The sequence below is a fragment of the Balaenoptera acutorostrata genome, chromosome 9 (assembly GCF_949987535.1).
Source record: "Balaenoptera acutorostrata chromosome 9, mBalAcu1.1, whole genome shotgun sequence".
NCBI classification, from domain to species: Eukaryota; Metazoa; Chordata; class Mammalia; order Artiodactyla; family Balaenopteridae; genus Balaenoptera; species Balaenoptera acutorostrata.
The window spans coordinates 87405777-87982492 of NC_080072.1; the positions used below are offsets into that span (position 1 = coordinate 87405777).

The window sequence follows — 576716 nt, forward strand, 5'->3', positions numbered from 1 at the left end:
GCGATGGGCAGCCCGGCCCCTCCCGGGAGGCAGCCCCGTGGGGTGGGGAGGGGGGCGGGCACTGCGAGCCACCCATGGTCGAGCGTGTCACCTCGGTGCGTGGCGTGGGGCGCCGTGGCTACACTCATCCTGATGGCCGGGATCAGACCCAGCTCTGCCACCAACTGGCTGGGTCCCCGGAGGCCGGTCACTGGACCCCATTGTCCCTGTTCACCATCTGCAACGTGCGTGACCCGAGGACCCCCTCACAGGTGGTCGTGAGGGCTGACCGAGTCGGTTTGTGTGGAGGACAGAGAACAGTGAGGCCAGCAGATGAGGAAAGAGCTTGTCACTCATGGTGCTGGGCAGGGGCACGCCTTGTCACCTAGGGCCTCCCAGGAGCACGAGGGTTCGGCAGGAATGAGGGGAGGGGTGGCTGGGGACTGGAGCCTGAGGTGTGGGTCCCCGGGAAGGAGCAGGCTCAGGATTGGCTAGAATGACCCTGGGGCTCCGGGCCTCTCCGGGGTGATGAGGGCAGGGGGACGGTGGCCCCGAGTGTGGGAGCCCCGTACAGAAGGGGCTGGGGTGCAGCCCTGCGCTGGCTGGTTTGCGTCAGAAAGTGACAGACGCGGTGAACACGGGTACCAGGCCCGACCCAGGGCTCAGCGACAGTTCTTGTTCCTCAACACAAACGCTGTCCCGCTTCGGCCGGTGCTGTGCCTTGCGGTGGAGGAAACCGGGACTCAGAGGACTGTGGGACTCCGGCATCCAGGGTGGGGCCCGGGCACGTGGGCCCCGAAGTCCTCCGGAGCGGCGGGCACATGGAGCTTCCAGGCTGGGGAAGGTGAGGGTGTGGACAGTGGGGCTGCGCAGACCGCCTTGACACTTGAGAACCACTGGCCCGAGGGACCACGGGGACGCCCGTGGAGGGGGGCGCCCAGGAGAGGCGGCCTGCTGGCGCGGGGCGGGGTCCTGAGTGCCGCCCCGCCCTCCCAGGGCGCCCTGTGCTCCTTCCCAGTTGTAGCCGGTGGGGCCGTGAGGCTGCAGGGAGGCCAGTGCCCAGCACGGCGCCTGCTGCCCGCAGAGGCCCGGCGTCCCTCGGGCTGTTTCTGAGCCAGGCGTGCCCGATGAGCCCCTGCTCCTGGCAGAGCCAGTGGGCACGCTCCCCCAGCGCCCCTCCTGTCCTCGGACAGGCACGTCTGCTCAGCCTGGGAGCGGGGCCGGGCGCGCTGAGTCCTGGGCTGGGCAGAGGGCGCAGCCTGGGCAGGTCCTCGAGGCGCCCCGCCTGCTGCTGGCCCGGCAGGGGCCCCGGGGAACCGGCACTTTCCTCTGCGCCCCACGTCGCTCCCTCCCCCAGGCTGGTCCATTTCTACCTGTTTCTGCAAACCAGATAGACCCTGAAGGGACAGAAACTTAGCTCCTTTGAAATGGCTGAAGCTTAGGCTGTCCCCTTGGGGTAACTCCTGAGGAGGGTCCTAACAGTTAGGACCCGAGGCCCTTTCTTTCCCATCTCCCTCCTCTTGTCCACCTCATCCGCCTCTTTTCCTTGAACCCCCCTCTGTGCCCAGGCCCCCCGATTTTACGGCCGTCTTCTTCCTTCAGAAAATCACGAGCATCAAGAAGAAGCTGAGCACATATATACAATGGAATATTACTCAGCCATAAAAAGAAATGAAATGGAGTTATTTGTAGTGAGGTGGATGGAGTTAGAGTCTGTCATACAGAGTGAAGTAAGTCAGAAAGAGAAAAACAAATACAGTATGCTAACACATATATATGGAATCTAAGGGGAAAAAAATGGTCACGAAGAACGTAGTAGCAAGACGGGAATAAAGACACAGACCTACTAGAGAATGGACTTGAGGATATTGGGAAGGGGAGGGGTGAGATGTGACAGGATGAGAGAGTGTCATGGACATATATACACTACCAAATGTAAAATAGATAGCTAGTGGGAAGCAGCCGAATAGCACAGGGAGGTCAGCTCAGGGCTTTCTGACCACCTAGAGGGGTGGGATAGGGAGGGTGGGCGGGAGGTAGATGCAAGAGGGAAGAGATATGGGAACATATGTATATATATAACTGATTCACTTTGTTATAAAGCAGAAACTAACACACCATTGTAAAGCAATTATACTTCAATAAAGATGTTTAAAAAAAAAAAGAAGAAGAAGAAGCTGAGGACTTCCCTGTTAGCGCAGTGGTTAAGAATCCGCCTGCCAATGCTGGAGAGATGGGTTTGAGCCGTGGTCCGGGAAGATCCCACATGCCGCGGAGCAGCTAAGCCCGTGCACCACAACTATTGATCCAGTGCTCTAGAGCCCGTGAGCCACAATTACTGAGCCTGTTTGCCACAACTGCTGAAGCCCGTGCGCCTAGAGCCCATGCTCCGCAACAAGAGAAGCCACTACAATGAGAAACCTGCTCACCGCAACGAAGCGTGTCCCCCGCTCGCCGCAACTAGAGAGAGCCCGTGTGCAGCAACAAAGACCCGATGCAGCCAAAAATAAATTAATTTTTTAATTTTTAAAAAATAAAAAAAAAGAGGCTGAGTCTCCTGTGCATCGACTTCAACAAGAACCTGAACGGGGACGTGACCTTCCTGACATTCACGGGCGAGGAGCTGGGTGCGTGCAGGCCCCGCGGGGTGGTCGAGAGGCGTCCGTGTGCCCTGCCCCCTGGAGGGCCTTCTTCTCCTGAGGTGCTCAGAGTGTTTGGGTCCCAAGGTTCTGGATCCTTCCTAGGGGAAGGTGGCGGTCTGTCTACCGAGATTCTGCCCCGAAGGAGGTTGTCCCTCGAGACCCCGCCCCGCCCCTACTCTCTGTATTGTTTCTTTAATCTCACAGAGTCCTCCCGCACCTGACCCGGCGTGGGGTCTTGAAGGGCTGGGGCCTGGGCGGCTTTTTCAGCTTCTGCCCTCTTCCCCAAATGCTTTATTTTGAAAACTTCACACCTGTAGGGAAGTGGCAAGAATAGTACCAGGGAGACCCCGTGTGCTCCCCGGGCCCGGCCTCCCTACGTGGATGCCATGTGTGCTTTTCCTGCGCTGGGGCCTCTGGACGCATCGCCAGGAGCAAGGGCGCCTCCTGAGTCCCTGGGTGCAGGCCCCCCTTGGGAAGCAGAGCGTGGAGCTGTCCCCCAGCCGTCCCAATGGCGGTCTTCTTTTAAAAATTAATTAATTAATTAATTTTTGGCTGTGTTGGGTCTTCGTTGCTGCACGCGGGCTTTCTCTAGTTGCGGCGAGCGGGGGCTCCTCTTCGTTGTGGGCACATGCCTCTCATTACGGTGCCTTCTTTCGTTTCGGAGCACGGGCTCTAGACGTGCCGGGTTCTGTAGTTGTGGCACGGGGGCTCAGTAGTTGTGGCTCCCAGGATCTAGAGCGCAGGCTCACTAGTTGTGCCCCACGGGCTTAGTTGATCTGCGGCATGTGGGATCTTCCCGGACCAGGGCTCGAACCCGCGTCCCCTGCATTGGCAGGCGGATTCTTTTTATTTTTCTTTTGGAACCAAAACTTTAATCCCAAGGATTCTCACAAAACATATTACAAATGACAGCATGAAAAAAAAAACTGCACAGTAACTCAAAGTTCAGCTCTACAATATACTCTTAATCTGGCAGGACACTGGTATCTTGAATACTCTCAAATTCCCAAGTAATATTACAAAGAGCTTTGTATTCATGTACAGCAATCACACAGGGGACTTATGACCTAAATCAAAGGTAAACTAACTTTCTTGAAACTTCTTCGATTCTAAAGTCACTGGACAACCTCTTGTCCGGTGTGAAGACTAGTGGAATTTTTAAACCTCTAATCTAGGGTAAGGGTGCAGCTTTAATTTTTAGCTGCTGCCTTGTGTTCACAGCACCTTTTAAAGACTGCTTGCTTAACTACAGCTGCATACCATATCCCAGCTACAGAAAGCCTTTTCAATGTTTGCCGGTGTTGTTTCCATAATATAAACATCACACTTTAGCTGGGCAGGATTCAGAGTTTTATTATCAGTCTAGACAAGACCAAAAATTCAAAGCAAATTCAATTTTGCTTAAGGGAACATTGTAAGGTAACAATTCTTCATATTACATGCCTCATAGGACCCATTTCAAACCATAGAGAATGACACCTTTCTGTGTCACTGTCCCAAGAGACAAACAAATGTGAACAGCTAAAACATTTAAAAAGTGCACCAAGCTTCGGAAGTCTCAAACAAAACTTGAATTTTCTGTACATACTCCTGTCAAATGAAGTTATTGCCTGTACACCACTCCTCTTGCAAAGTGGTCTTCTATTTCCTTTCATTTGACCTAGATCGGCTAGGAGACCTAGAGAAAGATCGGGACGGCTTGTGATTTCTCTCCTGGGACAGGGATCTCTCTCTTCTCCTATATCTAGAAAGGGACCTGCTCTGGCTGAGGGAGAAGCTTCTCCGTCTCGGAGACGTGTGGCGAGGTGAAGGACTCCTCCTCTGGTAATCATCTCGAGGGCGACGACCCCAAGAAGGAGGCGGTCACGATTTCGACTTCTCTTTTCCCCATTCGACAGGTGCGCTCTTACTCGGCAGCCACATATTGTTCTCCCATCTAGTTCTCGGACAGCATCAGCTGCATCTCGGGGATCTTCACGTTCAACAGGAGCGAAGCCGGGAGGGTTTTTAGCAACCCACACACTTCAGAGTGGTCCATAATAGCCTAAAGCTCGTTCCAATTCAGTCTTGTTACCACTGTTTCCAAGATTCCCTACATAAACTTGACAGTCCAACGGACAGGAATCACAATGCAAGACCCTCATGGCTCCTGCGTTTCACGGGCCACAGGGTGATCCCGGGCCTCTAGAATCTGGCAGCTGAATCTGCTCGCACAAGCTGTCCTGTGGGGATGCTCTTCCCCCTATGTGTCCAGCCCGGGGCCCTACTGGCTTGGCCCGGCCTCCCGGGTGAGAGGGTGAACCCCAGCTCCCTGGAGCAGACACTCAGAGCCCTGTTGACCGGACTCACGGGACTGGGGCAGCGGCTGGACATGTGTGGCCAGCCTGGTGGTGTTTGGCCCCGTCTGCAGTTCCAGTTCCAGCTGAGAAAGAGCCTCTCTCTGTAATTTTCTCCTGGTTATGTAAGGATCCCCGGTGTCATTTGACAGAAATGTAGATGGTATGTTCTTTCTCTGTTTTCTCCCTGCTTCCTCTCCTCTCTTTCTGTCTCTGTCTGTCTGTCTGTCTGTCTCTCTCTGTCCCTCTCCCTCTCTGCCTCTCCTTCCCTCCTGCTCCCACTCCTTCCTGAGAGAGGATAGACAGAGTGTGAGAGAGGGAGACTCAGAGGGAGAGGGAGGGAGAGGGAGGGAGGGAGAGGGAGAGAGGGAGAGGGAAGAGGGAGACGAAAGAGGGAGAGGAAAGAGGGAGAGGGAAGAGGGAGAGGGAAGAGGGAGAGGGAAGAGGGAGAGGAAAGAGGGAGAGGGAAGAGGGAAAGAGGGAGAGGAAAGAGGGAGAGGGAAGAGGGAAAGAGGGAGAGGAAAGAGGGAGAGGGGGAGAGGGAGGGAGCGAGAGGGAGGGAGGGAGAGGAGACCGAGAGAGGGAGAGGGAGGGAAGTCTCTTCCTCCCTCCCTCTCCCTCTCTCCTCCTTCTCTCCCTCTCTCCCTCACCCTCTCTCCCTCTCCCTCCCTCCCTCTCCCTCCCTCCCTCTCTCCCCCCTCTCCCTCTTCCTCGTCTCTGCCTCTCCCTCTGTCTCTCCCTCTCTGGGAGGGAGTGAGGAGATGGAGAGATGGAGGGAGAGGGAGAGTTGGAGGAAGAGGGAGAGGGAGGAGAGGGAGAGAGGGAGAGGGAGAGAGGGAGAGAGGGAGGGAGGGAGGGATAGAGGGAGGGAGGGAGAGACGTCTCTCCCTCCCTCCCTCTATCCCTCCCTCCCTCCCTCTCTCCCTCTCCCTCTCATTCTCCCACCTCCCTCTCCCTCTCCCTCTCCCTCCCTCTCTCTCCCTCTCCCTCCACCTCCTTCCCTCTCTGGAGAGGGAAGGAGGTGGAGGGGGAGGGAGAGAGAGGGAGGGAGAGGGAGAGAGGGAGAGGGAGAGAGGGAGAGGGAGAGATGGAGGGAGAGGGAGAGTGAGAGGCAGGGAGGGAGAGGGAGGGAGGAAGAGAGGGAGAAGGGCTGAGGAGGGGGGCTCCCTCCCCCTCCCATGCTCTCCCCACTGCTTTCTCTTTTTTCTGCTTCAACAGACACCAGGCACCTTTTAGATCAGCCCTGAAGTCAACGTTGATGCTTGGACAGCCTGACCTCCCAGCTGACTTCCAGCCCTGGACCACAGCTGGGAGATGAAGTCTACGGGGCCCTGGGCGGCGGGCTGCACAGGCCCCTTCTCTGACGCCCAATCTCTCCTCGTTTATGAGGCAGCCGCCAGCTCCCCTCCCTGACTCCTCAAGATTTGGGGCCATTTTAATATGTGTCCATAATGCCATGAGCTACTATTTAACTTTTCTACGAGGACCCATTTCCCGAAATGCAGTGGTTTTTGGCCTTGCCTGCACTAGAGAACCCCCAGGGAAGGGAGAGAAGTCTTTCCCTCCCTCTCTCTCCCTCTCCCTCCGTATCTCCTTCTGGCTCTCTCCCTCTCCCTCTGGGGTGATGCCCGATGAGCTCAGATTCGCAGATGTTCCCCCCATCCCCTCTCTGTGCCTTGCGTGGGGTCTGGGCCTTCTCACTGTGGCCCGGGTACAGCCTTGACATTCAGACATCGGTTCCTGCAAGGACACTTGTGTTTGGTCCATACCGCGTGTGACTGCAGTCTGTGCTTCTGCCGTTTAGCATCTTCGGTAGATGGGGTCTGTGCACGACCCCTTCATCTTCCCCGCAGACACCACTGGTGCTTGCCGGGCCTCGCGGGTGATGCGGGGGGCACGGGGAACAGTCCTGTGTCCCCACCTTCTTGGGCTGCAGACAGGCCACGTTGGTCCTGTGGTGACTGGGGGCTCCCAGGAGAACCCCACCGCAGAACCAGAGAGGTGGCCCCAGAGAAGGTGACGTACGCCTGGGGCTGGGCCTCACCAGCCAGCCACGGGCCACCTGCAGCAACAGGCGTCTCGCCGTCCAGGGGCTGGGTGTTCGGGCGCCGTGGGGATGAGCTGCTGTCTGCACGGCAGCCGAGTTTGTATTGTTGAGCCCGGGGAGGCCCCTGGGTGGCTCCTGGAGTGCCTGGCCGCATTTCTTCCTGCCCTTGGCCTTAGAGCCCATCACGGTTCACGCCGTTTCCGGTTCCAAAAGGACCTCTGTTAATAAAGACCACGTGTTAGGACAGCACCAAAGTGTCTAGAAATCCGGGCCAGGAGGAGGAGGGAGGGGGATTGGCTGTGCCCGCCAGTGGCCTGAGAGCCCTGCCCGCCCGCAGAGACCTGGCCCGGGGCCCCACGGGGAGGGCATGGCCCACGGTCCCCAGCGCCGGCCGTCTCTGGGTTCCAGGAGAACTGCACGATCCTCGGGGAGCTGGTGAGGCTGCAGGCCCAGAAGTCCTGCCTGCTGGGGTTCAGCACGCGTGCCGACTCCGTGCTGGAGATGAACATGGCCAAGAATAGCCAGGTGGTGGCCACTTTCCTAGGTAACCGCGCCTCCACCTGAGTCCCAGTGGGGAGGGCGTCAGGCGGACCTTAACTGGACGTGGTGCTGCCTGAGAACCCACTGTGTCAGCCCTTGGGGGTCACCTTCCCGGACCCTTCATTCTGCCTCGAGGGGCGCAGGGTGGGGGGCGGATGGGGGGCCGCCACAGGGACGTAGCCGAGCCTCTCCGCTCTGCCGGCAGATGAGCTGGCCCAGAAGCTGAAGCCCCTCGGAGAGCAGGAGCGGCCGTGATCCTGGAGCTAAAGAAGGCCGAGTGCCAGAGGCGGGGCCTGCACTTTGACGGGCCCATCAACACCTGGGACCCGCGCTACTACATGAACCAGGGGGAGGAGACGCGCTACCACGAGGACCAGTACCTGCTCAATGAGTCCTTCCCCATGCAGGTGGTCACGCGCGGGCTGCTGTGCATCCCCCAGGAGCTGCTGGGGCTGACCTTCGACCTGGAGGAGGGCACCAACGTGTGTCACGAAGACGTGTGGCTCTACACGGTCCGGGACGCGGTCTCAGGCAAGGTCATCCATTGGCAAGTTCTACCTGGACCTCTACCCTCGGTGCGTGCGTGCGTGTGGGAACCTGTCGGCCGTGGGCCAGAGCTCCTCTGCGGAAGCTGGGCCTCACCCCGCGTCCCTCCCCAGGGAAGGGAAGTCCGGGCACGCGGCCTGCTTCGGCCTGCAGCCGGGCTGCCTGCAGCACGATGGGAGCCGCCAGATCGCCATCGTGGCCATGGTGGCCAACTTCACCAAGCCCACGCCCGACCCGCCCTCCCTGCTGCAGCACGATGAGCTGGAGACCTACTTCCACGAGTTCTGGCAAGCGATGCACCAGCACCGCTCCCAGGCGGGTGCGGGCGCGGGGCTGCGGGCAGGGGCCGGGGAGGGCCTGGGAGCACGTGGTCCTCAGGCAGGCCCTCGCCATGGGATTCTTCCGCTGATGTCACCCCGCACGTGGCGACGCCCTCGGTGTCATCTTCCATCGTCAAAGCCTACGCACTGGATGCGTAAACAACAGACATGGGTGTCCTCGAGACTCTGGAGGCTGGAAGCCCCAGATCAAGGAGTCAGGACTGGTTCCCTGCATGTTAAGTACACGTACTCAAGAGTTGCCTTTAAAAAAGACAAAAGAAAAGAAAGGCACATTGCATGCAAGTCTGGTGACAGGCGACGATGAGAACCAGAGGGAAGGCTCTGGGGCCGGGAGCGCCGCGCTCTGTGAGGCCCTGGGGCTGCTGCCAGTCTCCATGGAGGCTCAGCAAGTCCCAGCGACTTCCCCACGGTGGGAGGGGGCCCCCAGCTCAGCGTCTGGGCCCAGGACCCACTGCTCCTTCAGTCTTCATGCGGTCAGCCCTTCGTCCTAAGAGCGATGCTCTCACAGACTGCACCGGAGTGCGTGGGGACAGTTTCCTGAGCTGTGCAGCCATCACTACTGCCCTGTTTTGGAACATTTCCATCACTCCAAAAATGTCCCTCACGTCCTTAGTTATCATTCCCTCCCTTCCCCAGCCCCTGACAACCAGGAACCCACTCTCTGACTCTGTGGATCTACCTGTTCTGGACATTTCCCCTCAGTAGGGTCACACCCTGTGTGTCCTTCTGTGTCTGACTTCTCTCGCTGAGCATCGTGTTCTCAGCGTCCATGCACGTGGCAGCGAGTGTCAGGGCTTCACCCCTTTGCGTGGCTAGGGGCCAGAAAAAAGAAAAAAGAAAAGAAAGGCACGTTGCCTGCGAGTCTGGTGACAGCCGGTGATGAGAACCAGAGGGAAGGCTCTGGGGCCGGGGGCACCGCACCCTGTGCGGCCTTGGCGCTGCTGCCAGTCTCGGTGGGGCACGGGCAGCACCGTCCCCCAGGGGCTGCGGGACAAGCTCATCAAGTCCCGGCAGGCCAACCCAGGTGCGGCCGGGCCGAGGGAAGGGAAGGGGGCGCCTGGACCGCCTGGCTGGAAAGCACGGCCTGGACACAGTGCGATCCCCCCATCTCCTTCCTCCCGCCCCCCAGGCCTCTTCAACCTGCGCCAGATCGTCCTGGCCGAGGTGGACCAGGCCCTGCACACGCAGACGCCCGCGGACCTGGCCCAGGAGAATGCCCGCCTCTGCCAGGAGATCCTCGGGGGCCCAGCCATGCCAGGTAGCCAAGCATGACCCGGGCCCACCTTAGCGGTCGGTTGGCGGCTACTGCCCAGGTCAAGAGGATCGTCTGGTGGTGTGTGAAAGGGGACCGACTGACAGGCTCTGGCCGAGTCCCGGTGACCTCCGGCCTCTTCCTGCCTCGGTTCCTTGGCTGGTCCCTCCAGCTGTGGCCCGCGGAGTCCGAGGGTGGGGTGGGCGTATCTGCACGTGCTTTCTGGAGAGCTTGCAAGAGGCAGGAGAGGGCTTCATAGCCCGGAGGGAACGCGTCGACGAGGTTTGCCGGTGCGTATTGGTGCGGACACGCAGTTCACTCCCTCGTGAGCGCTTTAACCCGCAATCTCCCTGTGCTGGAGGGCGAGCCCTGACTCATCCCTTGGAGCTTCGGCAGCTGACCTTGTAAGAGGCTTAGGGGTGAACCCTCGTGAGCTTCAGCAGAAAGCCGGTAAAGATTGATTTGTGTCCCTCCACTGAGTTGCCCGCAAGGTGCCCGTTTTCTACAAGTGTTGGGCCAATACTCCCTCTAGTGGCACGGGACTCAGACAGGGCTGTCTGAGGCCCTCCGATCTGGGGAAGGGGCACGGAGCGGCCAGGGGGCCGGGCAGGAGCCTCTCCGCGTGTGTCCCAGGGACCCACCTGTCTGCGACCTTCGGCCGCCTGGCAGGAAGATACAACGCCCAGTCCTGTGGCTACCTGTGCAGCGAGGTGTACTCCGCGGACACGTTCCACACACGCTTCAAGCAGGAGGGCGTCCTGAGTGGCAAGGTGAGAGGCCATCCTGCCGTGCAGACCAACACGGAGGTCCTTGGCCTGGGCCTAGATGCTTGTGCCGCCCGCCTGGGCCTGCCAGGCTCTGAGGGCCCTGCCCTGGATCTCCTGCTCCCCTGTCCTTTGTTCAGTCACAGCAGAGGTGGCCACACCCACACCCTCAGTGAAGGCGGAGCTCCACCCTCCTGCAGCCCCGCCCCCTCTCGGCAGGTTGCCATGGACTACAGAAGCTGCATTCTGAGGCCAGGCGGCTCCAAGGATGCCAAGGGCATGGTGAAGCTCTTCCTGGCTTGCGACCCCACGCAGGATGCCTTCCTCCTGAGCAAAGGGCTGCAGGTTGAGGGCTGCAAGCCGCCGGCCTGCTGAAGGCACGGGGTTCTGCCCACCCAGGCGGGCCCGGTGCCTTAGCGCCCCGCTGGGGCGGGGGAGGGGCAGCGTGTCCTCCCAGCCCCTGAGTCCCTGGCGGGCCGGCCTCGGCCAAAAGTCTCCACCTGGATGTGTCTGGAGAGCCTGGTGTCAAGGCTCCCCCTTGTTGCACTAATGCAATCCCTTCCTGGGGAGCTTTCCTGCTAACAAAACGGTTCTTTGAAAACGCAGCCATTAATAAAAAGACTCCACTCCTGGTCTCTGCCTGCGGTCCCTTCCACCACAGGAGCGGCATGGGGGCCGTCACACTGGGGGGAGTTCTGACCTTGGTCGGGGATCAGCCCTGGGGCCGTGGTGACGCGTCTGGGTCACTGGGAGACGGCTGAGCTGTGGGGTTAGTTCAGACACCGATGGTGCCCCGCACCCCAGCTGGGCAGGCTCTCCAGTGAGGGGGTGTCAGTTTCCTGCCGGCCTCTTGCCCGGCACTGTTTGGCATGTCGGGGGCTCTGATTGGCTGGAGCTGGTTCTGGCGGTGGGCACAGCTGCAGGAAGCCCGGCTGTGGCTGTCCCTGTCCCCGTGCCCTGTCCTCCTGCTCAGGGCCGGCCGGCTGGCTCCCTCCGCTCATCGGCAGCTGGTGAAGTCTGGACCACAGCAAGGGGCCGCCTTCCTGGGTCCTAGCAATTCTGCGCAAAGGCCTCAGGGATGCGGTTTGGCGGCAGTAGGAATTCAGAGAGGGTGCTGCCCCACTGGAGTGCTAGGGTGGGTCTGGACCGTCCCGTGTGTCCTTCCCTGGCCTTTGAGCTCCTCGGGAGCCCTGCCTCCGGCCCTTCGCCCCCACAAGGGACGCCAGGCAGCGGAGCGAGGGCGCGGGCAGCGCCCCGACCTTCTCCCCGGGGCCCAGGCGGGCAGGCTGTGCCACGTTCTGTCCTCCCCTCAGCCTGCCCGCCCGTTCTCACCCACCCTGGGCCAGTCGGCTGTGGACCAGGCTGTGGTGTCTGCCCTTCTGCAGACCCGGCTCAGCTCCCTGCACCCACTTCTGTGCCCTCTGTGTTCTGGGCTGGTCGCAGGCCCAGAGCCGGTGGGCAGGCACCCCCGTGGCCGGGAAGGCTGTTCCTGCGAATTCCCTGGGGCTCGAAAAGGAGCACAGCCGGCCTTCCATCCGGCGCTTCTCGATGGACGTGGAAGGGGCGTGTCGGGGCCTGGGGGCTGCTCCTCTTCCCGTGCACCGAGCCCCCCCATGGTCCCCACGCAAAATCCAGGTGTGGCGTTGGCACCCCAGCCGTGCGCCGGGCAGTCTGTGGCGGGCGCCACAGGCCTCGGGCTGGTGGGCCACAGGGTTCCCGAGTGGCAGGTCACGACTGAGAGGGTGAGGCCTTTCCCTGGGTCCAGGGCCCAGACTGACGCCGGCTGGAGGCCCCTCCGCTCACCACCCGCACCCCCCAGCCCCTGCCCTCACGTGAGCCCCCAGGGCTGAGCTCAGGTGTTGCATGCCCAGGCTCCCCGGCAGCCCAGCCCGTTCCCACTCCTCCGTGGTCACTGAAGGACTTGGAAGCAGGTTGCCCCACAGAGACTGCTGTTCCCCGAGCCCTGGGCAGGGGGCAGGGAGGACGGGCACAGGGCCCTGCAGGGGTGCGGGCGCCGGGGCAGCCGGAGCAGCTCCACACAGTAAGTAACAGCATCTCACCAAAAACAGTGCGTTTCTCCAGCCGCCCCGGGACCTGGGCTCAGGTCCTGGGGCAGGAAGGGGCAGCAGTGCAGCTGTTAGCTGTCACTGGGGGTCGACTGTGGCCCGGTGCCACCTCTTAGATCCTCCCCCGTCCCCTTCCAGGGTTGCGACCGGACCCCTGCCAATCGGGTTCTCACTCCTCCCCATCCCCTACGCCTGCTCCTTGAAGGTGGAAGGAACACATTTTTTAAAAGGTTAGAGCTCGGGCTTCCCTGGTGGCGCAGTGGTTAAGAATCCGCCTCCCAATGAGGGGGACAAGGGTTCAAGCCCTGGTCTGGGAAGTTCTCACACGCTGCGGAGTAACGAAGCCCGTGCGCCACAACTACTGAGCCTGCACTCTAGAGCCCGCGAGCCACAACTACGGATGCCCGCGTGCCTAGAGCCTGTGCTCCGCAACAAGAGAAGCCACCGCAATGAGAAGCCCACGCACCGCAAGCAATGAGAAGCCCACGCACCGCAACCAAGAGTAGCCCCTGCTCGCCGCAACTGGAGAAAGCACGCACGCAGCAAGGAAGAGCCAACGCAGCCAAAAATAAATAAAATAAATGAATAAAATAAATAAATAAAATTTAAAAAATCATATTAAAAACCTATTAATGAGATTTTTAAAAATAGTTAGTCAGTTAGTTACTTAGTTAATTGTGCCGGGTCTTAGTTGCCACAAGCCGGCTCCTTAGGTGTGGTAATCAGATATTTTATATTCTTTTTTGTTCCTGAACAAAGGCCTCAGAATCCAGTATCTATTTGATAACGCTCACAGCATAGCTCAGCACGGAATAGCCACATTGTTTTTCTTTGGCTGCTATGTACCAAACAGCCTTTTGTACTGTTTTACCAAATGCATGTATTTAATACTTGTTTTACAAAACATAGTGAGATCTCAAAACTTTAAATTGACTAAAGTAAGATTCTCTCTGTAGTACCACTTGATTGACCAACAAACACTACCTGATGACACCGGTGTGGTGCACTGAGCCTTACTCTAGCATATCGGGATAAACCCTGTTGCGACAAGTGTTCATCCTCCAAGTCCCCAAGGCCTCTCACACACTGCCAGCGAAACTGCTTCCTGCTTGGGAAAGAGTGCCCCAGTTCGTTTCTTCAGAAGCTTGAAGGCTATGGAAGTCCTCCAAAAAGTTAGAGGGCAAAGAACAACTCTAAAACTGGCACATTTGTTTAAAAATACACTTGTCAATATTACAAGGGCCAGCTTGCTTTCCCTTGTGACACGTTTACTTAGGAGGCAAGGGATGGGACCATGTGACTTGGACAAGCTGTTTCCCTCTGTCTCAGTGTCCCACCTGTGAGTGGGTAGTCTGACTCAACTTCATTACAGACATCTGAATAAGGATCATGAACAGTGGCATCTAATTTCCAAAATAAAAACAGGAGAATGAGTGTGTCTTTTACAACAGGACGTCAAGTCTACCTCAATGATATTGCTAGCCTTGAGTCCAGTGCTTCTCGCTCAGTGCAATTGTGCCCCCAGGGGACATCTGGGAAAGTCTGAAGGTGATTTTGGTTGTCACAACTGGGAGGAGAGAGAGGGAATGTTACGGGCATCTAGTGAGTAGAGGTCGGGACCTTGCTAAACACTCTACGATGCACAGGACTCACACTCACAGCAAAGGTTTATCTGGCCCCAAAAGTCAATGCCTTGGTTGAGAAACCCTGCCTTAGAGCAAACCATGGATACTCATCTTTAGCAGGCAACAGGGCATTTACTACACACCTGTAAAGCCACAAACTTCCCGACTTACACAGTTAATCCTGTGGCAGGAATGAAATAGATAGCGTGTGACCATCTAGTAGTATCTAGGTTTGCGCCTCAAGTCACATGGGACAGTGCTAGAGACTGACCTTTTCTATATTGGAGGCCTTTGGCAAGCCACCAGTGTTCTAACCTAAAAAGTCTAAGCAGCATTATTACAATACACATAATAACACGACAACTCTGCTTTTATAGAGAGATTAGATGTGGGAAAGGAGCTTATCTGACATCAGAAGGAAATGCTTTAAACGCATCACATCTGCTGGTTTGACTGTCAAATCTTGACAGCTGGAAAGGTAGGAAGGTAGACAGCAGAGAACACACCAAAGTTACGGGCCTGCTGAGTCCTCGGGTCTAACCATAATACACTTCGTACTGCCCTGGGTCCAGGGATATGTTCTGACACCCACTCAGTCACTTACGGTCCATAGACAGACCAAATATAAATTCACAATTACCAGCAAGTCTACCAAAAGAAGGCAGAGTTAAGAAACTGAAACGCGAGCCCCACCTGGTCTTTTTCTTCTTCATCGACAGAATCACCTGATTTTGCTTCTTCAGGGTCTTCCTCAGGTTTCTGTTTGGCAGGGCTGTCACACACAGTAAGGCCAACTGGTAGCTCAGCCAGACCCTAGACTTGCAGTGGGCACAAAACAACTTATATTCCTCCCTACCAAGAATACCCTGTGTTTGGAAAGATTCAGGGCATGGACACCCTCTTCCCTCCAAGGAGAAGCCCTTTTTGCCAGGACATTAAAACAAGCTTCGAGCTTAATGTTTCTTTGGATGACAGGTTTAGAATACCACCGTTTTGCAGACCCTAAGAAATAATGGATCTAGACTTTGATCAACGGCTGCTAGAATCACCGAAGAGACATTACATGCCTCTGATGGACAGCCCCATACCGTCAATGAAGTTGCACAAAATAAAGCTGGAATCTGATCAGGACTCTAGACCTAACTACCAAGTTGACAGAAAACTGGAGACAAGGGAACACATTCACCACCAAAACGATGCAGTCAGCCAGACCTAGAAGCTATTAGACAAAAGACCTATTTTCTTTACATAAATGGCAAGAAAATAAGGAATCTATCACTTGAAAGGCTTAAGGAACAAATCAACCAAACTCTGTTACACAAGGGGAAGTATGAACACTGCTATATATTTGTTAGTAAGGAACTGTTACACTTTATAAGGCATGTTTTGTCTTCTTCAAAAGACTGTTTGCTAGATGTTAGCAATTATAGCAAAATATGAATTAAAAACTTGTCAGAGAAAGAGACCTTGTCATCTAGAAATATCGTATTTGTGGATAAGATGACGTGTCCGACTTGTTTCAAAGTAATCCAACTGGGGGGACATGGGTGTGTATGGAGTTGTAATCCATTTGGAATAATTCTCACTTGGAGCATATGGGGGTATAGACGAAACAACAGCCAGGAGCTGTTAACTGTTGATACTGGGTAATAGGTACACAGGGGTTCATTTTACTATCCTTGGTATTTTGTGTATGTACATTTGAAGTTTCCTATGCTAAGAGTAAAAATGGATGAGGTCTTCAGAAATGCTGTTCGTGAGTGTCTAAAAACAGAATATCAAAAGGAAAACCTAAGCAATGTGGAAGTCAGAATTACTAAGTTACATCCTACTAATTCTATATGTGTTTTACCAAAAACAGTCGGCCCCTAAAATCGGGGCTGTCCATTCATTATATGCTGACCCCCTTGTGAAATGAGATGTGATGGTGGTCTGCCTGGTAGTTTGCCTTGTAATCCTGGGGCTCCATGAGACTTCAGCTGCTTACAGAAAAGAAACAACAAAGCCACTAGGAATAAAGAGTTCACAGCCAAGGCACAGTTCTTCAGCATCAGCAAGCTGGTGCACAGACCAGGTTCTGAGGATTAAGTACCCTTCTCTTCTTATTCTAAGCAACCACCGTCTTCATAAAGTCATCAAATTAGCCCCTGCCAGTTTGCTAGGCCATTTTAACACAAGCTCTTGTATGAAGGGCCCAACCCTGAGACGGACAAGGAAACAGAGCCTCTGCTTATTTCGTCAAACGATGAAGTGGCCAAGCACCTGACCTGAGCTCAAGTCGAGGCTCTTATTTTTAAAAATTCCAGAAGAGTTACTCTGACTACAAGCGGGGAAGGAGTCTAAGAAGAAATGTTTAGCTTCAACAGGCATGTCACTTACAAGTCATAAATATCAGCAGCTCCTGTTTTCTTATACCTCATAAATTCAACCACATTTGGGGATCTAATGCTCTATAACTTGGTCGAAGACAAAAATTTAAAGTATATATCTAAGCTAGTTAGAAGTATACACAAGAGGGAATTCCACGGCGGTCCAGTGGTTAAGACTCGGCACTCTCACTGCCGAGGGCCCGGGTTCGATCCCTGGTTGGAGAACTAAGATCGTACAAGCCGAGCAACACAGCCACCCCCCACCCCCCACCCCCCAAAAAATAAAAATAAAAAAAGATACACAAAAAACAAGTACTGCCGGTGGAGGGGTTGTGTGTGTGGGGGGAACAGACAGACCCTATGGCACCGAGTCTGTCCTCCCCTTAGGCGGTACCAGACTCCAACGAGCTCAAACGAGTCAAGTGCTCTTACATTTTGTTTCTCCATCGGACTTGCTTCTCCTGGGCATGCAAAGTTTGGAAACAGGTTTGGGGGACTTCTTTTTCTCTGCTATTTCCACTCTGCGCTCCTCACCACTTGTCTGCCTCCCGTTTTCTAGACATCCATTCACTTCCCGACTGAAAGCGTGAGCTCCGTTCTCCAAGGACAAATCTGTATTTAAAAGGGATTTGACTTTAGCCAGGTAGCCCTCCTACAGCAGGAAAGGATAATTTAAGTAGCAGTGAATGTCAACAAGTGGCCATGAGAGAATAAGGAAACACATGCGCTTCCTTTATAACTATCAGGTAACAGGGAGAGGTGGGATGATCCCGCCTCCCTGGTCACAGACAAGTTACATGGGAGGAAACGTTTTCTAGCCGCCGGGATGCTGACGACTTAACCTCTGATAATTCTTCTTTATGTCATTTGGTTTCCAAGTCACATAACTGATTCTTTATTTCTGTCTGCAGAAATTCAGGCAAGAGATTCCATTTCTCCTTCACGCATTCCTAAGGGAAGGATATAGGTTTAGAAGTCTCCACATTCCCAAGCTATGAACCAATGGACTAATACACAAATAGTTACACTGCCTGGTCACATAACAATGACTGAATGGCAGGCAATGCTGAGTCGGCCAAAAAGAAAACTAAATATTCACAAGACATGTTCCTGCTGTTTTCGTTAAGATCATATCACACCATCTCCAGAGTGGTGAAAAATGGAAAGATTAAAGGTGAAACAGACACCTAATAGCATACTAGAACAAACCTGATTTTGAAAAACAGTGTGACCAGGACAAATTATAATCCAGACTCGATGGTACGGAACCCAGACTGGGAAACTCGATGAGTTACCAAAAGCTAACCAATAATAGCCTATTAGTCCAGCACGTTAGACAAAAACATCCAGGTTATCCTCAACTTCAGGGAAAAGAGAGCCAATTCCACTTAAATTTGTTTTTAGGAACTACATAGTGTCGGTCAAATGGTCACATTTGACCACACATTTTGTTCAGGTGGAGATTACCTTACCTTTTCTGTTAAACTCTCTCTTTCCAAATCTTTGAGCCTGGGGGAAGAAAAAGGGAAGAAACAAACGCTTGTTCAGCAACATTGTCTATCTGTAAGAATACCACAGTTTAAAGAACTTTGGAAAGAAGTTTACCATGAATGTTAGAAAAAAATACAATGGCCTTTCCCTCCCCCAGTGTCTAGAATGCCCTAAGGTAATGCCTACACGTTAAGAAGTTATTTTCAATATGAATGAGGTGCCCCTTTTGGGGGGTGGTTTTCTGTTGGTGGTAAGAGATGGTATAGGAGCTCTAGAACAACATTTTTTCTTTTTTCTTTTTTTTTTTAACGTTATTTTAAAGACACTGGGAAAGGGGAAGCAGGTCACACAGTTGGGTTCCTTCCCAAGCTAATTGACCTATAGGTGGTCTTCCTCCAGTTGGACCTGACAAGATTTCATAGAAGGGCATACAGAGGTTAGAAAGAGTGGACCAGGGTGACAGGATGCTGTGGGGAACAGCCAGCTAACATCCCCAAAGGCCAGGATGGAGTGGTGGCAGCATTCTGAGGAGGAATATACGAAAATGGAGGAGTCAAGGCATCTGGGGCAGCAGGGGGTGCCCACACCCAAGCAAGAGAGATGAAGCTAGAAAAGTTGGCTGGCGCCTCACCCAAGAGCTCATCCTTGCGAATGTTTGTACCCAGTCATTCAGAAGTGCAGAACTGTCACGAGTTTAGCTGGAAAATCATGGCCTGATTTGGTTCTTGAAGATTAGTATCTTGCCTCTCTGGGGAGGAAGGCAGCGAAAAGAAGAAAGGAACAAAACTAGGAGACACCGAGGAAATGGGGAGGCTGCTGTTCCTAGCCTGGGTGCTGACTGTGGGCAGTTGGGTGCGAACAGGTCTAACCAGCTGGGCGAGCGTCCCTCAGCAGAGGGGCAGCACCCTGGGCAGGCGCTGGGCCTCCACCATCTATGGATCCTCCCCTCCAGCACCCAGGCTAGGTACTCAGTTACCAGCAGCCCAAAGGGCAGGAACAGAGCTCTGCCAGGCTGGCCTTCCCAGAGGGCACGTGTAAGCAGCACAGCCAGGAAGGTGAGCGACAGGCTTTGCTGGCTTGTCGGGAAGGAGGGCGACGTCTGGCTCGGCACGGCTGGAGTCAGCGCTAGCCTCCCCTCGGACACGGGCACTGGGCCCCCGGCCTCAGGCGCACACAGGCCTCCAAAGCCCTTCCCTCAGGATGGCGCTCAGACCCTCCACCCAGCCCACCCTCCCACCCCAAACACCAGCAGGTCAAGCACCACTCAGAGAAGGGGGCCTTTAAAGGGCTTTGGAAAATCTTAGAATCCGGATATGGAAGCTACTATGTTTCACTTGTAGCTGAGAGCTCTGCTCCCAGAGCACAGGATGGCCGAGGGGGGCGAGATGGGAGGGTCTCGCTGTGACCCCCAGGCACCGCTGGCCTTTTCAGCCACATGCCTGCCTTCCTTGGAAATACATTTCATTAACAGCCAAACGGAACACCCTGAGAAACAGGAGGAATTCTTGGTTCGTTTCAACCCTTAGCAACAGTGAATTTTCACCACCGGCTATTTCGTCTGCTCTCTGCAATGCGCTGGAACTTTCCTTTGGGCTAAACGTGCCTCAGCTGTCCACGGCACCCGACACACACGGTGACTCCGCCTGACCCAGGAGCGCCCTGGCCCCCAGGAACAGCGTCCCTCCTTCCTGACCACCCCCTCGTGGGAGTGCTGAGGCCAGCCAGCCCCCAGCTCTGGGGGGCTCAGCGTCCCCTCGGAAGTGACTGCGCGTCAAGCTCCCCACCGACCCCCTCCCCCCTGGTCTCCCTCCCGCCAGGGCCGCTTCGTGCGCGGTGCCGGTCGGGCCCTCCTCAGGGGGAAGGAGACCCGGGCCGACTCTGCTCCACTGACCTGCCGCTGCCCATCCGGGACGTGGCCGGCGAACGACCGGTAGGTGTCGGGGAAGCCCCGAGGGCGGGCGCCCTCCCGCACCCTCACGACGCGGTGCTGCTCCGGGTGGAGCCCGCGACCCGGGGGGCAAGAGGCGCGACGGGGGTGGGAATGAGACGGGGCCACGAGAAACCCACCCCGGGCCGGGGCGCAGAGGCAGGAGGTGGCGAGGAGGGCCGGCCCAGCCGCGAAGCCCGTGCCTCCGCCCCGCCCAGGCCCGAGCGGCCCTCAGACCTCCCTGCCGGCCGCTGGGCTCGGGGTGGGCGACGGGCGCGTCGAAGAAGCCGTCCCGCTCGAGCCGTCCAGAGAGGCCGGCCCAGGGGTTGTGCCTGTTCCCGGCGTGGGGCGAGCACCAGGGCCTGAGGGTGTGGAGCCGTCCGGCCGCAGGTCACAGGCTTTGCCTGTCGGAAAGGAGGGCTGCGATGGGGCTGTGCCGACGGAAGGGGAGGATTCAGCCGCCCACAGTCCCCGTTTGCCAGGCAGAGCTTCATCGCGGACCCTGTTCTCAGCAGCCATGCACAGCAGGGACACCCAGGCCTGGCGAGTCTGCGCCCCACCCAGGGCCGCTGGGTTCCTGCGCGGCAGCCCCGGCATCTCCTGCTGAGAAACCCCAGAGACCGTGCTCCTTCCCCCAAGCCCACCGCAGCACTGCAGAGCCCAGGGGGGCTGGGGGCTTCACCCCAAACTTGAGGAAGCCACACCTGGGGGCCGGGGCACAAGCGGGGGTCCCACCTTCCCCGCAGGAGCAGACCCCGCGGAGGGTCTATCTTTTGGAAATAAAGTTGGACTAACAGGTTTTACACACAGAATCTTAGAGCTGGGAAAAGTCCTTTGTGTCATTCATGTAGCTTCGTAAGATTTTTTTTTAATGAGAGGATGGATTTCCTTAAGCAAGAGTCAATTTCCAGGAATGGGTCCCTGGATACCAAGGACTGTTTTGGGGAAGAAAGATGAATCTATTCTGTGAACGCCTTATAGAACTTATTCTATATTGTAGTTCTCTCTGGAAACACATGTGCCGTTGATCTTTGTAGCAGCCCTTAACATCCTCAATAGAAGCTCTCATTTCCCCATTAGTACCTGTTATAGACTGAATATTTGGGTCTCCCCAGCATTCACATGTTGACACCCTACCTCCAATGTGATGGTATTAGAAGGTGGGTCTTTTGGGAGGTGATTAGGATTTGATGAGGTCATCGGGATGGAGCCCTCATGATGAGATTCTTACCCTTGTGAGTCATGAGAAAGCTGGCTTTTTCTCTCTGCTCTCTGCCCTGTGAAGACACAATGAGAAGTGGACAGTCTGCAACCCGGAAGAGAGTCCTCACCAGAAGGCGATGATGCTGGCAGCTAGATCTCAGACTTCCAGCCTCCAGGACTGAGAAGACATTTTTGTTGTTTACAAGCCCCCACCCCGCCCCGTTTGTGGTACTTTGTGACAGCAGCCCAAACTGACTTAGCGCTCTTTTCTTCAACTAAATGGAAGAATTTGTGGAGCCCATCCATTTTATGATACAATTTCCCAAATAACCAATATTCTGTCTATACACTCTGATTTCTCAACTTTTTTATTTATCGAAATTGTTATAAAAAAAGCTTTCAGGGCTTCCCTAGTGGTGCAGGGGTTGAGAATCTGCCTGCCAATGCAGGGGGCACGGGTTCGAGCACTGGTCTGGGAAGATCCCACATGCCGCGGAGCAACTTGGCCCGTGAGCCACAACTACTGAGCCTGCGCGTCTGGAGCTTGTGCTCCACAACAAGAGAGGCCGCGACGGTGAGAGGCCCGCGCACTGCGATGAAGAGTGGCCCCTGCTCGCCACAACTAGAGAAAGCTCTTGCACAGAAACGAAGACACAACACAGCCAAAAATAAATAAATAAATAAATTTAAAAAAGAAAAAAAAAAAACCTTCCATATTTTTTCCTAATAAATTGTTTCCAATCCAAGTTGTCACTATAATGGTTCTATGATATTAATAATTTGAGCCCTAAAACCCTGCTTAAAATAATCATTTATTTGTCTTATGAATAAGTTCAGGGTTCAACTGGAAAAGTTTTAAAAGGATATACTGGGTAAAACATCTATGTCATCCCTCTGAAGGAAAGAAGGAGGGAAGAAAGGAAGGAAGGAAAAAACATTGAATTCGCCCTCAGTTTAGCTGCCACTTCCTAAGGGAAGCCCTTCCCAATTCCAGACCCCCAGGCATCACAAATAAGCTCTCATGGGACACTGTCCATACTGTAGCAGGTCATGTTCCCTGAAAAGCTGATTCTGAGACAGGGACAGACTTTCAGGAAGTTTCTTGGGGTGTGTTTTTTGGGATAAACATAGAATTACCGTATGACTCAGCAATTCCACTCCTAAATCATTGAAAACAAACACTGAAACAAACCTACGTACACACATGTTTAAAGCAGCACTATTCACGGTAGAAAAATCATGGAAATAACCCAAATGTCCATCAATGGATGAATGAATAAACAAATTGTGGTATATACCTACAGTGGAATAGTAATTCAGTCATAAAAAGGAATGGAGCAATTAAACATCAAACAATTACACGGCCAAAAACATTTTTTTAAGGAATGAAATACTAATACATATTACAGTGTGGATGACTCTCACAAACATCATGCTAAGTGAAAGATGCCAGACACAGAGGTCACACACTGTATGATTCCATTTATCTGAAATATCCAGAATAAGTAAATCCATAGAGAAAGAAAGCAGATTAGTGGTCTCCAGGGCCTGATAGAGAGAGAGAAGTAGTATCTTCTCAATGGGTACAGAGTTTCCTTTTGGGGTGATAAAAATGTCTGTGGGAAGTAAAATTTTTTTAATTGGAAAATGATTGATTAAAAACAAAAGTCTGTGGGGTATTTCTTGGTACTGCCTTTCCCAATTTTCACAGTAAATGGTCAAGTACACAGTAAATGGTCAAGTACAGCAGCCATGGTTTGAGAAAGAAATGATGACCAGGGCTCAGAACACTCACTCAGGGACGAGGGTGAGGGTCACCCCACCAAGTAAGCCATCCATTTTAGCAGAGATATTATCCAAGGATGAGGGGAATTGAGAATGGATAGCACAGGAAGGAGACAATAACTATCAGTTGTGGCCTTGAGGCCACCTACAGTAACAGAGGCTATATTTCGACACACTGACCCTCCTTTCACTAGTAGTTCATCTCACTCACCCTCTCCCCTAAAAACGATCCATGGAAACTATGAAAGACTTGTTTCCAGAACTTATGCAAAGACGTTCATCCGAGTAAAGGCAACAAAAGCAAAAATAAACAAGTGGGGCTACATCCAACTTAAAAGCACAACAAAGGAAACCACCAACAAAATAAAAGGCAACGTACTGAATGGGAGAAAATTTTTGCAAATCATATATCTTATAAGGGGTTAGTATTCAAATTATACGAAGAACTCATACCAAAACAATAGAAAAAAAATCCAACTAGGGCTTCCCTGGTGGCGCAGTGGTTGAGAATCTGCCTGCCAATGCAGAGGACACGGATTCGAGCCCTGGTCTGGGAAGATCCCACATGCCGCGGAGCAACTAGGCCCGTGAGCCACAATTGCTGAGCCTGCGTGTCTGGAGCCTGTGCTCCGCAATAAGAGAGGCCGCGATAGTGAGAGGCCCGCGCACCGCGATGAAGAGTGGCCCCCACTTGCTGCAACTAGAGAAAGCCCTCGCACAGAAACGAAGACCCAACACAGCCATAAATAAATAAATAAAATTACACAAAAAAATCCAACTAAAAAGTGGGCAGAGGATCTGAATAGACATTTTTACCAAGAAGATACAGAGATGGCCAGCAGGTAATTAAAAAGGCACCTAAAATCACTAATCAGCCGAGTAATGCAAATCAAACCAGAAAGAGATATCACCTCATACAGGTTAGAATGGCTATTATCAAAAAGACAGGAACTAACAAGTGTTGGCAAGGGTGTGGAGAAAAGGGAAGCCTTGTGCACTGTTGGTAGGAATGTAAATTGGTGCAGCCACTATGGAAAACAGTATGGAGGTCCTCAAAAAATTAAAAATAGAACTATCATATGATCCAGCAATTCCACTACTTGGTATTTGTATGAAGGAAACAGAAACTCTAATTCAAAATGAAATCTGTACCCCCGTATTCACTGCGCCATTATTTACAATAGCCAAGACATGGAAACCCCTGTGTTCATCGATGGATAAATGGATAAAGGACATTTGGCATAATATGCCTAATTATTTATTTATATATGTATATAATTTTATATATATATATATATATATATATATATATATATATATATATATATATATATAATTCAGCCATGAGAAAGAAGCAAATCCTGCCATTTGTGAGAGCATGAATGGACCGTGAGGGCGTTATGCTAGGTAAAATATATCAGACAGAGAAAGAAAAATCCTGTATGATCTCACTTTATATGGAATTTTAAAAAAGCTCATAGATACATAGACTGGTGGTTACCAGAGGCAGGGGGTGGAGGGTGGGTGAAGTGGGTAAAGATGGTCAATATGTACAAACTGCCAGTTATAAAATAAATAAGTCCTGGGGATGTGACTATAGTTAATAATACCGTACTGCATATTTAAAAATTGCTAAGAGAGTAGATCTTCAAAGTCCTCATCACAAGAAAAAAAGATTTCTACCATGTATGGTAATGGATGTTAACTAGACATACTGTGGTGATCATTTTTTAAATTGAAGTATAGTTGATTTACAGTATTATATTATAATAACAATATATTAGAACACAGTGATTCAATATTTTTATAGATTATACTCCATTTAAAGTTATTATAAAACATTGGCTATATTCCTTATAGCTTATTTATTTTATGCATAGTAGTTTGTGTCTCTGAATCCCCTCCCTTACCCCTATCTTGCCCATCTCCTCTTTCCTCTACCCACTGGTAACCACTGCTTTGATGTCTAGATCTGTGAGTTCATTTCCTTTGTTACATTTATTCCTTATTTTTTAGATTCTACATATAAGTGATAACATACCGTATTTGTCTTTCTCCGTTTGACTTATTTCACTAAGCATAATAGTGTTGCAGCAGAATGACCTGTAACTTCCTACATTTCTTACGTTTCAACTTCAAGTTTCATTTCTCGGGATGCCTACAGCTTTTCACCTGGCTAGATGGAAGCCAAGGTTTTACTTTTCTCTTGGGGGCTATTCTGCTAGGCTAGAGTCATTAGAAGCAACTTTAACTTTAGGTTGTTATAGGTATATCACATCTTTCAAAGCATAATCAGGCTCTGTGGTTCATGATCTGGTTGTTAGATTAAAGGTCTGTGTGGCCAAAGGGCTGTACTTCTACAACTATTGAGAAATAAACAATCTTGACTAGACAGGGAAGGAAAAGTCTACAAGTTGGTCCCTATATCCTGATCAGGGGATTCTTCTCCTCCTTCCCTGGTTCACCAAAAAGCACACTTGCCCATACTGTTCACATTCTCAAAATATGTTTGTTACTCTCAGAGCTCCTGGAATCTATATCTTCCAACGGTTGACTTTTGACTTCTCAATGAACTGTTCTGCACACCTGTGCTTATACTTTAGGATTTTTTTTTCCTTTGGGAGAGAGAAGAGTGGCTTGTAAAAACACTAGTGGAAAGTAAGCATTAAGAATCACTTCACCTTCTCCATCAAATAAATCCACCTGAATTACCGGCTCTATGAACCAGATAAGTAATTCAAAAGTTTGATGAAGAACAGAATACTTTGAGTCTCAAAATATCTCTCCATAAATTACTTATTAACTACAAAGTGACAAATAATAACTTGACAGTGGAGAAACTTCGTGGGCACCACCTTAACCAAGATGCTAATGAGACAGATGACCATCAGGTGGCTCCTGTAAGGATGCACAGAGAGACACACTGTCACCTCTGTGGAACTCCCATCCAAAGCACATAACATGAAACAACCATGAGGAAACAGAGCACAAACCCAGACCGAGGATCATTCTACACAACAACCAGCCTGTACTCGTCACAAACTCTCAATAATATGAAGAACAAAGAGGCTGAAGAATTATTTCATACTTAGACCAAAGTGACATGAGAACTAAGTGCAACGCATGATTGTAGACTGGTTCCTGGGCTGAAAAAATTAGCCATTAAGGATGTTACTGGAATAAGTGGCAAAATTTGAATACGGATGGTCGATCAGTCAACAGTATCAATGTTAAATTTCTGACTTAGACCACTGTGCTGTGGTTTGGTAAGAAAATGTTGTTTCACTTAGGAAGTATTCACTATTTACAGGGAAAAGGGCACAATGTCTCCTTACCCTTAAGGGGTTCAGGAGAAAAAAAACATGTATATATGGAGAGACAGTGAATGCCAAAGCAAATAAAGCTAAATATTAATAATTGGTGAATCTAGGTAAAGCATATACAAGAGTTCTTTGTACTAATCTTGCAACTTTTCTTTAAGTTTGAAATTATATCTATAACTATATATCTACATCTATATAGATATATAAAATCAACACACACCATTCAAAATAAGTGCATCAACCTAAAATCCAGCCTATTCTTCAGGTATTGTTAGGTAATCTGAAGAGAGACAAAGGCTAAGATACCAACAGGGATTGGGTTAGTAGATTCATTCATTAGGGCCCTGAGTACATTTCTATTAACTTAACTTATGCTTTCATTTGAATAAAACATTTTGGACTTCCTTAAACTTAGTGCCAATTACTTATACATTTAAACACTCCAAGTATGAATTCCATAGTTTTCCCCAAGTGAGGCCCAAGGCTGTCAGTATTCTCGTGTGCTAACAAGTAAGCAAGGCCAATTTCCATAACCTAACTATAGGACTTCTGGCTACATAAATTTTTCTAATATGCCCAGTTCCCTATTTTCTTAGAAAATCCAATTTGCTCTCGGATTTCAAATACCACAGGCTCTGGTTTTTGTCACAACAAATGAACTATTTTATTCTTTACATTCTTAAAAAGAAATTCAAGAAATCATTGCTCACTGATAGCTTTTCTAGCTCTCATCCAATATCTCTTTGATCAAGCTTTTCCACCCACTCTGGAATAATCCAGGGGTAATTAGAACTTCTTACCTTCTTTAGCCCAAAAGGAGCCAATTCATCACAAACTATCATGGATCCTGATTCTAAATTACCAAGAGCCCAATTACTAACCGAGGCGGGGAATCTTCTTTGCAATTAAAGTGATTGATTTCTTTGCAGATGCAGTAGCATTTCACTTTTTAATTATGTTCAGTCTGATCAAATGTGAGAAAATTCTTCCTCATTTTATTTTCCTTCCAAAGAACACGATACAACAAACATTAATTCCAGAATGATACAAGGCCAGACCTGCAAGGGCCTTTGGCAGAGCTGGACATCTATCAATGGGTCTTGTCCATTTTACGGGGTTTTACTGGCTCCTGAAGCTCTATAGGGGAAAAAAGGGACTAATTATTTGTTTACATCACATAGTTCACCTAAGGGCTTGCCAAACCTTCCAGCATCTGCTAAGTTGTGATGAGACAGCATTAGATATTTAGATAAACATAGACTAGCGCGGAACAGAACAATTTTGTTTCTTGTGCAGGCAAAGAACAGAGCCGCAGTGCTGGGGATGAAGCAGTGTGTGGAGGTAAACATAAGCAACGTGGGAACAAATCTGTTTTTTCTCACGTAGGTGGTATTAACATGATTATATGTTGTCAAATTTTGAAAGAGAAAAATAGACAAAAACAGTTTGGGAGAAGAAGGAGGACACTCCAGAGGATATAAAGGGACATGAGGCCACCAAGGCTTACACAGATTTCCCAAGGCCTGAAAGACACCTGTCTGTCCACTTTGCTTTTAATTTTAAGGACTGGCCAGTTGTGCCTCCCGCAGCCTGTTGACCCGGGGCCTGCATCCTTATTTCCCCTTCCCCTCTCTCCACGTGGTCAGCAGACTGGCATCCGTTCACTCACTTGAGACATACAAAGGTCAAGGTTTTCGCTCAATGAGTATCTTCCAGCGATCTGTGCTCCAGACAACAGTGACTACCCTTTGTCCTGGTATGAATGCAGTTGCTGAACGTTTTCCAAACACTTTCACACATATGTAAAGAAGAATCTAGGAGCCCTCCAAGATTTTAAATTTTAGTAAAAAATGAAATTACATAGTAAGCTTTTGAAAAATTAAAACATCCACGTATGTGAGATTGTACCTCTGCCTTTACTGCAGGCTGTTTGTGAAATTCAGGAAGCCCTGCCTTTCCATTCATTAAACAGACAGTCACTGAGCACCTCCTAAGGGCAAGGCAGGATGCCAGGTGATGCAGGTGGAGAAAAAGGGCTTGTTCCTTGCTCTGATGGGGAAGGCACGTAAGCAGACATCCTCGGCACAGGAAAACACAGAATGGAGGTGCTGTGATGGGATAAAAGGGTCACGCTTACAAGAACAAAGGAAAAGCACATCCTTCCAATGCAGGAGACACAAACAAGGTCAGGAGGTTGGCAAGTGTCTTGAAGGAATATCAGTCTTGCTGAGCGGGGGCAGGAACTCCAGGCTTACCCGACGTAGCATGGGCATATATGCACGCCACATTCCAAGAACCAGAAACACAAGAAAGAAGAAGCCAGACCAGACACCACAAAGCTGTGACCGTTGGGCTCAGAAGTCTGGGCTTTTTTTTATGAACCAAGGAGGAGCATGAAGGGGAAGTGATGGTCCAACTGGCTGTGCTGGTAGGGGCAGATGGGGGCAGATGAGGCTGCTGAAATGATCCGCTGAAGGCTGACAGAGCTGCCTGTGGCAATGGGACTGGAAATAACTGGAGATTCAAGAGACTTTGGGGCCGGTACAAACCACAGGGACTTGTAACCATCATATGAATGGATGAGGAAGGAGGCAAGATAGACTCTGAACACTATTATATGTGAACACTTGGATGGCGTCCATGGACTGGCTAGCTTTTGCTATTTAAACATTTACTGTGGTTATTAGTCACATCCTGCATGGAGCCCTCGTTTTAAGCTCTTTAAATATCCCTGAGATAAGTGGGGGAGTTACTTCAATCCTCCTTTTTACAGATGAGAGAACCAAGACTGGCAAGGCTTAGCCCTAAGCAGGAAATCCAACTAACCCAACTAATTGGTGCAGAGCTGGGACAAAATATCAGTATAGTCCTCATTACACAATCCAACGAAACACGAAGATAGCTCAAAACTGTCCTAGTGGCATGTTTCCAGCCTAAGTGGGACAAAGTTCATAGAACTTTATACCGTCAGCTGTGTTGTAAGGTGGTTTGTTGGTAATGTCCATTCCAAAAGCCAACAGAAAGCTACCAGTATGCTGAATCATTAAAAACATGGATGTACAGGACTCAAGTCTTATACGTTTTTGAACAAAATACTCTTCACAGATGCTATGTTTAGACTCAAGTTTTCCCAACATAAAGTTTTTAAAAGAACAATCTGTCTAAAAAGCATGTAAAGAAATTCATTGATGTTTTAGACTTTAATGTCCTTCATACGGTCAACATAAAACACTGACAATGGATGAACAATAGGGGAAAAGACTCTTCAGCACGGATCTTCCTGAACTCACGGCATCACTGGTCAAACACCATAAAGAGAACAGTCACGTGAACAACCAGTAAGGGAGTTTAACGGAGATTTTTAGCTTAACAACATAACTGAAAAACGAAGAACCAACCAACCAACCAACCAACCGTTCTTCTACCCACTGAAAGGAAAGTAAAGGTGAATCAGGAAGCTTCCAAATCTTGTGAAGCAGCTTAAAAAGGGAGAGGGGAGGGGGAAGGGAAGGCACACAACTGTTGAGAACATAACACTCTAATGCACAAGGTCAAGGATCCTAACATTCTCAAAGTCTCAACATATACCAACAAGAACCGTATTCTTAGAAATATAAAGGCACAGAGATATAAATGCATAGAGATATAAACTATTTGGTATTAAGAACAGACCTTGCTAGATAAACATATAGGATGTCACTCTTATTGCTTTATGAGAATAACCGTATAAAGAAAGAATCCAGAAGACCCCACTGCTGTCATCTTGCAAAGGATCAAAATTCAGCACCTAGAGGACCCCACCCACCCTCCATGCTGTGTGTCTGTGTGTCTCTAAAAATAATAACCTGCAATTTGCATATAATTAAACCCATAGGCAGCTTTGAATGTGAGATCCAGGCAGAAAAAGTAGCAGCAAAGACAACAGTAGCTAGAATTTGGTAGAAAAGCAAGAGAAGATTTTTTAAAAGCTTCCAGTTCAAGTCAGAATTAAGGTTAAGTTTCAACAGCTTGGGATAGCTGTGGATGTTTTGCTGTTCTTTGAAAAAAGAAGAAAAACTATCATAAGCATGTTCATTCGAGAAAAATACTGAGTTTGTTTAGTTTTTTTAGCCATGCCCAAGTGACTTTCAATTTTGTACACTGTTCAAGGGCAGAGTGTATATTGGTTAGGATGTGCTCATAGCTGGTGCATCTCCAAAAAATGCTTCATGAAGGCTGCCAGCTTCTGGACATCTTCGATGGTGACAGCATTATGCAGAGAGGCCCGAATGCCTCCCACGGACCCAGAAGAACCACCGTTGCAGCCGTTAAGAACAGGAGCATCTGGCTTAGCATCAAGACGACCCTCCTTCCTGTCACCAGCTCCTGCGAGAGTCACAGCACCTGAGACCATCGTGTCCAACCTGCCACCTGAAAGCCCCCGCAGGTGGCCAGGAGCTTCACACATCTCAGTCATTAGAAAATTCCTTTCCAACGCAGTGAAGGACCGTCACGCTCACATGGAACCTAGGTACCTAGCTCAACTCTTCGATGAGCCTGCCGTACAGGGGGCAGGGAGCGGGCAGCTATTGTCATGCGTGAGAATTTTTCATGGAGCTTACAGAATTAACTACTCTCTCTGATGTTCAGGGGAGCAACAGTGATCTGTTCTTACACTGAACAGGCTTGTGCCAGCAGCACCAGAGATGGGATGGCACCTTTGTGCTGTCAGAGCAGAGATTTTCAAAGGTAATTTTGACCAAAGCTCCTAGAAGGTGTGCCCCCCCCCATGCTCTCGGCTGTGGAATCGTGCTAAGGGGTCTGTAAGCAGCAGCAGGAGAACCCCCGTAACAAATGGTCTTTCCCAACTAGTTACAATAACTGCTACTCCAGGTTGGGCAGGCTCCTAGATGTGTTTCATTCAGCGTCTGAAAACTAAACCAATTCTCTGACAAGCTTCTGGATGGGACATGTACTCACCACCTAGGCCCTTTCAGGGAGATCATATTGAGTTCAAGAGCTTTGTCGAGAAATCTTTTTTCTAAAGCATCATCTCCTTTGGTGTTGCCAATGTGGAATGGAATATTCATCTTGCTTCTATTCTGGGATTCCACTGGACATCTGAAAAACATGTTTTTTGTTCCAGCTATTTTTCTGCAATGTGCAATTGCCATTAACAAAGCAACAGAAAGGTTTTAAAAACCATTTTCCAGATGCAAACAAGAGATTAAAAAAAAGATCTGCGCCAGGACATTTATAATTTACTTAGGGAGACCACTCTTGCATATGGAACAGTGAGCTAACATTCTCTTATACGACTCATACTTAATTTCCAAGAGCCTCAGTTTCCTCATCTGAATATTAGGAATAATAATAATATCTCCATTTCATACTAAATATGACAGTTCAGTGGTACAACACATATGAAGCTTCCAACCCATGGCAGCCACACAGCAATGTGGATGACCCTTTCTCTACAAGGCTGCAGAGAAAAAAAAAAAGTTGGTCCGAATAGTGGCTGTAAGATTTAAAAATAATGAGCAGCAGCTTTCAAAGCACTTAAAACACTGTATTGTCCCAAGCTGTGTGACCTTGAACAAGTTACTAAATCTCTCTGTTGTGCCTCTCTGATGTGAGGACGAAATGGCCACAAATTCTCTGCAGCCCTCCCAGCAAGAGGTGGGGTCTAGTGCTCCACACCTTTTGAATCTGGGCTGGCCTTGTGGACTTGCTTTGACCAAGAGACTGCAACAGGAGTGATGCTGTGCAACTTCCAAGCTGAGGCCTCAAGGGGCATGCAGCTTCTATACCTGCCCTCTTAAAACATCACTGCCACGTAAGCAAGCCCGAGCTAGCCTGCTGGAAATAACAGGCCCAGCCAACAGCCAGCACCAGCTGCCAGACAGATGAGGGGAGCCATTGAGACTCTAGGTGAATCACCAGATGACTTTGGTTGAATAAGTGATCTCAGATGAGACCAGCAGAAGAAACCACCCCACTGAGCCCAGCCCCACTTGCTGACTGAAAAGAATCCTGAGCAAAAGAAATGGCTGTGGTTTTAAGTCACTGTCTTGAAGTATTCTATGATGCAAAAGTAGATAACTGATAGAATTTAGAACAGTGTCTGGAACACATTCAATACTATGTAAATATCTATTGAAGTCAATAAATCTGTCTTTTTATTCTCAGCACCTTGCACAGGGCTCATACAGACTCTCAAAAATGAATGGGTCAAGTTTCATCTAGGATACATTAGTATTTGACTTCAGTTTCTCATTTGGAAAGTAAGCAAGCCAAAATTATCTTCCACTGACAACCAAAGGAGACAAACAGAAGAGCTGACATGCTATTCTGGATTACAAGGAAAATATGTAATAACTCTATTTTCTCAAACACATCCTGTCTTATTCTTCCACTTCTACAGGGTGGGTGGGATTCATTAAAAGTAAGCAACAAAGAAAAGCAGTGTGAGGAAGCCCCCATTAAAAGCTATGCTTGCCCCTCAGGGCACACACACAATTCCTGTTAAAGTTAATAGGAGTCAAGTGCACATCGACGGACAGAAGAGACGCAAGCAGGGAAACCAAGTATCTGGTAATAGGCTTTGAGCCTGAATTCTGGGCCCCCCTTTGCACAGGTAGTAGGTATCCTGGTTGACACTTACATTAAAAATTTAGTGTCTACTCTCTTTGATATTCTGCTGCCTCAGGCTCTCCAGGTGACAGTCCAATTATAGAGCTGGAGCAGCAAAAAGGACACATGCTTTCAGGGGAAAAAATATTAAAAGGGGGAAGAATTAAGAACCTGGATTTACAAAGAATCTGTATTGACAGTCGTCCCCCACACATTTACCCATCCTACTGTGAACATAGGTGGTATCATGACAGCAACAATGTCATAACAACTAGAAACTGAAGATTAAATTTGCATGGTGCCCGAGAGTGTCCCTGGTGTGGGGCTGAGGGAAGGAAGAAAAAGATGAAGCGGAATTAGCTGCTCCCAACCTAGCAAGATGGCTGTGGAGGGAATTCAAATTCCACAGGACAAGCGCTGTGGAAGCACAGAGCTGAGCAAGTAACTCTGCCCGAGAGAAGGTTGAAGGTTTCAGAGGAAGGGAAGTGGGAGGGGTCAGGACAGGGGGAGACAAAGGAAGGGCATCTGGCAGAGAGCTGTGTCTGCCAAGGCACGGGGGATACCAGCAAGTTCTCTGCAGCACCTGGGGTGCTGGGTGCCTGGCTGGGGGCAGGACTGCAGACCGCAGAGGGCCCAGCAGACACGCTCTCCTGGGAACTGGATCGATCGGATCCTGGAGCAACGAGGAGCAATCAGGTCTGCACAACAAGGAGTTCTGCATTTTAGAAAAAGCACTACGACATAGGGGCTGGAGGGTGGGGACACTGGTGGAGAGGCCTGCTAGAAAGCTCCCACAAAGAACTTTCTAGGTCAACAGAATTCGGGCTCGTGACCAAGACAGGGACACTGGGGAGTTTCAAGCATGGGCAGTAAATGCAAATGCCAACAGGGACCCAACGGTCATATAAATGAGTATAACAGGCCCAACATGACAGACTCAGCAAACTCCCTACGTTACCTGTTAACTGTGAGGGCCCGTTCTTTACTCCCACAGGGAAACAGAGTCTCCCTTTGGCTTGAAACATACGGCCCTCCCAGTCTGTTTCTCCCACTTTCAGAGACACGGGGATTATGAAATGAGACATCTGGATTTAAATCATCTTCCCATGTTCCAATAAGGGCTCAAATTGTGTGTTTTAAACCCTGTGAGGCACACTGAGCACTGCCGTGGGCTGTGCTGGACCACCGTTCCCAGGCGTTATCACTAAATCCCAGAGCGGGGGCAGGGCCTGTGGCCTGAATGAGTTGGGGGGCAGGGAGAAGGTGCCACGTTGACAGAGCGCTAGCACTGGGCCGGGTGGGCGTGGAAGCAGCGGGTAATCCTGGGACTACAAAGCTTCCAGGACAGAGTCTGAGCAGCGCTCCCCAGGGAGTCTATGACGGAAGCTGATAAGGATGGTTGTGACTGGAAAAGCGGTGCCACAGTCAGTCATAGACATTTAGGAAATCCTGAATTAACAGGGTTACAAGGGTTTCTTGACTCAACTTCCTAGAGCGTCTCAAGAGCTCCGGTGAATCGTGAACTCCCAAGAGGATAATTCATATAGGAACACAGTTTTCCCCAAATGCATGTGGCTGAAAAACCCACTGCATCTCTGGGATGAGTATTCTAGAATGCCCACTGAGAAACCCCGGGACTTCCCAAGGTACCAGAGGGGTACGTGTGAGGGGAAAGGCACCACCTCAGCGCAAAACAGCATCTCACAAAGGTGGTGAGGGTTAGGAGGGCGCCAAGAAAACCGCAGGCAGTTAGCAAGCGATGACAAGACACTCGTTTCAGTGGTGTCTGCTCCAAAAGACAAACCAGAAACAAGAAGGGCGTGAAGAGTGCATTCTGAGGTGAGAGAAGCCCACAAAATAGTCACTAGGCCTCTCCTGACTGCCTAACTTTTAAATAAAAAATTAACTCTAAATTTGCACACGATTAGGAAAACTAGAGTAAAGATATAAAGATCTATTCCCTTCCATAGAGGTGGTTGCCATTAACAGTCTTTTGTGCATTTTCAGGATCAGATACACAAATGTGTATACGTGTATATATGCATGTTTCCATATGTACATATATACATATATAGTATTTACAAATACAAACATTGTGGGTTTCTAAGTGGAATAATAGACATGTCCTTTTCTACATCTGCTCTTTTTCCTTTTAACCTGATGATGTATCAGGTCATCTTCCCAGTTTGCTCACAGACCTTCCCCGTTCTCCACACACACGTTACTCCATATCACAGATGGATCCTAATTTCCTTCATCAGACCCCTCCTGAAGGACATCCGGTTGTCTCTAGATTTTCCCCATTATGTAAGTATCCCTCATTGGACTTGTGGGGGCCTGATTTTATGCACACTTCTGTGCAAGACAGAGTACTGGCAGAGGGCAGGTGCCTAGAAGTAAAAGTCTTTCGTCAAAGAGCAAGAGAGTTTTGAACTTTCATGGATGCTGCAAACCTCACTCCAAAATGGAACACATTTATTATACTTAACATCCGCAAAGTGTGTTTGTTCCCTTGTCTACACCAGATGTTAACAGTCTTTAGAATTTCTGCCCATCAGAGGGAAAGAAAATCCCATGGTTTTAATCTGCATTTCCTAAAGAAGTTGGCCCCTCTTCACTTGTCTGTTAGCCAGCTGTGTTTCTTCTAAGTTGTTTGCTCATACAGTTAGAAACCACCCCCTGCCTTTTTAAAATTTGATTATCCTTTTTCATTAATTTGTGGGTTCTTCTCTATATCAACAGTAACCTTTATATGTTAATACACTACCAAACTTTGGTGCCTGTCATTTTGTTTTGTTTATGTCTTGAACTGTAGAAAAGTTTTAAATTTTCATGTAATTAAATATCTTTTACTTTATGGCTTCTGAGTTTTATGGCTTACTTAGGAAGGCTTCTGTACTCCCTACACTTACACAGAAATTCTCTCCTGTATTTTATATTTGCTTCTTGCATTTAGTTGCATTTGCATCTTTTCAACTGACTAGAATTTGTGTATGCTGTGAGGCAAATATCTAATTTCTGTTTAAATGAATTATCAATGCTTCAATCAGTCAATTAGACAAAAAGTCAAGTTAGACTTTAAAATTGTCTAAGTTAAAATACAATTCTCAAGTAAAAGGGACCAGTGTCTGGACTTTTCCACTGATCTGTCTTTCCCTCTGCCAGTGGCTTTATATGTTAATAGATCATATGTTAACATTACATTTTATTAGTGTTAACATATAAGTTTAAAATGTTTCATCTATCCTTTTGCACTAGCTTCTTCAGGTGAACACTGAATTGACTTCTAGATATTTACTAATTTTTGTGACTATTGCGAATGGGATCTTTCCTTGTTTTTAATTGTTATTTCTGGCTTATGGGAAAGTAACTTACTTTTACATATTTAGACACAACTGATCACAATTCTGAACATGATCATTTCTAGTTTTTCCACTGATTCCTGTTTTGAAAAAACAGTCATTTTCATCTGTGATTTTTGTTGTTTCCTTAGTAAAGGCTCTGGAACCAGCCGCCCCGACTCTCCCCATGTTCTTATCCTGCCTGATCCCACTTCCCCGCTGCACCTGACCCTAACCTGTCTGCGCTGCTCTAAAACACTGTCTGTTCACAGGGATGTGATGACAATAAAATGTATTAATATCTGTAAAGCGCCAAGGGCTCTGCCTACTTTATTTTATTTTGGGGTTGTCACTAAACACATCACATGCTTCCCTCTCTTTCCTAAGGCCTGGACCCCACATGAAAGGGAGAAAAGGTGACCTCGTATCTGGATATGGATTTTGTCACTTCAAGAGCTTTATCATATTAAAATTAATATCTAATACATATTAAACACTATGTGTCAGGTACATCCTAGGCGCGTTCCATAAGAACCACAAATAATATTGACAGCTAACCGTTAAGGAATAACCATTAAGGCTGTTTTAATTTTAGCACACCGGAAAATATAAGGGGTAAAAGTTCTAGTAGCATTAAAAAAAAGAAAGAGTTACCAATTCTAATAGTAGCTTTTCCTTTTTGACCACTTCCCAAAATTATAGTTCTCTTTTTCTTTTTCTGTCTAGCAGCTTTGGATGGTTCCTTCACCGATGGAGAAGTTATCCACTGGTATTGAGAAATGATAAATATGCCATTTAAGTTACAGGTAATTTAGGAGGGTTTGATCTTCATTGGAAATTAAGATATTTTAAGTTAATAAAAGGTCTTCAATCTGCATTTCTGGGAAGCTAAATTAAAGCATTACACAACATTTTCAAAAACAGAAAAGCCGTTTCATTTGACTAAAAGCTTAGTTTTAAGATGGCAGAAAGTACCTTGATAATTTTCTTTTAAGAAGGAAAGAAAAACAAGCCATTAAAGAGAAATTCTTCCGAGAGAACTAAAACATGTTATATACCTCTGACTTGGCACTCCTTCCATTCTGGAGACGTTTCTTGATAACTGCTTTCATCACAGAATGATTTAAAGTAAAATAAATTGAAATTAGAGTAATTATTTCCCAATGAGTGGCTATTTACATTTAAAACCAAAAACCAACTAATATTGCTTTTCCCATAAAATTAAATATGAAATCTACATTATGTAATTGTACACTTATTTCCCCCTTTGTGTATTCTAATTTCTTCCTCAGAAACCTAAGATGGCATCTGGCAGACTGCCCCCAGTGGCTACTATTTTGGCAGCAGCAAAGGTCAACTTTAAACATTTTGCATCTAAAGTGACTTTGGACACCTTTGGATAGAAAGTACAGTCTGAGCACTGTCCAGACACTTAGATACCTAAAGGGCATCTAAGATATCAAACCAAAGTCCTGATATTCCCTCAAAAGCTGCTCCTCCCATCAGCCCCCTTCTTCTAAGTGATACCACCCAGTTGCACACATAATCATCAACGACTTGTCTCCTTGTTACTATTTCCTTCATACCCCACATCTAATCTATCGGGAAGCCTTGTTAGCTACACCCTCAAAACACAACCTGAATTCAACCACTTTTCACTTGCTCCAAACTTCCAACCTAAGCTAAGCCATAAACATCTCTTATTTGGTCCACTGTGATAGTCTCCTAACTGGTCTCCCTGTTTCTCTTCTTTATCCTCCCAAGTCCATTCTCCATACCAGGTCACCTTATTCAGATACTATTTGGATCATGCCTTTTTCCAGTTCAAAACCCTCTACCCATTTACAATCATCCAAATCTTTACTCTGGCCTTCAAGACTTTACAAGATCAGACCCCTGGCTAGCTCCTTGACCTCACGTCATACCACACTCTTCTTCACTCAGTACTCTGACCATGTTGGCCTCCTTGCTTTTCCTTAAATACTCCACCCACCTACATCCCTGCATACTCATTGCCTCCTTGTCCTGGAATGTGCTTACCCCAGATCTTCCATGGCTTGCTCCTCTCTTCATTCAGGTCTCCGTTCAAATGCCACTTCTCCAGTGAAGCTGTCCCCTAACAAACCTATCCAATGGAGTCCTAACTGCCCCCGCTCACTCTCCTTACATTACTATATTTCTGCACTTCCTACTATCTAAAATTATATTATTTATCTGTTTACTCATTTCTATCTGAACTCCTTCACTAGAATGTAAGCTCCATGAGGACAAGACTTTTGTCTGTCTGGTTCACTGCTTTATCCCTAGTGCCTGACCCGTATCTGGCACACAGTAGGTATTAAAAAAATTACTTGTGAAACTCACAAATGAATAAAGTACTCCTTGCAAGAATTCAGAGGTTGCACAAGAAGGAAATAATGCTCTTGGTGGAAGCAGGCTTAGAATCTAGGTTCACCTCTATTCTGAGTAGGGATAAGAACAATTTACAAGTATAACTCACTTTAATTAGTAAATTATCTTCTAAAAACATAAGGGACGTACAACATTAGAAAAGTACCATTTTCTAGGATACAAATAATAACAAATTCAAACAATGTGTGAATAGAGAATACATACTAAAAACCTATCATGAGAGTATGATGGTCAAGAACTCTCGCAGTAAAACGTCAGACAAAAACCACAACAAATGATCATGAATTCTAGTAGTTCTGGGGCTGAACAACCTACTTATTTAAACCAAAGGGATCATCACCAAAGCACAGGTATTAAAAAATATTACATGAAAGGAAACTATCATGAGTCATTTATTTAAGTGTTGTGTGGACCATCACATTAAAATAACTGGAGTCTTTCAACACCCCATGACACACAGAAATAGCAAGTCAGACATATGGATCTGACAGGATATGGTACAACCCTTACAAACTCTCACTACAGAAGAATGGACCCAGGGTATAATTAACCAACTAGCCAAATTAATACAAACAGCCAGTAAAGTTCACCAGTAAATCAAATGAATACAAAATAAAACAAAATGTGGTTATTCTCCTATCAGATTAAGCCAAGATTCTGTAAGAAAAGTCTTTAAAATGTTTATACCCTTTTGATCCAACAACTCTCTTTCAAAGAATTTAACCAAAAGAAATAGTCAGAGATATAGGTAAGGATATATAGCAGAGTACTATTTGTAACTGAAAAACTGGATATACCTTTTATACAAGATTGGATAAGCTATGTGTACTGTGGCATATTCATATAATGGAACATTGAACAGTCACAAAAATATGATGCAGTAGATGCAAATTACTGACCTGCTAAGATGGTCATACTAAATTAACCAAAAAAAGTTATAAAATTTGGAGTAATCCCACTTGCATAAAAAAGGGAGAGGTACTCATTTTTGTAGTCTTACAGTTTTTTTAAAGTGCTACCAGCCAATGTTTGTGAGAGGTAGGCTTCACATCCACTGTTAGGGTGGACTACAGATTGGCATATCCTTTCTGGGTGGTAATTTGGCAATGTGTATCAAAAGTCTTAAAAATATGTCATACTTAGTCATTCCACTTCTAGGACCTTATTCTACAGAAGTAATCCCGATGGACACAGAAATGTATATACAATGTATTCACATTGTTTGTGACAGGGAAAAGCAAACTGTCTAAAGGTAATTGCAAAGAATTGATTAAACTATGGGACATCAATACGATGGTATACTACATGATACATCATTAAGTGAAAAAAGCAGGAATATGAAATAGCAAGTACACTACAATTCTATTTTAGTAATCCCTAAGTGTACAAATATATGTATAGAAAAAAAAAAGACTGAAAATATATACACCAAAATGAACAGTGATTATGTCTGGGTATTAAGTTTATAGGTAATTATTCTCTTGTTACTCTGTATTTTCTGTAAAGAATATATGCAACTCTTAGAGAAAGTTTAAAAGCAACATAAAAGCTATCAGCAAAATGAGGCTTTAAAAAAATCCTATCACAACAGTATCATGCCAAAAGCTAAGCATATATTATATTAAAAATTCAATATTTTCAATTTTAGAATTTACCTCCAAGCCATAAATCCTCGCTAAGAGAGTCTGCAAAATCACCAGCACCCAGGTCACCAATGAGCGTGTTGCAGTTCAGAGTGTTGCGCCTCAAGCCAGCCATACAGTCAAGATCAGGTCTCCTGGAACGAAGACTGTCAGCCCAGGTTTCTTCATGCCTTCTGGTAGTCTGATACTTCAAAGATTTAATGGGATGAAATTACGATGCTTGAATAAGGAAACAGGGTGTGCCTACTGAGTATGGCTTATTATGTCAGACATTTACACACACACATATCAAGCATATATGCCAGGAGAATCAACCTGAGAAATTAAACAGTCAATTCTGCTTTACGAGTCCAGTGACCCAGATTCTAGTTGGTCAGTGATTAGATTCCAGCCACTGGATGACCTGTTTTTGAACAGTTAAGTAAAGTTGGACACTCAATTACAGTCTAAGAATTATTTTCCTTATCTTTTAAGTCAGGGAATTGGTTCTAAATTCTATCGATGCTGAGGCTCTAAATGTCATCATTCTGTCCTCCAGTGGTCTCCAAACACCTGACTGGGCAACCCATAAGAAAACTTTTTAATATGCATCTTATTTTTTAACAAATTGTATACACGAAATTCTATACATATAATGTATGTACATTATAAACTACACAGATATTTTTTAAATGATACAAAGCTAAATAGGTTCTAGCATTTTCTTTTCCTAACTCCTAAGGCATTATTTTATTTTATTTATTTTTAAAAAATATTTGTTTGTTTGTTTGTTTGGCTGTGCCGGGTCTTTAGCTGCGGCCTGCCAGATCTTTTACTTATTGCATGTGGGATTTAGTTCCTTGAGCAGGGATCGAACCCGGGCCCCCTGCATTGGGAGCTCAGAGTGTTAACTGCTGGACTGCCAGGGAAGTACAAGGCAGTATTTTAAAAATTATATTTACAAAATGGATCTCACATGCTCCCTAGGGTATGCACACCAACTTTAGAGGCCTGGACTATGCACAGCCAGTTGGATGTGCCTTGGGAAAATAATGGTTTGACATTTAACCACAAGTCTTGTCTAAAAGACATTCAATTCTTGATATTCATAAAATAAATTCTGGTAACAGGGAACACTGACTTTAAATGAAAAAAAGTCTTGTTACATTCTTGAAAAAATAAAAAACTCAAAGTGCCTTTGACACTCTAAAAGGAAAATCATTAGTGTCATTTTTCCATTAACAATTGCTTATAAAAGCTCCAAGCAGAAATAACAGCAATCACTTACACAGTGCTTAGTATGCGCCAGGCACTATTTATACAAATGAGTTCATTTAAACCTCATAATGAGGCATAGACGTTAAGTGATTTGCCCATGGTCAAATGTTATGAAAAGGGAGAAAGGGAATTTGAACCTAGGCCATTTGGCTTAGGCACCCAAGTTCTTGACTGTTTTCTCCCCCAGGGGTCAATGGACTTGCCCTGTATAGGCTCAAAGAATTCTTCAATTTTTAATATCTAAATTTAAACATTTCCAGCTTTGTGGGCTATACAGTTTCTGTTGCAACTACTCAACCCCACTGGTGTAGGTTGAAAGTAGCCATAGCTACCATGTAAACAATGGGTGCGACTATGTTCCAAAAAAACTTTCTTTACCAAATCAGGCTGCGGGCTGGATCTGGCCGACCAGCCATAATTTACCTATCCCTGATCTGCACCATCAAACTATTCAAAAGGCTTCATGTCAAATTATTAAATAACTTTAGGCCTAAATACAGTAATTATAACAACTGTAAAGTTATTTTTTTTTTTTTTTTTTTTTTTAAAGGATTTTCTTATTTATTTATTTATTTATTTATTTATTTTTGGCTGTGTTGGGTCTTCGGTTCGTGCGAGGGCTTTCTCCAGTTGCGGCAAGCGGGGGCCACTCTTCATCGCGGTGCGGGGACCGCTCTTCATCGCGGTGCGCGGGCCTTTCTCTATCGCGGCCCCTCCCGTCGCGGGGCACAGGCTCCAGACGCGCAGGCTCAGCAATTGTGGCTCACGGGCCCAGCTGCTCCGTGGCATGTGGGATCTTCCCAGACCAGGGCTCGAACCCGTGTCCCCTGCATTAGCAGGCAGATTCTCAACCACTGCGCCACCAGGGAAGCCCAACTGTAAAGTTATTAAGGCATTAGTTTAAAGACTGTACTTACAAGTTGCTGATGTAGTAATTTTTATTAGTTTATAAACTATAGCAGCTAATAGACACTTGATTCATTTAAATCTTGAAGACTATAATGGCATAGTTTCTTCACAGCGTCACAATAAATGTTTTCAGTAACTGAAAGTACATAAAAGTATTATTATGTATTATATATTAAATCTCTTATTTCTAAAATTATTAAGTGGACTATCTTTACTAAATGGTAGAATCCCAAACTGAAAACTGGTCATATTCTTTCAACAAAACGAAAGATGCACTCACAGGTATCAAAAGACAAAAATTAATGGCCATCTGTGTCAATGTATTAATGTGCTTCAATCACATATGTTTTCATGAAAGTTTAAACATAAAATCACCTTTAAGACCTTGGCCATGTGATCTGCTCCCTGCCATGTCAGATTACACCCCGTGAAGTTTACTGTCTTAAGAGTGATAGAGTTCTTTATACCTTGACAAATAACTAAAAGGAAAAAAAAAAAAAAAACCATACACACAATAAGATGAAGAGCCTATTCATTTGTCAATCTTGACTTATTTGCTTTTCTTGAGTCAATTGGAGGTTTATAGCCACATTCTTAAAATCATTAACTACAATCTTCCCAAACAGGTAATTGATGAACTGATGCATTCGAAAACTTGTCAGTAACAAAGTGTTATTTCAGTTTACAGCAGCAGTTTAATTCTATTTAGGTACTAAAGCTGAATACACTGAATACTGCAAACTTTATTCCCAACCACTCAGTAAAGTACTACATACTTTTGAGACAAAGAAAAAAAAGAAAAACCTAAAAAGCATAGGACTCTTCCTATTTTCATTTCCAATGATACTTCCCAATCTTGATGATCAATCAGCGATTTAAATGTCAACTATAAACCCAGTATTTTATTAGCTGCTATGCAGTATACTAGAGCGATAGAAGAGAGAGGACCTCAAACCCTCTGCTCCCTCAAATTGAAAGGCAGGCTTCCTTACCCCTCCAGACCACTACTGGACATAGGGAACGCACACTAATGTTTCAGGACCCCAATGAAGAGTCACCTGCTTTGTGATTACTTCCATGACACACCCTCACCAACACAACTGAATTTGCTGCTCCTACGGAACGTTACATATATTTCGTATTTTAACACATACCTCAGTGCATTATAATTAGGATTGCAGATACATGTTCTAACAATTTAAAGAGAATGATGACTATTTTGCTCTTTACGTCTTGCTATTTCCCTTCCCATAATATTTCTTGAAGAGAAACCATAAAAATATAAAGAAACACAAAAAACAGAAAATATACAAAACATGTGGTTTGTGGCTTAACACAAACTTAAGTAAGATTAATTCTGACAGTATGCAGCATGACAAAATTCCATGGTACAAATGAGAATGGACCAAGGTTTGAGCAGGTACAGGAGACAATCCAGGCATGAAAAACACCAAGAAAAGGTAGACAGGAAAAGGTAGACACATATGGTGTGTAGGAAATCACGAGACCAGTCTGATGGGAAGAGACTTAAACAAGACTGAAATTCACTTTCTAAACCTCCATCTCCAACTGGACAATTCGCAAGACACAGGTGCACCAAAGTGGCCAATTATTCAATCCCTTTAATGGGGAGGAACAGTTTAAAATTTTATTGGTTTAGTTTGCCCCAAAAGCAACTATCAAATGTTGGCAGGACACAATGAAGGCTTACCTTTGTTAACATAGTTAAGTCGCTCTCTCACAGAATTAGCCCATTTAGCTCCAGGTTCCTTAGCGCACCCGACACAATTACACAGCATTCATGAGCTTTACACAACTGGAAGGTCACATCTTTATTTCTTATTGCAGGAACACGACTTCTGTAAACTTTATTTCTGTCACAACCTAAACCAAAATTATTGTAAAATGAGTGATTTAAACCATACATTTTATCATCATTAAAATCATCTAAATAAAAAAAAAAAAGCATCTGCTCTGTGCTAAGGATTAGAAACGACTCCTGCCCTTAAAGCCTTCATTAAGGAGGGAGATGTATAAACTCAAAATTTCAATCACATGAGATAAATAAACATAACCTTTATGCACAGAGGTTCCTATGGAGGCAAAAAGTTATATCTAAGTGACGGCTTCATGATAACCCTGAAGTAGAATCTAGAAAGATGAGGCTATGCAGAGTTGGAGTAGGAGGTGCATTAACTGCACAGGGAACATCTGTGAAAAGACACTGAAGCCTGATTCCTGCTGGGCACTATAAATACTACAGGTGGGGATGACTAAAGGCCCAGGGTCCAAGTGTGAGAAGAGACAGAAAGGAAAATAGAGATGCTGGCCGAAGCAAGCCTGGGAGAGAGCATGGCTTGTATCCCACAGGTGATGAGGCCTGGGGCTACCACTGGCTGAGTAAGGGTGCCTCCGCTGATTAGAAAAAGGCGCCCCGCTGCCGAAGGACCAATTAGATAAAGGGAGTGATCACAAAAAGCTCCCCTTCCTCAGGGCCAAAGAGCCCCACGAGGCTTGGCCGAGAACAGTTCAGACTACATGCCTCTGGGCAGGGCACACGCTGGGCAGCTCGTATGCACTAACTCTGTGTGGGCAAGCCATTAGCAGCATTATTTTAAGCATATCTTTTTATGTTAGAAGATCACTTAACCCGAGTAGGCAGATGAACTTAGAGGAACTGAGCCCAGGGGCCGCGAAACCACCCAGGAGTTTCTGCCATAGTCCGGGCAAAATGTAATATGGATGAAGAAGCAAATTTAAGAAGAGGCCAAAATTTACAAGCTAGACCCACTGGATGCAAGACATTAAGAAAGTTCAGTGAAGGAACTCTGAAGAGAATGGGCTCTACAATAAATTTTTCTTACATTCAATGCAAAATATTAGGCAAAATTAAGTACAGTGGCTTTTCAGGTTCCTTCCAGCTCTAATTTCTTTTGATTTCTAACTTATTACTCTGGTTAAGTAAAGTCCCTTCAGAGGTACAGAACAGTTCTTACACCTGAATGGGATGCAAAGAATAATCTGAGTTCTCTTCACCAGGGGATGAGTTGAACTGTCCTTGCAGGAGAGATAACAGATGGTGTGAACCCCAGATCCCCAGAAAAGGGCCAGGCACACGATAAGTATTCAGCTTTTCAAAAACAAATGAACAATCATTTCCTCTCCTAGATCTTCACACCCTTCCTCTGCTGGCTACTTTTTCTCAGCTTATAAACATCCTCAAATATACCCACTTAAAAAACTCTCAGACCTATGATTCTTTGGATCTTCTTGTGGATAACCTAAGTCTCTCCCATGCCTTCAAACACCTGTCCTCCCAAAAAGCCCAGATCTGAACCTTGGGCCCAGACCCATCTACCAGGCCCCTCGAAAGCACTGAAGATGAAGTAAGATCCTCTCGCCACCCCCAATCCCTTCCTACTGTGCTCTGTATCTCCCAAAAAGATGCAGCTGTAAACTGTCACCCACGCTTGCTGCCCTCCCTTTTCTAACTGGTCACCAGGCCTCACCCATTCTCTCTCAGATCTGCAAAATCCAGTCCCACCTTTTATAACTTAAGTGGGACCCTTAGATTACAATTCACCCTGCACCCAATCAACTGCCTTCCACATGGAGGTCTGAGTGAGCTTCTAAACCAGAAGTGCATTTCACTGCTCTTTGGTGTTTCCCACAGCCTTCAGGATAAAGATCCAAACTTCTGACAGGACAAACAAGGCCCCTTTCTGTTGGGCCCCACTAGATCTCCAGTATCAACTCTCATTTCTTTCCCAAACCCTGAGTTCCAGTCCTGTACATTAGTTTTGCCATATTTTCTTATATTTCTCAAACTTTAACACACACTGCTCCCTTCTGCCACCCGAGGAGCTTCTACATATCCTTAGAAAGGATGGCACCTCCTCCAAGAAGCCTACCCTGAACTTTCCCTTCCAAGATTCTGTGCTCCGCAAAGGGGAAAGGTGGGAGGGAGGGATAAATCAGGAGTTTAGGATTAACATGTACACATGACTATATACAAAATAGATAATCAACAAGGACCTACTGCATAGCACAGGGAACTCTACTCCATATCCTGTAACAAACTGTACGGGAAAAGAATTTGAAAAGGAATGGATATATGTATAACTGAATCACTTTGCCGTACACCTGAAACTAACACAATATTGTAAATCAAGTATACTCCAATATAAAATAAAAATTAAATTAAAGAAAAGAGAGATTCTGTGCTCTGCAGCATCAGAACTCACTTCTTCCAGAGCACTGACTACTGTGCTTGTGTTTACTTGCCGCCCAGTAGAAGGGGAGATTACCTAGGGCAGAAGCATCGTCTCCCGCAGCACTTGGTTCTGACAACTCATTCAAGTGCCAGGATACTTTACACACATAACGTGCTTAATTAATTGTAAGAACCCACAGAAAGAGTGGTTTTTAATGTCATTTTACAAGTGTGGGGATTGCAGTTCAAAAGTAACCTGCGCAGGCCACAGAGAGCATAAGCCCTGGAATTCAAACCCTAAGCTGCCTTCACACCGGTGCTCTTTCCACTACATGATACGACTATTGAAAAACAGATTTTTTTGTCCTGACCCCTGTTTTAATGGAAAGGAAATGAAGCTGGGATATATCAATTTCCTAATCGCTTTGGTCTGTACCAGGCAAAGTCATTCAACAGACCAGGTAACATCTGTGCAACAATTAACGATGCTCCAAACTGTGCTAAGTGTTCTACATTCTAGAGTCTACAAGCATTAACAGAGTGAGACCTTGTAACCTCCACAGAGAGTGGCTCCTGTTAAGCCCATGCTCCAGATGAGAACACTGAGACCTTAAAGCACTCGGCCGGGGTCACCGAGCTGGCAGGGGTCCTAAGCCGCATGCACCGTCTAGTGCACGCACACCTGGACACTGGGCACCGGTTCTTAGTGCCCACCCTCCACCTTGCACCATCTAAAACCCCACTTCTCAGCGCCCACACGAGGGCCCCTGGAAGCGGGAAGTACAAACCTGTCTCGCCAAGCCGTGGCTGGAAGAAACTCTGGATACAGATCAGGGGCAGAGGGTGCTCAGGAGCGGCGCCCATTCCACCCCACGGAGGCGGTCGGCATTGAAGTCCAGCAGGCCGTCCCGCAGGGAAGCAGGCACGACGGGCAGAGGCAGCGAGTCCTGCAGCGCACACAGGTCCTCACAGCGCCAGAAGTTGGCTGCGCTGTCGCAGCGCAGCTTCACCGAGTGGTCATGGCCAGAGCGTGGCCTTGGGGACGCTGGCTGCGGACACAATGCCCACACCCGCCTGGGGGCCCCGGCTCGCCTCCCAGCCCCTAGGGCGCCCACCGGCTGGCAGCTGCAGCCCCGAAGCATGCGCAGGACCCGCGTCGCAGGCAGAAGACATAGGGCCACGGGCCTCAGCTAGGCAGGCTCCTCCATGCTGCGCTCCCGTGCCCCCGCATCGCCGGCTGTTGGCGCCGGCCTCAACGGCCTCGGCGCCGCGGGGTTGCGGTTTAAGCCTGCGTGCGGCCCCATGGGGCCGGGGCTCGAAGACGTTAGCCCGGCTCGCCGTGCGTCGGCACGAAACCCCGCCTCCCATGAGGACCCGGCCTGAGGAGCAGGGGCGAGAGCTTCGAGACTAGGGCGGCGCGAAAGGTAGGAGGTGTGGAGAATTTGGGGTTTCCAGAAAGCGTTTGCTGACTGATCCAAACAAAAGTGAGACATGGTTGTATCAACGCATTTTAAAAGTAGTAAAACTCCCAATAAGTGTCTGTGCTCGCCCCGCCCAGGAGAGAGCGTGCACTCCGCGAGGGACACATGAAAGGCTGAGTGAACGTCTGCCTGTGGTCCGTTACCTGGTGCCTGGGTGTGTGAATTTCTGCGGAGAGCTCTTAATTTCTGTAGTTTCTGCTGACTTGACACGGTGGTTGGCAAATGGTGATGTGTTCCATGCATTCAGGACATGATCGTGGTTACTAATAATCACTTTGTTTTGTACTGACACCTCCACAGAGAATTTACTACAGAATATCCACTTTACAGAAGAGAAACTGAGGCGTAGGAAGAGAAGTGACTGAGTAAGAGGAAGGACTCAGACCCTTGGTGTTAGTAAATTAACCCTGCAAGGAGGCCATTAGCCTGCGGTGGCTCTAGTGATGCGGCCGCCTACGTAAACCAATCAAAATCTAAGCCTGTCAGCGCCTCAGGGTGAGGAACACCGCTGAGGACGACCAGTCACAAACCACCAATTAGGCTTTAAAGGTATAGCAGATCAGTCATTTCCTTGCTTTGCTTCTGCCCTTTTAAAATAAAAATCTCTGCAGCTCCTGTGGCTGGAGTGCTCCTCACCACTTCCTCTTTGTGGTGCCTGAATTGAATCTATTTTTGCTCACATAAAGTCTTAAAATTTTAAATATGCCTCAGTTTGTCTTTTAACATTGGCCGTAGAAGTTGGATTTGTGTCCAGTTTCTAGAACAGTGGTCCTCCTCTGGTCAGGCTTTAGGCGTTACGTGTACAACGTTCCTCTTCTACCACCACATTCTGGATGCCTCCACCCACTACCAGCTCCCGCGCATCAGATCCCCTAGATGTGGTCAGCAATGGCTTTCACATGCAGCGTGCTCACATTATAACATCGCAGACACTCCTCCGTCCTCCAGCCAGTGTGTGAAGTGAACCATTACCATTCCTGTTGAAGAACCTGCTGTAACCACTTCCCCAAACACAGCCACTCCCCAGCTGACCCTGGGTAACCACTCTTCTGAACTTGGTCTCCGTCACTGCCATGGATGTCTTTCTATTTAGGCTACATTTTTAAGTATTCTTAAACAGCATATAGTATTCTACTACGTTTTCTCTTGTTATTTGCTTTATTTAGTGTTATCTTTGCTCGGTTCATCCATGCTGACACGTAAAGATGTGTCTAGTTCATGTACTTTCCTCACTATGTAGGATTCCCATGTAGGGAAATACAATAATTTATATGTGCATTCTCCTGTTGATGGACATTTAAATTGTTTCCAATTTTCAGTATGATTTCTTTTTTAAAAAAATTTTATATACTTTTTAAAGGTTACTTTACATTTATATTTATTACAAAATATTGGCTATATTCCCTGTGTTGTACAATACATCCTTGAGCCTATCGTACACCCAGTAGTTTATATCTCTCACTTCCCCACCCCTGTATTGCCCCCTCCTCCCCCTCCGTGCTGGCAACCATTAGTTTGTTTTCTATATGTGTGACTCTCCTTCTTTTTCGTTATATTCGGTAGTCTGTTGTATTTTTTAGATTCCATATATAGGCGATATCCTACAGTATTTGTTTTTGTTTGACTTATTTTACTTACCAAAATGCCCTCCAAGTCCATCTATGTTGCTGCAAATGGCAAATTTTTGTTCTTTTTTAAGGCTGAGTAGTATGCCATTGGTTATATGTACCACATCTTCTTTATCCATTCATCTCTTGATGACACATAGGTTGTTTCCATATCTTGGTAATTGTAAATAATGATGCTGCGAACATTGGGGTGCATGTATCTCTTCCAATACATGTTTTTGAAAACACGTGTTTTTGGTTTTTTCGGATTTATACCCGGCAGTGGAGTTGCGAGGTCATATGGTAGTTCTATTTTTAGTTTTTTGAGAACCCTCCATACTGTTTTCCACAGTGGCTGCACCAGTTTACGTTCCTACCAACAGTGTACCAGGATTCCCTTTTCTCTAAAAATTGTAAATTTTCTTCCTAGTGGTAATTGAGATGATAGTTCAATAATAACATAAGATCAGGTGAAGTCTAAAGAAATTTTAGAAAACCTGCATAAAGTAAGAAAACATCTGTTCGCTGGCATCTGAATGTTAGAGAGACACCAATACATGTGGGCCAAGTTCTGGAGAGAAGGGAAACACAGACGCAAGCTTGACATTTGGTGCAGCTTTTCTCCTTGGGGCATTTGCTGATTCAAATCTTACAGCCTAGGAGCTGAAAAGCCAAAGAGTTCAAAAGACTCTAACCACAGAAGCCAAACAGCAAGAGCCATTTTACATTGATAAAAAGCTTTTTACCTATGTAGAAACAGAAAATGAAAAGAAAGAACTTTGCATTACATTTAATAAAAGTTTAGGGAGATCTTTGTGGTATATTAGTGAACTTATTTGTGGAAATTTAGCCATGTACATTGTGTTGGAGAGACACCAAGAGTTCAAGAATTCTCACAATTTGAGTACACAATTGCCTTAATGTAGGCATGGTGGCAGCCATTTACATAACAATGATTTGGAGGATGTTGTGTTAGTCAGCTCTTGCTGTGATAATGCTTTGGAACAAATCGCCCCAAAACTCAGTTACATAGACAAGAATTTATTTTTCTTGGACCTATGGGCTAGCTGCAGTGGTTCTCTTTTAGAACTCTAGATGGCTGGTTTTGCTCCATGTTTTGTGTCAGTTTGAGGTCTGTCCCACACATCTTCCTCTGGAGCCCAGCTGTGAGGCTGCAGCTCCCAGGCCTTGTCTTCTCACAAAGTTCACTGAAACATAAGAGGTAAGCCCAACTGCACAAGCCCATTTAAGGCCTCTGCTGCTCATTTAAGGTCATCATGTCTGCTCACACTTCATTGGCCAAAACATGTCACAGATCTAAGTTGTATTTAGAATATGTGTATTTGTTTGAAGTTGGGTGCTCTCACAGAAGAATATTGCATTTTGGACAGTGTTACCTTAGCATTTTCATTGGCATTTGCAAATGTGATAAATGTCATGTGCACTTTTTCACCTTTGAGAACTTTCTGAAATTGTGGGACCATTTCTATGGGAAAAGAGGAAGGTACACTTTAGAACTCAACTCTAGTTATGGCATTGTTGGGAGAAGAATTAATGAGAAAAGGTCAATACAAATGAAAGATTTGGGATTCACATATTCATCATTAACATCAGTATTCTACAGAACATTCCTGGAGAATTGTGATGCTTGCTTTAGGTAATTTCTATCATAAATCATTATAATTTGACCAAGCCACTTCAGTAAAACATACATCATACAGTACATCGCATTTTAGTTTTTCCTACCACTCCACAACTTATCATCAATACTGTACCATAACCCAGAAACAGAAACAGAAACTGAGTGAATTCATTGTTAGCAGACGGGCTTCACAAGAAATACTAGTGGAAGTTCTTCAAATGATAGCAGACAGTAACTCAAGCCATAAATCAAAACAAAGAATGCTGACTAGAGCAGCTGTGTAGGGAATTATAAAAGATAATGTAATTTCAAATTTCTTCTCCTTTCTTCTCTTAACTAATTTAAAAAGTAAGTGCATAGGCAATATGACTATATTTGCATTGTTCTGTATATAACATAAAGAAATACCATATATTTGATGATATGGCACAAAGAAGGTGGTGAGAACAAAGCTCTATTAGAATAAAAATGACAGTAGATCATAAGCTGAATCCACAGGAAGAAAGGAAGAGAACCAGAAATGGTAAATAGATTAACCCAACAAACTCAAAAGTATTTATTTGCTCTACTTTCTTCTCTAAGCTCCTTTAAAAGATAAGCTTGTGAGAAGTAATAATTATAATAATATATTGTTAAGTATGTAACATATAGAAACGTAACAAAAACAAAAAAGAGGGGAAGGAATATAGCTCTATAAAAGTACAGTTTCTGTTTCTCACTGGAATGAAGCTAGTATACATCTGAAGAGATTCTGAGAAGATGTATTACATAAGCCCTAGAGCAGCCATTACTCAAAAAATGTTAAAAATCGTTAAAGGAATTAAATGTTACAGTAGAAAATATCCACTTAATATAAAAGGAAAATGGAGGAACAATAACAATAACAAAAAAACAAAAACATGAGACATGTAGAAAACCAAAGGTAAAATAGACAGAAATAAATAAATCTTACCATATCAATAATAAAAACTAAATGTAAATGAGTTAAACAGTACAATCAAAAGGCAGATATTGTCAAACTGGGTTTTAAAAAATGTTTTCTACAGGAGACACTCCTTGGATTCAAAAGTCTAATGTGTACAAAGTAAAAGGATGAAAAAATATACGTCATGCAAATAGCAACCATAAGCATGCTGAAGTGGCTATATTAATACCAGAAAATATAGACTTTAAAACAAACAAAAAAGTTACTAGATATGAAAAGGGACATTTTATGATAAAAAAAGGGAAGACACAAAAATTTTTAACATATTTGCCCTGAATAAGATAAAACCAAAATACATGAAGAAGAAAATACCAAAATCCATGAAGAATTGAAGGAAAAAGTAGATAATTGCACAACATTAGGTAGAGGCTTCAGTACTCCACGGTCAATAATGGATAGAACAATTAGGCAGAAGATCAACAATGATACAGAAGACTTGGACAAGACTATGAATTAATAAGACCTAATAAATGTCTAGAGGACACTCAACTGAACGGTAAAATACTCATCCTGCTCAACTACATGTGAAACGTTTTCCAGCATAGATGACATACTAAGCTATAAGACAAGAGATTGAAACCCACGTACATTGCTGGTGGGAATGTAAAATGGTGTGGCCATTTTACAAAACAGCTTGAGAGTTCCTGCAAGTGTTAAACATCGAGTTACCCTATGACCCAGCAGTTCCAGTACTAAATATATACCTAAGAGAAATAAAAACTTATGTCTGCACAAAAGCTTATACGTGAATGTTCAGAGAAGCATATTTCTAAAAACAAAAGGTGGAAATAATTCAAATGTCAATCTGATAAATGAATAAACAAAATGTGGAATATCTGTACAATAGAATAGCATTCAGCTATAAAAAGGAATGAAATATTGATCCATGTTACAACATGCATGAACCATGAAAGCATTATGTAAAGTAAAAGCAGCCACTCACAAAAGATCACATATTGTATGGTCCCATTTATATGAAATGCCCATAATAGCAAATCTGTAGAGGCAGGAAGGAGATTAGTGGTTGCCTAGGGCTGAGAGGGTTGAGGAGAATGAAAAAAACATTGTTAATGTGTAATGGGTTTTTTGTGGGGGGACAAAAATCTAAAATTGGATTGTTGTGATGGTTACACAAGTCTTTTAGTGGTTACCCTAAGAACCACTGAATTGTATACATTAAAGTGTTGAAATTATGGTACGTAAATTACATCCCAATAAAGCTGTTAAAATTATGATAATTTTATATTTATAAATTTGAAAATTCATCCAAAATTACACATTCTTAAAAAATGCAACCTAACAAGACTAACCCAAGAAAGAAAAAAATATCTAAAAAACCTGTATCTACTCCAAAAGTTGTTTGTATAATTAAGTACCTTTACAGAAAATGATTTCCAGGGATAAATGGCTTTCCAAGTAAATTCTTCCAAATATTTAGGGAAGAAAGATTGGTAATCTTACATAAAAATCTTCCAGGAAACAGAAAAGTATATATTGCTCAAAATCTTTATAAGGCCAACATAAGCTTCAGATCAAAAGTAAAAAGAATATTACAACAATAGAATCACAGGCCAGTTTCTCTCTTGAACATGCATGCAAAATGTGTAAACAGAAGCACAAACTGTATCCATGGTATGTAAAACAATCATATATCACAATCAAAGTAGCTTTATTCTAGTAATGCAAGGTTGCTTTAATGTTCAAACATGAAACTGATCCCAGGAATGAATTAGAGTGGGAAAAAAAGTCATTTAAAACAGAAGTCTTGGGAATTCCCTGGTGGTCCAGTGGTTAGGACTTGGCGCTTTCACTGCTGGGGCCCTGGGGTCCAAACCCAGGTCAGGGAACTAAGATCCTGCAAGCCATGAGGCAGGGGCCCGAAAAAAATAAAGAAAAAAAAAGAAGTCTTAACCAGGAGAAGCACAAGATCGAATAAACATAACAGATAACACCTTATGAAAAGTAGGTGAAGATTATGGAATATTCTAAAATTTAAAACAAAAAGAAACTTTTAAAGATTCAAGAGGATGTGACAAATATTGTACATAGGCAAAAAATAAAATGAAATAAAATATGCAAATGATGGGAGCCCAAAAATCCAGATGCCCAAGTCCTGTCTCTGAAGATTCTCATTCAATGGGTTCTGGATTTCCTCTATGTTTAAAAACCTACAGGTGGGAGAAGGGGGCGAGAGGGCGGAAGAGTAAGACGTGGAGATCACCTTCCTTCCCACAGATACAGTAGAAATACATCTACACGTGGAACTGCTCCTACAGAACACCCACTGAATGCTGGCAGAAGACGTCAGACCTCCCAAAAGGCAAGAAAATCCCCCCGTACTTGGGTAGGGCAAAAGAAAAAAGAAATAACAGAGACAAAAGAATAAGGACGGGACCTGCACCAGTGGGAGGGAGCTGTGAAGGAGGAAAGGTTTCCACACACTAGGAAGCCCCTTCGTGGGCAGAGACTGCGGGTGGCAGGGGGGGAAGCTTCGGAGCCACGGAGGAGAGCGCAGCCACAGGGGTGCAGAGGGCAAAGCGGAGAGATTCCCGCACGGAGGATCGGTGCTGAGTAGCACTCACCAGCCCGAGAGGCTTGTCTGCTCAGCCGCCGGGGCAGGCGGGGCTGGGAGCTGAGGCTCGGGCTTTGGTGCTAGCCAGGAGGGAGTCCGGGAAAAAGTCTGCAGCTGCCGAAGAGGCAAGAGACTTTTCTTGCCTCTTTGTTTCGCGGCGCGCAAGGAGAGGGGATTCAGAGTGCCACCTAAACGAACTCCAGAGGCGGGCGCGAGCCATGGCTATCAGCGCGGACCACAGAGGCGGGCGCAAGCCGCGGCTAACAGTGCAGACCCCAGAGACGGGTGCAAGCCACGGTTATCAGCAGAGACCCCAGAGATGGGCAGGAGACACTAAGGCTGCTGCTGCCACCACCAAGAAGCCTGTGTGCGAGCACAGGTCACTCTCCACACCGCCCCTCCCGGGAGCCGGTGCAGCTCGCTACTGCCAGGGTCCCGTGATCCAGGGACAACTTCCCCGGGAGAACTCATGGCGCAGCTCAGGCTGCTGCAACGTCACGCCGGCCTCTGCCACCGCAGGCTCGCCCCACATCCATACCCCTCCCTCCCCCCGCCTGAGTGAGCCAGAGCCCCCAAAGCAGCTGCTCCTTTAACCCCGTTCTGTCTGGGCGGGGAACAGATGCCCTCAGGTGACCTACATGCAGAGGCGTGTCCAAATCCGAAGCTGAACCCCGGGAGCTGTACGAACAAAGAAGAGAAAGGGAAATCTCTCGCAGCAGCCTCAGAAGCAGCGGATTAAAGCTTCACAAACAACTTGATGTGCCTGCATCTGTTGAACACCTGAATAGACAACGAATCAGCCCAAATTCAAGAGGTGGACTTTGGGAGCAGGATATATTAATTTTTCCCCTTTTCCTTTTTTTGTGAGTGTATATGTGTATGCTTCTGGGTGAGATTTTGTCTGTATAGCTTTGCTTTCACCATTAGTCCTAGGGTTAGGTCCATCCGTTTTTTGTTTTTTTTTTTAATTAAAAAAATTTTTTTCCTAATAAATGTTTTCTTAATAATTTTTTCCTTATTTTCTAATTTTAGAAATTAAAAAAAAATTTAATAAGTTTTTTCATATCTTTTATTTTAAAAAATTAAATTTTTTTCTTCGTAATAAATTTTTTTCTTAATAATTTTTTTCTTATTTTTTCTTATAAAAAATTAATAAATCTATTTTTTAAAATTAAAAAATTTTCTGAATACATTTACTCTTAATTTTTTTTCTTATTTTTTATTATAATAGCTTTATTTTATTTTATTTTATCCTCTTTCTTTCTTTCTTTCTATTTTTTTCTCCCTTTTATTCTGAGCCGTGTGGATGAAAGGCTCTTGGTGCTCCAGCCAGGCATCAGGGCTGTGCCTCTGAGGTGGGAGAGCCAACTTCAGGACACTGGTCCACAAGAGACCTCCCAGCTCCACGTAATACCAAACGGCAAAAATCTCCCAGAGATCTCCATCTCAACATCAAGACCCAGCTTCACTCAATGACCAGCAAGCTACAGTGCTGGACACCCTATGCCAAACAACTAGCAAGACAGGAACACAGCCCCATCCATTAGCAGAGAGGCTGCCTAAAATCATAGTAAGGCCACAGACACCCCAAAATACACCACCAGACATGGACGTGCCCACCAGAAAGACAAGATCCAGCCTCATCCACCAGAACACAGGCACTAGTTCCCTCCAACAGGAAGCCTACACAACCCACTGAACCAACCTTAGCCACTGGGGACAGATACCAAAAACAACGGGAACTACGAACCTGCAGCCTGTGAAAAGGAGACCCCAAACACAGTAAGATAAGCAAAATGAGATGACAGAAAAACACACAGCAGATGAAGGAGCAGGGTCAAAACACACCAGACCTAACAAATGAAGAGGAAATAGGTAGTCTACCTGAAAAAGAATTCAGAATAATGATAGTAAGGATGACCCAAAATCTTGGAAATAGAATAGACAAAATGCAAGAAACATTTAACAAGGATGTAGAAGAACTAAAGAGGAACCAAGCAACGAAGAAAAACACAATAAATGAAATTAAAAATACTATAGTTGGGATCAATAGCAGAATAACTGAGGCAGAAGAACGGATAAGTGACCTGGAAGATAAAATGGTGGAAATAACTACTGCAGAGCAGGATAAAGACAAAAGAATGAAAAGAACTGAGGACAGTCTCAGAGATCTCTGGGGCAACATTAAACGCACCAACATTCGAATTATACGGGTCCCAGAAGAAGAAGAGGAAGAGAAAGGGACTGAGAAAATATTTGAAGAGATTATAGTTGAAAACTTCCCTAATATGGGAAAGGAAATAGTTAATCAAGTCCTGGAAGCACAGAGAGTCCCATACAGGATAAATCCAAGGAGAAACACGCCAAGACACATATTAATCAAACTATCAAAAATTAAATATAAAGAAAACATATTAAAAGCAGCAAGGGAAAAACAACAAATAACACACAGGGGAATCCTCATAAGGTTAACAGCTGATCTTTCAGCAGAAACTCTGCAAGCTAGAAGGGAGTGGCAGGATATACTTAAAGTCATGAAGGAGAAAAACCTACAACCAAGGTTACTCTACCCAGCAAGGATCTCATTCAGATTTGATGGAGAAATTAAAACCTTTACAGACAAGCAAAAGCTGAGAGAGTTCAGCACCACCAAACCAGCTTTACAACAAATGCTAAAGGAACTTCTCTAGGCAGGAAACATGAGAGAAGCAAAAGACCTACAATAACAAACCCAAAATAACTAAGAAAATGGTAATAGGAACATACATATCGAAAATTACCTTAAATGTAAATGGATTAAATGCTCCAACCAAAAGACATAGACTGGCTGAATGGACACAAAAACAAGACCCATATATATGGTGTCTACAAGAGACCCACTTCAGACCTAGGGACACATACAGACTGAAAGTGAGGGGATGGAAAAAGATATTCCATGCAAATGGAAATCAAAAGAAAGCTGGAGTAGCAATTCTCATATCAGAAAAAATAGACTTTAAAACAAACACTATTACAAGAGACAAAGAAGGACACTACATAATGATCAAGGGATCAATCCAAGAAGAAGATATAACAATTGTAAGTATTTATGTACCCACATAGGAGTACCTCAATACATAAGGCAAATGTTAATACCCATAAAAGGGGAAATGCACAGTAACACAATCACAGTAGGGGACTTTAACACCCCACTTTCACCAATGGACAGATCATCCAAAATGAAAATAAATAAGGAAACACAAGCTTTAAATGATACATTAAACAAGATGGACTTAATTGATATTTATAGGACATTCCACCCAAAAACAACAGAATACACATTCTTCTCAAGTGCTCATGGAACATTCTCCAGGATAGATCATATCTTGGGTCACAAATCAAACCTTGGTAAATTTAAGAAAATTGAAATCGTATCAAGTATCTTTTCTGACAACAACGCTATGAGACTAGATATCAATTACAGGAAAAGATCTGTAAAAAATACAAACATATGGAGGCTACACAATACACTAGTTAATAACGAAGTGATCACTGAAGAAATCAAAGGGGAAATCCAAAAGTACCTAGAAACAAATGACAATGGAGATACGACGACCCAAAACCTATGGGATGCAGCAAAAGCAGTTCTAAGAGGGTAGTTTATAGCAATACAAGCCTACATCAAGAAACAGGAAACATCTCGAATAAACAACCTAACCTTGTACCTAAAGAAATTAGAGAAAGAAGAGCAAAAAAACCCCAAAGCTAGCAGAAGGAAAGAAATCATAAAGATCAGATCAGAAATAAATGAAAAAGAAATGAAGGAAACAATAGCAAAAATCAATGAAACTAAAGGCTGGTTCTTTGAGAAGATAAACAAAATTGATAAACCATTAGCCAGACTCATCAAGAGAAAAAGGGAGAAGACTCAAATCAATAGAATTAGAAGTGAAAAAGGAGAAGTAACCACTGACACTGCAGAAATACAAACGATCATGAGAGATTACTACAAGCAACTCTATGCCAATAAAATGGACAACCTGGAAGAAATGGACAGATTCTTAGAAATGCACAACCTACCGAGACTGAACCAGGAAGAAATAGAAAATATGAACAGACCAATCACAAGCACTGAAATTGAAACTGTGATTAAAAATCTTCCAACAAACAAAAGCCCAGGACCAGATGGCTTCACAGGCAAATTCTATCAAACATTTAGAGAAGAGCTAACACTTATCCTTCTCAAACTCTTCCAAAATATTGCAGAGGGAGGAACACTCCCCATCTCATTCTACGAGGCCACCATCACCCTGATACCAAAACCAGACAAAGATGTCACAAAGAAAGAAAACTACAGGCCAATATCACTGATGAACATAGATGCAAAAATCCTCAACAAAATACTAGCAAACAGAATCCAACAGCACATTAAAAGGATTATACACCATGATCAAGTGGGGTTTATTCCAGGAATGCAAGGGTTCTTCAATATATGCAAATCAATCAACGTGATACATCATATTAACAAATTTAAGGAGAAAAACCATATGATCGTCTCAATAGATGCAGAGAAAGCTTTCGACAGAATTCAACACCCATTTATGATAAAAGCCCTGCAGAAAGTAGGCATAGAGGGAACTTTCCTCAACATAATATAGGCCATATATGACAAACCCACAGCCAACATTGTCCTCAATGGTGAAAAACTGAAACCATTTCCACTAAGATCAGGAACAAGGTTGCCCACTCTCACCACTATTATTCAACATAGTTTTGGAAGTGTTAGCCACAGCAATCAGAGAAGAAAAAGAAATAAAAGGAATCCAAATCGGAAAAGAAGAAGTAAAGCTGTCACTGTTTGCAGATGACATGATACTATACATAGAGAATCCTAAAACTGCCACCAGAAAACTACTAGAGCTAATCAATGAATTTGGTAAAGTAGCAGGATACAAAATTAATGCACAGAAATCTCTTGCATTCCTATATACTAATGATGAAAAATCTGAAAGTGAAAGTAAGAAAACACTCCCGTTTACCATTGCAACAAAAAGAATAAAATATCTAGGAATAAACCTACCTAAGGAGACAAAAGACCTGTATGCAGAAAATTATAAGACACTGATGAAAGAAATTAAAGATGATACAAATAGATGGAGAGATATACCATGTTCTTGGATTGGAAGAATCAACATTGTGAAAATGACTCTACTACCCAAAGCAATCTACAGATTCAATGCAATCCCTATCAAACTACCACTGGCATTTTTCACAGAACTAGAACAAAAAATTTCACAATTTGTATGGAGACACAAAAGACCCCGAATAGCCAAAGCAATCTTGAGAACGAAAAATGGAGCTGGAGGAATCAGGCTGCCTGACTTCAGACTATATTACAAAGCTACAGTAATCAAGACAGTTTGGTACTGGCACAAAAACAGAAACATAGATCAATGGAACAGGATAGAAAGCCCAGAGATAAACCCACGCACATATGGTTACCTTATCTTTGATAAAGGAGGCAAGCATATACAGTGGAGAAAAGACAGCCTCTTCAATAAGTGGTGCTGGGAAAATTGGACAGGTACATGTAAAAGTATGAAATTAGAACACTCCCTGACACCATACACAAAAATAAACTCAAAATGGATTAAAGACCTAAGTGTTAAGCCAGACACTATCAAACTCTTAGAGGAAAACATAGGCAGAACACTCTATGACATACATCACAGCAAGATCCTTTTTGACCCAGCTCCTAGAGAAATGGAAATAAAAACACAAATAAACAAATGGGACCTAATGAAATTTAAAAGCTTTTGCACAGCAAAGGAAACCATAAACAAGACCAAAAGACAACCCTCAGAATGGGAGAAAATATTTGCAAATGAAGCAACTGACAAAGGATTAATCTCCAAGATTTACAAGCAGCTCATGCAGCTCAATAATAAAAAAACAAACAACCCAATCCAAAAATGGGCAGAAGACCTAAACAGACATTTCTCCAAAGAAGATATACAGGGGCTTCCCTGGTGGCGCAGTGGTTGAGAATCTGCCTGCCAATGCAGGGGACACGGGTTCGAGCCCTGGTCTGGGAAGATCCCACATGCCGCGGAGCAACTGGGCCCGTGAGCCACAACTACTGAGCCTGCGCGTCTGGAGCCTGTGCTCCACAAAAAGAGAGGCCGCGATAGTAAGAGGCCTGCGCACCGCGATGAAGAGTGGCCCCTGCTCGCCACAACTAGAGAAAGCCCTCGCAAAGAAACAAAGACCCAGCACAGCCAAAAATAAATAAATAAATAAATAAAAACCCATTTAAAAAAAAAAAAAAAAAAAAAAGAAGATATACAGATGGCCAACAGACAGATGAAAGAATGCTCAACATCATTAATCATTAGAGAAATGCAAATCAAAACTACAATGAGGTATCATGGCCATCATCAAAAAATCTAGAAACAATAAATGCTGGAGAGGGTGTGGAGAAAAGGGAACCCTCTTGCACTGTTGGTGGGAATGTAAATTGATACAGCCACTATGGAGAACAGTATGGAGGTTCCTTAAAAAACTACAAATAGAACTACCATATGACCCAGCAATCCCACTACTGGGCATATACCCTGAGAAAACCATAATTCAAAAAGAGTCAGGTACCAAAATGTTCATTGCAGCTCTATTTACAATAGCCAGGACATGGAAGCAACCTAAGTGTCCATCATCGGATGAATGGATAAAGAAGATGTGGCACATATATACAATGGAATATTACTCAACCATAAAAAGAAATGAAATGGAGGTATTTGTAATGAGGTGGATGGAGTTAGAGTCTGTCATACAGAGTGAAGTAAGTCAGAAAGAGAAAAACAAATACAGTATGCTAACACATATATATGGAATCTAAGGGGGAAAAAAAAAAAGGTCATGAAGAACCTAGTGGCAAGATGGGAATAAAGACACAAACCTACTAAAGAATGGACTTGAGGATATGGGGAGGGGGAGGGGTGAGATGTGACAGGGTGAGAGAGTGTCATGGACATATATACACTACCAAATGTAAAATAGATAGCTAGTGGGAAGCAGCCGCATAGCATAGGGAGATCAGCTCAATGCTTTGTGACCACCTAGAGGGGTGGGATAGGGAGGGTGGGAGGGAGGGAGATGCAAGAGGGAAGAGATATGGGAACATATGTATATGTATAACTGAGTCACTTTGTTATAAAGCAGAAACTAACATACCATTGTAAAGCAATTATACTTCAATAAAGATGTTAAAAAAAAAGGAAAAAAAAACCTACAGGTGATTCTGATACGATTCATAGACACAATGTAAAGCTTCTGCTTTACACGAAATAATACCAGATTATTTTGTTATTTTATAGTTATATTAACAAGTTGTACTATTGACGGATAAGTCTGATGTCAAAATGCACTCCCCACTAGGGATAAAAAAGGAACTAGTAGTCTCTACTGCTACTTGGTGGCAGCATGCATGTATTGCAAGGGCAATTATTGTGGGAATCCAAATTAGGGGAACATTTTAGAATTGGAAGACTACATACAGATCATCTAGTCAAGCTTCCACCTATTACAGTTGTGAAAAGTAAGGCCCATATCAATGAAATGATTTATCTCCAAAGAGCGTTAGTGAAAGAGTATGAAATAAAAAATATCTTTGAACTTTTAATTTAGTGCTGTTTTTATTAATCTCAAGTATTAGCTTAAACTTCAGTGTGACAGATTTGGGATTGAATTCTTGCTCAAATTTACTGATTGTGTGCCTTTTAGTAAGTTACTAAAACACTTTTTTTTAATTTTAAATAGATTTATTTATTTGTTTATGTATTTTTGGCTGCGTTGGCTCTTCGTTGCTGTGCGCGGGCTTTCTCTAGTTGCGGTGAGTGGGGGCTACTCTTTGTTGCGGTGCGCAGATTTCTCATTGTGGTGGCTTCTCTTTGTTGCTGAGCACGGGGTCTAGGTGCGTGGGCTTCAGTAGTTGTGGTTCACGGGCTCTAGAGCGCAGGCTCAGTAGTTGTGGCGCATGGTCTTAGTTGCTCCGTGGCATGTGGGATCTTCCCAGACCAGGGCTCAAACCCGTGTCCCCTGCACTGGCAGGCGGATTCTTAACCACTGCTCCACCAGGGAAGGCCTACTAAAACACTTTTAACTTCGCTTTTCACATATGTAAAATGATGAGCCTTGACTGATATAGAATATGAGATAACCTAGCACTGTTTTTAACACATACATGTAGTTAAAATTTTTTGGCTTTCATCCCTCTTAAACAACCTCTATCCTTTTAACAATGAATGTGTCTTTCAGCTAACAAAGCACCCCAGAGCTGACCACATTCTGGCAAGAGATATAGGATTCTTTTTCTTACTGGGGGTTCTTTATAGCTGATATTTGAACTGCACTTAAACATGAACATCTCTTGTTTATACTGTATTAATGGATTTGATAGATGAATTTTAAAAAGTGATACGCAGTAATTGAGCTGCCTTACTCTCAAGAAATATAATTCGATAGTGGTGGCTAGAACGATAAACAGTGTTTGGACAGGGAGTCCATATTGGATGTGAACTAACTGTACTCCCATTCGTCTACTAAGAATAAATAGAATCCTTTCAAAATCTGTTTTAAAGGGCAGTTATTTCCTTCTGCCTCATTTAAGTTACCTACAAGAAAAAGACAATCTCCTGAATCCTTGTTTAAAAGGCTTTTAATATAAAGCAGATAATTTTTTGCAACATTTCCCAAACTTCTCATTATCAAATTGGCTGAGGCTTCTCAACGATGATCATTTCACAACAATATCTCCATTTTCACCTTCTTTAAAGAATTGGCCTAGTAGATGTGCCGTTAAAACAGAGCTTCACCCTCAACATCTTTTAAAGTTGGTATTCAAACAGTATGCAGAAAACAGGATCAGGGAATTCAGCCATAAAAGTGAGTGGATTACTGATACATGCTACATCATGGATGCAACTAAGTGAAAGAAGTCAGGCACGAAAGGCTACATATTGTATGGTTCCATTTATACGAAATGTCCAGCAGTGGCAAATCCATACACACGGAAAATATTATACATTAGTGGTTGCCAGGGGTTTGGAAGAGAGGGAAATAGGGAATGACTGCTTAAAATGGGTGTAGGTTTCCTTTTGGGGTGATGAAAATGTTTTGCAGCTAGGCAGTGTTGACAGTTGCACAGCATTGTGACAGTACTGAATTCCACTGAATGGTACAGTGAATTGTAAAATGATCAAAATGGTGAATTTTGTGTTATGTTCATTTTACTACAATAAAAAGGAGAAAGAAATAGGGAAAGACTTAGAGTTTGGGAAAGCAAGGGGAACTGGTCAAGAAAAAGACAGCTCTACTGTTCAGTTTTCTCTCAGCTCTCCCAGTGCATTAATCGTCAGCAAAAAAGTAGCCTGAACTTGTAGATGATAGTCATTCAACACAGTCCAGGGAAAAGTAAATAAAATAAAAACCAACTCTTCTTCTTTAGCACATCTATGACAGGTTTACTTGCTGTTCAGCCACATGGACATTCATGAAGACGTTTCACTTTAGGTCTCCTCTACTTCAGTACTTTACTCACAGCTCATTCACACATGTAGGCAACAGCATTCCTGAATTCGATGGAATCTGCAGTGCTGGTTGTGATCAGTCTCATGAAAAGAAAAGAAAAGGTGGCGCAGAAGCCAAGGGAAGAGATTTTCAAGACAGAGACGTTGTTTAAGATATAACTCGGCTTGGCGGTCACATAGATAAGGATTGAGAAGTAGTCCCCTGGACTTGTCAACGGAGAAATCATTGGGGGCTTCAAGGAGATCAGTTTCATGAGAGTAGTGGGGCAGAAACCAGATCGCAGTGTAGATGGGAGGGGAGCAATGGGGGGCAAGTCAAGAAATTGATGGCAAAGGGAAAGAAGGGAGGGGTGGATAGAAGGACAGGAGAATAGAGTGGAGGAGGGCATTTCCTTGTGGCTCTTTAACTCTGGCTGGGAGGGGCCAACAGAAAAGGAGAGCGTGAAGATGTAGGAAGAGAGGGTGGCATCCCGAGCTCAAGGAGGACTGGCCTCTGTCTTCAGCTCCCACCAGCTGGATGTTCCCTTTCTCTAGCTTTCCACGTAGGCGGTGGAAGTTGCCCCTTGCCTCCTTGGATCAGCTGCCCTTGATTCGTTCATCCTTTTCTTATTTCTCAGCACATCTGGGTCATAAGTTATGTGAAGACAAACAAATCACTACTGATGTTTAATTTTCTTGAAAAATCCCCCAGGAAGTTACCATTTTGGAGAACTACATATTGTTCCTCAAAAAGCCAAAGTAACCCATTTTTCCTCTCTCATTGGGAGAGATTGCTGTTTCTTGGAGAACCCGATGAAGAGGGTGACTCGCACTTAGGAATAACGTTGCTTAAAAAGTGCAAAAGGTGAGGTAGTTTGGCTGTGAGGGGCCTGTGAGGCCTGAGACTTCCTGAGAGATGGCAGACTCACAGCTCCCATTTCCCTCTGACCCTGGGCTATGAGCTCATCAAATGAAATGGTAAATAAAGTCACTGACATGGTTTAAAGGATAATTTTGTTCTCTCTTTTTCATTCAGAGCAAATTTAATGGAACTTGTATACAACATATGGATGAAATATCCATAAGATGGGGCTTGACTATATCCTCATGATTCCCCTTCCCTTTTCTACATCTGGCCCCTTTAGCTCTGCAGACTTAACCCCACACCATCAATCCACGCAGTCGGTCCACTGAGCGTCTCTTTCTCCTTCGCATCTGGTCATTGTCGTCACCTTGCTCTCCACTACTGCTTCCTGCAGTAGCTGTTAGGTCCAGGGAGGTTGGTTCACTGTGAGCAAGTAACTGTCAACTCGACGGACAGGTGGGAAGTGACTTGGCACCCGGAATGAGCCCACCCTGAGTTAATTATACCAATGAGGGTCAAGGAGAATGGGGATGCAGCTGGTCTGCAGAGCCCCGGCAGTTCTGAGACACATGCTCCTGGATCCACACGTTGCTCCATATCCAGCCTTGCTTTTCTTTGTTCTCTGTCTTGACTCCCTCCAAGTTTCTACTCTCCTTGTCCCTTTGGGGAGGGAGGTCAGTTCCAGCCCAGGTGTAGTCCCCAAATGCTTCCTACTTCCAGGCCCTATGTAGGCTTGTATATCCACTTGCTTGGGTTGCCCTGGCATTCGTGATAACAAGTTGAGTGGTTTCTGCCCTAGGCTATCTTTTCTGGCATCCTTCCTTGCTGAAATGTCAGAGGAGGCCATTGAGAGGGCATAACTGCCAGTTGAGCCGAGAGCTGGATCCGGGCAATCAGAGACTCCTCACCCCCTCCCTTGACCTTGGAATATACATTCTGCCCACCATTCCCACAGTGGGAACCATTTTCAAGAACTCAGCCGTGAGCGAGTAATGTGTTCTTGAGACCATGTGGACAGTATACGTGACTGAAGCCTGTTAAGGTCTCTGTGTAAACTCAAGATCCTGGCGGGTGGGTGCTGAGATCTATTTGTCTTTCAGCTGACCAAGGCAAGCCTTGTAAGCAGGTTCCCTTGCTTGTTAAAACTGCCACTGACTAGTCTGGAGCGGGCTGCCTCTTTCTTCAGTCTCTCATTGCCCTCTGTGTATAGGGGCCAGTTTTCACACCAGCAGATAATCTTAATGCTTTGTTTTCTTCCAGGTATGTACAAATCAAATAATGCTTTTGTGATGAAAATTATACAGCATTATACAGAGAACCAAACATATACTTTCCATTACATCTTTGATGTACTAGTTGGTGATAAATTGACATGTTTCTTCACCCATGTCCTTTGGACTGTTTTTTTCATTCGTGTCTGTTTTTCTTCAGATGATTTTCTAGTAATTTATACAAATATGTGAATCTGGATAAACTAATATATTTTACTCTCAATTTCAGGTTGCATCCTTTGCTCTCCGACAATCATTGGAGTGCTGTTTTCAATATGTCCACACAGGGATTCAAAATAACAAAAATGCTTCTGAAAAATAATGTCGTAGGTTGACAGAGTGGTTTATAAATTATAGCATATGCTTATGCTCTTAATTCTTCCTCACAACCCTGCTTATCATGGCTGGAATTGCTGCTACACCTGTGGGGTCAGCTGGGAGCTGGCTGTAGCCGGGCCGGGGGCCTGGCTGGGCCACATGCCTCTTATGCCCCAGCTAGTAACTGGGGCTTGTGCACATGATGGTAGCAGGGCTCCGAGAGGAAGAGTAGAAGCATCGTGGGACCTAGCTCTGAACTGGCACACCATCGTTTCTGCTGCCTTCTATTGGCCAGGGCAAGTCACTTAACTTCAAGGGTGGGGAAATCACCTCTGCCTCTTGATGGGAGAAGTTGGAATGTCACGTTGCAAAGAGTGAGGACACAAGGAGTCAAGCTGGAGCCATTTTTGAAATTTGGGATGACGCTTGGTGCCTTCCTCAAGGAGGTCGTCCAAAACCATTTTTCAAACATCCCAGGTTCCTATAAATCTCCACCTCTGGTTTGGCGGCCCCTAAAAATTCCCAGTCAGTTTTGGTGAGGGGACACTTGGTGACAGTGTTGTCTTTCAAAATGAGTAGTTCCGTTATCGACATTACATTGCTCCCCATACATTATTTATAAGGTTTCCTTGTTTGTATGTGCAAAATATTTCTGTGTGTATTTTGAGAAATAAATTGTACAGGCCTCTTTTTTTCTTTCACACACCCTAGAGATGTTCTAGAGGCAGTCAAAGTGTGCAAATTTTTGAGAAATTGGAACAGTCAAGAGTTACCTGTATGGAATGCTGTTAACGATGGCAATTCCCGCTACAGTACCTTTCATCTGAGACACTTAGGGTCTGTTAACAGCTTAAAAGTATTATCTTGGCCAACATCAAGACAGAGCAAGAGGGATCTTTCCCAGCCAATCAGAGATTTCCTTGGGCATGAGTAGGGATGCCTTTGGACCTTGACGGCAACTTAGAGTTAGAACTTGCTCAGACGAGAAGGGAAACTGGAGAAGAATGGCTTTCTGGACTGCCAGCATCTCCAGCTAGCCCTAATTATCAGAGTCTGGAGCAGAACTGCTTATTCTAACAAGACTGTGGATGGAGGCACAGGAAGCTTCAGAAGTGCCCCTGTTGTCTGGAACAGTGCCACTCACTTTGTTAGGTTCTCTGATGATTGGCTCACTGGAAGATGCTGGGACATGTCTGATAGTCAGACTGTGGGTTGTCAAGGACAAAATGTCTGGGACCGGTTTTGCTATCCTCAATACAAGTTTGCATGGAGCAAAGAGTAAACTCACTTAGAAAATCAACAATTCATTCTTCTCACAAGTGATATTGTGAACTGGGATATTTACCAAACATACATTCATCCATCACAGTGGTTGCCCACACCCAGCGTGGGTTAGAATCACCTGGGGGCTCAGAAACATTGCAGATTCAGACAGTGCTGGTTTTGTTACTCTCCACGTGTGGTCAGGAACCAGAGGTATCATCCTGGGCTCATGTCAGAAATGCAGATTCTCAGGCTAGTCCAGCCCTTATAGAATCAGAATCTGCATTTTAAGAAGACCCCAGGTAATTAAATGCACATTCAAGTTTGAGAAGCCATAGTTGAGGCAGTGCTTCTCAATAGAAATAGAATATGAGTCACAGGTGTAATTCTAAAGTTTCTTGTAAACTTATTCAAAAACGACTTCAATAAGATATGTATTAAGCTCAATATAGCCAAAATATTATCATTTCTCTATGGCACTACCCCTGTTTTGAGTGCTTAATGGCAACCAGTGCCTACCCTATTGAACAACACAGGTCAAGGCATGACCTAAATACTATATCCTCTTAAAAATCTCCAGGTGGTTCTAATTCATACTCAGGGTGAGAAACACCATTGTTTAGGGGATAAAAATTTAGGTGCCAGGATTCAAATAATGCCCATATTTAATGGAGACCTTAGCAGAGCTGCTTCTTCCTGGGTCCTCCGTGGGGAGGAGTAGTTAGGACAGATGCCTCCCCTTGGAGCTTCAGCATCCTTGGGTTAAACTGTGGAACATTACTCAGGTGGGGCTCCATGTCCTTGATCTTGGACACCAGCTTCGTCAACTGATCATTTGTCTTGGTCTCATTCTTATCAATGGCCACAGAGCAGAACGGGCACAGTGAACGCTTCCATGGGACTCCCTCTGTGTTGAGTTGATGCACCAGAGGCAGCAGACATATCCGCATTTCAGGTACGTAAGTTTTTCAAGATAACCTAGGCAGATGAGACTTCTACTTGCTTCTTTAAAATGTTTAGCCATAGTCACTTTCTGTGGAAAAATGAGCAAGATGTTTCTATGAGTTGAATGACCATTAGTGCTTGGGGCTCAATCCTTTTTACTTATATAGATATATCAGGTACCTAATATGTGCCATCCATTGTGCTAGGTAATGACATAAAATGTAAATATAAATATAAGTATAAATATAAATATAACTGACCTTTGCCCCAGAACTTCTGATATTTGGAATGCTAGTTAGAATGAAAGACTCAATCCAGGGACTTCCCTGGTGGCACAGTGGTGAAGAATCCACCTGCCAATGCAGGGGACGCGGGTTCGAGCCCTGGTCAGGGAAGGTCCCACATGCCCCAGACCAACTAAGCCCGTGTGCCACAACTACTGAGCCTGCACTCTAGATCCTGTGAGCCACCACTACTGAGCCAACATGCCACAACTATTGAAGCCCGCGCGCCTAGAGCCAGTGCTCCGCAATGAGAGAAGCCACTGCAATGAGAGGCCCGTGAACTACAACCAAGAGTAGCCCCCGCTCTCTGCAACTAGAGAAAGCCTGTGCACAGCAACGAAGACCCAACGCAGCCAAACATAAATAAATAAATAAATAAATTTATTTTTTTTAAAAAGTTAAGTGCATTGATGGAGAGATGCATTACATTTAAAAAAAAATAAAAGAAACAAAAGGAAAGACTCAATCCATCATTTAGCTTCAACTTGAGTTGGTGAATGGATTAGACGTGGGTTGTCCAGTACTGTAGCCACCAACCACAGGTGGCAACTGACCATCTGAAATTTGGCTTATTTGAACTGAGATGTGCTCTGAGTGTAAAAATGCACAATGGATTCTGAAGACAGAATAAGAAAAAGCACATTTAAACTATCTCATTGAGATTTTTTAAACAATGTTTGTATCGTCAGTGTAAATACCTGTTGAAGTGATAACATTTTGCCGATTAAAATTATTTTGACTTGTTTCTTTTACTTCATTTAATGTGGCTACTAGAAAATTTATAATTAGATATGTGGGTTACATTCTACTGGACATCCTGGTCTAGACTCAGAGATCCTCCAAATTCCACCAGCTGGTCCGACTCGTCTGTGGCTCAGATCCCCAGCAGCAGCTGAGAGGTTGAATCAGTCAATGGGGGAAACTCGATTCACCATGTGGTAGAGGACTCCAACCAGGATCTGATTAAGGAAAAAGAGCATCATCTCTCCAGCCTGGGTGTTGAAACCTAGTCCTGCCTACAGCTCCTGGAGCAGAGGGCCCAAGGGTCCCTAAGTGTACACACTAGGTCTGGGATTGAGCTGGCCTCAGCAACACTTACTGTATTAATAAATTACTCCAGGGGCTTCCCTGGCTGTCCAGTGGTTAGGACTCTGCACTTTCACTGCCAAGGGCCGAGGTTCAATCCCTGTTTGGGGAACTAAGATCCACGAGCCACGCAGTGCGGCCAAAAAAAAAAAAAAAGAAAATTACTCCATTCCCCAAACTTTGGCTGTCATATTTGCCTTTTGTGGAAAACTGAGAGGTAAAAAAGAAATTACATAAGATTAGACTCACCTCTCCTCTACTAGATTCTCCTTCTTAAAGTGACTCAGTTCTGGAGTGAGAGTCACCTACAAGGGGCTTTTTTATATTGAAGCATCCTCTTCCCACCCTATTCACAACAGTCCTCACCTCTTTAATCTGATCATGTTTTGATTTAATTTTGGCAGAAATATGATTTGCTAATGACTAGCTAATGACTAAGAGGTCACCACGAATGTTTTTATTGAACAATGAACCAAAATTTCAAAATGAATTGCATTTTCAGAAATTTTATATTTGAGTATTTATAAATCTCAAGAACATTGTCTATGGCCAACAATTATAATTTTTTCTTGGCTTTTAGATAAAATCAGACCTTTACATTTAATTTCATTAATATTACTCTGCGTATATATATGTGCATATGTATGTATATTTGTAAAAACTTCATGCTTAATCTCTAAACTACTCAATGGTAGGTAAAACTCTCATTTTAATTTCACTAATATTTTCTTAAGACCTAAAGCCCTCAGCTTTACTGATTAATATTCACCCTTCACTAATACCTGATATAAATTTTCACTGGCTTTATCTCAACTATTTAGAATATGTGGGTCCAGGTTGATGGACACACACCTATTTACTAAGGAATCATGTAGTAAGAAGGGAAGGTGAGATGGGATTTGGCCGTGCTTAATTCCCATCCTATGAGATAGACTAGTCACTTTCATTTTATTGCCAATGAATAACTAGAAAGAAGAAATCTATTATTACTGTCATCGTGTTTTACCGCACAGTGAAATTTTAAAATGTAGGTGGATCAAAAATCATGACTCATTTTCTGTGTTTTTGAGATTCAAAATATGGGAAGGTCATAAATCATACGTTTAAAAACTATCCTTGCTACCGAACCCTCAACGAAATCTGAGAGTCTGTTGTTGTTGTTAAACATTTTCCCACAGGAACTTCCCTGGTGGTCCAATGGGTAAGACTCCATGCTCCCAATTCAGGGGACCCAGGTTTGACCCCTGGTGGGGGAACTAGATCCCGCGTGCAGGTGGCAACTAAGACGCCCTGGTGCCTCAGCTGAAGATCCCACGTGCCGCAACTAACACCCGGTGCAGCAAAAATGAATAAATAAATATAAAAAAATTTTTTTCCCACGTATCTTGGCTTTTTTCCTTCAAATATAAAAAGCCTGGAGTGGCTTTAGTTCTTGAGTGACAGTTGCAGACATATATAACATTTGATTAATGAAGTAATCATAAAAGGTTCCAGCCATCTCACAGCTACCCGCTAGGTGGCGCTATGTCAAAGTCTATGAAAGGATTTGGCTCTTCCCTGTTCTGATCCAGGTTTCCTGCCTCCTAGATTCTACTTTCTGAAATGCTCACCAGAAAGCGAGGACCCATCTGATCCTGTGACGGCTCAGTTTTGTAGACATTTCTGTCTCTTGATAAATAGGATATCCTGACTATCTGCTCCTCACAAGATTATTAAAAATTACAGCAGTTTAAATTCATAGGTAAATGTTCAGCCTTCCTTCTTCCTGGAGACCTTTCACCCTGAGTGACATGGCAAAACTCCGCTGCACCCAATGCCTGGATCAGCTGCTCCTTCTTCTAGGAACCGTTCCTTTTGTCCCAAGACAAAACATTGCTTTATGTTGCTCTCCCAGGACAATTTATAAACATTTCTAATAGAATCTGTTACCATTTTTATTTGGATTGGTGTGGTCTTAAAAATTCTTTAATGAGACAAACTTAGTAGAAAGCTGAGTCTGTGGCCTTGATTTTGGATATGAAATACAAAGATATCCAGCAAAAAGTAGACAACAAACAATTACCTTTGGATTGTTAGACAATTGTATGTAATAATTTGAAATCAATCTGACTTCCTTTATATTTTCTCCTGATTTTCATCCTCCCCACACTCTCCTGGTCCTCTAGGTGTCATCTAAACCAATAAAAGAACTCAGCTGGCCTCATACCTCCAGACCCTGAGTAAGGAACCCAGGTTAGCCAGAACAGACTTCTGACTTACAGAACTGTGTGATAATAAATGGCTATTGTGAAAGAGAAAAACAAATATCGTATATTAACGCATATATGTGGAATTTAGAAAAATCGTTCGGATGAACCGGTTTGCAAGGCAGAAATAGAGACACAGATGTAGAGAACAAACGTATGGACACCAAGGGGGAAGCAGGGGAGGGGGGGTGAGGGGGATGGTGGTGGTGGAGGTGGGATGAACTGGGAGACTGGGATTGACATATATACACTAATATGTATAAAATAGGTAACTAATAAGAACCTGCTGTATAAAAGATAAATAAATAGGGCTTCCCTGGTGGCGCAGTGGTTGAGAATCTGCCTGCCAATGCAGGGGACACGGGTTCGAGCCCTGGTCTGGGAAGATCCCACGTGCCGCGGAGCAGCTGGGCCCGTGAGCCACAATTACCGAGCCTGCGCGTCTGGAGCCTGTGCTCCGCAGCAAGAGAGGCCGCGATAGTGAGAGGCCCGCGCACCGCGATGAAGAGTGGCCCCCGCTTGCCACAACTAGAGAAAGCCCTCGCACAGAAACGAAGACCCAACACAGCCATAAATAAATAAATAAACAAATACTTTAAATAAATAAATAATCTCCTATAAAAAATTGCTATTGTTTTAAGCTGAAAAAAATTTGTGAATTAATAATGTAATTTTATTCATTGATTAAGTGGGTGGTATTTATCCACTCATATTTATTTTATAACCCAGACAGACGCACTGTACGTTACTTTGTCCATTGTTTAATTCATCAAAGACACCTAGAGAAGACAAGGCTTGTTTTCAAAGCTTGACCATGGTGTAAAAAATTAATAAAGGGAAACCTCAATTAAATAGAGTTGGGAGACCACAGGGGGAGCTCTCGTGCCCTGTGACCATAGCAGAGCCCAACAGAAAGAAGAAAGACTCCTCTTCTTTCCTGGCAAGACTCAGCCAGTGAAAAGCCGTGAACTCTTGACTAGAGCCCTCCCAACTTCTTTGTCCCCTCTATAAAAGCATTCTCCTTCCCTTGCCGCTTGGGGACTTACTTACACGAAGCTCACCATGGTGGCCGACCCTGAACTGCAATTCTCTGCTGATCCCGAATAAACCTGTCTTTGCTGAAGAAATATCTGGTAGTCTATTTGTTTCAAGTCAACACTTTCAGAATATATAAATGCCAAGGTTTTCTGATTTAGAAAGTACCCATTCTGGCCATTTAGTTTCTATTTATTGTCTCCTCTGATGCTCATTTTAAAAAATCTCATTTTTTTTTTCTAAAGACAAGTTTATCTTTCAAACACATGTGGGGTTTTTTTGTACCTACAGATTTTATCGTGGGATGGACTTTTTAAAACTGCAATAATAAACAAGTGCAGAGTTTTAAAAAATCATGAAACTGTAGCAAGCAAACTTGACTGTACATCATACAAAGAATAAAACAAAGGAAACTGATATGAGTTGTGGTACAACAATGAAAAGGGGAAATATTAAGATTATATATGAATTATTTGTGATTTCCTGAGACGTAAAGACCACACTTATCATTATTCTTGTGTATTTTCAAGCATTTCCAAACTTGAAATGAACAAAAGAAAGCAAGTACAAAACACATAAAATGCCAACATTGAGAAACAGTGGTTACATTTGACTTTTAGGTTCATTCTACCATATATATTTCCCAGTCTCTGTGGGAGAGTAGAAGCCTAACTTTGATGGGTACTAAATACCACACGGAGATGTCCTAATCACAGAGAAAAACCATTGCAAACTCAGGAATAACTCAATGCTCTGGAAGCACCCTATAGATCAACCCCACCTCAGCACTGAGAAACTCTCCTGCCTTTTGTTTCAGTGAAGCTGAGCCCAGACTGAGTCCTGGCCTTTCTCCCTTATTACAGTAGTCTTCAATATCATCTTCCTTCCCTATTTAACTCTTTTGGGTGCAATTTTTTAAATTGATTGATTGATTGATTTTTGGCTGCACTGGGTCTTCGTTGCTGTGCCTGGGCTTTCTCTAGTTGTGGAGAGCAGGGGCTACTCTTCCTTGTGGTGCGCAGGCTTCTCATTGCAGCGGCTTCTCTCCTTGCGGAGCACAGGCTTCTAGGCACGCGGGCTTCAGCAGTTGGGGCACGCGGGCTCAGTAGTTGTGGCGCACGGGCTTAGTTGCTCCGCGGCATGTGGGATCTTCCTGGACCAGGGCTTGAACCCGTGTCCCCTGCATTGGCAGGTGGATTCTTAACCACTGTGCCACCAGGGAAGTCCCTGGGTGCAATTTTTGCTTTGACGAAAGTAAAATGTATTACAGAAGTCTTACAGCAATATAGATTTTCTTACCCTTTGTTCTTTATGTTATAGTTGTCATATGTAATACCTCAGCATGAATTGACCTTCTGAGATTGTGGTATAATTTTTTCCTTCAAAAGTCATACTTACAGTAAAAGAATTTAAGAGGAGAAAACTAAGCTATCTCATTTATCCAGATGCTACCCCTTCTGTGGCTCTGTCTTTCTTCCTGAAGTTCCAACTTTAGGAACTCTTGTGTCATTTCACTTCAGCCTGAAGAAGTTCCTTTCCCATGATTTTATATCTAGCCACCTGATAATTAACTATTTTGTCTTCTTTCATCTTCATCAGCCTTTGTTTTATTTTCATTTTTGTTTTGCCTTCAATCTTTAAGGATATCTTGGCTACATCAGTATCCTGAGGTGATAGTTCTTTTCTTTCAGTAGTTTAAAGATATTATTCCGATCTCTTCTAGCCTCTGTTTTCAGATGAGAAATCACGTCTTGAAACTGGTATTCTTTTACGTTTAACTGACTGCATTCAAGATTTTTCTTCCTCTTTGATTTTTAGCAGGTTGATAAAGATGTGTCAGGTTGAAGGTTTTCTGATTTTATTTGAAATGAATGCCAACCTCGGACACTCCTCAGGTTGTCAGAAATCACGAGTTGTCACTGGATGTATCTACATGTGAGGTCATAGCCACTGGAGAGAGAAAATAATTTAGCAGGTAGACCGAATCCTTGGCCCAATCAGAGAAGGCACCCACATATCCCATTTGCATTTAAGTTGGTTTATTTCTGCTCTTTCCACAGTCAATAAAACCTTACCCCAGAAATCCTTCTTGAACTCCTAACGTAAGACCTAGGAACAGGGCCTAGATGAGATTTTTCAATACCCAACCTGAAGAAGTGGATTATTTCCTTATTTTCACAAATGAAAGTATAGCCTGGGGTATATATCTTGAACAGACTGTCCAATATATATTTCTGTGATGGAAATGATGTATATCTGTGCTGCCCAATATGGAGGCAACGAGCTCCATGTGGCTCTTGAGCCCTTGAAATATGACCACATTTCTCCTGCCATATGTAGAAATTCTAACATTTTGCAGATACTGAATTAAAAATCTATTATTTACGTTGACTTCACCATTTTCATTTTCCTGGTGTGTTCATTAGAAAATTCAAAATTACATATGTGCCTGGCATTATGTATTTTTTGGTGAGCAGTGATCTAGAGGATGGAAATGTATGCCTCCTTTGACTCCTTAAGCTTAACCCCACTCTGGGGCAATGTCCCAGCGTGGCAGAAACTGCAGGTGGAGCTGGAGACCTTGAAAAGTTTGGCTATACTCCCAGCTCAGCCCAAAGCCCAAGGATGATTCTAGACTTCCATTCTGACTCGTGCATTTCAGATCTTTCTGGGTTTGGACCTGGTATATATGTCCCTCCCAGCCCGCCCTGGCTGCCCCTTCAGTTGTCACCCCAGCAGGATCTGGGTGGCTTAGGCGCTTCTGGGTTTTTTGGGGGGGTTTTTTGCACTTCTGTTCTTAGTAGCTCTTCCCTCCAATGTCACCAGGCGGGAGGGCAGGCGGACGCACAGGCGCTGATGCCAAAGCTGCCACCTCGGGCGGCGGCTGCTGAGCCAGGTACCCTGCTCTTCAGCTTTCCCGCTCTGGTGGCCGGGGACCCATCCTGTACAGTTAGAGCCGGCCGGGGGAGAAGGGGCAGCTGCCCTGCCAAGAAGCTCATCACCCTCAAGGCAAACACCTGCAACCCGCAGACCCTGGGAGATCTGGAAGCAGCTATGCAGCCCCAGGTCCTCACGCGTCCTCCGCGCACGCACCATCCCTCTGGAACCTTTGCGCGCGCCTGTTCCTCGTGGGCCCCGGGCACGCGTGCCCATTCTTCGCTCACAGGTTCCAGAGCTGCGTCCCAGCAACAGGCCAAACAGTGCGCACTTCGCCTTTGGCCGAGTTGGAAGCTGAAGGAGAGCGCTCGGAGCCCAGCTCTCTGTCCAAGGACCGACCTCACCCAAGTTCTCTAGGGGCAGTTGCCTAGGCAGGCCCTGCCCCTCACCCCCGCCCAGGGCACTGGGGGACCAGCACCTGCCAGAAGGGCTCGGCCGCCCCCAGCCCGCTCCCCGCGCCCACCGACTTCCCGTGGCCAGCCCGGGTCACTCAGTTGTCCATGGCCCGCTATCCACTCGCAGGCCAGCCCACAAGTGTCCAGTGGCTCTGCATCTGCGCTTTGCCACAGAGTCTCTGAGACCACATTGTAGCATCCCGCAGACCCTGCGCTCCTTTCTGGGGGTCCTCATCTCCATCTGCAGGTGAGGCCATCGGAAGAAGGCGGTGATGGGTGCTCACACCTCCACGATGTCCCGCAGCTCAGTGTCGGCAGTGGACACAGTCACTGTCAGTGTGGCGCGGGGGCAGCCAGTGCCGGCCACGACACCCAGGTGTGTCTCGAACAGTAGTCGGTGCACAGAGAAGACGGTGTTGAGGGCCCTGGGAGAGAGCCGGAAAGGGATGGCCAAGCAGGAGGAAGTCCCCACAGTCACAGGGAGGAACGACGACCAGAGGAGCGGCCCTGATGGCACCGGGGGCGCACGATCTGCATTTAGGCCCCTGGGGGTCTCTTTCTTCATGCCCAGGCCTGGACCTCTACAGAGAAACCTCCATGCCAAGAGCGCAGAAGATAGATACAAAAGAAACTCCAGACCCCTTATATGAGCTCCTGCCCCCAAAGAAATGCCATCACGAGCTCATATAGCTCCACCCGAGGTTTCCCGCCAGTGCAAAGAAGGAGGGGTCCTGCTACACCGCAAGGGCTGCCCCAGAAGTCCTCAAAGAAAGGGAGCGAGGAGGGCCCTCCATCGCCCTCTGCAGCTCCGGTGGTTTCCCAGAGCAAAAGCCAGCCTGACAAGGATGCAGAGGCAACAAGAGGGCAGAAACAGACCTGGAGGAACTGCTCACCCACATCTGACAGTCCCAGGCCCCGAAAACGCAGGATTCCTCTGCTGCCGCACAGGCGAGGGGAGCCTCTGAGGCTGCCCTCACCCCCTGAGCTGGGGTTCCGGGTCACCGCTGAACACCTAGACGCGGAGAAGGAAGCAGCGCTCCGGCGCATCAACAGTGTGCTGAGGTGAGACCCAGGCCATCGGGGGCCTCGGCGCCACGCAGCCTTCCTGTCCCTTCCCCCTCTGTGTCATCAAGCACAACTCTGTGCTTGTCCTGGAACAAGGGGATGCCCCCTGTTGCCTGTAGCTGACTCCTCCCTCCCTGTTTTCCTTCCAGAACCCTTGTGTTGTGCTCATAACATAATAAAGCTTTGTTCTTGTTTTTTTCATAATCCTCACCTGTCTGTGATCTGTAGATCAAGTGTGGAAAAGCACTGGCTTGTATGAGTGGTGACATGGAAAGCCAGACCTGTTTACCGTTTCCTGTGACCCTGCTCATGGGTTGTGAAGAGTAGCACAACAAGATGGCTACAAGGGCCCTATATCAAAAGTGTGTTTTGAATTTAAACGATGCAGCCCAGAATAACATGGGCCCCGGGGGAGCAGTAAACAGAGAGGATCATCCTTGTCTGTTGTAATTGCTGCTTCTCACCCACCTCTCTGACCTGGAAGGGGCTGGATCATCCCTAGCATACACCAGCCACCCATACTCTACACGTTTAGTCTTTTCTAATGTAGCAGTTTCTTTGACTTTTTTTGTTTTGCTTTAATAAGTCTTAGGCAAATCACCTACATACACGTCTCACTCAGAGGGTATATGTCCATACAACCTAAGGCAATCTACAGATCCAGTGCAATCCCTATCAAAATTCCAATGACGTTTTTTTACATAAATAGAAAAAACAATCCTAATATTCATATGGAACTGCACTAGACTTCAAAAGCCACAGCAATCCTGAGAAAGAAGAACAAAGCTGGAGGCAACACTTTTCCTGATTTCAAATTATACTACAAAGCTATAGTAATCAAAATGGTATGGTACTCGCATGGAAACAGACACATACACCAATGGAACAGAATCAAGAGCCCAGAAATAAACCCACACACATACAGGCAACTAATTGACAGGGATCCAAGGGTACTCAGCAGGGAAAAGATAGTCTCTTCAGTAAATGGTGTTGGGAAAACTGGATACCCACATGCAAAACAATGAAACTGGACCCCTATCTTACACCATTTGTAAAACTTAACTTGAAATGGATTAAAGACTTAAATGTAAGACCTGAAACTGTAAAACTCCTAGAAGAGAACATAAAGAGAAAGCTCCTTAACATTGGTCTTGGTGATGATATTTTGGGTGTGACAACAAAACCACAAGCAACAAAAACAAAAAGGAACCAATGTGACTACACCAAACTAAAAAGCTTCTGGAGAGCAAAAGAAACAATCAACAAAATGAAAAGGCAACCTAGGAATGGGAAAAAATATTTGCAAACCACGTGTATGATAAGAGGTTAATATCCCAAATCTATAAGGAATTCACACAACTCCATAGCAAAAAAACCCCAAATAATCTGATTCTAAAAGAGGCAAGGCAGGGGACTTTCCTGGTGGTCCAGTGGTTAAGACTCCATGCTTCCACTGCAGGAGGCACGGGTTTGATCTCTGGCCAGGGAACTAAGGTCCCGCATGCCATGCAGTGTGGATAAAAAAATAAAATAAAATAGGCAAAGCAAGACTAGGAAACAACTCAGTGTCCATCAACAGGTGAATGGATAAAGAAAATGTGAGAGAGATATATATAATGGAATTTTATTCAGCCACATAAAAAGAAGGAAATCTGCCATTTGCGACAACACAGATAGACCTTGAGGGCATTATGCTAAGTGCATTAAGTCAGACGGCGAAACACAAATACTTATGAGATCACTTATATGTGGAATCTTTAAAATAAAGAAAAAAAACCCACAGATACATAGAACAGACTGGTGGTTGTCAGAGGCGGGAGGTGGATGAAATAGCTGAAAGTGGTCAAAAGGTACAAACTTCAAGTTATAAGATAAATAAGGTTGTGTTTGGTTGGCATTTCTTGGGAATTGAGCACTAGCGTTCTGGGGTTGGGTTTTGGGGTTGACTTACAATGCAGGCTATATGGTGGGAAACGACTCCCTCACAGACACTTGAACCTGCAGAGCCCTTCGTGTGTGATTCAGGTGCTGGGTAAGAAGCAGACATTCTCCCTCTGCACGTTCAGGTCTTGTGGCAGCTCCTTCATGTCCTGTCCTCAGGTTTACTCCTGGTTTAAGGGCGTTGCCAGGGGTGGGGAAGTTAGAGGGGGCAGCAGGGATCCAAGTTCTCACCTCCACCCTAACTCTGTGCTTTCTCTTCCCAAGGCCACTCCATCACCATCACTGCCCTGGTACCTGCAGAATCCTGTGTTACAGATTCTGAGGATTAGGATACAGAGACCAGCAATCAGCACGTAATTTATTTCCTACTTATGTCTCTCTTTTTATTCTGTTTATTTCCTATCCATAGACTCCTCTCTGTAGCTCTTCCCTGTTCCCTCTTTTTATGATTCTCATCCTGAAGAGCCTGGTCTCATCCAGGCACCTGAGGTCCTGGGAACTTCAATGTCTATAAAATCTCTCTCCAGCCCTCCTTCCCCACTCTCTCAGTGTCATCCTGGCTCCTGACACCCTGTCTGCACCCTTGAGCCATGTTGAGCACCCCTGAGTGGCCCAGGCATAGAGGTGGGCTGGGTGTCAGAAGAGCTGTGTACCCCTTCTACGGGGGTTCTTCTGCACTGGATGGCTCTGGACATGCACAATTGTTTTCTGCCTTTCAGCTATCAAGATTACACAATTTTTTGAAAAAGGATTATCCCATCAGGAATCTGATTTCAGAAATCCTCTCATCCTGTATCCAAGAGAATGAATCAAGAAAGTAAGAGGAGATGAAAAAGAACAAGAAGAGGAAATGTGAGTGTAGAGGGGGCATGAGGAAGCACAGAGGGCAAATAAGGGCACTTGAGGAAAACCAAAAAACCGGAGGAGCGCTCTGGGGTGGCCACTAATGCATGTGACCATGCAGAGGAGATAAATGATGGTTAATATCAGTGCCAGCGAGTGAAGGATGAACTGAGTAGGTATCCCAGGGAATGGATAACCAGTCCTTACAAGGCCCTAAAGAGAGCGCTCTAGGTGCTGTAGGGCTGCCATATGCATGACTTCGGGAGGTGCAGGTTGTGTTGTGTTTTTTTGTGGAAAGTGTCCCTGGAGTGGTTCAACATCCTAGTCCCACAGGACCCAATCCTGCCCTCCCAAGCCTCTCAAGGTGAACAGGGAGCACCTCAGCTGATCAGTGTGGTGAGACAGTATGGGATGTCCTTGACCTCCCCTGTTTTAGGCCTCCTGGGAAAAGGGTGAGGAGGACAGAGGCACCGGGGCTTCTTCTCATGCAAGCAGACAGCTCACCTGGCTCAGTGCTGCTGCATCCCTGTAGGCACGTGGTAGCCCTGGCATCAGTTAGGGGACACTGCAGGATCCAAGCCCAGCTGGGAGTCTCTCATTGCCCTGCGGACCCCTCAGCCTCTGTGGAGCCCCGTGGAGGGCCTGGCTTAGCTCATGGCACCGTTTCTCAGGCTGAGGTTCTGTCGATTTTTCATAAACAAATAAAAATCAAGCAAAACACAAAAATTTGAAGGAAATTCAGAGCAATGCTACCTTGAGGGTATGTTAAGGAGTTAGGATTCTAAGTTACTTACATTTCTTTTATTTTCCAATTTTGTAAATAAAGAAAACGAATATAATTTGTGTTCTATTTTCAAAGGCAATATCTTCTGTGACCTTAGTCTATTCCAGTAAGAATATGGTTTTATTATTAAACTTATTATGGTTTTATTATTTATGGTTTTATTATTAAACATTTATGGTTTTATTATTAAAGCATATTAATTTTCTCTTAATTGAGAGGCAAAGTTTGGCTGGTGTGTTAGAAAGAACAATGATTTTTAGGGGAAAATGTGCATTCCAGGTCTCTGCCCATTTCTACTGTGCAGGTCTCATGATGGGTCGTGTTGAGTGTGTTCTGGGACGACCAGGGTCACCACTCCCACCTGTGTCATCAGACCTCCTGCTCCTCACAAGGTCCAGGTGGGTGGGACTCGGCCCTTTGATCCTGGAGTTACTTACAATATTTTTCCCGGTTGGAGATTTGCACAGAGAGGAGTTTGCCCGCCTTCCCCTGGATCAATGGTAAAGCTTTCCTTGCCCGCTCTCATTGGCAGCTGTGGACTTTAAAAATCTCCTATGTTTGATTGGACCCCGTGTTTCAAGATCTCACTCAGCAGGGGTCAAATTCCCACCTCATCTCCCTGAACATGTGTCCTGGAACCCAAGATTGAGGAGTGGAGCTGATGTGCTCCGACACACAGGCTTCGCTCAAGGTCGTGCCAACAGCACTTGATAATTAATGCTCCACATTTAGCTCTTGGCACTTATCTGGGTCCTCGTATCTCACTGACTTGACCGAAAGTGCATCTTTAAATAATTTAGCGATAGATCTCCAGTATTCTTATGTGAACGGGAAATACGGGCTCCTCAGTGTCTCTGCAAACAGGAATCTCAAATCTCTTCTTAAATAATAGCTGAGTTTTGCATTTGAAAGTTCTTAGTTATTTTTGCATTTGAAAGTTCTTAGAGTTCTGAAACTCTAAAGAATATCTGCAGACCTGAAGGAAAACTTTGAGTTCACTTTATCTGTGGTGGAAGGTCATAGTTTGGGAAATGAGTATCAAAAAATGACCCCCAAAAAACTTACCTTTCAATTGACCAGTGGTGCAGTAAGGCAATTATAGGAGGGCACAGCAATGGGGAAGCCAACAGCAGAAAGTTAGAGGGCAAAGGAATGATGATTATATCCAACCTGACAACAGTAGCCTTTATTTATTTATTTATTTATTATTATTATTTTTTGCCACACTGTGTGGCTTGTGAGATCTTAGTTCCCCGACCAGGGATCGAACCCGGGCCCTCAGCAGTGAGAGTGCAGAGTCTTAACCACTGGACCGCCAGGAAATTTCCAACAGTAGCCTTTAGACAACAGCATTCAATGTCTGCAGCACCTAAAGGTCATTGTTAACCTTGAGACACTCAGGTGTAGTGAAACATTAGAAAAAAACTCCATGACTTCATAATGGTGAAAATGTTTATTTAAGAATATAAATTATAGGGACTTCCCTGGAGGTTCAGTGGTTAAGACTCCACGTTTCCACTGCAGGGGGCACGGGTTCGATCCCTGGTCTGGGAACTAAGATCCCGCATGCCGTGTGGTGTGACCAAAAAAAAAAAAAGAAAAGAAAAGAAAAGAAAAAGAATATAAATTGTAATCTATTTATTCATTTCTCAATTTTATAGTACATAAATTTTATTTACTGGTTTATAAGGGCCTAATATTGGGTTGGCCAAAAAGTTCGTTTGGGTTTTTCATAACATCTTACAGAAAAACCCGAACGAACAGTTTGGCCAACCCAATATTACTATCATTTTAATAAATCATGGTGTACTTAGATCTTATAAAATATTTTCTTTGAGATAAAAAAATCTCTGTAATACATTAGATAGTCCTTAGAACAAAATACAAGTTCTTGATCTGAATGTTCAAGAGATACAAATTATTAAGTTATTAAAATCTAGGTTGATGATTCATAAAAGGTTCCATACATTTTTGTCCTCTGACATGTTTAATTTGTAAAACTAGCAGAATACTTCTGTATCACGTACATATTTTTCCCCCCAAGTATTCTGTTTGTGTTTGTGGTTAAGAGTTTCACTGGTCTTCCCTAGCATGCATTGGAGGGATTACTGAACTTGGATCCAACACTGGATAGATCCTCAGGGCACCCTGATCACTATTACGTACTTGGATTTGAAGGTGAAAAGAATGGGCACAGAGTCTCTGCAGCACAAATTTTGGTGAATGAGAAAATATGGGCTCCATCGCTAATGTCAAAAAAGGAAATATTTCCAATTTTCATATTTAGAAAAATGCCCAGTCGTGTACCCCAGGGGTCACCCAGAGGGCAGTCTGAGGTGCTGTGTTGGCCTCAAAGTAGCTTCCCTTTCTCAAGCTCAGTGTCCAGAATCCAAGTTCTGAGGACAGTTAGTCTCTCCTTGTCGGTGAACAGATTCTCTGCAACCTCCCAGGCCCCCATTCTCTGCTTGTTCTCACATCCGTCTCCCAGTAACAGCGGCCGGAGGTGAATCAAGAGGAGCCCAGGATGCAAACCAAGTAGCTGAATCTCTCAGGAAGCTCTTTCCCATTCTTTGATATACCTCTATTGGAGGCTCTTCAGGCCATCAGAAGTGAGGAGGGGGTTCTTGACTGAATCAGCATCCACTGTGGAGAGAAAAATAACTAGCTTAGCAATTTTCAAATATGCAGTACGGTATTATTAACTATAGTCACATCCCCAGGACTTATTTATTTTATAACTGGCAGTTTGTACATATTGACCATCTTTACCCATTTCACCCACCCTCCACCCCCTGCCTCTGGTAACCACCAGTCTATGTATCTATGAGCTTTTTAAAAATTTCCATATAAAGTGAGATCATACAGGAGTTTTCTTTCTCTGTCTGACATATTTTACCTAGCATAACGCCCTCACGGTCCATTCATGCTGTCACAAATGGCAGGATTTGCTTCTTTCTCATGGCTGAATTATATATATATATATATATAATTATACACATATATATAATTATATACATATATATATATATAATTATATACATATATAAATAAATAATTTGGCATATTATGCCAAATGTCCTTTATCCATTTATCCATAGATGAACACAGGGGTTTCCAAGTCTTGGCTATTGTAAATAAAGCTGCAGTGAATACGGGGGTACAGATTTCATTTTGAATTAGAGTTTCTGTTTCCTTCATACAAATACCAAATAGTGGAATTGCTCGTTCATATGATAGTTCTATTTTTAATTTTTTGAGGACCTCCATACTGTTTTCCATAGTGGCTGCACCAATTTACGTTCCTACCAACAGTGCACAAGGCTTCCCTTTTCTCCACACCCTTGCCAACACTTGTTAGTTCCTATCTTTTTGATATTAGCCATTCTAACCTGTATGAGGTGATATCTCTTTGTGGTTTGATTTGCATTTCTCTGCTGATTAGTGATTTTAGGTGCCTTTTTAATTACCTGCTGGCTATCTCTGTATCTTCTTTGTAAAAATGTCTATTCAGATCCTCTGCCCATTTTTTAGTTGGATTTTTTTGTGTGTAATTTTATTTATTTATTTATTTATTTATTTATTTATGCCTGTGTTGAGTCTTCATTTCTGTGCGAGGGCATTCTCTAGTTGCAGCAAGTGGGGGCCACTCTTCATCGCGGTGCGCGGGCCTCTCACTATCGCGGCCTCTCTTGTTGCGGAGCACAGGCTCCAGACGCGCAGGCTCAGAAATTGTGGCTCACGGGCCTAGTTGCTCCACGGCATGTGGGATCTTCCCAGACCAGGGCTCGAACCCGTGTCCCTGCATTGGCAGGCAGATTCTCAACCACTGCACCACCAGGGAAGCCCTAGTTGGATTTTTTTTCTATTGTTTTGGTATGAGTTCTTCGTATAATTTGAATACTAACCCCTTATAAGATATATGATTTGTAAAAATTTTCTCTCGTTCGGTACGTTGCCTTTTCATTTTGTTGGTGGTTTCCCTTGTTGTGCTTTTTAGTTGGATGTAGCCCCACTTGTTTATTTTTGCTTTTGTTGCCTTTACTCGGATGAACGTCTTTGCATAAGTTCTGGAAACAAGTCTTTCATAGTTTCCATGGATCGTTTTTAGGGGAGAGGGTGAGTGAGATGAACTACTAGTGAAAGGAGGGTCAGTGTGTCGAAATATAGCCTCTGTTACTGTAGGTGGCCTCAAGGCCACAACTGATAGTTATTGTCTCCTTCCTGTGCTATCCATTCTCAATTCCCCTCATCCTTGGATAATATCTCTGCTAAAATGGATGGCTTACTTGGTGGGGTGACCCTCACCCTCGTCCCTGAGTGAGTGTTCTGAGCCCTGGTCATCATTTCTTTCTCAAACCATGGCTGCTGTACTTGACCATTTACTGTGTACTTGACCATTTACTGTGAAAATTGGGAAAGGCAGTACCAAGAAATACCCCACAGACTTTTGTTTTTAATCAATCATTTTCCAATTAAAAAAATTTTACTTCCCACAGACATTTTTATCACCCCAAAAGGAAACTCTGTACCCATTGAGAAGATACTACTTCTCTCTCTCTATCAGGCCCTGGAGACCACTAATCTGCTTTCTTTCTCTATGGATTTACTTATTCTGGATATTTCAGATAAATGGAATCATACAGTGTGTGACCTTTGTGTCTGGCATCTTTCACTTAGCATGATGTTTGTGAGAGTCATCCACACTGTAATATGTATTAGTATTTCATTCCTTAAAAAAATGTTTTTGGCCGTGTAATTGTTTGATGTTTAATTGCTCCATTCCTTTTTATGACTGAATTACTATTCCACTGTAGGTATATACCACAATTTGTTTATTCATTCATCCATTGATGGACATTTGGGTTATTTCCATGATTTTTCTACCGTGAATAGTGCTGCTTTAAACATGTGTGTACGTAGGTTTGTTTCAGTGTTTGTTTTCAATGATTTAGGAGTGGAATTGCTGAGTCATACGGTAATTCTATGTTTATCCCAAAAAACACACCCCAAGAAACTTCCTGAAAGTCTGTCCCTGTCTCAGAATCAGCTTTTCAGGGAACATGACCTGCTACAGTATGGACAGTGTCCCATGAGAGCTTATTTGTGATGCCTGGGGGTCTGGAATTGGGAAGGGCTTCCCTTAGGAAGTGGCAGCTAAACTGAGGGCGAATTCAATGTTTTTTCCTTCCTTCCTTTCTTCCCTCCTTCTTTCCTTCAGAGGGATGACATAGATGTTTTACCCAGTATATCCTTTTAAAACTTTTCCAGTTGAACCCTGAACTTATTCATAAGACAAATAAATGATTATTTTAAGCAGGGTTTTAGGGCTCAAATTATTAATATCATAGAACCATTATAGTGACAACTTGGATTGGAAACAATTTATTAGGAAAAAATATGGAAGGTTTTTTTTTTTTCTTTTTTAAATTTATTTATTTATTTATTTTTGGCTGTGTTGTGTCTTCGTTTCTGTGCAAGAGCTTTCTCTAGTTGTGGCGAGCAGGGGCCACTCTTCATCGCAGTGCGCGGGCCTCTCACCGTCGCGGCCTCTCTTGTTGTGGAGCACAAGCTCCAGACGCGCAGGCTCAGTAGTTGTGGCTCACGGGCCAAGTTGCTCCGCGGCATGTGGGATCTTCCCAGACCAGTGCTCGAACCCGTGCCCCCTGCATTGGCAGGCAGATTCTCAACCCCTGCGCCACTAGGGAAGCCCTGAAAGCTTTTTTTATAACAATTTCGATAAATAAAAAAGTTGAGAAATCAGAGTGTATAGACAGAATATTGGTTATTTGGGAAATTGTATCATAAAATGGATGGGCTCCACAAATTCTTCCATTTAGTTGAAGAAAAGAGCGCTAAGTCAGTTTGGGCTGCTGTCACAAAGTACCACAAACGGGGCGGGGTGGGGGCTTGTAAACAACAAAAATGTCTTCTCAGTCCTGGAGGCTGGAAGTCTGAGATCTAGCTGCCAGCATCATCGCCTTCTGGTGAGGACTCTCTTCCGGGTTGCAGACTGTCCACTTCTCATTGTGTCTTCACAGGGCAGAGAGCAGAGAGAAAAAGCCAGCTTTCTCATGACTCACAAGGGTAAGAATCTCATCATGAGGGCTCCATCCCGATGACCTCATCAAATCCTAATCACCTCCCAAAAGACCCACCTTCTAATACCATCACATTGGAGGTAGGGTGTCAACATGTGAATGCTGGGGAGACCCAAATATTCAGTCTATAACAGGTACTAATGGGGAAATGAGAGCTTCTATTGAGGATGTTAAGGGCTGCTACAAAGATCAACGGCACATGTGTTTCCAGAGAGAACTACAATATAGAATAAGTTCTATAAGGCGTTCACAGAATAGATTCATCTTTCTTCCCCAAAACAGTCCTTGGTATCCAGGGACCCATTCCTGGAAATTGACTCTTGCTTAAGGAAATCCATCCTCTCATTAAAAAAAAATCTTACGAAGCTACATGAATGACACAAAGGATTTTTCCCAGCTCTAAGATTCTGTGTGTAAAACCTGTTAGTCCAACTTTATTTCCAAAAGATAGACCCTCCGCGGGGTCTGCTCCTGCGGGGAAGGTGGGACCCCCGCTTGTGCCCCGGCCCCCAGGTGTGGCTTCCTCAAGTTTGGGGTGAAGCCCCCAGCCCCCCTGGGCTCTGCAGTGCTGCGGTGGGCTTGGGGGAAGGAGCACGGTCTCTGGGGTTTCTCAGCAGGAGATGCCGGGGCTGCCGCGCAGGAACCCAGCGGCCCTGGGTGGGGCGCAGACTCGCCAGGCCTGGGTGTCCCTGCTGTGCATGGCTGCTGAGAACAGGGTCCGCGATGAAGCTCTGCCTGGCAAACGGGGACTGTGGGCGGCTGAATCCTCCCCTTCCGTCGGCACAGCCCCATCGCAGCCCTCCTTTCCGACAGGCAAAGCCTGTGACCTGCGGCCGGACGGCTCCACACCCTCAGGCCCTGGTGCTCGCCCCACGCCGGGAACAGGCACAACCCCTGGGCCGGCCTCTCTGGACGGCTCGAGCGGGACGGCTTCTTCGACGCGCCCGTCGCCCACCCCGAGCCCAGCGGCCGGCAGGGAGGTCTGAGGGCCGCTCGGGCCTGGGCGGGGCGGAGGCACGGGCTTCGCGGCTGGGCCGGCCCTCCTCGCCACCTCCTGCCTCTGCGCCCCGGCCCGGGGTGGGTTTCTCGTGGCCCCGTCTCATTCCCACCCCCGTCGCGCCTCTTGCCCCCCGGGTCGCGGGCTCCACCCGGAGCAGCACCGCGTCGTGAGGGTGCGGGAGGGCGCCCGCCCTCGGGGCTTCCCCGACACCTACCGGTCGTTCGCCGGCCACGTCCCGGATGGGCAGCGGCAGGTCAGTGGAGCAGAGTCGGCCCGGGTCTCCTTCCCCCTGAGGAGGGCCCGACCGGCACCGCGCACGAAGCGGCCCTGGCGGGAGGGAGACCAGGGGGGAGGGGGTCGGTGGGGAGCTTGACGCGCAGTCACTTCCGAGGGGACGCTGAGCCCCCCAGAGCTGGGGGCTGGCTGGCCTCAGCACTCCCACGAGGGGGTGGTCAGGAAGGAGGGACGCTGTTCCTGGGGGCCAGGGCGCTCCTGGGTCAGGCGGAGTCACCGTGTGTGTCGGGTGCCGTGGACAGCTGAGGCACGTTTAGCCCAAAGGAAAGTTCCAGCGCATTGCAGAGAGCAGACGAAATAGCCGGTGGTGAAAATTCACTGTTGCTAAGGGTTGAAACGAACCAAGAATTCCTCCTGTTTCTCAGGGTGTTCCGTTTGGCTGTTAATGAAATGTATTTCCAAGGAAGGCAGGCATGTGGCTGAAAAGGCCAGCGGTGCCTGGGGGTCACAGCGAGACCCTCCCATCTCGCCCCCCTCGGCCATCCTGTGCTCTGGGAGCAGAGCTCTCAGCTACAAGTGAAACATAGTAGCTTCCATATCCGGATTCTAAGATTTTCCAAAGCCCTTTAAAGGCCCCCTTCTCTGAGTGGTGCTTGACCTGCTGGTGTTTGGGGTGGGAGGGTGGGCTGGGTGGAGGGTCTGAGCGCCATCCTGAGGGAAGGGCTTTGGAGGCCTGTGTGCGCCTGAGGCCGGGGGCCCAGTGCCCGTGTCCGAGGGGAGGCTAGCGCTGACTCCAGCCGTGCCGAGCCAGACGTCGCCCTCCTTCCCGACAAGCCAGCAAAGCCTGTCGCTCACCTTCCTGGCTGTGCTGCTTACACGTGCCCTCTGGGAAGGCCAGCCTGGCAGAGCTCTGTTCCTGCCCTTTGGGCTGCTGGTAACTGAGTACCTAGCCTGGGTGCTGGAGGGGAGGATCCATAGATGGTGGAGGCCCAGCGCCTGCCCAGGGTGCTGCCCCTCTGCTGAGGGACGCTCGCCCAGCTGGTTAGACCTGTTCGCACCCAACTGCCCACAGTCAGCACCCAGGCTAGGAACAGCAGCCTCCCCATTTCCTCGGTGTCTCCTAGTTTTGTTCCTTTCTTCTTTTCGCTGCCTTCCTCCCCAGAGAGGCAAGATACTAATCTTCAAGAACCAAATCAGGCCATGATTTTCCAGCTAAACTCGTGACAGTTCTGCACTTCTGAATGACTGGGTACAAACATTCGCAAGGATGAGCTCTTGGGTGAGGCGCCAGCCAACTTTTCTAGCTTCATCTCTCTTGCTTGGGTGTGGGCACCCCCTGCTGCCCCAGATGCCTTGACTCCTCCATTTTCGTATATTCCTCCTCAGAATGCTGCCACCACTCCATCCTGGCCTTTGGGGATGTTAGCTGGCTGTTCCCCACAGCATCCTGTCACCCTGGTCCACTCTTTCTAACCTCTGTATGCCCTTCTATGAAATCTTGTCAGGTCCAACTGGAGGAAGACCACCTATAGGTCAATTAGCTTGGGAAGGAACCCAACTGTGTGACCTGCTTCCCCTTTCCCAGTGTCTTTAAAATAACGTTAAAAAAAAAGAAAAAAGAAAAAATGTTGTTCTAGAGCTCCTATACCATCTCTTACCACCAACAGAAAACCACCCCCCAAAAGGGGCACCTCATTCATATTGAAAATAACTTCTTAACGTGTAGGCATTACCTTAGGGCATTCTAGACACTGGGGGAGGGAAAGGCCATTGTATTTTTTTCTAACATTCATGGTAAACTTCTTTCCAAAGTTCTTTAAACTGTGGTATTCTTACAGATAGACAATGTTGCTGAACAAGCGTTTGTTTCTTCCCTTTTTCTTCCCCCAGGCTCAAAGATTTGGAAAGAGAGAGTTTAACAGAAAAGGTAAGGTAATCTCCACCTGAACAAAATGTGTGGTCAAATGTGACCATTTGACCGACACTATGTAGTTCCTAAAAACAAATTTAAGTGGAATTGGCTCTCTTTTCCCTGAAGTTGAGGATAACCTGGATGTTTTTGTCTAACGTGCTGGACTAATAGGCTATTATTGGTTAGCTTTTGGTAACTCATCGAGTTTCCCAGTCTGGGTTCCGTACCATCGAGTCTGGATTATAATTTGTCCTGGTCACACTGTTTTTCAAAATCAGGTTTGTTCTAGTATGCTATTAGGTGTCTGTTTCACCTTTAATCTTTCCATTTTTCACCACTCTGGAGATGGTGTGATATGATCTTAACGAAAACAGCAGGAACATGTCTTGTGAATATTTAGTTTTCTTTTTGGCCGACTCAGCATTGCCTGCCATTCAGTCATTGTTATGTGACCAGGCAGTGTAACTATTTGTGTATTAGTCCATTGGTTCATAGCTTGGGAATGTGGAGACTTCTAAACCTATATCCTTCCCTTAGGAATGCGTGAAGGAGAAATGGAATCTCTTGCCTGAATTTCTGCAGACAGAAATAAAGAATCAGTTATGTGACTTGGAAACCAAATGACATAAAGAAGAATTATCAGAGGTTAAGTCGTCAGCATCCCGGCGGCTAGAAAACGTTTCCTCCCATGTAACTTGTCTGTGACCAGGGAGGCGGGATCATCCCACCTCTCCCTGTTACCTGATAGTTATAAAGGAAGCGCATGTGTTTCCTTATTCTCTCATGGCCACTTGTTGACATTCACTGCTACTTAAATTATCCTTTCCTGCTGTAGGAGGGCTACCTGGCTAAAGTCAAATCCCTTTTAAATACAGATTTGTCCTTGGAGAACGGAGCTCACGCTTTCAGTCGGGAAGTGAATGGATGTCTAGAAAACGGGAGGCAGACAAGTGGTGAGGAGCGCAGAGTGGAAATAGCAGAGAAAAAGAAGTCCCCCAAACCTGTTTCCAAACTTTGCATGCCCAGGAGAAGCAAGTCCGATGGAGAAACAAAATGTAAGAGCACTTGACTCGTTTGAGCTCGTTGGAGTCTGGTACCGCCTAAGGGGAGGACAGACTCGGTGCCATAGGGTCTGTCTGTTCCCCCCACACACACAACCCCTCCACCGGCAGTACTTGTTTTTTGTGTATCTTTTTTTATTTTTATTTTTTGGGGGGTGGGGGGTGGGGGGTGGCTGTGTTGCTCGGCTTGTACGATCTTAGTTCTCCAACCAGGGATCGAACCCGGGCCCTCGGCAGTGAGAGTGCCGAGTCTTAACCACTGGACCGCCGTGGAATTCCCTCTTGTGTATACTTCTAACTAGCTTAGATATATACTTTAAATTTTTGTCTTCGACCAAGTTATAGAGCATTAGATCCCCAAATGTGGTTGAATTTATGAGGTATAAGAAAACAGGAGCTGCTGATATTTATGACTTGTAAGTGACATGCCTGTTGAAGCTAAACATTTCTTCTTAGACTCCTTCCCCGCTTGTAGTCAGAGTAACTCTTCTGGAATTTTTAAAAATAAGAGCCTCGACTTGAGCTCAGGTCAGGTGCTTGGCCACTTCATCGTTTGACGAAATAAGCAGAGGCTCTGTTTCCTTGTCCGTCTCAGGGTTGGGCCCTTCATACAAGAGCTTGTGTTAAACTGGCCTAGCAAACTGGCAGGGGCTAATTTGATGACTTTATGAAGACGGTGGTTGCTTAGAATAAGAAGAGAAGGGTACTTAATCCTCAGAACCTGGTCTGTGCACCAGCTTGCTGATGCTGAAGAACTGTGCCTTGGCTGTGAACTCTTTATTCCTAGTGGCTTTGTTGTTTCTTTTCTGTAAGCAGCTGAAGTCTCATGGAGCCCCAGGATTACAAGGCAAACTACCAGGCAGACCACCATCACATCTCATTTCACAAGGGGGTCAGCATATAATGAATGGACAGCCCCGATTTTAGGGGCCGACTGTTTTTGGTAAAACACATATAGAATTAGTAGGATGTAACTTAGTAATTCTGACTTCCACATTGCTTAGGTTTTCCTTTTGATATTCTGTTTTTAGACACTCACGAACAGCATTTCTGAAGACCTCATCCATTTTTACTCTTAGCATAGGAAACTTCAAATGTACATACACAAAATACCAAGGATAGTAAAATGAACCCCTGTGTACCTATTACCCAGTATCAACAGTTAACAGCTCCTGGCTGTTGTTTCGTCTATACCCCCATATGCTCCAAGTGAAAATTATTCCAAATGGATTACAACTCCATACACACCCATGTCCCCCCAGTTGGATTACTTTGAAACAAGTCGGACACGTCATCTTATCCACAAATACGATATTTCTAGATGACAAGGTCTCTTTCTCTGACAAGTTTTTAATTCATATTTTGCTATAATTGCTAACATCTAGCAAACAGTCTTTTGAAGAAGACAAAACATGCCTTATAAAGTGTAACAGTTCCTTACTAACAAATATATAGCAGTGTTCATACCTCCCCTTGTGTAACAGAGTTTGGTTGATTTGTTCCTTAAGCCTTTCAAGTGATAGATTCCTTATTTTCTTGCCATTTATGTAAAGAAAATAGGTCTTTTGTCTAATAGCTTCTAGGTCTGGCTGACTGCATCGTTTTGGTGGTGAATGTGTTCCCTTGTCTCCAGTTTTCTGTCAACTTGGTAGTTAGGTCTAGAGTCCTGATCAGATTCCAGCTTTATTTTGTGCAACTTCATTGACGGTATGGGGCTGTCCATCAGAGGCATGTAATGTCTCTTCGGTGATTCTAGCAGCCGTTGATCAAAGTCTAGATCCATTATTTCTTAGGGTCTGCAAAACGGTGGTATTCTAAACCTGTCATCCAAAGAAACATTAAGCTCGAAGCTTGTTTTAATGTCCTGGCAAAAAGGGCTTCTCCTTGGAGGGAAGAGGGTGTCCATGCCCTGAATCTTTCCAAACACAGGGTATTCTTGGTAGGGAGGAATATAAGTTGTTTTGTGCCCACTGCAAGTCTAGGGTCTGGCTGAGCTACCAGTTGGCCTTACTGTGTGTGACAGCCCTGCCAAACAGAAACCTGAGGAAGACCCTGAAGAAGCAAAATCAGGTGATTCTGTCGATGAAGAAGAAAAAGACCAGGTGGGGCTCGCGTTTCAGTTTCTTAACTCTGCCTTCTTTTGGTAGACTTGCTGGTAATTGTGAATTTATATTTGGTCTGTCTATGGACCGTAAGTGACTGAGTGGGTGTCAGAACATATCCCTGGACCCAGGGCAGTACGAAGTGTATTATGGTTAGACCCGAGGACTCAGCAGGCCCGTAACTTTGGTGTGTTCTCTGCTGTCTACCTTCCTACCTTTCCAGCTGTCAAGATTTGACAGTCAAACCAGCAGATGTGATGCGTTTAAAGCATTTCCTTCTGATGTCAGATAAGCTCCTTTCCCACATCTAATCTCTCTATAAAAGCAGAGTTGTCGTGTTATTATGTGTATTGTAATAATGCTGCTTAGACTTTTTAGGTTAGAACACTGGTGGCTTGCCAAAGGCCTCCAATATAGAAAAGGTCAGTCTCTAGCACTGTCCCATGTGACTTGAGGCGCAAACCTAGATACTACTAGATGGTCACACGCTATCTATTTCATTCCTGCCACAGGATTAACTGTGTAAGTCGGGAAGTTTGTGGCTTTACAGGTGTGTAGTAAATGCCCTGTTGCCTGCTAAAGATGAGTATCCATGGTTTGCTCTAAGGCAGGGTTTCTCAACCAAGGCATTGACTTTTGGGGCCAGATAAACCTTTGCTGTGAGTGTGAGTCCTGTGCATCGTAGAGTGTTTAGCAAGGTCCCGACCTCTACTCACTAGATGCCCGTAACATTCCCTCTCTCTCCTCCCAGTTGTGACAACCAAAATCACCTTCAGACTTTCCCAGATGTCCCCTGGGGGCACAATTGCACTGAGCGAGAAGCACTGGACTCAAGGCTAGCAATATCATTGAGGTAGACTTGACGTCCTGTTGTAAAAGACACACTCATTCTCCTGTTTTTATTTTGGAAATTAGATGCCACTGTTCATGATCCTTATTCAGATGTCTGTAATGAAGTTGAGTCAGACTACCCACTCACAGGTGGGACACTGAGACAGAGGGAAACAGCTTGTCCAAGTCACATGGTCCCATCCCTTGCCTCCTAAGTAAACGTGTCACAAGGGAAAGCAAGCTGGCCCTTGTAATATTGACAAGTGTATTTTTAAACAAATGTGCCAGTTTTAGAGTTGTTCTTTGCCCTCTAACTTTTTGGAGGACTTCCATAGCCTTCAAGCTTCTGAAGAAACGAACTGGGGCACTCTTTCCCAAGCAGGAAGCAGTTTCGCTGGCAGTGTGTGAGAGGCCTTGGGGACTTGGAGGATGAACACTTGTCGCAACAGGGTTTATCCCGATATGCTAGAGTAAGGCTCAGTGCACCACACCGGTGTCATCAGGTAGTGTTTGTTGGTCAATCAAGTGGTACTACAGAGAGAATCTTACTTTAGTCAATTTAAAGTTTTGAGATCTCACTATGTTTTGTAAAACAAGTATTAAATACATGCATTTGGTAAAACAGTACAAAAGGCTGTTTGGTACATAGCAGCCAAAGAAAAACAATGTGGCTATTCCGTGCTGAGCTATGCTGTGAGCGTTACCAAATAGATACTGGATTCTGAGGCCTTTGTTCAGGAACAAAAAAGAATATAAAATATCTGATTACCACACCTAAGGAGCCGGCTTGTGGCAACTAAGACCCGGCACAATTAACTAAGTAACTAACTGACTAACTATTTTTAAAAATCTCATTAATAGGTTTTTAATATGATTTTTTAAATTTTATTTATTTATTTTATTCATTTATTTTATTTATTTTTGGCTGCGTTGGCTCTTCCTTGCTGCGTGCGTGCTTTCTCCAGTTGCGGCGAGCAGGGGCTACTCTTGGTTGCGGTGCGTGGGCTTCTCATTGCTTGCGGTGCGTGGGCTTCTCATTGCGGTGGCTTCTCTTGTTGCGGAGCACAGGCTCTAGGCACGCGGGCATCCGTAGTTGTGGCTCGCGGGCTCTAGAGTGCAGGCTCAGTAGTTGTGGCACACGGGCTTCGTTACTCCGCAGCGTGTGAGAACTTCCCAGACCAGGGCTTGAACCCTTGTCCCCCTCATTGGGAGGCGGATTCTTAACCACTGCGCCACCAGGGAAGCCCGAGCTCTAACCTTTTAAAAAATGTGTTCCTTCCACCTTCAAGGAGCAGGCGTAGGGGATGGGGAGGAGTGAGAACCCGATTGGCAGGGGTCCGGTCGCAACCCTGGAAGGGGACGGGGGAGGATCTAAGAGGTGGCACCGGGCCACAGTCGACCCCCAGTGACAGCTAACAGCTGCACTGCTGCCCCTTCCTGCCCCAGGACCTGAGCCCAGGTCCCGGGGCGGCTGGAGAAACGCACTGTTTTTGGTGAGATGCTGTTACTTACTGTGTGGAGCTGCTCCGGCTGCCCCGGCGCCCGCACCCCTGCAGGGCCCTGTGCCCGTCCTCCCTGCCCCCTGCCCAGGGCTCGGGGAACAGCAGTCTCTGTGGGGCAACCTGCTTCCAAGTCCTTCAGTGACCACGGAGGAGTGGGAACGGGCTGGGCTGCCGGGGAGCCTGGGCATGCAACACCTGAGCTCAGCCCTGGGGGCTCACGTGAGGGCAGGGGCTGGGGGGTGCGGGTGGTGAGCGGAGGGGCCTCCAGCCGGCGTCAGTCTGGGCCCTGGACCCAGGGAAAGGCCTCACCCTCTCAGTCGTGACCTGCCACTCGGGAACCCTGTGGCCCACCAGCCCGAGGCCTGTGGCGCCCGCCACAGACTGCCCGGCGCACGGCTGGGGTGCCAACGCCACACCTGGATTTTGCGTGGGGACCATGGGGGGGCTCGGTGCACGGGAAGAGGAGCAGCCCCCAGGCCCCGACACGCCCCTTCCACGTCCATCGAGAAGCGCCGGATGGAAGGCCGGCTGTGCTCCTTTTCGAGCCCCAGGGAATTCGCAGGAACAGCCTTCCCGGCCACGGGGGTGCCTGCCCACCGGCTCTGGGCCTGCGACCAGCCCAGAACACAGAGGGCACAGAAGTGGGTGCAGGGAGCTGAGCCGGGTCTGCAGAAGGGCAGACACCACAGCCTGGTCCACAGCCGACTGGCCCAGGGTGGGTGAGAACGGGCGGGCAGGCTGAGGGGAGGACAGAACGTGGCACAGCCTGCCCGCCTGGGCCCCGGGGAGAAGGTCGGGGCGCTGCCCGCGCCCTCGCTCCGCTGCCTGGCGTCCCTTGTGGGGGCGAAGGGCCGGAGGCAGGGCTCCCGAGGAGCTCAAAGGCCAGGGAAGGACACACGGGACGGTCCAGACCCACCCTAGCACTCCAGTGGGGCAGCACCCTCTCTGAATTCCTACTGCCGCCAAACCGCATCCCTGAGGCCTTTGCGCAGAATTGCTAGGACCCAGGAAGGCGGCCCCTTGCTGTGGTCCAGACTTCACCAGCTGCCGATGAGCGGAGGGAGCCAGCCGGCCGGCCCTGAGCAGGAGGACAGGGCACGGGGACAGGGACAGCCACAGCCGGGCTTCCTGCAGCTGTGCCCACCGCCAGAACCAGCTCCAGCCAATCAGAGCCCCCGACATGCCAAACAGTGCCGGGCAAGAGGCCGGCAGGAAACTGACACCCCCTCACTGGAGAGCCTGCCCAGCTGGGGTGCGGGGCACCATCGGTGTCTGAACTAACCCCACAGCTCAGCCGTCTCCCAGTGACCCAGACGCGTCACCACGGCCCCAGGGCTGATCCCCGACCAAGGTCAGAACTCCCCCCAGTGTGACGGCCCCCATGCCGCTCCTGTGGTGGAAGGGACCGCAGGCAGAGACCAGGAGTGGAGTCTTTTTATTAATGGCTGCGTTTTCAAAGAACCGTTTTGTTAGCAGGAAAGCTCCCCAGGAAGGGATTGCATTAGTGCAACAAGGGGGAGCCTTGACACCAGGCTCTCCAGACACATCCAGGTGGAGACTTTTGGCCGAGGCCGGCCCGCCAGGGACTCAGGGGCTGGGAGGACACGCTGCCCCTCCCCCGCCCCAGCGGGGCGCTAAGGCACCGGGCCCGCCTGGGTGGGCAGAACCCCGTGCCTTCAGCAGGCCGGCGGCTTGCAGCCCTCAACCTGCAGCCCTTTGCTCAGGAGGAAGGCATCCTGCGTGGGGTCGCAAGCCAGGAAGAGCTTCACCATGCCCTTGGCATCCTTGGAGCCGCCTGGCCTCAGAATGCAGCTTCTGTAGTCCATGGCAACCTGCCGAGAGGGGGCGGGGCTGCAGGAGGGTGGAGCTCCGCCTTCACTGAGGGTGTGGGTGTGGCCACCTCTGCTGTGACTGAACAAAGGACAGGGGAGCAGGAGATCCAGGGCAGGGCCCTCAGAGCCTGGCAGGCCCAGGCGGGCGGCACAAGCATCTAGGCCCAGGCCAAGGACCTCCGTGTTGGTCTGCACGGCAGGATGGCCTCTCACCTTGCCACTCAGGACGCCCTCCTGCTTGAAGCGTGTGTGGAACGTGTCCGCGGAGTACACCTCGCTGCACAGGTAGCCACAGGACTGGGCGTTGTATCTTCCTGCCAGGCGGCCGAAGGTCGCAGACAGGTGGGTCCCTGGGACACACGCGGAGAGGCTCCTGCCCGGCCCCCTGGCCGCTCCGTGCCCCTTCCCCAGATCGGAGGGCCTCAGACAGCCCTGTCTGAGTCCCGTGCCACTAGAGGGAGTATTGGCCCAACACTTGTAGAAAACGGGCACCTTGCGGGCAACTCAGTGGAGGGACACAAATCAATCTTTACCGGCTTTCTGCTGAAGCTCACGAGGGTTCACCCCTAAGCCTCTTACAAGGTCAGCTGCCGAAGCTCCAAGGGATGAGTCAGGGCTCGCCCTCCAGCACAGGGAGATTGCGGGTTAAAGCGCTCACGAGGGAGTGAACTGCGTGTCCGCACCAACACGCACCGGCAAACCTCGTCGACGCGTTCCCTCCGGGCTATGAAGCCCTCTCCTGCCTCTTGCAAGCTCTCCAGAAAGCACGTGCAGATACGCCCACCCCACCCTCGGACTCCGCGGGCCACAGCTGGAGGGACCAGCCAAGGAACCGAGGCAGGAAGAGGCCGGAGGTCACCGGGACTCGGCCAGAGCCTGTCAGTCGGTCCCCTTTCACACACCACCAGACGATCCTCTTGACCTGGGCAGTAGCCGCCAACCGACCGCTAAGGTGGGCCCGGGTCATGCTTGGCTACCTGGCATGGCTGGGCCCCCGAGGATCTCCTGGCAGAGGCGGGCATTCTCCTGGGCCAGGTCCGCGGGCGTCTGCGTGTGCAGGGCCTGGTCCACCTCGGCCAGGACGATCTGGCGCAGGTTGAAGAGGCCTGGGGGGCGGGAGGAAGGAGATGGGGGGATCGCACTGTGTCCAGGCCGTGCTTTCCAGCCAGGCGGTCCAGGCGCCCCCTTCCCTTCCCTCGGCCCGGCCGCACCTGGGTTGGCCTGCCGGGACTTGATGAGCTTGTCCCGCAGCCCCTGGGGGACGGTGCTGCCCGTGCCCCACCGAGACTGGCAGCAGCGCCAAGGCCGCACAGGGTGCGGTGCCCCCGGCCCCAGAGCCTTCCCTCTGGTTCTCATCACCGGCTGTCACCAGACTCGCAGGCAACGTGCCTTTCTTTTCTTTTTTCTTTTTTCTGGCCCCTAGCCACGCAAAGGGGTGAAGCCCTGACACTCGCTGCCACGTGCATGGACGCTGAGAACACGATGCTCAGCGAGAGAAGTCAGACACAGAAGGACACACAGGGTGTGACCCTACTGAGGGGAAATGTCCAGAACAGGTAGATCCACAGAGTCAGAGAGTGGGTTCCTGGTTGTCAGGGGCTGGGGAAGGGAGGGAATGATAACTAAGGACGTGAGGGACATTTTTGGAGTGATGGAAATGTTCCAAAACAGGGCAGTAGTGATGGCTGCACAGCTCAGGAAACTGTCCCCACGCACTCCGGTGCAGTCTGTGAGAGCATCGCTCTTAGGACGAAGGGCTGACCGCATGAAGACTGAAGGAGCAGTGGGTCCTGGGCCCAGACGCTGAGCTGGGGGCCCCCTCCCACCGTGGGGAAGTCGCTGGGACTTGCTGAGCCTCCATGGAGACTGGCAGCAGCCCCAGGGCCTCACAGAGCGCGGCGCTCCCGGCCCCAGAGCCTTCCCTCTGGTTCTCATCGTCGCCTGTCACCAGACTTGCATGCAATGTGCCTTTCTTTTCTTTTGTCTTTTTTAAAGGCAACTCTTGAGTACGTGTACTTAACATGCAGGGAACCAGTCCTGACTCCTTGATCTGGGGCTTCCAGCCTCCAGAGTCTCGAGGACACCCATGTCTGTTGTTTACGCATCCAGTGCGTAGGCTTTGACGATGGAAGATGACACCGAGGGCGTCGCCACGTGCGGGGTGACATCAGCGGAAGAATCCCATGGCGAGGGCCTGCCTGAGGACCACGTGCTCCCAGGCCCTCCCCGGCCCCTGCCCGCAGCCCCGCGCCCGCACCCGCCTGGGAGCGGTGCTGGTGCATCGCTTGCCAGAACTCGTGGAAGTAGGTCTCCAGCTCATCGTGCTGCAGCAGGGAGGGCGGGTCGGGCGTGGGCTTGGTGAAGTTGGCCACCATGGCCACGATGGCGATCTGGCGGCTCCCATCGTGCTGCAGGCAGCCCGGCTGCAGGCCGAAGCAGGCCGCGTGCCCGGACTTCCCTTCCCTGGGGAGGGACGCGGGGTGAGGCCCAGCTTCCGCAGAGGAGCTCTGGCCCACGGCCGACAGGTTCCCACACGCACGCACGCACCGAGGGTAGAGGTCCAGGTAGAACTTGCCAATGGATGACCTTGCCTGAGACCGCGTCCCGGACCGTGTAGAGCCACACGTCTTCGTGACACACGTTGGTGCCCTCCTCCAGGTCGAAGGTCAGCCCCAGCAGCTCCTGGGGGATGCACAGCAGCCCGCGCGTGACCACCTGCATGGGGAAGGACTCATTGAGCAGGTACTGGTCCTCGTGGTAGCGCGTCTCCTCCCCCTGGTTCATGTAGTAGCGCGGGTCCCAGGTGTTGATGGGCCCGTCAAAGTGCAGGCCCCGCCTCTGGCACTCGGCCTTCTTTAGCTCCAGGATCACGGCCGCTCCTGCTCTCCGAGGGGCTTCAGCTTCTGGGCCAGCTCATCTGCCGGCAGAGCGGAGAGGCTCGGCTACGTCCCTGTGGCGGCCCCCCATCCGCCCCCCACCCTGCGCCCCTCGAGGCAGAATGAAGGGTCCGGGAAGGTGACCCCCAAGGGCTGACACAGTGGGTTCTCAGGCAGCACCACGTCCAGTTAAGGTCCGCCTGACGCCCTCCCCACTGGGACTCAGGTGGAGGCGCGGTTACCTAGGAAAGTGGCCACCACCTGGCTATTCTTGGCCATGTTCATCTCCAGCACGGAGTCGGCACGCGTGCTGAACCCCAGCAGGCAGGACTTCTGGGCCTGCAGCCTCACCAGCTCCCCGAGGATCGTGCAGTTCTCCTGGAACCCAGAGACGGCCGGCGCTGGGGACCGTGGGCCATGCCCTCCCCGTGGGGCCCCGGGCCAGGTCTCTGCGGGCGGGCAGGGCTCTCAGGCCACTGGCGGGCACAGCCAATCCCCCTCCCTCCTCCTCCTGGCCCGGATTTCTAGACACTTTGGTGCTGTCCTAACACGTGGTCTTTATTAACAGAGGTCCTTTTGGAACCGGAAACGGCGTGAACCGTGATGGGCTCTAAGGCCAAGGGCAGGAAGAAATGCGGCCAGGCTCTCCAGGAGCCACCCAGGGGCCTCCCCGGGCTCAACAATACAAACTCGGCTGCCGTGCAGACAGCAGCTCATCCCCACGGCGCCCGAACACCCAGCCCCTGGACGGCGAGACGCCTGTTGCTGCAGGTGGCCCGTGGCTGGCTGGTGAGGCCCAGCCCCAGGCGTACGTCACCTTCTCTGGGGCCACCTCTCTGGTTCTGCGGTGGGGTTCTCCTGGGAGCCCCCAGTCACCACAGGACCAACGTGGCCTGTCTGCAGCCCAAGAAGGTGGGGACACAGGACTGTTCCCCGTGCCCCCCGCATCACCCGCGAGGCCCGGCAAGCACCAGTGGTGTCTGCGGGGAAGATGAAGGGGTCGTGCACAGACCCCATCTACCGAAGATGCTAAACGGCAGAAGCACAGACTGCAGTCACACGCGGTATGGACCAAACACAAGTGTCCTTGCAGGAACCGATGTCTGAATGTCAAGGCTGTACCCGGGCCACAGTGAGAAGGCCCAGACCCCACGCAAGGCACAGAGAGGGGATGGGGGGAACATCTGCGAATCTGAGCTCATCGGGCATCACCCCAGAGGGAGAGGGAGAGAGCCAGAAGGAGATACGGAGGGAGAGGGAGAGAGAGGGAGGGAAAGACTTCTCTCCCTTCCCTGGGGGTTCTCTAGTGCAGGCAAGGCCAAAAACCACTGCATTTCGGGAAATGGGTCCTCGTAGAAAAGTTAAATAGTAGCTCATGGCATTATGGACACATATTAAAATGGCCCCAAATCTTGAGGAGTCAGGGAGGGGAGCTGGCGGCTGCCTCATAAACGAGGAGAGATTGGGCGTCAGAGAAGGGGCCTGTGCAGCCCGCCGCCCAGGGCCCCGTAGACTTCATCTCCCAGCTGTGGTCCAGGGCTGGAAGTCAGCTGGGAGGTCAGGCTGTCCAAGCATCAACGTTGACTTCAGGGCTGATCTAAAAGGTGCCTGGTGTCTGTTGAAGCAGAAAAAAGAGAAAGCAGTGGGGAGAGCATGGGAGGGGGAGGGAGCCCCCCTCCTCAGCCCTTCTCCCTCTCTTCCTCCCTCCCTCTCCCTCCCTGCCTCTCACTCTCCCTCTCCCTCCATCTCTCCCTCTCCCTCTCTCCCTCTCCCTCCCTCTCTCTCCCTCCCCCTCCACCTCCTTCCCTCTCCAGAGAAGAGAGACGTCTCTCCCTCCCTCCCTCTATCCCTCCCTCCCTCCCTCTCTCCCTCTCTCCCTCTCCCTCTCTCCCTCTCCTCCCTCTCCCTCTTCCTCCAACTCTCCCTCTCCCTCCATCTCTCCATCTCCTCACTCCCTCCCAGAGAGGGAGAGACAGAGGGAGAGGCAGAGACGAGGAAGAGGGAGAGGGGGGAGAGAGGGAGGGAGGGAGAGGGAGGGAGGGAGAGGGAGAGAGGGTGAGGGAGAGAGGGAGAGAAGGAGGAGAGAGGGAGAGGGAGGGAGGAAGAGACTTCCCTCCCTCTCCCTCTCTCGGTCTCCTCTCCCTCCCTCCCTCTCGCTCCCTCCCTCTCCCCCTCTCCCTCTTTCCTCTCCCTCTTTCCCTCTTCCCTCTCCCTCTTTCCTCTCCCTCTTTCCCTCTTCCCTCTCCCTCTTTCCTCTCCCTCTTCCCTCTCCCTCTTCCCTCTCCCTCTTCCCTCTCCCTCTTTCCTCTCCCTCTTTCGTCTCCCTCTTCCCTCTCCCTCTCTCCCTCTCCCTCCCTCCCTCTCCCTCCCTCTCCCTCTGAGTCTCCCTCTCTCACACTCTGTCTATCCTCTCTCAGGAAGGAGTGGGAGCAGGAGGGAAGGAGAGGCAGAGAGGGAGAGGGACAGAGAGAGACAGACAGACAGACAGACAGAGACAGAAAGAGAGGAGAGGAAGCAGGGAGAAAACAGAGAAAGAACATACCATCTACATTTCTGTCAAATGACACCGGGGATCCTTACATAACCAGGAGAAAATTACAGAGAGAGGCTCTTTCTCAGCTGGAACTGGAACTGCAGACGGGGCCAAACACCACCAGGCTGGCCACACATGTCCAGCCGCTGCCCCAGTCCCGTGAGTCCGGTCAACAGGGCTCTGAGTGTCTGCTCCAGGGAGCTGGGGTTCACCCTCTCACCCGGGAGGCCGGGCCAAGCCAGTAGGGCCCCGGGCTGGACACATAGGGGGAAGAGCATCCCCACAGGACAGCTTGTGCGAGCAGATTCAGCTGCCAGATTCTAGAGGCCCGGGATCACCCTGTGGCCCGTGAAACGCAGGAGCCATGAGGGTCTTGCATTGTGATTCCTGTCCGTTGGACTGTCAAGTTTATGTAGGGAATCTTGGAAACAGTGGTAACAAGACTGAATTGGAACGAGCTTTAGGCTATTATGGACCACTCTGAAGTGTGTGGGTTGCTAAAAACCCTCCCGGCTTCGCTCCTGTTGAACGTGAAGATCCCCGAGATGCAGCTGATGCTGTCCGAGAACTAGATGGGAGAACAATATGTGGCTGCCGAGTAAGAGCGCACCTGTCGAATGGGGAAAAGAGAAGTCGAAATCGTGACCGCCTCCTTCTTGGGGTCGTCGCCCTCGAGATGATTACCAGAGGAGGAGTCCTTCACCTCGCCACACGTCTCCGAGACGGAGAAGCTTCTCCCTCAGCCAGAGCAGGTCCCTTTCTAGATATAGGAGAAGAGAGAGATCCCTGTCCCAGGAGAGAAATCACAAGCCGTCCCGATCTTTCTCTAGGTCTCCTAGCCGATCTAGGTCAAATGAAAGGAAATAGAAGACCACTTTGCAAGAGGAGTGGTGTACAGGCAATAACTTCATTTGACAGGAGTATGTACAGAAAATTCAAGTTTTGTTTGAGACTTCCGAAGCTTGGTGCACTTTTTAAATGTTTTAGCTGTTCACATTTGTTTGTCTCTTGGGACAGTGACACAGAAAGGTGTCATTCTCTATGGTTTGAAATGGGTCCTATGAGGCATGTAATATGAAGAATTGTTACCTTACAATGTTCCCTTAAGCAAAATTGAATTTGCTTTGAATTTTTGGTCTTGCCTAGACTGATAATAAAACTCTGACTCCTGCCCAGCTAAAGTGTGATGTTTACTATTATGGAAACAACACCGGCAAACATTGAAAAGGCTTTCTGTAGCTGGGATATGGTATGCAGCTGTAGTTAAGCAAGCAGTCTTTAAAAGGTGCTGTGAACACAAGGCAGCAGCTAAAAATTAAAGCTGCACCCTTACCCTAGATTAGAGGTTTAAAAATTCCACTAGTCTTCACACCGGACAAGAGGTTGTCCAGTGACTTTAGAATCGAAGAAGTTTCAAGAAAGTTAGTTTACCTTTGATTTAGGTCATAAGTCCCCTGTGTGATTGCTGTACATGAATACAAAGCTCTTTGTAATATTACTTGGGAATTTGAGAGTATTCAAGATACCAGTGTCCTGCCAGATTAAGAGTATATTGTAGAGCTGAACTTTGAGTTACTGTGCAGTTTTTTTTTCATGCTGTCATTTGTAATATGTTTTGTGAGAATCCTTGGGATTAAAGTTTTGGTTCCAAAAGAAAAATAAAAAGAATCCGCCTGCCAATGCAGGGGACGCGGGTTCGAGCCCTGGTCCGGGAAGATCCCACATGCCGCAGATCAACTAAGCCCGTGGGGCACAACTAGTGAGCCTGCGCTCTAGATCCTGGGAGCCACAACTACTGAGCCCCCGTGCCACAACTACAGAACCCGGCACGTCTAGAGCCCGTGCTCCGAAACGAAAGAAGGCACCGTAATGAGAGGCATGTGCCCACAACGAAGAGGAGCCCCCGCTCGCCGCAACTAGAGAAAGCCCGCGTGCAGCAACGAAGACCCAACACAGCCAAAAATTAATTAATTAATTAATTTTTAAAAGAAGACCGCCATTGGGACGGCTGGGGGACAGCTCCACGCTCTGCTTCCCAAGGGGGGCCTGCACCCAGGGACTCAGGAGGCGCCCTTGCTCCTGGCGATGCGTCCAGAGGCCCCAGCGCAGGAAAAGCACACATGGCATCCACGTAGGGAGGCCGGGCCCGGGGAGCACACGGGGTCTCCCTGGTACTATTCTTGCCACTTCCCTACAGGTGTGAAGTTTTCAAAATAAAGCATTTGGGGAAGAGGGCAGAAGCTGAAAAAGCCGCCCAGGCCCCAGCCCTTCAAGACCCCACGCCGGGTCAGGTGCGGGAGGACCCTGTGAGATTAAAGAAACAATACAGAGAGTAGGGGCGGGGCGGGGTCTCGAGGGACAACCTCCTTCGGGGCAGAATCTCGGTAGACAGACCGCCACCTTCCCCTAGGAAGGATCCAGAACCTTGGGACCCAAACACTCTGAGCACCTCAGGAGAAGAAGGCCCTCCAGGGGGCAGGGCACACGGACGCCTCTCGACCACCCCGCGGGGCCTGCACGCACCCAGCTCCTCGCCCGTGAATGTCAGGAAGGTCACGTCCCCGTTCAGGTTCTTGTTGAAGTCGATGCACAGGAGACTCAGCCTCTTTTTTTTTATTTTTTAAAAATTAAAAAATTAATTTATTTTTGGCTGCATCGGGTCTTTGTTGCTGCACACGGGCTCTCTCTAGTTGCGGCGAGCGGGGGACACGCTTCGTTGCGGTGAGCAGGTTTCTCATTGTAGTGGCTTCTCTTGTTGCGGAGCATGGGCTCTAGGCGCACGGGCTTCAGCAGTTGTGGCAAACAGGCTCAGTAATTGTGGCTCACGGGCTCTAGAGCACTGGATCAATAGTTGTGGTGCACGGGCTTAGCTGCTCCGCGGCATGTGGGATCTTCCCGGACCACGGCTCAAACCCATCTCTCCAGCATTGGCAGGCGGATTCTTAACCACTGCGCTAACAGGGAAGTCCTCAGCTTCTTCTTCTTCTTTTTTTTTTTAAACATCTTTATTGAAGTATAATTGCTTTACAATGGTGTGTTAGTTTCTGCTTTATAACAAAGTGAATCAGTTATATATATACATATGTTCCCATATCTCTTCCCTCTTGCATCTACCTCCCGCCCACCCTCCCTATCCCACCCCTCTAGGTGGTCAGAAAGCCCTGAGCTGACCTCCCTGTGCTATTCGGCTGCTTCCCACTAGCTATCTATTTTACATTTGGTAGTGTATATATGTCCATGACACTCTCTCACCCTGTCACATCTCACCCCTCCCCTTCCCAATATCCTCAAGTCCATTCTCTAGTAGGTCTGTGTCTTTATTCCCGTCTTGCTACTACGTTCTTCGTGACCATTTTTTTCCCCTTAGATTCCATATATATGTGTTAGCATACTGTATTTGTTTTTCTCTTTCTGACTTACTTCACTCTGTATGACAGACTCTAACTCCATCCACCTCACTACAAATAACTCCATTTCATTTCTTTTTATGGCTGAGTAATATTCCATTGTATATATGTGCTCAGCTTCTTCTTGATGCTCGTGATTTTCTGAAGGAAGAAGACGGCCGTAAAATCGGGGGGCCTGGGCACAGAGGGGGGTTCAAGGAAAAGAGGCGGATGAGGTGGACAAGAGGAGGGAGATGGGAAAGAAAGGGCCTCGGGTCCTAACTGTTAGGACCCTCCTCAGGAGTTACCCCAAGGGGACAGCCTAAGCTTCAGCCATTTCAAAGGAGCTAAGTTTCTGTCCCTTCAGGGTCTATCTGGTTTGCAGAAACAGGTAGAAATGGACCAGCCTGGGGGAGGGAGCGACGTGGGGCGCAGAGGAAAGTGCCGGTTCCCCGGGGCCCCTGCCGGGCCAGCAGCAGGCGGGGCGCCTCGAGGACCTGCCCAGGCTGCGCCCTCTGCCCAGCCCAGGACTCAGCGCGCCCGGCCCCGCTCCCAGGCTGAGCAGACGTGCCTGTCCGAGGACAGGAGGGGCGCTGGGGGAGCGTGCCCACTGGCTCTGCCAGGAGCAGGGGCTCATCGGGCACGCCTGGCTCAGAAACAGCCCGAGGGACGCCGGGCCTCTGCGGGCAGCAGGCGCCGTGCTGGGCACTGGCCTCCCTGCAGCCTCACGGCCCCACCGGCTACAACTGGGAAGGAGCACAGGGCGCCCTGGGAGGGCGGGGCGGCACTCAGGACCCCGCCCCGCGCCAGCAGGCCGCCTCTCCTGGGCGCCCCCCTCCACGGGCGTCCCCGTGGTCCCTCGGGCCAGTGGTTCTCAAGTGTCAAGGCGGTCTGCGCAGCCCCACTGTCCACACCCTCACCTTCCCCAGCCTGGAAGCTCCATGTGCCCGCCGCTCCGGAGGACTTCGGGGCCCACGTGCCCGGGCCCCACCCTGGATGCCGGAGTCCCACAGTCCTCTGAGTCCCGGTTTCCTCCACCGCAAGGCACAGCACCGGCCGAAGCGGGACAGCGTTTGTGTTGAGGAACAAGAACTGTCGCTGAGCCCTGGGTCGGGCCTGGTACCCGTGTTCACCGCGTCTGTCACTTTCTGACGCAAACCAGCCAGCGCAGGGCTGCACCCCAGCCCCTTCTGTACGGGGCTCCCACACTCGGGGCCACCGTCCCCCTGCCCTCATCACCCCGGAGAGGCCCGGAGCCCCAGGGTCATTCTAGCCAATCCTGAGCCTGCTCCTTCCCGGGGACCCACACCTCAGGCTCCAGTCCCCAGCCACCCCTCCCCTCATTCCTGCCGAACCCTCGTGCTCCTGGGAGGCCCTAGGTGACAAGGCGTGCCCCTGCCCAGCACCATGAGTGACAAGCTCTTTCCTCATCTGCTGGCCTCACTGTTCTCTGTCCTCCACACAAACCGACTCGGTCAGCCCTCACGACCACCTGTGAGGGGGTCCTCGGGTCACGCACGTTGCAGATGGTGAACAGGGACAATGGGGTCCAGTGACCGGCCTCCGGGGACCCAGCCAGTTGGTGGCAGAGCTGGGTCTGATCCCGGCCATCAGGATGAGTGTAGCCACGGCGCCCCACGCCACGCACCGAGGTGACACGCTCGACCATGGGTGGCTCGCAGTGCCCGCCCCCCTCCCCACCCCACGGGGCTGCCTCCCGGGAGGGGCCGGGCTGCCCATCGCCCGCCTGTCCAGGGTGCCGCAGGGACCCGTCCTGCTGGACCAGGAGTGGGAAGATCTGAGGGCTCTGAGGTCCACGCTGGGGGCAGAGGGGTGTCAGGCAGCTGGGAGGACCTGAAGGGACAGGCCCCCCGGGGGGGCCCACTGGGAACCCGCACGGCCGCAGGGCTCAGCCAAGAGAGGAGGGAGGGGGTGAAGGCGGACGCCATGCTCTTCAGCCTCCCGTTGTCCCCCAGCCTCCGTGCCCAGCACGAGCCGCGCTGTGAATTATGGGAGAAAGGGGTCGGGTCTTGGCCCCCAGTCCTGGCACACAGCTCCTAAACCTAAAGCCACAGGCCGGGTTGCATCTTACAGCCCCCCTGCCTGCCTACCTCCTGCGAGGGGAGAGGGCAGGGGTTGCAACGTGAATCCGTTGCCCATGGCCCCCGCTGTAATCGTGCTCATGGAACAAAATCTCGGTAAACACGGGGTTCAGAGAGCTGCGGGGTGGGTGCCTGCAGGCGGCCTGGAAGCCCCGCGCCCCGCCCCACGCCTCCCCACCTCCTCCTTCCACCTGGCTGTTCCTTTCTAATAGCCCGGTGCTCTAGTCCGTGGACTGGGTGCCTGTGTTCTGGGGGCCCGCGCTAGCCAACGAACGGAACTCGGGCTGGGGACGTGGGAACTCCTGACACAGCCTGTCGGCCACAAGCGCAGAGGATGACGTGGACCTGTGGCTGGCGTGGGCCGAGCCCTGACCTGCGGGCTCTGACTCCGGGTAGATGGAGTCCGAACTGAAGAACTGCAGAAACCCGGCAGTCCCAGCGCTGCTGCTGCGGGAGCCCCACGGGCCTGGCGTCGGGACGGAAGCTCTGTGGGAGCGGGAGCTGGGGGTGGAGTAGTCTCGGAGGAGGGGGTCCTTCCTCGAGACCCTCCCACCAAAGCCACGGGGGACGGGGGGCCCGGATGAGGTGGGGGTGGGGCGGGACGCAGCGAGGGGCCCACGCCGCCCGTGCTCTGGGGAAGCCCTGTGGCCCTGAGGACCGAGGGCAGAGCAGATGCAGAGGGAGCGCTGGTCCACGTGGACCTTCCCTCCTGGGGTTGAGGCGACACAGAGATGGGCAGAGGCCGGCACTCGGGGCTCCGGCCAGGCGCTCCCCTACTGCGAAACTTCCTAAAAAAGCAGCCATCGCAGGACTCGGCAACCGCGGTCATGGGCACTTACCCCGGGGAATTGGAGGTTGAAGTCCACAAAGAAGCTGTACACAAACACTCGCCTGACTGGGAAGAGCCCCAGACCGAAAGCCGCCGGGGGCCTTCCCAGGGCAACGCATGACAGGGGCAGTCGTGTCAACGTCAGGATCCTGCTGGGACGCGCACTTGACTTTCACAATAGATGACATTGGGGAAAAGTGGGCAATGTAGTTTCGCTTTCTAGGAAGCTGGCCAACTCCTTTCCAGAGTGGCTGCACTGTCTTCCGCTCCCTCCAGCGACGACTCCCCTGTTCTGTGCTGCCTCGGCAGCACTGGGCACCGTCTCCAGGTTCTGCTGGGAGCAGAACTTAGGTTTTCTAGTTCTAGGAGAAGCTCCAGAGTGACTCGCTAAGGCCATTAGCGAGTAATTATTTCCCAATGAGTGGCTATTTCCAGTTAAAACCAAAAGCCACCTAATTATTGCTTTTCCCATAAAATTAAATATGAAATCTACATTATGTAATTGTACACTTATTTCCCCCTTTGTGTATTCTAATTTCTTCCTGAGAAACCTAAGATGCCATCTTGCAGACTGCCCACAGTGGTTACGATTTGCGCAGCAGCAAAGGTCAACTTTAAACATTTTGCATCTAAAGTGGCTTTGGATACCTTTGGATAGAAAGTACAGTCTGAGCCATTTTACAAAATGTGCGGCCATTTTACAAAACAGCTTGACAGTTCCCTGCAAGTGTTAAACATAGAGTTACCCTATGACCCAGCAGTTCCACTACTAAATATATACCTAAGAGAAATAGAAACTTATGTCTGCACAAAAGCTTGTACGTGGATGTTCATAGAAGCATATTTCTAAAAACAAAACGTGGAAAAAATTCAAATGTCAATCTGAGAAATGAATAAACATAATGTGGAATATCCGTACGATAGAATAGCATTCAGCTATAAAAAGGAATGAAATATTGATCCATGTTACAACATGGATGAACCATGAAAGCATTCTGTAAAGAAAAGCAGCCACTCTCAAAAGATCACATATTGTATGGTCCTATTTATATGAAATGCCCAGAATAGCAAATCTGTAGAGACAGAAAGGAGATTAGTGCTTGCCTAGAGCTGAGAGGGTTGAGAGAATGAAAAAACATTGTTAATGTGTAATGGGTTTCTTTGTGGGGGGACAGAAATCTAAAATTGGATGGTTGTGATGGTTACACACGTCTTTTAGTGGTTACACTAAGAACCACTGAATTGTATAATTAAAGGGTTAAATTATGGTATGTAAATTACATCCTGATAAAGCTGTTAAAATTATAATTTTATATTTATAAATTTGAAAATTCATCCAAAATTACAAATTCTTAAAACATGCAACCTAACAAGACTAACCCAAGAAAAGAAATATCTAAAAAATCGATATCTACTCAAAAAGTTGTTTGTATAATTAAGTACCTTTACAGAAAATGATTTCCAGGGATAAATGGCTTTCCAAGTAAATTCTTCCAAATATTTAGGGAAGAAAGATTGGTAATCTTACATAAAACCCTTCCAGGAAACAGAAAATAATATATTGCTCAAAATTTTTATAAGCCCAACATAAGCTTCAGATCAAAAGTAAAAAGAATATTACAGGAATAGAATCATAGGCCAGTTTCTCTTTTGAACATGCATGCAAAATCTGTAAATAAAAGCACAAACTGTATCCATGGTACGTAAAACAGTAATATATCACAATCAAAGTGGCTTTATTCTAGTAATGCAAGGTTGGTTTAATGTTCCCACATGAAACTGACCCCGGGAATGAATCAGAGTGGGCAAAAAAGTCATTTAAAACAGAAGTCTTGGGAATTCCCTGGTGGTCCAGTGGTTAGGACTTGGCGCTTTCACTGCTGGGGGCCTGGGGTTCAATCCCTGGTCAGGGAACTAAGATCCTGCAAGCCATGAGGCAGGGCCCCCTCAAAAAACAGAAAAAATGAAGTTTTAACCAGGAGAAGCACAAGAGTGAATAAACATAACAGATAACGCCTTATGGAAAGTAGGTGAAGATTATGGAATATTCTAAACTTTCAAAACAAACAGGAATTGTTAAAGATTCAAGAGGATGTGACAAATGTTGTACATAGGCAAAGAATAAAATAAAATAAAATATACAAATGATGGGAGCCCAAAAATCCAGATGCCCAAGTCCCATCTCTGAAAATCCTCATTCAATGGGTTCTGGATTTCCTCTATGTTTAAAAACCTACAGGTGATTCTGATACGATTCATAGACACAATGTAAAGCTTCTGCTTTACAGGAAATAATACCAGATTATTTTGTTATTTTATAGTTATATTAACAGGCTGTACTATTGACGGATAAGTCTGATGTCAAAATGCACTCCCCACTAGGGTTAAAAAAGGAACTAGTACTCTCTACTGCTACTTGGTGGCAGCACGCATATATTGCAATGGCAATTATTGTAGGAAGCCAAATTAATGGAACATTTTAGAATTGGAAGACTACATAGAGGTCACCTAGTCAAACTTCCAACTATTATAGTTGTGAAAACTAAGGCCCATATAAATGAAATGATTTATCTCCAAAGAGAGTTAGTGAAAGAGTACGAGATAAAAAATATCTCTGAACTTTTAATTTAGTGCTATTTTTATTAATCTCAATATTAGCTCAAACTTCAGTGTGACAGATTTGGGATTGAATTCTTGCTTGAATTTAGTGGTTGCGTGCCTTTTAGTAAGTTACTAAAACACTTTTAACTTCGCTTTTCACATATGTAAAATGGTGAGCCTTGACTGATATAGAGTATGAGATAGCCTAGCACTGTTTTTAACACAAACAAGTACTTAAAATTTTTGGCCTCTCATCCCTCTTAAATAACCTCTATCCTCTTAACAATAAAAGTGTCTTTCAGCTAGCAAAGCACCCCAGAGCTGACCACATTCTGGCAAGAGATATAGGATTCCTTTTCTTACTGAGGGCTCTTTATACCTGATATTTGAACTGCACTGAAACATGAACATCTCTTGTTTATACTGTATTAATGGATTTGATAGATGAATTTTCATTAGTCTCAAGAAATATAATTCGATAGTGGTGGCTAGAATGATAAACAGTGTTTGGAAAGGGAGTCCATATTGGATATGAACAACCTGTACTCCCATTCGTCTATTAAGAATAAATAAAATCCTTTCAAAATCTGTTTTAAAGGGCAGTTAGTTTCTTCTGCCTCATTTAAGTTACCTGCAAGAAAAAGACAATCTCCTGAATCCTTGTTTAAAAGGCTTTTAATATAAAGCAAATAATTTTTTGCAATATTTCCCAAACTTTTCATTATCAAATTAGCTGAGGCTGCTCACCGATGATCATTTCACAACAACATATCCGTTTTCACCTTCTTTAAATGAATTGGCCTAATAGATGTGCCGTTAAAACAGAGCTTCACCCTCAACATCCTTTAAAATTTGTATTCAAACAGAATGCAGAAAACAGGATCAGGGAATTCAGCCATAAAAGTGAGTGGATTACTGATACGTGCTACATCATGGATGCAACTAAGTGAAAGAAGTCAGGCACGAAAGGCCACATATTGTATGGTTCCATTTATACGAAATGTCCAGCAGTGGCAAATCCATACACACGGAAAATATTATACATTAGTGGTTGCCAGGGGTTTGGAAGAGAGGGAAATAGGGAATGACTGCTTAAAATGGGTGTAGGTTTCCTTTTGGGGTGATGAAAATGTTTTGCAACTAGGCAGTGGTGACAGTTGCACAGCATTGTGACAGTACTAAATTCCACTGAATTGTACAGTGAATCGTAAAATGATCAAAACGGTGAATTTTATGTTATGTTCATTTTACTACAATAAAAAGGAGAAAGAAATAGGGAAAGACTTTGAGTTTGGGAAAGTAAGGTGAACTGGTCAAGAAAAAGATAGCTCTACTATTCAGTTTTCTCTCAGCTCTCCCAGTGCATTAATCGTCAGCAAAAAGTAGCCTGAACTTGTAGATGACAGTCATTCAACAGAGTCCAGGGAAAAGTAAATAAAGCCCAACTCTTCTGATTTAGCACATCTATGACAGGTTAACTTCCTGCTCAGCCACATGGACATTCATAAGGACGTTTCAAGTTAGGTGTCCTCTACTCCAGTACTTTACTCACAGCTCATTCACACATGTATGCAACAGCATTTCTTAATTTAATGGACTCTGCAGTGCTGGTTGTGATCAGTCTCACGAAAAGGAAAGGAGGAAAAAGCCTCCACACTGGCTTGGTGGTCTTGGGATGAAATGGATGCAGAAGACAGCTTGATTGTCAAACTGGAAACTTTTTTTTAAAAATTATTTATTTATTTATTTTTGGCTGTGTTGGGACTTCGTTTCTGTACAAGGACTTTCTCTTGTTGCAGCAAGTGGGGGCCACTCTTCATCGCGGTGCGCGGGCCTCTCATTATCAGGGCCTCTCTTGTTGCGGAGCACAGACTCCAGACCCGCAGGCTCAGTAATTGTGGCTCACGGGCCTAGTTGCTCCGCGGCATGTGGGATGTTCCCAGGCAGATTCTCAACCACTGCACCACCAGGGAAGCCCCAAACTGGAAACTTTTATTTTCCTTTTCCTCTTCTTTTTATCTTTCCTATCAGGTCTTCTGTCCACTTCCCACTGCCTTCTTTCAAACAGGAAAGACACTGATTAGCTGCTGGATTTTTTTTTTTTTTAAAACAACTATTGTTTTAGATTTCTTGTTGTTCGCTGAATGTTATTGTTTTTACTGCCAAATGAGCTTCGGTGGTTGATGTAGGGGGTCTCTTGGGAACCTAACTTTTTCAAGTTGAAGTGGAAAAGCTTTTTTGTTTGAATTGGCTTTTACTGGGTGCTTCAAGATTTGCTCTTAGCTCTTTAATGGGGGACTGAATAGCACTATGTTTCCTTTGAGGTCCCAGTAAATAAAGGATCCCATGTCCTCCTGGGCACTTTATCGGGATTTTGCTGTGTGTGCTCTCTAACAGCCAGATGCAGATTCCAGGAAAATGACATATAAGTGAAGATAAATAATCTAATATTTTTAGAATTTGCTTTGGCCATACTCCTGGTCTCATTCTACTTCTTGAAGCAGATGGCTTTAAAGAGCATTAGCTATGTATATATTAAATATAATATACATATACCAATATTAGATATTATATTGGTGTATAAATGTAATATATTACTGTCTATATTAATGTATAACAATTATGTATTATATTAACATGTATTTTTGCATAGCATATATTGTACACAAACTATATGACTAATGCAATGTATTTATATGTTTAATATGTTCACAGTATTAATATGATATATCATGTAATATTGATTATAAAACAATTATAATATAGAAATGTATCATTATTATTATCTGATATAATACATTATATTTAATGTATTCTATATAACACAATACATAATGTATTATTATAAGACAAGTATATTATATAATATAAATATAATACTTATATAAAAGTATATATATTTTAATTATACACTACACATACAAGTATGTATAACTATTTATAATTTTATTTACGTAGGAATCTGTTCATAACAATTGATGTAAAAATATGCAATATTTTAAATCAAATGGGCCATAATCTCACTACCTACACATAACTACTTTTAAAATCTTGAACCCTGTCTAAATCACGCTTACATATCTCTCAACCTGTTTTTCTACACATGCACATATACACACATTTATACACAATATATATGTATACTACCGCTTTTCAGTTCAATGTATATAAATATATGATATATATAATTATATTCCTGTGTATGTAGACAAATATAAATCAAAGGTATGTGTATAGGTATGTATTTCACATATTTATATAAATATATCATATAAATAATGTATGTGTACATAAATACATGATTATATACATACATACACAGAAATATACTTATTTAAACAGAAGAGACCGAAATAAACATAGTTCTCAAAGAATAAAACTAGTTATGTCTCACCGTTTCAATAACAGTTTATAGTTTTCTACTGTATGTGCGTCTATAATTGTTATGAACAATTCCCATTTGTTGAATGTTGAATGTCATGGACATATATACACTACCAAATGTAAAATAGATAGCTAGTGGGAAGCAGCCGCATAGCACAGGAGATCTGCTCGGTTCTTTGTGACCACCTAGAGGGGTGGGATAGGGAGGGTGGGAGGGAGGGAGATGCAAGAGGGAAGAGATATGGGAACATATGTATATGTATAACTGATTCACTTTGTTTTAAAGCAGAAACTAACACACCATTGTGAAGCAATTATACTTCAATAAAGATGTTAAAAAAAAAAAAAAGAATGTTAAGTTGTTTTAATTTTTGCCATTATTAATGAAGCTCTGAAGAATATGGTGGGCAAGATTACATGAAAAACTCTCCTAAAAGAAAAGAGTTCGGTATGCTAGGTTAAATGTAAACAACTTATTTTTAAGTGCATGTCTGATTTTTGAAGTGTGCAGTAGAAGTTTCCAGGACCCCTGAAAGAAGGGGGGTACATGTGTGAGAGTTATAGCTATATTAAGAGTGGATTGAAGACCTTGATAGCTTAGAACAGAAGCTGGCAATCCTGTTTTTATGGAGCGAAATAGCAAATATTTTAGGCTTTGTGGACCAAAGAGGCAAAATTGAGGATATTATTTAGGTAATTAAGTAACCATTTAAAATATTACCAGTTAAAATGTGAACATTATTCATAGCTCATAGGCCGTAAAAAATAGGCAGCTGTCTGGATTTGGAATACAGGCCATAGTTTAATGACACACCTGACCTGACACAGAGACTTGTGGTTAAAATGGCCATGACCACATGGGAGGCAGGAGATAAGACTCCATCCCTCCTAGATGGGAAGTTAGAACTAAACCCATCTATCCCTAGGTTCACCTTTAATGAAAGGGTGTGCTAGTAAAAAAAAATATCTGCTGGCAAAGGGAGACTAAGACCAAATTCTCGTGGCCTCTGCTCTGGGTAGGAAACAGGTAGGAAATCTGGAGAATTCTGAACCCCAGATCTGTGTTCACAGTGTTTGGGTTGCAAATTTATTTGCGGTCTTGCAAACAGAAGGTAAGAAATTACCTTCAAATGCTCCCAGATGGGTGGTATTCCAAACACAGAACTAAGCACTCTCTGGAGAGGTAGACCTTCAACCCAGGCCTATAGCGTTCCCACAGATAAAGTTTAGCTAAACATGAGCTCATGATCTAAATGTACACAATAATGAAGAAATCAGCTACAATGGGAGACAATCAGCAAAAACAATCAATACCAGAATTAGATTCCCAAGGCCATCCATTGAATGTTGGAATTATCAGGTGCAAGGCAGAAAATAGACATAAAACTAGAACTGAAACAAGGAACAGGATGTTTTAAAAGAGTGGGTAGGCTCTTTAAAAAATTTCTAAAGTACATGTCATTGATAAAGCTAAAAATTCAAAGGTTGTGTAAAACAGCAGATTAATCATGGAGAAGAGTGAAATTATGCTGTTTTTAAAAATAGGGCAAATCAGATTTTCTGCCTAATTATATAAGTAGATTAATCTTTAAAAAATACACATATTTTAAAGACTTATTGGCTGTAAAATTACTAAAGGATATTTCAGAGGGCTTCTCTCCAAAGAAAAGTGAGAAGTCGCAAAACACAGAAAGTCGAGGGGAAAAAATGTCAATATATACATTGCTATAAGGTGCACTAAGGCTTAGGCCAGCAACAATGTGGAGGTGCTGACCCTTAGCTACTTACAACTAAGCTGGCATCTTCAAAAAGTTCAACTATTTATAACTAAAAAGATTTATTAAAATTAATAACCAAGTGTTTTAATTGGCATCAGAAGAGCAAAACAATAAACCCGGAGAACATAGAAAAAAATAGATAATAAAGATATGAGCAGAACTTCATAAAACAGAAAAAGGTATAAAATTGAGGTGATTTAGTAAGCCAAAGGAATATTCTTTGAAAAGATTTTAAAAACACACTTTGAGGGCTTCCCTGGTGGCGCAGTGGTTGAGAATCCGCCTGCCAATGCAGGGGACACGGGTTCGAGCCCTGGTCTGGGAGGATCCCACATGCCACGGAGCAACTAGGCCCGTGAGCCACAATTACTGAGCCTGCGCATCTGGAGCCTGTGCTCCGCAACAAGAGAGGCCACGATAGTGAGAGGCCCGCGCACCGCGATGAAGAGTGGCCCCCGCTTGCCACAACTAGAGAAAGCCCTCGCACAGAAACGAAGACCCAACACAGCCATAAATAAATAAATAAATAAATATTTTTAAAAAAAACACACTTTGATTAAGCAAAACAAAAACATAAGTAAATAATACACAGAAAGAATCAGGACAATGTTATAGCAAAGAGTACAAACAGAGAATATATGAAATGCCAGTACATTTGAACATTTATATAAAGTGGACAATTTCCTAGCTCCTAAAGTTTACCAAAACTGACACAAGAGGAAATGTATAGCTGGAGTTCTTCCACCAGTAAAGGAATTAAGTCAATAGTTTACAATCTTTCACCAAGAAAATACCAGACCCACCCAGAACGTTTGGGTGGGGAATTCTATCAAACTTCTATTAAACAGATAACATCAGTATTAATAAAGAAAAACTTCTAGAGAGTAGCAAAGGAAGAATGCTCCTTTATTCATCTTAGGAAGTCTATATAATCCTAATACTGAAAATAGATTAGGACTGTAAGGAAAAAGAAATTTACAGGTCAAATTTACTTGTAAATATAAAAGCAAACATTTTAAGCTATGATATTAGCTACTCAGGTTCACTAGAGTAAGAAAAAGCATGAGCAAGTTAGGTCATCCAATGAATGAAAAGGTAGTTTAAGAATGTCAAGATGTCAAGAATATATATCAATAGATTGAAATCACCACACTTTATTTCTTTCGTCTGTCTCTTTAAAAAATTGATAAGTACTTCTATTGATCTCTCTTGTACTAGGCACTGTCCTAAGTCATTTACATATTTACTCCTTTAAACCTTCTATTATCCCTGGGGGAAGGTTCTATTTTGCTTCCATTTCTTAGCTAAGACTCTAACCCCCAGGAAAGTAAAGCAACATTTGCAAGTTTTTGTGGATGGTCAGTGATGGGACCAGTACAGGAACATCCAAAGTCTGTGCTTGGAAACAGTGCCCCATGTTGACACTCACATTACAGATGAAAGGAAAGGAACCATGCACTTACCATACAGTTGAAATCTCATATTACAGGTTAAAGGAAAGGAACCGTGCACTTACATTATAGGTTAATACCCACATAACAGGTTAAAGGAAAAAGAAACATGTGTTTCTCTCAAAAGCTGTAGAGAGCATATCTATTTCTAAATATATTTCCCAATTTCTTTTGCTTGTTTTCTGACCTTTGTAGTGCATTTTGCCATGAGAAAAATTTTAATTCTTATATAATTAAATGTATCCTTTTTTCTTTGTATCTTAGAAAGGTGTTCCTCATGAATAACTTATTTCAAGTCTCCCAGGTTTCTGATACTTTTACAGTTTCATGATTTTTTTACTTTTAACTAGTTGCTATAGCTAGAATTTATTAATGATAGCTATATTTTCCCACTTTTGTTGAATAAGTTTGGCTACTGATCCAAAATGTCAATTTTATTTTAATCTCAAATCCCTTACGCTCTTGCATCTAATTTTAAGATGCTTCCTATTCCACTGGTCGTTTTGTCTATCTGAAACAAAATGCTACCTTAGTTATAATGTAATTATAATATAATAAATATAATTAGTAAACATAATACCACATATAATAAATAGCATAAAATAAAATAACAAAATATAATTTACCATATAACAAGGTCAAAAGAGAACAAAACTATACAATCAGTTGAAATATCCCCCAAAGATATTTTATAAAATTCAACATCCATTTCTAATTTAAAAGAAATAGTAAAATAGGGATTGATGAATGCTTCCACAGTAAGAAGAAATTATATATCTAAAAGAGAAAGAGGTAAATGATAACCTTGAGTAACACTGGCAATAAATACAGGACAAGATGAAGATGCCTGATATAATGTTAAAGAAAAACTATTATGTAACATTGTCTTTGCAGCACTGATGAGTTTAGTGAAAAGAGAATCTCATAGAAAAGAGTATCTCGTTCTTCTTTTTTTTTTTTAATTTATTTATTTATGGCTGTGTTGGGTCTTCGTTTCTGTGCAAGGGCTTTCTCTAGTTGCGGCAAGTGGGGGCCACTCCTCATCGCGGTGCGCGGGCCTGTCACTATCGCGGCCTCTCTTGCTGCGGAGCACAGGCTCCAGACGCACAGGCTCAGTAATTGTGGCTCACCCGCCTAGCTGCTCCGCGGCATGTGGGATCTTCCCAGACCAGGGCTCGAACCCGTGTCCCCTGCACTGGCAGGCAGACTCTCAACCACTGCGCCACCAGGGAAGCCCCTCTCGTTCTTCTTAATGTCTGTACACTTGTCCATTGCATGAACATAACAGCTGATTTAACCAATATGTTACTGATCTGCATCTGGATTTCTAGGTTTTCATGGAATTTTATTATGCACAATTGTTACAAACTCTAGGACTTCCTCTTATGTTTATATCTTTTGAAAGAAACAATATCTCCACAGATGATTTATCTGGGCTGGCAGCCTATGGCTACTTCTCAGTTCTTCCCTTTACATTCCTAGTCAATAGGAAAACGGAAGGCAAGAAGGTCTTCTGTTTAGAGACTGTAAAGATAGGTCTTGGTGATAAAGTCTTGGTGGTAAAGGCTAAAAATATCAACCCAGAACAAGTGTTTTTCCAGCTGTAACTATGTGTGATTCCCTTGGCTTGATTCTGTAGAGGATGTAAGACAAGACTGTAGGATCTGCCCTCAAAGTGCTTCCAGTAAGATGAGCTAAGTCAAGTATGGTGGCATATCTAATTCAAGTCAAAATATAATGGCTCCTTTTCTCTCATAGCAAAACTTCGTGGAGTGAATGTACAAGTCACTGTAGGCTCTTAATTAAAGGAACACAATAAATCTTGTATTGGAAGGTGATTATTCTGGTCCCCTTGTAGAGATGAATTGGAAATTGTCTAGAAGAAGGAAAATTAGCTTAACCAAAGTTAAACTCATAAATAATTGAACATTAATTAAACATTTGTGGCGTATGTTTCTCTTTGATCATAATTTCTCCCAATTTATACACCTCTTTGATACCCGATTAATCATTGTCAAAGATGCAATTAACAATGATTATTACTGTGTATTAGGTTTTGCCTGGGCCCTGAAGAAACCATCCTAAATTACAAGCTATGATTGTCACTTGACTTTCTCACAAAGAACAATCAGAACTCCTGGTCTTAAGTGGCTTGGAATGTGAAACTAATGAGTCTCTTAGATATTATTAGAGGACCCTACAGAGCCCATTGGTGAAACTTTGGAAAACATTGGGCTTCTTAAAATTAATTATTGTAGAGTGTTACGAAAGATGACTGAACTAAAAAGATAACGGTGTTTCTGGTTCTGTTGTTACCGTTCTCCATGGAAACATCGCGGAAGCTTCTGGACTCAATTTCCTTCCCCATGTGTGAATGTCACTGAAAATATCCAACTCCATTCTATCCCCATAGAACTTCAGAAACTAAACAAAATGAAGACTCAAAATTCATTTCAAATAATGAAATGAAAATATAATGTAGAATGGAACTGGGAAAATACCTGGTTTAAATTCTGGAAAGTACTAACTATACAACTCTGGATAAGTTGCTTAATCTTGTTTAGTCTAATTTCATGCGGATCTCACAGGATGTTATGATGATTAATTTAATACCTTTGTATAACGTACAGTGTTATGTAATTTCTTCTTATTCTTCTTGAGTCAATTCATATCTTTAAGCAACTCACTTTAAAAAATAGTTACTTACTTGCTTAAATTACTCTTACCTTCTATTATCAGCTGAATTGTGTCCTGCTCAAGTTAATATGTGGAAGTCTTAACCCCCAATACCTCGTAATATGACTGTATCTGGAGATAAGGCCCTTAAAAGGTAAAAAGGTAACTGAGGTCAAATGGGTGGGCTCTAGTCCAATATGACTGGGGTCCTTATAAAAAGAAAATATTAGGACACAGACATGCAAGAGAGAACAAAGTGATTATTAGTAACCACGATCATGTCCTGAATGCGTGGAACACGTCATCATTTGCCAACCACCGTGTCAAGTCAGCAGAAACTACAGAAATTGAGAGCTCTCCGCAGAAATTCATACACCCGTGCACCAGGTAACAGACCACAGGCAGACGTTCACTCAGCCTTTCACGTGTCCCTCACGGAGGGCATGCTCTCTCCTGGGCGGGGCGAGCACAGACACTTATCAGGAGTTTTACTACTTTTAAAATGCGTTGAGTCTGGAGCCTGTGCTCCGCAACAAGAGAGGCCGCGACGGTGAGAGGCCCGCGCACCGCGATGAAGAGTGGCCCCCACTTGCCACAACAAGCGAAAGCCCTCACACAGAAACGAAGACCCAACTCAGCCAAAAATCAATCAATTAATTAATTAAAAATTAAATTATATAAAATTAATTAAATATAAATATATAAAAAATAAAAAATATGTATTTATATATAAATATAAATAAATTTATATATAAATATATAACATTAAATTAAATTTAAAAAATAAATAAATTAATTAATAATAATAAAAAATCAACCACTGCAATTAAATATTTTAAAAAATGCGTTGATACAACCATGTCTCACTTTTGCTTGGATCAGTCAGCAAACGCTTTTTGGAAACCCCTAATTCTCCACACCTCCTACCTTTCTGGCCTCCCTGCTCCTCAGGCCGGGTCCCCATGGGAGGCGGGGCTGCGTGGGGACGCACGGCGAGTGCACTGACGTCCTCGAGCCCCGCCCCCACGGGGCCGACTGCCGGTTGGAACGGCACTCCACCCGCCCCCCTCCCCCGGCGCGGAGGGCGATGAGGCCGGCGCCAAAGTGAGCGCGGCGTGGAGGGGCCTGCCTAACTGGGGCCCGTGGCCCTGCGTCTTCTGGCTGCGACGCGGGTCCTGCGCACGCTGCGGGGCCGCAGCCGCCGGGCGGCGGGCGCCCGAGGGGCCGGGAGGCGAGCTGGGGCCCCCAGGCGGGTGTGGGCATCGTGTCCACAGCCAGCATCCCCGAGGCCGCGCTCGGGCCATGATGACTCGGTGAAGCTGCGCTGCGACAGCGCGGCGGACTTCTTACCGCGCTGTGAGGACCTGTGCGCGCTGCAGGTGCCTCTGCCCGCCTTGCGCGCTTTCCTGCGGGAGGGCCTGCTGGACTTAACGCCGACCGCCTCCGCGGGGTGGAATGGGCGCCGCTCCTGAGCACTCTCTGCCCCTGATCTGTATCCTGAGCTTCTTCCAGTCACGGCTTGGCGAGACAGGTTTGTAGTTCCCGCTTCCAGGGGCTCTCATGTGGGTGCTGCGAAGCGGGGTTTTAGATGGTGCAAGGTGGAGGGTGGGCACTAGAACCGGTGCCCAGTGCCCAGGTGTGAGTGCACTAGACGGGGCGTGCGGCCTGGGACTCTTGCCAGCTCAGTGACCCCGGCCGAGTGCCTTAAGGCTTCTAGGTCTCAGTGTTCTCATCTGGAGCATGGGCTTAACAGGACCCACTCTCTGGCGGTTACAAGGACTCACTCTGTTAATGCTTGTAGACTCTACAGTGTAGAACACTTAGCAGAGTTTGGAGCATCTTTAATTGTTCCACAGATGTTACCTGGTCTGTTGAATGACTGCCTGGTACAGACCAAAGCGATTAGGAAATTGATATGTCCCAGTTTCATTTCCTTTCCATTAAAACAGGGTCCAGGAAAAAAAAAAAATCTTTTTTTCAATAGTCATATCATGTAGTGGAAAGAGCACCAGTGTGAAGGCAGCTTCGGGTTTGAATTCCAGGGCTTATGCTCTCTGTGGCCTGCGCAGGTTACTTTTGAACTGCAATCCCCACACTTGTAAAATGACATTAAAAACCACTCTTTCTGTGGGTTCTTACAATTAATTAAGCACGTTATGTGTGTAAAGTATCCTGGCACTTGAATGAGTTGTCAGAACCAAGCGCTGCAGGAGACAATGCTTCTGCCCTAGGTAATCTCCCCTTCTACTGGGCGGCAAGTAAACACAAGCACAGTAGTCAGTGCTCTGGAAGAAGTGAGTTCTGGTGCTGCAGAGCACAGAATCTTTTTTTTTTTAATTTAACTTTTATTTTATATTGGAGTATAGTTGATTTACAATATTGTGTTAGTTTTAGGTGTACAGCAAAGTTACTCAGTTATACATATATCCATTCTTTTTCAGATTCTTTTCCCGTGCAGGTTATTACAGGATATGGAGTAGAGTTCCCTGTGCTATGCAGTAGGTCCTTGTTGATTACCTGTTTTATATATAGCCGTGTGTATATGTTAATCCCAAACTCCTAATTTATCCCTCCCCTCCACCTTTCCCCTTTGCAGAGCACAGAGTCTTGGAAGGGAAAGTTCAGGGCAGGCTTCTTGGAGGAGGTGCCATCCTTTCTAAGGATAGTAGAACCTCCTGGGGTGGCAGGAGGGAGCAGTGTGTCAAAGTTTGAGAAATATAAGAAAATATGGCAAAACTAATGTACAGGACTGGACCTCAGGGTTTGGGAAAGAAATGAGAGTTGATACTGGAAACCTAGTGGGGCCCAACAGAAAGGGGCCTTGTTTGTCCTGTCAGAAGTTTGGATCTTTATCCTGAAGGCTGTGGGAAACCCTAAAGAACAGTGAGATGGACTTCTGGTTTAGAGGCTCACTCGGAACTCCATGTGGAAGGCAGTTGATTGGGTGCAGGGTGAATTGTAATCTAAGGGTCCCACGTAAGTTATAAAAGGTTGGACTGGATTTTGGAGATCCGAGAGGGAATGGGTGGGGCCTGGTGACCAGTTAGAAAAGGGAGGGCAGCAAGTGTGGGTGACAGTTTACAGCTGCATCTTTTTGGGAGATACAGAGCACAGTAGGAAGGGATTGGGGGTGGCGAGAGGATCTTACTTCATCTTCAGTGCTTTCGAGGGGCCTGGTAGACGGGTCTGGGCCCAAGGTGCAGATCTGGGCTTTTTGGGAGGACAGGTGTTTGAAGGCATCAGAGAGACTTAGGTTACCCACAAGAAGATCCAAAGAATCATATGTCTGAGAGTTTTTTAAGTGAGTATATTTGAGGATGTTTATAAGCTGAGAGAAAGTAGCCAGCAGAGGAAGGGTGTGAAGATGTAGGAGAGGAAATGATTGTTCATTTGTTTTCAAAAAGCTGAATACTTATCATGTGCCTGGCCCTTTTCTAGGATCTGGGGTTCACACCATGTGTTATCTCTTCTGCAAGGACAGTTCAACTCATCCCCTGGTGAAGAGAACTCAGATTATTCTTTGCATCCCATTCAGGTGTAAGAACTGTTCTGTACCTCTGAAGGGACTTTACTTAACCAGAGTAATAAGTTAGAAATCAAAAGAAATGAGAGCTGGAAGGGACCTGAGAGGCCACGGTACTTAATTTTGCCTAATATTTGACATTGAATGTAAGAAAAGTTTATTACAGAGCCCATTCTCTTCAGAGTTCCTTCACTGAACTTTCTTTATGTTTTTCATCCAGTGGGTCTAGCTTGTAGATTTTGGCCTCCTCCTAAATTTGCTTCTTCATCTATATTATATTACAGTTTGCCCGGACTATGGCAGAAGCTCCTGGGTGGTTTTGCGGCCCCGGGCTCATCAGTTCCTCTAAATTCATCTGCCTACTCGGGTTGAGTGATCTTCTAACATAAAAAGATACGCTTAAAATAATGCTGCTAATGGCTTGCCCACACAGAGTTAGTGCATACTAGCCGCCCAGCGTGTGCTCTGCACAGAGGTGTGTAGTCTGAACTGTGCTCGGCCAAGCCTTATTGGGCTCTTTGACCCTGAGGAAGGGGATCTTTTTGTGATCACTCCCTTTATCTAATCGTCCTTCAGCAGTGGGGTGCCTTTTTCTAATCAGCGGAGGCACCCTTACTCAGCCAGTGGTAGCCCCAGGCCTCATCACCTGTGGGATACAAGCCAGGCTCTCTCCCAGGCTTGCTTCGGCCAGCATCTCTATTTTCCTTTCTGTCTCTTCTCACGCTTGGCCCCCTGGCCTTTAGTCATCCCCACCTGCAGTATTTAAAGTGCCCAGCAGGTGTCGGGCTTGAGTGTCTTTTTACAGGTGCTCCCTGTGCAGTTAATGCACCTCCTACTCCAACTCTGCATACTCTCATCTTTTCTAGATTCTACTTCAGGGTTATCATGAAGCCGTCACTTAGATATAACTTTTTGCCTCCATAGGAACCTCTGTGCACAAAGGTTATGGTTCTTTATCTCATGTGATTGAAATTTTGAGTTTATACATCTCCCTCCTTAATGAAGGCTTTAAGGGCAGGAGTCGTTTCTAATCCTTAGCACAGAGCAGATGCTTTTTTTTTTTTTTTATTTGGATGCTTTTTAGTGATGATAAAATATATGGTTTAAGTCACTCATTTTACAATAATTTTGGTTTAGGTTGTGACAGAAATAAAGTTTACAGAAGTCGTGTTCCTGCGATAAGAAATAAAGATGTGACCTTGCAGTTGTGTAAAGCTCTTAAATGCTGTGTAAGTGTGTCCGGCGCGCTAAGGAACCTGGAGCTAAATGGGCTAGTTCTTAGAGAGAGCGACTTAACTATGTTAACAAAGGTAAGCCTTCATTGTGTCCTGCCAACGTTTGATAGATAGTTGCTTTTGGAGCAGACTAAAGCAATAAAATTTTAAACTTGTTCTCCCCATTAAAGGGATTGAATAAATTGGCCACTTTGGTGCACCTGTGTCTTGCGAATTGTCCACTTGGAGATGGAGGTTTAGAAAGTGAGTTTCAGTCTTGTTTAAGTCTCTTCCCATCAGACTGGTCTCGTGATTTCCTACACACCATATTACTTCCTGTCTACCTTTTCTTGGTGTCGTTCATGCCTGTGTTGTCTCCTGTGCCTGCTCAAACCTTGATCCATTCTCATTTGTACCGTGGAAGTTTGTCATGCTGGATACTGTCAGAACTAATTTTACTTAAGTTTGTGTTAAGCCACAAACCACACATTTTGTATATTTTCTGTTTTTTTTGTGTTTGTCTATATTTTAATGATTCTCTTCAAGAAATATTATGGGAAGGGAAATAGCAAGATGTAAAGAGCAAAAAAGTCATCATTCTCTTTAAATTGTTAGAACATGTATCTGCAATCATAATTATAACGCACTGTGGTATGTGTTAAAATAGGAAATATATGTCACGTCCCGTAAGAGCAGCAAACTCAGTGGTGTTAGTGGGAGTGTGTCATGGAAGTAATCACAAAGCAGGTGACTGTTAGTTGGGGTCCTGAAACATTAGTGTGTGTTCCCTGTGTCCAGTAGTGGTCTGGAGGGGTAAGAAAGCCTGCCTTTCAATTTGAGGGAGCAGAGGGTTTGAGGTCCTCTCTCTTCTATTGCTCTAGTATACTGCATAGCACCTAATAAAATACTGGGTTTATAGTTGACATTTAAATCGCTGATTGATCATCAAGATTGGGAAGTATCATTGGAAATGAAAATAGGAAGAGTCTTAAGATTTTTAGGTTTTTCTTTTTTTTCCTATGTCTCAAAAGGTATGTAGTATTTTACTGAGTGGTTGGGAATAAAGTTTGCAGTATTCAGTGTATTCAATTTTAGTATCTAAATAGAATTAAACTGCTGCTGTAAACTGGAATAACACTGTTACTGACAAGTTTTCGAATGCATCTGTTCGTCAATTACCTGTTTGGGAAGATTGTAGTTAATGATTTTAAGAATGTGGCTATAAACCTCCAATTGACTCAAGAAAAGCAAGTAAGTCAAGATTGACAAATGTATAGGCTCTTCATCTTATTGTGTGTGTGGTTTTTTTTTTTTCCTTTTAGTTATTTGTCAAGGTGTAAAGAACTCTACCACTCTTAAGACAGTAAACTTCTCGGGGTGTAATCTGACATGGCAGGGAGCAGATCACATGGCCAAGATCTTAAAGGTGATTTTTTTATGTTTGAAGTTTCATGAAAACATACGTGATTGAAGCACATAATATATTGATATAGATGGCAGTTAATTTTTGTCTTTTGATACGTGTGAGTGCAGCTTTCGTTTTGTTGAAAGAATATGACCAGTTTTCAGTTTGGGATTCTGCCATTTAGTAAAGATAGTCCACTTAATTTTAGAAATAAGAGATTTAATATATAATAATATTTTAATGTATTTTTAGTTACTGAAAACATTGATTGTGATACTGTGAAAAAACTATGCCATTATAGTCTTCAAGACTTAAATGAATCAAGTATTTACTAGCTGCTGTAGTTTATAAATTAATAAAAATCACTACATCAGCAATTTGTAAATACAGTTTTTAAAATAATGCCTTAACAACTTTACAGTGGTTATACTTACTGTATTTAGGCCTAAAGTTATTTAATAATTTGACATGAAGCCTTCTGAAGAGTTTGATGGTACAGATCAAGGGTAGGTAAACTATGGCTGGTGGGCCAGTTCCAGCCCGTCGCCTGGTAAAGAAAGTTTTTTTGGAACGTAGTCGCACCCATTGTTTACATGATAGCTATGGCTACTTTCAGCCTACGCCAGTGGGGTTGAGTAGTTGCAACAGAAACTGTATAGCCCACAAAGCTGGAAATGTTTAAATTTAGATTTTAAAAATTGAAAAATTCTTTGAGCCTATACAGGGCAAGTCCATTGATCCGTGGGGTTGAAAACAGTCAAGAACTTGGGTGCCTAAGCCACATGGCCTAGGTTCAAATTCCCTTTCTCCCATTTCATAGCAAGTGACCATGGACAAATCACTTAACCTCTGTGCCTCATTATGAGGTTTAAATGAACTCATTTGTATAAATAGTGCCTGGCACATACTAAGCACTGTGTAAGTGATTGCTGTTATTTCTGCTTGGAGCTTTTATAAGTTACTGTTAATAGAAAAATGACACTAGTGATTTTCGTTTTAGAGTGTCAAAGGCACTTTGAGTCTTTTATTTTTTCAAGAATGTAATAAGACTTTTTCCATTTAAAGTCAGTGTTCCCTATTACCAAACTTTATTTTATGAATATAAAGAATTGAATGTCTTTAAGACAATACTTGTGGTTAAATGTCAAACCACTATTTTCCCAAGTTGCATCCAACTGGCTGTGCATAGTCCAGGCCTCTAAAGTTGGTGTGCATACCCTAGGGAGCATGTGAGATCCATTTTGTAAATATAGTTTTTAAAATAATGCCTGGGACTTCCTTGGCGGTCCAGCAGTTAAGGCTCTGTGCTCCCAATGCAGGGGGCCTGGGTTCGATCCCTGCTCAAGGAACTAGATCCCACGTGCCTGTCGTAACTAAGAGCCCACATGCCACAACTAAAATATCCGGCATGCTGCAACTAAAGACCCGGCACAGCCAAACAAACAAACAAACAAATAAATAAATATTTTTTAAAAATAAATAAAATAATGCCTTAGGAGTTAGGAAAAGAACATATTAGAACCTATTTAGCTTTGTATCACTTAAACAGTATCTGTGTAGTTTATAATGTACATACATTATATGTATAGAACTTCGTGTATATAATTTGTTAAAAAATAAGATGCATATTAAAAAGTTTTCTTATGGGTTGCCCAGTCAGGTGTTTGGAGACCATTGGAGGACAGAATGATGACATTTAGAGCCTCAGCAATGATAGAATTTAGAACCAATTCCCTGACTTAGAAGATAAGGAAAAGAATTCATAGACTGTAATTGAGTTGTCCAACTTGACATAACTGTTCAAGAGCAGGTCATCCAGTGGCTGGAATCTAATCACTGACCAAGTAGAATCTGGGTCACTGGACTCGTAAAGCAGCAGTGACTGTTTAATTTCTCAGGTTGATTCTCCTGGCATATATGCTTGATATGTGTGTGTGTAAATCTCTGACATAATAAGCCATACTCAGTAGGCACACACTGTTTCCTTCTTCAAGCATCTTAATTTCATCCCTTTAAATCTTTGAAGTGTCAGACTACCGGAAGGCATGAAGAAACCTGGGCTGAGAGTCTTCGTTCCAGGAGACCTGATCTTGACTGTATGGCTGGCTTGAGGCGCACCACTCTGAACGGCCACACGCTCATCGGTGACCTGGGTGCAAGTGCTTTGGCAGAATCTCTTAGTGAGGATTTGTGGCTTGGAGGTAAATTCTAAAATTGAAAATATTGAATTTTTAATATGATATATGCTTAGCTTTTGGCATGATACTGTTATGATAGGATTTTTTTAAAGCTTCATTTTACTGATAACTTTTATTTTGCTTTTGATCTGTCTCTAAGAGTTGCATATATTCTTTATAGAAAATACAGAGTAACAAGAGAACAATTACCTATAATCTTAATACTCAGACATAATTACTGTTCATTTTGGTGCATACACTTTCAGTCTTTTATTTTTCTATAGATATATTTGTACACTTAGTGATTACAAAAATAGAATTGTAGTATACTTGCTATTTTATATTCCTGCTTTTTTCACTTAATGATGTATCATGTAGTATTCCATCGTATTGATGTCCTATAGTTTAATCAATACTTTGCAATTAGATTTACACAGTTTGCTTTTCCCTGTCAGAAACAATGTGAATACGTTGTATATGTCTCTGTGTCCACTGGGATTACTTCTGTAGAATAAGGTCCTAGAAGTGAAATGACTAAGTGTGACATATTTTTAAGACTTTTCTTTTTTTTTTTTTTTTTTATACTGCAGGTTCTTATTAGTCATCAGTTTTATACACATCAGTGTATACATGTCAATCCCAATCGCCTAATTCAGCACACCACCATCCCCATGCCACCGTGGTTTTCCCTCCTTGGTGTCCATACGTTTGTTCTCTACATCTGTGTCTCAACTTCTGCCCTGCAAACCGGTTCATCTGTACCATTTTTCTAGGTTCCACATACATGCATGAATATACGATATTTGTTTTTCTCTTTCTGACTTACTTCACTCTGTATGACAGTCTCTAGATCCATCCACGTCTCAACAAATGACTCAATTTCGTTCCTTTTTATGGCTGAGTAATATTCCATTGTATATATGTACCACAACTTCTTTATCCATTCGTCTGTCGATGGGCATTTAGGTTGCTTCCATGCCCTGGCTCTTGTAAATGGCGCTGCAGTGAACATTGGGGTGCATGTGTCTTTTTGAATTATGGTTTTCTCTGGATATATGCCCAGTAGTGGGATTGCTGGGTCATATGGTAATTCTATTTTTAGTTTTTTAAAGAACCTCCATACTGTTCTCCATAGTGGCTGTATCAATCTACATTCCCACATGACTGTTTTTCTTAAGCAGCTTTAATTGTGAGAAGTAAAGAGCACTGGAATTAGTCAGATGGATCTGGATTCAAGTTCCAGTTCTGCCACTTACCACTCTGTATCAGGACTCTCCAGAGAAACAGAACCAATAGGAGATAGATATAGATATAAATATAGATATGATTATAGATTAGATAGATAGATGAGAGATAATAGATAGATAGATAGATGATAGATAGATAGATAGATAGATAGATATTGCTTTAAGGAATTGATTCACACAACTTGGGGTTTGCAAGTCCAAGTCCAGGCCGGCAGGCTGCAAATTCATGTAGAAGTGGATGCTGCCATTTTGGGGCAGAATTTTTTCTTCTTCAGGAAACTTCTGTTTTTGCTCAAAGGGCTTTCAACTGATGAGATGAAGGGGCTCTCCTTTACTAAAAGCCAACTGAATATAGATATTAACCACATCTACAAAATACCTTCACAGCCACACCTAGATTAGCATTAGGTTAACTGGACACTGTGGCCCAGCCAAGTTGACACATAAGACTAACCATCACATCATCTATGTGACCTGTGGCAAGTACTCAGCTTCTTTGGGTGTCAGTTTCCTCATCTGTAAAATACTGTAAAAATTGCTCCCCAAAGAATTTGCCTTAGGACTCTTTTAATGAAAGTAACAGAAATCCATTTAGAACTCAAATTAAATAAGGAATTTACTGGCTCATAAATGAAAACTCTGTCTTTGGTCATGGTAAGATTCTAGGTCTCAAATGACATCATTAAGGCTTAGGTTATGTTCCCATTTCGGCCCTGCTTTTCTCTGTTGGCATCATTCCAGAGAAACAAAACAAAACAACCCACAAAACCCAGAATTGTCTCTCAGTGGCTTGATTGGGTAACTTGTCCACACCTGAATAATCATGAGGTCAGGAATGGAATATGCTGACTGGCCAGGCCAGGGTTACATGGCCATCCCCAGAGCCACGGTCCACCCTACCCAATCCATACAGACAGAAAGTGAGGAAGGGTGAATTCTCCCAAAGGAAACCAGGGTGTTGTTATGATAAGGAAGGGAAACAGATGCTGAGCAGGAAAAACAGTTCCACTAGAGTTCATCATTTGTCTACCCAGCACTCTACACGTCTTTCCTCCCAAGTAGTAATTTGAAAAATGCTCCCCCTTATACCACTAGACACCAACCCATTCACTTCTGCCCAAAGGAAGATGGTCCAAAGCCATCTACTTCTGGGGTTAGCCCCAGGTCAGGGCTCTCTGAGTGAGGTGTGCGCCCTTCGGTCAGGTCCAGGTGTGAGTCCTCGTGGTCCCACAACCTGTAGCTAAATAATAAATGTCATCAACCCTGTGTGCCTCGTGTGTCACAATGATCCGAAAGTCATCGGATAACTGCAACTGAAAATCCTCATTGATGATGTGTGACCCCACTGTGGTCACTGGTCCATACACTATATCCCACCTTGCAGTTCGGGAATGTGACGTCATCCTTTCCTGGGGAATGGAGTACATTCCTCAACAAGCCCCCAGTCACACCCCCTGGAAAGCTATCCCTTGTCAACTCTGCTCCTTGACCTCATCTGGGAAGGGCATCAGAGGACTTTTCCTTCCTGGGGTCTGTGCACATTAAAAGCTCATTTGCCACTTTTACAGCGGGACAGGGATGGAGGTGGGGCCGGGGAATATTGAATTGGCCTAGGGCTTCAGCAATCACAAGCCTTTATTTTTTCTGGACTTGAAATTTCTCCAGCAAAGCAACATTCTGGAAACTTCAAAAGGGCTTTTACCCTTTCCCTTCCCTTCCTGAACACTTCAGTGCTGAAGCCATTAGAGGTAGACCCATTGCAGTGGCTCAGAGAAAGGTGTCTGAGCCCCAGCAGTTGTGAGGAAGGCATTCCTGGGAAGAAGCAGCCAGAAGTAGGGAATCAGCCTTCGAATGAAGAACGTATGGGTGAGGCGCGTGGGATGGAGGACAGCCTGGCCTGGGGAACCCGAGCACCAGTGGCACGCAAAGGGCATCCACCCCAGGTCGGGGGGGTGACCTGACACAGTGTGAGAGCAGAAGTCGGATGGAGAAGTAGGGTCGCTGCTGCTTGGGGGAAGTGGCTTGGCCTGGGGTGTCAGAGCCTAAGTGAGGTCAAGGGCATCTGGCAGAGGAATGGGCCAGTGCAGGGTATCAGAGCTTGTGCCGAGTGAAGAGGGTGTGGTGGGGAGCAGCCTGGCCTGGTGTGGGACGTTACATTCCAGGCAGGATGGGGAGGATGTCCACATGGGGAGGTGGCGCTGGAGAAGTGAGAGGAAGGCATCTGTGTGCGTGTGTGTACGTGCACATGTGTCCACTGAGAAGGCCTGGGAACAACAGCACCCCTTGCCTACAGACCTTGGAACCAGGATTCCTTGGAGGAATGGCTGCTTCCCATTCTCAGGTGGAGAAAGTACAAGATGATCCCGGAACGTTTTTTTCCAGAAAGCAATGAAGTACTCAAAAAATGATGGGATCTTGTAAAAAATGATACAGAAGCTAGCTTGAATGCGCTCCCAGACAAGGGAGCATCAGAATAAATAATGAGAGCAACAATTTGCTGAAAATAAAAAAAAGAAAACCGTTAGTCTACATAGATACAGATAAAGGATAAACCTATAGAAAGTTTGATGGGGCATGGTATATTTACAAATTTTTAAAGTACTTGTCCACATATTAAGCCCTCAATTAATGATATTTACCACAAGAATGAACAGAGGCTTATCAATTACAAAGGGGAGAAGAGGAACTTTGCGGTGGAGAAGGCTGGCAGACACCCTCTTAATCCAGTGATCATAGTGGATACCATCAGATACAGGAGAATGGAAATTGTGTGTCACCTTATAGTGTGCAACGAGAAAACCAGTTACCACCTCGGTGATGTTCCTGTCAGAGGGACTGCCTGAATTTAATTGTGAGAAAATTTCAGACAAACCAAAATCAGGAGACATTCTTCAAGAGAAATGGACTGTACCCTTCAAAAATGTAAAGATCGGACTTTCCTGGTGGTGCAGTGGTTAAGAATCCACCTGCCAATGCAGGGGACATGGGTTCGAGCCCTGGTCCGGGAAGATCCCACATGCCGCAGAGCAATTAAGCCCGTGCGCCACAACTACTGAGCCTGCACTCTAAAGCCCGCAAGCCACAACTACTGAGCCTGCGTGCTGCAACAACTGAAGCCCGTGTGCCTAGAGCCTGTGCTCCGCAACAAGAGAAGCCACCGCAATGAGAAGCCCGCGCACCGCAACAAAGACTAGCCCCCGCTCATCGCAACTAGAGAAAGCCCGCGTACAGCAACGAAGTCCCAACGCAGCCATAAATAAATACATAAATTTATATTAAAAAAAAAAGTCAAGATCATGGCAAACAATAAAGATTGAATATTCCGGATTGAAGGAGACTAGGGAAGCAGGAAACTAAATGAGATGTGTGTTTCTGGAGTGAATGGTAGACACACCAAAATTATTATTATTTTTTGCTATAAAGATCATTATTGGAACAACTGGGGAAATTTGAATAAAGACTGCAGATTAAATAGTAGTATTGTATAAACATTCGTTTCTTGATTTCTGTTTTGATTGTGGTAAAGTAAGGGAGGGAAAGTCCTTGATTGTAAGAAATAGTAAAATATGTGCAGATAATGGGGCATGGGTCAGAAACTTATCTTCAAATGGTACAGTAAAAAGAAAGTTCTTTGTAACTTCTATGCAAGTTTGTGATTATGATTGGGAGAATCTGCAGCCATTTTTTTGTGGCCATTTTTTTCAATCAAATAAAATATCATGGCTGTTTTTTTTTTCAGTGTACCACAATGTCCAAAATAGAACTCTTATTTCCTTAGATATGCTCCCTCCTATCTCAGAAAATGGCACCAAACATCCACCCTCTTGCTTAAGGCAAAAGCCTAGGAGTCATCCTGATTCCTCTCTTTCTCTCCACCAGCAAGTCCTAGCAAGTCCACCTCCGGAGCAGATGTTAAACCCGTGCACTTTCCATTACTACTACCACCTCTCTAATACAAGCCACCACGTCTGTGGGTCTGTGAAGGAGGTGTTCAAGAGAGGTCAATGGGAGGCTATTACCTTTGTGTATTCTACAGCCAAGTGTCTGGCAATCGGCTTGAGGCTGTGGTTGATCAGAAGGACACCGACGGTCAGCTGGACTTGAGTGCAGGAGAGCAAAGACATGATGAACTCGCCCAGCCTCTCTGCATTTGTCTGTCCATCCCTGCAGCTGACGGCAAAAAGTCCTCAATAAAGCAATGAGCACTGCATCACTTCTGCCTTCAAATCTCATACAAGTTCTTCTTTTGGCCAACTCTAATTGGAACTATACATAGAAGGGAGTTCTGGGAAACAGTAGCCAAGTGGACAGAAAGCATTTCCATCACGACATTCTCTGACCATCCAATCTAAAGTTCTCACCTGGTCCTACTCTGTCACATCACCCCATTATAATTCTCTGGGTGGCATGTATTGCCAGCTGCTGTTGTCGAATTTGTTTATTGTGGAGTTCCCCACTAGAAAATTAGCTCAGGAGAGCATGGATCTTATCTGTCCTGGTGCCTACTTGATATCCAGGGCCTAGAACAGAGTAGCACATGGAGTTGAATAAATGTCCCTCACTACCTTGCCTTTGACAATTCCTTATTTTTGGATCTGTTCCAACACCCTACTTCCACATGCTGATTTCTTTTATTAAATAGGAATTAATAGAATTCTTTTGGTTTAGAGTAAAAAGAATGTTTACTTAGACTTAAATAAAGGGGAATATATTGGTTCGTGGAATGGAAAAGTCCAGGACTTTTTCAGGTACGGCTGGATCCAGGGTGCTCCCATGTTGCTGAGATTTGCTCTGCTTCTTGTGCTTTGGTTTCCACCTCGGGCAAGCTTTCCCCTTAGGTGGCACCTTTTCTCATGGGTTCAGTGAGAATAGAGTTTCTTTTTGCCAGTAGTTTCAATGAAAGTTCTGAGAGCAGAAGGGGAATCCTCCCTCTGACCCCTGCCCCCATCCCAAAAAAGGTGCCGTTGAGAGAAGGAAGGAAAATGAAAGCCAGCTGGGCAGATACATTTGTTCGCTACAGATTTGTTGTGAGGGTCAAGAGATGATATTTTAAAGTTTATGACATATAGTAAGCCCTCAGTTACGATGGCTACTACAACAATAATATTGTCATGTAATTATTATTGCTGCGTGAAAGAATGTTGTGCACTTCAGGGTACCAAACCAATGTTGGATGTCATTATCTCCTTCGGAGTTCGTGGGTTTAGACAGGTCAGGAGGGAGGAGAGGAGAAGGGCTCCTTTCCCATGCCCCAGGGGAGGTGGGGTTTTCTGTCTGGGCAGCGGGGTTGGAGGGAAGTCTGGTCCTCCTGTGGTTCTCAGGATGGCCACTTGGTGGCAGCCTTAGCCCATACTGCTCCCGTCCCAGCACCGTCCCAGTTTGACTAGCCTGCTCATCTGGGCTTTCCCAGGAACCTCAGGGTCCCCAGCCCTTCTCAGACCTGCTGCTTGAGACTCTCCCTTGTGCTGGAGATGGGGGCCACGTGTACACAGATGCGATGCACACAAAGGATCTCCACAGTTCCTTGGTGTGTCGGGGTTGCAGTGTGAGGGCAGGGAAGTTTTGGGAGTTGGGGGCATCTCCACCAGGAGTTTGCAGGACTGCCAAGAGGCTGGGTGTGTATTTGGTGAATAGCCTGGGTAGGGGACTCCAGTGGACATTTATCATGTTCAGGTTGCCAAGCACTTGTCAAGCATCCTTGCTCTATTGGAGGAAGGTCTAGCCTTCTGAGTCCTAACCGCCACCCCCCCAAAAGTTGAAGCCTGAGAACTCATCCCCCAGGCTTCTTTGTCGCTACCAACTGGTCCTAGGTGAGACCCAGAGCCCTGTGACCAGACTCACGGACGTGAGACCCAGCCTGGAGATGAGAACAGCATGAGGAGAGAAGTTCTGCCATTTTTCTGGCAGAGAGTACAGAGGCGTCAGCTTTCTCTTGGAGGTGGGGGTGGGGGGGGGCAGATGGTAGCAGCTGAAGGCCAGGTGCCTGACCTGGATGTGGCATTGCTTAGGGGAGAGTGGGTAGTGGCAGATTCTCATCAGGCCAGCTCTGCAGTTTTGTTACGGGCATTGCTTTTGGAAGCTTGGTCTAAAGCCCTGTTCTCCAGGCCTCCCACAATGGTGTGAGCCATTCAGTCTCCTTTTGTAAAATCATGTTTGAGGTTAATCCACCAGAATCAGCTTTAGTTGCTTGTAGCTAAGAGCCCAGACTAATGTAGGTGCTAACACTGATTTATCACATGCCAACTGCAAGGCCTCTTTTAAATTTCAAATAGTTCTATGAGGTAGGAATTCTCATTTTATAGATATAAGCAAAACATGCTCAGAGAGGTTAAGTGCTTTGCCCATGGTCACACAGCATGGACATACCAGAGCCTCAAGTCCAATGTAAGGTATGTTGGTCTCTGGAGTCCAGATCTTTCCACTGTGCCAGGCTCTTTGCCATCAGGTCAGGGACATTATCAGTACCTCCAGTACCCAGCTCAGTGCCTGACACATAGTAGGTGCTCAATAAATATCCGACCTTAATAAATACTGAACAAATAAGTAAATGAAATGCCACAGTCTTTTTTCTTGGAGTGTGGTCGAGTTTGGAGCGTCTTTGGGGTGGAGACAAGTCCCGGTAAAATGTCAGGTGAAACTTGTCTTGGAAAGTCTCAACCCTCCTGAGAGCCCTGTCTCCTCCTGGCTCCAGCCCCTCTGCTCCATCTGGAACTTAACTGTCTATCCCCAAAGGTGAATTTGAACGATGGCTGTGATCACGCTGACAATTTGCTTCCTCCACATTTAGTGGTGGCAGGAGCGCAGAGTCACTGCTATCAAAGGAACTGAGAATTTGAACAGAATCATCTGTGCATCTGATGTATCAATCTCCTTTCCTCGTGCCTGAGGAGTGGCTGCCCAGCCTCTATTAAGGACCTGACTGTCCACTTCTAGGGCTACTCTGAGACAGTAGTGTTCCTCTGGTTTGTAAAGCCAGGTTCCCTATAATGCTGGTTCTGCTTGAGCCCACAAGAGTATCACATGGGATGCCCACTCCACCCCCCTTTCTTTTACTTGTTAGGTTTTTTAAAGAATTTAATTAAAAAATTTTAATTCAAGTATAGCTAATTTCCAATGTGGTGTTAGTTTCAAGTGTATAGCAAAGTGATTCAGTTATACACACACACACACGTACACACACACACGTATATTCTTTTTCAGGTTCTTTTCCATTACAGTTTATTACAAGATATTGAGTATAGTTCCCTATGCTATACAGTAGGTACTTGTTTACCTATTTTGCATATAATAGTATGTATATGTTAATCCCAAACTCCTAATTTATCTCTCCCCATGGCAGATATCCCCTTTGGTAACCATAAGTTTGTTTTCTATATCTGTGAGCCTATTTCTGTTTTGTAAATAAGTTCATTTGTATCACTTTTTTAGATTCCACATATAAGAGATATCATATGATATTTGTCTTTCTCTGTCTGACTTACTTCACTCAGTATGATAAGCTCTAGATCCATCCATTTTGTTACAAATGGCATTATTCCATTCTTTTTTATGGCTTAGTAATATTCCATTGTATATATGTGTGTGTGTGTGTGTGTGTGTGTGTGTGTGTGTGTGTGTGTATATAATATATATATACCACATCTTCTTTATCCATTCATCTGTTGATGGGCATATAGGTTGCTTCCATGTCCTGGCTATTGTAAATAGTGCTGCAGTGAACATTGGGGTGCATGTATCTTTTCAAATTAGAGTCCTCTGTGGATATATGCCCAGGACCCATTCTCTTTTTTAATTGATAAGCCTTCAGATGTGTGAAGGCAGCCACTTGAAGTCTCCTGTATTCAGTCCCACGCCCTCCCACTTGCTCCCAGGTTTTCTTCCTCAAGTGAAACATATATACCTCCTCCCCACGCTCCTCCTCAGATGTGGATTTGCGTTCCTTCCCCCTCCAGTGGTTCTGCCCTAGACACACCCCACTGGCCTGTGCTTCTTGGATGTGATGCAGGATTTTGTGGTATGAAAGCTGTACCACAAGTGTGGTCTGCCCAGGGCCGGGTGGAGTGTTGGCTCACATGTTCCTCGCTCTGGGTACCTTATGACTGGGTTCAAATTCTGGCTCTGCTTTTTACTGGCTGTGTGACTTCGGGCAAGTTAGGAAACCTCTTTGTGCCTTAGTTTCTCCATTTGTAAAATGGGTTTATTACAATAATATCTACTTCATAGAATTATTATAAAGACTAACAGTAAATATTTAAGTTAATTAGAACAGCGGCTGACATAGTATTCGAGAAGTGTGAAGCAAAAATAAATACAACAGTCAGTGTCGATATCACAAGTATTATTGAATGTCTACACTGCATCACCTCTCATGCTGACTTTATAGCCAATTAAAAATCTATTGTCTTTTTTTCCTTTTTCTTTCTTTTTCAAAAAACAGGCTCTGCTGCTAAGCCCCATCCTGTGAGCACATGCTTCAGTAGTTGGATTTCAGGGAGTGTACAGGAGTTCACATCTATTCCTCGGACACAACATCATCTTGGTTGCTCCTTGTCTCAAACGGCTGGCTTGCTGGGATGCCAACTCTGCTTTTCAGCGTGTGTGGTGAAGTGTGCTGAGCCGTGGGCAGTGTCTTGCTGACTCCAGACCCCCGACTGTGTCTGCAGCCCTTCCTGTCTGTCCCTGCACTACCACAGAGCCTCCTGAAGAAGCCTTTCCCTGCCCTTAGCTGGACGGGCTGGGCCCTCAGGCCAGGCGCCTGATGTTGAAGCGAGATGGTCCCCAGACACCCGCCTTCCAGCCTTCCTCCACCTGTGGTCTCAGGGCCAGCTACAGTGGAATCCCGCCACCCCGGACCTGCAGCCTCAGGATCTGGGATCCAGGAATGTGCAGTTTATACGGTGTCTCAGGAGACCCAGAAGGCTGGCTGAGGGGATGATGGAGGAGCTCGACCAAATGTGGCTGCGGATGAGTGCTGCCACTGACCTCCCAGCCTGGGCGGGGTGGGGCGGGTGTGGCTGCCCGTGGGAGACCCTCTCCTTGTCTCTAAGGACCCGCTTTCTTTCCTCCTTCAGCGTCAGGACACGGAGTATGGCAGGGAGACCCTCTCCTTGTCTCTAAGGACCCGCTTTCTTTCCTCCTTCAGCGTCAGGACACGGAGTATGGCAGGGAGACCCTCTCCTTGTCTCTAAGGACCCGCTTTCTTTCCTCCTTCAGCGTCAGGACACGGAGTATGGCAGGGAGACCCTCTCCTTGTCTCTAAGGACCCGCTTTCTTTCCTCCTTCAGCGTCAGGACACGGAGTATGGCAGGGAGACCCTCTCCTTGTCTCTAAGGACCCGCTTTCTTTCCTCCTTCAGCGTTAGGACACGGAGTATGGCAGGACTTGTGGGCTGGATCCCTGGGCTCCGAAGTGCGGATCCCTGAGAAGTTTCACCCTCTCTCAGCCCAAGAGCTCGTCAGAGCTTCTTCCTCATGTTCACTGTCGCGTTTCCAGCAGGCTGCTGCTGGCCATCATGACAAGAAGCACTCTAGACAGACAGACCCTGTGGGTTTCCTTGTTCTGGGCTGGGCTTGACAGCCACGCGCCTGGGCTCACCTGCTCAGGAAGAGGCAACCGCACGGTGCTGTGCCCGGCAGGCCAACACACCGACACCTGGACCTGGGGACCGGGAGGCCTCCACAGACCACACCAGCCTGTTCTCCTGCCTTCTGTTTGCTCTTCCCAGCCTCCCAGCCCGGAGATTTTCCCCTTAGAGAAAACTCCACAGAAGGAGGTTCCCTGGGCTAGCTTGGTCAGTTCTGCCCATCAGATAACCATGGGTTTGAGTAACAGGATGGGGTCGACCCAGCTGCAATGTTCTTGCCTTTCATGATCCCCTAACCCGAGTCTTCCCAGCCTGCCTCCATCATGGAGGGGCTGCTCACTGGCTGGACTTTGTTACCAGCCTGGAGGAAGGTGATCAGGGACTGGGACAGGCAGAGCAGACCCTTTCCAGCCACATGTGAGCCCTGTGACCAGACACTTTCCTGGTCCCTAGGGTGGACTTCTTCAAGACTGAGTGGCACTGCTGTGTGATTCAAGTTCAAAGGCATCTTCCCTGGCCAGGTACAGACCCTGTTTGCACTTATACACACACACACATTCACACACAGACACACTCACATAAACACACACACACACGCACACACATACACATGAACATGGGCAGGTAACCATGGCTGGTGTCCATATAGATATGTTCACTTCATTCATGCATTCATTCACTCCATGATTCATGAAGCAGGCAAATACCAACCTTCTACTTCGTGGCAGGTGCTTTATGAGGCACCAAGATAAAGTAGTGAATAAGATAGACACAGAATCTTGCCTGGAAAAGTTTAGAATCAGAGGGAAAGAGAAGCATTAAATTAGACATTAAAAAAAGTGTGGGGTTATGTTAGCTGTGGACACCAGCTAAAGCACGAGAATAGAACCCTGAGGACCTTCTTCAGGGTCAGGTGCAACCCCCTGGGTTGTGAGATCTTGGGGGCATCTGAAAGATCCTGTGTGAGGGGCTGGGTGACAGCAGCTGCTTACAACAGTGAAGAAGCATTTCAATATTTTAACAACCTGATACAACTGTACTTGCGAGTGCCAGCTGTATACTGGCCCTGGAGAGAACATCGAACAGGGGAGTATGCAACCTGGATCAGGTGTCAGGAGATATTTAAGCCGAGACCTGAGGATGAAGTAAGAAAAAAGGATTAGTGGGCATTGCGGGTGCTGGAGAGGATTCCAGAGAAAGTAAGAAATGCTTGGACATGCCAGGACCCGTAAGTGAGAAAGAGCCTGGCATAATTAAGGAAATACAATTTTTTCCACTAACTCTGGCACATGGAGTATGAAGGGAAAATCACTGTGATGGGCTTGGAGATTAACATGATTAGGGGTCATGTCAGCAACACTGAGAGGGCTGAGGGCTTAGTTTGTTGGAGATTACATTTCTACCACCCCATGGCATGGCAGATTGAAGGAGAAATTAAGTTCAACGTTAGAAAAAAATTTTCATTTCATATTCATTCGAGAGTTTGACCCACCACGCAACCCTGCCAGCCGAGAAAGGCTCTGGGTGCATGGAACACATGCTCCTTCATGTTTTTAGGTCTCTGCTTAATGCCAGATCCTTGGAGAGGTCTTTGCTGATTCCTCCTTATCAAACAGCCATTCCTCCTTCGGGACCTGCTAGCATCCTTTCCTCACTGCATATTTCTCACTGCATATTTCTCACCGCACTCAGCCTGGACTCTTGATATATGTTTATTTAGGTGTAAGCTCCATGAGAGGGGGGTCATTGTTTCCCCAGCATCTAGAACAGTCATGGCCTTGGGGCCAGTGCTCAATGATGTTTGTTGAATGGATCTTGAATGGATGAAGAAAGACCCCATGAAAGGCGGAGAGAAGGGCCCGCACCCAGGGATGGAGATAGCCTTTAGGAAATGCTGCTTCCTTATACAGGAGCCAAGAGATGGTGGGGGGGAGGGGAAGGGGACAGAGGGGTTGTAGGTTTTGTGTGGGTGCTTGAGGTTGTTCCTTCCTGCCAACTGTACTTTTCCTTTAGAAGAAGGAAGCAAGACCATAGGCTGAGATGGAAGGCATGGCTGAGGGAAGGGTTGGTTTGGGGAAAGTGAAGACGTGTGTAGCCTATGAACGAGTTGTTGAGAAATATCCGTAAGATTGTCAAGCAGTGCTAGTGTCAGAGTCTAGTTGAGAGGGACTTATGTATTGGTACTATTGTGACTGATTACCTGGTTTCTCTCCAAAGGTGGCCAGCTGTCCAGGGGTGAGCAAAGAGCCGGCAGCCAGATGATTTTCCAGGGCTGAAGTTTTACAAGAGAGACGCAAAGTGAGAACACTGAGGCAAAGGAGTGTTGGATTTTGGGGAATGAGTGGTTGACGTGCTGGACCAGGGAATGGAAGCTGGATACAGAGGGAGGGGGAGGGAGAATGTAGCAAGTAGGGGAAAATCTGGGAGTCAGTGAGTAGCAGACTCAACAAGGACAAAGCGCTGGTTTATTGGGAGTAGCTGAGTGAGAGAGCTGGATGGCCACGGCAGTGTTGGAGGGCAGGGAATATGCGTCTGAATGTCTGATTCAGGCTGGATGGCTGAGGTGATGATCGGGTCTGGGGTTTGGTCAAGGGATTAGGTTGTTCAAGGTCGCTGGAGACGAGGAGTTCAAGCTGTGTGTTGGAAGGGTTGTCTGCATAAAGCACTGAAGTCATCTAGGGTGATGGAGGAGCTTCAGGAGAGAGGAAGATCATGAGCAAAAGTCAAGGCTTTGACAGATGAGAGGCATAGTCAGGAGACTGCACATGGCAGGGACAGCCTGGAATCAGATGGAATCAGGTGGTCTTTCATCTTGTCGGTGCAAGCTTTTTCCTCCCCCGACCCCCTGTGAAAGTGCTGTTGTTCTAAGTGCCAGATAAAGAGTCATTCAGTTTCTTCCTTGACATAGAGCTGCCTCTGAATTTTCTTTTCTGGGTTCCGTGCTTGGTTCTCTCCTCTTCATCTATATTCATTCCTGGGTGACCTCACCAAGTGCCAGGGTTTTAAACCCAAGCTCTGTGCTGCCAGCTCCTACCTGTGTCTCCAGACTCTCGAGCTTCAGTCTATTCAAAATCTTCGCTAGGATGTTCACATGGATCTCAGACTTAAAGTGTCCAGAACCAGAGTCTGCATCCCCAAACTCTGCTTCTTCTTTACTCCTTTTAGAGAGTAAATGGCAATTCCATCTTTTCAATTGTTTTGGCCCCCAAATCTGGAAGTCATCCTTGACGCCACTCTCGAACCCACATCCAATCTATTATCTATTTTTGACGGTTTGATGTTCAGCAGAGCCAGAATCTGGCCACTGTCTGCTTCCACTGGATCCAGCTTGCTCCACACACTCCATCTTGTCTCATCTACATTATTGCCTCCTAACTGGTACCCTTACTTCCTCTCTTGCCCTGCTCTGGTCTATTCTCTACCCAGCAGCCGGAGTGACAATTTTAAAACTTAAAAGTCATGTCAGTCTTCTGCTAAAAATTTTCCTTTGGCTTTCCATCTTAGTTGAAGAAAAAGCCAAAATTCTAACCATAGTCTACAGACCCTATGTGATCTAGCTGTGGATACCACTGACTTATCTCCTACCTCTTCAGCCTCTGTCCTACACCATCCCTTGCTCTCTGCTCTGGCCACACTGCCCTCCTTGCTCTTTATCAAACACACCAGGCAAGTCCTTACCTCAGGACCTTTGCACTTGCTGTTCTCGCTGCCTGCGATATCTTTGTTCAGATACTTGCATAATTCAGTAGCTCACTTCTTTCAGGTCACTGCCCAATGTCATCATTTCAGAGAAGACTACTCTGACCTCCCCCCTCACCTGGACTTATTGTTGTCCATAGGACTGACCACTCCCTGATTTAGCCACGATAGGCTAAATAACGTTATGGTAACAGATCCCAAGGTGAAGTGGCTTATAACATAAAGGGTTATCCAGTGGTATGCTGAAGCCAGCTTGTACTGGATCAGAAGAGCCAATTGTTAAATTTTCAGGAAATTTGTCAGTGTTAAGCACAGTCATTATTAAAAGTTAAATTACATAACCTTCCAATTAACAAACATTAAAAATGAGGGCAGTACATACTCAAAACACATCAGATCTCCATTGTTTTACAACATTTTACTATTATTATTAATGTATATGAAGTTTATTATTATTACCCCATATTATTATGACCTCTGTGCTTGAGGTTATCTATGTCTTTTTTATTTGTATTGTGGAAATACTAATATATAATATGTGCTACTGTGCATTTCTACCTAACTCCTCATGCAGTGATGACATGTAGAGATCAGCCATATTGGGAATATTTACATACCCCTGAAATCAGTAAAGCTACAAATCAGGGTTTGATCGTTTTTGTGTCTCCCTGTGTGTGTTTATCTAGACTTAAAAAAGTGATGGGGAAAATACTTATGATGCAGATTAAACTTCAAAGTGTGTCACGTCTACAGCCATTACACTGTGAATAGCAAAAACTGAAGCAGTATTCAAAAACTTACACCTGATTTGGCAAAGAGGTTGCTCACCACTGATGAATGAGTGAAGTTCTAACCCATAGGTCTTCATCGTGTCACTTTCGTCTTACTTATTAACATAAATGAATATATCAGGCAACATTCATGTTGGAAGTACGCTCATCCATCAACTGCAGCCATAGGTTGATTATGGATACAAGACTTCAGCAAAAATGAACCAAAGCATCTGTATCAATTGGGTACGTGGCATTTCAGTGTACAGTAGTTTGTTTTACTATTTGTAAACTGCATTCTTTATATCAGCAAAGTTTCTAATAAACATACACACACACCACACGCACCCCGTACTTATATACCCACCCCTCCCCTCCTGCTTTGGAGAGCTGGTTGTTAAACATTCACTGGGTTGATCCCACATGCACACGCCATGCCCATCATGGGTCCTCTGTTCACACCCCTCACTCTGGGTCCAGGTGATGGCACTTCTACCACATGCAGTGTTGCTGACTGCTGTGGCAGGGGAAGAGACCCACTGGCTTTCAAAGGCTCCACCTAGAAGGGACATGCACTCCCCTGCTCCTATTTCATTGTGGGAAGCAAGCCACATGGCCACATCTACTGTAAGTGAACAGAGAAGTGTAATCCTGTCACGTGCTGGGAAGGAGGGGGGAGAACTGGAATGCAGGTGAACAGCCCAATGACTCCACAATGTACTAGGTTCTTGTCTAGAATCCTCAGCCCCACACTGAACAAACATTCCACTGGAGAGTGTTTTGTTCACTGCTGTCTCTTGGAGCACCTTGAGACACTCAAGAAATACTTAGTGAATCAGAGAGGAGACTAGCCTGAAGGAGGAAGGCTCTGGAAGCAAGCCCTCATGGATCAATGGAGAGGGTTATCCAAATCTTGTTCTCTTAGAGCCCCTCACCCCACCATATGCAGCTGGAAATCCGTGGCACAGGAAGTCACATAGATGCATGTGGTTCTGTGCCATTTAAACAGGCCCTAGGGCCAGTGAAGGGACAAACTCTGGGAGTGGCTGCAGACACCACCCCAGGAGAAGGCTCCACTGACCCAGGCTGAAACCAGGGTGAGGGCCATAGACCCGAAAGATGGTGTCACTCAGATTCGTGCAGGTGCAGGGTTGGCCCTGAGAAGGAGTTACATTTTGCTCCCTGGGCTCCTTGCTTGCCTCACCCTCGTCCTGGCCTCTTCCCCAGGAACTCCTGATTCCATAGTTTAATAGATGATCCCAACTCTACTGGCTGCTTCTTCCCAACACAGCCAGACAGCAGCGTATGCAAGAGAATTCTGAGCTGAGGCAAAGTTTTCTTCACTCTCTGTCTAGATCAGAGGTTTCAGTAAATCCCAGGGGTTGAATTAAGGCTCCACGTGCTGAGCAGGATGACAAAGTAATAAGGAGAGGGATAACGTATTCTAGAATAGCCTCATGCATCTACCTCGGCGTTGGCACCTTGGAGCTCAGGTGTACACTGTTATTCCACGTGGGTTTGATGTTATCACACACCAGGGAGGCAACAGCTCTACTCCCATTCGTTGAGCACCTACTATGTGCCAAGGCTTTCCTATACGCTGCTTCATTCATTACCCAGCACCCCAACTCTAATAGCTTGGTATTTCCTGTTTGTCAAAAGAGGAAACTGGGTCTGGAGGAGATTAGGTAACTCTTCCAAGGTCAACAGGGAAGTGGCAGAACGAGCATTTGAATGCAGTCTTTCTGAATCTGACATCTGGCCCTTCTCGACGAGGACTCCTCTATCAGCCTGAGAGAAAAGACTAAGAACTATCATTCAGGCAACATGAACTCAAGACCCTGGGTTTAAATGAGGTAAAAAAAAATACCAGAGGCATTTCCACATTTGATTCACATGCCAGACTTCCACGGATTTGAAATAAATCCCAGTTGGACCATAATAGCTTTTTTTTCTTTCAATTTTTATTGAACACAAGTATTCTGACAGAATGCAAAGTCAAAATTCTCAGTTAGTACTCAGTATTTACACCAGTGAGAATGGAAACAAAGGTGGTATCGATGTTTCACTTGGTAAAAAGTTTGTAACAAGAGAGAAGGCCCCCGAAGTCGGGAATGCTGGGTAGAGATGTTAATGGAGATCTGATAACCACCATCCAGACAGACAGCCTACAGTGAAAACCTGGGACTTGGAAGGCTCCATAGAAAAGTGTGAAAATAGCGTTCCACTTCAAAGCTGCACTACAAATACTACAGCCCTTCAGGGTTCCGAGGCCCCCTGCATGGCACTTGAGTGCCCCTCCAGCAGAACCTGGCCGTGCCGGTATTTATGTGAATACATATGTACGGCACATACACATATAGACACACAGACACTGGAAACCGGTAGAGTGAGCCCTCCTTCAAAAAATTAAAAAATGGAAAACTATAAGCTTTTATCCTTTAACACAAAAGATAGAACGTCTTGAAAATAAAGTGACTCCCTCTTTGATTTTAAAGAAAGCACTGCTCTGTTTCTTTCTTTCTCTTTTTTTTTAAAGAAAAGAAAGCTCACGCATGCAGAGACAAATCTATGTATGATGGGAGAGAGGCAAAACAAAAGGTTGACAAAGTTTTGGGTTCCAGCCAATGGCAGAGCCAGGGTTTAGGGAGGGGGGCAGGGGAGTCAGCTGCCCTGGGCCAGGTTATCTGAGGGTTGACCATACCTCTTTCTCTTCCTAACCACCGGAACCAAAATCAGTTTACTTGACCACAACCCCTTGGAGTGAGATGCACAGTCTTGACGAGGTATAGTGTGGGCTTGGCCTAGGTAGTCAAAGCCATTAACATCACAAGATGAGGAACTGATTCCACTGACAACCTGGGGAACCGGAAGAGCCTACCACTCCCCGCTGGGTCCTCTCCGTCTGTCTCAGACGCTCAGGAGCTCCCATCTGCTGTGTGCTCTGTGTGCTCTAACAACTGTCTTCACCTGACTTGTTCCTGAGGGCCTGTGCATTCGAACCATAGATTTGTGCAAGCCCTAACATCAAAGGGCCAGAGCTGTGTAGACCGGGATCCTCCATTTCCATCCCCAGGAGCTGAGAAAATGCAAAATAACCCCACATTGAGCAAATGACAAGACCATTATTTTTCACAGTTTGATATGATTATCTAGCATAGCGCCACTGATTAGTCTGCAGAAGTGTCAGAACACTGGGGAGTGTGGCCCACAGAACAGACTCAGGGGAAGCCTTGCTACCCTAACCTCCTGCTGTTTTGTACCTTGCGAAAGGTACCTGCAGAGTGCTGATTTCTGTTGACTTAGCATCATCATTATCACAATCGCTTTTACTTCATTTTCTTTGTTTAAAGGCTTCAATTCCTTTTAAGATTTATTTTTGTTTCCTGAATATTTTTTTCTGAACTATCTGCTATACCTTCCACAACCAAACTATGTTGAAATTTTATTTCAATACTATGACAAAAACACGTTTCACACTAAAATATTCACGCATCCACAGTGCACAAGCTTGCAGTTCTAAAGTAGAATGAGGGAAAAAAAGCAAAATTTCTATACAAAGGGCTGGCTTTTCCCTTCTCCCCCCTCCCATCCCCCTTAAAGTTTCTGTATTTTTTTTTCCCCCCACTTGGTTTCCAATCCAGGAAAGTTGTGTTATGACTCCAGACAGCAGGTTGTTTTTTTTTTTTCTCTTTTGTTTCTACAAATGCTGCCTAAGTGAACAGAAGGCCGATGTTATTTTACTTCAACAGACTTCCAAAAAAAGACACTAATTCCCTGAAGCACACATGCTCTTCCGCTCAAATCTAGATTTTGGGCTCAAAAGGAAATTGTACGTATATATTTTATTTGGCTTTCTACAAAAAAGGGGATGTTTGGGGTAAAAATGTGTGTTCACCAAGACCAGCCCCAACTATACAATCTTCTCTGCTTCATTCAACAAAGCCTAAGAGTCCTTCAAAAGGAAGGACAGGGATGCCTGGGGAGCAGATCCTTTTCAGAGATACAGGCAGGTGGTAGCTAATCAGAAGTGGTCTAACCCCCTAGGAGACAAAAAAGAACTGAAAACCCGAAAGCAAAACCATTCCAGAACGAGATGGATTTTCACCTGAGTCGCACACAGGCAAAAATTTCAAATCAGAAAGGGGGGAAGAGCCACTGTAAACAATCAGATTTCGTGAAGCTGTCCTGTGATGATCCTACACCCCTAGGCAGTACTTGTAACAAAAAAAAAGGCAGCTATTTTACATGGACATTGAAACACAACTGAAGTCAAACATTTGTCAACTTGTAAACACTGGAAAGCAAAGTTGGCAGAAAGGTAAAAAAAAGAAGGAAAAAGAAAAGGAAAGGAAAAGAAATCCGAATACTGCAAATTGAGATCTACCCCCAGAAGCTGCAATTTGGCATTCTTCCTACAAAACAAGAGTCTATGTGGGAATTGAATTCAGCTAGAAAGGGTGACACACTTTGCATACTGAACAAATACAAAGTGAACAGAAATTATAACTTATTTATGAGGTTTTACAGAGTTCAAACTCGACTGAAAGTATAAAAATAAACTTGGACTTTGTTCATTCGGTTAGTCTTAGTGTCTGGAAGTATTTCTCTGAACCTGGTCTGTGCCAGTTGGGCAACACCAAGTGCGGTCTTCCTGAACCTAGATTTTTTTTTTTCTGAGCTTCCTAGATTCTTAATTTGGGGTCCTTTTGTTTGATTTTTAAATGGTTTCAGGGAACGGAGAGTCCTAGTTTGGCTGTGGGTTTCACCTTTTTGTCTCATTTTCTTACAAGTGAGTGCACAACAAAGGAACCCTTTCTATAAATCTACAAAAAGGAGATCCCACGTTGATCTGCTTAGGTTTTTTTTTTTGTTTTAAAGGCAAAAGACACTAAAGGAATGAGATGTGTGTTTGTGTGTGTGTGTGTGTGTGTGTGTATGAGATATTGGAGATGCTCTGGTGAAGCTGTTGTGTCACTTTTTATTTTGATCTTTGCTGGTATCTCGTCACCCATCATGCTTTGCTCTCGTTCTCCTTTGTTTGTGTGGCATCGTTGGGGACCGTCTTGACTTCGGCTGGCGCTGGCTTCGTTTCTGTCTCCTGGCACTCCGGCTTTGCTTCTACAGGACCCTTCCTGCGGAGAATCAGGAAAACAGCACTGAGACCACGGTCTGCAGTAACGCACCCTCTGGCCAGTTCCTCAAAGGGGGCTCCAGTTAGAGCACTGGTCTCCAAACTCAGCTGCACGTCAGGATCACCTGGCGTCTCTAAAAATCACTGATGCCTGGGCCGTGTCCCCAGAAATCCTGATTTAATCGGTCTGAACGTGGTGACTTTCAAAAGCACCCAAGTGGTTCTAACTTGCAGCCAAAGTGGAGAAGCTCTGAATCAGCGGAAGGAGCCGTTCCGGCCCTAATCTGATGCAGGGCCTCCAGCTTTACCTGGGGTGGTGCAAGTGCAGCAGGTGCAGCCTTTTCCTCACCCTGCATGGCTGCAGCGGCCCAGCTTGGCATGAATCATGTATGTTGGGCTCCCTGGTACTGATTCCGGGGGGCCCTCTGCAAACCACCTGTTCTTGCCTGTCCTCGCCCCCCCACCTCTGTGCTCTGCCTTTCCTGGTGATGCCTCTATGGCTTGCCCGGGCAGGGTAAGAAAATGCTGTTACTGAGGCAGCTTTCCATGGGAGTCCGGTGAGAGGCCAGAGTGGGCTGCCGGGCTGCAGGGGAGCTGAGTGGGGTGGAGTGGGCGGGGCTGTCCTTTTATTTTCTGACGATTCGGGGCTCCTGGTGAGGGTCCCCTTGCTGCTCTTGGCGGCAGCACCTCCGCTTACCTGGGAGCAGCCACAGGAGCCTCTATAAAAGCCTCTGTCTGACTCTGCCTCTGTCAGTCCCAAGAGTGAGAATCTGGTTTAAGGACGCACCAGAGCAGACTCAGACCCCAGCCCCAGCTGGCGCCCCTGCATCCTGGCCTCACGCTGAAGAAACCTGTAAGCTGAAGGACCTGGCCTCGAACCTGGAAGACCCAGCGGTCACTCAGTGCTTGGGAGCTCTGCGTCTTCCCAGTCACTCAAGGGCAGGAGAAGCAAGGGTGGGTGTGTCGGTTGGAGTGTGACGGGGCCTTCTGGACCACACAGAGCCTCTCCCCACACGAGCCTCAGGGTCTGCCTCCTTACTTCCCGAATACCCGTGCCATTCTGCTGGGGACTCGGCCTTGCCCTGGATGACACACTGCCTGCGGGCCCCAGGGTGGCCGATCAGGGCACCTTGACCTCCTTTAGCTCACTTCCCAAGCTACGCTCATCCGTGGCCCGAATGCAAAGGCTCCTGCAGGGACGACAGGCGCCACTGCTAGGACGATAAGGATAAAACCTAATTAACGTGGCCTAATTAGTCAGCAGGAGGCTGCCTGGCGGGCCTGCTGCCTGTGCCCACGCTCTGCCTCGGCCCAGCCCCTGGCTGACAGTCGCCTCGGAGAAGCTCTGGAGTAGGCTGAAGACACATCTAACAGGGAGGACACAGCACAAACGCACACCACCACGGGACACCCCCCGACGACAGTGGACAGAGAGAGGCCGTACTCGGTCTTGGCTGGCGCAGGAGGAACAGCGCCGTCGGCCGTGGAAGGAGCAAGCTCAGGGGCTTGTCCACTGGCCCCGGCGGCGGGAGCAGGAGAGCCCAGGGCTGCAAAAACATCCTTTGCAAGGTCAATATCTGGGGTCTTGAAGTTCCCTTCATCCATTTTAAAGTCCTCGCCCTGGGCAGGGTTTGTGGTGCTGATGGAGGCCGCCTCGCTCTTCGGGCTGGCGAGGGCCCTGGCTGCCTCGGCTGGGCTCTTCGCGGTGCCGGGCTGGGTGGGCTCAGGGTCTGGACCTTTGGTGCCGGGAGCCTCCTGCTTGGCCTGGGGGGCTTCTGGGGTGGGGGTCGTCGGTGCCACCGCTAGGGGACCGGATGCCCCGGCCGGTGGGGGGACCGGCTTGCCGGCCGGAGGGGCCTTGGGAGCCTCGCCTGCACTGGCAGGGGCGTTGGGGCTGAGCACGGCCCCCTGGTTTGCCAGGACGCTAGAGGACAGGTTGCTGGCGGCGGGGGCTGAGGTCGGGGGGTCGCTCAGGTCAACGAGGGGGGCGACCTTGGGGGCTGAGGCTGGGGGAGGGGAGGTGGCGGCAGCGCCGGGCCCCTTGGAAGGGGTGGCCTGGCCGGCGGGCACAGAGTTTGAATCAGGGGTGGCCGTGGCCACGGGGGCGATACTGGAGGTGAGGGTGGTGGTCTCACTGGTGGGGCTGTTCTGAGCAGTGGCAAAGGTTTCGGTGATAGTGTCAGAGTTAGCGGTGACGGTGGTGACAGAAGGCAGCATGTCCTCAACAGTGGCTGTGGTGTCAGCAGGCAGCCTGTGGGGAGGACAGGAAGTAGAAGAGATAGACGATGAAGCTGAGACGGACAGAGAAGCCGGGAAGGGCGGAGGCCAAGGCGGGGGCCGGGGGCTGGCATGCGGGGGACGCACAGGCATGGACACAGGCCCACAGAGAGAGGAGGACGCGAGAGGAAGCACAAGCCCAGGCGGGCAGAAGAGGACACAGGAGACAACAGAGAGCTCGGCAGTCTAACAGGGCCTGTCACCTTCCTCCCTGCTAACTCCCCTCCCGATCTGCACGGGGCTCCCTTCCCTACGGCCCTGGCGGCCCTTTCGGACCCCTGCCTGCATCTCGACTCAGGGAGAGGCCAGCTGGAGCTCAGCGTCCACCACTGCAGGCGTCATAGGCCCCTGGGGAATTGGGCCCACCTGCCCCGGAGATGAAGAGGGCTCCACGTGGTCCCTCAGGGCTGTGGGTGGTCCAGCCAGAGATTTTGTGCTTCCATGAAACTCCATTTCCTTCAAACCCACAGGACCCATGATACCCATGTGGTCATTACCATCACAGCTGGATGTGGCTTCTGACTGAGGGTCCCCAAGGCTTCCGAGACCAGGAGAACCAGGGAGCTTTTACCAGGGCCCCAGCTTCCCTTGCCCTTTTAGGAAGAATGCAGAAAACCCTAGAATTCTTGGAAATCCTAAACAGAATCTGCTAAGCTCAGCCTCTCTCAATGAAGTTTTGTCTCCTTAAGCCATTTCCAGAATGTGTGTGTGACCTGGGCACAGGGTCTAGGGATCCCACGTACGCACGGAGGCTTTAAGGCATCCACAGCCACCCAGGTAGAATCAAGAATGCCTCGTGTCTAGGGAGAGAGTGGGGTCAGGCGCTCCTGGCCCAGCACTCCAGAATTCTGGCCTGCCATGCTCGGCGGGGAGCCGTGGGTGGGAAGCATGGAGCTGTGCGTAGGGTGATGCGGTGGGTGTGAGGCTCTGCCGAGGAGGTGGCAGCCCGACCCGCCCACGTACTCGGGCTCCGTCAGCGGCGTGGTCTCGTTGGGCTCTGTGTGTTTCCCTCCATCGTGGTTTGGGGTCCGCTCCTCCTCAGTTCGCACCTCCACGATGGGTTCCTTGGACTCATCTTTCCTGTGGAGACAGCTCTGCTGGTTCCATCCCAGGGAGCTGGGGGATGCAGGGGGCTCCCGGGGAAGCCAGCTACAGCTCAGGCACCTGTGCCTGGCCCGAGGCTGAGGGGGGGGGGGTGGTGGGATCCAGAACCAGAGTCAAGTGCGGCATCTCAGCCCACGCTCTCGCTAGCTGTGTGACCTGCTCACCCATACCTCCGTTTCCTCACCTGGAAAATGGGGCAAATAACAGTTTCTACCTTGCCTAGACGTTATGAACATTAACTGAGATAATGGATATAAAGTGCTTAGCACAGTGCCTGGCACAGTTCAGTGCTCAAGTCATCTATATTCGTATACACGTAAGTATGTACGCGTATGTGTATACGTAAGTACGAACACGGATAAGTATATGATGTATATATAAGTATACGTGTACATATATGTACATATATGTATACATGTAAGTATATGATGTATGTATACCTGTTAAGTGTATACATATATGTAAGTACATACGTGTATAAGTATAGCTATACGTATATGTAAGTAAAACATGTATACATATATGTATATGCATGTACATATATGTATAAGTATATGATGTATGTGTGTGTATATACAGTGCCTGGCATGGGGTGGTGCTAACAACTTATTTCCGTGCTCCGTCCCTTCTCGCCTTGCTCCACCTCAGCCCCACCCAGTGACAGTCTGTGAAGGTTCCTGCTATTTGGCTCAGGATCTGTTTCTCCAGAGATGCTGGAGCACATCCTCCAGGAGGATGCTGGATCGTCCTCCAGGAGGACAGGTATTTTCATCTGCTTTGCTCACTGCTGTCCCCTAACGCCTGGGGATGGTGCCGTGCCCGTAGCGGCTGTGCCATAAATATTTGTTGAATGATGGATGCGTGAACGGCAGCAAGGCAAGTGTGTCTCTCCAATGCTGACCCCTCCCTGGTAGCTCCCCTCCGGGCTTAGCTCTGACAATTCCCCTCATTTTGACCTACGTAGGGATTTCAAACGTCTATGCGAATCTAGCTGTGGGGTTGGGTCCAGGTGTCTGCTTTTTCAACAGGTACCCCTGAAGACCCTGCTCTGAGAGCCAGTTCTCTAATGCTCTGCTCCCCTCGGGGTTCCCAGTGGGGAAGCTGAGGTGGCTCGCTTGCTGGGCCCCAGGCCGGGGCAGAGTCCAGCACTCCGCAGCAGCGGGCGGGTCTGCACTCACGAGAAGGCGGCTTTGCCCTCCTCCACGTCCTTGCCCTTGGCTCCAGGCCCGGCTTTTCCGCACAGGTTGACGGCGATGCACATGAGCAGGCCACACTTGTTCAGGAAGTAGCAGGCGACGTCCACGGCCACCAGGAGCAGGACGAAGGTGACGACGAGGATGCCCACGATGGCGCCCGTGCTCAGGCCTGAGGTGGGGCTGCCGTTGGCTTGGCGGGGAGGGAGAGAGGGATGGTGTTGGTTAGTACACTGAGATGCAGACCTGGACCTGCCGAGCAACAGCCCTGGGGGTGGGGTAGAGCCCACAGGACGGCTGTGGCATCTGTGTTCAGAGTGACACTTTCCCTGGGGCCTTTCTACCCCCAGGTGTTGAGACAACAGGGTCTCTTTCTATCTTCAAGAGGGAGGGATGGCAGCCTCCTCTCATAGACCAGGGGACAAGGGCACAAGGCACCCACAAGTCAGGAGGAGACTGGGCACTGTGTCTCCATCCCTGCTCTCAACCCACACTCAGCTGGTCTCCCCGTGAGCCCTGGGAGCTGCCAGGGACAGGGTCCCAGATGGGGCGACAGAGGGTTCCCAGGGCTTCCTTTGGGCTTGTGGTGACGTCAGGCACAACAAGATGCCCCGCGCACCTCCGCGCTTCCTTCCCCCTCTTTAGGAGCCGCTCCAGAGGATCCCGACTTTGGACCACATCCTTCTTCATTGCACCAGGAAGACGAATGAAGCTCACTTACTCTGGAGATATGGGGACCTCGCCAGGCCCAGAGGGCAAGTTGGAAGGTCTGGGAATACTCACCATCTGGGAGCCAGGCACGCTTGGATCAGATTTCAGGAAACCCAGCCGACTCACCCAGAGATGCACGCACGCACGCATGACAGGCTCACTCACACAGGACATGTGCCCACCACAGACGGACACACATTCTCACCTTTGAGCAGCACCCAGCATCCCCGCTCTAGCTGGACTCACTTGAATGGCTCAACCTCTGTGTCTTACTCCCTGGTGTCCATCTAGAATCCCCTGGGGGCCCTGGGCTATTGACGGTATCACAGAAGGACCCCAGGCTCGGCTCCATCGGGTCCCCTTGTGATGGGTGCTAGGTGCCTGTGGTGGACCCTTGACCACTTGGTGATTCCCACCAGCATCTGGGAGGCGGAAGGCTGTGCTGGGGGAAGCAAGGACCCATGCGGAGCTCTGTGGAAGCCAGTGTGGAAACCATGACCCCAGGCTGAAAAGTGGGTACGCTGCTTCATTTTTCTTCTTCTGGAAGGACAGGGTTCCAGAAGGGGCAGCCCCATCGTACCACCAGACCTTGTCTGAAGCTTCCTGTGTCCTCCGGACCCACTGGGGTCACCCAGGCCTGTTGACTGGAGGCAGGAACTGTGGCCAACACAACCTGGGTCTCACTGGGCCTTTGCTGAATCTGGGCCAGGCCCAGGGGCCTCTGGCCACATCACGTGCCAAATGATGGAAAGAACAGGTAACCCAAGGTGACAGAGATGGGCCACACACTCTGTCTCCCTGTGGTTTGTGCTCCTGGGAGGCCCTCTGTGTGTCCCAGGGGCCCTGCTCAGGCATGGCGGGGCTCCTTCAACTGCTGTCCTATTCTGATGGCCCTTATTTCTAACTTCAATTCAGGGTATAGGCCACTGGCCAGCACATAAGAGACGACCACTCACAACCTAATTCCTGGCACCCAGGGCTCAGCTGGGCCTGCGCTGCAGGAGCCTCCTAGGATCTTGAATATTCATTTTTGGCTCCTTGGGACCTTGTTCTTGCTTCCCAGCCCCTCCTCAGGCTCCCCCACTGGTCCCTTTCAACCCCACACTGAAGACACAGCCTGTTCCCCAGGAAGGCCTGAGTCTGGCAACGGGCTCCACGCTCAGAGGACCCAGCTCTGGCCACTCTGTCTCTGGGCTTTGGCAGCAGGAAACCGGCCACGGGTCCCTGCGTTCAGCTAGAGCCGGTCTTCTCCCCAGTAGCACACCGTCCACTCTGCTTCCCCGTGGTGCTCACACATCCACACACAAAAGCAAAGAAAGACATGCAGGCCTTCCTGGTCTTCAGAATACCAAAGCTGCTTCCCTGAACAGGGAAGAAATACGGCCTTGGGCTTCCTCCCCATCCCATGACTCAGGGCTGGAGGCCACCTGACATCCGTACCCAACAGGTGTTAAGTGTCTACTTCCTGCAGAAGGAGCCTAAGGTATTTTTGTGGGGAAAGAATGTCTGTATTTTTGGACTCAAAGGCACTAACACCATGTTCTGAGGTTTATACATAAATATCGTTTTAGGGAACTAGTCATGTCTCTAAGGAAGAAAAATAAACCACTGCAAAGCTGCTCCGTGTGGGAGAAGCAGCCGTTATCCACCTGCGCTCTGGGCTCAGCAGACCCATCAGAGGGCTGCACTGCTCTGAAGGCCAAGGCCAACACCTCCAAGGGCCAGGAGGGCAACGAGACTGATAGAAAACAGAAGGTAGGGCAATGGTCTTCTCTCTCATTTGATATAAAATTCAAATTCTTTCCCTTAGTCTAAAAGGTGCTGCACGTGCTGTGGACTCTCCCACTCCTCTGAGCATCGTAACTCAGGGCACTGAGCCCCGCCTCCCATCCCTGTGCTCCAGCCGGAGCGCCTCCATTCTCTCTGCTCACCACGCCCAGCCCGTTCCTGTCAGAGTGCCTGGCTGACGCCTTGCCTGGAACCCTCCAGCCCCGTCACCTTGTGGTGGCTCTTTGTTATCCTGCAGGTTCAGCTCAAATGTCACCTTCTTGCAGAGGTTCCCCCCTCCCCTGCCCTGATCTCTTATCTACTCAGGCAACTCTAGCCAGTACCTACCACATTACTCTGTTTTATTCTCTTCTTACCACTATCTGCCATTTTCTGTTCATTGACATGCTTTTTATCTGGCTGCCCCGCCCTCTAGAATATCCTGGCAGGTACCCTGTCTGTCTCTTGTCTCCCCAGCATCTAGGACAACCCAACTTATAAGAAATGTTCAAAGAATATTTGTTGAACAAAGGAACAGTGTTTAGCCTTGGAGATAAGAACACTGTCTCCAAATATTTAAAGGTGTGTCACGAGAAGGAAGTAGTCTTATTCAGTGTCCCTAGTGGATGGCAACTATGGGGGTAGGAGGCAAACTTGAGCTCACGTGAGACAGAACTAACACACAAGAGCTATTTAAGTGTGGTGTGAGCTGCCTTGGAAGAGCTCCCTGTTGCCAGAGGCATTCAAGCAGAGACTGGAAAATCCCTTGGCCGGGATACCGTAATGCTCTGGATGAGTTTCCTGCACTGGGAAGAGCCTAGGATAGAGGATGTCTTCAGATCCTCTTCAACTCTAAGAACCTGTCATTGCATGTGAGATGTCCTACAGTCCCCAGCACAGGGTACAGATTCCCTAATGTCCATGTCCTCCACAGTGTGTACTGAGCAGGACTTTTTCCTGCAAGACAATTGGTAGGTCCCATCTTTATTCATTGATTCTTACAATTTTATCTTTAGTTGAAAAATAAATACTTTTTAGCATAATGTTTCTCCACCTGCAGCAGAATTCCTGGGGTGCTTTGTTAAGAATTCAGATTCTGGGGATCCCCCATTCCACCAAGTCAGAATCTCTGGGGGTGAGGCTCAGGCTCAGGATTTGATGGAGCACCCCAGTGATTCTTATGCACCCCAGACTTTGAGGACCACTGTTTCTAAGTTTTCTGCCTGCATTACAATGAATAACAGCTGTTCCTATGACTCCCCACCCAAGGATGAGTTGTGCAGTCTTACCTGGTGGCCCTGACCTAACTGATGTACTGGATGGATGGAGAGAGAGCAAAGACTTATCCCCAAGGGACCACCCAGTTCACCATTAAGAGTTTAGACTTCCACAGGAAGTGAGGTACCCCTCAAGCTGGAGAAAGGATGTGCGGAGCTTTTACAAAAAACTGTAAATAAAGGAAACACCGGATGCAAATGAAAGGGTATCCAAGTCAAGTCAACATTCATTACCTCTTGGCGGCTGTTACAGAATTGTTTAGTCCAGGAAACTAGAAGGACAAAGGTTATCTCCTGCATCCTGCTTAACATTTTACAAAAGGAAAAGAAAACAACTTTGGGGTCTATCTTTGCATGACCTTCCCCTGACCTCTCCTGGCTACCCCATCTGCACACCTGCATACATAGAGTGCTTCTTGGGAGCAGTTCCTCCACAACCTCTGGGCTTCGAGCTGCACTGAACGGTGGGGTTATGAAGCTGGGGCTGCCCATCCTCTGTGGTTCCTGGTCTGGGAGGTGTCGGCACTGAACACCTGGCTTGCCCAAGACTGAGACCTGCAAGTGCCTACACTCATAAATGCCTCAAAATGGGAAGATATCTCCCACCTTGCAGTTGAGGGGGCCCGAGTCACTGTGTCGTGGGACATCAGTGCAGAAGTGCCCCCTCCCGCCTCCGACTCTCGGAACCATTAAGCTGAGGTTCTGGTTCACTCATCTGCTTGTTCCTTCCTGGAATCTGCTGAATAGATGGCTGGTCTTGGGGCTTTCAGGAGGCATCCAATTAAGTGTGATTATAAACAGGGCTTGCCAATGAGACCCTTCTCTTAGATTCTCTCTGTCACCACGTCACTCTGTGAAGCCTCTGATATGAAGTCGTGAAGGGAGCCGTGCAATCGGGCGAACTTGCAACAGAGTTGTGGTTCTGGTGGCCCAGAGTGTGCCCCTGATCCCAAGGTGACCACCTTCTGGCTCTGCAAAGGCACTTTCCCCTCGCCCTGTCTGCTGGGGAAAGTCCAAGGAGGCGGTGACACACAGCAGCTCTTAGGAGAGCTGAGAAAACTGCATCACTCCTCATGAGGAAGGAAAAGCAATTCCTTTGGCTAGAACTCCACTCAGCAAGCTACGAGTTTGGGGTCCAATTTAAAGGGCTCTCTGGGGCTATCAAAGTAATCCAGGTACCTGTGAGGTGGAGGCAAAGGGATTTTGGCACTTTGTAGGATACACAACTATCAAATAAAATCCAAACACGCTGGTGAGTTCACATGAACTGTTATTTCCTTTAATAATGCAAAGGTGTAAACTTCGTCAAGGCCTCGCTGATTATCTACACAACAATGTTAGCATTCTTATTAGTAGAAAAACGTGATCCACACCTGCCGTATAAATATTCCAAAAAATGAGCAGAGAAGCCCTGTGGCGTGTCGAGACTGGGCAGCACTGAGACAGGGCGCAGGGGCAGGGCGGCTGAGCGGGGCAGCGAGCGTTCCCTCCTTCAGGGCCTGTCTTAGGGGTTCCCGGCAGGGCTGAGGGCTGCAGCCACCATGAGAGAACTCAGTGTCCGGTGGGAGCGGGCGTGCCTGAATGCTGTCTCCCGAAGGGCATCCCTTACAAACCATGGGCCTGTCTGAACAGGGCCAATGCAATGACCCCAAAGTTGCTTCAACTGAGGCCTGCCTGGCCCAGAATGAGCTGAGGGGACAGGGTCATGGATGTCAGGCCTCCCCACACTTTGGGCCAGGTCTTCAGAAACACAGACATAGGCCCTTGCCTATGGGATTGGGACCAGGGTGGGGCAGACCTCTGAGATGGGCACTCCTGGGTGAATATGCAACTTCTGCCGAAGATGATACCAAGAGCCTGCCGGGAGTCAGGGGACAGTGACGGGTGACCTGCGTGAGGACCACCTCTCCCTCCTTCGCCCACCTAATGGCCCTGGGATTCTACGCCGGGCCCGGAGGCACCATGGGCCTCTTCTTGATACTATGCCTTGTGCCTAAGAACCGTGTCTGCTCCTGCTGCCGTGGTGGGACGGGAGATCGGGGATCCCGGGGGAGAGGTTCATGGCGGGGCTGGAGGCCAACGGGGCTGGGGCGACAGGCGCTGCCTGGCTGAGCTGTTGGGTAGCCTGTGGCCTCCGGTGTGTGTACCTGACCCTCTAAACTGCCAGCGCTGGGGACACGGGCCTGTGCCCACCGACACGGGCAGCTCTGCCCTGCAGACCATAGGATCATTTGGATTCCCAAAGAGAAAGGCTCGTCTTTGAACATTAAAAAATAACAACAGAACCAAAAAGTAAAGAAACCAAAAAGAACAAAGATCAAACTTCTGTGGAGATGCTCAGAGATGAGATATGTGGAATGATATGTGACCACAACGGAGGGGGCAGTTTTTATTCAGGAGAAGGTACCCCCGAGCTCAGACACTGACGCCCCTGAGCAGGATTCACCCGAGTCTCTACGGGGAACTTTAACAAACGCACCTCACCTCCTCTCCTGGGCATGTCGTGGGGTACCCCCAACAGCAGAGGGGCAGCTGGCTTCCACCAGAATTTTTAAAATGTCACTGAAGCCACTGACCGACAGGGGGTCGGGGCACTCGGGCAGTATGACAGGCTGGCTGGGTTCCAATTTATGGGCACTCCGGACTGGCCCTGCCTTGCGCTCTACTGAGCACGTGTGGGGAGGGGGGCGCGACTCGCGCCAGGCTCACAGTGGATGCTTCCAACCTGGGGGACTGATGCTTACGCGATAATGTGGGTCACAGTTGGGCCACATCCGCCAAGACACGAGGTCTGTGGCTGATCTGTAGCCATGCAGCAGGTATCACCCTGACTGGGAGACACGCACCTTCCAGAGCCCACAGGTGCTGGGCACGTCCTAGGGTGGCCCTGTTCACAGAGCCAGCGTCGGGTGCTGGTTATACTACCAGGACCAAAGCGCCTCCCAGGATGTTGGATCAGCCCCAGAAAATACTCAACAAATCCGAGTTCTTCTGCTGCATGGGCAACAGGGTGACTTACTTTGCCCATCATGCCAGCAAAATGCTCCGGCGAATCACAGCAAGCTTACCAGGGGCACTTAAATGCGAGCAAAGCCAACTACTTATTGAAGGGCAGCAGAGGAGCACAGGGTTACAATGGGGACACGGGGTGATTTTAACAATCTGATGCAAGCTTTAGAGAGTACTTAGAAATCCTTCTCTGCTACATCATTTTCAGGTAAGAACCAAAAATGCAACCAGTAGCAGATGTGCAGAAACTTTTCTGTAAACCTAGTGTAATGGTTTTTTGTTGTTTTTTTTAAAATATATATTATATAGAGAGAGTTTAAAGAGAAGAGCTCCCAAACATTTTTATACTGCTATGAAAAAGGGGACAAACTCCTTATGAAGTGGCACAAAAGTATCTGTGAACGGTAATAAGTCTGGAGGTCCAGCTTTTTCCAATTGCCAAACCTTCCTCTTCCACAGAGAGCTTGGTGGTGTGGCCATGGCAGTCCTGACAGATTCTTCCAAAGGGGGCACTGATCATTCTCATAGGAACTGGGCTTTTAGGCAAATTTAGTTTTTTGGCATTCAAGTTCCTAACAGAGCAAGAGAAGAGTCACTGCAGAGAAAAGCAAGGAGACAAAGGTGTAGGACGCGGAGGAGCCTCCCAAGGTCGCTGCAGGTGCCAAGCAATGGGTCCCCAGAGAGAATGTGGTTGTTTAAAAACAAATGTGGCAGTGGGGATGTCCCAGTGACGTCCAAGGTGATATGTGTGACGACAGACACAGGAAGGGGAAGGGGGAGGAGGAAAGAGAAGGAAGAGACAGAAACAGAGAAAAAAAATAGATAAAAAGAAAAAAAGAATAGGTCAAATATAGAAAATGCAAGAATCAAAGGTTAATTCAACTTTGTAAATTAAACTGACAAAGGTTAGAGAAGAGTTCAGTGCGGTATTATCACCATAAGGCCAGTTCCGAAGCTCAGCAAGGCCAGAAGCAGCACAGCAGGGTGAATTCAGGGGTTAGGGGTCAGCGAGCAAATGAAATTAAAGTGAGAGAACAGAAGCCTCCACAGGCAAATACAAGAGTCTGATGAGGAAAGTGTTACCTTTGATAAGGGGAGGTCTCTAAGATGCAGTCAGGAGTCTCCCCACGGCCTTCTAGTCTCTAGAGCTTTTTACACATTGGGGTAGAGATGCATCTGATCACTGTAGTATGTGCAGCAAACTGTATGCAAGGATGGGGGCCACCTTTTCAGCAATAAATCGGACTCTTCTTGCTATTGTACAATCCCCCCACCCATAGCGCTCTTAAAGAGAATCTAGTTCTGCACCTCTCACCTCCACCACCCACTGACCACAGAATTCCACCGTGAACGTACATCTCATAATTCAGAGGTTTTATTCGCAGGTCCCAGAGAAGTCCAACCAAGCAACCTCCTTCTAAAACCTATGCAGTAGAGCCCGAAGCCCTCTTGGGGAGGTGAGTAGCCCCTCCAACCCTCCCCTTTAACTGGGAGCCTGGGAGATTAGCCAGAAGGACTCTGACAACTCCGGTGGGCAGGACCCGGGGGACTGGTCCTCCCAGAATTTCTGTATCTGACACACAGTGGCCCCAACTTCTCCAACCCCAGAAGCTGATGCCGCTGGCAGTACCCAGCCTGGGAACGCAGTGTGTTGGAATCACCACCTACGAAGTCTTACCCGAGGAAATAGATGCCAGGAGAAATCTGTCTCACTGCAAAGGAATCACTCAAGGCTTCTCACTCCCCCATCTCCTAAGTGCCCCATAAAAGCCGAGCAGATCTGGACACTCCCACCAGACTGTCAATTTCAGGGAAAAACTGACCCAAGAACGCAGAGAAAGAAGGAGCAGAGAATAGAGAGGGCCACCTCTATTTGGACAGCCTATGAAGCAGTCAGGAGAACATTGTTTACAGTCACAACCAGATGCCTTGGCTTCATCACTGACCACGTGACCAGTGCCTGCAGAGAGACACCCACCCTAGCCTATGCTAAGGGGCCTCCCTGTCAATGCAGAGGGGAGGACCACGGACACTTCTCAGCTATGGCCGCCAACTCCCTGGGGGCCCGCACACATCTATCAGACACACACACTCATGCACAACCAACCATCGGGAAGCACACACTGATCTTACTTTGTTGCTGCTCGACTAACCCACTTCCACACACACAGCCCTGTGTCATAGTAGCCCACGTCCTTTCTGGCCTCTCTCCCTCTGGAAAGAGCAATCGTGATCACTGAGCTGAGAGCTGGGGGCAAGCACTCTAGACAGGACAGGCATAATGGAGGCCAGATGAAGGCCATCGGGAGGTTGGAGCATCTTCCTACCACACTTGGACACTGCAGAGCGTTTATGGGGACCCCTCCACTAGGCTGCAGCTGTATGTTCTGTGCCCACCTCTCCTGCCTGTGGTTGGCATCTGGCTGCTCTGGAAAAGCAGAGAGGGACGATGAAGATCTCTTTCTGCTCCGAGGAATTAGGTCATTGAGGAGACTGGCCATCAGCAGCAAGCCAGCTGGGCCGGAAAGCAGAACTCTCACTTTATTCCCACACTTGAGTTGGTCCTGGATCCATAGAGACAGATCTGCATCTCCTGGGAGAGCTGCTCCCATCCCGGCCTCTAGCAGACTGGACTGCCTTTCATGGATGGGGGTTTCCAGCGTCTACTTTCTCCACTTGTTCTGTTTCAAGCGGCTCAATTTAATCTTTGTTTCAATTGAGAGGCCCTTGGCAGAGAGGATTTTTAACTAACTAACTGGGCACCATATGTTCCTTCTCTTGGGGTTCCCACAGAGAAGAGATTTGGACCAAAGTTGTGCAGGTAAGCAAGCATCAGATAGAAAGTGCTTAAAAATAGTTATGTGGTCCTTGTATGAAACGGTAGATAGCAGATAAGGTCTCGAAAAAGGATCCTTCCTCAACCAGCATCCAAAGCTTGGCTGGAGCTGGGGTCTTTCCCATCTGAGGGGTCCCACGGACTGGCTTATCATCAGTCCTCCCAGGCTGAATGACACAGGACCTTCACTCAGGAGGCTTGGCCAAGCCTTCCTGGGGGTCCAGTCCATCTCAACCTACTGCACAGCTAGGTACAAAGCAAAACTAAGCTTTGCATGGGCAACCGATCATGAGGATGGCTGTAAGCAAGCGAGTTGTCAGGGGCTGTTCAGGCACATTAGGAGGTGCGGCACTTGTGCATTAATTCAAAGCGGGAAACTCACAGAAAGCAAAGCCGTCATACCTGGGATGGCTGTGGGCTGGGCCGAGGTCCTGAACACAAAGTGAGCTGCTTTGGACTTTCCCTGCTGGTTCTCAGCCACCACATAGACCTCGTACTCGGCATTCCAGTCCAGGGACTTGAGCATGACGTGGTCACTGCCAGATGGGAGCCTGATCTCTGGTTTCCATTCGGAGGAGAGCTTCTGGGAGAAACCGGCAAGAAAGATACAAGACACCAGAAAGCTTTAGATGAAATAGCTGCTAAGACCAGCTAACAGGAGGAACATAAGGGATTGTGCAAAACAGAAATAAAAACCAAAGATAGGACATGGTCTTTATTTTTAACCAGCCTGAAAAACCCAAAGGTAAATGATCACGCAGGTCAGGAGGTCAACCGTGCATGCCTACAAATACAAACAGCGGCAGACTGCCAGTGTGGCATGGGGCCAACTCTTCAATGTCCTGTGCATCACCTTGAGAGCATGCAGGGACCCAAGCTACACTCTGGAATGCTGGCCCATGGCCTAAGGATGACCTAGAAGAGTAATCCAACAACTGTGTTTCTTGTCCTGTTTCAGAATGTTGGTCACACTCAGGTGTGTGACTCACCTCCCTGACATGGGAACACTGCACAGATTCCACTTTTATTAAAAATAAAAACTATCATTTATGGAGCACCCACTACGTGCCAGGCATTGGACTAAAGGCTTTCTGCACATTTTCTCACTGCATCCCTACAACAAGCCTGCCAGCGCTTTTGCCAGGCCCTTACTAAAGCTGATGACTGGGAACGGAGGGAGAGGTCAGGTGACTTCCCCAAGCCACATGGGCAGTCGAGCTGTGGCCAAGAGCCTCTGGGCCCAAAGCCTCTCGCAGAAGGGACCTCAACACACATCTGCTGCACTGAACTGGATGGTCCTTTTCCATGCACTGTGACCTGGTCTCTGAGACTGGAGCTGGAGGTGTCACAGGTGTGAATTCTTCTGTCAGGTCCAAGGCTGAGGTGCCCAGAGTGCCTACAAGGTACACTCAGCTTAGCAGAGCACTGCCCAGGGCATAATTTCAGGCACGAAACTGGAGTTATAGGTGCCCCTCTTTTCTCGAATGTTCTTTCCAGTTCTATCCTACACGTTTGCCAGTGAGTTTGTTCTGGGTGGGAGCCGTTGACCCATGTCTACTGGATATTGGGCTGCTCCCTGGAAGAGCAGAACATGCTAGCAGTGTCACCTGGAAGGTGGTCTAGCCCGTGGCTGAGGCTGGAGGAAGAGTTACATTCCAGGAGAGCCAGCCGTCTTCCCAGAAAAATGCTTTGTACCAGCCAAAGAGATACCTTTAGGAATGGGATAGCTCTCGTGTCATGGCCATGACCAGTGTGGGGAAATGCTGGAAGGGGGCACTCGTGTCCTCAGAGTCTAACTGGAAGCCGGGCTATGGCTCTAAGTTGGCTCCTGAGAGTGTCAGCATGTGCCCCATTTTAATTTAAAACGAAGAAATTCAGCAGTTTTTGTACTCTTTCTCTGAAAGGCTTCTTTCCTTGGCAAACAACATTACAAAAGAGAGAGCCAGAATATAAGGCAAACATTACGTTACGTAATACATATTAATAATATATAATAATAGTAATGTTCAGCAAATATTAGGATTTTGAGGTGGAAGAGAGAGGACAGCTAAGGTTGTCGAAGTCTAACATATCCCAGTGTTTTGCCCCAATTGTCTTTTTCAGGCAGGCCGGCCTGGCACAGCTGGGACGGCTCTTCTGGAACACTGACACCTGATGTAGCCTCATAAGGGAGATATTTCCAGCCCCAGCCTGCATCACAGCAGTGATTATCACAGTTACCATGTACAGAGTTTTCCAAGTGTCAGGCACATTTCAGGTTCTTTGCTTATGTTATAACTAATCTTTACAACAGCTCGATAAGCTCTCCCCATTTTATTGATGGAGAAATGGAGATTATGGAAGACTGGGTGACCTATTCAGGTCCCAAAGCTGGAATTGGGTCCCATGTCTGTTGGGCCACATCAGCATAACAACACATAATAACATCCTCCCCCAACACTGCCCACTTCCAGTGGGCTCCATGGGACCACCTGCCCAGTCCCTGCATCCTACTCCACGGCAAGGAAACCACAGGGACCTCTCAGACGGTGGTGCCTCTGGGCTGGGCCTTAGGAAAGTCAACTGAGGCTCCTCCTCCAACATCAGGCTCACATCGGACTTCACAGTTAAGTAGGAGAGGGCTGAGTGGACTGACAGGCTGCCCAGCGGCTGAGACGTGTGCCCGGGAGTGCTCTGTGCTGTACGGACTCTCCGTAAACCTAACCAGGTTAGGGCTCCCACGGCACTTCAAGCAGGGCTGATCAAAAGGCAGAGAGGGAGTAAGTCAAACTTCCTGGGAAAAGCCTATTTGGGGGGCTATCTGAAGAAAGAAAACTCCTCTCAAGTTCATTATTTTCTACGGGCAAGAAATCCTAGCAAGAGGCTATTTCCAATGCTCAGAGGCTGCCTCTAAACCTCTCAGCAATTGGTTGTGGAAGGCAATGGCCAAGGGTCATTCTAAAACCAAAAAAACCCCAAAAAACCACAATGGGATGATTTTCAGTTTGGGGGTCGGGGATGACAGGTGGAATGTCAGAAATCTTAGATGGGTGGTGGGCAAACCCAGAAGAAAAGGCTTAAGGCCAGGCTCACTGGTAGCCGGACAGCAGGGTGACAACAGCTCAGGTGGGCTGCACGAGCACTGGGGGTGGGGCGAGGGAAGGAGCTGGTTTAGGACCTGAGGCAGTCCAGGCCGGGGGCTAAGCACCCCATCTCTTCAGGCACACAGACCTGGATTCAAACCCTGGCAGCCTGGCTGTATGAGTCACACGGTCACTGACTGCATAAGCCTCACTTACTTCCTCTGTAAAGTGGGGATAATCATTAAGACCAACTTCGTAGGGTTCTTGGGGAGAAAAAAATGCATGTGATCATGGGCCTGCATGCCTGGCCTATGATACACACTTTATCCAAGTGTGATTATCAGATATCAGTATGTTATTTGCAAAAAGTACTGGGTGATGGCAAGATAACTTCGTAGAATAATTTAGGAAGCAGAAAAATCAATCATGGTATGGATTTGTCGTCACCAAAATCATTTTAGAGGTTTTAAAATGGTCTCAGTGTGTTTATCCATGCTATATGTAGCACAGAGGACCATATTCAATATCTTATGATAAACCATAATGGAAAAAAGTATTAGAAAAAGAATGTATATATATATATATATATATATATATATATATATATATGTATAATGGAGTCACTTTGCTGTACAGAAGTAATTAACACAGTGCTGTAAATCAACTGTATTTCAATTAAAAAATATAAAATAGGGGACTGAAAAAAAAATGGTCTCAGTGTAGACATGACCTAAAGGCTGCAAGTCAATCCTGGAATGTAAAACCCTAACCTGGACCCAGGAGCCACCTGCCAGGCACAGAGGCTGCCCCTGCCCCCCTGGGCTTTGCACGCTGCTGCTCCAAGAAGGCAGGTGTCAGGGTTGCAGGGTGGTGTGAAGCCCGGGAAGGAGGCCACTCACCGCTCGGTACTTGACCAGGTAGTGCCGGATCGGGGAGCCGCCGTCATCCTGCTTGATCAGGTTCACCTTAATAGAGTTTCCATCCTCTCCCATCTGCCCTTCGAGCTTAGGTGCACTGGGTTCCCCTGAAACAGCCACGTAATTCGCATGACATTTTCATCCACAAAATGAAAATCCAATCCATCAGAATGGGATGTAGTGATGGGGTGGGGCTGGCCTCTTGCTTTCTCAGCAATTCAAATGGTTAAAAAGCAATGCATATAAAACTTTGAATTCCAGTTGGATGCCTCAGACTTAGCCCAAACTGAGAACGCCTTTTGGGAATGTTCTGGGAAACTGCCTCCCTACTAGCATAGTCCTTTCACCATTTTAGAGAGAAGTGTTGTTTTGTTTTTTTCTGTCATGTGCTTGTATTTTCTTTTAGCTGCTCTTACAACTGCAGATTTAACTTTTATGAACCTGGTACATTTTGAGGAACAGCCTGAAATAGGGGAAAATGTAAGCATTTAAGGAGAAAACTTACACCCATCAAATAATTTTTCAAAGCAGCCCAGTTTTTTTCCCCTGGATATATGATTCATCCCAGTGGTCTAATCCCTAACTGGGGTGGAATGATGCTGCATTCTTGTGACCATCTTTGTATGAATTAAATTTTATTACTTAGATTCATTAAAAAAAATAACGAGTTTCCAGTTGTGATTAAGTAAAGCACGAGTTGCTGTAGGCAAGTTTCTTGTAAGTATCCTGCATTTGTGGCTCAACAGCCTGAGTGATAATCCTTGGTACCTTGTATTAATGGAACGATCATTAAAGTCTTTTTATTTGTGAGAAGAGAGAGGGAAATATGTCTTTAGCATTTCTCAACAGAAAAAAGTCAATGTTTCTCTTTTCCTTGCAGTAGAACTCTGAATCCAAGGTCGAGAAGAAAGATAAGCTTGTATGTGACAAACTACCAGGGCTGGGACGGTTCTTCAGGAAGATGCCGATTTACTTAAAGAGAAGCTATTTCATTAGTATATGTTGAAAGCAATGAGATGAGAGAACATCTGTTATAAAAAGTTAAAATGAAGATTTAAAACACTTGGGAACCCTGTACTTCCTGTGGAAAGCATCTCTGTATCTATTTCATGACCTCAGACAGAAAATTTGGAGAGCCTATAAAACAGTTACCTTCTGGGTGGGTGGCCCTCACTTGTTCTCTGGAAGATAGAGTCACAGACATGGGATAACGAGAGCCAGGGGAGGCTTGTCACCAGGCTTTGGGCCTCATCACCCACAGTGTACCGTTCGTAATTTAATGAGAAGGTTGCTGGTAAGGTCAGTCCAGCTCACCCTCCTCACCCAGCTACTCTGAGAACCTACAGTGGAACCTACTTTTCCTTTTGAGGCAAGGAGGAACCAGAGACAAAGCTAACGAGAGCCCTGCTACTCGGCCTGGGCCGGCAGCACGCACACCACCTGGAAGCTCAATTAACAGGATGGCAAGGCGATCTTGGTGCACATGTACTAGTCATGGGGACACATAAAAGCAACAACAGGGAGGCTGTATAATCTTAATGTCTGAGGGATAAAGTATTTAGGAAAATTTGTGTTTATTATGTGTTTTCTTCAATCAGTAATTAAGGAAAAAGAAAAAGAAAAACTAAAAGATAAATGGGCTTCAGGCAAAGACCTGTCCTGCTTTTACGCCACTATCTAGCCACCAGCACCAACTACTCAGTGGAAAATACTTAGAGATTTGGTTTAGATAATGTCAAGGTGCGTACGCGTCTCAAATTCTTTTGGACCATTCTAAGTCTTAGATAATATTTCAATTATGTCTTATACCATTAGAGATATGCAGTGCCAAAAAGAAATTCAAAGTGGAGTATATTTTAGAGCAGGGAAGGAGGTCTGTGTAGATTCAACAATGCTGAACAACGGAATAGGAGATGCAGTAGAACTTTACAAATTCTACTCTCTTGCTCAGTTAGAGTGACCACCTCGTCCTGGTTAGCCTGTGACTTTCCAGGCATTAGCACTGCAAGTCCTTTACCATGGACAAACCCTTAGTCCCAGGTGAAACGAGATGTTGGTGACCCTGGACTGAATGAAGACTTACATTAATCATTATAACTTTCTGTATTCAGAACTGCAACACTGACTCTGGGATTAATGGTCTCTTTGCCTTAAGAAGGAGGGAAGGAGGTGGCGGTCCTTCCAACACACCCACCAGGCAAGGACCTAGTCCTTCCCCCGAGGCCTCCTAGGAAGGGAAATAGAGATTATTCCACTGGGGCTGCTCTGTCTGTACCTTCCTTACTATTTTCTCTCAGATTTGAGCTGTATGGCTTTCCAAGGCTGAATCAACACCACAAAACACTGAACCCTGCTTTGGGGGGAGTGTCTACTTAGAAGGGGCTTTCTCTGATGTTGTGAAGCTTCCTTTAGAACTGAATGCTAAGGATGCCACAGTGGAGCTCAGGGTGTCTAGTGCCTTGGCTAGGTCACTGCCTCAGTCTCCACATTTGCAAAATACCAGATGCTCCCGAGGGCTCCTCCTCACTCTGATATCACCGTGACACTGTGACAGTCACTGTGTTAGGATGAGTTATCAAGAACACCTTGGCTATTTTCATGATGCTGTAAAACACAGAACCCCAAATCTAGGATGTTCAGTCAATTTTAGGGAGATGCACCGCAAGTTCAACAATTCCATATCACTTAGGCACAGAGATGCCCATTTTTTCTACAATTTTAAAAAAGTTATCTCAAAAAATTCCTGTCTTTGAAAAAAAGACCCCAAGAGTCTTCAAAGACATATGAACAAAAATCTAGCCAAGGAATCCCTGCAAAAACCAAGAGCCCTGATGAAGGTGCTGTCCTATTTTTGGATTTGTTTCAGAAAAAATATAGTGGGAATCACAGGGCAACCACTAAAAATTATACCACAGTTAGAACATAGTTCTAACATTTATAGAAGTTAGAACACTATAATTTGCCACCATTTTAGCTGAGTGACTACCACGTAACTCTGATGTGTATTGCTTTCTCATAGAATTTAGAGTATTTTATATCATATCATTTAGAGTGCTTTAAAGATAATTTATTCATCAAGTGCACATTCAGTACATACTAAGTACCGGGTAGTCCATTAGGCTTTCGCGTTTCAAAGGTGATTAAGACAAGGTTTTGTTTGCCAAATGAAAAAACTTAGTTATTCAATTATTATTCAATTCTTTGCATGGTGGGGCCCTTGTACAGAACTCTAACCCTTCCTATGACAGTATTTCTAAAGGATGATCCTATTCAACTAATATCATAGAGATTTGGACCAACTATATGGCCATGCAACTTGTTGTAAGTACACACAGATGTGGAAAGAGCAATATTTGTTTAATCAGTTGTCTTACTCATCTTCAAATGTTTACGGGCAGCCATTTTTTTTAAAGATTAGAAATGGGGTTAAAGAAACGATTTCCTAAGCTCTCTGAAAAAATAATGTTCCAGCCACGCCTGAGGAGGGAGGGGGCTGACACCAAAGAAATGGGCCTGGCATTCAGGAGGCTTGCTGCTTTATTGAACACATTAAGAGAGGAAATTATTTAGAGGGTCCCAGCATACACTCTGTTCTGAGATGGCTGCTCTGATTGAAATCATTATGGGCAATTTCAGCAAAACCAATATTGTAATTATTTGTAAATGTTGGTTTGCAATTCAGCAGCAATCGGCAGGTGGCTCCAAGAAAACCCCTGGGGTTAATTATACCCTCTGAGTTTAGCTTCAGCCATGAGTCAAATTTTTTTCCCTAAATATTTTATGTAAAGACTAAAACAGTGGTATTCGTAAAAATAAACCTTGTCAATAACAAATATGAAATATCAGGCAGTTCTGGTATTTTCTAGAAGAATGTAAATCGTGTATGCAAGAAAAAAAAAAGAATGTACCAGAGAGACCGCATACAGTCAAAAATATTACTGGCAGGTCCTATAAATTCCCCTTAGAAACCGTAATTGAAATGTGTATTTCTGGCCATGTAGATTGCAGGTTCTTCTTTGTAATTATGGTGCTACTGGCCCTAAAATCAGAGTCAGCTTCATGTCTTTCTCCTCGTCAGCAGAAGCCCTGGGACCAGAAAACTACTGCTGGATATCTGAATTCCACAACAAAAATTCTAACAAACCCAGGGCCTTTGAACAGCAACTATGAATTTTGGAAGGAAAACAATATTCTACTTCTCACTCAAAAAGCCCAAGGACCAAGAGTTGTATGTTCTGAATGAAATGCTGAGGGGCCAATAGGCTGAGACAGGCTGGACCTGGGTTCTGTCTTCACCCACTTTGTTTTCTCTCCCATCAGGACCCACACAGGGTTTGGTGCATCTGAGAAGAACCCAATGATGGTTATAGGGCCTGCATTAGAATCTTTTACTACCAAAAAGGATTGTCTGGCATTAAAAATACTGTTCGTTCTGTTTCTCCTAATGCCTGTTCCCCTTTACTGATTATTTATTATAAGCAATTTGAAACTGTTTTTAAAAGTCCAAAATGTATGATTAAGCTGTTCTGATATGACGCTTGCTTGATGTTTCCAATTCAAGAACATTTAAAATTACATCAAGAAGTTCGAAGTTTGATTGGTCCTTATGGGATCAGCAAATTACCAAAGGGAATCAGGACTTAGTTATTAGACCACCAACTCTCCTTCCTCAGACCAACCTCTTAGCCCTAATGTCAAACAGACGAATGTGATCTATGCCACATACACTCCTGGACCCTCAACATCTCCCTGATGCCTCTTTGGCAGCCTACATGGCTATTCTAGTCTAAGGTGGTTTTCCAATACTCCCAAAGAGCAGCCCGCAGTGCTTGGACTGGCATCCATTTGTCTCGAGCATCGCTCCCCCCAGATCAGGCCTTTGGAGTAAAGCGTTCTTTTTCTCCTGAGCGCTTGTCTCTTAATTGTTAAGGATCTGCTGTGCTAGCATGACCTGACTCTATGCCATCCTAGTCCCTGGCTCTCGGGAGTGCTGGGGTACAGAACAAGCCGGTATGGGTGTGGCCAGGTCCCCCACTTCTACAGAGAAAGGATGCTTGTCTCTCTGCGGCCAGGCTCATGGAGGTATCCAGTCCACAAATCTTCCCAGCGCGAGTTTTCTTGGAAATTGTGAATGGGAGTGCATGCTGGCGGGGGATGGGGGGGAGGCCTGGCAGCACCGAGGACGAATTAAACAGCAACAAATGAACTCTGACAGACCGAACCACAAAAGTACCAACTCCCTTCTCATGGGTGTCATGAAAACACCAACAGATTCATTGATCAATTATCTCTGTTTCATCACCCTAAAAAGAAAATACGACCATGAAGGTATGGCTTGTGGTTATGGGGGCTGATCCAGGCTGAGGAAGTTAAGACAGAAATAACTGCCATCACCAACAATTAACTTGGCTCCTGCCTCCGAGGTCACAAGGTGGGTGCGTGAACATCTCCAATACTATTTCATGGACGTGAGATTCGTTATTAAGAAGTATGAGGCTCCTGGGAGGTTTCAGCCCTCATACTGGTAAACCCTAGGGAAACGGGCACTTTCTGAACCCCGTGGTCCATGCCCACAGGATTCGGGCTGATATACATCACTGCCTTGGTCCCTTCATGCTAGCTTTCTATCCTGGTAACCACCAGTGCTGGGAATCCTTAGGAATAAAGGCAATTAGAGCAGAACCCCTGGTGAAAAGTCTATGTCGACCTGCCAAAGACCGTGGCAATCCAGACACACAGCTGTAAAAAATAAAGGAGGGGGGGCGGAAGGGATGGTTAGTGAAGTTTTCAATCTAAGAAGGAAGAGTGGGTGTTAAAGGGTTTAGTTCATCAGAATCAGCATTTCCTAGTACAAGTCAGTGTCAGTAGCTAAAGAAAAAAAGATCATTACAAATGAGTGGGGAGGGATCCATGCTCAAACATGCAGCACATGAACAGCAGGGTGCAGGGGGCATCTCATCACATACATGCTGGTGGGAAGGGTGTCCCATTTATGCAGAGTCCTCGGTAGCTGATGGAGGCATGGAGGAAGCGGGACCCGCAGTTATGTGATGTCATGATACCAGAAATAAACTTTGGCATCAGGGGCTCAAATTTACACTCTCAACAAACCCATGCCTGTGCCCTTGGGCCAGATGTCTGAGCTTCCCTGCCCTGGACCCCTCCCTGCAGAGCTCTGTGGGCTCAGGGGCCAAGTGGCCCTGGGCTGTGCTCAATGCCTGTGTTCATCTCCTTCTGGATGGAAACCAAAGGTGCACAGACACCTGGCATATGTTAATCACATCGTAGGCAATTTTGCGGGGCGGGGGCTGTGGGGGCAGAGGGTAGTGGACACTGGATGTAATCTATTGTGGGCATACAACCAACCCACTGTTCACTTAAACCCTCTTCATTAGGCTTAACTCACCTGAAACCTTACTAATGCCCAGAGGAACCATCCCTAACTAAGATTTATTTTTCTCCTCTGTAAATTTTATTTGCTCCAGCTTCTCCATTCCCTTCAATTTTATTATTAAAGGCCATTTCCTGCTGCTTGTTGCTCATCTGCGTAACCATCCTCTGTCTGCCCCCTTGCAAATGGCAGGAGAGGGGTGGTTTGATGAGGGGGTGATCACGTTTTGGAATTCCACAGGCTCCCGAGGTGATTTTTTAGTGCTGGCCAAATTTTCTACTGACAGCCAAGACCACTGCTAAGGTGTGTTTCTAGGGCAATTGTGGGAAACACCTTCAAACACTTCTGGCCTTGCTTAAAATGTCTGCAAGAGATCTCTCCTCAGAGGTGTGAATGAGCTTCTACCTTGCGCTTCATTCTGAATCACAGCATTGCACAGAAATGACCCAACTTGGTTTTACAGAAGAAACTAAGGGGTTTCAACCCAATATCTGCTTACACTTCAGCTTTCAGGGGAAAGGTTCAGCCTCTGAGCAGTCACCCCAAGTCTGAAAAGAGCCTGTCTCCCTCAGGGAAATAATGAAACCACATTTTTTTGTGTGTGGGACTTGGAGTTTATATAATCATAGGTTCCCAATGTTCTTTCCTCTTCCCCTAAGACTCACAGATTAAGATAATTTTTTAAGCTAGGTCCAAGTTTTTAGCACTGTAGAGGTTCCCTGCTTTGGGGACATCCCTCCTTTATTTCATACGATGTAAATGTTAAACATCTCCTTTTTTGGAAACGAGGATGCCTCCCATCCAAGACCCTGTCCAGGAGTCTGGTTGTAAATGGGACTAAACTGGGGCACGGTGGCCATGCCCAGAGAGCTGAAGTCCTCAGAGGGGGTCAATGCGGAGGGCGAGGGGTGGCACGTACAGGGCTCACACACGTGGGGTGCACGGGACACAGGACAGACCAGGGACAGAGCACATGCGAGACGAACGGCCGATGGTTTTGTTCGTGTGGATGTCGCCCAGTCAGCTCTCAGAGAAGCGAGGTCGCCGGGGACCCCTTGCATGCACGGGCGCCCTGGGGGGGGGGTTACTGGTGTTAGTTTCACTTTTGTAATCAGTTTAGCCCGTGTGTGTCTCAGGTTGTGACGTGAAGTACAAATTTTCAGTTAGTCACGCATGTGACTCCCAGGGTAGGTTTGAATGGGTGTTTGATTTTACTGGGGGAAGTGGTGAGCAGAGGCTTCCTTTACTCTTCATGGTAAATAAGAAATGTTTTTACAAGGTTGTGACAGTCACAATATTAACTAATTATTTTGTCACTCCTGTGCGCTTAATTAGGTTATAATTTTTTTTTGCCTTTGCTGCAAGGGTCAATTGTGTGCTTCTGGATTACATGGATCTCCAGTCATGGTAATTGTCAAGTGACTTTTGCTTTGAGTTTTCTTCCCTCCTGCCCAGAGTGGGAGGTGGGCCACTTGAAAAGTGACACCTCGGCCATCACAGCCAAACTGCTCTAATTACAAATTCTTAAATCTCTCATTTCAGAAAGTCCTCAATCTGCATGAATTTTATGAAACTCTCTCATTGGTTTTGAGCAAATACAACCTTTGGGAATGATACGTTTCTCTCTGTAGCAATGTTATGTTTTCATGGAAATGGGACATTTTAGAGCAACTGTGGTTTGTAGAACTACAAAAATTAAACAACAATGCTATAAAGCTCATTTGCAACATTGATTTCTGGGAAATAATGTTTACGAGCTATCTGGTGAAAATTCAAAGGTGCAAATTCTGCCATGACTAAAGTGATTTTACCGTAGCCAAATTTCTTGAAGCAAACCATTAAACCAAAGGCTGTCATGGTATCAAATTGTCACGTAAAGGCTACGAAGGATGATGAATTCTGGATGTGCATTGATTGAGAACAAGAGGAAATCTCTCAAATGGCTTTGCTTAGGAAATCTGAGACAGGAAGAAATGAGTGGGCCCTACGTGCCAGGCTGTGGTCCCAGATTTATTTCACTAATCAGAACAAAGAGTTTTACCTTCTGTTCACCAGCGTGGACGACATCATCAGCACCATGCAAGCCACATGACAAAGTCACATGATACGCACGCACATGATTGGTTGAAAGGAAAGTGGAGGAGATCACATGGAAAATACAAAAAAATTAAAAACTGATGTAAACAATGGGCAGGGAGAAAAATCAACAACAAAATCACAGACTAAATAAAAGGAGAAATTAACTTAAATTAGCAGCATATATAGGAAACATTGGAAGGGCAGTAAAACTGCCTGGAAATAGAAGACTAACAAATCATAAAGAGCATTTGGTTAACAACACCAATAAGCATTAGCTACAGCTGCAACACTGCATATTAATACCACATCAAGGAGCATGGAAACTTGTTTTGAAATGGGGAGGTGTCTCTGTCAGGACCCAGATGTCAAAGTCAATCCAGGAGACTGTTGAAGGAGAAGAACAAGGCAAGTTATTCTTCACAGATTCCAGAAATGTCTCGGCATCCTTGGAAAACAAGGGCAATGAAACAGAGCATGGTCATGAAGGAAGAGTCCCATGATTTTTAAGGCGCAGACCGTGTGCCCTGGAAGAACAAAATATTACATTACATTAAGAAGTCATTTCATGTTTCCTTTGGCGCAATGAGGAGGCGGGTGTGGGATGAGCGAGGGTTGGAGGATGCAGGCAGAGAAGGTGGCCAGGGATCTCATCTCACTGCCGTATTCGTCTACCCATGTTATCCTAGGGGCCACCATGAGATAACCCCAATCAAGACACATATAAAAGAAGAGGCCACTACTTTGTTCTCTACATCTGTGAGTCTGCTTCTTTTTTGTTAGATTCACTAGTTTGTTGTATTTTTTAGACTCCACATATAAGTGACATCATACAGTATTTGTCTTTCTCTGTCTGACTTATTTCACTTAGCACAATGGGTACCAGTGGGGAAGAGGTACAAACTATTTGGTTTAAAATAAGCCACAAGGATATATTATACAACACAGGGAATATAGCCAATATTTTATAATAACTATAAATGGAGTATAACCTTTAAAAATTGTGAATCACTATATTGTACACCTGTAACTTATATAATATTGCACAGCAACTATACTTCAATGAAAAGAACAGTTAAGTAAAGAACCATGAAGTAGTATAATAAAGATTCTAACAAAATAATAAAAAAAAAAAGAGGCCAGTGCATATAGGGAATAGGTTTCCTTCCGGAGGCTGAGACCATAGCTCTGTCAACACTAAACAGCAGAAACTGAACCCCTGGCTCAATGAGCTAAGAATTTGACATTAAACACATGCTCGGGCATTTGTGGATACAGTTATCTCTTTAGACTTGCGGTGAATGGATAAGACACGAGTTTGATTTTTACAATGAAAAAAACAGCTTTCTTGTTTGGATTTGCCTATATTCCTTTTTGTCCTATGTTATATTTACATCCGATTTGTTACTGAGTGATTCTGCTTCATCAAAAGGCCTTTTGGGTTTCCCACCTTAACTTGCACAGGCCAAGGGGCGTTTTGGCTATTACCAGTTGGAGCCAAGAGAGAAGGAGGGCAAAGAAGGAAGGTGAAGATACCTTTCTGCCCAAAGCACACCAATGTTTAAAAATGATTCGAGAGAAATGCTTCAACCAAGTGACACAGTCCCTTGCCACTGTGAGCTGATAAGAGTGTTTGCTTCTCACTGTCTGACACTGCACAGAGTCTGGCACATTCCAACCAAGGGTGCCTGCAGGGATTATAGACAACTGAGCAGTTTCTCCTTTAATTTTACTTAGGCTACCTTCATTCATTCATAATTATAAATGAATCAATACACACACACAGAAGCAAAAATAAAAGACATTATTTATATTCAACCCTACTGACTGACTGATGATTGATGGATTTTTGGATGCTTCCAGCTACTCTGCTGTTAGTTTCACTGCAATTCACATGTGCTCCATTCTGCCTTACAGTTGAGAAATATGTTCATGCTAAATACGGGCTGCTGCCCAATCGTGACTGTCTTTCCTTTATCTCAGTATCCAGTGGGACCTACAATTTGGGTCAGTAGTCAAGTGGTTCAAAATAAAGAAGACTCAAACTTTCTTCTCTTTGGATGTCACTGCTAATCATTTTACCTGTGGGCAGAAATGACTGATGTTTAAAAATTAAACCTATGTCAGGGGAGAGACACCTAATTCCTCCTTAAGGAAAAATCTGGATCCAAGATTCTATTTTCCTTCCAGAGAAGACCAACCTACAGTGAGACACCTTAAATATGACCCAAGTTGTGCAAATGCATTGTGTAGCCTTTTCCCGCTATGCTCTGCACGGCACACACACTGCACTCAAGCTGCAAAGGACTGGAGCATGGCTGTTAGCAGATGAAAGGGTGCTGTTAATTTCATTCCTTTTCCAAATGCAGAGAAACCCATCACCTGAATTAAACCCATGTGAGCACAGCTCATTGTCGCCTGCTCTGCTCACAAAATGTAACCTCAAAAGCATCAGGAATTAAAATTCACTGCAGCACGCACACAGTGAGAACACCAAGAAAGCAGACCCTCAGCTATGTTCTGCAGTAGAAAAGAGAACCACTTCATGCAACACGCAGAAACTCTTTTCTTCTCTGTTCAATTATGTATCAGAAACCCTAGCCCAGGGAGTGGAGCGGGAGCTGTACTTTGCATTCTTGCTTTCTGCCTTCTGCTCTGACTACCCTTAATGGGACGCACGTCATTTTTCCTGTGCACTCAGAAGTATTATAAAATCTAAAACTCGCACACAGCTGTGGACACACACACACACACACACACACACATTCCAGTTGACTTGTCAGGGAGTTTAAGGCCTAATACACAAGCCCACTTCATCAGAGCGTTATAAAGACTAGCTTGGAACATGTTACAGATTGTGATGAAGTGTAACGTTTTCCGTGATGGAAAAGATGGTACAGTTTGGCCATCAGGAGATGAATTCCAGAACTTTCATATAGACTTTCAGCACACAAACTTGACAGAGCCTGGTTATGCTTTTTGAGGCCATAATTTTTCTAGCACGAGGGAGGCTAGAAGCCTCTCTCCTTCCCCGCGTGTTCGGGGCACACACTTCCACACTCTGCAGGAGGCAAAGGAGGGCACGCTGTCAGGGAGCAGAGGCTCCCTCCTTCCTCACCCTCTCCCTTTCCCCGGGCAGCCAGCTTCTATTCCTTCCCTCCTTGTTCTCAGTCTTTTAGCTATTCTAATTTAGCCTGTGTGTGTGTGTGTGTGTGTGTGTGTGTCGGAGGGGGAGAGACAATGAAAGCTGGGACGAGATGCTCTCCTTTTGTCTCCTCAGCATTTCTCTAAACATTTTCTGTTTTTTTAACTTGTGGGTAAATTTGGAAAAGTCTCCTTGTGCACAGAGTTTTCTTCAAGAATCACCCCAATTCTTTTGGTGACACTGGGTCTGCTCTCTTGGCCAGGCAGACAGCATGCTTAGGGACCCACACCAGGCAAGGAGCCTCCGTGCATGCACAACTGTTGCTTTCAGCACTCTGTTGGGGCGGGGGGGAGCGGGGAACCAGGGACAGCACTATGACCCAGGAGTTGGCTCTGCCACAAGCAGCAGTCTGGCCCAGGGCAGCTAAGCTCTGTACTCACTAGATGGTTTGGTGGTGGCAAGGGCAGGAAGAGGCCAGGTTGCTATGGAAACATGAAGGATGGAAAGGGCACAGAAAGGTGAAAGAGGGAACGGAGATAAATTAAATTTATAAATACATATCTATGTGTGTGAATACATATTAAGGCATTATTATAAAGAAAAAAGAGATGGTGAAACAGGTATTCTCATTTCCTTCTTCTCTGATTTATCAATATGAATGTAGATATTTTAAAGAGATTATCAGTGATTTTGCTGACAAATTACTCTCATGCAGCAAGAAGTAACATCACCCTCATTTAGTCTTACTATCAATTCCAGCTACTACGTGCTGCACACTGTTTTGTGTTTTTTCGTACTTAATCGTTAATTATCATAAATACCTATAGAGTAAGTAGAATCTATCCTTCCTTTGGGAGATAAGAAGTGTGAGGTTCGGAGAGGTGGGGTGACTCATTCAAGGTCATGGAGTTATATACAGAAGTAGTGGAGCTGGTATTTGAACCTGGACCCCAAACCTGAATTCCTGCTGCTACAGTCCACTGCCTGGAAAGCAGTGCGTGGGATAGGCGGGCTTGTCTCCAAGTCAAGCAGGTGCCACAAAGGGCTCTGAGCTTGGGGCTTGAATCACTCCCGAGGTTCCTCCCAAGGGGCAGGGCTTCTGAGGCACCAAGGGGTGAGGGTCAGCTGGGCAGCCCCACCGGCTGCACTGTCGCTGCTCTGAGCACATGCGGGCGTGACACCCGGGTCTCACTCAGCAGCTGTCCCGCTCTGCTCTTTCCCTTTGGAGTGCTCGGTTCGTCACTCCGGACAGTGGGAGGCCCGGAGCTCTCCCTGCGCCCGGGGACTCAGGGCAGGGCAGCCGAATAAAATAAGGTGGTAAACGAGTGAGGCTCAGGCAGGGTGACAAAGCCTGAGACTGACCAGGCGACACAGCGGCCGGCTTACTGGCACTGCTCCTAGGTGGGCAAACAGCTTGATAAACGCCAGGTTTGTTGGTATGTGCCGGGGGCGGGGGTACGATTACTTCTTGTGTTTCATAGAGGAGAAAAAACAAGGCTCCCTCGTAAAGGGTTAAATAATGTGTCTACAGCCAGGCACATCTGCAAGCAGACACACTGCTTCTTTTCCCACAAATATTTACGAGAAATATATGCATTTATGGAGAAAGCAAAAGCTACAGACCTCGCTCTCTAATTTCAATGTCTGAATCAAACTATGCCAATTAAAATGGAGGGTGAAAACACAACGACCCAAACATTTCTTATGACCCTGCAGAACAGACATTTTTCTTGGGAAATTCCTTTGGCTTCTCCAAATAATCAGCCCACTATGAATCTCGAGGACAGGGCTGGGGCTGCCACAGCCTCAGGGAGCCTGTCTGCGGGGTTTTCTGTCCAGAGCCATGCTTTCCACTCGCCTCCTCTTGTGGGCAGAGCTGTCGCCCGTGAATCTGAGTGGACCTGTGCCTACTTCTCATCTGCTTCTCTAAAACCCGGTGCTGCTCTCCACTAACAGAGTGGAATTATCACCTGGTAAGGGAGGTAACGTGAGGCAGACCCACTGTGGCTGGCAGAGAGCAAGCAACCTGCAGAGATGGATGAAGAAAATGATACTCACTATCTGGATGAGACAATGGAACAGGGGTGGAAGAGCTAGCAGGAGCCGCTGAGGAAAGAAAAATGAAGGTGAAAAAAAAGGAAAAAAAAAGGTCATCGAGGCACACAGATACTGAAGGGAAAAATGGAAGAGGCAACCCGGGGGTGTCAGTAAGAGAAGCTGAAGCGAGTTATAAGCGGGAAGGAGAACCCCATGCGTGAGAACAGGTGGCTGGCGGCCCAGCAGAGAGCAGGGCCTCTCTGACTTCAAACCCTGAGCCTGTGCGCCTGCCAGGCCCTGCCGTTCAGGTAAGGGACTGGGCCAGGAACAGCTGCAGAGGCCTCCAACCCTGCCTGGAAACAAAGAGCCAGTTCAGCAGGACCAGCTGTCTCCATAGGATCAGGTGTCAGGAGGGAAGGGAACCTGGACCCCAGCTTAAGGTGAACCAGCAGCAAAGGGGAAAAGCACTTTGGTTTTGCCATTACCTACCTCTTCATGTGTGTATATATAGGCATATACCCACATGGATGGCACGTATTTATAGCAAAACCGGTGTGTCTCACTCTCTGATTTCAAGGTCTCAATGAAACAGAAACGACCATCCTCCTTAATGTTTGTGACTGGGTGAGGTCGGGATGGTTTGGCACCTGGATGGTATGACAGCCACTGCTGCCCTCCAAACCCTATGAAATGTGATGCTCTGACTGCTGCTGTGTGCACAGAGGGCAAAGCAAATTAACATCGAGTGTTATTCTTGCCCTCGAGAGAAAGGGAATGTTCGAGGGACCGGGACTAACCAAGTTAATGCTAACCAACTTTCTGCATGGAGAACCTTTAAAATGGTGCGTCCGAGACATTTTGGACACTGAATGGATCTTTAGTTTTTCACTGGCAAATATTCAGAAGTTGTCCCATCAGCAATCACAAAACATAGTCCCCTTTGAGAGCTGTATAAAAATTTGGAAAAACATCACTGTATCTCCAACATTGCGTTGACACTCATGGTTCTGTCTTTCTCGTACCTTCCAGATGAGGGTACCTCATTAAACCATCGAGTACAATGTCACTGGAATCAGAGCAAGACAGGCTACTAGCTCATCATGACTTGATAGCCTGGTTAATTCTGGTAAAAGTGTATCTCTCTCTCCTTTTTTCCTTTTTATTTATTTATTTTTTGGCTTGAATTGTTTGCATGATTGTCCATATCATTCTGGCAAAGGGATAGGGTTTTATGTGCTTTAACCACAATATATTACAATGCTTTAACTTATACTTGCCATGTGCCACCTAGGGGGCAAACTGAAAACACAAAAGTCTCAAGATGCCTCTTTTAAAAAGTAGAGGCCCACTTATAACCTTTATACCTGGAAAGAAATTGTCTATGTCGCTTCATGGTACAGAAGCAAATGAAGAGGTAACATTCAGGCAATGAGATTCTGAAGGTGTGTGGTTCATTCGTGGAGGGAAGAGTCGTAATAAATTGTCACATCATTTCTTTAGGGCTTTAGCAGTTCTGAGAGGGAAGCAGCCCCTCTCAGGGCAAACAGAGGTTGTGAGCTTTCCACCTAAGAGTTTCTTGACAGCACGCAGACACCTGGCCTAAAAATACATGAAACAGGGACTTTTTCCCAGGTTGGAATTCCGTTTGTCCCATTAGAGCCACAGCTTCCTTTGCCTTCACAGAAACAAAGGGACCTCCCAACAGGCAAGCCCGACTTTCAAATTGGGCCGCTCCGAAGCAGGAGTCCTTGAGATATTGGCTAGTTTCACCTTCTCATCCCTGTTTTGACATATTCATGCCCCCAAATGTGGAGTGGTCTATTAAGGAACCATGAGAGCAACACTAATATTGAGACATTTCAACAAACTTCAAGTGCTGAGGAATGGCTCTCCCCTATGCCTCCCAACCCGGAGGGGCCGGCAGCATTGACTCTGCCCCGGGTGCCAGCCCCTGCTGACCCTATACCGTCTCCTCCTTGGAGGTGGGGTGTACCCAGCGCCTACCTCCAGTGCTACAGGAGCAGGCTGTGCACCTGCACCCCGACGTCACAGCAGGGGAGTGCACTGTCCGTGGGCAAGGTAAGCCAGCTTCAGAAACCAACACCCCTGGTTCCTGGGCTCGGTGTAAGCCCACAGCTAAACTGATGGCTGATCTTGTTCAAGTTCAGACAGCCTTTGTGTCTTTCAAGGAATGGGAGTGAGAACTCAGAGAAGGTCCTTCCTAAAACTTATCCTCATTTTCTAGCAGCAATAACTGGGTTTTGTTCTGGCAGTGGCAAGCATTGGCATCCTCCTTCCAACTGTAACCTTTTCTCAGGATGGCTCTAGGCATGACAGGATACCCCTGGGGCGAATATCCTCACTTCAGCAACTCTTGGAAGGCTATAAGTGTGCAAGGAAAGTCCATAAGAACCAACTTTAGTGAGAGCATGATATTCTCTCACCCCGCTCAAGCCCTTGAAAAAGGCACGTTCAACTCTAAAACTGTGTCACATTCTCTTTATCTAAAAGAAGTTTGCTTTTTAATTCTTTAAACCATACCTTTATTAGGTGATTGAGAAAACTGACCTTTCATGACACTAGCAATGCCTGCTGCTGTATCCCTCACGATTGACTTGGAATAGAGAACTGACCCCACCATTTTCCAAAGGACTTCTCGGAATCTTGGTTAATTATCCATCTTCATACTGGCAGACAACAAACAATAAAATCTAGAGGTCTCCTTTTCTAAAAGAATTAAATGTTGGCTTTTAAAACAAAAAAAAATTCTCACCTTAACAAAGGCTGGGCTGGCAGTGAATTAAAACCGCTTATGACCTTTGAAGTTCAAGACCCAGTTCCTCCGATTCAGTACTCAAAACCCCGTTACTGGTTAGACACTCAGAAGGAGGCCTGACCCTAGCCTTCCTCTCTGTCATATAACTAAGCCGGCCTTCGTTCACTGCTAAATCCAGAGGAGAGGACACCCGAAGACCAGGTTAAAGATCCAGGAGGAAGGTGCCCTCGTGTCCTCTGAATGCACTCAGGGCAGAGCTGAGCTGCCAACCCAGAGCACACAGCTGTCAGTCCTAGCTGTCAGCTCCACCCCACACACGATTCTGAATCCTTCCAGAACTGGTTCATTCACGAACCAACTCTGCTGAGAGAGTAGATTTAGCACTTGCTCGAAATCTCAGAATGCCTACACTGAGCTACTTAGTTTCTGCTGTTGCTGCAGTATTTCTGAATAAATTTCAAAAAGATAAGCTTCCCTGAGTGCCTTTCAGGAGCTAGGAGCTTTTTATGAAAAGAGTGTGCAGCTTAAGACTTCCCTCCACCATTCTGAGCTCAGCCTGGGAAGAAGCTGAGCCTCAGTGGACACAAAGTTTGGGGAGCATCTATGCAGGCTGAGACCAGAGCACAGTTCTGTTCCTGGAACAGCAGGCGTGCTTCCTGTTACCCCTGCTCCCAGCTCCACTATTTACAGCTTACACGATTAAGGTGTCTTTCCTGGGGAGAATCACCCTCTCTCTGCATTCTTGGCAGTAGAGCTACTAAGTAGCTGGTCAGTTTTCCCAAACATGGAAATCCACGTTGCAAGTAACCTAGTGCTAGAGAACAGAGTTGACCAGAACTGGGGGTTTGACTCCCCTGCAGGATGTACCCGTGATTTGAACCCAAGTTCATGCTATTCTTTACAACTGTAGCTACTGCTGCATGAGGTTCCCCTACCCATTCTCCTTAGAACCTTCCAGCTACCATCCTGCCAGACAGAAAAGCGAGAGACAGTGAGCTCAGTTCTTTCACCTCCTAAAAGCAAATGTGAAAATCCTTCCGGGTTCTTGTGCCCATGAAGGGATTTTGAACAGAGGCCTGGCGAGGCTGTGGCAACCCAGCCACACTTTTCTGGCAACCCATCTAAAGGTGAGACGGTGCTATAGCCTGTTATTCAGAGACCCTCTGCACACCTCCGCCATGCTTGGCTCAGCAAAATGTTGCCACAGGGTAATCGTCACACACAGAAATTAATAAATAAACACAATTTCAAAAGACACAAAAATTGCATGCTCTAAAACAGGACGAGTGTTAGCCTCTTGGAGTAACCTACGGACATTAACAAGGGCACAACTAGACTAAGGTCAGTGTGGTTAGGGCCCGGACGATATCATCTACTTCAGCCTCTAGGGGACAAAAGGGACCAGAACTAAATTAAAAACTAGAACTAGCAGATGTTAACACTATAGAAACAGGTAATGAGGTATGAAGAGGCACTTACGTGGAAGAGGGCTATCTGCATATCCCATGGATGGAACACAGACGAAAAGAAAAGACAAGAGACAGACCCAAGAAAAAAAAATAAGATGTGAAAGAAATGAATAGGATCCGCAGAACACACGGAGCTGGAAACTCAAATTATCAAATTACTTCAAATCCAGAAAGAAGCAATTCCTGCACGAGGAAGATGAGACAGGCTTTCTACTTCTGGGAAGAGGTAAGGGGATCACTTCCCAGGCCCCTGGCTTCAGAGAGAAGAAAGCAAAGGATTCCCCCGTGTGCTTTTTAATCCCAGGAGTCAGAGAGGGCCCAGGGAGCTCTGTGACCACTGGGGAAGTCTGTGCTACAGCATCTTCTTCACCCGAATGGACTCATCATTCTCCCAGGGCAGGAACTCCAGTCTGTGGAGGGACAGGACTAGACCAGGGCTCACCCAGAGCCTGGCTATGTGTGGGAAGGGAGGGAAAAGTAAGGCATGCCTGGTTTAAGGAAACAGGGAGTGATGGAGACAAACAAGAGCTGCAACCCTGAATGGGATCAGGAAGAAGCGATTCCTGAAAGAGGCCTTGACCAGGGAGACCCCAACTGGGCTCTGGGTGTGGGAAGGGAGGAGGAGCAGGAAGGTCAGAGGCCATTTTTTTCCCTTCTGCCTTATTGGGGTTTTGCTGCTGCTCATATATCCTACAGCAGGCTCCGTTTTCCTATAACTGAATATCTCTGCTGCATCAAAAATCCCACAACTAATTATGTCAACTGTCACTGCCTTTACTGTCTTCCTTCAGGTGCTTAGGGCCCGGTGACAAAAAGCAAATCTCCCCAAATGCCTCCCTACCACGCGGCCGTGATTCTTCCTATTGTCTTTAATAACATGTGTTAGTGGTTTTCCTCCCTGGCTGTTCTTCTAACAAGCTGGACCAGCTGCTATGATGGTGTCACCAAGCCCTTCAAGAAAGTGAGGACAAAGGGACTGGGTATCAGCCATCACTGAGGGCGAGAGAACTAGGAGGTGGGACCACCGTGAGCAGAGGGATCTGAAAGACAAAAAGCTGCCCCCAAGGGGAAGAGGCTGGGGGCTTTACTTACGGACTGGCTGAGTCTTGAACTCGGAGGCTGCGCTGATCTCGCCCAGACCCTTGCCATTGAGGGCCGCCAGCCGGACCGCGTACATTGTCTCGGGCTTTAGGCCCACGATGGTGACGATGCCTTCCATGCTGGCTGTCATGAAAATACGAAAAGGGTCACAAAGGAGGAAAAGCCTATTGGTGAAGTGGTATAGCTGCTATGGAAAACAGCAGGGCAGGTCTCCCCAAAATGAAACAGAGCATTATCATTTGATCCAGCAATTCCACTTGTGGATATATGTGCAAAAGAACTGAAAGCAGGGACTGGAATAGATATTTGTACACTCATGTTCACAGCAGCATTGTTCACAACAGCCAAAATGTGGAAACAACCCAAGTGTCTGCTGACAGATGAATGGATAAACAGAATGTGGTCGATACATACAATGGAATATTATCTAGCTTTAAAAAGGAATGACATTCTGACACACACTACATGGATGAACCTTGAGGACATTATGCTAAGTGAAATAAGCCAGACATAAAAGGACACATGTTGTATTATTCCACTTATATGAAGTACCTAGAAGAGTCAACTATACAGAGACTATTACTAGTCAACTAATAGACAGTAGAATGGTGGTTGCCAGGGGCTGGGGGAAGGAGGGAATGGGGAGTTATTGTCTAATGGGTATTGAGCTTAGGATGATGAAAAAGTTCTGGAGATGGACAGTGGTGATGGTTGCACAACAATGTAAATGTATTTAATGCCACCGAACTGTACACTTAAAAATGGTTAAAATAATACATTTTATGTTAAATATATTTTACCACAATAAAAAAGTTAACTAGAAAAAAAAAGCCACAGATTTGGTATGAGGTTTCAGGGGGGAAGTCAGGGAGGTAAAGGATCATTTTCTTCTAGCTCTAATCCTGATTACCCAGAAAGTCCTCCCAGCCCTCCCAAAAGCTGAAGGAGCGATAGGAGTTTCCTGGCAGGATGAATGCGCAGTACAACTGGGTTGGAAGATGTCTCTGAATTGCTATGACACCGTGTCCTAGCCCATTCCCAATTCTACCCTCATTTCCAGGATTAAAAATTTCTACAGAAACAAAACCTACTTCACTGAGTTATTCCAATTAAACCCCAAAGGGAGAGTTAGACATAAATATATTCAGTCCTCAGGGAAAGATGATCCGAGCTCAGAGACTTCAAATTGCAGTCATCCAAGGGTCATTTTTCAAATCTGTGGTTTGGAAATATATCATAGGATTGACTTAAGAGCAGACCTGTCTGGTTGGCTCTGCTTATTTGGTTCATTACAGGGCAGTCCCTGAATAGACCCAAGCAGGACTGGATGGGTGAGAGCAGAGAACCTGAAGCACATGGAACCCAAATATGCAGAGCAGGGGGGGACTGGACTCCTCTGGTTGTGCCCAGCACCTAAGCAGGGCTTCCGCTTGGCATGTGGCTGAGCTGGCCTCATCTATCCTGCCAGGGTCACGAACCAGGTTCCGAAGTACCAGGGGGCAGAAGGCCAATAACTCTACATGAGATGTGACCACACCCTAAGTCTGGGGGGCCGGTGATGGTGTTGCAGCATAGGAACATCAACAGGACGGCAGGTGGTGGCATCTGGCCTCTCTCAGTATTGGGGAGTGGTGTGCACCCTACTCAAATGGGCAGTCAGGGTGCCAGCATCTGGTGAACGCAAGGGGTGAGCGTGTGCCCAGAGTCATCATTCTAAAGTAAACCGGGACTCTCCAACTTACCTTCTTTGGCATCATACCACTTGGAGTGCCACACTTCCTCGTCTATTGCTCTCCACTCAGCCTTGTATTTGAGGATGGGCACCCCGCCTGTGGCCTCTGGCTCATCAAATTGCACCTGTGCTGTGCTAGAATATGGCTCCACCTGGTCAATGGATGGTGATGATGGGGTGTCTGTGGAAAGGACATATATGGAGACTCAGGTGAGCCTGATTTGGCCCAGGATGTAACTCCCAATCATGAAACACATCTCTCTCATTTCTTTTAACTCTTGGGAATCTTGTCGCCTATATCCTGTCTCCTGCTGGTCCACCTCACCATGCAATTCTTTCCCAATGTGTCCCATGTCCAGATCCTCAAAGCCCCCAGGGCTCCCAGCCTCCTGACCCTCTTCTTCCCACGCTCCCGTCATCACAGAAGGTCATGAAAAGGGCCGGCAAGGGTGAGGGTGGTGCAGCCGTAAGGGGTGCTCACCTGCTTGGACAAGGATGAATTCCAAAGACTCCTGTCCAATGCGGTTCACTGCGGTACAGTTATAGTTTCCAAAATCATTTTCAGAGTCCGGGGTCACCTTTAGAAAGAAGGAGCTCTTGAGTTACGAGTGTCCCACGGAATGGTCCCCACCTCAGATCCTTATTTATTGAACTAAAATTAGTAGAGAATAGAATCAGTAAAGCTGCAGCCCAGCCTTAACCCAGAGAGAACAGAAAAGGGGATCATGGGAGAGGCACACTCTGCCTCCCAGGCCCCAATCTAGCTCTGGGGAGAGAAAGAGGGCCGAGGCTCACTTTCTTCCTCAGCCAGTGGCTCCCCTGCTCAGGACGTGCCAGAGAAGCAAGTGAGAAGATGTTAGCTGTAGCCAGGAGCCTGCCCATCCTCAAACGGTGCCTCCTCCACCCTGCCCGCTGCCCCCATGTCTCACCTCCAGGTAGCTGGCGGACGGGGTGTTGTAGATTTTGATGTTGCTGTAGTTGGAGCTTGGCAGCAGTTGACCGTCTCGGAACCATGAGATTGTGGCACTGGGGTAGGCAAACACCTCGCAGGTGATGTTCACCTGGTTGCCCTCCCAAGTGTACACAGCCACAGGGCCCTGAAGCTTGGGGGCATCTGCAAAGAAGGACAACAGCTCTCAGGAAGACTGCCACGATCGTGACCCCTCCCCCCACTCCGTCTCCTGGCACCAGGAAGCTGGTCATGCCTTGAGGCCGAGCTGGTGCCAGGGGACAGCAGAGACCGGGGTCACTTCCCATGAGCTGCACGGGGAGACACGCAGACTTGTAAGAAACCGGGGGACAGCGTGAAGGGGTGCCTTGCGGACACAGCTTTGAAATGGCCAGGGGCCAACCACCATGGGCCGGGTCCTGGCAGCTGTTTCCCTCTGTCATCCTGACCCTGCACGGCCCTCCCTGCCCCCCGTCTTCCCACCGTTTTCCTCACATTGCACTTCGAGGTACACGGACTGGGAGTCCTGGCCGATGGTGTTGCTGGCGGTGCAGATATACTCCCCAGCGTCTGTGTACTGGATGCTCTTCAGGGTCAGGGACGACACGCGGGCATGGCTGCGGACCACCATGTGCCCATCCAGGGTCTGCCAGGAGGGGAGGGACAGCGTCAGGCCCGGGGCTGGGCGGGGCCAGGAGACCGGGCCATCACTGTCTGCGACCAGCCTCACAGCTCTCTGCTCTCTGGGCCAACGTCTAAGTCTCGCTTTAGGTACCGACTTGCAAGGAGGCTCCGGAGAGCACTCTGGGAACTTGGGTGCACCCCAAACAGAAAATGGGACTCAGTTTACCCAAGCAGCTTAGCCTATGTGCCAAGATTGGCTTGAGAAGGACAACCAAGGCCCCCAAGACGATTTGGTTGGCACATCTAAAATGGAAGCCAAAGTCTGGCCAGCAGGCGTTGCAGCTGCAATAGCCCTGCCTCGTGAGATTCTGGAAAACCTGCACTCCCGTCCTTTCCTTCTAGCCCCCTGCCCATCTGCCCGTTCCTTGGTGCATGCACACATAATGGGAAATCCGAATAAAAGAAATTATACAAGAAATCCATATTTCTGCAGATGCCTTACTTTCCTGGATGCTTAAAAGTAAAATAATTTCATTGAAAAAAGTCCAACAATCCGGAGCTCAGGAGCTGTTGAGCTGGAAGTGAGGGGAACTGGGTCCCCTCTCCCGGAACAGTGATACAGACAATCCCAGGCAGATTTGGAATCCTGGAGACTATAGTCACCATATTCTAGCCCTTGACACTAGAATTGTCTTCCTGAGTCTCTGGAATTACAAGAGTTGGTCAAACAGGGAATAAGCATATGAGCCCTGGGCAATGGGTACCGAAATATTTCCAAGGGGTTTCCCCCCTTGACACTCTTAAGTAAAATGGTTGCTGGCCTAGGAAGAGTCTAGGCATGCGGTCTGAGTTCAGACCCTCAAGAAAGCTGGCAATCTGAAGAAGGAGTCTAGCTCCTCGTAGGCTGGGCCATACTCTTTAAGTTCAGTGAGCGATATTCCATAGAGATAGACAGGTGAGTGCTCTGCATATCGTCCGTCATCCCATGAGGCTGGACCTTTAAAGAACTAAAGAACACCTGCCTTCAGGTTCTTTTGAGCTGCTGTTTGGAAGCCCAAAATCCAGCATTGAAATATCATATGGCAGCCAGTTTGGGGAGCTCAAAAGCAAGACACCATTGGCCTTGACAGAAGTCTCAGACCACAAAAAGTCCCATCACTGGTAGAGCTAATCTGTTTCAGTCATTTAGTCCCATCACATTCATATCCAGAAGCCAGAACACAACTGCCAGCAAAGAGGCAGAAGAGCCAAGCAAAACCATCACTACCTACTGCAGCGAGGGCCACCCCTCTCTGACAGGAATGCCCAGATGCCTTGGCTCTCGGCCTCCACGAGGCCTGGAAAGCTGTGAAGCTGATGGGCTGAGAAGCTGCACCCCAGGGGATGAATGGGAGCTGACACAGGCAGGTGTGGAGCACTTGTCTCAAAAGTCTATGGTCATTTGCCAAACAAAATCTTGAAGCATCATCTAAACTCGTGGCATCAGGAGTGTGAGGTCAACGCTGCAAGTATCTCTGAGGGCTGACCTGACCTGCTTGTCATTCCTATATTCCCAAGACAGCAGAATGAAGGCAGAGGGGATTCATGGTTCACCCCGGCCTTTCTGGTTACCTCAGTGAGATCACAGGTTCAGCCAACAGTGATGCCAGCCAGTGACTGAACTGTAATTTTTTGTCACACACCCAGGATTTGTCCTGGGGCTGCCACCACAAACACGGAAAACTGATCAGAATCTTTCAGAAGTCAAGAGAACATTTCCATAAGGAAGGATACAATAGCAAAAGATGCAAAGAAAGTCGTGTAGGTAAGAGAAGGACATTAACAAGTAACCACAAAGGGGGACATGAGCAGTTTTTACTCAGAATAATCTAGAAAATGGTCAAAGAGAAGCTCAGGAAATGGTTGCATTCACAGCCTTACTTTTTTTCCCCCTTCTCTCTGGTCTCTTTGTCTAAATTTCTCTCTGGAAAATTTTTCTCATTTAATGATGTCAGCAGAGCAGTAGGCAGCCTTCCATAGAGAATTTTATTTTGCGGTGGCTCAAAACAGGATTGACGATGGAATTATTTGCCAGATGCCCAGTTCTCCCTCTGAGGGGACGCAGACAGACTCCAGTGTGATTGGACTATCTCCTTCTGAAGTGATTTACTCTGGCACCAGGACAAAGTCAGAGAGTGCCACCTCCAAGCCATCCAGACCACACGTCATGCTGATGGTCCAGGCTCGAGGAGGAAGCAGATAAACTCTGGGTACGAATGAAACGATCACTATGGCAAGAAGACCCGGTTTTGCAAAAATGTACGAAAGGCAATTATAATTGCTCTTCTCATCAAAACATTTTTGTCTCTCTTCTTGCAGGGAAAAGTCCTAAGGCTTTCCAGAACTTACAGAATGAAATTAGCCATGACCCAAGCCTTCTTTTGAGCTCATCTGGACTCATGGTCTTCATCCCTGACTGAGACAAATAGGAGGGAACGGAACTTCTGAGCCCCAGGGGGCAGAACTCACTTGAAAGTCAATTATGTCCAGAGCGAGATAACTTAAGATAAGGACACTTCTGCAAAATGGAGTGAGGTGTCTGCTTTCCTGGGAGTAAACCAATTACTTCCACTAATAATAACAATTCTCTCAACATCTCCTTAATGCTCCCTGATAAATCTCAGCTCCTCTTCTAGCCGCGTCTAAATCTGAGTGACGGGAAGATGCACAAGGCCAAGCGGAATGAGAGGGGTAGTGGCTCAGGAGTGGCTGATAATTAACCCTTCTTTTCTCCCTTCCCCAATACCAACGAGCCCATGACTTTTGGGCAATAAAAACACCCAGTCTGTGACAGCACTCCTGGGGAGTGTTTACAGGAGGCAAGTGTTTTAGAGAGGGTGTGCAGCTAACTACAGTCCCTACGACGTGGAGGAAGGAATGACACAAAGAGAGCTTATAATGAATTAGATTTGATGACGGCAGGGTGCAGAAACTAGCATCAGTGCCTGGGGACAGGCAGTCAACTTTTAAATATTAAACAGCATTAAATATTTATAGCTATGACCTGAACACATGAGTTATGTGTTCTGAATAATTATCATTTCCGAAAGACTGGAGGATGGGTTTACCCAATTAAAATACAGTCTACAGGATTGCCATATTCTACATTTATAGTATTAAACAATATCAAAGTTCCATCTGGAGAAAAGGCTACTTTTTTAAAAAGTATTTATAGATTAGATTCTTGAACTTCATCTAAAACATACTGTTTTTTATTTCACTATCTGTCACTTAATCACACAAATCAGGTCAAGAATGATAGGCATGATCATCAGTAGGGTCTTGGGGATACAGCAATTACAATCTAAAGATTTATATTTAGCTTCAGTTTTCAAACTAAGTCCCACATTACCCAAACTGAAGCAAGCAGTCAGAGAAATTTCAAAGGCTAAATATGCTACTGACTTAAAAAAAAAAAAAAGAACCATTTGTGACAAATCACTCTAATCTCATAAACTTAATGCTCTATAAAAGTAACATAGATATGTTTCGCAATTTGGGAAAACCAATGAGAGATGTCATTTGCATTGCTTCGAGATGAGATGTGATGTGGTAATTTACCAAGACCAATCATGATAAAATAAGCGAGCAACAAGATGAGTTGAGCTGGAAAGGTAAGGGCTGAGTGGGTTTTTAGATCATTAACTCTGTGACTTTATGATCCAAAGCCACATCAACCAGGTAAGAGTCAAAAAATTTTTATCATTTCAAAATGCCTGGCCTGGGAGTTGGGGCCATTTATTTCCCTAAGTATAATTACCTGGATGTGATTTTATCAGCACCAGCAAGAGAATAAGATCCAGTTTTAGGAAATAATAAGGATTTGTTCATCCACTCCCAACAAAGCTTGCTTGCTCACCCTAAAGTGACACTATTGCTAAGTAATGTCTACCACTATTGACCTATTCTTTAATCTAACTAAATTACTAATTAGTTTTAGCATGTCTGGTTATTAAACTGTAATGGTGAGTTGAACTGTAATGCTTTCAAAACTACAGACTGGCTAGTGGTCAGGTAAGCTATACCTCTTGCTTCTCTGGTCGAGTCCACGAAGCCTGTAGAGAACAAGATATAAAACACAACAAGAAAGCAGTAAAATTTTACAACATGTTGCTTTAGAGAATTGATGTATCACACTGCATTCCGTGCACATGCAGCTTCTTTTTAATTCAGAACTTTTTCCAAGGTCCACTTTCAACAGTGTGTTTACTACCCAATTTTTTTTTTTTTTTTTTTTTACTACCCAATTTAATTTAGGATTTAGCTTATGTTCAGCTTTCTTCCCCCACTTATGCACATTAAGATGTGTAATTCAAACGTAAAGGCTTTCCTAAGCTTTGGAAGAGGTACATATGGATACTAGCAGATATATTAGACTGCTCCTGTTCCAAAACATCTTGAATATTCCTCGTAATATTAGGTGATACTACTAGTTCTAACCACACAATCTAGAGATACTTCTAGAGTAGGTTTCCTACTTTGGATTTTATTGGACAGCTTATCACCAATATACTATTTTGTGCTCATGCATTTTGTAACTCTTTGCATGCATTCTATTAAAAATCAAATTTTTATTTTAAAAAAAGGAACAAAGAAAGGAGCAGCAGGGTACATTAGGAATGAGAAGTATGCCCTTAAGACAGGAAGCTTTGAGGATACTGAACTCTGAGTGCTATGGTACGTTCCAGTTGGTTCTTAAAGGCAGAGGGACGCCCAGATGACATGCAGGCTTAAGCGTTCACCATCTTCATCAAAGATGGCATTCACAAAGCGGGTTTAGGTATTTTCCTACCCACATCAAGATTTTTATTTATCCAGCACTGGGGAATCTACTATGCTTACAGTTTTTCTGATTTCACGCTGGGAGTCAAAACTATCATACATGCGTTATTCTTTTTATTAGATGGCATGACTGCCTGATTGTCCCTCATGTTCAGATGGAAGAAGGATAGAAACGATGCCAGAGACACAGTAATGCAATCCTGGGAATGCAAATGAGTTAGCAAACATTCAGTAAGAGTCCACTAAATGCAAGGAGCTTTTGTGAGACATGAGGATGGAGATGTTGAATTATGTCACATGATGTTGGCATGAAGAAGAAAGTGAGAACAGAGGAACACGCATAGACCAAAGTAACAGTGGGCCAACATGTCAAATGTGGTTGCCATTTCCACATCACTTAGAAGCTTGTCTGTCACATGCCAGGGCTGCATGAATCAAGACAATTTTCAGGGGCCCTATCATATGGAGTTGTTTGTTTTTCAGATATGATTCTTCCTGTGTCTCTTCTAACTTACTGTGGTTTTGTGGCTTTTAGAATACGTAGGTGCTAGTAACACAATGCTTTCAGTAGCCTGACCTTCTACCTCTGTGCCTGGTAGGATAATAGGATATATCTTGACCCTGATAATTTGATGAAGGCGTGTAGCCCACTTTAAGACAACCTGATATGCAAATATACATACTTAAAACCTAAACTAGTATATGATTAGCAGTGCTCCCAAAACTGTTAGTTCCAGTTTCTTTTAATATTTGCATGTTTTATGATCTTACACACAAGTCTGTAGGAGTATGTATACAAATTAAAGTGAAGTGAAGTGATTGATAGACACTTATCCTAAGTATTCCCTCTTATACTTCTGCCCACATCCTGGATAAACTACACTCCAACTGCTCAATGCAGGCACCTTTCCCAATGTTTAAGAGCGAGCACCTGTTTTACGCTGAATGAGGAATTCTCCCTGGTGAAAAGAAACTTCGGTTTCTAGGGAATCCAGAATTTCAAAAGGTTTCTCTTTTTTGTAGGATACTCTGTCTACTCAGAATTCAAGGTTCATGAAATGCCTTTCACTTATTTCTATCTCTTCGGATCTCAACTCTTTGCTCCTCTCCTTCTCCTTAGACATTAAGGCTTCACAAGCCTTTCTTTCCCAGTCTCTTCAAAGGCACTGATACGTTCAAATGAGCACAGACTGGACTTGTTCTGCCAGGGAGAGAGTATGTAAATTACCATCCAGGGCTCTCACTCAATATGTAAATGGTACCTGGAATTTAGCACCACTCACTGTGGGTCTTTAAAATACCTGGCAGTTTAAAAAATGAGTCTCAATAGGATGGGTAATAAAATGATACGGATGCACAAACTTTCTTTGTATCTGCAGTCACCACGATGACCTCCATACACATCGATCAAACTGACCCATTACGATATTCAAATTTTTTTTGTCAACAGACTAGTGACCACTAAGAAATGGATTAACTTTCAGACAGATTATCTCCTCTAATGATCTTAGTGACCCAAACTTAGCCTAGCTATTATCATTGGTTGAGTGAAACCAACTCAACTAGCTGAAGCCGAACGGATTGATTATAATCAATCTTAAACGAGTGACTAGACTAAACCTAGAGACATTGTCAAAGACAGAGTGTGACTTTTGGGCTCAGTGTACTGGTTTTTGCTTTTTTTTCCCTTCTTTTTTAAATGAAGAACATCAGTATTCCATTAGAAAGTCACCACAAGCCTATGAGTGAAAGCCTTTTCTCCCCTCTCCTCTTAAAAAGGATTAACACTAGATTCAACTAAGCAGTGAAGCAAAAGACCAAGCTGCTTTAATCAGCTTCTGTTGTCACTAATTTTATTAAAGGAAGCATTGAGCCTTCCGTGAAAGTCATCAGAATCATAAGAGAGCACCATGGTGTTACGTGCTCCACCTTCTGAGCCACTCACCCCAGGGAAGCTCTGGTGGCATTCTAAGGGCTCTGTACTTGACCTTGTTCCAGTCAACATTTTTATCAGTGACTTGGACAAAGATATTTCAAATAAGCATTCATACAAGGTTGGAAGCAACAGCTAATAGAGATGCTAGATGGCAGTTGCATGGGGAAGGCTGAATTGCCTGCCCTTGGGTCCTGTGCTTAGAACTGGGGTCACCATTGACTGCTATACCCCATTACTTTTAACAAACATAGATAAAACAGGGGGGACCCACATTGGTTGAAATGCCCTGGACTCCAAGAACTCTAGGGACAGTTCTGATGAAAGCCAGTCCTGACTGGTCAGAAAGATGGACTAAAATAGTCGTTCTCCAGCCAAGGAGTGTTTCTGTATGTGACACTTTTGGTAACGACAATGATTAGAGTTGGTTACTAACATTTAAAGGGAAGGGACCAGGGATGTTAAATATCTTGCAATGCACAAGACAGTCCCAGTGAAGAAAGAGTCTTCCCAAACTGTCATTTGTGACCCCCACTGAGAAATATTGGGTTGCAACAAATAAAACAATTTTTAATAGAAATAAATATAAAATTCTACATCATTGGTTAAGCAATCAATTGCATAAGGACAGGACAGGGGATATGCGGCTTAAATGCAGTTCATGCCAAGAAGAGCTGGGCCTTTTAGTTGACCACAAGCTCAACAGGAGACAACAGAATGAGGAAACTGCTAAAGGGTTAACGTGATGTTGACAGCATTTCAGGGTCCAGATCAAGGGAGCAATGAGCCAGGAAGTCTGCATTAGCTATACTGGGCACCGCGAAGTTATAGGGGACACTAGGGAAGTGAAGCTCTCTAGTACAGGACGACTAGAAAGGTGAAGGGTGTGGAAACCATAAGATAAGAGCAGCAGTGAAAATAACCGGATGTGTTACGGGGCAGAAGCCTGACTAAAGGAAAACTGGAGAGCTAGTTAATGGCTCTCACACAAAGGACTGAGTTGTAGGGGCTGGAAGGCTGGGAAGTGGCAGGGGCAATGAAGCAGGGCCTCTTGACCATCAGTGTTGGCCACCTGACTGCAAAGAACTGACACTGTCACCCTTCAAGCAGGGGCTGAGTGACTTTTTGGCAGTGAGACTAGATAACCTCCAAAGGACCCTTCTTCCAACCTTCTATGATTCTGGCAAGTTATGTGATCTACTTCTCAGGAGGCTTATTTCCCTTCCCAGTAGAAACAATTGGCCATTCTTACTGCTCAGCGCATAGTCTTGACTTTAAAAAGAAAACTTTTCTTCCCCTCCTATAATTCTGTGACTCTAATAATCTTGATACCTAATTATCAATATATATAATGCAACTTCAGCTGGAGGAGAAAACGAGAAGCAGCTGCCAAAGTAAAAGTGAAATTTACTGTCTAGAGTCCACCTGGCTCACGAATAGGCCATCTCTGTTTCCTTAATTTTTAGCCACCCCCAGTATAAGATGGCTATCATGCCTCTTTGATGTCAATATGTAATGAATAGAAATAGCAATTTTTCTATACAGCGTTTCATTTAGGCAAATATGCTGATCTGGGGTCACATCACTGGCCAATTTGGAAGGCTTGTTCTAACACTGATTCATTCATGTTGCAGTAATGTCACTTGAAGGGGGTCCACAGTAAAAGAAAGCGCAACACAACCTATGTGGCTGGGCTTAAATAATTATCTCAGATTGAGACTAATGATCTACACTGATAATTGAACTATGCAAAGCCTACTTGGCTTGAGATGGTCTCTGCTAGACACCTTTGGTTTTAATATTTAGGAAGTATGAGTGTGTATTAATGCCTGGTTTTTTGTTCTCATTCTATAAAAATGAATTCACAGATACAAGCCAGAAGTGCCCACCTATTAAAGGACCTGAGGTAGGCACAAATCTTAATAACTCTTCTGGTCTAGCTTGGCCGTTGAGCTACTCCTAGGAAAGATATAGAATCTAAAACCATCATTCATCTGGGGTAGATGTTATTTCTGTCCTTCCCTCCAGATCAAAGATATACACTGGGTCATTCTGGACAAATCTACTCTCAAGCCTGATGTAGAAAAATCTGCCAAGTGGCAGCCCTGTGGTTTAAGCCTTGAAATGTACATTCAATCCACGTAACACACACGATGGGAACTAAAATCTGAGCTGAGGGTTTAATTCCAATGTTGATAAAGTATCCAAGTAAACACTACATTACTTAATTCAGTTGGTTTTCACAATATCAAACAGCATATGCAAGTTTCAAAAATACTTAGCAGTTCCTCGGTTGAGTTTTTGTTAAGTTGAATTCAACTCTGGAGGTAAAACTTGCAAAAATTAATGGGTTTTTTTGGAACAGCAATTTCTGTTCCTCTTGATTTAGTTTTGTTTTCTATTAGTAGGAGAGAAATCAGTTCTTCAAATGCAAATCCCAAATTTGGCTCTGAAATTTCACACTATCCCTTTTTAGCTTTATTTAAGTCTACCCTCTCTAGGGATTTCCTTTAGGCAGGCAGAAGAGTGAAGATCTATCTTCTTTGACGTTCTAGTCAATCAGCAATCCATTATAAATGTTCTTTAAGGCTAAGGCCATTACTCCTGAATAGGTGACAAAGCTCTGGCCAACTAAAATGAAGCCCATTACTACAGGATGTATGAGATGAGATTGGAGAAGTGCCATAAGAAGGTTTAAGTTGCTTTAAAACCAAGCTTCTTCCTCCCCCTGTCTTTTGGCCCACTCAATAGCAAAAGGCTGCCTGATGTGGGGTTACCTCAATTTTTATAGACTGTTAATAATAACGACAGCTTTCCGGTGGCCTATAAATCCATGTGCTTGAAAGCTAAATCTTCCCAGTCATTTAAATTTGCCAGGAAGGTTGCTATAATGTTCTTCATCTCTCAGAGAATATATTGTAGAACCTGGTGTAATCATCATCACATAGAAACTGCTAATTATTTTTGCCTTTAGAACAAAATGATATGCAAGTGTGGCCGAGAATACAGGCAGACACAAAGGCAACCAAGCGTTTGTGCATATAGGGCATGTAGAGCATGAACATACAAGTCACAAGGAGAAGAATTAATAGGCTCATCCTGATCCCTATTAGTTCCGGGACACGTTTCCTTGGGTGCTCCTGAGATGATGCTAATATCACCCAGTGCACTGGGACCTTAACTTTCCTTGGTCCTCCCAGCTCCATAACCCTGGTTTGAAAATCACTATCCCCTTCCTCCTTGTGACGTCTAACCTAACCATACCCACTAACATCACACCCCTGCAAATCCATGCAAGGAATTGTGCCCCTTCCATCCCAAGGGGATGCTGAGCAGGCCACAGCCAGGGCAGGCTGGAGGAGGGGGGCCATAGGACCTGGCTGCAGCCTCCAGTGGCCACATCCCATTTTCGGGTTCACCGAAGAGGACCGGGCATGGGGCAGAATCAATCCATGTAGAGTCTGTGCTCCATGGCCCTGAAACTCTTGGGCAACATTATACCTTTTCTTCGCTGCTGATGTTTCGGGTGGATGTTCTCCAGGTGATTGAAGGAATGGGGTCTCCTGAGGCTTCACAGGTAAGCGTGACCTGTTCCTCTAGTTCCATGGCAGTCTGGTTCTCTACGTAGGTGATTTTGGGTTTTGCTGAAAAGACAGAACACTTCCATGAGTTTGACATTTTTTTAGCTTTCCAGGTTTGAATTATAAAGGCACCATTCAACAAAGGTTATCAACTTATTAATCATAAGGCCCTATTCTAGGTGGTGTATGAGTTAACGAGCTGAACCCCCCAGCAGCTTACAATGGAGCAGGCATAGGACGACACCAAAGTGACAGTAATAACAACGTCCCGTATGGGGAGAGTGCTGAGGGTGATGGTGCAGGAGGCCTGAGCAGAGGAAGAGCTCTCCTCTGGCTGAGTCTTCATGAGGAGACAGTTTTGGGGCTGTCTTTGGGGCTGGGTTGTGAGATTTTCAGTACGTGGAACTTTGGGTGGACACGGAGTCATTCTGAGTGTAGAAAGGTGCGTGAATGAAAGCAAAGAAGCAAGAATGTGTGGAGAGAGGGTGGGGAAGAGAGCAGAGCGTCAGGGTCTGCGTGTCTGTGCCTCAAAGCAGTGGGAGACAATGCTGGACCCAGGCAGAGAGCATCTTGATTGCCCGGTTACAACTCTGGCTTGAATTTTATCCCCTGCCTGGTGGAGACCCACTGACAGTGTTTAGTCAGAGGAATGAAATGCTCATTTGTATTAAAGGAAGGTTAATCTAGGCAAAATTGAAGATGGAGAAAACCTGAAGGTGGGAAAACCAACCTGGAAGCCCTGGCATTGCCCCAGATGTGATGGAATACAATCTTGAACATCCCCTCGGGGTTGGGTGGGGGGAAGGGAGGAGAAAGGGCAGCTTCAAGAGAGATGCTGAAGGAAGTCTTTACAGGAAGTGGAAGCGAACAGAGGGCAAGTAGAGATGGGAAGAATCCAAAGAAGAAATTAGGAATCCAAATGACTCAGATTCTTAATACCTAGGAGGGTTGTGTTAGCATTAACTCAAGTACGGAAATGTGGTGGGTGACTCACTGGGGGCTGGGGAGTGGGCTGGGGCTTGGGAATAAGATGAGTTGAGATGAGCTCATATCCCAAATGTTTTGGGTAATGCAAGAAAGCACAAGCATTCGAAAGCTGAGTTTAAATGTAGAAACATTAGAGAAAATTGAATTTTCCCAATTTAAAACAATTATCCTCTGAAATCACTATACTCTGAAATCCATCGAAGAGAAAAGATAACACTGCACAAATATGACTTATTTCACTAATAGAGAAAAAGGCCAGTATAGATAAACAAACAATAAATAAATCAGAATTATGGATAATTTTTGAAAGAATTACATTTCCTTTATATTCAAATGCATACAGTAACTCCAAGTAGACTATTAAAACTACTGCCTATTATATATCCTCCAAGTTGAGGCCTTAATTCTGTTTTAATAAACAGAAAACAATGAGGGAGCTGTGCATTTTCTGTAGCAAATATCTACTTCTGTATAAGATGACTCATTTAGTTCAAATATTCTCCTACAGTTAATCTGTACTAATGGCCTGCTTATAGCAAATCCTTTTTTAAAAATTAATTAATTAATTGGGGGGGGGGCTGTGCTGGGTCTTTGTTGAGGTGCGCGGGTTTCTCTAGTTAGTGGTGCCCGGGCTCCAGAGCGCTGGCAGGCTCAGTAGTTGTGGTGCGCGGGCTTAGTTTCCCCGTGGCATGGAGGATCTTAGTTCCCCAACCATGGATCGAACCTGTGTACCCTGCACTGGAAGGCGGATTCTTGACCACTGGACCACCAGGGAAATCTCCGCAAATCCTTTTTTTTTAAATGTTTTTTTATTGTGGTAAAAGTCATATAATATAAAGCATACTATTTTAACTATATTTAACTGTACAGTTCAGTGGCACTAAGTACATTCACATTGTTGTGCAACTCTCACTGTCATCCATCTCCCCGATTTTTCACTTTCCTAAACTGAAACTCTGTCATTAAACACTAACTCCCTATTCTCCCTCCCCACCCCCTACCCCCCAGCCCCTGGCATCTACCAACACTTTCTGACTCTATGAGATTCCACTTACACGAGGTACCTAGAATAGCAAATCCTTTTTTTTTTAATTGGTGTGTAATTACTTTACAATGGTGTGTTAGTTTCTGCTTTATAACAAAGTGCATCAGTTATACATATATATATGTTCCCATATCTCTTCCCTCTTGCATCTCCCTCCCTCCCACCCTCCCTATCCCACCCTTCTAGCTGGTCACAAAGCACCGAGCTGATCTCCCTGTGCTATGTGGCTGCTTCCCACTAGCTATCTATTTTACGTTTGGTAGTGTATATATGTCCATGTCACTCTCTCACTTTGCCCCAGCTTACCCTTCCCCCTCCCCATATCCTCAAGTCCATTCTCTAGTAGGTCTGTGTCTTTATTCTCGTCTTGCCCCTAGGTTCTTCATGACCTTTTTTTTTTTTTTTTCCTTAGATCCCATATATGGCTAGCACCCAGGCACATCTCAATCTAATGTGGTCAAATGATTACAAATTTGAACTGATGGAGCCCACATGGGTGAGGTTTTCCCACAGGAAGGTTCTGTGTCTATCTTGATCAACAGAACTTTCAAGGAGGTTATAACTCATATTGGATGGAGTAAGTGTTAAGTGTGTTGAACAGAAGGTTTTAGAGAGGTAAAATAAAAGTTGCATTTCTCTACTGTTAAAATCACAGATTGAAAAGTTAAAAAATCAGCCAAACAACTGAATTCACTGAACTGACAGTTGGTCTGGGGTCTGGAGGCAGCCACAGGAAGGCTGACTTTCTGGCCTCTTGGAACCTACATGGACATTGTGATCCAGATAGTGTTTGCTGACCTTGTCCCACTCCACAGTGCTTATGTCCTGGCAGCAAAAGGTGAGCAGAAGACAGACAAGGGACAGTTAACATCAATTAATAATATCTGGTCTTGGTGACTCCACTTCCCAGATGGTTATAAAGGCTACACTGTGTAAGTCTTTGAACAAGGCAAAATATATTCTTGTTAAAAACATTATTAACAATGGCTAATTTTGTATGGGCTACAGAGGCTGTTGGAAGGAAGGCAAGCTTCTCGCTGGTAACTTATTCCTTTCTGCACTTCAGAAGCAACGCTATTGTTGGAGCTAACTGAAGGCTTAGAATGCTGCCTTGGAAATAGGATAGCAATACCATTTATTGTCCAAATTGGGGCATTCTGGAGAGTGAAAGGCATGCTCTGAATAATTACTCTGGGACAACGGGCTTCACTGAGCAGACAGGGACAGATTTGGGGTCATCCTGCTTATGAAAGCTTCCTTCCTTCTGAACACCAGCATCTAGAAGAATCTCGCCAGGTTTTATCTGCGGATGGTATGTGCACCATCTTAATGAACCTCCGTTCTCGGCCCTTGTGACTTTGGATCTCTGTCTTGTTCTCCACCTGCCGCCATGGGACTTAATGCCTTAGAATGTTCCATTGCACCTCTCCCCATGGACCCTCCTGTGAGCACAGCTGTCTTTGTGAGTTTTCTAAACATGCTTGCTCTCTCCATCCAGCACATCCATGGCTCTGCACCCGGCCACTGAGGGCCAGACTTGTCTACTGTAACTCCAATCCAGGGTCCTGCAAGCCCAAGGAGGGCTCCAGGGCCCCTGCTTCCCTGCACTGAGGTGTTGGGCATGACCGGGTACCCCTTCCTTCAGGAGCCTGTTTGTCCTTTGCTGTAACTCACAAGGGCTGCTTTGGTCCTATGGGGTCAGCTAAGCAAAGCTTCTGCCCACTGGTGAACTTGCCTCAGACCACAGCACCATGAGGCCTCAAGAGCATTTGTACAGCATAATAAGAATCTGTGGAGACAAAAATACTTCTTCAGAAGGGCCCAGAGGAGGGGAGCAATGGAAATTCACTGCCAAGTTTAAAGGAAGGTAGGATGCTCTTAGTAAAAAGAGCTTCTGGCTGATAACTAGGGCAGTGCATACTAGAACACGTCCCTTTCTTAGGAAAAAATGGTATTAGGATAATTACGATAGTCCCTAATTTAGATATGTCCCTTACACACTAATTTCTAGCCCTTCTTGAAGCCACAGTTCTGAGAACTCCTTTACTATCTAAGCTACAGGCTTCTTTCCTCTTCTGCCTCATTGCTGTAACCCTGCTGCTTCTGGGGAACCTACCTCATTTCTCTCCAAATGCAGGTCTCCGATGGCAAGCCAGAAGGCAGAGGAGAGGGAAAAAGGGGCTGAAGAAAGATGAAGTCCCAACTAGCTAGCCCTTCCCCACCTGGCTCCCAGGCCTTAGTACCAATCTCCAAAACCCATGGGGAGGCCAGAAGGAGGAGGTGAGAAAGGAGGTCAAGAACGTGAAATGAAGAGAAAGGAGGGTATACATGGGGTACCAGGTCGCTCCAGGGAGACCATGTGAACTCTCCTCAGGATGTGACAGAGGAGGATGGGGCGTCTATGATCCTTTTACCTGTCTCTGCAGGAGTCGGCCCACATCTCCTTGTTTGCTCTACTGGGCTGCCTAATGAACATTCTCCCAGCTGCAGTCTTGGGAAAGAACTGTGGTAGTGGAGAGAGAGAGAGAGAGGGAGTGTGTGTGTGTGTGTGTGTGTGTGTGTGTGTGTGTGAGAGAGAGAGAGAGAGTGTGTGTGTGTGAAGAGTGTGTGTGTGATGCAGGAGGGAATCTGTGGCCAGGGAGGAGGGCGGAAACACAAGTCCTACCGTCCCACAGTTCCTGCATCCTACTTTCCCTGCCTCCTTCCCTGGACTCACCCACCCTCTTCACCTTAGCACAGCCCCACATGGCTCTTGACACTACACACTCCTTCTTGGGGCAGCCATCGCCACCAGAGAGGCCTGGAACAGAAGCCAAGATCTCTTCTTGACCAGCCAAGTTAGAACTGAGTGTACTTCCGTAGAGAAACCACGTAACCCATGGAGGTAAAGGCAGAATCCACTAGTCATTCCATATGGAATTCAGACGTAATATGTGTTAAACTGGGTTTCATGGAGGAGTGACCACAATTGCTAGCCCAGGGAATGGATGTGAAAGCTTGGGTTTGAGTCCCGGCTCCTTGGATAGGACACCTAATCTCTCTGTGCTCAATTTCCTCACTTGCAATATGGGGATAAAAATTAAATCTACTTCATAGGATTGTGATGAGGTTAAAGAGGTCATTTATGGATAGTACTTCACATGCAATGTGCTAGGCACACTATATGTGCTCACTTTGTGTTGGGTATTATTATTATTACTTTATGAAGCTGATATCTAAAAGAAGTTCCTAAAGACAAGTGATTACATGTTTCCAGGTTCATCTCTCTGCCACATACATTATGCTTCATTCATATAAAACTAATTATGATTCCCTCATTTATGCAAACACGGGTGTCTATTACATGCCAGGTGATGTTCTAGGCCCTGGGGGTACGCCTGTGAGTGGAGCAGACATAGTCCTCGTTCACAAGTTCACATTCACCACAACATGGGCTCTTCCGGCCTCGATGCCTGTGCGGCGTGCCCTGAAAGGCTTGTCCACCTCTCCTGCATCTGGGAAACTCCCACTTGGGGAAAGCATATCATCTTCGAACACTTCTCTAACTTCTGTCACACAGGACCAGAAATCAAATCATTTCTTATAAAACACTGTGCATGTTGCTTATGAAGTCATTATAATGGGTTGTCATTAAAAATTTCAGCACTGATTATCTCCGTTAGCCTGTGAACCCACTGATGAGAACAGAGTGCATGTTATTCATCTTTGTAACCTGGGCAATGGCTGGGCCCACAGCTGGTACTCAAATGTTGTTAACTGACACCATCTATTATAATTTATAGGCTTATATGTTTATGTCCCTTTTTGTGCTTCTCAGGGTCAAAAGACCATATCTTACTCATCTCTGTAGCCCCTCGCCCAGCAACAAGGGTGCTTAGTAAATATTTGTGAAAATTAAGGAATACATTAACAAATGCATCTGTCTTTCATCTAGAAAAACTTAAAATCAGAGCGACTGGGGTAGATAAGTCAGAATCAGAGAAAAGACCGTCAAGAATATTTTCCAAGAAGTTTAGCTTCACTTTCAAGCACGTACAGTTAATTTGGACCAAACTGATAACCTGTTTCTAAGCCTATTAATTAATTGTCATTAATGAGTAAACGGGATTCATCTGGGATAGTGGGTCCAATTGCACATAAACGCTTGATTTTCAAAGATCTGTGTTTACAAACATCAATGATTTCTCCTGATCAGGCTAAACAAGTGGGTCCCAGGCAGGTTCCCAAAGCGCAGGTGCGGGAACCACCAGGGAGCTGCGTGCGCCAGGGCTGCCCCTGCAGTGTCTGTACTCTGGCAGCACCACCTACAGTGGACTCGCTTATCTGTGTTTTTTAAAAAGATGGGCAGACAGAGCTGAGAGCCACTAGGTTAAACATCTCTCTGCCACAAATTTGTTTGTCAAAGTCAGGTCAAAGTGCATTTCAGCTCTAAATGAATGGACGTTAACTGAGTTTATAGAGACGAAGTGAGTAGAGATATGGAGGTTCTTTTCATGACTTTTATGACCCTGCTTCACACAGGCCAGGGAAAGAAGAAATGGAGACAGAGGCAGCCACTTGGTCACTAATATTTAGCAAGGGCCTATTCCGTGGTCTGGCGCTGTTTGGAATGCCAGAGATAAAGTGACGTATAAGAGTGGAGGCAGGAGAAATAATTCCCCAAACCAGTATGTAAATGAGATGAGTTTAGGTACAGAGAAGGGCACTGAAGAAGAGATGGGTGGGGTGGTGATAAGGGAGATGCACTGGCCAGAGCAGGGAGGGAAGGATTCACTGAGAAGATGATCTGAATGATGCACTGACATCTGGATGAGGGATGACACGAGGGCAGCTCACAGGGGATCTGGGGAAATGATATTCCAAGCAGAAGAAGCATCTAGTATAACAGCCCTGAGACAGAGAACAAGCTTAGTGTGTCTGAGGGAGAAGAAGAGGGCTTCCGGGGCTGGAGAGCTTTAAATGTAGAGCACAGCAGAGGCATGACGAGGTCAGGAAGGAAGCCAGGGGCTAGCTCAGATCTGGCCTCTGTTGACTGCAGGGAGTCTTGATTTTATTCTGGTTGCAATAGGAAGCCATTGGAGGATTTGAAACAGAGGAGTGGTGCTTAAGGTTATTCTGGCTACTGTGAGTGGGCGGGGCTGAACGGGACCGATGCATGGCTTGGACTAGGGCTGACGTGGTGGAGCTGGCAAGAAGTGCAGTAGATTCCCAGGCAGAGTGGGCAGGGTCTTGCTGATGGACTGTGTGGGGTAAGCGGAACTGTGGCAGAGGGGTGACCTTGACCCCACTGTCCTTACCGAAGACCTTGAGGTGGATGGACGCATCTTGCTCGCCGGCCTTGTTCTCGGCGATGCAGACGTACTCGGCCTCGTCGTTCTTGTCCACCTTCCTGATGGTCAGCTCAGAGCTGTCGTCGCTGAAGAGGTACTTCTCATCCTCCTCATTCTCTATCTGCTCCCCGTCCCTGCAGGGCACAGAAATGTAAAGGACCGTGAGTTTGACTACAGAGCTAAGAGGTTAATTTTTAATTAGTTTCCATAAAACGCGGACCGAGCTCATGCGAAAGACTGAATCTTCACAGAAAGTTAAGACGCCAAATTGTACTTCCTCGTGATTCCTCTACCCAAACCTCCGATTCCGCCCAAGGGCTGCAAAGTGCGCCCCCCAAAATTCCAAAGAGAACCTCTGGTTCTGCCCCACAAACTGAAAATGAAGGAATCCAATGCACACGCAAGGCAAGAGGACCTGACAGAAAAGAATCCATTCTGCACCCAGAGCTGATGCTCCCCAGCCGCCCACCCCTGTTCCCTTGAAACGCCAACACAGGACAGGGCCTGCAAGGTCTCTTTCTCCACTAGTCGGTGATAAAAAGCACGAGCCAGTTTCTTACTTTGTCCAGCTCATGGTGGGTTCTGGGAAGCCTTCGGCATCGCACACCAGGGTGACGGACTGGCCGAGGTTGGCGGTGGCATTCACAATGCTCTGTCTGGCCTGGACGGTGGGCGGCACTGAAGGAAAGAAGGACTGTCAGGGATGGCAGGGAAAACTTGGAAGGACCCGCTGGCCTGGAGAAGAGGCACTTCCGGGAGACCCCAGGTCAGACAGTCAAGAGTCCTGGGCAGCTGCACAGTTACTGTAAGGGATCTAAATTCAGGTGTGCACTAAATAATTACTGTAAACTGGATCAATAATTCATCCACAAATGCACATTAGTACTTTTCAACAATACATAGTATTGTTATACATATAACATTATATAATATTGCTTTTCAATAATATAGATTTAGAAGCTATATTAGTATGTTTTGTTCATTTTACAATGGTATTCTATTTCCAGTAGCTATTTATCATTATATATTTTCTTCATCAATGCATACCAATCTTACAACTGCCATGATTGATGGAACTTGACTTTCAAAAGGGGGCTCTTGATGTTGGAAAAATTTCAAAACTCCTGCTCCTAGGGATTAAATGGTTAATACCAATTTGAAATGCACCAGCTCACCAAAGAGTGACATTTCTCTGGGAATGTCACAAACAACCCTGTGCACAAACTATTTTTTACCAAAGGAACGAGAGGGGGAGAGTTTGGCAAAAAATATATATCAATATCCAAAGCAATTTAACCATGACTTACTTAATTTCTTAGTACTGACATTTCCTGTAAACATCTTGTAAATGTCAGATCGATTCCATGGGTGTGTTTATTTGACACTGAAGATTAAGATTAATAAGCCCATGGACTATGATTCTGACTGTTCTGAGGCCTGAATTGATTATAATATTTTCTTTGAAGACTGAACCAGGGGACTAACTTAACAATTACAGTAACCTCAAGGACAGTGAAGGATGAATAAGAATTTACCAGTAAGCATGGGGCAAGCTTCTAGTGTTATAAGATAATGAAGGACATTCCAGAACTGCACTAAAAGTCCCCACAGTTGAGGGAGACCCAAAGACAAGTGTGTTTAAAAACAAACAAACAAACAAACTAACAAGACAAGGCAGAGGTTGGGGGTGGGCTGTGGGAAGGGGTGGACTCAGTTGCCGTGGATGAGCCAAGGTTGTAGCGGTGGAGAAAGCAGAACAGATATCCTCACCATTCACAATGACCTGAATGTCCTTGAAGTTGATCTCCCCGCGTGCCAGGATCCTGCCTTCACAGCGGTAAGTGCCCTCATCTGTTTTCTTGATGCCCCGGATCTGGAGGTAGTTGTTGGCCAGGACTATGAATCGGACTAGAAGAGACAAGGTGCAGGTTCATCCAAGGATCAGTCAGAGGACTGGTATCTGCAGGCAGGTGGCTGAGCCTTTCCTTTTGCCTGCCTTCAGGCTTATGGGGGGGCGGGGGCTGGGAGCGGGGAGAGGCTCTAAGCTGCAATAGGAAAATGTGGCCCTGGCTCCAACATAGAGCCACGGGCAAAAGTCTATTGGAAATCTGTCTTTTTCCTTGGAGAGAAAGTCAAGTGCTTGAACATACAAGCTATAGACATGCAACCTTTGACCTGGAAACAACATGGGGTTCTGGGACACTGGAATCTGAGTTTGGGCTAGAACGCCTCAGAAGCTGGTTTCATGGCCCAAGGGAAAGGACAGCCGCCAGGTCTCACCATCTTTTTTCAGGATGACATCTCGGCCTTTGTGTTTCCAGATGATGGTTGGGGGGAGGGAGCTGACCACGTCACACACAATCACGGCATCTTCCCCCTCCCTGAACTCCTGTGGAGTTGGCGCGTTCTTGAACATGAGCTTCTCTGGAAAAGGAGCAAGAGGAGAGTGAGGGAAAACGGCTGGTTCTCCCACAAAGATCCCTTTTCACTGGCACCATACTGCTTGGATTCGAGTCCATATATACAGTGGTACCAAAGGGGGTCCCACCCATCACTTGGCCAAAGATGCAGGCAGAGCAGCTGGCACAAGGAGGGGAATATATCACCCGTGTTTGGCAATTAGTGTCTATTCAAAGTGCTAAATTTATCCCATGTTGTGCAGAAAAGGGTCTACAGAGGGAAAGGATTGTCTTTACCAAGGGTCTTCACCATGTGGGATGGAGCCCATGAAACACAGTGCACAGGTAAAATGAACTGGTAGAACATTTACTCTACAACTAATAGTAGGAGCCACCAGTCCTTCCTCTGTCTCCCACTCTGTCTGGCATCCCATCCCCAGCCTGTCTACAGCAGAAAGAATTTTGAAGAACAAGACAGAACAAAAGCAGGCTTATGGCAATAAATACTGTGACAATCAATACTGTTCCATTGGCTGTCACCCATCATTACCCTGGCCAACAGGACAGATGCATGATAACAACGTAATGAGATGCCACCTCCAGACTGGTTTCAGTGGCAATGGGAACTACCCGCTCTGAGTGGCACAGAGTGTTCAGATAAAAACCCCACGCACCCCACCAAGCCTTTGTACTCCATTACCAGCAGGAAAAAGTGAAATAAGAGGGGATAAACTGAAGTGTACAACAGTCAGTCAACACTTGGGGAAGGGAGAGGGGAACCCATCCTAGTCCTCTGGGAATGGTGTAATTTCAATTTAGAGAATGGAGGCCAGTGGGAGGTAGCTGTGACCAGCATGAACACAGTTGTGAGTTCGGAGTTGGCCGAGGATCATTTAAAAATATACTGGAGCTCTTAGCTTGATGCAGAAAAGACTTAGGGAAAAGGAGGAAAGGGGCCTTGTCAAGCCCCAAGTGGGTCCTCTACTCCATCCCACTCTCTTTGCTACCCATGTGCCTTCCTAGACAAAGGAGAGGACAGGGAACACAGAAGGAGGAGGAGGAGGAGGATCTTACGGAAGATCTTCACATTGACCGTGGCCTCTGACTCGGTGCCATCCTCTGCAGTGACCACGCACTTGTAAATGCCGGCATCATCGATGTTGGCATTGTAGATGGTGAGGGTGGAAGAAGAGTCATCATTCCACACCACCGAGATCCGCTGCTGGTTCGGGGTGAGCTTTTCTCCGTTGGGGGAGAACCAGGAGATGTCTTTATCTTTGGCATCTCCTGCCACTAAAGAGGAAGAGATTATTTTCAAACCACTGAAAAGACAACGACCCCTCCAGGGTGACAGTGGGTACTCAGTAAGAGCTACTGAGCAAGAGCTCATCAGGCTTGATGACAAGGGGGGGATGACCATTCATGTTGGAGGTTTCTGTGTTTAATTGTTATGTCCATAACAGTATTTGGAAAGAACTCAACAAACACTGGTGCTGGTATTTCTCATAGTGGTCCCATCCCTAGTGAGAGAAGAGAAGAGATACTTATTGGGGACCCACTGTGTGCCAGGCACTAAGCTAGGCCCTTATAACCTCACAGAATGGGGGGCAAAGGGAGTCAGTATAGCTGGGATCTGAGCTCAAGGCTAGCTGGTCTGAGCCAACTCATCAGTTTATTTTCCAGGGCTTAGATTATGGTCTCTGAAATGGAAGATGAGACTCTGGCTAGTTTTGGAGTGTAGACTCCAACCACTTTCATTCCAGCATCTGCCTGCACAAACTGGCATGACTGTCATTTCAGCACTCCAGCCTCAGAGAGGCAAATGCATCTGCCTAAATGCTGCAAAGAAGGTAGCCAGCATCGCCTCTGCATCCTTTCCCTAGGCACCTTGGGATACAGCTGCTGAGCTGTCCAGACACTGAGCTGGAACAAGGGCTCTGGGACCCCCAGACATGGCTTTGCCCTGCCTCTCTGCACAGCACCCTTCCCCAGCCCACATCCCCCGCCCTGCAAAGATGCTTAGTGTGGAAATGAAGCAGCCTTCCTTTCAGGGCCCATCATGTTTTCAATAAATATGGCTATTTGCAAGATGTGCTATGGGCTCCACGGCTGCATGTTCAGATCATTTCAATTGCTGTAGTGACGGCAAAGCTGGAAGGAAAACATCCAGCGGCCACCAGCCGCCTCATCTGGTGCAAATCATGACAGCATTTCAAGGCCCCTCCCTGCCGAAAGCGGCTTGCTCAATGTCAGTTTACACCTAGCTCAGCTCTTTCCTGGTCCTTTCATGTTCCAAATCCCAGGCATCTCACATACAGAGACTCCAAAGCCTCATATGAAGCCTTTCCTCTGCAGGACATTTATGGATAATTAGCTGAGCTGTGGAAATGGGGGCATATTTTCTAAACAAAAGACAAGGACACCAGGTCCGACAAATTCTGATCTCTCGTTGGGGCAATGGGACAGAATATTGGAATTCACTAGAGAGCTGGGAAACCCAGGGCACCTGTCCTCACAGCAAAAAGAGGTACTGGTACTCAGTTTTCTTTCAGGCACTTTTTAGGCCTTCTTGGATTTTCCTGCTCTGGGGGATTCTAATAATCCATACACTGACCCACTGAAGCATTCTTTCTGCACCAGCCCTGCTCTCCAGTGTTATTCATGGGACTCTGGATGTACACAGCGCAGGGGGTCTGGGGGCTGTGCTGACTTTCCTAAGAAAATCCCTAGACCTCCTCCATCACGAAGCAGAAGTCCACACAGCATATTTCGCTGTCCTGGGGCAGCCTTGGTAAGGGAAGGAAGGAGGTCTGAGCACTCCCCTGGCTCTCTGGTCACCCTGAGAGCCTGCCACAGGGTGACCCGAGATTCCAGGCACACTGCGATCTGCCGGGCAGACACAGCCGCTGGCTCTGCTCTGAGGGGTGGGTTTCCTGAAATGCAGTGTGACACGGGCACTTGCCTTGGCATAGGAAGAATTTGGACTCTCCGACGCTGATTTCCCCTTGGCTGGGAACAATATCCACCTGCAGAGAAACTGAAAAAGACAATGTCCACTTTAAACACACGTTTGGATTTCTGAGACAGAAGCCAGAGCTTTGATTCAAAAACAGTCTCCCCGCTCACATCAAGAAAGAGTGAAGACAGGAAGTTGTTTGGGTTTTGAGAACTTGTCACCAGAGTTCCTCATGCCGAGGCCAGGAGTGGACGGGGTCCAGGCCATTCCCTGTGGAATGGGAATATCCTCTATCAGACCGTGCAGGGTCCCCTGGAATATCTGGGGGTGACCTCTGTGCTAAACGTTTCTGACCCCTTGAGAAGGCTTAAAGTCCTGCTCCAAACAGCAGCATGTCTGGGATTCACGGAAACAGCAGCCCAGCCAGTTCCATATGGATCATCAACCTGCAGCATCCCCACAGCTCTGTTAAGAGGGAAGCCTGCCGCTCCACAACCCTGCACAGGGCTTCCTGCCACTTCCCCACACCACGGAGCTTGACCACTACGGGGAAGGATTCAACGTGAAGATCCAAACTGATTTTGAAGCAGGGGAGGCCCAACAAATGCTCACCTTACCTCACAACTCTAGGGCCAATACACCTCTTTGCAGAAGAGGAGACAGCAATCAAACATCGTCACCCCAAGTAGTCAGTCAACTCTTCTGACATGCTGGCGTCTGTGCCCTGCGGCCCCCTGAATCTCTTGGCTACTGCACTGCAATATTGCAATATCTATACGCTCCACTCCATCCATAAGACAAAATACATTGCACCGGATCTCACAGATTCCTGTATTCATGGAGTTCCTCATTGATCTGCTTAGAGCAGATAACTGTTCCTCATGAAAATATACTCTTAGGGTAGGAAAAATGCTGTTATTCATTGGGATTCAACTTCCTTCTGCCTTTCCTCCTCTTAGGTGAAGTAAATCTGCAAGCTAAAGGCTAAGGGACATTTGGTTCAATGCGTGTAGCTTCTCAAAGCCGGTATGAAGGAGGGGCCTGGACAAAATAGACCGAGTAATAGCGACTCAGCTAGCCATTCCTTCTAACAGCCATTTTCTCTTCACAGTAGAACGGAGGGAATGTTCGTTGCCATGGTGATAGCCTTGCAGAGCTGCTGTGGGTCTCAGTCTGCGCTCATTTGATGAAGAAGCAACCATGGTTGTGCTCAATGGAACAGAGGGATCAAAGGGCCTGCTTGAGCGGGGAAGGGGGAGCATGGGGGCAACTCAGCTATCAGGGGCGCAACCTTCCTAACTGTCCTACAGACAAAGCAGCCCACGGAAAAACCCAGCAGAGGCTGCAGAGAAAGGGATGGTTCGGTGGGACAGGAACGGAGCAGGGGAGGAGTGAGGGTCATGGTGAGGAATCGGGAACAGGCTGGGGGAGGATCCTGAGGGCTCCACTGTGAGAATACGAAGTGGGAGTCCAGAGACTTCCAAATGCTGGTTCAGAAGAAATAGTATAGTAACTGCAGGGCAGCCTGTCTCTCCCTCAGTCAGTTTGCTGCTGATGACTCATTTGGGGCCGAGGATGGAATTCTTCCTGAGAGCAGTGAAATGTCTTCCCCTACCTTTCCTGAATTTCACCCGTAGTGCACAGAACTGCAATGGAATATAATGCCGTGGCCACGGCACCCGGGGGGGCAGAAGTGCCCGGCGGTGGCAGGTTTCTCCCATCACTCTCTTCTGGATGGAGTCAGGGCCACTGAGTTCTAACCTGAGGGAGCGGAAGGGGTCCCAACCATCACCATGTCCTGCCTCCTGATTTTCCAGATCAGAAAAGAGAGGTAAAGTGACTTCCCTAAGGTCACATCTAGTGAGGACCAGGGTGGCCCCAGAGCCCAGGCCACCTGGTTCCCAGATAAGTGTTCTTTCCATTACGTAAGGCTGTCTCTGTGAGTAGGGGACAAAATGTTTCCACTCAGTTTAACAAATAATCCTGCCAACCTGAGGAACAACCTTCAGATGCACATCCCCTAAGAGAACAGAGCAAGCCCGCAGTATTTGGGGGAGCACGGGGCCCTATAGCGAGGGCTACAGGCCAGTGTCATCCATCTTAAGGCCAACCAGGACCTTTGCGTCCCTGTCTGTGGCTCCCATTCCATGGAACAACCGGCCCATGAAGCCCAGAAGCTGCGCCGATGCCATCTGTCACCTAAGTAATGGTCCTTTCTGGAGTTTACTGGGGCATTCTTTAGAGAATTAGAGACATATTTCTGCCTGGAAAGTTCACTGGCCCATATGCTGTGTATTAGCAGCCAGCTTCAACATATGGATCCTGTTATCTCACAGAGCCCTTACTGCTTTGAGAAGGATTTTCTTATCCCAAGTGAAAAAACAGACTTCATTTTTTTCAGCTCTTTTCAAACAGAACATGACTCTCAAGAGGGAGGAGAACACGGCAAGGCTGAAAAGTTTCCGTACTCAAATGTGGCCTATCTTTGGACCAAGGAGAGAAGTGAGAAATAAGAATTACAAAGGAACTCCTGGCTTCACCAGATCCCATGAACACATTTATCATCACAGAGATTTTTTAAAGAAGAGATATCCATTTAGACGCCTGACCTTTTGCACACATGGAAAAGATAGTGATTTCTCCTTCTAGACGCCAGTCAAAGCCAGGTCAGAGGAACCCCAGACTCTCTGAAAAGTCAACGCTTGGATGTTTTCCACCGAAGCACAATGGCTGATTATTCTTCCCCAAATGCAAAACCTTGAATTATTAGGTTTAATAACGGTAAGTGGAAATCCTGCTCCAAACCCCAAACTCTTTCCCTTCACTTCTTGTGGCCTTTTCCTTTATTACTGTATTAGTCCTCTCACTGCTCCCAATAAAAATTCCTGCCTCGACTTTCACCTTTCTCCAGTTGCAAATATAACTGAAATTTCCTCACCAGGCCTACCTCAGACCCTTTAGAGCAACTATGAAAAACACTTCTCCCAGAAAAAGTATCTCATTTCTTGCTTTGCAGAAACATTCTCTGCAGAAACACAGTGTGTCATCTTAGATACATCCAAAGACACACGCTTATAAACACAGGTAGTTGGACCTGGCTGGGACCCAAGGGCAGGCTTTCAGTGTCCTCCCCTAAGGACTCATCCCCAAGGCCTCTGGCAGCCAGTTCACACTTTCTGGTTTACAAAGCACACTTTGTTACTTCACCTGAGGCTCACGACAATTCTGGGGTATAAAAAGGCTGATACTATAGTCCCCATTTTACAAAAGAGGGAATCAAAGCTCAGGGAAATGAAATAACTTGCCCAGGGCAACTCAGCTAATAAGTAGTAAAGTCAAGATTAAAAGTCATCTAATTTTAAGGCTCCAGCTCTTCCCCCTGCACTCCATAACTACCACTAATCTTTTCTTGGCCTCCTAATGGGCTTATTATTGTTATTACCTATTAGTTACCATTTGCTCTCTTTCTAAATTATGGGCTAGAAAGAGCAGAGTGTACAAACATCTTATTATCAAGTTGCTGCCATCACTTCTACTCTGGTTAATTATAACTGGCCTCTCTGTTCACAGATAACCATAGCATTATAATTCCCATTTTACAGATGGGGAAGTGAAGGCTCAGAGCCCTAAGTAATGGTAACAGTGGGGTCAAGATTCAAAGCCAGGTCAAATGCATCAAAGCCCCAGCCATTTCTCCCACACTGTTATATCCCTTGTGAACAGACAGAAAAAGCTTCTCTTGAGAATGGAATGAGTCCCTTCTCCATGTCTCATTGAAAAAGTAAAATAACCCCGTGAGAGATGTATATGTTTCAAAATGTGTTTTCTACTTAAATGTATTTTTTAAAAAGTAATGCCTTGTTCTGAAAGATACACCAACTTGTTTAGCAAACAGCTTCAGGTTGAGGTAGAAGTTTTGTGATTCCCAACTCCCTAGCAGAAGCAAGCTGTGAAGTCTCAGTTGCTGAGAAAAAGGAATTAAAATTTCAGTTCTAAAGGTGCTAAGGCACTTATCAGAAGAGGTGGGATCTTACCAAATCAAAGCAACAGAAAAAAATTATTCTGATTTCAAAAAGGAACTCATAGATTTCATCTGAGTCAGGAACTTCTTGCAGCAGTTTAATTTTACTGTTCTTTTCAGATTCTTATGTGCTTGAGGAAGTAGGAGCTGAAAGCAGAAAGTGAGCCCAGGTCTCTCCCATGGCTAATTGACAGTACCTTCTTGTTAAATGGTTATAAAGACACTGGTTCCTGAGGAAGACAGACTGCAGAGATGCAGCAGACCCAGGGCCAAGGTAGGTGCACCTGCGGACCATGTTCTGGTCACCAATTTGAGAGATGTGTGAACGACAGAGGATTAATCGGATCAATGACTATGCATCAGATAAAGAGATTTTCCAAAACCTATTTAATAACGGCTAAGAAGTTTTGAAAAAGGCATCAAAGTCTAGTTCTACATTTATTTTGTCAGCTATTGTTCTAGAAATGAGCCTTAAATATCACTATACTTAACCACTTTAATGGAGACTTATTTTTTTATTTTTCAAAGTATACTAAAGTGTCTTTCATTTGACGGTTCTGTGGGAAATCCAGATGCTGGAACCAGGAGCGTGATAACCAAGGCACCCCCGCTTGCCTAGACAGTCTGCCTCATTGTTAGCAAAGTACTCGAGGGAAGATAAAGGGCAATTTCACTGATAAACCAAAGAAACGCAGTGAATGTAAAACTGAGACTCAAATGGCAGTCCTGTAGAGTGGGGAAGGCCATGGACTCTGGGCCAACCCTCAGCTCTACCACTTACTTGCCAAGTGTAATCTTGGCCAAGTTATGCCTTTTTCCTAATCTGTAAAATGGGGAAAACAGAACCCTTATCATAGGGCTGTTGGAAAGATTAAATGAATTAATACATGTAGAATAGTCTCTGGCACATAATACACATTTTATACTTGTGTATTATTATTATTAATAAGCCTCTATCAACAACCCTTCCCAAGGAAATTATTTTGGTTACTATTTTTGAGAGAAGCTATGTTTCCCTTTATGGTTTTAAATAAAGTAAACTTCCTGAATGATCCATGTGTTGGTCAGGTGGACCGATTCCACTGTCTACATTACTTGAAGATATTTAACTTGCCTGTCAGAATTTTATTGGTATAAAAGATGACTGAATTCAAAGCCAAAAAAACAATAATGTAGGCACTCTAGCCAAGTCACTTCACCTCAATTCTCTCATCTGCAAAATGGGGATGATAATAAAACTGAGGTCTTGTGGTTGGACTGTCTCATGGTTAAGAAGTCAGGATCTAGAGTCAGAGAGGCCTGGATCCAAATTCCAGCTCAGATACGTAGTAACTCTGAGTTCTCAGGAGAATTTCAGGACCTGTGATTCCACATTTGTAAATGGACATAACTCAATCAATCTCGCAGGGATGTTGAGATGATTTAGAGAAGTAATGTATGTAAAGTTCCCAACACAAGGTCAGGCTGTGCTGGTTGTCTTTTAAGTGATAGCACATACATGATAGTACTTTAAACTCACACACACACACACAAATACACACACACCCCCTAAACAAACAAAATCCCCAATAATGCTTGTAATGAGAATGAGATAGCAGGAACCTCTTGTAGACTACTGGATTCAACTGTCCAAAATCTATTAAGGGGTGTGTGTGTGTGTGTTTATCTACATGTATGTATGGGAACATCCACTGAAAGCATAGATAAAAGTGTGTGTGTTTGTGTGTGTGTGTGTATGAATAGAATAATTCAACTTGTCAGATTGCTACTGTTGCAAGAAGCAGCTGGACATAGGTAACTTTTCTCATTTTGGGAGAGAAAAATGAATAAACAATTAAGGATGACAAAGGAGTCTCACCCATTCTTGACATGTGAGTCTCACAATTCTGGCTTGAGCTACTGTTGACAGCAGCTGGGTAGGAGAAAATGAGGTGGACTGTTTTACTTTCAAATATTAACCCAAAAGTTATATGTCACTTTAAAGGAACTATAACATATATGCTTAGAGATTTTGGCTTCTGGTTCTGTATAATGGCATCATAATGGCAGACCATATTCTGATTGCCACTGGAAGCATCCTTCTTGTTTAAAGCTGGTTCATAGCAGCAACCAAAATCATCTAAGAGTCATACTCAGGGCTGCCAGTCTCTTGGTCAGCCTAGTTAGGGCCCCATCTATGTAAATGCTGGGAATCCTATGTAATTCCCATTTAAACCTAAACACCCAGAAATAATCTAGCTAGGGTTTCTAAGCCAACTGAGATAAGTTATGACCAAACCCTTGGGAAACCCTCTGTGTGTAGTCCTCACAGGACCCTGGGCCCCTGGCTTCTCCCAGTATATCAGCCAGCCTAGAGAGTGAAGGTAGCCCTCAAGAAAGCTGTGGTCTTCCCTGGTTGACAACACCAGCACCAGCAGACTTGCGAGAGCAGAACTCAAGACTGGAGAAGGAAGGGAAGCTGGCTCTTGGTGGTGGTGGTGGGTACATGGTTTATGCCTTTTGAATGGAGAAACCAGAGCTTCTGTATGAAGACAAATCATACAGAGAAGCTGTAGATAAGATACAAACTCTTCTAAACCAAACTCACTTAGTTCATATACCAAGCAGGTTTCCAAAGCCTATCATTTTAATAAAGCCATCAAAACTGGACAATGTTTCATTACAAAACTGATGCAATGACAATTCCTGGTGAAAATTCTCTTTAACTTCCTCAAATCTCAGGACTCTTCCAGAGTGATGGGGGGCGGTACGCAGAAGGTGAATATGGCTTCAGAATTCTTCAGCTTTCTATGCAATATGATAAAATAGTTGATATTATAATATTACACTAAGGAAGAAAAAGTATTGAGCATCACTACACAACTGAGGCCTAGATGGTTAATCTGATATCCTGTTACCCCAAATAAACTATCCTATGAAATTCTGGTAGCCAAACAACAGAAACTAACTTTCTAGAAGCAGGAGGCTCTATTTCTTAGCATAATAAATTATATGAGCTGCTGGGAATCAGGAATAACTGGGTTCTGGCCCTGTTCCATAGGGCTGGCTTCATATCAGAACACAGAGCCAAGGCAGATAATGGCTTCAGCTCTCTTGGCCTCCTGAGTTCCCTGGGTCAAATTAACATTTCATTAGTTCTGATCGGATGGTTTAGCTTTATAGAACTAAATCAGTGGTTTCAAACCATGGTTGTTATCCCCACGAACTACTTAGAAGCTAGAAAACTTGACTAATGTCACACAGTGTCCTCGTGCTTCTGGTTATAGGGCAAGAAGATCTACACGGTGGTTTAATCTGCTCAGATGTGATAGATTCACGCTATCCCCCAGGCTGCCACTCCCACAGCTAACCCCCACCCCCAAGAAAGTACACAGTTCCTACTAGGAGCATTCTAAAGCATCTTTAATAGGGAGTCAGAAGAAATGACTCAAGGGATATTAATCAGGAGCACGACCCAAACAAATTCCACACCACACCCCCAGATCAGACACAGGAGAGAAGCCAGCCGAACTCTGATGAAAGGAGCCGGTTGGTTTGCTTGTTTTTATAGAGGATCATAAAGGAAGGAGACGCATTGAAGAATTCACTGAATTTTTTTTCCCAAAGCAGCAATAAAGTCAGAAGGAGTCCTATAGAGCCTCAGAAGGGCCAGATTCCAGGCCAGGAGTGAAATCCTTTCTGAGTGGGCATTCGTACTGTCTCCTATAGTCCACAAGGGGTGAAGGTAGGAATGTTCCACAGCCTCCACCCTGGGGAACACCCAGCTGAGGGCATGAGTGTGTACCAAGAGGCGGCAAATGTGGACTAGTTATACCCTGACTTCTGTCTTCTACTCTGTTGGATTGATTCACAGCCAGGGTTTTAGAGCTAACATTTAGTAACAGAGAAGGTTCGAGCTGGGGGGACCTGACATATAATCTCCAACCCCTTCATTTCACAGATGGGAAACACAGGAGCAGAAGTCTAGGGTCCCTGCAGCAAAGTTCAGGAGTCACGAGGTTGGGCCCAGGTGCTGACTGCTGACTTGAGGCCTCTTCTTGCTTCTGTGTCTCATTTGCTTTGTGTGTTCCCAGTAGCTATTTTGCCAACTCTTTCCTCTTGCCTGGTTTGCCCTGGTCTCACCTCTGTCCCCCAAAAGCAAGAGTCATCACTTGGAGAGACTGGCTCTATTACGTGCAGGTAGGAAAGCTGGACAAACAGCTGGTGGTCTACCTTCCTGTCCGAAGCCCATTAAAATATCTGGTGCCGCCAACACCAGCCCACTTTATAACAGAAGCTCTGGTTCCCTGCTTCCTTTTCATAATTTTTCTTTAAATAAATTTATTTATTTTTGTCTGCGTTGGGTCTTCGTTGCTGCGCACAGGCTTTCTCTAGTTGTGGTGAGTGGGGGTTACTCTTCATTGTGGTGCGTGGGCTTCTCATTGCAGTGGCTTCTCTTGTTGCGGAGCACGGGCTCTAGGTGAGCGGGCTTCAGTAGTTGTGGCTCGCAGGCTCTAGAGCGCAGGCTCAGTAGTTGTGGCGCACGGGCTTAGTTGCTCCGCGGGATGTGGGATCTTCCCGGACCAGGGCTTGAACCCGTGTCCCCTGCATTGGCAGGCGGATTCTTAACCACTGTGCCACCAGGCAAGTCGCCCCTGCTTCCTTTTCAGACTGTCCTTCCTGCTGTTTCCCTTTTCCTGGCAGAATGACTGCCAGCCAGCACTTTGCCTGCAGTTGAATTACTGAAACGTAGGGGAAGGATAGATGCAAATAGATGTTTGGAACCCAGCTAAGCTTCTCTAGATAAACAACGTAAAATCTATCAACCTGCCCCGATAACCCAGGCCTTCTTAGTAAACAGCTGTGTGCGATTTGATAGCTGCCAGGATGCCCCTGACAATGTTTCCTTAGGTCTGCTCTTCTGAAACCTTGCCTTGACAAAATGACTCATCCAACTTCTCTTCTTCCGGCTATAAAAAGGTACTGATACAAGGAGGATCGTTTCTCTCCCTCCCAACAGCTTTTGCCAACATGGCAAGAAGTTGGAATTATATCTTCCAATACTTGTCCAGCTGTTGTTTGCAGATGTTATATTCTTTACACCCAGAAAATAGAAATTTAGAGAATGCTGGCATGCAACTTCATCCAGAGAATTTCAAATCCTGCCTGTGTCTTTCAAAAATGTCTTATGTGATCATAGCTTTAAGCACATCTGGGCTATTGAAGATACAAAAGCTTATAATCTCTTAAACAACCAGTGTAAAGAATTGTTAAATTTAGTTTCTGTCAAGTGAAAAAAATCACACTCTCAAACCAAGATATATTGTTTATATATAGAGTGATTATTTTGTGCCAGTCCCTGTACTAAGCACTTCACTGAGTTCATGTAATCCTCATAACAACCCTATGAGATAGGTACTGTTATGATCCTATTTGACAGATGAAGAAACTTAAGAACTGAAAGGTTAACTAATGGCCCAAGGTCACAAAGCTAGTAAGAGGTAGAGCCGAGATTTGAACCCCAGGCAGATCCAGCTCCATGGCCCTTGATCTTAAGTATGTATTACTTAAAGTTGGTTTCAATAAAAGTCAGCTTTCATGAAAAAGGGGTTGCTCGTGTGCTGGATGAACCAGGAGACAAGTACATTAGTAGAGAAAAACACTATCTACTCAGGGATGTACTGATTCTGAACAGGGGCTGGAAACAGGTTGCTTGAATTCTGAGCCCGCCAGGCCACACGCCTCTCCCTGCTGCAGCCCTGCCTTTGTCCCTGAACTGAATCCTTCTAGCCCCTCTGCTCGCCACCAACGGGTCTGGCTTTGATGCCTACCGGCAGCCACCAGAGCTCAGTATCAGTGGTGGTCCCCAACAGGGGTCAGGCAGAGGCTGTGAGTGGGACTTTCCCGTCTATGGGTCACTCCTGATCCCCCAATTTGGATTCTGGATAAGCCGTATCATGCCTTATTAAAATGTGAGTGTTAGAATTATTCTTTGCCAACACAAGTTGTGACTGGCTCTTCGCTCCTCTGCAGGGTGTGCATCTGAACTGGGTTATTAATGCAGCTCCTCGGCCAGTGTTTTCTCAAAGCACTCACTCTCCTTAAGAGGCCATCTGGAGAGCACCATGGTAAAGAGATTCTTATTAGAGGTCACAATCTCTTCTGCAGGATAGACAGTCCATTCCCTACTCCCTTGGCCACTGTCACCCCTCATCAGACAGTACCTGACCTGTTGATTAATACATAGAACCATATTACACAAAATTTTGAAGGAGATAGAACAGAAGAAAACTCAGCCACTTAATAATAATTTTACAAATAGTATATCCATTATCTGGGAAATAATTGTATTACTTTCTTGAATTAGAGAACAAATAAGAAAGCTGTCGCGGGGCTTCCCTGGTGGCGCAGTGGTTAAGAATCCGCCTGCCAATGCAGGGGACACGGGTTCGAGCCCTGGTCTGGGAAGATCCCACATGCCGCGGAGCAACTGGGCCCGTGAGCCACAATTACTGAGCCTGCGCGTCTGGAGCCTGTGCTCCGCAACAAGAGAGGCCGCGATACTGAGAGGCCCGCGCACCGCGATGAAGAGTGGCCCCCGCTTGCCACAACTAGAGAAAGCCCTCGCACAGAAACGAAGACACAACACAACCATAAATAAATTAATTAATTAAAAAAAAAAAAAAAAGAAAGCTGTCGCTGGCACCATTAATTAGGGTAAGAGCTGAAATGCCATATCTGTCACTATGGCTTATCAGGAACTTAGAAGTGAGAGCAGCCCCAGCCCAGGTGGGGTGGTGGGGAGAAGGGGCAGCGGCAGACGGTGGCCGTGTGGTGGTCCTGGCACATCTGAAGTACATCCTGGTTCTGAGTCTGTGGTACTACATCTGCCAACCTTAGGATCCATCCATCCATCCAATTACAGAACACTACTTTCTGATTTTCAGTTAAAAGTCCTTTGGCTACATTTGTGGCCTCCTTCTGTCTTCACACAGTGTGATTTCAGGGACCCAGAAGAGCCCCCCAGGATTCTCCCAGCCCCAGGCTGGTGATTGACACGACATTTTCATTCTTGGTACTTCTACCTTCTGATGTGTATGCCTACTAACAGCCAGCAACTCTACGTTGCTATCAGTCTTTCCAACTTATAATGAATCAATGATGTGGACAGAGTTTGTTGGGAGGGCTGGGAAAATGGTCTGCTGGGTAGGCATAGGGAGTTTGGGGAAAAAAACAACCAAACACATAACATTCCCACTCATCTTCGTAGCTGAGACCTTCCACGTGTGCTAACTACGCTCCTTTCTTGCCCATAACAATGCTACAACTCTAAAGAACTACCAATAAGTCATAAACATTCAATATGGAGTGAGATCCTTATGATATATCCCTTACAGTTTTTTTGTTTGGGTTTTGTTTTTGTAGTAGGGTTTTTATTTGAGCAACCATCACTAACTTCTTTCATTATTCACTTAGACTCCTTCCCTCGCCCAATCCAAACCCAACTGTCCTTGACAAACTCACTTTGCTTTATCCAATAGGCAGGAGAGCCTTTGAATCCCAGCCTAAGAAATCAAAGACAGAAAGATTAAAGAGAGTCCCCCCCATGGCACCAAGTCGTAATGGGCTTTGATGTTCAAGGACTAAAATGAGTGGGATCCAAGGAGCCAATTCAAAGGTCAGAGGCAAATATGATGCTCACCCATGAGAAACAAACACAAACCCATCTCATCTGATGGTGGCAGAATCTTCTTGGAAGGATTTCACAAAGGCAATGTTTCTTAACTTCCCCTTCAAGGTGACAAACTCTAGTTCTATGAGCAACTTTAAAACCAAGTAACTAAACCATTATTCCTGAATCCGTATCTAAATAAAAAGGCAAAACCTGCCAAGAGACAAATTCTCTTTAGGGGAGGTTTATGGGAAACTTCCTCTCAACTTCAGGAGACCAAACCCCTTTCCTGGCAATGGGGATTTAGTGTCCACTGAGATCCTGCCTGCTGGTTCCAGCACCAAGTCTAACTAAGGGACTTGGGCAGGACACGGGGGAGAAAATGTGCACACACACTCACACACACACACACTCACACTCCTGCCTCACATTGTCTTCCTGGACAGCAAATTCCCCTTGGGAACTAACTTTTGAACTTTCAAGATGATGTCAAGTCACAGTGACCAGGGAAAACTGGATTCCTTAAACTCAGGGCACTGAGCACTGAATTCACAGTCAGCCTCATCAGTGGCTAAACTTGGGAGTGGAAGCACTCGTTTCTACTCCAAACTGGACTGACAGCTACAATACCGAGGAGCCCTAAGACTAGTGGCGATCTGAACATATTTAAATTGGCAGAGCTCACACATGATGATGCTGCTTTGTGTTGCGTGTAACTTTTAGTTTTCTTTTCTTTTCTTTTTTAAATATAAGCAAGTTGAAATTGTAAAGACTTGTAGACTTTTTTTTTTTTTAATTTTTGGCTATGTTGGGTCTTCGTTTCTGTGCGAGGGCTTTCTCTAGTTGCGGCAAGCGGGGGCCACTCTTCATCGCGGTGCACGGGCCTCTCACTATCGCGGCCTCTCTTGTTGCGGAGCACAGGCTTCAGACGCACAGGCTCAGTAGTTGTGGCTCACGGGCCCAGTTGCTCTGTGGCATGTGGGATCTTCCCAGACCAGGACTCGAACCCGTGTCCCCTGCATTGGCAGGCAGATTCTCAACCACTGCACCACCAGGGAAGCCCAACTTTTAGTTTTCTTACATCCCCGCCAGAAACTCCCCAAACAAACTCCATGCTGCAGGGCTTTAACGGTGCAGACAGACAAGGCTGTAACTGTGGCTGTCTTAGAAGCAACAGTGCATCTGTCTGCTGTCAGGATGACTATGGCATCCTGGGGGTAACTCAGCAGATCTCTTAGCACCGTGGATCGTGACAGAATGGGTCACTCATTTCACATGCACTGGGATCTTCCCAACAGGCCTATCTTTTGTGTAATGGAGTCCCTGCCTTTATTCCCCTCCCATCACCCCTCTTCCCATCCCACCCCCAACTCTCAGGGTTGGCCTTCTGAATATTTCCATCAGAGAGACAGACAGACAGAAATCCTACACACCCAACAACAGCAACAAACTTTGGCCAAACAGGAAAAGCACGGATACATATGGATATATAGCCCTCATGTTTGCATTATACCTTATTTTGTAACAAGGCCTTTATTTCTATAAACAAGTCATAGCTGTCAGCATCACTATTTGGCCTTTAAAGGTGCCAGTATCTTATAAGAAAGCTATTAAACAGTAACAACCTGACAACCAAGTCTCCTAAAGGGACAGAATCGCCAGAATAAATGGCTAGAGCAAAAAGAGCTCACAATCCCAGTAGCACTCCCTAAACTCCCTTGGGGTCAAAGGATCCGTGTCTGAATTTCATCCTGCTCTCTGGAGGTATAAGCGATTACTCCCTCTTCCTCTTTTCTGTTATGGGGTCTACACATAGATTTACATTTCATGAAGCATTTCTCACTGAGTCCGTTCAGGCAAGGTGACACAATTTGAATAGTCTACAAGATATTACCAACACACACACACCAAGATCCCCAGTCTGCACAATGTCAGTCTCAAAAGCCACTGAACTGTGAGTTATATGCCTGCTTCCTACGTAAGGCGAGGCGATGGTAACACCTAAGCTTTTCCCCAAACTTCTAGGTAGCTTTTAAGGCTGAAAACAAAAACAAAAACAAAACCTACCACATCAAAGACTTCTTGACCTCTATATCATCCTTTTTCACTGAACCCTTGGGGCGAGGCTATTAAGTGACCAAAATGGGCTCAAGTCTCGTGTTGGCCTTTGTCTTAGACCAAGACTTTTGTAACATCCCAAGAGAGAATGACCCAGAGACCAAGACCTGAAATCAAGGGTACTGGGTCCAGTTTCCCCACAGCAAAATCTGCCGGAGTCTGACTTATTCCTGCCTCTTAGCGAAAGGCCTTGCTATACAGCTCAGAGATGGGGAACTCCCTTAGAGGCCAGGTGCCAGAGGCAGAACCTCAAAGGTGAGAATGGGTCAAAGAAAAGAGCTGAGAACTGCAGTCGAGAAGGAAAGTGCCTTCAGGGGAGAGAAAAGAGATGGCACTAATTGGATGACATATTAGTGCAGTGTAACAAAGGCCTCGAAAGAGCCTCAGGAAGCAGCCACCCTACATGCTGATTCTTCTGCTTCTCACAGCCTTCCAGAAACCACCAACTGTGACATAAGCTTCACAACCATGCCCTGTGTGAGCAGCCCCGACCCTCCTGCTGTGTGCTCTGGACTTGGAGGCCATGCTGGGACCTTCCGGGAGACCCCAACTATGGGCACAGAGGACTGGCACAAACCAGACTGCACAGAGTGCACGATATTCCCTTACACTCTGCAAAAAGTGACACTGCTGGATTTTCTTCCAGGGAAAATCAACCAGGACCACGGGGGGGCTGATCCAGGGCTATCCTGGTCTTAACTGTTAAAATCTGGCCCCAGGATCCTCTAAGGCCATGGAAACCATAACAGAAGGGATCTGGAGGTGTAGAGGTGTGAAGTCAGTCCCTCCTCCCTGTCTCCATAGCAATGAGCTTGCACCTCCGCCACAGCCTCACTGTGTTATAATGTAGCAGCACCTGTTTAAATGACTGAACTCCGTAAGGACTGAGCCTTTGCATCCTCAGTGCTCAGCACATAGTATGCCTTAAGTGATGTGCTGAATTAACTGAAGATCTTTTTTGATTATTCTTTTCTGAGGTTCACATGAGTCTAATGGTTCTGAAATGCATGGGATGCAGGAGTTCAGGCCCTGGAATAGTGTCAGGTTACCTGCTTAAGAATCACCTGGACGTTTGTGAAAAATAGCTTTCCTTACTGCATCCCTAAAGATACTGATTCCGTACCTGCAGTGGGGCCTTGTGATTCTAATTTTAAAATGCTCCTCAGATGATTTTGATATGTAGCCAAGTGAAGATTCTCTGGCCTAGTCAATAATCTACCTGGCATAACTGATGAATTGCAAACAATACTGAACCCACCTAAACTCTTCAAGGCCCTGCCTGAAGTTTTTGATTTTTATAACCATTCTTATGTTGCCCTGCTACTTGGCCATTTATCACATTAAGCAATGTGACACAGCTCTGCAGAAACTCCTATTTCATGCATGTCTTTTCAAGTTTGTCACATTAGTACTTTAGCAAGTATAACCCTATGCTCAAAACCAATATACAAGTAAACATCACGTTTTTCTAAGAGCAGATATGCCTTGCAATCAAAATGGATATAATAATAAAGGAGAGGAAATTACAACTGGGTACCACTGTCCTTAACATAGAGTTTGACATCCTTGGTTCATCTAGCCCAGGATGACAACCTGATGCTACAAATGGAAGGTCTCAATCAGTGTCCGTGATCAGTTGAGCAATCTTGCTCTTGCTTTGCTAAGCAGGTCAGCCTGAATTGTTCCCTGTATAAGCCATGTCTATAGCTCTGCCCCCGCAGATGAATGTGCTGGTCACTAAGTGGATGTGGTGTGAGAAATCTATTCTGAAAGCTCAGGGCAGATCTTTGTTAACTGTAAGAGAAAAGAGAGGTGAGGGGGGCGGGCATGAAGCATCAGACACTATCTTCCTAAAATGAGACTTCAGGGTTCTGAAACAAAAACAGTCTTTAGAAATTTTGAATTGGCTCTAAGTCATAAAACAAGATGAATTACTTCTATAGTAGCTTCAAAAGGGCAGTTAAAAAGTATACCCGGCCCTATCCAGCAGAAAGCATCCTGGTCCATGGTATAAGGAACTACCTGCCTCTTACCTTCATTGTGTGATATTGATGAATTTTAAACCTCTACAGGACCATTTAGCAGGCTCTCAATCCCCTGCTGAACCTGATAAAAGAAAACTTCCAATTGTTTCAAACAATTCCTAGCTGAATTCGTCTTGCTTTCAAAGCTGCAGAGTCCCAAGGATGAATGCTCTTCTTGTATGTAAAAGATGATTATTTATTCTTAATATCACTACGCTTGCTCACTGATATTTTTCCTCTTCCCTACAGCACAGGCCTCACTTTAAAAGAAAAAGACATCTGGTGATTCATTAACTCTTCCATGAATGTGGAAATTCATAACCACTGCACAAATGCAGATGCCTTTTCCACCCAAGTTATAGATCTTTCTGCCCTTTCAATGTGGATCTCTATGGCTTACATACTCCCTACAAAATACTCCCACATGTAGGAAATATAGAAGAAAACGTACACATACATTTTCCTATTAACCCTTATGTCTCCTCATTCTTAAACTATCCAGAGAAATTCAAACTACCCAGAAGAGTCTGTCACCACTGCTCACTCTCCTGAGGATACTGAGGGACCCAAAGGGACACCTGGAGCACCACATGGGTACCTCATTTGCTTTCCAAGTGGCCAGTGCACATAAGAACAGGTAAGCCTCCAACACTCAACTTCTGGCTCGTTAAATAATTCGTAGCTGTAAGTTTCTTGGTCTTAAAATTAGAAATTGAAAACAATATTTAAGAGATGACTCCAATTAGAGGAAAAAGCGGAATGAAAGAAACACACCAAACAGTAGACGGTAAGCTACCTAGAGCGAGGGCAGGTCTTTTCTGCAATTTCAAAGTGTCTTGTACTTAGTTTTATACCCAGCAGGTTCCAATAAATGCTCTCCACTGCCTGACAGCAACCCTCCTTTCATTTATGTTTTATCTCCCGAGGTGAATATTGTTTCTTAAACTACTTGCTTAAAAAAATGTATTTTAAAAATGTTTTCAATGGAAATGCCTGGGTCAGTCCCTAAAAGTGAGGCCAGTGGGAAGAGAATCCCTGTGGCCACTCAGCAGGAGATGTGGATTCTGGTTCTAATCGCCTCATTTGTGCTGTGGCATTGGTGCCTCAGCTGTAAGATCAGGATAAAAGAAGAGGCAGAGGGTGGCAAAGTGGGAAAAGCAGGTGAAAAGGAACCAGAAAACCAGGATTTCGTTTAGCCTTGCCCCTAAAACACCTCCAGGATTTGAGGTAAGTCATTTTATTTTGCCAGGTCTAGGTTTATTCATTTGGAAAGGAAGAGGTTGGACTAACTGATTTTTAAGGTCCATTCCACCCTATGGTCCTATGACTGGGGCCAAGTTGGCAGTTCATCAAGGGGTTTCCCCATCTTCCTGCCAAGGTTGGCTTGTCCCAGTCCTGCCAGGTGGGGTCGGGAGCTTGAACCTGCAGGCAGAGGCTCACCTGACTCCTGAGCCAACCCTCACGGATCCTGGCGACCCATCAGAAGCCCCAGTCCCACCAGGGAGGCCAGTGCTGCCTCCTTAAGCCTGGGGTCCTGGAGTACTGACGAGGTGCTGCCCTCTTGCCAGCCCCCGCCCGAGGTGGCGCCCTGGACTCTGGCTAAAGTTCTGGTCCTAGCCAATCAGACCACCCAGAATGCAAGGCTGCCACCCACTGAGCTTGGAACATGTCCCTCCTCCAAACTCCACCCCTGCTGCCTCTGCTCCCACCCCAGTCCTTCCTGGTTCCCCCTGTTTGGTGAGACAGAGATGGTGGTCCTATCTGCACCATGCAGTGGTGGGGAAGACAAGCAAAATGCCCCGTGAAGCGCATAGTACACAGCAGGCAATCTACCAATGGTAGTCGTCATCACCACTGATAACCATAATGCAAGGCAGAAAACGCAAGCGCCTGGCAGCTGTTAATTACGCCGTGTGAGAGCCCAGAAAAGCAGCCTCAGAGCAGCCTGACGGGGGAGCAGGCCCCCTTCCCGCCCTCTTGCAGGATGACGCTGACAAGAGGGAGCTTAACAAGCTGACCCTGGCCCTTCTCCAGTGCATTCCCAGTCGTCCTTGGACGCATTACCGTCTGGTAGGAGAATGAGAGAAACAGAGAACAAGACGGACTATTCTTTTATCAAGACTTTTACTCCCACTGGGGTACAGTCAAAAAGCTTGATGTTTCTTTAAGTGTTAAGCCATCCCCATGGACTTAAGGGAAGAGATTTGAATAACTCTGAGGACAGTAAGCTGTATTTTGCCAAATAACATCATTATGACAAGGGCTATAAGAAAACCAAGGAGCTAGAAAGAAACTGCTGTCTCCATTTGTCTTTTTTCCCTTCTTGGGTTTATGCAGTAGTAAGCTACTTAGACATGAGGATATACCCCCTAGGGCCTATTTCAAGGAACACTTTTTGAAGCTTAAGTGGCTAAGTGGTTTCATTCAAAGAATGTTTAAACCCTGGAGGCTAGTATGTCAAAATGGAGTGGAGTTCCTTAGTCTAAACCCAGGTGGCTATCCATCATTGTAATGAAATCAGGAGAGAATCAGAGAGGCTGGACCAGCCAAACATCACCAGGATTCCGGTTGCTTCTGAGGTCCAGTCCTGTTTATGGCAAGGAGAGGGAAGTCCATCTGGACCAGAACCACGTGGTAAACCCTTCCCTAAGGAAAATCTGGCCATATCATTGTAGGCTTATTCACACTCAAAGCAGGTCCTGGGCCTCAGAACCTGTGCCTCCCAAAGCCAGACAGTCGAAAGCCCACCAAACAGAGCTCAGGGAACCTTGCTGACTTGGACAGCAGGAGAGTGGACAGCTTGGAAGCACGAGGCTGACGGTGCCCAAGAGGCGTCCCAGGGGCTCTGCCTACAACACATATGTTCACACCAGATCTCACAAATGCCTCTAAGCAGATTCTCCCAGCCTAGGAGGAACTCATTCTAGTAGGAACTTGTCTTTACATTATTAGTGAAACTGAGAAAATGACAAAGAAGCTCCAGCAGAAGAATCGGCATTGCTATTCCACTTATATCAAGTAGTAAAGAGAAAGTTCAGTATGAATGAGGCCCCCCATTTGGGATACAGCACTCACATCAGCAACCGAGTGTTTAACTCTGGGCCAGACGCTTTACAAATGTCATCTCTGGGACCTAGCACTGTCCTTGCACACTCACTGACTGAGTGATTGAAGCTCACATCCACCCTCCATGGGGGGGCTACTGTTACCCATTTTACAGATGAGAAGACTGAGGCCTAGAGAGGTTAAGTGAGTTGCCCAACATTACACAGCTAATAGCTGTGGTTGGGGGGAGCTTGGCTTTGAGAACTCAAGGTTGCTCTGCTCCAAAGTCCACTTCCTTTGTCTTATACCATGATGCCTCCAATAATGCAGTGGGGCTTCCAATGGGAGACTGATTTCGTCTCCTTTTTCTACTCCAAGTCCAGGTCCTTCCTGTTTATTCTTAGGGGTAGAGAGAAGAAGCGAACTGACAATGCTACAGGGAAGATCATCCTTGCCATATGTATTCACACATCACGCCCACACTTTCCTTAAGGGTGCTCTGTCCTGGGCTAGGCGCCCAGACATTAAGCCTTTTGAAAGATCATTCCAGAAAGTGGCTTGTGATTCTTTTAATACCAAGTCTGATGCTAAGAAAAACTCCACCCTCTAACCCTTACCTTTACAAGTTTATTTTCTTCCTTTAGCTAACGCTCCCCAAAGGGGGAATCCCGGGGATGGCCAAATGCCTCCATCAAATATGATCTCTCCTGCCTTTCAAACCCAAAGTTCTCAAAACACTCTTTTTACTGGGGGTATTTCTTATCTGCAGGATGAGACCAGAAGCCTCTTCAGGACAAGGGTAGGGTCCTCCTGTCCTCGCCATCCTCCAGGCGCTCAGCCGTACGTGTCCCAGCAGATGTTCAACGCAAGTCAGGTGAAGTGAGAAGCACGGAGAACATTCGGCACAGCCCCTGCTGCCGCTGGCTTTTCCCACACGGGGGCGTGTGAGCAGAGGCAGATGTTGCTGTGACTGCATGCTGCCTGGAGTCCGGTCTGGGGTCCTGTTCTGTGTGCTGATCTTGGGGAAGCCACAGACTCCAGATCCCCAGTTTCTTCATTTATGAGAGATGAGTGTGAACGTTCTTTGAATTGAGAATATTAATGAGTTGGATTCTTTCCTTTCCCCTATTTCCCAAGATACTGCTTAAAGGCCCATTGTCCCAAAAACCATGTGTCTCCATATTTTAAGAGACAATTTAAAAGCAAAGGAAATCTCAGTGTTTCATGCTAAGGAGGTTTCAGACATCCTCATGTTTCTCACGATTTCCATGTGGTTGGTTGGAAGCTCTTTCTAAAACCTAACTGGTGATTGTTTACCTTCTATCATATGCCTCCGAGGGATGGGAGAGAAGAAATGACCCAACTGTTGATAGTAAAGCCACACCAAGACTGTCTGGCAGCGTCCTTATTAGCACGGCAGACAAAGATGGCTAAATCATATACCTGCCTCTCTCTCATGGCTGCGCCACTGAGTCCTACACAGTAGACCTTTGGAAGCAGCCAGCTTGTCCCCTGCACATTGGGTGAGCTGAGGCAAAGACAATCTTCCAGGCTGTCTGGCTATCAAGAGACACCAAACTGCTTAGCCAAGCAGACGTGATTTCCTTCAACTTGTTGCAAAATTCTTAAACAAACTTTGAAAATGGAAATGTGTTCTCATTTTACTTCATAGCTAAAGGATGGTGAATGCTTTACATGGGAATCAAGTTGGGGGGTACCCACGTAAACATACACTCTCACAGAAAACAAGATGAGGCTCTAAAACGATTAAAAATGGGTAATGACGTATCATTTAAAAACATATGATAGGCTTTCATCACACTTGTCTCCTGCCCAGTGGCATGCGGGTAAATGGCTCTTGGCGGTGGGGGAGTCCTAATTTGTAGCACTTGTCAATTTCTGTGGTGTAAATACTCCCACCATGAAATTTCAAGCTACCAGAGTGATGTTTCTGAATGTGACTTTGGAAAAGATACCCACAATAGGCTGTTGAAAACTGGTGGACCAGCTCCAACATACACCACTGTCCTGCCCAACGTTTAAGCCCTAATCCTGGGCTACAAGGCGGGGCCGGGGGGGCGGTGGTCACCAAGAGCCTGCTTTCCCTGGCCGGGCAACAGCAACAGGTGAGTGAGTTGATGCAATCTGGACGAATGCACGTCAGCCCTTCAAAGGTCAGCCATCCTAGAACACTGAGATCTCACCGCCATCTTCCATGTCGCCATCACTCTCTGGACTCTAGTCACTCTTCAGAAAGCCAGCAAACATTTCTGTCCTGAGATCACCCTGAGGGCTCAGGAAGAAATTAGCCTTCTTTCCTTTTTACTGAGCTCTCTCTCCTGATCCCAGCAGGCAGGCTGGCTTTGGTTATCCTGCATATGCCCAAACCCAGGCTGTCTGTCAGGAACTTGCAGAAAAGCAGAGTGTTAAGTTTTGCTAATTGGCCTCCAGGATGAAGGAGGTTCGTTAGAGGCCCGTGGAGATGTGGCAGGACCAACCTGGGTGCAGTTACATTTCCAGCCAGTTGGCTTATTCTCCCAGATTTCATCATCCTGCACATGAAATATACACTGAAACTTCAAATCATTTCGAAGGACAAGAGGCTAGGTCTGGTATTGGGAGATGAACCCTGCACCCTGGTTTAAGTCACCATCTGCATCCGCCTGGCATGCCGTGGAACATGAGGGTCGCCCCGTCCTAAGGTATTTTACTCCTCCCCTATGCTTTCCTCTCCACTGGGCTCCTTTTTCTGTCTCCCTGCCTCTCCTCTGCTCTCAGGTTCTCTTTCTGTCTCTGTTTCATTTTTCTCTTCTAAGATAGAGGCACGAAGAGGGTGGGATGAAGAAGAAGGACATTGGTGATGCGAGGATGGTATTTGCATTTATTTCATCTGCAGGGTCTACCTCGTGCTTGTTTCTTGGACTTTAAATCCCAGATAGTCTTTAAGGAACTGCTTTTTAGAGCTTAACTATGCATTTATAGAGTCTCTTTTCCAAAACAGCATTCCTCCCACTCATTTCCCTCCAGTGGATTTGTCTTTCACTTTTGCTGCAGGCATCCCTTTTGAGGGAGTGCGGGGAGGGTCCATGGGAGGATGGATATGAAGGTGACAAGCAAGAGAGACAGAGATAAAAGGGAGGTGGCAGATATGGAGAGGTGGGCGTGGCAGTCCCACCTTGGCCGCCCACGGGCTCCTGTCAGTTCTGAGCCTGACCTGGGGGATCAGCCTAAAATATCCCCCACCCTGACACCCCCCCTTCCGTTCATTCCCCACCACGGGGTCTGACCCCCACTTCACCTGCCGCCTTCAGGGTTGTGTTCCATTACAAACGACAAGAAAAGCGTGAGGCTGCTCCCAGACGACTTTAAACAGTGGCTCTTTGAGTACAATGTATCCTGTCTTCCTTCCTGGTGGAATTTCAGACCATGTAAGGCGGTTCCGGGAAAGAGAGAGGCCTATAGAGTTGATGCCCTTGAAGCCACCCTACGTGGGCAGCAGCTTACACCAGGCCTACTCAGCCCGTGAGTGTGATAAACACCAGTGCTGCAAACATTCCAACCGGAGATATGTTTAAATACGCAATCTGTGAATCCAAGGCAACCAGGAAAACATACCCCAGGATATGCTTGAGATAACACATCTTGTGATCCTGCCAATGACCCCTACCACACTGTCAGACAAGAAAGTCTATTCAGAAGTTTGGAGAAGATGCAGCAGGACTATACATTCCAAACTTCCAAAGCCAAGTTTATCATTCCTGGTGAACTGACACAGGATATCACTTTCATACCCTTCCACATGTTGATTTTTTCATTGAGGATACAGCCCTCATATAAGAGGTTGGTGGACAAGCTTTCCTCAACACGCTGGGAAATAAATGGTGTATTTTTTTTTTTTATGGTACAATGGAAACATTTGGAAAGCATTTAGTGTATCTGCTGTTAGGAATTTGTTAAGCTAAAGTTGGCCCCATCTCAATGACCACAGAGAAAAACCACACAAATTAAACATACAAAAAACAAACAATGGGGTGATTTACAGATGTCTCATATCTTAAGCTGAAGCTCGGAAGAAAAAATTAATCTTTGCAAAAGCCCATAACATCTCCCTTGAAAATCATGGAGTGTTTTGTGTTTCTCCTTTGCAGACCAGTGGGTGTTCTCAGAGGTGGGGTGGGGATGTGACCTCAGAATAGACCAGATGGTTTTTCAAGATGTCAGAGAATTGGACGGTGATCGAATAGGGCTTCACCTACTCTCTTGTAAAATATAACAATCAATTGTGGACGAAACAGCTTTGGTGAGCTGTAGAACACCTAGCATCCTTTCTGACCTTGGACTACTTCTTTGTACTAACTCTTCAGCACAATCAAAGCAGAATCTAACTTTGAGTAACATGAGGAACCTTCACCCGTACCTTTGCTTCTAAAAAGCTACCCAGCACCCTTCCTAAACCTATAAGCCTCTCAAGTGCCAGCCCTATCTTTGATCTCTGCAACCTTGGGACCAGCACCCTTCTTGGCACGTAGCTGGGCTACACACAGTTGATGAAGGGGTGTGAATGAACCCACTGTGATCTCTGGATTCTCACTCTGTGTTCTTGCCATTCGAGTCTTATGATTTGATCTTGTTCTACCAAGACACGTTGTATTTTATCAAAAACACCAGCATCTGGTGGTTGTTAACCAACCACCCTGTACTTACCATCCTCTTCTCTTAACTCACTCATCATCTCCTCTCTACCTGCTCACCAACTTCTGCATTGTCTCCAGTTTACTTAAACAGCATTCTCATTTTCATTATTCTTGCTTCTTTCTTCTTTCCCTCTTTCTTGCATTTATATATATGCATATTTAGATATATGTACAAACGTGTTGGGTTTTACATATAGGAACATAAATATGTGTCCAGATATGTAAGGAGTATGACTGATGTTTTTTCACAATGGCAAATGACATGAAAAACATAAAAACAAAGATATTCTATTATTTCTCCATACAAAGAGAAAAACTCAAAGATTCATCCCTTTCAGTGTCATAACTGCCTTACTAGCAAGACTATATTCCTACACCCTGGGGGAATATAGGCTAATTCTCTAGAAGCCTAGGCCTGGCCTAGGTCTAAAACCAAATTACACGTGTGGTATCTTGAAATATACCCCCGCTCTTACTGAGGAATGGGGCCAATGTGCAAAACTCCTAAATCAAAAGTACTTTCTACAAGGTGAATAAAACGGTGAATACATCAATGACATACATGTGAGCAGCGGGGCAAAGTTTCCCAACTGGAGGTGATGTATGCAATTCAAGTGCTTTCCAAATTGTTACAAAATGCACGACTCACATTCTACTCCTTGCCACCTTCATTCAAACAGTACACACAGCCTCCATCTCTTGGGCCAAGGTTTATTGTGGTGCTGTCATTCACAAATCAGCACAACTGGTAAACTCTATTAAGCTTCCATCAACTCCTCATGTTGCATTAGAGACCTCAGTCAACCTTTTGACAACAACTGTAAAATGTCTCCAGATGGGTAACATAGCACATCAAAGTTAGTATTCAAAGGCTTCAGTCAGTCTAAGGAATACAGATCTCCCACAAAGGCATGGCACCATCCAGCAACCTCAGTTGCCAAGGCACCTGTGGAGACTTTTATTTTGTAGGGGCTGCAAGAAGGAAGCCTTTTGGGCCCCAGCTGATGCGCAAACACCACACACACACAACCTTCTCCAGTAGATGCAAAGGTTTTATTCCCTGAGGATGCAGCCCGAGTTGTTGGTGGGCCTGGAGTGAGAGCAAGTATGACATAACACTTGTACTCCACCTTTGATGGAATCCACGCAGAGGAGGCTTTCTTGCTGGGATTCCCCTACTCTAATCTACCTTCCATGTTGCATCCTTCTCTTCACCATTTCTTTACCTTATTTCTGTTTCTTTTCCTTAGTGAAAATATGAATGGGACCTGGTATCTCAATGCCACATGCAAGGGAAAGAAAATACTAAGTCGAATGTGAACATTTTCACATTTCCAAATTTGCAATATCTTTAAAATCTGTGCCAGCCAAGGGTGGTTAGAAGAACCGGGTGGGGACAGCTCCACACCTCTGGGAGGAGGACCAGATGGGCTGCAGCATAAGCTGGGGGAACGGAGGGGCAGGATGCCTGGCCCCTGTCCACCAGAGACCTCTGTCCCAGGAGTCACAGCCCTACCTGTTGACTACATTTGCTAGAACAAATCACTACTGCAGATGTTTCTTTCTTTCTTTTTTTAAAAAATTTTCACTAAACCCTCACAAGTTTATTTTCAGATGCAAAGAAGGTTTCTGTACAACCTATGCTCCTTTGCATAAACATTACTAAATGCAATTGAGGTTGCTTAGAAATAGCTGCTGTTTGATGGGAAAATGGAGTCTTAGCTCTGAAAGAGAAACCTCAGTAAGATCTCAGTGTGTGTGAAACAGCAAGCAGTCAAGAAGTACAGAGGGAGTTGTGAGTCTGAACCACTGCAGGGAAACTTACCGCCCACCCCCTTCCACCATTAGGGTCTTCTCAGTTGCTCTGGTTATTTTAAAAAGGATAGGATTGCCAGGAAATCTTCTGAAGGGGATATATATTTAGATCTATATATATATTTAGGATTTTCCATTTCTAGTCTCCTAGATCAAAGCAGACCATAATAAGAACTCCACTGTCTAGTTAAAGACCTTATTCTGCTGCACAGGACACACAGCATTTACACTAACACACTGACAAAGGTAACATACCACAGAGATTTGTTTTTTAACATTAAGTACCTTCACTGGGGGTAAGGGATGATCTGGGAAAAGTGGCCGCTGGCATTGAGCTAGCCAGAGGCAACAACAGTCTAAGTTCAGAGGCTGATTCTTCTGACCTCACCCCGGTGCACCATCTCTACTCGCAACCCACAGTAACCCATCGTCCCAGACCAGTGCTGTGGTGCTGACCCCACCGGGCTGGTGGGTTCCTTCCACGGGCCCTGCGCATCCTATTTTCTCCAATTCTAGAGATAAAGGAGCTGAGGCTCTGAAAGTTAAATCCAAGAACACAAGCCTTGAACTAGGAAAAAGTGAACGTGGATGGAGATTTTGTTTCCTGTCCCACTCCCATCAATAGCTTTTCCAGCATCTCATGCTGCCCCTAAAATGTGTATGTTTCAAGTACTGTGCTAGCATCAGTCATACATTTCCCACCTCCATAATGAAGTGCTCACAAGCCTGAAAAATATATCCGGACAAAGTGCTGCTATTAAAACAGTAGAGACCCCTCCCGTAGCAGCTTCCCATCCGATCCCCCCTGCCCCGTTCCTGCCCACTACGGGGGCAATTTGCATCATTATGTGGTCCCTTCTTATTGTACTACCAGGGCTGAGGTCCAGGGAAGCAATTCAAATGAGACCCCAGGTTTATGGAGATTCTTAACATAGTTATAAATATTCAAATCAGGGCTGGATCTTGGCAGAATTTTTCTAATTAAAATTTAATTCAAATTAAATTAGCCACATCTTGACAGACACGGGAGACAAAAAGTTTTGTGGTTTCGTGAGGGTTTTTTTTTTTTTTCCCAACTAATCAAAAACATGGCTAATGTAGTAAGAGTGGGGAAGGGACCCTGTCCGTGTGATGGTGGTTACAAGTGAGCAACAAAGGGGACGATGCAACCAGAAGCCGTTGCTTCCGCAATCTCAGATCATTTAAAAATGGCCTATTACCTAAAAATCTGAAACACAACAGACCCTACGTGGAGGCAGGAGCTGCCATGAGCAGTATTTTTAAAAAGTGTAATTTGACAACGTCATGGGAAAGCTATTCAACATCATCTGCACCTCAGTTCGATCCCAGATTAAGCCTTCAAAACACAGCTGCCAGGCTCAAATTTGCAAATACAGATACAAATTTCCTTTTTACAACAGTCAGACTTGTAAAAGGCAAACAAAACAGACAATGCAGCACTTAGAACACTTCCAGCTAAGAAGGAAAAAAGAAATCCATTTCAAGATCCAAAGCAAAATACCTACTTTTCATGGTAAAACAGCTTTATTCATTTCTACTTCCTTCACCGAACACAATTTAAACTCCGCATAATTTTTGCTATCAACCCCTCTCCCACAGACTGCAACAGCTAAAATGCCAGTCTGTCTCCAACATAATTAAACAAAATGTGCACTCTTCTAAAATCTGTGAATAAACAATATAAGGCAAAATAAAAGACCCAGACAAAAGAACATACTGAGATCAATCCTCAAGCTATAATATCCTCACATTCCACCAAGGAGTACTTACAGGATCCACTGTGGCACAGAAAATAATAATTCCAGAACACAATGAGGACAAGGTTGCTGGGGACGGTGCTGCTGGGAGTACAGGCGAGGACACTTATTTGGAATGTAGAGGGGACGAGCTGTATGCAGTATACGAGAAAAGACAGCTTTGATGGCAGCTTCTAGAATCTGCCATAAGTCTGTGAAGACAGCTTGGGAGGAGTTCCAACAGCCCAGCCTGGACTGATGGAGTTGATGAGACTAGGGACTTACGGGGAGAGGTGGGATGTATTAGTTTGCTAGCACTGCCAAAACAAAGTACCACAAACTGAGTGGCTTCAACAACAGAAATTCTGAAACTCCTTGTCTCACAGTTCTGAGGCTAGAAGTCCAAGATCAAGGTGTCAGCAGGGCCATGCTCCCTCTGAGGCGCTAGGGAAGGATCTGTTCCAGGCCTCTCTGCTTGTTCCTGGCAGTTCCTTGGCTTAGGGCAGCGTCACTCCAGTCTTCAGATGGCACTCTCCCTGTATGCACGTCTGTCTCCAAATTTCCCTTTTATAAGGACACCAAGTCATACTGCGTTAGGGGTCCACCATATTCCAGTATGATCTCATTTTAGCTGAACTAATTACATCTATTTCTGAATCAAGTCAGAGGTACTGGGGGTTAGGACTCCACCTGATGAATTTCGGGGGGACACAGTTCAACCCATAGTATGTACGAAGGAAATGCATTACCTAATTGGACAGTAAGTGATCATTAAATCCAATTCACTATTAGCTCTGGGAGGGCAATAAGTTGTCCCTTTTCATGACGTATCTCAAGCCACATGCCTTCCCAAATTCACCTTTGGGAAACAGTGTGGAGAGGACGGCTGAGCATGGTCTTTACAGCTAGATAGACCTGGATTCAAATTCTGGCTCTGCCACTTAAGAGCTGTGTGTTCGGGACAGATTGTTTAACCACTCTGTTTCCTCTTCTGTAGAATAGAGACAACTTCTATGTAACAGGTTTGTAGTAGGGATTGCATGAGAAAACATAAATAAAGCAAGTGTCCCATCTTATGGCACAGCGGGGCAACCACCATTCATTAATTCACCTCCCCTGTCCCTGCCCTGCTTCTCTCTGGAACCCTGCACTTTCTACAAAAAACAAGGCATCTGAAAATCGTCACTCTACTTTACTTTTAATTACGCTACTGCAAATTTTCTAAACACAAACACAATGTAACACCAACATCAGCTCAGATTACCTGGCCCTTACTTACAGCATAAATAATTATTTTAATGCAATTAGCTTTTAGCAGTGTTGGAAGACAAGCTTAATGATTTTTTTCACCCAGGAGAGCTCTGATTCATAACTTCCAATGTGTATTCAATGTAGTATGAAAGAAAAATGCCTCCTTTTTGCCCTTAGTCCATCTCTTTTATGAGCAAATAGGCCAGGGAGACATGAAAATAAAACTTAAAGAAGCAGCCTGAAACTGAAAAGGTAAAATGAAGCAAAGCAAAACAAACAATGAGAACAAAAATCACCCTATCCTTCCCCCACTGTCCTCCCCGCCCTTCCCCCTCCCCCAAACTAATTCCTCAAAATGATGCTTCACATTATGTTGATCCTCTTAACATCTGGCCAGTGTATTTCTTAAATTTTAACCCTTTAAGGTTAAGTAAGTATTAGACATTGAGTCTAAGACATCACTTGCAAAAATATCTCTGTGGAACAAACATGCATTACATCTCTAAAATATACAGGCAGCTCATACAACTCAATATCAAAAATAAAAAATAAAATAAAACAAAACAACCCAATCAGAAAATGGGCAGAAGATCTAAAAAGATATTTCTCCAAAAAAGACATACAGATGGCCAAAAGGCACATGATAAGATGCTCAACATTGCTAATTATTAGAGAAATGCAAATCAAAACTACAATGAGGTATCACCCCACACCGGTCAGAATGGCCAACATCAAAAAGTCTACAAATAATAAATGCTAGAGAGGATGTGGAGAAAAAGGAACGCTTCTCCACCGTTGGTGGGAATGTAAATTGGTACAGCCACTATGGAGAACAGCATGGAGATCCCGTAGGAAACTAAAAACAGAGCTACTATATATATGATCATGCAATCCCACTCCTGGGCACATATCCAGAGAAAACTGTAATTCAAAAAGATACATGCACACCAATGTTCATAGCAGCACTATTCACAATAGCCAAAACATGGAAGCAACCTAAATGTCCATCGACAGAGGAATGGATAAAGAAGATGTGGTATATATACACAATGGAATATTACTCAGTCATAAAAAGAATGAAATAATGCCATTTGCAGCAACATGGATGGACCTTATCATACTAAGTGAAGTAAGCCAGACAAAGACAAATATCCCATGATATCACTTATATGTGGAATCTAAAAAAATGATACAAATGAACTTTTTTACAAAACAGAAACAGACTCACAGACATAGAAAACAAACTTATGGTTACCAAAGGGGTAAGGGGAGGAGGGATAAATTAGGAGTTTGGGATTAAAACATACACAATACTACATATAAAATAGACAACCAACAAGGACCTACTGTATAACACAGAAAACTATACTCAATATCTTGGATTAACCTATAATGAAAGAGAATGTTAAAAAGGAATATATATATTTATATATATGTATAACTGAATCACTTTGCTGTACACTTGAAACTAACACAACATTGCAAATCTACTATATTTCAATATCAATAAAAATTTTTTAAAAATGCATTACAATTTGGGGGTTTAGAAGTGTCCTAGATCTAAAGTAAGAAGGACATAATCTGTCCTCTCTCCCTTTCAGTTTCCTGTGTTTTGCTCACTTGTTGTCACACATGTACTGCACACTCTGTCACAGAAAACCATAGAGGATGGGCATGGCCAAAGGACAGCAATCCTACTTTAAGAGTGGATAGAATCTTAATAGCGGGGAGAAAGAGAAGTGAAAGAATATACATAAACATGAATACACTTGGAAGTCAGAGAAAGGTTCTAGACATGTTATTTCATTCTTCTTGGAAAAACAACAGCCGATCAACGAAACAAACAAAGCAAACCAGGCTGTGAAAAATATTTGCCAACCTCCTCTGAAACAGCAATGTGAAATAACTGGGACCAATGTCTTCATGGAAATGATAGTCACCTTATTTACACCCAAGAGCCTAAATAAAAATCAGGAAACTTATGACAAGTGAAAATACATATCATGTGTTCTCCTATGTGATGTAAAACTCAAAACAATACATCTGTGAGGAGCTGCCACATGGACAGAAGAAGGCAAGTTCTAGGTTTTTCCAAGCAAACAACTTTTCTCTCTGCATTATTAATGTGGAGTCAATCTGTACTACTGATTTCACACTGGGGAGAAGTTCAACCCAAATTGTTCTACCAATAAAGGCAAGTTGAAATGATCTGCTAGCGTCCTAACATGGGTAAACAGGTCTGTCTAGCTATCTATTAAACTGCGTCAACAACTGTCCTCAGTTTCTGGATTTGGTATATGATTAGTATCAACTAGGTAAGTCTCATCCTAGGTTTCCTAAGCTGGTTGTTATTTCTGCAAAGCAATCTGGAAATGGGCAAAAAGACAAAGAGAGAGTGAGAAAGAGAGAGAGAGAGAGAGAAAGAATATCTTTGCTTTCCTCTTTAATAGGGACACAAGAACATTTACATTCTGCCTCCAAGTTCATGCAGTAAAGATCCCTTTAGTATCCCATAACAACTCCATGTAAAAGCTTATGCTTAATCACACAGTTAACATTTTCATGTGGAATTGTTTCCCTGGCTCCCCCCACCCCTCCACCCATCTGGATTCCCAGCTCCCACCTCACACAAGTTAAACATTTCCCATTGATTAAAAAGTGCTGTTAGTGCAACTTTACTATCATCCGTGGTTAAACAGAATTAACTCAGCATTTCAACAAAAGAAACTGGATCAAATTGCTCTGCAATTTTGGGTAAGAGACAAGATTTCTTCCCACTGTGTGCAGACTAAGTCAGGAGCAGCAGGACAGATCTGAGAAGTTAATAACACATCTCAAACAGAAGTGTGGGAAAGTACATTAATTACTAGGTAGCGGATATCAACAGTACAACTAACTACAATTACACATGCTTAAGTGATGCGGGATGTAAACCGATCTCAGAGAACGCACCCTGTCCCTTCTTTTTTCCTAAGGCGTGTTCCGTTGGGGGTGCACTAAACGGTGGAGATGGGCTAGTTATGATTCCGCTAGCAGGGAGGCTGCCACAACTAGGGAGTAACTGTCCAGGTTTCTCTCCAAATAACAGATGTGAGTTGGAATTCCAAACCTGCATTTACAAAAGCAGTAAAAGTAAAACAAGAGACCAAACACGAGTAGAACCCAGGCTGCAAGACTTTGGTTTTCAAAATGCAGACAGATGCATTGTGTATCTAGCACCTCTGCACAAGGTCCCATTTTTCCAAAGAAAGTCCTGCAAATGATTTGAATTAACTTGATTATCCAGCCTAACCTGGAAGGAGCCTTACTTGTCCCATTCAATTTTAAACACGATTCTGGATTCAATTCCATTTCCTTTTAGATATGGAAAAATGTGTACTGTGAAATTCTAACTTCATGGCCCAGTCACAATCTAAATTATTTATACAATTTCCAAAGACGTTATGTAAGAGGTGCCTAAAGATTGGATTTAACCTTTCAAAGGTGAAGAAAAAAAGCATCTTTTTTGGCATAAAAACAACACACACATACACCCTAGCTATCACACTGTATTATGAAATCACAGCAAATTGGTCACACTAAATCAGTTCTAGAAAAATCTGCGGATAAACTTGACACAGTGCCAAGAATTAAGTCCCACTCATTTTGGGCTCGAATTGTGTGAACCCTGGGCAGTAACTGCCTCCCAAATGGGTGAGGACGCAGGGAACACGCCCTCCAGGCTGGAGATGGACCCAGCTGCTTCCCTGCCACCCCCTGTACTCCACTAGCCCCACCCAGGGGCCTGGCTCCAGCTTCAAAGTTTGGAATTGAGGCTTTTGAGTAACTGCTGAATGTTGAGTAAGGATTTGATGAAAACACTTTTTTTAAAAAAAAATTAAAAAACTATTTTGTCACTCTGAAATAGTAGGCTGTAGTCACTATGTCAGGTGGCACCTGCCCTCACAAGTGTGTGGGAAGTGGCCTGAGCCACCGTGTGGGACCGACGTCAACCCATGCCAGCGGGTTTGGGGAGCAGACCCGGAGGGTGGCTCACCTCACGGCACCTCAGACTGTGGGGCTCTATCACGTTGCTCGTAAACCACTCAAAAACATGGTGTTTTTTTTTTCTAAGAATGTAAGTGAGGAAGCTCAGAAAGATACAGACACACACGAAGGCCATTTCAGCCTTTTCTGTAAGCAAGGAAAATCTGAGGCCAGTGATTAACAGGAAAAGCTCAGGGTTCTGGCTTCTTTACACGGATAGGTCTGAGTTCCTGACAGCGCCTCTGATGACAGAAGGATCAAGACTGTGTACTTAACATGTCCTATGTGTTCAACAGAGGCATGAATACTGTAGCACACTTTAAATGCAAGTCAAAATCCATTATGTCAAATCCCAAAGAGGCAGAAATCAATTTGCGTTGATTGAACAAGAGTGAATGAGTGAATACTCTAAGAAGCCATTTTTTAACCTGAAATCTGATCTAATCCAGTTGATTTTGTATATTACTAAAAAGTACTTAAAATGATTGTGTTTGTATTTCCTTTCTTTGTTGTTGTTGTTTTGCCTATGTGGAGACATATATCGCAAAGTTCATATACAGTACGTAGAACAGAGTCAACTTTTTTTTATCCAACGACGACTGTATTTGCTGGAGGTAGAACTCCAGATTTCCTTCTACGACATGTAATGTGTTATGAATCTGAGTATCTGAAAGGCTCCCTCATTATCTAAAACAAGTCATTATTCGTTGTCATCATTTAGCAAAGTACAGGCATAATAACAGCCTTCACAAATGTTTTATATTGCTCCTCATATTTTGTCATAACCTATCATATACCTCCTATCACGCCACAATCTGTACTTTAGGTAAAATGCACCTGCTTTATAGGCGAGACACAGAGATTAAGAAAGGTTCAAATGACCCACCCAAGGTCATACAATTCCACCGGATTTGTAATTGCACAGCAGTACCCCACGGGCTCACTGACGTGGAGAGACGCGGTACCCACCGGTGGGCACTTTTTTCTACTCTGTGTTTTGTATGGCTTTTCAGGGTCCTTCTTCTGCAAATTCCTTTCACACATCCTGCCCCTAGTAACCAAGCTGCAAGGCCTTGGAGGCTAGGACCATGGCAGGGATCCAGGTCCCAGGCTCCTCCTCCTCCTTCCTGCTGCTGTCTTTTTGCTATTTTTCTGATCATTATCACCTCTCCCAGGGAGAAGGCGGGGAATATGAAAAGGCATGGAACTGAATCAGTCAATTTTGCTACTTTAGGAGCAACAGAAGGAGGGGAGTAGGCAAGAAGCCAGTGTAGCTAATGGTGGTCTTCTCCACACTGAAGCTGAGCTACCCTGGAGGAATCCAGATGGCTGGAGCATCCCTCAAGTGGGGCAAGACCAGAGGCTCCCTTACTCATTCAGTGGTACATGATAAGCTTCATAAGGATGTGGAAGAATATTCCAAATAGGTAACAGTCCAGGCAGGGGGCGGGAGATGAAGGCTACACAGACCCCAGCTCTGACCAGGTGTCTCAGAGGCTTAAACTTTATTCTCTGGAAAGTGGTTTTGAAAATTAACTACAGGTCTGAAAAGTGGTGATTCTTAGTACTTCCCAGGCTCCACTGCGTGTAAGACAGGTAGAGAGCCCAGAGACCATGTCTCAGATTCTGGATCTTAGCTCTAAAAGGGACCTTTGAAATCATCTTTCTGAACTAGTGCTTTTAGAAACTACTGGCCTTACCCGCATCCATCCCAGTGGACAGATGCGGTCTTGCTTGACCTTCCTCTTCTTTATTTTTTTTAAACAAGGAAGAAGCATAAACACTGTTTATTTTTCTAATATTAATATCTAATTCTGTTTATTTTCTTCAGACCATTGATTCAGGCTTTCTTTCTTCTTTCTTCCTCTCTTTTTCTCTTTTTTCCCCCATGATGGTAATATTTAAAACTAGCTTTTCTGTTTATATTTAAAGGAAATACATAGTCAAGTTATTGGTAGTTATTTTGTGAAAAATCAAAGGTATCGATTTTAGGAACTATAAAAGCAACACTAAGGAAAGTATTCCATTCACACTTACTTGCTGGCCAAAGATAAATGACAGGGCGCTCTAAGTTGTAAGGACATGAATGCCCTACGTCAGACACTAATAATCTTAGGTGCAGACAATTTTAAGAGCTGCCCAGCTGGTCTCCCTGTTTCTGGTTTCTTCTCACTCCATCTATGCTACACATGTTACTTCTGTGGCATTGATCTTTATGAGAAAACATCTTGGTCTTTCACCCAACAAGTATCCGTTACCCTCCACTACCTTCAGAAAATAAATAAGTAAATAAGCAAACCAAGAAATAAAAATGAAACAAAACCATAAAAGCCCTCTAAATTCCCAAACCTCCTCCAATCTGGCTGTATTTAATTTTTCAGACCTGATTTTCCGACATAAATCCTCCATGCCAACTAGTCTGCCAAACTCACTGTCGCCTCGCAATGCCTTCTGCTTCTCCACTGATGAGTTTTTGTTTATTCACATGTTTCCACCTACCTCTTCATCAGTCTGATCCTCTTGTTTCTAAGTCACTCTATCTGTGGAAGGAAGGCACCTAGTGATGCTAAGGGGGGGCTGATAATGCTGCGGTTATTTCACAGCTGCCCTTCTCTAGCTTCTGTCCTCCCCTCAGAGAAACTTCCACAGACACACTTGGCCCTTGTTGTCAGTGAGGAAGCAGTGTGTCCCCTTCTCCACCACTAATTCACAACAGAGGTGCTAAGTGCAGACTGCAAATCTGACATACCAGAGGCATCGGGTCAAAGGCAACAAGTCTCCACGTGGGAAACTGGTGACTCTGCATTCAGCCGGGGGAGATAACCACACACTCCATATCGAGATCTACTGTAGCCAACATCAGGTCCGGGATGACCCCGGGTGCGGTGGGGTGCCCTATGGCCCCATCTAGGGGAGGGCCCTATAGGTGTCTCGTCCTGTAGCACCCTGCACTTCCCTTTGGAAATACCTCTCAAGCTTTTGTTCGCTTACTATCTGTCTTCTCCGCCTGACCTTGCACTCGAGGATGCCAAGGTCAGCGAACTCTCTCACAGCTTTGTACATCCAGCACTTGGAACAGTGCCTGGCACATTACTGGAACTTACGACTTTAGGGCAACTAAACCCTGCCATTTTCTTCCTTAGATCACAGCCAGGTCTGAGCAAAACTTTCCCTTAACTTTATTCTAGATTTTCACTTCTTATCCAGCTTTTGGCCCATAATAAGTGGAATGCTCAAATTATGGCCTTCCCTCCAGGCAAGCAAGGGGCACTGCCCACTGGCCTCTCTTGGCTGGGACTGGACACACCCTTCCTTTGAGAACGTGGCCTCTCATAGGAACGATGCCTTGACTCTGACAAGTTACTTTCCATAGTGCTCTGGACAGCTTCCAAGAGCAGAACCTCAGCCCCAGCCCTGAACTTCCTGGCTTTGAGGACCAGTTCAATAGAGAAATCCACAGAGGTCAAAAGTGCAACACCCTATCCTCAGGGGGAGGCGGGGATGGGGGGTGGAGAACAAGGTCCCAGTAGAAACAAAAGCATTAAGTCCACGTGGCTGACCAGGCTACTGAGCCGACACTGATGCAAAACAGCAGCATGACTGGGGTTTTTTTCCCCCCCCCACTCTTTCAGCACTATTGCAGCATTTATTTTACAGAAAGGTAAAGATCTGCCGCAGACTAAGAAATCTTAGTCTTACATCCGTGACTCCAATTGCCAGGGATCTCTTCCACTTTTCTTCCGGGAGGCAAGAAGACTTCCCTGCAGCCGGAGAAGGTGGGCAGGGTGTGAGGTTACAGGATGAGGAAGCTGCCCGGAAGTTTTCCCAAAGCAGTGGCTCTCTACCCCGCTGCATGTTAGAACCACACGGAGCTTGGAAAACACTGATGCCTGCGCCCCACCCCAAGTCCCAGCATGCAGGGGTGGGGACAGCGTTTGTAACTACTCATGTTTCCAGGTGACTTTCACAGGCAGCCTGCGGTAAGGGCGTCTTTCCCAGAGAGCTGAGGCAATGAACTGAACGTCCATCTCAAATCTACATGTGGGCTGGGGCTCGAGTGGCCACTAGGGTGGCATGTTGAATCATTAATGAGACTGTGTCTCAGTTGCCGCAGCCTCATGTACTCCCTCGAGTGGCCACTAGGGTGGCATGTTGAATCATTAATGAGATTGTGTCTCCGTTGCCTCGGCCTCGTGTGCTGTGCCAGAGAGTATGTGCTATGACTGTAACAACAAAGGAAGAACAAACAGGGCAGAATCCAATCACATTTCTGGTGGAGACAAACATTTGGACAGTCCCACATTCATTTTTTCTTTCCCCATCACATTATGATCATCTCTACAGCAACTCATCTTTATTTTGAAAAGCGATTGAAACAAATTTTTTTCAGTATTATTTGTTCAAGGAGAGTGATGTCATGGGCTCGCTTTCTTTGTAATTTGGGAAAGAAAGATGGATTCTTCCACTTTCAGCCTCAGTAATAGTTATTAGTCCAGGACGGGCGCCAAGGAAGCAATCTCTGCAGATAACAGCAAGCCCTAGTCTCCTCTGCTGCAGCCCAGGGAATCGAGCCTGAGCTGGGATTTTTGTTTTTTACCAAATAAATGAAATGCGGACTAGGCTTCAAATGACGGGAAACCGAGTAGACAAAGGGTTTGCTTATACTACCGTGTTTTGATATTTTTAGCTCTGTTTGCAAAGGCTAAATTACAGTAGGAATCTGGACCCGTCCCTTGGCAATTGCCTTGTAGCACACCATAACCGTCTCGGGCCGCTCTACCTCCCCAAGGAGCCATAACTCAAAATTACAGATCCTACTGAAATAAACCCCTAACTGCTTGTTTGTTTGTTTTACTCAAGTGATCCTCACTTCCTAGCATAACACCCTTGGATTCTGAAAATATCTCGAACGGCAGTTCACCTGGCACACATGAGGATTTCACGTTGTTGGCAGGAAACAATCCAAGCCAAGGTTTCAGGGAAAAGATCAGTTCAGGGGATGGACAAATATGACCAGCTGCTCCCTGGCACAGAAGACTGTGGAAACTCAGCCTACTGTACGGAGCCCCACCACGGCCCGGGGTCTCCACTCTCTCCCTCAGTTCTGCCACAAGGCGCCTAAAATCAAGGCTCCAGTTCCTGCCAAATTATGGGCAAGAGAGTAGGGGGGACTATATCCTCATGCTTAACAGGGAACGTGGGGACGTTCTCTAATAGCCTAACATACTGACCACAGTCAACAGTCAGATGGATTTTATGTATGTTTCCCTATGATAAATGCACTGTCTTTTTTTTTTTTTTTTTTTTAAGAGCTTTACCCTGATTACAAGATTGATCAGTCTCTGGAATGAGCTGTCCAAGGCTGATAACAGAAGCATGAAAAGGAAGCACACACATTTTCGATAGCTCAGCAAGCACACATTTGGCTATAAGAGCACACTCCAAGAGCCTCTTATCATACCTGGATCTCTTTCGGTGGCATAAGGTTTAGCGATAACAGCATAAAAAAAGGGGATGCTGACTCCGATGTCCACCAACTTAAAAATGCCAGGTAGGGTTAAGGGGAAAGACGGAAACATTCTGAAGCAAGAAATTAAACATTTTGAATTAAGATTTTAAAAATTGACAAAGAAACCCCCTGTAGTATATAATCTCCATTTTGTAAAATGGAAGTCATTGACTATTGGGAAGCTATTTTAATTCCCTGCCCTTTCTTCTCATCTGTAGCATAGATTCTCATTTTCTAACACGACCGTCTGTCCTGACCAACAACAAGTGTAATTCAATGTTCTTGTCTGTCAGCTCTCTGTGAGATAAAAGTGAAAGCAGAGCACGCCTGCCAGACCCCCGTGTATTCCAGCCATGGAGCCTACACGGACACATACGTAGGACATGGGAGCTGTGCATCTCAATGGATAAGAACATATAATTTATGTTCTCCAAAAGCCCTTTAGAGGAACTATCAGAAAAGCAGACAAGGCCCAGACCATAAATCAATTTATGGTTGATTTAACCTTGTAAAAATTCCCTAGGTCAGCACAGTCTGCTTCATCATACAGTCTGTAGCGGATTCCTTCCAGAAACCGCACTATATAATCAGGACCCGCCATGACCTTCTTTGTTTGGAGCTGGTAAAGCCATCTGCAACTGCAAAAGCAATCATTTTAAGTGGTCAAGATGAACACCTAGAGCAACCACTGGCACAATCATACGAGCAGCTTCCAACAAAAAAATGCTGTGTGCCAAGTGGGGTTGAGGGTTTGCAATGGCTGCTGTTGGCAGAAAATAAAACCAGTTCAGGGGAAGAAACACTCTGGAGTTTCTCTTCACTGAAGATCAATAACACCGGCTGTGTCTGATTCTTTCATAATTCCTGCAAAACTCTACAGTTCCAGGCTCACTCCCATCATGCAAGATCTGAGATATTGTACTGGTGCCAGGAAAATTAGACAGCATAAAAGGAGCCCTGGGACTTCATGTCTTGCAATTGGAACAGTCCTGTGGAAACTGGGGCAGCTGGTAACCTGGAGTGAAGCAGAACTAAAGTGGAGGTACAATCTCCTTCTCTGAAACACCATTTAGCTCCATGACCACATTCATACTGTCAACTCCAATGTGGTCAGAGATTGTCCAAGGCCACGGTCCTAGGCCTGGTGTTCAAAGGCTGCCTGAGGGAACGCAGCGGGGTCTGCCCCCCATGTGTGACCTCAGGGGCTGACAGAAATAAAATCAGCTGCAAACCAGAGCCTTCCTGCTGGCCACAGCCTCTCCAGGCATCGGGCACTCATGGCTCTGTCTACATGGTATGAGCAGGTTCAGGTGGGCATGTTTCAGACACAGTGGGAAGGAGGGAGCTACATGCAGTAATGACTAATAGGACTGGTTACAGTTAGGGGACTTTTAAAAATATTTTAAAAATCAGATTACTAAAAATTTCAACTGGATTTTCACTTTCAAAAAGCACTTGGTAGAAATAACTCTCTCTCTAGAATATATACGTTTATACAGACAGACAAAGTCTGAAAGGACAGTTAAATTCTTAACGGTAGGGGTCAGGGGGTGGGAAGTACAAACTACTGGGTGTAAGAAGGGCTCAAGGATGTATTGTACAGCTTGGGGGACATAGCCAATGTTTTGTAGTGACTGTAAATGGAAAGTAACCTTTAAAAATGGCATAAAAATTAAAAAATTAAAAAAATTCTTAACTGTAAAGGCCACACCACACGTTTCTATTTTCTTCATATCTAGTACATTTCACCCAGATGTTTAATAGATGCTCAAGGGAATGGTACAGCATAGGTAACTTGAAAACTGACAGTACTGTAAACATTTCTGCAATTGGATATTTCCCAATTATCAAGTACTCTTTTATTTCTAATTGATACCTACAACAAAAGAAGTGAACTATTAAATTATATAAACATTTAATTTAAGAAATATATCAAATTTAAATATATGAAACATAAATTTTAACTTCTAATTATAAAATGCAAGATTCCTGACCATCAAATTTGAGAAAACATACTAATGTCAGTTTTTAAAAGTTGTCTTGTTACATTTTACAAATAAGCTGCAACAAGCCATTGATTACATTAGAGCCTTAATCTTATGGAGCTCCCATGGGCATCTATATATAATTTAGAAAGATTAAATACATCACTCTATTCAATAGAGGCTTATGCTCTAACTAAAGAAAATCCCATCTTGCATTAAAAGAGATGCTGAGTTTCAGTTTTCAGTGGGTGGCGCTGGTCTCTAGAGATAACTATTGTTAGAAATCACATATTGTTATTTATTATTGAAAAAACATACTCCAAATACAAACTTGCTGTTTTAGATAAATTAAGATATCAAAATGTTTACTGTTTTGGGTGATGTTGCTTTCCTAATAATTCAACTTAGCAAAAATATGCCCCAAATGACCGTAATTAACCCAATGAATAGGAGAAGCTTTCATCAATTTCACTCACCCAGTGTTCACTGGACAACTAGGTGTTGTGTATTGACTACACACATGGGCACAGTGCACTGAGCACTGAGAAGGCATAAGAAGTCTGTTGTGTGGCCCTTGGAGAACTCCATAATTTGGCGAGTAAACCCATAACTTAAAGCAACCAAGACAATGTAGTGTGTGCACAGTCTGCCTTATTATAGCAGGGATAAAGAGAGGGACAAAGGAGAGAAGAATGGAGGGACTTGCACATCTTCTTAACATTCTGTGGGACAAAACGGGAAGAGTGAGTGAAGCGTCTCTGCTGTGCACAGAAGTATGGCGACTGCTTGAGAACAAACATTGGTGCAGCTGAGTTGTGAGCTCAACTAGCCCCACTGCTCAGGGATCACCATTTTCAGTTGAAATAACTACTGACACACAAACTAAGGTTACTCAGACTTGGGGATTGGAAGATATTTTCTCAAAAAATGAATGAAACAAACCGGTCATTCTAAGGAAAATACTTGGCAGTACTTGTGGCCAATGACGAAATTCAAGCTTTCAAGAGAAAATTACCATTTCGGAAAACTGCATCCACCAACGTGAGTATAATAGCTTTCCAATACTTAAAGACTCTTCTGATGAAATTTTGGTGATAGCCATGCATACAATTCTAAATATTACGTAAAAAATGTGTTGGTATTTGGAAGGTCTACGTAACTCAATGGACCAATATTTTCTAAGGGACCAATACATGTAAAAAATCATGCAGGAGTAAATTATTCACCAAAGTGCAAGACAAACCAAAGAATTTTAATGTAACCAAGTGCAAAAAGCTGATTGGTATGCTTTCAGATTCCACATTTGCAACCAACTTTAAAAAGCTGCTGCTTGTCAAGTTTTGGTATAGTGTTAAAGAATATCCACAACTGTCTTGAAAGTCTACTAAAATACTCCTTCCTACATATCCGTGTGAGGCTGGATTTTCTTTATATACTTCAACAAGAACTGCATACTACAACAGACTGAATGCAGAAGCAGATATGAGAATCCAGCTGCCTTTTTTTTCCCACTGTATTATTGATTTATTCTTTTTTCATTTAAAAATGTTACACTTGATGTATATACTGTTAGTACCCACAAGCCAGCTAGCAGATCTGTTTTTTTTTTTAATTTTTGAATTTTATTCTATTTATTTTTTTATACAGCAGGTTCTTATTAGTCATCAATTTTATACACATCAGTGTATACATGTCAATCCCAATCACCCAATTCATCACACCACCACCATCCCCACCCCACCAAGGCTTTCCCCCCTTGGTGTCCATACGTTTGTTCTCTGCAACTGTGTCTCAACTTCTGCCCTGCAAACCGGTTCATCTGTACCATTTTTCTAGGTTCCACATATATGCGTTTATATACGATATTTGTTTTTCTCTTTCTGACTTACTTCATGCTGTATGACAGTCTCTAGATCCATCCACGTATCAACAAATGACCCAATTTCATTCCTTTGTATGGCTGAGTAATATTCCATTGTATGTATGTACCACTTCTTCTTTATCTATTCGTCTGTCGAAGGGCATTTAGGTTGCTTCCATGACCTGGCTATTGTAAATAGTGCTGCAGTGAACATTGGAGTGCATGTGTCTTTTTGAATTATGGTTTTCTCTGGGTATATGCCCAGTAGTGGGATTGCTGGATCATATGGTAATTCTACTTTTAGTTTTTAAGGAACCTCCATACTGTTCTCCACAGTGGCTGTATCAATTTACATTCCCACCAACAGTGCAAGAGGGTTCCCTTTTCTCCACACACTCTCCAGCATTTGTTGTTTGTAGATTTTCTGATGATGCCCATTCTAACTGGTGTGAGGTGATACCTCATTGTAGTTTTGATTTGCATTTCTCTAATAATTAGTGATGTTGAGCAGCTTTTCATGTGCTTCTTAGCCATCTGTATGTCTTCTTTGGAGAAATGTCTATTTAGGTCTTCTTCCCAATTTTGGATTGGGTTGCTTGTTTTCTTAATATTGAGCTGCATGAGCTGTTTATATATTTTGGAGATTAATCCTTTTTCCGTTGATTCATTTGCAAATATTTTCTCCCATCTGAGGGTTGTCTTTTCATCTTGTTTATGGTTTCCTTTGCTGTGCAAAAGCTTTGAAGTTTCATTAGGTCCCATTTGTTTATTTTTGTTTTTATTTCCATTACTCTAGGAGGTGGGTCAAAAAAAATCTTGCTGCGATTTATGTCAAAGAGTGTTCTTCCTATGTTTTCCTCTAAGAGTTTTATAGTGTCCCATTTTACATTTAGGTCTCTAATCCATTTTGAGTTTATTTTTGTGTATGGTGTCAGGGAGTATTCTAATTTCATTCTTTTTCATGTAGCTGTCCAGTTTTCCCAGCACCACTTACTGAAGAGACTGTCTTTTCTCCATTGTATATCCTTGCCTCCTTTATCATAGATTAGTTGACCATAGGTGCGTGGGTTTATCTCTGGGCTTTCTATCTTGTTCCATTGATCTATGTTTCTGTTTTTGTGCCAGTACCATATTGTCTTGATTACTGTAGCTTTGTAGTATAGTCTGAAGTCAGGGAGTCTGATTCTTCCAGCTCTGTTTTTTTCCCTCAAGACTGCTTTGGCTATTCAGGGTCTTTTGTGTCTCCATACAAAGTTTAAGATTTTTTGTTCTAATTCTGTAAAAAATGCCATTGGTAATTTGATAGGAATTGCACTGAATCTGTAGATTGCTTTGGGTAACATGGTCATTTTAACAATATTGATTCTTCCAATCCAAGAACGTGGTATATCTCTCCACCTGTTGGTATCATCTTTAATTTTTTTCATCAGTGTCTTATAGTTTTCTGCATACAGGTCTTTTGTCTCCCTAGGCAGGTGTATTCCTAGGTATTTTATTCTTTTTTTTGCAATGTTAAATGGGAGTGTTTCCGTAATTTCTCTTTCAGATTTTTCATCATTAGTGTATAGGAATGCAAGAGATTTCTGTGCATTAATTTTGTATCCTGCAACTTTACCAAATTCATTGATTAGATTTAGTAGGTTTCTGTTGGTATCTTTAGTATTCTCTGTGTATAGTATCATGTCATCTGCAAACAGTGACAGTTTTACTCCTTCTTTTCCAATTTGTATTCTTTTTATTTCTTTTTCTTCTCTGATTGCCATGGCTAGGACTTCCAAAACTATGTTGAATAATAGTGGTGAGAGTGGACATCCTTGTCTCGGTCCTGATCTTAGAGGAAATGCTTTCAGTTTTTCACCATTGAGAATGATGTTTGCTCTGGGTTTGTCGTATATGGCCTTTATTATGTTGAGGTAGGTTCCCTCTATGCCCACTTTCTGGAGAGTTTTTATCATAAATGGGTGTTGAATTTTGTCAAAAGCTTTTTCTGCCTCTATTGAGATGATCATATGGTTTTTCTTCTTCAATTTGTTAATATGGTGTATCACATTGATTGATTTGCGTATATTGAAGAATCCTTGCACCCCTGGGATAAATCCCACTTGATCATGGTGTATGATCCTTTTAATGTGTTGTTGGATTCTGTTTGCTAGTATTTTGTTGAGGATTTTTGCATCTATATTCATCAGTGATATTAGTCTGTAATTTTCTTTTTTTTGTAGTATCTTTGTCTGGTTTTGGTATCAGGGTGATGGTGGCCTCATAGAATGAGTTTGGGAGTGTTCCTTCCTCTGCAATTTTTTGGAAGAGTTTGAGAAGGATGGGTGTTAGCTCTTCTCTAAATGTTTGATAGAATTCACCTGTGAAGCCAGGTCCTGGACTTTTGTTTGTTGGAAGATTTTTAATCACAGTTTCAAGTTCATTACTTGTGATTGGTCTGTTCATAGTTTCTATTTCTTCCTGGTTCAGTCTTGGAAGGTTATACCTTTCTAAGAATTTGTCCATTTCTTCCAGGTTGTCCATTTTATTGGCATAGAGTTGCTTGTAGTAGTCTCTTAGGATGCTTTGTATATCTGCGGTGTCTGTTGTAACTTCTCTGTTTTCATTTCTAATTTTATTGATTTGAGTCCTCTCCCTCTTTTTCTTATTAAGTCTGGCTAATGGTTTATCAATTTTGTTTATCTTCTCAAAGAACCAGCTTTTAATTTTATTGATCTTTGCTATTGTTTTCTTTGTTTCTATTTCACTTATTTCTGCTCTGATCTTTATGATTTCTTTCCTTCTGCTAACTTTGGGTTTTGTTTGTTCTTCTTTCTCTAGTTCCTTTAGGTGTAAGGTTAGATTGTTTATTTGGGATTTTTCTTTTTTCTTGAGGTAGGCTTGTATAGCTATAAACTTCCTTCTTAGAACTGCTTTATGCTGCATCCCATAGGTTTTGGGTCATCGTGTTTTCATTGTCATTTGTCTCTAGGTATTTTTTGATTTCCTCTTTGATTTCTTCAGTGATCTCTTGGTTTTTTAATCACGTATTGTTTAGCCTCCATGTGTTTGCGTTTTTTACGTTTTTTTTCCCTGTAATTGATTTCTAATCTCATAGTGTTGTGGTCAGAAAAGATGCTTGATGCGATTTCAATTTTCTTAAATTTACTGAGGCTTGATTTGTGACCCAAGATGTGATCTATCCTGGAGAATGTTCTGTGCGCACTTGAGAAGGAAGTGTAATCTGCTGGTTTTGGATGGAATGTCCTATAAATATCAATTAAATCTATCTGGTCTATTGTGTCATTTAAAGCTTGTTTCCTTATTTATTTTCATTTTGGATGATCTGTCCATTGGTGTAAGTGAGGTGTTAAAGTCCCCCACTATTACTGTGTTACTGTTGATTTCCTCTTTTATAGCTGTTAGCAGTTGCCTTATGTATTCAGGTACTCCTATGTTGGGTGCATATATAGTTACAATTATTATATCTTCTTCTTGGATTGATCCTTTGATCATTATGTAGTGTCCTTCCTTGTCTCTTGTAACATTCTTTATTTTAAAGTCTATTTTATCTCATTTGAGTATTGCTACTCCAGTTTTTTTTTGTTTTCCACTTGCATGGAATATCTTTTTCCATCCCCTCACTTTCAGTCTGTATGTGTCCATAGGTCTGAAGTGGGTCTCTTGTAGACAGCATGTATATGGGTCTTGTTTTTGTATCCATTCAGTAAGCCTGTGTCTTTTGGTTGGAGCATTTAATCCATTCACGTTTAAGGTAATTATTGATACGTATGTTCCTATGACCATTTTCTTAATTGTTTTGGGTTTGTTTTTGTAGGTCCTTTTCTTCTTGTGTGTTTCCCACTTAAAGAAGTTCCTTTAGCATTTGTTGTAGAGCTCATTTGGTGGTGCTGAATTCTCTTAGCTTTTGCTTGTCTGTAAAGATTTTGATTTCTCCATCGAATCTGAATGAGAGCCTTGCCGGGTAGAGTAATCTTGGTTGTAGGTTCTTCCCTTTCATCACTTTAAGTATATCATGCCACTCCCTTCTGGCTTATAGAGTTTCTGCTGAGAAATCAGCTGTTAACCTTATGGGAGTTCCCTTGTATGTTATTTTTCATTTTTCCCTTGCTGCTTTCAATAGTTTTTCTTCGTCTTTAATTTTTGCCAATTTGATTACTATGTGTCTCGGCGTGTTTCTCCTTGGGTTTATCTTGTATGGGACTCGCTGCGCTTCCTGGACTTGCATGGCTATTTCCTTTCCCATGTTAGGGAACTTTTCGACTATAATCTCTTCAAGTATTTTCTCAGGTCCTCTCTCTCTCTCTTCTCCTTCTGGGACCCCTATAATGCGAATGTTGTTGCATTGAATGTTGTCCCAGAGGTCTCTTAGGCTGTCTTCATTTCTTTTCATTCTTTTTTCTTTATTCTGTTCTGCAGCAGTGAATTCCACCATTCTGTCTTCTAGGTCACTTATCCATTCTTCTGCCTCAGTTATTCTACTATTGATTCCTTCTAGTGTAATTTTCATTTCAGTTATTGTATTGTTCGTCTCTGTTTGTTCTTTAATTCTTCTAGGTCTTTGTTAAACACTTCTTGCATCTTCTTGATCTTTGCATCCATTCTTTTTCCAAGGTCCTGGATCATCTTCACTATCATTATTCTGAATTCTTTTTCTGGAAGGTTGCCTATCTCCACTTCATTTAGTTGTTTTTCTGGGGTTTTATCTTGTTCCTTCATCTGGTACATAGCCCTCTGCCTTTTCATCTTGTCTCTTTCTGTGAATGTGGTTTTTGTTCCACAGGCTGCAGGACTGTAGTTCTTCTTGCTTCTGCTGTCTGCCCTCTGGTGGATAAGGCTATCTAAGAGACTTGTGCAAGTTTCATGGATCTGTTTTGCGTCTTTCCGAGGTTTCACCTTATCTTGCAAATCATACTGGCCAATTCCTTTATAGCTGATTCCAAGCCACCAAGGAAGTCCTTGTTTATCCTTTACTGCATAATAATGGACTCCATAGGTCGGTAGAGCTTCTACTATTTTCATATACTGAACCACAGCTTGACCCCGAGCCAGACCTTTGATTTTTCAAATAATGCTCAATTACCCTGTCCTCACAGTAGGCAAGGGAGGGGTGCTCCTGCAGAGTTTTGGTTTGAAAGTCTGCTAATGTCTTTAAATCTTTCCTGGCATTTTCATCACCAGGGGCCCCTCGGGGAGGTGGTGTTAGATCGAGAGGACCAGTGGCTGCTTGACTGGTTCTCGGGACTCCAGGTCAAAGTGGAGCAGCTGGGGAGGAGAAGGAAGCAGAGGAGGGAACTGGAAAGCCAGGAGGAGAAAGGAGGCCAGTTGTCTTTTATTAAGGCAGATATTAAAAGAGATTTGTAAAAGTATAAAACAAGGCTGCTACTCTCAACTTTTTTTGTTTTTGTTTTTTTATTACCATAAGTATTGATTCATATAGCCAATATAGGTAAAAGAGCTTTGGGGAATGTAACAATTTTTTAGGAGTGTAAAGGCTCCTGGGACAAAAAAGATTAAGCGCTGATGATCTAGAAGCAGACTTCCAAACAACAAAGTGTCTGACTAGTAAGAGTATAATGTACCAAAATAGATAAACAACAAAGACCTACTGTATAGCACAGGGAACTACATTCAATATCTTATAATAACCTATAATGGAAAAGAATCTGAAAAAGAATAGATATATATATATGTATAACTGAATCACTTTGCTACACATCTGAAATTAATACAACATTGTCCTAAGTCAATTATACTTCAATAATAATAATAAAAAGAATGCATTGGCAACTGCTCCAAATATAACCAATACAGATACAAAATTGTCATTTATTTGGTTTGTTTGATGTGAAACTAAGACTTGGAACATTTTCAATTTGGGTGTTGGCGTCTGCTCAGCAATCAAGTTTGAATTAACTACATTCCAAATGCTGTAGGTGCCCTAGCCTTTGGAGCCCAGCATTGCTCTACTGGACCCAAAAGTGCAAATTAAAGTGCTGCATGCTTCAGGTTTTTAAGCAGAATATGCAAGTGGGTCTTTTTTTTTTTTCAAGTGGGTCTTACTTTGTTTATTTTTTGTGTGTTTTCCTGACGAGGGAATCCTCTTTTGTCTTCAAGTCTTCAATGCTTCTCTCTAGGCTAACCTTGCAATATATCTTCCAAACTGGACCAATTAAAAGTGAAAAGGGATACAATTAAAATAATTATGCTTGAACACCAGGCACAAACCATGAGTGTCCTAGACAAACAAGGACATGTGGTCATCTGACTTCTTCCCAGGCCACCACCCTCAAGTCTGACTGATATGCTTTCTTGCTCCCTGTAGCATCTACCCCAAGCCTTCCTCCTGCTCTCTCTGGAGATGACTGCTTCTCTCTTATCAAGAACACAGAGGACCAGCAGACTGCCATGTTCCTCCACCTCAACACTGCCTTCTTTGCCCATGTATTCCTCTTTCTCTTCATCTTCTCTTGTTCTTGGAGGAATAAGGATGCAAGGCTCTGCCATTCTCCGATCCCTGCTTAATCCAACAAACAGTTCTTTGCTGGCATTCTCGCTCTCTCTTCCATATTTTCTCCTTCCAACAAGCCATGAACATTGTAGTCTTTTCTCTCTAAAAAGTCTTCCCTAGACCTCAAGATACTGCTTTCTCTATTCCTTCCACTGTCTGTGTTTTCTCCTGCCCACTTCGTGACAAACCTCTCTTTCTGGGGGCTTTTTCCTCCCACCCCTTCAACACAGGTGTCCCCGAAGTTCTCGACTCTGCCCTCCTCTCTTCCCACGTGCTGTCAGTTGGCATGATCTTCCTCTCCTACAGTGTGTCATAGACACAACTAATTGTGATTAACTCTCAAATATGTATTTCTAGTACTTGCCTCTTTCTTTCTTTAAAGCACCTTTTCCAAGGTCCATCTGTGTTTTGTGCATCTCACCTGAATGGGCAGCTGGCACCTTAAACTCAGCAAACTCAGCGTGCTCCACACGAAACGCATCCTCTCCCATGTTCCCTTTCTGGCAACATCGTCCTCTCAGGAAGCCTCAACATTTCATCATCTTTTATCCTTCTGCTTCCATCTCCCTCACATACTTCTTTCTCCCAGTTGTCCTGTTGACTTTCATCATAAACTCTAAAATGCCTTCCACTTCCATCTCTTCTTTCTTTTCCTACTGCCACTTCCCTGTTTCAGGCCCATGTGTCAGTTGCTCCAACTTCAGAGCCAGTTTCATACCTCATCTTCCTGCCTCTTCTCTTTCCCTCCACCAGTCTTCATGGACACTTGGCTAGGGAGGGACTCTGATGGTGAATGTGGGCACAGCTCAGAGGAGTCTTCAGAGAAGGTCTCTACCAGCAAGCTGAGAGCTGAGAGGAGAAGCCAGTGGAGGGACGAGAAGGGGAGAAGGACCAGAACAGTACATTTACCAGACGTCCAGTGAGGAGACAGTACGAGGAAGGAGGTGGCCAACAGTAAAGAATGCTAGGAGAAGTCAAGGACTTGAGACTGGAGGAGAGGACTTTAAGTTGGCAATCAAAGATCACGGTGCTCTTGGAGAAAGAAGTTTCAGTTCCTGAGTGTGGGCGGAGGACCAGCCTCTAGGTTCTCAACTTCTCATGACCACCACTGGCATTCTCCTTCAGCATCTCCTTATCTCGGTCACATTCTAAGACCACTCTTCTTTTGATAATTGAAATGCCAATACACAACTCTCCAAGGACTGTTTTCTATTCTTCCAGTTCCTCTACACCCTCAAAACCCCCTAAACTCAACTCTTTGATGTTGACGAGCCACCAAATGTCACCTACTCTGGGTTCCGCTTGGCTCCACTTGTTTTTTTCCTGTTCCGTCAGACCCTGTCGTCCAACACCTCACTTATTGCCCTGCTGGCATCCTTCATTCTCTCATCTGCGTTTTGTTACACCACAGTGCACAGGTTGAAATGATGCAGTACTGAGGTACATGGGGCTTGCTGGAGGAAACTCCCCAGCCCTCACTGTCCCTAATATGTGATTTTCCACTCCAATCTTCAGTGGTCCCTCAGCATCATTCAGCAATCCTTCTCCAGGTCAGCTTTCTTCTTTTTTTCATTCCTGCACTAGCCAGTTTAACCCATCATGGTTTTCCTCAAGACCTACAATTCTGCCCCATCTCTCAACAGATTCCTTGCCTCCTTCTCCACAAAGAAAGTGAGGCCTCCAGGCATGAATGTCAACTTCCCTCCTTTAATCCTCACAATTACAACATTGAACACTGTGTGTGGGTAGATACACGTATGTATATAAGCAGATGTGTGGCTAGATGTACAGGTGTATGTGTAAGCATGTGTGTGTGTGTGTACGTGCTCACAGCCTTAATCAACACAATCTTTAAAGCACCCACCATGTGCCATCCACTGTGCCATGCATTTTGTGATGTGTTTTCTCATTTAATCCTCTCACCATGCTTCTTCTGCTAGTCAGAGAAGGTGCGTTTCTTTACATCTGCCTGTCTCCTGAGAGACCTCTGTCCCTATTTCCTATAACTTCCTCCTCTTTGCCAGGTCCTTCCCCTCAGCAGTTCAACATGCTCAAGTCTTCCATCTTGAAAACCCCACAACTTTTCCTCAGTCACCACTTCTCTATATAGCCCTCTTAGCAGCCAAACTTTTGAATAATCTTTGTTCATTACTGCCAGTTTCTCACATCTCATTTGTTACTCAATCCACTGGAAACTAGAATCTAGTCACATCACTCCATGACTCCATGAAAAGTATCACAAGTGTTACTACTCCTGCTGGTACTGTCTCAGGACCCACTCTGTGCTACTCTATTATACCAGGTGTCATAAACTCATTCTCGTGTGCAATTCTTCTCAGCATTTACCCTAACAATAATTGTTCTGGCAATTATTTGTTTAATGTTTGCTCCCTACAAAAGACTGAAAGTTAACTTGGAGCGTGGACCATGACTATTTTCTTTACATTTGTGTCCCAAGTCCATGCACAGAGTGGGACGTCAGTAAATACTCATTGAGGGCTTCCCTGGTGGTGCAGTGGTTAAGAATCTGCCTGCCAATGCAGGGGACACGGGTTCAAGCCCTGGTCCGGGAAGATCCCACATGCCGCCGAGCAGCTAGTCCCGTGGGCCACAACTACTGAGCCTGTGCTCTAGAGCCCGCGAGCCACAACGGCTGAGCCCGTGTGCCACAACTACTGAAGCCCGTGTGCCCTGGAGCCTGTGCTCTGCAACAGGAAAAGCCACCGCAATGAGAGGCCCACACACGGAAATGAAGAGTAGCCTCCGCTCACTGCAACTAGAGAAAGCCCGCGCGCAGCAACGAAGACCCAACTCAGCCAAAAATAAATAAATAAATAAATTTAAAATAAATAAATACATACCTACGTACATACATACTCGCTGAATTAACGACTGAATAAATAACCGAATAATGCTTTAAGGTAGATCCTCGTATCTCCATTAAACATGAGAAAAACAGGGCTCAATGTGGTTAAATGACTTTCCCAAAGTCATATGGCTAGCACGGGGTAAGAGCCAGGACTCAAACCCAGATCCAATGATAAGCCTGTGCTTGTCCAGTGCCCCTTGTGATCTCCCCCACCATTACCCTCACTGCTGCCCATACACATGAGACACACTCTCAGATTTACACACCTAGCCCAGGCCTTTCTTCTTAGCCCCAGATTCAGATACACAACTCTCCACTTTAAATTTCCACCTCAAAGTCCACCTCTAACCAAACTCAACTCATTATCTTTCCCAAACCTACTCTCTAACTCTTACTCTTAATGTTGTCACCATCGACCCAGATGACCAAGTCAGAATCTTGGGAAATACCTTCTCCATCACACCGACTACACACACACACACACACACTCCCAGTAACTACATTCTGTCCTTTCTCCCTCAACACCTCTTCCATCCACCCTTTCCTCTAAATCACTATACTGTTGTAGTTTAGACACTTACAGATTTCACCTGGATACCAGCAATTGGGTCAAGCTGGTTTCCTTGCATCTGGCTTGACCCTCTACAATTCATTCTTCCCTGATATCAGCATCATTTTTATAAAGCACAGATATGATGATGTCACTTCCTTCCTTAACACTTTGTAACACTTTGATGGCTTGCTATCCCAGCTAATGGGATAACCAAGCAAAATCTCCAGAAATGAGAAATAAAGACCTAGATGGGTTCATTCTGCCTGTGTCCCGAGTCCCTCCTGACACATGCTCCCACCCTAGGCTTGCTGAGGTGCTTCCAGTGCCCTCCAGCCCACCATGCTGCTTCACTCACCACTGGCTCTGTACACGCTTCCTCTCCTGGAAGGAACACCTTTCTTCATTATAGTCGTCCTCATGAACTCCTACAGGTACTGCAAAATCCATGTTCTTCAACAAAGTCCTTCCAGACCCTTAAAACCCTCTTCCAAGCTCCTACTGAACATTACGGTTTCTATATAGGATATGCCACACTATGCACCAATTATGTTTACTTGCCTGCTTCCTTGCTATGTTGTAAGTTCTTTAAGGGAGGGACCAAAATTTTTAAAATTTTCTTATGCTCAATACCTAGTAGCAATGGTGTCCAATAGAGTTTTGATGGTTGAATGACTAAATACTTTACAAATGCTCCATGTTCCTATAACTGAGCTCCAACCTCACAGAGAACAGGAGCAAAAGCAAAATGAACTTGGTTACGATGGTCCTGATCCATAAAGAACAAAAGCATGTAAGGTTTGCCTGCCACAGCCAAGTGCTCAAAAAGAGAAAATGTTAGAAACAAATATCGTATATTAATGCATATGTGTGGAGCCTAGAAAAATGGTACAGATGAACCAGTTTGCAGGGCAGGAATAGAGACACAGATGAAGAGAACAAACGTGTGGACGCCAGGGCAGGGGGCGGGGGGTGGGAAAGGTGGTGGGGGGGTGATGGTGGATGAACTGGGAGATTGGGATTGAAATATATACACTAATATGTATAAGGTAGATAACGAATAAGAACCTGCTGCATAAAAAAATAATAAAATTTAAAAAAAAAGAAAAGAAATATGCATTTCTGAGTATTATACGAATATTTTTAGAAATATTACACTGACTTGTATCACATGTTGGCTTGGGGAAGAGAAGATGACAAAGGGATGTGCGCCAGCTGTAGTTTCCATTTGTTCAAAAAAATGTAAACCATGATGCCAGAGGCAGAAACTCACAAATGCAGCACGGTGGAAGTGCAGCCAGGCCACATCAAGATTTCTGCAGCCTTTACACTTGGATTTTGTTCGAAAGGCAGGGCCTATCACCCCACACATGGGCTATGTCAAAGAGCGAGGCCTAAGGTCAGAGCCTGAAGCTCAGAGAGCAATTATGCTGTCTCCAGACACAAGTGTGGGATGTCTTCCCATAGCTCATTTGAAAGATTCTTAAACTTTGGCTGCTTCCAACCATGTCTTATCTTTCTTTAGAACGCACTTCAAATCTGCACTCAGATGATCCAGTTCTCACGTGTACCCTCTACTGGAATGGAAGGCAGCAGGTTGCAGGAGTGTTTTGCCCAGAGTTAGAGGAGATCAAATACCCAGCGTGTCTCCTCCACCCTCTCACCTCCCACTCCCTGCACCTGTGGCCCTGCTGAGGATCCTTATGTGCTATGGTGGCCTCTCAACATCTGCTTTCCATCTTTCCCAAGTCAGCTGCTGAGCCCGGTAAGGCTCTGGGCTGGTGGACTCATGGGATCTAGCTGCGCACTCACTGTACCCTGGGGGAGCGGAAGAGACCACAGTGGCTGATGAGTGACAAAGCGGAGTGAAACCGAAGGCAGAGAGCTGCTAATGTGGGCCTGGGTCTTCCAGCAGAACCTTGCTGCTGCGTGAAGGGCCTTCCATGAGAGTTGATGACAGAGACAGATTCCCTTTACCCATCATTTCAACTTTATTCACTACTGGGCTGAGTGTGAGGGCTCAGAAAATGTGCCCCACTCAGGTAATGCTGTGGCTTTTCCTACCCACTGTCACCCTGGCTTGTAAGTGAAAAATTCGCAGAATCTGTCAGGCAGTGGAATGTCTCCTGACCACATCCAATTGACTGGTCACTTTCAGCCTCCCCAGCAGAGAGTACATCTTCACTTATAAGGAATGATTTCAGGATCATGAAGATGGTCAGTTAGATTTGGCTGTAATTTCTCTCTCTTGAGCTCCCAGGAGAACTGCCTGACTGGCCCATGGCTTTTGCAAATTGACAAGGGGGCCTCAGCTTCGATGTTTCTTTTGCAAGTTTTTCTGGCTGGAGTCTACATTTCTCTTAATTTGGTTTCAGCTGGCATTTTCAGGCTAAGGCCATTCCCCTTGTACATTTAGGATTTAGGTCTTTGGTTCAAGAACCAACCGGAAGCTGAAAAAAAGTCATTAATCTCAAGCTTGTCATCTCAGAGCATCCATGTGGCTGACAATGTCCCAGGGTGGAGGACCAGCACCTACCTGGCTTTGCTCCTACTTCTAAAATTTTGTGCTCAATATCACATTGTCTCGTTGGTCATATCCCGTTTCTATTATGTATTAGATTAAGATGGGATCCTTTAACCAGGCATTCAAGGACTTCAAAACCTACTCACACCTCAACTATCTAGGCTTTCTCCTCCAGGTTGCCTGACAGGGACACTCCATCTGCCAGCTTCACTCAACCTCAGGTCTGAATCTTCCATCATCCTTTCCTCCCCACACAGTAAGCCTTTTCCTAGATTCCTAGTCTGATGACACTCTAGCCTAAATCCATTCAAACTCATCCCGCTTCCTTCATACACTCTTTCTAGTCTGCTTAGTTCACAGAGATCTCTTTCTTGATGTCCCCACAGTAAAAACTGCTAGACAATTGGCGAACAGAACATACTGCATCTTTTGTGTTCTCTGATTGTCTTTTGTGTGTTGGTTGTTCCTCCCCAAATGAATGACAAATTCCTTAATGGCAGGGAAACAGCTGTACAATTCTTACCCCCTCCCAATGCCTAGATTGGTGCTGGCATATGAAAGGTACTTAATAAAGATCTGCTCAGTTGAATCCAGTATAGCAACTTGGATCATAAATGATCTTCTCAACAGGAAATACCAAGTGAGCAGGCTGGTGTCATAGCCCCTGAAGTGCCAAGTGACTCATTCAGTTTCAATATAGACAGGACCACACATGCAACCATTGCTGCACCCAAATGGGTTGATTTGAAATCAATTTAAACTACTATGTGCAACTCATTCCATTTTTTCAAAAAGTACTTTTACATTTCTTGATATCTTAATTCATATTTTCACAACTCGAGATATATTTATTTAAATTGGACATTTCTAAAATAGCGATTTACTTGCATATTTTTAAAAATTATTTTTTACCATGGCAAAGTTGATTCAGGCTTTACATATTTCATTTTAAATGAAGCAGACTTTATTGTTTTTCCGTCCAGTACTAAAGTGGCTGAACCAATGGTGTGCAGTATGCCTCACTATTTCTCACTGCCCAGTTTCAATCATTCCCAGCCTTTTAAATTCTGACTTCTGGACAAATGCTCCCAAATATATGCTTCCTAACTTCACCTTTCTTCAAAGTAGATGTCAATTCCACATCTACTACCAGAATATCTTTTTCAAATAAAACACAATAAAAGAAGTCAGCAACTCTGTATTCCAAAATTCTATTTCCAAGGCTGTTTGAAATTTATAATTCATTTTCCATAGAAACGGCATTATAAATAGTAATTCAGTTAGTTCTCTGGCTGGAAAAGAAAGCTTAACTAATCCATCTGCAAGGAAAAGTAGCAGAAAGCAATATGGTAACAATATGAGTAATTAAATGAAGCACTAAAAAGTGAATGTAAAAAAAAAATAAGTTCATCTCGGTTGTTAATATTTAAAGAAAACACTTTCACTTAGAGGACAGGGAGACTGAGACTGCGGATATCTGGAGGACTTTTAGTTACAGCCACATAGTACTAAAATCTGGCAGGTTCTAGACCTACCTCCTCAATCCAGTTGCCAGTCCTTCTGATTCTTCCTTCAACTGACCTCTTCTACTTGTCTATTCTCTTCCATTCCCTCTGCCCCTGTCCTCAACCAGACATCCTCCTCCCTGACCTGGATTATTCTCACGGTTTCCTAGTTGGTTTCTCTGAGTCCAATTTCCTCTTTAAAATTCATTTTGCATATGGCATTCAGATTAATCCTTTTTGAACTGTTCTGCTCAACAGTATACCATCTCCCCCCAATGAGTCAGAACAGCATAGGCCTTGCCAAACTTTCTGGGGTGATGTGTAGCCTGGTACTGGGGGAGACCCCTCATACTGGCAGGGCCCATTCAGGGACCAGTGGAGGACCCACACAGGGTCCAGTGGAGGACCCACTCCCAGGCAAAGTAGTCCAGGCACCCAAATGACATTTAGAATTCTTGGTCAGAAGAGAGCACAAGCTCTCTCCCTTTAGACTGCCTGAAGAGTTGATCTGCTCTCGAAGACCAGAAAGTGATGTCTCAATCTGGTTACTACATTATTCTTTTAGAGGAGCTAGAATGTTGAAGCTCTCGGCCAAAAGTGGGAGGATGGGGAGGTGAGATGGTCACCCACTGGCTTCCGTTTGGTCTCAGTTACCTGTGATCCCTCTGAGCAGAGTGAACACAGACCTGTTGGTACAACCTGACAGAGAAGCATCACAATAGTGAAAGAGCCTTGCGTTGGTACAAAGCTCCTTTTCTGAGACTCTGTTGTGTCTTCATTTGTTCCAAGGAGACAGTGATGCCCTCCACCCACAAGGAGGATTGAGGGAGGTGCTTGAAAAGACCTCTAGCAGTGTCTGATGCATACATACATACATACATACAGGTATGCGTTAATTAAATTGGGGATAAGGAGATGTACAAAAGCTTTGGGTCAGAGCCTCCAACTCTTGACCAACCCCTGGCAGATGTTTTCACTTGGACGAATGCCCACTTTATCAACTTTGGGCTGGAATTCAAGCAGAATCTTGCTTGCTGTTCTATACTCCATCCTGACTCACTAAGAAGAACTATCTGGGGAAAGGAGAATTACTGATTTACAATTCAGATCCAAGAAATACTCAGGAATGAAGACAATAGCAAATCCAAATGAGACACGGAGTCTGCTCTGGTCAATTAAAACAAAACAAAACAACCTCAAAAAACAAAAGCCAAACAAACCAACAAAAAAACTCTGGATCTGGCCAGCCAAGAGCAGAGCCACTGCCTGTTGTCATGGTGACTCGGGCATTGCAATCCAGGGCTTCTGAGGGCAAAGACTGTGGCTGCAGAGGGCCACGCCCAGGGCTCTGTGGTCCCACACTCAGGCTGCTTCTCTCCGAGGCTGGCAAGAAAAGTGAAAGAGGGTTGGGAAGATGTGTATTTGCTTCCATTCTCCGTGTGGTACTCACAGAGATATGTTATTTTAGGACTAATCATTTTGAGGCATTATAGCTGTAGAAGATTTATCCATTTTCAAGGCATTTTCACACACTAAATTCTAACAGCAGCCCAGGTATTATTTCCATTTTGTAGATGATAGAGCTTAGAGTGGTGGCCATGGGACAGGTCACTTAAACCCTCTAAACTGTGGGTTTTTCATTGGCATAATGACTACATGGAATTGTAAATGACAGAGCTCTAAATGTTAGAGAAATGTCACTCCTGGCCAGTGTCATTCCCATACCACCCCACCCCCTGACCCCCACCCCAATCTACTCCTAAGAAAAGATAACGCCAAATAGCATTAGACACTGAGGTGCTACTCAATGCAGAATGTGTCCTATCCATCTCTGTTATATATTAGTAGAGGAGTTGTCCTGTTTCTAGCTCCCTGGGCTGTTTGGAAACTATGGCGCATATCTGGAAACAAAGACTGTAATTGCAATCTGCGTTTCCAAATCTCCCATTAGCAGAGTCATGCCACCTACTGTGCTGAGAGGTGACCTCATTAGAAGAGGAGAACTACCAGTGCAAACTCAAAGCTTCCTGAACCCTCTGGCAGTTGGGCCTGTTCTTGGGGAAGGCGTCCAGCAGCTGCCACTCACGATGGGCTTCTGTACCCCACATTTGCAAAAGCTTTTTTTGCAGGCCTTTGATCCTCCTAGGAGCTAGCTGGTTTTGTTTTGTTTTTATCCTCAAGCAAGATGGCTGCTGATTGCAATGAGCTCAGAATAGCAGAAAGTAATTAAAAATTCATTTTAAAATCTATTGCACAGTTTACCATCTACATTAAGAACACCGATGGGGTAAACAGGCTGGCATCATCTTCAGTAAGGCAAGGCAAAAGAAGAATTCGGGCAGTCTGTTGCACACAGTTTAGGAGCAGTAGATAAAATAAATTGTATTTCAGCTGGCCTTTGTACAAGTTTTGTAGGCCTTTTCCTGAAAATGCAAGTGGTCATGACAGAAACCCGCATTTTCCAAGAGAATTTGGTAGCCATTTGATGGCCCAATTATCTCAATCTTGTTGATTGAGATAATTCTTCAGGAAAATGGATCTCCTGTTTTCAAAGAGCAGTTCTCTTTAGAGGTCAGTGACCAATGGTGCCGGGAAGCTGACATTTTAACAAGCACTTTTTTTTTCTAATGATGTGGATCCACTGTTTATCGCATTATTTTGGGAACCTTTCTGCGTTGATTATCTAGAGTTTAAACCAGACTTGGATGTGCAGACTGAGCTGCCAAAGTAGTAAGAGAGGTGCACCTGGACCCCAGGCTTTCCTCCATCCCGCCAAGCCCTCACCGTGCCTTCTGCAGTCCCAGACCTGCCTGTGACCAGCAAACACTGCCATCAACTCCATCCCTGCCCTTGGCCCCAGTCTCAGTACCAGAAGCAAATTCCATTGGAAAATAGATATTCTCTGCAAGAAAGTCCATATGCAAGACATTTTTCTGAGGGCTTTTTTTCCTTTAAACTCTAGCAGAGAAAGTGCTACTGAGAACACACTATTGAAAAGAAGTTAACTTGCATTAAGTGATCTGTATTTTCACCCATGAGCTATGTTTTCTGGGTCCAAACATCACTTTATATCAATTTTGAAGCGTGGCAATAGGAATCTGATGATGAATATAATAAAACAGTTTCATTTAGCAATCGAATTACATTATTAATATTACTGCATTACCCATTTTATTCTAGAATTTATGTTCATTTTCAGAACTAACAACCCCTTCTGCTCAGTGCACATATTTTATGTTTAAAGTAACTTGTTGTACTCCAACCCAGGAAACAAATACCGAATCAATTTACTCTCTCCCTCTTCCCCCAACACTGAAAGCAAATGTCAAGTGTTATAAAGCTCCCCAATGATGTCAATAATTTTATTAAAACTTGAGATTTAATACCTCTTCTCATATCCTTGATAGAGGATTTTAGTAGGTAGGCCTATAAAACTAATAACCTAATTTTCACTGCAAATATTTTCATTCACCTGGGGCAGAGTAAACCAAGGCCTTTATGGTATCGTTAAGCCAGATTATGAGCAATTTTGATTAAAACCAAAGACACTGACATTTTCCAAACAGAAAAGGAGTGTCACCAGAATCAATGTCTTGGCCATTGCTTGTGTCCAGATGAATCCAGAAGCTGGGGTGGGAGAAACTGCCTCCAGAGGGTTGTGGGTCTAAACGATCACAGGTTCTTAGCATTTCCTGCCTGATCCTAAGGGGGTGGAGGTGAGAGGTGGGGGGTGGAGCTGGGAGGGAATCTGTGCTCTAGTCACACAAGGGTAACACCTTCTGACCTCAATTAACATACACATGAAGCGAATATAGAGACATTTCTTTCAATAAACGTTGAAATCAATAAACGTTGAAAATATCAAAAGCTAACCTTTTTCCAGTTTCCAAAGCAACAAAGAAGAGCACGGATGGAGAGGTCATTAAAAAGCAGGGGACAGAGCCAAGAAGATGGAATAATGATGTTCACATTTCTCACTCTTACCGGTGTTGAAGTTGCCTTTATTAAGACAGTTAAGAATAATTTCAAGTTTCCAAGGGAAAAAAATTGAGTTGAAGATTCTGATTTTTTTTCTTGTAATTATTTCAGAAACAAATGCTAAATCACTTATAATCCATTATAAAATTATAAGTGATGTACTGTAATGCTAGCATGGGCATGATTCCTGAATTTTACCAGGTTTTCTCCATTTGTAGTTTTTATATTTAGGAAAATATGCCTTGATCCAGCCCAGATTCAAATATAAAGAATAATCATCATGTTTTATAACAAAAGTCTGTTTTGTGGATTCTTTCTTCATGTTATTACATGTTTATATTTGAAGATAAGGCAGCTGCTATTGGTATTCCGGGGGCCAGTAAAACTGAAACAGTTAATGAATGGGTGTCAATCTTTTCCAGATAGAATATTCATGTAGCTTGAATGACAGCATTCATATTTTTGATAATAAACTAAGAGGAGGTATCGGCCTTTCTTAGATTATGAGTTAGAAATGTGCTGTGATACATTTAAGATGATGGACATCATGTAAAAAGTCTTGTTTTTCTTAATCATGTACATTGGCTGGAGGACCCTCTACTCAAGGAAATGGCCAAGGATTCAGTGATACTACAATGTCTATGATCGTTAATATTTGTCAACACCTGCTATGCAGTACACACTTTACATACGTGATTTCTTTTCACCCTCACTACTCTTTGACAGGGGAACTATTCCTATTTTATGGAAGAGAAAACATAGCTTAAAAATTCTAAGAAACATGTTAAAGGTTGTTATACAGGACACATTCTGCCAACCTGGAAAATACAAATACTGAACCAATCTTTATAATTAAAATTCACCACAACATTGCCTTGGGTAATGAGGGGAGTCAGCTCTTTTTCTCTTAGGTTGCTGAATTACTCTGAATTAAGAGCTTTTAAGCAGTAACTGTAATGTATTAGCGGTTCTACCATTTTTAAAATATTTAAATCTTTTTCTAATTACAATAAAATTTATCTTATTCTACATGGACCCAGAATGGACTATTCTGATTATTAAAACACTCTGGCTAATAAAGTGTTAGGGGAAGACTACTAATCTTTAAGAAGTAGCAAAATCATATGCATTCAGTATCAATGAAGCACACACTTTGACGATTCAGGAATCATGTAGGAGACGGTAATGCTGGAGGGTCATTGTGACAAAGACCGGTTATAATTTCACAAGGAAAGCAGAACAACACTACTTAATAGAGATTTCTAGTTGTCAGAATCTTAGATTTGAAGAACTGGAAGGCACCTTGGAGGTCCTCCAACCAAGCCTTCTATTTACAGGTGAGGACTCAGAGAAGCAGACAGCTGGCAGCTTTAAGTGACACACCCAAGGTCATCCAGGAGCCCAGTGGGAGCCACCTAGTGACCAGAACCCATGGTAACCAGTTCTGCCTTGCTAAGCTGATTCGTCAAAATCATAGGTACCCTACGTAGCTCATCATCACTTAGAACAAAACAAAAAAGGAAAAATGTGCCGTCATTTGCCTTCTGAATTTGTTGATTTCCGAGCAACCACAGATTTACTCTTTTTTGTTGTTTTCTGTGACAGCTATTCCCTGGATTGTCATTTTCTTTCCATAACTTCCATAGCACAATTAACACACCTGATGTCATGCTGTAAATAGACACAGCAAGGAACATGCACTTTCTCTGAACAGTTTCTGATTTTTCTCTCTTCTCTAACACAATTTTTATTGGGATTGAAATGTGGAGAGGAGTTCTACGAAGCATTCAATTCCAGCCTTGCAATTTAACTTGCCAGGTCTAACTGGGGGATGATTAATCAATTATTTACTTAGCTGGCACCATTTTCCTGTCACTTAAATCATATTTAATTTCAATCTATTATAATCCATTCTCAGTGCTGAGCCAAAACCCTTGATGCACTATCTGCTTATGAGATGGTTTCACACATATAGCATCAAAGTACTAAGTGTCTCATGTACATTTACAGATGACGGACTGCCTCTGTTAAGATGTGGTTCATGTGCACGCTTTGGAGATTTCTATGTTTTACAACTTTAACATATCCGGCGCCATTTACTACCAAGTGAAAAACCACCAGAATGATCTAGATCAATAGTCTATTTAATCTGACAAGTCATCATTCATGTAAAATGGGACTTAAATATTTTTTTTGAAAATCATCCAAATCTTTTATTCCTGCCTCCTTCACAACAGGAAGTCAAAACTCTAAAACTATTTGAGATTTAAAAGCCCAATGCAATGTATGAAACAATTAAATCCTAGTTCTGGGGAAAATATATCTAGTACATTTTGGAGGGATAATTGCACTGGGTGTTTACATGATACTAGAGAATTAGTGTTGATTTTCTTATGTATGAAAATGGCACAGCAGTCGTGTCAGAGCATAACCTTATTTTAGGGATAACGCCCTTATTTTTAGGAGATGCAATAATGAAGTATTTGGGAGTTAAGTGTCATGATGTCTGCAACTCTTTAAATAGTTCATATACAAAACATAGATGAAGCAAATATGGCAAAATATCTGAATTTAAGCAGTTGGTATATAGGTATTCGTTGTACTATTTTTCCTTTTTTTAGTTTTTTTTTTGAAAATTTATAATAAAATTGGAAATCACTAAAATATCACTTTAGAGAAATAATTCAGAATTGCTTAGTTTTATACACCTTACGTTCCGCCCCCCGCCCCCATCAGGGGAACAGAGAACCACTGTTTGGGGCAGGTGATGGGATGGTAACAGATGACAGAGAAAACAGCTATTTCCCAGAATGAGTCTCCAACCAGCAAAGATAAACACAGTGAAAAGAAGAGGAGGCCAAAGGTAGGTGAGGATACAATAAGAGGGCACCCACCTATACATGAGCACTTTTCCAGGCCCTGGCAACTTCCACCTGGGTTGTTCAAGGAGGATGCGTGTGCAACCGTGGACACACCTGTATCTAGCTCTTAGGCTTTACAGCAAAAAGAAGAGGAAGGCACTAGGACACTGCAGATGTGCAAATGTCCCAATTTTCAAAAGGGAAAGTGTTCTGTTCTTAGAGAAGACAGTGGTTTAAAGCCATGCTTTATATCTACATATATTGAATCATTATGTTGTACACCTGAAACTAATATGTTATATGTTAATTACATATCAATTAACAGCAAACAAAAAACCGCATTCTGCTGCACCTTTTGAAGCCATCTTGTTGTTGGCTACAGACTTACAAAGGGGACACATCCAAGGATGTTTTCCTAATGACATACACTAACGTCGAAAAGCCTGCTCATTGCCTGCTTAGAGCTGACCCCCACTTTACCATTCTGTCCCTCACTCTCCTAATTTGTAAGACAGGAAGAACGTGCCTATCTCATGGGTTTCCTGTGAGAATCAAATGAAACAGCATTTGTAAAGAGCCTAGCACTGAGCCTGTCACCTGTCACCAGGTAGGGACCAATAAGTGTTAGTCATCATTACCACGTAGGTTTCCAGAATCAAAGCACTCAACTCTGTGTTTTATGATAACCTTCTAGCCCATGTGGAAAAATTAGGGGCAGGTTGTCAATATAAATAGGCTTATTCATATCTAGTTAAAAAACTTCCTCAAGAGGGCTGATGAACGGATCAATGTCAACCTAGAGAGAGGTTTTAAGTGTTCCAATAATTCATCTTTATCTTTTTTTGCTTCTACTTTTATATAAGACTGAAATGAATACCATCCAAAAATGTGGATGAAAAAATATTACAGAGACAATTGATACACCAGAGAGAAGAGCACTAAAGTACAGTGAGAACACGCCTAGAGGTGTGTGAAATGGTTCATTAGGGTGTGAGAAGGCAATTTGAGACTATTTCTGTCTATTCTTAAACTTGAAAAAAAAGTTAAGCTTTGCTAATATTCTAGATGCACTGAGTGACAGTGATATTGTCACCTGGTCTATAATGGAGAGGATGGCTTGTCAGGTAAGGTATACAAAGGAGTCTGAGGGTTTCTATAACAATAGATGATTGAAGATAGTCTCCTATTTGTTTGTTCTCTTTCACTGTATTACCACACACAGCTGTTTAGTTGAGCTCCGTTAAGTGGCTTTATGGATTGCATTATCTAGTTTTAACTACAGAATCTTCCCCAAATGGACAGCTGGCTTAAAAAAAAAAAAAAGATTCCCCAAAGAAATCATGGATTGAAGATAATACTAATGAAGAAAGCACAAGTGAACAACAAGAAAATGGCAGAGCGGACAGTTCTACTGTTCCTGGCATCTGTACTATGCCAGCCATAGGAGATAAAACAAGAAGGATCTAATGAAAGCTGATCAGAAATCAATAGAAAAATGTGAAATCACCAAAATGATTTGAGATATGGATTTGATTCACTATTTGAACCTTGCCTTAAGTATACATTATGGCTTGAGATATTAGCTAATGACATCTGTATATACATTATAAAATAACAGACACACATATCTCGAGGGTGGCTACTCAAAAGGTGTTTACAGGCGAAGTAATCCATTACAAATATTTAGAGAAAATAATCCGGACTCAAATTTCAAAACAGGCTGGAACATGGGTCAATTTTAACCAAAATGAAATATAAATGAGATGAATGCAAAAAAAGTCCTACATTTCAGGTCAAAACGTCCAATATACAAGTAAGGATGCGGGAGACTTGCCTACAAAGCAGTTCATGTTAAAGAGGGCTCATGCTTGCAGCTGGCCGTCAGCTTTGTGCCAGGTAACAGTGGGCCGTGGCTGGAAAAAGCCTGGACCAATTCTCAGGCTGCCTCCCTCAGGGGAACTCTAGGGTCTAGAGACAGGGAGCAGATAGCCTCACTGTATTCTGCTGGCCCACAGGTGGAAGGCTGTTCAGGTTTACCAGAAACATACAGGCTTCCGCAGAGAGGCTGCAGGCCTTGCCTGGAGGCGGGACTAGAACCCTGGGAGGTAATTCTAACTCTGAATTCTGCCTCCGTGAAGACTCAGGACAGGATCTGCATAACAAACAAACAGAATTTAAACAGTTTAGCTTGTTTAAAGGTCCAATGGACGTGGTAGGCAACCCACTCAAATGTAACTCCATGATGATAGGAACTGTTGCTTCATCTTTGTCTTGTTCAATATTGCATCCCAACACCCGAGCTAATGGCTGGCGTCTAATATATGCTCAGCAAATGTTTGTTATCACGGTAGGGTAGGGCATGTCTCATCACTTGAGGTATCCATGAAGAGGCTGCAGGGGTTTTATCTCTAAGGAATTTCTGACCCTAAGATGCTACAATTTTATATTTGCATACAAGCTTTTCTTCACCAAATTGAAATATCACTAACACAGGCCTCTGAGCCTCTTTACAAGTTTTTAATTGAACACTCCAGATTTCTATGGATGAGATTCTCTATTCAGAACAACTTTGATTTTTTTTCCCAAACAATTTGGGATTTTCTTTTAAATCTTTCTTTTTTTTTACTTCTGACAACTTTTTTTTTTAACGAAAAATGTACAGAGAGATTCTTGAAGTCAATTCTGCCAGGAATTTGTCAACAGCAATACTTTGTCTTATCTCTCTCTATCCAAGAGACTGCAAATAAATACAAAAATGAATGTGGTATAACAAGCCTCAAAATATTTTAGCTAAGGTTTAAGGAAGAAAAAATAATTAAGGACCATGAAGATACATGTGCCTGAAGAAAAGGTAGATCTGGCCACATATCAAACTGATGACAGCATAGGGTCCATATTTGATATTTTCTGCAACTTGACAGGACAATAGAGAATCATTCCTTAAACTGTTTCAGCTTATCAGAAATTAGATTCTTACAAAAAAAACTTCAAGTGGAAACTAATAGTGGAGGAAGTCACTGCCAAATTATGAATATAAAAAATATACATGATACCCTGAAGTAGCCCTGAACATTATCTCTTATGCTGTAGCTAAACTTAAAACAATTTTGCTCATCTCTTTTAAAATAAATATCAAACAAAGATCTGGTTTCCCATCAGCAGCAATATTAGTATATTTTAGTTAGTATTTTCTGTAGAATATTTTTAAAAGACACTTAGTAATTGTGATTTTATTTAGAAGATAAGAACTGTCCCAGCAAGTCCCTAGGGTAGGTGGCAGTCTGACTGGTCTTTCTAGAAAGCCTTGGAGAAACACTAACCCTCACAATTATCCAGGAAAGACAGGCTAAGCATTAGTGGGACAATGCCCCGTGTGGGGAAGTGCTGTCAGAGAGACGCATCTGCTATTTGCCTGGATGTCAGCGGAAACCGCATCAGCCTCATGATAGAGGCTGGGTGGCCATCTGTGATGAGCGGGGCAGAGGAAGGATTCCTACATTGGAAGAGTCGAGATGACCTCTAAAGGCTACAAGCAACTCTAAAACTCTACAGCGTTAGGAGATGCTAAAAATGTGGGTCTGCTGGATGACTAGCTTCCGTGGAGGTTTCCGGAGCGTGTGGAAAATACACTGTTCCTTCAAGACATAATCTAAAGGGCAAAAAGCAGATCATTTTTTAATCACTGCATCCCATCACCAAGATTAAAACACAAAGAAAAGCATATTCAAATATAAGGGTTTCATTCATGCAATAGAATCAACTAAGGAGGTATCGTAAAAGAGCCCAGATCACGCAGTATCCACATTCACGGTGGAGTGGAAGGCAGTGTCTCACCAAGAGAAGTATCAAAATGCAATACAAAAAACACCCAGCTCAGCTCTCTGTCAGTCCCTGCTAGTAGTGACGGGGCTGTCCTCTTGCTGTTTGCTCTCCCAGGGAGGGGAGCTGTCAGGAGACACAGGCGATGCTGTGGCTCCTCAGGCCCGGGATGACAGACGCCCCTGAGTCCTGGGCCACGACCGAGGCTGGGCTGAGACGACCGAAACGAAGAGGACATACACAGAACAGCAGCGGGGCCAAACTCAACTTCCACCTGCTGTTGATTTACACATTCATCTCTCACACTCGATCCCAGCCCATGTAAAAATCTGCCAGCACCTGGAGAAATTAATCAGTCTGGGGAAAGGGAGGGAGTTATCCATGGTCGATTTTATATTCTTTCTGTAAACACATTTGTGTAGCACAGAGGCAGCTGAGCTGAATGAACAGCAGTGGCTTTTTCTGCTTTCTGCTGTAATCACCCATACACCTGGGACTCACACAGCTCTCGCTGTTTTCTTAGATGAGAATTTTTTTTCCCTGGGGTAAAGCTGGCTTTGGAAACTAATTAGATACGTCTGTGTTTTTTGTTTGGCTACCAGAGGACACTCTGGCCACCTAATTTGCATTTCTGTCTTGTCCCTCCCTTGTTGCCTTTGTTGTTTTTCCTTTTGTCTGAACAGAGAACAAGAATGATTTCCAAGCACGGCTGGTCAAACATGCTACTCTTTAGGGTGTGTGTCTATATATATATGTAAAATTCAAGTGTCTCATTTGTTGCAAAACAACCTTTATTCTGAAGAACATTTCAGCTCAAGGAAATGCTCTTTAAAATGTCTAATTCCCCACTGTGATTTCCTTTAAAGTTCTAATTAGTTGTGCACAGTAATGAATTCTGTAAATTGCAGTGTTTCATTTAAAGCTTTTAAGGTACCGAAGGCTCTAATAATGAGTTTTGCCACCATCAACCTTTGAAGAAAGTAATTTTGAAATTTAGGTTTCATATTTTTGGAGATGCCATACATCTTAGAAACAATCACAATGCTGAGTCTCAAATTAATATTTGTTGCTTAATGCCATCAAAATGTCAGATTAATGAGTAATTAACAACATTTGTCCATAATGTTATTTCCTTCTTTCTGCAAAGGCCAATGGCGTAATGGAGAATTCAAGCCATGAAATATCTTCCAACAAATATATTTCCAGAGTTTCCATTTTAAATAACTCATTAGGTCCATAACTGTCTTTTTTAATGGTCAGCAAACAGCTGGGTTTCGAGATAACACGGTGAACATAACATATTCATGTTATTTAAGCTATTTCTACATGTCACTAATACTCTTTGATTTGCTGGTCTTGAAGGGGAAAGAAACCATCACCACTGCTCTCCCTACAACATACACACACCCTTTTTTTAAAAAAAGAAAGGTTTATCTGCACCAACAACCTCCTTCTGTCATGCTCTGCTTGAGGACAACTAACTTCCTTTTTATTCTGTGTCTGGTTTTCAATCTTTCCTTCTCTTCTTGAACTTAATTGAAACTTGACGCTCTTGGGGGACAAGCCCCCTTCTCACCCTCCCCGACAGACAGGCAGAGAGCTGTCCTCTGGCCCCGGTCAGCTTCAGCCCAGGCCTCCCCGGACATCCTCTCTCCATGCCCCTTCATGCTGGAGCCCATGGCCCACAGAGCCCTCCAGACGTTCAACTCCCTGTGGTCTGTTAACCCCTCTCTGTCTACACTGGCCTCCCTTCTCCCATCCCAGGCTCAGCATTAATGATTGGGAAACGGCCCTCTCCAGTAGCCCAGCCTCCTGCCTTACCACTTTCCGAAGCCTCTCAAGTCAGTTCCCAGCCCGGCTCCATCCCCACCATCCATCCGGCCCATTCCTGCACCTGGGTCACAGATGGCGGAGACAGAAGGCACATCCTTACACACCTGGTCTTTCACAGATTCAGACACGGCCAACTTGAGAAGCACAGAAGCTGCCATCCATCACTTCACACGGGTCTCGTGGTCTTCCTAACCCAGACCCCACAGCAGCTATGCCCGTCTGCTTCCCGTCTGCTTATCCTCCCAGCTTCTCCTCAATCCCCAGCCGGGAAGGGGAGACGGCCTACAGAGAAGGCCCACGCTCTGGTGTGCGCACCCCTCATCCCCCGCCCCCTCCACTCTTCACTAAGGGAAGAAGATCCTCTCCAGCCCGCCTTCCCCGTGAATCCCACGTCACACCCCAGCCCACTCTCACTGCTCTCTCTTCCTACACTTAGCCTCTCTCTACTGAGCAGCTTTTCTCACACTTATTTTCTTTTAAAACCAAGACAAAAGCAAACCCTTTCTTTGACCTGCTATTATTCCTCTCACTCATCAACCTCTCACCTTCCATTTCCTGCCACACTCCTTGACTCTGCGCTGCCCACTTGCAGGCACCCCGCGTGTTTATTCATTCCTCTCTTAACCTTCCACAGGCTGGCCTCCTTCTACCTTCACAGTTCTACTGACGACAACACTCAGCGTCCACCAAGCACCCGCCTCTTGACAAATTCATCAGCTCTGCTCTACCCTTCCCTCTTGATCAGTGGTTCCCAGCACTTCCCGGACATAAGGATCACTGATCGCTGATCATAGGATCCTCACTGATCACTGAAAGTTTTAAAAAATATAGTGTCTGGACTGGGTCCTATCTGTAGACATTCAGATTTAATTGCTGCGGGGTGCGGCTCAGTCATCGGTACGTTTTTAAGAAGCACCCTAGGTGATGCTAATGTGTACCAGGTGCAGCCCTGTTCCCGAGATGATCACGACCCTCACCTGGTAAGTTCTCTGTCTGTGCTCTGGGCATGGGGCCCCTACTCTTCTCATCCTGACTCTTCCTTTCTGTCCTCACTTCTGATTCCTATGCTTTAGCACGCCCATGCATTTTCTCCAAGGGATAGTACCCCACCTCACGCATGTGTGCCTAATATAAATAATTTATAATTCCCAGTATGAAAAATGTCCGTATCTCCACTCCAGTGGAAACCTAAAAGCCAGTTCCCCCGTATGACTGTTGTGCATTTCTACCTGCATATTTTGCAGTGACTTGACGACCAAAATGACCTGATGTCTAAAAACCATCTCCATCTTATCAGTCCCATTCCTATCATTTGTACTACTACGTATTACTTTTATGTCAAACTAAACTGCACTAAAATTAAAATCCTGAATAAGTGAAGCATCCACTGTAGAACTTCGCTTACTTCCAAATTAATGTAAAAGTAAATGAAACCACAAGGGAGACTCATTGTAGTCTACCAACTATATTATTTTTGGACAAAAAAAGGCCCTCCCCAGACCCATATGATACACAAGGAAACCTGCTTTCAAATCTCCTCATTACTGATCGTCAAGAAATAGTTAGCCCTGGGGTTCCCATCAAATGGGTTGATAGTTAAATTGACTTGTGAGTATTAACTGGCTTTGCCTCCATGACACCACAGGTAGACCTGGCACTTTGCATAGTTCAGCTCGTCCCTGATTTCCCATGAAGAGCACGGAGGAATATACACAAAATATTTGGTAAGAAAGATAGTTCCCACACTGCTCTCAAAGGCTCAAAGTGCCAATGACACGAAACATCTGGGATGAGGAGGCCTGAGGGGCAGGATGTGTGCCTGCCCAGGGCGCACACCCAGCTTTTTTTTTTTTAATTGATGTACAGTTGATTTACAATGTAGTGTTAGTTTCTGCTGTACAGCAAAGTAATTCAGTTATACGTATATATGTATATATATACATTCTTTTTTATATTCTCTTCCATTATGGTTTATCACAGGATATTGAATATAGTTTCCTGTGCTATAGAGTAGGTCCTTATTATTATCCATTCTACATATAACAGTTTGTATCTGCTAATCCCAAACTCACAATCCGTCCCCCCCAATCCCTCCCCCTTGGCAACCACAAGTCTGTTCTCTGTGTCTGTGAGTCACACACTCAGCTTTGATGAAGCCAAACAGTTTCTTCTTCTTGCTCCGGAGCCTCACATGGGTCCAACACACTTCACTTCTCATGCTCACCCTCTGCAGACGCCGTTGCCCAAGTTTGTTTTCCATCTCAAGAACTGAGTCTGAGATGCACCCTTGCAGCTGCTACTAGTGCTGTTTAATTCTGCCCAGTCACTTGTCTTCTCAAATAACGAAACAGCCAACACAAGTCATGAAAATCACATTAAAAATATCACTTGAAGTGTGCTCTTGACGTTTTCTTACAGACATGTTATCTATTTTTTAAAAATCAGAAAATGATTATTTTTTTCTCAATCTGCCTAGCCACAGGTGAGTCCCACCTCTGCCTGTAGATGCTGTCCTGGTAGAGCTTAACTAGGACTGCAGTTAAGCCACATTGGTTGACAATATCACAGAATTGCCCCACCAACTCACCTTCTTAAATCCCACCCTGTTCACTGTTCTCAAACACTTACGAGCACCAAGAGAACTTCTGGAAATCAATCCTTTTTTGCCATCAGGAATTCAGGCCCATGATGGGCAAGGTCTGGTGCCCACAGCCCTGGAGAAACCAAGCTCAGTAAACGTTCACCATAGCCTGATCCAGGGTGCCCCAGGAGGGAACTGGTAGGAAAAGACAGAAACCACCAGCCCTGTAAGATCTACACAGCGCTCTCTTCCCTTTGTGTGGATTACTGCAACAGAACAAGCTTCTTCCACATAACGAGGCAACGAGATCTGACTTGATAATGAACCCTCAGCTCAACATCATTTACACGAGATGATACATATTACCCAGAAAAGACTTACAAATGTATGTTACAACAGGACAACCATCCCCGTGTGAAGATAACGGGGAATGTGGGGGGAGCATGTGATTCTACAGCCTCTGCCCAAAAAGTGTAGGAAAGGGAAGCAGGGGAGAAAAGAATGTGCTGAGTAGCAGGATGGGGGATGAGCACCTGCCAGTTGCTAAGCCGCAATGAATGCTCAGCCCCAGGAGACACTAGGCTGGAGGGCTCGCTATGTTGAAGACTTCATAACACAAGAGGCAGTGATAATTCACTTTGGGAAAGGACATGGCAGGATTCATCTAATCAAAAGATGGGTACACATATTCATGGGATATGGGTACCCAGGTTCACAGCAACACTATTCGCAAGAGCCAAGAGGTGAAAAAATCCAGATGTCCACTAACAGATGAATGGATAAACAAAATGGAGTATATATATATACTTACAATGGAATATTATTCAGCCTTAAAGAGGAAGGAAAGCCTGTCACCTGTTGCAATATGGATGACCCTTGAGGACATCACATTAAGTGAAATAAGCCAGTCACAGAAGGACAAATACTGTATGATGCCACTGACATGAGGTATCTAAAGCATTCAAATTCATAGAAACAGGGAGTAGAATGGTGATTACTGGGGGCTGGGGAGAAGGAGAAAAGGGGAGTTGGTGTTTAATGGGTAAAGAGTTTCAGTTTTGCAAGATGAGAAAGCTCAGCAGATCTTTAACACAACAATGTGAATGTACTTAAACACTACTGAACTGCACACTTAAAAATAATTAAGATTGGGCTTCCCTGGTGACGCAGTGGTTGAGAATCTGCCTGCCAATGCAGGGGACACGGGTTCGAGCCCTGGTCTGGGAAGATCCCATGTGCCGCGGAGCGGCTGGGCCCGTAAGCCACAATTACTGAGCCTGTGCGTCTGGAGCCTGTGCTCTGCAACAAGAGAGGCGGCAATAGTGAGAGGCCCGCACACCGCGATGAAGAGTGGCCCCCACTTGCCACAACTAGAGAAAGCCCTCGCACAGAAACGAAGACCCAACACAGCCATAAATAAATAAATAAAAACAAATACTTAAAAAAAAAAAATTAAGATGGAAAATGTTGCATGTTTTTTACCACAATAAAAAAATGCAAAAAGAAATATGGCAAGTGTGTGTGTGTGTGTGTGTGTGTGTGTGTGTTTAGCAGCTACAAGACTCTAAGTTTTCCCTTTTGGCAGAGAATCTAAATGGTCTCTCCCCTATCATGCAACAGGTATAATAAAACCCCAAACTGGATCATTATTGGTTGGATTAATCGTGCTTTAGTGTCAATCAAGACAGAGCAATATTAATGCTCCTCTAACCTCCTTTCACTTAACACTTCAGTCTTTATAAAACTTAACTGTGAAACGTCTGTAACTTGCTCTCCATGTTCGTGAGCCAATGACAAAAAAACTCATAACTACGAAGACCCCACCCACACCTGTGCCTCGTTTCACACCAGCCCCAGAAGAAAGGCAATCCATCAGCCAGACATTGATACTAGAATTGAGGGCTTCACAATCAATCCCTTTTTCTCTTAAAGTCAAAAAATTCCTAGTGGTCAAAATGTAACTCTTTTTTGCTGTTTTATGAGTTGGTAGTGCTTCAGCAAATTAATACCATTTGTGGTTCCTTACCTTTTGGTTTGGATGCAGAAGAGATGAAGGAATTTCATGGCAATGGGCGGGACACAGCAGCCGATCACCAGGTTGGAAAGCAGAGCAATAAAGAAAAGGAAGGAGAAAACTGTTAGTTTATGTCCTTGGAAAGAAGGACAAAGTACACCCCCCAGTAACGTCTATCGCTTGAAGAACACAGCAAGAGCACAACGTAGAGATATTTTGAAACACAGTGACACGCTTCATCACAGTGACCTCTCCTTCCATCATAATTAGAAACCTAGCGCTTCTGGAACCAAGAACAAAGACAAGACTCTTCGTCATCTAGTAAGGACTTGGTCCCCAAGCTTGTCTTTTCTTAGCTGTTGATTCTGTTACTAAAAACACGTAGGACATCATTCCTCCTTCAACAGGGCAGAACAACAGGCTCTGTGGGCACAGATTTCTATCCTTGCAACCCTTTCTTCTGAACCCAAGAAAAGAATTCCACTTCCGGCACCTACTTCCAACACACCAGTACCGACTGCTATGTCCCCAACATATGAGAAGTGTGCTGTGAAAGCATCAGGACACATGGCGTCTGGGTGAGAGGCCTTGGGTGCGGGAATGCCACTGTTCTGCAGTCCCAGTAGGTGCAGGGCAGCCCTCTCCAGCGGGGGGCGGTGTCAGGCCACCACCTCTCCCATCCTTGTAAGAGCTGAGCTGTCACAGGCACTGGACAGTGGTGCTCATACCTCAGAAGTTCCTAGACACACACACACACACACACCTCAGAAGTTCCTAGACACACACACCCCTCAGAAGTTCCTAGACACACACACACCTCATAAGTTCCTAGACACACACACACACACATCAGAAGTTCCTAGACACACACACACACCTCAGAAGTTCCTAGACACACACACACACACACCTCAGAAGTTCCTAGACACACACACACACACACCTCAGAAGTTCCTAGACACACACACACACCTCAGAAGTTCCTAGACACACACACACACACCTCAGAAGTTCCTAGACACACACACACACACACCTCAGAAGTTCCTAGACACACACACACACACACACACCTCAGAAGTTCCTAGACACACACACACACACCTCAGAAGTTCCTAGACACACACACACACACACCTCAGAAGTTCCTAGACACACACACACACACACCTCAGAAGTTCCTAGACACACACACACACACACACCTCAGAAGTTCCTAGACACACACACACACACACCTCAGAAGTTCCTAGACACACACACACACCCCTCAGAAGTTCCTAGACACACACACACACACCTCAGAAGTTCCTAGACACACACACACACACCTCAGAAGTTCCTAGACACACACACACCTCAGAAGTTCCTAGACACACACACACACACACCTCAGAAACTCCTAGACACACACACACACACCTCAGAAGTTCCTAGACACACACACACCTCAGAAGTTCCTAGACACACACACACACACACCTCAGAAGTTCCTAGACACACACACACCTCAGAAGTTCCTAGACACACACACACACACACCCCCCTCAGAAGTTCCTAGACACACACACATACCTCAGAAGTTCCTAGACACACACACCTCAGAAGTTCCTAGACACACACACACACCCCCCTCAGAAGTTCCTAGACACACACACATACCTCAGAAGTTCCTAGACACACACACCTCAGAAGTTCCTAGACACACACACACACACCCCTCAGAAGTTCCTAGACACACACACACACACACACACCTCAGAAGTTCCTAGACACACACACCCCTCAGAAGTTCCTAGACACACATACACACTCAGAAGTTCCTAGACACACACACACACACACACACACCTCAGAAGTTCCTAGATACACACACACCTCAGAAGTTCCTAGACACACACACACACACCTCAGAAGTTCCTAGACACACACACACACCCCTCAGAAGTTCCTAGACACACACACACACCTCAGAAGTTCCTAGACACACACACACACACACACACCTCAGAAGTTCCGAGACACACACACACACACCTCAGAAGTTCCTAGACACACACACACCTCAGAAGTTCCTAGACACACACACACACCTCAGAAGTTCCTAGACATACACACACACACACCTCAGAAGTTCCTGCACACACACACCTCAGAAATTCCTAGACACACACACACACCTCAGAAGTTCCTAGACACACACACACACACACACCTCAGAAGTTCCTAGACACACACACACACCTCAGAAGTTCCTAGACACACACACACACACCTCAGAAGTTCCTAGACACACACACACACACACACACTCACTCACTCTTCCTAATATGCTGGATCCCAAATGCATGTGCACCCTCGTTAAAGCTGTGTGGCCAAGCTTAGGAGAAGGAAGTTGTGTTGACTGTGACATCTGGAGGAAACCACACTGGAGAAACCACGAAAGGAGAGAAGGGGAAGGCCCCTCCCCGCAGGCATTAAGGAACACACATTATCCAGTGCTGAGATATACTAAACAGATGCGATTTGGGGGAACCTGTCTTTTCTTGTTATAAAAGGCAAATTCTCACAGCCTGGCTCAAAATTTAAGAGAGTCTCCTGGGAACACTGTCTTTCCTTACATAGCTTAAGGCATGATTTCAATGCCTATTGTTAGCTGTATGAGGTGAGCCTTTCACAGAATATGCTTATAATTCTGCTGACTTTTTTACTCCTGGCAGAGGGCAGGGGGGCAATGACAGGCCTTACTGAATACCAGCCCGACGGATGGTCCAGCAAGCTGAAGCACTGTCCACATGGCAGGAGGATGGAGAGGATATGCATTTCCTCTCTCACAAAAAAGCATCACGAGTCCCCTTCTCATCCAAATGGTATCCAGCACAGAAGGACACACAGCTCTCAGTCAGGGCAAAGGACATAGTTAACCTGGATCCGGATAGACCTGGAGCTCCTAACTGTCCTCCAAACTTCCTTTCCTTTCCTCCTGGGCACACAGCTGGACTGCACACCCAGCCTCCGTTGAAGAAAGCTGTGGCCGTATGGCTGCATCCTGGTCAATGGACCGTGGGTACAAGTGATATATGCCACCTCCAAGACTGGCCCACAAAACCGCCAGCCCAACCCTCCACTCTCCCTTCCCCGGTCTGCGGGCTGGATGGTGACGTCCAGGGTGAAGATGGCAGAGCTTCGTCACCCTGGGGTCCTGAACGACTCTGTGGAGCACAGCCTCCCCCCGTCCAGCTACTGATGTTTATGGGCCAGAGAAACAAACTTCTACTGTGCTGAGCCACTGGGTCTGGGAGTTTACCTGCCACAAGGGCCCACGTTCCTCTTAACTAATTCACTAGTTCTACTCCCTGGTGAGGGGCTAGCTGCCAGCTCTTAGCTTCTCTTAGGTGCCTCTGCCTGCTTCCAACAAATCCCTCCCTTGCCCTTGAGCCAATCTGAATGCGTGTTCTTCCTCAGTGAATCTCTGAGTAAAAGATGGGCTTGAAGCAAATGCTCTAGAAGCCCAGCGATGGGCACAGGTGACCTGCTCGGGAGGGGGAGGAGCAGGTGGCTTTGTGATCCCCTTCGCACAGCTCAGAAGGGCTGAAAGCACGGAAAGAAGGACGACTGACGGGCATCAACAGGGCTCCCTACCAAGGACATCAATTAGGTTGTTCGTCTTAGCCTACCTACGTCAGAAGAAACAAATAGGCTTACATTAATTCAGAAGGCATGTAGAAAAGAACTTCCTGCCAGCAACTGGAACGTCTTAGATCAGACCACAAGGTCTGATGACTTCAAGCTAAATATGAACAGGCAGACAACTGCTCCCAGTTGGTCTGGGGTCAAGCCTTTACTGACCATCCCTCCTGTGACCTTTATACTAAGGAAGCAAACTTTCCAGAGGAGAAAACAAAGAAAAGCTCTCTAGTAGTTTTCCTTATAATCCATGCTGTGCTGTGAGGAGACAATTACTAGGGATTGTTCAGCAAAGGGATGTAGCAATAACTCCATCCACCTTAGGAAAAACATGTCTACACACCTCATAACACACTCCGTAGAGCCTAAGACAGCCACCCCCATGGCCACATCTGTCTCCTGCTGCTGGAGATGCATACATTCACTTAATATACATGTACGGAGCATCTGTAATGTGTATGACACTGGACTCGGGGCTGTAGGGGAAGCCAGGACTCAAAATCTATAGTCCCTGTCTTCAAGATGCTTACCAACTACTAACAGAAGCAGGACATAAGCATGAGAGGTTCAATAACATAACAAGGCAATAGTACACATGATGTCACAAAGAGTACAGCCTAATCACTGCGCAGAATTCAGCCTATCGTTTGTATCCAATTTGTTTTTCAAACATATTAATTTGCCAGTATCACTGTTCCCTGGAACTCCCAATTCCAGCTGGCCTGTGTGATTTATTTCCTCATAACATATATCACCTTGTAAATCAGTGTTTCATTGGCTGTGTTTACTAAGCTTGACAAAGGCAGGGATTTTCTCCCTTTTGTTCACTACTGTACTGCAGTGCCTCACACAGTGCCAGGCACATGGTGGATGCATAATAAATATTTGTCAAATGAATGAAAACGACTCCAAGTTTCTAAGTACAGAAATTAATAATAAACAATCACCTTGCTCTTAAAAATAGCCTTTAGCCTCACACAAAACGTCCCAGTGTCCTCAGACTCTCTGAGGACAATAGCCAGGGCGCCCTCAGCCTGCTCACCAATGGAAATACAGAGCACGGCTACAAACTGACAAGGATCTCAGTGTCAAACCCAAGATGCTGGTATTTAGAAGATGCAGTGGGCAAAGCTCGTGTTTCACATGGCTAGCTGATTATTTAAAATAGTAATGTTATAGCCAGGAAGGTGACCCTCAGTCACCCCTGTGTCCAGAGGGCCATTAGAGCAATCAATGCCATTTAAAATATGGCAGTAACATTTAAAAAGCAGAATGGATGCCCTGCATAAAATGCATGGACTAAGACAACACAACCCGAAGCTACAAGAGCAATTCGCTGCATCACTGGCCTCTTTACTCAGCTAGCAAGAGGCTGAAAAGAACCTTGGGGGCAGAAGAATTGAGCTGGGCACCCCTGTCACTCACCATATCTTCTTGATTCAGGACGCCCACCAATATTGCACAGGCTCCCAAGGAAGCTTGAAACTCAGATTCCTGTTTCTCTCCTAGCAATCTCCGTGCCAGGTATTTATTTTACATTCTGTGCTCCTATGGCACGGATAGGGAAAAACTAGCTCTCAGGAGTTCCTCCAGAATACGCTGTATTTAATCACTAGATGAAATGAACAGGACTTGGCCTTGTTCATCTGTGTTCGTCTCACAGCTGTGACCGAGCGGGCAGTTCAGAGAGCAAATGACTGATGTCATCCGTCTTGGTCACTGTAGCTGGCATAAAAAATATAGATCCTTGTCTGTAGTGTGCCCAGGAAACAAACCAGAAAAGAATCTCATTATAGTCAAGACCAGGCCAGCAGACGTGTACGGAGCTGGTTTCATGTGCACGGAAAATTATGCAGAAACCAATCTGCCAGGACAACGGTTTAATTTTCAAAGGCAAAACTTGGCCCTAAGTGACCAAGCTAAGAATAGATTTTTTACTGAAAGTATCTTCATTTGTCAGACACAAAGAGTCCTCTTCGGGAAACGAGAAGGCCTACTTCCCGCAGAACTGAGAGGGGAAAGTTGTCATTGGGCGGTAGGGGTCCCCCTCGGAGATTTAGTATAATGAAAAGACAAAAGGCTTGAACCTCATGGCTCCCAGACAGAGGATTGGTTTAATCATTCTGTCCTCCTTTATGCTGTACATAATCTCCCCCGGGGTTTAATTTTTAATAAATTGTGTGTGTTGGAAAGCTTGTGTGAGCATGCACGTACACAGACACGCACACACAGAGACACACACACTTAGAGAAAGTATGGCTTTATTAACTCCCCAACTGCTGGTACCAGAATGTCAGCGATACACTCTACCCCCAATTACAAGCACTGCACTTCTAATGCATATTACACAAACGTGGAAGCTACTTTTACCTATCTTTCCATTTTTCTCTTGGAGTCCCTGCCGACCCTGCTAAAGGGAAGCGCTAATAAAACTTGGGCTACAAAGCCAATTTTTCAGCTTGTAAGGCCAGGCAGTAGAGATATGAACAAATCATCTCGACGAATAAAGACGTCCAAAGGAGTGGGACAGGCCCTCTGCAGAGGGCAGAGGTTTAAAGGGCAGTGTGGTGGAAGTGACAAAGGCAGAGGTCTTCGTGACTATTTCCATCCTGGGGTATATCACCTTGCATTGTGATTTCCCTTTTTACACAAGTGTCTCTCCCACTAGACTGTGAACACTCTGTGGGAAGGGGCTGTTTATTACTGACTCTTGTAGCCAAAGCTCCCGGAGAAGAATCTATGGGCAGGAGACCTTCAGAAACCTTATCTCACTGGTTGATAACTCATGGGGTGCTTTCATTCCCAATTCACAGAAAAGCAAATTGCGGCGTGGAGATCTGAAGTTGCTTGCCCCAGCTCACAGAGCTAGTAAGTAGCAGACCTGGGACACAAAGCTCAGTCGGTTGGGTCCCCACCTTTCTGTTATGCCTGCTCTGTCCCTGCACACAGAATCTGGGAAATGAGCAGTTACAGAATAAATGGACAACGCCATGAGACTTGGACGTTTAGATACAAGGGAAGGGTGGTCACTAAAACTCGGGGGTGAATGGTGTGTGGATTAATTAATGGGGAGCTACCAGCCTAGGAAACACACAGGACAGTGACGGGGGTCCACACTTCAGTGCCAGGCAGTGGGTGGACATACCACAGGGAGCACCTAGGAGAAGTGATGACCCAGCCACACCCAGTGTGCCAAGCGCCCCCCACCCCACTGAATCACCTCTGCTCAGCCCTCTGTGTTACAGGTGCCCCCTGCAAGGGTGAAGCGACCTGGTATCTAAGGTCGAAGACGTTGTTAAGTTCTAAAGAATCAGCAAACAACTGACTTGTTGAAGCATGACCCATCTTTAAATTGGGACCTGTCATGTCTTTCTCTTTATAATATGAAGGACGCCGCTGATCACTGGCTTGGTTTTTGCTGCTGGGCACCAATCACGTACCTTTTTCTATTATAATTACTTTTCCTTTGGGTGGAGATTGAATTACAACATTTCAATGCCTTGCAGCTCTTAATGTCGATATATTTCTATCCTCCCATCACTACTTACCACGACCAATTTTGCTAAAAACAATGGAAATTTTAAAGCACTATCCTTAAAAGACAATTCCTGACTAAAAAGACGCTGCATTTGCTCTTCCATTGTTATCTGCAGTCCCTGCTTTTCACGAGAGCCATTAGGCCAGGAGCTATATGGCTTCGTTCTAAATAGCTCCTGGAGGGAAAGAGATGGAGCGCTTCTCCCCTCACGCACCTCACAGCTCCCTACTGGCAAACACAGGTGGGCACAGTGGTCCTGCTACAGCCCTGGCAAGTCCTTGTTTACTGCAAATTCCATTTATTGTTCTGAGGCAGTAGAATGTACTTAAGTAATAACAGAATTACCTGGAGAGCTTTTGTAAAAATGATTCCTAAACCCCATCCCTGGAGATTCTGGGGTGGAGCCTCGGAATGTGTATTTAACAAGCACTCAGGTGAGTCCGTGAGGGGTTCGGGCTTGGGAAACACAGTTCTGCCTAATAAACCAGAGGTAATGCAATAGAGACAATCTGTAGCTCACACAACCTGCAAAGATCACCACCTCCTTTCAGTTCAACAGTGGTCAGAACATACTTAGCAGGCGCCCAGCAGGCACTGGGTCTCACTGTGGAAGGCAGCAGGGAGCACGAAGGAGGAAGGCCTTTTCCTCCAGAGGAGGTTTAAGCCTGGCCGTGTCCCTTGTACCTGTATCTGTCTGGTTGGTCTGGACTAAGTCATACCTGTGAGTAATTGGCGTGAGCGTCCTGGGATCTGTGCAATGGGGGCAGGTCTGCCTAAGTGTGCCCTGTAAGGTAGATGAGCTCTTCCACTGTGGTGAACATGTTTATTCTCTCTCTGTGTTGCGAGTGAATTTGTATTGTGTTTGCAGGGGTGGGCTGGGTGGCTGAGCAGATTCTTATTGAAAAAGTGACAACATTGCCTTTTATAAGAGAAATTTTGATCTAAAACGCATTTCAAAACTACATAAGAATGTCAGAGACAGGAGAAGCTCAATAATTCGTCAATCGCATCCACTGAGAATACAATTATGAGAAAAATGAACTGTAATGATACAATAGATCTTTTTGTGTTACTTAAAGACTAAGCAATGAAGGAGGAGGGTGATAAGCGTGAGGAGAATGCGGCTATAAACGCATCTGAATTAATCTCAGGACCACGTGAGGCGACACTCACCCCACCTTCAGCTCCAGCCTGGGACAGAGGCAGCGCAGAGAACTCTGTGCTTTGGAGTCTTGACATATCGGGGTTCAAATCCCAGCTTCACTACTTAGATGAGTTGTCTGACCTTGAGCAAACAGTGCATACGCTCACTGAGCCTTCTCTTTCTTATGAGAGTGGTGTAAAGATTAGAGCTAATATTGCAGAGCACAGGGCCTGCCACGTAGCAGGCACTGGATAAATGGAAGCTATTTACTGTTATTATTACTTGTTGTTGTTAAGGGTAGTTTAGGGAAGGAGAGACTCAAAGATCTAGGATTCACAGATTTCACAGATGATCTCAATGTATATTTTAATTTTGAAGGATGGGTTGGACCATTTGAAGCTCTATCCCCATGTCCAACTTGGTGACCTGGTGTCCTGCACTCTGCCCAGGTGGTTTCCAGCAGGTCGTCTGCCTCTGCCTGACTAAGCAGCAGTTTCTAGACTGAAGTGGTACAAGCTGCTGCCCCCAGGAGAGCCCCAAACAATTCTTCCTTCTCAAACCCAACAGGGAGCAAAGGACCACTGTCCTCACCCCCAAATGGAAGTCTGCTGCAATGTTGATATAATCAAGAAGTAAGGAAAAAGAAAAGATAATCCAATTGCATCCCTTCCATTAATAAAGACAATTGAGATTTCTCTTGATTTGTTTGCAATAATTTCCCACTTTTTCATGAATGGAAACATGTTGCCATTTTCCAGCATGGTATGGTGACCAGGGTTAGAATTTCTAAGATGCTACAATCATCATTACACATGAAATGTGATCTATTAGTGAATAGGTATAACAGTGAAAACAACCCTGCCTGGGGTCTTTACAGGGCCTAGAGAAAGCCTGATTTACTAGGCTCCTCATTCAAACCCTGACCTACGCATTTATCAAACAAAGGAATCCATTCTGCAAAACATTACCAGAAAGTTACTACCCAACTAAGTGCTTCAGACATCTGAGGGTTGCATTCTATTTTGCTCTAATTATATTACTTAAGATTTTATAAGTTGTCTGATTAGAAGGCTGATTTAATTACAGCGCTAATAGAAATGACAAATATTACATATGCTCATCTAAAACCTGTCTCAATTGTTTTCGAGGTACCACTAGTGTGATGACTAATGCTAGGCATCCAGGCCTTTAATGACTGAAGGCCTCAGGCAATGCACATTTACTTTTAGGACACACATCAAGTGTACATTCAAAGCACTGCTGAGGAATTTAACAAAAGTGTCGATCCATGCTCTTTTGCCAGATCCCAAGTCATCCAGCTGTCGGTAAACGTGTTTTATACCAACTTTAATGCAGTAGTGAAAGCCAGCCGAACACATGCAGGAATAATGGGGATTAAAAAACATTTTCCAAGTATTATATACCTTTTCACGCTGGTGTCTTCAAGTAAGTTATTATCCAAGGAAAGTTCTTCAAAAATAAATTATCATCAGAAGATATATTGAAGAATGAAATAAACCACTGTTTCTCATATGTTATGAGCTTTAAGCGAACAATAAGACTAAAAATGAATAAAGAATTTTTGGATTATCTTGTGACTCTACAGTTTCCAATCTGAAGAACACACAACAGCTGCTTTACAGCACAGAGACTTCACCCCTGCTAGGCAGTGGACTCAGAAAGAGAGATGGAGGGTGTAGATTTCACCGTGCAGCAGGATGCTGAGTAGGACTTGGGCCACTGCCTCATACTGGTCAAGTGGGCCTAAGTCCCCTTGCCAGGACCCTGTCCAAAAGGGCAGCCTGCAGATAAAGAGACCTCACGAAGAAAAGGCTGTAGGTTATATCATTAGGTGACTGTATTGAGGAGAGTCAACACTGGATGTCCCGTACCTGGGAACCATGCAGTGGAGAGTCCCCAAAAGGGGCCCTGAAGAACACTCCTTTGGGTTGGATGTCTGCCACCTGGCAGGCACCCACCCTCAGCCATACCTACAGAGAGAGGTCTGCAGCCACGACCAGGGATGTGAGGGACACCTGTCTCTCCTCCCCACCCTAACTTAAGAGACAAAGGATGAGACAAGGGGAGGGGTAAGACTGTCCCAGAGCTCCAGCACATCCTCCACCCTTCCCCAAGGTGTGGGAAGGAGACACAGAGAGTAGCCCTGCCCCTCCCCCACTTCCTTAAGCCCAAAGAGGGCAAGTGCTGGAAGAAAGGGGCAAAGATGAGATTTACAAAGGATATGGGACTGGTGCTTTAAAGCAGATGGTTCTGAGTTTACTTTTAATTAATGAAAACAATTGGGGTTCCACCAAAGATGTTCAATTTAATAAATCTTTCCTGAGGTTCTACTATGTGCCAGGCACTATTTTAGGCACTTGGGTGACAATGACACAGATGAACAAAACAGGCAAGATCCCTGCCCCTCTTGCTACTAGTGGGGGAAAGGAGATTTAACCCAGTACGGTTAATTAACAACAGTGAACGGAGAAAAATAAAACTACCAAACCTCTACCAAGTTCAGGCCAGTCAATAAACCAGTTTCAATAGCTTTCAAAGATTTAGCAATTTTTTTTCTGAAAGTTTTGCTTTCAGGAAAAACACTGCCTTCTGAAAAAGTGCCCAGAGATCAAAGAGCTGCTTAAGAGGAGGAAAGGAGGGCTGAAGGGAGAAGTGACTAATAGAACAATGTATGTATGTAGAGAAATTAAATGTCTTAAGCATTCTCAGAAAAGAATATGTTGAGGTTTTACAAGCTGAGATGGCAGCTGTATCTGATGGATATTTGATCCCATTTCTTCCGTGAAGACTCTCCTGGGAGATGGGACTGGAGGACAAGCTGGGGACACCCAGGAACCCATGAATTTAGAGAGATGCTTAAGGGCACTGAAGATCAGCTGAAATAGACTAGAATGGCCAGGTAAGAATTTAAGACCTGCTTTCAATTATACCAAGGCAAGCATGACTGTGTTTTCTAAATATTTTCTCTTAGAAAGTCATTATTTATACAGTAAATAGGTCCACGTTATGAACAACTCAAAAATCTTTGAAAAAACACCCAAAGTTTCCTTCTTCCTTTCCTCTTCCCTTCATCTCTCTCCCTTCCCAGTTGCTAATTTGATTCCATCTTCCCAGGGAAGGACTCTGAGGGTCACATCTGAGAGGTCTGGCGGGCATGAGACTCATGAAGCCTGATGGAAACAAGGAACCTCTGGCATCTTCGGGGTGATGGCTCTGAATCCCAGAGTGAATTCTACTCCCCAGTCTCCTTCCTGAAATGGATCACTGCTTTCTTCTCAAAAGCCCCTTTCTGGGCTGGAGTGTCCCTTTTTCTTCTAAGATTGGTGTGTACTTCCTTAGCGGATTCCATCCAAGGTACAGTGTGTATGAGCCAAGCTTTATCTTCTCAGGATAATAAAAGTGGCCTAAGAAGTGGGTCAGTACAAAGCATGACTGCAGTGATGTCATGGGAGGCCTCTGGTACCCTAATGAGCCCGGGTTATAGTTTTAGTTAATGTCAGATTATTACCCTGAATAATGCTAAAGGTTGTCTACTAAGGCCTCAGTTCCTGGCTGTTCACAAGGTAGAATGGTATAGATGATGGTAGTTACTTTTAAATAACTGGGTGTAATAGGGGAGAAGAAACCTGACTCCACATTAGATCTGTTCTGTTGCCTGTGCTCTGAACCTTTTGTAAAACAATGTTGCCTACAGCCTGAAATATACAGGATAGCCTGTTCTCAGGACTCTGACCTTTAAGAGTCCATTCATATAGAGATACAAAGTTGCAGAACAGAAAATAACATTTGTTTTACTGGAAGTTTACAGGACCATCCTGACCTGACCTATGTAGATATCTGCAAGAACAAAGGATTCCAACATCAAGAAGTTTGTACAACTAACCACGCCCTCCCTCACCTTGCCTTTAATAAAAGTGTTTTGCTGAAACCCTTTGAGAAGTTCGGAGTTTCTTGGGCAGAAGCCATCTGTCTCCTTGCATGGCCCTGCAATAACCTTTCTCTGCTCCAAACTCTGATGTTTTGGTTTGTTTGGCCTCACTGTGTGTCAGGCACTCGAAATTTGTTCGGTAACATGGGTACTAAAAAAGAGAAGGACACTTCTACTCTGAAACCTTCCAGCTTTCCAAAATGAGTTCACTTTTTTTTTTTAAAACATCTTTATTGCTTTATAACAAAGTGAATCAGCTATACATATACATATATCCCCATATCCCCTCCCTCTTGCATCTCCCTCCCCCCCTCCCTATCCCACCCCTCTAGGTGGTCACAAAGCACCGAGCTGATCTTAACACTGCCCCTGGATAATGTCAGCCCACAGGGTGCTAATGGCCCCGGAAGCTCCTCAGAGCAAACACAGGATTAACATCACAAATTCCTCATTGGGGAAACCAAAGTGCCAGCGCAGTTCAAAATCTTTTAATGTCGTGCCTGCAAAATGCCCCTTCTTAATAAACCGGTAAATTTTCCAGCCTGGCACAGCCAAGCCTGTCTAATTCTTTTTAGACAACCAAGAGAAAACTCTAGCTTCAATTCTTTTAGGAAACTATTGGCCTAATTAAGCCCAACAGCCAGAATGCTAAATGCAAATCTTAGTCCTCCAGTAATTTAGCTCAAGCAGCAAAGCTACTTTCCCTTTTCTTGTTCCCACTAAGTATTTTGTCATCATGAATTGAGAATAATAAAAATAAACCGACGCCGGTAAGTGTAACTCCAGACAGGGTACTGGGTTGTATGGAAATCTATGGGGCTGACATTAATAAAATTCTGTTTAATACATTAAAATAGTATTTTATAGGAAAATTTCAACATGTGCCACAAAGAGGAGGCATGCTGAACCCATTGACATTTAGCTAACAGAATTTTAATAGACTTGAGCTGGCCTAGGAAGGAAGAAAAATAGGAAAGAAATGCCAACCAGATGACTCTCTAGAGGATAATTCATTTTGGTTTTATGTGACATTAAATATCACTTCCTCCACCAAGGTTAGAACCTGCATTAGGCTTAACAAAGCAATTTTCACCCATTCCCAAACTCCATCGTCATGGTTGCCAGATCAACCCCAGGGTCTGGGGCACTGCTACCAACCATTCTAACAAAAGCAAGACAGTTCCCTGTGAGTGAGGCCATTTTCCATTTCACTGTGCCTATACACCCGGATCACAAGTACCCGTGGCTTAGGAAACACTGTTGGAACTTCTGTCCTCTTGGCCGAGTCTGACGGCTGGCTTGATTTCACCTGGTCCACGGCTATCATTGGCTATCGCTCTGGATAGAAGCTCTGCAGCTCTGTAGGCAGATTCCCTCCTGTGGGGCAGGTCCAGAGCCCTCAGCCCTGGTTACTCAACTGATTAGTACTTCACAGGGCAGGGAAAGCAAAGTGCTCTCCAACCCCCAAGTGACCAGAGTCTTCAAAATATTTCACTCCTTCCTTTGTTTTTCTTCTTCCCATCTCCCTTTTCCTATTTCCCTTCTTACTCTTCTTCCCATTTTCCTTCTCTTAAAACTGCCCATGAAGTGATATCTTAGCATTTGTCCAATGTTTTAATGTTCTTCTCATAATTTGAAGGTGATTTGAACATTTTATATTTCTTTCTAAATATATATTTTTTAAAGGCACTAAAATACATTGATTTTTGTTTGTGCTCTGTCATCGTAAGATTTTGATAGTTTAAACTTTTGCTATTCTTGACTTGCTTTAAATATGAAAGTTTTTTTTTGCCTTTTCTTTTTTTTTTTTTGCCTTTCTGTTTTTCAATGGCTCCTTTTCATTCTATATGCTTCAAATGAGCACTAAACTTCAGTTGTTAAGTCTCCGGGTTTTCTTATGTGCAGATTCCTTTCACTTGTACAGATTCACAAGTTTAGTGCTTTAGTTCAGAACTCAAGCTTCCCTTTACCCAAACCTTTTTACTGAGCACCTACATAAGCCAGGAATAGGGCCAGGCACCGGGGGGGGGGGGGGTCATCGTTCAACAAGATAAGGTAACTGGCTTATATTCCAGAAGGGGAGACATTAAAGTCTAAATATATAAAATATTCAGAGGTGTTGCCATGTGTTACAAAGAAAATCACTCACATGCTTTGGGAGAACAGGCAGGAGGCCTGATTGAGATGGGTGGTCAGAGAAGACCTCTCCAAGGAGCTGGTTTTTAAGGGAGCCAGCTGGGCAAGGAGGTGGGGCAGAGAATTTCAGGGGAAGGAACATCAGGCACAGAAGCCCTGAGGCAGGAAGGAGCTTGCATTTTCTAGGAACTTGGAAAGAATGTGTGAGCGACTGGGGCCCAGCCAAAGGGGAGAAAGTGACATAGGACAAGACTCAGAGAGCGGGACCAGAGCTCACAGGAGGCTTCTGAAGAAGCTGGATTTGATTAAGGAAGTCACTGAAAGGCTTTAAGCAGGGGGATGGCATGACGTAATTTTTGTGGTATTTCTCTTTACGCATCACTCTAGGAGAATCTCAACTCCTATCTCTGACTGCAGTCCAGAGTACTTTCTAACACATTCTCAAGACCAAATTACTTGTTACATCCACAAAACACACCAACATCCTGAATCTACCCCCAAATGAACTCCACTTAGAAGAAAATAGGTCAATACGTACCTTTATGAACTCAAACATTTCTGAAGGCGTATAATTGACTCAACTGTAAAATGACAGATCCATCTAGTTTCTAAAAATTAGGATCTACAGCTTCCTGCCTGTACATATTTGGTTTTGTTTTATTCTTTCTTCATCATCTCCTTAGAAATCACTAACAAGTACTGTAACATAATGAAATGTGTACAATAGTTTCCCCAAATATTTTATTGAAATGATAAAGCAGTTATTTAAAAAAAAAATCAAGGAACACATTATAAGAAGAATGAAAAGAATACAAGATGTAAATAGGAACTAATAGCCACATATCTAAGTCAGTGTAGCTATTGAATTTTAGGTGATAAGCAGAAAGGAAATGAAAGAAAAAGTTAATCTTCTTTAGAAACAATCAGTAACATAATCCCCCCTTCCCTGCCTTTTATCTGATCCAATCAATCACACATTTATTGTGAATTTACTATTGGTGTGTGCTGTGATTCACTCCATCCACCCCTGACACAGCTGTCTTCCTCCACTTTTTCTGTCACTGTTTCTTTATGCTATGGCTCCACCTCTGCCTGTCTGTCAGTCTTCTCTTTCAAGCCCAGCCCTTGCCATCACCCTTGACTCAAGAGCTCAGCTTCCCCTTGGAAGGCCTACTCCTCACTTTTGAAAGCCATAAGGGCTGTAAATGAGGCGCTGATAAGATACAGAATGGATCTGGCCCAGTGACAACTTCTCCCTAAGCCTGAGAAAAGCTTCCCCAGCAAAGGCAGTGGTCTTTTCTGAGACATTTAATAGGTATAATTGTTAATTACATGAGAATCCTTTGGGCTCATTTAGGTTTTTCATCTACCCATCAGGGCTAGAAAAACAGCTGAACAAAAGCAGGACTCCTCTCCAACACAGACACAGCTGAAGAACAAATGCTTAAGAAATAAGATTAATGTCCTCTGAGAGTACAAAGATTTAACAAGTTATTTTTAGTTTCAAGTACCTAGACACTAGGATACAAAGAAACCTCAGAAAAAGGAAGACTCAGATGGAAAAATATGACACAGTCGTATTGGCAGTGGAATCTCATGAAACCAAAATTGAAAATAACAGATGATAATGCACTTAAAAAAATACCTTCTTACAATCACTGCTATTAATCACTCTTAGCCTAAGTAGACCTGATGATATTGCAGATGTGGAGCAAATGACTGCTTGAGATGCCTACTTACAGTATTTTGTGTACTAAAAAATCTGTCATTCTTTTTCCTACCCCCTCCAAATTTTAGACGTCAAGTAGTTCCTTGTGATGATAAAAGATGTACGATTACTTGACCTTCATAGGTCACTGTATCCATTTCTGTTCTGACTATAAACTAAAAGCTAAGAAATCTCATACATTTATAACTGGCATGAAATTTACCAGGATTTAGGTGGGTTTTTGCCCATTTAAAATTGGTTTTCCCTCAGTATAACCAGACAAAGTTTCTGAGGAAATCAGTACTTTTCATTATCCCTGAAGTCTATAATCCATGGAGAGCAATTTCTGGATGGTCACCAAAACGTCTGCAATCCTTTTGTGGTTGGTTTCAAAGCAAAACAACCAATAAGACCTTTGCCATGACAAGTAGATGGTCTGGGTTGGGGGACTGAGGGAGGCGGGGTGGGGGAGAGGTGGAAGGTACAGGCGCTTTGTGTCCCTGAGCAGAATGCCGTGGGTAGAGGAAGGCTCTATTCATCAAAAACAGTGTAACTGACCCGAAGGCAGGACATCACGTTTGTAATTCAGGTTTCCTAGAACACAGTGTGAAGATCCCTTGCAGTGGCAAAGATGCCAAAATGGGAATAATTTACATCTGAGCACTAAATGCATCTTGAGTTTTGTCTGTAGCATATTAGTCTACTCCCAGTTTTGCCAGCCACCAAACAGTTTATGCAGATGAAGTGAAATACACAAAACTGTGTTTTGAGAGCATTATTAGGATAAAGATATTAATGCTGCCCTAATTTTGTAACATTTTCTTGGCACATGAAATATTGAAGGCCAATTTGCAAAGAGAAACATGTAATTTATGTATTCTACACTCATTCTCAAAAGGATTTGAGGCAGAAAACAGAGAATTCATTTTACAGGGAATGCCCACTTGAACTCACCAAAAACAGAAAATGTAATCTTCTATATTCATAAAGAGGCATATTTTTATAAATATTTTTTTCTATGAAATTTTACATTGTTAAAAAAGTTCCAGTCATAATACTAGATTTTCATCTTCTTTTTGGCCCCTTTCCCAAAACACAGTGGTACCTTTCTCCAAAGGCCAGGAAACACATGACAAGACCTCGAATGAAGAATTTCACCACACTTTTCGGAATGTATTGAGAGCAGAAGTGATGCAAAGTGCCACACTCTTTGGCAGCCTTTTCTGGGGTCAGCTTCCCCGGCACCTTCTTGAATAATATCTTGATTGATTGGACTTGCTCTTTGAAATGAGCAGACTAACCCAGAGGGAAAACAAGAAGCTTTACTCTCCCTGAGTCGATACATTTAAATAACTCGAAGCCTAAAATGAGTCTAGTTGTCTAATGGTTTGATGCAGGTGGAAGGTTTGTTTTGTAATCACTTGAAAATATGTGCCAGCTGACCTGGCCCCCTCTGATTTAAGGTCCTCCTATCTGCTGCGCTGTCACTTCTGCCAGTCAGTGGCTTTGCAGGGCTGTGAGAAGTTCCTTGGAGGAAGGGCTGCAACTGTGGTGCTGTCAGTCTATTACCTTTCTTCCCCCATCACCCCATCCATAATAAAGGCACAAAACAGTAAAATTCCAGAGCAGTGGCACTGAATGGACAAAAAGTTATTTACCAAAAGAATGTAACACTCCAGCAACAAATGATCTTTAAGCATCTTAGAGTAAGGCTCTGGACTATGTACTGCAAAGGATGTGAGTTACTGTCAAAATCCTCACTGCCTAGAAGGGGAAGGAGATGATCAGACATCAACTACACATCCAAGGTATTTATTATGCTCATGAATTTTTAGAGGCGATCTATTTCCAGTTCGTCACTTTAAACCTAGATTTTTGTATTTGCTTCAGACCCATGGCTACTTGGGATTAGAGATATCCGTTGAAACTTATGAGGGGGAAGAAGAAATTTTTTTATTCTCTTAGCAGTATAATTCCTCTTTAAAAGAGATTCATCTACTAAACTGTACACCTAAAATTGGTCAGGATGATAGATTTTATGTTATGTGTATTTTACCACAATTTAAAAGAGAGACAGAGACAGACAGAGACAGAGAGAGATTTTAGTGGTTCCTCTCCTCTTGGGTAACATCTCCTCAAGCTGTTTTCTCACTTCTTGGTTTCTTCCACACTTGCTCTTCACCCACTATTTAGCTGGGCAGAATCTCTGAGTCTAAGCTTGGCCAGGTTATTGTTATTGTTATTTGTTATTGTTGTTATTGTTGTTTATTTCCCCTCCAGCTTTACTGAGATGTGATTGACAAATCAAAACTGTATATATTTAGGTTGTACAACATGATATTTTAAAGGTGTAAAATGTGATGATTTAATATACATCTACATTGTGAAATGATTACCACAATTAATTTAACCCATCACCTTACATAGTTACTAAACAAACTAAGGCTTGCAAGTTAAAGTCAGCTTACTTCTGTACAGCAAAGAAAACCATCAAACAAAATGAAAAGGCAACCTACGGAATGGGAGAAAGTATTTGTAAGCCACATATCTGATAATGGGTTAATATCCAAAGTATATAAGGAACTCATATACTGAAGAGCAGAAAAGCAAATAACCTGATTAAGAAATGGACAAAGGGCCTGAATAGACATTTTTCCAAAGAAGCCACACAAATGGCCAACAGGTACCTGAAAAGGTGCTCAACGTCACTAGTCATCAGGGAAAAAAGCAAATCAAAACCACAATGAGATATCACCTCACACTAATCAGGATGGCTATGATCAAAAAGGCAAGAGATAAGTGTTGGCAAGGAGGTGGAGAAAAGAGAACCCTTGTCCACTGTTGGTAGAAATGTAAACTGGTGTGGCCACTTTAGAAAACAGTATGGAGGTTCCACAAAAAAATTAGAAATAGAACTACCACATTGTTATTTGGTCTAAGCAAAAACTGCTTCTCAAATAGTACGTGCAAATAAAGTTTTCTTCAGAGCATCCACGAAACAGAAGGATCCCAAAGAGTACGTGTAACAGGGATCTCACTGCAGTTCCTCTGTTCTTCTGCTCTTGTTCCTAGAACAATCTGGAACTTCACTTTGTTCACTGGCTAATGGTAGAATCCACTGGTCCTGACGTTCTGGTCACTGTGTCCCTTACAGAATCTAAGGCATCGCTGGCATCTTGGCAGTGGGGTGAAGGAGTGATTTTCTTTCTTGATTCTCTGTATGGATGCTCAGAAACCATAAAAATTAGAACCGATGATGGGCCTTTTGTTAACATAAAATTGGCAGTAAGACAGCTCATACCTGCTTCTCAACTCTTTGCTTGCATATTTTGAACCTTTACCAGGAATGTGGAGGCAAAATATGTTGCTCCAACTTTCAGCTTTCCACTAACAAAGTAATAATAGTAAGAAAGCTTTATTTTCTTCAGTATCTCTTTCCAAGCTGGGTTTTTTTTTTTAATTTATTGATTGATTGATTGATTTTTGGGTGTGTTGGGTCTTCGTTTCTGTGCGAGGGCTTTCTCTAGTTGCGGCGAGCGGGGGCCACTGTTCATCGCGGTGCGCGGGCCTCTCACTATCGCGGCCTCTCTTGTTGCAGAGCACAGGCTCCAGACGCACAGGCTCAGTAGTTGTGGCTCACAGGCCTAGTTGCTCCACAGCATGTGGGATCTTCCCAGACCAGGGCTCGAACCCGTGTCCCCTGCATTGGCAGGCAGACTCTCAACCACTGTGCCACCAGGGAAGCCCCAAGCTGTTTTGTATGGTTTATGACGGACACCTAGTTTAAAGTAGCTTTTTGTTTCCACTCCCTCTGTGCTTCACTTGGGTGGTGGGGTCAATGAACAAAATGCAGAGATAAGGGCAACTCAGAAACTCACAAGACACAAAGGGTGGACCTTTGACAGCTCTACCTCAACCACTTCTCTTCCAGGATGACACTGACTGTGGGTGCTGACTGCACAGGGACCTTCTCTCAGGAGATCCATTTATTTTTTATGCCTCTTGAAAAATAACCTAAGTTTATAACTATTGGGTGCAGTCTGAATGTTTGTGTCCCCTCAAAATTCATATATGTTGAACTCCTAACCCCCGAGGTGATGAATTAGGAGGCGGGGCCTTTGGGAGGTGATTAGGTCAGGAGTGTGGAGCCCTCATGATGAAGATTAGTGCCGTTATGGAGGGAGACACCAAAGAGCTCCCTCACCCCTTCCGGCATGTGAGGTTACAATAAGAAGATGGCCCTCAAGGAGGAGCAAAGCCCTCCCCAGACATGCACCCATGATCTTGGACTTCCCAGCCCCCAGGACCGCAAGCAACAGACGTTTGTTATTCATAAGTCTCCTCCTCCTCCCCCTCTGCCACTACCCAGTCTAGGGTATTTTGTTATAACAGCCTGAAGAGACTTAAGACACTGTCTTTTCAAAATTCCCTAATACAAAAAGGAGACATTGGTGGGTTAGGTATAACCCCCCCACCCCACCAGTTAAGTGAAACTTTCTTATTTTCTTCCTTTTTTCCCCCCTAAATGGGTAGAAAGGAACTTGTCTTCATTTCTGTTTCTCGATACGCTACAGATACAAAATTTTAGTGCACCGATAAATTAAAGGTCCATGAATCAGGGACTTGGCTTGGCTCCCTGCTGACTCTCCAGCCTTGATCGGTCAAGAAATACCAGTTGCTGGTGGAATGACTGACTGGTATGACTTTAAAGTGAAGAGCTGAGCAACCTGAGTGCGTTTCCTTGCCGGGATCTTCTGGGTCACCGAAGTGAGGTGCTCTCCAGCCCTGTGGACCACGCCTTCCACCAGAGGGAGCAGGGGCACCACCACAGTCCCGAGGACACTTGGTGCAAAACCACAGGAGATGCCTGAAGGGGAAACTCAGAAAGTCCCTAGGCACAGCAAAAAAGAATTTAAATCAAAGCCAAAGTGAAGAAGAATAAATCTTGAGGTCCATGTAAGTAAGGGCAACGGCTAGATTAAGCCAACATAGGCCTTCTTTTTCCTGCTGCTTAAATGTCTGGGGCTCGTGACCTAGAAGGGGCCTCTGCCTGCCTCCTGGTTACTAATGTGGAGGTAGCCTTGCCACAGTGCATCTCATCCTAAAAGCAGAAGGGACAATGACCACAGCCAAACCACTCTGAAATCCCTCACTGCAATGCTTTGAAACAGTTCTATTTGTGTCTCCATCTCCGGGGAAAAGATCAGTTATGTGGGTTGTTTTTGGTCTGGCACAAGTGCTATGATGACTTCATTCCAAACTCTGGGCTGTGATTCCACCTAAGACCAAATAATTCTGCACAAATCACCATCAGCTCACATAAATGGCAACAGAAGTTTAATATTCAAGGTCTCCACTTTCTTCTCCAGACAAATTTAAACCTAAAAAGGGCAACAGTTTGAAAGGCTGGGCATCAAAGCACACAGCTGTTAAAGCAGATCATTAGCCCTTTCTAAGTCTCAGCATGAATGAGAAGGTGGTGAGGTGGACAGTGGTGTACAGGGGGATTCAAAAGGACAGACGTGGGTGACTAATTTTGCCTCATGGACCACCATCCATAGATCATGGAGATCACAGGGTCGATTTTAAAGCCCAACATCATCTAAAAGGAAAGATAATTCAAGAGGAGATCTAAGATGTATCATGATTAAAAAAAAAAAAAAGACTCACATCAAACTAAAGCAGCAAGCCTTAAGTATATTTAGCTAATGAAGCTTTGGAGAGTAAATTATTCTTCCATGGCTGCTGAAACAAGCAACAACAGCAAAAGATACTCTCTATTTTCTGAGTGGTTCCACCCTCTAGATGGAACCTGTCAGTCCACAGATGTCCGATTCGGGCCATTCCTGGGAGCCTACGGATGGGATATAACTGTTGAGCAATCATGAAACAGAGCATCCCAAGCAGTGAACATGGTACTATTTTAGGTTTGTTTTAAGGTAATGATCAGAGCACGTGGAAAATTACATATAATTCAAGAGAGAAACCCAGGTGACAAATTCAAATGAACAATGACAAGTTTCTACAAGGCAAGATCCTGGTATATTTCCTTACTCTGCCCACTGCATCTTGCCCAGTCTATAGCAAGTGGTCAACAGGGACTTACTGATTATCTAATTTAAAAAGATATATCTATGGGCTTACCTAAAAAGAAACCGGAGGCCAGATCCTTTCTACAAAGCTACCACTAGATCAGAGGATAGAAGGAATACATTAAAGGAATGTAATAGACACAGAAAGATAAAAACACAGTAGCTAATCAAACCCACTGAGTCTAAAATGCTTTCCAAAAGTTGGGGGATCCTTCCTATAAAGACGGTGGCTTCTTGTTCTAATCCTACTCTTCTAGGCAGACAGGCTTTCATGAAACTAACAAGTACTTTAAAAAAATCCTCAAGAGAGATGCGAAAAGTGTGTTAACTTTGGGGGGGAACAGTGAAGGCTGCGCACACTCAGCAAGACCCATGAAGAAGCTCTCCTAATGTCTGTGGAGAGATCTTTCTCTACATAATGGCAAACGATGAGCCTTGTCAAATTTTTCTTATTTTTCATTATGGGAAACGTTAAGTGTCACGATACTTCAAGCATGCAGCGTGAATAGAAAACAAGATGGCACACCGACTCACGACAATGGTAAATCAAGTGTTCTGTCTGGCAGGAAAAATGTCATTAGCCTGCGAAGTGATCTAGCTGATGTCATTTTTGAAACAGAGGTCTACTTGAATTTATGAGGAAAACAATTGACTTTCTTTTCAGCCATCTACTTTGAGAAGGAAAATATTTATTGTACTTTTTAAAAGAAAGAACATTCATACTCCCCCCAAAATAAGTTTATAGAGTAAATATTTCCACTAGCAAAACATGGAAAACAGAAGTTCATTCTTAAAAAGTCAGGTTATGAAGAACTAACAGCCTCACGCGCAAATGGAGCATTAAGGTAAAAATAGCTCATCATTTTGCTCATTCCGCACAGGTTGGGCCTGCCTTACTATACCTCCAATGCAAGGTCAAGGAAAATGTACTGAAAAGTAGAGTCTTCAGGTACCTAATAACTAGAAGTCTAACAATAGACAGAATGTTCCCAAAGAAGTTATCTAAGCAATTTACCAGTTTCACTATTTTTCAGTCAAAGCAACTGTGTTCTGAGAGAATTTCTTTTTTTCGTAGTAAACATGCACAGTAAAGCTTAAAAACAAGATGTGCTATAAGAAAATTCAGACAAAAGCTAACTTACATAATTAATAAGTGTATTCAAATAATCATGCTCACTGTTCATGACAGATGAATTGTTATTGATTATAAAGAATGCTTTTGATATATTTTTGAGTGAAAAAATAGGTTATATGACATTTAGAGTATAATCTATTTTTAAAACTGTATTTTTATAATGAGTATGCATAGGAAAATGTGTGGAAGGATATACAACAAGGTTTTACTATTGCCTTACATGTTCAGTCATGTTTCCTGAGGAATAATTTATGTACAGTAAAATTCACTATTTTTCTATACAGCTCTATGAATTTCAACAAATGCATACAATCATATAACCACCACCCCGATCCAGGTGTAGACCACTCCCATCACTCCAGAAAGTTCCTCTGTGTCCTGTTGTAGTCCATCCCTAACCCCATCCCAGCCCCTGGCCATCAAAGATCTGTTTTCTTTCCTTTATCATAATTATGCTTATTCTAGAACATCATACAAAAGGAATCATACAGTAATCAGTCTTTTGATTAACATCGGTTTTTCTTTTCTAGAATATGGGATTATAGGTGATGATCCCTTTATTCTTGTTATCTTCCTTTCCTATATTTCTAATCTTTCATTAAAAACTTAACTATTGGGGCTTCCCTGGTGGCGCAGTGGTTAAAGAATCCGCCTGCCAATGCAGGGGACACGGGTTCGAGCCCTGGTCTGGGAAGATCCCACATGCCGCGGAGCAACTGGGCCCGTGAGCCACAATTACTGAGCTTGCGCGTCTGGAGCCTGTGCTCCGCAACAGGAGAGGCCGCGATAGTGAGAGGCCTGCGCACCGCGATGAGGAGTGGCCCCCGCTTGCCACAACTAGAGAAAGCCCTCGCACAGAAACGAAGACCCAACACAGCCATAAATAAATAAATAAAATATTAAAATATATAACATTAAATCTTTAAAAAAAAAAAAAACTTAACTATTTTTTCAATTTAGAAAAAACACAAGCAAAAACTAATTAATTGTGATGCGCCTATGGTGAGGAGACAAAGCCATGAGAGCACATGTGAGAGCAAATGTTGTATAAGATATGAAGACTGTGGAATTACTTCACCAAAGAGTTAACTTTGAGAGGCAATGGAGAATCAGCTAGGGCTTGGGGAAAATACTAGTTGTGCTATCTACCATTTGGGTGGCTTTGGGTAGGTTTATTTTATCACCTTCTAGCTTCAGTGTCCTCATTTTAAATTGGGGTTTCAAATAGTTCCTCTCTCATAAAGTTGTTGCAAGGATTACATGAGATTGTGCATATAGGCCACTGGCACTGGGTAAACTTTAGCACTAAAATTGTGTTTATTATTTATTTGGCTGTTCTCATCAGTATTATTATCATTATGGAGACCTTGGGAGGTTTTCCAATACAAAAGGACATTTCTAAGCCCAGGAGAAGAGCCACAGGGAGAGAGAATAAGGGCAAGTAGGGGCAGAAGGAAGGTGGCTTAGGTTACACGTTCACGTTTCAAATCTCAAAACTAAACCGTAGACATTTCGCTTTAGAAAATGTAAATCTTCTGATTCTTCTAAACAAAGTTCTTATCATTTTGTTATGATCTCTGAGCAAATTCAAACCCCTGTGGTTTTCTGTTCTTGGAATTTTAAGTGATAGCTCATTATTCAAGGCACCTTGGGAAATGTAGTATTAATAGTAAAAGACCAGGCACCCTTACAACTTTAATCCATATTTTCTTACTATTTAGAACCCAGCAATCCTTTAGTGAAAATATACATTTGCATTTATCTAATTCTCTCCCCTTCACCCCACATGAATAGCCCAAACCCTCTAACCTTTCTTCACCCCACGATGAGGGTAGCCAATTATACAGCCGGCAGTCTAAACGAGAACATGACACTGAGGATCAGTGAGCAACAAGACCGAGCAATTGTAGATATTCATTTCTGCAAGGTTTTTGGTTGTCAGAGACTCTGGGGTAAGAACGAGTTCATAAGGAACAAGTATGATCCACCTTTATCTCCCCAAGACTGTACTACATGCCAGGAAGTAAGTCTATCTCTTTTGGGAAGTTCTCAAATGTTTTGATTGAAATAGAACATCTCATTTAATTTTCATCCTTATGATGAATTCATAATTCATGAACCAGTCCAGGCTTTTCATAATAAATGGCAATTAAATTAAAAACATGTCTGCTGTCTTTGGCCAAAAATATACATATAATAAATGTAGGACTACTGGCTTCATGCATTTTGGTCAAAAAATAATTAGAGCCACAGTAAAGTTCATAGACATAACATTCATATGTGTATGTCTCTATGTGTATGCATGTGTGTGTATATATGTATATATGTGTGTGTGTGTAAATGTTCATGGAGCATACGTTATTGCAAAATCACACAAGCCAGGGAATGATCTCCCAAGCTCCAGGCCCCTCTATCAGATGCCTGCTCAACTACAGGAGATGGTTCCTTTGACTAGAAAATCTTACCATCTCCACACCCTACCTGTCATTCAAGATGCAGCTCACGTGCCACTTCTCCATCAAGCCCCTTTCAGTTTTCCTGCACCAGGAATGACCTTCTCCTTTCTACCTTGGATTCATTATTTATATACCTGTCCTCTCCCCATGACAAAGCAAAAGGCTCCTTGAGAGTACGGCCCGTGGAAAATTATCATTTGTATCTCCCTCATCCACTAGTGCCTAGCATAGTACTTTGTACCAATTAGGGGCTCAATATAAATTTTCAGAATAAAATGAATATTTTATTCCATTTCACTACAATCATCAATTTTTGCTTTCATAAGATAGCAATGGCTGAACAGTCCAGAAAATGAGACTTGAGAGTAAGGCTTTGGTAATATTCTAATTTCCAATTCCTGACTCCTCTTGAAACCTTGTTAATATTTCAATGGACACATCAAAAAGTCCATAGATCTCCAGGCCCAACTCCAGTAAAACAAAAAGAATTTGAGTGTTGAGGGTTTAAGAAGAAACTTGTTTTGGATGGTGCAGAGAGCCTGGATTGAAACTGATGAAAGCATTAAGAAATGATTGTCTTCCATATGCTTTCAAGTTAACAAAGAACTTTTTGTCCAGATATGAATACACCAATCACAAGCAGCTTCTAAGTTTTAATCATTTAATGACCCGCATATGAGAGACGAGTCAAGAAAGACAGTAGGCATGTCTCCTCTTCTCCCAAGCTAAGTACCATGCTGGGGGTGGATAACTTCCTCCCAACTTCTGATAAAGCAATCACCCAGAAAGACAGAGAGCTCTGAACAATATTCATCCCAATTTGATAGGTGAAGTGTCAAAAGTTTAAAAGTTAGGGGAACAAACACGTGGCATCCTTCAGCGCTCTGCTCCAAGACAACTATCATTCACTGACTACACAATGCGTGGCTTTGCCAGCCTTTTGCTCACTCAGTGCTCACAACAAGGTGAATTCCCATTTAACTCATTTTACAGATGATAATACTGAGGCTTGTATTATTAAACATTAGGCATACACTATAGTCCACAAAGCAGAAACATCCCTCAAGTCCGAGCTTACTTCCTATGAGTTAATCTTTAAAATCTAATATTAAAATTTGGGGACAATGTTGACATAATGGACAATGTCAGTCAATTCATTTTCAATTGACTCAAATGCACACAACTTATTTTCTAACTGTTAAGAGTTTGGGGGAACTTATCTCTGAATGATCACAGAATTTCCAGAACATTCTGAATTTCACCTAGGAGTTAATAATTTCTGAGAAAAGGATAACACAGGTTTAGTAACAGAAAAGTTGGAGCTCACCTGGGGACTTCTACTGGATTCTGTTCCTAGGATTGCTCCCAAGGACTCTACTGCCTGAGTATGCCATCTGGTCAATGTGAAAGGTATAACATTTCTAGGAGCGATCTTTTCTTTCTTGAAGCTAAATCTCAAAGCCATTTATTGAGCGCTTACTCAAAAAGCCTGGAGCATTGTACATATTATCCCATTTAATTTGATCAAATTTGTATTTTAAACCCCTTGAGGACCTTCAATGTCCATACAGAGAGGTTAAATTTCTTGGCTATGAACCACACAACTAGTAAGAGGTAGAGCCGGAACAGGAACCCAGGTGTTCCTAGCTTTAAAACCCAGGCTTTTTCAACTACACTTTACAACCACAATCCCCTCCCAGCCTCCCAAATATTTTTGCTTTCTATACCTCTGAGCTTAAAAGCTCAAGTCCATCCAGCTTCTTTTCAGGATACAATCATTTTCTTAATGCTCATCTTCATTATTAATTCACCAAACTGAACTGAAAGTTGCAAAATGTTTTTGACTAAAGAAATCATGGTGTAAAACAAACTGACAGAGCTCTGATTCCACTGCCATTGCTTAGAGAATGAGGGAGAGAAACCACAAGCAACTGTTGATTGCCTGTCTCAGCCCACACCAAACAACTGCCTCTTCTCTGACTGCCATTTTTACATTTTCTTTGGCCTTTTTTAGAAACAGATGGGCCAGTGACTGGAGTATTATCAGTTCCCATGTATGCAGCTGGAGCATCCCAGAATTGCAGAAATAGCAGTCTTCTGAATAATTTCTCCTGCCACAAACAACTGCTGCTTCTGCGATAATAATCCCCTTAGTGGACCCAGAGAGCATTCTTCCCATTCCAAGAGCCACGGTTCTGTTTATTTTAAACCACAATGTCCTTTTGTATTTCGGCTGAGAAATGCTTCAGATATGTGGGCCACCTGATCTTTGTTTTGTCTTTCCGAAGGCAGATATACCAGATGATAATATTTGGGTTAAAGGACATTTTATCTTCAGCTGTCATAAAAAAGGAAGACCAGGATAGGAGGCAACTGAACTGTTTTTGTTCTTTTTCTTCTTACTCATTAAGTCCGGGAGCCTTCATGGGTAGGGTATCACATGAACTGCCCATTTTATGACACCAACTCTTAGACTCCCAAAAGGCCAAATTAGTACCAACCACAAACCTTGTTGGCCATATTTTGACCATGATGCCAGGCATTCAGAAGTTTTCAGAGTTAAAGACGTTTGTTGTTACACGGGGAGAATGTAGATCTCAGACCAAATATCTATTTTTTTCATCTGAGTGCTTTGCAACCACAAAGTACTCATTTGATAAAACAGGACCTGATAATATTTAGAAATAACTGAAATCACAATATACATAATAATAAACTCGATCTGTCATCCACGGAACAAGCCTTAGTTTTTTTCAGATAATATTTTTCTCTCAGTGGCAAAGCCTACACCAATCAGCCAAGTAAGTAAATAAATTACAAATTATTAAAGTTATTAGATTTTTATTAAAGCTATACAAACTGTATAACTCTGAAGAAACTAGTTTTCAGTGATGACAAAGTTACATTAAGACATAATTTTCCAATTTGTCAAACGCATCATTTTTCTAACAGCTTTGAGTTATAAGTCAGATACCAAATAATTCAGCCTTTTAAAGTTCAATGGTTTTTAGTATATTCAAAGAATTGTGCAACCATTACCACTATCTAATTTTAGAACGTTTTTATCATTCCCAAAACATCCCCAGTGGCTGTCACTCCCTATTCTGTCTCCCTAGACCCTAATAATCACTAATCAACTTCCTACCTGCATAGATTTGCCTATTATGGACATTTCATACAATATGTGGTCTTTGTAACTGGCTTCTCTCACTCAGCATAATGTTATCAAGGTTTATCCATGCTGTAGCAATCTATCAGTACATTATTTCTTTTAATGGGCAAATAATATTTCCCTGTATGAATGAACACCTTTTCATTTATGCATTCGTTAGTTGATGGACATTTGGTTTGTTTCCACTTTTTTGACTATCGTGAGTAATGTTGCTATAAACACTGTGTACAAGTGTTTGCATGGATCTATGTCAAGCATTTCATTTTTAATGACAATCACAATCTTTGGTGAAGGAAGAAATGTGTTATTTTACCGCAGTGAAGGGAAAGGTTTTAACAGTAAGCGCTGTGTGAGAGCGAGCAGGCTAAGTAGGCACAACCTACATTGGCTGGATGTGGGGAGGCGATGCAGCCCATCCCTGCCTGGCCCGACGTACCAGCACGGCAGCCAACAGCAGGGGCATCCCTCTGGCCATTCCTCATGGTGTGATTGAGATCACAGGCCTTCCAAGCTCACCAGCACATGCCAAGCGTGAGCAAATCTTGCCTACCCCACCCAGGGTCCTCACAACTCATCATTTCCTGATTGTGAAGTGGAGAGAGAGTGTCTAAGCCAAAACCCTGATGACAGATGCTGATGGGGACCAAAATGACCTCCAAATGTATTCTCAATAAAGACTGAAGCAGGTCAGTATGCAAATCAGATTTTTATTAAGTTTCCTCCCATGTGACACACGATCTCATCCAAATGAAAAGAACTCATTCAAGTAAACAGATACGTTAGTAAAAGAATAACTCAACCTATTTTATGAAAATAGTAGAAAAGGACCTACACCATTAAAATGCACTTTGTTTCTATGTCCATTAAATATCAAAGGCAAGTTTTCCAAGGGTCTGAAGTACTAGTCAAAGAGGTTATACATTAACTTCTTTGCCCTCAAGTAAAATAATATGAGAATTCAAGTGCATAAGACAATTTATTCCAAAACTGGAGGTTCAAAAGATCAGTAATTATGAGGCTATGTAGCAGAAAGGGATGTTTTGCATCCTCTAAATTACCAGAGGTGGTTTGCTAACTAGCACACGTAGACAATGAGTGATTACCCCCAATTCAGCTTTGTTCTCATTAGAAAAGGACTTCGACCAAACTGAAAGGCAGCCAGAGCCCAATAATACCACAGTCAAGCCCTGTTGTCTTTTCACAATTGGATCTGCATTTTCTTAAAGGAATACAAAATCACAGATGCAATGTGCTCATTCACACACGTATCATCACGGTTATTTCCATTAGCGAAATTACAGCATCTGAATTTCTTGTAATTAAAAAAAAAAAAAAAAGATAACCACAGAAGCAGCATCAGAGTCTATATGACTAAACTCTGAATTCTTTTAGTAGAGCAGTATAAATCACTGTTGCTTTTCTCTCCACTCCTACAAACAAGAGGTTCATCCGTCCCTCCTCCCATCCCCACAGGAAAAAAAAACAACACGAAACAAAACCCTGGTCTAGGCCTCCACACAGTCACACTATCCACCACCAAAAGATACCGGGGTCTGTCCTGGGTTTGTGTTTAGAAAGCTGAAAAGGAAAGAGATCAGAAGGAGAAATGGACACACAAGACAAAAAAAGGGCCTACCCCATGGGCAGCCAAATCTACCCACTGCCTTTTTTCGCAAGGCCCTTGAGCCACAAAAAACATTTACTTATTGGAAAAATTATATTTAAATCATTAGAAGAAAGTCAAATGAAGAAGAATATTCTACGATATATGAAAATTACATAAAAATCCAATTTCAGTGTCCATTAATAAAGTTTTATTGGAACACATCCCTGCTCATTCATTTACATATTGTGGAAGGTTACCTTCGGGCTGCAAAGGCTGAGTTGAATAGCTGTGGCAGAGACCAGAGGGCGTGCAAAGCCAAAATGAATCATTATCGGGCCCTTTATAGAAAAAGTTTGCAGACCCTTTGTCTAACCTAGCCAAAGTGTAGATTTCATCCCAAATCTCTAAAATGGATCTCAAGAAAGAGGGAAGGTTCTAAACTACCCATTGTGACTGCGTGGGTGGGAGGTGGGACATTTACGGACAGAGGTAACTGAGATGGGATTCCTGTTCCACAGAAGCACAAAATAAGTCAGATATACCAAGTTTACTGGCTTGAGAGTTTTTGCCGACAAACGACTTGTCTCCTTTTATAAATTTGTTTCAAGCACACAGCTTATCAGTGAACACAAGAACACATTAGTTGCTCACAAATTAGCATTTAGTACAATTATCTACAAAAGGGACAAGGAATCCATTTACATTTCAAATCTTCTTCACTCCATTTAGCCTGCAACTTTTTTCAAGTAACAAAACACATCCAGGAACACTAGATAAGTACTTCTTATCAATGTGGACGCCATTTTAATCCATCCTTTAATAATGTTGCCGTTGTATGAAGGCGGAGGAGTGAAGCAGCTAGGGAAACGGAATAACTAATGAATAGAAATTGGAACCTGGCGAGCTCACTGACAACAGCCTGAGTGTGATGATGTCAAAGTTTCATTAATTGGATGTGTTAATCAACCTCTCCCCATGTACTCTTGTTCCTTTAACTCTATCCTGTGCTTATCAATGAATGCAACGTACTGGGTCTTTTGCCTAATTCAAACAGAATATGCAGAAAAATGTCTGTAACCAAATTTCATAGCCTAAAAATCACCCAGTTTATTTTGGATCTAATCATCAAGGAGACATCTGTCTGTTCTTATAAACAAATAAAGGAAATAACCCAAATACAAGATTATAAATGCTTTCAAATTCTGGAATGGGAATGAAAAGACTTTTAATAGTTGATCTTATCTTAAAGATTTTGCTCCAGAAATCTTAGCTGTACTCTTCACCTTCCCCACAAAACTGCTAATATGTGTTTGCTTTTAGTGGCTCATGTATGTGCAACAGAAGAATGATGGTCTAATTTTTAATCAAACTTTGCTCGTGTTTCAACTCTTCAGTTCTTTTTTTACTTTTTTAATCATTCAAAGTAAATAAGTAACTACCATGTTGCGGAGAGGCACAGATGGCTGGGGAATCTATGGGAAGCCCAGATGGTGTATCAACATGCCCACAAGCCAGTCATCCCATTGGCAGCTTCCAACCTGACAGTGGCTGGGATTAATATAACCTCTATAGTCTCCACGCCAGCTGAGGGGCTCACAAGACTAGTGTTTGGGCCAGAAAAGATGCTGACTAAAGACATCCAGGTCTCACTTCGCTATCTGCAGCAAATTTGATTTCAAGTTTCATATGGACTGAAATGGCCCAACTTCCTTGGCAGCTGTTATAGGTCAACCATGCTTCTAAGACCACCTAGTGTTGTATGTGGGAACACGTGTGCCCAGATGTGCCCTCGTGTGGATTATAACCTCCTATTTTTCTTTAAGACAATCCCTATCACATTTACAATTTACAGTTCGTGGGAAAAGTCCTCTAAAAACTAAATACCGAGTGAATAATATTCCTAAGGAACTTTTTCACAGGACTAAAAGAAAATGCAATTATTATTCACAACATTATTAAAGGGCAGAGTTTACCAAAATCTCCCAAACAAATAATGAGTTTGCAGAATTAGGAAATAACCACATTTCCTTTCATTTTTATCAGGCATTAATCTATCCTTAGAGGAAAATAAAAACAAACGTACCAGTGTTCTTAATCAATTTGTAGAAAAGACTAACAGAACATCATGTAAATAGGCTAATGTGTGTAAACAAAGGAGAGATGCCGGGTTGTTTGAAAATCACCTTATTCATGTTATAAAATAATACATACAAATTATTTAAGAAGCATGTCCTAAGAAATAACAAATCCATATTTATTAAGTTATACAATGCTCTGGGCCTCAGTTTCCCAATGGGGAAAATGATCTCAAAGAGGAGATTGTGGGAACTAAATAATTAATACACTAAAGTGCCTGGGAGGTTGTAAGCACTCAAAGGTGTTAACTATTATTACTTCATTATTAAAAGTATTGCTAAAGTTTTAATCACATTCTTTTCCAAAGAATTTTATTTTTTCTGATACATAAGGAGATAGAAAATAAACAGTTCATTCAAAGAGCATAAATGCAGGCAAACAAAGTGAGGAAATTAGATAATCAGAAAAAAACAGGGGAGGAGGAAACAGGAGAATGTATGACACTACGGTTTATAATTAAGGAGCAATACACAATGCAATCATAATTTAGAACAGATCATAGAGAAGCAGAGTTAAATATGGGAAGTAGAGTATGAAAGCAACAGAGGAAAATTATGATGCCATTAAAAACAAGGTCACAAAAAAGGAGTCTGTTGTAGGAGTCTATGCAAGAGAAAATGATAGCTTGGACTGGGGTCTCTGGGGTGACAGTAGTGAGAATAGTATTTATTCAATTTGGAAGGTAGAGCCAAAAAAAATATTTTACCCTAAAATATTTTTTTATGGATTAAAACATTGATAGCCACAGTTGATTGAACACCTATTATATAGTAGGCACATTACTTATATTATCTCATGTTACTTCTCCCAACAACTCTGATAGAGGCAGTATTAATATCAGAATACAATGGGCAAACTGAGGAACAGAGAAGTCTGCTAACTTATCCACTATTTACATCTAGCAAGCAGTAGAAGTAGGACTTGAATTCACATCTATCTGATTCAAGAGCCCACTCTTTCCACTATATCATCTCACCTCCAAGTTTGAAAAAGGTGCAGAAATCCCTATTCACAGTTATTGTGAACCTATCATCATGGATAACTTAACAGAAAGCTAATAACTGTATCAATTATTTTTTCAGGAAACATGCAATATTTGAGAATAAATCTTGGTATAATAAAGTTTACTTTAATAAGTTAATATTAAAAAAAACAAGGTCACACCTTTAGCAATGCTAACAACATGGGAATTCAAGCCATTAGGGAAGAATCTGCTGGCTCTTTCATATTTCATTTTAAAACGTTTAATAATTATTCAGATAGTCTGTCATTGCCACAACAGTAGAGAACATAGGAACTCTGGGATGGCCACCAAAGAATACTCTAGAAGTAGGTAAGTGCACCAAGGTGGAGGGATGGCAATTGATACCGAGCTCTTTCCAAGTCAAAGGCAAACCTGGTAAATCTTTCCTCAGATCTCCTGAGAAAGAGTAGGTTCCCTCCTCCAGGCACAACCTAAGCTGGATCCTACTACTTTAAATATCATCAGGTTCCTTCTTGGGATGGGGAGAACCAAAAAAGGAGGAAATGATCTCTTTTAAACACATTCCCTTTTATCACCTGGAAGCAGTGTAAAGGACCAGAGTGCATTCTAGGGAAGCCACATTAGAGTTGCCTTAGCAACACCCCAGATGAGTTTAGAGATGGAAACCACCGAAGAGGTCACTGCCTAGCGGCTTCTACCAGGCACAAGAGGTATATTTAGGGTGAGGGGCTCTGGTTGATGAGTAGCTGGGATTTTTCCATGGACAGGACCTCAAATAGCCTGTCGGTTCTCTAAAAATAAAAATCACTTGAAGCAAGTGTGCTATAACCACCCAGGGAACCTAATCCTTTCACTCTTTTATTGACGTGGGTTTGGGTGGCCATTAGCTTCTTCTGCTGCTTATCTTTTTCAACTGCTTTCTACCTTTCTGGTTTGTTTGTTTCTTCATTCACATTGCTCCGCTATTCAGAGAAATAATGAAGAGGTTATTATAAACAGAATTAATTTATTCTAGCTACTGGTTCAGGAAAGCATATGGTGAATGTGACAGGACAATAGTTATCTGTAACCATGCAGTGATAAACTCGAGAGAAACAAATCAAACTGGGGTGTCCCACCCACTGCACAGCAGACAATGAATTTATTACTTAACACCCTTCCCAAGTCTCATTATGCTTTCTGGGACTCTCTTCCAGATTTCCCCAAGGTCTTATTTATCCTCTCTTGATGGACAGTCCATAAGGCAGCATAATATAGTAGTAAAGATCATGGATTCCACAACCAAGCTACTTAGACTTGCCTCTGAGCGCCACTAAATAAATTTAATTGGGGGAAAATTAATGTCTCTAAGCTTCAGCATTTTTTCTTCTTTTTTCATTGAGGTATAATTGACACATAACATGTATCAGTTTCAGATGTACAAGGTAATGCTTTGATATTTGTATACACTGTGAAATGATCACCGCAATAAGTCTAGTTGTCATCCATCACCAAACAAAGTTAGAAAAACAATTTTTTTTCCTTTTGATGAGAACTTTTTAAGATTTACTCTCTTGGAAACTTTTAAATATGCAATACAGTGTTGTTAACTATAGTCCCCATGCTGTACATTACATCTCCATGAGATATTTATTTTTAAGTTTGTACCTATTGACCCCCTTCATCCATTTTGCCAACCGCCAAACTCCTGCCCCCTGGCAACCACCATTCTATTCTCTGTATTTATGGGGGATTTTTTTTGAATTTTATTTTATTTTTTTAGACAGCAGTTTCCTATTAGTTATCTATTTTATACATATTAGTGTATATATGTCAATCCCAATCTCCCAATTCATCCCACCACAACCCACCCCCCACTTTTCCCCCTTGGTGTCCATCCGTTTGATCTCAACATCTGTGTCTCTATTTCTGCCTTGCAAACCAGTTCATCTGTACCATTTTTCTAGATTCCACATATATGCGTTAACATACGATATTTGTTTTTCTCTTTCTGACTTACTTTACTCTGTATAACAGTCTCTAGGTCCATCCACGTCTCTACAAATGACCCAATTTCGTCCCTTTTTATGGTTGAGTGATATTCCATTGTATATATGAACCACTTCTTCTTTATCCATTTGTCTGTCGATGGACATTTAGGTGGCTTCCATGACCTGGCTATTGTAGATAGTGCTGCAATGAACACTGGGTGCATGTGTCTTTTTGAATTATGGTTTTCTCTGGGTATATGCCCAGTAGTGGGAATGCTGGATCATATGGTAATTCTATTTTTAGTTTTTTAAGGAACCTCCATACTGTTCTCCATAGTGGCTGTATCAATTTACATTGCCACCAACAGTACAAGAGGGTTCCCCTTTCTCCACACCCTCTCCAGCATTTGTTGTTTGTAGATTTTCTGATGATGCCCATTCTAACTGGTGTGAGGTGATACCTCATTGTAGTTTTGACTTGCATTTCTCTAATAATTAGTGATGTTGAGCAGCTTTTCCTGTGCTTCTTCGCCATCTGTATGTCTTCTTTGAAGAGGTATCTATTTAGGTCTTCTGCCCACTTTTTGATTGTGTTGTTTGTTTTTTTAATATTGAGCTGCATGAGCTGTTTATATATTTTGGAAATTAATCCTTTGTCAGTTGATTCCTTTGCAAATATTTTCTCCCATACTCAGGGTTATCTTTTCATCTAGTTTATAGTTCCTTTGCTGAGCAAAAGCTTTTGTTTCATTAGGTCCCACTTGTTTATTTTTGTTTTTATTTCCATTACTCTAGAGGGTGGGTTAAAAAAGATCTTGCTGTAATTTATGTCAAAGAGTGTTCTTCTTGTGTTTTCCTCTAAGAGTTTTATAGTGTCCGGTCTTACATTTAGGTCTTTAATCCATTTTGAGTTTATTTTTGTGTATGGTGTTAGGGAGTGTTCTAATCTCATTATTTCACGTGTAGCTGTCCAGTTTTCCCAGCACCACTTATTGAAGACATTGTCTTTTCTCCGTTGTACATTCTTGCCTCATTTGTCACAGATTAGTTGACCAGAGGTGCATGGGTTTATCTCTGGGTTTTCTATCCTGTTCCATTGATCTATATTTCTGTTTTTGTGCCAGTACCATATTGTCTTGATTACTGTAGCTCTGTAGTATAGCCTGAAGTCAGGGAGTCTGATTCCTCCAGCTCCATTTTTTTTCCCTCAAGATTGCTTTGGCTATTTGGGGTCTTTTGTGTCTCCATACAAATTTTAAGATTTTTTTTCTAGTTCTGTAAAAAATGCCCTTGGTAATTTGATAGGGATTGCATTGAATATGCAGATTGCTTTGGATAGTATAGTCATTTTCACAATATTGATTATTCCAATCCAAGAACATGGTGTATCTCTCCATCTGTTTGTGTCATCTTTGATTTCTTTAATCAGTGTCTTATAGTTTTCTGAGTACAGGTCTTTTACCTCCTTAGGTAGGTTTATTCCTAGGTATTTTATTCTTTTTGTTGCAGTGGTGAATAGGACTGTTTGCTTAATTTCTCTTTCTGATCTTTTGTTGTCAGCATATAGGAATGCAAGAGATTTCTGTGCATTAATTTTGTATCCTGCAACTTTACCAAATTCATTGGGTAGCTCTAGTAGTTTTCTGGTGGCATCTTTAGGATTCTCTATGTATAGTATCATGTCATCTGCTAACAGTGACAGTTTTACTTCTTCTTTTCCAATTTGTATTCCTTTTATTTCTTTTTCTTCTCTGGTTGCCATGGCAAGGACTTCCAAAACTATGTTGAATAATAGTGGCGAGAGTGGATATCCTTGTCTTTTTCCTGATCTTAGAGGAAATGCTTTCAGTTTTTCACCATTGAGAATGAAGTTTGCTGTGGGTTTGCCATATATGGCCTTTATTATATTGAGGTAGGTTCCCTCTATGCCCACTTTCTGGAGAGTTTTTATCATAAATTGGTGTTGAGTTTTGTCAAAAGCTTTTTCTGCACCTATTAAGATGACCATATGGTTTTTATTCTTCAATTTGTTAATATGGTGTATCACATTGATTGATTTGCGTATATTGAAGAATCCTTGCATCCCTGGGATAAATCCCACTTGATCATGATGTATGATCCTTTTCATGTGTTGCTGGATTCTGTTTGCTAGTATTTTGTTGAGGATTTTTGCATCTATATTCTTCGGTGATATTGGTCTGTAACTTTCTTTTTTTTAGTGTCTCTTCTGGTTTTGGTATCGGGGGATGGTGGCCCTGTAGAATGAGTTTGGGAGTATTCCTTCCTCTGCAATTCTCTGGAAGAGTTTGAGAAGGATGGGTGTTAGCTCTTCTCTAAATGTTTGATAGAATTCACCTGTGAAGCCATCTGGTCCTGGACTTTTGTTTGTTGGAAGATTTTTAATCACAGTTTCAAGTTCATTACTTGTGATTGGTCTGTTCATAGTTTCTATTTCTGCCTGGTTCAGTCTTGGAAGTTTATACCTTTCTAAGAATTTGTCCATTTCTTCCAGGTTGTCCATTTTATTGGCATAGAGTTGCTTGTAGTAGTCTCTTAGGATGCTTTGTATGTCTGCGGTGTCTGTTGTAACTTCTCTGTTTTCATTTCTAATTTTATTGATTTGAGTCCTCTCCCTCTTTTTCTTGATGAGTCTGGCTAAAGGTTTATCAATTTTGTTTATCTTCTCAAAGAACCAGCTTTTAGTTTTATTGATCTTTGCTATTGTTTTCTTTGTTTCTATTTCATTTATTTCTGCTCTGATCTTTATGATTTCTTTCCTTCTGCTAACTTTGGGTTTTATTTGTTCTTCTTTCTCTAGTTCCTTTAGGTGTAAGGTTAGATTGTTTATTTGAGATTTTTCTTGTTTCTTGAGGTAGGATTGTATTGTTATAAACTTCCCTCTTAGAACTGCTTTTGCTGCATCCCATAGGTTTTGGATCATCATATTTTCATTGTTATTTGTCTCTAGGTATTTTTTGATTTCCTCTTTGCTTTCTTCAGTGATCTCCTGGTTATTTAGTAACGTATTGTTTAGCCTCCATGTGTTTGTGGTTTTTACATTTTTTTCCCTGTAATTTATTTGTAATCTCATAGTGTTGTGGTTGGAAAAGATGCTTGATATGATTTCAATTTTCTTAAGTTTACCAAGGCTTGATTTGTGACCCAAGGTGTAATCTATCTTGGAGAATATTCTATGTGTACTTGAGAAGAAAGTGTAATCTGCTGGTTTGGGATGGAAAGTCCTATAAATATCAATTAAATCTATCTGAGTTAATATCCAAAATATATAAACAGCTCATATAACTCAACAACAGAAAAACAAACAACTTGATTAAAAAATGGGCTGAAGACCTGAATAGACATTTTTTCAAGAGGAAATGCAGATGGCCAACAGGCACATGAAAAGATGTACAACATCTCTAATCATCAGGAGAATGCAAATCAAAACCACAATGAGATATCACCTCATACCTGTCAGATGGCTATCATCAAAAGGAACACAAATAACAAATGTTGACAGTGGTGTGGAGAAAATGGAACCCCTGTACACTGTTGGTAAGAATGTAAATTGGTGCAGCCACTGTGGAAAATAGTATGGAGGCTTCTCAAAAAACTAAAAATAGAACTACCATATGACCCAGCAATTCCACTCCTGGGTATATATCTGAAAAAAATGAAAAAAATTGTTTGAAAAGATACATGCACCCCAATGTTCATGGCAGCATTATTTACGATTGCCAAGATATGGAAGCAACCTAAGTGTCCATCAACAGATGAATGGATAAAGAAGATGTGGTGTATACACACACAAACACACACACACATACACACACACACAATGGAATACTACTCAGCTATAAAAAGGAATGAAATTTTGCCATTTGCAGCAACATGGATGGACTTGGAGGGTATTACGCAGAGAGAGATAAGTCAGACAAAGAAAAATACTGTATGATATCATTTATATGTGGAATCTAAAAATTACAATAAAGTATTGAATACAGCAACAAAGAAGCAGATTCATAGATACAAAAAACAAACTAGTGGTTACCAGTGGGGAAAGGGAAGGGGGAAGTGGCAAATAGGGGTAGGGGGTTAAGAAGTACAGATTATTATGTATAAAATAAGCTACAAGGACATATTGTACAACATGGGGAATATACGCAACATTTTATAACTATAAATGGAGTATAACCTTTACAAATTGTGACTCACTGTATTATACACTTGTAACTTATATTGTACATCAACTATACTTTGACAAAAAAGAAATATTTTCACCAATTGTGTTTAAAATAAAAGGCTTTGGCACTTGGTAGGATAAGCTTCAGCTATCTGAAATATTTAGGTATGTGGAAATCCCCACTGACCTTGAAACAGGAGATAAATCAATCCTATTTTTTTCTTGTACACTTAACACAGAAGCTTACACAAGTTCAACTTAAATCCACCTTGATGATGATAGTGATCCCACTGTGATTTTAGGTATTTATGTCAAAATAAATGTCCACAAATGCAAATAAATTTATTTTGACATACATGCCTCCAGAAGTTTAAAGAACCACTCAACTGTTTTCACTAACAACCATCTAAAATGTGTTCTTAAAAAAACAGCTACTAGCCTTAGGGACAAAGAGTAAATGCAAGCCCAATTCATCCCTTAGTCAGTTTCAACAAATGACAAGTTTATATCTTTTTTTTTTTCTCGACAAGTTGATATTCTAACAGCTCCCAATGAGACTGGCAGTCATTTGACAGGTAACCAGATCATTCAGCTAACAGGAGAACATATTTGTTGACTCCTAATTTGATGATCACTTTATATTAGCTGCGTGATGCTATTCATTTCAGTTGAACTCAACAAACATGCACTGAGTTGCTCCTTTGTATTCCATCTCTCATTTAAGTCCTGCACAGAATACAATAAGAAACAGAACCTGCCCTCAGATGAGTGAATATTTGTGCAGGTGCCTGGCAAACAGTAGATCCTCAATAAAAGTATGCTGAATCCATTAAAGCAGAAGACAGCATTACATAAGAGCATTAAAAAGATTTCCAGTATGCTCGGGGGCTTGCAGCTTGGGGGGGTCGAAAGAAGCTGGGATTTGGACTTGTGAGCCATGCTGGGATCCCAGCTCTGCGGCTTCCTAGCTGTGTGATCTTCAGCAAACTTCTTAACCCTGTCAGACTCAATTTGATCCCATGTAAATGGGGATAAGAAGTCTTCCAGCTTGTGGGACTTGCCATTGGAGCATTAGATATGATGCTTGTTAAGCACTGGGCTTGGCGCAGGGCAGGGGCTCAATGCCTGGTTAAATAAGATGAGGCACGGAAAGGAGGTTGCAGGGAGCAGGACATGCTTTCATACAAACTTATGATAGGAAAGACAGGCGGAGGCATTCCAGGCAGAGGGAGTGCTGTGAGCAGGGCCTGGAGGAGGACTGGGCAGGGCACACGCATCTATCAGGGGAGAGGGAATCACTCTGTCGGCAGTATTAGAATGGCTGAAGACACAAGGCAGCAGGATGGAAAGATGTCAGCTGAGGGCTTTGAATCCCAGGCCCAGGAGTTTATAATCTGTAAGGTCAAACAGGGATCCACTGAGAGTCTGGGGCAGGGAGGAACACAGGCAGGTAGAAAAACAAACAAAATATTTAAAAATTCAGAAATAGCATAGAGCTAGAAGGGACCTGAGGATTGATCTACTCCAATGGATGCATTGTTACAGATAAGGAAACTGATAAAGTACACAGGAAACATGCTCAGAGTCCCAGGGAAGTTGGTACCAGTGCAGTGTACAGACTGGAATCCAAGTCTCCTGACTTAACCAGCACTTCTCCCCCAATGCCACCAAAATATGGTGTGTGTGTATGCCAAAATATGGCATGATATATATGTGTATATACATATGTATATACATACACATGTAAACACACACACATATACATACATACATATACATACATATATTTACACACACACACTTTTTCATGCTTATGTAAAAATATCCACCAGTGTACATATTGTGGTGATAGAGAATGATTTCCTCTGGGACAGAGAAGCAGACGGCCACTGAAAGCTTTCCCCAGACATTGGCTCCCTCACCAGAACTGGCACAATCTCTCCCTCTGCCCTGGTTCCTTACTCAACTTTCAAGCCTACTCAATACCCCCTTCCGCCCCCCCCACCCGCCCATTGCCCTGCTAACCCCATATCTTTTAAACATTCCTCAAAGTTAAATATAAGGAAGCAAAGAGACAAATCCAGAAAGTGGGACTTCCAGAAGGACAGTTGTAGAAAGCTCAACAAATCAATGGCATAAAAAATAAAAAGCAGAGGTCTGCTCTGGAGTGAAAGATGCCCATGTGGCATAACCACCAAATGTAACACGTGAGCCTTGCCCGGATGCTCACTTAAAAAAAGACATAAAGAACAGACTGGTGGTTGCCAAGGGGGAGAGGTGGAGGGAGAGGGATGCACTGGGAGTTTGGGGTTGGTAGATGCGAACTATTACGTTTAGAATGGATAAACAACAAGGTCCTACTGTATAGCACAGGGAACTATACTCAATATCCTGTGATAAACCATAATGGAAGAGAATATGAAACAGAAAGTATATATATGTATAACTGAGTCACTTCGCTGTACAGCAGAAATTAACGCAACATTGTAAATCAACTATACTTCAATAAAAAACAAAAACAACAAAAAAACAAAAGGTACCCCTAAAAAGACAGTTCTGAGACAGAGAAATGCAAAAGAAGACCAGATGGTAGAAGAGACTGTTAATGCTGGATGTGAGAGTGACATGACAGCTGTGCAGGCAAGTGTCAGTATTCACAGAGGCACCTATGAAAGTACACAGAGGTGAAATGAGGATGTGTCTGAGATCTGCTTTAAAGTACTTCCAGCATATAATGAGCGGCAGATGAAACAAGCAAGGAAAAATCTGGATTACTGTTGAATCTGTGTAATGGGTATATAGGGGTTCATTGTGTTATTCTACTTTTGAGTATGACTGAATTTTTCTTGATTAAAATTGGGGTTTTATTTCCCCCCAAAACCAAACAGACCAAAAACCCTTACCTACACCTTCCCCTTCAAAAGTGATCCCACTCTCTTTTTCCATTCACTGACATGCTGGCTCATCTGACTGCACTTAAACACTGGGATCTCTCTGAGGCCCCTGCCCCTTCTCACCCTCCTTCACCTCTCTGGGTTTCCTCATCTGCACCCATGTCTTCAATTACTATCCAGAAACATACCCTTAGCCCCAGCCTTGACCTCTGAGCTGAGCTGCAGTGGGCATTTCTGATTACCCTCTGTGCGCATTCCCCTGAATACAGCACACACTCACGTGGGCATACTTACCTGATGGAACATGCTAACCTCCCATCTTCCTCCTTTATTCCACATTTTAGGCAAAGGTACCGCCACCATTTCCCTAGGATGGAAATCTCCCGCTGTCATCAATTCCTCCCCGCCCACCCTCATCCCCACTTCTACCTGATAACACCTTTTGTCAATTCTGTTTCAGAAAAGTGTCTCAAATTCAAACCCACCTCAGTATCCCACTGCCCAAGACTCAGCTCAGGCTTAGAATTCTATGATAAGTGCCCACCTATCTCCTAGCCAACAGCTATCCCCAAGCCAGCCATCCTCCACTCTGCTAAGCCAGGGCACTTCTCCAAATCAGACCTGACCTTGCCAGAGGTGCTGACAGCCCTCCCATAACTGTCTCCTCCTTCAGACCTCAACAGATTTGTGTCTGAATCCCTAAGAGCAATCATTAATTACAATAAAAATATTGAATGTTTACCCTGTCAGGCATTCTACAGATAAGGAAACTGAGGCACAGAGTACAGTAATCTGCTCAGGGTCATATAGTCAGTAGGTGGCAAGGCATAGATTTGACCCTAGACACTCTAGTTCTGAAGCGCAGGCACCCTCTCACAAGGTTAACCTAATTGACGTCACTTCTCGAAGTTAACGTCCCTAAGACTCAGTTTTTTAATCTGCCAAATGGGATTAACAAAGCCTACTCAAAAGGTTGTTGTAAGGATTTGATGAAATAAGAACTCAAAAAACATTAGCTATTGCTATGCAATGGATTGTTTCCAGTTTGTTGAGAAGGCATTCGGAGATTCTCAGCTCAGTGTGGTTTCCCCTCCCCTCCTGCAGTATCCCTAGTATGTTTCAGAACTTCTGGGAAGGAGCCTGTGTCCTTTCACTAAGTTGGCCCGGGTGTGGGAGGCTCCCCATGTTAAGGGAACCATGTCCAAACAATCATTCGACTGTGCAGTCATTTATTTGCTCAGCACCAACTGAGTGCCCTTCATTGCACTGGGAACTGGGTAAACTGGATAAGATCCCTGATCTTGGATGCTCAGCCTGTGGTAAGATAAACACACAAACAAAAAATTATATGAAATAATGCTATTTGCAGCAACATGGGTGGACGTAGAGATTATCATACTAAGTGAAGCAAGTCAAACAGAGAAAGACAAATATCACATAATATCACTTATATGTGGAATCTAAAAAAATGATACAAACTTATTTACAAAACAGAAATAGACTTACAGACATAGAAAACAAACTAATGGTTACCAAAGGGGAAAGGTGGGGGAGGGACAAACTAGGAATTTTGGATTAACAGATACACACTACTATATATAAAATACATAAACAAGAAGGGCCTGCTGTATAGTTCAGGGAACTATATTCAATATCTTGTAATAACATATAATGGAAAAGAATCTGAAAAAGAATATATATATGTATAGCTGAATCACTCTGCTGTACACTTGAAACATTCTAAATCAACTGTATTTCAATAAAAGTAAATAAATAAATATTAAAAAAACAAATAATTATATTATGGCAGAGTGAGTGCTATATCAGAGGATGATACAAGGGAAAAAGAAATGCTGAGAATATAGTGACTAGCTTTGCTTGGGGGGGAATTCAAGGACATGGCACAAATCCATCATGAGTACTTAGCAAATAATAATTTATGATGGGGCAGCTATACTGTTCTTCTTCAGTCATGCTCCTTTTACAAAATTATTGAGTTTTGATGAGACCCCACTAAATACGAAAGCTTTAGTCCCTTTCTGAGCTTAAGGTTATCGGGAAATCTTAACTGCGAAACCTCAAAGGTCCAATTTACGTAAGCAACCTAACAGCTTGAAGAAGGAGAGAAATATAAAATGTATTTCATTAAAAAAAATGCTTAGATTATTTAATAATTCAAAACCGATACTATTTCCTTTTATATAAAAAGCACTTGTATAAAAACATACCTATGGCTTTCTGCATATGAAATGGATATGATTTAATATTAAATATTTCCCTCTATATTTCTCTTTATCTAGAAAGCATGCCAGAGATGTTCTTGCCAATGTGACTTAGAAAAGACCAGGTCAGGGACTTCCCTGGTGGCACAGTGGTTAAGAATCCGCCTGCCAGTACAGGGGACACGGGTTCGAGCCCTGGTTTGGGAAGATTCCCACATGCTGCGGAGCAACTAAGCCCATGCTCCACCACTACTGAGCCTGTGCTCTAGAGCCTGTGAACCACAACTACTGAGCCCTCGTGCCACAACTACTGAAGCCTGTGCGCCTAGTGCCCGTGCACTGCAACAAAGAGTAGCCCCCGCAATGAGAAGTCCGTGCACTGCAACGAAGAGTAGCCCCCGTTCACCACAACTAGAGAAGGCCCGTGCACAGCAACGAAGACCCAACACAGTCAAAAAAAATAAAAATAAATAAATAAAATAAATTTTTAAAAATGTTAATGGACCCAAGAGAATTGAAAACATTTGTTAAGAAAAAAAAAAAAGACCAGGCCAAAGCTAACAGGGTTGTTTGAGAGCCAACAAAAAAAATTTGCTCTCCTTTCATTCCAGCTCAAATGGCCCAGATCTGCCTGCTATTAGCCTATCAGCCATGGGCGAGGCGGAGCTAGCAGGACTGAAACCTGTGGGCCCAGAGAGGGGCAGGAGACAAGAGTGTGGGCCACCACTTTGAGTCCCAGGCCCTAAGTGCTTGTCACCCAAACATGGGCCTCAAAGAACCTGCTGCAGAGGAGTGGGATGTGCCCCAGTGGTGGCAAAACAGCACAAAAGCCCTGGTCTCCCGTCTGTGCATTAAGGTTCTAAAAGCACAGCCAGTGGAAAACCTCTCCATTCTACGACAGCAGGGAAGACTGAGGGGACGATTTAGTTCCAGCTCTGAAGACAAAGTGGCCCGTGTACGGAGGCTCATCCAGCACGCCAAAGCTGCAGATACCAAAATACACAGTCATCATCCTACAGAGATTTTAACCAAACTATCAGTCTGGTTTCTCTGATCAAAATGGTGCCAAATGATAGAACTTGTCCCCCACTCTCACATCCAAATCCACTTTACCTTTCTACCCCCCTTCATGCTGTCCTTGTTCAAGTTCCCTGATGGGTCCACACTGGTTATAAGCCAAATGGTCAAGAGCTATAACAATGGGCTCACCCTCAAGCCCCCTCCCCCAAGCCATCCTTCTTTGTTTTTGTAGCTGTTGTTTTAACTGCCTAAAGGAACTCGAGTTTTCTCTGTGTGTTTGAAGCAGCATGATAGCACTTCTCTGCTACTGATTAACCCCCCAGAGGTAGCAGCAGCGAGGGCAGCTTGCAGGTGTTTTGTGCGGGGGGCAGGGGGGTCCGGTGGGGGGTCTCCTGCAGAGAAGCACATCACACAGCAGCTTCCCACTGGCCAGGGAAGGGGACCCACTGGGACGATGTAATGACTTCATGGCCCATCGGGGTAGGATTCCATCCTGGGTACTCCACTGGTCTGCAGAGGACCCTTTACAATCCATCTGCTTATTTGCTTTTAAGTAAAAAGGTGTGAAACGATTCCTCCAGTCAGAAAAGGAATGACTTCCATGTACCTGATTATGTCCGGTGGTGGCTACTGAGTAAGTGTGCCTCCCTTCCATAAAAGTCTGCTCCTAATGTCCCTACCTAGAGAAAAAAGATCGGGCGTTTTAAAATATTCAAAGAGATGCCTTCCAAAGGCTAAAGAATAAAGAAGCTCCTTCCAGCTGTGCCCCACAAGACCATCAATCTCAGGCGGCAGAACCTTCAGGACAGAGCTGCATCACAGTTGCAGGACTTGGGGAGGGAGGAAGATCAGGATGGAAACTAAGTTTGAGGATCTAACAGGAAAATTGTCCTCCCATTTCACTTGGGGCAATGAAACAGCTAAGATTCTTCGAAGCCCGCTTGACCATTTTTTTCTGTTTTTCTCTGAAACAAGCTTTCCCTAAGCGAGCCTTCTCTGTCCTAAACTAGATGCCAGAAAGAAAAGCCATGTGGGCAGTGTGTGACCTGTTTTCCATCAGATGTCCCGCTCCCTGCTGGCAGCGTGAATTAAGGGGCCTCCGAGTAAGAACTCTCCTTGAAGAGCACCAAATACTAGTGATCTGTGTTATGGCTGCAACAGAAAACCGCAAGCCTGCGTGTGTATAAAAATATAACTGGGCAGACCCGGTATTTTCTAAGTTACCCATTTATTTTGTCATTCACTAACAAGCTAAAGCCAAGCTTCAAAGGCTCGGGAAGAATTGATAATGAAGAAAACTTTAATGGAGAAAAAATTCTACCCATACAGTAGTTTTCTGCAAATTAAGATTGCTATTATTGTTTTAACATTGAGCATTTTAGTATTGAACGTTTTTGTATTTTAGCAGTTAGCATTTTAGGACTGGTACTGTGTGGGAGCCGAGTTTGAGGACCACTGCTGTGAAATAGTGATCATGGGCCGGTGCCAGTTCCTGCCAAGAAACAAAGAGGGGATTCTTTACTGACGGTTACAAGAGATGTTATATAATCTCACTCCTTTCTTCCAGTAGCAAGTGTAATTACTTATTTGTCTAAGATGAAAAGCATTTTGCCACCTAGGCTCTACTATTTTGATTTTATACTCCCCCTCGCAACGATCGAGGCAGGGTCGGCAGGGAGATGGTCAGACTTTCCTGACCCTTCAAGTTCCCCATCGGGTAATTATCTTTAGAATTGAGGCAGACTTTTATATAATTGCAATTTTATTTGAGAACTGAGTCCATTCTGCCTGGATTTGAATCCCAATTCCACTCCTTGGTAGCAGTGTGCCCTTGGACAGGTTAGTTAACTGCCCTGTGCCTCAGTTTCCCTACCTGTAAAGTATAATCACCATAATGAAAGTACCTGCCTCACAGTACTGCTTCTGTTTCTTTCCATTTTAATCTTCTCACTCCCTGGTGTGCTGAAAAGGAGGAGGACCCACAGCCCGAAAATCTAAGTTTGAATTCTCATCACACTATTTTTTTAATTAAATCATCCCACCTTTGTACGGATAATTGTTAGTCAGGCAAGCCACCTAACCTTTTAAAATCTTAGTTTACTTATCCGTGAAATGGGGAGAATAAAACCCACTTTATAGGATTCAAGGATTGAATGAGATATTGGATGTGAGTCCAAATTATCTAATTATGCATGCTACTTCTTTTATGATTCATTACTTATTTGCTGTCCTCAGTACCACCCCTGGACAAAATTTTCTTGTTAAGTAATTATCTCCCCCAACCCCTGATACAGCTCTGCCCGCTAACCTCCTTTTTTCACCTTAACATTTTGATCCTAGCCTTCTTATCCTCTCATGCATGTCTGATTTCCAGGTATTATAAGCTGCAATTACCGAGGATATAACTGCAGCGATGAACTATGTTCTGGCACTGGAAACTTGTGTTGCCTAGAAAAGCCTGAGTCCAATAAAATATCTGCAACACACCATCCTGCAATCAACCACGTGGGCCAAGATATATGCCTGGCAGAAAGCTACTGAAATGGGCCCACTTAGCTGGGAGGCAGTGGGGTCTGATAAAATATTTGAGGGTAAACAAATTTCTCTCTTACCTACTCTTCGATCTGGGGCAGTTACTCAAGCTTGTTGAGAAGCAGTTAGCTTATAATTTAAAACTGACGTATGCTGCATAGTGTATGTGTGTCGGGAGAGGGGGTAGAGGGTCCCTCATATAGACTGGATCTTCTAGGAAATCAAACTTGTGACTACCCACACTCTGTCCACTTCCACAAAAATCCCTCTCATTCTGTTCTATACTTTCTTTTCCCATAGCTATTAGCACTTTCTGAAGTACTATACAATTTACTCAACTGCTGTCTACTGTCCATTTTAATCTCCACTAGAATGTGAGTCCAAGAGAAGGAATCTGCTTTTCCTTTTGCTGATGTATTTCAAGTGCCTAAAACGATACCTGACTCACAGTAGGTGCTTAGTGAGCACCTGTTGAATGAATGAACGAACCACAGCCAAAACAGAACATAAGCCAAAATATGTCTAGAAGTGCTAACTTTTGGGGAGTCATGTTTTGGGTATAATTTAAATTTCTATGAAATTTTTCATTATTTCTTCCAATTTTAATTCAAAAAGCCCTTTTTTCCTTTCCCTCTAGTGTACTGGAGCTATATAGAGAGTTTAGGTTTTATGGATGTAACTCACAAGTAAGACACCCAACTCGCAGACTGGACTTTTCCCCAGTACACTCCCAGTTAGGTAACGACTTTGTGGCCACTGAGCAGGGCATCTGTGTTCAGAAGAAGGGGAGGAAAATACCTCCACAATCATCCCCCAGTATTTCTTCCTTGGCCTTTATGTTTCACACATTCCCTACAAGTTCAAGAGTTCATGCACTGCATTTCACTACAAATTATGTTGCAGAAAGTGAAATAATGTGCTATGTGATTCTAAATCTTCTTTTCCACAAACTCTGCTGTCTTGCTTTATTGTTCAGTGATGCAAAACTTCTCTTTTACAGAAGATGTATTAGTCTTGATCCCATTAATATGGTTCAGTAATACTCTAAGTAGTAATCCATGCAAGGCAAAGTCCTCATGAATGTTAACTAAAACACACAACCAACAGTGTTTTTTTGCCCTGTCAGAGCCTTTAAATTTATCAACTCCGAGTACACAGCATAACGTAATATGAATGAGGTCAGAAAGAACAGTTAAAAATCATTTTCTCATAACTCCTTGTTGAGGTTTTGAAACAAAAACAATCAGAAATACCACAACTTAGAGATACTTAGAAAACCATCATCCAATGCACACAAACCCCCATAAATTTTGAAGATGTTACTTTCATCAACTTAATACATATTTCACTACATAATATTAAGTTGGATGTACTGAAAAATCTATTTCTTTCTCCTGTACGATCATAAAACCTAACAGACATAGACAAAGAAGCCTGCACATTATTTTGGGGAGGAAAAATGCACCCAAATCCCTGGTTATGCTTTTTTGGTTCAGTTAATCATGACAGAAAGCACTGTAATCTTCCTTTGGAAAAATACACTTTCTTCAATAACATGAAGATCATAACAGATTATCATTATCATGTATCCTCATCTTCCCCTTTCTGAAATGTCTCCCCCACTGCTTTTTTGTGAAACATTCTGTTTTCTTTCCCCAACACAACAGTTACCATCACTTTTCCAAACTCTTCCAGCAGGTTGGTTCTACAGACTGCTGGATTATATGCCACTCCAAAACCAGGAAAGCGAGGAAAGAGGCTCAGTACCTCAAAGCGTATCACTACCTTGAACCATGGTTGCTCATTTAGTGAATTAAACCTACTTAATAGCTTTTACGCCCTGATTTTTAAAAAAATCTAAATCAACTCTATCTTTTAAACTTTCAAGGGAAGAACCCAAAGCCTTATGAACTTTGAAGCCAAATGTGGGGTTTAGTGAAATGCCTGGATATGGCACATTCTGATTTCTCAACTGCTTTGCTGATTCTACATTTTTAATACACCCTGGTCCCAATTACAGCTATCTTAGCCCAAACAAAAAGTAATTAACAATATTTTCCAACTCCCCCAAAGATAATAAAATTCAATTGATTAGCTTTCATTGTCTCTCAATTCCCATCCTCTAATCTGCCTACCACTGACTGAGGAATAAATATCATTCCCTTGAGATTTACTAATTTTACTATGATTTGGAGTTAAGCACAGGATTTAAATCTACTTAGCATTTATGTTTAAAGCTTGTGGTGCTTCTCTGATGAAGCAACTTCAAAAAAACCCAAACAAATCCAAGACTAACACTAAACTCTGACTCTTCAGTGTATAGTGCCCCTCCAGAGCCATTTATTTTGCTAAAATAATTGGTCACAACATGGGAACAAGGTCACCACTTTTCAAGGTGATTAAAGTTCAGTTTTCTTTTCAAATGTCTTACTTAGGAGGCAATTGCTAGGACACGAGAAAAGCAGACTGACGGAAGTATGACCTGGCTGGCTGTCATCAGGCCGAGGACACACTGTGATGTCAGCACCTAAGGAGAGGCCATGTCCTTTGACCTCTATTGTGCCAGAAGTCAATGGCATGTGTAGAGCTCCTTAAAGCAGGAGTAAACCTGCTTTCTGTCAAAAGGCTGAAAGAGCAATGCACAGACATCTTTATACAAATCTATTTATAATGATAATGAAGCGAATTATGCTAGGAAGCTCTATAAGTGATCAAGAAGAACAAATTGAAAGTTATTCATGCCTCATACTCATCCTCTCCAGGGTACCCAGTTCAACAGCTCCTATGAATGGGGTGTTCTGCACCCCCGAGTTAGCTGTATCACATCAGGCAGGGCATCGCTGGAGTCACTTATGTGTGGATAACTTCAGAAAGGGACGAACAAATGGGACTGAATGACACACTGCTAAGATCTGCAACAACTATGAATCAGAAGAGACAGAGAATTAGGGATGCATAAGTTCACTTTAAACCAAAAAAGCAAGAAACCAAAGTCAGCGCAGGTCATCTGTACAGTGTTCTTTAGGCTTTTCTGCCTTTCAGTCTTTCCACTGTTAGCTCAGAACACAAATTCTATAAACATAGTGACGTAAAGAGAAAGACTAGGAAGCAGGAGATACAACCGTGACCTGCCCAGCTCCGCTTGCAAAGGACTGCACAAAGGTCCACCAGCTTCCAAAAAATGATTCTCTCTGCCTTTCGTAGGCATCACCAGTGATGCACTTAGCTGGTCTGTTTGAGAAGAACAACTATCTCCAGAAAGAAAGGCTGCAATACAATCATGTGCTTTCTTTCTCATTAAAATTTGTATTTGTCTAAGTCTTAGAAAAATAGATTCTATGGTCTCAGGCAAAAAAAAATATGTCTTTGGGCTTCAGCTAATCTGGAAGGTTGCTATGTTTTAATTCTTTATATACGCTGTATTGTTACAAAGTATAGTCAACTTATAACTACCCATGACAATTGAAGGGAAGCTATTCAGATATTCTAACATAAAACCTTACCGTTGTTTTCCTTACCTTGTATTAGGATTATGATTTGTCTTCGGAGAATTTAACACTTCAAACTTTATTGTTTCAAGCTACCTAACAAAGACTCTGCCAGAAGCTGGAAATTTGTCAAGCTTTCCCAATCTACTATTCCGTTCACACCTCTTCCCAACTTTCCAAGTTAGGAAGAGCCTGAACCAGTATGTATGGCTCACACTTTCTGATGAGAAAGAGATAAATAAGAAATAGGGACGCACCTCAGTGCTGCATGGGCTGTTAGCACCATCTTCCCTAACGATGTTAGTAAGAATTTAGAAGCAAGAGACATTCCTGAGCATCTAAACTGTGATCCATTTCAGAGAGTAATAGCTGTTCAATCTTCAGTATCAGATTGCTTTGCCCTTCATGACTTTTGTCAATTGATCAGTGAAATGTATACTTAAGAAGAGTGATCAGTCACAAACGTATAAATGTTACCTGAAGATTAGCAGGAAGTCAGAGGTTCCTTTTAGATGATTCATCGCAAAATGTGCACCCAAAGTGGTCCCTACTTTGTCAGTTCTGAAAAACCAGCATTCAGTCCATGGGCTCCGTTAGGCTTCCCTGAGCCAAGAGCCCTATACTGCCAGCTCCTTCTGATTTACAGCTACAGCCGTGAAAGGCAGACTCTTCCCCCAGCTTCTCTCCCAGGGCTCCTATAACCCCACCACAGACAGCAGATTTTCTCCCTCATAATGAGTGTCAGTGCAATGTGAGGATAGTTATATGGAATTTGGGGTTAGAAACAAATTTGTTTGTACTCATCTTTTATCATTTATCAAGGTGTACGATTATTCCCATTACCGGTATGTAACGCAGTTTACAGAAGTCAGATATCATTTGCTAAACTGTGGGAGAATAGCTTCCCCAGCTCTCAGAATGGAGATAATTGGGGAGAATGGCATAACCTCCATGAGCTATTATCTATCTATACGGTATATGTAAGCTGAGTGAAATAAATCTACCCTGGCTCTATTCAGAAACCCAAAAGGTTTCCACTCAACGCTGGGGAGTCCAACTAGATTGCGTTTGTTATGAGACGTGATCACGTGAGGCGTGGGATTACTGGTCCAGCTCTGCCTGCAGACAAGCCAACATCCGTATCAGTCAAGACAAATTTCTGTCAATTTATACTTTTAATAACCTTTATGGATGGAAATTCTACAGTTTCCCTTGGTAGTCAGCATAAGAATTTAATGATGCTGACACCCAGGTTTCTGTCCGGGGTTTAGCAGGCTTCTCAGTACAGTGACATTCACATAGCTGTGCAGACAGCGTCAGGGTTCAGGATGACTCAGTCAGCGAGACTGCCATCAATAACAACAGCACATTTATTGCGGGCTTACTATGTGCCACAACTGTTCCAACTGGTTTGCGGACTAATTTACTTCACTCTCACAAGGACTCTATCAGGCAGCAAACACTTTTGTCATCCTCATGTTACAGGGCAGTAAGTTCGATGGATCAGTAATATACAGCTGGTCCTTGGTAGAGTGGCCCAGCTGTAGGGCCAGTGCTCTTAACCATTACGCTGTCTCTAAGAGCATCAGGATAACCATGTGGACATCAGCTTAACCACATCACAAGGTATACAGCAGAGGAGCACTGAATACTGAGGCAGGAGACCAGTTCACTACGATTGTATTTCATGGTACATAGGAACCCATCAATTGTAAGATGCAGCATTATTATTTTTCATACCACTAAGAAAGAAAAAACCTTGTTGATCAAACTATGACACAGTGGTCAAAAGCCACCTATTATAAGACAAGCCTCATTTCAGAGATGTTAAAATGAGGGTGAAAATGTGCATTTCAGAATTTATCAACTACTGTTACAGTATTAATTACAATGAACAAATCATATAACCTAAGGCTCAGTTTCTACATCTATAAAATAGGAGGCTGATGATTATTAAGGTCCCTTCCAATCTACAACTCTAGGTACCACCTATATAAGGAACAGAGCGAGCACTGGGATGAGGAGAGTGAGGTGTCCAGGACCCCAAATTTAAGGAAGCACTACTCTCAGGTTGGTGCAAATCCAGGGTGGGTACCTGAGAGTGAGCGCCCCCTTAAATCATACACCCTGGCACCTGGCTTCCTCATCCCAGTGGGGCCCTGATGAAGAAAGCAATGAAGGATTCAGACCATTTGTCTTCTGGAATTTTTAATCAAGATCTTTTATAATGACCTGTTCACATTTAACAGCAACTTTTTCCAATTACTTTTATCTTTCCTACAGAGACCTATTTCCTTGCCTTGGAGTATTTCTTTACATTTCTATTCCCTCTCCAGCTTCTCTCCATTTCTATTTTTTTAAAAAATACAAATTTATTTATTTATTTATTTTTGGCTGTGTCGGGTCTTTGTTGCTGCGCGCGGGCTTTCTCTAGTTGCAGTGAGTGGGCTTCTCATTGTGGTGGCTTCTCTTGCTGCGGAGCACGGACTCTAGGCGCGCGGGCTACAGTAGTTGTGGCATGCGGTCTCAGTAGCTGTGGCTCGCGGGCTCCAGAGCGCAGGCTCAGTAGTTGTGGTGCACGGGCTTAGTTGCTCCGCGGCACGTGGGATCCTCCCAGAACAGGGCTCGAACCCATGTCCCCTGCATTGGCAGGTGGATTCTTAACCACTGCGCCACCAGGGAAGTCCCCCCATTTCTATTAAAATCCCTGATTCCAAGTTTGTTCAGCTGGTGCTGCAATGTTTTTACTGAGGCCAAGGACAGATGTGTGAGCTCCTCTGGGCTGGTACTTTGCTGCATCTCTTAAGTTACACACTGCACTCCATCTCGTGGGAAACCCATTGCTGATCTCAAGGAATGGATATAAATGAGGCCCTTGCTACTTGGACCACCAAGGACCACATTACCTGGAAGCATCTTAGAAATGCAGAATCTCAACCCCACTTCTGGCCTTGCAGAATCTGCATTTTAACAAGTTCCCCGTGGTACTTTATAAACACAGTTTGAGAAGCACGGGACTAAGCAAAATCATGCCAAATATACAGAAAAGCAACTCCAATGAAAACTACTCCTTATTAAGCACCTAATATGTGTCAAATGCTTTCCATAGAGCATCTCCATTCCATTCAACAATGTAGACAAGTAAATGATGATTCATTTAAATTCAGTGACCCAAGTGGAAGTTATTCTGGAAGTGTGGTATACCTATCACTTCAGGCCAATGAGGCAAAGTTTTGTAAATTTTTTTTTTCTGCAAATAGTATCATATTCACCTCCCATTCTTTCCTTACAACTATAAAGACTAGAGATCAGGACTTCCAGTTTGCACAGCCTGATATTCACTGTGTGCACTTGAGCTAGCTATTGAACTTTCTGAAATCCAGTCGCTTTATCGATAAAATAGGAGATGATAGACTGTATTATAAGGATGGAATTAAATAAGGGATGTAAAGTGCTTAGCAGTCTTCAGCATGCAGGAAAAACTCAACAAACAAAACACACTACACCCCTCAGCCACTAGCAAAGGCTGGTTAAACTACACAAGTACAAATCATTGGCCTAACAATTTGCCCTATGTTTCCATTTCCTTAAGAAAAAAAAATTAGGCTCACTGTGTTTTGGGGATTGTCCATCTATATACACAGCTCCTAAGTGATGGCAGGCTATGATATCATTGTCTCTTTGAAAAACCTCTCTTCCAAATAACGATATCTGATGTAACTTTACTTGTGACTGAAAAATCGAGCAGCAAAAAACGCCCCCCTCCCATGACTGTACATGCACACACTCTGATAGCACAAGAGGCACCTTGCTCATTTATTGAACACCAGGGAGGTAGAGGGTTGCTTTTGACAGAGCTGTTAGGCAAATAAGGATCCTCCTGGCTGCTGAATAAATTATGTTATTCTTATTTGACCTTGCCAAACTAGGTTTGAGTGACCGACACGATCCAGCATTGTCTCCTGTTCATTCGTACGATGTGACAGGCACGCTCACCATGTCCAGACCCTTCTTGCCTTTGTTGCTTTTATAAAAGGTTTCATTGAATTGCTTATTAAAACTGCTGTATATAAAACTACGCCTTTGAAAGATTTCTCTGGCTGGGCTCCAGCTCAATTAGCAGACTACTTCCAGCTGATGAAAAGTAACAGTCAATATCAGATTAGAGTTAGCAACTATTCACCAGAGTAATCAAATTAGATTTGGGTATCTATGGTGACATGACAAAAATTTCCACTAAGCCCTGTGGTTTACAGTAAGATGACCATGGCTTTATATTAAATTATTGTTCAAAATGTTTTCTCAAAATCTAATCTGCATCTCAGGAGATACACAGTCAAGTCTATGGGCATATCAAAAAATGTATAACCAGTGCTTTTCCAATTTAAATGCTAAGTAGCCTAAAGGGTCTAGGAGAACAATTTGCATGGATCTTGGTCTTTCTTCTCTTCCACCAACTCCCTCCTGATTATCAATTATGACTGGCCATTGTCAAGCTGAAATGCCTGAAGTACCAACTGATCTGTCAATAAAACTGACCAAGTCTGTAGTCCAGGATTGGGAGGATAACAGAAAAAAAGAAAAGACAATCACAGCTTTTGATATGCTTACAATCTTAATAGGATATTAAAAATACAAAGTAAAAGACAATATTAGTACAGCAGATTTCAACTTATGTGCATACGGAGTAAAAATGTACATATATGCAGACACATCACGTGCAAACTGCGTTTAACTGCAAGTAGGCAGAGTAAATTTAGCCTTTATCGGGAATTGTTGTGTTTAGTTCATTTAAAACAAAACAACAAAACCCTTAGATGAGGTTTTCTTCTATTTAAAAAAGTCTCTGATGCCCTGTGAGATGGGGTCATCTTTGCAGACCCCTAGCTAAGAGACATCACACAGGTTCTTAGGAAGCAGGCACCTTGCAGAGGTCCCAGCAAGACTGGACCTCCCATCAGCTATGGTCCACGTCCAGCTCTGGGTCCTATAAGCATAGGTGGGATCCATCCTCTGCACTTCCTGGGAATGGAGCCCTGGTTGATGGAAGTTGGGCGGCTGTCTTAGACCTCTTTTCCCCACAGATGCCAGCCCCCCCATCCTGCTGTCTCTCCACAGATGTCTTTCCCCCTGCTCTGATACACGAGAGTCATCCAACCGGGGAACAAAGTGACAGTCTCTCCTCTGACAGGCACCCCCAGTCTTTACTGGGGATATCCTCCAACCACCGATTGAATTCTGGAAGAGAAATCACTACCTTTTAGCGTTGGAAGAATTAAATGAAATAGCATATATGAAAGTAATTTATAAAATGTAAAGGCTAAAGAAATGTAAGAAATCATTATTGCCAGACATTAACTGATTCAAAAAAAAAAAAACACATGTACAGTGCTTATCTTCACTCAAATGTCAATCAGATTGTTCTGGATCCAAGCAATATGCAAAACAAAGTGAAAAACAGCACAGCAGAAGCCACTCCACTCTGTTCCCTTAATGACTTCCATTTACCTTGGGAACTAAATACACGATGACTTGGCACTTAGGGTCGCAGCAAGCACCAGGAAAACAAAGCCAGCACTAACTAACATGAGTCTTCTTAAGACTCCGTCTATACGATCCAATGTTTTGGCAATTCACAGTCACAGCCATGTCTCTTTTTCTCTTGTCACTATAAAAATACTGTTATATGATCTAGAGCTTTAGAAATTATATCAGTTATAGCCTCCATTCAAACAATTAACTTAATAATCCATGATTACCAATTAGATGCTCAATTGGACAGATGCTTGATCTTACATACAAAAGCAGTGCTGCTTGTGAATACCACCCACATCAAACTTGACTGGCAGGTGTTTTTTTCTAAGTTAAAAAAAAGAAGTCTTTTCAGAGCATTTAATTTTCAGGGTTTTATGTGTCTGATTTGACAACCTGTATGTGATTTAGATGGAATACTTTGTATTTTTACTTTGCAAATCGAAATTTTCATCAGGAAACTGTGTTTCTTTAAGGACATTTCAGGCTTTGGGGAAACATATATGCTTACCTGGGACACCCGTTTCAAATTACCAGGTAAAGCACATTTCTGTAGTGGGCATTTGAAAATCACATCACATATTACTAACTCGATAGGGTGTATCATCTTCTGCCAGCCTCGCTGTTCATTATTACATAAATGGATGGTAGAAAAAAAAAGATAACTATAATTCCACATGCCTTATTCAGCCCCAAATCTGTTCTCTTTTCCAGAAATGCAACCAGATATCTGAGCCTATTCTCTGTAGAATTTCACAATCTGAATCTCTGGTATTATCCCTGAAGACGCTCTACCTAAATTATAATATACTGCAAAATTATTAGGATTTTAAGCCTTTAAAGATACCTTTGTGCACAAAGCCTCCCAAAGAATGAGGACCATTCCTTTAGAAGAAAAAGTAAGCTGAAGCAAGAGTTCATTTCTCTAATATGTCAATCTTGAAGTGGTTTTGTTAAAATAGAGTGACCATGTCTTGCCAGTAAAGGAAAATGACTGGAGAATTACCAAATCGATGTTTTAGCCACTGTAAAATAGACTTCATGGACTGGCTGACTCATTTGAAAGTGCTAGAATATCACGGTCTGCTATTCATCAAAGACAAGTTTGTCTAATTTTTAAAAAAACGTTTACTGATTTTATTATGAAACGTTTAAACATATTCCGAAAAACGTGTATCACAGAAACTACATAGCTCCATGGTTTACCACAGATAACCTTAATTTTCACATTGACCAGATAAAGAGTAAATTAAAACACTTGGCAACGTCTTTACAGTTAATTATTTATCTGGTTAATAAATAGGTGAGACAGATGAGTCAGCCTCTGACTCTGGGACATAAGAAACAAACAAGAAACAGACATAGCACTCGGCTCCCTTGGGAGGGAAAAAAAGGAGGCTCATGAAAGCCAGGATAGAAGGTCCCGAAGAAGACAGCAGAGCAGAGAACAGCACTGGTTGGAGTTGGTCTCTGGATTTGAAGCCTTGTTCTACCACTTATCAGTTGACTGAGTTTAGGGAAGTCCCTTAACCTCTGTTGCCTAGGTCTCTGCAGCTATTAAATGGGGAACAAATCAGATAATACATGTAAAATGCTTAATACATAGTATGAACTTAACACACAAGTGTCAAGTAGGCTTATCTCTTAAGGAAGTTCAAGGATAAGAAGCACAAAATTAGAGCCTCACGCAAACTGGAAGGTGGTTGGGATCAGAGGCTGGTCTTTCTCAAAGGCCACAGGGCCACCCTCTCTCGTGGTGCCTCTACTTCTCTCTCCATGTTGCTGGGTCAACTCTCCCTACAGACGGGCTTCCCCTCTACTCCAATGGGCACGCGGCCCAGTGGCCAGAACTCTCTAGGACCTTTCAGTTGCAGGGTGCACTGCCAACTAACTTAGCCTCTTGAGTTTCAATACTCAAATCATTATGAGAGAACGACAAGTGGACCACATCAGCTTGCCAATACTGGACAGCTTCTGAGTTGGCTGCACTTGGGACAGGTCTCCAACCCACTCAAGTCACCTGAGGTCAGGAGTCAGCTACAGTGGTCTAGAGTATGGTGATGTGGGTCAAGCAAGCTGTAGGCAGACCACACTGTGTGGTCTAGATGACTCTCTGAAATGCTCTCCCAGAAGACTCTTCCTCAGAATGTGGAGGATATGAAAAATGAAATATAATGAGACACCTTTAAAACCTTCTCTCACCACTACCCTCCATGTCCACCCCAACTGTGCGATGAAAACAGTTATTTGACTAAAGGGTATAACTGTGATACCCTCCTTAGTCTTAGGCCCTGGAAAGGACCATATAATGGGTGGGACAGTGACTCCTCAAAAGATATGTGCATATTCTAACCCTGAGAACCTGTGAAAAAGACCGTATTTGGAAAAAAGAGTCTTTCCAGATTAAATTGAGGAGATCGTCCTGAATTTAGGGTGGACCCTACATCCAATGACAGGTATCCTTTTAAGAAAAGCAGAGGGAGATCTGAGACACTAGCAGAGGCCATGTGAAGGCAGAGGCAGATTGGAGTTACACAGCCCCAAGTCAAAGAACTACTGAACCATTAGAAGAAAGTGGGAGAGGCAAGGAAGGAGTCTCCCCTGGAGCCTTCAGAGGGATCAAAGCCCTGCCCACACCTTGGTTTCAGACTTCTGGCTTCCAGAACTGGGAGAGAATACATTTCTGCTGTTTTAAGCCACCAAGATTGTGGCCTTTGTTATGACAGTCCTAAGAAACCAATACAGACTCTAAAATAAGCATCTGTGTTTATCCGTTCAAGAAGTACTTCCTGAGTACCTACTACATGCAAAGCCCTGAGCTGGGCAGGACACTACGAACATGCTGGGTAAGATAAAGGAAAGGGGGATCCAACACACAAATTTGGCACATGGGCCGGCATGGTGTCCAACTTCACGACAGTGTATGGTGAAAACACAAGAAAAAACCTGGCTCAAGAACAGAGGTACATAGTACAGCCCGCTGAGACTGTGGGTGGACCCCGGGGGTCAGGTATATAATACTCGGAGAACAAATGCCTATATTTAAGTTAAATACAGTGTGCCTAGGAAAAGCAAAGTGCTCCCCTAAGCCCTACATAGAGAAGGAACCTTCTGAATTGCTCTTCCTCCTTTCCTTGCCCAGCAAATGTCTCTACATCAACATCAAATGCTATCTCCCTGATGAAACCTTTGCTGGCTGACTCCCTAGGAAAACGAGCAATTTCTTCCTCTGTACATCACATCAGGCTTTTCATACCGTTATTGCAGCACCTATCGTACTGCTTTGTCATCATTTGCTTACAAGTCTCCCTTCTCCACCAGATTAAGGCTCCTAGACAGAAGGGACTGTGCCTGATACATCCTGGGGTCCCTAGTACCTGGCATAAGAGATGCTCAATATATTTCTTGAATGAATGAGTCAGAGTTATTTATTTATTCATGAGTCAGGGTCCTGCATTGAAACATGCATAATAATTAAGTGTTAAAACATTTTGAGGTCAGATATTTAAGAGTAGTCTTGTTCACAGTCAGAATGAATCATATTTTTGTATCAAAATAGAAACCTTTTCTATTCTTTTCTGCTCACGGTAATTCATGCCAACATTTTGGTATACAGTCAAGAGTATAGGCACATATATAAATAAAGTAGCCTGAACATGATGTAGCAAAAGGCAATAAAATAATTTATCAAGTTCAAACCACCTGAATAGAATTCTTTGAAATGCTAGAAACAAATCTGTCCTAATTTTTCTATAGAAGGAAAATGTACATATAAATGTTTCACTTTACTTTGCATTTACATGCAAGGACTATTTTAGATCAGACAGTAGTCTAAGGGGCTGTTATTAAGAGAAATGGCTTGGGGCTGAGGATTCAACAAAAAGAAAAAAAATCACTTAACTATTTGTTTTTTAATGTTTACAACCAGGAAACACCCATTTACCTGTACAGCAATGGAGAACCCATTCCTCTGCTCCTTCTCATATTATTTTTTCCTCTAAGGGCAACTAAGTGACGTGTTGCCACAGGCCTGCAGGGACCATGGCTATGCTCCTAAGGAAATGGGTAGGAGAATGAACGGGCAATTTTCCCAACTTACAGAACAAAACCTGGAGCCCAATGGAGGATGGGCAAATGTGTTTTTACAAGGAGGGAAGCTGAATCAGCAACTGCTTACTGAAAATGCCCCCCTTCTCCACTCCAGACCAGGAGTCTCTCTGCAGTGGCTTCTGACCAGGAACACTGAGTTTGGTGATGCTGCCGCAGTCCTATCCATGCCAGAGCCCAACCTCATTAGACAAGTCAGTTCAAAAGAGGACAGGGAACCTTTGCCCACTGGACATCAGACCTTTTTCTTTGAGTCAACGGTAAGATTTTGATTGTTCCAGACATTTCCTTTAGGATGTTAAATCCCCCCCCCTTTTTTTTTTCATTTTAGCTTCCTTTTTCCTTAATGAAGAGTCAGAGAGAATGGATGCAAGGAAACCAGTTATAAATACAGGCCACTGTCCAATAATGATGATAAGCATTTAAACAGCATCTTGCAATGTACATTATTTCATTTTTTATTCCTAACAATTACACAAGCAAGCAGAACAGTTATTATTCCTCTGCTTTCATGTAGAAGAAACTAAGTTTCTGAGGGAATAAGTGGTCTAGTCAAGTCCATCTGGCTAGCACATATACTTGATGCCAGATAAAGTGGTTCGTATCAAGCCCCCGGGGTATTCCCTTTAACCAGAGTTGGCATGCCAGAGACCCACCTGGGACCTTTTAAAGTTCTCTCCATTTAGCCCTAGGCAATCTCTTATTTGTAGAGGTAGCCAAGGAAAGCGGAGAGCTTTACTCTAAAGAGTAACAACTAGTGACTCGAGAACTACCCATCTCAACTTTGCCTTCTCCCCTAGACCACGGAACTCAACATCTGTGTTCCAAGGATGGCTGATGAATTCAGCTGAGTAGGAGGGTGGCCAGTGATTGAGCCGCTGTACAGATCTACAAGTTCCGACATGTAAACAAGCAAGTTTCCTCCTGTCCAACGTCATCACCTCTAGAAATGTGTGAGGGATGCCCTAAGCAGGATGGATTTACAGTCACAGATAGAGCCAGAAACAGAGCATGGAAGGGGTTAGAAATTCAGGAAGCTGCTCTCTTCTTAGACATGTACTGCCCGGTACAGGAGCAACTAGTCACGTGGAGCTCTTTCATTTCAATTTGAATTAATTAAAAATAAACATTCAGCTCCTCAGTCATACTACCGATATTTCAAGTGTCCAACAGCCACATGTGACAAGTAGCTACCATCGTGGACAGCAGAGAAAAAGAACATTTCCCCCACTGCAGAAAGTTCCATTGGACAGGGCTGTCCTAGGCTGTTTTTCCTTTTCACAGAGGGACCCAAAATTTTTACTTAGGCATAACTCAGAAAGAACTTGGTTACTTTAGGTACATGCCACTGCAGAGGGCAACACGAAGAAATGATCGTCTCCCTGGTGGCACTCCTACACCGGACCCAGGGCCCCATGTTATACAAATCCAGGGTACCATTCCCATCACAGTGTACATGAGTCACGTCTTGTGGCATAGTTCAGGGTTTGTCCTGTATTACGGTTGCCTATGGCCACCCTGATCATCCCCAATTTACAACTTCTTCTTCAAATGTTTGATGTCATGTCCTCAGTATTCAGGAAAAAATAAGGACCTGAGACAGCCAAGTTCAAAAGAAATCTGGAGAAAAGGACACAGCAGCATCATCCAAAGGAATTTTCAAAATAACTTACCTGAGTGAAGGTGTTCTCTTATAAAATATTCTTCTTACCTCTGCACTGGCATGTTTTTCCTTCCAAATCTCATTACTAATGCTTCTCTAACACCTACTCCTTACTCAACAGCAGAAATCAACTCCCACTCAAAAAACAGCTAAGTATTGCCACTTAAAGACTCATAAATATCAGATGTAGGTATTTTATAAGAACATTTTCGAAATTCAAATTGCAGGTGAGTGTTGCAGATTTCCTTCTGTAACTTTCTTTCCACTGGTGTCACAAATTAATTGATCAGGCGGAAAAAGAATGACAGGTGCATTCCTCACTTCCGACACATACGCCCTCCCACCATGACCATCCACCTTGGGTGCTCTGTAATGTACTGTGTATATTTAAATGTTTTGTAAAAGGTTCTTTTCTCATTAGCTTCCATTAGAATGAGATGCTTCCATATGGCTCCAGGGAATTTAAAAAGTTAGCAAAACTTTTAAAATAACAAAATTAAAATAAATTAACCTTATAATTAAAAAATTGACGAACATGATCCAATAAAGTCTAATGCCATGCTAAAAATACTCTTGGAGTGCCAGAAGGTGGGGTGACGGCTAGAGAGGTGTAAAGAAAGACATATCTCGGCAGAGGCATTCCTGTGATTTGTGAGAAATGAAAATGTTTTTTAAGCTAAATTTTTAAATATAACTTTTCTACACACAGCTCTCCTTTTCTTACCCTCTGTACTTTGGTGAATACATCTTTTCACTTGGACTCAGTGTAAGGGAGCTGTGTTTTTGAAAAAAAGGTCCTTTTTCTTTCTGTAGAGATGTATTTACACTCAGTTGGAGAAAAAAAATAACAATATAAAAACAAGGCAAGAGGGCTTCCCTGGTGGCATAGTGGTTAAGAATCCGTCTGCCAATGCAGGGGACACGGGTTCGAGCCCTGGTCCAGGAAGATCCCACATGCCGCGGAGCAACTAAGCCCGTGTGCCACAACTACTGAGCCCGTGAGCCACAACTACTGAAGCCTGCGAGCCACAACTACTGAAGCCCATGCACCTAGAGCCCACGCACCGCAACAAAGAGTAGCCCCCACTCGCCACACCTAGAGAAAGCCCGCGCGCAGCAATGAAGACCCAATGCAGGCAAAAATAAATAAATAAATGAATAAATTTATTAAAAAAAACAAGGCAAGAAGCAATGGAAAACACTTAGAAACCATGATTATTGGTTTAAAGCCCATGGAAGAAATTGTCTTTTAACACAGCAACCAGTTTGGGACTGTCTCAAGTGAAGTGTGTGTACTGAGTCAGCACACATGTAAATCAAGACACGAGTTATAGTTAAAGTCGTGCAATAAACATGCACCAAATGAAGGTGGTCCTCAAATGTTATCCCCCTGTGGGTAGATAGTGCGTGAGAAATCTACGCAATGACTCAAACACGACAATTCAACAAAACAGGTCCAGATTAGGCTTTTCTGAGCTTTGCTTACCTGGAGCATCAGTACAAATTCTCTATGAGATGCTCTGCCTTCCCTGCCCAGAAAGTTGACATTGCAAATGAATGGATCGGCAATGAAAAGTAACACACTGAATTCACCTATAATACATTGGAGACTAATATTTCATTGATTAATTTTTAATTTTAAAGATGGCAATGCCCTTGGCCTTCCCCAAAATGAATGCCCCTAATTCACTCTTCAATTTCAGTCTTTATTAATAAGCTTAGTCAAAATTCATTGGTCCAAATAAAAGTAACGCAACCATTGGTCCAAACAACAAAATATAACAAAACTACTAGTGACAGCTTCTGAAAAAAAATTATGAATTATCAATGATCAGTGGTCATTTTAAATGTAATTACCAATTACCAATGAAAAGTTGCCAAAAAATTGGAAACCTTCAAAAACTTTTTTAATTTGGTAAGAGTTACAAATGAAAACGGAGTCCTGCCGTTTGCTCACGGCCAGCAAAGTATTCCACCTAAACCAGCTGTAAAAAGATCCAGCTTCTCAGTACAATTCCCACCAGCAGTAACAAATCCCAAAGCAATACTTGGAAAAGTTGCTCAAATGAAAAGCCCCAGGGAATATCATCCTATTCATTCTGCAAACACTTACAGCAAATTTCTATGGCTACATCCTGGGCTTTGGTACCACTGTGAACCATTTCACCTCTGTAATCCTAAATTGGTCCAGTGCAATATCCAACTGTGATCCATTATCATTCCCCCTCCTTTCTATCTGCCCGTTCCAGCCATACCAACTCCTACCATCTGTTGGGACTACACCCTCTTCCTGTCCCTTTTCTTCCAATCAATCAGCCTCCTTGACTTCATAATCCCCCAATTTGGGGCTTAATCACTCTCCAACCTAATTCCTCAACCCCTCATCCTTGTACCACACACACATGCCCAGAAGAGGTTCAATCCAACCATCCACTGATGCCCCTCCAGCAGAGGGCTTGCCAAGTGCTACCAAAGAAAAATAAACTATGCAGACCAGACCAATGATAAATTTGTGGTTTCCAGTTTCAGCACACCCCCAAAAAACATTTTTGTGAGGGACGTATCCAAGCAGCTGCCTTTTCCATTTATCCACATTTTTACCACCTTCTCAAAGCACCCAGGTCCTCCCTTTTCTCCCCTGTCCATCAGCAAATGACCTCTTCTCTTCCTTGATGGTAAAAATAGAGGCCACTGAGGAATAGATTTTATCAGCTCTCAGGCTCTCTTCCCAACTACCTCCAAATTTATTTGTATTCCTATCACTCCTTCTTACAGTTCCTCCAATTACAAAGTAAAAGCCATACCTTTTATTTGAGACTTCTGTCTCCCACCTGTACCCTTGATCTCCTTCTGTCTCCCTCTGGGGTCCTGCCCATCAATCATTCTTCTCTCCTCTACTCTAATCTTTCGCTGCCCATTCCCTCGGGTCCACTAAAATGTTCATGTCTCCTTTCAAAGATATAACAGCTCTCCTTCAACCCATGCTCTTCTCCAGCTCCCTGTGCATTCTTCTTTTTCTAGGCAAACTTCCTGAATGAATGACGTTTCCTCATCTTTCATTTAACACCAAATGTGCTGCAATCTAGCTTTTTTCTCCACTACTCCACTTGGTATAATGTCACTTTTTTCTATTTCCCTTAACCTTTCTATCTAGTTATTCTCAGTGTCCATTTCTTCCGGTAAACACTGCCATTTCCTAGAGTTCCACCAAGCACGATCGCACCATTTACCATCTAAACCAGGACACTCTTCAGTGTGATAGGCAGTACACTGGCCCTTTGTTCACCTGGATTCTGACCCTCTCACTGGCTCACTCATATTCAGCCTCCATTCAGACACCTTCACTTCTCCCGTGACTCCCCTTTCCCCAGGTAGGATGCTAAATCCTGGATCCGCATCTCCAAGCCCGAGCCTTTAGGAGAGCTAAAGCCATAGCTGCATTTTTAAAACTGCAGACATCCTCCTGAATACCTCACCGACACGTCAGACACAACAGACCCCCGAAACAACACACCACTCTTGTCTCCGGCCACCACACGCCCTATCTCGGTCAATGGCATTACCGCTCCTCCCATCACCACAGCCAGAGCCTCAGAGTCATCCCCAACGTCCCTTCTCCCTCCTTCCCACCAAAATAAAATTGACTCTAAACTGTCATCACATTCTGTCAATTCCTTGTCTTAAGAATCCTTTAAACATCATCTCTCCATCTCCAAGGCCATTGCCTTGTAAGTCTCTCTTCATCTGCTTAGGACTATGTTCCTTGACTTTGTTTTTTTAAAGCTCAAGCGTGCCCCTTTTTCCTAAACAGAAATACACCTTGTCCTGTACCCAGCCCAGTCCTGAACGACTCATCTCCTTTAACTGGTCTCCCTGGATCTACTTTGGATCCTTCTGGGTCCTTCTCCATTCTGCTTCCAGTTATCTGCCTTAAAATAAATCTAATCATCATGTTATAAAATCCTAAAACTCCTAAAATCCAGCAAAACTCCTTGCTTGGTCACAGAGGCTTTATCATGGTCTGCTCTTGTCTACACATCCTGCCACTCCTGATTTACACTTTCCCACTGCCCCCCTGCCACTCACACTAGACCAAACCACTTTAAGGTCCTAAAGCTCTTTTATTAGCTGCATGGCAAATTTCCACACAACCTTGAAGATTTTTCCGCTTGGGTTTGAATGCCACCCTCTCCCTAAAGACCTCTCTGTCCTTCTTCCGGACACCTGTTTCCACTGCTCTCTGATTATTCACACTCAGGGCCGCCTCCACGAGGGGACTCCACGGCTCTGGAGACAAGGGTCACTTCTCACTCATCTCTGTCTTCCGCATGCCCAGAATACAGGAAGCAATTATTAAATACTTGAGAATCAATAAATGAATGAATTAATGAATACAAATGAAGTACCATGTGCCAGGACATCTGCTAATATAGTACAAATATTAACCACATATAAATTAAGCACAATCATCAAGTGAAGCTGAAAACCCCTTCTCTCCATAGATGAGCCATGCATTATGCCTTCTTGACAGAATAAGACTGCATAGTATTATGTGAAGTTAAAGGGCCATAATGATTCAACTGAATAGAAAAACTACTATTTCTAGGTCCAAATCATCAAAACCCCACATCTTCCAGTGCTAAGGTCCCTAAAACAGTCACAAGGGCCAGGTATAGCAATGAGACCCTTTTGGTAGAATGTCTACATCACTATTCTGTAAGACTAAGAGCTGGCCTTTATACTAGGGATGGAAGATTATGGTATGTTAGACATATCAGACTATGGAATAAATCATAGGAATTTATTCTTAGCCTCATCCGTAGAACTAGATGAAATGAATGATCAATACAATTATAGATCAGCATTTGTAGACCTATCTTGCAGAATTCTAGGTTCTTCAAAGTATTACTAATATTACCATTAGCAACCATTTTTTAAGGACATCTCAAGTGCCAGGCACAGTGCCAAACATTTTATACACAATCATTTCATTTAATTGTCATAATAATCCTATGGACATCTATTATAAGTATACCTGCCTTCAAGATGAGGGAACTAAAGCTTAATTATAGAACTTTCCCAAAGTTCCATAATCCAGATGAATATCACCTTGAAGCCAGAGTTGTTAACCACTGTTGCCCATGTTCATACAAGTTTTGGAAACTTGGTATACTCATGACCTCCTTGGAGGTTACAGTCTGCATTACCATTAGAAGGACTCTCAGAAGTTTCCCAGCAAAGAAAGCCTTTTGACTTTGTTTAACACAACAATCTTCAAGCTTATTTGACCCCAGGAACCTTTTTTAATGGAGCCATTTGTAACATATTGGGGGCACATGTCGTGCAGAAGACAATTTGGCTTTAGGTGGTAACCAAAGGGATTATGAACTCACTGAGGCCAGAAAGGAGCTAATTGCAGCATTCGATACAGGTGACAGAGCTAGTGAGGCATTTGTGTCACAATCTCAAACACCAGGTGACATAATAATGGTGACAATATTCATGAGTCAAATGAAAAGTATTTTCCATTCATGGAATGAGACTCTTTGATTTGATCCATGAATCACAAAACCAATTCAAGAAGCCAATTTGCCAAGGGGCAGTGGTGGTAAAGGCTTCCTGACTGGGGCCATGGTTTTCAAATGCTGAGTCACAGAAGTGCCTGCTTGTGCTACTTTCTGGTCCTGCCACACTTCCTTCCTGTCCAGGACACTCACATCCTTAAAAGAAACCCTGGGCTTCCAATAAAACATAGTTTGGGAGACCTAAGTGTGAGAAGGCTGAGAACAAGTGGCTTTGTGACAAACAACTCACTTGTCAATTCCACTGAATTGCTCTCTCTTATTTATGCAAATTCCATTTATTGACCACCTACTCTGTGTCAAACTCTGCCCTAAGAGGGACGACAGCCTTCCCCTCAAAGCGCTCCCAGCCTCATGGGGGGAGAGCAGGATACAGAGATAAAGCAACAGACTTCATGCAGTGTTGTACAGAAAATGTGCACGATGCTACATGTACCCTCTCTGGTCCAATTCTTTGTAGAAGGAAAGAGGACCCATAAAGGCTTCACATTCCTCATTCTAAAATGAGTACATTTATAATAAAACCTGCCCTCCAAAATCCTAAGGGAAAATAGAGGTTAGAGCCATAAGAGAAAAGCTGATTAAAGGAGTATGTAATTTGAAAGTCAGCCAACATGTTCACAGTGGGCAAAGCACAGAAAGCAGGAGTTGAGATGCCTGCGGTCTAGTTTTGATCCTGAGAGGCCTTAGCGGAACCCCTGGCCTTTGCTTCTTTTTCCTCTGTCCTACCTGGATGCAGTGGATATAAATTAATATAATGTGATGGGCAAAGACTTATATAATTAGAGAAGACAAATAGAAAAGACAAAAAGCTAATTTAAGATCCATTATAACAACTATTACAGAAAACAAATTTATTTCTGTATATAAATAACTTTATGTGGACTTTTACAAGACTAAAATTAAATTGCAGAATTGCTTCTTGCCTACAGAAATTTTTTTCCCCACTGAACTGTTCATCTTCTAAAGTCAGACAGGTTCAAAGGGATCTTTAGATGACTTCTTTTTACCAAAATTACTTATCTGACAATCCCTGGTTGAGTAAATTCACATCTACGTTCTATACTTACAAGATAAATGAGCCAGATGCATTATGAAAATGAAGGGACGAGGACCAGCCAAATGACGTCCTCTCATGAATCACACTAAAATGCTCACGTGTTCTTTTAAAATTATCATTATTCTTTTTTTAAATTGAAGTATAGTTGATTTACAATGTTGTGTTAATTTCTGCTGTACAGAAAAGTGACTCAGTTATACATGTATATATACATACTTTTTTATATTCTTTTCCATTATGGCTTATCTCAGGATATTGAATATAGTTCCCTGTGCTATACAGTAGGACATTGTTTAAATTATCATTATTAATAGACTTTATTTTAAAACACAGTTTCAGCTTGGGAAACTAGTACAGAGTTCCCACATCAACCTATACCAAGTTTCCCTACTATTAACATCTTACAGACCTATGGTACACTTTTTACAATTAATGAACCAATATTAACACGTTATCAATAACCCAAGTCTGTCATTTACTCATCATTTCTTAGTTTTTTCCTAATGTCCTTTTATGTTCCAGAAGCCCATCCATACATTTAGTTATCGGGTCTCCTTAGGTTTCTCACGGCTGTGACAGTGTCTCAGACTCTCCTTGTTTTTGATGACCTTGACAGTTGTGAGGAAGACTGGTCTCATATTTTGTAGGATGCTCCCTCTGTAGGAATTTGTCTGATACTTTACTCATGATTAGATTGGGGTTATGGGTTTGGGGAGGAAGACCAGAGAGGTAAAGTGCCATCTTCATCAGTCATTTCAAGGCTACTTCCTATCAACATGATTTATGACTGTCAACGTTTGCCCTTGATCCCTTGGCTAAGGCTGTGTTCATCAGGTTTCTCCACTGACAAGTTACCCTTTTTTCTCCCCTCTCCATACTGTAGGAAGGAAGTCACCATGTGCATCTTATCCTTAAGAAGGGGGAAGGCATGTTCTCCATCCTTTAGGGTGGAGTATCTCTATGATTTATTTGGAATTCTTCTGCACATGAAATTTGCCTTTTCTTCTGCATGTATTAATTTATTCAATCATTTACTTGTATCAGTATGAACTCATGGATATTTATTTTATACTTTGGGTTATAATCCAATACTACTCTGCTTATTTTGTTGTTCACACTGTTCCAGCTTTGGCCACTGGGAGCTCTTTCAATTGACTCCTGTGTTTCTCTGACACACCCCCATCAATGTGGTTCTTTTTTTTCTTTCTTTCTTTTGGAGCCTTTCCTTACTTTCTGGCACTACACGATGCTCCAGGCTCATGCTGTATATGTCCTGTCCCAGTCCTAGAATCGGCCATTTCTCCGAGGATCTGGGCACTAAGTATGCTTGTTGCTACTGAGGTATCACTTCTTTTAAGCCCTTTCAGGTGACAGAGCAAAGAAATATATGTGTGTTTACTAACCTGCATACATATACTTACCTATAAATATTTCTATATGCAATTATATTTATATGTACTAAGTAAAATATTATGTATTTTTTAATTCTCCAGAAATTTTCAACACTTTTAAGTTTTCTCTTCAAAGTGCCTCAGAAGAAAACTATGTCATTTACATTTAAAATTCCCCATGGAGCCTAGCATTGAATGATCATTTGCCGATATGAAATACAGAGCTGAAGAATAGGTTGAGGTATATCTGCTAGTAGTAGGTAAGCCTCTGTCTCCTCACCTATAAAATGGGGATAGCAATGATACCAACTGAAAAGGATTACTGGAGGATTAAATAAGATGATGCATGTAAATATTTAATACACTAATAAGCACTTAATAAGTGATAAATAAAGTTCTAGCTTATGGGAAAATATTTTCAAGAGCCAAAGATATAATGATATAATTTCAAGTTTTGACTTCTTTATGGTTGTCTTATTCATTTTTATCATCTTACTTAAAAGTAAGTGTTGACTTAAATGTACTGTTTTACTCCAAATACACTTTTTTTTTTTTTTACAGCAATAATGCTACTAGTCATGTTACTCCTGGCTGAAGGCACAAAGAAATTGATTCCCTAATGTACACCATCACAACCCGTCTTGAGGAGTGCTAATGGGCTAAAAACAGGTGTCACAGTGAGGAAGAGAGAGCAATGAGACATAGGATTAAAATTTCCACATGCCCCTACTCCATCAGAATGTCAATCACTCCACACCAGACATGCCATTTAATAGAAGGTAGTCAGGGTTCCCACAGAAAATAATTTCAACTCCTACAGATGATTAGAACTGTCTCAGTACTTGGAAGACCTGTCCATACAAATCTGGAACACCATGATCAGAATGTCTTCCATCTCTTATGAGAAGATACATGACTATATATGGCAGAGAAACTGTATTATTTCCACATGAAGGGCCAAACAAGATACCAGTCACACATGGTATGTGTATAGAGTATGCTTTCTGAGGACTGATTTTAAGTAACACTGATGAGCCCTTAATGCATATTCTGGTGCTCTGAAAGATCACTTAAGTATTCACTTACACTAAATCTGATTAGGTTATTAGCCTAACAGGGTCAGAATGAAGTAACATGCTTCTTTAGGGTAGATCGCATGAGTTTGGCATTTTAGCAAAGCAGGCTATGGTGTCTGAGATGTGAGTGGCCCCTGAGAACTGCAGAAGGTGTGAACCCACCATCTAAGTCACAGCAATCACGTGGGCCCACGGTGCCAACACAGCACCATGTGAACTGTGCATCTTGCAGTTCTTCTGAAGAGCTCAGCATAACCAGTCTATTAATGCTGCAGAGGATCTCCAGAGGAGGCAGAGCAAGGTCCAGAGATGACCTGTGCAGTAGGTGCAATGTCAAGTTCAGACTGCACACTGAAGATGGAGATTTCTGAGCACGAGGCTTGGCCACAACCACAGGGCGGGCCTAGCCGCAGGCAGAGAGCAGAGTCTAAATCAGAGAATTAGGAAAGTGATCTCAGAATTAACAACAGGCGGCACACACCATACTAGGATATGGCTGTGAATCTCTGCCCTCCACAAACCCCTGGAACAGCCCCTGACTGGCCAGTCCTGCCCTTGCCCTCCACATAGCACCTGGTAAGTTAGCTCATGTTCCTTCTCTGCTTAAAATGCTCCATTGGCATCCCATTGCCTTCAGAGCGAAGTCCAGAGCCCTGGCTGCCTCTCTAGTCCCTCAGGCTGCTTCAGCCACATCTGCCTTCTTTGAGAGGCTGCAAGATTCTTGCCCATCTCTGGGCCTTTGCACATGCTATTCCTTCTCTCTGAAATTTCCTTCCTCCCATTCTTTACAGGGCTGGTTCCTTCTAAACTTTCAATTTTCTACTTAAATGTCATCACCTTGGAGTGGTCTTCCTTGACTTTTAAGTATCAATATTCTCTAGCCCAATACACTATTTTGTCTTTTTGTGGCACTTAGCATGGTTCAAGGTCATTTGTTTACTTATTTACTTGTTTTTTGGTCTGATGCCACCACTGTGCCATGAAATTCATGAGGACAGGGAACCCGCTGGCTTTGTCTTTCACTGTTTATCCAGCGCCCAGCACATCACAGGCATTCGGTAAAAAGCACTGGTGTTGAAAACATGACGCTCAGTGGAGACGCCGGGCCCAAAGGCCACACATATTGTATGATTCCATTTATGTCCAGAATAGGCAAATTGAGAGAAACAGAGCACAGATTGGTGGTTGCCATGGGCTGGGGGAGGTGAGAACGGGGAGCACCTGCTTAATGGGTATGGGGTTTTCTTTTGGCTGATGAAAATGTTTTGGAACTAGAGGAGGGGATGGCCTCACAACACTGTCACTGTAATCAATGTCACTAATGGCAACGTTATGTTATGTATATTTTACCAGTATCAAAAATCAGCGGTGTGAACCAGTGCACACATTGTGCTCACGTTGCCTCCCACCTTCCTGGTAGATGACAGCTAGGAGGTAGGGTGCTTCTCCTCAGGCCGATGCCAGGTTGTATGCCTGCCAGACACGGATGCAGCAGGCCAGGTGCTTACCAACTGGACCACTGAGATGGACTCACTTTTATCAAGTGAATTAATCCAATGAAAACCAAATCCCCACTTGGGTTGTACACGTATACAGTCAAACAGAGAAACCCAGTTCAAGTCCCCTTTTTTACTCATAGAGAGGACAGGATGTGAGTTCCCTGTATTTGTCCCACGTTCAAGCCACCAAGCTGGCCCAGAGGGGGAACGGGAAATAGGAAATTTCAAAGCAGAAGATCTCTTCTGTTCCTTTCCTGCTTCTGCTCGGTGTCAGTCCCAGTGCTAGGGAGGCTTGCCTTCACCATCTAAGAACTTTCTTTGTATTTGGAATATTTACTTCCGTAATTCACCACTTTTGAGATTACAAGTAAAACGAAGGTGTAGGGTTGGGGCGGGGGAGGTATTGGAAGTAAAATACTACTGACACTATAAAGTTAGAAGGTGTCTCCAGTAAAATATGTAACTCTCCTGCTAAGAAGGTCGGTCAGTCACTTAACAACCATTTTTTTTGTCTTCCTTCATCTACTTGCAACAACTTGATCAACACCTTGAGAACTCTGCACAGTCCTAGAAAAAGTCAGAGTGACTAGTAACAACAATTGAACTGCTTATTCAAAGGAAATATTGGGGAACACTGAGGAAGTGAAATGCAAAAGATATATAAACATTATCTTTCCAAATACTGAAACTTAAGTATAGGAGTTTTTAAAATAAAATTTGTAGCCCAAAATGTGAGATTCACTTTTCTGGACAGGGAACAACAGGTAACCTTCTGAGTCTCCCATAGTTTGGATCCCACAAAAACCAACATAGCCTTTATCAAACTGTGAATAATTTAAACCATGTTTATGAGTTCATAGGAGGAAGAATCTTTCTAAATCAACTCCCCAAACTAGAATTCTTGATAAGCTGAGCCTTAAAAAGACACAGACTAGTTAAAAGAAATGAACACGTACTTTCTTAAGGACCTGGATTAGGTCTTTAAAGTGAAGATGCCTACATTATACACAAATGAATATAAATATCCAAATTTAGTTCCTAAGGCCAAAAAAGAGACACTGATTCTCAATCATCCGCTGGAATCAGCCATTGCGGTATCATAAAACATGATGTATCAACCAGCAAGGGTATACATCACAATCCTGTTAAATATCTTGTCTGAAATGCTTCTAAATTATCTTTTTAAGTGAAGCAACCCAGATCTACAAAACCTAGATACAAACAGTTTAAAGTCAGGAAAAATTTAATCTTAGAAAACCTTGAAATAAAATATTTTAAAAAGTAGAAAAATATTTACATTTTCTACTTCAGACTATTTTGAGAATCTCACATTCAGTATTCAATCTTCTCTAATATATTCTTATTCATCTATTCTATCTCCTAAGTAACACGCCCCCCACCCCCCGCACCCCCCCCACCACACACTCCCTATAGAGTTCTGGGGAAGAAAGAGGTCCTGGCTAACCTTTTCTGTTTGCCCTTTGTTTCCACTAGATTAGTAATAATGTACCATTCATTAAGCACTTGCTATAGTGCCAAGTGCTTTACATACATTATCCCTAAAACCAAGCTTTTTCTCCACTTAATGGGAAGGAAGCACTGGCTGTGGCAGAGCACACTTTACAAAGATGGCAGCAACAATACCTCCCATCCCCATGCTCTTGTGCAATGTATCCCTGCCATCAAGAGGTGGGCCCTGTGGTGCCTCAACTCATAAAATATGGTGGAAGTGACACTGTGCCAGTTACAGGCAAGGCCCTTAGCTGACCTGACAGCTTCCACTTTCTGCCTCTTGGAAACCAGCTGCCACGTAAGAAGTGGCCTCCCTGAGATTGTTGTGTTGTGACAAGCTCAAGCCTCCAGAGGGGCCCTTGGAAGATGAGCCAGCATGTGGAGAGGCAGGGGAACAAGCACATGGGCATCAGAGGTATAAGTGAAGGAGTCATCTTGGAAGTCGATCCTCCAGGCCCAGCCATCAAAACTGATGCCATGAGGATGAGGCACAAACTGTCCATCCAAATCCTTTCTCATGTCCACAAAAACATAAGCAAAATAAAATAGCCGTTTCAAGCCACTAAATTTTGGCTTGTTTGTTACACAGCAATAGATAACTGTAACACTCTCCCATGGACCCCTTAGCTTTGGAAGGGTCTTAGATCTAAAACAGACTGAAAGAGATTCCGGTTGAGCTCTATCTTATGCTTGGAAATGTATAATTTATCCCATTTTACTAAGAGAGCAACTGAGGCCCAGAAAGATTAAGTGACTTGCCTAAGATAGCAGAGTTTACCCATCATGTTTTCCTTGGCAAGTGGAGGAAGAAGCCTAGAATTCTGTTCTCTTGCTTTTTTATTGCTGTGCAGCCTTTCTCCTAGTTACTTTTTCAAACTCTTTGACCAGAGCATGAAAGTAACAATAAAGTAAATGGAGAACCAAGACTTTATGATTAGAAGAAAACAACGGCCAATAACAGAGACAGCAGATTGCAGTTCACCAACCCATGTTTCTCATTTACTCGCACTTCTAAGAGTGAATAATGACTTTCCCCACATTAGGCCAGCTTAATTTGTTACGTGAGTCCACTTTGCTCTCAGTAGCATCAGGCCAATAGCTGTGGAGCATCCCTACACCGAGCTGGCTACAAAAGCAGCTGCAGTTAAGCCGAGGGAGTCAGTGTGAGAGGCGTGAAGGAGCAGAAATGGGCTATGACTGGACTCTACTCCTTGCAGCTCCTTTAAAGGTCAAGAAGAAGCAGTTCTGCACTATCTGCTCCAAACAACTACAGAGTGAAAGCCAACTCCAATTTTGAATTTAAAAGTAGCAAATTTCAAAAGGTTCCATTCAATAAGCCAAACATCCTCCTCAATATAAAGATTCTATAAACGTGGGAACCTATGAAGGGGTCAGTGCTTGACGGCATGTCTTCTGTGCCAAGGAAGAACACACTCTACCTCAGTCGAAACGCCCTCACTCCTCGTGCTCTCAGCGTCCCTTCTAACATCCATCCCCTCTCACAGCCCTTTCTACCAGGCTCTCTGGAAACCTTTCTCATTGAAAACATACCCACTCACCCACTCTCTCCACACTTTCTCCATATCCAGCTTTTAATGGCAGGCTCTTCTCTGAGGACAACACTTCCCCATCCAAGGAAATCCACGTATACTCCCACATCCTCTGCACTACAGTACCATAAAGTGGGGCACGGGAAGTCCTGCAATGCAGTGAACAGTGCAACCAACTGCTTATTGAACATCTTCTCCTTGGAGATCCCAGAGGTACTAAAATTCCACATGTCCATAATTGAATTTATTCATCTTCCTCCATGTCAAAGCTGTTATTTTGGGGTTTTGTTTGTTTCTTTCTTTTTTCCAGCTTTATCAAGCTACAGTTAACATATAACATTGTGTAATGTCCACAAGATGTCCAACATGGTGATCTGAAGTATGTGTATACTGCAAAATGATTACCACAATAAGGTTAGTTAGCACATTCATCACCTCACATAGCCACCTCTTTTTGTGCGTACACAAAACTGTTATTTTGTATTCTCTATTTCAATTGATAGAGTCTGTCCATTCATGCTAGAAACATAGAAGTTATCTTTGACTTCTTCCTGTCCCTCACCTCCAACCCCACAATCAGTGACAAGTTACTCGAGTTTCCCTCATATATATTTTAAAACTTATCCTTCTTCTGCATTCTACCACACCCCTAGTTTAGTCACTCACAGCAGCTTAACTGGCCTGACTCCATCCTAGTTCTCTCAGATTCAGACTCCCAAGTAGCCAGAGTTCTCCCTCTGAAATACAACTGTGTCCTCATCGTTCTGTTTAAATTCTTCAATGGTCTGCTCTACCTGGAGGATAAAGTCTAAGTTCCCTAACACTGTTAGCTAGACCCTCTTTTATCCCATCCCTACCAATTTCTGCAGCACAGTATTTCACCTCTTACTTCCTCACTCTATTGCTTGTAGCTCCCAGCACACTTCATGCTGTTTGTTACCTCTGCACCTTTACTAATGTCATGCCCTCTCTGTCTGGGTGCTCACCACCTCTCTGTCCTCTCCCACACTTCACCTGGTTATCTCCCAGTCACTACTACATAGAGTTCAGGTGTCTCTGCCGCTAGGAAGTCATTCCTGCCATTGTCCTTCATCTTTCACCACCGATAGGCTAGGTTCCTTGCCTGTATTCCTGTAAGAGACTTGGATGACCTCTATCACTATATCTCCAGCACTTTCCACAATACTCACTACTAACATAGTTTAAAGAAACTATCATTTACTCATTCTTTGTTTCTCTAGCACCTAACACCAAACCTGGCATTGTAGAAGATGCTCAATAAACTTTTAATGATGGATGATTAAATTATTATAGGGATGTAAGACCCAGAGAATAAGTCTGTACCAAAATGTATCTGTTATCTATGGCTGTATAACAATATTACAATAATTTAGTGGCTTAAAACAATACACAGTTATTGTCTAAGAGTTTCTGTAGCTCAGGAATCCAAGCATAGCCTGGCTGGGTCTTCTGCCCTGGGGTCTCACAAGGCTGCCTTTAAGATGCTGGCCAGGGTTGTGGTCTCATCTGGGGCTCGACTGGGGAAGGATCTGCTTTCAAGTTCATGCAGTTGTTTCCAGCATTCATTTCCCTGCAGACTGTTGGGCTGAGGGCCTCACTGGAACTGGAGGTCCCTCTCCAGTGCTTGCCACATGGGACTTTCCAACATGGCCAGAAAAGGAGAGAGTGGCTCAGTAAGATAGACATTACAACCTTATGTAATGTAATCACAGAAGTGGTATCCCATCACCTTTGCCATATTATATTTGTTAGAGACAAGTCACAGGTTCCCTCCCCAACTCAAGGGCATTAAAACCAAGAGGTGGGAACCACGGTGAATCTAAGAGTCTGACTGCCATACAAAGATATGGTTTTGAGAGAACTCAACAGAAGGGGTGTGTAGCTAAAACAGCAAGGAGAGGACTGAGAACAGCAAGAGCATGTTAATTGTGTTAAAAAGAGTATGTTTATGTGCAAAACTTACTGCACAATCTTATTAATTTTTCTCTTTATGGAAATGACTTTTAGGTTACTAGAGAATTCCACAATTAATAAAAAAAATCTGTAAAGCATAGCTCTGGGTTTGGGGGCAGATACTAAATTTAAAACATTGACCATTTTCTACTTCTACATTCTTATCGGCATCACTATTTTTGTAACCGGCTCTGTAGATCAGCTAGACTCTTCTTAAATCATTTATTTTTCATCCATTTTACAGGGTGTTTGGGGCCCAGGAAGCAGAGCTTTATTTAATATATCTCAATAATTTATAGCCAACAATACACTGAGGGAAATGTCAACCTCATAAAAACTGAAATTTGAAAAGTGAGAAATGTTCAAATTTTCCTCAGAGAAAGAGAAACTTATGAAAATAAGGCAAGTCAAGGAAGTATATTAAAACATTTCAAAACATAAAGAATGTGTTCAATGCATCAGCAAATTTTAGATGTGTCCCTGTGAGCTGTGCCACATCTATTACAAAGATGGCAGCCTATGACTGCTTTATGACTAGGCCTGCCACGCTTCAGACAAATCAGCACCGAATGTGGCCAGTAACACAGTGGTCACTTCAAGGTAGAACTTTGCCTCAAGGCCTTCCTATATCCTCCCTTCAAAGGGCTTCAATCCTTTTTATAAATGTTATATTTCCCCTGTGAGTGGCTCTCTGCTCCCTCTGATTCCGGGTTAATCACAACAGTTATGGAGAAGGTCCCCAATGCCTCTCAAGAGGTACCACGAATGAGGGAAAAGGAAAAAAACAACTTCTGACTTTCTCCCAAAAAATAAAGCTATTAGCAATCATATGCAAAGACTTGGGGACCAGACCAATCTGGCCTCCAGAGAGCCAAAGGGGTCAAATTCTCCACAGTAAAAATAGCCTCTCAGTCCTCTCTTTAGTTCTGTGATCAGGGAATAAGGAGAGAATTTTCCAGTTAACTTTTAAGCTTCTATGCAATTTCTGAGGCATAACTATTATCTACAATTAGATTTTCAGGGTTTCCCAATGAAATTCAATAGCACTCTGAGGATTCAACTGGAAAAGTACCCTTTCTCAAGGGCAACCAGATTGTAAAGGGTATGGCTAATGCCTCAGGTAAGGGTTTAAAATGCTGAGGTTGGGATTTTAACATTAAGCCCGCAAACCTACCAGTCCTGGCACTAAACTGGCTGATGTTGGGCTCCAGCTAAGCATCAAGAATTTACAAAAGAGCATGGATGAGGGTTCTAGAATCAGAACAATCATCCTTACTAGCTGGGTGGGTTGTTTCACTTCCCTGAGCCTCAGTCTTCTTCCCTACAAATTGCCTATTTCACAGACTGGTAGCCTGAATCCGGGTTCAGACATCTCCGAGCATATTAGGTGAGCTTAGAGGAAGGGGAGTCTATCAGCAACTGAATTTATCTAAATACAGAAGAGAGCCAGGCTCACCAACCTGACTTGGGTTGGAGGGGAGCAGTGATCTTGAATTCAGCAGGGTAGAGACTACACAGATCCATCCCCAGCCGAGACCTATGGGCTTGGGCTGAGCCCAGAAAGAGGAGGCCGACATGGAGAAACCAGAAGAGCCTTTTTGATGAGGGGCTCTAGGTGACATGGGGGCATAAGCAAGCTGCTCTGGTGTCCCCGAGGCAAAAGCATGACAACCTGAGGAAGGAGTGAACTCCCCTTTCACACATGACAATGTGGCCTTATTGTAACATAGGCTCCAAGGGACACAGAACATTTGATACCCTGAGGATGCATTCAACAAAACTTACCAGATATTAGCTGAGCACTTATACTGTGGTTGGAAGAACAGAGACAGGACTGGGGCAGAAGGCACCAGAAGCCAAGGTAGAGGTACAGAGTTGCACTCTACACAGGGGGGCTCAGAGGAGAAGACAGGAGAGAAGATGCCCCCCCAGGAACCCGCAGGTACTCGAAGGGAATTTTGCCAGGGTGAGATCCTATGGTTACAGGTGGGAACGAGTGTCTAATATCATTAACATCAGTCTGACCCTCAGTCTCATTATACAAGTAGGACAAGCTGGGGAGATCAGGGTCATTACCATTATTATTTGCAGTGGGAAAAATTTGGAAATTAAAAAAAAAATAAATCCAGATTTCACAAAATTTTCTTCAAAGCAAAGCAGGAGAGATGAAGAATATTCCTCCAGTGATTGTGAGGCGAGAAACTGCTCCTATCATCAGGCCAAGTTAAATTGTGCTAGTTCAATTTCCTTATAGTGTCTCACGATTTTTCCCAGCTTCTCTCCTCCCGGCTTCCTCATCTTCCCAGAACCCCATGCGAACCCCCATCTCTGGGGGAGGAGCAGGGGCTGCTGTAAGGCCGCTGCTCAGATTAGGCACGAGATGGAAACTCAGGTCACATTTCATAAAAGATGACTTCTAAGAAATACCAAATCTGCTTCCCACAGCTCATGAGTTCTTCAAAGTCCATTTTAATTACCAATGTTTCAAAGGAAAAGTCCTTTGTCTACTTATTCTTTAAACAGGGAGTTCAGGTTTTCTTCCATTTGAAATTGCTTTATTGACTTGACTTGCAGCAATTCTCTTAGGTGGGTATCACCAGCAGATCCCATTCAGCTAAGCACTGGATTCGATTACTGTCAAGTAAACAACTTACCACCCATGCAGATTCTGTCCCCAATGAAATCCCCGTGTTACTGAATTGAACACTTCTCTATGAAAGGAAACGGAAAAGACCCTCTCACCAAAAGGCACACCTTCATGCCATATTGTGCTAGTGTGGTTCCCTGAGCTGTAGGGACGCTGCACATGGAAGACCAAGGAGGTGTAAGGCAGCAAGCTCAGCCCTGCATCTACATCAGAACTGCCTCTCAGGAGGGTGATGTGTAACACGGATCACTATGAACTATGTCTCAAAAATATTTATATCTTTAGACCTACTTATACCATTTGTAGGAAGTTGTACTAAGAATAGAAAGTGAGTGTAGAAATTCACAAGGATGTTCATGGCAATGTTATTGATGGGTGAAAAAAATGGAAAGAAACTAACGCTCAATGATAGGAATTGGTTAAATAAATTAGCCAATTAAATATCCTACAGGTATTTTCAGACATTTAAAAAATACAGCAGAACATATACATATAGAAATGATACTATAATGAGCAAAGCAAATTTGTACTGTAATTTATAAAACATACACGTTTGTACATAGATAAAAGAGCCAAAGGATAGACACCAAAATGTTAACATTACTTATTTTTAGGTGGTAGTTTAATGGGTAATTTTAATTTTCCTCTTCTGTCTGAGTTTGTAAATTTTCAATAAAAACGTGTTACTTTTTTAATAATAAAAAATAAAGTATTTTGGTTAAAGTTAGAAGAGAACTAAAAATAATCTAGCCCAACCTTTCGTTTTTAAATATAGCGATGGTCGAGCTTCAGGAAGTGTACTGGGCAAAAAGAAACTCTACCACCAATAAGTGAAAATAATTTCTTAAATTGTTATTCACATTAATGTTACCTCTAAATAAAATTTGTAATTAAGTGAATTACAAACTTATCAAAATAATCTCTGACTTATTATGAAACTAGAGCCCCTCTAGACGAGTAGTTCTTCAGGTTTTCTGCGTCACTGAGACCACATTTTGAAATATTTGATTAATGCCATCCATGCAACTCCCAGAAAATGCACAAAGCTCTAATAAACGGAAGTTTAGCACGTTGGTTCAGGGATTCACAGAGACCCAAAAGCCGGTCCATGGGTTCCATACAGCAGTGTTGTACGCCGTGACATGAAATCGTATGATGTGGAACAGAAAATGATAGAATAAAGAAGAATAAAAGGGAATAACATAAAATAGATCATGCATTTATTCTTTTAGGTGTCTGTGTATTCTAGATTGTGATTAAGCTTTCTCACCATGCGGTAGGGTTAATCTGTAGCAAAGTGACTATCCTAGAAGCCCATTACTTGGGTTAAAAAAAATCCTGCACTAGAAGGGTAAATAGCATGAGGGTGATTTAACCAAGCATCAACTACACCTTTTGGAGGAAATAAGGGAAAAGAGTGGAATTTCTTAAACCTCCTATAAAAAGTTACCTATTGATGCTTGGAAAAAATAGGAGTTAAAAATTTGGGTCAGGGCCTGAGCAAGTACTTTTGGATTCTTTCTGGTCTATATTCCTTACGTATCAATACTTAACATTAATTATTTCTAATTATGATTTATTTACCACCTTTAAATATGGACAGCATTCATTCATTTACTACTCTGATTTCTGTGAAAGTAAATCATATCTGGCCACATGCAAACTCATTTTCTCTTTCTTTCTCTCTCTCATTCCTTCTCTGTCTCCTTCATTCATCTCCCCCTGCCTTCTTCCCAGAACAGAGCAACAGCTAGAAATCGGGAAATTCTACAGAATTGATTGAATCTGAGACATCCATACCAACCACAAGGAGACAAATGTCTGTTTCAGACTGTCTCCAGCTCATGCAAAATGCCTGAATCCAATGGATCTATCAGAATGGTGGATTTGTGTCCCATTAAGACAACTGATTCAATCAAGTTTTCTCTCACACCTGTTTCAGCATGAGCCACTGAACAGCTCTCAAACACCCCTTGTCAATAGGACAGACACACACCTCCTTAGTTTTATGGGAAGCTCTTGTAACTGTTTTAGTTCTCACTCAGGAGAATGTAGACAGAGGAGGGAACTGGTGCCAGGTGGGGGGCTCTTCGTTAGAACTGCTGCTATTTTTCTGCTCTGTCCTTTGGAGCTTTGACATGCAGGCCTACACCATCTGTGGCAGGACAGCCCATGGAAACCAAAGCTGAGGTCAAGGTCACCTTCAGCATTTTCAGCCCTTCTGTTCCCTTCCCCAGGTGCTCCCCAAAGAGTATCTGCAAAAAGGGTCATTGCCCTGCATGAAAGTGTGGAAGCAGAAGGAGAATTTTAGGCATAACTCGGAGATATAATTAACTCATTACATGTGGAAAGCACTCTTTCAGGTTCTGAAGTCACATTACATAGGCTACATCTGGCCCTGACCCAAGAGTTTCAAAGGCAGTTCCAAATAAAGGAAAGGAATTTTCAGGGAAGAAATTATCTAAGGTCAGTAAGAAACAGGCCCAGGATGAATCACAAATTAGGGTGAAGGCCAGGGAACTGATCATAAGACCTTTTTTTTTTTTTTTTTTAATTTAGACAAAACTTGCATAACACAAAATTAACCATTTTAAAGTGTACAATTCAGTGGCATCTAATATTGTGCAATTACCACCTATATCAAGTTCCAAAACATCAGTATCACCCCAAAAAGAAAACCCTGTACCCATTCAGCAGTCACTCCCTGATCCCAGGATCTTGAGCTCAAAAGCAGATCTGACACTGTGAGGTCTGTTCACAAAAGGTCTAAGCTGAGTATAACGTCAGGCAGGAACTTTGCTCTTTTCCTCCATCCCTGTATCCTCAGTATTGCTGAAGCGATGCTGAATAATTGGGAACCAAACTGAGTAGCACAGCAGAGAACTTGACTTGTCACTAAGCCAGCGAAGTATTAACCCCTCTCTGTCTACCCCCCAGACACTGAGCTGGGCCAGGCCATCAGTTCTGGAATCTAGAGACCTGAAGGGGCCTGACACCCAAGTAAGAGTTAAGAAGGACCAAATTTGAAGACATGAGGTTTAGCGAGCACTTCCAAAGTGATAGAAGTTTTACTTTATCCCATTTAACCCCCCATGGGGACACTTGGATCTTAAGGAAGCAATTTGTGTGAGCTCACTCAGCTGGAGAGAGGCAGAGCTGGGGCTGGGGCCTGGTCAGTGCAGCCCAAAGCACTTGCCTCCTAACACTAGACCATGGCCATTTTACAGATGAGGAAACTGAGGCTCAGAGCAAAAGCAGCAGGAACCCAGGGAATCAAAGATACTACAGGCTTCAGGACACTTCAACATCAGGATGGGCAGGAAAGCTGCCAACTAGATGGGTGAGTTTACATCTGAGTCCAAAAGGGAGAGTCCTCACTCTTTGGTGATGCAATCAGAGGCAAGACTCCATGTCCTGGTGATACTGCAAGGTTGTACAGGTCATAGGGTGAACCCAAAGGTTATGACTAGAAGGCAAACCTAGTCTATAAAGTGATCCACGGAACCCACTTATGTAATGTTGTAACGTAAAAGATCACTTTCTAAGCACCTAAATACCCACTGGTTTTAAAGCTTTCAATGTTTCTGTTAAAAAGAATATTGTTGGAGCAGATGGCAATGTCAATCCCAGCAAATGGTCTTTCCCCCTCTCCCTCCTCAACTTTTTAGAGTTCAATTTTGTCTCTTTTTCTCAGGGAAAGCAGAGGACAGAGTGGTCAGTGTGCCTGGTAGTTTAAGCCTCAGTGACAACACTCTGAAGCAGACACTGCTCTCTACCCACTTTCAGATACGGGACCTGAGGCCCAGAGAGGTGAACTGCAGCAGAAGATGTCCCTGCAGCCAGCTGGCACCTCCGAGAACAGCAGCCACGGGGACTGGGACACGTGAGAATTAGGAGAAAGAGGACGTGGAGGTGACTTCCGGGACGTCAGGAACGACACTGAAGAACTTCCCCCATAACAGAGCTAGTGCAACAGAGAAACAGTTCTGAGACTACACTTAGGACAGAAATTTCACCTCCCACCTGGTGTGGTCTGGGAAGCAGTGGCTATCTTATTCATTGGTTTGCTCAGTAAAGCCCAACACATTACTAATATTTGAAAATTTTCTTTCTGTATTGCTTTCTCTGGGGTTATAATCTTAAGTTATTTGAAAAGATTTTAAGTGTGAGTGTATTTTATTTTATTCCTATTTTAAGTGTGATTTTACTCTTATTGGTGATTTTATTCCATGTAGGAAAAGAATGTCCTGAAGTAAATAAATATTCAATTCAATAAATAAATAGAATCTAACAGGAAAATAGGATTCACTTCGTTTGTCTATTATTATTCAGGAAAAATATGACACAATGAAAATGTTAGCTCCCGTATTACAAGACTTGCAGGAACCATGTGTTCCTGTAAAAGTACCAGTAGCATAAAATCACAAATCTCCCAAGTGCCTGGGATGTTGTCTACATGGATCACGTGAAGCCTAACAAATACAAGGCTTAAAAGATGCACTTTAACAGCCAGTATCTTTCCACGTCTATGAACTGTTCTCTAACTATCCATCTGTCGGTCTATCCATTTGTCTATATACCCATCCATCTATCAACTATCTATCTATCTATCTATCTATCTATCTATCTATCTATCTATCATCTGCTCTGTTGCTAACATAAAACATTCAAGACTGTGAACAGATGACTTCCCAGCCAGGTAGGTATCTTTGGCTCTCTTGTTGAAAAGAGTCAACACCTCTTAACCCACAGCTGTAAAAGCGAAGTTCCAACTGAAGATGACTGAGAGTTGTGTGTAAACATTAGGTAGAAATTACAGGTTCTGTGTGCCTTGGGCCAAACGAGTTTTGGTCCTGCCAGCATGGGCAATACAGAGTAACGGTATAGAATGTGGGCTCCAGCATTTCGCTGCCTGTGTTCAAAGCCTGAGCTCCTCTCTTCCCAGCTCTGTGTTCCTAAGCAACTTACTTAACCTCTTGTCTTTATTCTGCTGTGAAACAAGGTGATATTAATATCAACCCCAAGGACTGGATTAAGTGAGTCAAATAAGTACAGTGCTCAAACCGCACCTGGCACCTACCGGGCACTCAATAATGATTACTCTGTCTACAGATCATTTTATATCTGGTTCTTTAACAGCAATCAAATTAGTATAGACTACTGAGCAAACTGTGCTCTCTCTCCCATGTTGTTTTCCCCAAACGCCATCAGAAGCTATGGAGTATAAGTCTTGAGAAACATACCACCACTCATCTTTTTTTCATAACTCACCGATAGCTTTTGTAGCTCTATTCATCTTCCCGCAGAGCTTTAAATGACAGAACTTCTAACATTCCCAAAGCTGATCAGCAGATAACGTAACACAGTTTAAAAGCCGGTTTAAAAAAAATAAGAAAACTCTTTTATTCAAAGAAAAATTTCCTTGAGCTAAGCCACTTCACTCACCTCAAAGAGAAAAGCGCATTTCTATAACATGCTGGCCCATTTTAGCAGACAGGATGAAATAAAAGAATTTACCCAGTCTGAATCTATCATCAGGGGGAAAAGAAGAAATATTATCTCTATCATTTAAGTTCATTTGCGATATATTTTTGTATCGAGGCGTATAAATAATGCATGATGGCATTTCGGAACCGTGGATTCATGCTCCAGTGTGTCCTATTACCTTCCACTCTGTGGTCACAGTGAACAGGATCCTGTGGTGAGCTCAAAGAGCTGTTTTAGACGGAAAAGTGGGAAGGGAATGGCCTCTCCCGGGGCTCCGAGGTGTCTGAGTGCACTTCCTCCCTCCCACCCCCACTACCCTCCCAGTGGGTGCTCTGAGGCCTGGCTGTGAGCCACCGCGATGTCCTTGGGAGAGGGTCTCAGGGGCTGGCAATGATCTGCAGTCATCGCAGTTCCCTGAAATGGCCATCTTCCCGCCGCCCAGGGAAGCCAGCACAGCAGAGGGAGTCGCCCAAGGCTGGTTTGCCTACTGGGAGGGGGAAACAAGCTTCCTTCCGAGCTCTTTCCTAGGAAAATACTTATCCAGTAAGCAAATTGTGATCTTCATCTCATGTAAACGCGTATGCCTTTATTTCTTATCTGTTTAAAGAATACACCACAACTGGAGACATTTTAGCTCACAAATTTACCACCCTGCTTGTGGGTAGAAATAAAAATGGGATAAAGCTCACTAACGTATTTTGCTGTTAGGTTCTACAAATCATGTTTTACAGCCTGTGTGTGTGTGTGTGTGTGTGTGTGTGTAGTAAGAATTGGCAAAGAAAAGTACAGCACAGTGAAACAACTAAAAACAAATTATTCTCTCATCTTCCCTCAAATGTTAAGTAAAGGTTAGTAGGTCCACCTTGGTGTGTGACCATGTCCTGAAGAAATTATTGATCCAAAGATGTTCAGACAATAGTCTCATATAGAACAGCATGAAAAAGAGCAGGTAGAAAAGAAGGAACCAGAGAACATAGTCAATTCTTGCCTGACATCTTGGTTTTGAGGAGAAAACTCTTCAGACTTCGTAGATTTCTAGTGGACCCAGAAAAGCCTTGTTTCATTTGGTTAAAGAGATTTGATTGATCTTGGCTAAATACTGCCAAGGCTAAATAGTATAATGAAAGTATCATTATTATATCATTATCAGTATCATTATATCAGAAAATAGCGATACTCAGTAAACCTGCTGTGAAATCTTAAAACAGGACAAATACTCAAAACCGTCTGGACCACACTTAAACTCATGCAACCATCTGCAGGGCACCTGCTAGGTGCTGCTAGGCACTGAGGGGGGGTCAGGACCCTGCAGGTGGTGATGGGGAAGGGCCCTGAACACAAGGCGTGTCCTACAAGACAGGGAGTTGAAAGTGTCATTGTGACATGCAGACTCTGAGAGTTTGCTACCAGCTGGAAAGATCACAGAGGCTTCTTAAAAGAGACAGTATTCCAAATCCACTTTCAATTAAAAGCAGGATTTCAATAGGCACAGATAGGGGAGGGGAGAGCGGGAGTTAGAGGAGAAACTGGTCTCCCCTGGCTGTGCACATGCATATCCTACCTCTATTTAAATTTATTTATTTATTTTATTTATTTATTTTTGGCTGTGTTGGGTCTTTGTTGCTGCGCGTGGGCTTTCTCTAGTCGTGGCGAGTGGGGGCTACTCTTCGTTGCAGTGCCCAGGCTTCTCGTTGCGGTGGCCGCAATTCTCATTCTCTTGCTGCGGAGCACGGGCTCTAGGCACGCGGGCTTCAGTAGTTGTGGCATGCAGGTTCAGTAGTTGTGGCTTGCGGGTTCTAGAGCGCAGGGTCAGTAGTTGTGGTGCACGGGCTTAGCTATTCCGCAGCATGTGGGATGTTCCTGGACCAGGGCTCGAACCCGTGTCCCCTGCAGTGGCAGGCAGATTCTTAACCACTGCGCCACCAGGGAAGTCCGCCTGCCTCTATTTAAAATTCTCCCTGTCACTCATGGGATGGAGTAAAGGCCCCTCCTTGACCTGTCCCCTCCCCCCTCTCTGGTTCATTCCTACTGTGCGGATTTCTCATCCCAGGGAGTAGGTACATGCAATTCCCTGAGGTTTGTTTCTGCTCTGCTTCCCACCCTCAAGCTTTTACACACAGGTTCCTCTTCCTGGAAAACCGTTCCCCCCTCACCTCCCAGCTCCCCACATGTCCTGGTTCCCTCCAGATTCCTTTGATCCTTCAGTGCTGAAATCAAACTCAGTCCCCTCAGTGGAAGTGTCTTCATCATCCCAGTAGAGTAGAGCCCTACCATCCCAGCAGGGCCAACGTGTTCAGAAGCCCAGCCTGCACCCAGGTGGGTGGGAAACTCCACTCAGCCCTTTGGCTGGCAGAAGAACAATTCTCCTATAGCTTCCACCATGCTGCACTTGGCCTGGAGGAGAGGAGAGCAGCACCAGAACCCCAGCATCCTCATGGCCAGTGGTACCAAGGACCAACCCCATGTCCTCTCCAGGGCTCTCCTGACCCATTAGAGCAGGGCTGCTTCTACTGCCTCTAGGTCAGCACTGGGGGAGGGCTCTGGCCCAAACTGCTGGTAGCTGCTTTAGAAGGCAGGGTTCTTAGTGCCTTTGTCCCCGCCTTTGCTCCTAAGCCATAAATCCAGGAAAACAGGAATAAAACTGAGTTACTCAGCTTAAGTTACACTCTATTACAGAATCCATCAGGGTGTGTCCCACTTTCCTGCTCATGCATCTGGGGGCCCTACTAGACCCAGAGCTCCCTGAGCATAGGGAAGGTGTGTTATTCATTGCTTTAGCCTTAGTCCTTGGTAAATCTAAGTATGTCATCCATCTGTGATGGTGGAAGGCAGGAGAGAAAAGCAACAAATATGAAAGGGAACAGCAGAAAATACAGTAGAAAAGAAGGTTGGCCCAGATCACTGTTTAAATGGCAAAATAAGAAACTGAGAATACAGATGATGGTGAGGAAGAGGAAGAGGAAAATAATGGCATTACTGAGCACATACTATGTGCTAGGCACAGTTCTAAGTGCTTTCCACATGTTGTCAATAAAGGCGAGGATTCGAGGAAGATTCTGGAACAGGAGAGTGGTGGGATCAGAATGATGCTTTATGAAGATTTATCTGACAGCAGCAGGTAACAGGGGCAAGCAGGGGGGAAGGGGTGGTAGTGATCCCACAGACAGCACGTGTGGGATGTGCAGAGGAAATGGAAAAGCCAGGGCAGAGGCAGAACCGAGGCTCTCACAAGGGACAGAGTGACAGTGAGGAAGAGACTGAAACTCTGATAACAGGAGGAAAGGGAGGAGGGAAGATGATGGGTGCTGTTGGTTCTAAGCGCATCCAGGCAGGCATAGAGATGCACACTGGAGCCAGAGGAGGGAGCAGAGCTTGAGACAGGCTCGGGATCCTCACAGGTGGACGCTCTGCAGTTATGAGGATGGGCCTTCCAAGAGTGCAGCGTGGTCAAGGCAGAGCCTGAGGAGGGGGGTGATGGGGAGGGATGCAATTTCAGTAGAAAGGTTGTGGAAGAAAAAGGAGGTAAGGATACCGCTTCCGAGACACGTGATGGGGAAAAGAAGGAAGAGGAGAGAAGTGGGGGACAGCTTTCTCTGCTCCTCTCGGGCCCCAGGAAACTTTATGATGTCTGAAGCCTGGAGGGAAAGATCTGCTGGAGAAAGACGGCAGATGCCACAGGGAGAGCCTTAACTGATGAAACAAGGTCCCAGCGGAAGTTAGAAGAGGTAGAAACAAGGGCAAGTGCAAAACTTAGCTTCTGAAAGCTATTTCTTTTCCTTGCAATTCGAAAGAGGAGGAAAGTGGATTAAGAATAAAAGGATCATTTGGGGGATGGAGAGGGGGAAAGCTGAGGGCGTTCTTTTCAGAGGGCTTTTCCTTCCTGGTGATGTGTAAGAGGGATGGAGGGGAGGGCAGTGCTTGGAGGAGTGGAAAGGTCTGAACCAGGCATTGCCACAGGGAACAGAGGGGTCATCAGTCGGTCACCGGATCACCTGACCACCAGCCCAGCCACTCCAGGCTGATCCATCTCCCGAGGGGGTCAGAGTGATATTGTTGTTACTGTTGTTTCAAACGGGGGAGAACAAATCTTAAAATGTTTTTTTCTCCCAAAGACACAATAAAATAGCATAACAAGAGGAGACTTAAAGGTGTTTATATCTTCTCTCTTTACATTTTCCTGTTACACTCCAATGAGCCGGTCTACAATTGGCTTGTATAAAGTAGTCAAAACAAATCCGAAGCTAGATTTCTCCATTACATAACCAGATGGTCAATTCATTGTACAGTCGCTCCCAGCTTCACAGAATATAACAGCACACTCTCCAACACTACAACAAAAGACAAGTCTCCCTCCAGTATTCTTGTTGTAAGAAGAGTTTTTAAAAATGTTTTAAGGTAACCATGCCGAGGGGTAGGAGGGTGGGGAGGAATGGAATGGGACTCTGAGATTAGCAGATGCAAACTATTATAAACAGAATGGATAAACGACAAGGTCCCACTGCATAGCACAAGGAACTACACTCAGTATCCTGTGATAAACCATATGGAAAGAATATGAAAAAGAATGTATATATATGTATAACTGAGTCACTTTGCTGTACAGCAGAAATTAACACACTGTAAATCAACTAAGCTTGAATAAAATAAATTTTTAAAAAAGTTTTAATGTAACACACATAAAGGTGTATATGGGTTTATGATAGTTATATCCAGTTTGGGAATGAAAAAATAAGACAGCATCAGAATCCTGCATCTAGCTATTTTTTAAATTGTGTATTAAATGTAAAACATGTTTAATAAAATATTTTCAGGCAGGGATTATTCCATAGCTGACTGAAATTTATCTCACCATATATTCTGCACCAATGACTATTTCCTTGTAGCTGAGACAGCCTAAGACAAATTTATAGAAACTACTTCACACTGTATCCCTGAACATTTAAATTGAAAACAAAATATTATATGTTAATTTTTATAAAGTTAGGCAGAATCATAGTTCAAAAAGAAAGAAAAGGTCTTACCTGTTGTAAAATAATAATACAAGTAGAAATGCAACAGCCAAACCATCCGGAAATGTTATTCCAGCCAGATGGGGGTGGGAGGGAGAAGAAAAAGTTGTGATCAACAGTGATATAAAAACATTTCATTTTCTAAACAAACAAACCAAAGCATCGTAACAAAATGAGCATTAACAATCATTTTGTAAAAGATGAAATAAACTATAGAACCCATCATTTTGCTGTATTTGTTAGCTTCTCAATACAAATAGAACTATCCAACATAGAAGCAGTAATTCCAAACAGAAATTATTTTTATTTATATGATAGAGCAATTTGTTTTAAACTTAAGAACTGGAGTAGGCAAACTACAGCCCACAAGCCTAATTTGCCCACCGCTTGCTTTTATAAAGTTTTATTGGAACACAGCCACACCCATTTGTTTACGTATCCTCTGTGGCTACTTTTGGGATACAGTAGCAGATCTGAATAGTTGCTAGAGAGTCCATATGACCCTTAAAGCCTAAATATTTACTATCTGACTCATTACAAAAAATGTTTGCTGACTCCTGTTTAGGAGTAAATGGTAAAATTATTCCTTTACCTTTTCCTTCTCAGGCAATTCCAGCCCAATCAGCCTTGACATGTGCTGCCCAATATGGTAGCCACTAGCCACGTTTGACTACCGCGCACTTGAAATGTGGCCAGTCAGAATTGAGATATGTAAAATACATGCCAGTTTTCAACAGAAAGTAAAAAGCTCATTAATAAATTTTAAAATATTGATTACATACTGAAATCATACTTTTGATAGACTGAGTTAAATAAAATATGCTATTAAAATTAAGTCAAATACGTTATATAAAATTACATTAAAATTCCAGCCATTTCTTTTTCCTTGTTTTTTTTTTTTAATGTGGCGACTAGAAAAATTTTAAATGCATACGAAGCTCACCTTTTATTTCTATTGCACAGTGGTGGCCTAGAGTCAAGGCCCAAAACAAATAATGCTCTGAGGACTAGGTCCTTTCAGGATCTGATCCTAAACTAACACACAACTCAACTTACAATGGTGTGTAGGCTATACTCCTAGGACCTAGCAGCAAATGATAGACAATTGGTCTGCTTTTCGATTTGCTTAGTAACTGAATTGCACAACTTGTCTGGATAATTTGGTGTTTGAGATGGTTTAAAAAATGAGTGAAAATGTTCAATTACTAGCTACGTACAGACACAGTTTAAGCTGTTGGGCTCAAACTGCCTAGGAGCAAAAACTTTTGGTAAGGGCCAATTACATCCTTCATCTTCCCTCATTACATAGATAGGAATAATGTGAGCTCTCACTTCCCGCAAGTTCAGTGCAGCATATAAGTAAGTAAGGGGAGGTGACAGGGAAGGGCAGAAAAAAAATCAAGTTCCTATTAGTGCGTATGAGCCAAATGCAAAAACCAGATTTGAACAATACAACCTATCTTATATAATTCATACTTCACACGTATTCTGTTTAACACTTACCTCACTTAATACCCAAAGGTCATTAGATACAGAATTCTTTTTTCATGAGTTGCCCCATTGATTAGGCATATTATTTCCATATAAGTCTATGTAGTAAAATTAGACAAACTTATGTTTACATAGATGATGAGAAGTCAGCAGCCCTGGAAATGACTATTCACCTCATCACATCCACAGTGTTTGTGAAATATAACATCACATCCCAGATCGTAAACATCCATTTCTCCCAAGGCCACACAGAGCCAATCACATGTGGTGTGTCTGTGATGGAAACAGGCTGATTTTTCACCACTTGTGAAAGCAGTCTCATTACTCAAGCAACAAGCAACCGTCGTGGGGCAGGCACGGCAAGAAAAGGAGGGGAGCAAAGCACCTCCCCTCACCCCCAGCATTTCCATGACATTTTAAAAATTAAGCTATTTCCAAGGCAATGGAGCAATGGAGGCCAAACCCCAAAGTTCTTCAGGGAATGAAATGAGGTCCAATGCTCCTGATGTGCTGGTCGGAGCTTCCTCAGTGCTTTCTGTCATGTTTCAACTATCCAATCACCACTCTGCTACGGACCCCAGGCCAGGCTGGTCCACTCTGCTGGATGGTGAGGGATACAGGGGTGGGCAACAGCTAGTTCTTCCTTGCTCCAAAGATGCTTAGAATCAAAAGGGAGATCAGATGAGCACAGCTAAAGAAACAGGATGTAGGGCAGACCAAGGTAGATCCGGAGCAGAAAAGCAACATGCTAGGAGCATGCACAGATGGGAAAGACCCTTCCTTTTCAACTAGAAGAGAGTCAGGGAACTTTTCGTGGAAAGGATGGCTTGAGATGAAGAATGATGAAAGGATTCTGTGTCGAGAGAATTACCTAAAAAAGGTAAGGATGCAAAAACGTGGTGGGCATGTTGAAAGAATGGTAAGCAGCACATCTTGGCTGGAACGTGGATTTAGGGATTAGAGTCAGATAATTGAACAGCATGTTGGAAATGGGTCATGGAGAGTGTCTCCACGCTGGACAAAGAGACCCAGACTTCATTTGGCAGGCAGGGAAGAATCACAGAAGACTCCCAATCAGGAAAATGGCAAGATGCAGAATGACACAGAGGCCAGAGCCCTGGACAGGGCATCACAGAGCCCTGAGTCATGGGAGGTGCACTCCCACCGCAGGGGTGACTCTGGCTTTCTGGGATCATATTTCGTTGTTGTTGTTGTTTTCTTGGAGGTGGGCTGGAGCAGACAATCTCTAAAAGTCCCTCATGCATAAGAATAAGTCTGCGTCCAGGAGGAGAGCTGTGTTTGGGGAAGACCGATGTGACATTAGTGTAGCCCCAGGCTGGAGCCTAGGACCAGGAAGGAGGGGACAGCAACACAAGGGACACATGGAAATGAGAACCCCAGCGTGTGTGTCTGAAAGAGAAAGAGAGGGCAGCATAGAAACACCTGAAGCATTGAAAAAAGAAAATTCTATCAGGCTTATTTATTTAAAATATTGGTAGAACAGAAAGGAAGGAGTCACCGATGATTGTAAGGTTTGGTGTCTGGGTCTCAGAAGACCTGCACCCTCAGCAATTCAACTGAGACCAGCCGACACTTATTAATCAACTCCGTCGGTAGACAGACCCTGTGCCGGGCAGGGGTCTCGGAGATGAGTAAGACAGGGAGGCTCCCTGTGGCCAAGCACAAGGGTGAGGCTTCTGCTGGTTTGCATTTTTGTTTCTGCTGTGGTATTACTTGTTTGTGGGCAGAGCAGAGGGACACAATGGCCATTAGAGCCTTGGACTAGACCCCCGACAGCCTAGAGCAGTCAAAGGGCAAAAGGATCTGAATTCACAAACCCAGCTCTTTTGCTTTTCCCCCTGTGTCACTCTGAGCAACCCCTGTAACCTTTCTGAGCTTCAACTGCCCCATCCGTCAAAGTGGTTGACAATACAGCCCTTCCTATATTATGAAGCGGTTTAAATAAGCTTATATATGTGGGAGCACTTTGTGAATCTCCTAATGCCTTATGAATGCTGTTTGACGCGGCTGTTCATTCTGAGGTGCTGGTGTGGCATCCAGGTACCCAGTAAAACTACAGGTACACAGACTGGGAGAGGGGCCCCGCTAAAGATAAGTTTGGATTAAGATTGTAGTTAAGATTGTAGTTAAAGTCATGAGAACACATGGAGGGGCTAAGGGAAAAAGCACAGTGAAAAAAGCTGAGAGATAAACTTAGACGGATGCCTACATTGATGGACCGGAGGAAGAAAAAAGTCAAAGGAAACAGAAGGTGTCCTAATGTAGGCATTAGAAAAAACACTGGCCTTGAAAACCCACGTACTAGTCCAGACTCTCCTATTTATTGATTACTTGGCTTTGGACAACTTATTTAAGCCACTAGTCTTTGAACGTAGACACAGGTACCCCTGGGGCATCAGTGATGAAGAGAAAAATACCAAAATCTTAGCCTATCTCTATAGTGCCAATTTCCCCCAAAGATTTGATGCAGGGTGTGGAGAGAGGGCATTTACCAAGGTAGGATGAGAACTAGAATAGTGAGGATTGTGATAAAACACAGACAACCCTGAGGAAAGAGAGGCTCCCAGAAGGAAAAGGTGATCAGAAGTACCAAAGAAGGCGGGCAGTCAAGGAGGATGAACAGCTGAAGGGCTAAGGGATTCAGAAGTCATCAGTGACTTTGGAGAGAGGCATCTCTAAAGTAGAGGGGACAGAGGTGGATGGCAAATGATGATGGGAGGATAGAAGGTGAGGTTGTAGGAAAAATGGGGCATGAAAGGATGGTCGTGTCCCAGGTCTCGGGTGAGTCTCTGGGATGGGCCGCCAAGCGAGGGTCCTTGGCTTCACACAGGAAAGAATTAAAGAGTGAGCGATAGTAAAGTGAAAGCAGGTTTATTTAGAGAGATATACATTCCATAGGCAGAGTGTGGGCCTTCTCAGAGGGCAAGAGAGGCGGCCCCAGGACATGGGGTCCTCTCAGAAAGTGAGAGCGGCCTGAGATATGGAGGTTGTTGGTTTTTATGGGCTGGGTAACTTCATAGGCTAAAGAGTGGGAGGAATATTCTAACTAACATGGGGAAGGGGCAGGGATTTCCAGGAACTGGGCACCACCCACTTTTTGGCCTTTTATGGTCAGCCTGGGAATTGTCATAGCACCTGTGGGCGTGTCATTTAGCATATGCTAAATAATGTATTAAAGGAGCATATAATGGTGCTCAAGGTGTACTGGAAGTTGAATCTTCTGCTGCCATCTTGGGCCTAGTTGGTTCTAACCAGTTTATGTCATATCCTGTTCTTAATAGTTATGTCATTCTTTTGATGGTTGTGCCCTTCCTTCCTGTTTCTGCACCTGAGAAAGGAGGTGACAATGGCAGAAGGAAGAAGCGGAGTTGACAAACAATTCAGGCTATGGAATGGGGGAGATGCAATGTTTCTGGAGAGCAGAGGGGTAGAGACTTCTTGGAAGGCTGATGGATCAATTACTGAGGAGTGGGAGAGAGGGCCCATGGGCAGAGTTTACCCTTAAAAAGGAGAAGGGGTGGCTCTTCTGTTGAGACTGTGGGGAGAGGAAGGACTAAGAACACGAGAGGTTTGAAGCAGGAAAATAAAAAGAAAGAAACAGTTCATATCAAACAGATTGAAACTTCCAAACTGGGGGTGAGGTCATTTACTAAGAGCTCAGGGCTGGGAGCTCGGGGCGTGGGAATGGTTTGGAAGATCCCCCATGGGGACTGAGCTAGGGAACCAAGGACACAGGACTACATGTGCTTCCGGAGAGCTGGCTTCCAATCAGAGACTTGGCCCAGGCAGAGAGGGGAGTGGGTCACTCTGAGGAGGGGCTGACAAGGCAGGCTCTCAGGGAGACCTGGACGCTTCAGGTAACGCGGTCACATTCTCTGGCCTGGCTGGTATATGCTAAATGCTGCACTGGGGTCTCCCCAGGTAACAGCTTAGTCCAGGGAGAAAGAAAGGTGATCTTCATTTTTTTCCTTGTTAAGAGTGATAATAGAACTAAAGAGATCATGGCAATCATAAAATAACAGGGTACTAATTATTTAGACCAAACATACTTAATAAATGTCAATATATTATGTTATATTATTATGCCAATAATATAACACTATTGGAATAGTGTTAAATTTATTCTAAAAATTACACCAATGCTCCTCTCATCCAGCTCTGCTAGATGATATAGGATTCACATACCTGAATTTACCAAATAATGATGCTTTCTTCCTAGAATGCCAGGGCCTTTAAAAAATAATTTTAACACCATGTTCTTAAATGAGAACAATGCATTTCCTTACTAGGCGGATCATGATTTAATATCTTCTTGGTGCCTAGGGGTCATCATTATAAAATCTGTCACTACGCTGGACTCTATAATATGATAATGCCTTCAGGGGTGCTGAGATGTGCAGAGTTACTTGTCCATTCAATAAACATCCCAGACCTTGATGTCATTATAGTTCATGATGTTGCTGTCTCCTTCTCAATGGTCACATCCCAGGGTGAGATTTGTCTTATAATGGGTTGTCCACATAAACTTGAAAGGACTAAAGGTTCTGGGGGAAAATATATAATCAAATTTATTAAACCAGAATTGCTGCTTTCACTGAATTACAATGAAATGGGCTCTAGCTGAAAGGTCCAGGGTGTTTCCATATGTTTCCTACAAAGCGAAGTGCGTGGGTTTTGTGACAACTATTTTCCTCAGTGCTTAGATATTTCACTGTGTCTCATTTTCTTGTCTCTGCAAACTCAAAGAATGAGCTGTCAGAAGTCTGACCCCCAGGAACCTATAATATTATTATATTGCCTTCTCCACTATTAAGTGCTGAAGGGTCTTGCTTGAAGGTTATTAACACGGTCTTCTTAACATAGACCTGAGAGTATTTTATTATAATAACAGAATATTTCCCACGTGTTCTTAGATGTCTAAAGAGAATAGAAGCTATTTTTTTCAGCCTTGAATTTCTCATCATAAAAGGTATCATGATAGCCTAAATCACTTGGGTTCTGGGTTTGGCTAGTCATGCTGACGCTTTCCAATGATGAATCCCTTATTTAATATTTTTAAACCACAAGCTATCTGTGAATCCCTAAAGCTGCTGACAACTAAGGAAAGGTAATATTAAAACAATATTTCATCTTCATCTTCTATCCCATCCTACACCCTGAGATGGTAACAGATTGGAACTGTCACCCAATCAGACATCTTCTAGGCCTACAGAAACCAGGGCCATTAAAAAGAAGAGCGGCAAGAAGAAGAAAAGAGATAACCACAAACCTTATAAGCACCTCATATGTTCAGATAAATAATATTACTTCTGGAATGCGGCTAGCTATATACACAAGGATACAATGAAAAATAGCTTCCTTTCTTAATAAAGGAAAGAGACCCCCCTGAACCCATCCATTAGTGTGTTTCTTGTCTTCAACACTCTATGCTACAACAAAGCCTTCAGGGTTTTCTGTTAAATCTAGGTCCCAAATTCACAATCCCTCAAGAGGAGGTAAAAGTAGAAAAAAAAAGTCTATTCTGTCTCAAGGACAAACCTCTGATAGACAAGGGTTTCTCTGCCCAGGTGCTAATGTGCCACCCGTCTGTGAAGAACTGGACAGACAGGCAGCAGAACAAACTGACCGCCAGGACATGTGGGTGAGTTAAGCTGCAGCCTAATTACCATGACTGGATTTGAGGTTAATTTTCCTTTTCTGACAATAGCACAAAATAAAAGACAGCTTCATCAATCATATAAATTAGCATAGCCCTCAGGCCCAAGCCTCAAAGAAACTAGGTCAAATCAAAAAGAAATCAGAATAAGTTGCAAGTCAGAACTTGAACAAAAGCAGATTATAACTCTCAGCAATTTTTTCTCTCTTATGGCTGCTCAGTGATATCAAACAGAATATGTCTAAAACAATGGGAATACCAGGGCCAATCCATGAAAATGTGGCTGGTCAAGAGTCTTTATAACTATTCCTGCAATAGGATTCCTACAATAGGATTGATCTAAATTTCCTTAAGCCATTTCTTCAGTCTCCACCAGGAGTCCTTGTTACAATGCTGTGAATACAGGATATTCAGTAAAGGCTTATTAACTAACTAAGGACAGGCAGGGGAATGAAAGTGCTTTTTATAATGATGAAACCCAAAGTTCATAAAGAAAGAATCAATGGTGTGTTTACTAATTATATTTTAGGGACACACCGAACACAAGCCCATTTCCTCATCTCCATCAATCAGAGATTAGAGGTGACATGGGAAGAGGTTAAATTATATACGGATAATGGAAAGCAGGAAACTACAAATATCAAATGTATAGCATTACTTTAATCTCGTGACACTTGCATCTGGGTACATGTGTATGATATCTTACATAGTTAACATTTTATGAATTAAAAAAGAATTTTAAAGGGTTAATGTACAAAAGCCACCGGTGGCCTCTCAAGGAGTACACTTCACCGAGATGTGTAAGGAAGCTGGGGAAACATATCCCTCTATAAAGACAGCTCCTGAGGAAGAAGAGACCTGCAGTGGTGTGGCTGTTGGTCTTTAATTCACGTGAGCTTCTTTATGGAGAATAACCACTAGGCTCTCTGTGGAGTAGAGGAATAATATATTTCCCCTTCTGGGGCTTCCCTGGTGGCACAGCGGTTAAGAATCCGCCTGCCAATGCAGGGGACACGCGTTCGAGCCCTGGTCCGGGAAGATCCCACATGCCGTGGAGCAACTAAGCCCGTGTGCCACAACTACTGAGCCTGCGCTCTAGAGCCCACGAGCCACAACTACTGAGCCCGCATGCTGCAACTACTGAAGCCCGCACGCCTGGAGCCCGTGCTCTGCAACACGAGAAGCCACCGCAATGAGAAGCCTGCGCACTGCAACGAAGAGTAGCCCCGCTCACCACAACTAGAGAAAGCCCACACACAGCAGTGAAGACCCAACACAGCCAAAAATAAAAAATAATAAATAAAAATAAATAAATATGTATAGCTTAAGAAAAAAACAAAAAAGACTAACCCAGTATCAAATTTAGGATTGAAAGCAAAAGGAAGAAGCCTTTATATTTTCATCCCAATTCTTCAGCATTCTTCATCCTGTCTCCACACTTGTACATCCTGAAGCCGGCGCCCTTCCAAGGCCATCCTCAACCGTACATTTCCTGCTATATTTTCAAAACAACTACTAATATTTCTGCTACCATTTCTATTACTACTTCAGTGTACAGAGTAAGGTAGGAATCTTCTCAGCTCTGCTTCCCAAGGCAAGTCTGATAATATTACTGATCACACATGAAACGCAGCCTATTTCAGAAGCATGGTTCATCCCAGAGCCGCAATTACTGGTCCTAATTCCGAAGCCAGAATCAGTGATGTGTCTGAATTCCAGGGAGATGACTGAATGGAAATGTTCACATCTGATCACCTCTCACATACAAATTACTGTGTATGCCAATCTGGCAATTACCTCAAAAGTAATAGTAAAAGCCATGCAATCAAATCCGTTATTATGGTTGCCTTCAATTATGGGAGGCAAGAACCTGAGTGCAGAAAATTTACTGAGGGGGGAAAAATGAGTCTCTGTATCTATTTTAATTTTAAATCAAGTCATTTCATTTCATTGGAAAACTCTTTTAATTTTGGAAAAGACTCCATTGAAATACCCAGCTAAGTATAAGAAAATAATCAGCTCATTTTCCCTGGCACACAAGGAAACTTTGCACAGAAAACAAAACCTCAACTTCCACTCTTTTCTTCCACAATTTTATTCAATTACAGACAGAGGTGCAAGTCCCTATCGCTTCTTAAAGCGACAAAGAAAAATGGCATAAAGAATATAAAATAGCCTAAAAATATGATGATGCCCTCCTGTATTGTGTATGACAGAGAAAATGCCATATGTTCACCAAACCCTACTCCTTTCCTGCCTGGGCACATAAGAATGTTTCCCAGCCTCCCTTGCAGCTAGATGGGGCCACTGGAATACGGATGGAAGTGAGGCAAAGCACATCCAGGCCTTGTTCCTAAAACCTCCCCTGTGGTCCGCTGCACTCTCCCTGCGTCCTGTAGGTCAGCCCACAGGATGCAGGGGATTCTGAGAAGGACTAGAGGATGGATGAGCTTGAATCCCTGGATGACTGTAGGGAGCAGAGCCTGCCCCGCCCCCATACTCCCAGGTACCTGTGTTAAGTCCCTGTGCTATCCCCTGTGTGGGGGAGGTTGTTTCAGCAAGTGCTATAGCCTAAGTGCAAAAAGCACAGGAATCAGTTCTACCATCTATTCCTTACGTGGAAGTCTGGAAATCTGCTCAGTTTAAGCTTCAATTTTTCATTTATAAAAAAAGATAATAGAATTGATCCTTATTATTGGCAGACTGCAAATTCACCATTTCACCTACCAGATAAGCTTTATCTGTACCCCTGAAATCAGTGCTGGTGGCCCCTCTGGGGTCAGTCAAAGACCTGTGCAGAGCATCACCCATGTTCCCAGCTGCGGTGGAACAAGGCCACGCTCACCTTCTTGTTTCCACTCTCCTACTACAAACAAGGGTCCTTTTCACGGTCTATTTAGTGCTACGTTTTTCTTTGAATTTTTGTTCTTTTTGTTGGTGACTTTGCTGTTGAAAATGGTCCCCAAGGTACCGCTGAATGCTGTCTGGTGTTCCCAAGCATGCAAAGGCTGTGATATGCTTCAAAGAGAAAATACACGTTACATAAGCTTCGTTCAGTCATGAATTAGACATGCTGTTGGCCATGAGTTCAGTGTTAATGAATCAACAGTATATATTAAATAAAGTGTCTTCAAACAGAAACACACATAAAACAAGGTTACGTATTGATCAGTTGGCAAAAATATTGTGACCAGAGGCTGGAAGGAACCTAACCCTAGAACATCTTCCTAGGAGCGATGATTCAGGGCTTGCTAATCAGTGCTCCTGGCAACTTCATAGAACCTCCTATTGCAAATAAGGAGAATTGACTATAATAGCGTCCTTTACAAAATAATGAACGTTGATGTGTTTCCTACCTTAATGGGGTATAAAAATGTTGATCATTGTTTCCTTTAAAATTTCAGCTGTACACTGGGCCAACAAAATCACTTTATTTACTCTCCATCCTACCTCAAATCCCTAGTGGAGCAAGGATTAGTCCTCCTTGCTTGGTAACTACTGCCCACAGTAAAGCAAAGTATTATGTTCAAATTAACTTCCTTTATTATGCAGTTTTTTACACAGCTTTCAGAAGTCTCTAATTGCATTTTTTCATTTTCTTTTCTTGACAGTTGACTTTTTTCAAACTCTTTAATCATATCTGGTATTGTATGGACCAAACACCCCCTTTTCCCCAGAGTCCACTTGCCAGGAGCCCCACACCCTCTTGTCCTGACCTCACTTGGCTCCTCTGCAACTTTGCTCTCATCCTGAGACTTTCCTCACCACTCTCGCGAGATGCATAGATTCTTCCCGAAATCCCTCATCTTTTTTTTCTTGGTTCTCTCCCTCGTTTTGCTGAAGCACATCCCCCTAAATTCCCAACAACACCTGAAGTTATTAATTCTCAACCAATCTTGTGATTATGGTCACCCATGATGTTGCCACCTCGACTGTACCATCACCTCAGTCGTTACCGCACAAGTTTGATTCTATGTGCCTGAAAAACACTGGCTTTTGTGATTTACGCTAGTCACAGAAAAGATTATGTTCACAATTTCTGTGCAAAAGGAGCAGCATTAGCTCATGAAACAGCCGGCTGGGATTAATAGATCACCTCCTAACATTGAAGAAGTAAATGTGTTTGCAGGTTGTATTTAAGATGTATCACTTTCTGAACTCTAGTGATGTTTTTAGATTATAACTGAAAGAACGATATCACATGTTGCTGAGAAGAAAAGGAAAAATAAAAGTAGATGTACAATAAATTTGAGCAGTTGTTATGCTATTTTATTTTATGCTGATATTTACATAGGAAAATCAAAATGGCCAGTTGATGTAATTGCCCAAATAACTTAGAGAGGAAAAATTACCCTTATACTGCACCAAGATGTTGATACTAAATTGTTTAAAATGTGCATATGCACTAGTTTGATTTATTAGATAACCTTATAATCCTATAAGTGCCAAGCAACGGAGAAATGTCAACATGATTTGACAAGGAAATCCAGGTTATTATATAGATACTTTTTATTCCCCCAGAGATCACTTTCTGGGAATCAATTCAAGGATTTGGTTTGGTAAGAATCAAATCTACATCTCCAAGAAATTTAGGAATAAACAGTGCATCCCTCCACCATAAGAGCATGCCTTTTATACCAGTGTGATTCTTGTCCTCTGATTCAATACTGGAAGGGACTTCCCATTCTATCCAATATGAATCTAAAAACCCTGAGAGGTAGTCAGTTTCCATTAAGTTACATTAGCACGGAGACCAGGAACGTAGAAATTCTGATTTCAGTTACCTTAAATTGAAATAAAATCTTATTAAAGGAACTCAAGTCATTCATAGAAATGCTGGCTCACTGAAGCCATATGACTCAGGTCTTTGGTTATTTGGAGGTGTCTAGTCTAATGACTTCCTAGATTTGACAGTTTGGGGTAAGGTAATTCTTACACATTCAGGTGAAAATTCACAGCAGTCATTATTAAATGCCAAAAGAAGATATCTGAGATCAACTTCATGCCAATGACTTATCTACACCAACAATTTATCATGCAGCAGGTTCTTCGTGGCAGCTGGACAAGGATTACAAGAACTAAAATCCAGGAGATCATCTTTAAAGGTCTAGATGAGTTAAAAAATTAACCTAACAAGGAGCAGCAGCTTTCACACCTGTAATGGAACCAACCCATCACATGGGGACACAGCTTCACTTTCAGGGCACCACTGCTGTGTGACTTTGATGTCCACTGGCCAGGTGCTAACATTTAAAATTCCTACAACACTGCTTCTATTCATTTCCACCTACGTGTTGCTCCAGGATGTTTTATGTCCCCTTTAACATCTCAATTTTTTTTCTTTCTCTGGGAAACACACATTTTGAATTTTTTTGAATTAACAGTGGAAAAGGCTGTTGATTTCAAAATTGTTAAGAAAATTAAATGCTGTCATATTGAATTGCTCCTTTGTTCACACAGATCTCAAGATGATCCCAGGTCCTTGGATGGAGGAGAAGAAAGCAGTCACAGGATACACCTCACCTTTGTGCTCCACCTCCATACACGGAATCTTATTTCCCAGACGGGCACTGACTACAGGTGCCTAACTGAAGAGAGCGAGCTTAAGTCCCTTCTGTTAGAACAAAACTGAGGAGGAGGAAGCTCACCAGACTCATCATCCAGAAGAAAAATGGCAGAACAATACAGTCCAAAATATAAACGGAAAAAAATAAGTTTTCTGCTACCACATGTGAGGAGACAAAGCTTACTGCTCTTGAATAGCTGATAATCTAATTGAAGTTTATTCTTTTGATAACTTCAAGGATAGCTCAGATGGATAACTCTGAGGTGGTTTTGACATATGAAAATAGTCAAAGGCATTCAGAGCTAGGTCCAGTAAATGAGTCTCCTGGGGGTGCTGTCAATGACAATGACACCTGGAGACTGGAGGAGTGGCTTTTCTGCACCTGCCACTGCCCCCCATGCTCCCAACTCTAGGATCTACCCCCCACCCCAACTGAAAGTGCAGGTTTGAGCCGAGACCAGATGTTATCCTGTGCGCCCACCACCTCGTCACATAGCTTGGTATGTGCTGATGCAATAAATTAATAATAATAATAATAATAAATATCTGCTGAAACACTGTCTTGGTAAAAAGACTGAGAATGGCCCCAAATCCTTCTCCTCTTGTATCTCACATAACCTCTCTAGAACAGCACAGTTTCTACATGGTAAGTCTGCCTATTTGATCTTATCGAGGCATGTTCACAGTGTATCTATATGCAACGAATCTCTGTGATTTGCAACAGTTTTATTGGTACTTTATGGGTACCTATTAAAACTCTCGCTACCTCGTCATCATTTTCATCACTAGGAATGCTCGGCAGCTATTGCATCCTCCCTCCACCAGCCCGCTTCGCAGCATCTTGCATTCTCTGTTAAATAATCTTCACAACAAGCCTGCAAGATGAACCATGGTGAGGGCGGAAGACCTTGGGGGAGCAGGGAACTGGGTACGAGTCCAGCTCTGAATATGTGACACGGGGTAAGTTGCCTACTCACTTTGAGTCTATTTTTCCAACAAAAAAATAGACATTAAAAACTTAAAATTTAGTATGGCTGTAACGTACGTTAAGTGCCATGTCTAACAAGTTTTTAATAAATGACACCTATTTTCATTATTACTATGATCTTAAAGATGAGTAAACTCAGGCTCCAAGATGCTAAGTCACTCAGGTAACCAACTGCATGGCTGGTTCCAGAGCCTGTGCTCTCTCTCGTGTAAAATGTTTAACCACAGAAGGACATTTTACAATGTTTAGCATCTTTTGTTGCCACCGTTTAAACTTTACACAGTATTTGTTTGTTTCTAATGTTTTCAAAAAAAATATATTGATTATTCCCCACCTGCATCCTTGAAGGCACCACTACCATAAGAGGATGTACGTCCCTTTCTATGAAGGCTCCTCCTACGTTTCCACAGGGCACTAAAGAAAATAGGCACCTCTCTACCTATTATACAGACATTCAATTTCCTCAAAAAGCACAAAATCCTGAGGAAGCAAATTAGCCAATGAAAATCTTAACTACTAAGTTACTTCCTTTTAGGTCCACCATGATTTCACGTATGTCCTAGACATGAGTTCCTGCCCATCTCTACAATTCTTATTAGTTGGGCAATGAGAAAGAAACTGATTACCCATTTGGTTTAATCTTTTGGCTTCATAGGCTATATCTGGAATTTACAGTGCTTCTCTAAGAAGGCCCTGGAGTTTTACAAAGTAATTCATAACTCCTTTGAAATATTTCCCTTAAACCATAGAATCCGATCTTTTGAAAATCCTTGTAACTCATAATTCAGTCTATGCACTTAATAAGCGTTCTTGAGCACAGCAGGCTCCCCATAAATATTTGCCGACAGTTCAATAGCATTAGCTGATGATGGTAACGCACTTAAAAATATATGCAAACTATGTCAAATTGCACAGTGTGGGTACACAATAACTCAAAAGAGTGTCCCTAAAGCAGCCAACCCACGTTGATGTTTCTCTTACTCTATGCTTACATGTTTGCAAGTGTGTGTATATCTCTTTCTCTCTCTCATTGCTGGCTCCTTTATATCATTCAAGTCTCATTTCCAACGTCAGTGGGAGCTTGCATTGACTACCTGCTCTCTGCCCACTTACTCTCTTTGCCATTGTTCCCTTTTATTTTCTTCATAAGACTTCTTATGCCTGAAACATCTTATTCACTCATTCATTCACTCATTTACCCTTTCACCATCTGTCTCCTCCAAACAGAGTGACAGCTCTCTGACAGCAGGGTCTTAACTTATAGGTTACCACTGAACCTCAGCACCCACAAGGGTGCATGGCACATAAGCAGGTGCTAAAGAAATAATATGTGAATAAAGGAAGAAAGGGATGAATAAATACAGCTGTTTTTATAGTTCTTCTCATAACTTAACCAGTTATGTCTCATAACTTAACCAAACTATAACCCAACATGTGAGTAAGAGCTTGTTTCCATTTACAACTCTTAAAAGTCTTTAGAACCGTTCTATATATACTTAGGTACTTAAAAATCTCTGATTAAAAAAATGATTTGGGAAGTATATAAATTACTCTGTTAGGTAAGCAAATTATTTAATTCCAATGGTTCACAGACTAGATGGCCAAATATTTTAACAACAAAACCATTATTAACTGACTACAGCATTTTCTGAAACCACTGATAAGACAACTTGGGATATATTGTTCATTTATTTCCAAATCTCAAGTTTTCTCTGATAGGCATGAAGCAGAGCACAAGTAGTAAATCATCCCTGGTTTCAACTGGTTAGTTTTTTTCATCATATCATAAGCCTTAAGATTCCTAATCCCCATTTTACCGCTGAAAATGTAAACTTCATAATGAGGTAAAAAGTATATTGTTACATTATTTTTGCAAGCAATTTGTTAGCACATGTTGGAGTCTGGAAAACCATCTCCTACATACTTATTAAATATAAAGCTTTCAACACATTGGTTGATGCTAACCTTTCTAGATTCCACTAGACTTCTAGAATAGTAGAGGTAAACAAATCACTCCAACAATCACAGAATGAAACGATTAAGAAAAGACTGCAAAAATGGGTAAAATAGTAAACTAGAGTCAGAAAACATCCAAGATATAAAACTTATCATATGTAAACTGAATACAGAATGGAATTTGCCTGATGGCTCCAAATTTCAGCTAAAGCTCAAATCTGAAGACAGCCAGTGAAAAGTTATTCTGGCCTTAAAGACACATCACCTCAGGGCCTATTAAGAAGTACCTGAACTGGTCTTTGGACCAACCACATCCATCACCTCCCTCCCATCTCTATAAGAGACTAGAGATTGCTGGGGAGGAGATTCTCTGACCTAAAGCAATTCACACACATTGGGAGTGCTCTGACCTTCCCCACCCTCCAATCTGAAACTGAATAATGGATACCCCAAGGCAACCCCTTGAAGTGCTAAAGGGTACTTGCAGGGAGGAAAAACTAGACTGGCCATTTTAAATACCTGAAAGTTACTAAAGAACTAGAAGGTCTACCCAAGAAGTTGTTAAATACCTTGTGTTTGAGGTTTATGGAGTATTTTTTGCAGAAGATCAGACCAAAATATTGCCCCATGCATTAAACTGAGTTTACTGACCCCCCATTAGGGAAAATATGCAGTTTATTGAATGCTAAACGCCTTTTCATATTTTTGGCAAGGCTATTTTAAAAGAATTTCCTCATTTTGTTTTCATTCAACATCATTAAAACAAGAAAAGAGATGAAATCCCTAATTCTGTAAAAGTATTAACCTGACCTTGAATACGTATGCATATATTTGTATTGATTTCGATGCACAAAGACAGACACACACACACAGAAAACAGAGCTCTAAAATTGTTACTCAGTCATAGGTGGTTTTAAGTTATTTCTTTTTTCTTTTCTTTTAAAGGAAAAACTACTCTGTTCATACTCCCCAAGTCCTTCAATGGGTTTTCTTCTTTGAGAATGTTTTCTGCCTGGAGATGGTCATTGAAATGAATGAAAAATGGACAAGCCCAGCCAAGTGAATTCTTGGCTGTAATCTCCTTGGGAAGTGCTTTGTGGGTAGGCAGCTGAAAGAACTGCTATAAAAGTCACGGAGTTGGCATTTAATCATTTCCGCCTCTCCATTCCCGGGTCACATCTCTCCTTTTTGCTTGCATAAGAAATGTAAGGCTGCTAAGAAGGAATCAATGTTTTAATGTCTAAGTTCAAGCAACTACCAAAGATTTGTTTTCTAATAAGTGTTTCTTCAACAAATTTTCTGCTTTTCCCCATGGTGAGAAAGATAACCCACATCTATGGTACCACCATTTATTAAAGTTCTTATAGCTCTGATTTTTGTATAAATAGTAGAGTACGTAGCAGTTGTGCTGGAATCTGCTACTCTTCTCCCTATAGCCTCTTGTCTCCTCTGTAGTAATAAGGACTGGGCATCTAGTGAGGTACCCTGCCACACAGCTACCCACCTACATTATCTGGCTTCTCCTGCATTGGGTGTGGTCTGGTGGCCAAGTTTCCACCAAAGAGATTTGCAACTTCCAAGAAGCCACCTCATGGGAGAGGGAGGATTGCCCTTTTTTGTCACTTCCTCTTTCCAACTGGCTGGAATGCAGATCTGATGTGATGACTAGAGCTCTAACAGCCATCTTAGGCCATGAGGTAGAAGCTCCCTGATAGCATGGGGAAGTCATCATACCAGCTCTGGACTACCTACCTTTGAATTTCTTTTATCTAAAAAAGAAACAAACTATCTCATTGAAGCTACTCTCATTTTAGGCTTTTGGTCATATAAGGCCAAACCTAATCTTAATTCAATTTGTGCTTTCTTGTCACTCTCTCTACCAAATTCTATTCTCAAAACCCATTTATGCCCAGTTATCAAAAACAAGGTCTCTAAATTCTCCCAGGCAGATTTATATGAAGCCATTAACTAAATTCCTTCATTCCGTAAGTCTAAGTGGCAGGCATGGCATTGTCTTAGAATGGTACTGGAGATCATCTATGCAATCCCAGAAGAATTTATCTGGCCCAGAATGGAAACAACAAAGGTGGAGACTCCAAAATCTTCCATCCTCTTCACTAGCCTAATAAGCCAGCAAAATATGTGCCTCTGAGAACTACACACGCCCAAGTTTCTAAACTAGAACGAGAGGATTAGACTCACTGTCCCAAGACAATGTGTTTGCATTGAGAGCATTATCCTAAATGAAGTCAGTCAGTCAGAGGCCTGTTGGCTTAAACCAACTCCCTCCAATATATGCTTAGTCTCAATGCATCTTTTAAACTCAAATTTCAAGCTGGTGGACTGACATCAGACTTTCCTGTTATGAGTTTCTGTTCATTTCCTTGGACGGATTATATAATTCCTATTACAAAATGTTTGCAAATCACTCTTAGCACTTCGATGATAAGATGGCTCTGCTTCAACACATTACCAGGCTATGTATTTCTCCACATTGCAGAGAAACAACCACCGCTGCAGCTGTGGCTTGGTTTAATTCTTTACCTCTGCCCTTTTGGAAGTTTAGTATAGTCTAGTAAATGGTGTTATTATCCTGAAGGCTAACTAAGTGAAGCCAAACAGTCTATAGTAGGTTTTTAAAAGCCACAAAGATCTCTTGTAATACTCTAACCATGCAAAATGACAATTTGTAAACCTGCACAAGCCGCCAACTTATTTAGTTTCATGACAATTAGAAAATCACCATGACATTATTAGTTGCATTTTGTATAAAAGATATATTCTTTAGGGATTTAATTGATATAATGTATAAACAGAAAATATCTTTCTCACATTATGAAGCGTGAAAAAAATTCACAGAAATTCCGAAAGCTGATTGAGGTTAGAAAAGATGAAAACATACTACAATTTGTCTCTTAAAACCACTTTCTTGTGCCAACTGCTATATGACTTAAGCCCAAATGAATACCCTAAGGATGTTATCATAGCTTAGCTCTGTTTCTTATTAGAATAAGGCTTCCACACATATCCCTGGACACATTTATATAATGTCTTCTCTATTCCTGGTTAACTTCCTGGACTCCTGACCAGACATTTCCATAAGGCCATCCTAACAACTGATGCCATTCACTGCATACTCCGTAAGAGGGCTCTGTGCATGGAGGCTCTTTGCATCCCACTCTGTGGATGGACAGAGAAAGGACCACAGCATGCTAACTCATGACCTTTTGGAGTGATGGTCTGATTCATTCAGCCAATTCTTACTCCCAATTTTGAGTAGAGCACTTAGCACAATACCTGGAGTGTGGTAAACACTCAACTGCATTACCATTATTGTTCTTATTACTACTAATTTCTTATCCTAAAAGTTAGTAGTTCCTGACTAGTAGGAGCCATCAACTAAGAAAATAATCAACAGTAATACATCACCAACTACCTGTTATGAAATAATGAATCCAATAAAATGATGGATATAAAAACGCTTTTAAAATCCTAAGGGCGGTTTCTTCAGCAGAGATATGTCCCAATACCTCCTTCTGGGAGCAAACTAAGTTGTGCTCTGCTTTGTTCAGAGCAAAGGACTCAATGTCCTTTGCTTTTAAAAAAAATCTTTTACAGTTTCTAAAATAAAAATAAATGTAAAAATTAAATTAAGAAGTCTAAGGACTGGTTCAAAGGTAAGGTGTGAGGGATCTTTGTCATCTGAATATCCAAGTCCCTACAGCTAAGAGGGCTGGGGGCGGAGCATAAGCCACCTTAGTACAATATTCACTGGTAAATTGAGCACTGATAAGAATAGTTCCAACTGAAACAGCCCTTCCTGACGCTTATGTTCCTTCCTCCCTTTCAGCTCAGTGTCATAATCCGTCTCTTCCTGATTTTCAGATGAGGTACATCCAAAGGTATAATGCAAATGGAATGAAAATAATCACAGATCTCACAAGGATGTAGTATTGCATAAAGGCAATGAAAGCAGTGCTGAAAACCTGCTCACATCACAGCAGAGCTGTTGACAAGAGTGGGACTAGCTAACAACCAAAGAGGTTAAAACTGACTAGGATGACGGCAGGATGGTTGCTTCCAAGAGGATGATCTAACTCCTAAAGGATTTAGAGAGGCTCTTGAAGATTGTTGCAGAAATGACCCTCTCTGATCAGGCAGTGGAAAGTGTAATGTGCAACAAAGGATGTCCTTTCATGTTATTACACAATTCCAGAAATATTAGGAGGAGCATCCACAGTGATGGCTTAGTCTGCTGGAGCTGCCATAACAAAATACCACAGACTGGAGGGCTTAAACAACAGCAGTCTACTTTCCCACAGTTCTGGAGGCTGGAAGTCAAAGATCAAGGTGTTGGCAGCTTTGGTTTCTTCTGAGGCCTCTCTCCTTGGCTTGCACATGGTCTTCTCACTGTCCTCACAAGGTGCTCTGGTGTCTCTTTCTCTTCTTATAAAGACAACAGTCATTGGATTAGGGCCCAACCCTTATGATCTCATTTAACATTAATTCCCCCAAAGGCCAAATACAATCTCATTGGTCTGGGGTTTGTTCTTGGTAGGCTGATTGAGGATAGAGGGACCACAACTTATCGGCACAGTCCAAGGGTGTGCTGACAGTCAGAGGTCGGTTAATGACACACCAGGTGTCTCCTCTCCCTAAGCATGACCAAGCACCATGCTTCATTTGGGGCATTCCGAAGAGAAGGGTTCTCATCTTAAGGCCAGAGCACAGAAAGGCGTAAAACACCTTCTACTGCTCCTGGAAATAAGAAACCTATCCTCCCACCTTTGTTCTTTATGCAAATCTGTACAAGCACTTCCCTCTGTTCTTTATAAAGAGTCCAACATGGAAAAATAGCAATTTTGGTAGTAAAAATTCTCTACCAAAAATGATAGTTCAATAAAACTAGACCACTTAGCACTTTTATAATGAGTCTATTAAAACAGGTCTTTCAGGATAAAGCATTTAAGACCATGACTGTTCTAAATGACTTAAAAACAGAGTAAAAGCTAAGCACAACCAAAGCAGTATTGTGAATGGTTAACTGAATGAGGACCCACCATCTATACAATCAATCATTAATAAAGCCAAATATTTCAGGTTTATTCTGCAGTGACTGATTAAAATATATTAAATGGACATGGCTGAGCCACGTAGACATGGCTAAAGTACATGAATTATCTGGCAAATCTAAGTAGCCCCATCCAAGACTCCAAACGTGGGAATCGTCAGAAGTAGAATCAACGCTGCCCATGACGAGCACAGCACACATAAGCAATACTGTCCCAGGGAAGGGTTGCCTGAATAGATTCATCTACATGGCCCATGGTTATACTGCTGTGTAATAAGTTCTCTTAAGTATGCAAGTTCCTTCCCCAAAATATCTCCTTTTCATTCCTCACTCTTTTATGGAAAAAAAAGAAAAAAAGAAAAAACTTTAACGTAATGGGCATGGCTATTGCACAATAATATGAATATACTGAACACTATTAAACTGTACCCTTAAAATGATTAAGATGGTAAATTTTATGTTATGTAGACTTTTTACTACAATTTAATTTTTTTTTCAGTAAAATGCAAAAAAAAAAGAAAAAACCAACAGAGAGAGAGAGAGAGAAAGCCATAGACTTTTGACCTATTCATATTTTCAGCTAAATCATAGGCCAAGTAGGACAACATAAGAGATGTAAAATCTAAATCTCAGGAATATTTCAATTTATACCCTTTGTTCAATGGAAATTTATTCCAAATATAATTGGTACAAACAGCAGCACATGGACAAATAGAGAATTTTTTGGTGCGTCTGATTTCTTTTTTTTTTTGACTTCCATACTTTACACCTATTTGATGGAAGGGATCAGAGGAATTGTTTCACTTAATTTCACCCTTACTACTTGCAGTAGAGATGCCAAGACCACTGTTTTTTCAAATTTCATAATAATGGGAAATTTTCATTTATTGAGACAAATAGGGATGTTGGTACAATATGGTAGAAATATCTGACACAGATACAGCATATACAGTATATCATTGCTATAAATGAAAAAGAAAAAAATTCCTCATATTTACTTTGTGTATTTCCTTCTCTTCATGTTCAAAGCTTCTGATTAGAGTTAATTAATGTATCAAGGTGTCCTCGAGTCCTGGTCATGCTTGTGCATGCACATGCCCACACATAACTACACACACGCACACAAATCCACATACACGCACACACAGTATTCATGGCTGATTTTACTATCAACAAAAAGGTCCAACAATTATCTTTTATTTTTTTCAGACCCAAGTGAAGGATGTTTTTGTTTGTGCATCAGATCCATTGATGAAGTCACCACAGCTCTGGGAATTACTCACTAGCTAAGTAGGCTTGCTGTGACACCAGGGGAATACGAACCATTGTTTTTTCCAGGAGTCACAGTAGCAGACACTACTCTGCTTGTTCTTATTTAAAGGTTGAAGAGAAGGGGACTCTTGGAAAATAAATTCTAAAAGATCTGAAAATCATAACAGCTTTACATCTGCTTTAAAAAAAAATTAAAACATATCTAAACACAATTAAATTTCTAACCCAGTTCACTACGTATTATTTATCCTTGTTTTTTTTTTTTCCAGTCAGCCTCATTCACCTCTTCCAGTGATGGAAGATTCACCTCTTCCAGGCATCTAACAACAAACGCTCTCAACTTCTAGCAAAAAAAGAATCTCTCTCAAGTCCTCTTAGAGAAGGTGGAGGCACTTCTTCTACCTCCATGCAAACTACTCAAGACGCAAGGAAGGTGACAAACCAACCTCCAAACCATAGTCACTGAAACAGGCTGACATACTTCGCATTAAAGAAGGCCATAAGCTCCAAACCATGATGTTATATCATGACACAGTTACTGTGTCAGGTCTGTGCTTACACCTAACTGATTCCCTTTAATACAACAGTTCATTGGAAGTACCTTCTACTCACAAATACTCATCACTGAAAAGTAAGCAACAAAGAAGGAGATTCATCTGGACACCAATTGTTTGCCTGGTACACGCCAAAATAACTTGTAATTTAGAATTGCTTGCTTTCACGTGTCTCCTGTCTTCCTTCTGACCTACTTCACATCCTTTTATTCCTCCAAGTGATTTATAAAGTTTAAGAGTTGCCATGCCCTTTCTCTCAGGAAACACTAGCACATCCTCCAGAACAGTTAAAAAATAGATAATGATCCCCCTCATCGTCTCCCTGTTCTAGCTGAGTTCTGTTTGTCACCCACAGGGCCATCAGCAAAGGCTCTCAGGAGATAGTCGTAAACAAGCAATTAACACACCCTCCAAAGCTGCAGTGTCTGCCCCACATGTCTCCTCCCCTCCCACTGGAGGCTTCTCCACCAAGCTCTGCTCAGACATGTGTGCTCCTGCCTTAAACCCTGAAGGCTAGAGGGCGAATCGTCATGACTCAGTAAAAGCTGCTTGCGTTGGGGAGGTGGCAGTGGGGACAGCAGTGAAAGAGAAGGGCAGTGTCCAGAAACAAGACCTCCACTCAAATTCACAGCTGGGTCACCACCTTTGTGGCCCTGGGAAAGTTGCTTAACCTCTCTAATTTCTTTCAGCCGTCAAATAGAGAATAAGTACAGGACAACTCACTGGTCACCCTGAGGATTACCCAGGACGGCATGTGAAGTTCTTCACTCGTTGCCTAGCTGATCATAGTAAAACCCCAATACTTACTGTTTGCATGAACTCAGCCTCCTAAATAGATCTGTGAATGGGCTTAATAAATTGAACCATTTATGGACATTTCCTTGAGTTCCTCCAATTAAAGCTGTTATCAGTTTCCAATCAATTTAAATCAAATATTTAAAACCTGGCACAGCACCATCACCCTGGTCTGGCTCTTCTCCTAGGAAGCCTGCTCAACACCTGGTATCTTCAGGCTGCTGAGTCAAGGTTCTCTCATATTCTAACTTTGTCTCAAAGAAAAATGCCTGTCTCTATAGCCTCCTTTTATGACAAAAGCCCTAAGACAAAGGTACAAACTCCAATGTTAAGAGTGTAAGTGTAATGCTTGTTCCCGGTTACCTGTCTAGATCTATTACATTAAGAGTGACCCCCAGCCATCCATCTTAAACCGCCCATGACACCAGAGAGTCACAACGAAAATATTTCACAAGATCTGGATGTATAAGATGTGTCGATTGTGGTGTCTTCCATGCCCACAGTTCTTCCTAAAGGCAGCAGCCTTAAATGACTGTATTCTTTTTTTTTATTTTTATTTTATATTGGAGTATAGTTGATTAACAATGTGTTAGTTTCAGGTGTACAGCAAAGTGACTCAGTAATACATATACACGTATCTATTCTTAGGTGACTATATTCTGTTCTGCCGAAACTGCTACCTGGGCCAGGGAAGGGTAGTACCATGAGGTGGCCTGGGATCCGGGGCACAAGCCTGTCTCTTTAGAGACCTGAACTAGAAAATACTGGAGGAGTGAGATGGGGAGGTGCAGGATGAGAGGGAGAGTGGCTGGAGGGGCCACAATGAACCACAGATTCCTGGAGAACGTGATGAGAAAGGAAGAATCAGGAGGTCGTGGGGACTGTCTGGAGGTGGTGCAGCCCAGAAGGGAAGGCAGGAAGCCGGCTGGCGGCAGCTTGCCCAGGCCCAGGGATGCTCGATTACATCACTCACAGCCTTCAAGTGAAGATCCAGAAACACCTGCTGCCGTGGGCCCCAGCGCAGCAGTTCTGGATTCAGGATAAGCCCTCATGCTCCCAAGTGTGCCAAGCTCAGCCCCGGGTTCCCATGCTCAGATTTCCACGAGCTTCGGTTTCGCTGACTGCCTGGGGTGTGTGCTCATCTGAATGGATCTCTGTCCTTACGACCCAGAGTGTCACAGCATCCCGTGGGGATTTCCAATGTTACGGAGACTCCACCTTTTACTGCTGTAACTTATCCCTCAAAACATCCCCTGGTAAAGGAGACACTGGAAAATGGACCCCAAACAACTTCTATGACCGACTTTTATAACATACAGTTTTGTATTTCATTACAACATTCTTTCTGCATCATGTCACACTGCTCAGTAAAAGTCCTCCTTTACGACAGCATTCATTCATGAAAGAAGGGAAGGAGCTGCCTGCCTGTTTTGTTCTGTGTCAGGGGTGACGCTGGGCAGACGGAAATGAGCCCCATGGGAATAACTTTACAAGCTGCCTCTCTGCCCTTACGCTGAGGCTCCCCGCACAAACAAGCCCCCCGGCCCTCTGCACACGAGGTGGAGGAGAGCCATCTGCTTGGAAAGCACATGTTTCCGTCCAGCAGCCTGCCCTGAGCTAGCATGTCTCTCCATCCAGAGGGCTGCATCATATTATATTTTGCATAGCTCTGTTTTACTTATTTCAGGAGATGCCAAGTTCGTGGAATGTTATAGTCTAAAAGTATTACCAACTATAAGATAAAGCATATTTTAAACATGTTCCCCAGGGCTGCATAGTGTACTATTTATGTGCAACAGTATAAATAAACAAAGTTTCAAAGATTAGAAATGTGCAGGGCTTCCCTGGTGGCGCAGTGGTTAAGAATCCGCCTGACAATGCAAGGGACACGGGTTTGATCCCTGGTCCAGGAAGATCCCACATGCTGCAGAGCAACTAAGCCCGTGCGCCACAACTACTGAGCCTGCACTCTAGAGCCCGCGAGCCACAACTACTGAAGCCTGTGCACCTAGAGCCCGGGCTCCACAACAAGAGAAGCCACCGCAATGAGAAGCCGGCGCACCGCAACGAAGAGTAGCCCCTGCTCGCTGCAACTAGAGAAAGCCCGAACAGCAACGAAGACCCAACGCAGCCAAAAATAAATAAATAAATGTATAAAAAAGAAATGTGCAAAAATGCATATAGAAATACTCTTGCTCCATGCTCTTTCTTTCGGGAACAAAAAGTCATGAGGGTAAATAGAGACTTGTATTTGTCTTTAAGAAAGGTAGTTTAATCTGAGACATTCAAAGGGACAATTAGGTCAGCTATCATGTATCAAAATCTTGGGCAAAATGCCAAGCATTTAACTTTAAAAACTGCATTGGAATTTGGATAAATATTTAAACTACTTTTATAAACACTGATAAAGCATGAAAGTATGAAAGTGGATTTTTTATTTGTTTCAAATAAATGGAATATATTGACATTAACCTGGCTAATACAACACATAGCTCTTCAAAAGTGTATCAGTTGAGGCAGATTGTTTTTAGGTGCAAGAAACTAAAATCTTAACTCAAACCTGCTTAAGCCATTAAAAAGAAAAATCTCCCATAAGCAGAAGAATAGAGGTTGTGTAAACTGATAACGGGAACATCAAAAACCCGTCTCTTGGCTCTGCAGTCTCAGTGTTGGCTGCATCTTTAGATGTGTAGCAATATAGATTTAGCAGCTTTGTGCAACAGTCTAGAGGTGACAATGTCCAGAGGAAAAATATATATGATCCATTTTTGTAAATTTTTCTTTTGCTTTTTAGAAAATTTTTTATTCTGAAAAATTTCAAACGTATGGAAAAGTTACAAAAATTACACAGCCCATATACCCTTCACTGAAATTCATCAGTTGTTAACATAATTCCCCATTGCTTTGTCTCCCTCTCCATAATATATACATAATACTATTATTGCTGACCCACTTGAGAGTATGTTGCAGACATCATGACCCTTTACCCTTAAATACTGCAGTATCTCTCTCCTAACAACTGGGAGAGTCTCATGTGTCATCTGTACTGAGTTGACTAGTGTCTCCCCCAAAATTCGTGTCCACCTGGAACCTCCGAATGTGACCTTATTTGTAAATAGGATCTCTGCAGATGCAATTAGGTAAGATGAGGTCATAATGGATTAGGGTGGGGCCTAAACCCAATGAGTAGGTGTCCTTCTACGGCCATGTGAAGACAGAGGCACACACGGAAAAGGCCGTGTGATGACAGTTTGCAGCGCTACAGCTGCGAGCCAAGGAAAGACAAGGATGGCCAGCAACCGCCAGAAGGCAGGAAGAGGCAAGGAAAGACCCTCCCCTGGAGCCTTCAGAGGGCACATGCCCTTCCCAACTCCTTGCTTTCAGACTTCCAGCCTCCAGAACTGTGACAGAACGCATTTCTGTTGTGTTAAGCCACCCAGTTTGTGGTCCTTGGTTACAGCAGCCCTAGTGAACTAATACATAAGCACAACACATTTATGAAGTTCAGGAAGTCTAACACTGATACAATGCTAGTATCTAATATACAATCTATATTCAAATTTCATAGTTTCCCAAAATGTCCTTCATAGCATTTTTTTTTCCCCAAACCACACTTCAATCTAGGATCACACATTGTGTTTAGATGCCATGCCTCCTCAACCTCTTTCAATCTGAACCTGTCCTTCAGCCTTTCGTCATCCTTCATCACATTGATGGTTTGATGAGTACAGGTCAGTGGTGTGATACAGCAAATGAGATTGCTAGGATCCCCATCATACACAGGGTGTTTCTTTTACAGTTGCTCATGCTGTGCATGGTACCACCACCACCAGCCTCTCTGTCTATCCACCCTCCTCCTCACCACGGTAAAATTCCTACCCCTGTTGAAAGGCCCAAATAAAGGCCTACCCCCCCAATGAATCTCTTGCCCACTCCTGATTATATCATTTCTCCTGCTTCTTGAATTACATCCATAATAGTTACTATCTTAAGAGTTCATTTGACACAACAATAACTCGACTTTATTGTCATTCAACTTTTCCTAAGTATGCATCGTATCTTACCAAAATCACCCTTACTGCTAGTACTATGTACTCAATATGTACATTACTTGAATTTAATTTAATTAACATTTTCAGTAATTTATTACACAATTAAATACTTGGTACTCTCATTAACGGACTTTTCCTGCTTTTCCTGCTTGACTTGGGTATAGCGGCAAAAGAAAGTAATGAAGAGCAGATGTTTCCATCTCAGAAAAGTCAGCAATTATAAATCAGTAATTATTTCCATAAGAACAATTATGCTTTCAGGTATACAGCTGATGTTTCCTCATTAGGAGAAAGCACTCCAGAGAATAGACTATGACTCATAGATAATAGGGAAGGTGGTTTTATTATCAGCGATTGCATTGAAATGCTATATGATCCTGTTATTCATAGAATAAGGAAAATGAAGGAATTAGAGTCAAGCCTCACTTATTCGTACTTACGTTATTGAAAGCCTATCTGACTGAAATAGAGAAGTCTGATTTATATAATGTTTCTGAGGAAACAGTTTGATTCTTTCAAGTATAAAGAGTTATTTTTTAAAAGCCAATTCATAATGAATTGCTCAAATGAAATCTTGCTTTAATAAATATATAAGAAGGGGCTGTAATTAGCAGATCAGAGCCAGAAACATGAATCAAACAGAAAACTAATTTAGTTCAGAATCAGATCTGGGAATGCTTTGACATCCTAGTTTTATTCCAGTTTCATACTTTCCGAAAATATAAAATTGGTTCATTAGGTGGTTTTGCTTTTCCTTTTAAAACTGAATTAACAGTTCCTTTCTGGTTCAAAATATGGTTCAATTTCCTAAGTCAAAGAAAGCTTCAGCATCTTCTTCTTAGCCTGTGCACTGGCATCGCTTATGCTGGAAATTGCAGACTCTGTACCTAAATAAGAGCTTTACTGTGCTTGCAGGTAAGTCATCTTGCTCTCCTTCTGCTTTTGTTTCCTTTATTCTTATTACTTGATCCCTTTTCATGCTTTCATGATGCATACAAAAGTAAGCATCACTCTAGCCCTTTTTGAATTATCACAAATAACTGAATCTTCCAACCTGGGATTAATCTTTTCATCCTCTACAATCCCAAAGCATCTCTAGGACCCTGATCTTACTTTTCACTCAAAACTTGGATACTTGGTCTTGGAAAAAAGTTCTTTCTGATCCAGGGATGGATTTCAGTGATGAGTCCCCAACAGAGAAATAAGCACTAAATCACATTCAGTTACATATATATCTATTGAGACTCCTCTCCTCATTGCCTGTCTAGTTATGCTTATTCTCATATACAGCAAGAACTGTTTAAAACCTTCTAATTAAATAAGCACAATGAAGACTTCCTACCTTCACAAACTTCAAGGTTTAGTTTGACTGAGCAGATAAAAGTTTTGCTAATATGTCAGTAAGTCTAGGGTGTGGTCCTCACGAGTCTATGCTGTTTTAAAAATGGAAAACAAATGGAGATGACCAGCATGTCAACCATACTGTCTATCAGTTTCCTCCTTTATGAAGTTCAAGGCTCAGTGTCTCAGGCTAATTCAGGTTCTTCATGAACAGCCAAAGCCTTTAGAGCAAGTTACTGTACTCTTCTACTGTGACGCCCCCAAATCGCCCCGTGAGAGACCTGTCAGGACGACACACGACAGTCTGCAGCTTATATTGGCCTTTCTTTGGTCTTTGGCCCTGTGCACAGGACTCAGCTATGCTTCAGGCTCAGTGAGCCCACACTCACCCTGGAATCTGCTGTTTATATAGAGTCTTCAGCCAAAAACTATAGTTGAAGGAAGATCAGCAAGAATGATCTCCCAATGGATCAAAAAACATTTCAGAGTGTAAAACCAGAATGTGTTCTGGTTCTCTTTCTTCTTAACTTCTAACATATTGATTTAAAATCACAACAGAGAACAGAGAGATAAGTCATCTCCAGACAACGTGTTTTTAGTTTCACTACTTGGACAGACAATGGGCCTCTCTCTGGAACTATCAGGAAGAATGACCACCGTTTGAATATTCTAAGCTCAAAATCATAGTTTTGGGAAGTTGTCCTCCAATATTAACTGGCTTATAACCAGCAACTCATTTCGGGGTACATTTTGCAATGAATTTATGGGGAGGCTTTTGCAGGTAATAAAATTAGACATATGAACTGGTAAAGTTTTTTGTGGTTGAAATGAGTCATTAATCCTGCTCTGAAACTGTCCTGGCTAAATTCATCACAGCCATGTATTTCCACCCCTATGAAACTGCTTTTATTGAGGGGTACTTTGGAGAAATCCCCTCTGCTTATACTGAGGGAAGCTATAAGAAATGGCCACATGAAACTTACTCCATACCTGTGATTATTCTTAAAACTAGTATCAGAGCATCACAAGATAAAGGCCTTACTCGGAGGATAAAGGTACTGACCCTTCATTGAAAAATGTCATTATTTACATTCAGAATCCATAATGATGAAAGCATATTAGAAAAAGAACATGAAGAAGAGGGATTTCTCCAACTCTTAATTACCATAATTCATGAATTCTAAATCCCCACGTATTGTAAGATGCACCATTATTTTACGAACTAAGAAAGAAAGAAAAGCTGTCAATTAAATTATGCCACGATGCCTTATCACTTCAAATTTTTGTTTCACACCTAGTAAGAGAGTTCTTTTATACACAGATTTTTATCAGATATCACCTTTGTACTTAAGTAAAAAGGAAAATATCAGAAAAAAATGAATTAGTTAAGTATCCCTAACACTTTTTTACATTCAGAATCCAACTTTGGATTATGTTTTGACTCCAAACCATCCAGTTCCAGGTCTTTCCACACAATATTACCTCTGTGCCATCAAAAGCATTGATGACACAACATCTGTAAGATGGCTCCACTACTGTCACCGGGATTTCCTTCCAAGCTGCTGATACGCATGCTGCACACTTGCTGCTGGTCCTCTGTATGTCCATGCATGCAAAGGCAATCACAAGTACATCACAACTGCTGCGTGGCTGAAAGCTGCTGTCAGACACCATTGACTATAAGAAGCAATCCTGTTTCCAGAATTATTATAATGGAAACGTGTTCCTTAGAACCAATGCAATGTGGTAGTTTTGTGACCTTGCACAAGTCCCTTAGCCTAGATTTCATCTGCTAATCGAAAGGAGCATCCTTGATCAGCAGGAAAGGCTCCCAGGGCTTTAAGATTCTGTGACTTTATTTGTACTGCTTTGTTTATTAGGTAGTTAGGTTCGAAACAATCAATAGGATGCTTTTAGACTATTTGAAAACAATTTGAGAATAGAGAGAGGTCCAAATTTCTCCTGCTCCCTTCATTTGGCACTACCTGATGAGACCTACAGATTACTTCTGGATGCCTTTACCCAAACCTAGGCTGCAATGCACAGATTTTAACTTAAGGATATCTACTCAACTGGTTTTTAAGAAAGCACAGCACCTAGAGGGGAAGGAGACAGGTACCAATGCCCATTTATTAGAAGGAAAACCATGTCCTTCATAACCAAACTGAACATGGGTTCCAGTCACAGGCCTACTACTTACCAGCTCTGTTGAGCTTAGACAATTATACAATGCCTCTGTGACTCCCTCAAAGTCCTCCTATGTAAATGAAGGTGAACATTCATGCCTCAGTTTATGTGAAGGAATACACATCTGGTATAGCATCTAGCACCACGTATAGTCAATCAACGTTCCCTTCAAGGATATGAATTCTGTTGAATTCTTCCCTAAATCCTAGACCCACAATTATTTGTAAAGTTGCCTTGATTAATGCATTGCTTCCTACTCAATGACCAAAGGAGAGGGGAGCAGGCTTTGAATTTCTATACTCTTAAAAATGTTTGTCACGCTCATGAAGATAAGCAGTATCCCTTCTTTCATAGCAGCTAATTTATTTGGGATCTTTTTATTTTCTCATGAAAGTCAGAGAGTTTAGTACCTTCTAAATATCACAGCTATATGAAAATGGTACACTACTTTAATAAAATTATGTTATGCAAGAAGTCACCAAAGCCACTGCTGCCCCACCAGCCATCCCATGGCAAGAACCTGTGCTAACTTTGAACTCCTGGGGCCCCATAGGGCCAAGTTTTTGAAAACTATGTTTGTCTTCTCACCTTATGAAACATTTTGCCTGCTTCTGTCCGTTTCAATTTTGATTACCAAAAAACCCACTAGTTCAACTTTCTGCCATAATTGCAGTCTATCAAAAAAGTTCTATTTATTGTAAGCATACAACTACTCTCAAATCCAATTCACCTAGCACAAAAGTGATAAAAATCATGGTGTTTGTTCTATTGCGATAATGACTTATTTACTTGTTTCTAAAAATTCTGTTTTCAATCAGGAATGCCACCTGTGGGTTTAAAACAGGAAACAAGAAATAGAGGTTTTAAAACCATGCAAATGTGCAAGATAATGATTAAAAGTAATAACCATCTGAAAGTATTGAGGATTGAGACAGACATGGAATTCACTGTCCCTGAGGGTCCCCACAATGAGCTGACAGGATTCCCCTGGCCACAATTCATGACTCCATAGTGAATAGCAATAGTTTATCAAGAAAGCAGAGGCTGTTTCTTTAAAACATGGGTTTTAGTACATGGAGATGCAAATGAGGCTCACTTTGATAACCCTTGCACGTGTGTAAAAACACATGCAAGAAGTGCACAGTCATTCCCTTCAGAATGACATTTTATAAACCAATCTTGCAAAGTAAGAAGGAAAACTGCCAGAATTTTTGGACGTGTATTGGCAAGGAACAATATGATATAAAGCTCAATCAAGCAAACAAAGAAAAAGATTGCTCAAAGCTGCCTTCAAGATTAGATACAGAATCTCTTCAGAAGGAAAAACTCACATGTTGAGAGATAATTTGTTGAAGCTCTAGACTGAAGATGTGGTCAAAACAGTCTCAAGGGGAAAAAAAATTATATATATATATATATATATATATATATATATATATATATATATATATATAAAAGAATAACCAAGTTGAAAAAGGCGTCATTTTTGAATGACACTATTATAGGATGTTTCAATGTGCTTGAAAGACATACCTACCTTCCATATTCAAGATGAAAGTCTATAAAATGAGCAGTTAGGCCTCCAGGCCCCCATCCCGACATTGCAGTTAAGCCACCACTGCTCCCCCAAACCCTACAGAAGATACAAGGCTGGACTCAGGAGAAACTGAGTCGGTGACACCAGCAAAGAAAACATACAAATGGGAATGGAGATCTACACTGAGAGACTGAGTGTTTGAGAGCTGAGTGATGAGACCCCTCTCACCTAATCCCCTTCCTCACCAGATCCAGAATGGCAGAGCAAAGCTGCCATCCCCCATTTTCTCCAGGCAGAAGACTAGAAAAACTGAACCAGAGAACTGTGGAATTTCAAAATACTGGGAACAGAAACAAGATATTAAACTGCACCCTGAAAATGGAAAACTGGGCACACACAGAAAAGTGGGAATCAGAATGCCACTGGACTTCTTGACATTGATACTGGAAGCCTAAGAACAAAGAAATGATGCCTCCAAAACTGCAAGTGAAAATTTTCTTCCTAGAATTCTCAAATGATCCTCATTTTAGCAAAAAAAAAACAAAAAAAAAAGACAAACATATATACTTGTGTGTAAGTACACACAGCAAAAGAAAAATAGAAAGAAAGGACATAAACAAAAATGTTAAAAAAAGAGAGAAAAAATAATTGTTAAATAGCTGGTTAGATATTAAAATTCATCTCAGTGTTTCTCTCATGGTTGGAAGAAAGCCAACACAATGAGTTCTGTCATCTCATTATCTCTTTGGTGTATTTACAATGACGATGTCTCTGAAGACATTTATCCTCAAAATTCTTTAGGTAAAACCATCTGGTGAAGAAATCTTAAATAAGATGTATGAGTTTTCAGCTAGGCTGATACTGACACATATCGATATGTCAGCAAATTTGGACAAACTGGTGAAAAGAAAACCTTTTTATGACTATCAGTCACTGCATCGTTCACTCCTTAATGAATCTGACACCCAATTAGCTCAGCATATTCAAAAGGACAGTTAAAATTATTCTTAACATATATGCATCATAAATTGAATACTTCTATGGCAAATCTGTAAGGCACAGGTAAGTGGCTTTTATGTTGGCTTGGCAAGAAGGCACTAGTCGAATTTCTGAATGCAGGGTTTATTTCTTATTTTTCATCATAGGGAAAAAATCCTATATTCATTAAAAAATCCGGATAAGCTGAATGAATTCACTCTTCACTTTAAAGAAGCGGTAGTCCACAGAGTTGGCTACTTTAACAGACTTCTACTCAAGTAACAACTGAAACGTGAAAAAGAACAACAAAGCTGAATGTTTTTGTCACACGAGACAAGACAGCTGCAATTAAAATGAAGTTTGAAAGTTGGATGAAAAGTATAAGGATTATTTGGGACATTTAGTTCATCTACATGTGATAAAAATGAAAACATTAATGATAAAATTAAAAATATGATCATCAGTAATCTCTTGGCATTGAGAGGCCTTTCCTTCCCTAAAATAGAGAGAGAGAGAGAGAGAAAGAAGGTCAATTGACCAAAGACCCTCTGAATAATGATTTACTCCTTTAATAAGAAGAAGTATGCCCTCAACACTGCATCCCACCACCCTCTTCAGCAATATTTTAAGCCTTTCTTCCAAATGATTATGATTCCAAATGATTACTATTTATATGTATCTGGGTATCAGAAACCAAGACCAAAGGAAAGGCTTGGACCATGAAACTGACTTTTGACATTGGCTTTCCTCAGTTCAACTCAATTTTCCAAAATTAGTAAAATTCAATTAAATACCATCTTTCTGTTTAACTAAGACCCAAAGGAAGCATTTTTGTTTTTGTTTTCTGAATGGTTATTAACTTCAAATATTAATCTATCATTAAAAGGACTGTGTAAATATCATAAAAGTATTATCCAAAATTTGCATAAACCTTTAAGATAAAACACAAGACTTCAAAGAAATTCCACTTGTTCTCCCCTCTCAGGAGCCCTCCAGGTGTTTCCATTTACACCCCTCTGTTGCAGGGGACTCAGGTAGAAGGTGGCTTGGAAAAATGAAATTCCCTCATTGCGTACCTTCCATTATCCCAATACTTATCCCAATATCTGAGGGGCACAGAGGAAAGTAAAACGTAAATGACTTGATGGAAGCCCCTTCAAACATTCATTAATCAAAAAAGGAGCATTTAACTTTTTACCTCGTAGAACATAGATTATACCTTCCCTCACAAACTTATTCATTCGTTCCTATTAAATTAAAATGTACTGCAGGCTTAATGTGTGTCCCAATTTGTGACATCTTATTTTTAGAGATCCTTGTATTCTCTGAAGGTTCCCTAGAACAGAACAGGTTAATTTCTTCCTTCCTTCCTTCCTTCCTTCATTCAGCCAATATTTATTGAATACCTTTTGCAATGAACATAGGTTTCTGCCTATGTTCAGTATCTCAGAGGGAACAACTGCTCCCCCTTTATCAGTTCATGGGGTTCAAGGGAGGCTGACTCCTCCCACTTCCAGCTGTCCCTACAGGGACGCCTTCTCCCAAGCCCAGCCTAGTTTCAGAAATGGGTATTTGACCCAAACAAAGCTAATGAGAGCCCCCCCCCCGCCCCCAGGGCTTTTGTTGGGACAGTTAGAAGGAGACAACCTCTTATTTCTGGGCTTAGTTGTCTAGAGCTGCTGGTTCCTCTAATTGCCTCCCCATGGAGAGAGCCTGCCTGGGAATGAAGCCAACGCAGAAGGAAGCACAACGGAAAGATGGAAAGAAAGGAAGTCTTGGTGACATCATCCGTCCACCTGTATCCAGGCACGTCCGAAGGACTGCACTTCACCACTGGATTTTTATTATATGAGCCAACGAAGTCTGCTTAATGTTTATTTTACACCAGTTTGAGTTACGTTTCTGTCACTTGCAACCAAAGGGTCACTAATACACCTAGCCCAGGACCGGGCACTGTGCCAGCCTGTGGGGCTATAACAGCAAATGAGACAAGTTAGTGGGTATCTGTGCGGCTTCCATGACCAGAGAACAAATAGGGACAACAGAATGTCCAGTTAAGAGAGAAGGCTTCACAATCGGTCATAGCCAAGTCCAGGTCTAGCTGTGCTATCCACTGGATATGGGACCTTGGATGGTCCCTAACTAGACCTACCTCACAGGCTTGTCTTAAGAATTACATGAGATTTTCTATGTCAATCACTTAGGTCAGTAACATGCACATATGAAATGCCCAAAAACACGACTATTATTATTAGCAAGGGAAACATGACTAAATTCCTCAATGGCCAGTCCACGTCATCTGATCAGAGATTTCAGTCCTCTTACATACCATCCTTCCTTGCACTGGAGCAAACACACCCAGAGTCATGTCTATGCTCCAGGAAACACTGCTCTTCACCAGCCCAGAGACTATGAGCTGGCTGTCCAGTGTTGTTTGGGGTGCACTCTATCACAATGAGGTTGTCACACCACACCCAGGAGAATATCTAGGGCACTGTTTTATCACCCCGCCTACAAAGAATGTGCAGGGACACATGGGCGCAACACACGCACACAGGATGGCTGTTGTAAGAAGGAACCAGAGGACTCACATACTCTCTCACCTCTACATGACCTTTAATAGAATTTCTATTTTTGGATTTAGGGCAGCCTGCTTTCCAACTTCAGGTTGCAGACGTGGGAAGATTCCTTCTTTCCTGTGATTACAAACTAAGTGCCTAGATCCTGAGGGGGAAGACACTACTATACACATGCACAAATACACATGCATATACACATACACACATATAATTTGTGTGTATATATATAAAATATATGTATATGTGTATCTATACATTAAATATATATAAATAGATGTGTGTGAATATATGTATATGTATGTATGTGGAATTCTGTAGAACTGGCTCCCAACACCTAAAAGCTTAAAATAAAAGCAGTTTTAAAATGGTAACCACTAGACCCCAACCTCCCTGCAGCAACTTTGACTCATCAGCCTTCTGGGAACAGTGTTAACTATGCCACGCTCAAAGATCCATCAAGGTAACGCCCACTCTAACACCCAGAGGATGACAACCATATTTTGGGATGCCTGCATTTTAATTCACATGGCTTGAACTCCCTCAACCCGAATTCACCATGTTTCATTACGTCATCATACAACCTACAACTAGTTCCTGCACTGCCTGTCCTCACATGCTCACGTTTGGCTTGGGATGAAATCATAATAATACTAATAACACTTCCAACAATCACTGCCACCATTCACTGGGCTTCTTATGTGCCAGAACCTGGAAAAGGAGACCAGAGAATTCCAACCTCACCATACAGCTCCATAGTCTTTCCGCTCCTAGCCTCACCACAATGGTAGCTGTATCATTTATGTGATTGTTGCTTTAATGTCTGGCTCTCCCACTAAACCATAAGCTCCAAGGGATCAAGAACCTTTTCTTTTTTACTCACCCCTTAAATCCCAGCACCTAGCACAGTTCCTGACACACAGTAGAGACTCAATGAGTATTTGCTGAATGAATACATAAATGAATGTGCAGACAGTGATACTGAGATTATAAAGAAACAGATTAGGTCACACAGCTATTTAACTAGTGGCAGAATGTCAGCCCAGGTGATCCTACAGCAAACTCCTTCCTCTGTGTAAAGCTTCTTATGTATCTGACTCTTCAGTAATTCAAATTAATCTTATAATAGAAAGTGTACCAAAGTAACCAATTACCATCATATCAAATGATGTTTTAATTTAAATAAGCTTTATTCATATTCTGGTGTTTTAATTTAAATAATTAAATTATTAATCACTGTACTTCTTACAGTGAGCTTATAATAATGACAAAGGTGCAAAGTACAAATAAACACACACTTCATAAGACAATTCTAAACCACCCAAACCTCCCTTAAGGTCTGAAAAACGACACAGCTGTTTGTGACAAGGACATTCTCTCAGGGGAAATGTTGCCTGAATGTGATTACCTGGAAATGACATCATGATTTATAGCACAATATTCTAAATTCTAAAGCTGTAATTTGTAATGAATCAGACAATATCCATATGGGATCTGGTTTCCTCTTAATTGGGGTTATCTGCATTATCCACTTTGTTCTAATTTTTTTATTAAAAAAAACTCTCCTGCAAAACATGAAATGCAGACTCCAAGTCACAGTAATTAAAAAATGAATACACAGAGAGTTAGAAAGAAGAATATTTTACAGAGTGTTTTCCTGAATTCTCTAGAATTTTATGACGTCTATTGTAGATAATCCAGAAAACATGACTCATTTTTTAAAAACTTTTTTTTTAACATCTTTATTGGAGTATAATTGCTTTAAAATGGTGTGTTAGTTTCTGCTTTATAACAAGGTGAATCAGCTATACATATACATATACCCCCATATCTCCTCCCTCTTGCGTCTCCCTCCCACCCTCCCTATCCCACCCCTCTAGGTGGACACAAAGCACCGAGCTGATCTCCCTGTGCTATGAGGCTGCTTCCCACTAGCTATTTTACATTTGGTAGTGTATATATATCCAGGCCATTTTCTCACTTCGTCCCAGCTTACCCTTCCCACTCCCCGTGTCCTCAAGTCCATTCTCTATGTCTGCGTCTTTATTCCTGTCCTGCCCCTAGGCTCTTCAGAACTTTTTTTTTTAAATTCCATATATATGTGCTAGCATATGGTATTTGTTTTTCTCTTTCTGACTTACTTCACTCTGTATGACAGACTCTAGGTCCATCCACCTCACTACAAATAACTCAATTTTGTTTCTTTTTATGGCTGAGTAATATTCCATTGTATATATGTGCCACATCTTCTTTATCCATTCATCTGTCGATGGACACTTAGGTTGCTTCCATGTCCTGGCTATTGTAAATAGAGCTCAATGAATATTGGGGTACACGTGTCTTTTTGAATTATGGTTTTAAGAGCGTGTATGCCCAGTAGTGGGATTGCTGGGTCATACGGTAGTTCTATTTTTAGTTTTTTAATGAACGTCCATACTGTTCTCCATAGTGGCTGTATCAATTTACATTCCCACCAACAGTGCAAGAGGGTTCCCTTTTCTCCACACCCTCTCCAGCATTTATTATTTTTTTGATGATGGCCATTCTGACTGGTATGAAGTGATACCTAATTGTAGTTTTGATTTGCATTTCTCTAATGGTTAGTGATGTTGAGCATCCTTTCGTGTGTTTGTTGGCAATCTGTATATCTTCTTTGGAGAAATGTCTATTTAGGTCTTCTGCCCATTTTTGGATTGGGTTCTTTGTTTTTTTGATACTGAGCTGCATGAGCTGCTTGTATATTTTGGAGATTAATCCCTTGTCAGTTGCTTCATTTGCAAATATTTTCTCCCATTCTGAGAGTTGTCTTTTCGTCTTGTTTATGGTTTCCTTTACTGTGCAAAACCTTTTAAGTTTCATTAGGTCCCATTTGTTTATTTTTGGTTTTATTTCCATTTCTCTAGGAGGTGGGTCAAAAAGGATCTTGCTGTGATTTATGTCATAGAGTGTTCTGCTTATGTTTTCTTCTAAGAGTTTTATAGTGTCTGGCCTTACATTTAGGTCTTTAATCCATTTTGAGTTTATTTTTGTGTATGGTGTTAGGGAGTGTTCTAATTTCATTCTTTTACATGTAGCTGTCCAGTTTTCCCAGAACCACTTATTGAAGAGGCTGTCTTTTCTCCACTGTATATTCTTGCCTCCTTTATCAAAAATAAGGTGACCATATGTGTGTGGGTTTATCTCTGGGCATTCTATCCTGTTCCATTGATCTATATTTCTGTTTTTGTGCACTACCATACTGTCTTGATTACTGTAGCTTTGTAATATCGTCTGAAGTCTGGGAGCCTGATTCCTCCAGCTCCGTTTTTCTTTCTCAAGATTCTTTGGCTATTCAGGGTCTTTTGTGTTTCCATACAAATTGTGAAATTTTTTGTTCTTGTTCTGTGAAAAATTCCATTGGTAGTTTGATAGGGATTGCATTGAATCTGTAGATTGCTTTGGGTAGTAGAGTCATTTTCACAATGTTGATTCTTCCAATCCAAGAACATGGTATATCTCTCCATCTGTTTGTATCATCTTTAATTTCTTTCATCAGTGTCTTAGAGTTTTCTGCGTACAGGTCTTTTGTCTCCTTAGGTAGGTTTATTCCTAGTTATTTTATTCTCTTTGTTGTAATGGTAAATGGAGTGTTTCCTTAATTTCTCTTTCAGATTTTTCATCATTAGTGTATAGGAATGCAAGAGATTTCTGTGCATTAATTTTGTATCCTGCAACTTTACCAAATTCATTGATTAGCTCTAGTAGTTTTCTGGTAGCATCTTTAGGATTCTCTATGTATAGTATCATGTCATCTGCAAACAGTGACAACTTTATTTCTTCTTTCCAATTTGGATTCCTTTTATTTCTTTTTCTTCTCTGATTGCTGGGGTTAAAACTTCCAAAACTATGTTGAATAATAGTGGTGAGAGTGGACAACCTTGTCTTGTTCCTGATCTTAGAGGAAACGGTTTCAGTTTTTCACCATTGAGAATGATGTTGGCTTTGTCACATATGGCCTTTATTATGTTGAGGTAAGTTCCCTCTATGCCTACTTTCTGGACGGTTTTTATCATAAATGGGTGTTGAATTCTGTCAAAAGCTTTTTCTGTATCTATTGAGATGATCATATGGTTTTTCTCCTTCAGTTTGTTAATATGGTTTATCACATTGATTGATTTGCATATATTGAAGAATCCTTGCATTCCTGGAATAAACCCCACTTGATCATGGTGTATGATACTTTTAATGTGCTGTTGGATTCTGTTTGCTAGTATTTTTTTGAGGATTTTTGCATCTATGTTCATCATAGATGATGCTGAACATCATTGATGTTCCATTGATCTATATTTCATCTACAATTGGCTTGTAGTTTTCTTTTTTTGTGACATCTTTGTCTGGATTTGGTGTCAGGGTGATGGTGGCCTCGTAGAATGAGTTTGAGAGTCTTCCTCCGACTGCTCTATTTTGGATGAGTTTGAGGAGGATAGGTGTTAGCTCTTCTCTAAATATTTGATAGAATTCACCTTTGAATCCATCTGGTCCTAGGCTTTTATTTGTTGGAAGATTTTTAATCACAGTCTCAATTTCAGTGCTTGTGATTGGTCTGTTTATATTTTCTATTTCTTCCTGCTTCAGTCTCGGAAGGTTGTGCTTCTCTAAGAATTTGTCCATTTCTTCCAGGTTGTCCATTTTATTGGCATATAGTTGCTTATAGTAATCTCTTATGATCCTTTGTATTTCTGCAGTGTCAGTTGTTACTTCTCCTTTTTCATTACTAATTCTATTGATTTGAGTCTTCTCCCTTTTTTTCTTGATGAGTCTGGCTAATGGTTTATCAATTTTGTTTATCTTCTCAAAGAACCAGCTTTTAGTTTTATTGATCTTTGCTATCATTTTCTTCATTTCTTTTTCATTTATTTCTGATCTGATCTTTATGATTTCTTTCCTTTTGCTAACTTTGGTGTGTTTTGTTCTTCTTTCTCTAATTGCTTTAGTTGTAAGGTTAGGTTGTTTATTTGAGATGTTTCTTGTTTCTTGAGGTAGGATTGTATTGCTATAAACTTCCCTCTTAGAACTGCCTTTGCTGCATCCCATAGGTTTTGGGTCATCGTGTTTTCATTGTCATTTGTTTGTAGGTATTTTTTGATTTTCTCTTTTATTTCTTCATTGATCTCTTGGTTATTTTGTAACATATTGTTTAGCCTCCATGTGTTTGTATTTTTTACAGATTTTTTCCTATAATTGATATCTAGTCTCATAGCATTGTGGTCAGAAAAGATACTTGATACGATTTCAATTTTCTTAAATTTACCAAGGCTTGATTTGTGACCCAAGATATGATCTATCCTAGAGAATGTTCCATGAGCACTTGAGAAGAAAATGTATTCTGTTGTTTTTAGATGGCATGTCCTATAAATATCAATTAAGTCTATCTTGTTTTTGTATCAAATAAAGCTTGTGTTTCCTTTTTTATTTTCATTTTAGATGATCTGTCCGTTGGTGAAAGTGGGGTGTTAAAGTCCCCTACTACTATGACTGTGTTACTGTTGACTTCTCCTTTTATGGCTGTTAGCATTTGCCTTATGTATTGAGGTGCTCCTCTGTTGGATGCATTAATATTTACAATTGTTATATCTTCTTGGATTGATCCCTTGATCATTATGTAGTGTCCTTCTCTGTCTCTTGTAATAGTCTTTATTTTAAAGTCTATTTTTTCTGATATGAGAATTGCTACTCCAGCTTTCTTTTGATTTCCATTTGCATGGAATATCTTTTTCCATCCTCTCACTTTCAGTCTGTATGTGTCCCTAGGTCTGAAGTGGGTCTCTTGTAGAGAGCATATGTACGGGTCATGTTTTTGTATCCATTCAGCCAGTCTATGACTTTTGTCATAGCATTTAATCCATTTACATTTAAGGTAGTTATCGATATGTATGTCCCTACTACCATTTTCTTAATTGTTTTGGGTTTGTTTTTGTAGGTCCTTTTCTTCTCTTGTGTTTCCCACTTAGAGAAGTTCCTTTAGCATTTCTTGTAGAGCTGGTTTGGTGGTGCTGAATTCTCTTAGCTTTTGCTTGTCTGTAAAGGTTTTAATTTCTCCATCAAATCTGAATGAGATCCTTGCCGGGTAGAGTAATCTTGCCTGTATGTTTTTCCCTTTCATCACTTTAAATATGACCTGCCACTCCCTTCTGGCTTGCAGAGTTTCTGCTGAAAGATCAGCTGTTAACCTTATGGGGATTCCCTTGTATGTTATTTGTTGTTTTTCCCTTGCTGCTTTTAATACTTTTTCTTTGTATTTAATTTTTGATAGTTTGATTAATATGTGTCTTGGCGTGTTTCGCCTTGGATTTATCCTGTATGGGACTCTGTGCTTCCTGGACTTGATTGACTATTTCCTTTCCCGTAGTAGGGAAGTTTTCAACTACAATCTCTTCAAATATTTTCTCAGTACCTTTCTTTTTCTCTTCTTCTTCTGGGACCCCTATAATTCAAATGTTGGTGCGTTTAATGTTGTCCCAGAGGTCCCTGAGACCGTCCTCAATTCTTTTCATTCTTTTTTCTTCATTTTGCTCTGTGATAGTTATTTCTACTATTTTATCTTCCAGGTCACTTATCCGTTCTTCTGCCTCAGTTATTCTGCTATTGATTCCTTCTAGAGAATTTTTAATTTCATTTATTGTGTTGTTCATTCATCATTGTTTATTTGCTCTTTAGTTCTTCTAGGTCCTTGTTAAACATTTCTTGTATTTTCTCCATTCTATTTCCAAATTTTGGATCATCTTTACTATCATTACTCTGAATTCTTTTTCAGGTAGACTGCCTATTTCCTCTTCATTTGTTTGGTCTGATGGGTTTTTATCTTGCTCCTTCATCTGCTGTGTGTTTCTCTGTCTTCTCATTTTGCTTAACTTACTGTGTTTGGGGCCTCCTTTTCGCAGGCTGCAGGTTCGTAGTTCCCATTGTTTTTGGTGTCTGCCCCCAGTGGCTAAGGTTAGTTCAGTGGGTTGTGTAGGCTTCCTGGTGGAGGGGACTGGTGCCTGTGTTCTGGTGGATGAGGCTGGATCTTGTCTTTCTGGTGGGCAGGACCACGTCCAGTGGTGTGTTTTGGGGTGCCTGTGACCTCATTATGATTTTAGGCAGCCTCTCTGCTAATGGGTGGGGTTGTGTTCCTGTCTTGCTAGTTGTTTGGCATAGGGTGTCCAGCCATGTAGCTTGTTCTCATTGAGTGGAGCTGGGTCTTAGCTTTGAGATGGAGATCTCTGGGAGATCTTTCACCATTTGATATTATGTGGAGCCGGGAGGTCTCTGGTGGACCAATGTCCTGCACTCAGCTCTCCCCGCTCAGAGGCACAGGCCTGACACCCGGCCAAAGCACCAAGTCCTTGTCAGCCACACGGCTGGTGTAACTATTCTCAGCATGACTAATTTCAACCTGATGTCACAGAGCTGCAGTGGTGTGTTATCAAGCAAAGCCTTAATAACCTCAATCAGCACTCCCTAATGCTTTCATTGATTTTTGCTGAACTCTTGCATCACCAGCCAACCTATGCTTGCAATTCCGTCATGATTTGACAGTACCAGGCTTAGTGCTGACATAATTGACTCCTGAGGCCGCCATGAGAGCTAAAAACTTTATTGCTACATTTTTGGTGGCACTTTTTGTCCTTTGAACAATATGGAATAAAATTATTAGCACTCGGGCTTCCCTGGTGGTGCAGTGGTTGAGAATCTGCCTGCCAATGCAGGGGACACGGGTTCGAGCCCTGGTCTGGGAAGATCCCACGTGCCACAGAGCAACTGGCCCCGCCCGTGAGCCACAATTGCTGAGCCTGCGCGTCTGGAGCCTGTGCTCCGCAACAAGAGAGGCCGCGATAGTGAGAGGCCCATGCACCGTGATGAAGAGTGGCCCCCGCTTGCCACAACTAGAGAAAGCCCTCGCACAGAAACGAAGACCCAACACAGCCAAAAATAAATAAATTAAAAAAAAATTATTAGCACTACATAATAAATATTCCATAAAATATCAGGAAAAGGTTAATAACAATATATATTTTAAGCCCTCCCCCTATTTTTAATGTCTGTGTCATACCAACCTGATGGTTCACCCCAAATGTACCCTTTGAGGGATGTACATTTGAAGGTGTAGGATCTAATCTGTACTTCAATTAGGACCTGAAATGAAGGGAGTTTATTTTTGTTTTTATTTTTGGCTCGGTCCAACAAGAATGAAATTATGATGTTATGTGTTATTAAAGTGTAGAGAAACCTGTTTAGCTCAGTTTTTAAAATGTGATTTTATTTGGCGGACTCCAAGTATTCAAAGGCATTTTAGCCGATGCTGGATCACCCCTGGGAAAATGAAGTCCTAGATGAGAAAGTAAAAAAGAGACCTGGGCACACATACTATGTGGGCATGAAAGACACTCAGAAACAGCTGTAAGGGTAGAGTAGATATTCACTTGGAGCTTTTGGGTAAAACATGATAACTTAAGCTTGGAGAAAATAAAGGCATCTTAGTATAGAGAGGTGCTTGGAAAGTAAGAACCTGTATCCTAAACGGCAGTGAGAAGAAGTAGAACAAAAGGGACCAGAAGCTGGGTTGGGGGAGGGAGGTGGAACAAAAATTTGGAGACTTAGAGATGAAGTACTACATTTGTATCTGGGACTTTTTTTCCTTTTCCTAACTGGGATTCATCAAAATGTGTCAAACATCAAGGTTAAATATTTATGCTGTTAAATCAATAATGAAAGAATATAAAAAGCAGATGAACTGAGAAGGAATCCCCATTTCTCTCCCATCCATCCTTAAAGAAATCTAATTGCCTGCAGGGCTCTTAATCAGACTCATGTTGGTTTCAAGTCCTACAGGTATGTGCCTGGGCCAACTAGCCAAGGCTGAGTAGAAATCATCCTGCAATGTCAACCTCTTTTATGATGAACACATCACATGGCACTGTGAAAAGAGCCTAGATGTTGAGTCAGATGGAAAAAGTTGCTCTCCAAGCCTCAAACTCTTCACTGAGCCCTTCCATTCCAACTCCAGCATCTAATGACTCCAGGGCTTGATGATGAATTCTAATTTGGGCTCTGCTCTCTGCTGAGCACCCAACCTGGCACCTCCTTGTCTGTGACATGCAAGCTAAGGATAGGCAGGTCAGCCCACTTCTTGGTGAAGCACTGGAAAGGATCTAGAAAGAACAAGAGTCTTCATAGGAAAAGAATCATTTTTTAGGTCTTCGTAAGAACAGAACCAATTATCCACAAAGCTGTACTGTTCAAAATGGAATCATCAATTAGCTACAACTAAAACATACTGTGTTAGACCTGAAAATAATCTTTGATGGGATAACTTCTTTATTACTTAATTTAATTATGGTTCTTATAAGAGACACTGCAGGAATTAGCAGCCCTCAGTAAATTCTTCTATGTCTTAACTCCCCTTTGACTCACTCATTTACTTGCCATTTATTCTCCAGCCCAAAGAAAGTGAGAGAGAAAGAGAGAAATAAAAAAGCTTACATATGTTTACATATATCTTAGTATCTAATAATAAAAAAAATCATATTTTTCAGGGAAAAAAATCTACTTTTTCCTAGCCCTGAACTCTGATGGTTTTATCACTTGGATCTTTATAGAAGGAAAACTGCAAATAATGGGCAATGTCCCAAAAGCAGTTTGACCAAAGAATGCAAAAACATTTCTTTATATGACCATTTTACATGGCCTCATTAACCTCTCTTTTGAAAATCCACCCCCTAAAAACAAAGAAGACATGACAACACCTATAAATCTCTTTTTGTGGTGAATTAATATACTATGGAATTAATTAATGTTCCATCTTTGTAATTATCACTGGTTTTTATGTTTGATGTAGGTGGAAATAAAGTAGCCTTTTAATTCTGACGTTATTTTCTCAAATAATAGGTTCCCTGACCCAGTCAGTATTCTTTAACACCCACAGCCTAATATGGTAATTATCCGTTTTTTCTGATTAATTTTTGCACTAACAGAGGAGGCCCGGGAAAGGGTGTGGAAGTGTCTGGTTCATCCTCCCACCCCCACCTCTAATTCTGACTAAAGCTTCTCGTGCCCACTCCCCCTCAGGGACCTGTCCTGTGTACCCTTCTTGAGAGAGATTGCTCTCAGGTAGCTGTCATGACTGCAAATCAAGCTGATAAAATCCTTACCACAGGGTTTGCTGCTAAAAACTTGACCTGTATTACCCTTACCAGCAATGTCTGCAATTTAGTTGGAGGAATCTACTCTCTGGAAAAGCACTGTGTGATGAGCAGGGTTAGAAATGAGCACGTGTCCTCAGAAGATACTGTATAATTGAAATTTGCTAGGAGGGTAGATCCTAAGGTAACCCTGTGAGGTGATGGATATGTTAATTACCTTGACTGTGGTGAATCGTTCACAGTATATATGTATCAAATCGTCAAGGTGTACACCTTCAATATATGCACTGTTAAAAAAGGTAAAGACAATAATCTTCCACATTCAAACTTTTTCCATACAATTAACGGATTGAGCTAAAAGTACAGGACTATGGGCTCTCCATTGCATATGTAAACCCAAATGGCAAATCATCAGAGGAGATTTACCAGTCTCCCTAATAAAAATAGGTGGAATAAGACAATTGCACAGCCCTGTCTTTCTGGAGACCAAAATGTCTGTGTAAATAAGAGGTATAAAACAGAAGACCCGATAATCTCAGGTGGGGGATATATTCTAAGAAAACAATCCCAAAAGCAAAATAATCTTTACAAAAGATTATTGCCAATATCAATACTGTTTATGAGGACTTTCCTGGTGGCGCAGTGGTTAAGAGTCTGCCTGCCAATGCAGGGGACATGGGTTAGAACCCTGGTCTGGGAAGATACCACATGCCGCGGAGTAACTAAGCCCGTGCGCCACAACTACTGAGCCTGTGCTCTAGAGCCCCTGAGCCACAACTTCTGAGCCTGCGTGCCGCAACTACTGAAGCCTGAGCACCTAGAGCCTGTGCTCTGCAACAAGAGAAACCACCGCAATGAGAAGCCCGCGCACCACAACAAAGAGTAGATCCTGCTGACCGCAACTAGAGAAAGCCCATGCGCAGGAACAAAGACCTAACGCAGCCAAAAATAACTAAATAAAAATAAATTTAAAAATTAAAAAAAATACCGCTTATGATATTAAACAATTAGAAACACACCAATTTGTAACAATAGGGCAAAGGTTAAGTATGATTATGACATATCAACGTGATGGATATTTTATCACTGTTAAAAACGTTATGTAAGAAGTTTCACTCAATGCAAGATGAAGAAATTCTAGCGATCTGCTGTACCACACTGTGCCTCTGGTTAGCAATACTATGTTGTACACAGAAAATTCGTTAGGAGGGCAGATCTCATGTTAAGTGTTTTTGCCACATTAAAAAACCAGTACTACATAAGCACACAGTCATATAAATTATACATAAAATAATATTCATTTGGAAAATTATATCACATGTGCACTGCTTACACCTATGCAAAGTGTACAAACACACACAGATAAAAACTGGAAGTAAATTTAAAGTTATAAACAGAGGTTTCAATTAATTATATTCCCTTTTTCCTACCCAGTTAAGTATATAATGACATTTTTTAAAAAAAAATCAAAATAGTGGACAAAGGGGAAGAGGATAGGTCCTCAAGTAGAAATGCCACCAGGAGTTCTGACTTGCATAAAGAAAGGCTGGTTCTCACTTCGATGATAACTCAGTGTCTGGGCCCTTCTGGCAGTCAAGCTCCACCAAGGCTCCCAACCTGTCAGGCAGTGTTGATTGATCACTTCAATAGAACTAGCCAAACAGAACCAGATCAGGGTCAGTAGATTTTTATCACCGGGGCCACATTACATTTATATTTGAGATATGTCCAAAGATCTTCACAGCATCTTCAGTCCTCTACATTCCCCTAATGCTACGTCTACACTAGCCAAATAAATCTGAAAATGATCATATACTATGCAGACTCTCTCCATTTCTACTGTTCCTATTTAAGGCTCACAACTACATATTACAAAATCATTCCTTCTCCATTTAAAGTACAAAAATAGATGACAATAGGATGCTAATTAGTGCCTTAATCCCTGCTCAAAATAGCGTGGCCTGGAAAACAATGCTGGCAGTTCCCACACTATAATATCAACAAAAACTCAAATGTGGAGAGCACTTTACAGTATAGAAAATGCTGTTGTAAACATTAGTTTACACCACCACAAGATCATTACGTTGTTAAAATTCAGCTTAGCTTATATTAAGATGGAGTGTCAAAAAAAAAAAAAGATGGAGTGTCAAGTTCTAGCAGCTTTCTAATTGCAAGGAAAAGTAGGCAATTAGAAGAGGCCTATTTAGAGGAGCTACTTCTCAGACAGCTATGATATGGAAAACGATATCACTTAAAGCTAGCAATTCTTTTAATCCAAAGTTAGGTGGGAGGGTATCGAATTTAACCACAAAACCTCTTTATTTTTCACAGGTCCTTTTATGGATTCTCCGGTCGGGGGGTAGGGGGGCAGGAGTGGGGGACGATTTAGGATTCATTCTACTGAAGATCTGACCAAAGTCAAATGTAGAGAGGTTACTGAATCATTCCTAAATACAACATTTCAATTTTCAAGTGTATTATAATTCAGCAGACACTGACTCAGTGATGATTATGTGCCAACCTCCAGCATATATAAATAGATGAAGAAGACAAGGTCCCTAACGTCGGTGACTGAGGCAGGGCTACAGAACAACTATCAAGCTTGGGATCTGCTGAGCCCTTCTAACTTGGATGATAGATAACACAGCTTATTTCTTCTCCCACTCAAGTCTCCACTGTAATAAAGGGATATTATAATATTCTTTACAATAAAGGGATAACATTATAATAAACGGAAAAGAGAAGCATGAAAGTACAAGAGCAAGAGAATGGGAGGGGAGTCATCAGCAAACAACGATGATAACAGATCTCTACAAAAGCAGGTAGAAAACGGTGCCTGAAGAAGGGCAAAGGAGGTCCAGCAGAAAATACAACCTTGAGGGACCCAGTGCCCCACAAGGCAGGAAGTACCTGACCTGCCTTGCAGATACCCAGACAGACTCAGGCCCACCAGGCCCTCTGGAGAAGGAGCATGAGCTGCAGGGCCAAGGTCAGCGGGGACTAATTAAGAGTTACAGACCAGGCTGCCTTCTCCTTTTCCCCATCACCTTATCTCTGAAGACTAAATTATCAGGTTTCTGGATCTCAGGCTAGAAGAAGCGGCTTTCCCCAAAATGAAGAATATAAGTCTTCTCATTGCAATGACCCATCAGGAAAAATGAACTCTGAAGGTCCACACTTAGGCACATTGTGTTAGAACGTTCAGAACAACAAGGGTGAAGAAGAGATCCTATACGCTTTCAGAGAGAAAACGAAGACACGTACAGAAAATGAAATATCAGATTGGCATCAGACTTCTCATTAGAATTAAGAAGGTTAGAAGACAACAAGAAATGCCTTCTAGTTCCAATGGGGAAATTGTTTTCAGCCTAGAAGTCATATGTAGTCAACCCTGTAATTAACAGGACAGCATGCAGACATCATCAGACATGCGTGGGCAGAACAAAGACATTATTAGAAATGCATGGACTAAAATGCAGAAAGTTTACCTTTCATTCATCCTTTCTTAGGAAATTATTTGAAAATGCCCTCAAACAAAGCCAGATAGTAAACAAGGAAGAAAAGAAAGGCATTAAATTCCAAAAACTGGATTCGACCAAGAAGAGCAAAGAAGGGTCATCCTGAGGTGATAGCTATGTAGCCAATCCGAGGTCAACCAACCCAGAGGAAAGCAGCAGGGGGACAGAGGAATCAGGGATTCCTCTTCACAAAAGGGATTCCTTCAAACCTAGAGACACTGGGGAAGCTTAACAAGGTGATAAAAGCAGACAATGCAAAAACGAAACAAAACAAGAAGTAGAAACTTTAGGAAATCTTCATAGGAAAGGGTATATAATCATAATATTCCATTTGACTCCGCAATGAATAGTATTTACTTAGTCATCATAATGTAAAAAATATTTATTGATTTTCAACTTTAAAATTTAAGCTATAAAGAAATCACTGAAGACTTAATTATGGGTAAAGAACAGCAAGTACATGTTATCCACATTGATAATATAAAAGGAAATGGACAGATGTCAAAGGCTGGGAGAAGAAAGATAATAGGGAGAGCTGAAGGGAGTATAAGTGTGCTGATAACCTCCATCCATAGTTGACAACACAAAAAGCAAAGTAGCAGCTAACTGCTTAAAGTTAAGAACTTAACCAACCAAAAATTGCAAATAGTGATGGACCTGTTTTCGAAGATGGGTGTTGGGTGAGTTAGGGTGATGTCAGAAAGATACACTTCTTGGTATTAATAGATACACACCACTGTATATAAAACAGATAAACAACAAGATCCTACTGTATAACACAGAGAACTATATTCAATACCTTGTAATAACCTATAATGGAAAAGAATCTGAAAAGGAATATATATACATATATATTTAGTTATATTCAATATATATATATAAATGAATCACTTTGTCGTACACCAGAATCTACAGCAGCATTGTAAATCAACTATACTTCAATGAAAAAAAGTCAATGACAAAAACAAAACAACAACAAAAAAGAAAGATACACTTCTTTTATCATAGAGGAAGTCAATAAAAAATGACTAAAATTGATCAACCCAGAAAAAACAGTACAAATTTACATAAAAGGGTACACATTTTTGCATTTGCTTATATATCAATATGAAGAATTTTCTAGAAGAGACAAGAGTTAACTGATTTTTCTGACTTTTCTCCTTGGGGAGATTCTAAGGTATAGGACAAAAGGTGAGAAGATTTTTCACTCTATGTATTTTTATACTTTTTATTTTTGAACCATGTCAAATGAATTACCTTTTCAGACAATGAAATGTGTTAACAATTTAAAACATACAAATATATTATTTAGCAGTATGGAGGCAACCAAACTAAAGAAACAATGAAAAAGTATAAAAGCGGTTCCTTTTACAGATGGGGGGTTAGTTATCAGGGAATGAGTGCTTTTCATTACAATTTCACCCACACAATACTTTTAACAATTTGTGCATAACAAGCTTCATTAAAAATTTAAATGAATAAAAATAAACAAAAAACCCCAGATGAAGAAAAAGGCTTCTTTAAGAAAAGATGTCTTTCAGAGGAAGCAACGGTCACATAATAATTCAAATAATCAATCATTCTCTACAATCCCCCTCTCCTATTTCTCCAAGGCTTCTTCCTCCTTACTCCTCCCAAGAGAATTTCGTAATTATGATACGATTTCCAATAAAATAATAATGTATTTAATGTGTTAAAGGCTGAAGAAAAGTTAGCTACAATGAATATTTCTCCCTTAAAACTTTTATTACTGAGGCAACAAACAGGTAAACCATTACATTTCTCATCATCAAAAGAAATGGAAACTTTAAATGACTTTATCAACATTTACAGACTATCTATTGTGAATCATAATTATGCATACTTACTCATTGATGATACTTCAAAATATGTCCAAAATTATTACCAAAAACAATTTTTTCATACAAACATAAACTTTAAAAATACTCAGACTGGGGGTAAAACTAAGAGTCAGCAGTCCCAGCAAAATGAGCTGTGTTAACCTGGCCAAGTCATCTATCCCCTATCCTCTCTTTCTTTTGCACCTTATTTCTTCATGTGTAAAATAAGTTAGATAAACCCAATCTCTAAGATCCCTGCCAGCTACAGTCATTTTTTGCTTGTTTGTTTTACCTTTCAGGCTATTTGCTAGTGAAAATTTAATAGCAAAGACTCAGTTAGTGGACGTAACCATTAATGTCCAGACACGGTAAGAGTCTGACCAATTGTAATATTCTATCAACCACATCACATTGTCCACCCTGAGTGAGGTTACTAAGGCTTTTTCAAAGTGCTGCCACTGGGTTCTAGTTTGGCTATTCCATCAGTCATCTGAGGTGTGCTGCTGGTAGCAGATTGAGGAAGTAGTAAAGCACAGTCCCTGTTCTCAAACTGTTCACATGTAGAGGGGGAAGTGAACAGTAAAAACAGTACAATGTTGAAAAGTGTTCTGGAAGAATTAAGTCTATGGTGCTGAATGGAACACAGAGAGTAGAGTAATTCACTCTGCTAAAGGCTGTGAAAAGAGGATAGACAAGGAGAGAAGAGAATCATGAAACACCTTTTAGGATCCAAGTGTAAATTGTGCTTTTTATTCTTGTTAAACTTCATCATGTTAATTTTAGCTCTTTAATCCAGACTATTGAATCCTGATCCTATTAGCCATCATTTAACTCTTGATCCCAATCTGTGCCACTTATATTGCCTTTCCATCTAAAATACTGATTAAAAAGTTGAAAAAGAAAGTACAAGCGAGTCCTGCAAAATGCAGGACCAACCTGGATATTTCCTTCAAGTTGATGATGGGTATCGTCATTTGACTAATATTTGCACTTAACTTGTATTTTTCTCCATTTGACTATCATGGTAAACCAATGTAAACCCCATCTTCAGTCTAGAAATCCTGCCAAAGAAAGAAAATTGAGGTCTGACATAGCTTTTCCATAGCAAACTTACATGAAGTGCTAGACCTCTCACCTGGGCTCACATATGGCATGCTTAATTCTTAAAACTTTCTTAATTGTTAAAATATTCTTAAAACTTGTCTAAGATAGACATTCTTTACCAGTCTGAAGTAATACATAGAAGTCACCCGCTTTCCATTTAAAAACAATCAGCATTGGGGCTTCCCTGGTGGCGCAGTGGTTGAGAATCTGCCTGCTAATGCAGGGGACACGGGTTCAAGCCCTGGTCCCGGAAGATCCCACATGCCGCAGAGCAGCTGGGCCCGTGAGCCACAATTACTGAGCCTGCGCGTCTGGAGCCTGTGCTCCGCAACAAGAGAGGCCGCGATAGTGAGAGGCCCGCACACCGCGATGAAGAGTGGCCCCCGCTTGCCGCAACTAGAGAAAGCCCTCGCATAGAAACAAAGACCCAACACAGCCATAAATAAATAAATTAATTAATTTTAAAAAAAGAAAGACTAGCACCGATTTAAAACTGTATAATTTTTAAAAAATCAGCATTTTTGTTCAGATTTCTCCAAGTTATTTCTATAACTGTCCAAGAATCTTATTTACAAATTCTCCTAGTATCCTAGAATATAGTTTCATTAATGCCAAGGGATTCTGAAATCTATTAAAGCTAAATAAATCTCTCATCTATTAGCTATGTTATTCACCATCAGCGCTGAAAAATAAAAATCCCAATGAGAAGTTGGTATGGATTGAAAACAAACTTCGTCAAAATAGAGCCAAAGTGAACAGATAAAAAAGAGAATAAGATTGCAAGGCAGGAGTATGATGTACAAATGGCAGCTCCGTGGTCTTACTTTTTGGAAATATCCAAAACAGCAATTTGCTTAAATGACTCAGTAACCATTTTTACCAAACATTACATATAAAAACTGCCCATCCCAGAGAGTGGGTGTTTGGCTAGACTCTGTCCTCGGTCCTCTCTGCTTCTCTCTCTAAATGGACTCACTCTCTGAGACCCATCTACTAGTTAAATAACTGCTGATGTAACCTGATCTCTCCTAAGAACTCTAAGTTTCTATTTCCAGCTGTCTACTGGGCTTTTCTTCCTAGACAGTCCACTTTAACCTCAGGGTGAACTCGCCCCAAGCCAAACTATCACCTTCTGAAGAAATTAAAAGCCCCCTCTTCTCCTTCCCCATTTCTGTTGCTAGTGCCACCCTAAGCCGAAAACCTAAATCATCGCTACTCTTCCTTCTGATCCATATCCAAACCAGACAACACGTTCCTTAGTGTTCCTGCCATTTGCAGTGTCTCTTGCATAATCCCTTCCTTTAATTCTCACAATCAAAATTCAAATTCAATCTTCTATCATCTTATACAGGCTCTCCCCTCCCCACCATAATCTTTCCCAACTTCCAAGAGAAGGGCAACAGATTCGTCTCTCCAAAACACACTGTCATCATACATTCCCAGGCTCTAGAGTTTCCAACGACTGATGATCTCCCAACTTCCCATCTGATGAACAAGGCCACCCACAGTGTAACCTTCAAAACCATCATTCTTGTTTACTCACTGCCACCAAACCTTTGCACCTACATTCACAGCTAGAATTTAGGTGTGAATCTAAATTTAATTAAATCTAAATTTAATTTAAAGCATTTAAACATCATAAATGCTTTAAATCTTACCTCTCAGTCCAAGCCATAAATACATGCAAATGCATGAATGAATGAGTCTACCTACAAGGGACTTAAAATGAAACTGAGTCAATTGGGAGCTTACTGGGCACCTATTTGCAAGATGCTTTGCTAGGCACTGTAGAGGATATGAAGATTTGCATCATGTTCAAACATATTAAAAAATGCATCTCAATTTCCAATCAAAATAAGTTACAAATCTCTTAAGGGAAAAAAATCCTGTTAGAAGCTAGGTGCAGCCTACATCACAAAACAAGTATGTCTGAAGAAAACTTGATTGTGTTCTTCAATAAATATTAAATTCACTCTAAAAACTAAGAACCACCAAATGAGAGTCAACTAATTTCATTACAATTCAAATAACCTTTGATCTTGAACCTTCTTCTGTATGTCTAAGATGTCTTTATTTTTAAAGACATTTCTTATTGAAAATGTTTGGGAATAGTGCTTTAAAGAAATAACTTTAATAAGATGAGCTTTTCAATGATCCTTCAAATTCCTTATTCCCCAGAGGTTAACCATCTTGCATGTCTCCTCTAAATGATTATGGGCATGGTAGAGCCAGATACATCTCTTTGAAAGCATCCTGGAGGAAAATCTACAAGCTGTCTAGAGAGCTTCCAGTTAGCTCAAGACCACTAGTAAAGATTTCTTCTTCTTTCAGTGAAAGAGCCATCCTATCAGAAGTTCCCCACCTATGTTCTAGAAAAGCAACGCTGTGTTTGCCAAACACAATGAATGCCATCTAGGAATTATTTAACCATTTTCATATTAATCACCACAGCATTATCTAATTAATATTTCATTTATGATCACCGAAGAAGTATCACATGTCAGGAAATACATCTTAAATCCATCTTAGCTTGGCTTTAAAATGCAATGATGTGTATTTTTTACAGCTTTATACTTTAAAGGACTACAAACAAATGAACATCTTTCTTCTACAGTTCATGAGCGAAAGATTATAAAATGCTGGAAAACACATCATTCTATTTTTCTCTATACACAAAGAATCCATGATAAACTTTAAACTACAAGATGGGGGAGATGGAGATTGACAATCCAAGCACACAGTACAACATAGTAACATAGCACATGGTAAAGCTACTAGGTATGTGGGAGGGATGATTCTCCTCTATCTTCTGCTACCTTAAGTAACAGCTCCATGAAACAAAAGGAAAATCTATCCCAGTCAAAGAGGACATAAATAGAACACATGAATGTTCCCCCTCTCTTGGAAGACAGACACAGATGTTTTCAGATGCTAAGGATTCTTCTTTGTGCCAGGGGTAATCCTAGCTTGTTCATGCTGAATAGTTCTTTCAAGACTATCCAAATAAAGTTATTTTAACTATTCTCATGAGGATGTAATGCACACAACCTAAAAGTTAATAAGAATGAAAGATAAATATTAACAAATACTAGGATTTTCTAGGATTAAAGTAAACCTTCATGGTTACAAGCGAACAAATGGCTAATGCAATTAAGGACCTTACATGACAAAAAAGCAAAATTTTCACCCTGAAGTATCAACAACCATGATGAACATATTTATTTTCAGATTGATACCTCATAGACCAATGAAAACTAGTAAAGAGATTGAAAATGTCTGACTCTCTCTTCCATCGGACTGTAAGCTCCTTGAGGCCTCCTATTTGATCCCCATTTCCTAGCATGAAATTTACCTTTAAAGTACTACATATGCTGCTAGGTTAATAAATATTAAATAACAGCACTGATCATTTTAAAACCTCATATGAATCAACTTCACATGAACTTCTTTACAAACTTTAGAAGCACCTTGTGTAAATACTAGTAAGTTATAATATTCACTATCAACTCTTTTCTGTTAGAACTGAGGAGGGATTGGGGTTTTTTTTTAACAGGATATCATCTGATTTCCATGTCATTGATCATGCAGTTGATCCAAATTAGTCCTCTAAGACAGTTGAAAACATTACCAATCTTTCTGCGTTCATTTTCACTCAACATTCATTGAGCACCTACTATGTTATGGGGCACTGTGCTTCTCTGGAGAATAAAATGATGATCAAGATGTGTGATAACTACACAATGGTTTGATGGGTAAGACTGACAATTAAGCAAACAAGCAATTATAGTACGACTGATAAGTACTATGATAAATAGTACTTATCTATTAAGTACATAGGAGTATGAGGCACTATGGAATCCCATGGAAGGAGGCAGCACCTAATCCAGACTTGAAAGATCAGAGGAAACTTTCCTGGAGGAAATAACATACAAATAGAGAACCAAAGAGATGAATAAGATTTTGCTAGGCAAAGAGAAAGTGAAGATTTCCTGCACTGGGAACAGCCCAGAATCAAGGCACGGAAATTAAGGAGAAGCATGGCTACGGGCTACATAGAGTCCAAGAGAGCTGGAATTGAAGGTGAGGGGTGAGGAACGGTGAGAGCTGAGGTTGGAGAGATAAACTGAAGTCTGATTATGAATCAGACCTTTTAAGCTACATTAGGGAGATGGGATTGTATCCTGAGAGTAGGGTGCAGCTATTGTTTCTGAGGCCTGCGTGGGAGAGGTCACTTCATCAGAACACTCTAGTTATAATACGGTAACTGCATTAGAATGGTGGACCTCAAAGCGTGGTGCCCAGATCAGCAGCGTCAGGAACCCCTGGAAACATGTTAGAAAGGTAAACTCTTGGGCCCTACTCCAGACCTACAGAATCTGATACTGTGGGGGTGAAGCCCAGCAACCTGTGCTTTAACAGGCCTTCCAGGTGATTCTGATGCATGTACTGTGCAGGTGGTAACTGAAACTAGGGAGTAGATGCAACTACCCTGAGAAAACGTTAAGGGATAAGCGAAGAGGGCCGAGGAGAGCCCCGGGAAACACCCATGTTTAAGAGATGAGCAGAAGAAGACCCAGGAAAAATAAGACTGAGGAGGGGCCAGCCAGAGTGCTAAGAGGAAAGTCAGGAGACTATGGGGCTATGGCAGCAAAAGGCAGACACTCATAGGGTCAAGTCTGTTGAGAAGTCAGGCAAGACAAGGACTGGAACGCATCTCTCCTGGATTTAGCAGTGACAAGGTCATGGGTGACTTCAGCAAGAACAGTCTTAGCGGCGTGGGGGGGCCTGAAGCCAGACTGTGAAGAGGTAAGAGATGGGATAGCGGTTGGAGAGGCCAAGAGATGAAGGGCATTTTTAAGTTGAGAAAGACTTGGTCATATTTAAATGCTAATTAAAAGGATCCAGTGGAGGCAATCATTGAAGAATGAACCCTCTAAAAATGTGGGAGGGGATGTGACCTAGTAAACAGGTTCCTGGGATTAGTCTTGGACCGAACCGGATTCCCCTCTGCCACTGTCACAACACAAGAGGCAAAGACGGGTGTGGGTACAGGTATATTTGTAGGTTGGGGGAGTGAATTTTCATCTGAGGGTTTCTATTTCCTCTGTCAAATAAGTATAAGAGGAAAGGTCATCTGCTAAGAGTGATGGGTGGAGGAGGAGTGAGAATATGGTTAAAGTCTAGATAGGGCCCATCTTAGATGGGGGCCAAGCTGAAAGCTGGGGAACGAGCTGGGAGCGTCACTCACTGAGCCACATGAGAGAAGACAGTGACCTAATCAGTCAGATGGTGGCAGTGGAGATGCAGATAAATATATGGATTACAGAGATGTTATGGGAGTAGAATTATCAAGAATTGTTGATTGGTAAATTATAGGAAATAAGAGGAACTTGTCTACATATGGTGTAGAAGATGGATGAAAGTTTCCCCTGCATGGAGGCCGCTTTGTCTGTGAAAGGGGATCATAACACTTGCTTCACATATGGCCCCTGGAGTGAAAATACATGTAAAGAAGGTAGACTAGTACTTAAGGAAATGCACAGCAAATGGTAGCTGGCAGAATAGTTTGCTCTTATAGCAGAATACTTTGAACAGAATAAGCACTCATATTGGTTGAATGATGACTGATTGAATGAATGAACAAATGAATAAGGATGAGTGCAAACAAAAGTAGGATGAATATTTCCCCTTCTGCTTCTACCCCTGCCTAACTTTACAATAAAGATCACAAAATACTACGTGGATATTTGACAACAGTAAGCACTTTTATTAAGGTGTAATAATTGTGAGGATGTACTTAACTAGTTCTTATCTTTATGGATGCATACTGAAATACAGATAAAATGTTATAATATTTGGGATTTCCATTAAATATGGGATGGGAAGGAAGAGTAGGAAGTATAAAGGAAATAAAGTAGGACTTAAGTTGATAATTATTAAATTTTGGTGATGGGTATATGGGAATCATATTAGTCTAATTTTGTGTTTGATTGAAAAGTACGTGGTAATTGTTTTTGTTTCTGTTTTTCTCCTCAATCACAACAAAGTTAATCCACAACCTCTGGCAGAACACAAGGTCATAAGACATTTAATTGCCATGCGGAAAAAATAATATTCAAATCTTCTGGGTCACCAATGAGGATATGACAGATATTATATTAGAGAGTGGTTTTGTTATTCCTTATTTATTTCATGGAATGGGGGTAAGGCTTTTTTCATAAAATAGGTTTGAAGTATAGATTAGTATTTTAAAAAATGAATCACCTTATTGCTCCTTTACTTCATTCAATCCCATCCATCTCCCTACTTTGGGTTTGATGAAATACGTATCCGATGCTGCTCACTCATCTTAATGCCTAGACACACACTCACTGAGATGCCTGCTTCCAGCTCTCCTACACTGTGTGCCACTCCTCCTCTCAACGCAGGGCCTTACCCACCCCTGTTCGCTCTACATGTTTGCTCTGCCTGGCACCCCCGACCTGCCCCTGTGCCTGGCCACTTCCTCCTCATACTTCAGGTCTCATCATTAATCTCATGCTCCCTGAACGCCTTCCTGGACCCTGAGACTGTGTTGAGTGCCCTTCTTATGTTCTTGGAGCATCAGTGTTCATGCTAATGGTCGTTCTCTCCTTTACGCTCCTTACCAAAAGGGGGCTCAAGCACCGTGAGCTAGAGGACAGCTGTAGTCCATCCACCAACATCTATTGGCTCTCTATGAAAACCTGAATCCATCTCCTCCGCTGCAGCCCCTCTGCCAGTGCCTGCACCACCCATGAGTCACAGCACCAGCCCCTGAGCCAACCTCCACACCACCATCCCCCACCTAAACTTTTTCAAGGGCTTCTCAGTGCCGCCTTCCTTAGCCCATGCCCCATTTTTCTTTCCTTTTGCTTTTACTACAATAAATACATAACATAAAACTTGTCATTTTAATCATTTTAAGTGTACAATCCAGTGGCATTAATTATATACATAATGTTATGCAACCATCACCACTATCTATGTCTGAAATGTTTTCATCACCCCAAACAGAAAATCTGTACCTATTAGACAATAACTACCCCTACCCCCAGCCTCTGTAATCTATTTTCTGCCAAGGACAGGGACTGTCTCTCTCCATGGATTCGCCTGTTCTAGAAATGTCATGGAAGTGGAATCATACAATATTTGTCCTTTTGTGTCTGGTTTATTTCACTCAGCAAAATGTTTTCAAGGTTCATCCATGTTGTAGCATATATCAGAATTTCACTTCTTTTCATGGCTAATATTCCACTGTACATATACACCATATTGTGTTTATCCATTCTTCTGTTGATGGACACTGGGCTGTTTTCCACTTTTTAGCTATCGTGAATAGGGTTGCTGTGAATGTTGGCATAGAAGTATCTGTTTGAGTTCCTGTTTTCAATTCTCTTGGGTTTACTCCTAGTCGTAGAATTGCTGGGTCATATGGTAATTCTATGTTTAGCCTTTTGAGAAATTCTCCTTTTGATAAACATAAAACTTTCACACCTACCTCAAGACCATGGTATGCTGCTTCCCTATCCCCCACGTGAACTCTCTCCCTTGAGAATCACGCATCTCTAGGGAACATGCAAGAGCCTTGGCCCAGCTGGCAAGACTGTCCACAGTTTGGCCTCTTGTCTCCCTTTGCCATCTCATCGTCTTCCTCTCCTGGGTCTAACCCTGGTGAATCCGTGTGACTTTCAGAGGCTATGCCTCCATGCCTTCTCCTTCTCTTCCTTCGCCTACTCCCTTGGAAGAAACTGTCCAAGCCTTTCTCGATCTTCTCAGGTCTCCCACAGAACCATCTCTGCACCAAGAGGGCAAAAATTACCACCACTCTGAATTGTTCAAAAGGAGAAAATCCACATTGGCCTCTCTCAGCTCACAGACGCTGCCATCAGCCAAGCCTACATTGTATAAAAGCTCAAGGAAGTCTGAAAACAAAACTTTACTGGCATAAAATTTCAAGGTCAAACAGATGGCAGTGGGTTATCCAAAGGAAGTTTCATCTATTTAGTGTAATAAAATGCTAGCATAAATATGTGCTATTGATCTTTAATATGCTACTAAATACCATATGTAACATTTCATTTGACTGCAAATGTCTCAAGGAACGGGATTATATTTTTCTAATGTATGCTTTTTTATTATGAAATATGATACATAGAGAATGATGCATTGCCTGAAAACACACAGCTTAATGAATTAATATAATTCAAATATAATTCAAAACTGAAGTAACCACCACCTAGTTCAAGACACAGAATGTTGTTAGACCCCCCAGAAAGCTTGCATGTGACCCTCCCCAATGACAACCCCTTCCCTTCAGGCAGTTATCTTTAAGGGGGTCTATATCTTTAAAAAATAAAGAGCTCTATCCTAGTCAGGCAACTGAAAGCTTATGAAAGAATAAAGCAATGTTCAAACTTTTATACCATGGAGTCTCATGGTATGTCATCAACAAATGTGTTGGGTGATGCTTAGTTTCATAGCTCTATATTTTATACCGTCTTTTGTTCCATCTACCAAAATTAATTTTAATAAAATAAAAAATTTCACTTTGGCTTTCATAGATTCCTCTGGGAAAAAAATCTCTGGTTCATTTGTTTTCCTCCAAATGACAGCATATACCAGCTGTGTGTGTGCGTGTGCGTGTGTGTGTGTGTGTGTATCAGCTTTGAGATATAATTCACATATCATACAATTAACCCAAATGGACTATACAATTCAATGTTTTTAGTATATTCACAGTTGTCCAACCATAATCACAATCTATCTTATTTTAAAACATTTCATCACCCCCCCCCAAAAAAAACCCATACATATCAGCAGTCACTTCCCATTTCCCTCCAACCCTTCAGGCCTAGGCAGCCAAGAATCTATTTTCTATCTTCATGGATTTTCCTATTCTGGACATTTCAGATAAATGGAATCATACAATATGTGGTCTTTTGTGTCTGGCTTCTTTCACTTGGTATAATGTTTTCAAGGCTCATTCATGTTGTAGTATATATCAGTACTTCATCCTTTTTATTTCCGAATAATACTACATTGTATGGATACACCACATTTTCTTTATCCATTTATCAGTAAATGGACATTTCAGTTGCTTGTATTTTTTTAATGGTTCAGTGTTCTTTTTTTTAATCTCCCTATTTTATTTTTTTAATATTTATTTATTTATTTGGCCACTCCAGGTGTCTTAGTCATGTGGGATTTTTAGCTGTGACACGAGGGATCTTTAGGTGCAACATGCAAACTCTTAGTTGCAGCATGTGGGATCTAGTTCCCTGACCAGGGATTGAACCCGAGCCCCCTGCATTGGGAGTGCAGAGTCTTAGCCATTGGAGCACCAGGGAAGCCCCCAGTTGCTTCTATTTTTGACTATTATTAATAATGCTGCTATGAACCTTTGTGTACAAGTTTTGGTACAGACGTATGTGTACACTTAGAAGAGTGAAACTGCTGGTTCATGTGGTAACTTTAAGATCTGCCAGGTTACTTTCCAAAGGAGCTGCACCATTTTACCTTCCCATCAGCAAAGTATGGTGGTTCCAATTTCTTCACATCATTGCTAACATTGTTATTATCTGTCTTTAAGTATAGTTGATTTACAGTATTATATTAGTTTCAAGTGTACAGCATAGTGATTCAGTATTTTTGCAGATTATATTCCAGTATAGGTTATTACAAGATAATGGCTATAATTCCCTGTGCTATATAATATATCCTTGTTGCTTATCTATTTCATACATAGTAGTTTGTATCTCTCAATCCCATACCCCTAATTTGTCCCTCTCCCCTTCCCTCTCCCCTTTGGTAACCAGAAGTTTGTTTTCCATGTCTGTGAGTCTGCTTCTGTTTTGCATACACAGTCATTTGTATTATTTTTTAGATTCCACATATAAGTGATATCATGTGGTATTTGTCTTACTTTGTCTGACTTATTTCACTAGGCATAATATTGTCTAGGTCCATCCTAGTGAGTGTGAAGTAGTGTCTCACTGTGGTTTTGATTTGCATCTCCCTGATGGCTAATGATGCCAAGTATATTTCCTGTGCCTATTGGCCACTTTTATATTAGCTCTGGGTTTTCGTAGATGCCTTTTATCAGATTGAGGTAGTCCTTTCTATTCCTAGTTTATTGAGTGCTTATATCATGAAGAGGTGTTACACTTTGTCAAATGCTTTTTCAGCCTCTACTGGTCCTATTTTTTCAAACTACATCTTGGCTCCTGCCATTCTTTAGAATAACAACCCAAACACACACTAAATGTGTCTATGAAATATTCTGCATGAGCCCCAATTAAACACAATTTCCATATACATGAATATTGCAGGAAGCAATTCAAATAAAATAAATGGTATCATCAGAGGATCTGTGTTCAACTGTCAAATAACCAAATCTGTACAATATTAAAGAAGGCAATAAAAAGTACTTACACTGATAGCCAAATATACCAAAGCCAAGTAGTTTTTAGTAAAACCTGTGTACAACTTTTTAAATCAGTTAACCACCTTCTAATATTTAACAAAACCATTTAGAATAATAAGCTTTGTCTCTATGATTACACATAATCATTTTGTCAAAAGATGTGTACACAGATAATGGCACATTCCCTCCCTTGTAAAAGTCAAAGTCTAACTGGGAATGCCATAGACTGTGCAGAATTTTTTAAAAGATGCTAAAAACAAGTAAAGGATATTAAATCAGCCTAAAGTAACAGACCTCCAAAATAACTAATGTACATGTCAAGGTTCTGGAAACTATACTGGCTCACAAGGCTGGTGCCAGCTAGAACTGACTAGAACTAGGAGATCAGGGAAAGGCTTCAGGGAGATGTGTTTCACCAGGGTAGAAGAGAAACACAGATGAACTAAAAGTAGCTCACCTAATAATAAGATCTTATTAAGAGAAAGCCTCAATAAGAACATTTCTTCTGCTTATTCTCAGTGTTTATTTTTAGCCAATGAGTCTGAAAATACAATGAAGCAAAGATGCCATTATTAAAATAATTCCAAAGAAATCACTTAAAATCAATTTGGGGGGCAAATTATATCTTCAAGGTGTTAACTAAGTAACATATTTTCTCCAAAAAATGCTACTACATAGTTCACTTAATTTTATACTATGTAACTCTATCCTACACCCCAAAACATAAACACTAAGATGCAGACGTTTTTTGGTTCATGTTTAATTCCCCTGAGATTTCCAATATTATAAATATCGCCAAAATCTCAATTTAACTCTTTTGGGATTCAGAACAAGTGCTTGGAAAATTACAGAGATCTACAGGGGCATCGGTTGCATCCGAGGAAGATGAGGCATCTCCTCTTCAACCCAATGTTCAGGATCCTAACCCACTGGGATTGCACCACATGAAATGCAGTGGGCAAAAGGGACTCTTCTTCCACAAAACACTGCACTAATTCTCCAGCATTCAGCTTCTCCACTTGAATGGAATAAAAACCCTTTTGACAACAACAATTACAATCCCCCCATTTTTTTCTCAGGCACACTATTGGACTTCTTGGTGCATGCACAATGCAAATAAGGCAAGCTTCCTTTCACAGAGTGATTAATATGCAACGACAGCCTGCTTTTTTAGGAGGATGTGAAGAACCACCAACAAGCTTTTCTAAACCCAGAGGTTTCTACAATTATTTCCACTGTTTATTTTTAAACAGATTACACAATAACAATAACGCCAAGCGCTTTAGCTCTAATTTGCCAATATTTTGTAAACAATGACAATTTAGATTTTGAAACTTTTTGTATTATATTTAAGTCTATGGTCAACCATGGATGCCAATATATTAATTTTTTTCCCCCAAATCTAGGAAACTCACTTGTGTGAAACAGGATTCAAGCTATACCTTCTTTTCAAGAAACAGCACTTCATTTTTAAATAGCAAGACCTGACTGGCATATACCTTTGGCAAACCTGTGATTTTAAAAATTTATTATAAATTCCAAAATAAGACTAAGAAATTACATTTTAATGGTAACCCATCTAACTTATATGTATGTGCCTTTATAAAACTTATGATTTTTCCAAACTATTGTTAAATTCAGTATAAGGCTAAGGCTATGTTTTGATAGAAAATTAAATGGAATTTGTTCAATAAAACAATATCACAAAGACAATGGAATCTACAGATTACATACATATGCACATTTAATCTCAAAATAATTTAGGAAGCATTTGTAATCACATGTCTCCTTGGTGACTTTTACCAAAGTTTCCAAGAAAATGCAAACTAGCAGATATAATATTAGACTTTCCTTACTAAAAATTTTACTTGTGTCTCTTTTTTTTGGGGGGTGGCCTATCTCCATCTACATAGTCTCAGGAAGAGATTCCAATCATACAACTACCTGACTTTCCCACCTAATATTTCAAACAAAACAATCATCAACAACTCAAACGTTTTGCTAGGGATATGAATTTTTCTATTCAATGTATTAAACGTCAAAATGTATATTTGATTTTTATGTTCATTTTTTAAAAAACCTCTATAGTTAGAGTTTTAAGACACGGTGTTATATATGGATGAAACTTTTGGCTTCAAACTGAATTTCAGTCAAAATATTTCAAAATTATATGTAGGTCAATACTAATTATGGCCTAAATCAAATCCATCTTCTTGCCAATAGACCCAAATCCCAGGGCATGTGATGACAGGCCAAGAGGAGTTGATTGTGACACCTGCATATCATCAGTTTTCTTCTAGGATGGATAAGAGCATCATTTCAGGGACATCAGCAAGTCATTCAAGTTGTTTCCTTGTGACGTTGGAGTGTCTAGCTAGTGCAAGTCCCTTACCTGCCCAGATTCTCCAGACATCACCAGATACATAACCAACCCCATATTTATCACCACCATATTCACTGTAGGTTTACACTGTTTTCTTCTTTTGTACTTTTAAATTCCAAGTTAAGAAGTTTGTAGTTACAAAAGAAACAGAACGAATTTATTTGTTCTAGTCTATAAGTAAACAAAAAGATGAAAGTGAAGACTAAATTAACAGTGGAACTCCTCATTTTAAATCTTTCCTGTTGAGTTGGTTAAAAGAGAATATAATTTTAAACCCACTAATTACAAACGAAAAGTTTAATATTTAGAAACTCATACCTACGTTGTTAAAATAATTATACATACTTATAATTTATGTTTGCTGAAAATATACCCCACTAAACACTGATTGTTATGGTATTTAAATAATACAATGTAACTGCCTGAGGTTGTCTGTGATAGCTATTCTCTTAATATTGCACAGAGCAGCAAAAATATAACAGAGTAATATATCGATTTACCTCCCAGTGACTTCAAAAGCGTCTGGTGTAAATATCTCTAGAAAACCAAATAATAAATGATTATCCAGGTTTCTTATTTAGATACAAAACTACTCTCCAATACCTAAATCAATTAATGTGTGAAATCTTTATCTTCTAAAAAATAATGCCTAATAATGGCTGTGAAGAACTATAAACCATAAATATATTCTTTTATGAGAAGGGAGGAAGGGGAATGAACGGTCTGCATGACCAGTTATCTTAATTGAGCCTGACCAGTAATTTAAATTCTGATTCCAAAACCAATTTAGCTGAAAATGACCTCAAACTGTAATCAAGGGCAGTTAATGGACTCATTTTCAATCTCTTATCTTCGAAGATATCACACAATGTCCCTTTTTTGCTTCATTACGACAGATGGTTTTCTTGGATGAAAATTTAAAATTTTAAACATGTCATGAGTAACTTTAAGTTACATACACAAAAGGGAAAATCTGAGAAAGGAATAAATAACTCTTGGTTATCTTTTTTCTGACATTTCAAGGTTGTCTTTGGTGTCATTCCACAGGAATAAATATTACAAATGTAACCAAAAACAGTTCAGAAAGTAGTTTAGAATTTTTTACGAAACTACTGAATACATTCATCTTAGACCAACTACACAGAACATAGTAGTTATTCCGTAAGTACTAAATTAAGTGAATGTTTCTGCTACCCAACAAGTCTGGGACACAGCCATTTGCAAATGTGTTCATGAAACTGCTCTTATTCTGGTTCACAGCATCACTGCCAAGCCCATGTCTTTATATCCAAAAAATGTGGGATCTCAGGCCACCCTGGCATCTTTTCAGGGCTCCTTAGTTCAGAAAATGTTCTTCAACAATCTGAGACAGGCCCTAACTCCCTGAATTGTCAATTCTCTTGAAGTTGCCTTAACTTCATCTTCTTAGGTCTCTGCCTTTGATGCACCCCTGGAGCCTTTACCTTTTCCTTTAAGAACTGTGCAAGCTTCTTCCAATCTCAAAAATTCCATACTAAACCATGTGAGATAAAAGATTTCAAAAATAGGCTTTGGCTTGTAGCAATTATGAACACTGAAAGACACAGGTCACCAGAGGGTTCTCACAGTCTGCTCCAAAATTGAAACTCACAATTCCTCTCTTACCACACGCCTTCTCACACCACTAACTTCAACCCAACACACACACACGTACACACACACACACACACATAACCCATAGGAGGGTTGCAGCCATGTATCTCATCTCCCATCCTGCATTCTTCCTCACGCCAGTAAAAGACTGCACTTTTATTAATGGAGAGTTAAATCACAGGGACTTTGCTCTTGGGGACACCAGGCACTGTTGAGGGCAGAGTGCCCCACTGCAAACAGGAGGATTAAATGAAATCTTGACAACTGAATAAAATACCCCCAAACCATTTCTCCCAGTCAGCTTAGAGAAAAAGAACAGTCAGACTTATACCCTATAATTTGCAAAATGTTGGATTCTCTTCAGCTGATCAGCACAAGACAAAACACAGGTACTAATGTGTGGATGCAGATGTCCCCCACCCAATGGACCAGATCTCTGCAGAATCACTCTGCGGTGAAGCCCACCCACATGGAGCTTCCCCACAGCTTTTCAGTGTCTCACCCTTAATTACCAACAGACAGCCAGGGACCATTAGAATTTCAGAAATGAAATGAGACAACATGAAACACAGCAGAGATATTAAACCCAACAATAAAGAGGAATTCAAAGGAAAAAGAGACAATACAGGAAGCAGGAAAATTTTCTAAAATACTCAGCGATATAAAGATTATTGCATCAACAAGAAGAGGGTGCTACCAAAGAAACATCAAGACCACATAAAAGCTCTTAGAAATTTTTAATATATGCTTATCTAGTTATGTGTTTTATATGTTATATATGTCAGCTGAATATAAAATTCAATAGAAATATTGGCAAAAAACTGAGAAAACCTCCCAGAAAATAAGGGATGGGGCCTGGTGAGACAAAGAAATGAATAATAGGAGATAGAAGATAAGAAAAGTCAGATAGGGCTTCCCTGGTGGCGCAGTGGTTGAGAATCTGCCTGCTAATGCAGGGGACACGGGTTCGAGCCCTGGTCTGGGAAGATCCCACATGCCACGGAGCAGCTGGGCCCGTGAGCCACAACTACTGAGCCTGCGCGTCTGGAGCCTGTGCCCCGCAACGGGAGGGGCCGCGATAGTGAAAGGCCCGCGCACCGCGATGAAGAGCGGTCCCCGCACCGCGATGAAGAGTGGCCCCCACTTGCCGTAACCAGAGAAAGCCCTCGCACGAACCGAAGACCCAACACAGCCAAAAATAAATAAATAAATAAATAAATAAAGTAGCTATTAAAAAAAAAAAAGAAAAGTCAGATAATCAATCCAATTTCTGAATAAGAGTTCCAGAAAAAGAAATTAAAAAGATATGAGAATAGCAAATAAATGAGGTAGGACCATTTCACTGCACTGAATGACATGAATTTCCAGACTAAAATGGCCTACTGAGAATCTACTCCAATAAATGAAAACAGACCTACATCAAGGCACATCATAGTGAAATTTCAGAACACTATAAAGAGAAGATCCTAAAGTCTTCTATAGGAGAAATAAACAAGTTTCATACAAATTATCAGGAATTAGAATGCACTGGATTTCACAAATGCAACACAGAAAGCTAGAAAACCTGGAGCAACACCTTCAAAACTCTCAGGGAAAACAATTTCCAATGTAGAGAATTATATCAGGCAAATATAAATTAACTGCCACAAGCCTAGAAAACTAACAGTCTAGACTGAAAAACAAGGGTTAGGTCTAGGATATATGTCTGAGAGGAAGAAAAAAAATAACCATGTTTTAACATATTGAGAGGGGATATATACTTCAGTTTGAGAACTTGACCATGAATTAATGATGGGTATGTAGAAAACTAAGCTAAAGAAAACTGAGGCCATAATAAACTCCAAAAAAATCCAGAAAACTGTAGAAGGAATAAAATCATAGCATACATCAAGGCTCAGCTGTGAAAAATATTTACATGGTCATAATAATGTAAACATTAAATACTGGTTTAACCAAAAATAGAAAAATTGCTATATTGGGAGGCTAAGGTAAAGGAAGTAGGAGGTGGTGGGCAGTGCGTATAGGAAAAAGTCAATAAATAATACCTCAGACTGAAAATTAAGAAAGTATAAATATGGAGATAAAAAATGTGGAAACAGCTAAAGGAGTAGAAAGTGGTTACTTTAGGGGAGTCAAAAATCAATGGTTGGAGGGGTAAGGAGGGGTAAGAAGGAGTAGAAAGAGTTGGGGAAGGGGACTAATGTTTTTTGTTACAAGTCTTATAAAACTAACTTTTTAAACATAGACATTTCATTTTGCTAAAAGTAAAAATTAAACTCAAGAAAGAAGGGAGGCATGACAACCAATTAAGTCCAATTGCTTGACTAGTTAGGATCTTTAATCTCAAGATATATTTAGTATAACTTAGCAGAGAAGAAACAAACTAGCTGACCCACCTTATCTTAACGGTAAATAAATAGCTATGGGCTTCAAGCCAAGCTGAGAAGCTATACAGTATAACGAAGTCACTTTATAAGAATGAAATATGAAATCTCCTTTGTCCTAAATCCTTGCGGATTAGAATGTGTCATGAGTAGATTTTCCAGATGAGTAACGCTAACTACATTGCCTCTTTCATCCCAACTTGCCATTGGTGAAGATAATGGTGCCTATGTTTAAGTCTGTTTTATTTTTCCAACTATATGGAAAAATAGTCTTAACTCCTTTAGCACCTAGTACAGAGCTGAACACTAAAGACACATGCTCAATAACTGAGTCCATATAACTGTTACCTGCTGCTTGAAAATGAGGTTTAGTCATAAATAGGCATTATTTATACTGCACTGTGTTAGAGACATTCCCTTGGCATTTGTGATGTATAGGGCTTTCTTTTTAGCCAAATACTAAATGGCTAAGACTGACATGCTTTTTTGTGTTCTTGAGTCTGATTCTCATAATTTTTCCATCCATTCAAGTTACTACATCTTCTTACCATCAGTGGACCTGTACCTAGTGGTCATGTTTCACTTGATTCTAATCTGAATCTAGGAATCTTTATAAATGTGGTAGAATCTAGGAAATTAATTAAGAATATATGGGCTCTTTGTGAATAAAGGTTTAAGGGCTTTAAGGGCTTCCCTATGAGTCAAGTGTGTACAGTTCAGTGCATGGTCTTTGGGGATATGTATTTTGGCTATCCAGAGGCTGCATTCCTTCACTTCTTCACTCTTTCCCTTAATTCTTCATTCTTCATGTTCCAAAAAGTAAAGGTTGCCAGACAAATGACTTCCATATTAATCAAGTATCAACAGTAGGTTCTTTATCAGCAACCATGCCTTCAAAGATTATGGCTCCACCATTGACAGATTTAATATTAACTCTATGCAAATAGAAAATAGAATCTATATAAACCAATTTGTTTTTTAAACTTCCACTTTTCTCAAAATCAAGATGACTTTTCTTTCATGGAAGGTAAAGCAGCTAAGCAATCAGCCACGGCATTTCTAACTCAGTTGCAACTCATGGTGAGTTCAATGCTGAACTCTCAGAGGATGAAAAATAAATGGAAAAAATGTGATTCTAATTATAATCAATATCTAAATCCAACACTAACTGTACACCCCTTCACTGTGAACTTTAGCAGAAAGAGGGAAATGGGAAAAAAATGACTGAGTTTACTATGTGCCAGACAGTTGTATAAATTACCTCATTTTGTCCTCACAACAGCACTTTTAGGTGGGTATTATAATCCCTGTCTCACACATAAATAAACTGAGTGTTGGAGAGATTAAATTACTGGATCAAGGTCATGGACAGCAGGAGAGCCACCTTTCAAAATCAAGTCTGATATAAAAGACCTACAGAGCGCCCCCTACAGTATGCACTGCCGCTAAAACACCAAAAAGATACTAAATTAAGAAAGGAAGATATTGGGGGTGGGTGGGGAGGAAGGTCCAAGAGGGAGAGGATATATGTATACATATAGCTGATTCACTTCGTTGTACAGGAGAAACTAACACAACATTGTAAAGCAACTATACCCCAATTTTAAAAAAGGAAGATAATTTATAACTATAACTTAAATCAAAGTGTTTGTATTGAATTTAGATCTTCTCATGCCCAGGATAGCAGATCTTTAAGGTTTCCATTTGTGCCCTAAATCTAAATATCATATAGCAACTGCAGCTTAACTGGTGATTGGCAATATCTCATGTGGACAGAATGGACACTTGCAGATGAAATATGAATAAAAGAACATTAGAAAAGTGGTCAATCTCAACCATTTCCACTCCTTTGCTGATCTGATAAAAGCAATGCATCCAATATGTGACAGGCAGAACGGACTTCAAAAGATTTTGCATGAAAAGTAATGACTAATGGGCATGGGATTTCTTTGGCAATAATAAAAATGTTTTGAAATTTTTAAAAAGGTAGGTGCATTGCCTCGCCAACCTCTTCTGGCTCTCTCCCTCAGTGTGCAGGTACATATGCCCAGATGGCCCTCAGCTTAAAGCCTTCCCAACAAACACCTCTTCTCCCCTTCTTTTTGGTCAAGTGTCCGGGATATCAGCTCTTACTCAGTCTTTGATTCTAAGAACTTGAATTTCACCATCCGACTGAAATTACTCTAAGATCACCACTCTCCTCCAAATCCAAAGATGCTACTTGAGTCTCATCCTCCTTATACTCTTACCTACCTCTTTTTTATTGCACTATTTGTTTTGCAATCTGAACATAAAGCTCATCAGAGAAAGCTCAGATGGTATAAAAATTAATCTTCTTCCAGTCTTAAGAAGTGAAAGAGATTTTTTAAAACAAAATTGGGATTATGCTTATAAATACCATTTGTTTCCAACTCTTCCACTTAACATTATCATCCTTCTCTAACCTAGGCATTCATACCACGAGGCTCTGGCTACCTTTTTTTGTTCAATATCACTTTCTAAATTATGGACAAGATACCATTCTAGATGCTACATAAACACAACAACATAAATACTTCGGGTGTGATAAAGACTCCACAATGTACGCGTTCTAATTCATGGTGTTTTCTCTCCACCAAAAGAGGATAAAAATATAGACTACTACAACTCTCAGTCTTCTTGGTCTCCTTAGCTGGGCTTCCTCCAAGTTTCCTTCCAAACACACAACAAGTAACATACCTCATCCACGCTAAATCCTTCCTTTACAACCTCCTTCAGAGCTCACTTACACTGAGAAGAGTTCCAATCTCCCCTGGTGCACAGGTAATCTTTATCCTGCCTCGACAATCTTAGCCACGTTTCTGACTTTAAATGCCACCTGGTATTCCCAGTTGTCTTTTCTTTCTCCACTAGACAGTAAGCTCTCTTACTATCAAGGAATTGTACATGAGAGTTTTTGGGTTTTGTTTTACATCTGCAGCTAACAGATTTCGGACATGCTCAGTAAGTATTTTCACTGTCACTACTTCTCGCTCTCCCCCAAAACCCATTAAATCTTTATCCTGTCCCTTCTCTGCACTACAGATAGTTTTACCTTCTCTCTAGTCCTATATTCTCCATCTATGAGGATTAGCTTTCTAACTTTTTTGATCTGAGTCATAACATGATATATGTTTTCCATCACAGCCGGGTCAACAAAAGTTTAACAAAACAATACCTACCCTCACTACATAAGACATACTCTCTTTTCTATTCTATTCCATTCCTTTTTTCTTCCTTTTATTCCTTCCTTCTTTTTAATGCTAGTGGAAGCCAACTGAATAGATTTCACCACCCACGGCTGAAAAATACTGACCTGCATACAAGTTAAGACACTAGGATGCCCACATTTTTTCTAAAACCTAATGTGTATAAAACTGAGGTTATCCATCTTTCATCCAAGGTAACGCCTCTTCTCAATTCCCTGTCATACTGACAGTACCATGATTATTTCATTACCTTGGGTTTGTTGCTTAAAATTATTTCTCTCTCTCAGTCAGCTACCATTTTGGACCTCTCATCTACCTCTCTGGTTGATTTGTCATCTCCAACATGTCAGCTGTGTGTCCTTTTTATCCTAATCCAAAGCCATTACAAGCGTATCTTTCCAAGATTATTTGTTCTATAAAATATATCGCAGTTGGATTTCTTTAACAAGCCCCTCTGATACATAAAATTTAATTTTTATAAGACTTTTCAGCTACGTATCTATTAATAAAAGGTAGAGTTGTGAAGTGTTTTGGTTTGCAGTGCATTTCACATACATTATTTTATTTGCTTCTCCTACTCAAATGAGGAAATTACAGTTCGAAGGTATTAAGTGACTCACACAGATTCACTAAGCAGTTGGTGGCAGAGCCAAATCTTGAACCCAAATCTTTTTAATCTAAGCCCAACAGTTCCTTTCCCCACATACACATCTTCCTACCCCATAAAGCAAAAGACTTTCATTAGACTTCACTGGCCTTCAAAGCAGCTTTAACTGGCTCTCCTATCTCCTAGCCTCTGGGTTCTCCATCATCTACCTGATTTTTCGTAATGCAGCAAAAATCCTTTTCCTAACTCACGATTTTGTCCAGCCACTATAGTGGCTGCCACATAAAACCAAAACTCCCCTTAAGGACTGCAACGATCTCTATTGATTTGCTCCTACTTAATTCTCTGCTAATTCATAGCTGGCAACAAATACAGAGCCTAGCACAGCAGACGTTCAATTGCTGTAGTTGACTATACTCTTAAATATTTTTTTAAATGATTTCTCTTACATCTCCAGCAGCACCCTCTCCTTTGTGCAGCATTTAAAATTTTAATACGATTTGTCCCAATATCCAGTCTGCTTTCACTGCTCTTCAATACCAATAATCCTCTAGCTAGATGCATCTCCGCCTACAGAGAGCTAGGTCCTTCCTCCTCTTATTTATCCTTATGTCCCCGGAGCTTCAGATCAAGTACTAGCTCTGCCACATCTTTTTCCAGACATTTAAACCAACCAAGACAATTTTTGCCTTTCTGAACAATTCTCACAATTATTACCTGTCTCCTTCCTTCTAGGCACTTATTCACATAGTACCTTTCAGGATTTCCTAAGTGTTTGAACAAAGTAAGTGGTTTCTCCCCAGCCATCTGAAAGCCTCTGCAGGCCTTGCTTAAATGTATTTTCTTTTTCCCCTCAGCCTCCAGCACAGAACTCTGCACATCACATTCACAGCACACTTGTTTAATAAAAATTTCAAATAAAACCTCCATGCAGGATGAACCTTTTAAAAGAATATATTGAGTACCTACAGCATATTACCTGTTTTACATATGTGATTTTATTTAAGCTCACCAAAATCCGTAAGGGAGATGTCACTTTCTCCATTTTACACAGGGGAAGCAGGCTCAGAAGGGCAGCACCTTGCAGAATGTCAGTGACAGTGACCTCAACCTAGACCTGTCAGACTCCAAAGCTCTTGATACTGCCCTCCACCTACCACTGCCCCCTCACTTCCATCAGATCGGTCAGCCCAGAAGCCAAGCAAATTCACATTTGCTTGGCATGTATTCCGAGGCTGTATGTATTCAAATTATCCTAACTTTAAAAAAGGATGAAATTCAGCCAACGAATATAAGTTATAGTCCTAGCTTCACCTGTGTAAATCACTTACCCCTTCTTAGACTCAGTTTCTATTTCAAGACCTAACACGATCTGGCCTTAGAGAACTGGTTTTTCTCCTCATCTCTGGCCACTTCTCCCCCAAGGTACCCAACACTGTTCCCCAAACGTGACTGTATATATTCATATCTCCGTGTGTTGGTTCTGCTGAATCACATCTTCTTCCTGTTCCATCCAGTGAAGGCAAACTGGTGCCCCATGCCCAGCTCAAGGGAGCCCCAAGCAGAGCTAACTGCTTCCTTCCTTGTGCTCCAATGGCACTTAATTCATGTCTCTATTTGTAAGTAGAGTATGTCTCTCCCCAACACTAGATGGTAAGCTCTAGAAGCAGAGGCAAATCTTACTTGACTTCATAACCCAAAACTGAGCACAATTCCTGAAACTATTTGACAATCACAAGGTTTCAGGAAGGTTCACTGAATTAAGGAAGTCAGGAATATTTGTTGTGATTCAACCAATGTTTGTTAAGTAGTCAATCAACCATGCCTTAAAACGAGAAGAGCGTCTGTCCTTCCTACTTCACAGTGAGTTCTTTAAATGTTACCTGCTCACTCGCCCAACTACGCAAAGAAAGATTTCCCCCTGATAAACTCTCATAGCACCCTTCTCCTTTCCTTAGTTTTTAATCAGAATATATAATTATAAAGATGTGTATGAATTACTTTGCTAATGTCTATATTCCTCCACACTATTAGACTAGAAGCTCTATATAGGGATGATGTATGTTTAGGTAACAGGAATGATGTTATGTTTAGTCTACCACTGTATTCCTAGCATCCAACACCCAATAAGTGCTTGATAAATATTTACCGAATAAAAGATATGAAAATTAAAAGATATAATGCATATCAAACACTCTGTGAATTGTATAGTGATGATTAAGACACACTCACTTATTGGGATTATATATTCAGTTTATTCCCTCTTTGATTGCTAAAACAAAACCTCAGTCTCTTCTCCAGTATCATATGCCTTTAGTTGGCAAACCTCTTCCTGCGCCGCCAATAGGGCACTTATGTTTGACTCATTTGAATAATAATATCAATTACCTTATTTTATTCCAGTTTGTAATTTACAAAAAATATCAGCAGTGAGTGAGACATATTAAATCACCTCAGATCTCACCTAAGATATTCTATAAAATAAAGGTCAAATAGCTTTTTCTTTTCAAAAATAACTCTGATTTTGATACATGGTTCTAATCTTCAAAGCACTGCACAACATTTACAAGGTACATGTTTAACACATTGTAACAATTAGCTTGCATTCTCAAGCGAGTGGGCCCAAGGAGACCAACACAGTTGCTATGGCAGGTCAGATGTTTGCATGGGCTCCTCTGTTACACGGGTTCCTTCCAAGGCTCTGGAGGGGATGGGGACCTGATGACCTGTTCTAACGGTCGAAAGCAAGAGAGTACTGAATTTTCCTTAAAGAGGGCATTCAAAATTGTAGACCTTTTGGCCCCCATGAGACCCAGATGCATCCCTGTGCTAAAGGCTTTCAACCTCATAATGAGACCACTTTCTCTCTGAAGTATTCATAAACCAACAAGACACGCAGGCATATTTAAAAACAGATTTTAAAAAAATCTAGTTCTCATCTTTGAAGTAGAGTTCCTATTACATCCTTTTTTAAAGTCTGTCTAAAACAAGACCATTATGTCTGAATAATTATTTTTTCTAGACCCATATACACCTCTCTTTCTCCTTAATAAGCACAGCTCATGTGCATTTTTAAATATTCACAAGATCTCTACCAAGTAGGTGTTACTAATTTTCCCATTTCACAGAAGACGAAACAGACTTAGAGAAGGGAACTGACTTGCCCAGGATCAGAGAGCTAATAAAGGATCCGTGTGCCTGGGATTTCACCCTAGGGCCCTAGGCCGCTGGCCACACTTAATCTCCAGGCTCTTTTACTCACAGGGTTCCTTGACAGCAGAAATTAGGTCATCATGGTGCTTTGTAATTCCCCACAGAGCTGATGATAAAAAGCTGGCACTCGGGCTTCCCTGGTGGCGCAGTGGTTGAGAGTCTGCCTGCTAATGCAGGGGACACGGGTTCGAGCCCTGGTCTGGGAAGATCCCACATGCCGCGGAGCAGCTGGGCCCGTGAGCCACAACTGCTGAGCCTGCGCGTCTGGAGCCTGTGCCCCGCAACGGGAGGGGCCGCGATAGTGAGAGGCCCGCGCACCGCGATGAAGAGCGGTCCCTGCACCGCGATGAAGAGTGGCCCCCACTTGCCGTAGCTAGAGAAAGCCCTCGCACGAACCGAAGACCCAACACAGCCAAAAATAAAGAAATAAATAAAGTAGCTATAAAATTAAAAAAAAAAAAAAAAAAAAGCTGGCACTCAACATATTTGATGAACTATTTAAGAGAATACCTATTGTAACCCAATCTCTAACAGTGTGATACCACTATGAATATTCCTAAATGGTGAGGTAATCAGACCTCTTAAGAATGATACAGAATGGAAAACAGGGCCAGATGTTGCCAGGGTTTGCAGCTCCAAATCAAAGCTACTCAGGGAGAGTATCCAGTGGAATACAAGTTATGCAGAGGCCTTTCAAGTCATACCAGTGAGGCAATCTTTGAATTGAAAGGCAAGCATATATATCTGAGAGAAAACGAATGCCTAACAGGTTTATTAAAATCTTTTTTTAAATCAAAAACACACATACACAAGATAGACCAAATGTCTTGTCCTTCTAGTATAGTCCTCTTTGAGTGATTGCCTGGAAGCTAAATTAATCCTGCAGGAAGGGAAAAGTGTGTCTACCTAACTGAAAACAGTGAACTCAGTGGCTGCATGTAGACATGGCCTAACAGTGTAATGTAATGAAAGTGCCCGAAAAGCCGCCATTTGGCACCCAGGCCAACATCAAAAGGCAAGGCTCCTAATGAGGATCTTCAGCCAAGAGACAGCATTTCCACACCGTGAAATAAAAGAGTGTAATGGCACCACTGGAAACGCCAAATAATTTACGTCCCTCTACATCAGCAAATGGTTTTAAGGTTTGGCACCAAGAGGTAATAACAAAAAGGGCTAGAGTTGACATGCCTCTGACCTCCAGATTGACTTCTGCATTGTACTGCTCTATAGTAGTAAGTACATCTACCTGGATTACAAATAATAGTTTCACTACATTTTTTTTCATATGAAAAACTTGGGATCTCACAGAGACCTATTCATTAGGACTCGGAGAGGTCCTTGGGCATTCACTCTTCCTAAGAGGCCGTCTCTGACAATATTGCTCAGAGACTCACCATTTTAAGAGATGTATAAAATTCTCCTCTGAATCGTATTATTTCTTCCTTTTTAACTAAAGGAATCTTAACCTTTAGTCTTGATTCAAAGCTCAAAGAGCTATTATCATTATATGGCCTGTTGAGTCATGTTTTCAATTTTGTTTAATTTGTAACTCATTTTTAAGACTGGAAAAATGCTATGTATAATTTCCTGTCACTTCTTTTAATGTTCCAAAAGTTTCTTAGCCTATATATCCGTTAGGTGACTAAACCGAAGAATTATCAGTTATGGAATTTACATTAAAATATTTATATTGACAGCATAAGACATGTGTGTACTCAAAAGCTCAATACTTAAATAGTGCAGGAGAGCCTTTTTAAAACTCCTTTGTCTCCTCCCAGGGTGATGGTTCCCAGAAGACTGATGGGGGCAGGTGCCAGTCCCTTCTCTCCCCTCCCTGCTGATTGGTTCTGCTCTCCAGCACCACAAACCCAAGATCAGCAGGGAAAGTTCAAACCGTTCTTTAGCAACAGGTAGTCGATCACTTATTTTCCACCAAGACAGGAAGAACTGTCTGTAAAATATCTTTGGAGGTCTGCCAGCAGCACTGAAACCCCTTTCAGTCTGGAAAGCAGCCCCAGTTCTGTAACTCTGAAGACCATAAATGTGGGGGATTCATCAAACTAATATTAAATAGAGGCTTTGTCACCTTAAAAATTTCAGTGCTTGGATCAGAAATTCCAAAGTCTGTATTTCAAGCAGTGTAAAGTTTACAAGATGCTGTCTGTAATTTACAAAACTGAGTTCTGCAGCAAACAAAAACATCTGTCATGTCTAAAGATTAGTATTTGAATGACAAAATGGTGCTATTTTGAAAGGCAATTAAGATGTCGTTCCCTATGAAGAAAAAATATAGATATAGATCACTTACATTAAATGACATATTACCTATTTCAGGAAATCAATTAATGATAAATGTATTCCAAAGAAAAGCACTATGCAAAACTCAGAATTTGGGGTTCCAGTGACTAATTTTTCTCTCTTACTGCTGCCTTGACTAAGCACCTACAGTCCTTGCAAACAGCACACCCACACCATAATTTTTTTTTGGCAAACAATTAGTGCCTTAATTCTTGAACTATCAAGCTCGAGAAACAATAGCCACTTAAATCAACAAACCCTCAGTTTAATCAATTAGCATAGAGTCTTAGATGAACCTCCTTTATTAAACATGCATGTGTCCTGCTATTTTCTGCTATTTTAATATTATTTTTTAAAAAACAGATCCTGGTTAGTAAAGGTATCTGGAAAGAAATCATCAAGTTCAATGTGTTAGGGGAAGACAGGGGGAGCTTCTTGAAAACTGACTCTAAAAAACAATGTTAAGTGGTAGACTAATGAAAACTTAGCCCCAGTTGGTAGATCTTTAGAATCTTCGTAGTGGGAATAGCAACTCAAAAACTGTTAAACAAATGACAGGCCAAACATCCACAATGTCTGAATTTTATTCTCTTTTCGTTTAATTCTGTTGAATTTTAAATAAAGTTTAGGTTATTTTTTTAATATTTTAAAATATGCTAATAGTTGTTGAAAAATAATTAACTTTTCAGTTTTTGGACAGAGTTGTAAAAGGTTTCCCACATTCTTAAATATGGCTTTACTACATTCCATTAAATTTTGTTCAGAAAGATACATTACTGATATTGAAATGAAAACCAATGAAAAAATATAGCTCACCATAACGGTATTCATAGCAAACTCTGCTGAAACATACCTTAATTCGTTTAGTAAATGATATTATATATACTATAAATACAGTGCAAGCTAGCTTTTGGGTAGCAAAGGTGTTCTTTGTTCTTAATCTGGTGCTACTTGTTAGAAAACCAGTCCTGATCACTCCTTGACTCTTCCAAGTTAAACTGGCAGAGGATTATAAAATTATCAAATAAACATATGACTTAACAACCATTCCAGATAATTCCATCAAACAATTTTTCCACAAAACATCTAAAACTGCAGCTAGAATAAACTCAAATTTGCTGTGTAATTCCACAACGTTTCACTTTACTCCTAAGGAGCAGAAGACACCAAAATGACAGAGGGGCAGCAGACCTGATTCCTTTGGTATATTAAGGTGAGCACACCTTACATCTAAATTTTCATGTGCGCCCAGTGGAGCAGAGACTGAACAACCATTGTCCCTGGAGACGACAGAACACTGCAGGCCAAAAAACAACAACAAGAAAACGTATGTGTGTGTGTTTTCGTTTTTATTTTCGTCCTGACCCTTTGACTTGAACTCTACATTTTTTTTTTAAACTATGGTAAAAACAATACTTTAATGGAAAATTCTCTTTGGAAAACCGCTCAACTTCTTTCTTTTGTTAAGCAACCTTGTATGTGTTTCCTCTTCTGCCTTCTTCCCATCCTCACGTTACTAGGGCCACAAACGAGGACGCTTTCCTTCCAGAAAACACCGGTCAGAATGCCACCCTTGCCTGGGCAGCCTTGAACATCCAATCTGGGATTCCCTGGGGATCCCAACACCAAGAGTTACACCCATCACGACGCTGGAAAGGGCGTCTGGGCGATCCCCCCTAAAGGCCTACCAAAGATCAGGTCTCTACCGTTACGCCCCCATCTAGAGGAGAGGACGTCCCAGACACGCCCCCCCCCCCCCCGCGTGCAGGGCGGTGAACTCGCGCCCGGGAGTCCCACGGACACGATGGGAAAGGGCATGCCCGGGCGGGGTGGGTGGGGGCGAAGCTGACCCGGGGACTGCCGGTACAGAGCGAGAAGCCCGCTGGGGTTGGCCGACCCCCTCCCCCTACCCCTCACTGGGGGCCTCACCACCCCTCCAAGGCCCCGCCCCCAGCTTCGCCCCTTGCCCGCCGGTCAGCGCACGCGTGTCGGTGCGCCCAGCCTCTGCGCTCTCCCAGGCAGCACGCTCCGGTCTGGACGGTTCCGCGGGTGTGTGTGTGCCAGAGGGGCGGGAGGGATGCTCCAAGTCGGCGTGAAGGAGGCACGAGTGGGGAAACACGGGCGGGCCAGACCAGGAGACCTCCCGGTAACCACCTCGACTCCATTTTATCTCCTCGGAAACTGGGCAGGCTGGGGACCCCGCCGCAGGGCGGGGTTCCTCCCGGCGGGGGGCGAGAGAGACCGTTACGCTGGAGCACCGGGAGACGGTCCTGGCAGCTCCCGGCCGCCACCCGCGCCGAAATAAAAGCCTCTCGCGGCTTCCCGCCCAGCCAGCCTCTCTCTGATTGGTCGCCATGGGAGGGACCCGAGTTGGCCTGAGGCGGCGGCGGAGCGCGTCTCTCGTGCCGCCCGGGGAGGGGGCGCGTTGGGTGCTCCCCGGCCCGCCCCGCGCGCTCCCCGACCCAGTCTCGGCCGTCTAGGGCAGCTCCAGCGGCAGCTGGCAGCGGCGGCCACAACACACAGACCCCTCCGCCCGGCTTGCCTCGGGCGCTTCCCAGCACACGCCCCCCCACCGAGAATGTCTGCCCACCCCACCCAGCTCTCTCCGGTTCCTGCTCCTTTTCTTCCCCCTCCCCGTCCGTCAGCTCCAAAACGCAAATCCTGGGGTGGGGTGGGGTGGGGCGGGGTGGGGTGGGGTGGGGTGAGCAGCTGGAGGGAAGGGTGGGCACGCACGGAAGAATCTTCCAGGGAGGCCGGGATGGAAATACCCCAAATGAAATAAACCTCCCTCCCTGCCGCCAAGGTTTTATGGGCGGCGGCGCAGCCCCCGCAACCCGCGGCAGCATCACTACTGTCTTCCTCCCAGCTCCTATTGTTCGCACTTTGCCAGGGTCAGGAACCTCGCCCAAAGAAAGGAGACTGGGGCGAGGTGTTTCGGGCGGCTACCTGCCATTCTTCTCTCGCACCACGCAACATGGGGCTCGCGGTGCGTGTGAAGGCACACGCGCGCGCGCACACACCAGGCAACCCAGATCACGCCCTCCTCGCCCTCCGCCCCTCCGCACTTCCTCCTGTCAAAACGCGGCGCTCGATCCTCCCATCCCTCCTTGCTCCGGGCCGAGAGCAGGCTTTGCAACTAACCAGATATTTGGCAAATGAAAAACTAACGTCATACCGACGGGGGTGCAACAACGGCCACACAGCCCTGAGATTCTGCCCATTTCGCCCCATTTTTTAAACCGTTATTCGGCCGGGGCCGGGGGGAAAGGCGCAAAGGCGGCGAGCCCCACTTTATTAGACCCGGGGAAATAACGATCGGGGGCGGCTGCCCCGGCCTTATTGTTCACTCTTCGCGGAACCGGGGCTGACAAGCCCCTTCCCCACAGAACCCGAGCCTGTGCGGCTGCACCACCGGACCGCGGCCTCCCTCGCTCCGCCGCCCGCCACCCGCCTTCGGGGATGGAGCGCTGCCCATCACCGGCGCGGCCGCAGCGTCCCGGGAGCGGGCTGCTCCGCTCCCAGAGCAGCGGGCACACAAAGTGGGAAGGGCGGGCGCGCTGGAGGGGCGCCCGGCACTCGCTACGCGGGGAGGCTGCCCCGGTCCAGGCAGCCCGGGAGGGTTCGGGTGGGCAGCAAGGGCGACGCGCTCCTTCCTCAGCTCAACGAAAATGACCACCCTTAGCATTCCATGTAAAACCACCCCAAATAACAGCGTTCCTCGGGAAGAGGAGTGGGGGGAGGGTTCAATTAGCAAATCAAATTGCGAATATTAATTTTGAAAATGTACCTGCAGTTCCCAGGAAAAACAAAGTCCAGATGAAATCCTTAGTTTGCAGCATTGTAATCTGCTGGCCGGGAGGGATGTTCCTGCCGCGGTAAATTCTCTGCCCCCCCCCCCCCGTGCAGCGAGTGTGGACAGCGGCAGAGCAACAGACCTAGGGGCAGACAATTGCCAGGCTGAGTATGATTATTTTTGCAGAATTGTTTCCTGCCAGCCGCCGCCGAGCTGCGTTCACGCGCTGATCGGAGAATGAGTGACAGTCCCAGCCTCAGCACATTCGCAACTCGGAGATCCTTGCGCTGGCCCGGGTTCGCTTTGATAGAACTGGGGATGGGAGCTGGGGGCGGGGGTGAGAACCTCACTGTGTCCTTCCACCACGCCGGCCACAAATAGTGCCGAACATCAAGGAGGTAAGAGAGACAGGGGAGGCAGCTGCGGCCGCCTGCAAAACCCGGCGTGGAACTGCCGGAGGAGTCGGGCTCTTTCACAAGCAGTCTTCCAGGCAGAACTGGGATTTCTTCTTTTCACACTTCTCGCCTATGCCTCCGCGGTCCTTGCTGCCATCCAGCCTTCCTTAATCAGGAAGGTTGGATACTTTAATAACTAGTAAATAATAAAAGTAAAATCTTGGGTTTGTGTAGGGTTTCAAAGTTGTCGAATCCTTCATTTAGATCCTAAGATCCTTGAATTATAAGGATAGCCTAGGATTTAGTTGTTTTAAGTGCAGGAAATTAGAAATTTGGAGGAGGGGGATTGCTGTTGTGGGGTTTTGTTTGTTAATTTGTTTGTTTGTTTGTTTTATACTGGCTATGAAGTTTGCTCTCCCACAGAGAGGCAGCAGATCTCAGGGGAAGGAGGTGGGAAGGAACTTAAGTTAGAAGGAAAACGCAGATGTTTAGAAGGGATTTTCAGAAATAACTACAGGAAAATGTTTTCTTGTTTATAAATGCTGGAATCTGTGGTCTCTTTATAAAGATAACCAAGATTTTTTATGTAGGTTTTACGGTATAGGCACAATATTAAATAATATTTTCTTACAAGGGCATACAACCTCAATTTTTAAAGATTTTAATATAGAATATCACTGAGGTACCAACGCAAAGAGTTTCAATGAATCTTCCAGCTGTTATTTTAAACAGAAGAGGGTGGGGGAGCAAGGTGAAAATAAACATGTTTCAGCACCTGAGCAAGGTTTGAGTGTTTACAGAACAAAAGGTGAGGCAGAAAAAGGAGCTCACGGTGTCCTAGATGCTGGACTAGCCTACTAGCCTAGCACAGTGAAACCCGCCCAGAGGAAGGCTGCCTGGCTATGTTCAAAGCACCAGTGCACCAACATCACCATGCACTCCATTTGTCTTTAAAGGTCAGACTCTCCACTGCTGTATCACTCTTTAAAAACCCATTCTCTGCTGGCTAACCAGCCAGCCTCTGTTACTGGAGAGGCTGACACCCCTCCCCCTCCCCTCCTGTATACTAAACCCAGGTGGGCCAAACCAACAGGCTGAAATACAGGGGCCCCTGAAAAGTACTTCCTCCCCCAAATCTATCTTTCACAACATTTATTTTTGTAATATTTCCCTCAAACCAACTATAAATAATTTTAAAATACAGAGAAGTAGAAAGAATCCCACAGATTCCAGAGATACCCACAGATTTTCTAAGTCTTCTCTATATGCATATGATTTTTATCATTGACATAGTATAGCAGTGCCTAACATCTCATTATAAGCATTTTTCCAGTTTGTTAAAAAGTCCTTTGAAATCCTTTATAGCTATGTAGTATTTCTTCATATTGATGGCTCTTCAATGGTTTCTCCACTGTTGGATATTTAGATTGTTTCCAGAGTTTAATAATATCAGTAATGTTTTTTGAACACCTTTTAATAAGTATTTATTGAACAACCACTGTATTTAGTCCTGTGCTGGGTACAGTGAATTATATAGTTGTTGGTGGTGTTTTTAATGGTTGCTGTATTTAGCATGTTTGGCTTCAGACATGCTAACATGTAAAATTACCACATTGGCCTTGTAAATGTAAGTGGATAAATATATTAGACTCTTTCTTAAGGAAGAGGTTTTGATAGCAGGGAAAGATGGAGAGAACAGGCTTGAGGGGAAAGGGAAGAAAGTGAAGGTTGGGATACCCAAGATAAAATTTTTCTATTTCTAATTTTACCAAGAGTGAGAGACACAACCTTCTCTGCAAACCTCCCTCCCTATAGTGCCTATCCATAGAATTAAAAGATTCCTTACTATTTTCCTCCCCAAATGTCCCTATTTTTAGTTTTTTAATGTAGGCAGGTGTGGAAGTCCTATCTTACTTCAGCATGACTGAACCCCCCCCAGCCCCTCCCTTCCCTGTGGGGCTGCTGCTCTCTGTTGTGATGATTCATTCTAGACTTCTGGCCCCCAGGCATTCCAGTCCACACTCCATGTATCTCTCCTGTGTTCTTTTAACAGGATCCATCACTTGTGTCCAATTCGTCAGCTCTCCACTTGTCAGTGCCCACATCTGTGAGCTCTGGGTGTCAATCCTTTCCTGGACCTCACTTTGAAATGAGGCAAAACTGTGTCCCTCCCCAGACCTCTCTCCCCAGAGGGAGTCCCAGGCTGTCAGGCCCACATTAATGAGCATCTAGCGAGTGAATAGCCAGGGGACTGAAGCAGAGGAAGGAGACACTCAGGACTGTTTTAGAGATTGGAGCTTCCCTAATAAAGCAGAGAATGGGCTATAAAATCAGCCACAGCAAGAAGACCAGCCAGGAAGCTACGACAGTGCTCTCTGGATGGGCTGGCATGTCCTGATCCTAGGCAGTGGCCCTGGGGAAGGAAGCCAACAGGAGCACAGATTTGAGAAATATTTCCAAGACAAAAAACAGCAGAACTTTGGAACTTTCTGAAGATGGGGGTCTGAGGCAGGGGAAGAAATCAGAATTGCTTTCGTTCATTCAACAAATACTTATTCAGTATCAACTAGGTGCCCGGCACTGCTCTAGACACTCAAGACATAGCAGTAGACAAAAGAGTATCTTTGCCTTCATGGACTTCTGTTCTTATGGGGAAGATAGAAATTAATCTACAAATATCTAGTATGTAGATGGTAATATGTGCAAAGGAGAGCAATAAAGAGGGGTACAGGGGTAGGGAGTTCTGTGGGGACTAGCATTTTGTACAGGGGAGCCAGGGGAAACATCTCTGATTCAGGGATATCTGGCCAAGATCTCAAGAAAGTAATGACTCCAAAGCTTCCAGTGTGGGAAGTTATGTAGCTGCTGGTAACCTTGACAGGGAGTGGAAGAGGAAGGGCAGACTTAGACAAGGTAATAAGCAAAGGAGCAATGGTGTCAGCTCTGAACATACTAATTCTGAGACGTTTGAGGGATATCCAAGTGGAGATGTACAGAAGACGAACAGTCAGATGGAGAGGAGTCTAGAGAACAATAATATTTAAGCTGTGGGCAGACGGAACTGCCAAAGAAATAGTGAAAACACAGAGAGATAGAGAATTGGAACATTATAATGTCACCAAATCGAAAGGAGAAGAAAGTTTTGAAGTGCTCGTATAAGAAGACTTAAAAGTTTCCTGGATTTGACCATTGGGAAGTCATGAGTGGTCTCTGAGAGAGCAGCATTCATGGGGAAGGGGAGACATCAGTGTCCCAGGAATGGAAGACTGGCCAGGAAGGAGCAGCGGGGGATGTGGACCACTCCTTAGAGGAGCCATGTGATAATGGAGGAATGTGGTAAGGATAGTAACAGGAAGACAAGCTTGAGGGAGAAGGAACCTTGAAAGGAGGTTTTCTTCTCTTCTCTTTAATATGAGGATTTAATTATTAGGTTATAAAGTAAATTAATTTGCCACTAACTCCTGCTCACCATCACCACCACGTTATGGTCTAACTTAGACTACTTGAAAAAATGAACTTGGTCTAGAGTCAAGTGCCCTCACAAGTGTTTTTCCTCATTTAAGGCTTCTTTCCTGTTGGTGTTGAAAAGGAGAACCAAGGCAAGACCTCAGAGCCCACAGAAATCCGAGGAACTCAGTTTAAACATTTGACATGAGCAAAATGCATTCTGGGAAACTCAGCAGCCTAAGCCCAAAGCCAAAGACAGTGACCTGGGGCTAGGAGAGGCTGGGGAAACAGAGGCATGCCCAAAGAGGTGAGTGTGATCTAGGAAAGAGAGGACCGCAGAGCTAAGGAGTGAGTCTCTAGGGATCCCTCAGAGCTCCCTCCTAGCTTCTCATATTCCTGATCTGGTTGACATGAGAAGTGACTTCTAACTTCTACGGTGTGATGGGGCTGAGGCCACTGACATGCTTCCCTCCTTGCTTGAGGCTGGCTCAGGCCCTGGTTAAGGACTAGTGCACACTCATCCGTTGATCCAGCTGAATGATGCTGGGGACTCCAAAAGCCGAGGGATGAGAAAGGTCGACACAGAAACCACTACTTCTTTGTGAGGGTTGTGCGCTGCACAACTCAAGGGGTGCCTTTCAAGTCCCACTCATCATATATTTAACCAGATGTTAGGACAATTTTTGTGTCAAGTGCAAGTAAATAATCTCAGGGAAAGGGTGATGTTTCTTTTTTTCTTTCTTTCCTCCTTCTTTTCTTTCTCTTTCTTTCTTTCTTCCTTCCTTCCTCCCTCCCTTCTTTCCTTCCTTCCTTCTTTCCTTCTTTTTTTTTTTAAATTTTGCAGACACTTTATTAGAGAGTGCTTTCAACCCTGTATACAAAGGGAAGAAAACAGTTTGGAAAGAAGGAGAAGCTGAGCCATACCGCAGGCACAACAAGGTGTCAGTCAGCCCCTGGGAGATGTGAAACCAGCTGTAGTGTCCTGGCATGGAACAGTCATCAGATTTAGGCTGAACCTGACCTTGGGAGAGGCAGCTCTCTGCAGCCAAGGGCAATTTCTCAAGGCTAACAGCTGAGAGCATCCTCCCAAGTAGAGAAGCATGTCGTCCCCCAGTCCTGAAAGTGGCATCTGTGCAGCTTAGCACAGCATCCACACACAATTTTAGCTGTAAATCAAAATATAATTGGGGGGAAAGTTAAATATTTTTTCTTTTCTTTTTTTATTTTGGGAAAATATATGTAACATAAAATTTACCATTTTAACCATTTTAAGTCTACACTTCTGTAGCATTACATTCACATCGTAGTACAGCCATCACCATTATCCATCTCCAGAACTTTTTCACCTTCTCCAACTGAAACTCTGTACCCATTAAACAATAAATCTCCATTTCCATTCTTCCCCTAGCCCCTAGTAACAACCATTCTACTTTCTGTCTCTTTGAACCTGAATAGTTACACATACAAGAACAATCATATGTTTGTCCTATTGTTCCTGTCTTATTTCACTTAGCATAATGTTTTCAAGGTTCACATAAGTGGTAACATGTGTCAAATTTTCCATTCTATGTATATACCACATTTTGTTCATCCATTCATTTATCAGCTGACGCTTGGGTTGCTTCCACCTTTTGACTGTTATGAATAAAGCTGCTATGAACATGGATGTGTAAATATCTGTTCAAGTCCCTGCTTTCAGTTCTTTGTACCTAGAAGTGGAATTGCTGAATCATGTGGTTTAATTTTTTGAGGAATTGCCATACATTTTCCACAGCTGCTGTATCATTTTGCATTCCTACCAGCAATGCACGTGGGTTCCAATTTCTCCACAACTTTGCTAACACTTTCTTTCCTTTTCTCCTTTCCTTCCTTTTATCTTCCTTCTTTTTATCTTCCTTCCTCCCTTCCTCCCTCCCTCCCTTCCTTTTTCTTTCTTTCTTTCTTCTTTCTTTTCTTCCTTTCTTTCTTTCTTTCTTTCTCTTTCTTACTTTCTTTCTTTCTTTCTTCATTTCTTTCTTTCTTTCTTTTTTATAGTAGTCATCCTAGTGATTGTGAAATGGTATCTCATTATGATTTTATTTGCATTTCCCTAAGGTCTAGGGATATTGAGCATCTTTTCATGTGCTCATTGCTCATTTGTATATCTTCTTTGAAGAAATATCTGTTCAAGTCCTTTGCCCATATTTTAACTGGGTTATTTGTTTTATGCTATTGTTGAATTATAGGAGTTCTTTATATATTCTGAATATGAATCTCTTATTAGTTATACGATTTACAAATATTTTCTCCCATCCCATGGGTTAACTTTTCACTCGGTTGATAGTGTCCTTTGATACATAAGTTTTTAATTTTGATGAAGGCCAACATGTCTATGTTTCCTTTTGTCTTCTGTGCTTTTGGTATCATATTCAAGAATCATTGCCAAATCCAAAGTCTTGAAGTTTTCCCCCTACATTTTCTTCTAGTTTTATGGTTTTAGCTCTTACATTTAAGTCTTAGATCCATTTTGAGTTAATTTTTGTACATGGGTAAGGTAACGGTCCCATGTTATTTATTTATTAGTTTTCCCAGCATTATTTGTTAAAAAATATTTCCCCATTGAATGGTCTTGGCATCCTGGTCAAAAATCCTTTGACCATATGTGCAACGATTTTTCTATGGACTCTCTATTTTATTCCATTGGTCTATAGTCTGTCTTTACGACAATATCACACTGTTTTGATTACTACAGCTTTGTAGTAAGTTTTTAAATCAGAAAGTGTAAGACCTCCAACTTTTTTCTTCTTTTTCAAGATTATTTTGTTTATTTGGAATCCCTTGAGAGTCCATATGAATCTGAGGATAATTCTTCTTTTCAAAAAAGGTCATTGGGATTTTGGTAGAGATCGAGGGGTACTGTTTTCAAATCTGTCCAAAGTTGTTACCTGGTCTAGTATCTGGAGCCATGCTGATATCTTGGGGATGGATGTGTGTTAGACATCTCACTCTAGAGCTATGGGAAACTGAGTCACAGTGAACTATCACAAATTGCCGACTTGGGTGATCTATTCTTTCCAATATAGATACGGAGAGATGAAGCAGGATCAAATCACAAGAATCAGATCATGAAATTGCACAGCCAGTTTAGAGAGGTGACAGTGTGCTAATAAAGGAAAGATGGGTTTAAATGGTTTCTTGGCTTTACTGAACTCAAACCTCAGAGACTCAAACCTGTTTTATCTTTGAAAACAACCCCTCTGAAACAGGTGATTTAACAGTCTGGAGAAAGGAGCCAGGATCTCCATGTCAAGATCTTCTAAATCACAAAGTGTGACTGAGCTAAAGTTAAAGACAGGATCATTTCCTTTCTCCTTCTTACACATCCTCCTACTCACCCCAGCAGAAATGAAGTACAGTGAGGTAAGTCCTCAGGTCCTGGAGCTTGACAATCTAAGTTCAAGTCCTAGCTTCTCCACCTGTAAGCTCTGTGGATTTGGGCACAGTATTTCCCGCCTATAAACCTTTTTTTTTCTTGGTCATAACATCTGCCTTTCAGATGTCTTATGAACATTAGTTAAAATAACATACATAGAGGACTTAGTGCAGGCCTGACACTCTTTCATTCAACAGATATGTACTGAACCCCTGTCACATGCAAGGCACTGTGTTAGTTGTGGGCAATAAAAAGAAGTCAACAGAACACATGTGTTTACAGGCTTGTCAAGAAGACAAATAACTAAACAAAGAGACCAAAAAATTATAAACTATAATTAGAGTCATGAAAGATATAAACAGCATTGTTTGACAAAGAATGACAGTAGAGATATATTTTAGATCAAGGAGGGAGGTGACAGGTAAGTTGCAACCTAAAGAATGAAAAATACCCAGCCATGTTTCCAAGTAGAGGAGCATTCCAGGAATGTGCAGAGATCCCAAGGTCAGAAAAATCTAAATGGTTCTAGAAACTAAGAGAATGTGAGTCCGAGATGGAAAGAGCAAGTGGGTTAAAGGACAAAAGATAGGCACCACGTGAGCCAACTTGAAGGCTAAAGTAAGGAGCTTGTATTGTAGTCAAAGTTCAAAGAAAGCCCCTGGAGGACTTGCAGCAGCAGAGTGACAGGAGTTGTTTTCCATGTTTTAATAACCATTCTGGCTGCTGTGTGGAAAATGGCTTATAAGGAGACAGGTGTCGGTATGGGGAGGCCAGTTATTATAGAAACCACCACAGAAATGCAGGGAAGAGATGATGGAGGCTGGGGAGGAGGTGGCAGGAGATGAAGAGGAGCAGAGATAAAATGGATCAAACCTGCTGATGGATATGAGGAGAGAGAAGATGCAGAACATGCTGGGAGAATTTGTTTGGAGAGGAGGGGGGATCAAGGGTTAGATTTTGGACAAGTTACATCTACCTGGGAGACATCCACATGGAAATGTCACGTTGGTGGTCAGACATGAGTATGGAAGTCAGAAGAGAGAGATCTTAGCAGGAAATATAAATTTTGGAGTCATCAGCATTAGTGGCATCTAAACCCACGGGAAAGGATGAGGTCACTTAGCCAAAAATGAGGAGAAAGAAGAGAGGAAGGCTTAGGCCCTGATCTAGAGAAACACCAATTTTATGAGTTCAGATGAAGAAAACAGAACAAGCGAGAAGACTGAGATGAGGTGTCGTGAGGTCAGAGGTCAACCAGGAGAGAGCAGCATCTCAGGACCAGGGGAAGAGAGACTTGTAAAAAGGAAGGATGTGCCATGTGATGAATGCCGCTGAGAGGCCAGGTGAAATGAGGACAGAGAGGAGTATCCACCAGATTTGGGACTATGATGGTCATTAGTAACCTTGGCAAGAACAAATTCACACCCTCTGGGTTGAAAGTGAGTGCCTAATTAATGTTAGCTATAATAACAATAATAGGCTCCCTACTCATTCCTTCTTTGAGCTTCTGTGATAATAGAAAGACATCTGGGGACTGATCAGGGCACAGAAGTGCAGCACTCAATGATTAATCACACATACAAGTTGGTCTTATTTTAAGGTGTAAACTCAGACACCAATGTCCTTCCTGAATAATTGCCATAGTAGTTGTAGACAACTAATGCTCTAAAAGATTTGGTTGCATCAATACTTGGGGTAAGAGGGGAAAATATATCCCTTTCTCCTCCAACTATCTTTACTTCCCCTGCTCAGTGTCCTCCCTCCTGTTCCTCTGTGTCTTCTGTGGTTATACTGCTTCCCTTGGTCACACCCTAAAATACCAACAGGTAATAACCTCAGCACCAAGGAAAAGAGCCTAGTGGGCAGAGCCAACACTAAATTTAGGTCCCTCCAGGCTCATCTGTACCTTTGGAGCCAGAGAGGGTCCCATCCATGGAGCCAGTACCCACTTGTGGCACCTCCTCTCCTAAGAGCAAGCACCTTGGGGAGTGAGAGAGAAAATGAGGAAGCAAGATGGCAACCATTCGTAATGAAAGACAAAGGCATTCATCCCATTCCCACTATTACCACCACTGCCGCTTCTTTGCAAGAAGAACCAAACTGCTTTCCTCCTTTACACAGCCACTGCATTACATCTCTCTTGAGAATCCTCTGGAACCATCCTATAAAAACACAGCACCAAAGAGGATGGTGTTGCTGGTTCTACACTAGTGACAAAATCCCAAAGAACTCTGAATTTGAAGTCAATATGGGTCTAAATGCCACCCACCCCCACCCCACACACACCTTCCAAACACTGGCAGCCATTTCTACCCTTGTCCCTCTACCCCTTGGGTGCAGATGGTTCCACAGAGCCCGAGAGCTCCCAGGAGCTCCCAGGAGATACAGCACTCATTCTAGTCACTGTCTCCAAAAGAGAAATTCCAGCAAGAACTGTGGAGTGGGCAGGCGCGTTCCAGAATGGGAGGTTCCCCCTGACCACCATCTGTCCTTGCATCAGCAAAGGAGCAATAAAAAAGGAAGACTCCACTCAGTGACTCTCTGAGCAGGGGACGAATGTGACCTGGACCTCTGGTCCGAGCTACCCTTCTCTGACCCCCCCACCCCTGCTGCCCCACCATAAACGTCACTCTAAATTTTATTGAAGGAATGGGATGAGTAAACAAACCAAGAAACAGCTCATACAACTCAATATGAAAAAAAAAAATCAAAAAATGGACAGAAGACCTCAGTAAACATTTTTTTCCCAAAGAAGACATACAGATGGCTAACAGACTATCAACATCGCTAATTATTAGAGAAATGCAAATCAAAACGACAATGAGATATCACCTCACACCTGTCAGAATGGATATCATTGAAAAGTCTATAGATAACAAATGTGGAGAGGATGTGGAAAAAGGGAACCCTTCTACACTGTTGGTGGGAATGTAAATTGGTGCAGCCACTATGGAAAACAGTATGGAGGTTCCTCAAAAAACTAAATATAGAACTACCATGTGATCCAGCAATTCCACTCTTGGGTATATATCTGGAAAAAATGAAATCAATAATTTGAAAAGATACATGTACCCCAATGTTCATAGCAGTGCTGTTCACAGTAGCCAAGATATGAAGCAAACTGTGTCCATCAACAGATGAATGGATAAAGAAGTTGTGGTATATATATGCAATGGAATATTACTCAGCCATAAAAAGAATGAAATAATGCCATTTGCAGCAACATGGATGGACCTAGAGAATATTATGCTTAGTGAAATAAGTTAGAGAAAGACAAACACTGTATGATATCACAAAAAGTGGAGATTAGGAGATGCTACACATGAGTATGCAAAATAGAAACAGAATCACAGATATAGAAAACAAATGTGGTTATCAGAGGGGAGAGGGAAATGGGAGTCAAATTAAAGATACGGGATTAAGAGAGACAAACTACTATGTATAAAATAGATAAGCAACAAGGATATATTGTACAGCACAAGGAAATACAGCCATTTTCTTGTGATAACTTTTAATGGAGTATAATCTATAAAAGTACTGAGTCACTATGCTATACACCTGAAATAAATATAATATTGTAAATCAACTATACTTCAATTAAAAACTCCGGCATAAAACAAAGCAGCTAAAAAAAAATAAAATAAATATTAACCAACTATACTCCAATATAAAATAAAAATTAAAATAAATAAACAAACAAACCAAGAAAGAGCTTGAGGCTCACTACATCCTGGGACTTTGGCCGGGGTCACTTCCCAGCTCCCATGGCTGCAGTTCAGGCCTCCTCATATCTCACAGTGATATAACCACAGCCTCATGACTGTGCCTCCACTCTCCCCCTTCAAATCCACCTCCCCCAACCTCCGGAGCCATCTTCCTAAAAAGAATATTTGTAAAAAGGTGAAAGAGTCACTTCCCCACAGAAAAGCCTTAAAGGCCCCCCATTTCCTTCAGATGAAGTCCAAGCCCCATCAAGGCCCCCCCAGTCTTACCTCCCGCCTCTTCTGGTGCCCCCTTGCGGCCCTGAGTAACCATCCCGCCTGGGCTCCTGCTGGCTGCCTGGCTGACTTCTGCTCATCCTCTAAGACTTGCTTCTGAGGTCCTCTCTTCCCTGACCTTCCAATCTCTTGCTCCTCGTGCCTTTCCCCTGGGCTAGGTGCTCTTCCCAGATGCCTCCAGAATTCCTTGGCCCACCTCCTCATTGCATTTAATTATCTAATTACCTATTTCTGAATCCATCTCCCCCACTACCCCGGGACATCCTTTAGGACAGGGAATTTCATTCTAATTTCTATATCACTAGTACCTAGTTTGTTGCCTGGCACTTAATAGGTGTTCAAAGCTTGTCGTGGAATTACTGAATTAACGTCATCAATAACTTTTTCCTGCCCCACTTGTCCTGAATATGGTGAAAGCTACCTTTCCATCATGTAGGAGTTGCTCAGAGAACAAAGTATACAGTGGAGACAATTATAGGTCTAACTAAGTAAAGTCAATTTTAATTTTAAAACATCTTACAAAGAATCCTTGACCTTAATATCTCAGGTTAGCCTCAGAGGCCAATCTTTCTTGGTTTGGATCCTTCTATCCTTGATTAATTGAGAAGATTCTATTTTCTCCTCAGTTCCATCCTGTTTTTGTCCATGAAGCTCAGGCACCCTGGCATCAAGCACATTTCTGCAGTATCTTCCCCTGGCATCTCAGTTCCTCCTCTGGACTCAGAGCAGCAGCCCCCAGATGTCTGCAGAAGAAGCCAGCCCGGTCCCTGGCTCCAAGGCTCATAACCCCCTCCTCCTTCCCCGGTGGCTTTCCCTTCCTCCTTTCGAGGGCTGGTTCCTGTCTGCCTTTGCTAATGCTGCCTATTTATAAAATGGGGTGACAAAATTCCATATTCCTGATTTTCCATCTTTCTGTTTGCTAGATAATTTCAGGTTGCTTTCCCCCCTGTGATTTCTAAACAAGAGAATGAGGAAGTTACTGCCCTTACTAAAAATGCTTTGTGTCGTGTGCTGTATCCCTGGGTCATAGCACAGACTCTGGTTTATCAGGTTGCAACAGTTTTACCTACTTTGTCCACTAAAGTACTGAGAGCACAAACAGTTTCTATGTGCAATTAACCTTACAATAGCAAGAGGGAATTTGGAGCCATAAACAAGGGCTTCCCAACTTCTCAGCATCTTGACCTGCCTTCCATCCCCGCCCCCATCACCTGCCACTTGTGTGCATTCCTGTTTGTTAATGTCCCCCTCAAATGTGATGCTCAGAGCAGAGAAGAGGACCGGATGAAGAAGAGGTCAGTGGGGCCATTGCCACCTTCACTTGGGATGCTGCACGTTGTCCCTCTCAAGTCCAGGATCACCCGGGCCAGCAACTGGCTGAGCCAGAGCTAAAATCCCAGCACCATGTCCTCTCCTCCTCATCCAAACTGTCTTCTTGTCTGACTGTGCCTTGGAAAACCTGATGTAAGGAAATGAGCAGGAAAAAAAGAACATTCATGTTGCAAAAGGGTTGCTAAAGGATCTTTTAAATAAGTCTCTCTCTAAGTGCATGTAAATGTTTCTGTGTGTTCATTTATTTATTCAAGTACCTTCCGGATTCCAGGGCTTATTCTGGACACAATCAGGTGATAAATAAGACACTAGCTCTCTCCTCACAGGTAAAGGAAGAAAAAGGAAGGCCAAGGAACAAACATTGCTATATACATTCTTTGGGAATGTGCCCGTGCACGGGCACCACTTTGCCCGTGTACATTTATTTAATCCTCACGTGACTCTCTGAGGGGGTGGGAGAAGTCCCATAATCTGTCCAGGGACCTGAGCCCAGGCCTGTCCAGCCCCATATCAGTCAGGATAAGCTAGGTTCTGCAGCAATGACAGCTAACCCCCAAGTCTCAGTGGCTTAAAAATAACAAATGTTATGTCATGTGAGTTAAGGATTCTCTTCTGTATTGTCCTCACCAGGGGACCTCATCTGAAGGGGGTGTCATATCCAGGCTTCCATGATTGGGGAAGCAAGAAAAAAAAGAAAGAATGGTGTGGCAAATCACATGTAAGCTCCTAAACTTTCCCCCTGGAAGTGGCCACATCACTTACACTTTCATTTCCTTGAACAAAAGGAGTCGTGCAGACCTTCTTATCTTCAGGGGGGCAGAGAGGTGAAAATCTATTGTGCCTAAAAGGAGAATCAGAAATACTTAATGAACATACTAATAACTACCACAAGCTCCAAAGCCTAAGTTCTGTTCCACTACACTGTACTTGAAACTAGCTGGAAAGATTAACTGCTTTCGAAGGGGCTAGGGGCAGGGAAGCATAAATCTAGAGAGTTAGAAGCCACTACCAAAGGAAGATCAAAATCAGGAATGAAGATAAGTTATCTTTGAAATATACACGAACATTAATGAAGAATGGGATCCTTTTGACACAATTCAGATACACCTACCAAATTTACAAGCACCTATAGAATACACACAAGAAATGAGGCCCTGCTATCATGAGATCTTTTAGGATTTTAATAACTAGGACTTGGTTCAAAGTCCTTTTATATAATATCCAATTTCTGGCTAAAATTTATATTATGACAAGATTTCTGAATATAAGGAAAGAGCCTGCCACCTCCCCTTAGTCCTGTGGATGAGAGCACTGGGAACTGGAGTTGATCTCTATTTATTTCTGAAATAATATCCTAGCAATTACCTGTAAATTTTAAAGTGATAAATATGCATAAGAAAGCCAAGCTTTGGAGGACTGCAGAGCCCTCCACACAGGTAGAGATAAACCATCAGCAGAGCTGTACAATTATGGAAATCCTTATAAGAGACTAGGAGTCAAGATAGAACCTCACCCTTTCCAAGACATAAATGTGGACTCATAGGTGGTCTAAATGAGATCATTATCCATTGCATCACATATTGTTTGTCTAATAGTATCATGCTTAGTCACTGAGGATTTAATTACTTAAATTCAGATTCCAAATATCACAGAAGAGTCCTCCTAGGCCATCCTCATTTTAAACACACACACACACACACACACACACACACACACACACACACACACACACACCACACTGCACACATCTTTCTGCTCTTCTTCGCATTAAGGAGAAAATTCTGCATTCTGAAATTGCTTGTGAGTTTAAATCCCATGATTGCAAAATGATGCAAGTACATGGCAATATGGCTTCCACCTGGGGAAACATGGCTAAACCACTTCCATCAACGGACTTGAACTGACTGGACTGTCTTCCAGTGCTAGCTTCTCTGAGATGCTCCAGGATAAAAGGGACTTGTTTGGCTTTTAAAGTAATGTCATCTGTTCAGTTGCTTATCCTTGGTATAGGTTGTCTGGCTGGTGATGAATGCATTTCTGAGCTACCATGTACTGTAGTTGTTTGACATGTGCTCTCCTAGGCATGTATTTTAATATTGTTTTACACCTCAGAGAATTAAAAGATAAGCATATTAATATAAATATACATATATGTTCTGTATTCCAAACACAAACACTACAGATCTTTCAATCTTTAATTATTTTTTTAATCTTCTAAAAGAATCACTGTGTTTAGACCTGGGGACTGCTGTTATCCTCCATGCATGAGAAAAACCAGAGTAAATGCAACCACGTGCAAAATGAACTTGACATTCAAAGAATACTAAGTGAGCACTTGGTATGTGCCCGGTGCTGAGCTGGGTGCGGCACATTCTATCAACAACTGTTTAGACTCATTCAAACTTGTTTTATCCTGGTTAAAGATGTTTGTTTGTTGTGTTAGTGATTTATTAAAAATTCATTAACTTAAAATCAGAAAGACACCTCCAAATCAGACTCTGTTTTTATTCATATAAGTGTCCAATATAATAAATGAGCTATGGGTTTATTAAGAGTATGCTAAGGAAGAAAGCAAGTTCATTACCTTTATTCATTTTTTAAATGAGAGACCATGTCTCTACTAATTTTCCTAATAGGATTCTTCTTTTCACTGTCACTTGCCTTCCCAAGAATGGAACTGAGGCGTTGCCTGGGGCACCAAGCCTAAACTCTGCTTTCTGGACTTCAAGTCTCAGCCTCACTTACTAACTTAACTTCTCACTGTTTTCTGACATGAATTTTCTATTAAGGTCAAATTGTTCCCCTCTGCTTCCCCTACACATGGCCTGCTAACTCATTTAGCCACTCACAAAACATTTATGGAAGGCTTGCTTTACATGCCAGGCTCCATGACAGGGCCTGGAGATGAAAAGGAGGTGGGTTTTATTTGTAAGGAGCTCAAGTCGAGGTGCGAGATGGGGAGACAGACCCACAATCAAACAATCACAAATCATGCACAGTGGACTTGGGGGCCATGAGGAAGGAATAATTTTGTGTGTGTACGGGAAAGGGTGCATTGGAGGAGAGGTCAAGGACAGTTTCACAGAGGGGAGGCTGGTGGAGCTGACCACTGGACATTTGCCAAGTGAGCAAGTGGGAAAGGGTATTTTGGGCAGAGGGAACATTCTGTTCAAAGGAATGCAGTATTAGTCCATGTTGCTCCTCATGCAATCTCTTCCCTCTTGTCTATGCTGCTAAACTCGGATTCATCCTCATCCCTAGACTAGCAGCATGCATTCTTAAGACTGGGAGGAAGCCTAGAGATCATGCAGCCCAAGTCACTTGTTTCACAGAGATGGAATTTGAGGTGTAAAGTGTTAACGTTGTGAATTATGCTTTGACCCTCAGTCCACTGTCACCAAATGTGTCCCACATATATTTATTGAGCACCAACTGTGTATCAGACAGCTTGTCAACAAAGACAAGTTGAACTTGGGTTTTGCCCCGCAAGAATTTATTTCTCATTAGCAATACACCGCCTGGAGGTTAAGAACACTTTGGTGTCAGACAGACCGGAGTTTGAAGCCTGACCCTGTGACATTCCTGTTGGTGACCTTGCATGAGTTACTCATCCTCACTGAAACTAAGTTTCCTCTTATAAGAATGAAGATAACACTAGAATACTATTCATAGGTTTGCTATGAGAATTCAGTGCGATAACATTTGTAGAGCATGAAGCACTTAACAAATCTTAGCTATTAGTTATATAGTCTTAAGACAACATTGGAAAATAAGGGATGGTACAGAGTACGTACTCAATTTAAAAAGAGCTATATGATTAATGAATTACAGTTTCAATTTCAAGGTCTGTACCTGATCAAAATTAGTATATAGTTCCTTGAGAATCTAGATTCCACAAAGCTTTGTGTCAGTCCAAATTAAAATGGAGATTTTTTCCCCCCTAAGGTCCAGTAACCTCTTGCAATATAATGAAACCTAATTACTCCATTAGTATCATGCCATCTTTAAAATTGGTAGGTCTGAACAGCATTCTGAAAATCAGCTGTTCGATAGGAGAAGAGCTGCTTCCTCATTTTATGGGTCACACCCCTTTAGCCATTATACTCTGCTTCAAGCCATTTGGGCTCCACAGGGAACTGTGAGACCATCTCCTGCTCTCTGAAACATTGTCAGGAAAAACAGAGTGTCATTCTGGAAGGAAGAACAAGAATGAAAGAGGGAAGACACAAAGAGACCGACTGTGATTCCACATAAGATGGAAGTTTAGAACAGTGAAAGACCTTCATAAATGGAATGCACTGCCTTCCAAGTAGTGGGGGGGGGGGTCTTATGTCTGCAGGGGTTCCAGAAGATATAGGATCATTTGGCATCACTTTGTAGGAGAGACCCTGGAAATGGCTGGGAAGGAGAATCAGCAGTGTTTACATCCCTTCCAATAAGTTTCTATTAAGCCATTCAAGCAAGTGTTTATTGATCATCTGTTACGCATCATCTCCATTTAAAGTGCTAGGTAGACAGCAGTAAACAAAACAATGTCCCTGTCCTCATGGAGGTTACATTCTAGGGAAATGCTATGAATCCCTCAGTGAGGTAACAAGCAGTGAGGTATCAGGGCAACTGAGCTGATTCTCTGTTTTCGGTGTGGAGATCTGAGTTGCCAGGTCACGAAAGGATGAATCTTCATCAATACATACCACTTCTGCCTATGAAAATTAGGCAAGAGAAATAACTCAGTATGCCATATATGGAATAAATAATGCACAACTTTTATTATTATTATCTTTTTTGATTATTGGCAGAACTTTATTAAAAAGATACAGAGATGTTCTCTTTTTAAAAAATTTTTAGTGGAGTATAGTTGATTTACAATGCTGTGTCAGTTTCAGGTATACAGCAAAGTGAATCAGTCATACATATACATATATCCACTCTTTTTAAGGTTCTTTTCCCATATAGGACATTACAGAGTATTGAGTAGAGTTCCCTGTGCTATACAGTAGGTCCTTATTAGTTATCTATTTTACATACAGTAGTGTGTATATGTCAATCCCAATCTTTCAATTTATCCCTCCTCCCCCTTACCCCCTGGTAACCATAAGTTTGTTTTCTACATCTGTAGCTCTGTTTCTGTTTTATAGATAAGTTCATTTGTACCCTTTTTTTAGGTTCCACATATAAGTGATATAGATTGTCTTACTGAGTGAAGTAAGTCAGACAGAGAATAATGCACAACTCTAAATGCTGGGACTAACTAACTACAGTGGTAAATGCTTGAATCATCAAAATCCTCCAAGATAAATTTACAGGCCATGACTTACACATTTGCCTGGTTTTTATTTTATGGGCTGCACAGTCTAACCCCAACCTTTGACTCTGTAACCACCCCTGGTTTGAGTTTGGGTTTGAACAGCTGCCCAGGCCATCAGTGCTTCAGTGTGTTTGAGCAATAACTCATGCAGAGACGTTTAAGAGCTCACACGTCCTCAATAGACTAAAAGCAAGAGAAATAAGATTCCATAGCAACAACATGTCACTCTAAATCATCATTGCTGTTTCATGAACAAAGTGAGAATTGCAATAGAAAATACAGCAGGGAGTGAGACCAGTTCAGCAGATATGATCAGCTATTTTCTGGGAATTAGATCACTTTGGTTAGAGAGACCACAATATGCTCATTTTTATGAATCCTAAAGCTAGAAAAATTTGCCATTATTTGTTACTTTGTCTTTCACTGAAAAAAGGGGTTTTATTTCCCTCCCTTGTTATTTGCATGGAGATATCAGTACTGATGAAGACAGCCAGCGTGAATTTGGAGCAAGAGGACTTGAATGCTGCAACTGAAAACCTTTGCTGATTTGATTAAGGTTTTGCTTATTATGATAAATATTCCAGCAGCCAAAAAGTAGCTGGTAAACATTTGAGGGACTGAGCTGGGACTTACCTCATTGTGGGATTTGCTAATCATCCAGTTTTGTTTTAAAAAAAAAAAAAGAAAATGTACCCAAAGTGAGCTCTCACATATGTGAAAGCTTGGAGTAAGCTACATTGGCTCGGTAAGGGCTCTGACCACAAAGACTGCTCGGAGCGCATATAATCTTAGGCAGAAACAACTTCCCAACACAAACAGCAAATGGAAGCCTCTTGGAAATTGCTTGATAAACTGTTAAAATAATAACTGCTTATCTTAGAGTTGGCTCAAGATTGCAATGTTGGAAATGATACAGCCAAAGATCAGAGCAAGCATTTCCTGCAGTGTAGCTGAAAACGAATGTAGTTTTGTTTCAGTCATTTGTAGAGGAAGGACGGGGGAGTGGTAATCTGTTCTTATGTATAAAAAGGAGGAGGGTTCATGTGTGCTCATATATTCCAGAACTATAAAGATGAAGACTGATTTAAAATTCAGACAGCTTCTCTCTTTCTTCCCTGTTTTGACAATAGACAGCTGTGTCCTTAAATGTGTTCCTCTCAGGGAAGTTTTGTTCTAGAGATGCCTGTGTGCTCCAAAATAATAAACATGCATTGTTTCCGCTAACGGTTTCACCATAGTTGGCTCCAAGATGGCTGGACTGTCCTACAGGTAGCTTTTAAGCCTACAAGCAAACCTGTGTAAAAGCTCCCTCTCAGTTTTATTCCCTAAGTCTCTTCACAATTCTCTGAGGACTCCCCCATCTATGGTGGGCCCCTCTTGTAAAAAGTTACCAGGGTAATAGGCATACATATGCTGCTATTATCTTTTAACCAATTCTATTTGACTTGCTATCTTGATGGCATTGTTGGGTAGATTATTTTGCCATCTTACAAGGGGATTGAATTGAGTATTTATACTTGTGGATACAAAAATTGATATTTAAAATACTATTTATTATCTTTATACCATGGAGGAAAGAGTGCAACTAATCTTCTTTATACACCGTATGTATTATCTCATTTAATTTTCACAATAACACTGTGGGGTATGCTTTACCTACATTGCCTGTATTTTACTGGTTAAAAAACAAACAAGCCTGATGTTCAGAGAAATAACTTGGCTTCTGGTTTATTCTCCACACAGCAAAGTAGTCTTTAAAAACATAAATTGGAATGCTTTCACCCAAGATGCAACAACAGTGACTAGATTTACCCTCCAATCTAAAACAGTTGAAAACTGGACAAAATGTATGAAACAATTATTTTTTTTAAGACATTGGGCATCAGGCAACTAAGGACAGTGATCCCTGAGAAATAAGAAACAAAGGAGATGGTCCCCACAATGTTCCAGTTTACTACCTTCCTGCTTTCTACGTGCTTACTGCTTACTGTCAAGGAGCAGGGACTCCCTGACTTGAGGATACAGAACTGGAAGCCCAGGGAAGCCAAGGGAGCTCAGAACAAATTATGGAAGAAGAGAAAGCATATGGCAGACCAGTCTGCTGATCTGTAGAGGGTCCCATTAAGTTTTCAGCCAAGTACTAATCAGTTCATGTGTGTGAGGAAAAGAACCACGAAAGGATTATAGGGAACAATCACTGGAGGTCACACAGGAGTAGGAATAGTTTATTTCCCAGCCAGCCAGAGTGGAAAACTGTGTGATTAATGGGGCACTGAGTAGGCATTGAGCCTAACTCAAAAGAATTTTGCCTCCAAAACGGAGCATAATTAGTCCTAGACAAAATGCTACTCTGGCGTCACTTCACAAAACTTAAGAGCAAGAAATGAAAGGATCAAGATGTTTCCAAGTAACTTTTTTGTGTCTCAGAGCAAAGTTAGGAATAGCCATAGGAATACAAAAATATCCAGCACCCAACAAAATGAAATTCACAATGTCTATTATCTAATCAAAAATTAATAAGCATGCAAAAAACCTGAAGAACCTAGTGGCAAGACGGGAATAAAGACACAGACCTACTAGAGAATGGACTTGAGGATATGGGGAGGGGGTGGGGTGAGATGTGACAGGGTAAGAGAGTGTCATGGACATATATACACTACCAAATGTAAAATAGATAGCTAGTGGGAAGCAGCCGCATAGCACAGGGAGATCAGCTCGGTGCTTTGTGACCACCTAGAGGGGTGGGATGGGGAGGGTGGGAGGGAGGGAGATGCTGGAGGGAAGAGAAATGGGAACATATTGTATATGTATAACAGATTCACTTTGTTATAAAGCAGATGCTAACACACTATTGTAAGGCAATTATACTTCAATAAAGATGTTTGAAAAAAAAAAAAAAAATTAATAAGCATACAAAAAAGGCAAGAAAATATGAACTAATAATGAAGAAAAAAGTCAATAAATTAAACTGACCCAGAAATAACACAGATGATAGAACTCACAAACAAGACCATTAAAACAGTTGTTATAATTACATTCCATATGTTCAAGAAGTTAGAAGAAAGATTGAACATTTAACTAGACATGGAAGATATATACAAAGGCCCAAAGCGGAGGGGGCATCTTCAAGATGACAGAGGAGTAAGACATGGAGATCACCTTCCTCCCCACAAGTACATCAGAACTACATACAGGGACTTCCCTTGTGGTCCAGTTGTTAAGACTTCACCTTCCAGTGTAGGGGGTACAGGTTCGATCCCTGGTCGGGGAGCTAAGATCCCACATGTCTTGGGGCCAAAAAAAACCTACTTCTACATGTGGAACAACTCCTACAGAACACCAGCTGAACACTGGCAGAAGACCTCAGACTTCCCAAAAGGCAAGAAACTCCCCACGTACCTGGGTAGGGCAAAAGAAAAAACAGAAACAAAAGAATAGGGACAGGACCTGCACCTCGGATAGGGAGCTGTGAAGGAGGAAAAGTTTCCACACACTAGGAAGACCGTTCACTGGTGGAGACGGGGGGTGACATGGGGTAAGCTTCAGAGCCATGGAGGAGAGCGCAGCAACAGTGGTGCAGAGAGCAAAGCAGAGAGATTCCTGCACAGAGGATCAGTGCCGACCAGTGCTCACCAGCCTGAGATGCTTGTCTGCTCAGCCGCTGGGACAGGTGGGGGCAGGGAGCTGAGGCTCCAGCTTCGGAGGTCAGATCCCAGGGAGAGGACTGGGTTTGGCTGCATGAACACAGCCTGAAGGGGCTAGTTCGCCATGGCTAGCCGGGAGGGAGTGCAGGAAAAACTCTGGAACTGCTTAAGAGGCAAGAGACCATTGTTTCAGGGTGTGCAAAGAGAGGGGATTCACAGCACCACCTAAACGAGCTCCAGAGACAGGCGTGAGCAGCTGCTATCAGCGCAGACTCCAGAGACAGGCATGAGACACTAAGGCTGCTGCTGCAGCCACCAAGAAGCCTGTGTGCAAGCACAGGTCACTGTCCACACCTCCCCTCCCGGGAGCCTGTGCAGCCCACCACTGCCAGGGTCCTGTGATCCAGGGACAACGTCCCCGGGAGGACACACGGCGTGCCTCAGGCTGCTGCAACGTCACGCTGGCCTCTGCCGCCACAGGCTCGCCCCACATCCGTACCCCTCCCTCCCCCCGGCCTGAGTGAGTCAGAGCCCCCGAATCAGCTGCTCCTTTAACCCCGTCCTGTCTGGGGGGGAACAGATGCCCTCAGGTGACCTACATGCAGAGGCAGGGCCAAATCTAAAACTGAACCCCAGGAGCTGTGCGAACAAAGAAGAGAAAGGGAAATGTCTCCCAGCAGCCTCAGGAGCAGCAGATTAAATCTCCACAATCAACTTAATGTACCCTGCATCTCTGGAATTCCTGAATAGACAACGAAGAATCCCAAAATTGAGGTGGTGGACTTTGGAAGCAACTGTAGACTTGGGGTTTGCTTTCTGCATCAAATTTGTTTCTGGTTTTATGTTTATCTTAGTTTAGTATTTAGAGCTTATTATCATTGGTATATCTGCTTATTGATTTGGTTGCTCTCTTCCTTTTTTAAAATATATATATATATTTTTTTCTTTTTTTCCTTTTTCTTTGTTTGTGAGTGTGTATGTGTATGCTTCTTTGTATGATTTTGTCTGTATAGCTTTGCTTTTGCCATTTGTCCTAGGGTTCTGACTGTCCATATTTTGTTTTATGTTTTTTTTTTTTAGTATAGTTTTTACTTGTTATCATTGGAGGATTTGTTTTTTGGTTTGGTTGCACTCTTCTTTTTTACTCTCTTGTTTCTTTATTACTTCTTAATTTTTTTATTGTTAATAGTTTTTTTCTATTTTAATCATTTTATTTTATTTTTTTTCTTTCTTTCTTTCCTTTTTTTCCCTCCCTTTTCTTCTGAGCCATGTGGCTGACAGGGTCTTAGTGCTCGGGCCAGGTGTCAGGCCTGTGCCTCTGAGGGGGGAGAGCCGATTGCAGGACATTGGTCCACCAGAGACCTCCCGGCCCCATGTAATATCACACAGCGAAAGCTCTCCCAGAGATCTCCATCTCAATGCTAAGACCCAGTTCCACTTAACGACCAGCAAGCTACAGTGCTGGACACCCTATGCCAAACAACTAGCAAGACAGGAACACAAACCCATCTGTTAGCAAATAGGCTGCCTAAAATCATAATAAGGCCACAGACACCCCAAAACACACCACTGGACATGGTCCTGCCCACCAGAAAGACAAGATCCAGCTTCATCCACCAGAATACAGGCACCAGTCCCCTCCACCAGGAAGCTTACACAACCCACTGAACCAACTTTAGCCACTGGGGACAGACACCAAAAACAACGGGAACTAAGAACCTGCAGCCTGCAAAAAGGAGAGCCCAAACACAGTAAGTTAAGCAAAATGAGAAGACAGAGAAACACACAGCAGATGAAGGAGCAAGGCAAAAACCCACCAGACCTAACAAATGAAGAGAAAATAGGCCATCTACCTGAAAAACAATTCAGAATAATGATAGTAAAGATGTTCCAAAATCTTGGAAATAGAATGGAGAAAATACAAGAAACGTTTAACAAGAACCTAGAAGAACTAAAGAGCAAACAAACAATAAATGAAATTAAAAATTCTCTAGAAGGAATCAATAGCAGAAAAACTGAGGCAGAAGAATGGATAAGTGACCTGGAAGATAAAATAGTGGAAATAACTACCACAGAGTAGAATAAAGAAAAAAGAATGAAAATAATTGAGGACAATCTCAGAGAAAAATTGAGGACAATCCCAGAGACCTCTGGGACAACATTAAATGCACCAACATTCGAATTATAGGGGTCCCAGAAGAAGAAGAGAAGAAAAAGGGGACTGAGAAAGTATTTGAAGAAATTATAGTTGAAAATTTCCCTAATATGGGAAAGGAAATAGTCAGTCAACTCCAGCAAGCACAGAAAGTCCCATACAGGATAAATCCAAGGAGAAACACACCAAGAAACATATTAATCAAACTATCAAAAATTAAATAAAAATTAAATACAAAGAAAAAATATTAAAAGCAGGAAGGGAAAAGCAACAATTAACATACAAGGGAATCCCCATAATGTTAATAGCTGATCTTTCAGCATAAACTCTGCAAGCCAGAAGGGAGTGGCAGGACGTATTTAAAGTGATGAAAGAGGAAAACCTACAACCAAGATTACTCTACCCAGCAAGGATCTCATTCAGATTCGACAGAGAAATTAAAACCTTTACAGACAAGCAAAAGCTAAGAGAATTCAGCACCACCAAACCAGCTCTACAAGAAATGCTAAAGGAACTTCTCTAGGCAGGAAACACAGGAGAAGGAAAGGACTTAAAATAACAAACCCAAAACAATTAAGAAAATAGTAACTGGAACATACATATCTATAACTACCTTAAATGTAAATGGATTAAATGCTCCAACCAGAAGTCATAGACTGGCTGAATGGATACAAAAACAAGACCCATATATATGCTGTCTACAAGAGGCCCACTTCAGACCTAGGGACACATACAGACTGAAAGTGAGGGGATGAAAAAAGATATTCCATGCAAATGGAAATCATAAGAAAGATGAAGTAGCAATTCTCATATCAGAAAAAATAGACTTTAAAATAAAGACTATTACAAGAGACAAAGAAGGACACTACATAATGATCAAGGGATCAATCCAAGAAGAAGATATAACAATTGTAAATATATATGCACCCAACATAGGAGCACGTCAATACATAAGGCAAAGGCTAACAGCCATAAAAGAGGAAAAAGACAGTAACACAATCAAAGTAAGGGACTTTAAAACCCCACTTTCACCAATGGACAGATCATCCAAAATGAAAATAAATAAAGAAAACACAAGCGTTAAATGATACATTAAACAAGATGGACTTAATTGATATTTATAGGACATTCCATCCAAAACCAACAGAATACATGTTCTTCTCAAGTGCTCATGGAATATTCTCCAGGATAGATCATATCTTGGGTCGCAAATCAAGCCTTGGTAAATTTAAGAAAATTGAAATCATATCAAGTATCTTTTCCGACCACAACACTATGAGACTAGATATCAATTACAGGAAAAAATCTGTAAAAAATACAAACACATGGAGGCTAAGCAATACACTACTAAATAACTAAGAGATCACTGAAGAAATCAAAGAGTAAATGAAAAAATACCTAGAAAGAAATGACAATGAAAACACGATGACCTAAAACCTAAGGGACACAGCAAAGGCAGTTATAAGAGGGAAGTTTGTAGCAATACAATCCTACCTCAAGAACCAAGAAACATCTCAAATAAACAACATAACTTAACACCTAAAGCAATTAGAGAAAGAAGAACAAAAACACCCCAAAGTTAGCAGAAGGAAAGAAATCATAAAGATCAGATCAGAAATAAATAAAGAAGAAATGAAGGAAACGATAGCAAAGATCAATAAAATTGAAAGCTGGTTCTTTGAGAAGATAAACAAAATTGATAAACCATTAGCCAGACTCATCAAGAAAAAAAGGGAGAAGACTCAAATCAATAGAATTAGAAATGAAAAAGGAGAAGTAACAACTAACACTGCAGAAATACAAGAGACCATGAGAGATTGCTACAAGCAACTATGTGCCAATAAAATGGACAACCTGGAAGAAATAGACAAATTCTTCGAAAACCACAACCTTTCAAGACGGAACCAGGAAGAAATAGAAAATATAAACAGACCAATCACAAACACTGAAATTGAAACTGTAATTAAAAATCTTCCAACAAACAAAAGCCCAGGACCAGAAGTCTTCAAAGGCAAATTCTATCAAACATTTGGAGAAGAGATAACAACTATCCTTCTCAAACTCTTCCAAAATATAACAGAGGGAGGAACATTCCCAAACTCATTCTACGAGGCCACCATCACCCTGATACCAAAAGCAGACAAAGATGCCAGAAAAAAAGAAAACTACAGGCTAATATCACTGATGAACATAGATGCAAAAATCCTCAACAAACTACTAGCAAACAGAATCCAACAGCACATTAAAAGGATCATAAACCATGATCAAGTGGGGTTTATCCCAGGAATGCAAGGATTCTTCAATATGCACAAATCAATCAATGTGATAAACCATATTAACAAATTGAAGGAGAAAAACCATATGATCATCTCAATAGATGCAGAGAAAGCTTTTGACAAAATTCAATACCCATTTATGATAAAAACCTTCCAGAAAGTAGGCATAGAGGGAAATTACCTCAACAAAATAAAGGCCATATATGACAAACCCACAGCCAACATTGTTCTCAATGGTGAAAAACTGAAAGCATTTCCTCTAAGATCAGGAATAAGACAAGGTTGCCCACTTTCACCACTATTATTCAACATAGTTTTGGAAGTTTTCGCCACAGCAATCAGAGAAGAAAAAGAAATAAAAGGAATCCAAATTGGAAAAGAAGAAGTAAAACTGTCAACTGTTTGCAGATGACATGGTACTATACATAGAGAATCCTATAGATGCTACTAGAAAACTACTAGAGCTAATCAATGAATTTGGTAAAGTAGCAGGATACAAAATTAATGCACAGAAATCTCGTGCATTCCTATACACTAATGATGAAAAATCTGAGAGAAATTAAGGAAACACTCCTATTTACCATTGCAACAAAAATAATGAAATACCTAGGAATAAACCTACCTAAGGAGACAAAAGACTTGTATACAGAAAACTATAAGACACTGATGAAAAAATTAAAGATGATACAAACAGGTGGAGAGATATACCATGTTCTTGGATTGGAAGAATCAACAACGTGAAAATGACTATACAACCCAAAGCAATCTGCAGATTCAATGCAATCCCTATCAAATTACCAATGGCATTTTTCACAGAACTAGAACAAAAAATTTCACAATTTGTATGGAAATACAAAAGACTCCGAATAACCAAAGCAATCTTGAGAAAGAAAAACAGGGCTGGAGGAACCAGGCTCCCTGATTTCAGATGATAATACAACGTTACAGTAATCAAGACAGTATGGTACTAGCACAAAAACAGAAACATAGATCAATGGAACAGGATAGAAAGCCCAGAGATAAACCCATGCACATATGGTCACTTTATCTTTGATAAAGGATGTAAGAATATACAATGGAGAAATGACAGTCTCTTCAACAAGTGGTGCTGGGAAAACTGGACAGCTACATGTAAAAAAGTGAAATTACAACACTCCCTAACACCATACACAAAAATAGACTCAAAATGGATTAAAGACCTAAATGTAAGGCCAGACAGTATAAAACTCTTAGAGGAAAACATAGGTAGAACACTCCATGACATAAATCACAGCAAGATCTATTTTGACCCACCTCCTAGAGAAATGGAAATAAAAACAAAAATAAACAAATGGGACCTAATGAAACTTAAAAGCTTTTGCACAGCAAAGGAAACCATAAACAACATGAAAAGACAACCCTCAGAATGGGAGAAAATATTTGCAAACAAAGCAACTGACAAAGGATTAATCTCCAAAATATACAAGCAGCTCATGCAGCTGAATATCAAAAAAACAAACAACCCAATCCAAAAATGGGTGGAAGACCTAAATAGACATTTCCCCAAAGAAGATATACAGATTGCCAACAAACACACAAAAGGATGCTCAACATCATTAACCATTAGAGAAATGCAAATCAAAACTACAATGTTGTATCACCTCACACCAGTCAGAATGGCCATCATCAAAAAATCTACAAACCATAAATGCTGGAGAGGATGTGGAGAAAAGGGAACCCTCTTGCACTGTTGGTGGGAATGTAAATTGATACAGCCATGATGGAGAACAGTATGGAGGTTGCTTAAAAAACTAAAAATCAAACTACCATATGACTCAGCCATCCCACTACTGGGCATATACCCTGAGAAAACCATAATTCAAAAAGAATCATGTACCACAATGTTCATTGCAGCTCTATTTACAATAGCCAGGACATGGAAGCAACCTAAGTGCCCATCATCAGATGAATGGATAAAGAAGATGTGGCACATATATACAATGGAATATTACCCAGCCATAAAAAGAAACGAAATTGAGTTATTTGTAATGACGTGGATGGAGTTAGAGTCTGTCATACAGAGTGAAGTAAGTCAGAAAGAGAAAAACAAATACAGTATGCTAACACATATATATGGAATATAAGGAAAAAAAAAAAAAGGTCATGAAGAACCTAGTGGCAAGACAGGAATAAAGACACAGACCGGCTAGAGAATGGACTTGAGGATATGGGGAGGGGGAAGGGTAAGCTGGGACAAAGTTAGAGAGTGGCATGGACATATATACTCTACCAAACGTAAAATAGATAGCTAGTGGGAAGCAACCGCATAGCACAGGGAGATCAGCTCGGTGCTTTGTGACCACCTGGAGGGGTGGTATGGGGAGGGTGGAAGGGAGGGAGATGCGAGAGGGAAGAGATATGGGAACATATGTATATGTATAACTGATTCACTTTGTTATAAAGCAGAAACTAACACACCATTGTAAAGCAATTATACTCCAATAAAGATGTTAAAAAAAAAAAAAGAGTAAAAAAAAAAAAAACTAAAAATAGAACTACCATATGACCCAGCAATCCCACTACTGGGCATACACCCTGAGAAAACCATAATTCAAAAAGAATCATGTACCACAGTGTTCATTGCAGCTCTATTTACAAAAGCTAGGATATGGAAACAACCTAAGTGTCCACTGACAGATGAATGGATAAAGAAGATGTGGCACATATATATAATGGAATATTACTCAGCCATAAAAAGAAACGAAATTGAGTTATTTGTAGCGAGGTGGCTGGACCTAGAGACTGTCATACAGAGTGAAGTAAGTCAGAAAGAGAAAAACAATTACCGTTTGCTAACACATATATATGAAATCTAAAAAAAAAATAGAAAAAGGTTCTGAAGAACCTAGGGGCAGGTCAGGAATAAAGACGCAGACATAGAGAATGGACTGGAGGACATGGGCAGTGGGAAGGGTAAGCTGGGATGAAGTGAGAAAGTGGCATGAACATATATACACTACCAAATGTAAAATAGATGGCTAGTGGGAAGCAACCGCATAGCACAGGGAGATCAGCTCGGTGCTTTGTGTCCACCTAGAGGGGTGGGATAGGGAGGGTGGGAGGGAGATGCAAGAGGGAGGGGATATGGGGATATATGTATATGTATAGCTGATTCACTTTGTTATACATCAGAAACTAACACACCATTGTAAAACAATTATACTCGAATAAAGATGTTAAATAATAGTAATACGTAGCTTATAAGCATTAAAAAAAAAAAAAGGCTGAAACTGAATTTCCAGTGGTGAAAACAACAACATCTGAGATGAAAAATACACAGAGGCAAGGAGATTAACAACAGATTAGACAGTGCCGAAGAAAACTTGAGAGAACTTGAAGACACAGCAATAGAAACTATCCAAAATTAAACAAAGAGTGCAGTGAGCTGTGTGTGACAACTTCACACAGGCTATATACATGTAATTAGAGCCACCATAGTGGGAGGGGCTGAAAAATATTTGAAAAAATAATGGTAAATTGTTTTCAAATGTGATGTAAACTATAACCTCACAGATCTGAAAATCCCAATAAACTCCAGGCACAAAAAGCATGAATAAAACTTCACCAAGGCACAGCATAATCAAATTTCTCAAAACTTTTGATAAAGAGAATATGTTACAGGTATGCAGAGAATAAAAGACACCTTCCTGGGACTTCCCTGGTGGTGCAGTGGTTAAGAATCCACCTGCCAATGCAGGGGACACAGGTTCGAGCCCTGGTCCAGGAAGATCCCCCATGTTGCAGAGCAATTAAGCCCGTGTGTCACAACTACAGAGCCTCTGCTCTAGAGCCCGCAAGGCACAACTACTGAGTCCTTGTGCCTCAACTACTGAAGCCTGCGCGCCTAGAGCCTGTGCTCCACAACAAGAGAAGCCACTGCAATGAGAAGCCTGCACACCACAACGAAGAGTAGCCCCCGCTTGCCGCAACTAGAGAAAGCCTGCATGCAGCAACAAAGACCCAATGCAGCCAAAATAAATAAATAAAAATAAATAAATTTATTTTAAAAAAAAGATACCTTACCTAAGGAGGGTCAAGATAAGAATGAGAGCAGCTTTCCAGTCAACAAGGTGGCAAAGCTTTAAAATACTGAAAGAAAAAAAATTAATCCAGAATTTGATACCCGGTGAAAATGACTTTCCAAAATGACAGCAAAATAAAGCATTTTTCTGAAAGAATTTATCACCAGTAGACATGCACTGCAAAAATGTTAAAGGATGTCATTTAGGCAGAAGGCAATGATGCTAGAGGAAATCTGGATCTACACAAATGAATGCAGACCACTAGAAATGGTAACTTGGGTAAATGAAAAATACTTTTTTTATGGTTTATATCTCTTTAAACAATAATTGGCTGTTGAAAATAAAACTAATAAAAACGTTATGAGTGTTATAGCATACAATATAAAATGTATGACAAAAAAAGCATATAAGCAAGAACAAGAGAAATAGAAGTATACAGATATAAGGTTTTTACACTATACATGAAATGGTATAATATCACTTTTAGGTAGATGTTGTTAAATAAGATGTATATTATAAATCCTAAAGCAACGGCTACAATAATTCACAAAGAGCTATAACTAATAAACCAACAAAGTAGATCAAATGTAATCATAAAAATACCCAGTTTCTTAAAAGGAAGAAAAAGAAAGAAACAGGAGGGAAAAACCATGTGAGGCAAATACAAAACAAATATCATGATAGAATACGTACACTCCAACATGCTTTAAAAAACCACATTATGTGCTTTTAAATGGTCTAAATATTTCAGAAGGCAGAGATTATTAGATTGGATAAAAGAGCAAGAACTATACCTTGTCTGCAAGAAACCCACTTTAAATATAAAGATACAAATAGTTTAAGAGTAAAAGGATGAATGACTTACACTACTTGATTTCAAGTCTTTTTATAGAGCTACAGTAATTAAGACAGTATAGTTTTTGTGGAAAGTTAGACAAATAGATCAAGAGAACAGAATAGAGTCCAGAAATTGACCCACACATGTGTGGTTGGCTGATTTTTGACAAAAGTGCAAAGGCAATTCAGTGGAAAAGAACAATCATTTAGGAAATGGTACTGGCACAATTGGATATTCATAAGCAAAAAAGAAAAAAGAAAAGAACTTGATTCATATCTGATACCATAAAGAAAATTAACTCAAAATGAATAAGAGACTAAGGGTGAAACCTAAATTCATAAAAAAATTTCTAGAAGAAACACAAGAGAAAATCTGTGTGTCCTAAGTGTTAGGCAAAAACTTCTCAGACACCAAAAGGATGACCCATAAAAGAACAAATTGATAAATTGGACTTCATCAACTAGGAATATTTTCTCTTCCAAAATATTGTTAAGAGAATGAAAACAAACTGAGTGAAAAAATATGCAATTCAAATATCTCATAAACAACTTGCACCCAGAATATATAAAGAACTCTCAAAACTCAATAATGGGCAAACCCTACCCCCCCAAAAAAAGATTTGAACAGGCACTTTGTCAGAGAAGATATACAGATAGCAAATAACAACATGAAAAGGTGAATTGATCTCATTAGCCATTAGGAAAATGAAAATTAAAACCACAATAAGGTACCACTGAACACTATCAGACTGTCTAAAATTAAAAAGACATGTCAAGTTTTGGTAAGGACATGGACTAACTAGAACTCTTCTTCACTGCTTATGGGGATGTAAAGTGGTATACCTATTTTGGAAAATGTTTTCCAGCTTCTTAAAATGTAAAGCATATACCTACCATATGATATAGCTATTTTATCCCTAGGTGTTTACCAAAGAAAAATGAAAGCATATGTCCATACCAAGATGGGTACACAAATGGTCATAGTGGTTGTGTTTGTAAGAGCCCCAAACTGGAAAAAATTCAAATGTCCATCAGCAGGTGAATGGATAAAAAGTGTGGTATATCCATATAATGGACTACTACTTAACAATGAAAAGGAATATCTGTTAATATACCCAACAACATGAATTAAACCCAAAATAATTACACAGAGTGAAAGAAGCCAGACAAAATGAGAACATTATGTATGATTATTTTATATCAAATTCTAGAAAATACTACTGATTATTAGTGACAGAAAGCAGATCAATGGTTGTCTGGGTAGGGACTGAGGGGGTACTAGGGAAGACTAACAAAGGAAAATCTGTGGAATGTTGATTATCTTGATTATCTTGGTGGTTTCAAGGCTTTATACACATGTCAAAAAATCAAATTTCATAGTTAAAAATGTATTTAGTTAATTGTACATCAATCATACCTCAATAACCAGTTTTAAAAGTATGTAAATTAGAACATGTCACTCCCCTGCTTAAATTATGATTAATTGCCTATTACATTTAGAATAAAATCCAAACTCTCTCATGAACGACAATGAAAGGTCTGCATGGCATTTGTTTCCTAGCACATCTTGTTCTACTTTCTTCTTGATCAACACATGTTGGTCACACTTGCCCCCTCTAGGTTTTTTGCACACACTAACTCTCCCACTTCGGGGTATTTTATGTGCTATTTCCTTCACCTGGGACACTTTACCCTCGTGTGTTCACATGGTGAGCTCCTTTCATTTTTCAGGTGCAATATCATATCATAAGACAAGTACTTCTGTTTAAGTAGTCTTCCCTCCAAAATTATTCTTTCTTATTGCACCGTATTTATGTTAGCCATAGCACTTAGCAGAAGTTATAATTATACATTACTTATTTATTTACTTGTTTATGATCTGTCTCTCCCACTAGGCCATGAGCAGATAACGTCTTATCACATTGGCCATGTCAACGACACACTAACCTCCCACCACCTCCATGCTGTCATGTACAATTACCCCAGCCTGACTATGCCCTCTCTGGTAATAGCTTTTTGTTTTAATTGGGGTATAGTTGTTTTACAATGTTGTGTTAGTTTCTACTGTACAGCAAAGTGAAGTAGAGTTCCCTGTACTATACAGCAGGTTCTCATTAGTTATCTATTTTATACATATTAGTGTATATATGTCAATCCCAATCTCCCAATTCATCCCACCCCCCTCCCTTTCCCCCCTTGGTGTCCATACATTTGTTCTCTACGTCTGTGTCTCTATTTCTGCCTTGCAAACAGGTTCATCTGCCTTGCAAACAGGTACCATTTTTCTAGATTCCACATATATGTGTTAATATACAATATTTGTTTTTCACTTTCTGACTTACTTTCCTCTGTATGACAGTCTCTAGGTCCATCCATGTCTCTACAAATGACCCAATTTCATTCCTTTTTATGGCTGAGTAATATTCCATTGTATATATGTACCACATCTTCTTTACCCATTTGTCTGTCAATGGGCATTTAGGTTGCTTCCATGACCTGGCTATTGTAAATAGTGCTGCAGTGAACATCGGGGTGCATGTGTCTCTTTGAATTATGGTTTTCTTTGGGTATATGCCCAGTAGCGGGATTGCTGGGTCATATGGTAGTTCTATTTTTAGTTTTTTAAGGAACCTCCATACTGTTCTCCCGTAGTGGCTGTATGAATTTACATTCCCACCAACAGGGCAAGAGGGTTCCCTTTTCTCCACACCCTCTCCAGCATTTATTGTTTGTAGGTTTTTTGATAATGGCCATTTTGACGAGTGTGAGGTGATACCTCATTGTAGTCTTGATTTGCATTTCTCTAATAATCAGTGACGTTGAACACCTTTTCATGTGCTTCTTGGCCATCTGTATGTCTTCTTTGGAGAAATTTCTTTTTAGGTCTTCCACCCGTTTTTGGATTGGGTTGTTTGTTTTTTTGATATTCAGTTGCATGAGCTGCTTGTATATTTTGGAGATTAACCCTTTGTCCATTGATTCATTTGCAAATATTTTCTCCCATTCTGAGGGTTGTCTTTTCATCTGTTTATGGTTTCCTTTGCAGTGCAAAAGCTTTCAAGTTTCATTAGGTCCCATTTGTTTATTTTTGTCTTTATTTTCATTACTCTGGGAGGTGGGTCAAAAATATCTTGCTGTGATTTATGTCAAAGAGTGTTCTTCCTATGTTTTCCTCTAAGAGTTTTATAGTGTCCAGTCTTACATTTAGGTCTTTAATCCATTTTAAGTTTATTTTTGTGTATGGTGTTAGGGAGTGTTCTAATTTCACTTTTTTACATGTAGCTGTCCAGTTTTCCTAGCACCACTTATTGAAGAGACTGTCTTTTCTCCATTGTATATTCTTGCCTCCTTTGTCATAGATTAGTTGACCATAGGTGCATGGGTTTATCTCTGGGCTTTCTATCCTGTTCCACTGATCTATATTTCTGTTTTTGTGCCAGTACCATTCTGTCTTGATTACTGTAACTTTGTAGTATGGTCTGAAGTCAGGGAGCCTGAGTCCTCCAGCTCCATTTTTCTTTCTCAAGATTGCTTTGGCTATTCAGGGTCATTTGTGTCTCCATAGGAATTTTAAGATTTTTGTTTTAGTTCTGTGGAAAATGCCATTGGTAATTTGATAGGGATTAGATTGAATCTGTAGATTGCTTTGGGCAGTAATAGCTTTTCATATCAACCACCCCCAGGAGAGGTCATGTGTAGTCTTGAAGAAAAAAAAAAAAATCAACTGATTTTCTGAATGTTTTATTTTAAAAATCAGAGGGAAAGCCAAAGCTTTGATTTGTAAGAGCTGAGCTTTGAGAGAAAAAAGGTATTTTTCCTCTTTGTTTAAATTGACACAAGATTTACATCCAACAAAATGTACAGATTTTGTTTTGAGAAATGTATACATGTGGGTTACCACCACTACACTTAACATAGAGAATATTCTCTTCACTTACTAAGTTCCCTGATGCCCCTTTCTAGTCAAGATTCTGCCCACCCCTTCCAAGCAGAGGAAACCACGATTCTGATTTCTATCTATCACAGTAGTATGGTTTGTCTTTTCTAGAACTGTGTATATTATACATGGAATTATACTTTTGCCTCTGACTAATTCCATTCCACATAATGTCTTTGAACTTTGCCATATTGCTGCATGTACAAATAGTTTGTTCCTTTTTTTTTTTTTTTGATAAGCAGTATTCCATTGTATGGATATATCACAGTTTATCCATTCCTCTGTTGATGGATACATGAATTTGCCAGTTTTTAGCTGTTATGAATAAAACTGTTATGAACATTCCTTTTTATCAATTTTTAATTGAAGCATAGTTGATTTATGAATATTTTTGTACAAGGATTTTGTGGACATATATTTCTCTGAGGTTAATACCTAGCAATTTATGGGCCATAGGGTAGATGTATGTTTAATTTTATAAGAAAGTGCCAAAATGTTTTCCAAAGTAGTTGGATCATTTTACATCTCCACCATCATGTGTGAAAGTTCTAAGTACCCCACATTTTTACCACCCATGGTATTATCAGTACTTTAGATTTTAGTCATTCTCATGTCTTCATGGATGTGAAGTGGTATCTCATGGTGATTTTAAACTGTATTTCCCTGATAACCAGTGGTATTCAGCATCTTTTCATGTGCTCTTTGGCTATTCATGGAACCTACTTTATGAAGATACTGTTGAAGTCTTTTGGACATTTAAAAAATTTGGATTGTTTGTCTTTGTATTATTGAGTTGTAGGAGTTTTTATTATATTCTGAAGTCAGGTCCTTGGTCGGATATATGTATTGTGAATGTCTTCTCCCACTCTGTGATTTTTTTTTTAGTCTAACAGTATCTTTCAAGAAGGGAATTTTAGTTTTGCTAAGTTCAATTTATCAATTTGAGAAAAGGGTACTGAGAATCAAAAAGTTGAGTCCTAAAGAAGGTAGCGTAAAAAGTTAATGCCACAAGCCAATATTTCTGAAAGAATTCATGATTTAAGAGCTAGTTTTCCTTACTGCTCAAGAGGAGATTAAAAGTCTTTTCTGGACTAAAGAGAAGGGGGGAATGGGAGAGGAAATCAAGACAAAATGGGGTTCTGCACAACCCCTACCCCCCACCTTCCTGGGGTAAGTGATCCATGTCTCAGTCAGCATGTGGGGATCCCAGAGCAGAGAAGACCTATGCCTGGCTTTCCCAGGAATGAGCCAAGGAAAAAGAAAGCCTTGTCCAAAGCCTCACAGAAGGGTAGCAATGGTGGGTGAGATATAAGCGGACAGGCCTGGGGGAAGACTTGGGAGGTATTATTACTCTCAGAAAAAAATGGGAAAAGCAGAAAAAAAATAGTTCTTAGATCCACCATGGGAGAGATGGTGGGCGAACTCAATGTGGTCCAAATTCCACTGTGAAAGCATGGACATCAGGAGTGATGCCCAGCATCTGAGGATAAGGGTGAAATAATGTGAAGTTCAACCCAGTGAAGGCCAGTGTAGACAAAGGACCATTGTGAATGAGACCCCATTTTACCCTGGAATCCTCTGGAACTTAAATTACTCCCCAAAGAAGGGGAAAGGGGAGGAAGGCAAACATGAACCAAGTCTTCACCCAGATGAGACATCGCTTTAATACAGAAGGAAGTGAGTTTTACCTTGAATCGGCAAGATTGTTTCCCGCTACCAAAAGGATATGAGAACTTGAGAACTAAGTTAAATTAAGTTATAGAGAAATAGTTTCATATATGAACCCCTGAGTTTTATGATAGTGAAATTACCCCAGGTGGAGTCGTAAGGTGTTCAGGGCAGGGACCATTTCTGTGCTGTTCACCAGCTGATACTCAGGGTTTTGACCTATGCCAATCACATAGTACATGGTCAAGCAATAGTTTTAAGTGGATGAAAGAAAATGTCTCAACTATGGTGAAGTGAGTTTGTGTGACCTCAAATCCCCCAATTTTCTGGCTTTCTTTCTACATTTCTTTCTTCCTCACATAGTGAAATTGAGGACAAATTAGCCATGTCCTTGGAACATAGCAGCAATGGGAATAGACATTTTATTTTCCCTTTCCTTGACAATTGGTAAGCAATTATTTCCTTAAACCTGCCTTTATAAATGGGGGATTATTTAATCTAGTAAATTCATCCCTGGATGCCATATCATATGATTCAATATTCTTAACTCTTTACACATCTTGAGGCCACTGAGGTGTTCTCTAGGAGTTAAAAAGTTTTTTTTAATACACTAAAAGTAAAGAATGACACTCATTTTGTTTTTTGTTTTTTTCCTAAGCTGTGACTGACATTCCTATGTCTCGAGGTGAATTGTAGGGAGTAATGAAGACCCTGTTTCTTAAAAATTTATGGACAGTGGTAGATACGAAAAAAAACCTGTCCTAATTTATAAAGGCTTACAAAGGATGCTGAGGACCTTCTGGTGGCACTTTAAGGAAGAGGGCTGTGCAGTACTCATGAGAACCAACTATGGAATCACATTTTATCTCATATCCAGGCTCTGCCACTTATCAGCCATGGGCTCTTGGGTCAGCTGTGTAAGCTCTTCAAGCTTCAGTTGAGTCACCCAGGGAAGTTTAGACTATTACATGAGATAATATGAGCTTAGCACAAAACCTGGCACAAATTGCTTACTTAATTCATTTTAGCCATTTCATCATAATTATCTTTATTTTTATTCACTGACACTCTGAAACTGGAACAAAGTGGTGACATACTTTTCTTGAGAATAGCAAAGTCTGAACATGGTTAGGGTGAGATTGTTAAAACATTTCCTTGTGCCAGGTGTTCAGTTTTCAGGAACCAATGTCACAGACCCAGGCACCTCTGTAAACATATTTGAAAGAAGTCAGAAGGGAAATCACTTCCAGGGAGCACCATTTCTTTGAAGGCAATCTAAATGATGCCTTAGGGTTTGGAAAAGAAGTTGAGGCTTCTCCTGGTGAATGAAAAAAAATGCTCAGGAACAGAAAAACTTGGGCTAAACGTGTGTTTCTTTTTGTAACTGCTATTTGAAATTCATTAACAACCAGCCCTATTACGGCAGCAGGAGGTATAAAAACAAATGGGATCCTGACTGTCTCCCATAATCGAGTGAGGGGCTGCGGGCTTTCAAAATCATTTGGAAAGGAAACTCAAACTTAGGCCAGAACTTACTGGCTGACTGATGACCCACCAGTAAATCTTCAAGCAAAAAGAAGTTGATTTTGAATCCATTCAGAAAACATTCTTCATTTGATCCTCCTAAAACCTAATTTATTTAAATATAATTCATTCAAAGTGAGGCAGCTGTCCCAGAAATCAGAAAAAAGCCTACTTGTTTCATGTTGGCTTATTTGTTCTTCTGCTAAAGAAATTAACTTGAGGGTGTGGACACAGCATCCTGGGCCCACTTGGGGATTTTATACAGGGCAGCTGCATCAGGCGCAGCTCCCAGATGGCGCTTTGGAGAAAAGATGGAGGTTTTGAACTAACTAATAAAACATGGGATTGGAAGCAGGGGAGGGAACACTAGAACACGGAGGGATGTGACCTCAGTAGTATCAAGCCATTAAGATGAGGCTTCAGAAGTAGCCTTGGAAGCTACAATGATTTGGACAAGGGAGGTGACCTTTAAGAAATGACATGAATATCCAATTAGATGCTCTTCTTCTGCACAATTACTGCTAAACCTCTATTAGATCCAAGTTCCCTGCGTAAGAAAACTGTTCCTGCAGTGGACAGAAAACAGCCAAGGGGAAAATAGCCATCCTCAGATGAGTGTGAAGATTCTAAGTGATGGAGAGTGAGTCCAAGGATAAGAAATGGGAAGAGGGGATAGAGTTAACACATAGTGGAGGGTATTGCTGCTGTCCCGGGGAACAGAAAAGGACAGCTTCATAGAGAGAAATGGGAGCAGTAACAGGGCTGAGGTGAAGAACTTTCTTAGTCCTACAGATAAGCCTGTAATATGTCCCCCAGTTTTAGGTCTTTGCATAGCTTTTAAACACATTTGACCCAACTCTGCTGTCTAGATAGAGATTGCTGGAGACTCTTGTCTCCCCAGACATTATTTCACCTGACTTGAAAAGTCTTTCATGAGTTTAAGGAACTCTTAGCATAACCATCTAGGGCTGTGGGACTCATGATAATGGGATTCTCAATGCACATTTTAACCATTACTTACCCTCCAAACCATGTTTGTTTATTTATTCAATTATTCAACAAATGTTTACTGAGTATGTATTACATGCCAGGTACTGTTCTAGGTTCTGAGATTATGGTAGAGAATAAAACAGGCACCACCCCTGGCCTCAAGAAGTTCACTTTCTAGAGAGAAAGACAATCAATATACAAGCAAACAGACAAAGCAGATACAGAGTGTAACACATTTTATGAAAGAAACAAGGGGTTGAGATATAGAGTAAGAGGGGGGAGGATTATGTTCAAAGTCAAGCGAAAGAGTCTCAGAGGCCTAAGGCAGGAGTATAATATAGTGCTGCCATTCTGGAAAGCACACCAGCAGTATTTACCAATATGGAATCGGTGTGGGTCTGGGACCCAGCAATCTCCATCCTACCTATATATGCCAGAGATATTCTTGCTTAGGTCTGTAAGAAAATGCATTTCAGAATGTTTATTATTATAACGTTTTTGATAAGAGGGAGTTGGAGGGGTTCATCACTAGGGTGAACGATTGCTATGGATTATCGTAGAACGCTAAGAAGCAATGGACAGGATGAATGGGAATGTAGATGGCTCTCAAAGTCTTAATGTTGAGTAAAAAAGTCAGAAAACAGAAGGAGACTCAAAGAACAATACCTTTTATGTACACTGAAAACACACACTAGAAACATCACAGCAAATGTAACTGGGATAAATTAGAGCCAATCTCGATCCTCTATGGGGAGAAGGGGAATGAGAGTAATGATGAGGTCAGAAGAGGAAAGTCATTTTTAATGGAATGGGGGAAGAGGCTTGAATGGTCTAGCCCTGACGATGTGCTACAAACTTAAGAGTACAATTGACTCAGATCTGCACCTGGGGTTAAAACAGAGCAAAACAAAACAAAAGAGTGAGAAAGAGCCAGCCAGGCTGAGTGCTGGGGGGGATACTCTGGCTAACCCGAGAGGCTTGCGGAAAAGCCTCAAGGCAGGCAAAGGGCTGGCCTGAAAAAGGGCCAGTGATTGTCAAGAGCGATGGGGAAGGGACGACGGATGAAGCTGGAGAGAGAGGATGGAGCTTGATTGTGCGAGACCCCGCAGGCTATGTCAGGAGACTCAGATTTTATTGAAAGAGCAATGGGAGGCCACTAAACTATTTTAAGCAAAAAGGGATATGCCTTAGTTGATGTTTTAACAGATCAAGTTGTCTGTGGTGGAAAGTCTGGACAGGACGGAGCAAGAGGAAAACCAGAGACACCACTGAAGAGGCGCTGCCCAGGTGAGAAATGCAGGTGACCTGGACCAAGGTGTCCACACACATGGAGGGGAGTGTTTGAACACACCTGTACGCAAACACATTCACACTTCTGCACTAGGCTGACGAGAAGACTTCAGTCTTTACGTGTCTCACGTTTCTGCTTTTCCACAATGAACATAACCCAATGTTTCTTCTCTGTTGGGTCTCTGCTGCAGAAACATGAATGCCCATGATGCCTCAGGCTTCACCCTAGCCCCACTCCCATCCCAGGTAGCCTGCAGCTTCATTTGCTCACAGGTGTTTGCCTCCTAGTCCTGGACTTTTCCCAGCCATGAAGGAGTCACACAGGTCTCCCTACATATGTCTGTGGTCAGGATGGTTAAGAACTGAACTCTAGAGCCTGGTGGCCTGAATTTGATTCACAGCTCCGCCATTCATTTACTAGCTGTGTGACCTTGGGCAAGTTCCTTTGTGTCTCTGTGCCTTAGTTTCCTCATCTGTAAAATACAGATAACGATAGTACCTATTTTGTATCCTATTTCTTAATTAATTATTCTATATGAAGTGCTCAGAACAGTGCTAGGCATTAAATCCATGTCCTTTTAGAGTTTGCTATCATTATTATAATTATTATTAGCAGTGAAGGGAGCCAAATGTTTTCCCCACTGACATGCCTAGTGATTACAGCTCTTTTAGCAGAATCCTTTCTGATAAACATCAGCCAGGGATCCTGCTGCCCTGCCTCCTCCCTGCACCCCACCTACACTTTGAACAACCAAGCTCCTAAAACATGAGATAATTTTTTCGATAAACTCCAACTTACGTGAATAGCCCCATGCTTCTCAAGGACAAAAAAAAATCCTTGTTGTAAACAAGGCTGAAGATTTTAAAACTTTTCTTAAGTTAAAATGAATGTGTCATATGTCACTTCTTTTGTTTTTTTTTTAAGTGAGCCAGGCTAAATTTGTTTTTATACAGAAATAAAAGAAATTGTATATAACTTGACTACTGCTAACTAACATGGTTTTCCCCCAAGTTAGTCTCTATGTGTAAGCTTCTCTAAATGCAATCCAGGAGCCTAGTGCATCTAAATTTTTGAATTTAGAAGTATAGCTTTTGTAGTGAGATTTTTAAAAAAATTTAAGTGAACATTCTTGTGCATGAATACATTACATAATTACATTTTTCATATATAAAAAGACAAAATAGTTACTATTAATCATTTGCTATTACTTTTTAAAATAATCTATTCTGAGTTGGGCATAAAATGATTTTTTTAAAATACATTATCTTTTATAGTATGTTAGAAATTGAGAATTTGTTATCATTCCTGAGGATGGGACACAAATGTATAGGCTACTATTCTCCAAGTTAACTTTAAAAAGCTTCTCTGAATTGAATTTGAACTGAAGATTTTGTTACTGTTTTTCTTACTGTCTTTAGGGCAATCACTTTTAGTACTTTAAAACAGAGAAAAATAATTCATTGAAGTTATAATTTCTGGGATTTGAGGGAAAATTCTTAGGAACTATTCTCCAAATTAATCTTATTTATTTAAAAAAATAGGGAACTTTTTTAAAGCCTTATTTTCATAGAAGCAAAATTTCTTATCTACATAAACCCAGTACATTTTAATAAACTAAATATATTTATCTCATGCACAGACCTCTAAATAAAACTTATCTCGAAGTGGTACATTCAGTATTCATGTCTTCAACTTCTTCTGCCTCTGGAACTGGCAGGAAGGACACGATCAAGGACTTGCAAGAAGAGGTTTCAAACCTTTATAATTATATTCGATTATTTGAAAAAGGGATGAAGTTCTTTATAGGTATTATACTTAACACTGTTTTTTCATTGATTCTCATAACTGTTCTTGGACATTCATTTTAATGAAGCGCTTTTATTTTCCAGATGATACCCAGGCTGCTCCTTACCAAGCACTTGCTGAAGACAGTGTATACTGATATCACTAATCTCATTTTCAGCTTCTTAGCTTCGGAGTTAATGATGGCAGTAGACGATCCTGCAACCATTGCAAGGGAAGTAAGTTAGTGATTTTCTTGCCACTCTCGATGTGTTTTGCTTTGAAATCCGAGCATGTTTTATTTTCTCACATTTTAGGCAGATCTTCAGGGAGAAGAGGTGTCCATCATAGAAGCTGGAAGTAAAGCAGCTGAAATTTTAACAAATTCTTAAAGGTCTAGGCCCAAATTCTCTTTTTCTTGCAAGATGAATGGTGTGTATGTGCCCATTCACTCATGCACTCTCTGTTTCTCATTCTTCTTATACTGCCGGAGCAGATGGGAGGAGTAGGGGCTACCTCTAGCATCTTTGACTGGCTGGCTGTTGACTAGCATTCTGATTTTAGAGTATTTTAGCATATTTTTATCCCTAGTTTGTAGTCTTTTCAGAGCATAGAAGACTTTCTTTCTTGTCTGGATTCTGCAGCAGAAGCTCTTGTGCCGCAGACGGCAGGCAGGACGAACATGGCAGCAGTCCTGCCACTTCTTTTATGAGTGTATTTTTATACTTCTCACCTCATACGAGAGCTCAAAAAAAGCAGGCTTAATACCAACGTAGAGTCATACGTTCCATGTCGCTGCTTCAGGTCACGCCAATACACTTACACACGCTGGACATGGTGTGGCCAATGTGTCAGCCCACAAAACTCCCTACTGCACATTTACCAGGTGTGACAGTCATATATCACCTTTCTTTATCCCCCTCCCATTATTTTCTGTCTGAACTCACATTTCCTAGCTTTCAGTCTCATTAAGCCATTCACAGTAGGTTTGATGGGCCAGTAAAATTAACCTTGGCCCTCTCAGTTATTGGCATTTTAAAAGGAAGGTTTTAATCTGAATAGACCTCTAATTTGATGATTTGAGAGTGAGGAAAGGCACTTTCCAAACATCTCTGGAACAGGGCTGGTGTAGACCTTAGGTGCCCTCTGCCAGTTGAACCTCTAGCTCCAGCACCCTCGCATTCCCTGTAGACTTCTTGAGCAGGTGGGACCTGTGTTGGGTGCTTCTTGCGGCCGCCGCACATCCTCCCAGCTCAGTTCCTTTTCCAGCCTGTGCTGTAGCACCTGCTTCCCACAGTGTGATCTGCCAGGGCCTTACCTAACTTCCACACACATCTCTCACTTTCTGCCCAGGCTTCTCTGATTTGGGGTACCCGTCGGTGCAGCCTGGATGTGAAGGTGCATTAATAACCCAGGGGGCAGCCTCTGACCAAGGGGGGATAGAGCCGGTGGGTGGACGCTCTTCTGTCTTTCACATGGACGATACTGAGGAACATTCTACTTGGTTCCCCAGCACCTTGGATCATCCCTATCCATAATCCACAGTGTTGATCCAACTCGAGGACTCACCCTTGAGTCAGCTTTCCCTCCTCCCATGTTTTTCCCTACTCAGTTTCCCACTCCTGTTTCCTCAGACCAGTTATCAAAATAGACTACCTGCTTTCAGAGGAACCCAGGTTAAAACAGTGCCAAAGCCAACATGCTTTCACCTGGCCATTTACTTTTGTGCTGTTCAGGAGAGAATTAATATGTTGACAGATTATGATTTATATAGCAGAAATTTGTCAGAGTATTTATAAACAAGGTAAGTCCAATTGTTTAATGAAATTTAATGCAATGAATATTTATTGCAGTTTACATACTGCCAGGTGCAGAGCTGGGCTTTGAGCAGACCATGGTGAATGATCCCCCCCTGACATTGTAGCCCAATGTGTGTGGTTCCAATCTCTCCGACAATAGCTCCTCTGAGAGAACACAATGGTCCACGCTGGAAAGGAAAGGTAAGCAGATGTCCAGAGCAGGCGGCCACGCTAGGATTAAGGGTGTAGATGCCTAAGGCAGACTGCCTGAATTCACTTCCTCATCCATTACCTCCTGGTTGGGTAATTACCTAATCTCACCAAGCCTCAGTTTCCTCCTCTTAGAGTGATCTTGAAGATGAAATGGAAAAAATGCATGTGATGGTCTTATTATGTTTCCTGACATGTAGCATGTGTGGAGCCAAGTCTAGCTCTGCAGTGAGACGTTGATCTTCATGTGATATGTTAGGGCCATGAGGGTGCTGGCTTTAGACAAGGGGGGATGGAGAGGAGGAGGGTGAGGAAGCTGCTATACCTGCCCAACCTGGGTCTAGTTTTAATATTAGGGACATAAAAAGGAGAATTCAGCTAAGATAAAGGTAACCACAATGAATTATCTTAACAGATGTTAAACTATGGCCACTTTTTTATTCAAGCAATTTATATCATGTTCTGTGTTCTGAAAGTATTGCATTATGTTTACACATTTAGATGACCTATGCAGGATGACAAATGCACTCTTAAATGTTGGAAATAATTTTAACTAAAAAACTTAACATTCTCATACATTTTGTACCACAATTTGACTAGTTTTATTTGAACAACACCTCCCTCTCTCTAATTATCCTGGTCAGCCAAAAGTTCCTTATACCTTCTACTTGTAACGTGTGGCTAATTCTATGGTATCTCTGGGAAATTTTCTGTCAGCCATTTTGTTAGAGATGCTTAAGGGGAGAGGAGGAGCTTCTAAACTGAAGGAGGAAAAGGGAGGGGGGAGTATGGGAGAAAGGAGATTTAGTGGATGCAAGCAGTAGAGCTAGAAAGGCTAGTATAATCCCCCCTGAGAGAGCAGCTGTCTATCTGTGGGCCAAAGAAGCCATCTTGGACATGCCCTGTCCTCTCCTCCATTCTCCCGGACACCTGCACCTGCCTCCAGGTGTTTTGACATCTCCCTCTCACACCAAGCCTTCTGTTCTTCTCTGAAAGTTTCACAACGTGCCAGCAAAACTGGAAAGTGGACAATTTTCCTTTGCTTCTGCCCACCCCCATTTCTGCACGCCTGTCCAAGCTACTATTCTCCCCAGGCAACTGTGAAGATATTTTTGGCTAAGGAGGGCATTCCCAGCACTCTGCCAGATGAACAGATGAGGGGTGGACCAGAGGAATGAGTGGGTGGGTGGGGGGCGGCCTGAGGGGCATCTGCCAGTGTCAGGCTGGATTACAGGGAAGTGGGGGGCTTAAGAAGCTCTGTTCCTTCCCGGAGTCTCTGACTGGCTTTTTACAGACTCCCAGTGCCTCCTGAAATGAACCAGAGAGTTGGTGTAACCAGATGATTCTCCTTCAGATGAATGGCTTATTGTATCATTTGTAGGTGTAAAAAGATTATTAACTCATAATTTTATCAAGCAGTAATAAGTGAGTAAATGTTTTAAAAAGGTCACTAATTCCATTACTGTATGTTGTGTTTAATAGCCTTTAAAGGTGAAATAAAATGATTGGCTCTTAGTTACTCTCCTCCAATTTTCTGTAGACTTAATGAGGGGCTTTCCAGAAGCCCATGCCTCCCTCATCCCCCTACCCCCTTCCTGCCCGCCCCCCACCTCCACAGGACTCTGCTGCATCCAAGACATATACAGTGTGGTGGTTCAGAATTAACATCCTGGGGTAAGGGAGACTAAAGTTAGAATCCTAGCTAAACTACTCAGTACCTGTGTGGCCTCAGAAGAGTTCCTTATCCTGTCTAAGCCTCAGGATGCTCACCTGTAAAATGGGATCTTGACCCCACCTCATGAAGTTCTCCCTGAAGATTGGATGAGATCATTAATGCATGTACAGTGCTAAAAAAGTGCCTGGAAGGGAGTATGAGCCCACTAAGTGTTAGCTATCATATTAGTTGTACGCTGCTGTAGCACAAATTGCCCCAACTTAATCTGGGCACAACTAAGTTATGTGCCTCTGCCTCAAAACCCCTGAGAAGGTTATAATCAAGGTGTTGGCTGGGCTGCAGTCTCATCTGAAGGCTTGACTGAAAGACCATCTGCTTGCAAGCTTACTCATGTGGTTGTTGGTAAGATTCTATTCCCTGTGGGCTGCTGTTGGCTGGAGGACTTCCTCCATTCCTTGATATATGGGTTTCCCCATGGTGTGCCTCAAACAGGGCAGCTGGCTTCCATCAAGAGTGAGCAAGTTGGGCTTCCCTGGTGGTGCAGTGGTTGAGAGTCTGCCTGCCAATGCAGGGGACACAGGTTCGAGCCCTGGTCTGGGAAGATCCCACATGCCGCGGAGCGACTAGGCCCGTGAGCCACATTTGCTGAGCCTGTGCATCTGGAGCCTGTGCTCCGCAACAAGGGAGGCCCGCACACCGCGATGAAGAGTGGCCCCCACTTGCCGCAACCGGAGAAAGCCCTCGCACAGAAATGAAGACCCAACACAGCCATAAATAAATAAATAAATAAATAAATAAATAAATAAATAAAATTAAAAAAAAAAAAAAGAGTGAGCAAGCAAGAGGGCAAGAGCGAGCCAGCAAGGCAGAGGACACAGTCTTTCTGGAACCTAACCTCTGGAGTGACATTCCATCATTTTGCCATCTTCTATTCATAAGAAGCAAATAATTAGGTCTAGGCCACATTCAAGGGGAAAGGGTCATACAAGGGCGTGGACACCAGGAGGTAGGGATCATTAGGAGCCATTTTAGAAGCCGCCTACACAGCTATGGACATTATTATTGCAAAGTAACTTACATTTAACAGTATCATATTTTATCATATAAAGTTCACATGCCTTATACAGCATAGAAGGCTTTTCAGTCCAGGTCCCTTTGCTCTTCTAGGTTTTATTCCCTGCAACTCCCCATGGATCCCTTCAGTCTACTCTACCCCTATTTCTCATATTGTCTAAACATGCCAGGTTCTAAGAGCTCCCAATGCTTCCCCTCCAATTCACAATTATGTTCCAGGAGATTTATGTCATTGAAAGAGACGATGGTGTCTGTTTCAATTCCTACCTTTTTAGAAACAAAATAAACACATACAATTATTTACGTATTTTCCCCTTTCACAACAGAACAGGGGAGCCTTTGAGTGTGTAGCAGATGAGAATGTGAGGTGTGAGAGTGAAAAGAGGTTTGGAGGTGTTGCCGTGCATACTTACACCTCTGTGATTGCTTGAGCCTCTCTGTTCAGTTTGGTGTACTCAAAGTGATCCTTCAGAGTCACATTGAGATGTCATCTTCTTTTGGTGAACACATATCCAAGCTCTTCAAGACCTACCTCTTCCCCCATCTTTTCTCTGTTTCCCCCATAGCATTTTGGGATAATCCCCTCTTAGAGATCTTTTGTTATAGATAGTGTGTATAGAAAGTGTGTTGGGGATGGTGATGGGGTGAGCTCATTTCTTAAAGGATGGTCTTTTCAGTTTGTATTACCTGCCCTGCCTACAGTCCCCTGCTATGCATACTTCTTTTTTTTTTCCACTCATGGACCATATTGCTCAATATAGCCCTGTCTTGAGGGTGGGCCCTTGTCTCAATGGCAAGTCACCTCAGTGCAGGAGCACTGGACATGTCTTATGAGGTAACGTGTCCAAGTTCATCAGCCAGCAGGTGATGAGCTGGGATTCAAACCTTGACACTGTCGCTGCATGGCCTTTGCTTTTACTGTCTGCAGCATACAGCTACAAACACTGGCAGGAGGATAACTCTTTAAACACCTCTTGTCAGCCCTTTGTGTTCTGACAGGTGCTTCAAAGGCATGAGGAAAATATGGGATTTTTCCATGCTTCAGAACTATCTGAAAACCGATAGAGAGTCAAAAATGCTTCCCTAAGAAGCACGTATCAGCCGTTCTTACTGTCCCTGTCAATCATTCACACACTCTCTCTTTCTCCCTGCATCTTTCTGCAACAATACATTTGCTTGTGTCAGGTCACTCTTTTTTTTTGCCTTCCAAAGTGCCTTCATACCTTGGGTTTACTAGAGTTTATTACATATTTGTCTCTCAACTGCAGATTCTGACCTTCCTGTATAGTGAAGCCTTTCTCTAATTCTATAAAAACAGACAGTTTAGAATGGAAATGGACCCATCTTGATGTTGTTGTTGTTATTTTTGCCAGGCATCCTGTTTCTTTTGGGAATGGTACTTCTCCCATGCTGAAGGATCCTGGTGGGCTACCCATTAAGGTGCCTTAATCCAACCCCACTTACAGGCATAAACCTATGATCCAGTCTACAGCCTGTGACCCGTGGTCACGCCCATCTGTAAGGCATTAATTGTAGAAGTGAGTGCAAGGCCTAAGCTAAGCCAATCAGAATTATATGGATTTTCAAATAGAAGTTGGGAAAAGGAAATCCCTTTGTTGTTAAGCTGGGAATAAATAAATCTGCTACTGGGGGAGCCTTCTTCTCTGTCAGGTGGAGAGGGCCAGGCTGCAGAAAGAAGCCAACAGTGCCTGATGTTAGAGCCACCCCTGCAACTCCCAGCTGTGTCCGATAATTAACTACCTTTTATCCCTAAAACTAGTTTGAATTGAGTTTTAATCATTTGATAGCCCAAAGTCATGATTAATCAGAGGTCAGGGATGGCAAGTCAATTTCAACTCACATGCAAACCACAAGAGTTGCCAGATAAAATATGGGATTCCCAACTACATTTGAATTTCAGATAAATAATGAATATTTTTAGTATAATAATTATATATATATATCCCAAATATTACATGGGATACACATATACTAAAACATTACTCATTCTTTATTTGAAATTCAAATGTAACCATGTATCCTATATTTTTATTTGTTAAATAAATAGCAGTAGTGGTTGCTTGTAACACTGGTTGAGGATTCTGAGGCCAAGTTTATTCTCATTGGAAAAGAGTATGGTTATTGATGAATGATGTCTGCTATGTATGTGGAAGTAGAGAGAGGAAGCATGAATGCTATGTATATACCATCCCTGGTTTAGAAATGTTTAGAAGTGTTTTTCTTCTGCAGAAGAAGTGTTCCCAAGTGTTTAGAAATGTTTTTCTTCTGCAGCCATAGGTAATGCAATGTATTTTTAAAATAGTGTGAATAATGGTAGCTGCCATTTATTGAGTCCCTTTAACTAAGTCCCTTTAACTATGTCTTATCTATATAATTGAATCCTCATGACAATATTTTATCGGCTGTATTTCACAACTGAGACTCAGAGAAGTTAAAATTTTCACAGACAGCATAAATGTCAGAGCTGGTATTCAAACCCATGTCTATATGACACTGAGGTTCATGCTTTTTCCAATTCATCATTCTGCAGGAGGCAAATATTGTCCTAACAGCATATATGAGGAAGTCATCTTAAAATGCTATTCTGCAAATTGCTATATAAACACTTATAAATCCAGTTCTTGGCCCAAAATGGTAAACTGTCCTTTCACGACAAAGAGCAGCAATTCAACAACAAATTGGAGCCTCGTATGAGACAGTGTTTTGGCAAACAGATTTCAACAGTTGACACCAGAGGACTGCCAATTGTGAAAACTGATTTCAGGCTATAAATGACTATGTAAAACCAGTGTTATGACAAGGTGGGAGGGGAGCTGTTTAATGTGGAGCAGGGGGAGCTGGAGGAGCCCCGCCCAAAATTTAGAGTTGGCCGTTTGTGGGGCTAGAAGGCTTATGGTTCTCAGTTACCTGCGTGAGCTGATCTGTACAAGAGCATTTGTGATTTGGTAGAGGAACGAAGAAGACGGTGTGTGTAGTGTTTTTTGTTTTTTGTTTTTTTTACTTTTCATGTATTTAATGTTCAATATTTTTTAAGCTATAAGACAGGGAGACGGTAGACAGGCAACAACATGGGTGATGGGGTAGGATGGCATCCATCCCCTATTCTATTTCTTGGGAACAGGGCATGAGAGACAGAAGCTGAAGGAAAATTGTGTGATTTGGGCACAGGCAATGCTATTACAGGTCCAGTGGAAAAAGGAGGCATGGAGCCATGGTTTCCACGTTGGCATGCTACCCTGCACCTCTCTGGGACCTTAAGGAACAGAGGCTTGGGCATCATTTAAAGGCAGCACTTTTGGCCTGAGCATTTTCATTCTTAGGAAGAGTTCAATTAACCCTTGCAATGGCATGACTTCCTGGAGCTATTGCCTGTGCAGGGAACACTGACAATGAGGCTGGGCATCCAGTGATGGGTGATGAGGGCGACAGACAGGTTCATAAGCACATGCCCGTGACAGTGCTTCGACGTACCTGGAGGCCTTCTCAGGAGGGCTGGAGGCCCAAGTGAACAGATAGTCTTAAACTATTAGGGTTAATGGGATATCTTTTGTACCTACAGACAACTAAGGCCTGAGGTACCCAGTTGACAATCATGAAGACTATGTAGAGAAAATGGATAAGATAAATAAAAGGGAATTTTGGCAAAAATAGAGGCTTAAATAACCTCAAAGAGGCAAGGGAATCTAAATGTTGGATGAAGGCAATTCCCAACCAATAAAGAAAAAGGGAAATCTAAGAAGGAAAATATAATTTTCTTTTTTCTTACCTTATCTAGGGAGGAATAGCTGTCCTCCTCTTCCTCACATGTGTTTCAAAATCCATGGCCTGACCCTGGTGATGGGCTCTTCTCCCAGTGGGGCTCTGTTATCAGGTATTAGGAATCCCTACCCTGGGTCCCTTTCCTTTTGCTTCTTTTTATGAGATCATTGTCACCTTTAGTATGTTCTGTTTCAAGACTGCAGAGTGTGTTCTGAGATCAGAAGATGCCATTAACATTTCTCCACCACTTCAGCTTGTCCCTGGGATTTTTATTTTATTTCTCTGAATCTTATGAATGGGATGAATATTTCACGGTGCTTGTTACAAAACCATCCTTAATATATTGTTAAGCTCTAATTTCCACAAGGGCTCTACATCCCCAGATATGGCTTCGCCTTGGCACATGTTGGGCCTGTGTCCTTTTAGACCTGTGAGCTAGGCACAATAGACATTTCTGTGGAAGAAGAAAGGAGAAACTTAAATCAGCCAAGAGCTCACTACATTCAGAGCAGCTTTGGTTTTTTGCAAGCTTAAAAGGAGTATTGGCATTTACAACAGCAGGGACAAATTAAGTGGGACATTTCTTATGATTTAGAGCTACTTCATGAGCAAAAAAAACCCAGTTTCCTCAGGATGCCTTCTGGAAACATATTACCTTTTGCAAAATTCCCCACCAGCTTTCTGCAGCTGACAGAATATTTGCAAACTCTCCACCTGACATTTGAGGTCCTCTGGGCCACCGTTCATGCAGTTCCCCTCAACTTCCTTTCATGCCCTTCACAGTAAATAAGCCAATCTGTTCAATGTTCCCTGAACCTTCTTGTTTCTGAGACTTTTCTAGACCTTTCCTTCCACCTGGATGACCAGTTCTCCCTGCCCAGTTCATATCACTTTCTCCATTGGACCTTTGCGATGTGCACAGAAGGAAATTCACTGCTTTTTCCTCGGAATTTCTAGAATACAGCCTCTCAGGTGGGCCTGAACACTTGTTTTATGCTTCTATCCATGACTACTTTATCTCCCCCACTAGGTGTAATTTCCATAAATCTAAGACCCACCTCCAAGTTTTCTTTGTGGGTCACCTGCTCCTCCCTCCACAATACAGATGGCAGAGGGCTGGACACATCATAGGCTATAGTTACTGTTTGTGAATGAAAGTACTAGAGAACAGTCCCCATAAATTTGGGGATAGCAGAGGTTAAGTCCCTTTGGTCTCTGGAAAATCAGGACTGGGCAACCTGCTGGTGCTGCAATGTGAACGCTCCCTCCCCTGTTGCACAGAAGATCCTTGGTGGGATGTTAGGGTGTATGAGCCCTGACTTGCTTCCTTTGGTTAGAGGAGGAACCTGAGGAGGTGCAGTGCACAGGGGCTATTTTGCAGGCTGCTCTCCCAGAGCAGAGCGGGGGTAGAGGTGACAGAACATTTGCAGCCGCAATCCTGGATTTGTGGCTTCAGCCTGATTCTCCCACCTCTGGCTTCCCTCACTTTCCACTGCCTGACCTACCGACCTCACCACCACCAGCCCACCAGCTGCCCTCAGTCCCAGACCCAGTCCAGCTCAGGGCAGCAGCGGGCAAAGAGAGAGCTGGCTGGGGTTGGGAGGACCTTCTGCATGGGTTCCAGGTCCTCTGCTCTGGATTGACCTGGGCCCTGGCTAATGTAGTTCCTGGAATCTCAGCTCTGACCTCTCAGTAATCCGTTACATAAGAGGGTGTCCAGGTCCCCTGCCTGTCCCAAGTCCCTGTCCTCCTGTCCTCTTGGGGATCCCAGCCCTCCTAAATGACTCATGATTCTCTTCCCTCTTTCTATCCCATCCCACAGCCCTAGGCTGGGCCCTCATTTTTCCCTTATCTAGAATATGCCTTCCCAATTGTTGTTTCTCCAGACTTTTTCCTCTGGATCCACCCTCCACATAGTGAACCCAGACTCTCCACTCTCACTCCCCTGCATAGGCCATTTGGTACTCCCCATCACTGATCGAAGGTACAGCCTCCTTACCATGGCACACGAGGCCCAGCATGAGCCCACCTTTCCACTCCTCCAGGCTCACTGTTCTCAATTTCTTGTCTGAACTTTGAATCCAGAACACCCTGCCCCCACCATGCTGTTTCCCTGCTTCTCTGATGCCATCATCTTTGTCTCTGGATACCCTCCCATCCTTTATACTTCTTATTTGGCCAACTATCTATTTTTTTCTTTGATTCCACTGATTTCCTCTTCACAATCCCCCAGGCCAGCTTAGATACCCCTCTTTCGTGCTCCTTAGTGTATCACGGTACCTGCCTCTGGCAGGCCAACACTTACAACCCCATCTAGAGCACGTACTCTTTATATCTTGATGCCAACGTTACTGCTCAAATCCACACGTCCTATTCAACATTGCACGTTAATGTGTCTGGCATCACAGTCATACAGTTCTTGTGTCGCCAATGTAACGAAGGCAAAAATTCCAACTGGGACTTTTCTCCATATCCCAATCACAAAATGACCTTATAAAATGTTCTAAGATGAAAGAGTACGCAGGATGTCAGTGGGTGGCAAATACCACAGATAAAGACATTCAGGATGTTAAGAGATCAGCGGTCAGAGTCATGAAAGACACCATTCGAGGGCACTGAAGGAAAAGGAACCAGTGAAGTGGGTGGGATTGAGATATTCTTCTGCAGAACTATGTCCCTTAACTCCAAACCAGATGACTCCATAACTTTAGCCAACTCCGCCACAGGTATATACATGCTTTGATTAGAAGGGAAACCAAATGAAGGGATGGCACCTTCCTAATACAAACATATTATTGTCATTGGAACCTGGATGCCAAGGAAAGGATCTGCAGAACACCTCAGGGGCATCGTTGCTCTGAGGGTCATGAAGGATAGTGGGTCAGCCTGTACCAAATACAGAATTTAAGGTTTGCTCAACCCTTGACTTCCTTTATGACCCAAGCCAACTGAAGCCCCATCCATCTAGGTCTTTTGTTGTACTGATCTTATATGAGAAATTAAATAAAGTGCCCCCCCCCATATTCATCACTACAGAAAATGACAGTCTATTTGGCCCAACTCAAGATTGCCTCCTTGGGCTTCCCTGGTGGCGCAGTGGTTGAGAATAGGCCTGCCAATGCAGGGGACACGGGTTCGAGCCCTGGTCTGGGAAGATCCCACGTGCCGCGGAGCAACTAGGCCCGTGAGCCACAATTACTGAGCCTGCGCGTCTGGAGCCTGTGCTCCGCAACAAGAGAGGCCACGATAGTGAGAGGCCCGCGCACCACGATGAAGAGTGGCCCCCACTTGCCGCAACTAGAGAAAGCCCTCGCACAGAAACGAAGACCCAACACAGCCAAAAATAAATAAATAAATAAATAACCCCCCCCCCCCAAAAAAAGTTTAAGATTGCCTCCTTTTAGGAAGGTTGGGAAGTCCCATCAAGTGCCTCCTTTATGATGCCTTTCTCCCTCTGGTGCTTCTCATTCTAATTGACTTATTCACCATCAGTTGGGTACTGGAGATTAAGTTAAATCAGTACTTAATGGGTTCTGAACTGCTCTACTGCGGATTAGACTACGGTGCTCATTCTTGATTTAAACAGTAAATTTGATCACCATTTGCCAGCATGGTGATTTGTGCTTTGGCAGCCTTTTCAGATCCATAAGTAAACTAGTAGATTTCCCTGACACAGTTATCGGCTTTACTGTCTAGAGTCACCACACATTTTTCTTATACGTTGAATTAAAATAGAGAAGCAGGATGGTTGATGGTTTCATTTGTCGTCCCATTAATGAAACATAAAACAGATGCGTGAAACACTGTCTTAGTAATAGAAACTGCATTACAAATTATTTATCTGCAGAAATCATGTCCTGAATGTAAGGCAGGAACAAAATGTAGTTTTTCTCTTGACAGTACTAGGTCAAACTATATTAAAAAAAAAAAAAAACATTAAGCATAAAGTCTCCTGCTGCCATTAAATATGAAACACAATTTGTTCTCTTAGTTCCACATAGCATTAAAATCTTGTAAAATCAACAGTACATCGGACCCACTTTTGTGTGACTTTCACTTTCTTTTTTCCTGGTCACTTCCCAGGTAATTCACTAGAAGACGAGGAAATGAGAGAAACATATGTATTCGCTTTTGTCCTCCCTGTAAAGACCAGACCAGCAATGAAGTGTTGGAGGAGGAGGTCAAGTCAGCCAGAGAAACTTGGCAGCTGACTCTGGTACTGAGGGAACGAGTCCATCACCTTCATCTTCATCCTTTAATATGCAAAGGAAAACATGGCATGCTAAACTCAAGAAGGAATATAAAACCGCCTTCTAGGAAGCCTTGGCAGGACCACAAGGGAGGGATTGTAAAGTGCAATGCTTTTCTTGACTTGGATGGTTAGGAAAGCTGGAGAGATAGGGTACTCAGGTTACGTTATGTTCTTGGACGCCAACACTCAGCACCAGTGCCTTCATGAGGCGGTGGGGGGGGGGGGGAAGGGGAAAAGAGAGGGAGGGCTGATGTGGCTCAAGTGTGTACTGCAGAGCATACCTTCTGGTACCTTCCCTCAGTTGTCCTTAGTGGTCACTCAAAGTGTTCTTGGATATTCTGGACGAAAGGGGTGCAGGGACATTTCCCAGGCAGCACTCCCAAGTCAGCTGTGCTTTCTTTCCCTGGACTCCTATTCCTAGAACTTGCCCTGACACTGTGTCTCTCTACAGTCTGGTCTCAGGCATGGTACCTAACAACCTCGACCTGTTCATCTTACAAACAGGGAGTCTGTGGGTTCCAGCCTCAGCCTCCATGTCCAGCTCTGACCACCCCACTGTCCAGTTTACAGCTCTGCTTGCTCCCTGCCCAGTGAGCCAGGACTACTCTCCTCTGTGCAATCCTAATACCTTTTACATGCATGACGTGTAGGATTTAAGCTATTATATCATAATTTACATATATTTAAACAAGATATTGCCTTTGGTGGACAGAGTCATTGAAAGTGGGGACTTCCAAGTGTGTGCTTATCAGCACCTCTCACAGCACCTGCCACATAATAGATGCTCAACGAAGAAGCGCTGAGTGAATGTTTGAGTGAATGATTATATTTTGGAGGGGGGCTTTTTCCCTACATAGCCATCCCCTCATAACACAAATGAGGGGAAAACGAGGTTTGCCAGGAAACTTACTTACAGGAACCTCAAAACTGGTCTATTGCCCAGAGCCTTAAATCTTGGCCTTCTGTTTACAGTGAAGGGGCCTAAATACAGATAGGAATCACACTCAGGCACTCTGGCTCATGAGGAGCCAAAGTCAAGGGTTTTTCTCTCTGGAAACACTTATAAAATTTCCCATCAAAACTGATGATAATCTTAAAAAACAAATACTGCATTTTGGTGAATAGTTTGAGTTTTAAATAGTTTGATTTTAAATAGGAGAAGAAAATTTGTGCATGATTCATTTAAAAAAATATTGTATTATACGGTGGGCACTGGAAAGACAAAATCCCTTTCTTTCAGGAGAGGAACTCATGACCCAATTGGGAAGCAGAACTGTAAATGGGATGGGCAGGAGACCTGGTTGTGACATGTAAAGAAATTGTTATGATATAATACAATACATACCCGAATAGAGAATGAACTTGATGCGTTGCTAAGGCAGCCTAGAAGAGGGAGTCCACGGGATCATAGAAAGGTGCACCAAGAGGGGGCTTGAGCAAACAAATCCATCGTTAATGCACTTCAGCTATATTAAATAAAAAGAGGGAAGGGAGGAAGGGAGGGAGGGAGGAAGAGAGAGAGAGAAAGGAGGGAAAAAGGAAAGAAAGAAAGAAAGGAAGGAAGGAAGGACTGAAGAAGGAAGATAAAGAGAGAGAGAGACGGAGAGAGAGAGAGAGTGTTAACTGTTCTAAGGATGAAATCGCTGGTAATGTCCGCCATTCACTTGTCTGCTCTCATTACCTTTACTTTACAATTACGTCCACTGTTAAGTAATTACACGTGAGAGCCTACAACAGTTTGTAAATAATTACTTTTTACCATGTTTTCACTCTCAGTGATAATTAATGATCCAGGCAATGACATTAGCAATACACTGCAGCAAAAGTCCTCCTCCTGCCTGGAATCTCCTGCACATTGACAAGAGCCCAGGAAAAGGCAGCTGAAGAAATAACAAAGAAGGGCTATTGTCAGGGAGCAGAACAGGATTTGGACTAGGTGTGAAGGCCAATGGCCCAGTGTCCAGTTGCACTGTTTCCACTTGCTCGCTTTAAGATTGTTAGCCACTCACAGTGCGTTCAAGGCTCTAAGCAAACTCCTTGAAATGTATTTGTTCTAGGAATTTGAGACATTTAAAAACGTTTATGAGCCCCCTTAAGAAAATAATTCCTGGACCATAAACTCTAAAATCTTTGCTTATGCATGCAGAGAAATTAGGCTCACCCAATGTCACATCGTGCTTTGGACAGCAGTGTCTGGGGACAGTGGGTCAGAGGGACAAAACCAGACCTAGGCGTGAAGGTGAGGCGGATAGTTTGATTCAATTGGATTTCTCCTGGGACTGAACTCTGGGCCAGCTGTACCTTTCAAGACTGGATCAGACACTTTGGAAAGGTACACCTTAGAGGAAGACCCAGCATGGGTGGGTCTTTCGCTGGTGGGGAGGGCACCGCTCTCATTACTAGAAGTCATTTAATGTTGAACAAATGGGAAAGGCGAAGGTTTTTTGGAGTCATTCCACCAGAAGGGAAAGATTTGCAGTTTACTGAACCACGAGTGATGACCTGAAATTACCTTTGCTCACCTACTGCTGGTCACTCAACCCACCAGGTAAGGAGGCAAACCCTCTCTGAATGCAAAATATTCCACAGGCAGCCGGAAGCTTTTTTTTTTTTTCCAACTGTGTCTGCTCAACTAGAAACAAGCCTGTTGTCAGTGATCCTCCTTTCTGTAAAACCTTCTCCTAGAACTTTTCTTTTTGTTTCTTTCACCTATAATCTTTAAGGAGATGCTTCTCCCCTCACCACTGCTTTGACAACCTAAACATCTGCTGTGAATGCCCGGAGCCTCTCAGAGAGCGAATCCTCTTCTGAAGAGATGTCTGATGGGTCTAAACCTCAGCATGTAAACCGCCAGCTTCTGGTCCCCAGCCGAGGAAAATCGATCCCATTCCTCTTTGAGGAGCAGTGGTGTGAATATTAGGCAGTTTCTGTTTAATGGGGTCCCTAGAGTTTCTGGGAGGAGGGGCTAGCTTTCATCTCTCTGGTGCCCAGAGTTCATCAGGAAAGGCCAACAGGGGAGAACAGAAAGGGAAAGGAGGGGACAGCACTCTCCTTTCTGCTGCAACTTCTGGAAAAGTTGAGGATTCAGGGCATGTGGGGGAGGAGCCCCAACTGTGAAAAACAGTTTGAAGAACTGCCAGGCTGAGGTTTGCCATCTTGCTGGCAACTCCCGGGCTGAAATTGAGGTCCTGTTCCTGCCACCACGGAGGCGGAGGATAAGCATTTCTTTTCTCTCTTTTTTTTTTTTTCTTTTTCCTGTTTTTTTTTTTTTTTTTTTTGATTTATATTGTTGTGTTAGTTTCAGGTGTGCAACAAAGTGATTCAGTTATATATTCTTTTTCAGATTCTTTTCCATTATAGGTTATTACAAGATACTGAATATAGTTCCTTGTGCTATACAGTAGGTCCTTGTTGTTGATCTATTTTGTTTAATTTTTAAAATTATTTTTAAAAATTTTTTATTTTTTAAAATTTTTACTGGAGTATAGTTGATTTAAAATGTTGTGTTAGTTTCTGCTGTACAGCAAAGTGAATCAGTGATACATACACATAAATCCACTCTTTTTAAAATAATTCTTCTGCCCATGTCGACGGTCCCAGTCCCCCAGGGATGCTGACTTAGTGCCGGGTCATCAAATCCTGGACTTCTCATGGAGGATCTCATGGGAGGCAGGGAGTGTCACAGATAAGGCCAGGGAGGTTGGCAGGGGACAGGTTTGGAGACCGTCTCATGCCAAGCTAAGGAATTCAACTTTATCCTCTAGAAGATGGAAGACCATTGAAGAGTATTTAGCTGAGGAGAATTGCAGTCAGATCGGTGTTTTAGGTAGGACAACTGTGGCAGCTGAGTGAGGATGAATTTGAGGGGAACAGGACAGGTCAGTTAGGGATTTCTATTGATAATTCAGGGGCTTCCCTGGTGGCGCAGTGGTTGAGAATCTGCCTGCCACTGCAGGGGACACGGGTTCGAGCCCTGGTCTGGGAAGATCCCACATGCCACAGAGCAACTAAGCCCGTGAGCCACAACTGCTGAGCCTGCGTGTCTGGAGCCTGTGCTCTGCAACAAGAGAGGCCGCGATAGTGAGAGGCCCGCGCACCGCGATGAAGAGTGGCCCCCACTTGACACAACTAGAGAAAGCCCTCGCACAGAAACGAAGACCCAACACAGACAAAAATAAATAAGTTAATTAATTAATTAACAGAAAGATTAAAAAAAAATAATAATTCAGGGAAGAGCCTCAGGACTCGCATATATCCAACCACCCATTGGACACTTCCACTTCCGTTTCCCACAAGCAAAGAAAACCTTATCCTGCTTCTCCTAAATTCCCTATCTTGGTGAATAATTGCCCAACCACCCTAGTTAGAAACATGGTAATCATCCTTGATACCCTTCATTTCCCTCTTTCCCCATATTCTATCACCATGGTCTTCTAACTCCAATATTTCCCTCCACTCCATTCTTAAAATCATCACTGTGGTTCAGGTCTTTGCCATCTCCCCCCTGGACTTTTTCAATAGCCTCCTGAACGTGGAAGTAGTGGTCCTTAGAGGGTCTGCTCTTTCAAGAAGGGCAAAGGAATAAGAAGTGTCCACCCTGGGTTGCAGATACAAGGTCCTGAAGAGGAAGTCTAATCTGAAACCAACAGGCTAGGGTAGGTGCCCATCCCCTGCTATAATAGCATCTTTCACGTTTTGTTGATGTTACCTGGTTACATATCAGTCATTCCCTTGAGATCAGACATCAGCAAAAGATGGACCAGATCTGGCCTGCCACCTCTCTTTGTAAAGAATGTTTTATTGGAAGAAACCATGTGCGATTATTTGCATATTATCTATGGCTGTGTTTTAGTTGAGTCGTTGCAACAAAGATTATGCGATCCACAAAGACTAAACTATTTGCCACCTCGCCCTCTACAGAAAAAGTTTGCCAACCCCTGCTCAAGCCTAGAAACTTGTCAAGGGTGAGAAGCTGTGTTTCTGTAATTGTTGTATCCCTGGGATCTAGCCCTTTGCTTAGAACATAAATATGTGACTTGTATGTGTGTTACATGAGGGGGACAATACCACGTGCAACTCGATGGTGTTGAGGAGGACATGTTGCAGCCTGATTTCCATATGCACAGGAGCAGATGTTGAGGCTGCCTCTTTCCTTCTCAGATGGAGGCCTCCAATGTAAGTTACTCCACTGTTATTCTTAACAGTGCAAAGCTCCATTTAATAGTAAAGTCCCAAACACCTTGACTCATCATGCCCTCTGGGTGGCACTGCCTACAACCCTTAGACCCTAAGCAATGCCACCCATCCTTCAGCCAGTGGCTACAGATCCTGGCTACTGTTAGTCCCAAATGAGGACAAAAGTTTGGAGATGCCTATAAGGGGCTTCGTACATTTTTTTATAGTTGTACTGCTTTCAGTAGGTTTTGACGGTTGAGTCTAATTTGGGGAGATAGATAATGGATTTAGTTGTTACTTTCTAGAAGCAAAGCATTAATCTAACACGGGAGCCCCAGGCCTGTCTGCTGGTGACCGGGCACCATGCTGGGTTCTTTTCCTGCGTTGTCTCTGCTCACCAGTTTTGCTCACTGCTGTATCCTATCTCTCTAGAACTCTGCCTGATGCATGGTAGATGCTCAACAATTATTTGTTAATGAAAGTTCATTTGAATTGTTTTATATCCTTTTTTTTGCCTCCCTGTGAGCTATGCCTCACTATGCCCCATTTTACGGATGATTGATTAAGTTGGGCTGGGGAGATTCTGTAACACGGCTGGTCAATGTCACGGGCACAATGTAAATCCAGATCTTTTTGTCTTGGAAGCCTGTATTCTGTCTGTAACATCAAAATTCAGACTAACAGGAGCTCCATTTTGGACCGAACATCCTCATTTTCCTTTTTACAGGATCAGAAATGTATAGGAAATTCCCAGGCCACTATTTCCCAGGTTCCAGTCACCATCATGTGATTTCAGAAGTTGGGTCTTCAAGAGCCAAAGTGAATTCTTTGCCTAAAATCGGTACTATGGCCCCGGGGATTTCTCTGTTGCCTGTGCAGATTTTGGCATATTCTCTGAAATTTCTGAGCCACAACCCCTCTCCCATGCCACTGGAGAGAATCCTGTGCTCACAAAGGCTACCCCGTGTTCCATTCAAGCACAATGAGAATCAGGCAATTGAGATGTACACCGGCTTTTCAAAAGGCTCCAGTATAATGTGGCGATTGTGTCATGGACAACAATAATAAAGAAAAAAACTCCCAGCCAACTTTTTTCACATGACTAGAGAGAGAAAACAAGCAAACACAACACGGACCGAGCCTCCCCCCACTTTCCTCCCCAGAAGGCAGGTTCTAGAACCACTGCTTGATTCTCTATGTCACAAATCCGATGATGATTGGAAATTTCCTGCTACTTAGTGCAGCAAGGGAATCTAATTGGTGATTTTCATTCCCTTGGCTCCGAGCTCTATTTATGGCTGAACTTTGGTGTCACATCCATTACCAAAATATATCATTAAGTAGCAAAATCCACCTCAGCAGGTGAGATTAAAATTGATCATGTGGAAGTTTTTACTTGTGTTTCTACCCAGGCTGAAAACCAGACTTTGTGCTTTTCCTCTTCCAAAGATAATCTTCACATTAACGGACTGCAAAAAGCAGCCTGCCAGCAAAAAATAAATAACTAAACATTTATTAAAGCCTCAATAAATAGTAATTCACTGAAGATAAGATTCTTCCTCCTGCAAGTCTAAACGCCTTCTAGAAATTATTTCAGAACTCTTCCCCTCTCTCATCCACACTCTTTGCCATCTTGCTTTGCATCTGGTTCTTATCTGGTTTCTCTTGCCTTCAGGATCTTGGAATGAATTCCAAGCCATTTTCTAAGTGACTCTTGAAGATCAGGGAAGGCTCAGTTTGTAAATGCTGGAAGGGAGGCTGATGGGATAGAAATGTGTAAATTGCAAATTCTGGGTGGTCTAGATGCTTTCCCAGCCTAGTGAGCTCTCCAAAGTGCCACTCGTGCTCAGAGCTCTTCAGAATGTCCTGGTTTGGGGAAGGAAGAGAGAAGCAGCCACGGGGAAACCACCACAAGTAATGTTTCCAGTTCATATTTCTTGTTGTACTGGAAATCCGTCAGCAACAGGAGACTGCTTCCCCCTGTTCTTAAACATAGTCCTTGGATCAAAGGACAAGAGAGTTGGAAGGAATCTTGGAGATCTTCTTGTCCAATCCCTTCATTTTACACATGCTTAAAATCTCTTCCACTTTAAATTAAAGCTCTCCCATTACTGTGTGTTGTTCTCCAGTCACCTCCGTAGCTTTCAATTTCCCTTCATTGCCAAACATATTGAAAAGTAGCCTAGATTCCCTCTCCTCCTCCTTCATCTTTCCGCAATCCATCTTTTACATATTATTCCTGGAAACTGCTTGTTGCAAAGTCATCAATAACCCTCCAGTTGGCGAAACCAATGAACGCTTGCCAGTTCAATCTTGCACTGTGCCCCTTGGATGCTGCTCACAGCTTCTTTGGGAAACTCTTCCCCGCCAGCTCCAGTGACCCCCTTCTGGTTCTCTCGCTTCCCTGACAACTCCTGCTCAATCTCTTGCTGGTTCTTTCACCAGGTCTGGAAACACAGCTTTCCCCCATGGCTCTGTCCTTGGCCTTCTTCTCTTTTCCTCTGTGCATTCTATTTGGCTGATCCCACCAGGTCCTATGACATCAACCATCTCCTCTATGGCTGGCTCCCATATGTATGTCACTAACTCAGATTTTTCAGCTCCAAGCAGTGTGTCTTACTGCCATGGCATCTTCACCTGGCTGCCTCGTAAGCACCTCGTACATGACTTGTCAAGGATAGAAATCAGTTGTCCTCTTTCCCCATCCAGTCTTCCCTTCAGAGTCCTTGTATCTCTATCAGTGTATTCAAGCCAGAATCTGTGGGGTGACCTAACATCTGCTTCTCCTATGCATCCCACATGTAATTTTTTCTTAGACTTTAATGAAAGCACATTCATTAGCTATTCCATATTCTTTTAAATTTATTTTATTGAAGTATAGTTGATTTACAATGTTATGGTAATTTCTGCTGTACAGCAAAAGTGATTCCGTTATATGTATATATACATTCTTTTTCATATTCTTTTCCATTATGCTCTATCACAGTATATTGAATATAGTTCCCTGTTCTATACAGTAGGACCTTGTTGTTTATCCATTCTATATGTAATAGTTTGCATCTGCTAATCCCCGTGCCCACTCCATCCTCCCTCACGCCCCTCCCCCTTGGCAACCACAAGTCTGTTCTCTATGTCTGAGTCTGTTTCTGTTTTGTAGATAATTTCATTTGTGTCATACTTTAGATCTCACATAGAAGTGATATTATATCATCCCACACCTAATTAATCACCAAGTTCTTCCAATTCTTCATTCTATGAATCTTTTGGCTCCTGCCCTGCCACGCTTTCTATATCTTCCCTGTCCTATTGCAACACCTTCCCATTGATCTCCCTGGTTCCACTTCCTGCCTCTCCAACCCATCCTCCATATGCAGGTCAGAGTTGTCTTACATACACTGATCTGATCTGGCAACTCTCCTGTTTAAAAGTCCTTGATGGTTCTTCATTGTCTGTAGGATAAAATGCAACCTCCTTAGCCAGACATAAAAGGCCCATCATTATTTAGCTCCTCTGTACTTTCTAACCTCATTGCTGGCCACTTGTACCCTCTTACAGTCATTCCAAGTTATGATCAGTTTCTGGCATCTTTCATGCAATTCTCACCCCTGCACCTTTGCATATGTTCTTTTTTCTGCCCTGGAGGCTATTGACTCCTTGGTAAGTACCAGCTCATCCTTGAAGATTGCTCAGACATCTCTTCCTCTGTACACTCTGCCTTGATCTCCCTCAGGCACAGTTAATTTCTTTGTTCTCCATATTTTTATAACATATTGACTATGTCTTTCTTAGCATTTACCCAGAAATTTTGTAATTGTTTATTTACAAGACTGTTTCCCCAGCTAGAATGAGCTCCTTGAGGGTGAGGACCTTGCCTTTTCTATCTTTTGTATCTCTGATACCTGGTAGATCCTCTATAAATACAATTAGAAAATGAATGAGAAAAGTGAGGTTCAGAGAGGTGAAGTAGATTTCGGATTTTCCCAATCACACAGCCAGTCAATGGTGATTTCTGGGCTGGAACTGTGATCCTCTGACTCTGGACTTGTGTCCCATTTACCACAAAATGACTGACTGAAATTCAACTCCCTACTGGGGTGGGGTGAGCATGGGTGGGTATAGGGCACTGGACAGACCCATCCACTGATATCAAAGGGGATATAATTCAGCAGGCAGAACTGGCATCTGGAGCGGATCTGCAGAGACAAGAGTGACCAGTGCTCTGGGTTGTCAAAGTTGGGGGAAGGGGGCTTCCCTGGTGGCGCAGTGGTTGAGAATCTGCCTGCCAATGCAGGGGACACGGGTTCGAGCCCTGGTCTGGGAAGATCCCACATGCCGCGGAGCAACTGGGCCCGTGAGCCACAATTACTGAGCCTGCGCGTCTGGAGCCTGTGCTCCACAACAAGAGAGGCCGCGATAGTGAGAGGCCCGCGCACCGCGATGAAGAGTGGCCCCCACTTGCCACAACTAGAGAAAGCCCACGCACAGAAACGAAGACCCAACACAGCCATAAATAAATTAAAAAAAAAAAAAATTAAAAAAAAAAAAAAGAATACAAAGTTTCTTCCCTATAAAAAAAAAAAAAAAAAAAAGTTGGGGGAAGGCACAGGAAGAGATAGGTGAGCCTTAACCAGGAAGCATAGAACCACTGCAGAGAAGCCAGGAGCAGACAACATTCAGAAATCCAGGAGGACAGGGACTCAGTGAGGTGGCATCAGATAAACTTATCAGAAGGACTCTGTGTTAGGGCTTTCCAGAGAAACTGAACCTATATGATGATTGATACCTAGGTTTAGCTCTATCTATCTATCTGTCTGTCTATCTGTATCTCTATCTCTGTCTAGAAAGAGATTTATTATAAGATGTTGCCTCTCTCAATTATGGAAGCTGACAAGTCCCACTATGTGCCATCTGTAAGCTGGAGTTCCAGGAAAGCAGGAGGTATAGTTCAAAGGCCTGAGAACCAGAGAGCTGAATGGTACAGATTTCAGTCCGAGTCTGAAGGCCTGAGAACCAGATCACCAAAGGCAGAAGATTGCTGTCCAGATCAAGTTGTCAGGCAGAGAGTGAATTCAACCTTCCTCTACCTTTTTGTTCTTTTCAGGCCCTCAGTGGATTGAATGGTGCCCACCCACATTGGGGAGGACCATATGTTCCACTCAGTTCCCCAATTCAAATGCTAATCTCTTCCAGAAACACCCGCAGAGACACACCCAGATATCTGGGCATCCCATGGCCCATAAGATTATCCATCACAAGTTCCTATTTTAGCTGCCAGATAAAGTCAGAGTCCTGGTCTTAAAAACGAGAAGGTTAGACTGATCACCAAGAGGACTTGGGCACAGGTAACAGGACAGGAAGCCAGTTACCAGAATCAGGTTACAAAGTATAGAAGACAGGGAGGGAGGCTGAGAATAGGGGAGGCTATCACACCCTTGCCTCTCAGCTATGTTACACTCTAAAAAGCAGGTGTTTTCAAAATAGACAATAGTAAACACCTCCCGAGGACTTTCTCTCTATTTTTCCCTGGGTCCATTTTCCTTTATTTCCAGTTGCATTTCTGTTTACTAAAAACAAGCTGGTACTGACTTGGGATTATTGGCCAGTGTCCCTCGTTTTGCACAGAAGAAGGTATCTGCTCATGCAGTCAAGGTGTATTTAGAGCTTGGAAAGAGGGCAGCTCTGCCTGAAAGGCTTCTCAACGGTCGTTGGTAGCCTGTGTCTGAGAAGATGACCTTGGGCTGGGCTTCAGATCCACACATCTGTTTGCTTCTGACCTGGCCTCAAAAGAGGTATTAAAATGTACTCCAACTCTTTATCTTTCCCATCCTGATTAACCAAAATGTTTAATAAGTAACAGGGATGTTTCCAGTAATTTAGCACTTCATTAGTAATTTGTTCTATTAAAATATGTATCACCCAAATCAACTCCATTCAGACAACGTTTTGCTGCCTTCACAAAAGATAATGACTTCTAATTCCCATTACCTGAACAGCTTATAAACCTTCTAAGTGGTTTACTATTTTTCATTAAGGTGTATCACAGACAGATTTTGGACCTTGCAAAAAAGTAAATTAAGCCCATGAAAATTGAACCAGTGATAAGCAAGTAAAAGTGAATAAACACACTTAGAAACCCCCTTAGGGATACTACATCATGACTGTGCAGGAACAGCCTTTGTGTTTTTGCATAAAACAAAGTCCACTTCTTGTTAAGTCAGGGAATTTGAATTTTGCCTTTTCAGATACCTAAGGCAGCTGGAAACTTCATCCCTATTTCACAGAGATGAAGGCTTATAAAATCAGAGAATGTTGTGAGAAGGCGTCGAAGTATTTCATAATGCAGACGAGAGGAATTTTGAAGTCAACAGACTGTGTTTGGGACAGAATGGTTCACATGATAGCCTGTCCGATCACTATTAATGAGTGGTGAATATGGTGCATCCACATCTCTACAAATGACCTAGAGACTGTCATACAGAGTGAAGTAAGTCAGAAAGAGAAAAACAAATATCATACACTAACGCATATATGAGGAATCTAAAAAAATGGTATAGATGATCTTATTTGCAAAGCAGAAATAGAGACACAGACATAGAGAACAAACATATGGATACCAAGGGGGGAGTGTGGGTGGGATGAATTGGGAGATGGGGATTGACATATATACACTACTATGTATAAAATAGATAACTAATGAGAACTTACTATATAGCACAGGGAACCCTACTCAATGCTCTGCAGTGACCTAAATGGGAAGGAAATCCAAAAAGGAGGGGATGTATGTATGCATATAGCTGATTCACTTTGCTGTACAGTAGAAACTAACAACATTGTAAAGCAACTATACTCTAGTTTAAAAAAATAGTGAATAAGGTGGAGATCTCACCCGTGGTTTGTGGCTTGACATTGACTTTGCCTGTTTGCCTTTCTTTTTGTATCTGCTCCACAGTACCCACTACAGCACTGAGCACATAGTAGGTAGGTTATGCTCATTTGTTTGACTCCAGATTGCTGCTACCTAGTATGCATTGAGAACACACCATGTGTCAGTTGCTGTACAGAAATGTTCAATGTCACCTTATTTATCCAGTGATTGGAGCTTACTCTTTTAAATAGCAAAATTTTGCTATTTTGTGTTAGCCAATTTTGACAGAAATTATTCTCTAATATAATGCATATTTCTTTGTCTGCCTCCAGAGAGAAGACAGAATATGACCCCTACATTTAAGGGTCTAGATGGAAAGCAGGACTCAAGGTATGAAGTGATAGCAAGAATTAAAGGGAGAGCAGGACGAGAGGCACAATGGAGGCGAAAGGAGAAGTGACCTGCAGCCATGTGTTCATTCCTTCACTCAGCAGATATTTGCTGAGCACCTACTATGTGCTACCACTGTGCTACAGACTGAGGATTCAGTGATAGGCCAAGCAGACATGGTCTCTGTCCTCCCGAAGCCTCCAGGCTAGTGAGAAAATCTGAGAAGTGAAAGCACCATTCTAATGTGGTGGGATACATACTGTGATGGAGAAAAAGACTGAGGACGTATAAAATGAGGCAGCTCAGAGGAGCATCCTGAGGAAGGAACGAGCATGGTTGCCCATTCCACTCCTCAGTATGTTAGTGAGAACCAACTAGGTTCCTGGGGTGAACAGATGTGAGGGACACTGCAGAACTGCCATCTCCTGTTCCCCAAAGAAAAGTGTAGGACAAGAGATAGGCAAACATGAAGATCACAGGGCAATGGAGATGCAGCTTTACTTTTCCTGTGAGAGCAGTTGACGCTTCTAACTGGATCAATGCGGTGCAGAGTGGAAGTGCTTCCTCTTTAAGGTGTGCTATGCTGTGATTTAAGGAAGGTGCGGCAGGTGTCTTCATAGAGCCCTTTATCTGACACTGACATTTTCTTTAATTGCCGTATAGTTGATTTACAATTGCGTTAGTTTCTGGTATATAGCAAAGTGATTCAGATATATATTCTTTTCATATTCTTTTCCATTATGGTTTATTACAGGATATTGAATATATATATATATATCTATATCTATATATATATATCTATTTATATACATATATAAAGTAGGACCTTGTCATTTATCTATTTTATATATAGTATTTTGTATCTGCTAATCCCAAACTCCTAATTTACCCCTCCTCCACCCCCTTTCCCCTTTGGTAATCATAAGTTTGTTTTCCATGTCTGTGAGTCTGTTTCTGTTTGTAAATAAGTTTCTTTGTATCATATTTTAGATTCCACATATAAATGATATGATATGCTATTTGTCTTTCTCTGTCTGACTTACTTCACTTACTATGATAGTCTCTAGGTCCATCCATGTTGCCGCAAGTGGCATCATTTCATTAGAGTTTTCTATGGATATATGCGCAGGACTGGGATTGCTGGATCATATGGCAACTCTATTTTTAGTTTTTAAAGGAATCTCCATACTGTCCTCCATAGTGGCTGCACCAATTTACATTCTCACCAACAGTATAAGAGAGTTCCCTTTTCTCCACACCCTCTCCAGCATTTGTAATTTGTAGACTTTTTAATGATGGCCATTCTGACCGGTGTGAGGTGATACCACATTGTAGTTTGATCTGCATTTCTCTAATAATTAGTGATGTTGTGACTTCAACATTTTTAAAAGCAGTGTCTCAGCTAGCTATTTCTGCATTACAAACCACCCCAAAGCTCAGTTGCTTAAACCAGTAGTATTTATTCTGGCTCCTGAGGTCCAGCTGAGTGGTTCTTCTGGTCTTGGCTGGGCTTATTAATGTGCTGGGTGTCATCTGTGGATCAGTTCACCAGCTCTGGTGATCTTGACTGGTCTCTGGCACGTTTGGGGGTTTGCTGGTTATTGGTTGATCTGGGATGGCCTTGGTTGGGGCAAGTGGTTGGTTCACATGTTCTCTCATCTTCCAGAAGCCAGCCTAGTTATATTCATATGTGGTGGCAAAGTTCCAAGAAAGCAAGTGGAAGCATGAAGGCCTTTTGATGCCTAGGCTCAGAACTGACATACTATCACTTCTGCCATATTCTGTGGGCCAAAACAAGTAAGGTCCTGCAGACTCAAGGGTGGGGAAATACCCTTCAGTTTTTCACGGAAGGAGCTACATAGTCATGTAGCAAAGGCATAAACTAGGAAGCCACTTTTGCAGTCAATCTACAACAAGCAGCAACTTTGAAAGTGCTGGAAAACCCAGTGTTTCCCTGGTATCTTTGTCACAGCTCATGTCTCTGGTGTCCTCTGGGCCTTGTCATGATTGTGCACACCTGCTTCTGTGAAAAGGAACAGACATCAGGCCCCTACAACTTTCCTTAGCCTCCTTTGTAGGGAGTTCTGTCTTCCCACTTGCGTGCAGTGGAAGTCAGCCAAACCAAGAGTCATAAGGGCAAACGCCCATTAAACAACTCTGGTCAGCTCTACTGACCATAGTCATCATATTGATCACTGATATTGATAGATCTGCCCTGGTCAAGAGACAGATCCATTGGGACAGAATGGTTGGCAGGTCACCACATCCAGGGAGAGTGTCGTGTGTGCTGTTATACCTTTAATGAACATTTAATACAGTGCTGCATGCTTGAATGAGTTTGGGGTCACTGCTAATAAAAACCTGGGCTCAAAAATCTCATATATTTGGCATAAATGTGCCACCAGGCATTGAAATACCATGAGTCCCATTCTCACTTCAAGAAATGAAAACCAGTTTTTCTTAGGTGAAGATAAGAATCTTTCTTCTTTGTATCTTCTGATACAATCTTTTGTATTTTCAAACTCTGCCCCTTTCAGGGTTCATGTTTTCTTGACTTTGCATTGGGAGAAAGATTTCCTTTTCTTCCTCAGTTTCTGTTATAGAAATCGGAGGAAGGCTATTGTGAATAATGTTGCAATGAACAAGGGAGTGTAGATATCTTCTGAGATACTGATTTCAGTTCTGTTGGATATAAACCCAGAAGTGGGATTACTGTATTATATGGTAGTTCTATTTTTAAGTTTTTGAGGAACCACCATACATTTTATATTCCTACCAACAGTGCACAAGGGTTCCAATTTCTCCACATTCTTGCCAACATTTAAAAAAAATAATAGCCATCCTAATGGGTGTGAAATGATATCTCATTATAGTTTTGATTTGCATTTCCCTGTTGCTTAGTGATGCTGAATATCTTTTAATGTACCTGTTGGCCATCTGTATGTCTTCTTTGGAGAAATGTCTATTCAAGATCCATTTTTTTTTTTTTTTTGTATTTGTGCTTTGGGTTCGTTTGTCTTTTTTTTTAAACTTCTTTGTTGGAGTATAATTGCTTTACAATGGTGTGTTAGTTTCTGCTTTATAACAAAGTGAATCAGCTATACATATACATATATCTCCATATCTCCTCTGTCTTGCGTCTCCCTCCCACCTTAATAGGTGTTTTGTTATTGAGTTGTAGGAGTTCTTTGAATATTAATCCCTTATCAGATTATTCACAATAGCCAAGGCAAGAAACAACCAAAACGTCCATTGATGAATGAATGGAGAAAAAATGTGGTATATACATACCTGGACTATTATTCAATCTTAAAAAGAAGGAAATCCTGTCATATGCAACAACGTGGATGGACCTGGAGCACATTATGCTAAGTGAAATAAGCCAGTCACATTTGTAAGGACAAATATGGCATGATTCCATTTCTATGAGGTACCTAAAACAAACTCATAGAAGCAGAGATTAGAATGTTTGTTGCCAGGGGCAAGGGTCTGGGGAAACAGGAAGTTGTTCATGGGTATACAGGTTCAGTTATGGAAGACGAGTGGGTTCTAGAGATCTGCTTTATAAAATAGTGCCTTTAGTTAATACTATATTGTGCACTTAAAAAAAATTGTTCAGAGGGTAGATCTCATGTTAAGGGCTCCTACCACAAAACCAAACCAAAACCAAACCAAAACAGAACCCTAAAGGGACATGAGGTAACTTTTGAAGGTGATGGATATATTTATTACCTCGACTCTGGTGATGGTTTCCCAGGTTGATGCATATGTCCAAACTCAACAAATTGTATGCATTAAGTATGTACAGTTTTTTATGTATCAATTATACCTCAGTAAAGCTGTTTTTAAAAAAGGAAACCTGAGAAAGGGCTCTGATGGGACACTGGCCCTGGGTGCCTGCCATGGTCCAATCAACTGCCTCCAGGGGGTGGTACTATTGCACTAACTGGACATTACCTATGGCAACCTGTGTGTGGAGGAAGGATCAGTTCCTGACAAGATGCACGGGGATGAGTGTGGGTGGGGGTGGGGATAGAGGGTGGCTGGTTGGGAATGAGGGTAACAATGGGGCAGGGAGTAGGATCAAATAGTATTTTTCTAGTTGAGATAGTCCGATTTATTCAGACTAGCTTGCAAGTGCCATTAGACCACACAGACAAGTTTATGAACAATTAAATTATAATAAAATACTAAAACAAAAGCTATCTATGGTATTTACTATATCTTTGATCATAAATATTTAGATACCCTCAGATTCTACAAGGAGGCAAAGATGAATCACTGATTACATCCTGAAATGTGCTTTCCTGAATGTTCCCCGCTAACAGCTTTCTAATTTGTTGCTTTATATCTTTTCAATGAATTCTATGTTAAAATGGTTATTTGAGATTTCTGATTTGTTGAGTTGTGGATCGATGGCGGTTTATCTTATGAGCAGAGTTGACCTATTGGCAGGAATCTTGACATGCCACATTGCAACAGAGGCCTTTGCCAAGGGCCATGTAACTCTCCTCTGGCCCTCCCTACTTTGATTCCCCACTCACTCAGCTCAAACCATCCCATGAGCTCTCAGTCCTCACACGGCCCATCTGTCTGTTGTATGGGTGGACTCTAAGGAAAAGAGTAAGAACATTATGGCCAAGCTTTATAGAGGAAAACAAGCTAATTATTGTCCCAGTGGATAAATACTATATTACCCATTCTGTGGATAGTGGTCCAAAGACAGTGTACGTAATAAATGAGAGGAGCAAAGAACTGCTGCTTAGGGACTTAAATGCTCCAACTTCTAAAGACTCTCACTGCTCGATGAAAATATCTCCAGTGCTTGACTCCGAAAGAATTCTAGAAAGTACAAGTCTCATGCATCACATTCGGAATTTAACCCCTTCCCAGCTGCCATTTTCTTGAGGCCAGCAGGTTCTCTGAAGGTCTCATTGCAATCTTTTCCTCCCATCTCCCTGTTGTCACCACTCCCTCCCAGATGTTGCTAGTTCCAGGACCCAGCTCATCTATTTGACATTGGTATTTCTTGCTGAGAGATGGCAAGTATAGGTTGATGGGTTTGGCAGCAGCAGAATTGTTCTGAGCAGAGCTGGTATATGCCTTCTTGGTAACTTCAACCCAGGGAGGTTAAAAAGCAAACAAGCAAGACAGCCAGCACTTGCTCTTTTCTCCTGCTTCTTCTTCGGTACATAGCTTTCCTGAGTAGGAGTTGGGTCTCCCATTGCCAGATCATCCAGTGAGAATTCATTCCCCTTAATAGTAATAGAATAAGCATTTTCAAGTCAGATATTTTTTAGCATAAGCAAAGCACAGGATTTTCCTGATAAAAGGCTGTTCTTGGCTTACCCTGGGTTAAGATCTTTCTTGATTGGCACAGAACTGTTTCTGCTGTCTCTTCATGTGCCTGTTACCTGTCGTGGAAAGGGTATAAATACTGACACGTAAGCTTGTAGTTCAGGCTTTTCTTATGGCACTATTTCACCTTTCCCTGGTACTAGGAAGGCCCCCTACTCCCCATGCAATTAGCATCAATGGGCTGCTTGTTGTCATTGTTAAATGGGAAGCAGAGGAACTGCATTGGTTTTCTGCTGTTGTGTTTCCTTATTTTCCCAGGTTTGCGTCCAGAACATAAGACCCATTCTAACTACTGCTGTTAAGCCCTGATTGCTGTGACACATTATTAAGAACAACAAAGCCCTTTTGTTCTTTGCTCTCTCTGAGGGAACAGCCAACTCAGCCCTCCCCCGTGGAAGTCAGATGCTCTTGGTCTGCCATTTACACATACTTTGACTCCAAAACCATGCATTTGAGCTGAATGAAATAGTCTGGGGAAAGTTCCGTTGTAGAATGTATTGATGCACTGATTTGGTTCATCCCATTTTATTTCAACAAACGTTTGTTTAAGACTTATCCTATGCCTGACTTTGGGGTTGCACAGAAAACCAAGTCACCATCCCTGTCCTCAAGGAACTCACAGTCCGTGGTAGAGAAAGAGAGATAAATAAAGTAAGTTAAAGTGAGTTTGAAACAACCTACCACAAGGAACACCGAGGTTACTATGGAAGCAAAAGGTGGGAGCACTAAGTCTACCAGGGTAAGATGGGAGATCTTTCTAGGGACAGCAATGATAGAACCAAATTTTAAAGAGGTAAGATTCTTGAAACATTTATTCATTCACTCAACAAATATTACATTTCCGAAGGGCGAGGCACATAAGTACTCCAGTGAGTAGGTGGATAGGACCTGAGAGCAATTGTTGGTGGATGGAGAAATGTCAGGAAGAGGAAAGACCATGGAGAGAGGCATGGAGAGCTGAGAGGAGGGGCATCCAAGGAATTGCTAAAGTCCAGGAGTGTAGAGGAGAGTGATGAGGCAGGGGATAGAACATAAGGGGTGAGGACTCAGTTCTAAAGAGTCTTTAGACTGAACCTTATTCTGAGGAGGAAGGGGAACTATTAAAGGATCTTAATAGTGACATAATCAGATCTACATTTTAGCAAGACAACCCTGTCCTGTTCAAAGAACAGAGTGGAGACAAGACTCAAAGAAGGAAAATTAGGAGACTATTGTTGTAATTAATGGAGTAGAGCAATGGCTTGGGTCTGAATAAAGGCAGTGATATTGGGTTGGACAAAAGGGCATACATGTGAGACACATTTAGGGTTTAGAAATGATAGGCATAGCGGGTGGGGGAGGAGGTGAATGGGACGGCTTCAGGATGAGTTCCAGTTTTCAGACCTGCATGACCAGCTAAAAGAGAAGACTTGCACTGTGTTGGAGAAGGCTGGAGGAGAAGAGGATTTAGGGAAGAAAGAGAGTGAGTTGTGTTTTGAACAACTTAAGCATAAAACACCTTTGAGGATGTCTTTTAGGCAGTCAGAAATGTGGGTCTTTAATTTGGGAGAAAGGCTGGGCTGGAGGTATCGTTTGAGGAATCACCTCCTTAGGTGGTGATCAAAACCAAGGGCGTGGATGAGAACACATGGGAGAGCCTGTGTGGGAAGAAAATGCAGGAAAGGAAGAAGCATAGGGCAGAAATATTTAAGGGACAAAGGCAGTTGAAAAGAAGCCAGCAAGGAGATCAAGATGAAACAGAAATGAGAGAACCTGGAGAGACAGAAGAGATCATTCTTTCAGAAGCCAAGGGGAAAGAACATTTCAAGGAGATGGGAATGCAGAAAGAAAAGTTTAAAATTTTTTTAAAGGAGGTAGAGAGGAAGAAAGGAAGGGAGGGAGGGTGGGAGGAAGGGGCTAAGCAGGAAGAAGAATAGAAAGAAGCTCTTGGACTTGGCAATTAGGACATCACTGTTGAACTTGGAAGCGGTTCAGTAGAGTTTCAGAAGATACAGAGATTCCTTCCTAGTTCAAAGTGGTTCATGAAGATTTTCCTTGCAAGAGGCAAAAACCAAATGAATGAAAAACCTCTTTGATTTAGTTCTTAAAAACAAACAAACAAAAAGGCATACCTGCACCGGTCCAGTTTCGTTCAAGCTTTAGCAAATTAGTGTGGCTCAATCTGCCATTGGTTCATGATTCAGTGCAATTCATCTGTGACCTCCTGCCTTGCCGTCTTCTACGTCCTCATGTGGTGGTGGCTGGTCCTGGTAACAGACCTTCTCTGCAAGACCCTCCTCTTCTCCTAGCTGGTTGAACTTGGGACTTCAGCAGCTGATCTTATCACTTTAAAGGCAACCTTCTATCCACAGTTCTCCTTACAGAATTTTCCAGCTCACAGGAAGCCCACTTCCAAGAATAATACCATGTTTCTTCATCTTTCTGTTTTGTTTGTTTTCTCCATGTGTAGGAGTAAGTTTTAGGGCTCTTGGTCAGAGGTATTTTATAAAGTAAATTGGGAAGGCACAACATAGAGTACATGGGGAAATCTGTCAACAAGAAAGGAAGGAATAGAGAGGCAAAGACACTGCAAATAAAGAGCCACAGATTACGTGGAGCTATGGAGAAAGTGGAAAATAAATAAGGAGGGAGAAAGGATGGCACAGAGAAATATGAAAGTGAAGGTAAAATATTAGTAGGGACACATAGTAGGTGCTTCTAAAGTATTTGTTGACTAAATGAATAAAAACAACGCAGGGGGAAACATGGGGCTGTTGTAAACCTTGCTTCTGCTGTGTTTACACTTTGTTGTCCTCTGCTGATGGGGACCCTATGCCCTCTCCTGTTTGCAATCCAGAGGAGGCCCCAAGCTGTGGGGTAAACCCTGCTCATCCCAGAAGGTGGGATGACGTGTGTCCTGAGCAGTGTGGCTGCCGCCCAAGCCTCCTGTATTGCAGTGATGCTCTCCTTTTCATGCTTATTGGCATATCACCGATTCAGATGTGCTGGACCCCAGAGGGTTTCTAGGTAGTAAATAAATGACCCCTCTGAGTTTGTACTTGGCAAAGACATGACCAGGTTGGCTATCTTTGGAGGCCAGTGAATGAGATGCCCCAGGAGTACAGTAGAGCTGTCGACTCAGAAACCTTCTTTTCGTTGTTCAGAGAAAAATATCTGCACACAGATAATGTGCTGATCCTGGGTTCATCCAGTTGCTAGAATGGACACTGCATAGCTCACCCCACATCCAGTGGGCATGTGAGGAAAAGTGTTCAGCAAGGGTTACTGTCTGACACACAAAAAATTACTGGGAGAGGAGAGGGGAAACTGGCCCGAGGCACCGCTGGACCCAGGAACTCACATTCCATCACTACCTCTTGACTAGTTCCCCTAATTATTGGCACTTTCTCTGAAATGACATCTCCATGAGGAGGTGGCCAGTGGCTGACAGGCCCCAGTTAAGATCCATCCAGTATCATAACCAGACAGGGAGGCAGCTCTTCACCTAATCTTCAGTTAGACAATCCCTCAGGAAGGATCATGACCAGCCTAGCTTGGATTATATGCCCGTCCACAGACCAATCACTTTGGCCAGGGAGGTGAAGTTCTGTGATTATCCCATGTTGGGCCAGGTATCCACATCTTAATCCATCATTAGCCAGAGAGGTTCAATCTCATAAGAAGATGTCAGCCGCCAGCCGTTCCCAAAGGCTGTTCGCAGGAAGAGAAGTATCCTTGTTCTTAACAAAGTGCCACCTGAAGAAACTCTTTCTCTTCTGGGTATTGGTTATATGTTTGTGAGGAATGAGGCTATCAACGCCATTCTGCAACCATGAGGGGAGTCAGCCAATCATAGAAGGGGGCACATCTGAGGACATGGCAGAGACAGGGAGCTAGAGTCTCTGGACGGATCCAACCCAGACACTTGCCCTTCCTTGGCCCTTTGAGTCCATAGCATTCCTTATTCTTTAGACCAGTTCAAAGTTGGTTTTTTGTTTCTTGTTTTTGGTAACTTGCAGCCAAAAATTCCCTAACTGTATGGGGGTGATTGAAGAGTGGTTCTAGAAAAAACTAAGAGCTGCTGAGCAGCCAAAAGAGGTCCACTAAAGCGAGGATGAGGAGAACGCTGCCCGGAGGACATCTACGGCCATGCTTAAGTCTGAAGGAAGAGCCTTGGATTTTCGTTGATGTTCAGTGGAAGATGTGGGCAGGGGAGCCAGGCGAGGCCTCCTCATAGTTACTGACCCTCACGGCAACTCCTGACTACCATCCATTGTCAACTCTAAGAGCGGGACCCTGGACCTGAGGGTGAGGAGTACTGGCTGCATTTCATGCTAACTGTTGGTCCTTGGGGCCAGGCAGGCCAGGGTCTTCCTTCTGGACAGTGACCTTTGGGGAGGTGAAGCTGGTACCTCAGGTTGGGGGCCCCATGCCTTCTATTCCAACACCCTTTCTCTGCTTCTGTAGGTTAGCGTCCTGCTTGTTGTAGGATAGGTTAGGGTTAGTGTCACATGGAAAGAGGGTTTTGTGAAGTGAGGGCACAAAACCAGGGATGGAGGGCAGCAGGGCGAGTCTCACATCAGTTGGAAGACTCTAGCTTGGCCAGTTGCTTGGGAGATTCTTCTTCCCCAGGTGCCAGCTTCTCTCCAGACCTTGTGGCCTAGAGAGCCGTCTCACCTCTCTCTCTCTCACCCAAGCCTCAGGAAATTCCAGGCCCAGGGGACAATGCTGTCTTGTTCCCAAGCTGTGATTTCTGAGTGGCCTCTTGTTTGGGGGCCCAGGGAGCAAGAATAACAGGCTGGGAAGCAAGGAAAGAACTGCTCTGGGAGCTGGGCTGCAGTTTCTTTGTGTTCCCTGCCACATGCCCCTCTAATCTAGGACAGAGGGCCTGCTCCCAGCTGGGCATTGGAAGGGGCCCTGGCCTTTGGGCTCCTGGGAAGTAGGACCAGAGTAAGGAAGAGCAGGAACCTCACGGGTCCTTCAGGGCAGCTGAGGGTGTCTGAGTGTGAGAATTGTTCAGTCTGACCTGACTGGTGCATGTGTCGGCGTGAGTATGTGTCCGTGGGTGTGAATGTGGATGACTCTATGAAAGTATGTATTTGCTCTCTCTGTGACTCCTTGATTATGGGTGAATAGAATTAGAACCCCAAATTTGGTAGGTCTTGTTTGTCAGAAATAGACCTAAGCTTATCCAAGCCCAAATGGAATTAGACTACCCGTCTTCGGCCTTAGGACTTTGTCCTACAGTGGCATTATCATAAACCGACTCAGTGTTGTACGCAGGCTCCTCGGGCTTGATGGATAAGGCCTGGTGTATGTGTGTTGTTTGTGTTGCTTGTGTGTATGCACTTAACAGTCCATGTGCACTAGCCATGGTTTGTGCATGATCTGTTGTAGGCATGCTGGGCAGAGCTTAGCAGAGACCCGGTCACATATTAATATAATGAAATGTGTGGACTCTTCCTTAGACGATGGACTAGCCTCCTAACTAGGCCTCCTATCTTCAATCCTTTCATGCTTTCTTTCAGGGCTCCCTGCACTTTTCCACCAAAATACCCCACATATGGTGGTTCTCAATCCTGACAGCCCATTAGACACTGCTTCCCGGGCCCCTCCTCAGAAGTTTGAATTTAAACAGCCAAAGGTAGCACCTGAGACTTGGCGACTCTTGAAAATTCCTCAGATGACCCTGATGTACAGCCAGGGTTGAGAACCACAGGTTAAAGGAAGGGGACCACGAACCCCTCTGCTCTGGGCCTGGCCTATAGCTGCTCACAGCCAGGGTGAGATTTCTTGGACTTTTTGCTTGTTTTTTATTAAACATTCCTGTGATTTTTGCTAAATAAATGTAACACGTTCACACTATAACCACACTATTTTAAATTACTTACCAATGAGTTAAATTTCCACTCCAAAACGGAGCACCACGTTTTTGCCGTGCCTCTCATGCCAGCTCACAACCCCATGCTCCCGGGTCTACATGTACCCCAGGAATGCAAACCAGGGCTGACTTACCTGCACCTCCCACAAAGCCTTTCACCTACAAATCTTTGGGATGTGTTTGCCAATATTTACCAAGGTAAGAGGTCAGTTTTCCTAAAAGTTCCCTTTGATCTTGTCTTTGTTCAAAATGTATGATGGCTCTCCATTGCCTGGGACACTGATTCTGAAATAGAGTAAAGATGCCCAGGTGGTACAGGAAATTACATTGGGGGTTCATTAACAAATTTTTTTAAAAAGTAGCTATGTATATATTTTATGCATATTGGATAAATACAAATAGGTCATAAAACTGTGATTATTATATTATTATTTCTTAGAACAAGGCTAAGTTTTAAAAAAGGGGGTGGGGCGTAGTTGTAAATTTGATTTAAAAAAACCCACTATGTCAATAGTAGTGCTTGGATGTATGTGTCCAAGTGAGAAGTAAATGACTAAACGATGGCATTCACGGCCCATCTAGTCTGACCCTGACCAGTGCTTCCAGCCTTATTTTTTCTTCCTTACCCAAAAGGGCTCTCTGCTTTGTCAAAAAGGCTTACAAATAGTCTCATATATAGAGGTCCCATAAAAACATGAACTCTGGTATAGAATTACAAACTTGTGGTTACCAAAGGGGAGAGGGAAGGGTGAAGGGGCATGGGATTAACAGATACAAACTACTATGTATAAAATAGATAAGCAACAAGGATATGTTGTAGAGCAAAAGGAATTGTATCCATTAGCTTGTAATAATTCATAATGGAGCACAATCTGCAAAAATACTGAATCACTATGTTGTACACCTGAAACTAATATAATGTTGGAAATCAACTATTCTTCAATAAAAAATAATAATAAAATGCAAAAAAACCCCAAAACAAAAACATAAACTCTGGAACTATTCTACCTGGTTAAACCAATGGTTCATCCAAGTCCAAGAGGAGGAGGCACATACTCCACTTCTTTTTTTTTTTTTAATAAATTTATTTATCTATTTATTTATTTATGGCTGCGTTGGGTCTTTGTTGCTGTGCGTGGGCTTTCTTTAGTTGCGGCAAGCAGGGGCTACTCTTCATTGCAGTGCGCGGGCTTCTCATTGCGGTGGCTTCTCTTGAAGCTCTAGGTATGTGGGTTTCAGTAGTTGTGGCACACGGGCTCAGTAGTTGTGGCTCACAGGCTCAGTAGTTGTGGCGCATGGGCTCAGTTGCTCTGCAGCATGTGGGATCTTCCCAAACCAGGGCTAGAACCCGTGTTCCCTACATTGGCAGGCGGATTCTTAACCACTGCACCACCAGGGAAGCCCCAGACTCCACTTCTTGACAGGGGATGTATGTGGCAAGGTTCTGAAAGAACATACAAGATGGATAAGATTGTCATGGCCATTTTTGGGGAATGTAATCTGCCACAATCCATTTCACGGATTTCATACACACTTCATGATCTTATATGCACATGTAGGTGAGGTTTAGGATAAACAGGCAAGAAGCACTCTTCTCTCCCTCCCCTTATTCATATCCAGCTTGACAGAAAGGCCTCAATTCAGGGGGTCAATTGGGCCATATGTGGACAGGGCTTTGACCTCTTCCTTCAGACCTGTGGAAAATGCTACGGACGCAGACAGTCTGAGCAGGAGCAGATGAAGGAACACACAGCGATCTTGCCTACACTGCCCTGCACACCAGTCCTCCAACCCTCTTCCCCTTGTCATTGCACTTTGGCTCCTGGAGTAAGTTCCCCCGGTCCTCGACATCTCTCCTTTAGCCCCATGCCTCTAGGGGGAACACACCAAAGCTGAGGGAAGAGCGCAGCCACCACAGGACCCTTGGGGAGTTAGTACAACACAGTGATTAAGAGTGAGGGTCCTGGAGTCAGATGGACTTGGGTTTGAATTCCAACTCTGCCAATGCTGTGGCGTTGGAAAAATTCCTCAGTTCTCTAAGACCCAGTGCACCATCAGTTAAGTGCAGGTAATGGTAAGAGCATTTCTCTCAAGAGTAGTTGTGAGGACTAGATGAACTGATGGAGATAACACTACTCATCTGTGAGAGTTTGTGGGAAGGAGAGGGAGACTCTTAGGACTGGAAGCATCTTTGGTATCATCCAATAATAATAATAATCACACTTATTGAGTGTTTGCTGTATGCCAAGCACTTCACGTACATTGACTAATTTAATCTCTAAAAGTTTCATGAAATGGGTATTTTAATCTCCATTTTAAAGATGGAGAAAGGGCCCAGAGAGTTTCAGTACGTTGCCCAAGAAGGGATAGGTCGGATTTGAACCCAGGTTTTTCTGACTCTGGCCTCAGAATGGTTCTCACCTTGGACAGGGCTTCTTAACGGCGAGAGTGTGTCTGGGGCCCCCGTGGGCGCTCTGAGTGACAGTGAGGCTGTCAGGTGGTCAAGGCCGAGTTTGCGCTTTCACAGTTCACTGCAGATGGTGCCAGGGAGTCATTGGCCATTAACCTTGAGGTCACGGAGAAACATAGCTGCTGTTGTTCCAGGATGCAAATGTGCTTTTTGGCACAGTGGTCTTTAACCCTCCCATAATATACCCTGTGTTCTCTCAGCTCAGGGCCTTTGCCCATGCTATTCATTTATTCATTCAGTAAACATTTTTGAGCCCCTCTTGTATGCTAATCACAATGATATATGCTGGGGTAAGACCACTGGACAGGATGAACAAGTTGTGTTCCCTCTTGGAGCTCACTTTCAAATTGCAGAGGTAAAAGGGAGACAGAAGATATTCATGGAAACAAAAGAGTGAAAACGATAACCCCAGATTTGGGACCTGTTAATCACTAAGAAGAAAATAAACAAGGTAATGGAAAAGGGAATAGTCTGGAACACCTCCCAGACCTAATTATCCTTTAGGGTGTACCCAGATAGCACCTCTTCTGAGAATCCTTTCTGGCCCAACAAGTCTAGGTAAGACATTCTCCAACGTGCTACCAGGGCATCTGACTTACCACTGTCATGGCATTTATATTTGTTTGTTTACTTGTCTTCTCTCATACGAGCCTGTGTGCTTCCTGAGGACAGGGACCAGACACTGTCCCCAGCACCTGGAAGGTGTCTGACACAGCAAAGGAGTTTGATTATTATTTGTTAAATTAACGGATGGATGGATGGATAGATGGATGGGTGGATGGATGGACAGAGGGATGGACGGATGGATGGAGGGATGGACGGATATGTTTTTCTGGGTGAGACATCAAGGCTATTTTTAGTGCAATTATGTCCTCAAGGTTGTGTGATCTGATTGCATTCTTCCAAACTGCTGCTGGCTGTCCTTTTTTTTTTTTTTTTTTACATATTTTGGGATTTTAATGAATGAGAATGATTTGCACTGCAGCATATGGCTATTTTAATTAAGCAAAAGGTATCATTTTAGTAGCATAATAAATAGTGTATAATTTATCAGGTCTCATGTGTATTTTAGAAGTATACCATGTGGGCTATATAAGTCTTTCTGTATTTGGGAGGGGTGGAAAGAATGCCTATTGATCTGATGCAAGACAGTGCATGGAAAAAATGAGCTGAACATCTTGTTTGGCCCCCGAAGAGGCAGTTTTCTGTGCTGGGGTCATCTTGACACCCTAAAAAGCAGAGGAACTAAGACAGGTGAGTGGGAGTGGGGAAAAGCCACCAGCTAGTGTTGTAGATTTAAGAGTAACCCTCTGTTTGTTCCTCATGGAACAAAGCACTGAAGAGGTAGTTCTCCATTGAAAGAGGTGCTGCTTGGAGAGTTGGAAAGAGGCCCTGGGCTCCTGGGCTTTGTTGCTAAGCATTTGCTCAGGGCTGGGGAATTAGAATCCATCTGGGAGAAGGGGCAGGCTAAAAATATGGCGGGGGAAAGCAAGCTTATCACGTGGCACAATGGAAGCCCAGTAATAGTGAGATATGGCAAAGAAACACCAAACAGGTTAGAAATAGACCCTGACATAGCTATACAGATAGACAGATGGGCTGGCTGGGTCCAGGACCTGTCAGTGAGCTAGATGCCTCTGACACAGAACAAAAGGTGCCCAGGCTCTCCAAGAATACTCAGCACTGTGATGAGGGCCTTTCCTGGGTCAGCGCTCCCCTTCACTAGAGACAAGGGCAACTGATCCCTGTGCTATGGGACTGGGATGCCCAGATGGGGAGTCACCAGGAAAATGAAACCAGGGGAAAGGGGTGCTCTAAAAAATGAATTTTCCCCTACGGAACTCATGGACACTTTCTGTAAACAAACTGACCTGTTATTTGCCCTCCTCATGCCCTCCTCAGAGAAGGATTCGTGGAGAAAGTGGACAGAGAACAGGGTCTGGTAGGGTGAGTCACATCAGACAGATGGAAGGAGTGGGAGAAAGGCATTAGCAGAAACAGAGGAACAGTGTGCCACGTAGCATACCTTTTATTACATTTTATATGGACCCCATGTGGGAGATATCAATTCTATTTCTCCATCATCTCTCTATCTATTCCAGAGGCTGCAAGGAGACATATGTTTGGGGACAATGAAGAAACCTACCTATCTGAGCAGAGCATCTATGGACAGGGCAGATCAGCCTATTCTGATTTCATGCACTTTTGAAAAGTACAAGGAGGTGAGATCAAAAAGTAGATCGAGAAGAGATTGTAGAAAACCTTGGAGGCTTTATCTGTAAATTAAAAAAACAAACAAAAAATCATTTACTACCTTCACCTATCTACAATATGCAAGGCACTCCATTTGGGCTGGGCTGTATCAAGAAGTATCTGACTCAATCAAATTGCTGCTCGGGCAGCTCCATTTGGATGACCCCCTGGCACGTTAGACGCCACATGGCCAGCACACTACTCCTCATGTGTCTGCTCAGATGAGCGCCTTCCTTTATTCCTTTTTCCCAGTTAAAGGCACCAGTGTGCACCCAGTCACCTGAGCCATAAACCAAGTATTTATTCTAGACACTCGTTTCTCCATGTTAAATCAAGTATCACATCCCACCAATTTCACCTCCTAACCCTTTCTCCAATCTCTCAGCTCCTTTCTATTTCTCTTTCTTCAATTGTTACATTCCTAACTGGTGCATTTAAATCTATCTGGGAGAAAGGGAAGACTAAAAATAAGGCGGGGGGAAAGCAGTTGGAAGTTGCTCCTTGGTGCCCCTGCCTCCAGGCCTGCACCCCTCCATTTCAGACACCCCACTACCACCACGCCACCCCCTGCTTAGAACTCTACAAGGATTCTTCAATAGCTAAAACAATAGTAGTTGCTGGTTTTTTTAAACTTTAGAAAATTTCCTTTTCAAATAACCCCAACATATAAAAGAGGTAAGAGCCAAGATGCTCTGATGAGTGTCTCACTTGCTCAGTCTTGCTTCTTATCCCAAAGCACCATGAAAGACGCCAAGTGCTCCCATAAACATAGTTTAAAAGCTCACAGGAAATGTCCAAGCCACTTAGCATGGCTTACATAGCATTCTATAACCTGGCCCTTGGCCATCTCTCCCATCCCACTTCCTGCCACTCTCTCCTTCACATTTTAGGCTCCAGTTACACTGGACTGCATGAGATTCTTCCCAGACATCTGATGCTTCATCTCTCCATCCCCTTGCCCTTGCCTATTGGAACCCTCTGCTTGGACCATCTTGCTCTCTCCACTGGCCCCATCAGCTGCATAATTCCATCAGTCTCTCCAGACTCTGTTCAGGCCTCGGCTCTTACCAGAAGCTTCTCTGAACCCTGAAACAGGGCCAGCTGTCCTGACTCTCTGTTCCCTGAGTCCCATGGCTGTAACTCAACCACACACCTATACTGGATTATGTGTTGTCTTCCCCAGGAGACTGTAAGCTCCATGAGGATGCAACTGTGACCCATTCATCCCTCTCCTTGGCTCCTAGCACAGTGCCAGTGCCTGACACTCAGTGGATGCTCAGTAAACCTTTGCCATGCTGAGCAGTGGAATGAAGACCAGTGCCCCCTTACCTTCAAGTAGACTGTGCAGACCCTGCTGGGCCGCCCTATGGTCTCAGTGGTCACAGAATATCCCTTCTGTCCCATGGCAGGAGACTCAGGTACATCGGCACCCTCTCCAGGGTGTCCAGCCTGACCCGCGAGGGCCCTGACGGACGGAAGGCTGCTCCGCTGGCTCGCTCCCTGCCAGGCCTAAGGGAAACACCAGTTCTGATCACAGATACAGTGACACATCAAATTCCTTGGGCCTGAGGCCAGCGAACAGGGCTGGCGAGCAGTGGAAAGAGACTGTTCCAAGACTTTCATCAACATGTAGCTTTTCTGAGGACAACGATGAGTGATGAGGCAGTTGCTTCAAGAGGCAGATACAGAGCTTCACCATCCGGCTCGGCTGACAGGAGTGAGTCAACCAGGCAGTTGATACAGGAGGTTTAGGGGACAAAAAGCCCCTCGTCACCATGTACTCTGGGGGAGAAAGTGGCTAAATAGGGGTTTCATAATAGTTGTGGAAAATGATGATGTTATAGGCTGAATTGTTCCTCCCCAAATTCATATGTGGAAGTTCTAAGCCCCAGTATCTCAGAAGGCAACTGTATTTGGAGGTGGGGCCTTTAAAGAGGTAAAATTAGGGTGGGTCTTCATCCCATATGATTGATGTCTTTCTAAGAAGAGGACATTTGAACAAGGCTATGGGTAAAGAGGGAAGACCACGTGGAGACAATGGGAGAAGGTAGCCACCTACAAGCCAAGGAGAGAGGCCTCAGAAGAAATCAACCTTGCTGACACGTTGATTTCAGACTTCTGGCCTCCAGAAGTGTGGTTTAAGCCCCCCAGTCCGTGGTACTTTGCTATGGCATCCCTAGCAAACCAATGGGTACAATGTGATGAGGGGCTCAAGCCTTCTGGGGCTACAGCCCCCTGAGTGCCACTATCCTCTTGGAGGGTTTCCGGATGCCCTATCCCCATGAGGTTGTCTGCTCTCACAGCACCTGGTGCTTCTGGCTTGGCTCCCATCACACTCTAATACAAGGCCTGTATTTTTTACTTCTCTGTCTCCCTAACGAGACCCTGAGCTCTTTGAGGGGACTGTGTCTCTCTTATTCCCAGTGCCTGGCACAGAGGCGGTACCCTGTCAATAAATGTTTGTGGGATTGATGAATTGGAGCTGGGCTCTGCCTACGTGTTTGCCATCAGTTTCTCTCTCCCGCCCTTCCACCTGAGGCTGCTCCTTAAATTGACCTGGCTTGGGGCTCTCAGCTGCCCCTCCTCTCCAGCTTCGAAGGCCACTGGCAGCACTGGTAAACAAGCCTCCAGCCGGAGGAGCTTTGGGATGAAATGGCCTAGATGGGGGGAGCAAGATGATTGGTCCTGTCCTTCCAAGCACTGTGATTGGCTGTCTGTCTGAACGGGCTCCTGTGATTGGCTCCCCAAGCAGTAAGCGAGGTTCATGAATCCCTTCCCTCTAGGTGTTTCCTGCTAGCTTTCTGGCTGGGAGAGGGGCTGCTGTCTCTGAGCTTGCTCTGTTCTAGTCAGTGTTTGCTGCAGCCTCTAGGTGCAAAAACTGCTCACAGCCGGAGCAAACAGCCCCTTCCTAGACCTGCTGAGAAGGGGATTAGCTGAGGGTCGGTAGGGGTCTAACACAACCTCTTTTTGTTGAGTAAACACAATAACTATTGATATACCTGCTCTCTGGACTTGACACCTTTAACTCAATACAGAAAATCAAACCTCCTAGCAGCAATTCGATTCTAGCCACTTCCCTCGTTCTTCTTTTCCTTCGGTTTCCCTCCTGGGGTTCGACCTGTATTTTCCATTTTTTTCTGCAAGTTGAAAATGTAGGTTACCGGCTGGCTGCCAAATCAGGAAGAACTGGTAGTTAGAATGAGTGGATCTCCCACCCTTCTCAGCCTAGAAATGTTCCTTACTGTTCCAGAAGCTCCAGTAATATTTGGGAAACCATAGTGATAATAATAATTATTATTATTTGCGTATTGTAGCTGCTAACAGTTTACACATTATAATAATTCCTCATGCAATTTTTATCTTACATGAATGGGCATTATGCCATTTGTCCTCAAAACCCTGATGCAATTTACATTTTTTGATTCTTATTTTACTTTTTGAAAATAAGGATAAACCTTGGTTGGGAGGTTAAGTGACTCGGCCAAGATCACAGCCCTAGGGCGGAGCTGGGATGCATCGGGATTTACAGACCCATTAGGGGAAGAAGAAGTGTGTCCACTGTGGAGAGTGACGTGTTAGTGGGAGGAGGGAGGTTATTCTACCAGGTTTAATTCCGTGGGCTGGAAATTCAACATCCAGCCTCCTTTTCTGGCCCAATTTCCAAGAAGTGTTAGCTCTGCTCACTCCCAAGGTGGGATTGTCTCTGGCCCTTGAGTCGTTCCTGCCCTGGACAGTTCTTGGGTGGGTGACAACCTGTCTGTGGTCAGTGATGGCAGTGGTCAGCAGGAAAGTGTCTTCCCTTCTTCCCGCCTGCCTCTTTGCTTCTCTTCTGCTCAGTGATCTCATAGAAGCAGATGAAGGTGACGACACTGGTTTACCATTTCTTCACAAGACTTTTCCTGTGCTCCCTGCCCCTGTTCCACTCTACTTGAGTGGCGGGGGGGGGGGGGGGTCCCTGGAGAGGAGTTCTTAAATCATTTATTTTTAATAGGATTTAAATAGCTTATCTGGCATAACTGTGTCTCAGGTACCAGATAGTTTTCTAGTTCTTTCTGGACCTTCTCTCATGCAAGGTACCTTTTCTGTTTCTTTGTTTTAATCTTGTGAAAGTAGCACCAACTTTAAAAAAATCAAAAAATTACTTTATAGAAAATGGGAACTAGGTTGAGTAAATGGATATATATGAAGGAAAATAGTGGTGCATAAGTTTTCATTTCAGGGACTCTAGAAAACTGAAAAGTAGCCACCCCTCCCTCGTTTCCCTCAAGTTTGACGTGCTGGGTTGATGCAAAAGGAAAGCATCATCTTTGTGGACCCTCAGGTGCTGCAGGGCTTACTTAAGGGCATCTGTGTGTAAGGACATCCTTATACAGTGCTTGATGCAATGCCTGGTACCTAGTAAGTGCTCAGGAAATGAGAGGTATTATCATTATTAATAAAAATGAGACAATGAAAGAAAAATATTTGATTTGTCTCCTTGTCTCCGAAACCCCTGAAATTGACTCTTTTATTCAGGGTTTATGTTGTCCGTCTCAGGAGAGAAGGCATCTCTACTGACTGTCAAAGTGAGACCTCTTGGGGGTTGGGGCAGGGCAGGGGTCTGGCTCCTGAACCTTCCATGGTACGGCAGTTTGCGTGATCACTCTGAGACCTGCTTTTTTGTTTCCAGGTGTCTGGGCTGAGACTTCATTGCTAGATTGAATCTGAGATTTTACTAGTCACTGTGTCAAATGGCTGCTGAGAGTATGTATTTGTTCCTAGAGTTACTGCAACAAAGCACCACAAACTAGATGACTTAAAACAGCAGAAATGTATTCTCTCTCGAAGTCTGGAGACTAGAAGTCCAAACTAAGGTGTTGGAAGGGCCACATTCCCTCAGAAGTCTCCAGGGGAGGGTACTTCCTTGCTCCTTCCAGCTTCTGGTAGCCCCAGGCCTTCCTCAGCTTGTGGCAGCATCACCCCAATCTCTGCCCCCCACCGTCCTGTGGTCATCTTCGCTGTGTGTCTCCTTTTCTTCCAAGGGCACCAGTCCTATTGGATGAGGGGCCCACCTTACTCCAGTATGACCTCATTTTAACTAATCACCTCTGCAATGACTTTATTTACAAATAAGGTCACATTCTGAGATAATGGGAGTAAGGGCTCCGACGTATATTTGGGGGGGGGGGTGGACATAATTCAACCTCTATCAGGGCTCTTCCATCGTCCATCCCAACAGGCCTTGACGCCAGCAGGGCTCTGGGACATGACTCAAGTTTCACCTCCAGATATGCTGCACCAGAAGGAACAGGGGCTTGACTGTGGCTCTGGATTTCTCTCCCCCTCGCCGAGCTCTGGGCCCCGCCTGGGCAGGGTTGATTAAGCACAGTGCCTGTGTCCCTATCCCACTGCATCCCAGGCATACTTGGCTCAGTGAGCAGAACCCAGGGATCGGTGGAGAGTTTTGACCCGGCCACTCCTCCAGGCCAGCCAGAGCCCTTCCTGCCCCAGAGGAGCAACCTGCTGAAGTGGACTTGACCTAGCCACCGGCCTTTCCCTCCTCCTGTGGCCCCCTGCCTCCCGTCCCCCTACTCTGCCACCAGAAAATGTTGTCCTGGCTTAGACACTATGAAATCCCATTGTCTGGAGGATGGAGAGACTGGCTCAGGCTGAGTGACAGTCACAGCTGAGCAGAAAAGGGCAGAGAGAGAGAGAGAGACCACGAGAAAGAACGGAGTGAGAGCCTGCACTCAGAGAAGGGTGGACGCAGGGCGCCACTGCCCCAGGCTCCCTTGACACCGGCAGCAGCTGGTCCGCCTCCCGAGAGGGAGCCCGGCTCCAGAGCCCTCCCCCCAGTCTGCAGGGACAAGTCTGCCTGGTTACCTGGCTGCTCACAATGATTGTGGAGCCTTGAAGTGGGGACAGAATAAACTGTAAGTGCCTCGCTCCTCCATGCAGGGTTATTTATTATGCACCCGGTTTGCCTCAGGAGGAGACAGTTGTTGGCTTTTATTATTTTTTCCAGAAAGATCTAAATGTTCCCTAATTAACCTATTAGTTTCAATTATACCCTCGTAGCCATTTATTTGCTAATCTGAAAAAACGAACACCCTGGATTCAAAGGAAAGATTCCCCCCTGCAACCTCTACCCTCTTTTTTCTTTTCTTCTGTGAAGTGTTTAAATCACTTGTCAACACAGAGGGAATAATGATAAAAAAGTGACATCCCATCAGAGAGCAGGGGAGAGGTGGAGAGATACAAAGCCCCAGTGCAATCAGCCTGAGTGAAGCCTCCTCCATGTTCACTGGGGAGAGGATGCAGGCATCCCTGGCTCAGCGCGGGGGGAGGTGAGAAGAGCCGGCCTGCAGGGCAGCGCTGGCCCTCCACACCCGAGCCCCCTGCGCCGCCTTCAGGACCTACCTCATGGCTCAGGTCCTACAGAGGGACCCCAGGACCACGTGGGCGCTGCTGTTGTCAGCGTCCCTCTGCCCCGACATCCTTGGCAGGTGTGGCTCCTGCCTGAGACACACTCTCCCAGGGCAGCCAAGACGAGGCAGGAAACACACACACACACACACACACACACACACACACTTATATTTATTTTGTGGGGAAACAAGGCATTAGCATCAGTTGTAACCACCACAGATACTATTAGCACATCAGCGATGATAACTCCCTCGTGGATGTGACAAAAAAATAAGCTGCTGTTACGTACAATTCCTTCTGTACAGCCTGCAATTCCACCCTTTTCTCTCCCTGCTGCAGGAAAGCCTGTCAGAATAAAAGAGAGTAAGGCTACCGTTATTACAGGCAGCTTCTTGAATTGATTTCTATATATAAACACATATGAATACGAATAGCCGACATTTACTGTTAGCTGCTTCTAGGCCAGACATTGTGCTAAGCACTTGGCATACCTTGTCTCATTTATTCCTCACAACAACGCTTAGGAAGTAGATACTATTATCATCCCATTTTACAGACAAGTAGATCGAGGCTTAAAGAGGTGATGGAAATTGTCCGAGGTCACAAAACCAATCAGCGGTAGAGCCAGAACTCAGGCTCTGCTGGACTCCAAAGCGCCTGCCTGCAACAACTTTGCTATTCTGCTTCCCCAACTAAATTTATGATAAAGTAAGTAGTTTGTAAATGTCAATACTTACTTTTGGTAACAGATTACTGGTGACATCCCGCACAAACAAGGCTGAGGCCTGCTGGCGGGGGTGGGGGCAGGGGCGGAGGGAATGGTGCTGAACGCCAGAGGCCCATGTCCCAGTCTCCCTCTCACTCCTGTCTTGTAACCCTGGGCAAGTCACTCTTTCCCCTGCACAGGTAACTGTCTGTGGCCTGGATAGTCCTACCTGGCTTCAGGGGCCTGGCTTTATTTGAGAGAGAGAGGAGAGCTGGGGCTGGAGATAGGAGCCCAGTTTGCTGGAGGAAACGTGAGAGCTGCCTTGTGAGTCAAGGGTCCTCCAGGAAGCCTGGGAACCCTGCAGGCCTGTGGGATGCAGGCCAGGGCCTGAGGATGACACATCCCTTCTCAGAAGGGAGCCAAGTGTCTGCAGAAGCCCAGTCAAGGAGAAGGGTGAGGAGAAGGGAGGAGGATGGTGGTCCCTCAGGACGTCACTGCGGAAGATCCCTAATGAGTAGTTCAGAGTCTGTGAACAGGGGATGCAAGCAGGGGCCCCAGACCAGAGGCTGGGGCTGGAGGGATGTTAACAAGGGCAGGCGGGGAATAAGAAAGCTGGTAAGAGTGTAAAGCAGGAAGACTTGGAAAAGCTATGATGCTGGGGGGTTTTGTTTATTTTTTTAAACCAGGACTTCAAGAAGAGTGGGACTCCCCTGAAACTGAATGCAAATTTTGTACATTCACACATTTGGGTCCCCCATCCCAGCAGCCCTGATTAGATCCTCACTGGGTTGAGATCCTAAACAAAGAAGAACCACTGTCCCAAACTATCTCCAGCAAACGACAAATGTTTGTTGAGTGTGACTGGCAGCTTTCCTGGGGCCCCTGGAAGCCAGAACTACCCCCCCACCAAGTCCAGCCGTTGGGTTGCCCACCTTGAGTTGTGAGGCTCCTTGGCGGTGCTGTGTCCAGGTGTGTCCCCACCTTGGGAAGTCTGAGAACACATCTCGACCCAAACACCCTCAACGTTTCTCATGGATTGACCATTGTCCTGAAGTTCTTGCTTGGTGGGGATTTCACACCTGCGGATAAATGATACGTCATGTTACAGCCATGCAAGACCTATGAAGCGAGTGTTTTAAAAAATAATTAAATGCGTAATTTGACACTTGCTGCTTTCTTCCATCTCTGTTCACCGAAGGTATATAAAACCTAATGAATCGCACATCACTCTGGATCTAACCATCTGCCATTTCAAGCTTGGATGTCTTCCCTCCCCTCATTCCCCTTCCTTGGTTCCACAGGGTGGGCCCGGCTCCTGGGCTTTGCTGGGGAACTTCCCCAAGAAGCCTGGCATCTTCCCCTTGGGCTGAGATCCATCAATAATCTTGTCCCTACTCACTCCATCGCTTAAAACAGACCCACAAGTCTAGGGACTGAGTTCAAGTGCAATGATGTTTCATTTGACTGGGCATTGTTGGAATTTACGCAAACTAGCCAGATAACTGAAACTTATCGTTTCAAGAGCCAGAATCGTTTCTTTAAAAAATTAATCATTTTTAGTAGACATTTTTCAAAAACGCATTACACACTCGTCTTCCTCCTTAACCAGAGGCTACTGATCATAATCTCATGGAACTGTAATCTATGTCTACACTGCTTTTTAGTTGCTCTGACTCCTTCAGTGTCAGGAGATCAGCTTTCACTCCTCTTGCTGTCAGAGTATCCATCTCTAATAGCCTCACCGCCTTTCTTTTGCTGGGCTGTTTCTATGCCTGCTGCTGCTGGCTTTGGGGAGCTATCAACCCACTTCCTCAGTCAGCTGCATTTCAGAGAAGAGTCTGGGAGGTGCTCAACAATGTACTGAAGAACATTGTTCAGGTACTGGGCTCGGCAGAGGCAGGGCTCTGTGATGGCCGTTTGGGACAGTCAAGTGATTTTTGGCTTATTAAATGGGATGTTTCCACCTTATGACTGATAGAGATACCATGGAAACATCGTCTATTTAGAGGAAGTCACCACACGTTAAAACCCTCAGTGATCATTTTGGCTGTGTTGGGTGACAGGATGTCATGAAGGAGAAGACAAGGAAGAAAAGTGGAGTTTAGCGAATGTTTGTTCCCTGACAAGTGCTCTGCTAAGACTATTCACATCCTATTTCACCTACTTCTCACCACCACTGGAGCTGTAGATACCATCATCCCTGTTTTACTGGGGAGGAAGTGAAGGCTGGAAGATTTTAATTAGTAAATTGCAAGATCAAGATGCCAACTCAGGGCTTTCTCACTTTAAAATCTACTGTCTTTAATACATTTTATTCTTGAAAAAAACATAGAATTCTTTCTCTTTAATTCTTGCATTTTTTCTCTAATTCTTTTAAATTTCTTTTAAAAATCTTCTTAATTTAAAAATTTTAATAAATGAAATCTTATGTGAAACTCCAATATAAGAGGTAACTGCAGATGCTTCTGTTGAAGGCTGCACTGTTCTAGACCTCAAGACTCTACTGGAACCCAGAGGCCTCATGGAACTCAGATTGAACACCATGGTAACCAGGTCTAGAGATGTGTCAAGATAATTGGGTTGGGAGTTCTCAAATAGGGCCAAAATAAAATTTTCTCTCACCATACCCAAGAAACAGAAGGGATAGACAGAGTTTTCCCAGAGAGATCTGTAAATGAGATCTCCATCTCAATCCAAGTCCTCCACCTTCTCTGGCCTCTTATGAGTCAGCTTAAAAGATTTCTTTGACATCTGATTACATTTGGTTGCTTGGACACACCTGGACATACTGATCCCCAGGCAATTCAATTCTTGTGGGCTAAGATTCAGCCTCCTTGGGACCTAAGCTTTCTCCCTCTAAATCCTTCTTGTAACTGACTGCCCTCTGCCCCTTTTCTTCAGCACCAATTGTGCCCGGTTCATCAGGGAGCAAAAATTATTTTTTTAAACTGTCCAGTGTCTAGGATGTTTAAGACATGGACAGGAACTCCCACATCAAGATGCAAAAGCAAGAGTACGTGGCAGGCCTGGAGGGGGCAACCAGTGACCTCAACAAGGAGGTTTGGTGCAAAACTGGTTGTGGCCACAGTATGGGTTCATAAGAAGAGGCAGTTAGTAAGAAGCTGGTGTGAGATTTGAGCTCTGGAGTTAAGCAAAGTAGGTTTCTCATTCTGCCTCTGCTGTTTCCAGTCCTGTGACCTAAGCAAGCACTTTAATTTCTCTAAGCCTGAATGCTCTGAGCTGCAAAATGGGCATAAAAGTATCTTCCCAATCGGGTTGCTATGTGTGTTTAATGGAATGATGCATATAAGGTGCTGGGCACAGGGCCTGACACCCAGTGAGAAATCAGTAACTCTTAGTTGCTTTTATTACTATCATCATTCATCATTATATGATCAGGCAGGAAATCTATGGAAGGAGAAGGAAGTAAAAACAATATAAAAAGCAGAAAGCTACTTAGCGCCTGGTCACAATGTTTAAATTAGTTTAATGGTGATCAGTACAATGGCCTGAATTTTATCAGGAGACCCCGGGCCTGAGCCCTGTTCTTCAAGCAGAGATACTGAGTTGTTGGGCATTTGAATTTAGAGCACAGAGGAGAGAGTGGTCCAGGAGTCCTCAGCACGTAGATGGTATTACATACATACATTAAATACATAGATGGTATTAAGCCATGGGGCTAGACAAGTCATTTCCTGGGAAGGTGGGGATGGAGACGAGAAGGGGTCTAGCAAGGAGTGGGAGCCCGCAAAGGAGACTGAGAAGGAGGCAACATCAAGGTAGAAGGAAAGCCCGGTGTCCTGTATGCCAAGAGGAGGAAATGATTCAAGGAAGGAAAGGCCAGCTGTGCTGAATGCAGTGGAGGCTGGGAAGGGACACTGCACATAGTACCTTGATAGGGGTAGCATTATGGGGAAGAGGGGCTGAAGCCTCATTTGGTGGTTTGAGCAGGGAAAGGGAAGTGAGGGAGTTGCCATCATCAGAAAGAAAACTCCTTGGAGATGTTTTGCTTCAATGATCTCCCTGAGGCTTGGAATGAGTGTGAGTTCTACTAGTGAATGTGGGGTGAGAAGGAAGAGAGTGAACCACTCCTGAGATGCATCGGCTGCTGAGGCGTCCTCTGGAAAGCTCATCACTGATGCGCTCTCTTCACGGAAAACAGATTTCAGCTGGAGGGAAGAAATGAAATAAAAGCCCCCAAAGGCTGTAGGCATCGCTTTTCCTCCAATCATCTGAGTGGTTGGTGTAAAGGAAGTGGGGGGAAGGGACCAGACTTGCTGGAGCAGAATATTCCTTCCCACCCATCATGCAGCCTGAACCGTGGCTCCACGTAAGATGCGGGATTGTCCCAGCCCCTGGGACACTCGCCTGCCCTGGAGAGTTCGGGGCCACGCCCAGTCTGGCCTTACTGCCTAGCGCCCTGGAACAGGTGGCCGGGGATGAATCAGACAGCTAATTAGCACTCTCTCCCCATCTAAGAGGAGCCAGAGACATATCAGTTGCTCCCAAGAGGGAGGGAAGGAGGCAGAGAAAAGGGAGGTGGGGAAACCAACAGGGGTTACATCAGAAAAACAACATCATCCAAACAGCCGCGCATCCCAAATCGGTGTTCTTCCTCCGATAGGGGTGGCAGAGGCAGCTGGGACCCAGGGGACCCCTGAGGAAAAGCACCTGTGTCAGTGCCTCGTTATCTGCAGGAAGGATGCTGCCTCCCTGCCCAACTGAGGCCTGAACTGCTCTCTACACGGCTCCTTGGTGTCTGACACCTCTCTCTTTCCCATCATACAACCCTGAAAATTTATTATAGAATGTCAGCAACCAGCTCCATCCTCCATAAACTGGGGTTTCTGCCAGGTCAGAGTCACATTGAGGCAGTGGCCAGTCCTGCCCTAACCTGGGGGATGAAGGATGGGCTTCACCAGCAGAGTGTTTTGGGGAAGAGGGCAACAGGGAAAGTTCTGGAGAGTTAGAGCCTAACTGTGGCTGCATGACCCTGGATCCATCACTTTACTTCTTAGAGCCTCAGAAACTGGAAAGTTTGGACTACGTAATGTCTTTAACAATCAGGAATTCTGTGAATTCAGCATGCTTCCAACCAAATTACTTCTGGAATTTTTATGGAGGCATGCCTCTTATTTTTTATATTCTTTCCACCCTAACTTTTGAGAGCCTAGCATTCCTGTTGATCTCAGTTCTGTGTGGGCAGAGACAGTGAGATAGAAACTGGAGGTAGGCAGAGGAGCGAAATAATTATTCACTTGAGAGATGGGGAAGGAAGTCTTAAGTCTGTAATTAAAGACAACTGCCCACAATGAGCACATCCAGTGCCCAGGTCTTGGGTTTTTTTTTTAATATTATTATTCCACTCTTTTTTTTCCTTTGGGTTTATTTATGTATTTATTGCTGCGTTGGGTCTTCGCTTCTGTGTGAGGGCCCTCTCCAGTTGCGGCAAGTGGGGGCCGCTCTTCATCGTGGTGCGCGGGCCTCTCACTATCGCGGCCTCTCCTGCTGTGGAGCACAGGATCCAGACGCGCAGGCTCAGCAATTGTGGCTCACGGGCCCAGTTGCTCCGTGGCATGTGGGATCCTCCCAGACCAGGGCTCGAACCCGCGTCCCCTGCATTGGCAGGCAGACGCTCCACCACTGCGCCACCAGGGAAGCCCCCAGATCTTGGTTTTTAATACCATTCTCCAAAAAAAGGGATCCGACTTCCTTGAAGAAATGGTTGGTTCTCGGACTGGGGCAGGAAATACACAGGATAAGCCTGGAGCAGAAAGTAAGGAAGTACTACACACACACACACACACACACACACACACACACACACACACACACACACATTGAGGAGGTTATGTCAAGGGGGCACAGGAGACAACTGAAAGAGCTCCCAATGGCCAAAGCTGGAAGAATTTGAGCAAGAAAACAAATAAAGGAGCATTGGATCATAACCCAAGGTATAGAATAAATATGCATGAGTCTATACTAATGTAATTAAATGATTGAAGAAATAAATAAATAGGGAGAAAAGACAAATCTCTTTCTCACGAGAATTACAAATCATTTAGGTAGATCCTCTGCTTTCAAGATGTGGTACATAACTCACCACTCTTTATTTGTGGGATGCACTTAATAACTTCCTTCCAAAGACTACAGTTTGGAAAGGGGGGTGGGAGAGAAACTTTAGAGTGGAGAACCCTGATACACATGACCCCAGCCAGGTGATCAAGGTCAACATCAGCAGAGATAAGTCATGTGGATGGTGTGTACTCTTGATAATGATGTTATAAAAATGACACTTCACCTCTGCGGTCTTCCTTTCAAAAACTCATAATCCTAGTCTAAGCATGAGAAAAACATGAGACATTTGAGAGACATTTTATGAAATACCTGGCCAGTACTCCTCAAAACTGTCAAGGTCATCAGAAATAACTAAAGTCTGAGAAACTGTCACAGCCAAGTGGAGCCTAAGGTGACATAACAAATAAATGTCATATGGTGTCCTGGATGGGATCCTGGAACAGAAAAAAGACATTAGGTAAAAACTAAGGAAACCTGAATAAACTATGGACTTACTTAATAACCATGTGTCAATGTTGGTTCATTAATTTTAACAATGTACCATACTAAAGTAAAATGTTAACAGTAGGGGAAACCAGGTGCTAGGTATACAAGAAATGCCATACTACAGTCATGATTTTCCTGTGAATCTAAAACTGTTCTAAAAATATAGAGTTTATTTTAAAAAAATTACCCCACCCAAATCATGTGTTTCTAATTAAATCATATGACTGGTTCGAGTCTGAGTAGAGTTGCTTTGTAATTTTAAAATTGTATTTGGATAAGGGATTGTGGTGGACACTGCTAATTGCCTACCTAATTTCTGTTTCCTTCTTCTTAATGGACAGAACACCAGTTTTTGTTCAGAGGAGCAATGTGTCCAGTTAACAATACCATTTCCCCTCATTCTCTTATAGCAAGTGGTGGCTATGATTACAGTTCTGGTCAATGAGATGTAGGGGAACCTCTGGGAAGAGCTTGTCCTCTTGAATAAAAAGATTTGCTCCGCCCCTTATTCTGCCTGGATTTGGGACATGAGGCCAGGAGGTGCAACAGCCATGTTGTGAGCATGAAGCAACCAGCATGAGGATGAAACTTTACACATTACGGGTGGCAGGGCACAGAGATAGAGACACCTAGGTCCCCGGTGACATTGTTGAGTGGCTGCATAAGCCCTGGACTGCCCACCTCTAAACTTCTTTTTAAGTGAATCAACTAAATCCTTATTTTACAAAAAAGTCTACAGTAGTTAGAGCTTTTGTTACTTGCAACCAAATGCAATCTTACTGATACAAGGACCAAGTCTTCAATAGGTAAGATGAGAATGAGGACAATAAGAGACAAAACAAAATATGCCAGGCAGGTACAGCAGCAAGGATGGTATAGGAAAAAAGCTGATGTATTTGGGGAGAGAAAATTGGGTTTTAGAACTAAGAGCAATAGAAATAGTATTAAATAGTAAGTATCACTATTGAGTATTTATTATACACCTGAGACTTTAAAAAATGAGGTAAACTAATTTAATCTACATGTTAAACTGGTGTGGATATGAATCACTGTCTCTGTTTGAGAGCTTGGAACATTCAGGCACAGAAATAAACTTGCTCGAGGTCACAAAATAAGTAATGGACAGAGCTAGGAATGTAATCCAGGTCATCTCAGGCCAAGGTGGGCAGGTGTCCCTCTGTACCACTTTGGAGCTCAAGTGCATTCTGTCTGAGTAAGACAAGGAATGGAGATGGTAAAGAGACCAGAGATTGAGGAGAGAAGCTGGTCCAGACGTCAGCTCCATCCAAGGGCTCTAGGGATGAGAGGGGTCAGGACATTCTCACGCTACAAGAGAACAAACAATGAACTTGACCTTCCAATGATCATAAAGAGAGGAGGGTCTACACGTAACTGGGGTTTTCAGTCAGTAAGGGTACGGTAACCCTCTAAAGACCAGGAATTAGGAGATCAGGCAACAGTGAATGAAAGATGTTGAAACAGAAAAGTCCAGACTTTTTGAGATTTTTATGGAAAAAAAAGAGCATAAATACTTGTTAAAAATTCAACAAACACTTCTTAAACATATACTATGGGCAAAGCATCATGTTAGGCAAGGTGAAGTCTACAAAAATAAGTAAAGATCAGGTGGTCCTAGTTAAGTGAGAGAATCCAATTAATGCATCCATAGCTTTGTATGGGGAATTGCATTCAGTGACAAATTAGGAGTTTCCTTTTTCTCCTGAAATAAGGGATGAGCACGGGGGCTGTTATAATGCCTTTAGGATGTCTTCAGAAACCAAGAATCTTTCTGTGTTTTCCTTCAGGATAGGAGAAGCCCTAGTGGACACAAGATGGCTGATGGACCTCTAGCATTCCATCTGTGTCCCCAGAAGGGAGAAGGGGAAAGGCAATGTGCAAGAGTCACTGCCACTGTGTCTACCCCACCTCTTTTAGGGAGCTTTCCTGGAAGTCTCACACTAGAACTGCCTCTTACATATCATTCATAAGAATTGTGTTATGTGGGCTTTTCTATTGTTATGGGCTGAATGTCTGTGTCTCCCCCAAATTCATATGTTGAAGCCCTAAACCCCAATGTGAAGGTATTTGGAGATGTGGCCTTTGGGAGGTAATTAGGTTTAGACTAGGCTGTAAAGGAGGAAACCTTATGATAGATTAGTCCCCTTATAAAAAGAAGACAGATTGATCTGTGTCCACACTCATGCATTGAGGAAAGGCCACGTGAACATACAGTGAGAAGGCGGCTGTCTATAAGATAGGAAGACAATTCCTACCAGAACCCAATCTTCCTGCACCTTGATCTTGGACTTCCCTAGCCTCCAGAACTGTGAGAAATACATGTCTGTTGTTTAAGTCACTCAGTCTATGGTATTTTTTACACAGCTGACTAAGACACCTACCTACAAGGCAAGCTAAGAAATGTGCCCATGTGACATCCCAAATAAAATCCACGTTTTGTTAATATGGTTGAGGGAAGAAGACCAGATACGAGGCAGGTGACTAGCACTCTCTGCCACAACAGGCATTGCCTTCTGGAAAGTTGATTTTTCAACTGAATCGAGTAACATCAGGCTGACTATGATAGAGGTAATAAAAACTAACTAGAAAGTTATTCTGCAGAGTAACATTTCCCAAATACCTTAAGTTAAAGTCAGCATCTACCATATCTCCCTATTTTATTTTCTCTCATGAGTACCTAAAATTATGTAATTGATTCATTTACATATTTACTGTCAGTTCCTTGAGGGATACTGCCTGTCTTATTCACCCCTGTGCTAGAACAGAGCATGACACTGGGTACACATTTAACAAATTTTTATTAAACACATATTATATGCAAGATGCTATTCTTTATATAGATTATTTTATTTAATTCTTACCATCATCTTATGAGAAGTGTGATGTTATTGGTTCCATTTCACAGAGAAAAAACACTGAGTCATAAAGGTTCAGTTCCTTGGTCAAAGTCACAGAGCAAGTACTTAGGTAAGCTGGGTCCAGCTCCACAGCTGGGGTCCAAATCACTACACGATGCACCAGGGAAGAGCAATGCTGCTCCTAAAGTGCCCAAAATGCAAGGACACAGCAGTCTGGCTAGACCTTAAAGAAAGAGTAGGGATTTTACAGTTGGTTGTATGAGGAGACTAGAGATGAGAGTGGGGATAGGGAAGGGAACCCCACCCTAATCAGAGGAAACAGTTTGAACCATAAAATCTGGTAATGGTTTGGGAATAGTGAGTAATCAAGATGCCCCAGCAAATGTGCACAGCGGTAGGTAAGACTAGAGATGAGAGGTGGGTCCAGATTTGAAAATCAAGCCAAGGTATCTCAACATTGACACTGGGGAACCTTCAAAGTTTTCTAAGTGGTTAGGACCGTGTTCGAGGAAGATCCCTGGCAGCAGCAGGGAGCCCAGATGTGAAAGGCTAATGACTGGAGGCAGGAAGAATCAGCTGGGGCTGAACCTGGATACTTACACCTGGAATGGAAAGAGGAGGATGGGTGCCAAAGATGTAGCAGATGCAGAATCACAAGGCTCTGGGAGCTGACTGAACGAGATGGAGTGTGCACAGATGAAGCCAGACTACGAAGAGAAGCCAGACTACTACAAGAAGAAGACGGGAAATAAGGAGGCAGGCTCTGGCTGAAGGCAACCAGATGGGATCCATGGTTTTCTTGTTTGATGTCTGCTGACCTGACAGCAAGCAAATTCAGGGAGACACACTTTTTAGAGAATCCTAGGTCCCTCTTTTAACCTTTGAGTAGTGATGTCCTGGTCCTCTGTCTGCAAGACCTGTAACACAATTCCAGCAAAATGAGCCAGAGCTCCAGACTTCTGCATAGAGTGGTGGGTCAGGAGAACTGGTGCCAAGATGAGGCTTCCTCTCTTCCATAGCAGATGGGGCCAGTGGCTGAGGATGCTGCTCTCAATGGTCCCCAGGATGTGAGGGGACTTTACTCCCCCGCAAAGACACTGTATTGAAACCGTGCTGACTCTGATGGCAATAAAACTGGACTGAACAGGACCATGTGGGCTTTATCCACAGCAGGATGTATTAGATTAGACCCTGAAGAGTGTCCTTGGAGGATTTAGAGTGCATATGCCCAGAAATGCTGTACAATCTCTGTCCTCCCAGGTATAACAACTGAAGACTAAGCCCCTACCTGCTCTCTGCACATCCCGTCGCCCATTGTTCCCCAGGCACGGTGGCCTCTTTTCTATTCTTAGTCTCAGAGAGTATCCTTCCCAAGAGATTGCCCCTTCTCTGTGATTCTCTTCCCCCAAACCCATCCTTCTTGTTCTGCAGGTCTTGGTTCCAACATCATCTCCCACAGAGGCCTTCCCTGACCACCCCCCACCAAACTAACACTGCTGTCCATGCAACCTGCACCTCCACTTACTTTGATTATAGTCCCCTAATTTATTTAATTTGACATTAATTTACTCCTTAACTTTCTATCTCACCCAGGAGATTAAGCTCAAACAGAGTAGGGACATTGCTGTCTAATTTGCAACACCCACTGTAGGTGTTCAACAAATATGTCTGGAATGAAGGAGGTGGATGGGTTGCTGTATCGGGGAGCATCCAGTATTTCTCCCTCCCACCTGTTCCTCACCTTGCACCTGTCTTCATGCTCTCTTTCCAAATAGGGCCACAGGCAGAATTTATACTCTTCTGAGGATGAGGATATGTGAATTACCATCCCCTACCCCACTCCTCCCTTGCAACGCTCCTCCCCTCTGCCAGGTGAACAGACAGGAAGGGCAGGTGACTTCGGGACACCCAGATATGCCCTAGAAAAAAGGTGTTTGCAGGGGACTCCTCAGCAGACAGGACAGTGTGGCCTGGCAGGAAGTAGGTGCATTACAGAATGAGGGTGGAGGAAGTCTGTGCATTTCAGCATAAACTTGATGGCATGTCATCGTGTGCAAATCAAGCATGGATTCATGTCAGTCCACAATCAGGTCCATAGAGGCCCCAGCACCTTTCTTTCCAGCTGACAAGGGCCCCTCCTCACTCTTGGGCGCAGCAGAGACTGAGCGCCAGCATGGCAGGTGCATGCCGGGAATCTGATCAGCATTCAGCTTAGGCAGCATTGGGGCCTCATCAGTTTTAATGAATTAACACTTTGGAAAAGGCAGGGATGATGTTACAGCTAGTGAGTGTGGATCAGCTGCCTTCATTTATGCCCCAGTGAAGAGCCATCTTCTTCCTTCATTTTCCTTTCTCCTCCCAGGTGTGGAAGCCTGAAACTTCTCTAATTGCTGGAATCAAAAACCTCTGCTTTTTCTATCCTAACCCATTCTCCAAGCTGTTCATAGACCAAAATCACAGCAATTTTTGAGTCAATGAAAGATGGAATCATCCCTGCTGGAAATTCTGATTTCTGGTGTTGGACCCGGAGATGCTAGTCATCCTGAGCGTCCCTGTCTGTCCGCCTGCCGCCCCAAATCCCCTGTAAGCTGGACAGCTGCTCCTTGGGTGGGAGTGGCTGATCGCCACCCTTACCAGCAATGTGGACAAAAATTTCTTTGGGACAGAATTATCTGATGGGGAAGAAATCAAGAATTGGTGAAAGTAAAGGATTTTTTAAATCTGTAAACTCACGTTCTTTTTTTTAAATAAATTTATTTATTTTACTTATTTATTTTTGGCTGCACTGGGTCTTCATTGCTGCGTGAGGGCTTTCTCTAGTTGTGGCGAGCGGGGGCTACTCTTCATTGCGATGTGCGGGCTTCTCATTGCAGTGGCTTCTCTTGTTGCGGAGCATGGGCTCTAGGCACGCGGGCTTCGGTAGCTGTAGCACACAGGCTCAGTAGTTGTGGCTCACGGGCTCTTGAGCACAGGTTCAGTAGTTGTGGTGCACGGACTTAGCTGCTCCACGGCATGTGGGATCTTCTCGGACCAGGGATCAAACCTGTGTCCCCTGCATTGGCAGGCGGATTCTTAACCACTGTGCCACCAGGGAAGTCCCTGTAGACTCACATTCTTTTCAATACAGGTGGTGCCACTGCAGGTGGGAAGTTGTTACCACATTGTGAAAATAATTTGCTAAAGAAACAAAAAGAGAGTGACAAAAACAGGCAGAGTTGGTCAAAGAGAAGGCTAGGCCGAGACAGACCCACAGCAGAGAGAAAGGAACAAAGAGGCTGAAAATACTCAAGGACAGGTGGCCAGTGGCTTCAAGAGACATTCATCAAGACAGCAGCACGTTTCCACCAGGGAAATGTCCTGAGTATCCACTGATTTTGCCTGAGGGGGCTGTTCTTCCCTGTTTCCTGGAGAACTGCTGCAAATTTTTGATGGAAACAGAGCCTGGGTAGAATCCAGCTGCTGAAACTGAATGAAAATGTGATCTGATGGCTGTGAATAATCAGAGCTGCAAAATGAAGAGGGTTAGACCCAGATCACTGACTGAGGAGATTATTCCTCATTCTTAGGATTCACTGTAGGTTGAGTGCCTGGTCACATTGCCTGGTTTAAATCCTAGTTCTGCAACTTATTAGCTGGGCGAACTTGGACAAGTTATTTAACTTTTCTGTAACTAATTTCCTCATCTGTTAAACAGGGATAATAATAGTAACTGCCTTAGATACTCTTGTGAAGATTGAGATATCACATGTCAAGTGCTTAGAACAGTGCTTGGCATACTTACTATCATCAATGTCATCACTACTGTTATTGTTATTGTTATCCCTGTCATTTTTCTGGTCTGGGGGTTCCATGTGGAGCAGGGCTGTAAGCATTCATCACTTCTAAGATTGTGTATAACATGCTGTTGTCAATGACCACATTTCTCCAGCCACTGGAGTGAGGGGGGTGGGGATCTGTGCTTTACAGCTGGGAAGGAACCTCTTAATATTTCTCTTTTAGGATATTATTATGTTCTGGTGAAATTGGGATTGTGACAAAAGGAGTTTGGATCAAAATCAAATTGGTAAGTGAACTGGAAACCAGGTAGTCTAAATATTAATGTTTAAATTAAACTTAATTCAAAAAGATTCAGAAAGGGAAGAGATTAATAACAATTGAGAACCAGTTATGAGCCAGGCACTATACTAGTTTATTTTACAAATGGCATTGGATTTAGTGCTCACATTAAGACTTCCAGGGAGTTATCATTACTGTGTTATAGATGAATAGCTTTTTGACCAAGATCACAAAGACTGGTGAAATGTATGTGGTATATGAATGCAGCCAATATTTAGGTTAGCCAGTCAGATAGTGTATAATGAATAAGGTAATGTTGTAGTTATAGAATCCAAAAGGTGAGTGTGGATTAGGTTTTTGGACTTCTTTAAGGATGTCTTTGTAAGTTCAAGTTTTAGTACTCTCCCTTTGCCCCCAAAACAGAAATAACAAATAAAATATGAGAGAGGAAGCCAACAAGAAATCAGTTGGCTCAAAAATAAGATGAACATATCTGTGAACTAGATCCAGAAGAGAACACAAGCAGGGCAGAAAAAAAACAAAGGGCAGGAAACGGTGATGAGATGGGACACAGTATCATGCTCACTGTTTGAAGTATGTAGCTGACTTGGGTGAATGTCCCCCTTCACACAAGGAGGCTGAAAAAGCAATCACTGGCTAAGTTGCCTGGAGGCTGATTGCAGCAAGTGTGAGTGTGCGTCAGAACCATCAGGAGAACTTAAATTGCTGAACCCCACCCCCAGAGTGTTAATTCAGTAGGTCTGAGGGAAGGATTTGCACTTCTCACTAGTTTCCAGGGATTCAGATGCTATTGCTCCAGGAACACACTTTAAGAACCACTGTTTGATAGGAAGCTGTGGCCCCAGGGAGTTGGAAGAAAATGAACATAGCTTTGTGAGCAGGTACTATGTCAAGCCACCTCTGAATTCATGTCTGCATCTGTGATATCCTTAACATCACTCCAGATCCAGCAATAATATTATACAACCTTGGTTCTGGACTTGGGCCCAGGGAATCAAGTGGAGGCAAGCACTAAATTACCAGATAGGGAAGCAGAGAAGAAAAATTCAATAACAACAACAACAACAACAACAAAACATACCAATCAAAATGATCCCTGCAAACCAAATTCTAAAACACATGAAGAAATCTGATGGCAAGAAAAAGAGCCAATAAAATAAATAACCAGAACACGAATTAACTCCAAAAGAAGTTAAGTATATGGATCTAACAAAGTTTTATTAAAATGACGTATGTTTAAAATCCTCACAGAGATAAAAGTAAGTAACATCCATTAAGAATAAACAAAAAATATGAAACAAACTAGGAAGAAATGACAAAAAAGAAGAATAGAAGGCCATGAAACAAAACTAGTTAGAAATCTTGTAAATGAATGGAGGTAATGACAGAGAAGCAATATTTGAAGAAAAAAATAGCTGAGTTTTTTTTCAGAAAGACATGAATCCTCCAGTTTAAAATGCATCTGGATTACTGAGCAGAATAAAGATAAATACACACTTGGATTTATAGTTAAACTACAGAACATGGAGAGAAATATTAAAGCTATCAGAGAGACAACATCCTGTTTTACCAGGAATAACAATTAAACTCATAGCTGTTATCTTATTTGCAATAACAGAAGAAGGAAAACAAGGCAGTAAAATCTTCCAAGTGCTAAGGAAAATTGACCATTAACTTAAAATTTTATAGCCAGCTAAACTATCATTCTCTAAGTAAAAACAAAGAGAATGTACCAACCACACACAGGAATTATTAAAGAAAAAGTAGAAGAATCCAGAGAGAAGATCTGGAATACTAGATATGATGGTGAGAAGAAAAATGAATAAAATAGTAATAAATTTAATTAACCATTAACTGTTTTAAAACAAAACACCTTGTTTTACATTGAAAATGGGCAAAATTAAAATTCTAGACTGAGGATCCGCAAACATTTTCTGTAAAGGGCCAGATAGTAAATATGTTATATTTTGCAGGCCCTAACATTTTCTGTCACAACTACTCAACACTGCCATTGTAGACTGAAAGAATCCACAGACAATACATAAGTGAATGAATGTGGCTGTGTTTTCAGAAAATGTTATTTATAAAAACAAGTGGTCAGCCAGATTTGGCCTGGGAATGGTAGTTTGCCCATCCCTTTGATGCTGGCAGTGGAACGCCTGGAAGAAGGACCTTGTCCTTGTCTTCTTTGAAGAAAGAATTCAGCAAAGAGATGAAGATTGTGTAATAGAGACACAATCTCTATTAGGATTCAGGGTTCACCTGGTGCTTCCCTATCTTGGCACCTAATAAATCTTATCTAAAATAGTCAATTTCCTTTTCTGTCCCTCACATTAAGCCCCCTGAGGGCAGGACTTTCTGGTTCACTGTAGCATTCCCAGAACCCAGAATAGCTGGTGCTCAAAAAATGTTGCATGAATGAGTGAGAAACATTAAGTCATAATCCCTGGGGGGGAAAATAAGAAAATTGTTTCTCCATTCAGAAGTTTAAATTGATTGAGAGATTTAAAAATTAGGGAAATTAAATCATCAGAAAATGATTACATTAGAAAATGAAACATGTCACACTTATGTTATAGCAGGTCAGCAGATAGAGCTGGTGTGAGCTGGACTAGAGTGACATTGGAGGCCTCATGGAGAAGATGGGCTCTAAAGAAAAGGCAGGATTTAGACAGAGAAGGTAGAAGAAGTGGTAGCTGTTATTTTGAGATGCCAGAGAAGGCAGAGCTGGGGCTAAGATGCAGTCAGCTCTCTGGAATTTGCATGGAAGTACTCACTTCCCAGCAGGTATCTTGAATATAAGCTGTCATGGTAATTAAATATCAGTTCTGACAAAATCTACATGTATTTTTGCATTGGCTTTTATATGTGATTGGCTCTTGTGTGAGGTAATTATGGAGACTTCTGGGGAACAAGAAAAACTAGTGACAGAGCTGGTTTGTGTGGTCAGAACCCTTGGAAGCCAGACCAGGGAGCTTCTAGAGAGGGCTGGCCATGGGGTCCAGAGTCCTCAGCATAACCACGTTGTGGGTTGTACTCACTCATGTATGTTTGGCAGCCTCTCTGCCTGCCATGGGTATTTCCTTATTATTAACTGATTCATCCACTTAGAATGTGTCTTCTGATATTTTAAGCAGCCAGTAATAATGATGGACCATTATTATAGGGGCTGCTCCTATAAGGCAGATCTCAGGGGAAGAAAATCCCCTTCCAGTTTCCCGGTTCTGTACAAGGGAAGGTTTAGTGTTTGTTGGCTGGTTGTGGGCATAACTAGAAATGGGCCCTGGGGACCCCTCTGGGAAGAGGCTGAGCACTAGATTACAAGTCCTTGTGCCACACGGTAAAGCTAAGGAGAGCATCTCTTTGTGTTGTTCTCCCCACCATCTCTAAAAGCACTTAGCCCAGTGCTGACACTTTGAAGGTGCTCAATAATGTTTGATGAATTGACCTGGCCGGTGAGGGGCCAGTGAGGCTAAAGCTGCCAAGACCTGTATTGTTTGATGGGCAGAAGTGTTGATTCCCCTGGTTTTCTTACCCTTCCTCCCAAGTGGCCCAATATCAGCACCAGTAGAGCTTTTTCTTTGGAGGGGGAGGTGAGAAAGGAGGGTCAACTGTCTCTGGAAAGTTATAAGTTCTTTATATTATTTGTAAATGGGCCTTTTGCAAACTTTTTCTTTTAGTCTGTGCCTCCAATTTTGTGTAATTTTGATGAATCTCTTAATCACAACCTCTTACTTTCTTGTTTCAGTGGACTTTTCTTATGGCCTTTGATTCTATTACTAACACTGGTCTAATTTTAAGTGAGTCCTTTCTCTGACTTAGTAAATGCTTTTACTCATCTCTTGATGGCTCCCTAATGTCCTCCATGCCCCCCTGCTCCTCCCTGCCCTGGTGTTATGTCAAGCTCAAGTCTCTTCAAGCTCACACACCTACCCTAAGTAGAGGTTACTTTACCTCCTTTACTAAGAAGGCTGAGGCCACCACAGCTAGTTCTTCTTTTCCATGTCTATACATGCCTGCCTCTATTATTATGTTCTCACCTTGTCCAAAAAGAACTGTTCTTCCAAACATCAAGGTTAAATCTTCTGAGCAATGCTCATGATTCCATCTCCTCCAGATTCCTTTGAGTTCTTGTTTCATTAGTTATCACCCTCCCCATATAATTTCTCCTTCCTATATGTCTGTCAACATGTTCAGGTTACCCCTACTGGAAAGCAAAGCAAAAACTCAAGCAAGCAAACACAAGACCAGCTTTACCCTACTTCCCCTTTTGTCTTTCATTCTATTTTCCTCATGCTTTTCTATTTCAAATTACCAATCAGCTCATTAAGCCTCTACAATCCCACCACCAGCAACCTTTTCCCCTTTGCAATCTGATTTGCATTTCCACTACCACAGAGAAAGTGTTCTTTGCAAAGCCACTAGTGCTTGTATATTCACCATTTCTAACTAACCGCTTTGCACTTGGCTTTCTCTTGGATACTTGGACCTCATGGTCATGAATGTTAACATGGGTGATCACTGTCTCCCCTTCCCTCTACTGACCTCCACTATCTCCTTCATCCATTGAAACCTGCGCCCACTTCCCCCACCCCAACTGATTTATGGATACTGTCTCCATATGATTACCAATGACTTGCTAATTGCCAAATCCAGAGAATAAACTTTTCTCCTGACCTCACTGGATCTTTCTACTGTATTTGACCTTTGGTCTCTTCTGCATTTGCAAGACTCTCTACTCCACCCCCTTTGACTGTCAGCCTTGTATTCTCTGCTTATTCTGTCTTTGTCTCCTTTGCTCTTTTTCTTCAACCTCCCCTTGAAAGTCTGGTCTTCTCTGTAGTTCAGTTCTTGGCCCTTTTCCCTTCTGACTTGATATGCTCTCCAAAGATGACCTCACTTGCTCAGGGTCTAACAGGTGTCTCCCAAATCTGCATCTTCAAGCCCAGCCTCTGCCCTGAACTTCCTTCCAGACATCTTCTCCAACCAGTATCATCAGCTCCTTGATGTATCAAGTATGGACCCAACATTTTCTCCCCTCAGCCTGCCCCTCCTCACTTCCCTCTCTAGTGACTAACTCCTTCATCTATGCAGCTCCAAGTCAGAATGTTTGGAATCCTTGTCACCCTCTTTTCTTTGTCTCTAATCACCATCAGTTACCAGTCCTACCAATTTAACCTACTGAGTATTTCTCAAAATCCTTCCCTCCATTCTCCCCAGAACTTCTGCCCCAGTTCAGGCCCTCACCATTTCTTGCCTGGATTCCCAATAGGTCTCCGGGCCCCTAGGCTTTCCTTGTCAAATCAGTCCTCCTCAGAGCAGGAAGATCTATTTTTAAAACATGAATCTGACCCTGTTCTTCTTCTGCTTTAATCACTTGGATAAAGTCCAAGCTGCTTAACATGGTGGAAAAGGCCCTCATGATTTGCTCCTGCCAATTCCTCCACACTCACCTCCCAGCGCCGCCCCCTCTAATCTTCACCCTCAGTAACAGTGAGCTGCTTGTGGCCACGCCTCCCCTCGTTTACACTTAGCATCTGCTGTGTTTTTTTTTTTTAAATTGGAGTATAGCTGCTTTACAATGTTGTGTTAGTTTCTACTGTACAGCAAAGTGAATCAGCTATGTGTATAACATATATCTCCTCTTTTTTGGATTTCCTTCCCATTTAGGTCACCACAGAGCATTGAGTAGAGTTCCCTATGCTATACAGTAGGTTCTCATTAGTTATCTATTTTATACATAGTATCAATAGCGTATATATGTTAAGTCTATGCCTTTGCTCATGCCATCCCTCCTTCTTGAAATGCGAAGCCCTCCACCATTGTCTGGATGAGTCCTACTAGATAACCCTTAGGGCTTCCTTAATATCTAGTATACACCTTGATTACTGCACTTCCACAGTGTTTGATGGCTTTGACAGTTGTATCTTCTTTTTGTGTTTCCCAACTACCTTGAGTTGTCCCTTAAATGGAAATTTAAGTTTCCCGGATTGGTTTTGTCTAGCCCAGAAATCTATCTACTGGTAGCAGATACCTTAAGGGATCCATTGTTAGAATGAATAGTTATCATCCCTGATACCTGTCTTCCTTTTTTTTTTTTCTTTCCCTCTCAAAAAAAAAAAATGTATTATGTGCTTATTATGTGCTTTGCTGGAAACTGGAAATCAATGACAGAATGGTGGAGCAGGTCTTTGATCTTGTGTTTACAGATATGGGGATCCCCTTGGTAGCCCTAGTTTACTGGCTATTCTGCAACTCAAAAAGTTATCCTAATACATTTATATTTTCTGTCTCTATCATCTTTTGAAATGACAAATTCCATAAACTATTATGTATTATATGAAGTAAAGAACAGACTAGCATAGAAGTTAAGGTTTTAGATTTGGAAATATCAGAGTTCAAACCTGGCTCTCCCACATGCTAGATATTTGACTTTAATTAACTTCACTGAGCATCAGCTTTCTATAAGTAGAAAGGAGAGAACAAGAATACCTAACTCCAGGGGACTTCCCTGGCGGTCCAGTGGTTAAGATGCCACGCTTCCACTGCAGAGGGCTTGGGTTTGATCCCTGGTTGGAGAACTAAGATCCCGCATGCTGTGCAGCATGGCCAAAACAACCCAAAACCAAACGAAACCAAAACAAAACAAAAAACAAATCTAACTCTTAAAATACGTGACTATTTTATGTGATAACATTTGTGGAAACAAAAACAAAAACACTCAGCTTGGTGTCTGCCAGGTGGTAAATACTCAATAGGTGGTAACTATTGCTATTATTACTCAAGTATCGCAGGGTGTGGTATAGGAAAAATCACAGGAATTAAGACCTTAGGCAAATCACTGAACCTCCCTTGGCTTTTGTAAAGTAGTCATCGCCTCCTCACCCCTCATCCTTCTTAGAGAACCAACGCATCCCCAGTTCTTAGAGCAGCCCTTTGTGCTGTGCCTCTGCTTATCCTAACCACAGCTGATGGAAACAGAGGTAAACACTGGAATCCAGCTAAGCAGAATCAGACTCTCTTCCAGGGATCTGGGACTTGGATACTGAGACATTGACTTGGATGACAGGGGGAATAGGAGGAGAAAGGTGTGTGGTGGAGATGGGGGTCAGAAAGCTAAAGCTGTGACTATAAGTCTGGGTTGTGGGAAAGCCATGGAGTATATATAGAGAGAGTAAGTGTGAAAGCAGAGGACAGATCTGGGAGGAACAAAGATGGGAAAGAGGTCATTCTGCCCTGAGGGACACACAAAAAATTTCAACACCTGAGATTCCAGTTTTAGGTCCCTTGTGTTCTGGCAAAGCCTTGTTTCCTATTTTTGTACATGAGTGAAATTGACTGTTGTGTCTTCATATGAAGTCCCTTTCCTTAAACTGGCCTGAATAGGTCTCTGTCTCCAGCAATTAAGTGATCCTTAATCACTAAGTTTGCTTCCAACTCAGAAACCACACACTACAGTTTTATTCTCCTTTTAATCTCTTATCTTAGAATTCGGTAAAAGAACATTTGGCAACTTTGGTTTAGATTGTTCTTTACTGTATGGATTTTGGTCATGTCTTCTTTATACCTACAGAGAGGAATCTTGAATTCTTCAAGTTTTTCCTCAAATGGAAGCTTCTTCCTCCTCCTTCTGGACCTCCTTTTCATAGCTCTCCTGTATGTTTTTTTTTTTCCCAAAGGAGAAAAAAAGTCTCAATTCTTACAGAATTTTAAGGGAAGTTAAGTTTAAAGCAAGACTAATGCTTGGTATGATTTCAGCTACCCAATATTTTATAGATCTTTTGGGCTATAACAAGCAGACATGGAGCTCAGAAATAACCTTTGAGGAATCCAAGTTTCCTTCTTTGGATTGGGCTCCAAATCCTTCAATTTATTTAAATGTTATAGAATTTTATCCCTAAACATTGCCCATGTTAAAACAGACCTGTCAGTTTTTTCTTAACCCTCTCTCATGAGTTGGTTGTATTTGCAAGTTTTAGCAACAGTATGTCAGAACACATGAAGGGAAGTACATTCAGCCCTGCAGTGGACAGTGCTCTGGGGTGCTTTTTCTGTGTTTTCCAAATGGTAGCTGCATGTAACAATTTAAATATAAATGAATTAAAAATAAATAAGATTAAACATTCTGTTCTTCATTTTTTTCTAGCCACTTTTCAAGTCCTTAATAACCACTGTGTCTAGTGGCTACTATATTGGATAGTGCAGATATAGGTTTTCTCCATCATTGCAGAAAGTTCTATTGACAATGATGCCCAGAGGAACCTAGGATCCAGTTCAAGGAAGCCTGCAGTAGGAGACAAGTCCCACAGATTTAGAGTGAGTCCTGAGTAGAAGAGGTAAGATATTGGCTCTTGGATCAGGTGATATTTGAGGACAATGTCTGTAGGTAGCATTGTCTTCAAATATCTGGTCTGGCCCAATCAACCAGCTGGACTTTAGAGACAGGACTCCAGCTCCTGAGGAGGAATGGTGTGTTAGTTGGCATAATCTCATTGTCTATTAGTTCATAGTCTATTAGGTAAATCTAATCATTTGGCTCCAACTTATCTTTAAGAGTGGCTGGGAAATGTAGAGGATCATATGTATATTTGGTTAACACTATCTCTACAACATGTAGAAAAAGCAATGTAGCTCCCCAGCCCCATAAGTAATGGCTCTGTAAAGTAATGAAGGTAAGGACTTTCATTCAGCTCCTTGGGGATTGAGACTATACCAGCAGTCAATATGGCACCTAACACACAACAGTACTTAACAAACAATTGCTGGATTGTGTTGACCTAGGTACAAAAGCTGGGGCCTAGGGTAGGCATTGGGTCTCAGAAAGAGGGAAGACCTGATGCTAAGGCCTAGGAGGTTGGGCTAGACTCCTTAAAGTCCCTCTGATTACAGAGGGATTTGCCCCAAAACTAGGACGGAGATTACAGCTCAGGCCTCAGCTACGGGGAGAGGGAGGCTGAAGGGACTGAGTTTGCAGCAGAGTTGTTGTGTTTTTGCCCATCCACACAATTCCTAAGGTCTCCCCCAGTCTAATCTCTTCAGCTTGGTACTTTACTTATGGGAATAATTTAACGTCAACTGCAAACATGGAGATGTTATTGGAAAGGCTCTTATCAAGATCATTAGTAAAGACCTAGCATGATCCTATATATTTATCTCCCTGAAGAAGAGACTATCCATTTATCCTTATCCTTTATTTTCTGTTTCTGTACCCATTCTTTGCTCTTAACAAAGCCATTTTCTTCACGTACCCATCATGCCCTGATTTCTTATAGTCTTTGAAATGGAATCTTGCCAAAGGCTTGCTGAAAGTCTGCGTAGATTATATCCACCAGTTCCCTTATCTACGTGCCTATTTATTCACTTCTAGAGCATCCATAAATAAACATGGGCTCTGTCCCAAGGTTCTACCCTTGGGGTTCTGTCCCTGTCTCTTTATTCTCTCTTTAACTGCCTCTTCTCCAGGGATGAGCTCTACAACTTGACCTCTTTCCAGGCTCCGATTCTGCATCTGCAACTGATGACTCCCTCCCTATGCATCTAAAACTGAGAATAACACCTCTCTTACCAAACTCACTCCCCCTCTAGGCTCTCCTATTTCTGTCTCTTGAATCATCAACTTTCTAGTCACTCAGGCTTAACGCCATGACTCAGATCTGATTCCTCACTCTCTCGCCCTACGCTCCCATCCCATATCTAATTAGTCACCAAGTCCTGTGCTTCCTTCATCATGCCTCTCAGGTCTTCTCCCTGCTTTCCCTTTTGCACTGTCACCACTTAAATTTAGGCCCATGTGGCTTTATTCTTGGAGTATTGCGGAAGTCGCTTTGCTATGCTTCATCTTCTACCAACTCATCTGACACTCATTTATATTAAGACCCTGGATTTGGAGATGTCTAGACCTGTATTCAAGTCCTAGCGCTATCGTTTATAAGCTATGTGACCTTGGAAAAGTTACTTTACCTCCAAACCCCAGTTTTCTTATCTCCAAAATATAACTAATATTACTTAAGAAATCATGAAGTGTTGCCTATTTTATTGTGTACTAGGCATTGTCCTAGATATAGTAGACATTGTCTAATTAAATACCCCACAATAAACTTATGAGGTATTATTATTCTTCTTATTTTACAGATGAAGAAGCTCCAAAAAGTTAAATAATTTGTCTAAGAAGTCCACATGGTTAGTAAGTATCAGAGCTCATGTTTAAACGTAGACAGTTTGATTCCACAATCTATACCTAACTACTATTATGCCTCCTAACATAATAGTGACTCAGTAAGTATTAATTATATAAATAATCAACATCTAAAATGCAGCTTTGACCCTCCTGATAAAAAGTCTCCAGTGGTTGAACTTTGTTGAATAAAGTCCAATAAGTTTAAAATTGTGTGATGGTACCCACCCTCTAAAACTTTTCAATGTGTTCTCATGATGGTTATGATTTTTTTAAATCTATAACATATTGATGCTTCTGGTTATGATAGAGCACTATGTATTAGACTAACATTCCCAGTGAGAAGCATAAAATCTGGATAAAATTACAAAATGGTAACTTGGAGGTATAAGAGAGCATTTAAGGCATCCAGAACATAAAGTGTTAAACTCCTAAATTCATAAATTTATAGTTTTAAATGAACATATTCAAAAACTAAGGCTTAAATTCAATTATCTAAGTATTCCTTCCAAAAAGTGCAAAAAAGAACAATAAATAATCCCAAAGAAAGTTAAAGGAAGAAAAAGTTAAGTGCATAAATCAATAGGTAGAAAATAAATGTACAATAAAGAAAATCAACAAAGTCAAAGTTTGGTTCTTTGAAAATTTTAATAAAATTGATAAAGTTCTAGCAAGACTGATCAGGAAAACAGGAGATGAGAAAAAAATTATATCAGAAATAACAAAAGAGGCATTACTACAAGTTCTACAGATATTACAATGATGATAAGATGATGTTTTGACTGACTTTAAGCCAATAAATTTGAAAATTTAGATGAAATTGAAAAATTTTTAGGAAAAATATAAATTTACCAAAACCACCATAACAAAATATAAAATAGGAACAATTCCATACTATTAAAGAAATTAATCCTTATTTTAAATCTTCC

The 576716-nt window shown here is 43.4% G+C and overlaps 4 protein-coding genes, 2 long non-coding RNA genes and 3 pseudogenes across 30 annotated transcripts; 4 read left to right on the top strand and 5 right to left on the bottom strand.

The window, feature by feature from the left end:
* Positions 1 to 4128: 4128 nt before the first annotated feature.
* Positions 4129 to 4765, bottom strand: LOC130708904 (serine/arginine-rich splicing factor 3-like; annotated as a pseudogene).
* A 2578-nt stretch (positions 4766 to 7343) lies between these two features.
* On the top strand, positions 7344 to 11073 carry LOC102997663 (thimet oligopeptidase-like). The gene is given in 9 exon segments (XM_057553303.1): positions 7344 to 7548; positions 7750 to 7791; positions 7794 to 8083; positions 8085 to 8119; positions 8204 to 8718; positions 9300 to 9455; positions 9561 to 9689; positions 10317 to 10453; positions 10667 to 11073. Coding segments are annotated over 9 exon segments (1503 nt in total). The 5' UTR covers positions 7344 to 7505; the 3' UTR covers positions 10823 to 11073.
* Positions 11074 to 30413: 19340 nt separating this feature from the next.
* Positions 30414 to 47765, bottom strand: LOC130708905 (centrosomal protein of 78 kDa-like; annotated as a pseudogene).
* Positions 47766 to 90950: 43185 nt separating this feature from the next.
* Positions 90951 to 91866, top strand: LOC130708829 (uncharacterized). The gene is made up of 3 exons (XR_009009233.1): positions 90951 to 90989; positions 91512 to 91619; positions 91850 to 91866. It is a non-coding gene; the product is annotated as an uncharacterized LOC130708829 (long non-coding RNA).
* A 6036-nt stretch (positions 91867 to 97902) lies between these two features.
* Positions 97903 to 101639, bottom strand: LOC130708906 (thimet oligopeptidase-like). The gene is given in 9 exon segments (XM_057553304.1): positions 97903 to 98302; positions 98516 to 98652; positions 99280 to 99408; positions 99514 to 99669; positions 100251 to 100765; positions 100850 to 100881; positions 100883 to 101175; positions 101178 to 101219; positions 101421 to 101639. Coding segments are annotated over 9 exon segments (1503 nt in total). The 5' UTR covers positions 101464 to 101639; the 3' UTR covers positions 97903 to 98146.
* A 2436-nt stretch (positions 101640 to 104075) lies between these two features.
* On the top strand, positions 104076 to 104893 carry LOC130708907 (serine/arginine-rich splicing factor 3-like; annotated as a pseudogene).
* An 18058-nt stretch (positions 104894 to 122951) lies between these two features.
* On the top strand, positions 122952 to 145412 carry LOC130708835 (centrosomal protein of 78 kDa-like). 3 transcript variants are annotated; one of them, XR_009009243.1, is made up of 7 exons: positions 122952 to 123449; positions 126579 to 126751; positions 126847 to 126919; positions 127978 to 128081; positions 130087 to 130261; positions 139922 to 141588; positions 143285 to 145412. XR_009009243.1 is itself a non-coding variant. In XM_057552845.1 (6 exons), the coding sequence occupies exons 1-6, from the start codon at positions 123374 to 123376 to the stop codon at positions 140119 to 140121; spliced, it is 801 nt and encodes a 266-aa protein (XP_057408828.1). In that variant the 5' UTR covers positions 122952 to 123373; the 3' UTR covers positions 140122 to 145412. The 3 variants fall into 3 exon arrangements, 2 of the variants coding, with proteins under 2 accessions (XP_057408828.1, XP_057408829.1); XM_057552845.1 differs by having other exon boundaries at positions 139922 to 145412; XM_057552846.1 differs by lacking the exons at positions 139922 to 141588; positions 143285 to 145412 and adding an exon at positions 130828 to 131620.
* A 2066-nt stretch (positions 145413 to 147478) lies between these two features.
* On the bottom strand, positions 147479 to 462005 carry LOC103004072 (neural cell adhesion molecule 1). Of its 23 annotated transcripts, none has more exons than XM_057552822.1 (23): positions 461759 to 462005; positions 214182 to 214256; positions 212294 to 212512; positions 211101 to 211244; positions 210591 to 210728; positions 209381 to 209498; positions 208788 to 208954; positions 201379 to 201521; positions 195188 to 195217; positions 190995 to 191145; positions 190480 to 190664; positions 190032 to 190128; positions 189561 to 189731; positions 187810 to 187941; positions 186728 to 186742; positions 182494 to 182541; positions 180876 to 180917; positions 168806 to 168930; positions 165247 to 165424; positions 155230 to 155437; positions 153911 to 154027; positions 152115 to 152921; positions 147479 to 150671 (listed from the first exon to the last, which is right to left on the bottom strand). In XM_057552822.1, exons 1-23 carry the CDS (start codon positions 461808 to 461810, stop codon positions 150551 to 150553), a joined length of 3483 nt encoding a protein of 1160 aa, XP_057408805.1. In that variant the 5' UTR covers positions 461811 to 462005; the 3' UTR covers positions 147479 to 150550. The 23 variants fall into 23 exon arrangements, with proteins under 23 accessions (XP_057408805.1, XP_057408804.1, XP_057408807.1 ...); XM_057552821.1 differs by having other exon boundaries at positions 165247 to 165427; XM_057552824.1 differs by lacking the exon at positions 195188 to 195217 and having other exon boundaries at positions 165247 to 165427.
* Positions 462006 to 541430: 79425 nt separating this feature from the next.
* LOC130708797 (uncharacterized) lies at positions 541431 to 546481 on the bottom strand. Its single transcript, XR_009009161.1, has 4 exons — positions 546312 to 546481; positions 544876 to 545005; positions 542681 to 542825; positions 541431 to 541703 (listed from the first exon to the last, which is right to left on the bottom strand). It is a non-coding gene; the product is annotated as an uncharacterized LOC130708797 (long non-coding RNA).
* Positions 546482 to 576716: the final 30235 nt, after the last annotated feature.

Coding starts and splice junctions, on each gene's coding strand:
- LOC130708835 (XM_057552845.1), top strand. CDS start 123,374: ATGGGCGCCGCTCCTGAGCACTCTCTGCCCCTGATCTGTATCCTGAGC. Junction 123,450..126,578: donor GTCACGGCTTGGCGAGACAG/GTTTGTAGTTCC, acceptor ATTTTGGTTTAG/GTTGTGACAGAAATAAAGTT. Junction 126,920..127,977: donor TGGAGATGGAGGTTTAGAAA/GTGAGTTTCAGT, acceptor TTTTCCTTTTAG/TTATTTGTCAAGGTGTAAAG.
- LOC103004072 (XM_057552821.1), bottom strand. CDS start 461,810: ATGCTGCAAACTAAGGATTTCATCTGGACTTTGTTTTTCCTGGGAACT. Junction 214,257..461,758: donor GTTTTTCCTGGGAACTGCAG/GTACATTTTCAA, acceptor TGTCTTTTTCAG/TTTCTCTGCAGGTGGATATT. Junction 190,129..190,479: donor CGTCCGCCAGCTACCTGGAG/GTGAGACATGGG, acceptor TTCTTTCTAAAG/GTGACCCCGGACTCTGAAAA.